Genomic DNA, 576,716 nt, shown 5'->3' on the forward strand with positions numbered 1-576,716 from the left:
TACAAGTGTTTAGGGCATAAACATAAAGCAAAGTCGACACATTCAGGTGTATGAATCACAAAAATTAAAAGTTTCGACAGATGCAGTAAAAGCCACAAGCAATGAAGAATCTTAACAGAATTAACAAAGAAAAGGAATGGAAGCTTACCAGAAAAAGGGAGACCGGAAAGGGATTTGCCAATGTCCTACGACGGTTGCAGGAGCAGAAGACTGGTGGAAATCTCGCCGGAAGGGGTGAACGGAGAAAGTTGCAGAGCTTGGGAAGCTTGAGCGATGGTGGATTTGAAAGAAAGAGTTTTAGAGAGAGAAAAAACAAGAGAACTCAGATGCAAAAGTGAAGAGTCGAAAGAAAGAAAGGGGGAAAGATTTTGTCAAAAAATGAAAACGGCGGCAAAAAAGTAATCAATACGCCTAAAAGAGCGCATATGTCAGACGGCGCATGTGAGAAGGAGATGACTTATGAGCGCGTCACAGACACGAGCCAGTAAGAAAGAAACGCGTGAGTAAAACGGTTGAGTTGAAGTGCATGACAGCTCATGCGCGTGAGAAAATCCTTAAAAATCTTGATTTTTTAGGGAAAGCATGTCGGCCAGAAATGGATAATCTCGGCTATCAAACTTTAAGCCGATTTACTGGAAGAAAATACAGATATAGGTTCTATCACATCAGAATGCCAAGGTAATAGTGTGAGAACCCGAATATAAAAATTAAGTAAATAATTAAATAATAATTTTACAATCTCAAATATTTTATTATGAATCTTTAAGTGCAAATTAAATATTATTGGAGGATCTTTTAATTAATTTTAAACCTAAAATAAATTTATGGTGAAAGTCATTGATTGAGAAGCAAGATTTATTATTAAAAAAAAAAAATAGAGAAGAGGGTGTGACTTGAACTCTAGACCACAAAATTTATAAGTTAGTCTCTTACCATTAGAATTGCATGTAACTTATATATGTATTTTGTATATTTATCTATCTATTTGACCTAAGTGTGCCCACCACTAGTATAAAATAAAATAAACACAAACCCTAACTCTTGTTATAATTGTTTTCCACAACACTAGCAGCCCTAGCAGCCGTGGTTTTATGAAGAAAAGAGAGGGGTTTTTCAATCATCAAGATTATTGTTGTAGCCAAGAAGGAGAGCTTTGGGTATGTTGTGCTGTGTGGCTTCCTAGGTTTTCTTCTCTTCTTTCTTTGTTCTTTATCCTAATAATATTGTTATTTAGATCATTGATGGAGAAGTTGTAGGTTTATGTATTTTGTATATATATATATATGCTGTTAAGAAATTTGAGGAGTTAAATTCATGTATAAAGAATGGTGTAATTCTTAGTCCAAAAATTCTGCACATAATCGCTAACTTTAAAAATTAAGAAACCATATCAAACGGATGAATTTTGAACTGAAATTTTTACAGTAGATCAACTACATATTGAATTGTATATCTGAATTTTTTCATAATTTTTGGGAGTCAAAATCCATATAAATTGAGGTATTCAAATCTGTCCGGGAAACCAGTCCGAAATAGTAAATTCGGGAGTGTTGTTCTCTTTGGGTATAAATCCAAAAATTATCAAATTAGTGTCATTAGAACCGGTTACGAGTCTAGTTTCGTACATTTTTGGCCTTGCATTGATTGCTCGTGTATATTAAGAGAACCGTCAATTTCTTTAAAGTGCTGCAGAAAACAACCTGTTTGGATATAATAAATTGTAGATAATTATTTTGATAAGCAAATCAAGTGAAACCATTTGGGTTTGAAACTTAGGATACATTAGATCATATCTGGAGGTTATTGGAATTTTTTTGAATAGCGTGGAGTGGGTTTTTTGTAATTTTCAAAGTTAGCGAATAGGTTGGGAAGGCTTGTTTGAAATTCTGTTTTATCTTAAAGTCACAATTAATTAAGTTTTGACCGGAACCCATGTCTTGGGTGATTTTAAATGTTGAAGAACATGAACTTAGCTAATATTTAAGAGTAACGGTGAGTTGGGTTGAGCCGTGTTAGTGCGCTTTAGTTGAGGTTACTTAGTTCCTATTTTGTAGTATTTTAAATTAGTTGTGACGTGTAGTTTTTTTTTTTTTTTATATACTTCGTTCAGGGCACTAGTTGGACTTTTACACTCTATTCGATTCAAGGATTATATCATTTCGTTTCAGGTGAGTAGTTTCATGCTACGTATTTTTATAAATGTTCCCCTACCTGAACTGTTGGAAAAATTAAATTGTTGTTTCATGATTAAACTGTTTTGATAAATTATTATATTATCAATTGAATCAAATTATTTCTGAAACACATGTGAACTTGGCATACTGTAAACTATTTGTTTTAGTCTCATGTTTATAATGATGAACCACCATGTTTTGCGAAAACTGATGTGTATTGATTATTGCGACCATGTGTGTATTTAGTCCAGGGAAATTATTCCACTGTGTGTGGTGACTCTGGCCACTAGGGAACAGATCCGGGTTGGGCCGTGATGACTCTAGTGCTCAACGATTGTAAGGAACAGACCTTTAAAAACAACTAGGTGACCTTCAATCGGATCGTCTTTGAGAAAAGGCCCAGGTGCCACCCTGAGGATGACTCTTAGTTCGGTATTGGATCCAACGGGGCTTATAGCCTGAGAAATGTGTGGCAGATTATTTGTTTTTATTGGTACCCAGAAAAGTATTGGTGTTCATGTTATAATCTGTTTTAAGTGAAAAATGTCGTTTATCATGTTCTTGCGAGACATGAGTATTTTAAGTGTTGAACTGTGGAACCTTCTTTTTGAAACATATTGTATTTACCAAACTGTATGCCAATCTAGTTTCTGTGATATATATCTTATTTTGGAATTGAACCCTGTTTTCAAAACTGTATTTACTATCCATGTTGCTACTCACTGAGCTATCAGCTGACTTAGTTGTTTACCATTTCCAGGTGTTAGATGGACTTAGAGTGGACTCATGGCGTAGCGGGGACTCAATTGCATGGACCTCTAGGGCATTTATTTAATTTTCTTTTAGGTTGCTTTGTCGAGTTTTATGCATACTTTGTGATTGGGTTTTATTTAGAATTATTTTATTTTGTGGGTTGTTTATATCCCATAAGTTTGGATGGCTTTTGATTACGGTTGATTTTGCCGTTTATAATTGTGGCATGTCTGGATTGAGTTTTGGTTATTTATTATTGGACTATTGTTCAGTTGTTCAATGTGATTGGATTCGTGTTTAGGCTTACGTGTGTCTTGGGCTAAGTCCCTGTGGGCCACGGCTGGTCATGCCCGGATTTGGGGTGTGACAAATAGAACCTAGGGGGCAATTGTGGGGATGTATTTTCTGAATACCAACACGTGGCAAGGTGACGCCGACGTGTCAGTCGAGGTGCCACGTGTCCAGGTTGTGACGCCGAGGTTATCTCGGCAAGGCCGAGGTTATCTCCGAAGATATCAGAATCCGAGATAAATGGATAAAAGATAAGGGACATGAGTCCTAGAGTAAAGAGGAGACTTAACTAAGATAAGGATAAAGCTCTTAGGGAGTTTATCTTTATCTCTTGAGAAATCCAAAGTAAGCACTGAATGGGAGTCCATAGAAGTCAGGCTTCTAGTGGGATCAGGATTGAGTTGGCTATAAAAGAGAGGCACCCCGTGGGTCTAAGGTACGCAATTTTATGCTTTGAATAGCAAGTTTAGCACTTGATTATCTTTGAGAAATATACTGATTTGATCGTCAGAGTGCCTCCGGATGGAAGAACCACCGCCAGAGCTTTTTCTTTCTATTATAGGTTAGCTGAAGCCATCTATTAAACCTTAGGAAGGGAATTGTAATTTCTAAAATATGAGGAGTGTCAATGTAATTTACCTAATAAGGGTAAAATTAGTATTTAAAAAAAATTAAATTACTGAGAAAGAAATTTATAATAAAACTTTAAATCTCAAAAAGAGATATAGGGCTTATTTGGTTTGTTTTTGGGAGAGTTGTTTTTGAAAAAAATTTTGAGGAGAGAGTTTAAATTTTTTTTTGGTTTGTTTGGTTATATATTTTGGGAGAGTTATTTTTTTGGGAGTTTGGGATGATTTGATATTTTGGGAGAATTTGAGTAGATGTGTGTGAGAGAAAAAGTGATTGAGAAGGAGAGAGGAGAGAGAAAAAGTGATTGATTGATGTGTAAGAGAGAGAGTGATTTTGAAATTTTTTTGAGAAAAACTCAAACCAAACAATTTTTTTAATTCTTTTTTCTAAAACTCATTTCCCAAATACAAACTAAACATACCCATAATTTCTAAAAAATAAGAGAAAAAATTATAATAAAAATAAACCTCAAGGTGTAAGTCTAATTTATCCTTTTATTTTGAAAAATATTTGGTGGCCACAATATTCGTTGCTCAAATGACTCGAATTGACCAAATCAACATCATTTTGTATTATTTTATGTCCAAAACGGTATCATTCTAAAACGACATTGTTTTAATCAATTAGAACCATTCGAACTTGAAAAATTTAAACCCTCTACCAGTGCTGTTTTATTTTATCGCACCAAAAATGCTCGAAGTTGATCGCTTGGTACTTGCGATGAAGTGGGACCACACAAACAAGACAGTGGGCACAATTTTGGGTTTCGAATCTTTGGGTTGCTTTCTAAAAAAAAATCTTTGGATTCTTTTAAGGGTAAAAATGTCATTTCAAATTACTCTCATGCTATTGCCACTTAAGTTTTTATTTAGCTAAAACCAACCAGGCAACTTTTATTAGGGAAATTTACAGTTTAGTGGGTTTTTCACAAAAATATTTGAAAAATTTATTCATAAATTTCATATGAGAAAATATTGTTCTATTTAATTTTAAGAGTTTTCTTATGAATTAATTAATTTTTTTAATTAATTAATTTTTGAAAATTGTATTTATTGATTTGGTGCCATTTAAATTCAAGTGAATGTTTTTTATGATTTATTTTTTTAATTTTTTGATTTATTTTTGAAATAAGAATGGAGGATGAGATGTGAAAGATTCTTTTTGGGAGATTGGTGGTTGAAGTGTTTATTATTCAGCATAAAAAAATATGGTTAATGTTTGATAGAGTTTTCTATATATGATTTGAGAATAGAGTTGTATTTTGAGTTTGTGAGTTTTGGAATTATGATTTGAGTGTAGAAAATTTATTTGGTTATGAGTTTTGAAAAGAATTTTGAGTTAAGTGTTGAATTTAGTTTTTAATATTTGATGTGATATGTGAAATAAGAAAATTTGTTTGATTATGAGTTTTGGAAAGAGTTTTCAAAACTTAATTCAAATTGTTATAAATCATAACAAAAAACACTACTCAAAACTCTATTGAAAACTTTGATCAATAAGCAAACTCTTTTTAAAATTCAATTAAAAAAATTAATTATTAATAGAAAATAACATTAATCAATTTTTTTAATTGAAAATATTATAAAGGCAATAATTTTTTTTTTCAAAATAAATATTCAATTATTGATTTAAAATAACTTTTGATTGTATATTTGGTTCGAATTTTTTTTAAATATTTTTCAGTTAAAATATTTTTATATTTTTAATAACTACTGTCACAAATTATTTGCTATTTATTGTATTGTTAATTTCAAATAAATGGCCAAAAAATTTATCAGGTATTATCCATGTGGGAGTCAAACAAAAATTAGAATCGGTGTGTTTGGTTTGAGTTTTTTGGATTAAGTTTTTTGAAAGTTGAGTTTTTTAGTTTTTGTATTTTTTTATTTTTAGTAAAAATTTTTAAGTTTTTAAACACTTTTTTAATTTTTTAGTTGCACCTTACTTAGATGTATCTAAAAAGTAAAAAAAATTGTGAAAAAATATTTTAAAAAATTAATAAATACATAAAAATATAAAAAAATATACTAAATTTTTGTATTTTTTTTTTGTATTTTTGGTATTTAATGAATTTTTAAAAGATTTTTTTTACAATTTGTTTACTTTTTAGGTGTATTTATGTTAAGTGTGTCTAAAAAGTAAAAAAATTTAGTAAAAATAAAAAATACCGAAAATAAGAAAGTAGAATTTTATGAAAAGTATTTTTAGAAAAATGGAACCAAACAAGTTGTATGAAAGAGTTAGCATTCACACAGTTTACCACACACAATTCAATTTTATTCAAATTTTTTTATTCGCTTTCAACAGAAAATTAGTCTACAATAGCACAAACACATGTATGTATGTATGAAAGAGTTACCCCTCAAAAAATAAAAAATAAAAATAAAAACCCACTGTAGTGCTCAACTGGTTGGACATCCGAGGGATGTCCGGGGGATATCTAGGGGATGTTCCATGGACTCAAAAAATTCAAAAATTGTATGAAAATGTTAGAGTTTTGCATTGGAAGTTTGTTTTGGAATGAGCTCTACCAAACGTGAAACAGAAATGTATTTTGAAACGTGTGGTGGAATTAATTTTTGAAAACCCCATCCAATCACTTTGTTCACCTGAAGAGGTGGAATTGTAATTGGAAAACTGTACCAAACACAGCCAATATTTTTGTTAGTGTAGTTTTATGGTGTTATATTAGAGTGTTACATTATAGTGTTACGTTTGAAAAAAGTATAATAAATTTTTTTTTTATATGTTATGTTGATTAGAGTGTTATATTAAAGAGTTTTTTTTGAATATTATATTGTAATGTTTGAGAAAAACACACTAAGTAATTTTTTAATATATTACATTAGAACATTACGTTTAGAAAAAAATATACTAATGAGATTTTGTATATTATATTAATTGGAGTGTTCCATTAAATTCTTTTTTGAAATGTTACAAGTAAGATAGCAAGCAAAATTTTAAAAGTTGACAAACACTTCCCCGGGTATAAAAGGTGACAAAACATCAAATTCTATACCAATGAGAGTGTGTGTCAAACTTTTAAATTTACTTGCTGCTTTGTGAGAATTGTGAGAAGAGAAATTGTTTGAATAAAATATTTTTCAGCAAAAAAAAAAAAAAAAAATATACATCACTGGCAAGAGTGTCTATTGCTCTGGCAATAGAGTTTTCCCTCTGGAGATACACACAATCGTTTTGGTTGGTTTCAGTTATAAACTGTGTGCGTACGTGTGCGTGCCTTCAGTTTCTCTAGGTTGACCCTCTCTCTCTCTCTCTCTCTCTCTCTAGAACCCTCCTTTCTCTCTCTAGATCCAACTTCCTCCTCGTTTTAGGAGTCCTTATCCTGCTTGTTTTTGTTTACAAAAACAATATATATAAATATATATTTTGTTATATTATTAAAAAAAAAAAAGAGTATTTAAATATAGGAAGAAAAATAAGCAACATTCGCTTCAAACGTGGATTTTTAGGGCCTTTTTGAGGTATATTTCAATTTCAATATATTTATTTGTTTAATCCATGAAAAACATGTATTGGGTTTTCTGTTCTGTTCATGGTTGGTTACTGTCATTCTTCAACAATCATATGTTCTTTTTTTGTCTTTTATGTTCTATTTGGTTTCACTTGGTTGGTCTTAATCTTCTTTGATTTGATTTTTCATTTTTTTTTTTTTTTTGGGTTCTGGTTTAGACATTAATATATCAATCAGATACTGTTGTCTGTACATTTTTTTTTGTGGATTTGTTGAATTGGGTTTAGATTGGTTTGTGCAATTCTCTTTCTGGGTATTTTATTTGTGTTTTGTGGATTGAATTTGTTTGGAATCATTGGATTGGAAAATACATTGAAACTGTTTCTAGGGTTTGGATTGTTCATTGTTAAAAGTTGTATTTTATTGAATTGGGTTAGTAGAATTAGTAGTTTTTTCATATCAAAGAGTTTAGGTTATCATATATGTTTGCTTCTTCTATTCAATTGAACCATCAATCTATATGTATTATGTTTTATGGATCCTTACATGTTTAGGGTATTTTCACTTGCAAGTATTTGCTATTTGATTCTCCGTTTTGATACTGCCTTTAATCTGCAGATCAGATCCTTGTTTCTGTCTATTGTAATAATTGTGTTTATTGTTATGCAATCATGACTCATATCAATAGGTATATCATGTTTCTGAGCTATTGAGATTGTAAACCCTAGCCTATTCAGTGTGATGTGATGACTATGTTGATCTTTGGCTATCCTTTATGAGCTACACAGGTGGTGCCTGTTCTCTTTGTTGAGCATGGTATCAATACCTAGGTTGTGTCTTTGGTTTTGGTTTATCAATGTTAGATGGCTTGAGATTTTTATCAAGATGTTCCTTTGGAATGTTCCTTTGGAACGTTAGCATCCCCAATGTTTGCCCATCAATAAATGGACCATTTGTTACGGAGCATGGAGACACGAGACAGACCTAGAAAATATAATCTCTTCAAGTCGTCTTGAAGCTTTCAACAGCATCCAAGCAATTGGTATCTGATTAAAACATAGAAAGCATAGATTGGTGTCACCTACTTATATGAAGAAAATGGGTCATAAAGCTGGCTGACTAACCCTAGTTTTACATGAAAATGAAAACAATGAGGTTATTAACTAGTTCCAGTGATGCAGTTAGAAGAATTTTTTTATGGTGTTTCAATCAAATGCCCAAACTCTTACTGAGAAGTAAGGACCTTTGTTTCAGGAACTTCAATTAATTTGCTGATCGAAATCATTCTATGGAGGACCAATTATGTTTTATTTATTTATTTATTGTTTATTTACTAAAGTAAATGAATAATACATGTGAATCAATCTAGGGTTTTCTAGGGAATTTTATTGTGTACCTATCCCGACCTTCAAGATCAAAATTTGTAGTTTAAAGCCTGGAGAGTTTAGTCAAAATTTGTGATGTTATTCTCACATAGTAGATACATTCAAAGTGAACTGCCTTATTTGGGTTGTTAATTTTGTGCCAAATAATGGCATCACAAATGAGGAAAGGGAATGGGTGGATTTGGGATGTACTCAGCTCCAGATTCTGCAAATAAGATGCTATCATAACTTTTTTGCTCACATAAATTATGTGGATACCTCGGTTTTCTTCATTGTTATCTGACGTGAAGCCATTTGAATTAAAGGGCTAAATTCGGATTAAAATATACTTGACAAAGAAGCCTGTGTTACCTTTTCTCGATATGATTATCGTTTATTCAGTCGCAGCACTGGGCATTGTGTAGTATCTTCCATGATGTCATGTAGGATATGCAACTTGGAGACAATGTTACTTTATGTTTTGTTTATATATTGCTTCAATTGAAGGGACTATTTTGACTTTGTTCTTGATTTCCTTTTTATATATTTTTTATTTTTAAAACCTTCTTGAAGTTCATCTTCCATTTCTTTAGTTTGTGTGTAAGGGTCTAGCCATCACCTACATCCATTAACGGAGTTGATTCTCTGTTTACATGGGAATAATTTTTAGTTTATTTATGCCTCTATCTCTGTCTTCCTATTATCAGTTCCTTCTTTAAGTTGTTTTTCATTTCTTTTTGTTTGCAGTTGAAAAGCTACGGTATTTGAATGTGTTCAAAATTTCTTCACCTAAAGGGTATCAGTAATCTCAATTTCTTGAAATTATCTCAACCAACACGGTAGCTTCAGGCTGTTATTTCCAGAAAACAACTGCTGATCCCAAATCACTGCAACAACACTGTGAGCAAGTGAAGATTAAACTGTCCTGCAGATATCGAAATTGGATTGATTATCGAGAATTTGATACGAGCTCCGGAGCAAAAATTGATTGTGAAAAAGAGCATGAAGGTTTATATCTACTCGTAGGCTCTGTATATTTTGATGTACTTTATTATAAAGGGTTTCACTTGTTGAACAATATTTTTCCCCCCTGATGCTAACTTAAGGGACATGGTACCTAAGTTTCCTTCCACTTTAAGGTTTAGCTAGTAACTTTTGAAAATATTTAAGCTGTACTATCTCTTTGTTAAGGCTTCATAGGATGCATGAATCTTACCATGTGCTTGGGGAGATTTAGGACATTTTTTAAAAATTAACATGCCAAACAAATCTACCTGCATCTAATATTTATTTTTAATCTTAAAAGTAATTTCTTTTGAAATTTTTTTCATAATATAAATGTAGTAAGCGCCATGATAAAATTGATTAGACAAGCAAGGACCTAATTTATAGTTAAAACAAATTTAGCCTAAACCAGTTGCCCTTTTCACTGATCATTTGCAGTTAATGTATACATATATATGTTTAGGTGACAGGAACTCTTGATGTATGTTCAATGAATTCTTTCAGTTAGCAATTTAGTTTGCATTGCATGGATTACTTATGTTAAATTGCGTATGTGCTCTGTATGTTGGAAGTTCTAGGTAAGCCAAATATTCTAAAATTATACTTTAAAAACTTACAAGACTTACCTGCAGGATCACTCGTCCAAGAACATGCACAAAAATGACAACAGTCTTGGGTCCTCAGCCAGCCCTCGAAGTCGGGAGGTATAAAACTTATTATTGTTCTTGAAATTTGTTCTTAAATTTATGTGCATGTAACAGATGTGATAGCTTTCAATTGAACATTCTTTACCTATTTAATAATTCATTGGATATAAACATAGAAAATACAATGTTGTTACCTCTATACTCTGAAGAGCTCAAATTGTGGCCATAATTCACAGTTTCTTGGATTCGATCCTGTCATTTGCAAGTGACAACAGTATCTTGGATGATATTGCTTTGATGGTTTTTTCACCTTGGACTTTTGTATGTTGCATAGAGAAAGGTTTGTTTAACTGCTTCATCTCATGATAGCCATCTAATTGAGATCTTCTCCATTTGTAAATGCAGATATTGGCTAGATGGAATCCTGTTGGAGCATGCAGGCCTGTCATTGACGAAGCTCCTGTTTTTTACCCGACTATTGAGGTATCTTTTTTTTCTTAATACGATGTGATTTTGTACATTGGTAACTTTATTTGTTAAACAAATAATGTTTTTCTTATGTGATGAATTTGATGGTTAATTCATTAGGAGTTTCAAGATACACTCGGTTACATAGCAAAGATACGCCCCAAAGCAGAAGCATATGGTATATGTAGAATTGTACCTCCTCCTTCCTGGATTCCACCTTGCCCTCTTAAAGACAAGAATATATGGGAAAATGCTAAATTTTCTACACGAGTTCAGCAAGTTGACTTGCTTCAAAATAGAGAGCCCATGAAGAAAAAAAGAGGCCGGAAGAGAAAACGAAGGGGGCATTCAAAGATGGGAACTACTAGGAGTCGTCGTAGTTCTGAAGGATCCGAATTGAACGCCACTTCTGACACTGATGAGAAGTTTGGTTTCCAGTCAGGATCAGACTTTACATTTGAAGAGTTTCAGAAATTTGCCAAAGATTTCAAGGAGTGTTATTTTGGGATGAAGGATGCAATAGAGGGAAGAAGTGCTGATGGGACTGAACAGAATGAGAGCTGGGAACCCTCAGTTGAGGAAATAGAAGGCGAGTACTGGCGGATTGTTGAGCGGCCAACAGATGAGGTTGAGGTATGGAAATATTCTAATAGCTTTTTCTCTCTAATTTATTCATGCATATATTTTTAAATATGCTTGAGGGATGCTATTTTGCAAGATTAAAAGAGAAAACTGATGCTATTTTTTTGGAATGTGGCAGGTATATTATGGAGCTGATCTGGAAACTGGAGCATTTGCTAGTGGGTTCCCCAAGGCATTGTCTTTTCTATCCAAAAATGAATCAAATCAGTATATGGTTTCAGGTTGGAATTTGAATAACTTTCCACGCTTGCCTGGTTCTGTGCTATGTTTTGAAGAATGCGATATCTCGGGAGTTCTTGTGCCATGGCTCTATGTGGGGATGTGCTTTTCATCATTTTGCTGGGTAAGTACTACTATGTATTTTTAAATGAAGCAAAAGAATTTTCAGAAGAAATGACAGAAGTTGGTGTTTATTGTGCTGATGGCATTTTTAATTACTGGTGTATCAGTGCCTTGCTTTACTCTTATTTTCCCTCAACTTTGTCATGAAATTAACCATCATATTTTAAGACGAATAGCTTTTGTAAACTCGTAAAAAGTTGGTACTAGACTAGTAGTATAATGCATATTTGTTTGGGGCATATTTCTACCCCTACATAAAAGTTCAAATGAGAAAATAAAATTAAAATAAATTTGGACATGGAGATGAGAGGAGATACAAAATCGGGATGCTAAGCAAACCAATAGGTGAACACAAGTCAATGAGTTTATGGTTGACTTGTTGAGTTTTACGGAGTAGGCTGAGCTGCTGAGCAAGTGGCAGGAAGGGTTAGTGTTCTGGAAGCAGGTTTATGGTTGAACACAAAAGGCAAATAGGTCAGTTGGGATTAAAACTGAAGCTTGAATTAAAATGAAAAAAGAGAATAAAATAAAAAAAGAGAGTAGAAAGTAGAAAAAAAATATTTTAGAGTCTTTTTTAGAATGATAATGGAATCCCCTGGGGTGAGTCCAATCACATCACATGCTTCAAAATATTTTTTTTTTCCTTGTTCTGTTTTGTTTCTCCCTTGACTGATTGATTGTGTTTGAAGCTGTTGTTTGACTTTTGTTTCTCTTGTTTTGGGAAAGCATGTTGAGGACCACCATCTCTACTCGCTAAACTATCTACACTGGGGTGATCCAAAGATTTGGTATGGAATACCTGGAAGCCGTGCTTCTGAGTTGGAGACTGCCATGAGAAAGCACCTACCGGATTTGTTTAAGGAGCAACCTGATTTACTTCATGAACTAGTAAGAGAACAATAGCTCTAGATTTACTGTGGTTAAGGACCTAAACTTGCATATAATAAGGATAGTCATGTTTTGAGAGTGAAATCTATGGTTGAACTTATGATTGTTTTGTTGTGACAGGTAACTCAGCTGTCTCCTTCGGTTTTGAAGTCTGATGGTGTACCCGTGTATAGAACTGTCCAGCATTCTGGGGAGTTTGTTCTTACCTTTCCAAGGGCATACCATTCTGGATTTAATTGTGGCTTCAATTGTGCGGAGGCCGTGAATGTGGCCCCCGTTGATTGGTTAGAACATGGGCAAAGTGCAGTTGAGCTCTACAGTCAGCAACGGCGCAAGACATCACTGTCTCATGACAAGTTGCTATTAGGGTCAGCGAGGGAAGCTGTCCGAGCCCTTTGGGAGCTTTCAGTTCTCAAAGGCGAGACTCCGAGAAATTTGAGTTGGAAAAGTGTCTGTGGAAAAGATGGGATACTTACCAAGGCAGTTGAGGTAAATCTATGAATGTAATATACAACTATAAAACATGTATGCACATTATTTAGATAAGTACTGATGCAATTGCTTTTGTGTTAGAAAGTTGTTTGTGCACTCATCTAGTTTTCTGTTCAAGTAATTTATTTTATAATTTTTTACTTTTTCAGAAAAGGGTTCTCATAGAAAAGGAGAGAATGCATCAGCTTCCGACCCAGTTTCAGTTTCTAAAGATGGAAATAGATTTTGATGTAAAAAGTGAGCGAGAATGTTTTTCATGTTTTTATGACTTGCACCTTTCTGCTGCCTGCTGCAAGTGCTCCCCAGACAGGTTTGCGTGTCTTAAACATGCAAACTTGTTATGTTCCTGTGAGTTGGACAATAGATTTGTCCTTCTTCGTTACACCATGGATGAATTAAAAACACTGGTTGAAGCGTTGGAGTTGAAATTGGATGCTATAAAAGCATGGGCATCAGAATCAGCTTCTGTAAATGGAAAAGATAGATCTTCTGCCGAGCTTGATGTGGAGAGAAAGACATCTGGAAGTAATGGTCTAAAGAAAAAGGAAGATCCATCTTGTTCCCCGGCAAACAAAGATATTGATATAAACGACCCTTGCAGTTCGTGTTATTTTCATGTTTCTTCTGAAGTAGCTCCTTCGAACACTGAGCAAACAACTTTCAATTTATTTGAATCACAGAGCATGGTAGGTGAGCATAATCGAGAAGCTCCTCTTATAACCGATGAAGATCAGGTAGCACAGGAATGCTGTTTTGATTTGAATGTAGGAGATGTGACTGATGAACAAGCAAGTGGTTTGCAGCAAATATCTGATAGCTGTGATAATTATGGCACAAATCCACAGAAAGGATTAGATACAATGCGACTCGGTAGTGATTCCGATTCCTCCGTTTCACACATTATTTCAAACAAAGATCGTCCTTCATGTTCGGGGAATGCAGGGAATTCATGGGCATCTGATGGTGGTAAGTTGTTTGGGGTTGATCTTTCATTTTCCCATTCACATTCAAATGGTCCGTTGAGCTTCTTGTTAAAATCCGAAACAGTAGATCACTCGGACATGAGCAGAGAAGGTTGTTTGATACAGAAGTTGAGATTTTGTGTTGATCCTATAATTCACGGAACGCTAATGGTTGGAAAGCTGTGGTGCAACAAGCAGGCCATCTTCCCAAAAGGTATGCTTCAGTTTAACTATTTACAAGTGTGGGTATCTATATCGTGCTTGGCAAGTGGCGTTACAAGTGTCATGTCATCACCATCACACATCCACGTGGTAGACCCTTGAGGCACCACAATGAGTTAGGGTTGTATGCCTAGCCTAAGCGGGGGCATGCACACCACCACATATGGAACAGGACCACAACTCACCTTGATAGAGCTGGCTCTCCTAAAGCTCTCTATTGTCCTTCATGACTGATGAGAAATATATTCTCTGCCCACTCACCCTAGCTCCATAGCAACATAATTGGACCCTAGGCCCACCTGTGTTCACTTCAGAGTGAGCCCTTGACTTACCCATGAACTCACCCCCTTGGTTGCCTAGGTTGGGAGTAGGACCTACGCACTCCCGCTTGGGATCATTGGAGGATTGTGGATTGGAGGCTAAGACCTTGGGATTGTCAAGGTCATGTAAAAGTCTCCTTGCAGTGACAGTTCCACCTTGACCTGGCTTAGAGAAAGGGACACTGACCTTACACTTACACTTGTTGCATATATGATATGCCTCTCAAAATATCATACCTACACCGGCAACTCCTATGATGCAGCCTTCCCAAGGACCTGAATCGTAGGACACAATTAGTAGGCTGATATCACCCTCCTGTCGAGTTGAGGAGAACTTGCCACCTGTCTTGAGGTTGCTTAGGCTCCAATACTACTGGAGTCTATATAACGGCATCATAAGCACAACCACAATCATAACAAGAGCAACAAGAATCATAACAACAACATATATAACATGTTCAATGTCTCTCACTACCACTCCTTTCCTCTCTAAGCTTGCCTTAGTCTTCTCCTCTTCCATCTCCAGTTGAAGTGCCCGCCATCTTCCTAGAGGTCAATGACCGATTGCCTCTAACCCCACTTACCCACAACATGGTTTCTAAATCTTTCCTTTTCGGAGACATTTTTTAAATAAAAAAAAAAAAAAATTGGCATCAAAATTTCTAATTATTTGGTCTGCAATCTTTGCTCAACTTTGCAGGATTCAGAAGCCAGGTGAAGTTCTTTGATGTGCTCAATCCAAACAAAATGAGTAGCTATATATCAGAAATACAAGATGGTGGGCTCCTTGGGCCTTTGTTCAAGGTAATTTATTTTGTAATTCTTTTTAAATTTTCGATTTACAGTCAGAAATCTCTGTTTTCAAAAATTATTTTGTTATTTAATGGATTTTATTTTTTATTTTTTATAATGCTTAAAGGGTGGAAAATCTTCATTAACAGAAGACATCAGCTTTCTTTTTTTATAAAAATTTCCTAGACCATGGAGAACATCATTGGTTGGCTCTACATGCTAATAAATTTGGACCTTGAAATAATTAAGTGCCATTCTTTTTACTCATCCAAGCACTCCAAAATATGTGTGAATTTATCATTATATGTATGTATATATTTTTTTCCTCTGATGTTTTGATTTTTCCCTCATTTTGTGATATTACAGGTTACCTTAGAGGAGTGTCCAAGTGAGAGCTTTGTAAATATTTCAGCAGAGAAGTGTTGGGAAATGGTGTTGGAAAGGCTAAATCAAGAAATCGAAAGGCAGAGCAATTTAGGAAAGCAGGGACTGCCACCCGTACAGCCTTCAGAAAGCATTAATGGGCTTGAAATGTTTGGGTTTCTCTCACCACCCATTGTTCAGGTAAACCTAACTTTTCATATGCCTCAACTATGAAAAGACTTGAACTGAACAAACAAAACCTAACTTCTCTCACCTCCCCTTAATCACATTCATTAACTACCTCTTCCATAATAAATAAATAAATATATATATATATATAAGACTTGAACTGAACGAACAAAACCCTGATAATTCTATGCACAATTGATTTTTGTATGGTTCCAACTCATTCATCATGCCTTAACTATTTGAAATTATGATATTAACCATACACCATTTACCTCTCAAAGTAAAAATTAAATGGTATAGTTTTTTCCCACTAATATCTGGGTTTGATTCATATTTGTCTCGAATTAATATCTAACTTAAAATAATTTTCAAGCTGAATGATCTCAAATGACAACTCTCTAATAGTTTCCATTATTCACACATTGAACTTGATCAATCACGCCCTCCCAAAAGAGGAAATTAAGGGAAAAAAGAAGTTGATCAATTAATGATTGGGAGCTGGAATACAAAAAGTCTCTTTTTCTTTTTACTTTTTTCTTTTTAAAGTGAAAACAACTCTATCGGTTGGATTAATACTACCACCAGTCAGCATGAAGATGCTGCAAATTTTTTTTTTGTCTGAATGGAAGTTTCAGCCATAGGAATTTCCACACCAAGCCGAGAGGAGTCCTTTCAGAAGAAATCAATTGGTGTATTTTATGTTACAGTGATGAACAGTCATCCAATGGATTGAGAATCACAACGACCCTCAACTCTTAAACTTATAGGGACTTTGTTTTAAAACTAAAAATAGTTTCTCGTATTAATATTTTCAAACCAATATACTTGAATTCCATATATGCTGATGATAGAAGTGTTTTAACAGGCTATTGAGGCTCTTGATCCGAATCATAAATGCACGGAGTACTGGAACCACCGGCTTTCATTCAAGGAGCCTGAAGTGCCAAAAAGCTCAAGTGAGGAGAATTACACCAATAAGTACCCTTCTGGATCAAGTCAATCTGCAGGGGAAATGGAAACAAAACTTTTTGGTTTCGATTTGACAAAGCAAGAGCAAGATAATTTAGCAGTAGGTAACGGTAATCATTCAGTTCATGATGAGTTGCAATCTGTGCTGCAAAGATTATTGAAGAAAGCAAATCCCGAAGAATTGAAAATGATGCATAGAATATTGTGCAGCGAGTCAAGAAGCCCCGAATGGAGAGTGGCACTCGCAACATTGACTGAGGCGATCCAGAGAACTTGTAAATAACGTCCAACCATTCTTTCACAATTCAGGTAGCCTCTTACATGTAGTCAATTTATTAGTCTCATTCTTTAAAAATTCTGGATAATGGACAGAGATCCTGATTCTGGGTCATGCACAAAATATTTGCGTGCTTGCACATGATGCTGATTTTTGATCTTGATTAATAGATAGTGGTGTTAACTTATTGTAGCAATGACTTTTTGTACATTACAATTTTTTATCGAGACCATTTGAAGTATACATGCCAGTTTTGTTTTGAGTTGCCGGCTTTATTTTGGAATTTGGAAGTGTTTTTAGTTCTTTCATTGTTACATCTATAGGAGATGCTTGCAATAAGAATTGAAAGTGCCTAGTTGTTTATGAATGCAAATGATATGTTTTCTGTGGTTGCCAAAGTGCTAGTTTATATGGTGATATAAACTCCATCCCTTGGCAATTGCTGTAAATTAACCTGGTTGATTCCACAATAGACCCAGTGCAGTTGACCAGATTTCCTTCTTTAATAGCGGTATCACTACCAAAGACAACAATCTCTACATTCTCATTCTCAAGATTCAATGCTATTTCTTTCACACGGCTGGCAAATTCAACCATTGTTTCACCGTGAATCTCGTTCAATCCATAAACATGTGCAGTCCCTGAAAAACCCTCTAATTCACCATGGTATAGTTCTTTTCATAGGCTCTCTTCCAGATCAGGGGTGTGTTGATGGTGGTGGGAGTTTGGTGGCAGAGGTGGTGGTTTGAAGGGATATGGCTTAGGGTTTCAAGGGTGGTAGGGGAGGGAGGAGCGGGGGTTGGGGAGAGAAGGGGTGGGGCGCATTAGGGAGGCGAGGAGCAAACAGAGCAAGGATCCTCGGCTGCCGTTTTCGGCAGCCCCCCAAAACGACGTCGTTTTGGGGGTGTTTTGATTTTTTTTCTTCTTCCTCGTCGAGCTCGACAGAACCAGAGGGGAGGGGAGGGGAGGGGAGGGGAAGGAGAGAGAGGGGGAGGGGAAGAAGAGCCGCCGGTGGGCCGGACTGGAGGGGGCCATAACCAGTGGGGGAGGAGGAGGAGGAGGAGGAGGCGGAGGCGGAGGAGACGGCGGTGCTGCGGTGCTGCGACGGCCGGGGTGAGGCGACGAGCTATGCTGCGACGGCCGGCGTGAGGCGACGAGCTACGACGGCGACGATCGGACCTCCCCCTCCCTCCTCCCTCTTCTCCCCTCCCCTCCCCTCTGGTTTTCCCCTCTGGTTTTGGATCAAGAACGAAGAAGAAAGAAAAAAAAAAAAAAAAAAAAACCCCCAAAACGACGTCGTTTTGGGGGGCTGCCGGGTAGGGCTGCCGGGTAGGGCGGCCGATGATCCAAATTCGGAGCAAACAGGTAGAGAGGCGAGAGGTTTGGCCGGGTGCACCAACTGCCTTGTGAGTGGCGGTGATTTATGCAGTGCTTTATATGGTAGAATAATGCTACGATGATTATCTATTGTTATTAACTTCTTTTATTGCGTATGATGTGTCAATCTAGTTGTCAGCATTTTATTGAAGATATACATTATTGATGACACCTATTACATCAAAATTGTATTGACAAGTATCATGAAAAGTATGATATGGTATGAAAAATTGATGTGTAATATTAGCATATACGGCAGAATATTGTTGATTTATTTTTTATTTCATTCTTTATTTATTTTTTCAAATCTCATAAATCTCACGACAAATTTTAGTATTATTGATTTATTTTTTATTTCATTTTTTATTTTTTCAAATCTCATAAATCTCACGACAAATTTTAGATCTAAACACAGCGAACAAAATAAATAAATAAATGAATAATAATAATAATAAAAGAGGCTCAAGCGAAATCCTTAGCTTTGGCTTCCAAACACATCTTTTGGCAACTTGCATACCACATGATTATAATAACGATTAGGGTAATGTCATATAAATTAATAAATTATATATTTTTTTATTATTTGCATGAGATGTTCCTATCATTTTGAAGTGATTAATGTTATAAATTTTAAAAATCATATCAAATTTGTAAATTAATTTGAGTAATGTCTTGATTAAATTTACTTACCATCAAATGTTCATGCCATCTTCCATGTTCCTCGTTACAAAGTTTTTAATGACATCTTAAAAGAAATAAGCTACACTTTTTTAGCAATTACATAATACAAAGATACAAAACTAGAACACAAATGCATACATAGACACAAGAGATCTGGTTTGACTTTACAATCCCAATATCATAAGCCCTATTTCAAATCCCATGTGTTAAAAAGTACTGAACACATAACAAGCTTGGTTGATTACCTAATCAAAAGGAGAGAGTGACACCATGAGAAAGTTTACAAGTTATTACTAATTAAACAATAAAGCCACAAACTCATAACTCATGTAGTTGAGTTCACACTCAAAAGGAATTTGAACCACGTATTATTTTTTTTTGAGTATTTTTCTTTGTACGGATTCTAAGTCTCTTGTAACTTTTTTTATATAAAAGGCTTAAAAAGGAGATGGTGTAAGGAAATTAAGGAATGTTTGGGAAATGGAAAGGAGGGAGAGGAGGGAACATAAAGCTCGTAGGAAGTGGGGGAATTCCAGGGATTTGTGGAATTTGAGGAATGGGAGGGAATTGTGGGAGTGGAATTTGAGGTGTGGGAGGTGCAAATGGAATGTCAAATGGTAGCAAATTCTTCATCTCATCATCACCCAAATTCAGCCTTGCCTTGATTCTACTGAACTTCACCATCTTTCCTTCTCCCTCATATTCATTGACATTCCTAGGTTTAGGCATATTGCCAAGTTGGCGAGCATCAGCATGAGATACAAGATTGAGAATCATAACCACCAAGCCAAACAAGAAAATGGAATTCAAGACCATTCTTGTTGAATCTTGTGAACCCATAATTGATGTTTTCTAAAGAGAGGACAGCTTTTGTCCTATGGCTCTACTCTACATGGGTTTATATAGAGAAATGTTACATATATTAATAAATTTATTAATGTAACATTTGTCATAACTATCAACATTTTATTAGTAAGTGAGGGTACATGAAATAAACTTTTTAGTTGTGTTTATAATAATTTTACATATATAGAATCAACTATAAGATCAATAAGTGGAGTATGTAACATGAGTAAACCAACATCTTGAGTGATAGATCTTATCATTTAAGGTGTATGACTATCATTATTTTATATAATTAATTTTATAATTTTATTTAAATTTATCACATCATTTAAGGTGTATGACTATCATTATTTTATATAATTAATTTTATAATTTTATTAAAAAATTTAAACCATGACTTTACAGATACAAAATCAATCACATAACTTAGCATATAAAATATAAATAAAGCAATCTCTTAAGTGATGGAGTTCCTTAGTGAAGTATATGTATGACTATCAATATTTATGAAGAATGCTATGCAAAAAAAAAAAAAAAACTTTATTATTATTATTATTTTACAAATTAACATGTTATGCAATAACAAAATACTAATATTTAAAATGAATCTACTAAAATTAAATCTTATTTAGAAACAAGTTAAATTAGTTAAAAAATTAACAAATTAATTGGTATAAAAAGTCAACTTATTCTCTTTATTATATATATATATATATATTGTACAAAATTAAAAAATTATTAAAAAGATTTTGCTAATAAGGATCCCTAAGACATAAGTATAAAAAAAAAAAAAAAAAAAATTGCATAACACAATACTATTTTCACTCAATTTAATACAATTTTTTTTATTGAAATCAATATATATTTTAACATTTTCACATATTTTGATGGCACCTTTTACCCACTTTTTAATATGGTGTTGATTTCTCTCAACTTATGAACATTTGGTTTTGATAGGTTTATTTTTCAACCGATTTTGATAATTTGAACTGTTCACTTTTTAATAATACTCGTTGAGTAGAATATTTATGCAAAATATTAAGATGATTGGATATAAATAACTATATGTTTGAATCATATTTATTTTATAAAAAATGAATAACAAATATAATTTAAGAACAGTCATACATTTTTTATAATAAAAATTTGATCCAAATATATAACTATTAATATTCAATCATCTTAATTTTTTATATAAATATTTTATCCAATAAATTTTATAAAATAAATTATCCAAATTATCGAAATCTATTCTCGAATCAACTTGCAAGATATTTGGGATTCTTAATTTTTGTAGTTGTTTAGAGAGAAAAGGACATCGAGGGTAGTGCCACCGATCGAGTCCAGATCCCTCCTTGAGTCCCTCCTTCATTCCCTTCTTGCATGGGCCTTCGGGTCCACTTTGAGGCCTAGTTTTGATAATCTGAACCGTTCATATTTTTAGATTTATTCAGTATATTATACCTGTAAAAAATCAAGTTGATCGGATATCAGAAAGTATGCGTTCAGAAAATTGGGACTACAAACTATTTTTTAATAAACAGTTTTCCGAACACATACTTTATGATATTCGATCAACTTGATTTTTTACAGGTATGATATACTGAATAAATCTAAAAATATGAACGGTTCGGATTATCAAAACTGGGCCTAAAAGTGGACCCGAAGGCCCCTACAAGGAGGGAATGAAGGAGGGGCCTCAAGGGGAGGATCCCAATTCGCCACCGATCGGGAGAGAGCAAGACAGAATTGAAATGAGTGCCGATAATAAATGTTCAAAGAGATAGTTCTGAGGGGATTTGGTTAATTTTTTTTTCATAATACAACTTTAATACATTAAGCCTAGTTTGGGAAGATTGAAAAAAGATAAAAAGTCAAAAAGTCACTATCCTATTTAAGTCACATCATCTTATTTAAGTCACATCACCTCTCTAATACATCACTTCAAACTCAATCCAAACCCAACCCATATTTCATAAAAAGTCAAAAAATGCACTTATTTAGTCTTCCCAAACTAGGCCTAAGAATCAGAATATATATTTTTTTAAAAAAATTTAACACATATTATTATTATTATTAAAATACTAAATTTTAAAATAATATAACTTTTAATTTAGATGTCAATTTTTAATAAAATTAATATTTTTAAAATTCTCTTATAAAAATCTATCAAATAAGATTTATGCTGACTATGAAATTCTTAATTTTTTTTATTACCATCGAAATTGATATAAATAATAACATATTATTCTATTTGAAAGAATTATGTTATTTTATTTGACAGTAACATGTTATTCTAATAATATTGTCTACCAAAAAAACTATTTTATTTTACCCTTACTCAATTATGTGTCTCTTCCTTAGGGAGTTTATGAAACAAAATAAATTGAACTGTTATTTTCACTAAATAAAGGTCTAATAAAAAAGAGTAATGCTAGAGACTTTAAAAATTTTATCAAAAATTATACCAAATGTCTCGCATGTGTAGGGATGGCAATGGATAACCTACCTTGTGGGTATCTATAGAGACCCAACCCAAATACATTGGTTTTTTTCTTTTTTTCTTATCCATTGAGTAGGGTAAGTGATATTCTTTAAATATCCATAGGGGATGGGTCGGGGATGGGTACCCACTAATTTCCCCATATGTTTGTTTGTTTGTTTTTTTAATAATTCACAACTAACGCTAAATATACATTCAATTTTTATTTATTTATTTATTTATTTAGGTTCATAACCAATTTTATTTATTTATTTATTTATTTTTAAGATTCACAACCAAAACTAAATATACATTCAATCTTTTTTCTTTTATTTATTTATTTATTTATTTCAGGTTCACAACCATTTTTATTTTTTAAAAAATTCACAACCAAAGCTAAATATGCATTCAATTTTTTTTTCTTTTATTTATTTATTTATTCAGGTTCACAACCAATTATTTTTTTTTTAACCAAAACTAAATATACATTCAATCTTTTTTATTTTATTTATTTATTTATTTCAGGTTCACAACCAATTTATTTATTTATTTATTATTATTATTTTTTAAGGATTCACAACCAAATCTAAATATACATTCAATATTTTTTTTTTTTTTTAATTTTTAAGATTCACAACCAAAACTAAATATACCTTCAATCTTATTTTATTTTATTTGGCTCAACAATAAAATCAAATACACATTAATTAACATTGTTACATTATATTTGTCAAATTTTATGCATATCTAGAATTTTTTAAATTTATTTAGAAAAATTCTATTCTTACAAAAAAATTCCATCTTCTTTTTTATTTTATTTTTAATTTTATGTATCTCCTTCTCCTTTCTATTAATTGATCTTCGATAAACTGAAGGTGAGTTATTGCTCTCGTTTCCATCTTCTTCTTCTTCTTCTTTTAAAATTTTTTATTTGCATTTATAGAGTTATTGCTCTCTATTAATGGTAGGTTATCCATTGAAGATCAATTATTAGAGAGGAGAAGGAGATACATAAAATTAAAAAAAAAAAATTAAAAAAGAAGATGTAATTTTTTTTGTAGGAATCAAATTTTTCTAAATAAATTTAAAAAATTCTAGATATACATAAAATTTGACAATAATAATGTAACAATGTTAATTAATGTGTATTTGATTTTGTTGTTGAGTCAAATAAAATAAAATAACATTGAATGTATATTTAGCTTTGGTTGTGAATCTTAAAAAAAATAAAAATAAATAAATAATTGAATGTAATTTAGCATTGGTTAAGATTGAATTTTTCGAAATAAATTTTAAAAATCCTAGATATACATAAAATTTGACAAGAATAATGTGATATTATTAATTAATGTGTATTTGATTTTGTTGTTAAGCCAAATAAAATAAAATAAGATTAAATGTATATTTAGTTTTGGTTGTGAATCTTTAAAAAAAAAAAAATGGTTGTGAACCTTAAAAAAAAAAGAAAAAAAATATTGAATGTATATTTAGTTTTGGTTGTGAATCTTATAAAAAAAAAAAAAATTTGAATGTATATTTAGCTTTGGTTGTGAATCTTACTAAAAAAAAAAAGTTGTGAACCTTAAAAAAAATAAAAAATAAAAAAATAAAAATTGAATGTATATTTAGCTTTGGTTGTGAATCTTATCAAAAAAAAAAAAAAAAAAAAAAGAAAGAAAGAAAGTTGTGAACCTTAAAAAAAAACAAAAAATTTTTAAAAAATTGAATTTATATTTAGCTTTGGTTGTGAATCTTAAAAAAAAAAAAAAAAAAACAAAACGGGGGGTCAAGTTGGGTTGGAGAATATCCAAACCCATTAGGAGATGGGGAGGGTAGTATCCATGGGGAATGGGGAATGAGAAAAAATAATTATAGGGGAATGGGGATGGAGAATTAATATCCACCCCATTAACCCCGATTGCCATCCCTATGCATGTGTGTGAAAACCAATGATGGATCTAGGGGGGAAGGGGGCGGCTGCACCCCCAAAAATTTAAAAAATATCATATATTATATTAAAAATTTTAAAATAACTTAAAATTATAGGAGTTCGTATCCTCAAATTTTTTGTAGATAATTTTAAAATTATATAGAGTAGCCTCATAATTTTTTAAATTATAGAGCAGTCCTTCAAAAACATAATCCTAGATCCGTCCCTGATAAAAAATCTACACAATGTGAGTTTCACACCCATATAATAGCATCTCCAAGGAGATAGTTAAACAAGGCTTGTTAGGTATTTTAGCTAATGTAAGTCTAATTTTGAGCTCCAATGAGCTAGCTATTGGGCTAGCTTTTACCATTCTATTTTTTTGGTGGCTACAATTGAAGAGCCCCAGAGGCTCTCCAAACAATTATGTATGTATATATTTTAGATTTTTGTATATTTATGTCTTGGATTTGGGATTATATATATTATATATATATATATATATGTATGTGTGTGTATGCAGCAATTTTATATGTTCTTTTAATTTTCTTTGATGAATTATGGAATAACTTATTTTGTATTTTGTATTTTGTATTTTTTTTCTCCTCATTCTACAGGTTTTGTATGTTTGTATAGGCAAATTTATTATTATTGCAAATTTATATTAGTAAAATATTAACAATTAGTATCTTTTTATTTTAAAAATTAATTAAGTTAGTTTAAATGATTAGCTAAAATAAAGAGCGTGGTCGAAGAACACAATAGCTAAAGTAATTAGCTAAAATAAAGAGCGTGGTTGGAGAACACAAAACTAAAATAATTAAGTAAAATAAAGAATGTACTTTTTTGTACTTTAACTAATGAAAAATAAAGAGTGTGGTTGGAATTGCTCTACGACATTTGATAATTTTTTTAAAAATATTTTTAAATAAAAAAATTTTGGCTAAAATTTCCACGCTTTAAATGTTTAATGTGGTTTTTATACCAAATTGACGAAGTTTCAGATTTCCCAAGAGAGGCTTGTTTGCTGTGAAATGTAGAGTCCTAGTAATGAGTGCATACATGCATGCTTGCATGTGTCAACACTTAACACTTGCTTTACTTACAACACAACCGCTATGTTTGGCATAGACCATTTGAGTTAAAATAATTATAAAAAGGTAAAATAAATTAAAAAATTAATAAAATAAAATATCATATTTAAATCATAATCATTTCATTTTTTCTTTCATAAAAGTCAAAAAATTCAAAAATTTATCTCAAATGGGACTTTTTAGTCCCAGACTAAAATAATCAAAAAGTCAAAAAGCCAAAAAATAAACTCACATCCAAAACGGAGGCTACAACCTATTTATTAATAGTTGTTAATAATTAGATTTAATTTTTATTAAATTTTATTAAAAATAAATTTTAATAAAATTATTGTTAAAAATGATTTTTTGTGACAATTTTTTACTTATGTAGCTAAAAATTAGGCAAACTTATTTTTTAGCAACATATGCAGACAATAGATACAAAAAATTATTTTTAATGACGATTTTATTAGAACTTATTTTCAATAAGATTTGATAGAAATTTAATCAAACTATTATGACCTATTGATAATTTATCCATAATAATATTAGTCAGTGACTGTTCAAAATTTTATAAGATTTTAAATTAAATATCAAAATGAAATTTTATTTTATTAGATTTTTGAAAATTTAAAACACTCAACAATAATTTTTTTTTAAAATCTTAAACAATATACCAAGTGACTTAACGATTGAGCTACTCGCATAATTATTACTAGTGAGAGTAACAACCCAATGCATGATTGGAGTAGAACAAAAACAATTAAAAAAAAAAAAAAAACCTTGGGTTAGTGGCAAAGGCATTTGACTTTCTATTGGTGGCACACATCATAGATGTCCTGTGAATTAATACTCGAATTGGAATATTTAAGTGAACGATAAAAAAGGTTATTGACTCCCACTTATGGTTCTAGCAAGCACTACAACTAACCATTAACATCAAACTTTTAATGAAATTTTCTTTTGAAGATTTCGTAATTACCATCCCTTTAAACTGAGGTCAAACCTTATTATCTTAAAATTGTGAGAAGGTATCAGAGAAAATACTAAAAAATAAAGGAGTAATTATTTTTGTACTCAACATTACATGCGACATTGAATAATTTAAGGAAAAAAAAAGTTAGTGAAGGTTAGCTATCTAGGCTAAATTTCTCACCATTTCAAAAAAAATTACCTTATTTTTTTTGTATCTGATTTTACTTGTTTTGAATCTAACCACTCTTTTGTACCATAAAAAAATCTCAAAGTATTTATTCTATTTTGTGAATTACGAAGTCAATTTCTTTATGAAATAAGTATAATTTTCCCCTTTAACCATGTCTGAAAGGCCAAGGTTATTCAGCCAATGTAACATGTATCCCTAAACAACCTAAAAAGCCTAACTTCAGCTTTTTTTTAGCTTCCTCATAATGTCATTGTGCTGTAATATGCATATATACCAATTTTTCTTTCAAACTTTTAAATAGTATTTTTTTTTTTTTTACATAAACATACTATTCTTTCTAATCACTTCTCTAAGTCACCCATGCAAGCTTGGCTCATATAATTTATAGGTCTCTCCACCTAATATCAATTGATTTTAAATTAGACATATTTATAACTCTGACATGATATCACAGTGAGGTCTTTAGTCATTTTTGAGGCCAAAACTTCACATGAGTCTCTTTTCCTTGCCTCTTTTGTCTCTCTATCACCTTTACATATGATGGGCTGTATATGTAAAGGAGTGTTGGAGATTTATTTCACATTGTGTTTTTAAGTCATTCATCCTTAATTCATGTTGTTTGGATGTCTCCCTAACATGAATAAGGACTCAAGATGTGGGAAATGGAGAATCGAAGATCGAGGGTGGTCTTCTCTTCTCCTCAACAGCAAGATTGAAGCAATGGGACCTTAGGTCTTCAATGTTAAATTTTTTGACTCCTTGTGTGAGTTGGGTGGCTTCTCAGATGCAGCAAAGGAGCTTCTTCAACAGAAGGATTACCATGGTTAAAACACATGGACAGAATATAGAAAACAGATTGAGTGCATGATAATGGAGATAATAAAGGAGACAAGATTTGACTCTAGGATTTCGTGGAACTATAATTCTAATACTATCTTGAATAATTATTTTACAAGTTTAAACTATTAACAAATGAGTCCAACAATAAATATCAAACTATAAAAGACACATTATTCATTTGCATTCAAAAACCAAAATTCTAAACTGTTTACCAAATATGATTGGTAAATTTACCAAATTCTTGAGACACTTGGGCTTAGTTGGTTGGCTCTCAATTGGCCATACCCTTGGAAGGAGGTAAAAGGTCAGATGAAGGAATTCAGTCAAGTTGCCTAGCAAATGTGCCAAGTGACCACTCTCACACACCAAAAATCTTACAAGAACATTTTCTCTCCATTGAAATTCTATTTTTCCATTAGATAACTCCATGTTTATGACATGAACTAGATGCATATTGTGTCCCTGCAAATCAATAGAATATATTCCATCATGGGCAGCTAGGTACTGAAGATGAGAGGTGGATGAGATGAGAAAAAAAGTCAAAAACAAAAACGAGAGAGAGAGAGAGAGAGAGAGAGAGAGAGAGGTGAAGCAAGTTGATTGGCTATAAATAGATCATTGAAACCAAGTATTGGCATCCTATTGGAGCTTGAAAATATTAGAGTACTAGAGGAAGAGAGGCCTTACATGAAGATAAGAGTCCTGTTTGGTAGCCAAGGATGACTTGCCTCCTCCATCAAAGGGGTGTTGAAGCACACCATATGTTTATATATTTAGTTCTCTTACCAATAAGGAAATGGATCTCATAACATGAATGGATAAGATTTTATAAGGTTTGTTAATAGGGTCTAGTTTTAGAAAATCTTATTTGTTTATATATATTTTGTATTCAATTCTGTGATGGGCATTTTCCTATACATTGGAACCTCCTTGTTCGGTTTGAGGTAATCTCCTTGGCTAACTGATAGGCACTTGTCTCTCATGCTAGGCCTTCTCTTCTTCCCTGCAAGCACTTCTCTCTCATGCTAGACATTCTCTTCTCTCTTATGCTATGTCGATCAAATTCATTTTGAATGTGACTGTCACCATATCAAATTTAAAGTTACATCATATATTCAAATTTTAGATATTTTTTTGAAATATATATTTTTGAATACATAGTTTTTTTTGAAAACTCTATAATAAGCCCAATTTGAACTCAATAAATTACACTAAGATTAAGTTTGAGTGGGGTTTTTTTTGGAACTGAACCGATCAATCTATTAAAGTTTTACCTTGTTAATTTTTTTTTTTTGAAAAAAAAGAATATCAAAACAAATAACATACAACAATAACCTAACAAATATATATATATATATATATATATTTTACCAAAATAAATTGACATAACAAACAACTTCGTAACAAACTTAAGAGTCGTTTGGCAAGTAATTATTTTAATAAAAAAAGTCAAAAATAATAATTAGAAAGTTAAAATGTCAAAAATTTCAAGAAAGCAGCATCTTTTAAGAAGTGTTGCTTGATTCTTGAGATTACGCTTCTATGATGGGCTAAAAAACAAAGACATAGTTCCTCACTATTAAAAACAAAAATAAATAACTGGTGCGTCTACTTTTATTAGCGTAGATAATAAGTTTACTTTTCACATGTTCTACTCATATTTGACTCTTATCTGTGTTACATCATATAATTAAGGAAGTATCACTTGATCCTCTAATTTATACTCCTAAGATGGGTAAATGATCCAAACACATTTCAATTTTTTAAAAAAATTTTGTGCTTGAACTTTTAAATGGAAGTGACTTTTAAAATAAATAAATAAATAAACCCTTATGTATAAGGGAAAAAATAAAAAAAATGAGAAGTAGAAAAATAATTACAAATTCATAAAAGTATATCACCCATTTGCATAATTTAGTGCTTAAATCATTAATATTTTTATGAGTTTGAAATTAAAATTTTAAATAATTCTTATTATTATTTTTTTGATATTTCCCTATTTATAATAATTTCTGGTCCGATCAGGCATAATTTTCCTTATCCGTTAGGAAGTGGAGTGTGTGTGTGTGCGCGTGTAAGAGAGAGAGAGAGAGAGAGAGAGAGAGGAATGGCAGCAGTGGCAGCAATAATTCCTTCAAGCTCTACCCTGAATCTGCATTTTCAGGCAAATCGGAAGAAGGGTTTGGGATTGGACTCAACAAGACGAGGAAGAAGATTGAATTCTCTTGTTAGCATCACTCGATCTTGCCTCCTTCACCCCAATGCTCCTCTCCTTGAAGCTGCAGCCAAGCACACTGTAACATTCTCACTTTCATTCTCTTTTTTCTCATTTGGATTCTATGATCTATCCTATATTGTGATGTTCTTTAACCCAAACCCCAAATGAAAAAAAGAGAGCAAAAGAAAAGTATGCCCTGTTTCTTGTTCATATTATGGGTTTGTTTCAACTAATATTTAGTTTTATGTGTTTGTTTTATGTTATAATAGAATACAAATTAAGTTAATTTGGTTATAACACCTTTGTAATAAATTATATGTCTTTAATTATCTGTCAAATATTCTCAATGTCAAATTCTTTGAACTGCATTGCCTTCTGAAACTGGTGACCATAGTATGGGGATCATGGACATGTTGCTCAATCAGAAATTATTGGTAAATTAAATCCAATTCTAATGCACCATTTGTTTGGGCGGAAAACATTTTCTACATAAAACTTTTTTCAAAAATGTTTTCTGGAGAAAACATTTTTCTATGTTTGGTGGTGGTGGTGGTGGTGGGATGAAGGTGGTGGTGTGGTAATGGGGTGACAGTGACGGTGATGGTAGTGGTGGCCATGGTGATGGTTATGTGGTGGTGGTGGATGTGAGAGTGGTGGTAATAGTGTGGTGATATTGGTAAGAGTTTAGTCCGGAAAATGTTTCCCTCCTTTTAAAGCAAAAAACATTTTCTACACAAAAAGACTTATTTTCCGTTAAGACTTATATTTTCTATTATACCAAATTCCAAACACTAGAAAAATACAGAAAGCCCAAACAAACGGAGCGTTGTCGATCCCTTTTCACTCTTCTCTTGATTATCTGCAATTATGTGGGGAGCAGGTAAAGGGCAACTAATCTGTATCTTCGCCTCTTCGGTGTTCTTTTGTAGGTGGATACATTCATTAAAAGTGGCATGGTGGTTGGATTAGGATCTGGCCTTGCTTCATGCATGGCTATACAATATTTGGGTCGGCAACTTCGTGTGGGTGCTATAAAAGATATAGTAGGAATATCCACGTGAGTTCATCCTTTTTATCCCCTATCAAATATGTTGCCTACTATCTTGACCAATTGAATTGAATAATAAGATAATTCCTAATAATGAAAGAAACTTAATTAGCTGAGCATATCTTAGCAGTTGATGCAATTGCATCTGGTTATATTCTTTTTTTTTTTGATCGGCTACAAAAGAGTTATTATAAAAGAAGAAAAGTACCAGAGAGAACGGGAGAACAAGGAGTCCTCCAAGAAAAGAAAAGAAAAAAATAAAGACGAACTAAAATCTCGCACTACATATCACACACTGCCTCAAATCTCTAGAAACAAAAAAAGAGTGGAATTCTTTAGTATAATCTTTTCTTTTTTCTGGTCTCTAGAGGTTCAAGGCAACATGCAATTCTTGTGTAGTTCTACGCCTTTGTTTTTTTGCTCATTCTAGATAGAACATGTCAATGATTATCAGTCATTCTCTTGACTTGGTGCAAGTTAAAAGCCTGTTTATTAGACTTGTTTATTTTCAATCACAAAGTAAGTTTAATTGTCATTGGTGTGATGCAGATCTGTTGGTAGTGCCAGTGAAGCAGCGAAGGCAGGAATTCCATTGGATCACTACCAAGATACTTCTCAAGTGTGCACGATTTCTAAGTATCCAATAACTAGGTTGCATTTTAACTAGTGTTTGTGAGTATTTACATGCTTTAGACAGCTCTCTTTGTATCCTAATTTGAAAGCAGACAAAAAAAAAAATGTGAATCTGTGTGCTACTTTATTTAAAAAGTAACATATATAAAGATCAATTTAGACAAAATCTCAGGGGAAATGAAAAGGGTGTGCAAATTCCCACTGGAATTTGATAAATGTCTTTTTAGAAGGTTTTCTAGATTGGTCCTATTAAATGACGCCATGAATTCATTGATCACTTGTATGCTTTTTCGTAAACTTTATACTGTTGCACTTGTCGTTTAACTCGTTATTTTGTAGATTGATTTTGCATTCAACGATGCTGATATTATTGAAGAAAGAACACTTATTTCTGTAATTGGGCGTCAGAGATTGCAAGGGGAGGAATCTATTATTCAAGAGAAGGTGAGTCAAAATATTGTTATTTGTTGAACTCAAGTTATGTTATTTCGATTTCATTTTTGATTTCTTGATCAAAACTTTTTGTCTTTCTTTTCCTTCACAGAATATACTCAATGCTGCTGAGAAACTCGTATTCATAGTCACAGAGAAACAATACAAAAGTGGTCTAGAAGGTTCAATTCCAGTTTTAATTAAATCTGTAAGCTGTCATATGCATTATTGGCATAAATTGCTGGAAATAATTTACCAAAATAAGGGTTAATTGACTTAATTGACATTTTAAAAGTCTTGTGTCAGTTCAACTGGATGGAAACTGCAGAAGAGATTGAAGACCTATTTTTAGGTGATGTGGAGGTATTCTCATTATGATAGTATGGCATAATGTCATCACAATGACAATTCCTTTTCTCATATGTAGAATAATAAGAGCCTATTTGGTGCAACTTCTTAAAGCTTAAGGCTGATAATTTGAAAGCAGAAGCTAAACCCCTTCCTAAGCTTCTTAATAGTCAGTTTTTCTTAGCTCAATTTAGCTATTTTTGTCTCATAAGGTGTAAGCAGAGGTTAGTAACACTCTGGCACATAAAGCAGCCCCTATAAGCTGCACCAAACAATGCTTAAATAACTTCCATAATTATGACTGCAATCGCATAATTACAGGTATGGAGGAGACCATCTATAGGCCATGCAGGTCCAACGGGAGGCGACTTCCCACTAATCACTAGAGAAGGGCATAATGTTCTTGATGTTATATTTACGTCGCCAATACTAAACCTTGGTATGATATGACTATCATGGTAATCGCCTTAATTTCCTATGTTTTTGTCCATGTTGTATGATATTTCTTAGAGGACCATTGCTTTTACCCGCAGTTGAAGTAGCCAACACTCTTGACAATATTGATGGGGTTGTAGACCATGGAGTCATTTCTAAGATCCCGTAAGTTCCAAGTTGCCTTGTAACCTTCTTCTGTTTTTGCATGGATGACATTTGTTTATGCTTGATGGATAGATAAGAATTTGCAGAAAAATTAACTAAATGAATAAAATTGTGATACTATCCTCAATGGCATGCAGAGGTCACGACTTGGAGTGATGGCAAGTGCTATCCACTCCCAGCGCTATGATGCAAGCCTGAGTCACGAAAATCAGCTTGTCCTAAAAAATGGTGGGAATGTCGCCTACCTACTACGTCTCCTAGACCCTATTGTAAGTGGAGCCTTGTACACTGACGTTTACTATCCTCGGTGACATGTTTTGGGACATTGCCCCACCTTATCATATGTCATTGCCATATCATTAGGAGCCTCCATGTGCCTACCATCGTTTGAAAGACGTAGACCTACAATATGAGGACATGTGTGCCTCCATTATCACTCCCTCTATTTGTTGAGCTATGTTATTCCCCAAGTGAAGATTAAAGCAAAGATACCTATGGCCTAAAAGCTCCACTCTACGTACTTGAAGCTCATAACGTTATGCCCTTAGGGCATTGATGCCTGCCTAGATCAGGAGCAAGGCCTACAAATTTGAGCTGAGTATGGAATCATTGTGCAGTAGCCTCCATGCTACTTCCATGACACACTCTTGTAAGATATTGCCCATTGATTAGATCCTTCGGATCATATGGCTCAGTGTTCTAAACCGAGGGTTCGCTTGGGCTTCTGATGGTCCTACTCATCTAAGTATAACTTAATTTTGTGTTTCTTGTCAGTTCTATTCGATAATTTTCTCCTCCATAGATAGTCAAGTGAATCATCACGATAGCTAAAGGTAGCTGCTTCAGAATGGTAAACCATTTTCACATTGTCTACTTCTGATAGTGGTTTTAAACACCATTCTTTCTGGGTTATTCTTATTTTATTTCTAAAGGAAACTGATACATGGACAATGTTTTGCTTTTTTCTCTCTCTCTCACACACAAACATTGAGTAAAATGCAGGTGCACTGCAGTGATTGCTTCTGAAGATGGGCTGAGCATTGTAGAGAATCCGCCAAAGAATGCAGAGAGCGGAATTTAATAGAAGCAGTCGGTAATAGAGATTAATTATTATATATGCCTTTAGCTTCATTACTACAAGTAACTTTTCTGGTGTGACTGGAAAACATGATTATGGAAAGCAAAAGGATGGTGATTAATTTTAGATTCATGCTTCTGACTAATCCAATAATTACCTATAAACTAAACGGATAGTTCAGAAAATCCTTTTTGTCATATGTTTCACTTGCCTCATTTTACAATGTGCCTCTCATATTGTTAATTGGACTTGATAGATTTTAATTCTTAGTAATACTTTCGTTTTTGGTTTTCTTCTTAATGCTTTCGTTTCTTGTTTTCTGTTTACATTACATTTTTTTTTTCTTCTGAAAATTAGATGTGAATTCACTTCATGTAGTAAATACATATAACTCTCATAATGATGGATATATAAACTATCACAAAAGGTATCAAACTCCTCTCTATAGGAGTTGAATCTACAACCTCGCACTACAAATGGTGTTGCACAACCACTAGGCAAAATGTCTTAGTTTATAAATTTTAGGGTAAATTACAGTTACCTCCTGTGAGGTTTTTGACAATTATAAGGATTTCCCTTATGATTTTTGAAATTACATTAACCCCTCTTATTTTTTCTGACATTGTCAAGATTCTTCTCTCCTATTAATTTAGCCCAAACGCTGTTAACTTAGTTGTGCAAATGACCATAATACCCTTTAAATGCTATTCATAACCTCAAGGGAAGTGTAATTTACTTATATATTAAACTATCATTTTATTTTTCACAGTTTTTTTGGTAATTCTTGGACTTAGTATTTTTTTCCTGCTATAAGTTTTTGAACTTTTTTAAGTTAAAAAAAAAAAAAACCATTAATAAAAGTAAGAAAGAATATGCATGTTTCTTGTTTGAATTAATTTTAATATTTAATTTAATAAAAACAAAGATGGAGATATAGATTTTGGATGTAACAAATAACAAAGTATTTGAGTATTTTATTATTTTCGAATAATTTCTTTCTTCAAGTAAAATTTCATTCTAATTCGATGTAAGAAATGACAAATTATTTAAATTGTTTATTATTCTTAAATAATTTTTTTTATCTTTCATTTCTTATTAATTATTTTTAATTTATTTTTATTGTAACGTGATTAGTTTTTTTTTATTAATTATTTTTAATTTATTTTTATTGTAACGTGATTAGTTTTTTTTTTACTTTTATATTTATTTTTAAAATTTTTGTTAATAAGGTGAGAAGTATTGACCCCTTTTCAAAAAAATCCATGGACTGAAAATTGAAAGATTTAAAGATAAAAATTAAATTTAAAAATAATATAAGATTGTGAAAAGATAAAAATGAAATTTTTTAAAATATATTTATGAGGTAGCATTTGGTAATTTTTATAAGTTATTTTTTTTTAATTATAAATATAAAATGTTATTATGTTTATTTTTCTTTAAAAAAATATAATACAAAATATGTTTACAAAAAAAAAAAAAAATCAATGTTTCGTAAGTTGTGGTATTGGATCATGCTAGGTAGCACTGATGAAAGGGAAAAGATGCTGAAAAAATGGACGAAAAAGCAATGATTTCTTTTTTACAATAGATTAAATTTTCATTTATTATTTAAACACGTTTATTGATCTAAGTTAGGGTTTAGTAACATATATAGATATAATACTTTAATTTTTAATTTTTTTTATAATTATTATAGATTTATATATATTGATGAACCGAATATGAAAGGCTTAAGATTTTCGCACATTATAGAGCAAAACATAGAGCATTGAAAACATATTCAAATTATAGAGTAAAACATGATTCAGTTACAAATTTATGTAATATTCAAGGATTGTTTTATGGATCCAAAGAGTTCATTTTGTTTAAAAAATAAAGAAGTTAATTTATTTTAACTTTCTTTATAAATTAAAAAAAAAGATTCAAACAATAAATACGTTAGTTCAAATGATAAACTTTACATTAGTTATGTAGTGTGAAATAAATCTTACGTAAAATTATTAAGGTATTATCTATAATAACATTAATTTTAGAGATATGATTTCTTTTTAAATATTTTATCAATGTTTAAATATTTTTATAATATCTTAGAATTTTTTTTTAATATTGTATAGAATTTAATAATTTTGTTCAACATTACTAAAATAATATATGGGGTCATCATTAATTTTTTTGTAACATTAATTTTTTTGTAAAACCTCAAGGGAAGTGAGTGAAATATACAATTTGAATATATAAGGGCAATCTTGGTGTTTTTGACTCATAATACATGACATCAACACGATATTAACATATTTTGCTAAATAAACTAACAGAAGATTAACGATAGGGGAATTTTAATAGGGTCAATTGTTGAAAAGTCAAAATTAAAGAAGGTATAAGGCATTAGATTAAGTGGATATTTTTTATTGATAAGAAGTCTACTCTTTGTGAAATAATTTGGTGAAAAGCCCTTTTGTTTGTTTTGAAGAACATTTTGTTTTCAATTTTATTCTTTAATTTATCTATTAACTTTTTATAGCAATTCTGGTTTTGACCCGACCTTTATTGTATTCCAGACTCGGATTTCGTGGCTTAATATTGTTATTCATGTCTATTTCCCTCTTTTTCCTTTCCTATTTTGAGTATTGGAATGTCTTGGATATGTTTGGGACATGTTGGTTGCTAATTGGTCTAGAATGCTGTTGCCCAGATTTTGGTTTCTTCGCTCGAGCGAGGCTTCTTGTGCTCGAGTGACGGTGTGCGTTTGTAAAACTTCTGAAGGTGTGTATTCTGCGCTCGAGCTATGCTTCTTGCGCTCGAGCGAGGTCACTTATTGTGTTTGGTCGCTTGAGCGACAACTCCTTTGCTCGGGCGAGCCTTGCGTATATCAAATTGCAGTAACTCATTTTTACACAAAAATTTTGTATATTTTCACTCAAAAATCCTAGATTGGCTCTTTCTCTCTCTAAAAACCGACTTCTCTCTACAAATCTCCTCGGACTAAGGGTCTCTCTACCCTACTCTCTTTGATAAAGAGTTAGAGTATCTCAAGAGCTACCATTTCATCCGAATAGAGTTTGGTTTCGTCACTTTTGAAGTTCCACCATTTCTCCTTTAGACTTCTACACTTGAGGTAGAGATATTCTACACTTTGTTATGAGCTTTAACCTAGTTATTTGTTGTTATGTATATCTGGTGAGATTTGGGTTGTTTGGAGAAAACTTAGGATTTGGGCTCATGATTTAGAAAGTGGGGTTTCTATGTGGTGTTATATAATTGATCATGGGATTTGGATGTAAGGTTGTTTTGTGTTAAAATAGATGATTTTGACTTTTGGGTCAATATTTGGAAAATGGGGAGTTTTTCCCTAAAATGTTTGGAATAATTTATTTTGTATAAATAATGGAATTGATATGAGAAATGTGAAATTGGAAGGATGTATGAAAGAATGGTGTAGTTAGATTTGTTTAAATCACCCACCTATGAAAATTTGATAGATTATCTGTTATAAGAATTGTATATCTGTTTAGAAATAACTATATTGGGCTATCAGTGGAGGATATCTATGATTGTTGTAGAAATTGCATGAGGATTAGGTGAATTGAAACTAATCACTTAATTATGTCATTGAATATGACGGTATGTTAAGACATTGAATATGTATAATTGAATGTCATTGAATATGATGATACTTGTAAGTACATTGTATATGTATAACGTTTTGGAAAGAGAAAGATGATGTACTTCATATTTTGGGAGGAGATAGGAGATAGACTCGATTGAAAATTAAGTTGGCTGGAGTGTACAAGGTGAAAGTCCTGAAATCTTATGTATATATGGGTGCCAATCCCGAGGACAAAATTTTCGTAAAATGACAAGATTGAAGTGTTTATGTGATAGTTATGTTGATTGAAAACTACTGGGTTATAGTCTCAGTTGGGTTATTCGGAAAAGTATAAATGTGGTTTATAAGTTAAAATGAAATGAACTAATCTGAAATGAATAGATAGGAATGGATCTAGATGTGAATGTCGGTATCGTGTGATCATGTGAAGAATGTGCATCTGTAATAAATATGGAATATATCTGATACTTATATCTTAGTTAAATCTCATATATTGTGTTAGACTGTTTCTACTAGGCTTTGGCTTACCCTATTTGGAAAATCATTTTCAGGTATCAGTGATATGCTTCCTCCAAGGACGTAGCTTGGGAGGACTTAGGAGCTGGAGGCTCTATTTGTTATTTTATGTTTAAATGTTTATTCAAGCCTAGGGCTTTATATGTACAGAGCTTATGACTCTCTTTTGTTGTAACCAAGTAATGTCTTGGAAAGATGTAAGCTTGTAGGACATTATTTTGTTGTTATTAACTAGTATTACATGTTATAGATTCAGGATAAACATTTATGAATGTATGATGCATGTAATATCTTTTGTAATACAAACTTTGATAAATGGAAATACCTTAACTTTATGATATTCATTTCTCTTATGAGTTGGATTATTTGTCCTTTTTTTTGGGGCGTTGCAACTTGGTATCAGAGCGTACCGAATTTGAATACTTTGGGTACGTAGGAAGTGGTTATTATCACAATGGGTTTGTCTCGCTTGGTTGAGACGTCAGTATGTATTGTATGCTTATGTGATTATATGGGTATGAAATTTGATTTCTAGGATGTTGATCGAATCCATGGGTTTCTGGGAGTCCTATTGGAAAGGCACTTGATCACTGCCATTTCTAACCGGAACTCTAGCAACGCCGCAGGACGGTCATTATCTGGAAATGAAATTTGTATGTGTTTCCGTGACTACGTGCTTATGTGGAGTGGATTGGTGTTGTCCATTGCATTAGGACACGAGTGAGTTAGCTTTGGTACATTTATGAATGTGCTAATTTCTTTTGTTACCTTAATTAGGATGTCAGAACGTGGACGTGGTGGTGGTAAGCGTGGTAGGCCTAGGCGGCAGGAGATGCCTATACAGGATGATATTCCGGCATAGGAGGAAGGAGTTGGTTAGGCTAATGTGGCCGAACCAGTTGGTCAACAGGCCATGTGCACCTTAGCTCGCAAAATAGCCAGAGCATTAAGGGAATCCATGGACATTCTCAGGGCTGAGAATCAAGTCCAAGCCTAAATAGCTGAGGCAGGACCGTTTTTTCTGAAGAAAGAGTTCTTCCGGTCGAATCCGGACGAGTTTTTGGATGATCCCAAGGAGCCACTGAAGGCTGATGAGTGGCTGGAACAGATGGTGAAGACGTTTGAGATGCTCGGCATCGAAGACGGGGGTTTGAGAGTGACCTTGGCGTCCTTCCAGTTGAAGGGAGACGCGGGTCAATGGTGGAAGTATGCGTGGGGACGCATTGGAGGGACTTGGGAGGCCTTGATTGACCCCTTTCAGGACAAGCATTTACTTGCTACAGTAAGAAAGAAGTTGAGGGATCAATTCTCCAAGTTGGTGCAACTGAATACACCAGTGGCTGAGTTTAAGGCTACTTTCACTAGTTTGTCAAAGTTTGTACCGGAGTTAGTGGCGACAGAGGAGCGCCGGTGTTTGGAATTTGAGAAAAGGTTGAGGACCGAGCTCATGTTCAGAGTGGCCGAATCCATGATTAGGGACTATGGGTGCCTTGTGGAGGCTGCAGCCCATCTTGAGACTATCATGCATGCAGAGGAGGAGAGAATGAGGGGCTCTAGGAGGAGTCAGGATAACTAGAGGGACAACAAGAGGCAAATAGGTTCTAACCCCCAGTTGTCCCAAGGAGCTCAGTCAAGGTCCACTTTTCTAGTACCGAGTTCGGGTTCTGCGAGGGGTGGATAGGGAGATGCTACTTGTTTCAAATGTGGTCAGTTGGGCCACAAGTCTTTAGATTGCCCGCAGAGAGGATGAGGGCAGCGAGTGACAACGTCTTCGGTTCATTCTCAGGACCAAGGCCAAGGGAGAGGCCAGCCACTCACTTGTTATCAATGTAGACAGACGAGGCACTTGAAGAGGTTTTGCCCACAGTTGGGTGGCACATCTAGTGCTTCTGGTTCAAGGCAGACACAGAGTCACCAGCCAGCACAGTCAGCACAGGCCTTGAGGGCCAATCAGGGAGCCTCTTCGGCTCAGTCAGTACAGTAGTCTTATGCTCCGAGAGGTGAGCAGGTTGAGCAGAGACCTACAGGACGCGTGTATGCTGTTACAGCAGCGGATTTAGTACCTACTCCTTCTGTTTTAAGAGGTATCTTCTTGTTTTGCAATTCAGTTGCTAATGTGTTGATTGATACGGGTGCATCCCATTCTTTTATTTCGTCTGCATTTGCATTAGTTTCCGGGTTGGAGTTGGTACAGTTAGCATCTCCTATTTGTGTAGAGTCACCTATTGGTGGTGAGATTATTTTGAAACATGGATGTTGGGATTGTGACATAGAGGTCGCTGGTCGTCGACTTCTATTTGTGTTTATATTGATTGACATGTCTAGCTTTGATGTTATTTTCGGTATGGACTGGTTATTGTTATACCAGGCTGTCATAGATTGCTACCGTCAGAGGGTTACTATATGTACCTTGAGCGGTGATTGCTTTTATTTCTTGGGGGACCGGGTGGATAGAGTCTTGTCACCGATATATGATCCGCGTGGGTGAAGTGAACTTAGTTGTTTTCTTGCTAGCTTTTTGAGTAGGGAGTGTGATGAAGTTCGGGTTGAGTTGCCGTGGGTGGTTTGTGAATACCCCGATGTTTTTCTCGAGGACCTTACTAGTTTACCACTTTATCGAGAGATCGAGTTCTCTATTGATTTAGTGCCTGGTACGGCACCGTATCAGTTTGCACTTGCTGAACTGAGTGAGTTGAAGATTCAATTCCAGGAATTATTAGATAAGGGTTTTATTCGCCCTAGTACTTCACATTAGGGTGCACCAGCTCTCTTTGCTAAAAAGAAAGATGGAGCGTTGCGACTTTGTATTGATTATCGGAAGTTGAACCGGGTAACTGCTAAGAATAAGTACCTAATGCCTCGTATAGATGATATGTTTGATCAGTTGAAAGGGTTTTGTTGCTTCTCTAAGATAAACCTGAGGTCGAGTTATCACCAGTTGAGAGTGAGGGATGAAGATATCCCAAAGACGACATTCCATAAACGGTATGGCCATTACGAATTTCTAGTGATGCCTTGTGGGCTAACCAATGCCCCGGTTGTGTTTATGGATTTGATGAACTGAATCTTCCGAGAGTTCTTAGACCGTTTTGTGGTCGTCTTCGTGGACAATATCTTGATTTACTCACCTTCTGAGGAAGAGCACGAGTAACACTTACGAGTGGTGCTTGAGTTACTTAGAGCCCATAAGCTGTATGCTAAGTTTGGGAAGCGTGAATTCTGGCTGAAAGAGGTTAAGTTTTTAGGCTATATGGTATCAGGGGAAGGGGTGATTGTAGATTCATCCAAGATAGAGGCAGTGCAAGATTGGGCACAGTCTAAGAATGCTTTCGAGATCCGTAGTTTCTTGGGGTTGTCCGGGTATTACCGTCGGTTTGTGAAGGACTTCTCGAGATTAGCCTCACCTTTGACTAGGCTGACGAGGAAATGAATCAAATTTGTGTGGAGTAAGACTTGTGAAAAGTCGTTCCAAGAGTTTAAGGTTAGACTTACCACTGCTCCAGTCTTGATTATTTCGGAGAGGGGTTTGGGCTATTTAGTGTATTGCGATGCTTCACAAGAAGGCTTGTGCTGGGTTTTGATTTAAGAGAGGAAGGTAGTGAGTGGCCTATGGCTCGCGGCAGTTGAAAACCCATGGGAGGAATTACCCTACTCATGACTTAGAGTTAGTAGCAGTGATTTTTGCCTTGAAGATTTGGAGGCATTATCTGTATAGAGAGAGATTTGAGATGTTTTCTGATCACAGGAGTCTAAAATATCTGTTTACACAGAAGGACTTGAACTTGAGACAGAGAAGATGGATGGAGTTCATAGAGGATTATGATTTTGAGTTACATTATCATCCCGGGAAGGCCAATGTTGTGGCCGATGCCTTGAATAGAAAGTCAATTAGCAGCGTAGCTTGTGTCGCAATCTGGGAATGGGAAATGTTGGGTGCTCTTGGTGAGTTTGACTTGCGTTTGGACGAGTCTGTTGAGTCTGCAGCCTTTTTTTCACTAGTTGCACAACCTACACTTGTGAACCGAGTGTTAGAAGCATAGAAAGGTGACCTTGAGGTAGAATCCCTCCGGGAGAAGATTTCCAGTGGGAAGGTAGAGAAGGGCTTGACCGTCTATCCCGACCAGAGTGTGAGATACCGTGATCATTTGTTCGTGCTTGAGTCTTGCCGAGAGGAAGTATTCCGAGAGTTTCACTATTCACGCCTTGTGGTCTATCCGGGAGGCACAAAGATGTACCATGATCTTAGTCACCAGTTTTGATGGAGGGATATGAAGAAGGATGTAGCCGTGTTCATATCGAAGTGCCTTACTTGTCTGCAAGTGAAGGCCGGACATCAGAGGCCAGCGAGTTTGTTGCAGCCTTTGCCTATAGCCGAGTGAAAATGAGAGCATGTTACGATGGATTTTGTTGTGGGTCTTTCGAGGACTCAACGGGATAGTGATGCCATTTGGGTGGTAGTTGACCAATTGACCAAGTCGGCGCATTTTATTCCTATGCACGTAAGTTATTCGGTAGATTATCTTGTCGGCCTATACATTAGGGACATAGTGAGATTGCCGGGGTCCCTATGACTATCATTTCGGATAGAGATCCACGTTTTACAGCTCGGCTGTGACAGAGCTTGTAAAGTGCCTTGGGCACTAGACTGACTTTAGCACGGCTTACTAGCCTCAGACTGACGGGCAGTTTGAGCGTACTATTCAAATCCTTGAGGATATGTTTCGAGGCTATGTCCTTAACTTTAAGGGGTCGTGGGAGAGACACTTACCCTTAGTGGAATTTGCCTACAATAACAACTTCCAATCGCGTATTGGCAGGACACCGTTTGAGGCCTTGTATGGCCAACGGTGTAGATCTCCAGTGTGTTGGGCCGAGGTGGGTGATGCACCTTTGTTAGGTCCAGAGTTGGTTCGGGAAATGACGGAGAAAGTTGCACTTATCCGTAAGAGATTGGTTATGGCCCAAAGTTGCTAAAAGAGTTATGCCGACCGTAGGAGGAGACCTTTGTCTTTTAAGGTGAGAGACCATGTCTTTTTGAAGATATCAGCTAGGCGGGGTCTTATGAGATTTGGGAAGAGTGAGAAGCTGTCCCCTCGGTTTATTGGACCTTTTGAGATCCTTGAGCGGATTGGAGAGGTTGCTTATTGTTTGGCGTTGCCACCACAACTTTTCGGAGTGCATGACGTATTTCATAGTAGTATGCTTTGGAAGTATGAGCCGGATCCATTACATGTGCTGAATTGGATTTACTTAAAGGTAGATGAGGATACCTTGTATGAGGAGAGACCGGTGAGAGTCTTGGATAGACGGGACCAAGTCTTGCGAGGCAAGACAATTCCCTTGGTCAAAGTATTGTAAAAACATCGCAGGGTTGAGGAAGCAACTTGGGAGAGTGAATTGGAAGTCCGAGAGAAATATCTGGACTTATTTGTTGATGTTTGAGCATATGCTGAGATTTTAATCTTGTTCATGAACTGTAAAGACATTGTATATGTTTTGAATTATGAGAACGTTGTATATGTTAACTATGTTTCGAAAATGCAAGCTTAATATGAACATTGTATATGTTGTTTAAGTTTTGGAAATGCGAATTTATCATAAACATTGAATATGCTTTGGAAATATTAGATGTACGTAGTGAAGTTGTTTCAAACTATGAGAGATGCATATTGGTAATATATGTTAAGATCTATATTGTAAATTTGCTCATCTTGTGAAAGGATCGAATAACCGGTAGGTGGGTCAGGGGATTGAGAATTGATTTGTAATAATTTTGGAAATTGGCTAAAACATGGTTTTGAAATATGATTTGAAATTTCGGGGACGGAATTCCTTAAGGGGGGAGATTATAGCGATTCTGGTTTTGACCCGACCTTTATTGTATTTCGGTCTCGGATTTCGTGGTTTAATATTGTTATTCATGTCTCTTTCTCTTTATTTCCTTTCCTATTTTGAGTATTGGAATGTCTTAGGCATGTTTGGGACAGGTTGGTTGCTAGTTGGTCTAGAATGTTGTTGCCCAGATTTTGGCTTCTTGGCTCGAGCGAGGCTTCTTGCATTTGAACGAGCTTTGTAAACTCCCAGTATTTTTGTAGAGCTGCAGAGATTTTGGGAGGGTAGTGTTCTTCGCTGGAGCGACGGTGTGCGTCTGTAAAACTTCTAAAGGTGTGTATTCTGTGCTTGAGTGACGCTTTTTGCGCTCAAGCGAGGTCACTTATTGTGTCTGGTCGCTTGAGCGACAACTCTTTCGCTCGAGCGAGTCTCACGTATATTAGATCGCAGTAGCTCATTTTTACACAGAATTTTTGTATCTTTTTCACTCAAAAACCCTAGATTGAATCTTTCTCTCTAAAAACCGACTTTTCTCTACAAATCTCCTAGGATCTAAGGGTCTCTCTACCCTACTCCCTTTGATAAAGAGTTGGAGCATCTCAAGAGCTACCATTTCATCCGAATAGAGTTTGATTTCGTCACTTTTGAAGTTCCACCATTTCTCCTTTGGACTTTTACACTTGAGGTAGGGATATTTTACATTTTGTTATGAGCTTTAACCTAGTTATTTGTTGTTATGTATATCTGGTGAGATTTGGGGTGTTTGGAGAAAACCTAGGTTTTGGGTTCATGATTTAGAAAGAGCGTTTCTATGTGGTGTTATATAATTGATCATGGGGTTTGGATGTGAGGTTGTTTTGTGTTATTTGGGTCAATATTTGGAAAATAGGGAGTTTTTTCCTAAAATGTTTGGAATAATTTATTTTGTATAAATAATGGAATTGATATGAGGAATGTGAAATTGGGAGGATGTATGAAAGAATGGTGTAGTTGGATTTGTTTAAATCATTTACCTATGAAAATTTGATAGATTATTTGTTATAAGGAATGTATATCTGTTTAGAAATAACTATATTGGGATATCGGTACAGGATAACTATGATTGTTGTAGAAATTGCATGAGGATTAGTTGAATTGAAACTAATAACTTAATTATGTCATCGAATATGATGGTATGTTAAGGCATTGAATATGTATAATTGAATGTTATTAAATATGACGATACTTGTAAATACATTGTATATGTATAACGTTTTGGGAGGAGAAAAAGGATGTACTCCATATTTTGGGAGGAGATAAGGGATGGACTCGATTGAAAATTAAGTTGGTCGGAGTGTCCAGGGTGAAAGTCCCGAAATCTTATGTATACATGGGTGCCGATCTCGCGGACGAAATTTTCGTAAAATGGCAAGATTGAAGTATTTATGTGATAGTTATGTTGATTGAAAACCATTGGGTTGCAGTCTCAGTTAGGTTATTCGAAAAAGTATAAATGTGGTTTATGAGTTGAAATGAAATGAACTAATCTGAAATGAATAAATGAGAATGGATCTAGATGTGAATGTCGGTATTGTGTGATCATGTGAAGAATGTTCATTTGTAATAAACATGGAATATATTTGGCACTTATATCTTAGTTAAATCTCATATATTGTGTTAGATTGTTTTCTACTGGGCTTTGGCTCACCCTATTTGGGAAACCATTTTCAGGTATTGGTGATATGCTTTATCCAAGGATGTAGCTTGGAAGGACTTAGGAGCTGGAGGCTCTATTTTGTTATTTTGTATTTAAATGTTTATTCAATCCTAGGGTTTTATATGTACAGAGCTTATGATTTTCTTTTGTAGTAACTAAGTAATGTCTTGAAAAGAAGTAATCCCGTAGGGCATTATTTTGTTGTTATTAACTAGTATTACATGCTATAGATTCATGATGAACATTTATAAATGTATGATGCATGTAATATCTTTTGTAATACGAACTCTAATGAATGGAAATACCTCAACTTTATTATATTCATTTCTCTTATGAGTTGGATTATTTGTACTTTTTTGAGGGGGCATTGCACTTTTTGTTGACTACCGTTCAAATTTATATTTATTTGTTGAAATTTTTTGTCTACTTGTTCAAATTTTTTTTTTCTATCTGTTTAAAATTTGTGAGTTTAAAATTTCACATACTTGTTTTCTATCTGTTGGAATTATTCACTGCAACAACAACACTAATCTCTCTCTTACCATATTTTATTAGTTGTCCAAATTTTGAACAGATCTATCCTGTTATCTATTGAAATCCTATTATCTGATCAATTTGCAATCTGTTTCTTCTTCATCAACATCTACATCCATAACAACAACAAAAATAAAAATAGATCTAAGTCAAGAAAAAAAAGAAAAGAAATCTAAACAATAACAGCAGCTTGAGTTTTGCTTCATCTCTAATCTCTTCTCCCTTACATAGACAATTATTTTCTCTCTTTACACAGCACAATCAGAGAGAGAGAGAGAGAGAGAGAGAGAGAGAGAGACCTATGAATCTGCGGAGCAGATATTGGGATATGAGATAAGATTGAAAGATGGATATGAGAGATTTGCGAAGAACCGATGGATTTGAACAAAAGACGCAGTGAATTATCTATTTAGGGGATTGAATCGAGAGAGACTTGTTGTGAAACCAAACAGATTTATCGGTATTTCTCCTTATACTCTCTCTATATCTATAACTCGCAACAATACATACTGACATACAGACAAATAATACATACATACTTAAGCAATTGAGAGTTTTCACATTCTGTCTCTCTCAAAAAATTCGTATACAACACCAAGGCGACGCGAGCTCAGAACTGTTTGGGTTTTGGGGGCAAAGGTCACAAATCTAGCTATTAGAAGTTGTAGATTTGGCTTCTCCTTATTCACAATGGTCATCACCATCGATCTGCTAAATTGATTTGGACTTCTTCGACGATATTCACCCAATGAGCGTGATTGGTACGTAGTGGTGATGATAGAGTTCTACGCAGTGGAGTTCTATGTGACACAAGAGTGAGTAGTGGATATACCGATCCACCTAAACTGATCAAACCGAACCGATTTGTCGCATTTTGGACGGATGCGTGATGAAGAGCGGATGGTTGCGGATTGATTTTTTTCAATCCGCCTAGTTTTAGACGGATAGCGAATTTGAGGTTTCTTTGGTTGCAACTGAACCGCTAAACTACGAGTACCCTTAGTAATTTGTAAGATTTTGTATTTTCAATTTGTTTAGATATTCTGTTTGTGTTTTCAATTGAAAAATATTCTGAAAAAAAGAGTTTTCAACTTGAATATATTTTTTGAATTGAAAAAAATAAATGTATTATTTATCTATATTTTTTTGATTTTTAAACCTAACTCTAAAAATAATAAATAAAAAAGATGATATATGCTTGTTGGTTTTTGTTTTCAAAAATATATATAGATGTAACAATACGGAGGCATACAATCTCTATTACTGCTCTGTTTATGGTTTTGGTGGTTTGAATTATTTTTATATTTTAAGAACCACAGATTGTAATACTTTATGTGGATGAGGCATATTGTGACTGTAATATGTGGATGAGGCATGCAGTGATTGTAATACTTTTTTAAGTTATTGACTCTAATATTTTTTTTTTTGTTGAGGAAGTGCACAAATTGAATTATGTTGAAAATTTATAAGATTTTAAACCGCCAAACCAATTCGTATCCATCTGCCAATCCGCCAATTCGCTCAGTTCACATCTGCTGGATTGGCAGACGGATGTGGATTGATGTTCTCCAATATGCCAATCTGGCGGACGGATGGCGGATTGGAGGTTTAGTGGCCGCAATCGACCCACGTCCACCCCTAATGTGACGTGGTGTAGACACTGTCAGGCTCTAGCAACGAACAAGTGGCTACGGTGGCGGTGGCAGTGGCAGTGGCAGTGGCGATGGCGACGTAGAGGTGGCGGTAGCTAGGGTTTTGATTAGGGAAAGAGAAGATGGAGAGAAAATGGTGAGGGTTTGGAAATAAACGGATGAGGGAGAGCGGTGATATAATAGCCCTGTTTGGTAGAGCTGTGGGAAAGTGCTTATAACTTATACCTTAACAGCTTATACCTTATAACTATGAACATAAGTTGATTTCTGACTTATAAATTAAGCTTCTCCTGGCCCACTCAAAGAATAAGTTGATTTCTGACTTACAAAAAGCTATAAACTGTATTGTTAAGCTAAACCAAACACATCAAAATAGCTTAAATTAAGCTGAAAGCTGAAATAAGCTGAAATTAAACTGTACCAAACAGGGCCAATATATCGTGGGGTATTTTTGTCATTTCTTCTAAACTTGTCCTTATGGACAACCTATTTTAACTTGTGGACTTTTGGCCAAACAAAATACAAATTTGGACTTTTGGCCCGAGCGCTTATCTTAATAATAGTTAAAAAAATAAGTGAAATTCTTATAGTTACTGAAATCACATAGGAAGTTTATGTAATTGTCAAAAACTTGAGAGAAGGTAAGTGTAATTTATCCTAAATTTTACTATCTTGTAAAGAACATAAGGTAGACGAGGAGGCGGAGAACTTGAAAACATTCATTTAAAAAGATGTTATTCAGAATTTTAATGTCGAATTTAGTATATTTAACTATATGAAAATATAAAATATACTTAAATGGCCTTATTTGGAAAGTTGACTATTTTAATTGGATATTTTGACTTGGCTAAAATAGTTGTGTTTGGGAAGTTAGTTGGTTTTTATTTTTATTTATGTAATTGATTGGATGGTTATGAGAGAAAAATGAAATAATTATAAATTAGATGTGATATTTTATCTTTTATTAATTATTTTATTCTATTTTGTCTTTTAGTGGACTATTTTAGACCAACCCTCTTGTCAAACAAGGCCAACATAATTACTTCAATACAGGGCCAACCTTGAGTTCTTGAGGGCTGAAGATGAAATAATTTTTTGGAAGTCATTTAGATATTCATAAAAAAAAATCACCCTATTTGGTTTAGAGTTTTGAAAGAATTTTTGGAGTTTGCAATTCGTTTTTTATATATATATATATTTTGTATTTGATATTTTTTTTTTAAAAAAATATACATATTATAGTTTTTAAGTGTATCTAGATTAGGTATATCTACAAAATAAATAAAAAAAAGTGCGTAAAATATTAAAAAAATCACTAAAAAACACATAATTGAACTATAAAGAGAGTTAAAAAAAAAATAGGACAAATAGAATTCAGCTAACGACTAATATATATAAATATACATATTTTTTATTTTTTTATTTTTCAATTAGACTAACAACTAACATTTAAAAAAATATTTTTTGATTGAATTTTTTATCAAGTGGGCCAAATGGAATTTTTGGAACCCTTTAAACTGGCATAAATTAATAAAATAGAATTGGACCATTTAAAAATTTTAATATATTACAAAATTAATGAATTTAAAAAAAAAAATGAGCCAAATTTTTGATACCCTAGACATAAGCTTGCTCGCCTTTAACCCAGGGTCGGCCGGGTCGGCCAATAGTTAGATTGGGTTACAATTGTTATGTCTTGTAAATTTTATATCATACTTTTACTTTTCATATATAAAAATTGTTTTTTGAATTCTAGATCAAAAACTCTCATCAAATGCATTAATGGCTCAATTCTATTAGAATGTTATGTGAAAGAATAATTCTATATATACTAATTAGTATACTAATTAATATATTAATGGATAATATAACATAATTTAAGAAATTTTTAATATTTGTAATTTGTATAATGAGTGAGATAAATAATAATGTCATAACAAGTGTTGGTACTCTAATTAGTGTATGTAGTATCACCGTATGTAAAAATAACTAGTCGAATAACTTTTATAATATTTCATATATTTGGATCATGAATTTAAGTATAGATTTGATTTTTTTTATTTTTTTTTAATTTCTACCTAAATTCATGACCTAGCATAATCCTTATTTAAGCATGTGTAGTGTAGTCGAAATAAAAAGTCAGATCAATACTAGAGGTACAAATAAAGCCAGGCCAATTATTTTTAGGCCTCGAGAAATACAAAACAGAAGCCTTTGTATGTTAAATATTAATTAAAATAACTACGTTTTTATTTTAAAATAATTATTAATTAGAAATTTTCAAAGTTGATAATATTTTTAGCCCACTTATTTTTTTATAATTAATTTTAAAGAGATGAAATGTTATAATGTTGAAAGATATTAAATATATAGCACACTTGTGTCAAATAAATAAAAAAAGAAGCCATTTTATCTAGAACATTCTAATACATGTGTTATTTATTTATTTGATTCAGTAAAAATATTTAAAAAATTCTAACATATGTGCTTTTTATTTATTCGATCCAATATAAATATGAAAGAAAAAAAAATTATTTTTCTTCTTTTTTTAAAAAATAAATTAATGTTGTGAGCATGTGAGGCTTTTTTAACTTCAATTTAGGTAGGGTTGGCAATGGCCTGCCCAACCCAGCCCAGCTCAATCCAATATTTTTAGGGCTTGGAAAAAGATCCAAGGGTCGGTTGGGATGAGATTTTGAATCTATTTAATTTTTGGGTTAGGCTTGAGATAAAGCGTATTAGCCCAGCTCATCCAAGCATTCCCATTTATTAAATATTAATTTTAATTTTAATTTTATATTGTTTAGTTACAAAATAAACTAGAAAAATAATAAAAGTTGAGAAAAGTATATATATACTTTTTAGGATTTAAATTAAAACATTTTTTAAATGATCATATTTATTTGACAATTGAAATTTTTTTAATATTTCAAATTAAAATATTTATTAAAAGAGTATAAATAACTTAATTGCTCTTCAAGAAAGAAAAACAATAATAGTCCAACTCTATTGGGTTAAGTGTGCAGATTTAGAATTTAAAAGTCATTTTAATGCCTATTTTGAGATAGCTAGATTAGACATGATATCAGATTTGATTGGCTTGAAATAACAAATATATTCTTACTAAATAATGCAAGCCTGGCCCAACCCGACCTACATATACCCAGTTGACATTGCTTTTTTTATCGAGGGAAAACCGCTTTTGCCATTTGATGAGCCCTTGAAGGGTGATAATGCCAAAAAAAAAGAAAAAAACTTGGTTTTTAGTATTTTGATTTGTACGAGTTTCAAATTTGAGTAGAACTAGTTTTTGAACTTTCTAAGACTTGATTTTTCATCTTGAAAATAAAGACATCAAGCCTAAAATATGAATAAAAAAGAATTATTTTATTTTTTTAACTCAATCATATATTAAAATAGAACTCGATGCTATTTGAAATTTCAAAAATCATATCTACGATTGATTTAGAGTTAAATTTTATCGTAATTTCTTTTTCCAATGTACAAAATTGATTGAGTTTGAGACAAATAATTTCAATGACAAGTAAGTTTCTTTTGCATGACTGTGTGTCAAACAATTATCACATAAGATAATGTTAGGGATATTAAATTTTCTACCAAATGAATGATCAAATGTCTCACATGGGTGTGAGGTTTATAATTTCGTGGACTCCACATCTATGTGAGACATTTAATCATTCATTTGGTAAAAAATTTGAACATATAACATTTTCCTATCATATATAGATGTATATTGATAATTAATATGAGTGGTAGTATCCATTAAATCAATAAAATCATGACATATTACGTGGTATACAAAATGTAATAATATGACATGATTATCATAGTACTATCGGTCCACGAAAATAAGATGAAAAGATGTTAGAATAAATTACAGTTTTCATCTCTATATCTTGATTTAAATTTTACTTTGGCTCCGATGATTACAATTTGAACAATTTAGTCCATATATTATAAGTCCAGTTTTTATTGGCTCATTTCGTTCAAATGTTCTTTAAGTATGCTTGTTTATCTTAAGAGACTAACAAATATCTCAAAAACATTAAATTTGACCTCTAACTTGAGCAGAATAATTAAATTGAAATTAGAATTAAAGTATTTAATTTCAAATAATAGCGATTAAAATGAATTTGAGTCAAACAACACCGATTAAAAATGTAATTTAACCTCTACTTTATTTAAAAATGAGGGGCATGGCACCCTATTAGTACCGTCACTGTTAATGAAGAGATGGCTAATGGGTGGTGACATACGCACACAACTAAAAACTTGTTTATCAATGAATTGTCTCTACATCATTCATATATCTTGGTCACATCATTCATGTATCTTAGTGTTTTTTATTTGATCGGCGAACTAAAATTTGTCTTGGTAAATAAATAACTTAAATATTAGAAATATTTAGACATGGTTGGTTTGATTTTCATAAACTTGTTTTAATTTTTTTTAATAAAAAAAATAAAAATTAGATTCTTGAAAAAAATAAAATAAAATCGAAAGCACTTATCATTTTTATATAGTTTTATCTTTGTGGAGGGAAAAAATAAGTTTTAAAAATATATTTTTGATATTTATTTTTGTCAAATTAATTTTTATTTAAAAAAAAAAAATCATAAAAAAATTTCAGAGAATGAAACCAAACATGGCCTCGAAGATTTTCAAAAAAAATTGAGCATTGAAGGGCAGATCAACTCACAAAATCCCAACTATATTGGCACATATCTAAAACCAGTCATGATCCAAAAGCTACCAAAAATAAAAACACAATGGAGAACTCTTTGAAAATATTAGCTTGCTTGAACAAGAAAGATAACCTGAAGTTTTAATAGTTTTAAGTTTTTACATTTTTTATTTTACATTGAAATGATCAAATTGAAAGTCAAGGTTGAATTCCTCTTTATTATTTATATATTTTCTATTATCTTCAGACTTTTGCCTACATCATTTTACATTATTTTACCTTATTTTACATTGTCTTGAGACTTTGACCCTCCACTCCAGGGGGCATAATGACATGGTCAAAATGGGAATGAATAATTTGATTTTGTTATTATTTATTTATTTATTTGTTAGCTTAGTCCCTTTCCTAAATTTTAAATTATGGGTTCATTGAAGTCACCTTTCTTTTTTTTTTTTTTGGTAAGCAAGCATACTTATAGGTTATAATAACCTTCATGAAGAGTTTCACCAACTTTTATGAATTTCTAATAATGAATTGGGCTTCTTCTACTGATTTTTATTTTATTGTAAACATTGCCTGCCAAATTTCAAATTTGCAAGCAGGCAAGCACTAATTTATAATTACAGATGCTACACTTTTCTTATTCTTATATAAATTGGGTTATATAAATCCATATAACAACACACATAATTAAGATCTCGTTTGCTAGTGTTTTTGTTTTTTTGTAAAACAGAAAACAATGGACATAAATTGACTCCATATTTGCTTAACAAGTAAATTTAACAAAGTGTTTCCTTTTATTATGTGTATTTTATTGGCTCTTTTTATTATTATTATTTTTTTAATTCTCACTACTTGATAATTTTACAGATTTAAATGATAGATGGTTCTTATTGTAGAATTTAATAAAATTTAGTAATTAATTTTTTTACCAAATGAAATTAAACATAGTCTTGTGTCTCAAATAGACACGACTCAATAATTTATCTTAATATTTTTCTTTCAGTTAAAATTCTCACTTTTCAATAGTATATTGACAATATTAGGTTTAATTTATCTTAATAATTTCCTTTCAATCAAAATTCTCACTTTTCAACAGCATATTGATAATATAAAGCTTAGAGATATATTTAGCAAGTACACATGTGCTAGCCTAATTGAGATATGTTTTTTCTAGCCATAATACACTTTGCATCTCAACCCTTTTATTTCGATGATGTCAATCTTGTACATCAGTTGTTCTTGTTTGATTATATCAACAAACCCCTCATTTTTATCCAAGAAAAAATGAAGTGTAGGAGGGTTCTAGATGACCTTATACTATTAACTCTTGCAGCTCATACTCGGGAAGGTATCATAGAGGATTTGAATATGGCTTGCACGTAATTGCCTGCAAGTTAAAAAATTTCAAATAGAAATTAGTGTGTTTGATTTCAATTTTTTAAATTCAGTTTTTTGAAAACTAAATTTTTATTTACTTTTATTTTTTTCATGTTTTTTTTTGTTTTTTGTGAATATTTTTAAAATTTTAAGCATTTTTAAATTTTTTTTTAGATATACCTTACTTAAATGTATCTAAAAAATAAAATATTTGTCAAAAAATCTTTAAAAAATTCATTAAATATCAAAAATACAAAAAATAAATATTCAGTGAATTTTTTAAAGATTTTTTTCACTAAAATTATTTTTTTAAAAGTATGTATGTTAGGTGTGTTTAAAAATTAAAAAAATGCTTAAACTATTAAAAAAAATTCAGTAAAAATAAAAAAATACAAAAAATAAGAAAGTAAAATTTTCTGAAAAGTCTTTTCAAAAAACTGGAAACAAACATAGTGAATGGTTTGTGAACCTTATTTTTACAAGGGGGAAGGCTATTTTATTGTACAATTAATTACATGAACTTTTTTTTTGAGATTTTTAGTAAATATAGAAAATTTTGAAATCATATTGATCTACTTTATTTTACTATACAATATACAATTCTCTCATCTCGTTAAAAAATTAGCTTGGGTTTAATTACTAGCATAATAAGTATTATATTAAACAGATTACTAGCCTAACAATAACTAGAAAGTCAATATTACCAAGCCCAACAATCACCACAGGCCCAAACTTGGAATGAAGTAAACAACTATTACATACAACCCATATTATGCAAGAGAAATAAACACCATAATTATCAAACTCATTTCTATAATAATTGATCTACAATCTCACATCACAAAGTGGTGCTACATAATCACTTTGTATATTTGCGAGTAGCAGTAATAAGAGTATTCTGTATTGTCCAAATATCTTTTGATGTGTTGCATCTTCATATACCTTTAATTTTATATTTTTAATGAAAAATTTATTTTGTTGATAAAAAAATAAAATAGTGCTAAACAATCACTAGATTAAAGGCCTGACATGACTTGATTGCTTTCTCGGTGAGTTGAGCACTCTCTTGACTTGAATTTTTCCATATCTAGTGATTAATAGTTGCTTGTATGCCACTCTTTCCTTGTGGAATGTTGTAGGTAGAGAGATGCTAAAATCTAACTTGAGAGGATTAGCCTATATGCAACTAGAAATTTCTATTTACACTCGAAAATGTTCATTTTCTTGTAATCATAGAAATAAGTGAAGTTAAAACAAGACCAATTTATCAATCAATAAGAAGACAAATTATCAATTTTCTTATTTTCACAAAACATTTGGCACAACACAACTAAAAAATTGTTAACAAATTTTTAAACTCAAGATGTGTAAGGATATCGATCTCATAGTTGGTGTTTGGGAAGTTTGGGACTTGGGTTTTTTTGATATTTTGTATAAAAAGACAAATTTTTTGTAAAAAAAAAAAAAAAAAACACATCCAAACAAAATATCACATCCAACTCCATAATCATTTTACTTTTTCTCTCACAAACATCACATCCAATCACAAAAAAACTCAACTATCTTCCCAAAACACCAAAAATTTTTTCTCTAATAAAATCCTACAACTAAAAAAACCTACATAAAATTCCACTTCCCAAACACCCACTTTGTAACTTAAATTTCAAATGTAAATTTTCTTACTTTATGAAGTCATTTGGATAAAATTTATTTGCAAGCTTACAAATATTTTTAATTTTGAAAGACCTAGAACAATTTATATATGCCCATTCTTAGAAATCTAAAACAAATCTAGGAACATACAACTCCATCAAATTCTTCTTAAATCAGTTATGTAATTCTTGTAACTAAGTATTACATGTAAAATAAAAATGATGGTCAATGATAATATGATCTCTTTGATGATGAGTGCGACTCCTATTGACTGTAAGTACCAAAAAAAAAAAAAAAAAAATTGAAAAAGAGAAATAAGAAGGAAAAAATTGGAAGTAGAAAAAGGTTTTGAAATAAAAATGGAGAAGAGAAAGAAGAAATTGAATATGGAGATTGAGTTGAAAAGAGAACTGAAACAACAAAAAAAAATAAGAAAAAAAAAATCGAGAAATAATAAGAAGAAGAAGAATGGAAGAGGGACCAAAATAAATGACATAGGCGGGCCCATAGGAGCTTTTGGCCCACCACTTAGAGCCTAATACACAATTTAAACACTAAAGCCTAACGTTGCTGAAGCCCAACGTTGCATCAAGGACCAACGACACCTAAACACGTGTCAGGAGAAAAACCATCCACATCAGCAGGCAAAGATCCTGCAGAGTTATTGCACCACACAACAGCCATTAATGAGTCCTGCAACATTTATTACGATAAGCCCTTCATGTCGGAACAGGACAGCCACACCACGAACAACGCAAGCTAGAACATAAACTTTCAACCAAAATGACAGCTTGGAGTGGATAAGGAAATGATGAACAAAGGATATAAGCAAGCTTCGACGACAAGGAGAAGGTTAATTTCTCAATCACCATTCTATCTCTACATTTCATCATCCTCTCCCTTCTCTAACTTGATCATGGGAGGGTTCGCTAGGGGACTCCACATTCCCCGTTGAACTCTTGTGCAGGTCTCTCTGCGAGCTCGACGCTCAGGTAACGGTTTGAGAAGCGTGGATCAATCCGACTCGTTCCATCTGGAGCACAGAGTATCATCAGTTAGCGCTGTCTGTGGGAACCTTTTTGCTCCCAGTGGCAACTGTGCTTATTGTCGCCGGAGATCCATTCTAGATAATCCCTACCTACCACCCACCCGGGTGGATGGTCACAACTAGATTCACGGCTTCTCAACACAACGTTGCCGACCCTCATAACCCAAACAACCCACCGTCGTATTTCATAGAACTCACCAACAGCATTAACCGCTTAGTCGAGCAAAACCAAGCCCTGATCAATGTTTTGCTTCAAAGAGACCTCCCCATACCTCCACTACCATCTCAAGATATACCACCCAACCGAGAACGAGCCCCGAGCCACCCCATCCAACAATCTCAACCATCCAACTTGGAGGGCTTGTGTGACAACCCTCACTACTGTTTACTGATAACACCACTGATTACTGCTAAACTGAGACTGATCATGATAAGTAATTGAATCGATTGAAATTCTGAGTTAATTGATTGAGTGTGATAGTTTAAGTGCATGTCTATCTGTTTAATTGTTAAATTATCTGTTCATATATTATGTTTAAATTGCAAATTGAAGGCCTTATCGGCGGCCGAATCTGAAATTGATTAATGTTTTATGCTAATTGGAATTTATGTGATTTTATGGTGTATTTAATTGAAAATTGATTTGGTATGATTAATTTCGATTAAATAAGCTAATTATCAAAGTTGGACTTATTTACAAGAATGCCACTTAGTGGACTATTCCATGAGCCATTTGTTTGATTTCCTTATGTTAGCTTTATCACATTTCCTTAGCCATTTCCTTATACACAACTGACTAGAGAGAGAGGGACTTCGGAGAGAATTGTTTTCATCTTGTTTTTGCTTGGAGTCTTGAAGAATTGAAGAAAGAATTGGCAAATTGAACTTCTAGACTTGAAATTGGAGACCTAAGGTAGGACATTTACCTTCTTGTTTGTGAATTCAAGTTAGTTCTTACATGATTCATGGTAGATAGGAGCCTAAGGTCATAAATTGGTTGAAGATTGTTGAATTGAAGCTTATATCATGCATGCATGTGCATATCTTGAAGTTTAGAGTTGTTTTCACGGAAATTATTGCATGCATGTCCATATTTAGGTTATAGTCCATGAATTCATCATGTTTGGGAGTGAATTAACTCATTTGATCATGCATTGGGAGCTTTGAAGTTGATTAAATTCATGCATATCGCATGTTCATCATGTTCTTGAAGTTTTGATGAAATTGTGTTTTAATTGACTCACCCTTGGGCTTTGATTTTACAAATTGATCTTCAAAACATGTTATATTATGGGTTTAAAGTGTTTTTCCAGAAAATGGGCCCAAGAGGTTGAGTTTTGATGCGTTAAAGTTGAGTTTTGAGCTTGAGGTTCGAGTCTGGAAATACCAGATTTTGGACTCACGCTCGAGCGAGCGCTCGAGCGTACGCCTTGTGTTCATGCAGTCCGCTCGAGCGAAGAAAGTGGTGTTCGAGCGTGAAATGCGTGTGCCTAATACTTTGCATGTGTTTACAGTCTGCTCGAGCGAGAGAGTTCACGCTCGAGCGAGGACTTGTGTCTCACGCTCGAGCGTGGATCGAGCGCCTGTTGAGCGTGATTTTTGTGCATCCAGTACTTTTACTGTAGCTTACAGTTCGCTCGAGCGACGGAAGTCACGCTCGAGCGGAGATCCTTTGTCTGCATGTCCGTTCGAGCGTAGAAAGCCACGTTCGAGCGAGACCCCTGTTTTCTAAAAAATTCTAAAAAGTGTTTTAAAGTGCATCTTTGCATCCTCATTTCATCCTAGGCACTCCTAGGCCTAGTTTAAGGCATCTTAATGAGGATATTGATGTAGAAACACACCAAGGCAATTTAAGGATTAAGTTATTATTTTTCAATTGTGTAGCTTAGTGTGTGTTCATTCTGTAACTATGTAGGGTTGGCATCCGAGGATGCTCTAGCTGCTTATAGCCCAGTGCTCTGTGAGTAACAATGTTGTAATGATATGTTCAATTGAGAATATTTTCTGAACAAATGACTGTACTGCTTTATGAAATGACACTGTTTACTGAATGAATGTTTGTTCTATTTGTGAACTATATTCGTGGCATCCATAACAATTTACTGTTACTGAACTGTTACTGCTACTGTTACAGAGATCTCTGTCGGTTTCCATGTTTAGAACCACTACTGTTTACTGATATGATGGCCATCATTGACTGCTCAGTCTGTTAAGACCTACTGTACTATTTTGCTATTGGATGTACCACATATGACTATTATAGTTTTTGAATGACTGTTATGGCATGAATTATGAGCCACAAACTGAATGATTGATATACTAATAAATGACTGTTTTCAATACTAAAAGGACATTCATTCTTAACCTCTTTACACATATGTTATTCACTGGGCTTTAGCTTACTGTTTATATATATATATATATATGTAGGTGTTCAGGCACCGGACCGGAGTTAGGAGCGTCGGATTAGCTCTTGTTTTGTCAAGCCAACCATCGTGCCTCACCTTGAGGTTCCAAGTGCTGCCAAGCTAAGGCGGCTTCGGTGTGTTTTAGATTCCCCATTTTCTGTCTCTGTTTTGTATCGACTGTATAGACTGAATGATATTCATACTATACTGTTATGGTAGGGACTTGGTCCCTAACCCGAATGCTTGTATATGTATGTATAGTACTGTTTTGTTCCGAATGTGAATATGTTTAAAAAAAAAAGTCTTTTTGCATATAGACTGTCACAGCTCATTGGACATCTTTTAATTACTGTTCTGGCTTCCGCCAGCTCCTGTACTCTGTATTACTATTTTACTGTTAAGCAGGCCTTCGGTAATCTCAGATTACTGGCCGGTTACGGTGCTAAACTCATAGGGACAGGTTTGGGTCGTGACAGCTTGCGACCCCCTTCTCTAGAAATGAACTCGCCACCTCGGGCCCCATACCCATCGTTCCAAGTGCCTGCCCCCGAGGGAGAGGCTAGTAGTGTCCAGCCTCCATTGCATTCCGGCGGTGACAACGTTCCCCTTTGGGATGTCAAACTTTGAGCCATGAAACTCCAGCTTCAAGGAGTCATGCAGAACATACAGAATAAACCCTCCGCCACATCCAACTCACCATTTGTTGCCTCCATTAGGGACAAACCCTTACCTTCTAAGTTCAAAATGCCCTCGATCGACTCTTTCAACGGTACAATGGACCCAGTCGATCACTTGGAGACTTACAGGACCCTCATGGTCCTCCATGCATTCCCTGATGAGATCATGTGTCGGGCTTTCCCCGTAACACTTAAGGGGTCGGCTCGACTCTGGTTTAGTCAACTGCCGACAGACTCTGTCTCTATTTTTCAGCACCTAAGTGACTCCTTTCTCAGCCACTTCATTAGTGCCCAACGCCAGCGGTGTCCGTCAACCCAACTCCTCAACATCCGTGAGACAGAGGGGGAGTCCCTGCGCAGCTTTGTTACCCGCTTCAACACCGAAGCCTTGCAGGTGGCGGAAAACAATGATAAGGTCATTCTTACGGCTTTCATGGCCGGTCTACGATCATCCGATTTCTTTTTCTCCCTCTCCAAAAACCCTCCAACCTCCATGGCAACTCTTATCTCCAAAGCTCAAAAATACATGAACGCCGAAGATTCCCTAGCCGCTCGGCAAGACTCCACGACCAAAAACCCTTCCCCTAGAGAGAAGAGAAAGGACCCTGAAACCAGAAGCACCTAGTACACACAACAAACACCTCAGTATACCAATCGACCTGCTCGAGCCGATCGGTCGGCCCCTATCCGACCGCCCGGCCGGTTCGAGCGGTACACACCCCTTAATTCCCCCATGGAACAAGTCTTGAACCAGATCCAATGAGATTATCCCTTAAAATGGCCCCAACTGTCGCGGTCTCTTTCCAACCGTCGAGACCAGTCCAAATACTGCCATTTCCATCAGGACTACAATTACAATACCGAGGAGTGTGTTAACCTTAAAGACCAGGTTAAGGACTTGATATGCCAGGGGCGTCTCAGTTGGTTCACGGCAATCCGCCTTCAGCAACGGCCAAGGACCGAACCTACCAGAAATAATCACCGGCGCACCCCTCCTCGATAACCCGCACAACCTCACCAAGGCCATGATCGGCCCCCACAGCAACCTCGGGTGCAAGGCAACCCTGCCCTCCCGGTTAGAGAGATCAGAGTTATTACTGGCATAATGACTTGTTAACCATCTCAAAAGATAAAAAGACAGGAGAATTGTTAGACTGGAATGACATGTCGAAAATGAAGTACTCATGGAATGTAATGTGTGAAGTGATGAGACTTGTTCCTTCTCAACAAGGAACCTTCAGAGAAGTCTTAACTGACTTCACATATGCTAGTTACACAATTCCAAAGGGCTGGAAGGTGTGTAAACATCTATCAAATGAATCTTGTGTATTTCTTTTCAGACTAGCTCATTATTCAATGATTTGGAACTGTCACAACATCTTTTGCTCTAACTACTTATAAAATAAAATGACATTTGAAATCCTATCTTTCAATCTTGTTGAGAAGATAGGTTTCGAATGAGTGGAATCTTAGGTCTCATTTTTTTCTTGTTGGTTGTTGGGCAGGTGTATTGGCCTAGGATGGCCAAGTGTCCCCAACTTTTCAACCGTTACTCTTTAGCCTATGGTTTTTAATTAACTTTCTCTAAAATTATATATTTATATATATGCGAAGGATAACTATTTTTGTAGTCTGTCTTTTTGTTTTTTTTTTTTCATTTGCCTTTTCCATTTTAAGAAAACTCCTAACAACTTTGTTACCATGATCGATTGATCATAAGTGGTTAGAACAAAAGATAATATATAATTTTGAACTGGTAAATAATTTTCCTTTAGTTATCACAACTAATTTGCGAGTGTTGTTTGTAGGTATATTGGACAGTTAACACAACAAACAAGAACTCTAAGTACTTTCGAGATCCAAAAAAATTTGATTTGTCAAGGTACGAAGGCGGAGAAGCACCGGCTCCATACACGTACGTGCCGTTTGGAGGTGGGCCTAGACTTTGCCCTGGAAAAGAGTATGCTCGTTTAGTAATGCTAACTTTCATCCACAATGTGGTGAAGAAGTATAAATGGAAGGTACTTTTTCCAAAGGAGAAGGTTTTAGGTGATATGGTGCCAATGCCAGAAAAAGGAGTTCCAATTCGCCTCCACCCCCATTAGTTGTTTTGAATAATGCTTAACAAATAAAATTTTCACAAAAAATAATTGTGATCTTTTGTAATTTTTTTGTTTGGAGTCCAAACATACATTATTGTGACTCAAAATTTCAAAAATGTTCCTATTATTTCATTTTGTATAAATTTTACGCATAGACTATGTGTAAAAACCTTTTCTAGTATTTATTCATGTATGTCATAAACTTTCTATGCCATTCAATTTGGACTTCATTGATCCACCTGATACTATAGGATTTAATTTCTTTTAAATTTTTAAAAGTGAAAATTTTATTATAAAAGTTTTGTTGCGATAATTCAAAAAGCACCTCTACTAGTCGTTTTGCGTCAACAATACTTTCCACAAGAAGCCAAATGTGTGTGTTTGAGACAAAGCTCACAAATAACATTTTCCTTTAAATTTGTTAGAATTTTAAATTAAATCACAAACTTTTTTGCTAAAGCCTTTAAATACATTAATTATTATTTTTTCTTTACACCCACTATATACATATTGGATGTTGAACCTTATGAAAGAACACACTTGTATATTATAGAAGGTGAGTGTGAAGAAATTAGAGGTGTATTTAAAAGTCACTACAAAAAAATACACTTTTGGCGACTAATGTTTTAGTCGCCAAAAGCCCAGATTTTAGTCGCCGAAAATATTTGCCGACCAAAAACTTTGGTCGCTGGATTTGTCGCAGATGCATTGTCGGCGAACGTATTGGCGACTAAAACAAATTTTAGTCGCTAAAAATCCACCAGAATTGGTGACTAATCTGTTAGTAGCCAAAACGGGCAGTAATTAGCGACAAACAAGGATTTAGTCGCTAAAAATCCAACATAAATGCCGACTAATTTTTAGTAGGCAAAAGAAGAAGCTATTACCAACTAACGCTGCTTTAGTCGCTGATGAGTCCTATTAGCGACTAAGATATTAGTCGCCGAAAGGGTCATTTTTAGCTACTAAAGATTTTGTCGGGGAAAGCTTCTTCTAGTTTAGCTACTACAGGCTTTAGTAGCCAAAACTGTTTTCAGTTTTTAGCTACAAAACAATTAGTCACCAAAACTATTTTCTATTCATTTTAGCTACTAAATATTTAGTCGGCAAAAGATATATTTATTTTTTTGGGCTACCAATTTTTTTGTCACCAAAAATGTCATTTTTATTTTTTTTCATTTTAATAATTTTTTTTCAAAACCTGTATATATTCACCACAACCTATAATACAAACATATCCACCACAACCTATAATACAAACATATCCACCACAACCTATAATACAAACAAATCAATATATATATATTATCACCTATTCCGTAATGCATGTTTCACTTACAACCATCAAACCAAAAATAATACCTTACAATGTTAACTTATATATACAAACCAACTAACATATTCCAATTACAAATAATAACGTCATAATGTCCTCTATACACAAAACATTGTTACTATACTATGCATTGTAATGACCATTTGACATGGTACAAATTACCATGGTAATATGTACCACGACAAAAGGTAATCTATACATACCACCAGAGCAATTAACACAAGTTCCAAAAATACTATGTACCCCGCCAAAAAATATATGTATGATTCATCTAATTTCCACACAAAAAGCCAGGGACGACAAAAAACTTTCCAACTTTGCAAAAATGTGAATTATCTTCCGGACAAAAAAAATAGAAGATCCACATGTCAATGCCAAAAGCCATCTACACAACAAAAATGGGAAGATAAATCTCGTACTAGCACCGCTTGGATGACCGCATCTTTGGTACTTTCATTGATTTTCGTCCATGACTTCACGCTCTGAAGAGGGCACAACCGTCTAATTTGCAATCCCAACTCATTCGTCGCTGGGGTTGCATTCCCTCCTGTGATTGCGTTCAACACCCGATTGACATACACATGTAATTTCTCTCCTTTTTTCCTGGCTATTCTTTTTTGCACTCCTTTGCCCAATGTACGTCCTCGTACACGAGTTGATCTTTTTCGCCCTGCTACAAAAGGGGAAGCACGCCACAAATTACAAACAGATTTAAGGAAAGATGTTCGAGTATTTCTTGTTGCTTCAATTTAAAAAAAAAAAAAATACATAAACACATATAAGCATCTTAATTACAGCGAAGACAATAACTGACTATGAAACTAATATCGTTAATTACAAGTGTACAACCCTTGGTTTCTTTTAAGTTTAGAACTCAACTAAATCAATGAACTTTATGTTTAAAAACATATGTTTAAACAGTGTGCCTTAATACTGTTCGCGTTATTTTTGTATTTTTCTCATCAGCTGAGTCAACAAGAATAGGTTTCTCTAAAGCAAGGGCTGCGTACTTCTCTGACAGCTTCTTCAGTAGTTGTTCCAAACACTCGGTACTACTGCCAGCAGAAACCACGTCCTCTGTAACAGAATCCTTGAGCAAATCATGCACCAAATCCTCCAATCTTCTTATCTCACCTTCAATATGCTCCTGATTTCTGACTTTCTCAACCAATTTCTCTTGCAAAGCAGATACCTCCTCCTGCAGTTTATCATTCTCAAGTTCAAATTGGACTACCTTCTCTGAGACCTTATCAAAATCACGAGTTAGAATCTCCAAACTATCAGAGGGATGCTCTTTTTCAACCAATTTCTCTTGCAAAGCAGATACCTCCTTCTGCAACTTATCATTCTGAAGTTCAAATTGGACTGCCTTCTCCGACACCTCATCATAATCACGAGTTAGAATCTCCAAACTATCAGAGAGAAAAGATATAAGACGCTGCAAGCGTGATTCAAGATTATCTGAGTCAATGCCAGTTCCATTCAGCTTAACGGCACCTTCAACATCTTCAACCAGCTTTAGAATGGTATCTGAATCAAGGCCTGTTTTCTTCAGTTTCTCCATTTCTTTTGCCATATCAATCAACTCCAAGTTCAGTTTATCGTTCATAGATTTGAATTGCAGCCTCTCACCCAGAAGCACTGCCAGTTGCTCCATGAGGGTATCATAGTTATCAAGATGTAGAGGATCTATAAGGTTCTCATTTTGGTTAATGATCTGGCTTTGTTCTACATGCTCACATGAATCATTTACAAGCCTCTCAAGGTTACCATGGACCCCATGTAATACACCAATATCCAATTCATTCTTTCTATGCAAACCATTGAACTTTTCAATCATGTCCTTGTATGAACTGCACATTGCTGTGTGATCTTTGCCAGAAGCTTCTAATTTTTCCTGCAGATTGTCAATCACTTTGGTTGCAGCATCAACAGAAGTAGCCACACGGCTACCTATATCTAGGCAATCATGATTGCCAATTGAGGGTGTGGAGGAAAACAAGCTCCTGATCAATGCATCAAGCTTCTCGACTGTCTGAACAACCTGAGCAACAGTAGAATTCCATTCTTGCTCAAGTATTGATGCCCTCTCAGCTACTTCTTTATGCAGAACTTCCACTTGATTAGAGATAGAGGAAGCCATCTCATTTGAACTTGAGTGCATTTCATCCAACTGTCTCTCCAATACACTAATACGTGGCTGATAGTCACCAAGCTTTTTAACAAGCTCACTGTTCTCTGCTCCAAGAATAGTACTGTGTTGCCTTACTGCTTCATACAGACCTAGAAGCTCACCCTTCTTTGCTTCAATATCACACACATGTTGCTTTATAAACTCATATAAAATAATGACTTCGATATTTGCTGCTTCAGAACTGATATTGTGTTCCTTCAGAGCTTCATAAGCAACCTTGAGCTCCCCAAGTGCATCATCAGCAAGATATGGATATGGCTGCTGCTGCCGCTCTAAGGATTGCCCTATTTTTTAGACAATTATTAAATAACAGCCCATTCTGGTTTGAATGTGCACCCTTCCTCCTTCTTCCTTTCCTCTGTTCAGTGCCTTTCATCTTTAGATCGTCCTTTCTCATTGTTCTAGCAGTAGCACTCTGCAATGGGCCATCCCTCTGTTGTTTATCCTTGAAGGCTGAGTTCTCCACTGTAGACAAAGCCTTGGACTGGGCTATACAGTCACTCAAATTTGAATTAACCACCCTCCTTGGCCTATTAGTCATAGGCTCAAATTGGGCTCCATTTAACACAACTTGTAAATTGATGTTGGGCCTGCCACACTCTAATCCATTCGAACTATTCATATAGCCAATAGTGCAAATCTGATCATCGACCTCTTGAGCCCCCCATTCTCTACTATTCTTGAACAGACCACATGCACCACCCCTATTTCATTAGTGCAGCCCCCAACGTTTGGTTTCCCTAGAGCACACTCAGTTTCTTTAACCACTGAACCAGGCATACAATCATTACCTCCATCTACATCATCTGACAACCCTTCCACTGTGTGATTTCCATTGATTGACCCTTCAACACTTTTTGCCACATCATCCTCGTCATCCTCCTCTGCAAATTTACCACATTCCACTACCTTCATCTGCATTTTCATCTGTCTCCGTATGTGTAGCATCATCCTGACCCCTGTTTTTGGAAAAGTGATCAACCTCATGTGGCAAATTAGATTCCATGACTTCATTTTTCTGGTAGCTATAATTGCGATTACACTAACAGTTATTGACTACTAGGTCTTCATACACTCGCACTTATTATTCTGTTAACATCCTACTTGGCAGCGAAAAAACAAAAAATACAAATTATATTGAACCAACTAAGGCATTCACATTGACTAACAAGATTAACAGATAGATTAACCTACAAATTAACAAAGGCATTCCTTACCAATCAGGTTAACAAGGCATTCACATTTTCTTTGTTTTTCTTCCTGTTTATGGGGTTCTCATTGCCTTAAAGACCTGACTTATGCAGCCCAGGAAAAAGGAAAAAAGAATTTGTAACGAAGTAAGTGAAATGCTCTTACCCACGCCACCTGGCTGCGTCTCCTCCACCACTGTTTGTGTATCATCTGGTGGCTGTGTCTCATCAGATAACGTCAACGGGGTGCCAATAACTGCTGGACATGCTTCAGAGCCTGATAATACGTTGCCACTTGTTTTCCGCCTCACTTTGAACTTTATGTCTAAATTGTCTACTTCATCATCTTCCTTTACTTTAAATAGAGAACTGAAAAAGTATACACATATAAATGAGCTTTAAATAGACAGACATTAAAAGTAGATACATTTCAAAAACACTATACAATTCAAAGAACAACTTGTTTCTTAACCTAAATACATTTTTTTTTTAAAAAAAAAAGTTTATATCATTGTAACTTGAAATGTCAATGTTTTGGCATCGAAATGACAATTGGTGTTTTGAAATTTATGCTTATCCGTCAGCATAATTAACTATAGAAAAATCAAACATAAAATAAATATAGATAAATTTAAAACTGCAACTTTTCTTTAATTTATTGTTTTTATTTTTTATCACATGACATTGCAAATCAACACTATAAATCCAAGCAGGCACATTTATCAATTGGAAGGTATTATTGAGTCAGTCTAGTAACATCAATTGTTCTAGCACTGTTTTCAATAGTTAAGAAATAAATGATCTAATTTTTAACTAGTGTCATGGACCCAGTGATAATATTTTCAGAATTACCAGAAGGTAGATAGACTTACTAGTCTTTTTGGAGTGTCTGGTGAGTTTGACTCTTAGGAAACTTGAATATAAAAATGCTTTCTTTTTGTTGAAAGAAGAATTAGGGGTGTGTAATAATAAATAGAGAGAGAACAAAAAAGAAAACATAACTCAAAATTTGGACCACTAGTTTCTGTTAAAAGTAGAGCAGAAACAACTCTTCATGGTGACAAGGTATTGGATTGTGGATTGCACTTTTGAATCTTTGATTATGTACCAACAACCAAAAGGTTAGGATGCAAATTTGGTGAGCTAGAATCTCATACAAAGTATACACAACTCAAAATCAAATTATACACAACAAATTTGTGTTTTTTGAAATTCATGTAAATAGTGAGAATACAGATAATTAAGTGATTCAAACAAATGAAAATTGAAAATTTACTCAAAAAAAGCGGCAGATGAAACATTGGATTTAACTACAGAAATTACATGTAACAGAGAGTACGTATTTGTAGCATTGGAAATCAAACAGATAAGTTACTCCAAGTCTACAATCCCGAAAATGGAGAGAAGAATGTTTACTTGATCAACGAAGTCTGAGCCTGTTGCATACTCTGTTAGCATCCCAACAGCAAAACCAAACATTGCCCATCTGCTCAAAAAATAAATGAATAAATAAAAATACAGAAAGATGAAAAATCCCAGGTTAAGAAATTGACTTGCCTCGCAGAATATTGAATTGATTTGTGTATGGAAGCAAAAATTATATTTATAAACAATTTGAGCGACTAATCTATACTCCAAATTAGATGAGTTTGTTCAAACCAATGTAGGACAAGAAAATCAGCAATAAAACTTCAATAGTTGTCAAATTATAGAAACGCCATACATGCTCTGTGTATAGCCATCCACAAGTAGCATTGGAATTCAAGAGTGATGGATTGTAATCAGTGTATACCCATACCGAAAAAACCTAATAAAGAGGATTGAAAATAGATAAGCCTCTTTAGTCCAAGATGTAAAAGAACCAACCTGGAGGGGGATACAAAAAAGCTACCCTCGCAGGTGATTTGATGAAACAAAGAAAACAAAAACAAAAAAAAAAAACAAAAAAATAAAAATAAAATTGATGTCTAGTGTGAAAACACCTGGCTTTCGAGAAATACCACTGAAGTTTGTTTTTTTTATTTTCTGAAACACAAAAACAAACCCAAAAACTAGAATACTTTGAGAAACAGATGATTTGCAGAAAGGGATACAGAGAAGCGGGGATGATACAGAAGGGGGGGAGAAAAGAAGTAGAAAACTTAATCAGAAAGCAAATTGTTTTACAAAAACACTTTCACTGATTTGGTTTACTATGAATTGTATAGTGTTTTTCCTCACAACCTCTTTCTCCAACCTCACGAAATCAGAAAAAGCCCTAAATACCTGTAATCAGAAAAAGCCCTAACTTAATCAGAGCTTTGATTACGAAATCGATAGAGAGGGAGAGAGAACATTTCAAAAACATTTCGATAGAGAGGGAGAGAGAAATACCACGTGAGCCACGGGGATGGAGAGGGAGAGAGATACAAACAGACAGACACAGATCGATAGAGAGGGAGAGACAAATACCTGTAATTAGTGGTGGGCCGGACTGCAATGTTCGTGGTCGCGAGCGCCGGTGATGAACGACGGTGGCCAGCGGCGCAGAGCTTTGGTATCGACTGCTCTGTGGTGTGTGTTAAACAGAAGAGAAATAATCCTTTGTTAAATGTAGGTGCCAATATTAATGAGTTTCCCTCTAAAAAAACATTTGGAAACTTCAGCGACTAAATATTTGTTTTGGTCGCCAAAAAGCATAAAAATTTCTCCCATTTTTTTGACGACAAAAAGTTTTGTCACGAAATGTTATCATACGGCGACGAAATTGAACTTTGGTAGCGTAAAGTGGTTCAAAACAGCGACTAAAAACAAATTAGTCGCCAATAACACTATATGGCGACTAAAAACTTTGGTAGCTAAAAATACTAAATGAATGCCGACTAAAAATGGAATTTTGGTCGCCGAACACCCTGTTTTTGGCGACTAAAATTGGTTTGGTCGCCAATTTTAGTCGCCAAATGTACGATTTGTTGTAGTGAGTAACCCCTGTTTTACTTCTATTTGTGATGGGTTAAAATGAACAAGTTAAAATATACAAAGGAAAATTTAAAGTATACAAAAGAAGAAAAAATAAAATATAGTAGTGTTTTTGTATATTTTTAGAAATTATTATACCAGACATATGTATGTAATTGTGTTAATAAATGTCGTCCTATATATGTGACGTTTTGCAAATGTCTGCAAACACTTATACTAGGCTTTTTTATAAATATTTTTAAATTGAAACAGTTAACTTCACTCCATTATTATTATCAACATAAAAAATGTAAAGCAAACAAAGAAATAATCTAAGCTAAGTTTAAGAAAAAAATCACATTTTTTGCCAAGTGACCAAATCTCATCATCCAAAACATCATACATATTGAGGTTGCCTATTCCGTCCTTGCCTCAACTTGGCTTCAGACATACTAGCTCTACACTAATTAGACAATAGAAATCCACTTTGTAAATTTAAAACCATTTTTTAAATGAGTTAGACTTCTCTCTGGCTTAAATATAAACTTGAGTATTATATTTGGCCTCATAGGACCCACCACATATTCTTTTTGATAATCTGAACCATTCATTTTATAGGGTCCTCTTTGTATATTATTCATAAAAAAATTAAATAAATTCAATAATCTTAATATTTTTATTTAATTGGATTTGTCTTAAAAAAAAAAAAAATGGACCATAGTAATATTTTAAAAAATAGCTCATCTATTTTTTTTTTTTTAGAGAAAAACACTATAAAATAAAAATATTATGAACATAAATGTCAAATTTAGATTTCAACTTGAAAAAAATGTAAGCATTTAAAAAAAAATTATTATCACTATCTTAATATTTATGAGTCTGTATGACTAGTTGCCAAAAACTTAAATTGGCTGGGTGAACGTGACGTGTTTATACAAATGTATAGTTGTGATTTTGTACCTCAAAATTTAAAAATCATTATATTGAACACCTATATATGTTTCCATGTTAATAAATGTCATATTATTTTTATAACGTTTAACAAACAACTGTTGTCACTTATAATTGATATTTTTATAAATGTTGTTAAATTGTACAGCTAACTTCGATCCATTATCATTACCGGCATAAAAAATGTAAAAGTAAATAATTTAAATTGAATTTTTTTAAAAATCATTATTGTTTGCTCGATGACCAAATCTCACTACAACAAATAAGAGTTTTAGAGACAAAATATTTTGATCTGTAAAAGTGAAAATTTTGTTATAAAAGACATTAGGGATCAATTTCTATCATTATGAGGATAATCGCTAAAAGGTCGTCTCGAAAAATCGAAAACAAGGCTTTTAGAGACAAAATTTTGAAAATGTCACTAATAAATATATTTTTAGGGACAAAATAATTTGGTCTCAAAATAGTTTATTTTTTGAGACAAAAAATTTAGTCCCAAAAGGATAATAATTCATTACCAATGTCTAATTTTTGTTGCTAAAAATATAATAACAGCACTTTTCCCAACAAAAATATTTGGTCCCTAAAAAATAATTTTGTTCCTAAATTTTAGTCTCTAAAACCTTAATTTTTTGTAGTGTCTTGTCGTCATCACAAACTTGATGCATGTTAAGCATGCATATTACGTCCTCTTTCTAACATGATTTAAAACATACTATCTCTATCCCAATTAGACAATAAAAACTGATTTCGTAAATAACTTAACAAAAAAGAAAAATCCATGAGGCACTTTTCAAAACATTTTTCCAAGGAATTTTACTAAGTTTCAGATCATTTTATTTAAATATATATATTTTTATTATGATAATCTCATAATATTAATGAGTCTTTACTGACATTTATGAGTATTTATCAAATCTTAAATGGGATACCTTTTCTGTGAAAAAAGCAAGGCAGAGAAACACCGACGAATGTGTATATATATATACAATGCAAGAATACCCAACCCAACCCAACCCAACCCAACGCAACCGAGGGTGCTAAGAAGATGAGCAACAGCATCAACAGAGGAGAATATGAAGATGAAGATGAAGATGAAGATGAAGATAGAGTCTCGAAAATTCCATTGATGAAATCAATGAATAAGCGATTTTACCATAATATTGGTATGGATCTCTACATATATGTACTTGATTTCTTTGATTGTGATTGATTTTTGATACTTTATTTTTGTTGCTGAAATTGAACTAGATCATTCCAAGGGTCGATCACTTAAAGATGATCGAGATCGATGGTCTTGCTTGTGATTTGTTTCATAAGCCCATCGATGGAGCTGCACATCCAATTGTTCTACTAGGCTGGTAATTCCATCTGCCTCTCCATTTTGATTTAACAGTGTTTTTTCTCAAATATTTTCTTTTTCATTTTTATGTAACATAACAATTTCGGGTTGACTAGCAGGACTCCAATTTGAAAAGAGGCAAATGGAAGAAGAATTTGGATGGCTATGAATTCAAGCTAAGCATCCAAGTAAAAGCAACAAAGCAAACCACTCTTTTGGACTTGAAGCATATTGGATGTGTTAAAAATATTTGTTAAAGTGTTATATGACAAAAAGTCATAAAATTCAGAATTTCTCTTAGACCGTTCACATTGTATGTGTTAAAAAATTACTTGTTGAAGTATATTATATGACAAAAAGCTATAAAAGTGAGATATGAATTAAAATTTTTAGTATATGAGTGCTCCAATAGAGTCGTATTCTCTGATTTATATATTCAAAGTTTGTGTTCTCTTGTAATCTAAGCCACTATCTTGAGCATCACAATACTTGATGTGTTACAAGTGTCTGTTACCCAAAAAAAAAAAAAAAAAAAAAAAAAAAAAAAAAAAAAAAAAAAAAAAAAAGTTAGATTCAATTTGGGAGTTAAGTGTTTGTTAAATTATTGGCTGTATGGGTGTTCCAATGTTGATGTTAAACTGTGATTAATTAGTGGGTGTACGTAATTGTGCTGATGCTTGGCAATCATAATTTGGTTGTTATGGTTGGTTTATTTATTTATTTATTTATTGCTTTTGTTGGTTTCTCGTTAATGGTTGGGTGTTTTCCTAGGTGTTTGCATGTGATTTTGCTTTGAGTTAATGCAACAATTTAGTCGAGATATGTTCCTTAAGTTTTTTTTTTTTTTTTTGGGGGGGGGGGGGTGGGGGGGAGCAAAAGAATTTACTGATGAAAATTTAATATACATAGAAAAACTCTGAAAACCAACATCAATCAAAACAGAGATAAGTGCATCCAGTATCAAAGCCAAATTTTACAAGACAAACAAAACCAAAGAGAAAATCATAGAACAACACAAAAAGGGGCCACCACCTCTGTTATGAACCATGAAGACCATTTAAGAAAACTCCAACAGCATCCACATCTTGAAACAAACATTGGTGGATGCAAAGCTATCCCAGCAACAGCAACAAAAAATCCCAAGATCTAGTCCAGGACACAAACTTACCTAAACCATTTGAACACACCGATGAAGTTGTAGAAATCAAATCCCCCACCAAAAGCCCCTGTTAAGCACAAGCTGCAAGCGAAAAAAAGAAGTCATTGATGCCGAATTCTTAGAAATTATTCTTGAACTTGACCCACAAAGCGACTCGAACCTTGATTAAATCCAATGTAGCTTCCCAATCATGTTGTGCACCATTGAATAGGCATTCATTTCTCGGATTCCATACAGTCTACATTATCGCAAAAGGAATAACCTCCCCAATCACCATTTCTTTCTTGAGCAACCTTGACCCTTGCCACCAACCTAAAAGCACTCGTATCGACCCTTTCTTAAGCTATGATGCAGCTTTAACACCTTGGCTTTGTCTATTGATGTAATTCTCTTTGTACATTTTCGCTTTCATTAATATACTCCATTTTTTTTACTGATAAAAAAAATAAAATACTCCGGCATTTATGTTGGTATCCGCCAATCATAACAAAATAATCTACCTTTAACATTAAGATAGACTTCAAACTGGCCGTTGTAATTTAATGTCTTTAGCAATAAAGTTATTGTAAATCTTAATTTGTTCAATATTTCTTGGGGCCATATGAAATCTTATTTTTCTCATATTTTGACACTTTGCATTTAGAAAATGACGCTATAAGCTTTAGAAATGCCACAATTAGATTAGACAACGTTTATTGATAAAATGTCCACTGTCTTACCTTTCCAGCCATTTATAATTGACATTTTCATAAATGTTGTCGAATATTTGTCAGCAGGAGGATTTAGTAAACTTCAATTTGTCAGCGTTAACGGTGACATGATGTCACATGCCATTTATTTGTACACTATCAAAGTTTACTTGTAGTTGTGTTTCTAGGAACGCCATCTTTTCTTCTCTTTTCTTTTTAATTTTTAATTGAATGGCATTATAAAAAAATAAAAATAAATAAAAAAACTCATACTGGCATTTCTGTATTTGAGTTGTTCAATTTGAAACTGAAATCAAAATTTGACACATTATTTTGTATTATTATTATTATTATTATTATTTTTTTTTACTTTTTATGTTTCTATTATACTACTCTTTATATCATATAAATATTGTTCCTCTATTTTAAAATAATTGTTTCATTTCTTCTTTCTTTTAATTTAATTATTGAGATAATAAACCAATATAATGAGTTAGTGGGCAGTTCGAAAATCATGTTTAGTTGGAAAAAAATAGGTGAGTCTAGCATTTTTTATGACGATTTAGGCCTTGTTTGGAAACAGGCTGTTTTAATAATTTTTTCACTTTTTGGCTAAAATATGAGATAAAAAAATTAGTATATTTGGAATGACTTTTTGATTTTTTTATGAAAAGATGTGCAAAAAATGAAGAAAAAATGGAATCTTTGACTTTTTGGTATAAGTTATAGGCTTTTTGATTTTTTTTAATAACTTTTTAAATTTTAGGCTCAAACACTCACATGCCAAACGAGACCTTAGATCACTAGTCCTATCCTGTGAGAGTTTGCTTCCTACTAAACAAAAATAAAAAAGTTACTTGTGTCTTACATCTTGAGTCTAATACCTCTACATTGGTAATTTCATCACTCACAATATTACTATAATCTTAATCCCAATTTGCATAATCCAGCAATAAGCATGGCTTCCTATCCTTTTGTTGGATCTGTACAATACCAAAAAAGACTTGGAGTAAATATTTACAAAAAAAGTGGGAATGTTTTTGTTACTTACACTAAGCGTGAGACTTGATAAACAAAACTACAAAATAATGAAATTTTACATTTCATTTGCTTTTGTCTTCTCTTCTTCCTCCTTTTTCTTCTACATCCTCTCCCTTCCCTCCATTTGCAACTTGTCAACTATCATCACCACCACCCCTCCGCAATCACACCATACCTTTCTCACTTGCCTCCATCCACAACCACCAAATTGTGATTCTCAAGTATGAACACAACCACCATGTATTAATTGTTCATCGTACAGTTGGTGGCTTAAAAGAGTTTTTAATAGATGTGAGACAATTGTGGATGCTTTTATTCCTTTCAAGAGACGCAGATTTAGTAATAGTAAGTTTGGGTTTGTAAGATACCTTAAGGAAAAGGAGGCCGACGAAGCCGTTCGTTCATTCAACGGGGTTTGGTAGCGGGTTCATATACTAGTGGCGAAAATAGCAACCATTCTCTTTGAGAAAAGAATGATTTGGAGAAAGAAGAAGACTTTTTTGCCTGATTCTCTCTCCCCAAAAGGCGACCAGATTTGGAGGCATAAACAAGACCCTGAAGACCAGTCACTATGTTCTGTGGAAGGAGTCAAAGTTAACCCAGATAGTTCTTCTTTCACTGTTGAAGCGGAAGAGATTGATGACTCTTGGGTAAAGACGTGTGCGATTGGTATATCGAGGAGGCAATGAGAACTGAAGGGGTCAATTACATAATAATCAAAGCACTAGGTGGTGTTAAGGTTCTGTTGCAATTTAATAATGTGGAAGATATGAAAGAGATGCTTCAAAGGAGTAGATGGTGGCTAGAAACTTGGTTTGATGAAGTGTATGAGTGGCATTGTAGAGAGTTTATGTTGTCAAGGAGAGTTTGGCTGGCCATTGAAGGGGTTTCTCGGAATGCTTGGAATTCCACAACTTTCACCAAAATTGCCAGCAATTGGGGCCGAGTTTTTTTTGTTTTCTGTTGATGGAAAACTACTTCACGCATGGAACTGGAAAGAGGGAAAGCTCTCATGGAAACAAATTTTAAAAATTCAATAAATGGATTTTGCAAATTGAAAGTCGGTTAATTTATTTTCGACATTAGAGTTCAAGAGTTGGAATTTTAGAAGATCTACATGTTAGGCTCGTCTCATTACCCCAAAGCGGCAGTTAAGGTGGATGAAGGAATCGATGAATCTAATTCTGCTGAAGGTTTCCTTAGTGAAGAGACCAATGTTGTATAAAGTGCAAAAGATGATGGTGATCATATCAACATTGGTGAAGATGTCTCAGTCCACTTTGGAAATGTCTTACAGGGTCCATTTTTTTGCCAATGATCTCGAAGGCTTAGCTCCGGTAGAGAATTACGGTGATAATGATGTAGCTCTTCTCAGCCAAGTTGAGGATTCTTGTAATGTCACATGTAGTATGAACGGCGCCGAGCTTTGCACGCTTGAAGCAGAGCTTCTAGACGTACAACAACACATAGATTCCAATGCTGTGTGCTTTTCTTCTAGCCAACCTATTTTGTCTCAAAACCAAGTTCGAAAATCTCTTAGCCCTAATCATGCCTCATCCCCAAACCACCTCAATCCAACTCAAGCCCTTATTTTTCTGCACAAAAATAGTCCTATTAGGATACCCAAATCCACCAATAGAAGAAAGAAAACTCTCACATCTTGAGTTGGGGCTTCCCCACAAATTCTTGAATAAAGGGAGATACGCCAAAGGTTCCAACAAAAAATCAAAGGATGCCAAACTTGCTCGATTTTTGTAGCCTTTGCAATCATCAATGTCTTCTAGTTCAATTCAGGTATGCAACAAGCGCTTCTTGAACAAGTTAGTGGAATCTAATAAGGAGATGGAACAACCAAATGAAGATGAGAAAGAGGAGTGTAGACTCTTTTTGGCTGAAGCAACAAAAACCTTGCAAATAAGCCAAAATTAAAGAATTTTGAAAAAAATAAAATTTAATCTTATTATTATATTTTTAAGACAAAACTATTTGGTTGCAAAAGGTTATTGACTTTTTGCCAACAATTTTGATTCGTCCCCAATAAACACAACTCATACATTATTTTATTTTATTTTCATTCTTTCAACTTCAATAGTCGGGATTTCATTTCCTTCTCCACACCACTGTCTTTCTCTCTCTCTGTCTGTCTGTCTGTCTCTCTCTCTCTCTCTCTCTCTCTCTCTCCATCGAAGCCCTAATTTCATTGTTCTTGGTGGTTTGTTGATTTCAATCCCCCTCTCTCGCAATCGAATCCCTAATTTCGTTGTTCTCCGTGGTTTGTTGATTTCAATCCCTGATCTTAGAGACTTATCGACAGCGATTTCAGTATCCAGGTTTGATCGATTAATAGATTATTCATTTGGGCTAAAATGTGTACGATATAGCGATCCCAGTTTAGACCCGACACTTGTGGTAGTTCAGACTTTGGGTTTATGATTTCTGAATGTCGTTCATTGTCCTTTTCCTTTTATTCCTCCTTAAATTTGGTTATTTGGACTTGTTGAACGTGTTCGGAACAAGTTGGTTGCTTGGTTTTCAAACTTCTTGCGCTCGAGCGGGATTTGCGGACTCTCAGTACTTTGCATGTCTGCAAAAGTATTGGAAGAGTGTTTTCTACGCTCGAGCGGCGTTTCCTATGCTTGAACGGGTGGGTGCTCGAGCGACCTTTCTTACGCTCGAGCGGTTTACCTATTGCCTGCAAAAGTACTGGATGTCTGTATTCTACGCTCGAGCGGGTAACTTCTTGCGCTCGAGCGGAACAATTTATTGTGTCTGACGCTCGAGCGTCAACTCTTGCGCTCGAGCGGACTATGCGTATATCAGATTGCGAAAATGACTTTTACATCACTTTTTCAGATTTTTTCTCCCTAAAACCTAAAGTTGAGACTCTTTCTCTCTCTACATTTTTACATAGTTTTAGTGATTTCTTCACCCCAATCCCTTTGATAAAAAGGTAGATCATCTCAAGATCTTCATTTTGATCCGAACAGAGTTGGATTTGGACATCTTTGAAGTTTCACCCTTGCTTGGCTCGTCTTCTCTCCTTGAGGTAGGGATTTTCTACACCTCCATATGACTTTTAGCTTAGTTATTTGTCGTTGTGTAACAATGGTGGGACTTGGGAGTAGTTTTGAGCAAACCTAGGGTTTGGGTTCAAGTTTGAAAAGAGGGGTTTCTATGTGGGTGTTATATAAATGATTATGGGGTTTGGATATGAGGTCATCTTGTGTTAAAATTGTTGATTTTGGTACTTGGGTTGATATTTGGAAAGGGGGAGTTTTTCCCTAAGTGGATTAAATTGTTATTTGTATGAATAACTGAAACTGACATTGGTAATATGCAATTGGATGACTTTTGATGTAAATGGCGGAGTTGGACACGTGTTGTCTCTCACCTATGGAAAATTTGAATAACTTATCTATTGCGAAGATTGCTTATCTGTTTAGAAATATCTATATTGGGCTATCGGGGATAGCTATGATTGTTGTAGAAATTGCATGAAGATTAGATAATTTGAAACTAATCTAATGTTGTTTGTCATTGAATATGACTATATTTTCAATATATTGTATATGTACGATGCTTGAGAGGAGAAATGGGATGTTCTATTGTTTGAGAGGAGATAGGGGATGGACTCTATTGAAATTAAGTTGGCCGTAGTGTCCGGGGTGAAAGTCCCGAAATCTCATATATACATGGGTGCCGATCCCATGGACGAAATTTTCGTAAAATGGCAAATTGAAGTGTTTGTGCGGTAATTGTGTTGATTAGATAATCACTGAGTTGTAGTCTCAGTTAGGTTGTTGAAAGATAATGAAATTGGTCCATGAATTGAAGGAAACTGGAATAAGATATGAACTTGGTACTTCATAATGATATAAAAATGTGAATGTTTTGTTATAGGCATTGTATATGCACATTGTACTTATATCTTTGTTAAACCTCATATATCGTGTTAGATTATTCCTGTTGGGCTTTGGCTCACCCTATTTGGGGAAAACCATTTTCAGGTGTTGGTGATATGCCTCCGCCAAGGCATTAGCTTGGAGGGACTATTGGGGAGCAAAAAGCTCTTTATATTGTTGTATTCCTTTTGCATAGCCAATGGCTTTAATTGTATTGAGGTAGGCTCATTTTGTTGTAACCAAGCAACGACTTGGAAAGATGTAAGCCTATAGGGCATATTATTATCTGTTTAGTTTTCAATTCTCCTATCATTGTAACACATGCTGTTGTAGACGTCCCCCGAACGCCCCGGGAGAGGAACGAGCTCCCCCGTGTTCCGTTCGATATTGGGCTCACTACAGCTCAAGACTCTCAAATTGTCACGGTTCTAAATCTGAACCAAAGAGTCCAAATCCGGCAAATCGTTTTTGAGAAAACAGATTTTTTTTGAAAGAAGTGCCAAACATGGACTGCTTTGCCAGATATAGAGTCGCCACCTAAATGTTTTATTTTGGGGAAATTTAGGAAACCCTGACTCGTTTGCCTAAGGCCACGTGTCCGTCATCACCAAAGTTGCCTCGCCTCGGGAACTTGGGTACGATTGGGGAAGGTCACTTCGTGAGCACCCCCGCTCGCCCGATCAAAGATCGGCCTCTACTAACCATGATATCTAGTTTTGAAAACATTGTGCGTTCTTATTCCGGTTATTAGCCTAGATTTACTATGTGATACGCACAGCATACAAGTATAGACTGGGTCGCCTGAATTGGAACAAAACATTTCATGTTTGTTTATTTGAAAATGATTTGATGGTGCTACCCGCAAGTAGGCTAAGACGTGGATTTGCCACCCTCGGGTGGGCTTAGAAAACGTGATTTTGCCACTATCTAGTGGGCTTAAAACACACATTTGATGAATTGTTCCAATCCAAATAACCCAACCTTCACCCACAGGCATTCAGGCAGTTATATCACATAAGCAAATAGCCTCATGGTAAGCATGCTATCATGGCAGTCACTCACACGCATGCAAGGATGCTAAAGCATAAAAACTCACCGAGTACTCCAAGCCAAAACAGAAACTGATTAGAAATCCATGCATGATCCTAATTATACAGAAATGCCTAATGCAACACATGCAAAAATGCAACTATAGCAGGCTCGGCTATTCTAAACATGGCATATGAGATGCAACAGCTAACAAGTACTCAACTTGGAATTGAAATACGAATGCAGTTAGTATGATGCGCCGAGCCCGGTGCGTGCAAGACAGATGAATGAATGCAAACATGCTATCATACTGTATGCTAATTGAAACATGCCCTAATCTAACCATCATAAGCAGGTAAATAAAAGGGAAGAAAGACGTGGGGTTGGAAGACATACATCACACTCACCCACACTTATTACAATTATACCCTCGCACAGAGGGTCCGAATAAATAATATACAGTCCCGAATAATTACAGTCCAAATAAATAATACAGTCCGAATATGTACAAAGATCCTAATTAATTACCAAATTAACTAAGAAAGCTTATAAACTGGCATGCAAGCCAGGAACTGCCTTGACTCCGCTCCGGATGATGAATGATGCATGCTCGGGTTGCCTTGCGCGAAAATCCACTGGGATGCCCCAATTAGCCTCTGTTTGTGATGGTTCTTGGAAAGCGCGCCAAACTCCGGAAGGCTGCTGATTCTTAATTTGCTGCAACAGAGAGCAGGAAAGGGGCATGGCAATGTATTTTCACATATGTATGCATGTCTCGATCCTCGTGCCACTAATCACGCATCTCGATGCATGATGGCCGAGGAGTCGAATTGCACAACTCAATATGGAATGAATGCACATGAAAACTCAACTAAAACCTAACTCCATCATGGATAATCCGGAGTGTTGGTGACTGGGAATTGAGATACGTTCCGTCACTCGGAGTACGAAACGCCCCTCGTTTCCCGTGCTCGGGCTAACTCTATCCCAAGCACAGTGCAATATGCATGATATGCATGAATGCAACTAAGATACAACCTAACATGCACAATGCTACGGAATGGCATACACGATGCACGAGGTAACATGGCATACACAATGCGCTAACATACAACCTAGTATACACAATGCTGTGAATCGAAATGGCATACACAATGCATAATGGAGTTACACCAACACAAGTGGACCTCAGCTACACTCACATAAGAGGCCATTAGATGAAAATGAGACAACTCGAGATGCGTGCACGCGTGCACGTAAACCGAGGATCGACCCTAAGGCACAAAATGCCACTCTAACAAGACATGGCAAGGCATGGAATATGGCATACAAGCATGCAAATTTCAGTACCGAAATATGATGCAAAACAGCCCCGAAACATGACAATATGGTACCCGATGCACGGAATGAACCCGAAACACGAAACTAGGCATATGCATTGGCCTATAGCTATACAAAACATGCATTATTTGAACATGAAATGTGAAGACAGATTCAAGGCAGCCCCAAAACAAGCATGTTTACAGTTTTAAGCAAAGCCAAACAATGAACACAAATGGGGCTAAGCTAGCATGCGAAAATGGCCCCAAATGTGAGATAAAAAAGCAAGTCACAGCTTCTGACCTCAAACAAGAGAGGGCCCTTCAACAATATTGAAGAGGGAAATAAAAAATGGCATTTTACAGTTTATGATCAAACCCAAAACAGTGCATAAGCATGCTCAAAATACTATGCAAAACAAGGCCAAAAAGAGAGCTATAACACAAAGTATAAAAAGGATGCCTCAAATAGTAAAAGACCCTTAATGAAACATGAAGACGGGGTCAAAATAAGGTCATTTATAGTTCGGACCAAAGCCCAAAAACAGAAGCACAAGAGGCTAACAAATCATGCAAAAACGGAGCCAAAAGAGAGATATAAAAGCAAGTGGCAGATGGAAACCTCAAACAGTGATGATACCTTCAACAATGTTGAATAAGGGTTCAAAATAAGCTTCTTTACAGTTTAGCTCGGAGCCCAGAAATGCTTAAAAATAGGGCTAACATATCATGCAAGAATAGGCCCTAAAAGAGAGGTAAAGAACAAAGGGGGAGAAGAAGACTTCAAATAGCAAAAAGTTCTTAATCAAAAATGAATATGACCTCAAAATATGATCTTTTTCAGTTTGGATCGAAGTCCAAAAATACTTGCAAGTAAAGCTAAACAATCATGCAAAAAAGTACAAGTTTAAGGGAAATAGGGACTCACCCTTGAAGAACAACTTTCCAGCAGCTTTTAGTCCACAAATCTGAGCTTTCAACCTCTTCAAATATCCTCCAAGGTACTGAAATGAGTAATGGAGGGGATAGGCTAGGGGTTGTAGTGTAAAAATGGTCCAAGAACAAAGGGTTTTGGAGCTTGGAAGAGAGGAAGAGGGAGGTTATGTGTATAATGCTTCAAATAATTTTTTGTAACCCTCAAACATAGCTGGGAGCTGCTGGTTTTATAAGAAAAAGAGGTGGAAAAGAGGGGGGAAAAATGGTGGGGAAATTGAAATTGAAATTTCCCCCCAAAAAGGCCAAAAAGTGGGATACAAAGGCAAGTGAGAGCTTCTGGACCCAAATGGCCGAGAGTCCTTCAAAAAAGTTGAAGAGGGGCTCAAAAAAAGAGACTTTGTAGTTTATGACCAAGTCTGAAACAGCTCACAAGTAAGCCTAAAATACCGTGCAAAAAAAAGGCCTAAAAGAGGGGTAAAGAAGCAAGTGGCAGTAGGAGATCTCAAATAGCAAAAGGTCCTTAATCAAACATGAAAAGGACCTCAAAATATAACTAACTCAAGTTCGGGTCGGAGCCCAAAAATGCAGAATGAAGGTTCGGGAGCCAAAACACGCAGTTTGGGGCCCCGAAAGTGGGCTGTTAGGCACCGGAAGTTGTGTCCGACCACGAAGTTGGTCTCTCGGACTGCAGTGTCCCTCAAAAGGGAGTAAATAAGATGCATGCCAAAAACTGGAGCAAACGGAGGTGGTTAAGCGGTCCCGAACTGAGGCATACGGCCAACGGCTCCGAAAAACCAGAAACCGGACTCCAAACGGGCAAAACGGCCTACGACCACGAAACGTAGCCTATGGCCACTGAGAGATGATCTACGAGACCTCTCTCTCCCTTCGGAAAGAGAAAATAGAGAAAATGGAGCCTGGTTCGTAAACCGAGGCGAAGCACAAAAGAGTTCGGAAGTCCGGAGGCAAGGCTCGCAGCTGAGACTCTGAAACTTCTGAACGAGCACAATATGCAATATCACCGAACGCTCAACTGGTGACGTCTGAGTCTCAAGGTCGGTCAAAAATGGGGTGTCTACAATTGCCCCTCTTTGACAGAACTCGAAAGTCATAAGTGACGGGAGTGAATGTCAAAGCCCAGAGACGTCCTATTTTTGACAAGGCCGAAGACTTAGACAAACATACCAAATAACACAGATGTGCCCGCAGGCGTGCCCGCAGGCAGGGGCAAAATGCAACTGCGAATGCAAGAAGCTGAACATAACTTATGATCATGCAAAGAAAACTGTAATGAAGCATACCATGCAACAGTTTTAAGCAAGTGAATACAAATCTAACTACATTTCATGCAGAAAGGATGTAAGAAAATTATGCAATTCTCACTGCGTCTCACGCGGAGAAGGCTAAAAGTGACTACTGAGAATACCCGGAGTCTTACACACAACATCTCTCTGCGTATCACACATAGGAGAGGAAGAAGGTAAATCTCTCAGCGTATCATACGCAAAAGAGGAAAGGTAAACTTCTCAGCGTATCACACGCAAGAGAAGAAAGGCAAATTCCTCAGCGTATCACACGCAAGAGAAAACCTCTCAGCATATCACATGCAAGAGAGGAAAGGCAAATTTCTCAGCGTATCACACGCAAGAGAAAACCTCTCAGCATATCACATGCAAGAGAGAAAAGGGAAATTTCTCAGCGTATCACACGCAAGAGAAAACCTCTCAGCATATCACATGCAAGGGAGGAAAGATAAATTTCTCAACGTATCACACACAAGAGAAAACCTCTCAGCATATCACATGCAAGAGAGAAAAGGGAAATTTCTCAGCGTATCACACGCAAGAGAAAACCTCTCAGCATATCACATGCGAGGAAGGAAAGATAAATTTCTCAGCGTATCACACGCAAGAGAAAACCTCTCAGCATATCACATGCAAGAGAGAAAAGGTAAATTTCTCAGCGTATCACACGCAAGAGAAAACCTCTCAGCATATCACATGCAAGAGAGAAAAGGTAAATTTCTCAGCGTATCACACGCAAGAGAAAACCTCTCAGCATATCACATGCAAGGGAGGAAAGATAAATTTCTCAACGTATCACACGCAAGAGAAAACCTCTCAGCATATCACATGCAAGAGAGAAAAAGAAAATTTCTCAGCGTATCACACGCAAGAGAAAACCTCTCAGCATATCACATGCAAGAGAGAAAAGGTAAATTTCTCAGTGTATCACACGCAAGAGAAAACCTCTCAGCATATCACATGCGAGGGAGGAAAGATAAATTTCTCAACGTATCACACGCAAGAGAAAACCTCTCAGCATATCACATGCAAGAGAGAAAAGGTAAATTTCTCAGCGTATCACACGCAAGAGAAAACCACTCAGCATATCACATGCAAGGGAGGAAAGATAAATTTCTCAACGTATCACACGCAAGAGAAAACCTCTCAGCATATCACATGCAAGAGAGAAAAGGGAAATTTCTCAGCGTATCACACGCAAGAGAAAACCTCTCAGCATATCACATGCAAGAGAGAAAAGGTAAATTTCTCAGTGTATCATACGCAAGAGAAAACCTCTCAGCATATCACATGTGAGGGAGGAAAGATAAATTTCTCAACGTATCACACGCAAGAGAAAACCTCTTAGCATATCACATGCAAGAGAGAAAAGGGAAATTTCTCAACGTATCACACGCAAGAGAAAACCTCTCAGCATATCACATGCAAGAGAGAAAAGGTAAATTTCTCAGCGTATCACACGCAAGAGAAAACCTCTCAGCATATCACATGCGAGGGAGGAAAGATAAATTTCTCAGCGTATCACACGCAAGAGAAAACCTCTCAGCATATCACATGCAAGAGAGAAAAGGGAAATTTCTCAGCGTATCACACGCAAGAGAAAACCTCTCAGCATATCACATGCAAGAGAAAACCTCTCAGCATATCACATGTGAGGGAGGAAAGATAAATTTCTCAGCGTATCACACGCAAGAGAAAACCTCTCAGCATATCGCATGCAAGAGAGAAAATAGAAATTTCTCAGCGTATCACACGCAAGAGAAAACCTTTCAGCATATCACACGCAAGAGAGGGAAGGTATGAATGAACATCGGAACTCGTCCGAATGTTCGAAACCGAAGATGTCCTAACGCACCGCATGCGAGAGGAGAAAAGATGACAATTGCAAGTGAAAAGGTGCATAACGATGCAGGTGAAGTGTACATAACAATGCAAGTAATGGGCATAACAATGCTAGATAGATGTGTATAACAATGCAACGAATGAGCATAACAATGCCAGTGGAACGCGCGTGACAACACCCGTTTGAAACAAAAATACCGAATAAGGGAATATAAGCCTTAAGTAGACCAAATTCCAAACGCAACCTCCGATTTACCTCTCGGAGAGGTCACGATACATTCCAAAAAGGATACACCTCGTGCATGCCGACTGACGATGAGCTACACATCGAAGACGTGAGTTGAAAATTCCGCAGAAATATTTTGAGCTGAAAAGAGTGGGTTCTTCTTGCACTTTCTTGATTGTACTTCCAAACCGCAGTTACTACCTTTCCTTCCTGGCCATGTTCACAACTTTCCCTATTCTCCAACGGGGTGACAGACTAGGTTGATTCAGTATCCAGAATCGAGGCGCATTCACATGCTATCTCAATCTATGGGGCTGCCATACAGATTTCAAGCCGAGGATAGACCCTTGGGTATTTAAACCAGACTTTAGTCTCGGAAATTCCGAACCTTTGTGTTCTAGGCAATAGCCGTCCGAACTCTAGTTTCCACCGTCGCAGTTGGTCTCCTAGGAACTCATTGCAAACACAGCCAAGATGCATCTGGCAGGGGCTGGTTTTCTGAGGGAGCACTTCGATTGCAATTCTGGTATTGAAGTAGGCTTGAGTTTGGGAGTAGAGGCACACTCATACTTCGGAGCATTGACAAGGCCTGAAGAGGTACATCTGGAGTATAATAACGGAGAGTATAATCACAGAAACTGAAACAAACTCAAATGCTCCAATTTTCCCTCTTTTCTTTTGCTTCGCAGCCTGGAACCTATATAGCTTCAGATAGATCCTGATTTTACTGTTCTCATATGACTTGGGTTGAACCGTGCGGTTTTACGAAAGAACGAATCTTGTTTTGCACAAATGTGGAGAATGACACGGCACTCTGAGCACAAAACGATTTTATTTTTTGAAATTAAGAAATGAGTTCTTAACCGGGTATTGAGCCTACGACTGAACACAGCGAAAAAAACTCAACAACGAAAGACAAAAAGGTAAACAACCTAAACACAACGAGACACGCTCGGGACTACTCAAAGCAGGAATCGAGATAAACAAAACAAAAGACACGACATACAGACGTACACAGGGAGCCTGTTTCACCGGGTAGTGTTTCCCACCCTTTCTCATTTGTGTCTCTCACATCACTCGGCCCTCAGGCTCTGTTTTTTTGAAAAAGCCCTTTCCTCACTTTTTCTCTCAGCGCACATCTCTCTATTCTTCAATCTCTCATTTTTTATCCCTCCCCTGGGTGGTTGATGGACAAATAGAAAGTTGCGGGCTCTTGCCCCTAGCATTCCGATAGATTCTTCTTCTTGTTCACAACAGTGAGTTTCTCCCACAGAGGGGTTGTGATGCGGCTGGATGTGCAGCAGATCTGTAATTGACATTGGTTGATGATGCTCCACCGGGGAGTTTGGACGTGATCAGATCATTCCAGTTTGTGCTTTGCACTTGGCTTGATACTTCGCTGCTTGGAGGATGTTGAGAGCTTTCAGCCCTTTTCTCCTAACTTCAGTTGTGCCCTCTTCTGGCGAATACGATGTCCTTTCTGGCAAGTAGAGTGCCCTTTCTGGCAAATGCATTGACAACGAGAAAAAGACAGGAAGCCTGACTCAACTGTGCCCCTAGTTCATCAATTTGACCATTTTTTGTTTTGGCTTTCTAAAACAATTTTGATCAAAATGATAGTTAGATTAACGCGCTTGTTCAATTTTCTGATTTGAAATCATGCAAGTTAGGCTGTGAGCACTGAAAATTTTCCCTTTTTGCGGTCCAAGAAATGGTCCAGTTTTGGAAAAATAGAATAATTTTTGAGAGAAAATTAGTCAACTTCATTAAAAATTCTCAAAAACTATTTTTGCAAACGGCCACTGCTCAACGAGCACGGAACCCGCTCTTGAGATGCACAACTTCAGATTCGAAGAAAAATTGCCCCTTGCTTGAGGAGAACTGCATGGCAACGGAAAGTTGCCCCTTGTTTGAACGGCACCGCGGCGCATTGAATGGCAACGGAAAGTTGCCCCTTGTTTGGATGGCACCGCAGCACATTGTAGGCAGTCCTCAGAGTGACGAACACAACCAAATCCTCAGATACAGAGAAGACAAAGATGACCAGAACCATGGCATGGACACAATCGAATTGTTTTACGGCTGGACTTCAGAATGAAGTTGCCTACGTATCCCAAAGATGGGAATCAAGCCTTACGTAGTTCGGGGTTAAGGTACACTCGGGTATTTAACCTCTCATTTTTATGCTCTAACTTTTGCCAAGGCGCTTGTTGCGGGTTTTCGACCCTGCGAGTTTTGTTTTTCTTTTCTTTTCAATTCTTTTCATTTCTTTTCTTTTTTGATTTTCTTTTTTTTTGTTCTTTTCTTTGCATTTTTCTTCATTTTTCTTCTTTTTTTTTTCTTGCTCTAACTTTTGCTTGGGCCGCCCTTCCGGGTTTTCGGCCCAGCGAGCCTCTCAAAGGGTAAAAGTGTAGCTTTGTCCATGTTAAATGGTTTTGAGATCCCGAAGTCGTCTGAATCCAAGAGAATGGCTGTTATATCGATTTGCAGAAGGATCCATCTTCGGCTCTTCGAGCACATCGGACGTTTTCGCCCCTAGTTCGAGGGGTGTTTTTGTTCTAGCTTCGCAAGCTTCTTCTGATGAGGTCTGATCTTCTTGATTTGACTTTGGTGCCTCTTGTTCGAGGGCTGTTTCAAATCTGGCCACACAGGCCTCATAGCGCGGTTGACCGTTGAACACTCTGAATCCAAGGTCAACGTTTGAAAGCAAGGGCTCAAGTCTCGAGGCTGAGAGCGATCCTAAGCTGCACAATCTCAAGAGCGATTCCACACAAGTCTTCGTAGGACCGCGCAAAACATTTTGTTTTTGAAATTTTTTAAGAAAACGACAAATCGCTCGCGCTGAAGATAGTGTGAAACCAGTCTGGATCAAGCCAGGGTCCTTCTCAGTACTCACGCTAACAAGCATGATTTCATTCATTAAGGGGCTTAGCACGCCTCTCTTTCTCTCAATTGATCAAAATTTTACAAAACCCGAGGAATTCTTTCCCCTTCGTTTTCACCGCAGTGTTCAAAAAGTTTTGGAAAACTTAGGTCGATGCAATGAATTCAAGGCACAGAAAAGACACAGCTTCTAGTCAGATACTGCCATCTCATTTGGAATTTCTGGTACAACTGGCACACGGCAGAAGCAAGCACCAAAGCATGAAAAACCACTGCTGTTTCATTCAAATCTTCTGGTGTTACTGGCTCCCCGGTAGAAACAGACTCAAAAGGAAGCGAAAAGACAGACACAAAACAAAATAGTGATATCCGAGGTAACGCCCCCGGGATCACCCGACTCCTATACAACAAGACTGATTCGATACAACAAGACAAACCCAAAACAAAAGAGACTGACTCAAAACAAAAGACAGAGTCAAAAACAAAACAACAAGACTGACCCAATACCTAAGTCAGAATGTACAAAAACCAGCATTCACAAATGCTCAAAACAGTGCGTGCCATACATCATATCTGAAATAAACTGAACGCCGCCCGCAGGTGGTTCATCCCTCGATCACATCACATTATCCCCTACACGTTCACTGATCCAGTGCCGATAGACTTTGCAGGACCTGGTGCGGGGATGACCCCGTTGTCAAACAGATCTTGTACATCATGGCGCAGACGAAAGCAGTCGTCGGTAGTATGGCCGATTTGCTGATGATGTGACTGGTGACTGTCGGATCAGATGAACAAAATGAACCCTATCTGGCCCTCCTTTGCCTTACCTCAGTGAAGGAACACTGATTTGCCCTTGAACTGAATTTCCGACCTGACAAAGTCTATCAACACGGATCCAATGTACCCGGAGGATATCGGAGCCTTCTGAAGTTATGGTTCCAAGACTACCTAGCAAAAGGGAAAACATGTAGCATCTCAGCCTGATTTCACCTGAACAGATATGAGCCTAGTTGAATGAGTGTGCTCTCTACTGAATTCTGCCCCCAAAATTCTGCCTCAAATCTGATACCCTCGGGTAAAACTGATTCCCAGATACTGATGCCCGCAGGCCTGATGCCCAAACTTGTAGACTGATTCATGCATTCCTATAGAGACGCACTCTAAAAGCACATAACAAGCAAGTGAGAGCCAAAACACCCCTATGTTGGGGTAGGGTTTCCCTATCCTATTTTGTCAGGAGCTAGGGTTTCACTACGCACGTAGCGGTTTCAAACAACCTACAATCAGGTAAGCAACCAGTCCTAGTTTGGAATGGTCACTACGGATTCCGAATATGCACTAGGTCGAATGGTCAAAAGGGTGCCCCGGTAAAACCGGGGTTTGTGTTCCCATACTGGCAGAGCCCACAACCGGTCAGCCTTATGGTCATGTCTTGACAAGACATGCCTCCGGCAAACCGTTCAGGAATAGCAGATGGCAAACACGGTGTCCTAGGCGCACCAATGCAAATGCAATGCAAAGAAACACATAAGTGTAGTCAAAACAAGATATCATGAGTTCGAGTCAAGTTCTCTAAATCCCCAGCAGAGTCGCCAGAAACTGTAGACGTCCCCCGAACGCCCCGGGAGAGGAACGAGCTCCCCCGTGTTCCGTTCGATATTGGGCTCACTACAGCTCAGGACTCTCAAATTGTCACGGTTCTAAATCTGAACCAAAGAGTCCAAATCTGGCAAATCGTTTTTGAGAAAACAGATTTTTTTTTAAAGAAGTGCCAAACATGGACTGCTTTGCCAGATACAGAGTCGCCACCTAAATGTTTTATTTTGGGGAAATTTAAGAAACCCTGACTCGTTTGCCTAAGGCCACGTGTCCGTCATCACCAAAGTTGCCTCGGCTCGGGAACTTGGGTACGATTGGGGAAGGTCACTTCGTGAGCACCCCCGCTTGCCCGATCAAAGATCGGCCTCTACTAACCATGATATCTAGTTTTAAAAACATTGTGCGTTCTTATTCCGATTATTAGACTAGATTTACTATGTGATGCGCACAGCATACAAGTATAGACTGGGTCGCCTGAATTGGAACAAAACATTTCATGTTTGTTTATTTGAAAATGATTTGATGGTGCTACCCGCAAGTAGGCTAAGACGTGGATTTGCCACCCTCGGGTGGGCTTAGAAAACATGATTTTGCCACTATCTAGTGGGCTTAAAACACACATTTGATGAATTGTTCCAATCCAAATAACCCAACCTTCACCCACAGGCATTCAGGCAGTTATATCACATAAGCAAATAGCCTCATGGTAAGCATGCTATCATGGCAGTCACTCACACGCATGCAAGGATGCTAAAGCATAAAAACTCACCGAGTACTCCAAGTCAAAACCGAAACCGATTAGAAATCCATGCATGATCCTAATTATACAGAAATGCCTAATGCAACACATGCAAAAATGCAACTATAGCAGGCTCGGCTATTCTAAACATGGCATATGAGATGCAACAGCTAACAAGTACTCAACTTGGAATTGAAATACGAATGCAGTTAGTATGATGCGCCGAGCCCGGTGCGTGCAAGACAGATGAATGAATGCAAACATGCTATCATACTGTATGCTAATTGAAACATGCCCTAATCTAACCATCATAAGCAGGTAAATAAAAGGAAAGAAAGACGTGGGGTTGGAAGACATACATCGCACTCACCCACACTTATTACAATTATGCCCTCGCACAGAGGGTCCGAATAAATAATATACAGTCCCGAATAATTACAGTCCAAATAAATAATACAGTCCGAATATGTACAAAGATCCTAATTAATTACCAAATTAACTAAGAAAGCTTATAAATTGGCATGCAAGTCAGGGACTGCCTTGACTCCGCTTCGGATGATGAATGATGCATGCTCGGGTTGCCTTGCGCGGAAATCCACTGGGATGCCCCAATTAGCCTCTGTTTGCGATGGTTCTTGGAAAGTGTGCCAAACTCCGGAAGGCTGCTGATTCTTGATTTCCTGCAACAGAGAGCAGGAAAGGGGCATGGCAATGTATTTTCACATATGTATACATGTCTCGATCCTCGTGCCACCAATCATGCATCTCGATGCATGATGGTCGAGGAGTCGAATTGCACAACTCAATATGGAATGAATGCACATGAAAACTCAACTAAAACCTAACTCCATCATGGATAATCCGGAGTGTTGGTGATTGGGAATTGAGACACGTTCCGTCACTCGGAGTACGAAACGCCCCTCGTTTCCCGTGCTCGGGCTAACTCCTATCCCAAGCACAATGCAATATGCATGATATGCATGAATGCAACTAAGATACAACCTAACATGCACAAAGCTACGGAATGCATACACGATGCACGAGGTAACATGGTATACACAATGCGCTAATATACAACCTAGCATACACAATGCTGTGAATCGAAATGGCATAAACAATGCATAATGGAGTTACACCAACACAAGTGGACCTCAGCCACGCTCACATAAGAGGCCATTAGATGAAAAAGAGACAACTCGAGATGCGTGCACGCGTGCACGCAAACCGAGGATCGACCCTAAGGCACAAAATGCCACTCTAACAAGGCATGGCAAGGCATGAATATGGCATACAAGCATGAAAATTTCAGTACCGAAATACGATGCAAAACAGCCCCGAAACATGACAATATGGTACCCGATGCACGGAATGAACCCGAAACACGAAACTAGGCATATGCATTGGCCTATAGCTATACAAAACATGCATTATTTGAATATGAAATGTGAAGAAAAATTCAAGGAAGCCCCAAAAAAAGCATGTTTACAGTTTTAAGCAAAGCCAAACAATGAACAAAAATGGGGCTAAGCTAGCATGTGAAAATGGCCCTAAATGTGAGATAAAGAAGCAAGTCACAGCTGCTGACCCCAAACAAAAGAGGGCCCTTCAACAATGTTGAAGAGGGACCTAAAACATGGCATTTTACAGTTTATGATCAAACCCAAAACAGTGCACAAGCATGCTCGAAATACTATGCAAAACAAGGCCAAAAAGAGAGCTATAACACAAAGTACAAAAAGGATGCCTCAAATAGTAAAATACCCTTAATGAAACATGAAGAGGGGGTCAAAATAAGATCATTTATAGTTCGGACCAAAGCCCAAAAACAGAAGCACAAGAGGCTAACAAATCATGCAAAAACGGAGCCAAAAGAGAGATATAAAAGCAAGTGGCAGATGGAAGCCTCAAACCGTGATGATCCCTTCAACAATGTTGAAGAAGGGCTCAAAATAAGCTTCTTTACAGTTTAGCTCGGAGCCCAGAAATGCTTAAAAAAAGGGCTAACATATCATGCAAGAATAGGCCCTAAAAGAGAGGTAAAGAACAAAGGGGGAGAAGAAGACTTAAAATAGTAAAAAGTTCTGAATCAAACATGAAGATGATCTCAAAATATGATCTTTTTCAGTTTGGATCGAAGTCCAAAAATACTTGCAAGTAAAGCTAAACAATCATGCAAAAAGTGCAAGTTTAAGGAAAATAAGGACTCATCCTTGAAGAACAACTTTCCAGCAGCTTTTAGTCCGAAAATCTGAGCTTTCAACCTCTTCAAATGTCCTCCAAGGTACTGAAAAGAGTAATGGAGGGGATAGGCTAGGGGTTGTAGTGTAAAAATGGTCCAAGAACAAAGGGTTTTGGAGCTTAGAAGAGAGGGAGAGGGAGGTTGTGTGTATAATGCTTCAAACAATTTTTTGTAACCCTCAAACACAGCTGGGAGCTGCTGGTTTTATAAGCAAAAGAGGTGGAAAAGAGGGGGGAAAAATGGGGGGGAAATTGAAATTCAAATTTCCCCCCAAAAAGGCCAAAAAGTGGGATATAAAGGCAAGTGGTAGCTGCTGGACCCAAATGGCCGAGAGCCCTTCAACAAAGTTGAAGAGGGGCTCAAAAAAAGACACTTTATAGTTTATGACCAAGTCTGAAACAACTCACAAGTAAGCCTAAAATACCGTGCAAAAAAAAGGCCTAAAAGAGGGGTAAAGAAGCAAGTGGCAGTAGGAGATCTCAAATAGCAAAAGGTCCTTAATAAAACATGAAAAGGACCTCAAAATATAACTAACTCAAGTTCGGGTCGGAGCCCAAATATTCAGAATGAAGGTTCGGGAGCCAAAACACGCAGTTTGGGGCCCCGAAAGTGGGCTGTTAGGCACCGGAAGTTGTGTCCGACCACGAAGTTGGTCTCTCGGACCGCAGTGTCCCTCAAAAGGGAGTAAATAAGATGCATGCCAAAAACTGGAGCAAACGGAGGTGGTTAAGTGGTCCCGAACCGAGGCACACGGCCAACGGCTCCGAAAAACCGGAAACCGGACTCCAAACGGGCAAAACGGCCTACGACCACGAAACGTAGCCTACGGCCACTGAGAGATGATCTACGAGACCTCTCTCTCCCTTTGGAAAGAGAAAACAGAGAAAACGGAGCCTGGTTCGCAAACTGAGGCAAAGCACAAAAGAGTTCGGAAGTTCGGAAGCAAGGCTCGCAGCCGAGACTCTGAAACTTCTGAACGAGCACAATATGCAATATCACCGAGCGCTCAACTGGTGACGTCTGAGTCTCAAGGTCGGTCAAAAATGGGGTGTCTACAGCTGTAGATTTAGGATCAACCTTTGTGAATGTATATCGCATGTACTATCTTTTGTATACGAACTTTGATGATTGAAAGCACGTTATTTCTATTATCTTTCCGCTTATGGGTTATATTTATTTTGTTATTATTTTGGAGGCGTGACATATGAAATCGATGATGTTTTTATCTCTTCGATTCATTCGTTTTTGGTTTATTTCTTGTAAATTTATAGTTGTGAAGATTTGTTATTTGTTGTGATTCACATAGATCTATTGTAAATTTCAAATTCCTTTTTGTTTTCATTTTGATATACAAATCTTTGAACTTGATGTTTTTTTATTATTTTTTGTTTGTTTCGGCATGACATTGATTCGAGAGATTTTGTTTCTTTAATTTGTTTGCTTGAAACTTGTATTGTTTGGTTTCAATTTATACTTGAATTTTGTTTTCCGAACATTAGGATCTATTAAATGAAGGCAAATTTGACATGGTTCTGTCGACAATTTTTTTCTAATTATTTTAGAGAACAAATTATTTTAGTTCTACGTGACATGGTTATGTTTTTAGATCAACTTTTACTCAAATTTATTCGGCAATCAACTTTGACATGGTTTTGTTTTTAGATCAACTTTTACTCAAATTTAGGGGAAAAAAAAATCCTAGTGAAATAAAATGAAGGCGAATTTGACATGGTTCTGTTATTTGATCTGAGTAAAAGATGTTTTTGATATGAAACACTCCAATGCACAAAACAGATTTAAGCATAAATTTGAGTAAAAGCTCCAGTAATGAAAAAGTTGTAAATTTTCAAAATTTGAGTAAACATTTGAACCTCTCTTGCTTTGGGTTTTTTTTTTTTTTTTTAGAAAAAGGTAGGCCAATAGGATCTATTGATTATATGATCTGTTTACCTGCTCATGGAGCTGTTTTCAATATTAGGCACTGAGAACTGACCTTGATGTTGGAAAACACCTTGGAATGCCAGACGGAGTTCTCATTAATGGGAAGGGACCTTATAGATATAATACAACGTTGGTCCCAGATGGCATTGATTTTGAAACCATCAATGTTGACCCAGGTGAGTGATTATTACTTTCTTGTAGTAGTTGTATCTATAAATTAAGGTCATTTGAAAACTTCAAATGGTGACTTTATTGTCATATTTTTTTTGATTTGTTGGTTATTCATTTTTTTTGTCGAAAAAAAAACCTTCAATGTTCAGCTGCTATGCAATTCAGAATTAATTCCATTTCATTTCTGGTTGTTTTAAAATACCCTTTGGGGTTCCCTCTACCATTATACCACCTTACAGTTGCTAAAATTTAGAAATCGAAAGTAATAAGTACCCATTTTGTTTGGTCATAATTGTCTGTGGAACCAATTTCTAATTGTGACTGCATTATTGTAATTACTGTTATACATTTCTGAACAGGAAGCTTTTTATGTCTAGTTTATTAGGAATGAGCTCTTGTTTTGATGGCTAGGGTCATTGGAGTATTTACAACATGCATGGGCATGGTCATACCTCAATGTAGATGAGTTATAGTGAAACAACTGTGGATTATTTTAATGTCATAAATTAAAATTGACTTGGTTCGTGTTCAGTTATTTTGTATTTTCAACTTCTCTGCTGTACTCCTTTATTCTAAACCTGCTATACTGTGATTTACTGCAGGAAATACTTATCGAATTTGTGTGCACAATGTTGGGGTCTCAACTTGTTTGAACTTTCCAATCTAGAACCATAATTTGCTCGTAGCAAAAACAGAGGGTTATTACACATCGTAACAAAATTACACTAGTTGAGATATTCGTGTTGAGCAGTCCTACTCTTTTTTGGTTACCATGGATCAGAATGCAAGTAGTGATTACTAGATTTGTGAATCAGTCTCTTTGGCAAAGTTTTACTGGTGTGGCTGTCTTGCACTATTCAAATTCAAAAGGAAAGGCAGCTGGTTCCCTCCCTGATCCACCGTGTAAGATAAATTGATAGAGAGAGATACAGAGAGAATGAATTATGTATATTGATTTATGTATTGAATGTTGTTGATGGATATTACAAAGGTTCAGTTGAACTCCTCTATATAGGAGAGGAGCCGAAAGTTGCACTAATAAAATAAAGTAAAAGGAAAAGAAATATATCCTACTAACAGCTGATATACACTAACATAGAATAATATACTAACAGCCCCCCTCAAACTCAAGGAGGATAGTTACTAGCCAACTTGAGTTTGGAGAGAGTAACAAAACAGAAAAATAAGCTGACAAATAAAATTAAAAAAATGGGATAGGAGACACTGTATGGTTGTGTCAGACCGTTGTAGAAGACACGGTATGGTCGTGTCGGACCGTTGTAGCAGACAGTTTACGGGGTCATGTCGGACCGTTGTAGCAGACACTGTGTGGTCGTGTCAGACCGTTGTAGAAGACAGTTTATGGGGTCATGTCGGACCGATGTGGCAGGACAGTTTACGGGGTCATGTCGGACCGTTGTAGCAGGACAGTTTACGGGGTCATGTCGGACCGTTGTAGAAGACAGTTTACGGGGTCATGTCGGACCGATGTAGAAGAACAGTTTACGGGGTCATGTCGGACCGATGTAGCAACTGACCGGAATCAATGTCGGGACAGTTTATGGGGTCATGTCGGACCGTTGTAGCAGACACTGTGTGGTCGTGTCAGACCGATGTAGAAGACAGTTTATGGGGTCATGCCGGACCGGTGTAGAAGACAGTTTATGGGGTCATGTCGGACCGTTGTAGCAGCTTGTGGTGGTGCACCAAGGAGGCGACTTAGGGAGTGCGCCATGGGGTGGCTTGAGTGGTTCCCATGGTGTGTAACCATGCTCACCATGATACATGTATAACCCCCCCTCAAACTCAAATAGGTGTGAAGATAGAAACCTATTTGAGGTTGAAACAAAGGGATTGATAAAGCTGGCCGGTGTAGAAGACACTGCATGAGTGTGTATATAGGCTGTCCAAAAGATATACATGGATGTAGATATCGAGCCCTCAAAAGTCGTGCCCTCAAAAGGCGTGCCCACTTTATCAAAAGATGTGTCATGAAAAGGCGTGCCAGATATGATGGCGAGGCACGTGAGTGCCTTGGCTGGCGTGCCCGTTTGTCTGGCATCAAGAGGCGTGCGATGCGCGTGGCTGCCTCGGCTATTTAACCAAGACAGAGCCTGAGGCCGAGGCAGAAGCAAGAAACCTGCGAAATCCTCTGTAAAACTCTTCGTTGTGCTGAGAGAGAGAGGTTGTAACACTGTTGTGCTGAGAGAGAGAGTCTGTAACACTCTGTTGCGAGAGAAAATGGCTTCGTCGTCCCGTGGTCTGCTGACTCTCTTTCTAGACCTCAATGAGTCAACAAGAGAGAGAACTGGTGTGGTGGCCAGTGAACCTCAACCAAACACCACTGGATTTGCTCCGTTGAACTTTCCGATGCAGTCGGTGGAGCAAAAAATGGCAGTGCAAACGGATGTGGAGGCTAATCAGTATACTTTGAAGGCATGTGTGGAGTCTATGACGGCGGTCACAAACTTGTCGCACCGGCTGCAGAGTAGGACAAATGAGGTGCAGCAATTAAACTCCCAGCTGGCTCTGCTCCAACGCATGTATAAGGATGCGCGAGCAGAGATAAGCGTGCTAAGGGCAGAAAACAAGGAGCTGAAGCGGAAGGCCACCGTGATGTTCCGATTTGGAGGGCCGCCATATGCTGCAGTGGAGGAGCAGGGAGTAGTGATCGTGCCCAGTGGAGTGGGAAACACGGAGGCAACACCGGCAAGGACCGCCCAGGACGGAGGCAAGAAGAAAAGGCCGGCGGCAGAGTAGAGAAAAAATCCCACCTGTGAATGTGGTGGTTTGTTTGTATTTTATTTTATTTTATTTTATTTTATTGTATTTTTTTTTTTTTGGTTATTATTATTATTTTTTTTTTTATGTGGAAACATGGGTGATCGGGGTGAGCCCGACATGAATAAAATGAGTGAGTTTGGTGTGCAGATCTTCCTCTGCGTCGTGTTTTTTTGTTTTTTGTTTTGTTTTTTTTTTTTGTTGTTGTTTTTGTGTGTTTGTTTGTTTGTTTTTTTTTTTGTTTTTAATAATAATAAAAAAAAAATGTAATGAAAAATGAATTGAAAAGGGCGGGCTCACTGTCCGTGGAAAAGGGTTTGAAATAAAGAAATAAAAGAGGGAAGGGAGTGCTGGGGTGGGTGGGTGGGAAAGTATGGAAAAGTGGTTTAAATAAAGAAATAAAAGAGGGAAGGGAGTGCTGGTGTGGGGTGTTGGGAAAGTATGGAAAAGTGGTTTAAATAAAGAAATAAAAGAGGGAAGTGAGTGCTAGTGTAGGGTGGTGGGAAAGTATTTGAGTGCAGAGTGGAAAATTCATAACAAAATTAAAGAAATGTAATATGCTTGTAGGCTGCGTTCTGCTCTTTTCTTTTTTTTTTTTTTAAGAAAAAGTGTTGTTCTCTCTCTCTCAGCACCGAGAGAGATGAAATCACGTGGGTAGCGTTTCTTTTCTGGAATTCAATAACACACACACACACAGGTTGGAGAGTGGACATGAGTTCTGTCAATCGTGCTTGGTTGAACAACTAGAATCTGCAATTAAAAGCCGTGATGGGTTCCCCCTTGGTTGTGCCCGTGAGATGTGTGGTGAGCACATCTTGCTCATGGATTTGAGGTTTCTGTTATCTTGTGAAAAGTTGGAAGAACTCTGCAGGGCTTCTCTGGGGGCATTTGTGGCATCTAGTGGTGGTAAATACAAGTTGGGCCCATCTCCCGACTGCCCTTCAGTTTACAGGGTAGCGGAACCGGGGGCGACTTGTTGGCCGTTTGCATGTGAGGCGTGCTAGGCGGAAACATGTACTGGTTGTCACTTGGAGTATCACCCGTTCATTTGAAGTGCAAGCAAGCCCACCACCTGTGCTCCATGGACAGAAGATGTGGGCAAAGGGCGTATTGTAGCAGAGTCTACTTCACCGGTTGGCAATGGCACCGCCGGGTTACTGTTTATAAATGGTATGCCATCTCCTTTGTCTGGGCTCGCTGCCGGGAGTATTGCGGTCGGAGCCGGGCTTGGCGACATCGATTCCCGAGGCTGGAATGGCCATGGGTATGCTGGAGATGATGATACGATGCCGACTGAACTCGGTGATGGGTTGACTGGGTGAGTCAAGGACAGCGACTCGAAGGAGTTGGGCGTGAAGATGGTGGATTCGAAGAAACTTCAAGGTATGTGTAGAAAATTCTAGCGGATTAGATTGAGGTCCGGCGGGCGGCCAAGGCGAGGTTGCCGCCCGCCGGGGAAGCGAAAAATACTAAGTTCTTAACCTTGCTCTGATACCATGTAAGATAAATTGATAGAGAGAGATACAGAGAGAATGAATTATGTATATTGATTTATGTATTGAATGTTGTTGATGGATATTACAAAGGTTCAGTTGAACTCCTCTATATAGGAGAGGAGCCGAAAGTTGCACTAATAAAATAAAGTAAAAGGAAAAGAAATATATCCTACTAACAGCTGATATACACTAACATAGAATAATATACTAACACACCGAATGATGTATATGACACATCATTTTTGCTGAACCAGGCAATGTCCATCAGGTTTGTTCCCGTTCCCTTGTTTCTTTTGATATTTATTAACTTCTATGTCTTTTTAAATTGGGAACTTGTAATTGTCTTATTGAGTTATTTTGTTTGTGTTCCCTGTTTTTTTATTAAAGAACATTTAGGATATATATTGCAAATTTTATTCATATGTGCACACAATCCAGAGCTTTGACCTATCTCATATAAACTCAAGCACAATTTTGCAGTTAGTCGGCAGTTTCTTATATTTATTTGCCACAAGCACCATGCTAGGAGTCGTAGTGAGTACCTGCCCCTCTCTCTCTCTCTCTCTCTCTCTCTCGTGTGTGTATGTATGCATGTGTTTACTTCTGTTCTTATGTCTCTGACATTTTTGTTTATACTTGTGCATGCTGGATTTGCTTAGTCCGTTCATCATCAAAAAGCTTTATTCTGGGAGGTTTGTAAATAGTTTTCATACTGCTAAATTTGTTTTATGTTATCATCACTTAATCTACCACAAAATGCAGTGCTTGATATTTGTTTTGGGAGTTTGAAGTTTAAAATAGATAGAGTCTGTCAATGGGGGCCATAGGAATGGTGCAGTTGCAGGTGATTAAAAGCTCCCTTTGTCTCTGCTTCTGCACCTGATTTGTTGTTACGCCTTTAGTAGCATATGATTGTGGTCCTGATGGATACTACATTTGTAGGTGTACGGAGAGAGAGAGAGAGAGAGAGAGAGAGAGAGAGAGAGAGAGATTCTTATTTATCCATAAGTAGCTTATGGCAAGAGAATCTATTTGATTCTTTTTTTTTATTATTTATTTATTCGTAAGTAGCTTATGGAAAGAGAAGTGGTATGAGAGGATCAAGTACAAGAATTTTCAACTATTCATTGAGGAAAACTATTTATACTTTTTATTGCAAACTGTAGGCAGTCTACTGATCGTGAGGCTGCTCTTATGATGCTCATGGCTTACCTTTTATATATGCTGGCTGAAGTATGATTTCTCACAACTTATAGGCACCTCATTTGCTATTTCTTTCTTCTTTTGTGACTTTGTCTTATCCTGAACACTCATACAACTTTTGGAGTCATGTAATTTCAGCATCTTAGCCCTGGAATTTTAAAAGCCTCTTTTGTTTTGCAGTTATTCTATTTAAGTGCCATTCTCAAAGTTTCTTTTGCAGGATTGTGATGTCCCATTACACCTGGCATAATGTCACTGAGGCCTCGTTTGTTTTCAGAGGTAGAACGAGGAGATTGTTAGTGAGTGGATTATTAGTGAGGGGACTATTAGTGAGGGGATTGTTAGTGAGGGAACTAATAGTGAGAGGATTAAGAAAATTATATTTGTTTGATAACCACTGGACTAGTAATAATTCATGTTTGTTTTGAGAGATAGGGGTATGATTAACCATGTGAAATTCCATAAATACCCTTTTTGCATTATTATCAAATTTAGACTTATACCAACTAAAGAATAAATAAATTTTTACTCAATGTTATTCTTCTTCTTTTTATTTTTATTTTTTAAATTATTAAAGAATCTAATTATCAAAAAAAAAAAAAAATAGTCAATGTTATTTATTTATTTATTAATATTAATGAATCCAACTATCAATAAATTTGTAGTCAATGTTATTCTCTCTTTTATTTTTTATTTTTTTATTCTTTTTTGTAAATATTAAATAATCCAACTATCAATGTTATTCTCTCTTCTTTTTTATTTTTTTTATTTTTTTATTCTTTTTTGTAATTGTGTATGATGACAAGTTTGAAAGAGTGTCACCACCAGCAATCACATGAGATATATCAACATGAAGTGTAATATTCCCATACATAAAATGACAGGTAAATGACAATACAGTTAAATTTCTTTGATAACACCAAAAGTGAACAGAGCATACATTGAACGACATCAATCTAAACCCGTCTAGCACGCCTAGTTTTGTTAATAGTATCCATTGCAAGTGTGGACGCATACAAAATGCATATAACTACAACATACAAAAAAAAAAAAAAAACAAAAAACAAAAAAATCATGACAACTCATCTATAACGGTAGATAAAAAGAATAAAAAAGCCACATAGCCAAGCACATCATGATTCTGGCACACATTTCTTTGTCAAAGTCTGGCTTGACGAGCAACCCATAACCCTCTAAGGCCGCGTTTCATTAGAAGTATACTTTGGGAGTCCAAAGAATGGTGCCTCATGGAATACTTGGCATAGTGCAGATACCTAAGCATCCAAAAACCCATCTACATTGCCTACAGATACCACTGCTACTTGGCACAAATTCATTTCCTCACATGCTCGGGAATAAGACGTTGACGCAATTCAGGGGATGCCCCAACCAGCTCTGTAAGAAATTTCGGCACGATCAACAAGAAAACCATCAAACCCCCCCTTTCCCTCCCAAAAAAAAAGAAGGAAAATTTAAGTTGACTCACCTTGATGCGTGAAATTGAAGAGAGGAGGGAGCGGTCTACCATTTGGCAAGCTTGTGGTTGGTTCCCTCAAATCATCAAAGAAAGGATGTGCACATGCCTCCAATTGAAAAGGTCATAGATTTTGATTAAAATACAACTTTCAAAACAACATTTTGCAATTTCTTTGACAAGGTCAGAAAATTCTATATGATTCAAAACAAAATAACAATATAATCTATTGATTACAAAGACAAATCATAAGACAATATTAACTTATCAATTTGGCTAATGTCTTATTAAAAATATAATATAATAATGCTATATTAGGATATCAGAGAATGACATTACTTGTACATTTCATTTTTCTATGAAAAACATTCGGTGCAACGTAGATTGACAATGAGCTTTTTAATAAATTGAAACAGAAATTGACAATGAGCTTTTTAATAAATGTCCACATATAATGATTTTTCTGTTTCATATATAATAAGCAAAGATCAAATTTCTTACAGCAGTGCAACATAGATTTGGTGAATATTGGAGCAGCCTCGACACAAGATCCACAACTTCGACTGGCATTCGCTTGTTAAAAACCTAGAAAACGTAAGTTCATTAGGTTTGGTTGTCATGAAAGTAATGCACTTATTATCAATGAAGATGAGTCAAAGATGCATCCTCCATGTGGAATTTCTAGCAAACCTTGTGCCATGGGTGTGCTTTGATCTGAGGAAATTTGAACTCCGTGTAATTTAGATTCATGCATCTAATTTCCTCTCTGGTTGGTGTCCCCAATATCTATAACAGAACCACCCAAGAAAATAATAATAATAATAATAATAATAATAATAATAAGAGAATGCACCAAACAAATATTAGAATATAAAAGTTTATAAAAATAAATTACTTAGAACCTTAATTATTTCCACCAGCTGATCAACCCCACTTTCTCCAGGAAACAGAGGCTGCACATCAAACCACATTCAATATGCATCAGGACCAAGCCCATAACATGTTCCGAAATAAATGAAGTTTAGCAACAACAATCTTATGGTTATACGTGGGTTTTATATAAGATATATATATATATATATATATATATATATATATATATATGTATATATTACTTAGTCCCAAACCCTATAAGTTAATCAGAAAATTTCAAAATTTCAAAAAAGCACAGTAAAACAAAAATTGTTATAAAGCTACAGAAAGAGATGCAAGGCCAGTGCAGAAGAAAAATATCTTAAAGAATGATATGCAAATGGGTATAATTGAAGAAGCATGGTAGGCATTCATCTAAATGCATATACCACATTCAAAAAGTGTGAGAATAAATAATCAACAAATAGTAATCAAAACCAATTATTACTAAGCAAATATTTCATTAACGGGTGCCATAGTATACTGCATACAAGTCCTTATCTTGATTTCTTGCGGGGTAAAGTGGCATATTTCACATCAAATTTAAAGCTTAAAAAAAGTGCTCACTGTCAATGTTCTAGAAAACAAACTCAAATATACACTCACCTGGCCTAGAAGTAGCTTGGCCAAAACACAACCAGCAGACCACATATCAATTGCAGTTGTGTACTCTGTAGCCCCAAATATCAATTCTGGAGCCTATAACACCGTGAGCAAATATATGATATGTTGGGTTCACCAGGCACCTACAACGGGAAAATAAGTTTCAAACATTGCCACACATTAAAAAACATGAAATTCCATGAATAGAGACCTACCAACATCTTTGCACTCCCAAAATCGCACAACTTTAGCTGATGATTGTGGGGATTAATCTGTAACAAGCATCAAAACCTAAATAAGTTATAGTATCTAACACACATGAGTTCTAAACCTTTTCCTGATGGAAAAGAAGTTCCAACAACCTAGCACCAACAACATAGCCTGCATCCTCCAACCAGCCCTAATCCAACAACTTTAGAGAACATCCACACTGGAATGTATGATCCAATACAAATCAATGACGTAGTAACTTAATTAAAATATAATCATCAGCTACTAAACAAGTTTTTTCTAGAATAAACCAATGTATGGAACTACTTCAAATTATTAACATTAAACAGACGCAAGTGGTCTCTACAATTCAACTAAATTATATAAAAACATGGGACACCCACAGTGGTCAGAATCACAAGAAGCAAAAGTAGCATATTATGGCTCTTTCAAAAGTAGCAGAGAGTAGCATACAATACAATATAGTGCAGCCCAACACAGGAGCAACATGTAAACAGATTGCAAGCTACAAGAACCAGTCTTAGCCAGTCTTAACTAGTCCAACATAGAAGCAACATATAAACAGATTGCAAGCTACAAAAACCGGTCTTAAACAGCCTAACACATGAGCAAACAAAAAGAAATCCATCATACAAAAAGACCATCATACAGTAGATGCCACATTCAAATATGACCTTTCAATAGGAAAGAAACCCACTCCATCTTCTCATTCTCATCTAAACTGAAGAACAAGTCAACTTTGTCATCATCTTTCACTATCATAGATGTTGCCATCAATCTTTGGGTATTACTCATTGGCAACTTCAGAAGTTCTGCATTAACTAGCCTCCTTTGTTGGGATAGGTCATGTGAATATCCTATCCTATGAGCAATCTCCACCATTGTAGTATTAGTATTCTCAATGAATGATCCAAGATTTTTTGTCATCTGTGATAGTTCACTAGGAATCCCCTCAGCAGGCCAAGCCCTTTTTTTCCCAGTTTTAGTAGACACAGCACGGTTGGGAACATTACCTGCAGTAGACATTGAGTAGTCTGTATCACCTATGTTTATACTAAACTGTTCAACAGGAGACTGTTCTCCTTTTTCTATAGTTGCATTTGCATCCTCCTTTTCCATGGCTGCAACTGCATCAGCAGGATCCTTAGCCAGTTCACTAGTCGCCCTATCCTTTCCAAATAGAATAAGCCAATCTTCATAGAACGAGAATGGCCTGTTTCGCATCCCTTTTGCATCCGATACCCTCTACACAAGTGATTATCCAATTATTAAAAAGAATAGATTGATTTATAAGTAAAGAGTCATGCAAATAACAACATAAAAATGAGATTTACCCTGACATAGAGGGTGTTTGGTGGGGCTTTTTTGAGCCAACTTATGGCTTCTGGCTTTTAAAAAGTTATTTTGAACTGTTTGGTTAAACTTATTTCAAACAGCTTCTGATTCTAACAACTTATTTTAAGTAAAAAAAGCTGATTCTGAGAAGCTGTTCGTCTCTTGCTTCTGATTATTAGCTTCTGCTGTGGACATATTAAATCACGGTTATACTCTTAGATTTTTTTATTTTTTATTTTTTTAAAAATATAAAAAGATCCAAATGAACTATAAAATATTATTATTATTTTTTTATGAGAAATGTAGACAAATAGTGAATAATACAAAATTGAGTCTTGATTGGAAAGTAAGTATAAGTCCTCAATATTGCCCACCTCATTTTAAGTAGCCTAAAACACCTCTTAATGACGTTACGAGCAGAAGAGTGCCTCATGTTAAAAAACTCTTGTGGAGTTGTTGGGTCACCCCCTTCTCTCCATGTGAAAAGATGGTAACGTTGTCCTCTATATGGTGCAAGAAAACCCTCCCCATTTGTGTAACTCGCATCTACGAGATAGTAGTGGCCTGTAATTATGTAACATGGTTTCACTATGTATATAACAAAATAATTATTTAATATAGATATAGTGTACTTATATATATATAACAATATATAATTTTCATACCAGTGGGGACTTTTAACCCATTGGGTCTACTGACAGCATCTCCAAGTACCCTAGAGTCAGAAGTAGATCCTTCCCATCCAAGCAAGACATATATGAATTGCATGTCTTGGGAGCACACACCCAATACATTTGTGGCAATTTCTTCCTTTCTTGTTCTATACCTTGGTTTGTCTATTGCAGGGGCAAGAACCTTAACATAGGTTCCATCTAAAGCACCAAGACAATTCTAAAAATAAAATAGTATTATAAAATTAATATAGGCAATACAAAAATATAATATGTTAATTAAGCAAAGTTATAAATATATTGTACCTAAAAACAACTCCACATATCATCTGTACAATTAGCAGTTATTGGTTCAGGCTTCTTAAAGAGGAGACCATGGAGGCGCAACACGGCTTTGAAAACATTATTGAAGTGCTTACTAATTGTTTGACCACTCCGCATGAAATTAAATTTAATTTTGCGGTTCTTAGTATGATGTGCAAGCACATTCAAAAATATTGCCACTTGCTCCTCTAAGATGACATACTTTGAATCAGACAATACAACACTTCGCATCAACCAACATAAAAGCATAAAAGTACGCCTATTTATCCGAAGTTGGTCATGACAATTTATGTCACTATCGTTGACCAATCTATTCAAATGGTCAATTTGTTTTCCATAGGGGCGAGGTGATCTAGGTAGTTGCAACCTAATTTCTTTCTTTTTGAATGCAGCATATAAAATCACTATATACATAGCACATGCATAATTAATGGATGAAACAACATGTTGCAGGGCTACAAATTCCTCTATCAGGTCCTTTCTCCATTTCTTAGTGGCATAATTATCTATCTACAAGAAATGAATAAACAATAAGCGGCTAAAATCAGCACAAAAAGTAAAACAAATAATAGAAACTGTTGACTGCCATAAAACAAAGTGCAAAGGCCAAAAAGTCACATAGAGAAAAAGATTCAATGAAAAACAAAGGAAAGAACTGCGGAAAAAATTACCAAGTGGAGGATTGTTCAAATTTTTTCATCCCACATGTTAACAATGTGAAAGTAGTATTAATTTCCTATAGAAAAAAAATAGAAAAGACATCAAAGAAAATGAAAGATATTTATTTTCAATGGAAATCCAACTTAAACATTTAGTTATAGTACACAATGTTTGACTACAACAGATGCCATTAAAACACTAGTGCAGAAATATATGAAAAAGCACTTGTATAGGTAAATATGTTCCTTGCTTTTACTCAAGAAAAAAAAGGGGCAATTTCTTACAAGAATGGTCCTTTTTCTTACAAGAATGATACAAACCCATTATTTGAATATTCCATTCTCATACTCTTTTATTAGTTGTATTAGAATGAGGAAAACATGGTATGTATGTAGTTCATTTCATGAGAAACACATTCCATAATGTTAAAGTTTGAAATTATGTAATTAAATTTGAAACTTTCAATGACTATTAATTTAATCATTAGTCACTGACCTCTTCCCTTGAGAAGGCAATAACCTAATTGTGCTCTTGTCAATTCAGGATTTCAGGGTGTTGGTAGGGCAATAACCTAATTGTGAGTACATTGACATTTACCATACTTGATACATATTCATATCCATACTCATTGGCAGACTTGGATATGTTATATGGCACTAAGATGACAAAATGCAACTTCCTTTTCCTAACATATTTTGTTAATTAGAGCAACTTTCTCATTAGGACCCCACTGGCCAGACGTGAAACATATAAGACTTTGACTTAACCAACATTCTTTATTTGCTATACAACTTTCTATTTTTTCCATTTTTTGAAAAAATGGTGTACACTTGGTAAGAGCTTCTTTATGTTCCCTAGAAACAATGGGAACACAGTTTCTTTATTGGTTGCTATTAGTGATTGTGATGCATATGGAGTTGCTAGGAGAACCAGGAGTTAGAGGATCATCCACAGTATCAATGGTGGGTGCTGTCAAGAAGTGGCAAAATTTGAGCCTCAAAAAGCCCTGGAAACTTGGAGAAAGTTATCCGAGGCAAATTCAGCACTTGAAATCCAACTTAATATGTTAAGCACAATGGCAAAAGAACATTGGGATTTATATTAATCCACTATCGACAACTGCAGCATGCATAGGTCAGAAAAGGTAATTTCGAAACTTTTTATACAAGTACCCACTAAAGAGGTGGAGGTATATGAATTTTTGCTATGTTGTCATAGGTTAAATTTTTTTAAGACAAGAATATTAATAGAAAAGGATCTAGACAGCTTTTTTTCTTCTCTTTTTTGATAAGTCATCTAGACAACCAGTTAATTAAAGAGGATTTCCATATTTTCATTGTCAAAAATTTGGCCAGTTGGATGTCTGAACTAATCTTTTGATGGGTTGGATTATTATTGTGCAGATAAGAAAATCTATTGCAATTAACAATTGAGTATTTGCTCATTATTTGGTTGATGTACTTTTTCCATTAAAATAAAATTGCACATTGCCAACAATTACCAATCAAAACCCCAAATGTGTAAAAAATATATCATTCAAACCCCCCCCAAAAAAACCAATTTGAAGCAGATGTAGCAGAATCCAATTTGAAACAAAACCCAATTCCAACCACCAAGTTAATAATAACTTGCTTAACAAAAAAAAAAAAAAATTACCGATACAGCAGATGCTTCACTGAATCTGAAGATTGAAAATCTGAAGATGAGGGAGAGCTAGGGCACATTGTGAAGAAGAGAAGGGAGCTTCTTTTTGCCTCTCTTTCTTGCTGTTGTTGCTTCCAAGGATGAGTAGGGCAGACTGAATCTTTCAGATCGAAAATCTGATGAAGAAGATGAGAGCTTCTCTTTGCCTCTCCTTCCTCCTCCTGTTGTTTCTTCCAAGGATGAGCTAGGGCAACGATGGATAAATAAGTAATCACTCCCCTAATAGCAACGGACTAAATTTTCAATACCATGTGTTGGGGCAAACTATGAAACTTGTATGCAATGCCCGTCTTCAAGCCTCTAGTTTATTAATCCGTTGTTGAACTCTACAAACAAATAGAATATTAAGTGGACCCCACCACTATTCTAATCCCATTCTATTTCCAACACCCAAAACAAACGGGGCCTGAGAGTTCAAGAATCACTACCAAGTATGTTTCATGTCCAAATAAGTTATTGTTAGCCATTGAAACAAATTATTTTTTCCTTTTCTGTATTGGCAGAATGCTCTAATTTTTAATGGTACTAATACTGTAGTTGCCTTTAAACATGTTTTCAGGCATGCTTTTGCGACATTATCATTTGTTTGTGAGATATTTATCTTTCTTTATGTTGGCATGGATGCCTTGGACATGGAAAAGAGAAGATTTGTAAACGGAAGGTATGGTTCATATGTCAAGGCTCTCAGTTCTATGCAGATCCTACAAGCTTGTGTCGATTTGAAGGGTTGGGAGCTCTCTGCGAGATTTTGAATGCCATTTCAATGAATTCTGTTCTGTAGGTAGATACAACGGCAATTTACAATCGTTTATTGAATAGTTGAATGCTACAAACAATGCTTATAGCACTAGCCTTACAAATTGGAAATGATACTTTTGAAATCGATCAGTTTATGATATACAATCCGTATATTACGTACTAATGAATTAGAGCATGGATTAGGATTTACCTTATTTTGTTTGTGAAAATGCATTAGGAATTCCATATTAATTAAACAAGTTACGGGCAAACTCTCATATAAGCTATTAGGCCCTAAAGTGAACTCTTTAAATATGCTCAAACTCTCATATAAGCTATTAGCCACGTTTCTGACCTGTTATGGAGGAATGTGGCCCCTAAAAAGGTGCAACTTTTGTGCAAGGGTTTGCAGGGTACTTGGTGTTGCTCCAACCCCCATACACGCATGTAGAAGATGGCGTAGGAAGACCTCCACTGGAAGTGAAAGTCTATGCTGGGCATATCTGCAAGCTTCTCCCTTTCCTTCACATTGTTGGCATTGTTGATACTCACCCTCACCATTAAAGAACGTAGAAAATTGTGTGGGTTTGTCTCCTCTCTCTCTCTATTTCTCTCTATTTGTGTATAAATAGAGACGAGAGGGAGAGGATGAATGGCATCAGAAATTTGAGAGAGAGAGTTGTGAGTTGAGTGAGAGTTTTATCTCCTTCCTTGTTTTGTATTTTGCTTCATTTTAGTGAAAAATTCTCATTTCTATCCGTGGATGTAGGCATTGGGCTGAACCACGTAAATATTGTGTTCTTTGTGCATGTGAGATTATTTTCTGGGTGTGTTTGATCCTAACAAAGTGGTATAAGAGCCGGTTTTGTGCGTTCTCAGAAAAACAGGGTATGTTTTTCAAAAGTTGCCCAAAAATCAAAATGGTCGAAATCCACTTTTGATCATATCAGCTAGAAGCACTTGACGAGACGAGCATAACCATGAAAACCGCGTCGAAAACGGAGCTCGGACGACTCCACACATACCACACATGCCATTGACGCCGTTCTCACGCGCTCTCACGCGTGTACGTGCTTCCAAAGGAAGAAGACGCATCATTTCATGCTCAAACACGCGCTAGACGATCTGACGTCATCCGCTGACGTCATCCAAGGTGAGCACCCAACCGACGCCGAACCGCTAAGTCGAGTCGGAGCCGTTGACCAGCCGTGCTGCTGACCAAGCCGTTGACTGAGCCGCTGACATTAGCTTGACGTCAACCTGACGCCAGCCAAATTGGAGAAATAATTTGGTGCTTCTTAGGCGCTCCAGAAGTTACTGATCAGAACCGTTCAACTTGTTTTGGCTTGATCTAAGCCATTTGAGGTCCCATTTGGGTGATCCAATAGTGTTTGCCAACTATTTGAAATATTCCAGACACATCCGTACGATCAGATTTTTCAAATCAACTTTTAAAAATTTTCAGTTTTTATTTTGGCAATCTAAAGTGCTTTTTTGGCTAATTTGATCAGTCCGAACTCAACGGAGAAGTCTAATGGAGGAATCAACATCGACTTCGGGATCCATGATAAAGCTGAATGCTTCTAACTATACAATTTGGCAGCCAAGAATGGAGGATGTCTTGTATTATCGAGATTTGTTTGACCCCATTGAGCTTCATGAAGTTAAACTAGCATCGGAAAGCGACGAAGACTGGGAGTGGAAGAATCGAAAGACCATTGGCCAGATCAGACAATGGATCGATCATAGTGTCTTCCACCATGTCACGCAAGAGACTGATGCCTATGCTCTCTGGATGAAGTTAGAAGGCATGTACCAGTCAAAGACTGCCCGGAACAAAGCCCTCCTGATGAGAAGACTTCTGAATTTGAAGTTGAAAGGCGGTATCTCTATTACTAAACACACCAGTGAGTTTCAAAATCTGGTAAACCAACTGGCAGCTGTCAAAATGGAGTTAGATGACGAGATGTAAGCCCTACTGCTGCTCAGTTCTTTGCCAGACAGTTGGGAGACGTTGGTGGTGTCCCTTAGCAACTCTGCTCCAGAAAGGAAACTGACCATGAGCATGGTTACAGATGCTTTATTTAGTGAAGAGGCAAGAAAGAAAAACATGGGTGGAAATTAATCCCATGCCCTCGTCACAGAAAATAAAGGCAGAGGCAGAGGTAGGGGAAGAAGCAAAAGTAAAAGAAGCAGCAGAGGAAGATCTCAAGACAGAGGGAAATCTAGAGAAGGTACGAGCCGGCCAAGGTTCAAGTGTTACGATTGTGGCCAGGAGGGTTACATAAAGAAATATTGCTATGCCTTGAAAGGAGTACAAAAACAAGGCAATAGACAGCCAAAGACCGAAGATGGGAACACTGCAGTTACTGTCTCAGAGGATATTGCATTATTCTCTGTTGAAGAAGAAGAATGCCTCTACATATCAGACAACGACACTGAGTGGGTGGTAGATACAACAGCTTCCTACCACGCTACATCCCGGAAGAAGTTTTCCAGTACGTACCAAGCTGGAGATTTTGGTACAGTGAAGATGGGTAACTCCAGTTTTTCAAAGATTGTAGGAATTAGTGATGTTCGCATTCAAACCAAAGTTGGGTGCACGATGGTGTTGAAAGATGTCAGACATGTTCCCGATTTACGCCTGAATCTTATCTCAGGGATAGCCTTAGATCGACAAGGCTATGAGAACTACTTTGGCAAAGGCATATGGAAGTTGAAAAAAGGATCTCTGTTGGTAGCTAGAGGATAGGCAATTGGCACACTGTACAAGACTCATGTGGAGGTGAATACAGATAGCCTCAACGCAGCATAAGATGAGGCGTCACCAAATTTGTGGCACAAAAGGCTGGGTCTCATGAGTGAGAAAGGGTTGCAGATTTTGGCAAAGAAGTCATTATTCCCTTTACCAAAGATGCGAAATTGAATCATTGTGACAACTGCTTATTTGGGAAGTATCATAGAGTCACTTTCCATTCATCATCCAGAAAACAATCAGAGTTGTTAAGCAGAGTATACTTTGATGTTTGCGGTCCCATAGAAGTGGAATCTTTGGGTGGCAGAAAATACTTCCTGACATTTATTGATGATGCATCACGAAAAGTATGGGTTTATGTCCTAAAGACCAAAGCTAAGGTGTTCTAGCATTTTCATACATTCTATTCTATAGTGGAAAGGGAGACGGGAAAAAAGTTGAAGTGTCTTCGAACAGACAATGGAGGTGAGTACACGTCAAAGGAGTTTGAAGCCTACTGTGCTACTCGCGGTATTCGGCATGAGAAGACTGTTCCTAGAACCCCACAACACAATGGTGTAGCCGAGAGAATGAACCGGACCATTGTGGAGAAGGTCAGATGTATGCTCAAAATGGAAAAGCTGCCAAAGCCATTTTGGGGAGAAGCTGTTCATGTTGCTTGCTATTTGATCAATAGATCGCCATCAGTTCCACTGAATTTTCAGATTCCAGAAAAAGTATGGTCTGGAAGGGAGATCTCTTACTTTCACTTGAGAGTGTTTGGGTGCAAAGCATTTGCACATGTATCCAAGGAGCATAGACAGAAGCTGGATGACAAAGCCATTCCATGCATCTTTATTGGCTATGGAGATGAAGAATTTGGATACAAATTGTGGGATCCGAAAAACAAGAAGGTCATTCGAAGCCGAGATGCGGTGTTTCAAGAAGGCCAGACCTTAGAAGACTTTGGGCAACCAGCCAAACCCAAAGTTGATGATGTTTCAGAAATTATTCCCAATCCTGCACCATCACAGCATGCCACTGATGAAGAAGAGCTACCGCAGCATGCATCTAATGATGTAGAGTTGCAGGATGGATTTGCAGAAGAAGAAGATCTAGAAGTAGAGGGTGTTGAGCAGGGGAAGCCACAACTCCCTACACCAGAGACTGTTGGTCCACAGTTACAAAGATTAACAAGAGAGTCTAAGCCGTCGTCAAAATACCCTACTTCTGAGTATATTTTGCTTACTGATGAGGGGGAGGCAGAAAGTTTTCAAGAAGCTCAGAATCATAAGGAGAAGAGTAACTGGCAGCAAGATATGCAAGAAGAGATGCAATCCTTGCAGAAGAATCAGACTTATGATTTGGTGAAACTTCCCCAGGGTCGAAAAGCACTGAAGAACAAATGGGTGTTCAAGTTGAAGAAAGATGGCAGCAGGAAGCTAGTCAAGTATTAGGCTCGATTGGTTGTCAAAGGTTTTGGGCAGAAGAAAGATATTGATTTTGATGAATCTTCTTGCCAGTTATGAAAATGACATCCATTCGAGTAGTTTTGGGACTAGCGGCCAATTTGAATTTGGAACTTGAACAGATGGATGTGAAGCCGACATTTCTCCATGGTGATCTGAAGGAAGAAATTTACCCGGAGCAGCCAGAAGGTTTTGAAGTCAAAGGGAAATAAAACTTAGTCTGCAGATTGAAGAAGAGTCTCTACGACCTCAAATAAGCGCCGAGACAGTGGTACAAGAAGTTTGACTCGTTCATGGTGGGTCATGAGTATAAGAGAACTGTTACAGAGCAGTGTGCTTATGTAAGGAAATTTCCTAGTGGAAACTTCATCATACTCCTGCTCTATGTTGATGACATGCTGATCGTTGGACATGATGCCACAGCAATCAAATCACTGGAGAAAGAGTTATCACAGTCCTTTGACATGAAGGATCTAGGCACTGCACAGTAAATTTTGGGCATGAAAATTACGTTTGACAAGAAAGCCAAGAAGTTATGGTTGTCACAGGAGAAGTACGTTGAACGAGTGATTGAAAAGTTCAACATGAAAGATGCCAAGCCAGTCAGTACTCCGCTGGCTAATCATTTCAAGCTGAGCAAGAGTTCTTGTCCCTCCTCTACAAAAGAAAGAGAAGAGATGGAGGCTATTCCTTACTCATCCGCTGTAGGGAGTTTAATGTATGCAATGGTGTCCAATTGACCAGATATTGCTCATGCTGTTGGTGTAGTAAGTAGATTTCTTTCCAATCCAGGGAAAGAGCATTGGGAAGCAGTTAAGTGGATTCTAAGGTACCTCAAGGGTATGACAGAAATGTGTTTGTGCTTTAGAGATGCTAAACCAGTCTTAGAAGGCTATACTGATTCAGATATGGTAGATGATCTTGATGGTAGGAAATCTACATAAGGATTTATGTTCACTTTCGCTGGGGGAGCTGTGTCTTGGCAGTCCAAGCTACAGAAGTGTGTTGCTTTATCCATAACCGAGGCAGAGTATATTGCCACAACAGAAGCTGAGAAAGAGATGTTGTGGTTGAAGCGGTTTCTCCAAGAGCTGGGATTAAAGCAAGAAAAGTTCACGGTACATTGTGATAGCCAGAGTGCCATAGACCTGAGCAAGATTTCGATGTACTATTCTCGCACAAAGCACATTGATGTTCGGTATCATTGGATACACAAAGTGATGGAAAAACAGTTATTGGAACTGATTAAGATCCACACATATAAGAATCCAGCCGACATGCTTACAAATGTGGTCTCGAGAGACAAACTCGAAATTTGCAGAGACATTGCCGAGATGGACTTCAAGTGAGAAGTCATTCATGCATATGGGTATGGAGGGAGAGAATTGTTGCTCTAATCCCCCATGGATGCATGTAGAAGATGGCGAAAGAAGATCTCCACTAGAAGTAAAAGTCTATGCTGGGCATATTTGCAAGCTTCTCCCTTTCCTTTACGTTGTTGGCATTGTTGACACTCACCCTCACCATTAAAGAATGTAGAAAATTGTGTGGGTTCGTCTCCCCTCTCTCTCTCTCTCTCTCTCTCTCTCTCTCTCTTTATGTATAAATAGAGACGGAAGGAAGAGGATGAATGGCATCAGAAATTTGAGAGAGAGAGCTATGAGTTGAGTGAGAGTTTTATTTCCTCCTCTGTTTTGTATTTTGCTCCATTTTAGTGAAAAATTCTCATTTCTGTCCGTGGATATAGGCATTGGGCCGAACCATGTAAATATTGTATTCTGTGTGTGTGAGATTATTTTCTGGGTGTGTTTGATCCTAACACCTGGGTTGCAGCTGGTGTTTTTGTTATTTTGGCTGCTGTATTATTGTTATGCTTTTGATTATTTGATTTTTTGTTGGAAATGTCAAAGTCAAATTGCTTTCTTTTGGATGTTTGTGATGATATAATAGGAGGAAAATTATAAAAAATATCAGTTGAATCTTATGTTGTAGGTTGTTGCAATAAATATTGCTTTTTATTTTGCTGATAATTTTTTTTTCCAGAGAATTTTTTTTTATTATTGATGCAAAAGTTAAATATGAGTAATGTTACAAAATCAAAAAGCAAAAAAAAAAAAAAAAACTATATATATATAAAATAAAATTTTTAGAGACCAATTTTAGTTGTTAAAAAAAAAAAATTATAACTTTTAGAGATCTTTATTAGCTGTCTCGAAAACTAAAACTTTTACAGACCACTTCTAATTGTCTCAAAACTAAAACTTTAGAGACCAATTTTTGTTGTCTTAAAAACTATTTTTTTGCCGTAGTTTGTAATAGACATTTAAAGACAAATTTTGGTTGTTTCAAAATTAAAACTTTTTACAACCACATATTTTTGTCTCTAAAAGTTTATTTATAGTGACAAATGCCAAATTTTGTCTCTAAAAGTCAATGTTTGATTTTTTTGAACGGACCATTGGGGGACAAACCTTGCGACGAACAAAATTAGTTGACTAAAGTTTTTTTAAAAAAATATTACACTTTTAGGGGGGAATAAATTTGCCCCTAATCTTGTGGTGATGTCTAGGAATGTTAAAATTGTTTTGTAACGGTCTTCATTTGCAAGCTGTAAGAATTGTCTCTTTCAAGCTCAACATTTTCTATTACAAACAATGCAACACAAAACCAAGAAAAATAAATTGATTGTATTACAATTTATTTATTTATTTTTATATCTAATTAGCACTTGGATTTCTTTTTTGCAATATTCTAAGGTTGCCTTATCCATTTGATCAGTACGAGCTTTTTCATTGAAATATTTTTTTAAATTTTTTGGAATTACTTATTTGCATTTGGATAAAATGAATTTGTAATTACTATTTGTTTTAAAGTATTCTTTTTATATAATAATACAAGTCGGTATATTTATTTTTTTATTTTATCGGCACACGAATTGCACAAGTGTACTGCAGATTTGGTAAGAGTCTATTTTATAATATTTTTTCCATTTTATCTTTTTGTATTTTTTGTTGAAATTTTAAAATAGCATTGCTTTCATTTCAGTTATTATATTTAATAATTTTTAAATTTTTTTTTTGGATTTCACTTTTCAAGATAATTCAAACAACACTTTTGGTGTGGGAATATAAATGTTCATAAAAAAAAAATGATATTTCAAAAAAATTTCTCTCTTTTTCCGATCCATTACTCTCTGTGCCTTAAATTATTTGTCTATTTTCAATATTTCATATATTCTAAAAAATCATCTATATTTTTAGTTTATTATTTTTCTCTTATTCTTCTTCTTACTCCCACGCTTACAACCATTGGCAGAGCCAAGAAATTAAATCAAAGGGGGACACTTATTAATTATAACATTGAAAATTTTTATAAAATTTTTTTACATAAATTTTACGATTGACTTCAAGAAAGATATATATATATATATATATTATTTGTAACTAGTATATCATGGACAATATAAAAAAAAAATTCATGGATATAAGTTTTATAATAAATTATATAATGATAAAGTAATTTTTTATACAAAATTTCAGTAAAAATTTAATATAATAGTAATACCACGTCATCATTGACATATGATATCACCAACCAATAGTAAAGAAACACATAGAGGATGAATCGGAATTGGGGATGCTGCAAAACAAAATGGGCCCATTTAGGTAATCAAAATCGTTCACATTTTAGAATATATTAAGTAGAACATGCTTGCAAAAAATTAAGTTAATCGAATATTGTTTGCCCGGTCATCTACTCACATTTGTATTTACAAAAATAAATAATAATTGTGATTTAAAGTATTAAAATAAATACAAATGTGAGTGGATGAATGGGCAAATGATATCCGATTAACTTTATTTTTTGCAGGCATGTTCAACTTGATGTATTCTAAATTGTGAACAGTTTGGATTATCAAAATGGACCCCAAAATAGGCCCATTTTGTCGCACAACAGACGCTGCTGCGCGGGTTGCGCAGCAGCATCCCCAAATCCGGATGAATCTCACATGTCAAATGTATCTAAAATTCAATAAATTCATATCTTCATTGAGATTAATTATAATCATATGTCAATAATGATAGATATCACCATTGTATTTAAATTTTCATAGATAACAATATGACTTATCGTAATATCTTTATTTTCAATAAAAAAACAACCATTATTATTCTCATAATTTTAAAAATATCATTGATATTTCACTCTAAATAATATTTTATAATTTTTTAATTAAAATATTTTTTTATGTTTGTAAAAAAAAAAAAATTTATTCTAAAACCCAAGAGCACGTGACTTCCATAGACCTTCTGTAGCTTCGCCATTGCTTACAACTTACAAATATATTAGCCATATATTTATCCGAAAATTTACAATATGAAATATAAAAAAATGAGTTACGACAATATAATACAATACAATTCAAACTTAAATTATAATCCTTCTAACACAATAAATTGCAGCCATTCTTTTTTTTGAACAAATCGCAGCCATTTTTGAGTTGCATTTTTACAACACCTAGTCCTAGCTTCTAGCTAGGATGGTGGAAGAGACATAAGCCTACTGTTTTTTTCAAAAAAAAAAAAAAAAAAATGCAATAAACATATGGGACCAAAATCGGCACCCAAATCAGCACCAACAATTACTCTGGCACACAAACAAAAGCTTAGTTTACGACAACAATTTTACTCTGGCACACAATAGTGAAAAGGTAGAAGGACATGATTTTCCTTTGTGTTCAATTATCAGAAGGAAATTATGGTGAAGAATTGAGTTCCTAAAATGACTAATTGGTTCAGATATCGTAACAAGTTAAAAAATAGTATTGAGACATATACCCTTATTAAAATTTGCGTATGAGGTGATTTATATTGTACTTGCACCTTTTGAAACATTTTTTGGGTGAATAAACCTTTTGAAACGTATTTGGTCCTCCATTGGAAATCTATTTCAGTATGAGTATTGTTATACAAACAAGATATTCATAGATAATGACGTGACTCTTTATGAACATTTCATTTTAAAACAAAATGCCATGAGTAATGCTAGCGGGTGGCACCTGCGATGCGTGTGTAATTCAGATAACTAATAATAAAAAATTTAATATCATAATTGTTGGACAATCTTCACTGTATTTAAAAAGATTAAATTCTGTTGTGTACAAAACAACAACAAGAATAAAAGAAATAGAGAAAATGAGAGAATATGTTTGATTACAAAAATCAAACTCGAAATAAAAAAAATAAATAAAACCACAGATTTTATTTTGTTACAAAAACAAAATTAAAATCTGATTAAATAAACAAATAAAAACATAATAAAATTAAACAACTTACTTGGCTAATTTATGTGAATAACTTTTCTGATCAAGTCCAGTGTTTAACACTGTGTCCTTAAGACAGATTCGTCCTCTCCATGGTGCTTTCAGAATTTGGACGTCTATCTCCCAGGATGAAATGATCTTACCACAAACAATAGCAGCACTACAAATTGTTTGCCTTACGAACACACTAAGTGTTTACACTCTTTTTTTCGGAAGTAAAATGCAGCAAGATGAAGAATATAATTTGCAGAGGATGGAGTACGAAAAATTTGAGTTAAAATCCAAATGGGAGGCTAGTCTATTTATAGATGTAAAGGTGGCTTTTGGTTTTGAATTGAATAGGTATGAAACCTGTTAGATTCAAATTTAAACAGATTTGAATCTGTTTATTCAAACAGATAGAAACGGGAAGGGTTCTGTTTGGATGAGCAATAAATCCAAAACAGTTTAATTCTGTTTGAAAACGGGAAGGGCCATGTTTGGATGAACAATAAATCCAAACCAGTTTAATTTGAATTCTGGATTTTATTTTAATAAAAAATAAAATTAAATTCAAATGTTTTTGGCCCAAAAAGATTAGAAGCCCAACCCAACCACACACCCGCCCGACCGGACGGACGGCGGCACGCGTGTGTGGTGATTTTTGGGTCCAATGGGTCTAGCCCATTTTGCCCATAACCTCTGCCTCTAAAACACTTGGGTACCCCTTGGGGCATACCCCAAGTATCTCACCCTAAGCCTTATAAACCCTTTCAAAACTTCCCACCAAATCAATGTGGGACAAGCCGATTTACAACTTTAAGGAATTTCCACCATAACTCCATTTCCATGGAGCACACTTTGGCTTCAATTTCCCATTCACTCGGTAATGGTTTTGAGCAACCAAATATACCACGTGAATCACAACGCGGCATAGAACGCGTTACCACTTTGACCCGAGTAAATCGATACTCGGGGCCCACCTAAAAAATAGACCAAACTTGAGAAAAAATTCTGGTTTTACCCAGAATTTTTCCACCATTTCCAACAATCCCCCACATGAATGGAATTTGATGACAACGGAAATGCAACAATATGCAGACTTTAACGAAAGAGTATAAGTCGAAAATATCTTGCATCAGGATAGGTAGTTTTCTGCCTTGAACCTTCCCTAGTGATAACCTATCGGACTTACTGGCTAACCAATGGACGCGATGCCTTGAATTGTTCAGCCGTTTGTGTAAGCCAAGACAATAGATTTCACACAAAATATCTTCTAACACATCGTGGTTCTCACTGTTGTGTTCATTTTGGCCTTGAACGCGCCTGGTTTTCATAAGTTTGTTTAGAAAATTTAGCCTCTTCATTCTCATAGAACCGGCCCCAGTTCGACACTCATATAGGTGATTCTTATTGTGAGTATCTCCTTATACTCGTCTTGATTTTATACCTTAATCAAGATATAAGTAATCATTAAAAGCAAAGCTTATCCTTATACCCCTACATACAACATATGCTGCAGATATCACTCTCACCATAGGAATGGGTAGGGAATTTTTAATCCCTTGGTGATTTCTGGTGAGCCATACATAACTTAGTTGTCCCTTTGAACTTAGTTCTTGGGATCTCCAGTCATATAAGTAGGGTTACCATTATGACGACTCTTATGTAATAGGCTTTAATCCCATCCCCTTCGATGAACTATACACTAGATCTTTTGTCAAACCTTTTGTTAACGGATCCGTAATATTCTCTTTAGATTTTATATAATCTATTGAGATTATTCCGTTTGACAACAATTGCCTTACGGTATTATGTCGACGACGAATATGTCGTGACTTACCATTATACATATGATTCTGTTCCCTGCCTATTGCAGATTGACTATCACAATGAATGCAAATAGCTGGCACAGGTTTTGGCCACATTAGAATGTCTTCTAAGAAGTGACGAAGCCATTCTGCTTCTTCACCTGCTTTGTCTAAAGCAATGAACTCAGATTCCATTGTGGATCGTGCGATGCAAGTTTGTTTCGTGGACTTCCAAGAAACAGCAGCGCCTCCTAGAGTAAAGACATATCCACTAGTGGATTTTGAATCTTTAGTATCCGATATCCAATTGGCATCACAATAACCTTCGAGTACTGCTGGATATCGAGTAAAGTTCAAACCATGATCACGAGTAAATCTTAGATATCTAAGAACCCGAATGATCGCTTTCCAATGGTCTTCTCCAGGGTTACTAGTGTACCTACTCAATTTACTGATAGCATAAGCTATATCAGGACGAGTACAATTCATTAGGTACATTAGGCTTCCAATGATTTGGGAGTATTTTAACTGAGACACTGCATCACCTTTATTTTTCTATAAATAAAGACTGATGTCTACAGGTGTTCTAGCTAAATTCAAATCATCCTTGATAAATTTATCAAGAATTTTCTCAATATAATGAGATTGAGATAATGCATATCCGTCAGATGTTTTAGTAATTTTCATTTCTAATATAACATCTGCGACCCCCATATCTTTCATATCAAATCTTTTGTTAAGCATTTGCTTAGTTGATTTGATCATGTTTTGACTGCTTCCAATGATAAGCATGTCATCCACATAAAGACAAACTATGACATATCCTTGGTCAGTGTTTTTAACATAGACGCATTTGTCACATTCGTTTATCTTAAACCCATTAGTAAGCATTGCATGATCAAATTTTTCACGCCATTGCTTAGGTGCTTGTTTTAATCCATAAAGGGATTTTACAAGTCGACAAACTTTCTTTTCTTGCCCTGATACTACAAACCCTTTGGGTTGTTCCATATAGATCTCTTCATTTAGATCACCGTTTAAGAAAGCTGTCTTAACATCCATTTGATGTATTTCTAAATTAAACAACGCTGCTATAGAAATAAGCATGCGAATGGATGTTATTCTTGTCACAGGGGAATATGTGTCAAAATAGTCCAGACCTTCCTTTTGTCTGTAACCTTTAACAACAAGTCTTGCTTTATACTTGTCAATTGAACCATCTGCTTTCATTTTTCTCTTGAATATCCATTTATATCCAAGAGGTTTAGAACCTGGTGGAAGATCCACCAATTCCCAAGTATGATTCTGCATAATGGATTCAATTTCATTATTAACAGCCTCTTTCCACAAAGGTGCTTCAGGACCTGTCATTGCTGCCTTAAAGCTTTGAGGTTCATTTTCTAACAAGTATGTCAGAAAATCTGGACCAAAGGATTTTGATGTTCTTGCTCTCTTACTTCGCCTAGGTTCATCATTAGTTAAATCCTGTTGGTCGAGACTATTACTAGTCTCTTGTGTTTGATTGTCATTAGTCTCTTGACTTTGTGTACAATCATAAGTTATTTTCTGTGAACTTAATTCCTGTCCTTTCTTGTAAGGAAAGACATGTTCAAAAACCACAGCATTCCTTGACTCTATAATAGTGTTCACATTTATATCAGGTATTTATGATTTATAAGTCAGAAACCGATATGCACTACTATTCTGAGCATAACCAATAAACACACAGTCTATTGTTTTTGGTCCAATCTTAGTCTTTTTAGGAACAGGAAAAACACCCCCACACTTTTAAGTATTTGTAGGAAGGCGATCGACCTTTCCACAATTCATAAGGAGTGCTGTTGGTTTTCTTGTGGGGTATTCTATTAAGAACAAAATTAGCAGACAATATTGCTTCCCCCCACAAGTTCTGTGGTAAACCTGAACTTAGTAACATGGCATTCAACATTTCTTTTAGGGTTCTATTCTTCCTTTTAGCAATTCCATTTTGCTGTGGAGAATAAGGGGCTGTAGTTTGGTGAATAATACCATGTTGTGCACAAAATTCATCTAATGGTGCATCATATTCACCACCCCTATCACTTCTAATATAAATCAATGAATTTTAAAACAAATTCAAGAAAAAACCAAAATAATTATGACTACTCAAGTCAGAATTAATGTTTTGACAAAATCATATCCTATAAAAAATTTTGCCTAAGAATCAAACAATTTAAAAACTCATTTGATTGTATACATTCTTGCAACTCAATAACAAATAAATGTCACTGTCATAAAAATATTTGTGATAGAAGAAAATTAAATTATCTCAAACAATGCAAGAGATACACCCCCATATTAATAAAATGGTTCATGGTTTAACAAATTCTACTACGTATGTAAAATAATTATTAATGACATCTCATGTCACATAATTCAATAATCAACATAAAAGATTTCTTAAATTACCTTCCAATTAAACGGACCGACATAATTGCATACATCTTTATGTTTATATTTCTCTGGTGTTTAAACACCCATTCAAAATTGATTAGAAATATTCAAATTAACATGCTTATGTCCAAAGTCGACATAATAATTTATCATTCCAAATCACTTGAAATTATTGTTAAGAAATAACTTAAGTTGATATCATACATGCATATCAAACGCATCAACTAAAAATAATGAATTAACAAAATAAATTAATCATGCACAATCCCATCACTTGCATCATGAAATAAAAGGATTCTCAACTCATAAATAAAATCCAACACATTTAAACTTTAAACTTCAAAATGACAAAACATACCTTCATTTAATAAGTTTGATTTGTACATAAATAAACAAATTAAATATGCATTAAAATGTTCTTGTGAATATATATATATATATATATTTTCTGACTCATGTGTAGAAACAATTCAAGACTATGAATCAACATTGTAATAAAAATAAAATTAGTTTGTAAAACTAATATTTTACTCTAGAAACAAATTCTTCCATGTATACTCATGATGAACTATGATAAAGTCAAAATAATAAACACCTTTTTACAAAGAGTTCAAAAATAAGTGGTCTACCAAACGAAACCATAAGTTACTTACAAAATTAACAGATTGTGACCGAGTCACAAAGTTACATGATTGATTAGCAAAATTAATTTTCTAGTTACTAAAACCAGAAAATAAATTACAATACAAAATAATTTTATTTTCCTTGTTACTAAAACTAGTAAAATAAAATACCGAAATAATATCTGATTACAAAAATCAGAAAACCAAACCACAAATTAATTTTCTAGTTACTTAAACCAGAAAATAAATTATAACACAAAATCATTTTATTTTTCTTGTTACTAAAACTAGAAAATACTGTAATTTTATTTTCCTTGTTACTGAAACTAGAAAATAAAATATCACAAAACTATCTGATTACAAAAATCAGAACAAACACAAAATAATTTTCTAATTACCAAAATCAGAAAATAAATTAAAACACAAAATAATTTTATTTTCTTTATTACTAAAACTAGAAAATAATATAATTTTATTTTCCTTGTTACTAATACTAGAAAAATAAAATACCAAAATAATTTTCTGTAACACCAAATAATATTCTGCAATTGTTAATGACACCAGTATATTACTACTAGTTGTCAAAGAAAAGAGACAGTATATTACTACTATCTGTCAAATAGCATAAATCACTATTTGTTTTTCCAACCAGAATATTAGTTTGAAAACACAGAAAATTAAATACAATGAAGATACCAAAAACGAGTCTGTCTTAAGATTGTTGGACAATCTTCACTGTATTTAAAAAGATTAAATTCTGTTGTGTACAAAACAACAACAAGAATAAAAGAAATAGAGAAAAGGAGAGAATATGTTTGATTACAAAAATCAAACTCGAAATAAAAAAAATAAATAAAACCACAGATTTTATTTTGTTACAAAAACAAAATTAAAATCTGATTAAATAAACAAATAAAAACAGAATAAAATTAAACAACTTACTTGGTTAATTTATTTGAATAACTTTTTTGATCAAGTCCAGTGTTTAACACTGTGTCCTTAAGACAGATTCGTCCTCTCCACGGTGCTTTCAGAATTTGGACGTCTATCTCCCAGGATGAAATGATCTTACCACAAACAATAGTAGCACTACAAATTGTTTACCTTACGAACACACTAAGTGTTTACACTCTTTCTTTCGGAAATAAAATGCAGCAAGACGAAGAATATAATTTGCAGAGGATGGAGTACGAAAAATTTGAGTTAAAATCCAAATGGGAGGCTAGTCTATTTATAGATGTAAACGTGGCTTTTGGTTTTGAATTGAGCAGGTATGAAACCAAAACAGATAGAAACGGGAAGGGCTCTGTTTAGATGAGCAATAAATCGAAAACAGTTTAATTTGAATTTTGGACCCAACCACACACGGCGCGCGCGTGTGTGGTGATTTTTGGGTCCAATGGGTCTAGCCCATTTTGCCCATAACCTCTCCCTCTAAAACACTTGGGTACCCCTTGGGGCACACCCCAAGTATCTCACCCTAAGCCTTATAAACCCTTTCAAAACTTCCCACCAAATCAATGTAGGACAAGCCAATTTACAACTTTAAGGAATTTCCACCATAACTCCATTTCCATGGAGCACACTTTGGCTTCAATTTCCCATTCACTCGGTAATGGTTTTGAGCAACCAAATATACCACGTGAATCACAACGCGGCATAGAACGCGTTACCACTTTGACCCGAGTAAATCGATACTCGGGGCCCACCTAAAAAATAGACCAAACTTGAGAAAAAATTCTGGTTTTACCCAGAATTTTTCCACCATTTCCAACAATAATATGTATGTTGCTTAAATGATAAGTATGTTCTTAATAAAACCCAAATCTTGGGTTCAAAACTTACTTACGCTATGTATAATAATTTTTATTTATTTATTTTAACATATATAAAGTTACCACGTTGCATAGGAGAAAAATGTTTTACTAAACCAATTTAAGTCTTCACTTAATAATAGTATAATATAATACGTATATTGCTTAACTGATAAGTATGTTTTTAATGAATATAAAGTTTTCACGTGGCATTAAGAGAAGAATGCTTCACTAAACCAATTTAGGCTTTCACTTAATAATAGTATAATATAATATGTATGTTGATAAAGTGGCAAGCATGTTTTTAATGAAACCCAAAGTCTTGGGTTCAAAATTTGCTTACGTTGTGTTTAATAATTTTTTTTATTTTTTATGTTAGCATATATAAAGTTGTTACGTGACATGAGGAGAAGAATGCTTCATTAAACCAATTTAGGCCTTCACTTAATAATAGTATATAGATATAGATAGATAATGGCAATTCACATCATTCGTGTCAAGTTTTTTTGTATGAATTATATATGTGTTTAGAATTTTCTTTTACAAAAAAAATATACAAAAATAGAGAGAAAATAAAATTTTTAATTTTTTTTACGTATAATTTATTAACTTTTTGACCTTTTTAATAATATTTTTATTTTTAAGCTATTTTGTGAACTTCCCCAACAAGCCCTTAGTAGGGACGCTTGGTCAGGGAACCCCAAAATGAATGAGTTATTAATAATTCAGTCTCTCATTCATATACCATTTTCATATAAGCTATAGTCTATTAAATAATTAATTCCTTCACTTTTTCTGTTTCTAACAGTCTATACATAGATGTGTGTCTGTGTGTGAGAGAGAGATAAAATTTCCTCTACATTATACATTTTCATCAATTTATGTGTTATGGTGAGTTTATTATTTTTAATATAAAATAATTTTTTATTCATACACATATAATTTGTTGTATGAATACACATATGAAGTGAAAGAGAAAGGGACAATACTGAATAGTTAAGTCAGGAAACAAAAATTATAAATTAATAAAAAAAATTTAAAATATTGATAATTAATTTTTATAATATTTTTCATTTGTTGGTAAATAATTTTCACTTAACATGTCAGATAAAAAAATTTAAAATATTGATATTTTTCTATAGATTTCATAATTTTTTCTTGAATAATATTGTAATTAAATAAGAACATTGGGTATTGCCTAGTTTGGATTACTCAGTCAAAAAAATTCAACAGAGATGGAATATTTTCCCTTGGGTCCAAAGTGGAAGAACAAAATATTTTCAAAGACCCAAAATGAAAAATTTTAATTAAAAAAAACAAAAAACCAAAGTTGAAAGTTTAATTTTTTTAAAATTCCAAATCTACCCTTTGAATTGGACAGCCTTAGGCTTTCCATATGCCTATATAAACCACACTTCCAAGCCCTACTCAAACACACCACCTTTGCTTCCTAGTTCATTTTTTCATCAAAACACTTATCATATCTCTACATCCATGGAGTTCCTATATCTCTCTGTCATTCTTGCTTTCCTCTTTATTCTCATCACCATTTTTTCTCTACGACATCGCTCCAATGATGGTGTCAAACTGCCTCCAGGCAGCTTCAGATGGCCTATTATCGGCGAAAGCATTGAATTTCTATTTGGCAAGCCAGAAAATTTCGTGAACTATGGGATGAAAAAGTACTCTCGAGAGATCTTCAAGACGAAGACTTTCGGAGAGAAAACAGCAGTCATATGTGGCCCAAATGGAAACAAGTTTCTCTCCTCCAATGAGAGAAAAATCTTCACTGGTTTCTTGCCTCATTCAAAGTAGAAGCTTTTCCTCTCATCAAAACTCGAACTAGCGGTGGCTCCATCGATTCCACCACCGTAAGTGGTGGCAGCAGTGGCGGCGGATGATGTAAAAGAAGTGATAAGGATACCTGGGTTTTTCAAGCCTGAGGCATTGCCGAGTTACTTGGGTATAATTGACTCAATTTCACAGCAACACTTGAAGACTCGTTGGAAGGCAAAGATGAATTGAAGGTCTTGTTAGAGATTTTAATAAAAAAAATAAAATTTTCCATATTTAATCATTTCATTATGGGGGCTAAATTTATTAGTTTTTTTTTTTTTTTAGATTGTACAAATTTAATAGTTTTTAAGACCTTCTTAAGTTACAAAATTAAATTTTACTATTATATTTATATTACAATATTTATTAGATTTAATTCGTTACAACTATATAGTTTGGTTTGATTATTCACAAACTATTTTTAGACATGTTTTTATTTTCCTTTTATTTTATATTTTAATCATCTATTTTTTGTTTTTTTTTCTATTTAGATACATCAAAATTAGATTCATCTAAAAAACTGAAAAAAAAATGATTAAAAATATGAAAAGGTTCATTAGAAACAAATAAAAATCTAAATAAAAATGTAACAATTTTTTGTTTGGATTTTTAGTAAATTTTTTATTTTATTTTTATATTCTAGTAAATTTATTTTATTTTTAGATACATTTAGATTAGGTGCTGTAGACACCCCATTTTTGACCGACCTTAAGACTCAGACGTCACCGATTGAGCGCTTGGTGATGTTGCATAATGTGCTCGTTCAGAAGTTTCAGAGTCGCGGCCGTAAGCCCTGCCTCCGGACTTCCGAACCCTTTTCTGTGCCTTGTCTCGGTTTGCGAACCAGACTCGGTTTTCTCTGTTTCTTTTCTTGAGGGGAGGGAGAGGTCCTGTAGACCATCTCTCAATGTCCGTAGGCTATATTTGGTGGCCGTAGGCCATTTTTCCCATTTCGGAGTCCGGTTCCCGGTTTTCGGAGCCGTCAGGCCGTGTGCCTCGGTTCGGGACCGCTTAACCATCTCCTATTGCTCTGATTTTTGGCATACATCTTATTTTCTCCCTTTTGAGGGACACTGGGGGCTGAGAAACCCACTTCGAGGTCAAATACAATTTTCGGTGCTTAACAGCCCATTTCCGGGACCCCGAACTGCGTGTTTTGGCTCCGGAACATTCATTTTGCAACGGTTTTCGCTCATTTTTGGCAGGTACCTCTGTTTTATCACAGGGAAGGTCACTGAAGGGTGGGAGGCCAGCAATTGTTGCAGCAGCCAGTTATCTCTCCTCCCGAGCCTCCCGGCGCCCGTTTTTCGCACTTCCGGGCTAATGTTGAATACCTTAGAGCTAGCGTTGCCAACTTTCGATCACATATCTGTGATCTACACATCTGAGAGGCCCCTAAAAGTTCATGGCCGGCCATTAAGGTCACCTGACCCTTTTGACCCCTTTCTTCCGGGCTAATGTTGAACCCCTTGGACCTTTTTTTCTTGAACTTTGAACCACATATCTGTGATGTACACACCTGAGAGGCCCCTAAAAGTTCATGGCCGGCCAGTAAGTCAACTTGACCCTTTTGAACCCCTCTTTCCGAGCCACTGTTGAACCCCTTGGGCCCACTTTCTTGGAATTTCAATTACATGGTTGTGTTGTACACACAAAGGCCTACCTCCCCAATACCTGGCCGGCCAGAAAATCTGGTTGACCCTTTTGACCCCTAGCCGGCCGGCTAGGGGGTGTGGCCGGCCGGCCACCTTCAGAAAAAGTGAGCGGCCGGCCGTGCTCTCCTCACTGTGCCCCTTCCAGCTGTGAGGCAATATCCCCCAGATATTTTCTGTATCCGGGGGATATTTTGGGAGAGAGTTTTGCTCTCCTTTGCACCCCCTTTTACACCCCCTTTCTTGACCTTATAACCAGCTGAGGGCCTTCTTCTTGGGGGTTAGAAAATTTGATCTTAAGAACTCCATAGCCAACTCCATCTTCATCTTCTTCAATTCTTCAAAAACCCTAAGTCCATTAGCCTCCATTCCTTCTATACCACCAAACTCTACCACCACTATCTCATTTCCAGCAGCTAGGAAGGGTTCTTGAAGGCCAAAGGAGCAGCAAATCCATCCAAGAAGCAACCAAAGTCTAGATCTTCAAGGGTAAGTTCCACTTTGATCCTTTTGACCCTTTCCTTTGATCTATTTCTAAGCCTCATTTCTTTTTGGTTTCAAGCTTCGGTCCTAACTGAAAAGGACCATATTTTGAGCTCATCATCACTTCTCATTAAAGGCTCAACCTTGTTTGAGCTCTCCATAATATACTTGCTTCATTGACCATGTTGTATGTCATGATTTTGTATGCCTTTTTTGACCTATGAGCAATTTATTTTCGAGCATGTTGTAAACTGATATGAGGCATATTTTGAGCCCCTCTTCAACATTGGAGAAGGGCTCAACATTGTTTGGTGTTTCCATATGTCACTTGTAGTTATATCCCCTATTTAGCCCCATTTTTGCATAAATTAATAGCTCTCTTTGCTTCTGTTTTTGGACCTTGGTCCGAACTGAAAGAGGTCTTATTTTGGCCTATACTTCATGTTTCATTCACACTTTTTTTCTGTTTGGTGATTATTTTATACACTTCATGTTTTAGCACCTTTTGAGCCTTATTTTGCATCATATTTTTAGCATGTTTGTATACTGATTTTGAGGCTGCCATATACTGTAAATGTTCATATTTTTGGTCCATCTTCAGTGTTGTAGGAGGAAATTTTTCAGTTTGAGTTTTGCTTATACCACTTGCTTCTTTACCCCTCTTTTGGCCCCCATTCTTGCATGCTATGCTTCCCTTACCTATGCTTGCTGTTTGGCCATGTTCATAACTGCGAAAGTGCATCTTTTGGGACTGTCTAGCTTCTGTCTTTGCATTGCATGTCCATGTTGTGCATATTTAGTATGGCTATAGGCCATTTCGGATGCCTAATGTTGCATTTCGGGTCATTTCCTTACATTTCATGTCATTTCACTTCATTTCGGGACTGTTTTCCCCCATATTTTGTTGCTGAAATTCCATTAGCATGCTTACATATCATTTTCCATGTCATTCGCATCATTTTATCATTGCCTCGGTTTGCGCGCCCGTGTGCACGCATTTCGAGGCACTTCATTTTCTGCCATCGGCATCCGATGTGAGTGTGGCTGAGGCTCACTCATGTTGGTGTAAGCCCATTTGTCATTTCCATGTCATTTTATCACTGTCTCGGTTTGCGCGCCCGTGTGCACGCATTTCGAGGCACTTCATTTTCTGCCATCAACCGGCATCCTATGTGAGTGTGGCTGAGGCTCACTCATGTTGGTATAAGCCCATATCATGTTTCCATGTCATTTGCATTGCGTATGCCATTGCCTCGGTTTGCGTGCCCGTGTGCACGCATTTCGAGGCACTTCATTTTCATCAACCGGCATCCTATGTGAGTGTGGCTGAGGCTCACTCATGTTGGTATAAGCCCATATCATGTTTCCATGTCATTTGCATTGAGTATGCCATTGCCTCGGTTTGCGTGCCCGTGTGCACGCATTTCGAGGCACTTCATTTTCATCAACCGGCATCCTATGTGAGTGTGGCTGAGGCTCACTCATGTTGGTATAAGCCCATATCATGTTTCCATGTCATTTGCATTGCGTATGCCATTGCCTCGGTTTGCGTGCCCGTGTGCACGCATTTCGAGGCACTTCATTTTCATCAACCGGCATCCTATGTGAGTGTGGCTAAGGCTCACTCATGTTGGTATAAGCCCATTTGTCATTTCCATGTCATTTGCATTGCGTATGCCATTGCCTCGGTTTGCGTGCCCGTGTGCACGCATTTCGAGGCACTTCATTTTCATCAACCGGCATCCTATGTGAGTGTGGCTGAGGCTCACTCATGTTGGTATAAGCCCATATTATGTTTTCATGTCATTCGCATCGCTTTCGCATCGCCTCGGTTTGCGTGCCAGTGTGCACGCATTTCGAGGCACTTCATTTTTATCCAACGGCATCCCATGTGAGTGTGGCTGAGGCTCACTCATGTTGGTATAAGCCCATTTGTCATTCCCATATCATTTCATCATATCATATCATTGCCTCGGTTTGCGTGCCCGCGTGCACGTACTTCGAGACACATATCATTGCCTCGATTTGCGTGCCCGCGTGCACGTACTTCGAGAAACATATCATTGCCTCGGTTTGCGTGCCCGCGTGCACGTACTTCGAGACACATATCATTGCCTCGGTTTGCGTGCCCGCGTGCACGTACTTCGAAACACATTTCATTTCATTTTCACAGCATTCTGCATTTTCTCGGTTTGCGTGCCTGCGTGCACGCATTTCGAGGCATCTCATTTCATAGCATTGTGAATGTTAGGATTGTATCTTAGTTGTCTTTCAATGCATATCATGCATATTGCATCATGTCCGGAATAGGAGTTAGCCCGGGCACGGGAAACGAGGTACATTTCGTACTCCGAGTGACGGAATGTGTCTCAATTCCCCAGTCACCGACACTCCGGATTATCCATGATGGAGTTAGGTTTTAGCTGTAGTTTCATGTGCATTCATCCTATATTGAGTTGTGCATTTCGACTCCTCGGCCATCATGCCTCGGTATGCGTGATTGGTGGCACGAGGATCGAGACATGCATATATTTGTGCAAATACATTGCTATGCCCCTTTCCTGCTCTCTGTTGCAGCAAAACGAGGAATCAGCAACTTTTTGGAACTTGGCACGCATTTCAAGAACAGGTGTAAACAGAGGCTAATCGGGGCATTCCGGTGGATTTCCACGCAAGACAGTCCGGACATGCATCATCCACCAGAAGCAAGGCAGTCCCTGGCTTGCACGCCAGTTTATTTGCTTTCTAGTTAATTCATTAATTAATTAGAATTCTGTAATATTTTGGACTGTAATATTCTTTTATTTTGGGGACTGTAATATTTGGACTATATTATTTATTCGGACCCTCCGAGTGAGGGCACAACTGTAATAAGTGTGCGTGAGTGTGATGTATGTCTTCCAACCCCACGTCTTTCTCCCTTTTATTTATCTGCTTATGATGGTTAGATTAGGGCATGTTTAAATTAGCATACAGTATGACAGCATGTTTGCATCATTCATCTGTTTTGCATGCACCGGGCTCGGCGCATCATACTAACTGCATTGTATTTTCAATTCCAAGTTGAATACATGTTAGTTGTAGCATTTCATATGCCATCTTAGAATAGCCGAGCCTACTATAGTTGCATTTTGCATGTGTTGCATTAAGCATTTTTGTATACTTAGGATCATGCATGATTTCTAATGTAGTTCCTATTTTGGCTTGGAGTACTCGGTAAGTTCTATGCTTTAGCATCCTCGCATGCGTGTGAGTGACTGCCATAAATAGCATGCTTACCATGAGGCTATGTGCTTATGTGATATATCTGCCTGAATGTCTGTGGGTGAAGGTTGAGTTGTTTAGATTGGAATAAATCATCGACTGTTTGTTTTAAGCCCACTAGATAGTGGCAAAACCATCTTTTCTAAACCCACCTGCGGGTGGTAAAATCTGCATTTTAAGCCTACTTGCGAGTAGCAAATCATCTTTCAAATAAACAAGCATGAAATGTTTTGTTCCAATTCGGGCGATCCAGTCTATACTTATATGCTGTGTGCATCACATAGTAACCTAGGCTAATAACCGGAATAAGAACACACAAAGTTTTCAAAAATAGATATCACGGTTAGTAGAGGCCGATCTTTGATCGGGCGAGCGGGGGTGCTCACGAAGTGACCTTCCCCAATCGTACCCAAGTTCCCGAGCCGAGGCAACTTTGGTGATGACGGACACGTGGCCTTTTGGCACCGAGTCAGGGTTTCCTAAATTTCCCAAAATAAAATATTTAGGTGGCGACTCTGTATCTGGCAAAGCAGTCCATGTTTGGCACTTCTTTCAAAAATCTGTTTTCTCAAAACGATTTGCCGGATTTGGACTCTTTGGTTCAGATTTAGAACCGTGACTAACACAAAGTCGAGTCCGAGCTGTAGCGAGGTCCCCCGCGGGCTTGTTACAGGTGCATACAAAAAAAAAAGTTGACTAAAATAAGAAAACAAAATTCACACAAACATAAATTAGTCAAAAAATAAATTTTTAAAAATCAAACCAAGCAGAAAATATTTTTCTAAGAGTGTGAGACTCACAAGCAAGGTTCTAAATCGTGGTATCGGGTAATGTAACGGTATCAATCGTGGAGTATCAGTATCGGTAGTATCGATCGGTACGTATCGGGAATTGGGTGTCGCGGCGGTGAAATTTTAAAAATCATTTTACAGGTTTTTCAGCTTTTTCTTTCCCGTATCAGTCCGAACCGGTGAGTATCGGCCCGTCCCGGCTTGTGTAACGGTTACAGGCCGATACGTACTGGGACTCGGCTGATACTCCTACGATTTTCAATCTCAGCGGTATACCGGTATGTATCCGTCGTGGTACCCCATTTTTCCGATATGTATCGGCCGATACGTAGCGTATCGGCCGATATTTAGAACCATGCTCACAAGACACACAAGAAAATCATGTACATGAGATATATATTGAGTTTTTACAAATATTTTTACAGACGACTTTCTATGTTATTTTACATGCATTCTTATTTCATAGGTTATGTATATCTTAATAATTTTGTTGAATAATATTGAATTGTTCCATAATATTTTTGTAACAGGTCTACCCTCTGGCCAAGACTCTAACCTTGTCGATCGCTTGCCGAATCTTTCTAGGGATGGAAAATCCAAATTGTATCGTGAGGCTGGTTCGCTATTTTGATGATGTCACCTTAGGACTGCATTCGATCATGGTGAATTTTCCTAGCACTAACTTTTATCGCGCTGGCAAAGCTGCCGATGCTATTCGGAGGGAGCTAATGGCGATGGTGAGGGAGAGGAGAGCAACCATGGTAGGCGGTAGAGGAGCTATGAAGCAAGATATACTGTATAGCGATCCCGGGTTTACCCTTGTTGTACAGTGATCCGGACATGTGTCCGTGGATGTTGGTAGTTGGTTATTATCGTGTTTACATTCATTTTTCTTCGTATTTGAGTTATAGGATGTGTTGGGCGGATTTGTTTCAGGTTGGTTGAGTTTAGAAAACCAAAACTAGTTGCCCAGATTTTTGGCCTGTACGCTCGAGCGGAGGTGTTGGCGCTCGAGCGGGGAATACATCCATCCAGTATCTTGTTGTGCAGCGTTGTACGCTCGAGCGTGGTATTGGCCGCTCGAGCGGGGTTGTCTGAGTGCCGCTCGAGCGTAGGGATTGGGAGCTCGAGCGGAGGCCTGGTTCTGCAAAAGTGCTGGGCGAGTGCATTCTGCGCTCGAGCGGGAGGTTGGCCGCTCGAGCGGAAGTCTGTGAGTGGCCGCTCGAGCGGGGTGTTTTACGCTCGAGCGGAGACCTGGGTTAAAGTCCCGAAATTGTGACTTTTCAAATCACTTTTTCACTTTCTCTTCTCTCTCTTACTTTTCCAAAATCACCATTGTTGAGCCTCTCACTCTAGACTCTACCTTCTCTCTAGGTTTTGATCTAGTAGGAGTGACTTACTCACCTTTGGCCTTTACAAAAAAGTTGTTGATCGTCGAGGGCTTCATTTTAATCTGAAAATCTCGGGTTTTGGAGCACGTTGGGTTTTGTCGTCTTCTCCTTTGGAACTCCAAATTTGAGGTAGGGATAACCTACTCCTCTCTATGGGTTTTGTCTTTAAATTTTGGTATTTTGAGATGTTGGGCTTGGTTTGGTAATTTGGTGAAAGTTTGGAGCTTTTGTGTAATTTTACAAAAGTTGGGGTTTTATTCATAATAAACCTAGATGCATGTTTGGCATAGAAAAATGGAATGATTGTTGAATCATTGATGAAAATGGGACCTAAGGGTTGAAATGGTAATTATGGAAAATGGCCTAATTACATTGTTTAATTAAGTGGGATAATTAATTGGTGAGAAATGAGGAAATGAAATGTTGATTGAATATCCATTTGTGCATTTATTTTCTGTTTTAGAAATAACTGCTTTGGGCTATTGGTGGAGGATAGTCGAGATTGTTGTAGACAATGCATGATGATTAGGTAAACGGAAACTAATCAATGGAATGTGTCATGGAACTTGACGGTTGATAGAATACATTAATTGTGTGTATTGTGTGATTGTATATAGAACCAATGTGTTTATATAGGTTATGTGTAGAGGAGGAGATAGGGGATGTACTCCGCGGTTTAGGGGAAGATAGGGGATGTACCTCTAAACCGGATAGGTATTGGGAGGAGATAGGGGATGAACTCCGTAGACAGAGCTCATATGCTTGTCTAGAGAAGTGAAGATAGAGCTCATATGCTTATCTTTGTGAAGTGTGGATACAGCTTGTATGCTTATCTGTGGGTATTGTTGATATACATATCTGTTGTAGAGTGTGGATACAGCTTGTATGCTTATCTGTGGATATTGTTGATATACATATCTGTTGAGAATGTGGATATAGCTTTTATGCTTACCTGAATGTGAGATATAGTTTTTATACATATCTGTGGAAATGATGATAGAGCTAGCATGCTTATCTGTTGAAAAAGGGAAAATGAAAAGTAATTGGGACTTGTAAGTCGTTGACATAAATATGTAATTTATGTGATTGTATCAGTGTTGACCAACTATCAATTGCTAATGTTTTAGTCATTGTCCATGGTTGGTTTAGTGTATTTCTACTGGGCTGTGGCTCACCCTATATGGGAATATCATTTTCAGGTGCAGGAAGCATGCCACCTCCAAGGACATAGCTTGGGAGGCTAGAGGCGGACATAGTGTAGTTGTTTTACTTTTGATGTATTACATGTAACTTCAAGCCAAGGGCTTAATGTGTAAACGAGTAGTACTCTTTTGTTGAAACCAAGTGTTAACTTGGAAAGCTGTAAGCCCGTAGGGCATTTTGTTTTGATGTTAACATGTAATACTTATGTAATGAAACTCAATGAAATAAAGGAATGTGGTTAGTTTAATGTTATTATTTTGAGGGCGTTACATACTGTCTCATATGATCGTTGTGAGTGATCCAACTGGGAAGGGTATGGGTGAGGCTGAGATTGCTGATAAAATGATGGGTTTGTTGGTGGCTGGTTATGCCAATGTGGCTGTCACCATTTCTTTCTTCATGAAGTTTGTGGGAGAAAGTCCAGACATCTACAATAAGGTCCTATTAGGTAATGACTTTGTTACATAGTTTTCTATGAAAGAATTATGTGATTGTGGCATTTTTAAAATTATAAGTTACTATTATTATTATTATTATTATTATTATTATTATTATTATTATTATTATTATTATTATTATTATTATTATTATTATTATTATTTTGTGTAAATTTTTTTGTTTGTATAATAAAATTCTTTTGGATTGTAATTAAGGTAGTTAGCAGTTGACATGTGCGATACATAGGATAGAAGAATTTTTTTTTTCTAATCATAAATATTTCCTAAATTTTAGTTAAATTATTTATGTGTATACACACATATAAAATTATTTAAAAAATATATTTATTTTGTGATGTGAAAGAATAATCTTATTTATGTGTATACATACATATAAAATTAATTTTTTAATAATAAATTTGTGAATAGAGTGAACCAACTATATTATATATATATATATATATATATATATATCATATTTATTATAAATAATGGAATTTGTGTTGACAAATTTAAAACCAAACATTGATCAAATTTAAAATAATATTGTTCATTCTCCTAAAATTTTGCGGACTATACTGATGCTGTTCGAGTTTCATGTTGCAATTAATTTGTGTTTTTACATATTTGAAATGCAGAGCAATTGGAGATCTCAAAAGATAAAAAGACAGGAGAACTGTTAGACTGGAATGACATGTCGAAAATGAAATACTCATGGAATGTAATGTGTGAAGTGATGAGAGTTGTTCCACCTCGACAAGGAACCTTCAAAGAAATCTTAACTGACTTCACATATGCTGGTTACACAATTCCAAAGGGCTGGAAGGTGTGTAAACATATATCAAATGAAGCTTGTGTATATCTTTTCAGGCTAGCTCATTATTCAATGATATAGAACTGTCACATCATCTTTTGTTCTAACTACTTGTAAAAATAAAATGAGATTTGACATCCTATCTTTTAATCTCGTTGAGAAGATAGGTTTCGCATGAATGGAATCTTGGGTCTCGTTTTTTTCTTGTTGGTTGTTAGGTAGGTGTATAGGCTTAGGATGGCCAAGTGTTCCCAACTTTTCAACCGTTACTCTTTAGCCTATGGTTTTTAATTTTCTTTCTCTAAAATTATATATATATATATATATATATATGTGAGACATAACTATTTTTGTAGTCACCTTTTTTTTTTCTTTTGCTTTTTCTATTTTAAGAAAACTCCTAACAACTTTGTTACCATGGTAGATTGATCATAAGTGGTTAGAACAAAAGATAATATATAATTTTAAAATGCTAAATAATTTTCTCTTAGTTATCATCACAACTAATTTGTGAGTGTTGTTTGTAGGTATATTGGACAGTTAACACAACAAACAAGAACTCTAAGTACTTTCGGGATCTAGAAAAATTTGATCCGTCAAGGTACAAAGGCAGAGAAGCACCGGCTCCATACACAAATGTGCCATTTGGAGGTGGGCCTGGACTTTGCCCTAGAAAAGAGTATGCTTGGTTAGTGGTGCTAACCTTCATCCACAATAATGGGAGGTACTTTCTCCAAAGGAGAATGTTTTAGGTGACATGGTGCCAATGCCAGAAAAAGGAGTTCCAATTCACCTCCACCCCTATTAGTTTTTTTGAATAATGCTAAACAAATAAATTTTTCACAAAAAATAATTGTGATCTTTTGTAATTTTTTTTGTTTGGAGTCAAAACATACATTATTGTGACTCAAAATTTCAAAAATGTTTCTATTATTTCATTTTGTATGAATTTTACGCATAAAAATTCTATACTTAAAAAACTTTTCTAGTATTTATTCATATATGTGATAAACTTTTTATGCCATTCAATTTGGACTTCATTGATCCACCTGATACTATGAGCAATGCCATAACATTTGTGCAGTCTTAATTCACACAAACACTACGACAGATAAGGTTTTTAGGATTTAATTTTTAAAAACTTTTAAAAGTGAAAATTTTATTATAAAATTTTTGTTGTGATAATTCAAAAAGGCACCTCTATAGTCATTTTGTTTCAACAATACCTTCCACAAGAAGCCAAATGTGTGTGTTTGAGACAAAGCTCACAAATAACATTTTTCCTTAAATTTGTTAGAATTTTAAATTAAATCACAAACTTTTTTGCTAAAGTTGTTAAGCCACAGCTCAAGATAAAGTCATAAGCCAAGTCTCAACCTATAGAGCTACAGTAGTTACAGACCAAGCAGCTCCAGCTCAAGCAGCTCAATAAGTTGGTCAAGCCATCTGCAGCAAATGCTCAAGGGATGAGCACGTTTATGAAGTTGAGGAGGTTACAATCCACTTGTGGTGGTTAGACAAATCTGTTAGGAAGTTATATAAATGTAACCATGGTTAGTTATAGCGACTCCGATTTTGACCTGGCATTTTATTATGTTCCGGACTCTGGTTTCATGATTCAACGTTGTTGTTTATTTCTTTTTTCCCTTGTTGTTCTTTGGATTGGTCATTTGGATTGTAGTTGTGTGTTTGGAACATGTTATTTGCTTGCTTTTCCAAACCTTTGTTGCTCAGATTTTTGCTCCTCCGCTTGAGCGGCCATTCTAGCGCTCGAACGGGCTCTGCAAATTTTGGTCCTCCGCTCTAGCGGCACTTCTTGCGCTCGAGCGAGCTTTGCTAACTTTCAGTACTTTGTAGGTTTGCAAAACTACTGGAAAAGTGTTTTCTATGCTCGAGCGGCATGGGTGGGCGCTCAAGCTGCTTTCCTTGCGCTCGAGCATTGGTCTGTTGTCTGCAAAACTTATAGATGTGTGTTTTCTATGCTTGAGCGCCACTTCTTGCGCTCGAGTAGCGAGCGTCTTATTTAGTATGTCTTGGCGCTCGAGCGGTCTTTCTTGCTCAAGCGGAATTACTTTGTGTCTGACGCTTGAGCGTCAACTCTTCTGCTTGAGCGGACTGTGCGTATATCTGATCGCAAAAATGACTTTTTACATCACTTTTTCAGATATTTTCTTCCAAAAACCTAAAGTTGAGACCCTCTCTCTCTAAAACACACACACACACTCTCTCTCTCTCTCTCTCTCTCTCTACATTTTCACCTACTTCTAGTGATTTCCTCACCCTAATCTATTTGAGAAAAAGGTAGAGCGTCTCTAGATCTTCGTTTTGATTCGAACAAAGTTGGGTTTGTGCATCTTTGGAGTTTCACCCTTGCTTTGCTCGTCTTCTTTTCTTGAGGTAGGGATTTTCTACACTTTCATATGGTTTTGAGCTTAGCTATTTGTCGTTGTGTAACAATGATAGGATTTGGGAGTAGTTTGAACAAACCTAGGGTTTGGGTGTGAAATAAAAAGAGGGGTTTTTTGGTGAATGTGAAATAAATGAGTATGGAGTTTGAATATGAGGTTATATTGTGTAAAATTGTTGATTTTGGTACTTGGGTCGATATTTGGAAAAAGGAGAGTTTTGCTCTAATTGGATTAAATTGTTATTTTGTACAAATAACTAAAATTGACATTGGTAATGTGAAATTGGATGATTATTGATATATGTGGTAGAGTCGGACACGTGTTGTCTCTTACCTATGGAAGTTTGAATAATTTATCTGTTGAGAAGATTGTATATTTGCCTAGAAATATTTGTATTGGGCTATCGGTGGAGAATAGCTATGATTGTTATAGAAATTGCATGAGGATTAGGTGAATTGGAACTAATCTAATGTTGGTTGTCATTGAATGTGACTATGCTTTAAATACATTGTATATGTATGATTTTTGGGAGAAGAAAGAGGATATACTCCACTGTTTGAGAGGAGATAGGGGATGGACTCCATTGAAATTAAGTTGGCCGGAGTGTCCAAGGTGAAAGTCCCGAAATCTTGTATATACATGGGTGCCGATCCCGCGGACGAAATTTCTGTAAAATGGCAGATTGAAGTGTTTGTGTGGTAATTACGTTGATTTGATAACCATTGAGTTATAGTCTTAGTTGAGTTGTTTAAAGATAATGAAATTGGCTCATGAATTGAGAAGAATAGATTAACTTGAAATAAATTGAAGGAAAGTGGAATAAGATACGAACTTGGTATTTCTTGATAATAAAACAAAATGAAAATGTTTTGTTACATACATTGTATACGCACATTATACTTATATCTTTATTAAATCTCATATATTGTGTTAGATTATTCCTGCTGGGCTTTGGCTCAGCCAATTTGGAAAAAACTATTTTCAAGTGCTGGTGACATGCCTCCGCCAAGGCAATAGGTCGGAGTGACTTTTGGGGAGCAAAAGCTCTTTATTTTGTTGTATTCTTTTTGTATAGCCAAGGGCTTTAACTGTATTAGGCTCATTTTGTTATAACCAAGCAATGTCTTGGAAATATGTAAGCCTATAGGGCATATTATTACCTGTTTAATTTTCAATTCTCCTATCATTGTAATACATGTTGTAGATTCAGGATGAACATTTGTGAATGTATGTTGCATGTGTTATTTGTTGTATATGAACTTTGAGAATGAAAACAAATTATTCCTATTATCATTCTGCTTATGGGTTGTATTTATTGTATAAGTTTTGGGGGCGTCACAAGTTAGTTGATGTATTAAGTTAGGCAGTTACAGTAATTGTATAAAGAGGCATAGTTGTATTGATTGAAAAAATATGGGAATAAAAGATGATCTTCTTCAAACTCTTTTATGGTGTTAGAGCCTAAAAAGCTCCTAAGAGCATTGTATCTTTAACAAGATACAATAATGGCTGTAAACCTGCAAGAAGTTGCTGTAACAATAGCAGCTATATCATCTTCTACAATTCCTTCAAACATTTCTGTGTTGCCTTCCAATCTCACTCTTCTTATTTCAAATCTAAACTCATTTGTTCTAACCAAGCTTGATTCAACAAATTATATCATTTGGAAGAGTTAATTTCAGAATTATTAAGAGCTACAAAGCTTGTAGGCTATGTTGATGGTTCAGAAATCTATCCTCCTTTCACAATCAGTGATGTAAATGGTAATCCTATTCCAAATCCTGTATAGACTCATTGGATCACCATTGATGCACATTTGTTGAGTTGTATTACTACTGTATTGTTATCATCTATCTTCACTTATGTTTTGCACTGTGGTACAAGTTCAAAGGTATGGACTACACTAGCCACTCAATTTACATATCTTTCTCGATCTCATATACATCAGCTAAAGAACAAACTCAATCATATTACAAAGAAGAATCTTATTATGGAAGACTATTTGAATCAAATCAAGACTATTTCTGATCAGTTGAGTTTGGCTAGTTCACCAATTGAAGATAAGGATTTAGTTTTTCTCACCTTAAATGGTTTACCTGATAAATATAATGCTTTCAAAACCACTATTCGAGCCAGATCTAATCCTATCTCTATTGTTGCCGTATCTGCTTTACAATGCTCAGAATCTATTCATATTGAAACCTCTTTTAAGCAAACACAGGCCTTTGACCTTCCTTTTGCTTATGCTGCTATACGAGGGAGTTATAAAGGTGGCTTCAAAGGATCTCAGAGAGGTGGATATCGAGGCCATGGCTCATTTAGATCGAAACGATGGCAACGATAGCAGATTTTCTCAGAACAGAGGTCGAGGAGGTGGAGGCAGAACATCTTCTCCAAATCAATCCTCTACTATTGGACCTTTGTTCTGTCAAATCTATGGAAAGCCTAATCATTCAGCTTTGGAATGTTGGCATAGATTGGGCTCAACTTTTCAAGCACCTTCACCTTCTTCTTTTTCTGTGTCTAGATCTCATCCCAGGGCTTATGTTGCATCATCACCCACAAAATTTTGTTTATCATTCTCCTACTACTTCTCAAGATAGTTCTGCTTGGTTTTTAGATTCTGTTGCTACAAATCACTTTACTAATGATCTCAACAAGTTGAGTACCTACCAACCATGTCATGGTCCTGATCAAGTCACTGTGGGAGGTGGTTCTACATTGCCTATTCATCATACTGGTAATGGCATACTTTCTATCCCAACTATGCCTTTCACACTTAGCAATTTGTTACATGTTCCATCTATTTCTTCAAATCTTTTTTCTGTTCATCAATTGATTGCTGACAACAGGTGGACAATTACTTTTGATGTTGATTCCTTTGTTATATAAGACAAGGTTATCAAAAAGGTTCTTTATAAAGGATGCCATTCTAATGGTCTTTATCATCTACCGGCTTCAGCTACTTCTTCATTTGCTTATAGACCTGCGATCTGTCTTCATTGTTCCACTACTGCTACTGCTCATCTTGATTCTCTTTGGCATTTTAGATTAGGATATCCTTCATCCAAGAAGTTGCACTTTCTTGTTTCTCAGCATCATTTACCTACTATTGCTCCTACTGTTGATACAAATAAATTGTGCCCACATTGTTGCGTGTCTAAGAGTCATAGGTTGCCATTTAGTCTTTCTAATTCCTCTGTTAATCAACCTTTAGCTCTAATCCATTCTGATGTATGGGGACCATTTACTCCTTCTCTTTCTAATTATAAATACTATGTTCTTTTCATTGATGCCTTTAGCAAATTCACATGGTTATTTCCTCTGTCTTACAAGAGTGAAGTTTTCTCCAAGTTTATTGAATTTAAGGCTTTTGTGGAACCACAGTTTAACACCAAACTTAAAATTCTAAAAAAGTGATAATGGGGGAGAATATTTGCCTACTAAATTTCAGAATTTTCTTAAAACTAACGGTATTGAACATTAGCTCACTTGTCCTCATACTCTTGCTCAAAATGGGGTAACTGAGAGGAAGCACCGACATTTGATTGAAACCACTATCACTTTCATGCATCGGTCTTCTCTTCCCATAAAATTTTGGTTTGATGCTTTTCCTACTTCTGTTTTTCTCATTAACGGACATCCTACTTATAACCTTGACAATCTCGCTCCTTTTGAAGTATTGTTTAAACATTCTCCTGATTATAATTTTTTGAAGGTTTTTGGATGTAGGTGTTATCATTGGCTTCGACCTTATACCACACACAAACTTCAACAAAGATCAATTCCTTAAGTTTTTCTTGGCTATCGGCCTTCTACAAAGGGCTATAGATGTCTTGATGTGTCCAGTGGCCACCTTTATGTTTCTAGGCATGTTCTCTTTGATGAAATCACTTTCCTTTTTCAGAACTCATTTCTCTATGCTATTATTCCAGCTCCTACTTTACTTCAACTTCACACTTTCTTTTGGCCTCCAACCAGTCCTGTCTTACACTCTCTGTTAGCTACTTCTGGTTTGTCTAGAGTCCCTACAATTCCTCCATCTGCAGTACCTACAGCTGCAGGTTTTTTTGCAGACCCTATAGTGCCTACATCTGCAGTACCTACATCTACCGCTTCTACGGTCCCTATTTCTGCTTCTGTTGCAGCACCTGTCCATCCTATTTCTGCAGTACCTGTCTCTTATTACCTAGCTTCTTTCCCTGTGTCTCCTTCTCCTATCCCTCTTTCCTCTATTTCTATAGATTTGCCTCTCAACATGCCTTCCCAAAGTAACCATCTTATGCTTACCAGGTCTAAGACCAAGCCTGTCTCAATGGTAAACTGCAATGCTGGATGAGTTTCAAGCATCACAAAAACAAGCCACATGGTCTCTTATGCGATTACCTCATGGTAAATCTACTATTGGTTCTAAATAGGGGTACAAAATCAAGAAAAATTCAAATGGCACTATTGCAAGATATAAGGCCCGTTTGGTTGCTAAGGGTTTCTTCCAAACAGAGGGCATTGATTTTCATGAGACATTTAGTCCTGTGGCCAAACAGCAAACTATCAGAGTTCTTTTAACCTTGGCTCTCCATTTCCAATGCCCCATCAAGCAATTTGATATCTCCAATGCTTTTCTTCATAGAGTCCTTGAGGCGGAAGTCTATATGCATCAACCTCAAGGCTTCATTGATGCCTCTTCTCCTTATCTTGTTTGTAAGCTTCACAAGTCTCTTTATAGGCTTAAACAAGCCCTAAGGGCTTGGTATTCCACATTCTCCACATTTCTTCAGTCTCATGGCTTTTTTTCCAGTCACTGTGTTTTCTCTCTATTTGTTAAGAAAACTGCATCTTCTATTCTTATTTTACTCATCTATATGGATGATATACTTTTAACTAGCAGTGATTCTTCTTCTATTGCTCTGCTTGTTGAGCAAATGCACTCCACTTTTGCCGTAAAAGAGCTTGGGTTTATCAACTACTTTCTTGGCATTTCAGTCGCTTCTTCCTCTCTCAGCACAAATATGCTACTGAGATCCTTGCCAAAGCTGGCATGTCTGCCTGTAAATCCTATTCCTCATGGCTTTTAAACATATTGATACCTCTATTGATATCCCATTTTCTAATCATTCTCTTTACTGAAGCATTGTTGGTGCTCTTCAATACTTAACTATAACTCATCCTGATCTTTCCTTTGCTGTGTGAACTATGCTTTCTAGTTTAAAAATCTCCCTCTTGTTAGTCATTTTGCTCATGTTATACGCCTTCTGAGATATCTTAAAGGTACTCTCAATCTTGGGCTTCACTTTAGTCCTGGTACTCTCATTCTTCAAGTTTACTTTGACTCTCAATCTACTACCGACTATTATGTTTTCCTTGGTCCCAATTTGATCCCTTGGTTTGCTAAACAGTAGCCCACTATGGCTCACTCTTCTACTGAGGCCGAATATCGAGCCTTAGCTCAAATAGCAGTAGAGCTCAGTTAGCTTACCATGCTCTTATCCGATCTTCACATTGTAGTTCCTTCACCTACTTTGTGGTGTGATAATCTATCTGCTATCTCTCTTTCCTCTAATCCTGTCTTCCATGCTCGAACCAAACACATAGAAGTTTATTACCATTATATTTGAGCGCGATTCGTAGCTAAACAGCTCAACATTTGTCACATTTCAACTTCTGATCAATTAACCGATATTTTCACAAAACCCCTTTTCACTCAGCGTTTTAATACTTATAATCCAAGCTTATGATCCTGCAGGCTCCCTAGGAGTGTAAAATGACCCGTGGCTCGGGGTGGACTGGACCCGTTTGGGCCCGGCCTTGAGCCCAGCCCAAGCCCCTAGGCCTGGGCCATCATTTTGAAGCCCGACCTGGCTTATGGGCCTGATCCATCAACCCGTTTAAGGCCCACTCACAGCCTGGCCTGCCAAGGCCCAGTGTATTTTTTAGTGGAAAATGATAAAATTTTGGTAGAAAAAGTTAAAAAAAAAAAAATGATCAGGCCCTCCCAAGCCCTGGGCCAGGCCCTCCCAAGCCCTGGGCCAGGCCCTGAGGCCAAGACTAGACCAAGGCTCGAATACCCCTTGGGCATGGGCCTAATTTTTTGACCTGTGAGCTAGCCTGGACCGTGGCCTGACTCTAATTTTGATAGGAGCCTGTGAGGCCTGACATAGGTCGGGCGGGGCCAGATTTACACCCCTAAGGCTCCCCTACGCTTGAGGGGGCATGTTAAGCCACAGCTCAAGACAGAGTCACAAGCCAAGTCTCAGCCTACAAAGCTACAACAGTTACAGCTCAAGTAGCTCAAGGAGTTGGTCAAGCCATCTGCAGCTAATGCTCAAGGGATGAGCACGTGTATGAAGTTAAGGAGGTTACAATCCATTTGTGGTGGTTAGACAAATCTGTTAGGAAGTTATATAAACATAACCAGGGTTAGTTAGTTGATATATTGAGTTAAGCAGTTACAATAATTATATAAAGAGGCACAGTTGTATTGATTGAAAATATATGGAAATAAAAGATGGTCTTCTTCAAACTCTTTTAACTTTAAATATATTAATTATTATTTTTTCTTTACACCCACTATAGACATATTGGATCTTGAACCTTATGAAGGAACACACTTGTATATTATAGAAGGTGAGTATAAAGAAATTAGAGTTGTATTTAAAACTAACCCCTATTTTGTTTCTATTTGTGCTGGGTTTAAAATGAACAAGTTAAAATATGCAAATGAAAATTTAAAGTATAGAAAAGAAAAAAAAAAACATATAGTTGTGTTTTTGAATATTTTTAAAAATTATTATATCAGACATGTACAATTGTGTTAATAAATGTCGTCCCATCTGTGCCACCAATCTAAAAGCACTCGTATCGACTCTTTCTTAAGCTATGATGCAGCTTTAACACCTAGGCTTTGTCTATTGATGTAATTCTCTTTGTATGTTTTTGCTTTCATTAATATACTCTATTTTTTGTACCAATAAAAAAAAAATACTCCGGCATTTATGTTGGTATCCACCAATCATAACAAAATAATCTACCTTTGACAATAAGATAGACTTCAAACTAGACCTTTGTAATTTAATATCTTCGGCAATAAAGTTATTGTAAATCTTAATTTATTCAATATTTCTTGGGATCATATGAAATCTTATTTTTCTCATAATATTGTTAGGTATTTTTCATTTTAACTTCTTCCAGTTGAATAACATATTATCAAATCACTAGTTTTGACACTTTGCATTTAGAAAATGACACTATAAGCTTTAGAAAAGCCGCAATTAGATTAGACAACATTTATTGTTAAAATGTCCACTATCTTATCTTTCCAACCATTTATAATAGCATTTTCATAAATGTTGTCGAATATTTGTCAGCAAGACTTAGTAAACTTCAATTCGTCAGCGTTAACAGCGACATGACGTCACATGCCATTTATTTGTATGCTATCAAAAATACTTTTGTTACAAAAAGTGCCTTTATTATATTTTTAGTAACGAAAATTTGACATTAGTGATGAATTATTATACTTTTGGGGCTAACTTTTTTGTCTCAAAAAATAAAGCATTTTGAGACCAAATTATTGTGTCTCTAAAAGTTTATTTATTAGTGACATTTTCAAAATTTTGTCGCTAAAAATCTTATTTTTGACTTTTCGGCATGACCTTTTAGCAACTATCCTCACGATGATAGAAATTGATCCCTAAATGTGTTTTGCAACGAAATTTTTACCCACAAATTTGGTCTCTAAGACTTATATATTGTGGTGCTAGAAACACCATCTTCTCTTTTGTTTTCTTTTTTATTTTTAATTGAATGGCATTATAAAAAGTAAATCAAAAAAAAAAAGAAAAGAAAAGAAAAGAAAAGAAAAGAAAAAAACTCACAGTGGCATTTTTGTATTTGAGTTATTAACATTTTTAGAAGCTTGCAGCAAGCCAAACTGCAAACTAAAATGCTAAAATCAAATTTCGACACATTATTTTTTATTATTTTTATTTTTCTTACATTTTATGTTTCTATTTTACCACTCTTTATATCATATAAATATTGTTCCTCTATTTTATAATAATTGTTTATTTCTCCTCTCTTTTAATTTAATTATTGAGACAATAAACCAATATAAGTGAGTTAGTGGGCTCCACGAAAATCATGTTTAGTTGGACAAAAAAATGAGGTGAGACTATCATTTTTTTATGATGGTTTATATCACTAATCCAATTCCATGAGAGTGGTGGTTAAAGTAAAAGACTATTTATTTATTTATTTATTTTTTTGATCAGCGAAGAAAAGAGCTTTATTGATGAAACAAAAGAATTACATCAATAAAGAAGGGGAAAGGGGAGCCAGAAGTTACAAGACAAAAATAACAAAGTTATCTTGTATCTTACATCCTGAGTCTAATATCTCCACACTAGCAATTTCATCACTCACAATATTACTATAGTCTTAATCCCAATTTGCATAATCCAGCGATAAGCATGGCTTTAGGTCCTTTTGTTGGATTTGTACAATACAAAAAAAGATTTGGAGCAAAAAAAAAAAAAAAAAACAGTGGGAATGTTTTGTTACTTACACTAAGCGTGAGAATTGGATAAACAAAATTACAAAATAATGAAAAATTTACATTTCATTTTCTCTTCTCTTCTTCCTCCTTTCTTCTACATCCTCTCCCTTCCTTACCTCTGCAACTTGCTGACCGTCATCACCACCACCCCTCCGCAATCACACCATCCCCTTCTCACTGCCCCTATCCACAACCACCAAATTATGATTCTCGAGTATTAACACAATTACATACACTCATTAATTAATCACAGTTTAACATTGAACATTGAAACCCCATACATCCACTAATGTAACAAACACTTGAAACCAATTTTATTTTTTATTTTTTTAACATACTTCAATAAACATTTTTAAAACATCCACAATGATGCTACAAAGAGTGAATTACATACAAGAAGATACCACAAATTTTGAATACAAAAAATCCCAGACTTCACTTAGTTTTCATCATATAAAATACACTATGATTCAATATTTTTAACACAATGAATTTAATACAAGAGAACACAAAGGCTTCGTTTAGGAAGTTGCTATTTTAGTAGGCTATTATAGTAGGCTAAAATTTTTGTGTTTGGGAAGATGATTGAATTTTTTTGTGATTGGATGTGATGTTTGTGAGAGAAAAAGTGAAATGATTATGGGTTTGATGTGATATTTTGTCTTATTAGCTATTTTAGCCTATTTTGTCATTTTGTGAATTTTAGCCTAAACTAGGCTATTTTTTTTTCTTGCCAAACACCCCCAAATTTTCAATATAGGAACTGAAGAATACAACTCTATTGGAGCACCCATAGACTAATTTTGATACAAATCTCACTTTTATAACTTTTTGTCGTATAACACACTTTAACACATATTTTTTAACACATACAATGTGCATGGTCTAAGAATGAATTAGATACAAAACACAGCACAAATTTTGAATATTATCACTTTTTGTCGTTTAATGCACTTTAACAAATATTTTTAATACACAACCAATGAGAATGCTTCAAAAGTGCCAAAATTGAGAGAACAAGACCAATGACACATATATTTTGCATGATCACACTACTAAAAATCAAAACTTTTGTGATGGTCTTAAACGTCGCAAAAGATTCGCATATCGTTGCAAAAGACTTTTTGCGACGGAGTAGCGACGGGAAATGTAGGGTGATGAAAGGGGGCGTGACAAAAAGTATTTGCGACATTTACAAACCGTCTCTTTCTTGTGGTGACGGCTAATCAATGGTTTTTACAATGGTTTAACCTGACAAAAAAAAAAGGAAAAAAAACTTCACTTTTAGTGAGGATGTTGGTTGTCGTTGCAAAAACCTTTTCTAGTGACGGTATTTGACGTTGTGAAAAGTATTATTAGCGACAGTTTAAAATGTTGCAAAAAAAAGTAGAATTAAATTAATACTATATTTGCGACAGTTTAAACCATCGCTAAAGATTTGAGCTAATATGTATATGCAAAAGTTTAACCCGTTACTAATAAAATATAAGGAAATGGTGATTACATTAGCGACGGTTTATTATTTTCGCAATAAAATTATTTTCATAAAATCAATATATATTTTATTAATTAATTCCACGTACAAATTATTAATATTTTTTAAAATAAGATACACCCACTTCCACACACATCTACATCTACATTCACATTCACATTCACAAAATCATAAGAAGAATAATATATATGTATCCTGTAACAATTGTCAACCAAATATTCTTTACAAAAATATGTAAAATATCCTCCAACAATACTAATAATTTTTGATATTCAAGAACTCAAATTTTTGTATCTAAAACAAAACAAAAGTATCGACAATACAAATAAAAAAACATATATGTATACATTATTGGTGAGACGTATTACATCAAAATTGTATTGACAAGTATGATGAAAAGTATGATATGGTATAAAAAATTGATGAGTGTAATATTAGCATATACGACATAGTATTGTTGATTTATTTTTTATTTCATTCTTTTTTTTCTTTTTTCTTTTTTTCTTTTTTCAAATCTCATAATTCTCTTGACAAGTTTTAGGTCTAAACACAGCCAACAAAATAAAAAAAAATAATAATAATAATAAATGAGGTTCAAGTGAAATCCTTAGCTTTGGCTTCCTAACGCATCTTTTGGCGACATGCATATATACCACACGATTATAATAACGATTAGGGTAATGCCATATAAATTGATAAATTATATATTTTTTTATTATTTGCATGAGATGTTCCTATCATTTTGAAGTGATTAATGTTATAAATTCTAAAATCATATCAAATTTGTAAATTAATTTGAGTAATGTCATGATGATTAAATTTACTTAAATAAAATATTCATGCCATCTTCTGTAACGCCCTCAAAATAATAACATTAAACCCATCAGATAAGACATGCATTTTCATTTAAACTAACCGCATTCCTTTCATTCATTAGAATTCCAAGACATAAGTATTACATGTTAACCTCATAACAAAATGCCCTACGGGCTTACAGCTTTCCAAGTTAACACTTGGTTACAACAAAGAGTTCTAACTCGTTTACACATTAAGCCCTTGGCTTGAAATTACATGTAATACATCAAAAGTAAAACGACGAAACTATGCCCGCCACTAGCCTCCCAGCTATGTCCTTGGAGGTGGCATGCTTCCTGCACCTGAAAATGATATTCCCATATAGGGTGAGCCACAGCCCAGTAGAAATACACTAAACCAACCATGGACAATGACTAAAACATTAGCAATTGATAGTTGGTCAACACTGATACAATCACATAAATTACATATTTATGTCAACGACTTACAAGTCCCAATTACTTTTCATTTTCCCTTTTTCAACAGATAAGCATGCTAGCTCTATCATCATTTCCACAGATATGTATAAAAACTATATCTCACATTCAGATAAGCATAAAAGCTATATCCACATTCTCAACAGATATGTATATCAACAATACCCACAGATAAGCATACAAACTGTATCCACACTCTACAACAGATATGTATATCAACAATATCCACAGATAAGCATATAAGCTGTATCCACACTCTACAACAGATATGTATATCAACAATATCCACAGATAAGCATATAAGCTGTATCCACACTTCACAAAGATAAGCATATGAGCTCTATCTTCACTTCTCTAGACAAGCATATGAGCTCTGTCTACGGAGTTCATCCCCTATCTCCTCCCAATACCTATCCGGTTTAGAGGTACATCCCCTATCTTCCCCTAAACCGCGGAGTACATCCCCTATCTCCTCCTCTACACATAACGTATATAAACACATTGGTTCTATATACAATCACACAATACACACAATTAATGTATTCTATCAACCGTCAAGTTCCATGACACATTCCATTGATTAGTTTCCGTTTACCTAATCATCATGCATTGTCTACAACAATCTCGACTATCCTCCACCGATAGCCCAAAGCAGTTATTTCTAAAACAGAGAATAAATGCACAAATGGATATTCAATCAACATTTCATTTCCTCATTTCTCACCAATTAATTATCCCAATTAATTAAACAATGTAATTAGGCCATTTTCCATAATTACCATTTCAACCCTTAGGTCCCATTTTCATCAATGATTCAACAATCATTCCATTTTTCTATGCTAAACATGCATCTAGGTTTATTATGAATAAAACCCCAACTTTTGTAAAATTACACAAAAGCCCCAAACTTTCACAAAATTACCAACCCAAGCCCAACATCTCAAAATACCAAAATTTAAAGACAAAACCCATAGAGAGGAGTAGGTTATCCCTACCTCAAATTCGGAGTCCCAAAGGAGAAGACGACAAAACCCAACGTGCTCCAAAACCCGAGATTTTCAGATTAAAATGAAGCCCTCGACGATCAACAACTTTTTTGTAAAGGCCAAAGGTGAGTAAATCACTCCTACTAGATCAAAACCTAGAGAGAAGGTAGAGTCTAGAGTGAGAGGCTCAACAATGGTGATTTTGGAAAAGTAAGAGAGAGAAGAGAAAGTGAAAAAGTGATTTGAAAAGTCACAATTTCGGGATTTAAACCCAGTCTTACGCTCGAGCGTAAAACACCCCGCTCGAGCGGCCACTCACAGACTTCCGCTCGAGCGGCCAACCTCCCGCTCGAGCGCAGAATGCACTCGCCCAGCACTTTTGCAGAACCAGGCCTCCGCTCGAGCTCACAACACTGCACAACAAGATACTGGATGGATGTAATCTACGCTCGAGCGCCAACACCTCCGCTCGAGCGTACAGGCCAAAAATCTGGACAACTAGTTTTGGTTTCTAAACTCAACCAACCTGTAACAAACCCGCTCAACACATCCTATAACTCAAATACAAAGTAAGAAAGGATGTAAACAAGATAATAAACAACTACCAACATCCACGGACACATGTCCGGATCACTATACAACAAGGGTAAACCCGGGATCGCTATAACCTCCCCCCCTTAAAGAATTTCGTCCCCGAAATTAAACACAAGTTTTCAAAAACAAGTTTTCCTCCATTTTAAACAATGTTACATTTTAACATTCAACAATTCGACCCATTACCGGTCATCCCATCCCTTTAACAAGAGACATATCACAATATGTAAACAACATATGTATTTTCAACATGCATCAACATTATGCACTATCCTTCCAATTTCAACAATATATTTAACACATATAATGTCACTTTCAACTTCCATATGAGGCAAGTTCCAAAACATACTTCCAATAACCAAAACATTTTCAATGTTTCACAACTTAAGACATATATCCAAGCTCTTAAGTTCAACAAAATGTAAAATTTAAATATAAGATTACACATCAACAAACAAGTCCGGATATTTCTCTCGGACTTCTAACTCACGTTCCCAAGTGGCTTCCTCCACTCCGTGATGTTTCCACAAGACTTTCACCAAAGGAATGGTCTTGCCACGCAGGACCTGATCCCGCCTATCCAAGACCCGAACCGGTCTCTCCTCATACGAGGCATCCTCATCTACCTCTAAATCAGTCCAATCCAACACATGTGATGGATCTGGCTCATACTTCCGAAGCATACTCACATGAAACACGTCATGCACTCCGGATAACTGCGGCGGTAAGGCTAACCGATAAGCAACCTCGCCTATTTTCTCAAGGATCTCAAAAGGACCAATAAACCGAGGGGATAACTTCCCACCCTTCCCAAACCTCATCAGGCCTCGCCTAGGTGATATTTTCAGAAAGACATGATCACCTACCTCAAACGCCAAAGGCCTCCTCCTACGGTCGGCATAACTCTTTTGTCGACTCTGGGCTGTAACAAGCCTCCTACGGATAAGCTCAACTTTCTCCGTCGTCTCCCTAACCAACTCCGGACCCAACAAAGGTGCATCACCCACCTCGGCCCAACACACTGGAGACCTACACGGTCGGCCATACAAGGCCTCAAACGGTGCCATACCGATGCTAGACTGAAAACTGTTGTTGTAGGCAAACTCTACCAATGGCAAGTGCCTCTCCCACGTCCCACTGAAATCCAGGACACAACCCCGAAGCATATCCTCGAGGATCTGAATAGTACGCTCGGACTGCCCGTCAGTCTGAGGATGATAAGCCGTACTAAAGGTCAACTTAGTGCCCAGTGCACTCTGCAAACTCTGCCACAACCTAGCAGTAAAACGAGGATCTCTATCTGAGACGATCGTCACTGGGACCCCGTGTAATCTCACTACGTCCCGAATATACAAATCGGCAAGATGATCTACCGAATCTCTCACGCGCATAGGAATAAAGTGCGCCGACTTAGTCAACCGGTCTACAACCACCCAAATAGCATCACTACCCCGCTGAGTCTTCGGAAGACCTACAACGAAGTCCATAGTGACATGCTCCCACTTCCACTCGGCAATAGGCAAGGGTTGCAACAAACCCGCTGGCCTCTGATGCTCAGCCTTCACTTGCTGGCAAGTAAGGCACTTCGATACGAAAACAGCCACATCTCTTTTCATACCCCGCCACCAAAACTGGCGACCCAAATCCTGATACATCTTAGTACCTCCCGGATGCACCGCAAGGCGCGAATGGTGAAACTCTCGGAGTACTTCCTCTCGGCAAGACTCCGGTACAAACACACGGTCTCGGTATCTCACACTCAGGTCGGGATACATCGTCAAACCCTTCTCAACTTTCCCACTGGAGATCTTTTCTCGGAGGGATTCTACCTCAAGGTCACCTCTCTGTGCCTCTAACACTCTAGTCACCAGTGTAGGCTGCGCAACAACAGAAAACAAGGCCGCAGCCTCAACAGATTCGCCTAGTAGCAAATCAAACTCGCCAAGTGCTCCCAACATTACCCATTCCCGGATGGCTATACAAGCTACATCACTAATGGTTTTCCTACTAAGGGCATCGGCCACAACATTGGCCTTTCCCGGATGATAATGCAACTCAAAATCATAATCCTCGATGAACTCCATCCATCTCCTCTGCCTCAGATTCAAGTCTCTCTGTGTAAACAGATACTTCAAACTCTTGTGATCCGAGAATACCTCGAACCTCTCACCATAAAGGTAGTGCCTCCAGATTTTCAAGGCAAAGATCACAGCTGCTAACTCTAGGTCGTGTGTGGGGTAATTCTTCTCGTGTATTTTCAACTGACGTGAGCCATAAGCTATCACTTTCCCCTCTTGCATCAACACACAACCCAAACCCTCTCGTGAGGCATCACAATAAACCGCATAACCCAACCCTCTCTCCGGAATAATCAACACCGGAGCGGTGGTCAATCTAATTTTCAACTCTTGGAACGACTTTTCACAAGTCTCACTCCACACAAACTTGACTCCCTTCCGAGTCAGTCTAGTCAACGGTGACGCTAACCTGGAGAAATCTTTCACAAACCGACGGTAATGCCCAGCTAATCCCAGAAAACTGCGGATCTCAAACACACTCTTAGGCTGTGCCCAATCTTGCACTGCCTCAACCTTGGATGTATCAACAGACACCCCTTCCCCGGATACCACGTGGCCTAAGAATTTGACTTCCCCCAGCCAGAACTCACACTTCCCAAACTTGGCATACAGCCTATGGGCTCTAAGTAACTCAAGCACCACTCTCAAGTGTGCCTCGTGCTCCTCCTCAGAAGACGAATAGATAAGGATATCGTCCACGAAAACAACCACAAATCGGTCTAAGAACTCCCGGAAAATCCGGTTCATCAAGTCCATAAAGACTGCCGGTGCATTGGTAAGTCCGAATGGCATCACCAAAAACTCGTAATGGCCATACCGCGTACGGAATGCCGTCTTAGGAATATCTTCCTCCCTGACCCTCAACTGATGGTAACCCGATCTCAAGTCTATCTTAGAGAAACAACGGGAACCCTTCAACTGGTCAAACAAATCATCTATACGGGGCATAGGGTACTTATTTTTAACCGTAGCCCGATTCAACTTCCGGTAGTCTATACACAATCTCAAGGCACCATCTTTCTTTTTAACAAAGAGTGCCGGTGCTCCCCACGGTGAAACACTAGGGCGAACAAAGCCCTTATCGAGCAATTCCTGGAGCTGAACTTTCAACTCAACCAACTCTGCTGGAGCAAAACGGTAAGGTGCCATAGAAATTGGCGCCGTACCAGGCACTAAATCAATAGAGAACTCTATCTCTCGGTGAGGTGGCAAACTAACAAGATCTTCGGGAAAGACATCCGAATACTCACGAACCACCCTCGGTAATACATGCTGGGTTTCACCACTCTCACCACTCTCAAAGCTAGCAAGTAGACTACTAAGCTCACTTCGCCCTCGTGAATCATACCCCGGTGGCAAAATACTACCAACCCGGTCTCCCAAGAAATGAAACCACTCCCCGCTCAAGGTACACAATGTAACCCTCTGGCGGTAGCAATCAATAACAGCCCGGTATGACGATAGCCAGTCCATACCCAAAATAACATCAAAACCCTTCATGGGCATGACAACAAACGGAAAAGGAAGCCTATAGTCGGCGACCTCTATATCACATCCTCTAACACCTTGTTTCAGAATCAACTCACCACCCAAAGGCGATACCACACAAATAGGAGATGCTAATTGTGCTAACTCCAATTCCAAAACAGATGCAAATGCAGCAGATACAAAAGAATGAGATGCACCCGTGTCTATCAACACATTAGCAACTGAGTTGCAAAACAGAAAAGTACCTCTCACCACTGATGGAGCCGGTACTAAGTCCTGGGCGGTAACAGCATACACGCGCCCCGTAGGCCCCTGGTCTACCTGCTCACCTCTCGGAGCAAAAGACTGCTGCACAGACTGGGATGACGAAGCTCCCGGATTGGCCCTCGAGGCCTGCACAGACTGAGCTGGCTGAAAACCCTGCGTCTGCCTAGAACCAGACGCTCCCGAAGTGGCACTCAACTGTGGGCAAAACCTCTTCATGTGCCCAGGTTGTCCACACTGATAACAAGTCAAGAGCTGCCCCCTGCCCAAACTCTGACTCTGCGGTCTAGCTGAAGAAGAAGCAGCTTTCTGACCCCCACCCTTCTGCGGGCACACAGATACCTTGTGACCCAGCTGGCCACACTTGTAACAGGTGAAATCCCCCTGACCACCTCTCCCGGAGCCTGCACTCGGCACTGGAAAGGTCGATCTAGCAACACCACCCTGCGACTGCTGAGGGTTAGAACCCCTCTGCCTCCTGCCATCACCCTGACTATCTTGGCTCCTCTTGGAGCCTCTCTGGCCCTCATCCTCCTCCTGCATCATAAGCTCCATATGAGCTGCAGCGTCCACTAGGTGTCTATACTCTCGAATATAAGACCCACCAATTCTCAACTTGAGGCCCCGCCTCAACTTCCGTTCAAACTCATAGCAACGGCGTTCCTCAGACGCCACCAGTTCAGGTGCAAACCTAGACAGACTGGTAAAAGTAGCCTCAAACTCGGCCACTGACAAGCCCTGCTGATTAAGCCGGCTAAACTGATCCCTCAGCTTCTCCCTAGCTGCTGCTGATAAAAACCTCTCCTGAAAAGCATTCACAAACGCCTCCCAAGTACCACCAACACGAGCTTTCTCGTACTTCCACCATTGACCCGCATCTCCCTTTAGTTGGAAGGATGCCAAGGTCACTTTCAGTGCTCCGTCCTCGATGCCAAGCATCTCAAACGTCTTCGTTGTCTGTTCGAGCCATTCATCTGCCTTAAGCGGCTCTTTAGGATCCCCGATAAACTCGTCCGGATTACACCGGAAGAACTCCCTCTTCAAGAAGGAAGGTCCTGTCTCAGCTGCCTGATTCCCAGCTCTAAGAATACCCAAAGCTCCTGCTATCTCTCTGGCCAAGGCACCCATAGCCTGCTGACCTACTGGCTCGGCCACATTGGCCTGCCCAACTCCCTCCTGCACTGCCGGAATCTCACCCTGTAACGGTACTTCCTGCCTCGCAGGTCTACCACGCCTAGCACCTCTTCCTCGTCCTGACATCCTAATAAAGGCAACACAGAACGTTAGCACATTCATAAATGTGCCGAAACTAAACACTCACGTCCTAATGCATAGACAACTGTAATTCACTCCACATAAGCACATAAACACATAAGCACTTACGAATTTCATTTTCGGATAATAATAGTCCCGAGGCGTTACTAGAGTTCCGGTTAGAAACAGCATTGATCAAGTGCCTTTCCAACAAGACTCCCAGAAACTCAAGGATCCAATCAATATCCCAGAAATTAAATCCCATACACACATAGTCACATAAACATGTTATCACTTAAGCACATAACATATGATACCACATTTAAGTCTCTATCAAGCGAGACAAACCCATTGTGATACTAATCACTTCCCACGTACCCAAAGTATTCGAACCCGGTACGCTCTGATACCAAGTTGTAACGCCCTCAAAATAATAACATTAAACCCATCAGATAAGACATGCATTTTCATTTAAACTAACCGCATTCCTTTCATTCATTAGAATTCCAAGACATAAGTATTACATGTTAACCTCATAACAAAATGCCCTACGGGCTTACAGCTTTCCAAGTTAACACTTGGTTACAACAAAGAGTTCTAACTCGTTTACACATTAAGCCCTTGGCTTGAAATTACATGTAATACATCAAAAGTAAAACGACGAAACTATGCCCGCCACTAGCCTCCCAGCTATGTCCTTGGAGGTGGCATGCTTCCTGCACCTGAAAATGATATTCCCATATAGGGTGAGCCACAGCCCAGTAGAAATACACTAAACCAACCATGGACAATGACTAAAACATTAGCAATTGATAGTTGGTCAACACTGATACAATCACATAAATTACATATTTATGTCAACGACTTACAAGTCCCAATTACTTTTCATTTTCCCTTTTTCAACAGATAAGCATGCTAGCTCTATCATCATTTCCACAGATATGTATAAAAACTATATCTCACATTCAGATAAGCATAAAAGCTATATCCACATTCTCAACAGATATGTATATCAACAATACCCACAGATAAGCATACAAACTGTATCCACACTCTACAACAGATATGTATATCAACAATATCCACAGATAAGCATATAAGCTGTATCCACACTCTACAACAGATATGTATATCAACAATATCCACAGATAAGCATATAAGCTGTATCCACACTTCACAAAGATAAGCATATGAGCTCTATCTTCACTTCTCTAGACAAGCATATGAGCTCTGTCTACGGAGTTCATCCCCTATCTCCTCCCAATACCTATCCGGTTTAGAGGTACATCCCCTATCTTCCCCTAAACCGCGGAGTACATCCCCTATCTCCTCCTCTACACATAACGTATATAAACACATTGGTTCTATATACAATCACACAATACACACAATTAATGTATTCTATCAACCGTCAAGTTCCATGACACATTCCATTGATTAGTTTCCGTTTACCTAATCATCATGCATTGTCTACAACAATCTCGACTATCCTCCACCGATAGCCCAAAGCAGTTATTTCTAAAACAGAGAATAAATGCACAAATGGATATTCAATCAACATTTCATTTCCTCATTTCTCACCAATTAATTATCCCAATTAATTAAACAATGTAATTAGGCCATTTTCCATAATTACCATTTCAACCCTTAGGTCCCATTTTCATCAATGATTCAACAATCATTCCATTTTTCTATGCTAAACATGCATCTAGGTTTATTATGAATAAAACCCCAACTTTTGTAAAATTACACAAAAGCCCCAAACTTTCACAAAATTACCAACCCAAGCCCAACATCTCAAAATACCAAAATTTAAAGACAAAACCCATAGAGAGGAGTAGGTTATCCCTACCTCAAATTCGGAGTCCCAAAGGAGAAGACGACAAAACCCAACGTGCTCCAAAACCCGAGATTTTCAGATTAAAATGAAGCCCTCGACGATCAACAACTTTTTTGTAAAGGCCAAAGGTGAGTAAATCACTCCTACTAGATCAAAACCTAGAGAGAAGGTAGAGTCTAGAGTGAGAGGCTCAACAATGGTGATTTTGGAAAAGTAAGAGAGAGAAGAGAAAATGAAAAAGTGATTTGAAAAGTCACAATTTCGGGATTTAAACCCAGTCTTACGCTCGAGCGTAAAACACCCCGCTCGAGCGGCCACTCACAGACTTCCGCTCGAGCGGCCAACCTCCCGCTCGAGCGCAGAATGCACTCGCCCAGCACTTTTGCAGAACCAGGCCTCCGCTCGAGCTCCCAACCCTACGCTCGAGCTCACAACACTGCACAACAAGATACTGGATGGATGTAATCTACGCTCGAGCGCCAACACCTCCGCTCGAGCGTACAGGCCAAAAATCTGGGCAACTAGTTTTGGTTTCTAAACTCAACCAACCTGTAACAAACCCGCTCAACACATCCTATAACTCAAATACAAAGTAAGAAAGGATGTAAACAAGATAATAAACAACTACCAACATCCACGGACACATGTCCGGATCACTATACAACAAGGGTAAACCCGGGATCGCTATATCTTCCATGTTCCTCGGTACAAAGCTTTTAATGGTAACTTAAAAGAAATAAGCCACACATTTTTAGCAGTTACATAATACAAAGATACAAAACTAGAACACAAATACATACATAGACACAAGAGATCTAATTTGACCTTACAATCCCAATATCGTAAGCCTCACACTACAACATATAAGACTTTTGGCGACCAATTATTTTGGTCCCTAAAACTATTGTTTTAGTCTCTAAATGGTTTTTGTGACAAAATTAATTTCGTCACTAAAAAAGTCACTAAAAGTACGTCTAGAAAAGTCTTTAGCGACCAATTTTTGAAAATATCCCCAAAAATGACAATTAGCGACCAATTTTATATTGTCACAAAATGTTTAATTTTACAAGACTAAACATTTGGTCGCTAATACTTCGTCATAAAATGTCCCAATTTGGTCGCAAAAAACAAAATAATGACACTTTTAACGACTATGATATTTGGTTGCTAAAAGACATAACTTTCTCTACAACACATTTTCGTTGCTAAAAATCAAAGTTAAATTTTGTAATCATTTAATCTGATAGCTAAAATGCACAAAATTAAATGTCATCCAATCATATGTAAAAAAAAAATGACATCCGCATATCAAACCCACTCTATTCCCAAACCTTAATGAGTATATAGAAAGTAAATTTGACAAAAATTAAAACTGAAAGTTTCCAAATTCAAATCAAAGTAGTAACAGTTCAAATGAAGAATAGCAACAATAGTTTCTTCAAAGAAAATATCTAGAAAAACATTTTCTCAACATCAATATCAGGCTTTATATTAGACAGGCTTGACACAAGAGGCTTCAAGCTGTACTTAGGTGTGGCACCCTTTGGACATCCCTGCAACATAAAATTCAAAAAGAAGAATCAACACAACATAACCTCATTAAATAATCAATAGTCATTCATAATCAAATAAGTTACAAATAATGAAAAAACACGTTATCTCAGTGTACTTGGAGTATTAGTGAGCTATAATAAGAATCAACACAACAAGAAAGTGAGTCACCTAGAATCAACACAATAAGGTTATCATAATCCAAGCATGTTATCATAATCAAATGTTCTAAATAACAAACACACTAAATTTATAACTATGATAGATCTATCTAGAGCAAAAGGTACTTACTATGATGGTAAATCAGAAGTAAAACCTTCCCGACTAATCAGTTGCAGCACCAAATCAATCTTGGCATTGACCTCCACGCTATTAGACTCCAAATTGTGCACTCTTGCATTCAGTTCCTCATTGATTCTCCATTGCTCTTCATGCTCCCTTCTAATTTCCTCATTTTCTATCTCAAGAGCAGCACGAGTACGTCGACCAGATGCTGTTGTACTAGGTTTAGGACCACGTCCTAAACCACTTATGTAGCCAGACTTACGCCCAAACACCTCAATGGAAAGCTGCTCATCAGATAGTGGGCCAGATCCATCTTCTATAGCTTCATTCTCCCGCTCTTTAAGTTTTTTCTACAATTGCTTATGAAATTAAATATAGTCATTTCATATATACATTGTAATAGAGCAACTGAAGACATTGACTTTCCTATTTACTTATCCTAGAGAGAACATAATAACTGGTAGAGAAAGCACCATAATCTAGTAGCAGGTCTAATATTCTAACTGAATTTTCTAACTTTAAAGTAGCAATTCCCAAAAGCTGCTTTTTCTAACTTTAAAGTATTAATAGGTCTAATATTCTCTTCAAACATGCGTTTTTAGATGCCATGCCATCCTTGTTTCTAGGTCCCTGACAACCTACAGAAGCATATCAATCACAAGTTTCATTATTCATGCTTAGCAAACATTAATTAACAATACCCAGTTTATTTGAGTTAGTACGAATTGCATTTCTAGTTGGAGGGGAGGGGAAGATTATTGGGAAGTAGGGGAAGAGATTTTAACAGACCCATCATGTTAACACATAATGTGCACTCAAATTAAAATGGACAGCCCCCAGTATTAATTCAATTCAACCTCCAAATCTTAGTATGAGAATAAACAGTTTGTTATACCAAAGTCCTACTCTTCTGGACAACATGCATGTATTTACATAGCCATAAATGATACAGGTTAATGTAACCAAAATATAGAAGTCACATTACCCTCAAACCAAATGCTATGTAACTTAGAAAAGATTGATTCAGAAATACATTCATAGCTTTTACTCCCCAACTTTTAAAAAGAAAATAGGGTTTGGCACAATCTAAGTGAGTTTGGATTATGTTTTATAATCTAAGTGAGCTCACACTTGTACAGATCAAAATAGTAAGACCCGTTCATAATTATGTAGGAAATCGATAGTCCACAATCTGTCTTTTTATCATAGTTAGAACAAATATTATGAAGGTGTATGTCTGTGTAGTAAATTATTTCTTACAATAATTAATAAAACACACGAATCTGCTAAACTGCACAAATTGTGTATTGACTTCAAGACTTTGTTAAATTGGAACTAAACATGTAAATCATAGATAAGATAAGCCATTGGGGTTGCTGGCTATTTTATTAATTCTTCCACCAAAACATACAACTCTGATCCATATATTGTCCAAATCATAATCTTAAAAATTTTCTTTCCAAGGAGAACAATGGGGAGAAAGAAGCCGCAAAAGGAACACATATCTATTGGTTAATAAAGCACAGACCTCCACCCTAGTGGTGGTGACAACTTGTTACTGCTAGGCCTATAACATGATTAAAACATGCAATCAAAAAAACAAATCGCTAGGCTTTCAGCATCTTTTGGTTACTCTGATTCAAATATAGAAGTGAACATATCAATATAAAATAATAACAAGCACATCTCTTCTTCAATCATCAAACATCTCCTTTAGGTAAATTATTCTTCCAGCAACTTCCATGCTAATTCAGGATGAATTATCAAGTGTAAATATGACAAATAAATGTTGGTCTTTCCAAAGATGTAGCTGCTACTTTTTTGGGATGGCAATGCTTGTCAAATAAATTAGCAGAAGTAATATACTTACTATAAAAAGCATTTTATAAGAAACTGAGTGTCCTAAGTTTTTAAACACTTAAACAATCGAGATAATGAAACATGGCATACCACAACAAAATACTATTATACAATTGATTCAGACAATGCACCGCTAGTCTCAAGGACGATAGAATCAATCATCAATTTCATCTTCCGGATCACTATCATCATCAATCATATCATCATCAACTTGATCATCCATGTCTTTGATGATAACTCCTTAAAGAACAAGCTAAACTCAATTAATGCATTGCTCACATCCTTTTTCAAACATCCACGTAGAGCAATAGGAAGCAATCTTTGCAAGATAACATGGCAATCATGGCTTTTCAACCCCGTAATTCGACAGTCAATTTAAACTTTTATTTCCTAATTATATTATTAAACATTTTTCAATTCAAGAAATTTTTGCCAAATCCTATAAACTGCATAAAAATAAGAAGGGCGTGCTGGAATGGGTCAATTGCATAACTTTCGGCATAATATGAACTAAGTGGCTGCTTTCAAACTCGATGTCACATCCTAAAGCTCGGTAGGCAGAGCATTTTACCATAACACCAAGCAATGGCCCCTGACTAGTAGAATGTATAATTACGAATATATTAACAATACCGATTTTAATAAGAAATAATATACTAAAGAGCACCAAAGAGGAGGCAAATAAAATCATCAAAAAACAACAGGTGTGTTATTCCTGATCATTGAGTAATTGTTAATGTAGTTTCATCAAAAAACAACAATCTGTTGATCCTTTTATTTATTTATTTATTTTGATAGATCTTAGCCTTAATTTCTTAATTGGTTGTAGAATTAGAAAGCGAAAATTTAAAAAAATGGCAAGAAATCAAGCACAATTTACCTTCAACCTTGCTAACCGCAGCTTTAATACTGCCAAATCCACCTATCATACCCAAAAATTTTTTTTTGGTCAGTCCATGGACAAGTATCAAGTCTATCGAGAAGAACAAACACCTAACAATAACTGATATCATGCATCAACATGTATGACATAAAATAGCCTGTGTAAGATTTGCTTCTATGTGTGTTGTGGCATAATGACAGAGCTGTAGGAAACCAGCGAGTATCAAAAGAAAATGTTGGTTATTAACTATTATATAAAATATAGATAAAAATCCAAAAATACGAACATAGAATATAGGATTATCCCTTTGAGTTCTATTCATATTCTGACCTTGTTTGCGTTCTTTCCATATCAAGATTTAGAAATTTGAACAAAGCTATTACAACTCATGCTATCTTTTATGATTTTCTTGTTTTTGTTCACATAATGATGCACCTACACAATGCCATCTATGTAGAAAATTAAGATTTATTGCCAAGGAACTCCAAGATCAAGATTCTCATCAACCATAAGGAAAATAAAAAAGAAAAAAAAAATCAGAACAATAATCTATTATAATGCAATTCTGTTTGAGGCGTAGATTTCATTATTGATTTATAACAAAAATGGCAAAAATAATCAAAGAATAGATGATATTCTTGTGTCCTTTTTCTCTTACGCATCCCCAATTCTTCATCTCCAACACTCATTAGATTAGACATACATATATACACATACACAAGTTCAATCTATGTAAACAATTGTTCAATTCCAACAAGCATTAAGATAAGAAACAAGTTTAGTCTCTGTAAAACACAGATTCAAACACAATAAGAAATTGAAAATACAATAAACAGGTCGATTACGGAGATCGAAGATCGATTATGATAAACAGAGATTGAAACACAATAAGAAATAAAGTAAGACACAGATTGAAACACGATAAGAAATTGAAAATACAATAAACAGTTCTGTAACGCCCTCAAAATTATCCCATTATATATATAGTTGACATGCATTATTTACAGAAGACAATTTATTAATTCATTCATCAGAGTATTACTAAATAAAGCATTACATGTAACATCGAATAAAATGCCCTACAGGCTTACATCTTTCCAAGCCAACACTTGGATTCAAAAATATGAGTTCTAATCTCAATACAGGAAAAGCCCTAGGCTTGAATGTTTACATGTACCAATAAATAAAAAAAACTATTAACTAAAGGTAGTCTTCTTCAATCCAGAAGCCAAACCCTCCCAAGCTAAGTCCTTGGAGGTAGTTTATCACCTGAACCTGAAAATGATGTTCCCATAAAGGGTGAGCCACAGCCCAGTAGAAATATACTAAACCACATATAAGCAATGAATAAAGCAATAGCATTCAACAGATGGTTAACCAAAATAATCAATTACTTCATTTTACAGTCTCAAGACACTATTGCCAAAGATATGTTTTACTTTCCAATTTTATCAACATGGCTCAGAACCTGGCCAAACTTATAACAGTGAATCACAAATATCATATTCACATCCTTCCAATATCAACAAACAAATGAGACTCAAGCTCAAATCAAACACTTCATACTTCCAGATTGATACACATTTTAGTGCTGTATCAATAAAACACTTCTATATAAATAAGCACACATAAAAGTGATGCTAATGGAGTCCATCCCCTATCTCCTCCCAAACAAAATCCGGTTTAGAGGTCCATCCCCTATCTTCCCCTAAACCGTGGAGTACATCCCCTATCTCCTCCCACACACAAAACAATGTATGCAAATGCAATGCTCAATCAATACACATATTTTCTGTATCAATGCCATAGTCAAAATTAATGACTTAACCAATGTGATTAGTTTCAGTTATTCCTAATCCACATGCAATGTCTACAACAATCACGACTATCCTCCACCGATAGCCCAAAACAGTTATTTCTAAACTGAAAATAACTATGTCAACAATTCAATAGACAAATGATTCCAATTACCCAATTACGCTATTTAACCAATGAATTCCCCAATTCCATGAATTACTTATACAAATTAATTCAATAATACAACTAGGGTTGTTCCCAACATTTACCAAAGTACCCCCAACATATCAAATTACCAAAGCTTAGAACAAAACCTATAAAATGGAGTAGGAAATCCCTACCTTGAAGAAAATAACCCGAATGGAGAAGATAGAGATGAATGCCCAAATTCCAATGTGCTCCAAATCACCAAATGTTCAGATTAGAATGAAGCCCAAGCCGCCCTCTATCTTTCTTACAAAGAACTTAAGATGGATTCACACTAGAAGTAGATGAACACCTAAAGAGAAGATGAGTTTTGAGGGAGAGAAGTCGGACCTAGGGTTTAGAACCAAAAAGAATAAGAAAAGACTGATTAAAACCCGCTGCTGCGTATATAAACTGGACAGGCTCGCTCGAGCGAAGACTTGGTCGCTCGAGCGACCAGACACAGAGAAACTACGCTCGAGCCAAGGAAGCCTTGCTCGAGCCAACAAATCAAAAGCTCGCTCGAGCGAAAGAAAGCTCGATCGAGCGAAGAACTCAAACCCTCAGGTCTGCAACAAGACACACGCTCGAGCGAAGGAACTATTGCTCGAGCGAAGGACGAACTAACTCGCTCGAGCGAAGAAAATCTCGCTCGAGCCAAGAATGCACAGCTACAGGTCCAAATCAAACGCAACCACTCGCTCGAGCGAACAACTCCTCGCTCGAGCGAAGAACCAAAAACCTGGACAGCAACACTTGGTTTCTAAACCCAACCAACCTGAAACAAACCTGCCCCACACATCCTATAATTCCAAATGAGAACATAAGGGACAACAACAACAATTATACAATGACAGAATCTACGGAACCTAAGTCCGGATACAATAATCAAGTGGGAAAAGACCGGGGTCGCTATAGTTCAATCTATGTAAAACACAGATCGATTACGATAAGAAATTGAAAGTTCGAATTGGAGCTCTTACAGGTCGATTACAGAGATCGATTACGGAGAGAGAGAGAGAGAGAGAGAGAGAGAGAGAGAGAGAGAGAGAGAGAGAGATGCACCAAAATTTGAAGAAGATTGAGCTCTCAATTTGCCTTGGAGCTCCCGACTTTAGGGCTGAAGATTGACAAACTGAGGGCAGAGATTGGAGATTGACAATTGAAGATTGAGCTCAATCTTCAATTGTTAATTGAAAAACAACTATTAATCTTCAAATGTGGAGCTCAATCTGCCTTGGAGCTCTTACAGGTATGAAGATCGATTACGGAGGGAGAGAGAGAGAGAGAGAGAGAGAGAGAGAGAGAGAGAGAGAGAATGAGCAAGTTAGGGCTGAATCCCGACTTTTCAATTGTTAAAATAATGAAAATAATTGGTCTCAAATTGTTTTTAATTGATAATGGCGAAAATATTTGGTCCCTAAATGTTAATAATATATTAGCAACTAAATTTATTAGTCTAAAAAAATTATGTAAATATATTAGCAACCAAATTTATTAGTCTAAAAAAATTATGTAAATATTAAGTGAGAATATTAATAATTATTTTTACAATCTTGTAAGTAAATTATCATATGTTTAAATTTGTCCCTAAAGATTATTTTTTGTGACCAAATTTAATTATTCCTTAAATATTAGTCTCTAAAGGACTAATTTCTTGTAGTGTCATTTCAAATCCCATGTGTTAAAGAAGCACATAACACAACACATAACAAGCTTGGTTGATTACCTAATCAAAAGGAGAGAGAGCGACATGATAAGAAAGTTTACAAGTTATTACTAATTAAACAATAAAGCCACAAACTCATAACTCATGTAGTTGAGTTCACACTTAAAAAGAATCTGAACTACGTGTTATTTTTTTTGAGTATTTTTCTTTGCACGAATTCTAAGTCTCTAGTACCTTTTATATATAAAAGGCTTAAAAAGGAGGTGGTGTAAGGAAATTAAAGAATGTTTGGGAAATGGAAAGGAGGGAGAGGAGGGAACAGAGAGCTTGTAGGAAGTGGGGGGAATGAATGGGAGGGAATTGTGGCAGTGGAATTTGAGGAATGGGAGGGGCAAATGGAATTTGAGGAATGGGAGGTGCTAATGGAATGTCAAATGGCAGCAAATTCTTCATCTCATCATAATTTTATAATTTTATTAAAAAGTTTAAGTCATAATTTTACAGATACAAAAAAATCAATCATATAACTTAGCATATAAAATATAAATAAAGCAGTCTCTTTTAAGTGATGGAGCTCCTTAGTGAAGTATATGTATGACTATCAATATTTATGAAGAATGCCATGCAAAAAAAAAAAAAAAAAACTTTATTATTATTATTTTGCAAATTCTTCATCTCATCGTAATTTTATAATTTTATTAAAAAGTTTAAGTCATAATTTTACAGATACAAAAAATCAATCATATAACTTAGCATATAACATATGAATAAAGCAGTCTCTTTTAAGTGATGGAGCTCCTTAGTGAAGTGTATGTATGACTATCAATATTCATGAAGAATGCCATGCAAAAAAAAAAACTTTATTATTATTATTTTACGAATTAACATGTTATGCAATAACAAAATATTAATATTTAAAATGAATCTACTAAAATTAAATCTTATTTAGAAACAGGTTAAATTAATTAAAAAGTTAACAAATTAATTATTATAAAAAGTCAACTTATTCTCTTTATATTTTATATATTTTTTAATAAAAAAATTAAAAAATTAATAAAAGAATTTTGCTAATAAGGGCCCCTAAGGCATAAGTATAAAAAATAATAATAATAATTAAATAACATAATACAATTTTTATTAAATTTAATATACTTTTATTGAAATTAATATATATTTTAACATTTTCACATATTTTGAAGGCATGTTTTTCCTAATTTTTAATATGGTTTTGGCTTCTTTCAAGTTGTGAGTATCTGATTTTGGTAGGTTTTTTTTAGACCAATTTCGATGATTCGAATTATAGCCCAGTCTTTCCCTATTTGGTTGTTGTATCTGGACTTAAGTTCCGTGGAGCTTGTTGTTGTATATGTCTTGATATCATCCTTTAATTCCTTATTTTTGAGTTATAGGATGTGTTGGGCAGGTTTGTTACATGTTGGGTGTGATTGGGAGCAAATGGTTGCTGCCCAGAATTTTGGTCCTTCGCTCGAGCGAGCCTTTTGTCGTTCGAGCGAGCTCTGTGTTTTAGATCCTTTGCTCGAGCTAGGGTTCCTTCGCTCGAGCGAGAGTTGAGTTTTGTGTCTGGTGGCTCGAGCGAGAAGTCCTTCGCTCGAGCTTGCGTCTGCGTCTAGTTTTGGACCTGAAGGTTGCAATTCTTCGCTCGAGAGAGCGAGGTCTATGTTTTGGGTTTCTTCGCTCGAGAGAGCATTCTGTCGCTCGAGCGTGCTTCTGGGTTGCAGACCTGAAGCTTCGCATTGTTGGCTCGAGCGAGGCTTTCTACGCTCGAGTGAGAGTTCTTTGTGTCTGGTTGCTCGAGCGACCAATTCTTCGCTCGAGCGAGCCTGTGTTATATCAGTAGACAGCAGCGGGTAAAAACTTCACTTTTTCATCTCTTTTGGTTTCAAAACCCTAGATCTGAGCTCTCTCTTTCTCTCTACACACCTTCTCTCTAGGGTTTCATCTTTTTTTTAGTGTGTTTCTATCCTAAGTTCTTTGTAAGAAAGATAGAGGGTTGTTTGGGCTACGTTTTAATATGAAAATTTATGGATTTGGAGCACTTTGGATTTTCACCATCTTCTCCTTTGGTCTCTTCATTTCGAGGTAAGGATACCCTACTCCATCTTATGAGTTTTGTCTTTAATTTTGGTCATTTTGAATAGTTGGTGATGTTGGGTAATATTGAGAAAGTTAGGGTTTGTTATGTAATTTATGAAAGAGGGGTTTTCAAATATTAAAACCTAGGTGTTTGTGAGTTGTTGAAAAATGGAATTATTGTTGTTAGATTGGTGAAATCAAACCTTAGGGTTGATATGTGAAATATGGGAAAATGCCTTAGTTATTATGACAAATAAATTTGTATAACAAATTTTGGAGAAATGAGAAATTGAGTTGAGAATCATGAGATTGGAAAATTATGGGGTTATATGGTGTAATTGGATTAATTTATCACTCACCTATGGAAAATGTTGATATTATATCTGTTGATGCATTTATGTTTTGTTCAGAAATATCTACTTTGGGCTATCGGTGGAGGATAGTCTTGATTATTGTAGACATTGCATGTTGATTAGGAAAAACTGAAACTAATCACATTGAACTTGTCAATGAATATGACAGTTGGAATAATACATCAAATATGTGTATTGATTGATCCCTGTATATGATAATTGTTTATATACTTGGAATACGTGCATTATGTGGGAGGAGATAGGGGATGTACTCCATGGTTTGAGGGAAGATAGGGGATGGACTCTCAAACCAGTTTGGGAGGAGATAGGGGATGAACTCCATTGATACAACAAATATGTGTATCAGATTGAAGTGTTAATACAGCAAATATGTGTATTAAATGGAAGTGTTAATACAGTGAATATGTGTATTATTTGGAGTATGGAAATGTTTGAATATGAGATGAAATCTCATTTATGAATTGTGAAAATATGGAATTGTTTTAGTATGAATCTTAGTCTCATTGAATTGTTTGGCCAGGTTCTGAGCCATATAATATGAAATGATTTTGATAAATAACGGAGAAATGAAATGTAACATGGACTTGTTTGTCATGGAACTGTATTGTGAGATAAATTGGTTTATAAGTGTTAACCTCCTGTCAAATACTATTGTTTTAGTCATTGCTAATATTTGGTTTAGTATATCTCTGCTGGGCTATGGCTCATCCTTTATGGGACATCATTTTCAGGTCCAAGTGATATGCCACTTCCAAGGATATAGCTTGGGAGGTTCTAGGAGTTGAAGACTCTTTATTATTTTGTTACCTTTTGTTGTATTACATGTATATTCAAGCCAAGGGCTTTTTATGATATGAGTTAGTACTCTCTTTTGTGTAACCAAGTGTTGGCTTGAAAAGTTGTAAGCCGTTGGACATTTACTTTTGTTGTCAACATGTAATACGTTTGTAAGGAATACTCTGATAAATGAAATTAAGTTCTATTTACTTATATCTATGCATGTCTATAATGTGGGTTTCTAAGTATTATTTTGAGGGCGTTACACGAATCGTTCACTTTTTAAGACTCGTTAAGTAGAATATTCATGTAAAATATCAAGATGATTTGATATCGATAGTTATATGTTTAAATTATATTTGTTTTACAAAATGGACGATGAATATAATTTCAAGAACAACTATACATTTTTGGTGGTGCTACATGGACCAATTAATATACATACTAGTGTACTAACTAGTGTTATGTCATTATTACTAACCCTACATGGTATACATGTTAGGTTTTATTTCTTTGCAATCTCGTTTGACAAAACTCCTTTGAGTTGTAATTTTATTCGTATTTTTATTTCAGTGAGGCTATGAGTTGTTATATGCGAATCTAACCCGAATCGAGCCTTGCAGAGAAGTTTGTGATGTTAATGCTTTCAAGATTGCCACTTCACTGATTATGACGGGGATCCAGGGGGTCCAGGGGGCAGCGCCCCTTGGCGGGTCCGGGGCAGCGCCATGGCGGGGTCGAGGGGCAGCGCCCCCGAAGCAAAATGCAAAAATGCATTCCAAGTTGCCTGTTCCGGTAGTTTTGGTCGCCTGTAAAAGTACTGAGATGTGTGATTTCGCGCTTGAGTGGGTTCTCTAGCGCTCGAGCGGACCTCTGTTATATCACACACATATTTTGCTGAAGCCGCTCGAGCGGGCTGTTGGGCGCTCGAGCGGACCGTGCGAACACAGTTTTCCGGATTTCAATAAGGATTGGGTTTTCTTCCAAATCTAGGATTATTTTTGGTTTTCTATAAGTAGTTGGTTTTCTCCCAAAACTAAAAAACTCCTGAATTCCTCCAGATCTTCTATTTGGTTTTTAAGGTTTATATCTGAGGATATTTTGTTAGTTTTCTTTGATGTTTTATTGAGTATTCAACTCATGGTTTAAAGAGAGTACATCAAAGGTTTTATTTGTTATACACAAGAGAGAGAGAGAGTTGTTCTTCGGTGGATTCTGAAGAATTCGAGCCTGAAGTTTCGGTGGATTCTGGAGTGGCTCATCGTAAAGACAATTCCGAGGTGAAGACGGGGTTGGAAGAGACACATAGAGGTTGGTTCAATTAGGCGTGGATTCGCTAGGTAATTGAGAGTATACCTGTGCAATTCCTTTAAATCTTCTTAGTGGATTGTTTTGTGGCTGTTACCCGTGGTTTTTTAAAATCGTTGTGTTGATTTGTCTTGATTGTTTGATTGAGATTGTTATATACTGCTTAAAATTGTTACATAATCACAAATCAATATCTAGGAAATTTCTAGATTTTTCAATACAAATCACAAGTACCTAAAATCTCTAAAATTATGCCACATCATCTGTTAGTATACTAGTTAATACATTAATTGATACATATAGCATTATTCATACATTTTTTGTAATACAAATTTAATCTAAACATATAGATATTAATGTTTAAACATCTTGATTTTTTTTATAAAATGAACAATTCAAATTATGAAAATCTATTTTAATATAAACTTATCAAATTCAATTACTTCCTTAAATTGAGATGATTTTATGTAATTGCTTAGAGAAAAAACGACATTGAGGGTAGTGCCACCGATTGGGAGAGAACAAGACAAAGAATTGAAATGAGTGCTGATAATAAATGTTCAAAGAGACAAGCTTTAAAGTTGATATGTTTAAGAATAATACTATACCTATTAATTAAAGTATTAATTAATAATATGTCATAATTTAAGAAGTTTTTAATATTTATAATTTATATAATAAATAGATTAATAATAATATTAAAACTAATATTAATATATTAATTAATATATGCAGCAGACCATCGTATGTTTAAACACCACAACCTACTTGCTGTGAAATGTCTGAGAGTGTCCTAGTAAAGAGTGCATAAATGCATGCTTGCATGTGTCAACGCATAACACTTGAAACACCACAACCTATTTGCAACCATTTGAGAAACAACGTAAACAACGTAAGGGGAAATTATTAATAAATCTTAATAGTTTGATTTAATTTTTATTAAGACTTATTAAAAGAAATTTTTAATAAAATTATTGTTGAAAATAACTTTTTGTAATATTTTTTTTATATGTGTCGCTAAAAATTAAAAATTAGTGATTTTTTTATTATTTTTTTTATAAATTGTTGTTAAAACTTATAATTAGATACGTTTTTTTGTAACGAGTTTTTCAAACGGTTGCTAAAACTTATAATTTGTGGCATATTTTGTAGCAATTTTCAAATTGTCGTTGAAAATTAACAATTAGTGACATTTTTTAATAGTGTTCGATAAAAAATACCATTAATTCTCACAAGACCTATTAATGATAAGTCCACCTATTAGGACTTACACGTAAATACTCCAAACAATAATTGTTACATCTATTTTATTTTTAAAGTTTTTATTAAAATTTACTTAATAAATTTTAACAAATAAACAATTTGAATAATTGAAATAAAATTTAAAACAAATCTCATTGAAGGAACAATCGCGATTGCTGTGCAAAGGGTGCAACAATCACTCCATCTCTCTAACAAGGCTAGTACATGTTATAATTGAAAAAAGTAATTAATTTTAAATCACTAATAAAATTCGAAAGAGACTAAGACCAACATATGAATACTTGTTGAAAGCACATTTATTGGACATGATCACTATTTATATTTTTTTCTTACTTTTGAAGTGTATTTTAATCCTCATGCCATTAAATTCTTCATTTTCTTTGTTCTCCTCATATGTGAGCATGTATGTGCACATACACACGCTCATAATAATAATAATACTAACAAATAATAATAATATTAATAAACTAAAGTTTAAAATTTTAGATTGAATATCAAAATGAAACCTTATTTTATTAGATTTTTGAAAAATTAAAACATTCAACAATAATTTTTTTAAAAAAATCTTAAACAATATATTAAGTGATTTAACAATTGAGCTACCTCTGATAATTATTATTATTTCAGATAGGACCTTTGATAATTATTATTAGCGAGAATAACAACCCAATGCATGATTGGAGTAGAACAAAACCAAAAAAAAAACTTGGTTTCGTGGCAAAGGCGTTTGACTTTTTTGTTGTTGTTTGGTGGGACACATCATAGATGTCCTGTGAATTAATACTCGAATTGGAATAATAAGTCAATAAAGTTAAGGATAAGAAAGGTTGAGAGATTGATTCCCACTTGTGGTTCTAGCAAGCACTACAACTAACCATAACATCAAACTTTCAATGAGATTTTCTTTTGAAGATTTTGTAATTACCATCCCTTTAAAGTGAGGTCAAACCTTACTATCTTAAAATTATGAGAAGGTGTCAGAGAAAATACTAGAACGCAAAAGGGGTAATTATTTTCTGCTCAATCTTACATGCCACATTGAATAATTTTTTTTTTATAAAAAAAGAAGTTTGTGAAGGCTAGCTACCCAAGCTAACTTTCTCACCATTTCAAGAAAATTACCTGTGAGGGGAGTTTGCACCGAACAGGCGGGCCGAGCTAGTCGTGACTCGACACATCTTTGGGTCATGCGACCGGGCTGTCTCAGTTGAGTGTGAATTGGGCCGAAGTTCCGAATTAGTTCAATTGGGTTGGCCCAAGGTCTGGAGCTTGGACTGAGCTAGTTGTTGAGCCTAGATATTGAACCAAGGTATCTTCGATGATACCTTAAATCGGGCTAGGCCATTCTGCTATACACCGAGATCAAACGGCGAGCACCTCGACAGATGAAGATGGAATTAATGCGTAAGACCGAACTAGTTGATTATCTCGGCCATTGAAGATAATCCAGATTGAGGCCCTAATTCGGTCGACTCAGAGTGTTATTTGATCAAGTATTGGGCGGAAGTTGTCCTTGATAGACCAGGTTTGATTGAGCATGAGCTCACTGTGAATTGGTGAGCTCGGTAGAGCCGATATTCAAAGTTCTGTCAGGACCGGATAGATAGCACAATCTTAAGGGCAGATTGCAGCGTTGTGCTAAATATAGTACGGTATGAATTGCTACGTGGCATGATTGGATTGTAGAAAGGAGATTCCGCCATCCATAGGCACCAATACCTATAGGCAGTTTCAGCATTCAGTGTTTGGCAGTATTTATACTTACAAGTGGAAGAAGACAAGAAGGGAGCATATCCACACGCCCAAGGAAGGACGGACAGACAAAGAGGTGCGCTCAAAAACTATATAAATGGCGTAGCGCCTCCATGCACAGGTCTGGCATTCTTGTTATCAGAGCTACCTACCTCTCTGTCTCTTCTCTCTTTTTCTTTTCTCTAAGTGTGCTAACTTGATCGTCGGAGAGGTTTTCTAGCTGCACACCCGTCGGATAGCTCACCGTCTTTCTGTTCCCAATTTGAGCGACGTTACTCAGAACTTAGACACGAGGAGTATGGAGAGCGACGAATATTTCCTTCTTGTACATTACTTAATTTTTTGTATCTCATTTTACTTATTATGAATCTAACTACTCTTTTGTACCATAGAAAAATCTCAAAATATTTATTTTGTTTTGTGAATTTAGTTTCTTTATGAATTAAGTGTAATTTTCCTCTTTAACTATGGCTCAAAGGCCAAGCTTATTTATTTAGCCAATGTGTTTTGGCTGTCACCTTACCCTAAACAAGCTAAAAAGCCTTACTTTAGCTTTTTTTAACTTCTACATAATATATCATTGTGCTGCAATAGATACACCAAATTTTCTTCCAAACTTTTAAATAGCATTTTTTTTTTATTACATAAACATACTATTCTTTCAAATCCCTTCTCTAATATCACTTGTTTATATAAATAAGTGTTCGAGATTTGTTTCACATTGTGTTTTTTAAGCCATTCAAACTTAATTCATGTTGTTTGGAGGTCTCTCTACCTAATGAGAATTAGTTTTGAGTATGATGTCTCAAACTCTAACATGAACAAGGACTCTAGATGTGGGGAAATGAAGGATGGACGATCGATGGTGACTTCTCTTTTCCTCAACAGCAAGATTGAAACCATTAACGGGACATTAGGTATTCAATGTTGAATTTGACTTCTTGTGTCAGTTGGGTGACTTTCCAGAAGGCGAGAGCTCCAACATAGAGTTAAAGGGTTTCTATAGTTAAAACACATGAAGAGAATATAGAAAATAGATTGAGTGCATGATAATGGAGATAATGAAGCAAACAAGATTTGACTCTAAGATCTTCTGGAACTATAACTCAAACACTATCTTAAATAATTATTTTACAAGTTTAAACTATTAACAAATGAGTTCAACAATAAATATCAAACTATAAAAGACACATTACTCATTTTGGATTTAAAAATCAAAATTCTAAAAAATTTACCAAAAATGATTCAAACATATCTAGTAAATTTACCATATTCTTGAGACACTTGGGCTTAGTTGGTTGGCTCTCAATTGGCCATACCCTTGGAAGGAGGTAAAAGGTTAGATGAAGGAATTCAGTCAAGTTGCCTAGCAAATGCGCCAAGTGACCACTCTTACACACCAAAAATCAGTCAAGAACATTTTCTCTCCATTGAAATTCTATTTTTCCATTAGATAACTTAATGTTTATGATATGAACTAGATGCATATTGTGTCCCTACAAATCAACAGAATATATTCCATCATGGACATCTAGATAATGAAGATGACAGGTGGATGAGATTAGAAAAAAAAGTCAAAAACAAGAGAGAGAGAGAGAGAGAGAGAGAGAGAGAGAGAGAGAGAGAGAGGTGAAGCAAGTTGATTGGCTATAAATAGATCTTTGAAACTAGGTATTGGCATCCAATTTGAGCATGAAAATATGAGAGTATTAGAGGAAGAGAGGCCTTACATGAAGATAAGAGTCTTGTTTGGTAGCCAAGGACGACTTGCCTCGTCCATCAAAGGGGGTGTTCAAGCACATCATATGTTTATATATTTAGTTCTCTTATCAATACAGAAATATCTCAGAATATGAATGGATAAGATTTTACAATATTTGTTAATAAGATCTAGTTTTAGAAAATCTTATTTGTTTATATATATTTTGTGTTTGATTCTGTAATGGGTTTATTTCTATACATTGGAACCTCCTTGTTTGGTTTGAGGCAATCTCCTTGGCTAACTGACAGGCACTTCTCTCTCATGCTAGGCCTTCTCTTCTTCTCTACAAGCACTTCTCTCTCATGCTAGGCCTTCTCTTCTCTTTCATGCTATGTCAAACAAATTCTTTTTGAATGTGACTTTCACCATATCTAATTTAAAATTAAATTTTAGATATTTTTATGAATATATATTTTTGAATACATAGTTTTTTTTTTTGAAAATTCTCGAATAAGCCCAATTTGAACTCAATAAATTAAACTAAAGTTTGAGTGGAGTTTTTTTTTTTGGAACTGAACTGACTAATTTATTAAAGTTTTACTTTGTTAATTTTTTTTTTGTTGAAAAAAACAGAGTATCAAAACAAATAACAACAATAACCTAACAAATATAAATATTTTTACCAAAATAACTTAACATAACAAACAACTTCGTAACAAACTTAGGAGTCATTTGGCAAGTAATTATTTTAATAAAAAGGTCAAAAATAATAATTAAAAAGTTAAAATGTCAAAAATTTGGCATTTTTTAAGAAGTGTTGCTTGATTCTTGAGATTACGCTTTTGTGATGGGCCAAAAAACAAAGACATAGTTCCTCGTTATCAAAAAAAATAAATAAATAACTTGTGCTTCTAAGTTTGCTTTTCACATACTCTACTCATATTTGACTCCTATTAGTGTTACATTATGTAATTAAGAAAGTATCGTTTGATCCTCTGATTTATACTCCTGAGATGGGTAAATGATCCAAACACATTTCAGTTTTTTAAAAAAAAATTGTGCTTCAACTTTTAAATGGAAGTGACTTTTAAAATAAATAAATTAATTAACCCTTATGTATAAGGGGAAAAACAAAAATGAGAAGTAGAAAAAATAATTATAAATTCATAAAGTATATTAATGCAAAAATCATTAATATTTTTATGAGTTTGTAATTAATTTTTTAAAAATAATTCTTATTATTATTTTTTTGATATTCCCCTATTTATAATAATTTCTGGTTCGACCAGGCATAATATTCCTTATCCGAAGTGGAGTGAGCGTGTGTGTGTGTGTGTGTGTGTGTGAGAGAGAGAGAGAGAGAGAGAGAGAGAGAGAAGAGAGAGAGTGAGAGAGAAGATAGAGAGAGAGGGAGGAATGGCAGCAGTGGCAGCAATAATTCCTTCAATCTCTACGGTGAATCTGCATTTTCAGGCAAGTCTGAAGAAGGGTTTGGGATTAGACTCAACAAGAAGAAGAAGAAGATTGAATTCTCTTGTTAGCATCACTCGAGCCTGCCTCCTTCACCGCAGTGCTTCTCTCCTTGAATCTGCAACCAAGCACACTGTAACATTCCTACTTTCATTCTCTTTTTCCTCATCTGGATTCTATGATCTATCATATATTGTGATGTTCTTTAACCCAAACCCCAAATGAAAAAAAGAGAGAAAAAGAAAAGTATGCCCTGTTTCTTGTTCATATTATGGGTTTTGTCACAACTAATATTTAGTTTTGTGTGTTTGGTTTAATGTTATAATATAATGCAAATTAAGTTAATATGGTTATAACATCTTTGTAATAAATTATTTTCCTCTTTAACTATGGCTCAAAGGCCAAGCTTATTTAGCCAATGTGTTTTGGCTGTCACCTTACCCTAAACAAGCTAAAAAGCCTTACTTTAGCTTTTACATAATATATCATTGTGCTGCAATAGATACACCAAATTTTCTTCCAAACTTTTAAATAGCATTTTTTTTATTACATAAACATACTATTCTTTCAAATCACTTCTCTAATATCACTTATTTATATAAATAAGTGTTCGAGATTTGTTTCACATTGTGTTTTTTAAGCCATTCAAACTTAATTCATGTTGTTTGGAGGTCTCTCTACCTAATGACAATTAGTTTTGAGTATGACGTCTCAAACTCTAACATGAACAAGGACTCTAGATGTGGGGAAATGAAGGATGGACGATCGACGGTGGTCTTCTCTTTTCCTCAACAGCAAGATTGAAACAATTAATGGGACATTAGGTTTTCAATGTTGAATATTGAGAATATTCTCAATGTCAAATTATTTGAACTGCATTGCCTTCTGAAACTGGTGACCATAGCATGGGAATCATGGACATGTTGCTCAATCAGAAATTATTGGTAAATTAAATCCAATTCTAATGCACCATTTGTTTGGGCAGAAAACATTTTCTATATAAAACTTTTTTCAAAAATGTTTTTTGGAGAAAACATTTTTTTATATTTGGTGGTGGTGGGATGAAAGTGGTGGTGGTGGTACGATGAAGGTGGTGGTGTGGTGATGGGGTGGCAGTGACGGTGATGGTAGCGGTGGCCATGGTGATGGTTATGTGGTGGTGGTGGATGTGAGAGTGGTGGTAGTAGTGTGGTGATATTGGTAAGAGTTTAGTTCCGAAAATGTTTTCCTCCTTTTAAAGCAAAAAACATTTTCTAGCCAAAAAGACTTATTTCCCGTTAAGACTTTTATTTTCTATTATACCAAATTCCAAACACTAGAAAAATACAGAAAGCCCAAACAAACGGAGCGTTGTGGATCCCTTTTCACTCTTCTCTTGATTATCTGCAATTATGTAGGGAGTAGGTAAAGGGCAACTAGTCTATATCTTCGCCTCTTCCGTGTTCTTTTGTAGGTGGATACATTCATTAAAAGTGGCATGGTGGTTGGATTAGGATCTGGCCTTGCTTCATGCATAGCTATACAATATTTGGGTCGGCAACTTCGTGTGGGTGCTATAAAAGATATAGTAGGAATATCCACGTGAGTTCATCCTTTTTATCCGCTATCAAATAAGTTGCCTACTATCTTGACCAATTGAATTGAATAATAAGATAATTCCTAATAATGTAAGAAACTTAATTAGCTGAGCATATCAGAGCAGTTGATGCTATTGCATCTAGTTATATTCTTTTTTTTTTTTTTGATCGGCAACAAAAGAGTTATTAGAAAAGAAGAAAAGTACCAGAGAGAACGAGAGAACAAGAAGTCCTCCATGAAAAGAAAAGAAAAAAAAAAGACGAACTAAAATCTCGCACTACATATCACACATTGCCTCAAATCTCTAGAAATAAAAAAAGAGTGGAATTCTTTAGTATAATCTCTTCTTTTTTCTGGTCCCTAGAGGTTCAAGGCAACATGCAATTCTTGTGTAATTCTACGCCTTTGTTTTTTTCACTCATTCTAGATAGAACATGTCAATGAGTATCAGTCACTCTCTTGACTTGGTGCAAGTTAAAAGCCTGTTTATTAGACTTGTTTATTTTCAATCACAAAGTAAGTTTAATTGTCATTGGTGTGATGTAGATATGTTGGTAGTGCTAGTGAAGCAGCGAAGGTAGGAATTCCATTGGATCACTACCAAGATACTTCTCAAGTGTGCACGATTTCTAAGTATCCAATGACTAGGTTGCATTTTAACTAGTGTTTGTGAGTATTTACATGCTTTAGATAGCTCTATTTGTATCCTAATTTGAAAGCAGACAAAAAAAAAAAATGTGAATCTGTGTGCTACTTTATTTAAAAAGTAACATATGTAAAGATCAATTTAGACAAAATCTCAGGGGAAATGAAAAGGGTGTGCAAATTCCCACTTGAATTTGATAAATTTCTTTTCAGAAGGTTTTCTAGACTGGTCCTATTAAATGACGCTATGAATTCATTGATCACTTGTATGCTTTTTCGTAAACTTTATACTGTTGCACTTGTCCTTTAACTTGTTATTTTGTAGATTGATTTTGCATTCAACGATGCTGATATTATTGAAGAAAGAACACTTATTTCATTAATTGGGCATCAGAGATTGCAAGGCGAGGAATCTATAATTCAAGAGAAGGTGAGTCGAAATATTGTTATTTGTTGGACTCAAGTTATGTTATTTCCATTTTATTTTTGATTTCTTGATCAAAACTTTTTGTCTTTCTTTTCCCTCACAGAATATACTCAATGCTGCTGAGAAACTTGTATTCATAGTCATAGAGAAATAATAAAAAAGTGGTCTAGAAGGTTCAATTCTAGTTTTAATTAAATCTGTAAGCTGTCATATGCATTATTGGCATAAATTGCTGGAAATAATTTACCAAAATAAGGGTTAGTTGACTTAATTGACATTTTAAAAGTCTTGTGTTAGTTCAACTGGATGGAAATTGCAGAAGAGATTGAAGACCTATTTTTAGGTGATGCGGAGGTATTCTCATGATGATAGTATGGCATAATGTCATCACAATGACAATTCCTTTTCTCATATGTAGAATAATAAGAGCCTATTTGGTGCAACTTCTTACAAGCTTAAGGCTGATGATTTGAAAGCAGAAGCTAAACCCCTTCCTAAGCTTCTCAATAGTCAGTTTTTCTTAGCTTAATTTAGCTATTTTTGTCTCATAAGGTGTAAGCAGAAGTTAGTAACACTCTGGCACATAAAGCAGCCCCTATAAGCTGCACCAAACAATGCTTAAATAAATTTCATAATTATGACTGCAATCACATAATTACAGGTACGGAGGAGACCATCTATAGGCCATGCAGGTCCAACGGGAGGCGACTTCCCACTAATCACTAGAGAAGGGCATAATGTTCTTGATGTTATATATACGTCGCCAATACTAAACCTTGGTATGATATGACTATCGTGGTGATCGCCTTAATTTCCTATGTTTTTGTCCATGTTGTATGATATTTTCTTAGAGGACCATTGCTTTAACCCGAAGTTGAAGTAGCCAACACTCTTGACAATATTGATGGGGTTGTAGACCATGGAGTCATTTCTAAGATCCCGTAAGTTCCAAGTTGCCTTGTAACCTTCTTCTGTTTTTGCATGGATGACATTTGTTTATGCTTGATGGATAGATAAGAATTTGTAGAAAAATTAACTAAATGAATAAAATTGTGATACTATCCTCAATGGCATGTAGAGGTCACAACTTGGAGTGATGGCAAGTGGTATCCACTCCTAGCGCTATGATGTAAGCTTGAGTAACGAAAATCAGCTTGTCCTAAAACATGATGGGAATGTCGCCTACCTACTACGTCCCCTAGACCCTATTGTAAGTGGAGCCTTGTACACTGACGTTTACTATCCTCGGTGACATGTTTTGGGACATTGCCCCACCTTATCATATGTTATTGCCATATCATTAGGAGCCTCCATGTGCCTACCATCATTTGAAAGACATAGACCTACAATATGAGGATATGTGTGCCTCCATTATCACTCCCTCTATTTGTTGAGCCATGTTATTCCTCGAGTGGGGATTAAAGCAAATGATGCCTATGGCCTACAAGCTCCCCTCTACGTACTTTAAGCCCATAACGTTATGCCCTTAGGGCATTGATGCCTGCCTAGATTAGGAGCAAGGCCTACAAATTTGAGCTGACTATGGAGTCATTGTGTAGTAGCCTGCATGCTACTTCCATGACACACTCTTATAAGATATTACCCATTGATTAGATACTTCGGACCATATGGCTCAGTGTTCTAAACCGATGGTTCGCTTGGGCTTCTGATGGTCCTACTCATCTAAGTATAACTTAATTTTGTGTTTCTTGTCAGTTTTTTTTGATAATTTTCTCTTCCATAGATAGTCAAGTGAATCATCACGATAGCTAAAGGTAGCTGCTTTGGAATGATAAACCATTTTCACATTGTCTACTTCTGACAGTGGTTTTAAACACCATTCTTTCTGGGTTATTCTTATTTTATTTCTAAAGGAAACTGATACATGGACAATGTTTTGGTTTTTTTCTCTCTCTCACACGCAAACATTGAGTAAAATGCAGATGCACTACAGTGATTGCTTCTGAATATGGGCTGAGCATTGTAGAGAATCCACCAAAGAATGCAGAGAGCGGAATTTAATCGAAACAGTCAGTAATAGAGATTAATTATTATATATGCCTTTAGTTTAATTACTACAAGTAACTTTTCTGGTATGACTGGAAAACGTGATTATGGAAAGCAAAAGGATGGTGATTAATTATAGATTCATGCTTCTGACTAATCCGATAATTACCTATAAACTAAAAGGATAGTTCAGAAAATCCTTTTTGTCATATGTTCACTACAAGAAAAAGCAGTTTTAGCGACTAAAAATATAAATTTCGTTGCTGAAAGGAGGACAATTGGCGACTAAAATTGAATTAGTAGCCAAAAGTGAAGACTTTTGGCGACTAAAACAGTTTAGTAGCCAAATGTGTAGTTATTGGCGACTAAAAATCAGTTTAGTCGCCGATTATATGGGTTTTAGCGACTAAAACAATTTTAGTAGCCAAAAGTGAAAGTTTTTGGCGACTAAAAAAATTTAGTAGCCAAAAGTATAGGTTTTGGCGACTAAAAAATAGTTTGGTCGCCGATTATAGGTGTTTTACTGACAAAAAAAAATTTGGTAGCCAAAAGTAAAGGTTTTTGGCTACTAAAAAAAATTTAGTAGCTAAAAGTGGACAATTGGCGACTAAAATTCAATTTAGTCGGCAAAAGTGGAGGTTTTGGCGACTAAAAATAAGTTTAGTCGCCGAAAGTGGTTATTTTTAGGCGAAAATTAATTTTTTTAGTGACTAAATTATTGGTAGTAGCCAAAACAAAGGTTTTTGGCGACTAAAAAAACATTTAGTCGCCAAAAGTGGCTTCCTTTTTTTTTTAATAAATAATTTATTTTTTACATAAATTATATTGAATAAAAATAATTATGTTTATATATATAGTTTTATATTAATACGGGTCAATATACTATATAAATAATATATTTTGCATATATATTCATGTGGTATTATTGTGGCATAGTGGAGAGAGTGTTTTGGTAAAGGTTTAGAATGTGGGAGGTTGATGGTTCAAAACTTGGGAAGAGCAGCGGGTAATTTTTATTTATTTATTTATTTATTTTTTTCTTAAATAAACTTTTGGCGACTAAAATGGGTGGTCGCCAAAAACTTCAGTATTGGCGACGAAAAAATAGTCGGCAAATGTATAAATTAAAAAAAAATAATTCACTATTGGCGACTAAAAATTTAGTCGCCAAATGTATAATTAAAAAAATATAAATGAGCTTTGGCGACAAAAATTTTAGTCGCTACATACTTGGTTTTTGGTGACTAAAAGTTTTTTAGTCGCCAATACCTTCGGCGACCATGTATTCGCGACAAAATCGGCGACTAAAATATTTAGTCGGGAAAAGTGAAAAGTCGACTTTTGGCGACTATAAAAGGACTTTTGGCGACTAAAAATTTAGTCACCAAAGGTGCTTTTTCTTGTAGTGGTTTCACTTGCCTCATTTTACAATGTGCCTCTCATATTTTCAATTGGACTTGATAGATTTTAAATCTTAGTAATAATTTTTGGTTTTCTTCTTAATGCTTTCGTTTCTTGTTTTCTGTTTACATTACATTTTTTTTTTGGTTTTGAAAATTGGATGTGAATTCACTTCATGTAGTAAATACATATAACTCTCATAATGACAGATATATAAACTATCACAAAAGGTATCAAACTCCTCTCTATAGGAGTTGAATCTACAACCTTGCACTACAAATGGTGTTGCACAACCACTAGGCAAAATGTCTTAGTTTATAAATTTTAGGGTAAATTACAGTTATCTCCTATGAGATTTTTGACAATTACTGGGATCTCACTTATGATTTTTGAAATTACATTAACCTCTCTTATTTTTTCTGATATTTGTCAAGATTCTTCTCTCCTATTAATTAAGCCCAAATGTTGTTAACTTAGTTGGGTAAATGACCATAATACCCTTTAAATACTATTCATAACCTCAAGGGAAGCGTAATTTATTTATATATTAAACTATCATTTTTATTTTTCACACTACAACAAATTTGGGATTTAAAGACGAAACAAATTTGTCCCAAAATGTATATGTTTCGTCACCCAAACTAATTACGACGAACATTTTTCGTCACTCGTTTTGTCTCTAAAGGGTCGTCACTAAAGGGTCCTAGAGACGAAAAAAAAAATCATCATTGAAAATGATAAATTTGTGATAATTTTTTTTTGTCTCCAATATACTTTGTTGGGAACATACTTGTAAGTAATTAGCGACAAAATATTTTGTCATTAAAGAAGAAATTAGAGACAAAAGTATTTCGTCATAAATATAAGAAATAGAGACGAAATAATTTTGTCACGTTTAATATAAACGAAGATGAAATTTTTTTGTCAAAGAAGCTACCAATAGAGACAAAAACAAATTCATCATTAAAAATGATAAATTTGTGGCGAATTTTTTTGTCTCCAATACACTTTGTTGGGAACATACTTGCAAGTAATTAGCGACAAAATATTTTGTCATTAAAGAAGAAATTAGAGACAAAAGTATTTTGTCATAAATATAAGAAATAGAGACGAAATAATTTTGTCACGTTTAATATAAATGAAGGCAAAAAAAATTTGTCAAAGAAGCTACCAATAGAGACAAAAACAAATTCATCATTAAAAATGATAAATTTGTGACGTATTTTTTTTTTGTCTCCAATACACTCTGTTGGGAACATACTTATAAGTAATTAGTGACAAAATATTTTGTCATTAAAGGAGAAATTAGAGACAAAAGTATTTTGTCATAAATATAAGAAATGGAAACAATAATTTTGTCATGTTTAATATAAACGAAGACGAAAATTTTTTGTCAAAGAAGCTACCAGTAGAGATAAAAACAAATTCATCATTAAAAATGATGAAATAATGCCAAAAAAAATTCGTCACACATTGAGGGTAATAGTGACAAAATGTGACAATATTTTTTGTCATGACAAATTCATTTAGCGACGAAATAAAGAATTTATGACAAAATTAATCATCCACCTAAGCCAAATAAGAGACAAAAAAACCTTCTTTAGGGATGGAAAATTTTGTCAATAATTTCATAATATTTTTTTCCACATTATATACCTATTTTATCAAAATCTAAATTTTAGTTCAACAAATATGACCCTGTTCATGTTGAAACCTGTTGAATATAACAATTCCATCATAATTTAACCAAACCTGTTATCAACACATTTACGAATTAACAAAATGAAAATATCCATTCATCATTACAAATAATTCCATCCTGATATAATAAAATAGTGAAATATCCACAAAATATCCAAAAGTTATAACTTGTTCAATTCCACCAAAAATCCAACAATAACTAGTGTAACTCCAAAAAGTATGTGTATCCTTATCAAACAAAAATGAACATTCAAACAAATTACATCATTGTTGCACATCAAAAATGCCACCCCTATCCAATCTGCAAAAAAATAAATTAAAAGTTTTAGTAATTAATCAATTATACAAAAGATTAAAAACATTAGTAACTCATCAATTTACAATTAAATCAATTATACAATTTATCCCTGTAACAGACTTTTTTTTAGATTATGAGAACAAAAAATTAATTTTAAGGCTAATTCACAAATGGTGCATCCCATTAATATGCCGTAAGTTCATACAACTTATATTGGTCCCTCCTAAGGTGTTTCTATTGGTTCTTGTACAAATCTGTAATTGTGTGATAATTTAGCATTTCGACTGCCTTTTTTCAAGCTTTAAGTATAGAGAAAAAAATATATATTTTAGACTAATTCACAATTTATACATCATGTGCACCTATACAAATTGGATGTCATATGCATGTTTCCATTACTTCCTAATTCTTCAAACATGTATTCTTTTATAAAATTTGTTATATTAAAGTTAATATACTTTACCAAGAAGTATGTTCACTTGTGGATGAGTCCCCTCCACTTCCAAAGTGTCCAGTGAATTCTTTGGTCCTCAAAAAGTTGACAACATCAGCCATTATCTCCCCTTGCTTCTTCTTACCCTCTTCAAGATCTTCTATTTTATTGTTTTGCATTTGTATTTGTTCCTTTTGTGTCTCTATTTGCATCTCAAGGCGCTTCACATAATCATTTGTTTTAGCATATATGGCAGTGGCTCTCCTAATAGAGGATGAAGGTCTCATGCCAAGTCCCTTCACATAGCCAGACCTTGGCTTTTGGACTTTGATTGATAGCTCTTCTGCAGTCAAAGGGGTTGATCCCGGTTGTGAGAGGTGATCAGCCTGTGTCTGTATCATATTTTCCTATCAAATATAAAAAAAATTAAATAATTATTAGAAAATTAAATAAGATTATAACAAATAGTATTCTAAAATTTTGTTAATAAAAATTGCAATATATACTCACATAATTACATTGAGCTTGAGATGAGATCCACTCATGTGTTTTCTCATTATAGTGAGTTTCCTTGTACAACTCTGCTAGATCAGGTAGCATCTTCTTTTCTCGTGCCTAATTCGATAGACCAAATATTCAATAAATAAAGCTAAGAATCTAATATAATTCTAAAAGTGCAAGGATACGTACCAGTTTTTCTACTCTAACAGGGATTGACCTAGAACCACACCTATGTTTTGTATACATCCTTTCTCTGTTCGCGATGTTGGCCTTTGATTGTTCCTATAAGGAAGAATGACCAATATAACAATGAAATGTATCATTAGTAAGACAAATATGTTGGCTTTTGATTTGTAACGCCCTCAAAATAACAACAATAAACCCATCAGATAAGACATGCATTTACATATAAACTAACCACATTCTTTTATTCATTAGAGTTCCATTACACAGGTATTACATGTTAACATCATAACAAAATGCCCTACGGGCTTACAGCTTTCCAAGTTAACACTTGGTTACAACAAAAGAGTACTAACTCGTTTACACATTAAGCCCTAGGCTTGAAGTTACATGTAATACATCAAAAGTTAAGCGACAAAAGTATGTCCGCCACTAGCCTCCCAGCTATGTCCTTGGAGGTGGCATGCTTCCTGCACCTGAAAATGATATTCTCATATAGGGTGAGCCACAGCCCAGTAGAAATACACTAAACCAACCATGGACAATGACTAAAATATTAGCAATTGATAGATGGTCAACACTGATACATCCACATAAATCACATATTTATGTCATACAACTTATGAGTCTAAGTTACCTTTCATTTTCCCTTTTTCAACAGATAAGCATGCTAGCTCTATCATCATTTCCACAGATATGTATAAAAACTATATCTCACATTCAGATAAGCATAAAAGCTATATCCACATTCTCAACAGATATGTATAACAACAATATCCCACATTCACAGATAAGCATATAAGCTGTATCCACACTTCACAAAGATAAGCATATGAGCTGTATCTACGGAGTTCATCCCCTATCTTCTCCCAACACTATCCGGTTTAGAGGTACATCCCCTATCTTCCCCTAAACCGCGGAGTACATCCCCTATCTCCTCCTCTACACATAACGTATATAAACACATTGGTTCTATATACAATCACCCAATACATACAATTAATGTATTCTATCAACCGTCAAGTTCCATGACACATTTCATTGATTAGTTTCAGTTTACCTAATCATCATGCATTGTCTACAACAATCACGACTATCCTCCACCGATAGCCCAAAGCAGTTATTTCTAAACAGAAAATAAATGCACAATGGATATTCAATCGACATTTCATTTCTTCATTCTTCTCAATTAATTATCCCAATTAATTAAACAATGTAATTAGGTCAATTCCCATAATTAACATTTCAACCCTTAGGTCCCATTTTCATCAATGATTCAACAATCATTTCCATTTTTCCATGCCAAACATGCATCTAGGTTTATTATGAATAAAACCCCAACTTTTGTAAAATTACACAAAAGCCCCAAACTTTCACAAAATTACCAAACCAAGCCCAACATCTCAAAATACCAAAATTTAAAGACAAAATCCATAGAGAGGAGTAGGATATCCCTACCTCGAAGTTTTAGCCCAAAAGGAGATGAAGACTCCAAGATCAACTTGCTCCAAATCCAAACTTTTTCAGATTAAATCGAAGCCCTCAACGCCCTCTATCTTTTTAACAAAGGCCCTAGGCTAGATTCACACCCTAGGGAGATCAAATCTTAGAGAGAGTGCAAGTTTAGAGAGAGAGGGTGTCGGATTTAGGTTTTGCTCAAAGAAAGGGACTGAAAAAGTGATGTTTAAGACGCTGCTGTCCGCTGATATAAAACACGCTCGCTCGAGCGAAGACTTGGTCGCTCGAGCGACCAGACACAGAAAACTCTCGCTCGAGCCAAGAAGTTCTCGATCGAGCGAAGAAAAATCCAGACCGCTCGAGCGAAGGAGGCTCGCTCGAGCCAAGAAATGGAACTCTCAGGTCCAGAACTAGACGCAACACAACTCTCGCTCGAGCGACAAACTCCTCGCTCGAGCGAAGGACTAAAAATCTGGGCAGCAACACTAGGTTCCCAAACACAACCAACCTGTAACAAACCTGCCCAACACATCCCATAACTCAATATACAAAGTACAAAGGATGCAAACACGATAATAAACAACAACCAACATCCACGGACACATGTCCGGATCACCGTACAACAAGGGTAAACCCGGGATCGCTATAACCTCCCCCCCTTAAAGAATTTCGCCCCCGAAATTAAGCATAAGTTTTCAAAACAAGTTTTCCTCCATTTTAGACATTGTTACAATTTAACATTCAACAATTCGACCTATTACCGGTCATCCCATCCCTTTAACAAGAGACATATCACAATATGTAAACAACATATGTATTTTCAACATGCATCAACATTATGCATTATTTTTCCAATTTCAACAATATATTCAACACATATAGTGTCACATTTAACTTCCATATGAGGCAAGTTCCCAACATACTTCCAATAATCAAAACATTTTCAATGTTTCACAACTTAAGACATATATAAAAGCTCTTAAGTTCAACAAAATGTAAAATTTAAATACAAGATTACATATCAACAAACAAGTCCGGATATTTCTCTCGGACTTCCAACTCACGTTCTCAAGTGGCTTCCTCCACTCCGTGATGTTTCCACAAGACTTTTACCAAAGGAATGGTCTTGCCACGCAGGACCTGGTCCCGCCTATCCAAGACCCGAACCGGTCTCTCCTCATACGAGGCATCCTCATCTACCTCTAAATCTGTCCAATCCAACACATGTGATGGATCTGGCTCATACTTCCGAAGCATACTCACATGAAACACGTCATGCACTCCGGACAACTGCGGCGGTAAGGCTAACCGATAAGCAACCTCACCAATCCTCTCAAGGATCTCAAAAGGACCAATAAACCGAGGGGATAACTTCCCACTCTTCCCAAACCTCATCAGACCTCGCCTAGGTGATATCTTCAGAAAGACATAGTCACCTACCTCAAACGCCAAAGGCCTCCTCCTACGGTCGGCATAACTCTTTTGTCGACTCTGGGCTGTAACAAGCCTCCTACGGATAAGCTCAACTTTCTCCGTCGTCTCCCTAACCAACTCCGGACCCAACAAAGGTGCATCACCCACCTCGGCCCAACACACTGGGGACCTACACGGTCGGCCATACAAGGCCTCAAACGGTGCCATACCGATGCTAGACTGAAAACTGTTGTTGTAGGCAAACTCTACCAAGGGCAAGTGCCTCTCCCACGTCCCGCTAAAGTCCAGGACACAACCCTGAAGCATATCCTCGAGGATCTGAATAGTACGCTCGGACTGCCCGTCAGTCTGAGGATGATAAGCCGTACTAAAGGTCAACTTAGTGCCCAAGGCACTCTGCAAACTCTGCCACAACCTAGCAGTAAAACGAGGATCTCTATCTGAGACGATCGTCACTGGGACCCCGTGCAATCTCACTATGTCCCGAATGTACAAGTCGGCAAGATGATCTACTGAATCTCTCACGCGCATAGGAATAAAGTGCGCCGACTTAGTCAACCGGTCTACAACCACCCAAATAGCATCACTACCCCGTTGAGTCCTCGGAAGACCTACAACGAAGTCCATAGTGACATGCTCCCACTTCCACTCGGCAATAGGCAAGGGTTGCAACAAACCCGCTGGCCTTTGATGCTCGGCCTTCACTTGCTGGCAAGTAAGGCACTTCGATACGAAAACAGCCACATCTCTCTTCATACCCCGCCACCAAAACTGGCGACCCAAATCCTGATACATCTTAGTACCTCCCGGATGCATCGCAAGGCGCGAATGATGAAACTCTCGGAGTACTTCCTCACGGCAAGACTCCGGTACAAACAAACGGTCTCGGTATCTCACACTCAGGTCGGGATACACCGTCAAGCCCTTCTCAACGTTCCCACTGGAGATCTTCTCTCGGAAGGATTCTACCTCAAGGTCACCTCTCTGTGCCTCTAACACTCTAATCGCAAGTGTAGGCTGCGCAACAACAGAAAACAAGGTCGCAGCCTCAACAGATTCGCCCAGTAGCAAATCAAACCCGCCAAGTGCTCCCAACATCTCCCATTCCCGGATGGCTATACTAGCAACATCACTAATGGATTTCCTACTAAGGGCATCGGCCACAACATTGGCCTTTCCCGGATGATAGTGCAACTCAAAATCATAATCCTCGATGAACTCCATCCACCTCCTTTGCCTCAAATTCAAGTCTCTCTGTGTAAACAGGTACTTCAAACTCTTATGATCCGAGAATACCTCGAACCTCTCACCATAAAGGTAGTGCCTCCAGATTTGCAAGGCAAAAATCACTGCTGCTAACTCTAGGTCGTGTGTGGGGTAATTCTTCTCGTGTATTTTCAACTGACGTGAGCCATAAGCTACCACTTTCCCCTCTTGCATCAATACACAACCCAAACCCTCTCGTGAGGCATCACAATAAACCGCATAACCCAACCCTCTCTCCGGAATAATCAACACCGGAGCGGTGATCAATCTAACTTTCAATTCTTGGAACGACTTTTCACAAGTCTCACTCCACACAAACTTGACTCCCTTCCGAGTCAGTTTAGTCAACGGTGACGCTAACCTGGAGAAATCTTTCACAAACCGACGGTAATACCCAGCTAATCCCAGAAAACTGCGGATCTCAAACACACTCTTAGGCTGTGCCCAATCTTGCACTGCCTCAACCTTGTATGTATCAACAGACACCCCTTCCCCGGATACCACGTGGCCTAAGAATTTGACTTCCCTCAGCCAGAACTCACACTTCCCAAACTTGGCATACAGCCTATGGGCTCTAAGCAACTCAAGCACCACTCCCAAGTGTTCCTCGTGCTCCTCCTCAGAAGGTGAATAGATAAGGATGTCGTCCACAAAGACGACCACAATTCTTGGTAGAGTTCTCCCGGAAAATCCGGTTCATCAAGTCCATAAAGACTGCCGGTGCATTGGTAAGCCCAAATGGCATCACCAGAAACTCATAATGGCCATACCGCGTACGGAATGCCGTTTTCGGAATATCCTCATCCCTGACCCTCAACTGGTGGTAACCCGATCTCAAGTCTATCTTAGAGAAACAACGGGAACCCTTCAACTGGTCAAACAAATCATCTATATGGGGCATAGGATACTTATTCTTAACCGTAGCCCGATTCAACTTCCGATAGTCAATACACAATCTCAAGGCACCATCTTTCTTTTTAACAAAGAGTGCCGGTGCTCCCCACGGTGAAACACTAGGGCGTACAAAGCCCTTATCTAGCAATTCCTGGAGCTGAACTTTCAACTCAACCAACTCTGCTGGAGCAAAACGGTAAGGTGCCATAGAAATCGGCGCCGTGCCGGGCACTAAATCAATAGAGAACTCTATCTCTCGGTGAGGTGGCAAACTAACAAGATCTTCGGGAAAAACATCCGAATACTCACAAACCACCCTCGGCAATACATGCTGGGTCTCACCACTCTCAAAGCTGGCAAGTAGACTACTAAGCTCACTTCGCCCTCGCGAATCATACCCCGGTGGCAAAACACTACCAACCCGGTCTCCCAAGAAATGGAACCACTCCCCGCTCAAGGTACATAACGTGACCCTCTGGCGGTAGCAATCGATAACAGACCGGTATGACGATAGCCAGTCCATACCCAAAATAACATCAAAACCCTTCATGGGCATGACAACAAACGGAAAAGGAAGCCTATAGTCGGCGACCTCTATATCACATCCTCTAACACCCTGTTTCAGGATCATCTCACCACCCAAAGGCGATACCACACAAATAGGAGATGCTAACTGAGCTAACTCCAATTCCAAAACCGATGCAAATGCAGCAGATACAAAAGAATGAGATGCACCCGTGTCTATCAACACACTAGCAACCGAGTTGCAAAACAGAAAAGTACCTCTCACTACTGATGGAGCCGGTACTAAATCCTGCGCGGTAACAGCATACACGGGCCCCGTAGGCCCCTAGTCTACCTGCTCACCTCTCGGAGCAAAAGACTGCTGCACAGACTGGGATGACGAAACTCCTAGATTGGCCCTCGAGGCCTGCACAGACTGAGCTGGCTGAAAACCCTGCGTCTGCCTAGAACCAGACGCTCCCGAAGTGGCACTCAACTGTGGGCAAAACCTCTTCATGTGCCCAGGTTGTCCACACTGATAACAAGTCAAGGGCTGTCCCCTGCCCAAACTCTGACTCTGCGGTCTAGCTGAAGAAGAAGCAGCTTTCTGACCCCCACCCTTCTGCGGGCAAACCGAAACCTTGTGACCCAGCTGGCCACACTTGTAACAAGTGAATTCCCCCTGACTGCCTCTCCCCGAGCCTACACTCAGCACTGGAAAGGTCGATCTAGAGACTGCACCCTGAGACTGCTGTGGGTGATGACCCTTCTGTCTCCTGCCATCACTTTGACTATCCTGGCTCCTCTTGGAGCCCCTCTGTTCTTCCTCCTCCTCCTGCATCATAATCTCCATATGAGCAGCAGCATCAACTAGGTGTCTATACTCTCGAATGTAAGACCCACCAACTCTCAACTTGAGGCCCCGCCTCAACTTCCGCTCAAACTCATTACAACGGCGTTCCTCAGACGCCACCAGTTCCGGTGCAAACCTGGACAGACTGGTAAAAGTAGCCTCAAACTCGGCCACTGACAAGCCCTGCTGTTTAAGCCGGCTAAACTGATCCCTCAGCTTCTCCCTAGCTGCTGCAGACAAAAACCTCTCCTGAAAAGCATTTATAAACGCCTCCCAAGTACTGCCCACACGAGCCTTCTCGTACTTCCACCATTGACCCGCATCTCCCTTCAGCTGGAAGGATGCCAAGGTCACTTTCAGTGCTCCGTCCTCAATGCCAAGCATCTCGAACGTCTTACTCATCTGTTCTAACCACTCATCAGCCTTCAGTGGCTCCTTCGGATCCCCGACAAACTCATCCGGATTAGACCGGAAGAACTCCCTCTTCAAGAAAGAAGGCCCGGTCTCAGTTGCCTGATTCCCAGCTCTAAGAATACCCAAAGCTCCTGCTATCTCTCTGGCCAAGGCACCCATAGCCTGCTGATCTACTGACTCGGCCACAGTGGCCTGCCCAACTCCCTCTTGCACTGCCGGAATCTCACCCGGTAACGGTACTTCCTGCCTCGCAGGTCTACCATGCCTAGCACCTCTTCCTCGTCCTAACATCCTAATAAAGGCAACACAGAACGTTAGCACATTCATAAATGTGCCGAAACCAAACACTCACGTCCTAATGCATGGACAACTGTAATTCACTCCACATAAGCACATAAACACATAAGCACTTACGAATTTCATTTCCGGATAATGATAGTCCCGAGACGTTACTAGAGTTCCGGTTAGAAACAGCATTGATCAAGTGCTTTTCCAACAAGACTCCCAGAAACTCAAGGATCCAATCAACATCCCAGAAATTAAATCCCATACCCACATAATCACATAAGCATGTTATCAATTAAGCACATAACATATGATACTACATCTAAGTCTCTATCAAGCGAGACAAACCCATTGTGATCCTAATCACTTCCCACGTACCCAAAGTATTCGAACCCGGTACGCTCTGATACCAAGTTGTAACGCCCTCAAAATAACAACAATAAACCCATCAGATAAGACATGCATTTACATATAAACTAACCACATTCTTTTATTCATTAGAGTTCCATTACACAGGTATTACATGTTAACATCATAACAAAATGCCCTACGGGCTTACAGCTTTCCAAGTTAACACTTGGTTACAACAAAAGAGTATTAACTCGTTTACACATTAAGCCCTAGGCTTGAAGTTACATGTAATACATCAAAAGTTAAGCGACAAAAGTATGTCCGCCACTAGCCTCCCAGCTATGTCCTTGGAGGTGGCATGCTTCCTGCACCTGAAAATGATATTCCCATATAGGGTGAGCCACAGCCCAGTAGAAATACACTAAACCAACCATGGACAATGACTAAAATATTAGCAATTGATAGATGGTCAACACTGATACATCCACATAAATCACATATTTATGTCATACAACTTATGAGTCTAAGTTACCTTTCATTTTCCCTTTTTCAACAGATAAGCATGCTAGCTCTATCATCATTTCCACAGATATGTATAAAAACTATATCTCACATTCAGATAAGCATAAAAGCTATATCCACATTCTCAACAGATATGTATAACAACAATATCCCACATTCACAGATAAGCATATAAGCTGTATCCACACTTCACAAAGATAAGCATATGAGCTGTATCTACGGAGTTCATCCCCTATCTTCTCCCAACACTATCCGGTTTAGAGGTACATCCCCTATCTTCCCCTAAACCGCGGAGTACATCCCCTATCTCCTCCTCTACACATAACGTATATAAACACATTGGTTCTATATACAATCACCCAATACATACAATTAATGTATTCTATCAACCGTCAAGTTCCATGACACATTTCATTGATTAGTTTCAGTTTACCTAATCATCATGCATTGTCTACAACAATCACGACTATCCTCCACCGATAGCCCAAAGCAGTTATTTCTAAACAGAAAATAAATGCACAATGGATATTCAATCGACATTTCATTTCTTCATTCTTCTCAATTAATTATCCCAATTAATTAAACAATGTAATTAGGTCAATTCCCATAATTAACATTTCAACCCTTAGGTCCCATTTTCATCAATGATTCAACAATCATTTCCATTTTTCCATGCCAAACATGCATCTAGGTTTATTATGAATAAAACCCCAACTTTTGTAAAATTACACAAAAGCCCCAAACTTTCACAAAATTACCAAACCAAGCCCAACATCTCAAAATACCAAAATTTAAAGACAAAATCCATAGAGAGGAGTAGGATATCCCTACCTCGAAGTTTTAGCCCAAAAGGAGATGAAGACTCCAAGATCAACTTGCTCCAAATCCAAACTTTTTCAGATTAAATCGAAGCCCTCAACGCCCTCTATCTTTTTAACAAAGGCCCTAGGCTAGATTCACACCCTAGGGAGATCAAATCTTAGAGAGAGTGCAAGTTTAGAGAGAGAGGGTGTCGGATTTAGGTTTTGCTCAAAGAAAGGGACTGAAAAAGTGATGTTTAAGACGCTGCTGTCCACTGATATAAAACACGCTCGCTCGAGCGAAGACTTGGTCGCTCGAGCGACCAGACACAGAAAACTCTCGCTCGAGCCAAGAAGTTCTCGATCGAGCGAAGAAAAAAATCCAGACCGCTCGAGCGAAGGAGGCTCGCTCGAGCCAAGAAATGGAACTCTCAGGTCCAGAACCAGACGCAACACAACTCTCGCTCGAGCGACAAACTCCTCGCTCGAGCGAAGGACTAAAAATCTGGGCAGCAACACTAGGTTCCCAAACACAACCAACCTGTAACAAACCTGCCCAACACATCCCATAACTCAATATACAAAGTACAAAGGATGCAAACACGATAATAAACAACAACCAACATCCACGGACACATGTCCGGATCACCGTACAACAAGGGTAAACCCGGGATCGCTATATGATTGTTCCTGTAAGGAATAATGAACCAATATAACAATGAAATGTATCACTAGTAAAACAAATTTAATGGTTGATAATAAAGAAATTGCATTGTTCCTCTCTATCATTTTCCAATATATCATTTCAACTTAAAAGATATTTCAAATTATTCACTAGTTTCATTCAATTCTGTGAAAAATAGATTAGAGGACTTGTAGAGATTTCATCATAAGATGGTTTTTCTGGGTGAAAAAAGAAAAACGAGTAATTTACACCGTTCACAAATAGGGGGCATATAAGCATGGGCAAGATAGATTGTGAAAAAATCCATTTACATTTCACAAGATATGGAACAATTACTGATACTAAACTCATAACCCTTTCTTTCTTCCACAACTCTATCAAATCTAAAGTTCTGTCTCAATACCCTATATTAGTTACTTAGCTAGTTGCTTACCATTATCTTGAAACTTCAGACCAAACCCAAGAACAAACAGAAAATTAATACAATCATAGAAACTGAAATCTTAGTTCTTTATTCTATGATGTGAAAGATGCACTTTAAGGAACCATAAATTAATCTCCTATTATGCGAGCCTTCCAATCCATGTTTAATAGTTTCCCTTTCTCATTTTTCCACTTATTTGGTTTTTATTATGTTCCACTTGCATGCCTAGAAGGTAAAGGGAAAAGAATACATATGGAATTTCATAGCAAATTGTTTGTGTTCTTTCTAGTTGTTTTAGAATCTCTCCCTATTCTAATCAAATTCTTTTTTCGCTAATATAATAAAAAAGATGAAAATGTTACCAGAAATTCTTTAGTGTTCCACTTTTTATCAATAAGATCTATCCACTTGGTAGGATCAACATTCTTCGGTGGGTGGTTTCTTGCATACTCCTCCCCTTTAGCCTTCTTCAGCTCCATGAATTGTTTGTGCAGCCTATAGGTATGGTTACTCAATCTCCGACCAAATTTTGTGTTCATTGCCTTCTCTATATCAACAGGGTCTCCTTGTAAATCAAATTGATCCTGAAAAAAATAGATAAGTCATAGATAATTCTTATAAAAAATAAAATAATTACAATAAATAATTAAGATTTCTAACCTATTATAAAAATGAGTAAAATCTCCTATAAGTAGACAACGAACTTACATTCAAGCGTTGAAACATCGCCTCCTTAAAGGAGGCATCAACATACTTCCACCTACGAACACTTGGATCTGGTAAACGAGTTCGCACTTCTACACCAATCTTTGAGGCTAGTTTTGAGGCATAGTCCCCTACCGGTGCACGAAATTCTGGAGGGATAGGCACGCTAAGCTTTCCATCTCTATCAACAAGGCCTTGAGCCTCTTTGCCTCGAGTCAGGCCACGAGCACGCTTAGCAGCTGATATTGTGAAGCCATAATATTGAAATAGTATGTGAACAAATTTAATTAAGATCTCAAATCAATGTAAATAAAGAGTGTGTCTTACCAATAGTCACCTCAAGTTGAGGCTCCACATTGAGAGGTGGTGGCGGATTGCTAGTCACCTCAGGATGTGAAGAGGTATCCCCCTCTTCTAATGCGTGGGTCTGTAACGCCCTCAAAATAATAACATTAAACCCATCAAATAAGACATGCATTTACATATAAACTAACCACATTCTATTATTCTTTAGAGTTCCATTACATAGGTATAACATGTTAACATCAAACAAAATGCCCTACGGGCTTACAGCTTTCCAAGTTAAAACTTGGTTACAACAAAGAGTACTAACTCGTTTACACATTAAGCCCTTGGCTTGAAGTTACATGTAATACATCAAAAGTTAAGCGACAAAAGTATGTCCGCTTCTAGCCTCCCAGCTATGTCCTTGGAGGTGGCATGTTTCCTGCACCTGAAAATGATATTCCCATATAGGGTGAGCCACAGCCCAGTAGAAATATACTAAACCAACCATGAACAATGACTAAAAGATTAGCAATTGATAGATGGCCAACACTGATACAATCACATAAATCATATATTTATGTCAAACGACTTACAAGTCCCAATTACTTTTCATTTCCCCTTTTTCAACAGATAGGCATATAAGCACTACCCACATGTTCAACAGATATGTATAACAGCAATATCCACATTCTCAGATAAGCAAATAAGCTATATCCACATTCTACAACAGATATGTATAACCACAATATCCACAGATAAGCATATGAGCTATATCCACACATCACAAAGATAAGAATATAAGCTCTATCTTCACTTCTTTAGACAAGCATATGAGCTGTATCTACGGAGTTCATCCCCTATCTTCTCCCAACACTATCCGGTTTAGAGGTACATCCCCTAAACCGCGGAGTACATCCCCTATCTCCTCCTCTACACATAACGTATATAACCACATTGGTTCTATATACAATCACCCAATACATACAGTTGATGTATTCTATCAATCGTCAAGTTCCATGACACATTTCATTGATTAGTTTCAGTTTGCCTAATCATCATGCATTGTCTACAACAATCACGACTATCCTCCACCGATAGCCCAAAGCAGTTATTTCTAAACAGAAAATAAATGCACAATGGATATTCAATCAACATTTCATTTCCTCATTTCTCACAATTAATTATCCCAATTAATTAAACAATGTAATTAGGTCGTTATCCATAATTACCATTTCAACCCTTAGGTCCCATTTTCATCAATGATTTAACATTCATTCAATTTCTCTATGCCAAACATGCATCCAGGTTTATTATGAATAAAACCCCAACTTTTGTAAAATTACACAAAAGCCCCAAACTTTCACAAAATTACCAAACCAAGCCCAACATCTCAAAATACCAAAATTTAAAGACAAAATCCATAGAGAGGAGTAGGGTATCCCTACCTTGAAGTTTAAGCCAAAAAGGAGATGAAGACTCGAAGATCAACTTGCTCCAAATCCAATTTTTTTCAGATTAAATCGAAGCTCTCAACGCCCTCTATCTTTTTAACAAAGGCCCTAGGTTAGATTCACACTCTAGGGAGATCAAATCTTAGAGAGAGAGTAAGTTTAGAGAGAGAGAGTGTCGGATTTAGGTTTTGCTCAAAGAAAGGAAGTGAAAAAGTGATGTTTAAAACGCTACTGTCCGCTGATATAAAACACGCTCGCTCGAGCGAAGGATTGGTCGCTCGAGCCACCAGACACAGAAAACTCTCGCTCGAGCCAAGAAGTTCTCGATCGAGCGAAGAAAAACCCAGACCGCTCGAGCGAAGGAAGCTCGCTCGAGCCAAGAAAGACAACTCTCAGGTCCAGAACCAGGTGCAACCGCTCGCTCGAGCGAGCCACTCTGGCTCGACCCACCAAACACGAACCCCAATCTCGCTCGAGCGACCAACTCCTCGCTCGAGCGAAGGTCCAAAATTCTGGGCAGCAACACTAGGCTCCCGAACACAACCAACCTGTAACAAACCTGCCTAACACATCCTATAACTCAAATATGAAGAAAAAGGAATGTAAACACGATAATAACCAACTACCAACATCCGCGGACACATGTCCGGATCACTGTACAACAAGGGTAAACCCGGGATCGCTATAGGTCAATGCCCCATGATGAGATTGTGAACGGGCACTCGATGGTATCTCTAACAGTTGAATAACATAATAAAATATGAATATATGTACAAAGATATACATGTGTATGTGTGTATGAATTGAAAGTAACAAGAAAGAATATATTTCACAATGCATAAATGTATAGTACCTCATGCTCAAACGAATCGTAGGATTCAGTGTCACTGCCATCTTCAGCCTCTGACGGTCGATAATCATCGTCATTTTCCTCAATTGGTATTTGTTTTTCCTTCCTCAATTTCTTATGTTGAACCGTAGCCTTCAAACAAGTTGTTATATTCTTCACTCCTAGAGCATTCATTCTCTCACGGTTTTTATTAATATTCTTCATTCTTTGTTTCTCATAGTTCGTTACCTTCTTAGTTGCGGTACTTGGTTTGGTCAATTGCTTTTTTGTAGCGTCCATTTTGCCCAACTATAAAGCACAATTGAACATTTTTTGGTGGATACGCATAATTGAACATTAGATGTAAAGAAAAGATAATTATATATTTCAATACATAAAACATAAAGCAACAACAATCTCAACAAGTGGATATGTCATATAGGCTCTAAATCATTAAAATATGGCTAGAGTGATATAGATGATTTTTGTTTTTACCATTTACTTATCATAGAAAAAATTAATTACAAAGCCATCAGACACCACAATATGACCAATCCCTGATAAACCTACATAATAGTGGATGAACCCCACAACTGAAATTCAACTACATTAATTAAGAACAATGTTCATATAGAAAGTGCAAAATAACTACAAATCCTAGTCTACATCAAGATCCATATCGTAATCCACATCAGGTTCGTCACACTCTTCATTTTATTTGTCAGCTCTATTCTCTATCATTGTTCAATCAGATGACCTAACCATTGTAACAACTTCTGCTTCAACACCATCTCTATAACATTGAACATTAGGGCCGATGTCAATTGGAACAACATCGGTAATATTTTCTTGTTGGAACACATCGTTTTCTTCTGGTTCATGTAATGATTCTCCATCACCTACCTCTGGTACATCAAAGACACCCCTATGTTGCACTCGTTGAATGACTTGCAAAGGTTGTCCCCATTTGGTATCATTTAGGTAAAAGACTTGCTTAGCCTGGCTAGGCAAGATGAAAGGGTCGTGTTGATACCACTGACTTGTGACATCAATACTTGTGCAATAATCATCGGTTCGCAATGTTCTACTTCGACCTGTGTTTCCTATGTTGTACCATTCACACTGGAACAATACAACTTTGTTATGACACATGTACTCCAATTCCCAAACATTGCACAAGTGACCATAAAATTCATGCGTCACTCCCTCATGATCCCCTTCCGTAAGCACACCACTATTCTGACTCTTACGGTGATTCTCTACTTCTCTTGTACGAAACCGTATGCCATTGATTAAGCAACCAGAGTACTCTTTTACTAGCAAATTTGGGCCATTTGCTAATGACCATAAATCATTGGTTGCTTCTGGTGACTTTTCTTCTCTCAATATATATATCTACATTCACATATAACGTACATTAAGATAGTAAAAATAAATTAATAAATGATCAAATCTTATACAATTTTTTAATCATGTCTTAAAATTGAAAATGCCTTACCCGCTCTTTGAACCACTTGGGAAACTCTTGTTGTTGTATACGGGTTATGCCTTGGTCAGATGGAGTCCGTAATAGATTTTTGTGTATCCTACACAAAAGAATGTGATTATTATGCACTGCTAACTACATTAACAAAGCTAAGAATACACATATTTAAATGAAAAACATACTCTAGATACTTCTCTATCTCGGGGCTATTGTTCAACAAGAACCAATGAGCCATATCACGATATTCTTGTGACATATCAGCATCCCTTGTGATTAGGCCAATAGGCCGGGCAGTTTCTGTGAATACAGTTAACCCTTTGCGAAGTTCGCCACGATCTTGATTTCGTTCGGGTCGATTATGCACTGTTTCAATCCCATCAACATACATTGAACAAAAAGTAATGCACTCTTTGACAATGTAAGCCTCTGTGATTGAACCTTCTGGTCGAGCTTGGTTTGTAACAAACTTTTTTAAAGCTCCGAGAAACCTTGAAAAGAGAATTAGTTAAGAGCAAGGTTACACATGCAACATATAATTACGAACCTTTCAATTTAACAATTACCTTTCAATCCGGTACATCCATCGATATTGCACCGGTCCTCCAAGAATAGCCTCACACGGCAAGTGAACGCCCAAGTGAACCATCACATCAAAGAAGGCTGGAGGAAAGATTTTTTCAAGCTTGCATAATATGTGTACTATACGTTCCTCTAATTTCTCAAGTTCATTACGGCGCAGTGTCCTTGAGCACAAATCCTGGAAAAAGCTACCTAACTCAAATAGTGTTTTACTAATCTCTTTGTCTACGTAACCACGCATCCCAATTGGAAGAATCCGTTGTATGAGTACATGGCAGTCATGACTTTTCAAGCCTGTTAATTTACCATTTCTCGCATTCACTGATCTTGATATGTTTGCAGCATAGCCATCTGGATACTTCACTGATTTCAAGAATTCAAAGAAACCCTCCCTCTCTTCAGGGGTCAATGACAAGATTGCCCTAGGTTTGACATAAGTTCCATCAGGACGACGTGTTAACCACAACTCTTTCCTTATACCCATATCTTCCAAGTCCATCCGTGCTTTGTCGGTGTCTTTGTTCTTTCCATCAATGCCTAACATAGTTCCAAAGGTATTTTCACTAAAATTCTTCTCGACGTGCATAACATCAATGTTGTGTCGAAGCTTCCGTTTCTTCCAGTATGGTAACTCATACAAGATGCTTACCTTTGTCCAATTTGGTGCCTGACAGAGTCTTTTCTTATTTCTTGGATGCTTCCCATATGTGACACCTGCCACTCTGTCCAATTGCTCTAATATCTTTTCCACTGGTAACTTTAAAGATCTCTTTCGCTTCTCATGCTTACCATTGTAAGCCTTACTCTTTCGCCTTTCGGGGTGGTTTTAAGGCAAGTAGCATCGATGGTTAGTGTATGTGTAGACACCCCATTTTTGACCGTCCTCAAGACTTGGACGTCACCGTTTGAACACTCGGTGATTATCCATGTTTGTGTTCGTTTGGAGTTCCCGGAGGTCTCGGCTACGCGTGCCTTGCCTCAGGATCTCCGAACTCGACCGTTTAGTGTCTGGTTTTGCACCAAACACTTGTGTTTTGCCTTGGAAGGGCAGGGTAGGGCTTGTGGACCATCCCCACCCATCACCAGCAGTGGCTAGAGGCCACCGGCAATGTATATTGCCGGCCGGCACTATTTGTTGTCGGTCAGCACTTTTTAGTGCCGGCCGGCACTCTCTTTGGCCAAGATGACATTTTTGGCCGGCCGATTACTGTGCATCTGCTTTAGCAGATATTTTAAGACAGCTGTCTTACTTTTGCTCCCCTCCATACACGTGTATGGAGGGATCTCCCTCTTATGAAGCTTGTCTTGTAAGCTTTACAAGACAAGAAGTGCCATATAGAGAGAAGAGAGCTCTTGGCTTGGGAGAGACATTTTTTTTGAGATATTTTGAGAGCTTAGACATCCATTGTTAGGGTTTGAGATCTAGGGTTAGGGTTTGTTACACCTTATCTCTCTCTTTTTCCCTCTTGTGTGTGTTTTAGTGTGTTTAGTCCATACTATTGCACACAAACACATAGTGTTTCACCTTCCTTTGGCTCTTGAGGTTCTAAGGGACTGGTTTTGAAGTTTTGGTGTTGGATTCAAGCTAAGGAAGGCCATTGGAGCACCATTGTTGAAGAGGACTACAAGGGTAAGAAACTTACACCTTTATTCCCCATTTTTGCATTGATTTTCCACCTGTCTTAGAGCTGTTTTTGTGCTTATTGTATAACATAAAAAGTTCTGTTTTTAGGCCCTCTTTATTGTTTATTAAGAGTGTTTTGTTGTTTGAGGGTGGTTGACCCCCCTTAGGCCTTGAAAGGCCTCATTTTGAGCCATTTTGTGCTAGCTCCGGGATTTTGGTGTTGGGGTCTCTTCACCACTGAAATCTTGAGGGATTTCAGTGGTGAAGGTGATGCCTTGAAGTCCCAAGAAGGAGAGGGCCACCCCCTCTCCTTGTTGTCCTTGAAAAGGGCATGTTTTGGCCTCTTGAGAGAGCCTATGCTTGAGTGTGTGTTGAGCATGTTTAGGCTGTTTTTCATGCTTATATATCCATAATATAACATGATTTTAAGTTGGTTTTGGTACTCCATGCATGCTTAGCATAGTTGCCTTGTAATGCCTTGTTTATGCCTTAACATGTCTTAGGTTGTTAGCCTTTGTTGGAGCATGTTTTAGGCTTGGTCTTGTGAAGATTTTGTGCATGTTTTGCCATGTTCTAGGTCTGTCCTAGGTTGTTTGGGTCGAACTTTGTATGCATCATATAGCCCCTTTGCATTCGGGCTTGTTGGCCTCAAGTATGTGGATGTGTAGCATGCGTTGCTTGTATTGTTTTGGTGATTTGGGGCCACCCTATAAGCTATTTCAGTCCCATTTTCATGCTTGCTTGATTGCCTTGCATGCCCCTTTGATGCTTTGGAAGCATGTGTTGCATGCTCATTGTTTTGACCATTTGTGCATGCCTTTGTTTTTTGAGCCATTTAGATGCCATCTAAGTGGTCTTTTGGGCCTTATGTTATGTGCTAAAACTCTGTTTTTAGTCATTTAGTCCATGCCATGTTTGCTCTTACTAAGTGTAGTTCAATGCCCCATTGGTTTGCTTTGAACACTTGGACTATTTGTTGCATGTTTGGCTTGATTTATTGCTTGGTTTGGCACCATGTTTTAGCATGATTTCAATGCTTATGTCGCATGCTAATTAGTCCATGATTCCCCCTTTCAAATGTGTTTGAGGGTTGTTCAATTTGTGCCTAAGGTTTGGACCATAACATGTGTATGTGTGCATGTGTGTTTAGCCTCATTTTTGGGCATTATGGCTACTGTTTTAGGCCTATTTAGAGTTGCCTAATTCATGCATAAGTCCATCTTTGCATCCATTTGCATGCCCCTATGTTTGCTTGTATGCTTGCATAAGTTAGTTGCCATGTCATGTTGCATCCTTAGCTTGTATGCTTAGGTTGCATTGCATTTTGCATGCATGCCTTGTTCCTTGACTTGATGATAGGAATTGGGCCTTGTTTGGTTTGATTGGTTTGCATTGCATTTGAAATCAAAGTTGTATACTCGGTTCTTTGGGCCATCATGCATGGAAATGCGTGATTGGTGGTCCGAGAATCGAGGCACATGCCCCTTTGAGTCATTATCATGATAAGGGACATGAGTGGTGCATACATGCCTTGAATTGTGCTGCCATGCTTTGCCTTGCCCTCTGTTGCTGTCATTTGCAGATTCTGCAGGAACACTCTGCCGACCGGCAGTGTATAGTGTCGACCGGCAATAATTTCTCTGCCGACAGCTTCATTTTGTGCCGATGGCCACACACCAGTGCCGGTGGTAATTCCACTCAGCCGGTGGCACTCCCCAGTGTCCAGGGATGCAGTCCTGAGGTTTTGACAGCCTCCAGAGGAGTGAAGGAAGGAAAACAAAGGCAGCCTATGCATGGCGGCGCGTTTCCCGAGGCGGTTTACCTGTTTTCTTAGCTTAATTTAATTTGTTAATTAAATTAATTAATTTGTAATCATTAATTAGCTTGCGTAGTTAATTAATTTGTAATATTTATTTGGTCCCTCCGAGTGAGGGCAAATCTGTAATAAGTGTGCGTGGGTGGTGTGTATGTCTTCCAATCCCCATTTCTTTCTTCCCTTTTATTTACCTGCTTATGATGGTAGATTAGGGCATCTTTAAAATTAGCATACCTTATGCTATGCATGTGTGCATTCATGTATTTGTATTGCATGCATTAGGCTCGGTACATCACGCTAACTGCATCTGTACTTCAATTCACAAATTGAATATGTGGTAGTTGACCGCATTTCACATGCCATGTTTAGGGTTAGCCGAGCCTGCCTAGATTGCATTTTTGCATGTGATGCATTAGCCATTTTTAACATGAACTAGGACATGCATGTTTTCTAACTAGTTTATTGTTTTGGCACGGAGTACAATGTAAGTATTTATGCTTTAGCATCTCGTATGTGTGTGAATGTTAACATGACAGTATGCTTGCCATGCGGCTAAATGCTTATATGATAAACTGTTTAAAATGCCTGTGGGTGAAGGTTGGATTGTTTGAGTTGGAAAAACTCATTGAAATCCGTGTTTTAGCCTACTTGCGAGTAGCAAATTCCAAAGCATTTTCAAAACAAACGGATATGCAATGTTTCTTTCCAAATTAGGCAATCTAGTCTATACTTGTTTGCTGCGCGCATAACATAGTAATTCTAGGCTAATAAATGGAATAAGAACACATAACGTTTTCAAAATCGGATATCATGGTTAGTAGAGGCCGGTCCTCGGACCGGGCGAAAGGGGGTGCTCATAGCTGACCTTCCCCGATCGTACCCAAGCTCCCGAGCCGAGACAACTCCGGTGATGACGGACATGTGGCCTTCGGCACCGAGTCAGGGTTTCCTAAATTTCCCCATTTTAAAAATATTTAGGTGGCGACTCTGTATCTGGCAAAGCAGTCCATGTTTGGCACTACTTTTTCAAAAATCTGTTTCTCAAAACGATTTGCCAGATTTGGACTCTTTGGTTCAGATTAAGAACCGTGACAACAAAAATCGCGAGTCCGAACTGTAGCAGCGAGGTCCCTCCCCCGCGGGCTTGTTACAGTTTCTGGCGACTCTGCTGGGGAATTTAGAGAGCTTGACTCGAACTCGTGATATCCTGTTTTGATTTCACTTATGTGTTTCTTTGCATTGCATGTGCATTGGTGCGCCTAGGAACACAGTGTTTGCCATCTGCCATTCCTGAACGGTTTGCCGGAGGCTTGTCTTGTCAAGGCATGACCATAAGGCTGACCGGCTATAGGCTCTGACAGTATGGGAACACAACCCCCGGTTTTACCGGGGCACCCCTTTTGACCATTCGACCTAGTACATGTTCGGATCCATAGTGACCATTCCAAGTTAGGACAGGTTGCTTACCCGATGTTAGGTTGTTTGAGAACCGCTGCGTGCGTAGTAAAACCCTAGTTCCTGACAAAATAGGACAGGGAAACCCTACCCCAACATAGGGGCGATTGAGCTATGTGCTTTTAGAGTGTATCTCTACAGGAACACATATGCCAGTTTGCGAGTTTGAGTATCGGGCCCGAGGGCACCAGAATCAGTATTGTTGAGAATCAGTTATCAAGAATCAGTTATCCGCGGGTATCAGATTCAGTATTTTGGGAATAGAAATCTGGGAACAGTGATCAGCAGTATGGTACAGTTGTTTGGCTACGCCCGTGTTTGATCAGTTTGGACTGAAATGCTGCCTGTTTTTCCTTTCAGTTCAGAGAGTGGCAGAGTTGATACAGAATAGCCAGTGTCTCCCCTTGCTGAGGCAGGATTTATGGCGGCACAAAGTTCAGAAGAAATTGTGGTTATGACGGCTGCATTGGAGCAGGGGACCGCTCCGCAGAGTGAGGCCAGCATCAGTATGTCACACCCACCCAGGTCGCCCGTTGTGCACCCGGTTTGGGCTCCCCAGTTATATCAGGCTCGTGAGCCCACCACCTTTGAATTGATGGGAATGATAGGAGACCTCCAGAGGTCCGTGGCCGATCTGGCCTATGGAATGTCGGCTTCACCGCCAGCGGCGCCGTATGCCGGAAGTTTCGTACCACAGGAGCCCCCGCTACTGGGGCGGATTGTGATTGAGCTCAGCCAGCCAGAGGTGGCTTCCAGCTACAGCCGCGACATACCAGCACCGACCCAGACCCTTGATCAGGCTGAGGCCAGAGGAAAAGACAAGGCAAAGGTAGACGCCGATCCTATTGAACAACTGCTGTGGGCAGTCGAGGCTCTGAAAGTCAGAGGGATGAATAAGCAACAAACATCCGCGATCGTGATCAAAGCTGTGGATGATGCTTTCCCCGCTCCGATCAAAGGCAGTTCAAGCCAGGCAGAAAATCGGGATGGGCCCCGTCATGCCCAGACAATTCCTGTAGTTCCCAACCCTGCACCGGGAAAGGTTCAAAAAGCCAAGGCAGTGCCAGCCGACCCTTTCGCTAGCGTATCTGGCAAGAACCCTCAAACTTCAAAGTACCTGCCCCGAGGGCGTAGGGTCTTTCACGACCTCCACATGCCTTTGTCTAGGGCATTGCTAATATTGGCGAAGAATGGGCATCTTAAGCCTTTGGAGCCTCGGCCTTGCCGAAGAATCTCCCTCCCACGCATGATGCTACCTTGTACTGCGCGTACCACCAACAGCCCGGTCACAGTACCGATGGATGTTCCCGCCTTCGTCATGAAGTGCAGGATTTGATCGACAATAAGGTTATCCTTCCACCCACCCCGGCCAAGTCCGTCACCACCCAATTGTTGGATTTCGAGGGCTCAGATACTGCGAGTATGTGAAGTGGACCGCCTGCGGGCGACATTTGGTGTGTTTTGGATGTAGCGTCTGGCACGCATTTTTGAGCATCGGTGAAACCGAGTTTTGTAAATCCTGGCTTGGATATCGAGTCAGTCTTTTATTTGAGTCTGTCTCTTTGTCTTGAGTCAGTATTTTTTGCTTAAGGGTCTGTCTTGTTGTATCGAGTCAATCCCCTTTGTATATAATACTAGGTGATTCTGGGGTTGTTGTCCCGAACGCCGTTTTGTCATTATCTGTTTTTGTTTTGAGTCTGTTTCTGCCAAGGAGCCAGTTACGCCAATCAAAGCCGAATGAAACAACTGTTGCTATCTCAACTTCATGCTTGCTTTCAGCATAAGTGCTAGAGAATTTGATTGGGTCGACAGTACATCTCACCGACTCTCCTGCGCGCCAAACTCATTGCATTAACCTAAGTTTTCCAACAAAAAAACCTTTTGAACACTGCGGTGATGAAAAACGAAGAGGAAGGAATTCCTCGGGTTTTGCAAAATTTTGATCATTTTGAGAGGAAGAGAGGCGTATTAAGCTTTTTTTTTTTTTAATGAATGAAACCATGCTTATCGGCATGAGTACTGAGAAGGATCCTGGCTTGATCTAGATTGGTTCCACACTATCTTCGGCGCGAGCGATTTGTCGCTTTCTTAAAAACTTTCAAAAGCAAATGTTTTGCGCGGCCCTGTGAAGACTTGTGTGGAATCCCTCTTGAGGTCGCACAGCCTAGGATCGTTCTCAGCCTCAAGATTCAACCCATTGGTTTTCCGACTTTGAACCCGTTCAGAACGTTCAGAAAGTTCAACGGACAAACGCCATGAAAGGCCCGTGTGGCCAGTTTTGAAGTAGCCTTCGATCAAGAAGCATCAAAGTCGAATCAGAAGGAGTAGATCTCGCCGGAAGAAGCTCATGGAGTAACCGGGATGGATTCTCCTATAAATCATTGCAACAGCCGTTCTCCTAGACACGGAGGGGCTTCCAGTTCAGGAACCATTTGGCATGGACTTGCTACACTTTCACCCTTTGAGAGGCTCGCTGGGCCGAAAACCCGGAAGGGCGACCCAGGCAAAAGTTAGAGCAAGAGAAAAATACAAAAAAGACAAAAAAGAAGAAAAGAAAAAAAATGAAAAGAAAAAAGAGAAAAATACAAAAAAGACAAAAAAGAAGAGTAAAAAAAAAAGAAGAAAGAAAAAAGAAATAGAAAATGAAAAGAAGCTCGCAAGGTCGAAAACCCGCATTGGGCGCCTTGGCAAAAGTGAGAGCCAAACAAAGTGAAGGTTAAAATACCCGAGAGTACCTTAACCGGAACTACGTAAGGCTTGATTCCCATGTTTGGGATACGTAGGCAACTTCATCATGAAGTCCAGCCCCCAACGCTTTCATAGCGTCTCAGTCCATGCAATGGTTTCGATTTCATCCCCAAAGTCCAGTGGCCAACACCCTTCAAGGTGATTGTGTCCATATATGTGTTGTGACCATCTTCGTCATCGCTGTGTCCAAGAGCTCAATCACCGCCAATGAAGACTGTCTGCAGATTGCCGCGGCACCATCCCAAACAAGGGGCAACTTTCCGTTGCCACGAGCCGCCGTGAGCCGCCATTCAAACCAGGGGCAACTTTCCGTTGCCTCCCCCCCTTCAAACCAGGGGCAATTTTCCATTGCCTCCGATCCGAGGTTGCGCTTCTCGAAGAGTAAGTTCTATGCTTGTTGAGCATCAAATGTTCGAAAAATAGTTTTTGAAAATTTTTACTGAGGTTGACTATTTTCTCGAAAACTATTTCATTTTCCAAAACTGGACCATTGTCTTGGACCCAAAAAGGAAAATTTTTAGTGCTTGCTGCCTAACTTGCATGCTTTTCAAATCAAGAAAATCGAACAAGTACGTTAATCCGACTCTCATTTTGATCAAAATTGTTTTAGTAGAAAGCAAAAATAAAGAATGGTTAAAATGATGAACTAGGGGCACAGTTGAGCCAGGCGTTCTGTCTTTCCCCCGTCATCGACGTACTTTCCAGAAGAGCGCTCTACCCATCAGAAGAAATGGCCGTGAGCTAACGGTATTGAGCATGAACCCACACCGTTCTATTTATCCATCAATCACCCCGGGGAGGGATGAAAAATGAGAGAATGAAGAATAGAGAGGTGTAAGTTGAGAGAAAAGTGAGGAAAAGGGTTTTTGAGAAAAAATTCGAGCTCGAGAGCTGAGTGATGTGAGAATCACAAATTAGAAAGGATGGGAAACAATGCCTAGAGAAACTGGCTCCTCGTGATCCGAGGTCTCCCGTCTTCGTCAGTGCGTCTGTATGTCGTGTCTTTGGTTTTGTTTATCTCAACCTTTGTTTTAGGTCTTTTCCGAGCGTGTCTCGTTGTGTTTAGGTCGTGTACCTTCATATTTGAGTCCTCCCCGCTGTGTTCAGTTGTAGGCTCGATACCCCGGTTTGAAAAACCCTCATTCGATTTCAAAAATCATTTACGCTCAGAATGCTGTGTCATTCTCTACATTTGAACGTGTTCCGACTCCAACCGGTTCCACCTTTGAGGTCCGTCCTGTTAGATTGGGCCGTTTGTTCAGAATTTGCTGTGTGCAGGATGAACCGAATGCTGTGTTATGGGCTGTATGCAGATTAATCCCCAACAGAGTAAGGGCTGTGTGTCTAAGAATCAGGCAGTGGATTACTTGGGTTATTTTGCTGTTGGCTATTTAAGTTATCTGATTATTACAGTGCGAGTGTTCAATTTTCAGATAACCAATCAATTTCATTTACATTGAGGTGTAACATGATGAGATGCGATGCAATGCATGAGATGTGTAAATGTAAACACTTTTTCAGATAAAAAGTCAGTTTCATTTCATTATCTTTTCAAATGTACAAGTTTTGGAAACAAAATCTGCCTGCGGCAATACAAGGTAATCTAACTACCAACAAAAGAAAAAGTACAAAGAAGAAAAGATGGCAAAAATCCGCATCTGTGTCAAGCAACTCTGAAGGGCCGTCAGTCTGTCCTGGTCCTCTTCCTGGACGAGGGTCCAGGAGCATCATCAGCATCGTTGTCAGAGCCCGAGCTAGTGCCTCCTCCGGTCTCCTCCTTCGATGACTCTGACTCCGCCTCTGCCTCTGCCTCTGACTCCTCGTCATCATCATCATCGTCCGGGACTGGAGCTCGCGAGCTGCTCCCGACATGAGTACGCCGCCCTCCCCTGGTACGGGGAAATATCCGGCCCTCCTCATCTCTCCCCCGGGTAGGGACAGAAGGCCCAGTTGGAGCACCTCCTGCCATGGGAATCTGGAAAGGAGGCTGAAAAAATACACAAAAGGGAAATGCATCAGTATACTGTAGACAGTTTATCAGTGCAGAATGCAGTGTGTGAGTACAGTGTATGAATGCCGTGGGCAGTTTAAACAGTGCAGAATGCAGTGTATGCAGTGTGTCAGATACTGTGACATCAGTGTATCAGGTGTTGTGCCGTGCATCAGATTATGTAAAGCAGTGTATGAATGGTTTGAGGCCAGTGTTAGAAGGACATACCGGTATGCTGTAGAGGGCTAGGAGATCAAAAGTCCGCTGAAGCATCCCCATCATCGAGGCATTCATCGCCAACGACTGACGGGTGTACCCAGGAGAAGCCTGCAAAAGTATCAGATGCATCAATATTCTGTGGAATATCAAATAAACTGAAATGAATGGCTGTACAAAAAGGCAGTAGTACATACCGGTGGTAAGTCAGGGACATCGATGAACTCGTGACCAGCCGGTGGAGGGGCGAAGGGGATCTGATAGGTCGACCCACCCTGCCCCTGGAAAGTCAGTACAGTGGGCAGGGCGGGCCAGCCAGTCCCCCGTCCTCCCTGAGCTCCGCCCCTGCCACGGACTCGGGCCCTCCTCGCAGCCCCTACTCCAACTCCCGCTCCGGCCCCAGCTGCCGATGCCACAGGCCAAGCCCCCTCTGCTCGACGGCCGCTCAGAGGTCTCATCAGGTACGTCCGCACGTACTCCTGATAGTCGCCAGTACCTCTGAAGCCGGCCTCCTCCCAGCCGATGGTGTAGTCGTCCATCTGCTCAGTCGTGAGCCCCTCAGTCTCCCTCATATCCGCAGGAGGGTGAACCGGGACTATCTGCTCAGGTAACCCCAGGGTCTAGCGTAGGAAACGCTCCCCCAGGTACCAAGCCCGACAGACCGGGCCCTCTAGCAAGATCCGGAAACGTGAGGTCTCCTCCGCACCAGTGAACCGATCCCGCATCGCCGTCGGCAAGGGAGCCCACGGCCGCCAAGTGATCTGAAAGTGACAGACAGTTTGTTATCTACTGTTTTGAAAATATACAGTGAAAAAGTGAAGCTTAAATGAACTGTAAGTAAAACATACCTCGGTCGGGGTAATGGTGTCGAAGTATCGGCGGAAGAAGCCGAATGTCTCCCGTGGTTGCCGGGTGCATCTCCCGTCGAAGCGACTCGAAAAGGGGACGGCCAGAGGAGTCTCCGCAACTGGCACAGGAGCGAGCCTAGGGAAGTAGGCGTAAACCCACAGCTGCAAAGTAAATACCAGTGCATTTATCAGAAGAAGCAGAATGCAGAATAAAGCAGAAATGGCAAAGCCGTGTGTTGTGCAGTGTATTGTGTGCAGTGTACAGTCAGTGTAAAGCAGAATGTATGTGTGTGCCGGGTGTACAGTATACAGCAATTGTAAAGCAGACTACTGTGTGTGCAGTGTACAGAATACAGAAAGTATAGGGCGGAAATGAAAAGCGGAGAAGAAGTGTACCTCCCAAGCCCGCCAGTAGCCTCCGAGTAGCTGGCCGCTGCCGCGAGAAGCCGAGCTCATGTACCCGTAGAGGGTGGACAGAGCGGCGCCGCCCCAATCATAGTGCAGAATGTCCCGGACGTCCACTAGTGCGCTGAGAAGACAAAGAGGCACGGTGTTCGCCCGATCGGCGAAGATGGTAGTCCCAAACAAGAACATGAGGAAGCCGCGAGCATACCTCTCCACGTCCTCTGGGGTCATCTCCGCCTCCTCCTCCAACACGGGCTGGACTCGAAACTGGACCTCAAACCAGGAGTATCGAACGAAACCTGGGCGAGCTAGGGGTGGCGCCTCCCCCAGTAGATGGACCTGAGTGGTGGTCCACTCATCCATGTCGATGTCAAATGGGATCGGATCCCCCCCTACCCCGATGCCAGTGAGTATCGAGAAATCATAAGGGGTCATCGTCATGTTCCCTGCAGCAGAAAAATGAAAAGAATCGGTGGTGTCCCACCACCTCTCCGCCAGAGCGGCAAGGAGAAGCCTACAAGTGGAGAGCCTAGAGAGTCCTCGGCAGAAGACGCCGAAACCCGCTCGATCCACGATGCGTCGGACTGCATCAGGGAGCTCACCGTACCACTCCTGAGCACCAGTATTCCCATACCCACGAATGGTATGGGAACCCTCCTGCAAACAGAAAATAACAATTGCAAGACAACATTCAAAATGCAGTTTTGAAAAAAGCAGGTAAAGCATGTGTGCAAGTTTGACAGATTCAGGCAAATACCGGGTGCCGGTGTGCTTGCAGTGAAATACGTGCGATGTGTCAGCGTGTTTGGATGTTTCAGAATAGATATAGCATGTGTGCAAATCTAACAGATTCAGACGAATACTGGGTGCCAGTGTGTATGCAGTAGAATACAGTAAATACAGTGTGTTTGAGTAATTCAGGGCTAGTGCAGTGTGTGTGCATGTGTCAGTCTCGAGCAGATGTCAGTTGTATGTATGTTTACAGTCAACTACAGTCTACAGCATATCAGTTTTCAGCAGTTAAAGAATACAACTAGCTATGACAGTTTTTTGTATCCTGCATTGCGAAAAGTAAAGTAGAAGACAAAGAATTACCTCGGAAGTACCGAATGAAAGGTGGGAGGTAGGCTCACGCAGTAGTAGCTCAGGCGTCACGTGCCTCTCGAAGCTCCGGAACTGACGCAGGCCGTCGGGGGGCAGAACATGGATCGCCGGTCGGTAGGTCGCCGGGTCGAACGGGCGCTCGCTCAGTGGTAGGAGCTCGACCTTGGGATCCATCTCGTGGTCCGGGGGAGTCCCGCCACGTGGAATATCATCTGCCATATCAGAAATGATGAGAAAATGGCCGGAGGAAGGAAAACCGGGCCGGAATACGAAGAGTCAACCGAAAAGTCGACTCCCGAGAGGGTCGGGAATGGCCGGAAAGGCCGGAATGTGAAAAGGCACGGAAATGAAGAGGAAAACAAGGGGAACAAACCCCGAAAAGGCGGGAACGCCAAACGAGGCACCGAAACAAAAATGTGATCGGTTGAAAATGTCCGAAACGCGAAGGAAATCGCGAATCCGACGACGGAACGGGTGTAGAACACGAAGAAACGGACGGAAAATGAAAGAAAAACGCTCTAGAGAGAGAGGGCAAGAGTTTTCGGCGGTGGAGAAGTGAGGAATAGGGTTTTGAAACCCTATTTTAAAACACCCGAAGTGAAAAGTCGAAACTGCCCCGATTCAGCAACTGTTTGCCGGTCGGCAATGTTTTGTGCCGGCCGGCACTTTTTCGTGCCGATGGAATTATTTTTCAGCCGGTGGATAGCCGGTGGCCTCCCCTCCCGGCCGGTGATGTTCCCACAGCCTTGTTTATGCCATATGAGGAGTTTTTGGTCTTCATAGCTCAAGAAAGTGCAGGAAAGTGTACCCCCGATGGTCAACCGGCCTCCGTTCTGACTTCGGACTGCATCTGCCGTGCGTAGCACTTCAACCCATGCAAGGTGTATCCTTTTCGTATCCTTTTGACTTTTACAAGGTCCAAAAGTTGCCCCATGTATATCGCATATCAATCGCACTGTTTTGTGCATTTCAAATCATCACACTGTCTTGTGCATTTCAAATCGTCGCACTGTTTTGTGCATTGTATTTCAATCGCGCTGTTTTGCGCATCGCACTGTTTTGTGCACCTCACTTGTATCTTGCATGCATCCTATCGCGCTATCTTGCGCACCTCGCTTGTACTTGTTAGTACATTGCATTGTTTTGAACACAAAACTGGCTTCGCGTAGCGTATAAGTCCAATTGTCGAAATCTTTTTTCGCATCTTATGAGACATACGTGTCTCATTTGTATCATCTTACATTCCGTATGGCACGCGTGCCGCACTTGCATCATGTGCATCTCAAAAACAAAAAACAAAAAATCATAGTGCATTGTCATGCATTTCCATTGTAGCTTGCATGCATCCATTGCATTTTTCCCAGTAGGTCGCATCACATTGCATTGTCATGCATTTTTGTATCCATATCCATTTCATTGCATATTTGTAGATATTGCATTGTAGTTTGCATGCATTCATTGCATCGCCTTCCGCCTATGGCTTGCGCCTTTCCAGGTTGAGCTTGGTTCGGTATGTGCCCTTACTGGTCATGTTAAAACACAGTTCTGCATGTGTATCGCGCCGATTCCACGCTGATATGTTGGTTGAGGGTTGCGGCACCTTTTCTGTGTTACACATGGCTCGTACGTGTACATGCCTTTCCTAGGCAAAATTTGGTTTGGCTTGCGTGCCATATCCGTTGTATCAATATCCGTTCCATTGCATATTTGTACATATTGCATTGTAGTTTGCATGCATTCATTGCATCGCCTTCCCCCTATGGCTTGCGCCTTTCCAGGTTGAGCTTGGTCCGGTATGTGCCCTTACTTTTCATGTTAAAACACAGTTCTGCATGTGTATCGCGCCGATTCCACGCTGATATGTTGGTTGAGGGTTGCGGCACCTTTTCTGTGTTACACATGACCTGTATGCGTACATACCTTTCCTAGGCAAGATTTGGTTTGGCCTGCGTGCCATATCCATTGCCATCTTCCTAGCATATCCATATATATTACATTGTAGTGTAATTTTTGCATCCGGCATTAGGATCGTAGTCCTTTCTCCAGCGGGTCGTTTCCCCACTTATGTCAATTCCACCCAATACTTGTTCTTGCGTCTGTCTACAATGCTCACAGTTCAGTTGACCATTCTGTGGTAGACAGACTTGTTATCTCCATCAATCTATTTGACATAGGTGTGGTTTCAAACCGCTCATGATTGGATCATGATTCAAATGCTTTGCATGTAGCTTGCATTGTTTCAATTGCATTGCATCTTCATTTGCATTGTTTATACATTGTTTTGTATATATTGCATATCGTTTTGCATCCACATTTGCATTGTCATGCATGTTGCTAACAATATTGTACCTGTTAAGTTTGTTTTCTTTTCAGGCACGATATTGTATGTACGGTTCATTTGAAGCTGGTGCAACCAGACGAGCCGCACAGGTATTGTATCTCCCGAGTGAGACGTATTGAGAATTGCATAATTCTCTTACATCCTTTCTGCATTGTAGTATAGTTTGGTGTATGCTAGCTTAAAACTGTCGCATGTATGCTTCGTTACAGCTTTCTTTGCATGATCATAAGTTATGTCCGGCTCTCTGCATTGTCTTGCATTTTGCCCCTGCCTTCGGGCGCATATCTTGTTTGTCTTGCATGTTTGTCTAAGTCTTCGGCCTTGTCAAAAATGGGTCGTCTCTGGGCTTTGACATTCACTCCCGTCATTGTTATGACTTTCGAGTTCTGTCAAAGAGGGGCAACTGTAGACACCCCATTTTTGACCGTCCTCAAGACTTGGACGTCACCGTTTGAACACTCGGTGATTATCCATGTTTGTGTTCGTTTGGAGTTCCCGGAGGTCTCGGCTACGCGTGCCTTGCCTCAGGATCTCCGAACTCGACCGTTTAGTGTCTGGTTTTGCACCAAACACTTGTGTTTTGCCTTGGAAGGGTAGGGTAGGGCTTGTGGACCATCCCCACCCATCACCGGCAGTGGCTAGAGGCCACCGGCTGGTTTTTGCTGCCACCAGCAATGTATATTGCCGGCCGGCACTATTTGTTGCCGGTCAGCACTTTTTAGTGCCGGCCGGCACTCTCTTTGGCCAAGATGGCATTTTTGGCCGGCCGATTACTGTGCATTTGCTTTAGCAGATATTTTAAGACAGCTGTCTTACTTTTGCTCCCCTCCATACACGTGTATGGAGGGATCTCCCTCTTATGAAGCTTGTCTTGTAAGCTTTACAAGACAAGAAGTGCCATATAGAGAGAAGAGAGCTCTTGGCTTGGGAGAGACATTTTTTTTGAGATATTTTGAGAGCTTAGACAGCCATTGTTAGGGTTTGAGATCTAGGGTTAGGGTTTGTTACACCTTATCTCTCTCTTTTTCCCTCTTGTGTGTGTTTTAGTGTGTTTAGTCCATACTATTGCACACAAACACATAATGTTTCACCTTCCTTTGGCTCTTGAGGTTCTAAGGGACTGGTTTTGAAGTTTTGGTGTTGGATTCAAGCTAAGGAAGGCCATTGGAGCACCATTGTTGAAGAGGACTACAAGGGTAAGAAACTTACACCTTTATTCCCCATTTTTGCATTGATTTTCCACCTGTCTTAGAGCTGTTTTTGTGCTTATTGTATAACATAAAAAAGTTCTGTTTTTAGGCCCTCTTTATTGTTTATTAAGAGTATTTTGTTGTTTGAGGGTGGTTGACCCCCCTTAGGCCTTGAAAGGCCTCATTTTGAGCCATTTTGTGCTAGCTCCGGGATTTTGGTGTTGGGGTCTCTTCACCACTGAAATCTTGAGGGATTTCAGTGGTGAAGGTGATGCCTTGAAGTCCCAAGAAGGAGAGGGCCACCCCCTCTCCTTGTTGTCCTTGAAAAGGGCATGTTTTGGCCTCTTGAGAGAGCCTATGCTTGAGTGTGTGTTGAGCATGTTTAGGCTGTTTTTCATGCTTATATATCCATAATATAACATGATTTTAAGTTGGTTTTGGTACTCCATGCATGCTTAGCATAGTTGCCTTGTAATGCCTTGTTTATGCCTTAACATGTCTTAGGTTGTTAGCCTTTGTTGGAGCATGTTTTAGGCTTGGTCTTGTGAAGATTTTGTGCATGTTTTGCCATGTTCTAGGTCTGTCCTAGGTTGTTTGGGTCGAACTTTGCATGCATCATGTAGCCCCTTTGCATTCGGGCTTGTTGGCCTCAAGTATGTGGATGTGTAGCATGCGTTGCTTGTATTGTTTTGGTGGTTTGGGGCCACCCTATAAGCTATTTCAGTCCCATTTTCATGCTTGCTTGATTGCCTTGCATGCCCCTTTGATGCTTTGGAAGCATGTGTTGCATGCTCATTGTTTTGACCATTTGTGCATGCCTTTGTTTTTTGAGCCATTTAGATGCCATCTAAGTGGTCTTTTGGGCCTTATGTTATGTGCTAAAACTCTGTTTTTAGTCATTTAGTCCATGCCATGTTTGCTCTTACTAAGTGTAGTTCAATGCCCCATTGGTTTGCTTTGAACACTTGGACTATTTGTTGCATGTTTGGCTTGATTTATTGCTTGGTTTGGCACCATGTTTTAGCATGATTTCAATGCTTATGTCGCATGCTAATTAGTCCATGATTCCCCCTTTCAAATGTGTTTGAGGGTTGTTCAATTTGTGCCTAAGGTTTGGACCATAACATGTGTATGTGTGCATGTGTGTTTAGCCTCATTTTTGGGCATTATGGCTACTGTTTTAGGCCTATTTAGAGTTGCCTAATTCATGCATAAGTCCATCTTTGCATCCATTTGCATGCCCCTATGTTTGCTTGTATGCTTGCATAAGTTAGTTGCCATGTCATGTTGCATCCTTAGCTTGTATGCTTAGGTTGCATTGCATTTTGCATGCATGCCTTGTTCCTTGACTTGATGATAGGAATTGGGCCTTGTTTGGTTTGATTGGTTTGCATTGCATTTGAAATCAAAGTTGTATACTCGGTTCTTTGGGCCATCATGCATGGAAATGCGTGATTGGTGGTCCGAGAATCGAGGCACATGCCCCTTTGAGTCATTATCATGATAAGGGACATGAGTGGTGCATACATGCCTTGAATTGTGCTGCCATGCTTTGCCTTGCCCTCTGTTGCTGTCATTTGCAGATTCTGCAGGAACACTCTGCCGACCGGCAGTGTATAGTGTCGACCGGCAATAATTTCTCTGCCGACAGCTTCATTTTGTGCCGATGGCCACACACCAGTGCCGGTGGTAATTCCACTCAGCCGGTGGCACTCCCCAGTGTCCAGGGATGCAGTCCTGAGGTTTTGACAGCCTCCAGAGGAGTGAAGGAAGGAAAACAAAGGCAGCCTATGCATGGCGGCGCGTTTCCCGAGGCGGTTTACCTGTTTTCTTAGCTTAATTTAATTTGTTAATTAAATTAATTAATTTGTAATCATTAATTAGCTTGCGTAGTTAATTAATTTGTAATATTTATTTGGTCCCTCCGAGTGAGGGCAAATCTGTAATAAGTGTGCGTGGGTGGTGTGTATGTCTTCCAATCCCTATTTCTTTCTTCCCTTTTATTTACCTGCTTATGATGGTAGATTAGGGCATCTTTAAAATTAGCATACCTTATGCTATGCATGTGTGCATTCATGTATTTGTATTGCATGCATTAGGCTCAGTACATCACGCTAACTGCATCTGTACTTCAATTCACAAATTGAATATGTGGTAGTTGACCGCATTTCACATGCCATGTTTAGGGTTAGCCGAGCCTGCCTAGATTGCATTTTTGCATGTGATGCATTAGCCATTTTTAACATGAACTAGGACATGCATGTTTTCTAACTAGTTTATTGTTTTGGCACGGAGTACAATGTAAGTATTTATGCTTTAGCATCTCGCATGTGTGTGAATGTTAACATGACAGTATGCTTGCCATGCGGCTAAATGCTTATATGATAAACTGTTTAAAATGCCTGTGGGTGAAGGTTGGATTGTTTGAGTTGAAAAAACTCATTGAAATCCGTGTTTTAGCCTACTTGCGAGTAGCAAATTCCAAAGTATTTTCAAAACAAACGGATATGCAATGTTTCTTTCCAAATTAGGCAATCTAGTCTATACTTGTTTGCTGCGCGCATAACATAGTAATTCTAGGCTAATAAATGGAATAAGAACACAAAACGTTTTCAAAATCGGATATCATGGTTAGTAGAGGCCGGTCCTCGGACCGGACGAAAGGGGGTGCTCATAGCTGACCTTCCCCGATCGTACCCAAGCTCCCGAGCCGAGACAACTCCGGTGATGACGGACATGTGGCCTTCGGCACCGAGTCAGGGTTTCCTAAATTTCCCCATTTTAAAAATATTTAGGTGGCGACTCTGTATCTGGCAAAGCAGTCCATGTTTGGCACTACTTTTTCAAAAATCTATTTCTCAAAACGATTTGCCAGATTTGGACTCTTTGGTTCAGATTAAGAACCGCGACAACAAAAATCGCGAGTCCGAACTGTAGCAGCGAGGTCCCTCCCCCGCGGGCTTGTTACAGTATGCAGTCTTACCTTTCAAGGATTGAAAATATGGTTCATCATTGCAAGTGTAGCAAGAATAATGACCATTTGTTCTCCACCCAGATATGTCACCAAATGTGGGCCAATCGTGTATAGTCCACATCAAAGCTGCACGCATCTGGAAAGACTCACCAGTTACGGCATCATAAGATAATGCACCATTTTCCCACAACTCATTCAACTCATCCACCAGAGGTCTTATGTAGACATCAATATCGATCCCTGGTTGTGATTCTCCAGGAATAAGTAGTGACATCATAAGAAAGGGATCTTTCATAACCAACCAAGGTGGCAAGTTATAAGGAATGAGTACTACAGGCCATAAACTATACGAGTTGCTCATGTTCCCGAAAGGATTGAACCCATCAACAGCCAACCCTAGCCTCACATTTCGAGGCTCCAGGGCAAACTGAGGATGTTGCACATCAAATTCCTTCCATTCATCACTATCGGCGGCATGTCTCAATACTCCGTCATTTATACATTTCTCCTTGTGCCATCTCATGTCCTCAGCAGTCTTTCTTGACATGTACAATCTTTTTAACCTTGGTGTTAATGGGAAGTACCGCAACACCTTATGGGGAATCTTCTTACCCCTGCCACGATTGATCTTGTATCTGGATGCCTTACATTTTGGACATTTATCTAACCTTGAATTTTCCTTCCAAAAGAGTACACAATCATTTATACAAGCATCAATTAACTCATATGACAAGCCCAAATCACGAAGTATTTTCTTAGCTTCATAAAATGACTTTGGAACCAAATTATCTTTTGGTAAAAGTTTTGTTAAAAACTCCAATAGTGTGTTAACCAACTTATTGCTCCAGTGGTTTGTTACCTTCATATTAAGCAGCTCGATGACAAACTTTAACAGAGTGTAGTTTGTGTAACCTAAGTACACCTCATGTTTGGCATCATTCAATAGTTTATCAAACGTTTGTACTTCCTCATTCTGGGGTGCATCGTTGGGTTCTCCTCTTATTCGATCTTCCACTAAGGCATCAATACCACCTAAAACCTCATCTTCATCAATTGCCATTTCATGATGAGCCTCATTTGATACACGTGGTTCCCCATGCTCATGCCAAATAGTGTACGTTTGCATAATTCCATATTAAAGTAAATGAATTTGCACATTTCGAAGATTTTGGGAATAATAGTTCACACAGTTCAAACATGGGCACAGAATTTTACCTTCCTGGTCAACAACTGCCATTGCAAATTTGATAAATGATGTCACCCCATCAATAAATGGCTGACTCATCCTTCCATCAGGTGTCTTACCCAATGCAATCTAACTCTTGTCCATGTCTGATCACAAATGAAAGATCATGTTTTTTTTAATTTGTTTATGTCATAAAATGCATCATGTGTACTATTAACCTATTCCATTTAGGAATGCACAATGTGTATCTGTAGACACCCCATTTTTGACCGTCCTCAAAACTTGGACGTCACCGCTTGAACACTCGGTGATCATCCATGTTTGTGTTCGTCTTAAGTTCCCGGAAGCCTCGGCTACACGCCTTGCCTCAGAATCTCTCGACTCTACCGTTTTGTGTCTGGTTTTACACCAAACACTTGTGTTTTTTGCTTTGGAGGGCAGGGAATGGCTTTTGGGACATCCTTACACTCCACCGGCCGTGGCTTGAGGCCACTGGCTGTGTCTTGTTGCCATTGGCCAAATGTGATGGCCGGCCGGTCAATCTGACTACCGGTCGACCACTTTGATGGCCGGCAGGCCAATTGTGGTTTTCAACAGATATTTCTGCAGACAGCTGGCAGCTGTCATTCCAGGCCATACCCCAGCCCATACCTGGACGTGGCTATTCTGAGGAGCTGTAGATTGATACATATCTATATCAATCAAGCTCTCTCACAAGAAAAAAAGCAAGAGAAACAAGAGGAAGAGAAAAGAGATATACAACTTGGAGCAAAAAATCTCTCTCTCTCTCTCTACATTTTCTGCCTCTCTCTCTAAGGTTTAGGGCTTGTTTGTGCTCAAAAGTGCATTTTCTTTGCACTTTTGCATACAAACACCTAGTTCTCTACTCCCTTTATTGAGCTAAGGTCTTTGGAGGTGATTTTTGGGGTGATTTGAAGCCCTTTTTTGGTCCAAAAGTTGCTGATTTGCTGTTGTACTTCAAGGGTGAGCTTTTACCTCTTTTAAGCCTTGTTTTCATAGCTTGTTTTTCCATATTTGCAACTGTTTTTGAGCTTAACATATAACATAGAAAAGTCTTTTTTTTGAGTGCTCTAAATAGTTTGTTAAGGGTGTTTTAAGCTTTGGGGTTGTTTGACCCCTCTTAAGGCTTGTTTGGCCCTTGTTTTGTGCCATTTCGGTTGAGCTCCGGGACCATGGTGTTTGGGCCTCCTCACCACTGAAATCTTGAGGGATTTCAGTGATGAGGATGGTGCCTTGAGGTCCTAGGAAGGAGAGGGCCACCCCCTCTCCTTGTTGTCCTTGAAAAGGGCCATTTTTAGCCTCTTGAGGGAGCATATAGTTTGAGTGTGTATTGACCATGCCTTGACTGATTTTCATGCTTATTATGTCATAATATAGCATTGTTGTATGTTGGTTTTGGTACACCATGCTTGCTTAGCATACATGCCTTGTTTTAGCCTTAACATGTCCTATGCTTTGAGCCCTTATTCAAGCATGTTTAGGCCTAGCTTTATGAAGCTTTTATGTTTGTCTTGCCATGCTTAAGGTCTGTCCTTGGCTGTTTTGATCGACCAAGACATGCATTGCATAGTCCCTTTGCATCTTGGATTGTTAGCCCCAAGTGTGTGAGTGTGTAGTGTGCGTTACTTGCATCATTTTCAGTGGTTTGGAACCACTTACCATGCTATTTCAGTTTTCATAACATGCTTGCATGCATGCCTTTGATGCCTTAAAAGCTTGTGTTGTATGCTCCATGTTTAGCCTCTTTTGCATGCTTCCATGTTTAAGCCACTTAGATGCCATCTAGGTGTTCCCTTTGCATGGTCTAGGCCTACCTTGAACCTGTTTTAAGCCCTCTTGGCCTTGTGAGGCTTGGTTGGCTTAGCCATGGTTTAAGTCTCCTTGACTAGCCTCAAGTACTTGGACCAATTGTACGCTATGTTTGTCTTGGTTAAGTTGGTTTGGCACCATCATTAGCATGGTTTTCGGAGCTTACATTGCATGCCCTTAGTCCATGTTTAGTCTCTTCCAAGCATGCTTGAGAGTTGCCTTTTGATGTTTAAATGTTGGCCCATTAACATGTGCATGTGTGTGTGTGTGTTGGTCCTCATGTTTGAGCACTTCGGCCACTGATTTTGGCATGCTTGCGAGCCATCCTAAATTAGTTTAAGTCCATCCCCTTTGCTTGATTGTGTGCTCACCCTGTATGTTTGCTTGCATACTTGCATATTCGCATTGCATTGCCATGTTGTATGCTAGTTCACATGCTTAGGATTGCATTGCATGAGTATGCATGCTTGACCTCTTGAAGTGAGTATGATAGAGGTTGAGTTCAATTTTGTTTGTTTATGTGCATTACATTTCATTTGAAATTAAAATGCACACTTGTTGCTTTGGGCCATCATGCATGGAAATGCGCGATTGGTGGTCCGAGAATCTAGAATCATATCCCTTTGAGTCATGAATATGATAAAGGGTGTGATTGGTGTATATATTGCTTGAAATACATTTCCATGCCAAGTTCTATCCTCTGTTGCTGTCAAAACAGATTCAGCAGGAATATTTGGCCGGCCGGCAGTGTTTGGTGCCGACCGGCAAAACAGGTTTGGCCGAGAGCATAATTTTGTGGCCGGTGACCATTCTCCATGGCCGGTGATGATCTCACTCAGCCAGTAGTGTCCCACAATACTCAGAGAAGCAACCTTGGGAGTTGTGCAATTTTCAGAGAAGCAAAATAGTCAAAGTAGAGGCAAACTTGTGCATGGCATTGGATTTCCGAGCAAACCCGAGCACGCGCGCATTGGATCCTCTTCCCGAGGCCTTTACTGCTTTCTTAGCTTAGTTATTTATTTGCTTAATTAATTAGGTGGTCTGTAATAATTAATTAGCTTGTAGGTTAATTAATTTGTATTATTCTTTTGGTCCCTCCGAGCGAGGGCGAATCTGTAATAAGTGTGGGTGCGTGTGTGCATGTCTTCCAACCCCCACTTCTTCCTCCCTTTTACTTACCTGCTTTTGATGGTTAGTATTAGGACATGTTTACTTTAGCATACCTTATGCTATGCATGTGTGCATTCATTCATCAGTATTGCATGCACCAGGCTCGGCGCATCATACTAACTGCATAAGTATTTCAAATCTAACTTGAATACATGCTACTTGTGCATTTTCACATGTCATTTATAGACTAGCCGAGCCTACTCTAGTGACATTCCGTATGCGTTGCATTAGGCATTTAAACATGGACTTGGATCATGCATGATTGCTAACATGTTCTTGTTTTGGCACGGAGTATTAGGTAAGCATTTGTGCTTTAGCATACCACATGTGTGTGAGTGTTTCCATAACAGCATGATTACCATGAGGCTAGCTGCTTATGTGATATAACTGCTTGAATGCCTGTGGATGGAGGTTGAATTACCTAAATTAGAATAATGCATTAAAACTGTGAGTTTTAAGCCCACTAGATAGTGGCAAAACCATCTTTTCCAAAAGCCCACTCGAGGGTGGCAAAACCTGCATTTTAGCTTACCTGTGAGTAACAAACCATCTTCAAAACGAACATGCAATGTTTTGTTCCAATTTAGGCGATTTGGTCTATACTTGTTTGCTGTGCGCATAACATAGTAATTCTAGGCCAATAAATGGAATAAGAACGCATAATGTTTTCAAAAATAGATATCATGGTTAGTAGAGGCCGATCTTTGATCGGGCGAGCGGGGGTGCTCATGAAGTGACCTTCCCCAATCGTACCCAAGTTCCCGAGCCGAGGCAACTTTGGTGATGACGGACACGTGGCCTTAGGCAAACGAGTCAGGGTTTCCTAAATTTCACCAAAATAAAACATTTAGGTGGCGACTCTGTATCTGGCAAAGTAGTCCATGTTTGGCACTTCTTTCAAAATCTGTTTTCTCAAAACAATTTGCCGGATTTGGACTCTTTGGTTCAGATTTAGAATCGTGACACAAATTGAGTCCGAACTGTAGTGAGGCCCACGGGCGCGTCTACAGTATCATACAAAGAAAATCATATGACGTTGTCTATCTCTAATCTTTCCTTAGTTCTCCAAGTATATAACATAGATTGAGATGGAACATATTTAAGTAGTAAAGGTGCAAAGTACAATGTAGACTAATGTATTTGCAAATTGTTTGAATTTGGCCAAAATAGAACTGATTATGAATGTAACAACCCTCACCTTACTCTTGCCATATTTGCGTACATTCTTGCATGGTCTAGCTTGTTATGTTAATTTAAAGGTTTTATCTTGCCTTGATTTGCTCAAGTTGCTTGCATGATTTTGTTCCTTGCTTAGTGTATGTGTGTGCGTAGCCGAGGTCATCTTGAGCTTAGTCCGTCTTTGACCCTTTGTACTTAGAACTATCTTGAGATCTTGTTCAACCCCATCTTCACCTCGGGCATTCTTTGCCGAGATGTTTTGCACTTGAACCTTGTCCGCAGGCAGGTATGGCCTAGGCCGAGATGTGGCACACCCCGGCCAAGGTGTGGCACAGCTTAGTCAAGTGTCGTCCTCCCTAGCCGATGTTTTTCTATCCTGTTGCTGGATCCTTGTTTTGAGCCGATGTCATCTCTTTGCCGATGTGTCTTACCCGAGCTTGCTGCATACGATTTGTCAGAGGCTGTCTTGTCTATCAATCACCTTTTTGGAGCTGAACCAACCCAATAATGCCACGTGTCCGAGCTGGTTGTTAAGGCAGCCGACAGACCTTGAAACAAATCATTTCTTGTCTCAAATCTTTGTTTTAGAGAGAGAAGCTTTAGAGAGGAGGAAGAAGAGTTCTTGAGTGAGAGTAGTCTTCCAAGCTTGATCTTTGTGGTTTGAACCGTTGGATCCGAGTTTTGAGGTTAGAATCTTGATCTCCTTTGGTTGTTCTTGCTGAATATCTAGCTGCATTGCATGATCGGATTTGTTTTGCATGTCATGCATCGTTTTGAAGTTGGTTTGGAAAGAGAAAATGGTTTTTCATGTGTTCTTGAACAAAGTCTCATTTTGATCGAAGAGTTTGGAACGAAAACCATGTTTTTGTGTTTGTTCTTGCATGACTTTCTTGAATGGGTACTCAGGTCCATATTTTGAACTCTTGGCATGAAAACTCAGATTTTGTAACAAGTTGTGAACTTGCATCCATCTTTCAAATGATCATGTTCTTCATATTCTCCAAAGGAAAACCCAGGTTTTTTCCTGACTTTGTATAACGGGACCTCGGCCTAGCCCTGGACAGTACCCGGTGTGTTTTTATGAAACGGGAGCAGTGATTAAGCTCCCAGCTTGTTTTGCTTTGTCTTTGACTTGGATCTGGCAAGAATGCCGAGATCATTTGCATGTATATATAGAGCTTGCTTTGAGAATGTGACTTGCCATGTGATTGTAGGTCCTTGATATTGCTTTGAGTCTGCACCTGAAGAACTAGGTGAGTGGTATTATTGATAAAGCTATGTTAAACTTGTTTTGATAAATCTTGTTTGCCTTGTTTGACAAAAGTATTTTGTTAGCATGAATAAATAGCTCTTGTTTGATGTGCCAAGTATACTCCTTGTTTTGATGCCATCTTTGGAAAGGATACGGTCCTTGTTAAATCGGGCTACGGGCCTAAGTAACACAAGTCCCTTGTGCTGGAGGACTCTAAACTTTCGCAACACTAAGTATAAAAGGATACGGTCCTTGTTAAATCGGGCTACGGGCCTAAGTAGCACAAGTCCCTTGTACTGGAGGACTCTAAACTTTCGCGGTACCAAGTGCACAAGTCCCTTGTATTGGAGGACTCTAAACTTTCGCAATACTTTTGACCAAACGATTACGGATCGTACAGCCTTATGATACTTGAATGATGAATACGGTTCATCCCTTGTCTCGCCGATGTCATGATACTTGAATGATGAATACGGTTCATCCCTTGCTTTGCCGATGTTACGATACTTGAATGATGAATACGGTTCATCCCTTGCTTTGCCGATGTTACGATACTTGAATGATGAATACGGTTCATCCCTTGCTTTGCCGATGTTACGATACTTGATTGATGAATACGGTTCATCCCTTGCCTTGCTAAGTTTGATGTGTTTCGTTTTGAAGGACTCCGGTCTTATTCATGCAAACCTTTATTTTTAGTACCATTCACTGAGTTTTGTACTCACCCCTCTATATATATGTAGGTGATGAGCAGGACGGCGGCGACGCCTAGATCGTTTTGGATGCTTGTTTGGGATTCATGCTTATGTCGGCTTCACTTTGTATTTACGTCGGCAATGCCTGCTTTGCATGTCGGCAAATCTTGAAAATCATGCTTCTTGACTTGTATTAGCTGTATTTTGTATATGTCGGCTCGAGAAGCCTTTTGATCAAGATGTAACATGTATTTTTACCTTGTTGTATTTAAGTTGTGAAGTTAATTGGAATGTTTGGCATTGCTTTGATCTATGCACAGCTCTCATGGACCACTTGTAATTGATTTATTGCTTCCGCATTTGTGAGCCCCCTATATTCATACTCTGATTGTGTTAAGTTTTGAAAAGTTGGCCTTCGGTAATTACGGATTACTGGCCATCATGGCACCAAACTACTAGGGGCGGTTTGGGGTCGTGACAATGAACCAGACATCCTAACAGATTATGTACCAGACCACTGAGAGTAGCTACTGCTGTCCAAATACCTTGATCAAAGTATATCAAATTAGCTTTCACTTGACTCATGACTAGTTCTCTCCAAATCTACAAAATACCTTGATAAAAATTTGCCACAAATTCAGAGAGTTTCATTTCCCATTACTGATCAACTAGCATATCACCCGTGCTATGCACAGATTATTTTTACAATTATCTATATATGTGAACTAGTAGTAACCAGTGCTATGCACGGATTATGTTGACAAGATCAATGTCTTATCTTGAATATTTTTGGAAATATGTTTCTATTATTATTTATTTATTTAATTTTTTTGGGTGGTGAAATACCTATCATAAATTTTGGATTTGTTTTCATTTTTTATTTGAAATGATAAGTGGGTGAAGTTTAGGATATTTATGTTAGGCTTTTTCTACTATCTATGCATAGGGTTCGTTGCTGTAAATTGATGATGGATTTCAATGAATAATTTTTCTTGGGTTTAGCAATGATGGAATTCTTCTGTTGGTTTGAACTTGGATTTGTTCTATTTATTTGTTTAATTGGATTTGTGCTATAAAATTATTTTTAGCTTTCTGCTTTGGCAATATATATATAGGTACCAAATGTTTGAAAAAATTCCTGAACCAGTATGACATCATGTTCTTATAAGATCAATCTAGGTTGTATGATTTATGTGCTAAATATTTGTCCTATGTGTACTAATAAAAGGGGCACATGTATCTTCTCATTTTATACCATAAACAGATGTAACGCCCTCAAAATAATAACATTAATCCCTTCAATTTAGACATGCATTGATATAAGAGATAAACATCATTCTATTCATCAGAGTAATTCTTTACAAAAGCATTACATGTTAACAACAAAAGCAAATGCCCTACGGGCTTACAGTTTTCCAAGTTAACACTTGCTTACAAAGAGGAGAGTACTAACTCAAATACACATTAAGCCCTTGCCTTGAAATTACATGTAATACAACAAAAGATAACACAACCACAAACGTTTGCCTGCTTCTAGCCTCTCAAGCTATGTCCTTGGAGGTGGCATGCTTCCTGTACCTGAAAATGGTGTCCCATATAGGGTGAGCCATAGCCCAGTAGAAATACACTAAACCAACTATAAACAATGACTAAAAGATTATCAGTTGATAGATAGGCAACACTTGCACACTCGTTAACCTCACATTACTATTCCATGACATTCGTGTCCGTGTTACAATTCACTTTCCATTTCTTATTCAACCTAGAGTTTAAAAACAAAGCTCAGTGCCCTGGCCAAATCATTTGATGAGATCATAATTCCCCACTAGAACACTTTAAAAATTCATGATGGATATACATGTTGGTGTCATATCTAAGTCAAACAAAACATTTCCATATTTCTCAACGATATACATTTTAGTGCTATATCAAATCAAACAAACAATTCCATATTTCACGAATGATAATGATATACATTTTAGTGCTATATCAAATCAAAACAAATACTTCCATAAGTCTCAAATAATACACATTGTAGTGCTGTATCACTGTCACACAAAATTCGGTTTAGAGGTCCAGCCCCGTTCTTCCAATAAACCGTGGAGTACAGCCCCGTTCTCCTCCCACACAATACAATGCATATAAACAATTATCATATACAAATTCAATCTATCAATGCAGATTTTGATGTATTAAGCCAATCGCCATGTTCAGTAGCATACTCAATAGATTAGTTTTAGTTTGTCTAATCTTCATGCATTGTCTACAAGAATCAAGACTATCCTCCACCGATAGCCCCAAGCAGTTATTTCTAAACAGGAAATAAATGCATTAAATGGAAATAACATCAACATTTTACATACGTGAGCGGTAAACGAATCCAACTACACCCTTAAATCCCGTACATTTCCAATTTCAACATTCTCAATCAAAACTTCTTTTCTCTAAATTAATTATACAAATTAATTCATCTATGTAATTAAGGCTTTGCCCATAATCTGCATAACAACTCTAAGGTTCCACTTTTCCTCAATAGATCAACACTAATCTCATTTCTTTATGCCAAACATACATCTAGGTTCATATATATGTAAAACCCCATCTTTTGTAAAATTGCACAAAAACCCAAAATTTCTCAAAATTACCCAACAACCCCCAATATATCAAAATGCTAAGATTCAAAGACAAAACTCATAAGGAGGAGTAGGATATCCCTACCTCAAATTCAGAGCTCAAAGGGAGAAGATGACGAAACTCAAAGTGCTCCAAAACTCAATATGCTCGGATCAAAATGTAGACCTCGACGATCAACACAACTTTTATAAAGGCCAAAGGTGAGGAAATCACTCCTTGTAGACACCCCATTTTTGACCGTCCTCAAGACTTGGACGTCACCATTGGAACACTTGGTGATTACCCTTGTTTGTGTTCGTTTGGAGTTCCCGGAGGTCTCGGCTACGCGCCCTGCCTCAAGATCTCCAAACTTGACCGTTTTGTGTCTGGTTTTGCACCAAACACTTGTGTTTTGCCTTGGAGGGGCAGGGAATGCCTTGTGAGGCATCCACACACACCACCGGCAGTGGCTAGAGGTCACCGGCTGGTTTTTGCTGCCATCTGCACTTTTTGTTGCCGGTCGGCACTATTTGTTGCCGGTCGGCACTCACTTTTGACAAAATGGCATCTTTGGCCGGCCGACTACTGTGCATCTGCTTTTGCAGATATTTTATCACAGCTGTCTTGCTTTTGGCTCCCCTCCATACACGTGTATGAAGGGATCTCTCTCTTTAGAAGCTTGTCTTGTAAGCTTTACAAGACAAAAGGCTCTATAAGAGAGAGCCTTCTCTCTTGGCCTTAGGGTTAGACACTTGAGACACCTTAGATATTTTTAGACAGCCATTTTTAGGGTTTTGAGTTCTAGGGTTAGAAACCATACACTTTCTATCTCTATATCTCCCTCTTGTGTGTGTTAAATTGTGTTTGTGTCTTACTACTGCACACAAACACATAGTGTTTCACCTTCACTTAGCTACTGAGGTTCTAAGAGGTTGGTTTTGAAGTTTTGGAGCTGTTTTCAAGCCAAGGAGGGCTGTTGGAGCATCATTTGTGAAGGTGGTCTACAAGGGTGAGAAACTTCCCTTTTATTTCCCATTTTTGCATTGCTTTTCTACCTGTCTTAAAATCGTTTTTGAGCCTAGTGTATAATACAGAAAAGTTCTGTTTTTTATCCCTCTTGATTTTTTATTAAGAGTGTTTTGTGGTTTGGAGGTGTTTGACCCCTCTTAGGCCTTGAAAGGCCCCATTTTGTGCTATTTTGAGCAAGTTTCGAGACTTTGGTGTTTGGGCCTCTTCACCACTGAAATCTTGAGGGATTTCAGTGGCGGAGATGGTGCCTTGAAGTCTCCAAAAGGGGAGGGCCACCCCCTCTCCTTGTTGTCCTTGAACGGGACCCTTTTTGGCCTCTTGAGAGAGCATCATGTTAGAGTGTGTATTGATCATGTCTTGGTTGTTTTCCATGCTTATTATGCCATGATATAACCTTGTTGTGTGTTGGTTTTGGTACACCATGCATGCTTAGCATACTTACCATGTAATGCCTTGTTGTTGCCTTAATATGCCTTAGGTTGTTAGCCTTTGCTCGAGCATGTTTTAGGTCTAGTTTTGTAAAGCTTGTGTGCTTATTTTGCCATGCTTAAGGTCTGTCCTAGGTTGTTTGGGTAGGATTTGGCATGCTTAGTATAGCTCCTTTGCATTCCGGCTTGTTGGCCTTAAGTGTATGAATGTATAGCATGACATTCTCGCATTGATTTAGTGGTTTGAAATTATCCACCATGTCATTTCAGTCCCCTTTGCATGCCTATATGTTTGCCTTGGATGTCTCGTTGATGCCTTATGAGCTTGTGTAGCATGTTCCATGTTTTGGCCATTGTATATGCTTTTGAATTTGAGTCACTTAGATGCCATCTAAGAGGCCCCTTTGCATGGTCTAGGTCTGTCTTGAACCTATTTTAAGTCCTCTTAGCCTTGTGAGGCTTGGTTGACTTGGTCATGGTTCAAGCCCCTTTGACTTGTTTCAAGCACTTGGGCCATTTGTTGCATGTTTAGCTTGACTTGTTACTTGGTTTGGCACCATGTTTTAACATGATTTTCAATGCTTACCTTGCATGCCATATGTCCATGATTACCTTCTTTCAAATGTGCTTGAGAGCTGTCCTATTTGTGCCTAAGTGTTGGCTCCTTTAACATGTGCATGTGTGTATGTGTCTAGTCCTTTATTTTGGTCACTTTGGCCACTGTTTTAGGCCTATTTAGAGTTGCCTAAATCATGTATAAGTCCACCTTTCCATCAATTTGCATTGCCTCATGTTTGCTTGTATGCTTGCATAAGTGTCTTGCCATGCCATGTTGCATCCTTAGCATGTATGCCTAGGTTACATTGCATATTGCATGCATGCCTTGTTCCTTGACTTGGTGATAGGAATTGGGCCTTGGTTTGTTTGTTTGGTTTGCATTTCATGTGACATGAAAGTTGCACACTTGATCCTTTGGGCCGTCATGCATGGAAATGCGTGATTGGCGGTTCGAGAATCGAGACACGTGCCCTTTTGAGTCACAAACATGATAGGGGACATGATTGGTGCATACATTGCTTGAATTGTATTGCCATGCAAGTTCTGTCCTCTACTGCTGTGAGTTGCAGGTTCTGCAGGCACTCTTTGCCGACCGGCAGTGTACATTGCCGACCGGCAGTAATTCACCAGCCGATGGATTAATTTTGTCCGGTGACCACCATTCACTGCCGGTGATAATTCTACTCAGCCGGTGGTGATTCCCAGTATCCAGAGAAACATCCCTGAGGTTTTGGTAGCCTCCAGAGGAGTAGGGCAGGGAAAACAGAGGCAGACTATGCATGGCCGTGCACTTCCGAGCGGGACCCGAGCATGAGCTGCATTTGGCTCTCCTCCCGAGGCGGTTTACTGTTTTTCCTAGCTTAGTTAATTTGTTAATTAATTAGGCAATTTGTAATATTTAATTAGCTTGCGTAGTTAATTAATTTGTATTATTTATTTGGTCCCTCCGGCCGAGGGCAAATCTGTAATAAGTGTGTGTGAGTGGTGTGCATGTCTTCCAATCCCCACTTCTTTCTTCCCTTTTATTTACCTGCTTTGATGGTTAGTATTAGGGAATGTTTAAATTAGCATACCTTATGCTATGCATGCGTGCATTCATCCATTTGTTTTACATGCACCGGGCTCGGTACATCACGCTAACTGCATTTGTACTTCAATTCCAAATTGAATACGTGCATCAATTGACTGCATTTCACATGCCATGCTTAGGTTAGCCGAGCCTACTCTAATTGCATTTTGCATGCGTTGCATTAGCCACTCTAACATGAACTAGGATCATGCATGTTTGCTAACTAGTTTATTGTTTTGGCACGGAGTACTATGTAAGTATTTTCCTGCTTTAGCATACTGCATGCGTGCGAGTGTTGCCATGACAGTATGCCTGCCATGCGGCTAAATGCTTACGTGATATAATTGTTTGGATGCTTGTGGGTGAAGGTTGGATGGCCTGAGTTGGAAAAACTCGTTGAAATCCGTATTTTAGCCTACTTGCGAGTAGCAAATTCCAAAATGTTTTTCAAGATAAACGGATATGCAATGCTTGTTTCCAAATTAGGCAATCTAGTCTATACTTGTTTGCTGTGCGCATAACATAGTAATTCTAGGCTAACAAATGGAATAAGAACACATAACGTTTTCAAAATCGGATATCATGGTTAGTAGAGGCCGGTCTTCGGACCGGGTGAAAGGGGGTGCTCATAGCTGACCTTCCCCGATCGTACCCTAGCTCCCGAGCCGAGACAACTCCGGTGATGACACACACGTGGCCTTTGGCACCGAGTCAGGGTTTCCTAAATTCCCCCATTTTAAAATATTTAAGTGGCGACTCTGTATCTGGCAAAGCAGTCCATGTTTGGCACTTCTTTTCAAAAATCTGTTTCTCAAAACGATTTGCCAGATTTGGACTCTTTGGTTCAGACTTAGAACCGTGACACAAATCGAGTCCGAACTGTAGTAGCGGGGTCCCTCGCGGGCGCGTCTATAGTTTCTGGCGACTCTGCTGGGGATTTAGAGAGCTTGACTCGAACTCGTGATATCCTGCTTTGATTTCGTTTATGTGTCTCTTTGCATTGTATGTGCATTGGTGCGCTTAGGAACACAGTGTTTGCCATCTTCCATTCCTGAACGGTTTGCCGGAGGCTTGTCTTGTCAAGGCATGACCATAAGGCTGACCGGTTATGGGCTCTGACAGTATGGGAACACAAACCCCGGTTTTACCGGGGCACCGTTTTCGACCATTCGACCTAGTTCATATTCGGAATCTTTAGTGACCATTCCAAGCTAGGACAGGTTGCTTACCCGATTATAGGTTGTTTGAAACTGCTGCGTGCATAGTGAAACCCTAGCTCCTGACAAAATAGGACATGGAAACCCTACCCCAACATAGGGGTGTTTTGGCTCTCTTTACTTGCTATGTGCTTTTAGAGTGTTGCTCTACAGGAAAGTACATATCAGTTTGCAAGTTTGAGTATCAGACCTGAGGACACCAGTATCAGTGCCAGTTATGAGAATCAGTTATCTGCGGGTATCAGGTTCAGTTTTGGGACAGTGATTTCTGGGAACAGTGATCAGCAGTAGAGTACAGTTGTTCAGCTACACCCGTGTTTGATCTGTTTGGGCTGAAATGCTGTTTGTTTCTCCTTTCAGTTCAAGAGTGTCCAGAGAATTGGTACAGAATAGCCAGTGCTCCCCCTCGCTGAGGTAGGACTTTTGATGACACAGAATTCGGAAGAGATCGTGATTATGACGGCTGCATTGGAGCAGGGGATCACTCTGCAAGGTGAGACCAATATTGATATGCCACATCCACCCAGGTCGCCTGTTGCGCACCCGGTTTGGGCCCCCCAACTATACCAGGCTTGCGAGCCTACTACATTTGAACTAATGGGGATGATAGGTGATCTCCAGAGGTCTGTGGCGGATCTCGCCTACGGAATGTCAGCTTCACCTCCAGCCGCACCATATGCCGGGAGTTTTGTACCCCAGGAGCCCCCGCTGTTGGGGCGAATTGTGATCGAACTTAGCCAACCGGAGATGGCCTCCAGCTATGGCAATGACATATCAACATCAACCCAAACCCTCGATCAGGCTGAGGCCAGAGGAAAAGACAAAATGAAGGCAGATGCCGATCCTATTGAACAACTGCTGTGGCCAGTTGAGGCTTTGAAAACCAGGGGCATGAACAAGCAACAGATATTCGCAGTTGTGGCAAAAACTGTGGAGGATGCTTTCCCCACTCCACCTGAGGGTAGTTCAAGCCAGTCAGAAAATCGGGATAGGCCCCGTCATGCCAGAACAGTTCCTCCTGTTCCCGCTCCTGCACCCGGGAAAGATCAGAAAGCTAAGGTGACGCCTGCCGACCCTTTTGCTTGTGCGGCTAGTAAGAGCGCTCAGACTCCAAAGTACTTGCCTCGGGGGCGCAGGACCTTTCATGCTCTCTACATGCCTCTGTCCAAGGCACTTCAGATCCTTACCGAGAGGGGGCACCTTAAACCCTTGGAGCCTCGGCCTCTCCCGAAGAATCTCCCTGCTACGCATGATGCTACTCAGTACTGCGCGTACCACCAGCAGACCGGCCATGCAACCGACAATTGTTTCCGCCTCCGTCATGAGGTGCAAGATTTGGTTGACAACGAGGTTATCCTCCCGCCCACCTCAGCCAAGTCCGTTACCACCCAGCTATTGGATTTTGAGGACACAGATACTGCAAGTATGTAATCAGAAGGTGTACCACCTGCGGGCGACATCTGGATGTATTTTGAATGTGGCGTTTGGCACGCATTTTTGAGCATCTGTGAATGCTAACTTTGCAAATCCTGGCTTGGGTATCGAATCAGTCTTTTGTTTTGAGTCTGTCTCTTTGTCTTGAGTCAGTCTTTTTTAAGGGTCTGTCTTGTTGTAGCGAGTCAGTCCCCTTGTATAGAATACCAGGTGATTCTGGGGTTGTTGTCCCGAACACCGTTTTGTCTTGTAATTACCCGTTTTTGTTTTTGAGTCTGTTTCTGCTGAGGGGCCAGTTACACCAGCAGATTTGAATGAAACAACCGTGGTTATCTCACTTTCATGCTTGCTTTCAGTTTAAGTGCCAGAGAATTTGATTGGGCTGACGGTACATCTCGCCTGCTCTCCTGTGCGCTAAGTTCATTGCACTAACCTAAGTCTTTCAAAAACCTCTTTCGAGCACTGTGGTGATAAAAACGATGAGGAAGGAATTCCTCGGGTTTTGCAAAATTTTAATCATTTTGAGAAAAAGAGAGGCATGCTAAGCCCTTAATGAACGAAATCATGCTTGTCGGCGTGAGTACTGAGAAGGATCCTGGCTTAATCCAGATTGGTTCCACACTATCTTCGGCACGAGCGATTTCTCGCTTTCTTAAAAACCTTCAAAAACAAATGTTTTACACGACCAGTGTGGAACCACTCTTGAGATTGTGCAGCCTAGGATCGCTCTCAGCCTCAAGATTCAACCCGTCTGTTTCGAACCTTGAACCCGTTCAGCAAGTTCAAACAGTCAAACGTCATGCAAGGTCTGTATGGCCAGATCAGAAGCAGCCCTCGGACAAGAGGCACCAAGGCCGAATTCAAAGAGTAGATCTCACCAGAAGAAGCTCGTGGAACAACCATCATGGGTTCTTCCGCAAATCAGTGCAACAGCCGTTCTCCTAGACACAGAGAGGCTTCAACTAAAAAAAAAACCATTTGGCATGGACTTGTTACACTTTTACCCTTTGAGAGGCTCGCTGGGTCGAAAACCCGGAAGGGCGACCCAGGCAAAAGTTAAAGTAAGAGAAAAATACAAAAAGAAGCAAAAAAGAAAAGAAGCAAAAGAAAAAGAAAAGAAGCAAAAAAGAAAAGAAAAATGCGGAAAAGAAAAGAAAGAGAAATGAAAAAAAGAAAATAAACGAAAAGAAGCTCGCAAGGTCGAAAACCCGCATCGGGCGCCTTGGCAAAAGTTAGAGCCTGAAAAAGTGAAGGTTAAAATACCCGAGTGTACCTTAACCGGAACTACGTAAGGCTTGATTCCCATGTTTGGGATACGTAGGCAACTTCATCATGAAGTCCAGCCCCCAACGCTTTCATAGCGTCTCTATCCATGCAATGGTTTCGATTTCATCCCAAAGTCCAGTCGCCAACACCTTCCAAGGTGACTGTGTCCATATATTTTTTGTAACTGTCTTCGTCATCTCTGTGTCCAAGAGTTCGACCACCACCAATGAAGACTGTTTACGGACTGCTGCGGCACCGTCCAAACAAGGGGCAACTTTCCGTTGCCACGAGTCGTCGTGAGCCGCCATTCAAACCAGGGGCAACTTTCCGTTGCCATCCGCCCACTCTAAACCAGGGGCAATTTTCCATTGCCTCCGATCCGAGGTTGCACATCTCAAAGAGTAAGTTCCATGCTCGTTGAGCATTGACTGTTTGCAAAATAGTTTTTGAAAATTTTTACTGAGGTTGACTATTTTCTCGAAAACTGTTCCATTTTCCAAAACTGGACCATTGTCTTGGACCTAAAAGGGAAAGTTTTCAGTGCTTACAGCCTGACTTGCATGGCTTTCAAATCAAAAGTCGAACAAGTACGTTAATCCGACTCTCATTTTGATCAAAATTGTTTTTAGTAGAAAGCAAAAACAAAAATGGTCAAAGTAATGAACTAAGGGCGCAGTTGAGCCAGGCGCTCTGTCTCCCCCCCCCCATCGTCAACATACTTGCCAGAAGGGCATTCTACCCACCAGAAGAAATAGCCGTGAGCTAACGGCATTGGGCATGAACCCGCAACTTCCTATTCATTCATTGATCACCTTGGGGAGGCACGAAAAATGAGAGAATGAAGAATAGAGAGGTGTGAGTTGAGAGAAAAGTGAGAAAAAAGGGTTTTGAGAGAAAAACCGAGCTCGAGGGTTGAGTGACGTGAGAATCACAAATGAGAAAAGGGTGGGAAACGATACCTAGAGAAACTGGCTCCTCGTGATCAGAGGTCCTCCGTCTTCGTTAACGCGTCTGTATGTCGTGTCTTTTGTTTTGTTTACCTCAACCTGTGTTTTAGGTCTTTTTCCGAGCGTGTCTCGTTATGATTAGGTCGTGTACCTTTTTGTCTTTCCCCGCTGTGTTCAGTTGTAGGCTCGATACCCTGGTTTGAAAAACCCTTACTCAATTTCAAAAATCATTTATGCTCAGAATGCTGTGCCATTCTCTATATTTGAGCGTGCTTCAACTCCAACTGGTTTCATCCCCGTAGGCCGTCTTGTCAGATTGGGCTGTTTCGTTTAAAGTTTGCTGAGTGCAGAATAAACCGAATGCTATGTTATGGGTTGTATGCAGATTAATCCCCAGTAGAGTAAGGGCTGTGTGTGTCCAGAATCAGGCAGTGGGCTGCTTGGGCTATTTTGCTGTTAGCTGTTTAATTATCTGATTATTACCACAGTGCAAGTGTTCAACATTCAGACCACAGATCAATTCCATTTACATTGAAGTGTAACATGATGGGATGCGATGCAATACATGAGATATGTAAATGTAACACTTTTTAAGCAAAAAAGTTTGTTCATTTCATAATCTTTTTTTTAAGTACAAAATTTTGAGGAAAACAAAAATCTGCCTGCGGCAGTACAAGGTAATCTAACCACCAACAAAAAGGAAAAGTACAAGAAAGAAGAAAATCGACAAAAATCTATATCTGTGTCCAGCGACTCCGAGGGCTATCGATCTGTCCTAGTCCTCTTCCTGGACGAAGGTCCAGGAGCATCATCAGCATCGTCGTCAGAGCCCAAGCTAGTGCCGCCTCCGGTCTCCTCCTCCGATGACTCCGACTCTGCCTCTGCCTCCACCTCCGACTCGTCATCATCATCATCGTCATCATCAGGGACGGGAGCCCGCGAACTGCTCCCGGCATGAGTGTGCCCCACTTTGGTGCGGGGGAATACTCTACCCTCCTCATCTCTCCCTCGGGCGGGGACGGAAGGTCCAGCCGGAGCACCTCCTACCCCGGGAATCTGGAAGGGAGGCTGAAAAAGTACACAAAAGACAAATGCATCAGTATACTGTGGACAGTTTATCAGTGCAGGATGCAGTGTATGAGTACAGTGTGTGAATGCCGTGAGCAGTTTATCAGTGCAGAGTACAGTACAGAATGCAGTGTATGAGTACAATGTGTGAATGCCGTGAGCAGTTTATCAGTGCAGAGTACAGTGCAGAATACAGTGTATGAGTACAATGTGTGAATGCCATGAGCAGTTTATCAGTGCAGAGTACAATGCAGAATGCAGTGTATGCAGTGTATCAGATGCTGTGAGATCAGTGTATCAGGTGTTGTGCCGTGCATCAGATTACGTGAATCAGCTTGTGAGTGATTTAAGGCCGTGATCAGAAGAACATACCGGAATGCTGTAGAGGGCCAGGAGATCAAAGGTCCGCTGTAGCATCCCCATCATGGAGGCATTCATCTCCAATGACTGCCAGGTGTACTCAGAAGAAGCCTGCAAAAGTATCAGATGCATCAATATCCCGCGGAATATCAAATAAACTGAAATGAAATGACCGTACAAAAATGCAGTAATGCATACCGGAGGCAAGTCGGGGACACCGACAAACTCGTGATCAGTCAGCGGAGGGGCGAAGGGGATCTGATAGGTCGCCCTGCCCTGCCCTCGGAAAGTCAATGAAGTGGGCAGAACAGGCCAACCGGTCCCCCGTCCTCCCTGAACTCCGCCCCTGCCACGGACTCAGGCCCTCCTCGAAGCTCCAGCTCCAGCTCCAGCTCCCGCTCATGTCCTCGTTGCTGGCGCCACGGGTCTAACTTCCTCAGCTCGACGGCCGCCGCTCAAAGGCCGCATAAGATACGTCTGTACGTACTCTCGGTAGTCCCCGATGCCTCTGAAGCAGGTCGCCTCCCAACCGATGGTATAATCGGCCATCTGCTCCGTAGTGAGCCTCTCGGTCTCCCTCATATCCTCGGGAGGGTGAACCGGGACTATCTGCTCCGGTAACCCTAGGGTCTGGCGTAGGAAACGCTCACCCAGGTACCAAGCCCGACAGACTGGGCCCTCCAGCAAGATCCGAAAACGCGAGGTCTCATCGGCGCCGGCAAACCGATCCCGCGTCACGGCTGGCAAAGGAGCCCAAGGCTGCCAGGTGATCTGAAAATGCAATACAGTTTGTTATCTACTGTTATTGAAATATGCAGTGGAAAGGCGAAGCTTAAATGAACTGCAAGTAAAACATACCTCTGCGGGGGTAATGGTGTCGAAGAAGCGGCGGAAGAAGCTGAAAGTCTCTCGCGGCCTCCGGGTGCATCTCCCGTCAAAGCGACGCGAAAAGGGGACGACCAGAGGAGTCTCCGTGACTGGCACGGGTGCAAGCCTGGGAAGGTAGGCATAAACCCACAGCTGCAAGGTAAATACCAGTGCATTTATCAGATAAAGCAGAATATAGAGTAAAAGCAGAAATAGTAGAGCCACGTGTTGTGCAGTGTATTGTGTAGAGTGTGCAGTGTGAGCAGTGTACAGTCAGTGTAAAGCAGAGTGTATGTGTGTGCTGTGTGTGCAGTATACAACAAGTATAAAGCAGACTACAGTGTGTGCAGTGTACAGAGTACAGAAAATATAGAACAGAAATGAAAAGCGGAGAAGAAACGTACCTCCCAAACACGCCAATAGCCCCCGAGCAACTGTCCGCTGCCGCGGGAAGCTGAGCTCATATACCCATAGAGAGTGGCCAGAGCGGCGCCACCCCAGTCGTAATGCAAGATCTGCCTGACGTCCACCAGTGCGCTGAGCAGGCAGAGAGGCACGGTGTTCGCCCGGTCGGCGAAAATGGTCGTCCCAAACAAGAACATCAGGAAGCCGTGCGCGTATCTCTCCACGGCCTCCGGAGTAATCGGGGCTACATCAACAAGGGTGGGTTGGACCCGGAACTGCACCTCGAACCAGGAGTATCGGACGTAGCCAGGACGCGCCAGAGGTGGCACCTCACCAAGTAGATGGATCTGAGCGGCAGTCCACTCGTCCATGTCAGTATCAAAGGGGATTGGATCACCCCCTACCCCGATGCCTGTGAGCATCGAGAAATCGTAAGGGGTCATCGTCATGTCCCCTGCCGCGGAGAAATGGAATGAATCGGTGGTGTCCCACCACCTCTCCACCAGAGCGGCGAGGAGAGGTCTGCATGTAGTGAGCCCGGAGAGTCCTCTGCAGAATGCGCCGAAGCCCACCTGGTCCACTATGCGACGGACCGCGTCGGGAAGCTCAGCATACCAGTCCCGGGCGCCGGTGTTCCCATACCCGCGGATGGTATGGGAATCCCCCTGTAAACAGAAAACAACAATTGTAAGGCAATATTCAAAATACAGTTTTAAGAAGCTTACAGTGAACTACAACGTGTGATGCGTCAGCGTGTTTGGGTGGTTCAGTACAGTATAGCATGTGTGCATGTTTCCAGACTCAAGCAAATACGGGGTACCAGTGTGTGTGCAGTGAAATACAGTGTGCGCCGTATGTTTGAGTGATTCAGGGCTAGTGAAGTGTGTGTGTATGTGTCAGTCTCAAGCAAATATCAGTTGTACGTATGTTTACAATCGGCTACAGTATACAGGGTATCTGAGCTAAAGCAATTAAAGAGCACAACTAGCTACGACAGTCTTGTATCCTACATTGCAGAAAGTAAAGCAGAGAAAAGAGAGTTACCTCGGAAGCGTCGAAGGACAGGTGGGAGGTAGGCTCACGCAGTAATAGCTCAGGTGGCACGTGCCTCTCGAAGCTCCGAAACTGGCGCAGTCCGTCAGGGGGCAAAACATGAATCGCCGGCCGGTAGGTCGCTGGGTCGAACGGGCGCTCGCTCAAGGGTAGGAGCTCGACCCCGGGATCCTTCTCGTGATCCGAGGGAGTCCCACCGCGTGGAATGTCATCCGCCATATCAAGAATGATGAGAAAATAGCCGGAGGGAGGAAAACCGGGCTAGAATATGGAAAGTCAACCGAAAAGTCAACTCCCGTGAAGGTCGAAAATGGCCGAAAAGGCCGGGATGTGAAAAGGGTACGGAAATCAAGAGGAAAGCAAGGGGAACAAACCCCAAAAAGGTGGGAACGGCAAAAGAGGCATCGAAACAAAGATTTGCTCGGTTGAAAATGTCCAAAATGTCCGAAACGCGAAGAAAATCGCGAATCCGACGACGAAACGGGCGTAGAACGCGAAGAAACGGAGAAAAGAGGAGAGGAAAACACTCTAGAGAGAGAGGGTGTGGATTTTCGGCGAAGGAGGAAGTGAGAAATAGGGTTTAGAAACCCTATTTTAAAACACCCATGGTGAAATGTCGAATCTGCCCCGACTCAGGAACTTTTTGCCGGTCGGCAACATTTTGTGCCAGCCGGCAGAATATTGTGCCGATGAGATTATTTTACAGCCGGTGGACAGCCGGTGGCTTCCCCTCCCGGCCGGTGGTGTTCCCACAACCTTGTTTAGGCCATATGAGTAGTTTTTGGTCTTCATAGCTCAAGAAAGTGCAAGAAAGTGTATCTCTGATGCTCAACCGGCCTCCGTTTGGACCTCGGACCGCGTCTTCTGTGCGTAGCACTCCAACTCATACAATGCTGTATCCTTTGGTATCCTTTTTGCCTTTTACAAGATCCAAAAGTTACCCCGTGTGCGTTACAAGCATTTATCGCACTGTCTTGTGCATTTCAAAATCACTCGCGCTGTTTAGCGCATCGCACTGTTTTGTGCATTGCATTTCAGTCGCGCTGTTTAGCGTATCGCACTGTCTTGTGCATTTCAAAACCAAACGCGCTGTTTAGCATTTGTCGCACTGTCTTGTGCATTTCAAATCACTCGCGCTTTCTTGCGCATCGCACTGTTTTGTGCACCTTACTTGCATTTTGCATGCATCCTATCGCGCTATTTTGCGCACCTCACTTGTACTTGTTAGTACATTGCATTGTTTTGAATACGAACCGGCTTCGCGTAGCGTATAAGTCCAATTGCCAAAGTCTTCTTTCATATTATTTTGCATCTTATGAGGCATGCGTGTCTCATTTGTTTCATTTTACATCTTATGAGGCACGCGTGTCTCATTTGTTTCATTTTGCATCTTATGAGGCATGCGTGTCTCATTCGTTTCATTTTGCATCTTATGAGGCATGCGTGTCTCATTTGTTTCATTTTACATTCCGTGTGGCATGCGTGTCAGACTTGCATCATCCTGCATCTTATGAGGCATGCGTGTCTCATTTGTTTCATTTTACATTCCGTGTGGCATGCGTGTCACACTTGCATCATCCTGCATCTTATGAGGCATGCGTGTCTCATTTGTATCATTTTGCATCTTATGAGGCATGCGTGTCTCATTTGTATCATTTTGCAACTTATGAGGCATGCGTGTCTCATTTGTTTCATTTTGCATCTTATGAGGCATGGGTGTCTCATTTGTTTCATTTTGCATCTTATGAGGCATGCGTGTCTCATTTGTTTCATTTTGCATCTTATGAGGCATGCGTGTCTCATTTGTTTCATTTTGCATCTTATGAGGCATGCGTGTCTCATTTGTATCATTTTGCATCTCATGAGGCATGCGTGTCTCATTTGTATCATCTTGCATCATGCCTCATTTTGCATCGGCGCGTGTGCCTCATTTTTATCGGCATGTGTGCCCCATCCTCATCGGCATGTGTGCCTCATTTCCATTGGCATGCGTGTCACATTTTCATTGGCATGTGTGTCGTCATTTGCATTAGCATGCGTGCCTCATTTGCATTGGCTTACATTCCTTGCGACCTGCATTGCCTCGCTTTCATTTGCATTGGCATGCATGTTGCTAACGACATTGTACCTGTTAAGTTTGTTTTCTTTTCAGGCACGATATTGTATATACCGTTCATTTGAGGCTGGAGCGACCAGACGAACTGCACAGGTATTCCTACGGTCTAGGAGACCTTAAATCCTTGGAAGGTGCGAAACCTTCGGCACATTGATGCGTGTAGTTCACTTGCATTGTTATGCATTTCTTGTGCAATCTCCATGGTCTAGGAGACCCTAAATCCTCGGAAGGTGCAAGTCCTTCAGTGTTTGTCGTGCCCGAACGACTTTCGATAAGTTGCATTATACATGTATTTTAAAGCCGCGTGTTGTCGCACATTCCATGCAACATGCATTTTATACATCATTTGCATTTCAAAAACAAAAAACACATGCATTGTCGTGCATATATTTTGCATCCCGGTCCAGGAGACCCTAAATCCTCTGAAGGTGCAATTCCTTTGGTGTTTGTAGTGCCCGAACGACTTTCGGTGGTCTGGTAAAGCCACCTGCCTATGTTCGCGGTGAGTTCCTATAAGACCAACTGGGACGGTGGAAACTAGAGTTCGAACGGCTAATGCCTAGAACGCAAAGGTTCGGGAGTTCCGAGACTAAAGTCTGGTTTAAATACCCAGGGGTGTATCCTCGGCTTGAAATCTGTATGGAAGCCCCATAGATTGAGGCAGCATGTCGGCGACTCAGTTCTGGATACTGAACCAACCTAGTATACCGCCCTGTTGGTAAGTGTAGACGCGCCCGCGGAGGGGGGCCTTATGCTACTACAGTTCGGACTCGCGATTTTGTTGTCGCGGTTCTTAATTTGAACCAAAGAGTCCAAATCTGGCAAATCGTTTTGAGAAATAGATTTTTTTTGAAAAAGTAGTGCCAAACATGGACTGCTTTGCCAGATACAGAGTCGCCACCTAAATATTTTTTAAAATGGGAAAATTTAAGAAACCCTGACTCGGTGCCGAAGGCCACATGTCCGTCATCACCGGAGTTGTCTCGGCTCGGGAGCTTGGGTACGATCGGGGAAGGTCAGCTATGAGCACCCCCTTTCGCCCGGTCCGAAGACCGGCCTCTACTAACCATGATATCCGATTTTGAAAACATTACGTGTTCTTATTCCATTTATTAGCCTAGAATTACTATGTTATGCGCGCAGCAAACAAGTATAGACTAGATTGCCTAATTTGGAAATAAGCATTGCATATCCGTTTGTTTTGAAAAACGCTTTGGAATTTGCTACTCGCAAGTAGGCTTAAAACACGGATTTCAACGAGTTTTCCCAACTTAAACAACCTAACCTTCACCCACAGGCATCAAAACAGTTTATCACATAAGCATCTAGCCACATGGTAAACATGCTGTCATGGCAACACTCACACACATGCGGGATGCTAAAGCATAAATACTTACATCGTACTTCGTGCCAAAACAGTAAACTAGTCAGCAAACATGCATGTCCTAGTTCATGTTAAAAAATGGCTAATGCATCACATGCAAAAAAATGCAATCTAGGCAGGCTCGGCTAACCCTAAACATGGCATGTGAAATGCGATCAACTACCACATATTCAATTTTTGAATTGAAGTATAGATGCAGTTAGCGTGATGTACCGAGCCTAATGTATGTAATACAAATGTATGGATGCACGCATGCATAGCATAAGGTATGCTAAAAGATGCCCTAATCTACCATCATAAGCAGGTAAATAAAAGGGAAGAAAGAAGTGGGGATTGGAAGACATACACACCACCCACACACACTTATTACAGATTTTCCCTCACTCGGAGGGACCAAATAAATATTACAAATTAATTAACTACGCAAGCTAATTAAATATTACAAATTGCCTAATCAACTAAGCAAATTTAATTAAACTAAGAAAACAGTAAATCGCCTCGAGAAATGCGCCGCCATGCGTGAGCTGCCTCTGTTTTCCTTCCTTCACTCCTCTGGAGGTTGCCAAAACCTCAGGACTGCTTCCTTGGATGCTGGGAGACATCACCGGCTGCATGGAATTGCCACCGGCAGTGGGATGTGGCCACCGGCACAAAGTGAAGCTGTCGGCAGAGATATGATTGCCAGTCGGCACTTTACACTGCCGGTCGGCAGAGTGTTCCTGCAGAATCTGCAAATGACAGCAACAGAGGGCAAGGCAAAGCATGGCAGCACAATTCAAGGCATATATGCACCAACCATGTCCCTTATCATGGTAGTGACTCAAAGGGGCCTGTGCCTCGATTCTCGGACCACCAATCACGCATTTCCATGCATGATGGCCTAAGGAATCAAGTATGCAACTTTCATGTCAAATGAAATGCAAACCAATCAAACAAACTAAGGCCCAATTCATATCATCAAGTCAAGGAACAAGGCATGCATGCAAGATGCAATGCAACCTAAGCATGCAAGCTAAGGATGCAACATGACATGGCAACAAGCTTATGCAAGCATACAAGCAAACATAGGACCATGCAAATGGATGTAAAGATGGACTTATACAAGACTTGGGCAGCTCTAATAAGGCCCAAAACAGTAGCCAAAATGCCCAAAAATGGAGGCTAAACACACATGCACACATACACATGTTATGGTCCAAACCTCAAGCATTAAGCAAGCAACATTCATGCACACTTGACAAGAGATTTCATGGACGATTAGCATGCAACATGAGCTCTAAAATCATGCTATAAAATGATGCCCAATCACGTTAAACAAGACAAGCAAATGCATGCAAGCATGGTCCAAATACTTGAGGCAAGTCATGAAGCTTTGAAGCACATTTATCACAACAATCATGGCATGCATTAAACAACTAAAAACAGGTTTTTAGCATGTTAAAACAAGGCTAAAGGACTACTTAGATGGCATCTAAGTGGCTCAAATTTAGAGGCATGCACGATGGTCAAAACATGGAGCATGCAACACATGCTTCCAAAGCATTAAAGAGGCATGCAAGGTAGTCATGCAAGCATGAAATTGGGACTGAAATAACATGTAGGGTGGCCCCAAATCACCAAATCAATGCAAAGATGTCATGCTATACATGCACATACTTAAGGCCAACAAGCCAAAATGCAAAGAGGCTATATGATGCATGCCAAAATCAACCCAAACACTTATGGACAGACCTAAAACATGTCAAGATAAGCACAAAATCTTCACAAATGTAAGCCTAAAACATGCTAGAAACAAAGGCACACGACCTAAGACATGTTAAGGAATCACAAGGCATTACATGGCAACTATGCTAAGCATGCATGGAGTACCAAAACCAATTTAAAATCATGTTATATTATGGAAAAATAAGCATGAAAAAATAGTCTATACATGCTCAATACACACTCAAACATAGGCTCCTTTTAGAGGCCAAAACATGCCCTTTTCAAGGACAACAAGGAGAGGGGGTGGCCCTCTCCTTTTAGAGACTTCAAGGCACCATCTCCACCACTGAAATCCCTTAAGATTTCAGTGGTGAAGAGGCCCAAACACCAAAGTCCCGAAACTAGCACAAAATAGCACAAAATGAGGCCTTTCAAGGCCTAAGAGGGGTCAAACACCCTCAAACCACAAAACACTCTTAATAAACAATCAAGAGGGCCTAAAAAAATAACTTTTTTGTGTTATACAATAAGCATGAAAACAACTCTAAGATAGGTAGAAAATCAATGCAAAAATGGGGAATAAAGGTGTTAGTTTCTTACCCTTGATGACCCCTTCAACAATGGTGCTCCAATGGCCTCCCTTGGCTTGAATTCAACACCAAAAATTCAAAATCAGTCCCTTAGAACCTCAGTAGCTAAGTGAAGGTGAAACACTAGGTGTTTGTGTGCAATAGTATGGACTAAACACACTAAAACACACACAAGAGGGAAAAAGAGAGAGATAAGGTGTATCAAACCCTAACCCTAGAACTCAAACCCTAACAATGGCTGTCTAAGCTCTCTCAAGTGTCTCAAGTGTCTAACCTCTTGCAACAAGAGAGAGCCCCTCTCTATATAGAAGCTTTTGTCTTGTAAAGCTTACAAGACAAGCTTCATAAGAAGGAGATCCCTCCATACACGTGTACGGAGGGGAGCAAAAGCAAGACAACTGTCTTAAAATATCTGCAAAAGTAGATGCATAGTAGTCGGCCGGCCAAAAATGCCATCTTGGCCAAAAGGAGTGCCGACCGGCACTAAATAGTGCTGACCGGCAACAAAAAGTGCCGGCGGAAGCAAAAACCAGCCGGTGGCCTCTAGCCACTGCCGGTGGTGGGTGGGGATGGTCTACAAGCCCACCCTGCCTCTCCAAGGCAAAACACAAGTGTTTGGTGTAAAATCAGACACTAAACAGTCAAGTTCGGAGATCCTGAGGCAAGGTGCGCGAGCCGAGACCTCCGGGAACTCCAAACGAACACAAACATGGATAATCACCGAGTGTTCAAACGGTGACGTCCAAGTCTTGAGGACGGTCAAAAATGGGGTGTCTACAGTAAGATATGGAAAGCTGCAATCATAGCCGTTGCATCACAGTGCATTGTCATGCATTTCCATTGTAGCTTGCATGCATTCATTGCATTTTCCCCAGTAGGTCGCATCATACTGCATTGTCATGCATTTTGTAAATATCCATTCCATTGCATATTTGTAGATATTGCATTGTAGATTGCATGCATTCATTGCATCACCTTCCATCTATGGCTTGCGCCTTTCCAGGTTGAGCTTGGTCTGGTATGTGCCCTTACTTTTCACGTTAAAGCACAGTTCTGCATGTGTACGCGCCTATTCCACGTTGGTATGTTGGTTTGAGGGTTGCGGCACCTTTTCTGTGTTAGACATGGCTTGTATGCGTACATGCCTTTCCTAGGCAAGATTTGGTTTGGCCTGCAGGCCATATCCATTGTAAATATCCACCCCATTGCATATTTGTAAATATTGCATTGTAGATTGCATGCATTCATTGCATCACTTCCATCTATGGCTTGTGCCTTTCCATGTTGAGCCTGGTCTGGTATGTGCCCATACTTCTTGTGTCGAAGCATAGTTCAGTGGACCATTCTATGCTAGACGTGGCTTGTATGTGTACATGCCTTACCTAGGCAAGATTTGGTTTGGCCCGCGTGCCATATCCATTGCCACCTCCTCAGCATATTCATATATATATATTGCATTGTAGTGTAATTTTTGCATCCAGCATTAGGATCATTGTCCTTTCTCCAGCGGGTCGTTTCCCCACTTATGTCAATTCCCCCCAATACTTGTTCCTTGTGTCTGTCTACGTTGCTCATAGTTCAGTAGACCGTTCTATGGTAGACAGACTTGTTACCTCCATCAATCTATTTGACATAGGTGTGGTTTCGAACCACTCGTGATTGGATCGTAATTCAATTACTTTGCATATAGTTTGCATTGTTTCAATTGCATTTGCATCTCCATTTGCATTATTTATACATTGTTTTGTATATATTGCATGTCACCCTACATCCATTTTTGCATTGTCATACTTGTTGCTAACAATATCGTACCTGTTAAGTTGTTTTCTTTGTAGGCACGATATTGTATGTACGGTTCGTTCGAGGCTGGTACAATCAGACGAGCCGCACAGGTATTGTATCCTCCGAGTGAGAAGTATCGAGAATCGCATAATTCTCTTACATCCTTTCTGCATTTTAGTATAGTTTGGTGTATGCCAGCTTAAAACTGTCGCATGTTATGCTTCGTTACAGCTTTCTTTGCATGATCATAAGTTATGCTCGGCTCTGTGCATTGTCTTGCATTTTGCCCCCTGCCTTCGGGCGCATATCTTGTTTTGTCTTGCATGTTTGTCTGAGTCTTCGGCCTTGTCAAAAATGGGTCGTCTCCGGGCTTTGACATTCACTCCCGTCATTGTTATGACTTTCGAGTTCTGTCAAAGAGGGGCAACTGTAGACACCCCATTTTTGACTGTCTTCAAGACTTGGACGTCACCATTGGAACACTTGGTGATTACCCTTGTTTGTGTTCGTTTGGAGTTCCCAGAGGTCTCGGCTACGCGCCCTGCCTCAGGATCTCCGAACTTGACCGTTTTGTGTCTGGTTTTGCACCAAACACTTGTGTTTTGCCTTGGAGGGGCAGGGAATGCCTTGTGAGGCATCCCCACACACCACCGGTAGTGGCTAGAGGTCACCGGCTGGTTTTTGCTGCCATCGGCACTTTTTGTTGCCGGTCGGCACTATTTGTTGCCGGTCGGCACTCACTTTTGCCAAAATGGCATCTTTGGCCGGCCGACTACTGTGCATATGCTTTTGCAGATATTTTATCACAGCTGTCTTGCTTTTGGCTCCCCTCCATACACGTGTATGGAGGGATCTCTCTCTTTAGAAGCTTGTCTTGTAAGCTTTACAAGACAAAAGGCTCTATAAGAGAGAGCCTTCTCTCTGGGCCTTAGGGTTAGACACTTGAGACACCTTAGATATTTTTAGACAGCCATTTTTAGGGTTGTGAGTTCTAGGGTTAGAAACCATACACTTTCTATCTCTATATCTCGCTCTTGTGTGTGTTAAATTGTGTTTGTGTCTTACTATTGCACACAAACACATAGTGTTTCACCTTCACTTAGCTACTGAGGTTCTAAGAGGTTGGTTTTGAAGTTTTGGAGCTGTTTTCAAGCCAAGGAGGGCTGTTGGAGCATCATTTGTGAAGGTGGTCTACAAGGGTGAGAAACTTCCCTTTTATTCTCCATTTTTGCATTGCTTTTCTACCTATCTTCAAATCGTTTTTGAGCCTAGTGTATAATACAAAAAAGTTCTGTTTTTTAGCCCTATTGATTGTTTATTAAGAGTGTTTTGTGGTTTGGAGGTGTTTCACCCCTCTTAGGCCTTGAAAGGCCCCATTTTGTGCTATTTTGAGCAAGTTTCGAGACTTTGGTGTTTGGGCCTCTTCACCACTGAAATCTTGAGGGATTTCAGTGGCGGAGATGGTGCCTTGAAGTCTCCAAAAGGGGAGGGCCACCCCCTCTCCTTGTTGTCCTTGAAAGGGACCCTTTTTGGCCTCTTGAGAGAGCATCATGTTAGAGTGTGTATTGATCATGTCTTGGTTGTTTTCCATGCTTATTATGCTATGATATAACCTTGTTGTGTGTTGGTTTTGGTACACCATGCATGCTTAGCATACTTACCATGTAATGCCTTGTTATTGCCTTAATATGCCTTAGGTTGTTAGCCTTTGCTCGAGCATGTTTTAGGTCTAGTTTTGTAAAGCTTGTGTGCTTATTTTGCCATGCTTAAGGTCTGTCCTAGGTTGTTTGGGTAGGATTTGGCATGCTTAGTATAGCTCCTTTGCATTCCGGCTTGTTGGCCTTAAGTGTATGAATGTATAGCATGACATTCTCGCATTGATTTAGTGGTTTGAAATTATCCACCATGTCATTTCAGTCCCCTTTCCATGCCTATATGTTTGCCTTGGATGTCTCCTTGATGCCTTATGAGCTTGTGTAGCATGTTCCATGTTTTGGCCATTGTATATGCTTTTGAATTTGAGTCACTTAGATGCCATCTAAGAGGCCCCTTTGCATGGTCTAGGTCTGTCTTGAACCTATTTTGAGTCCTCTTAGCCTTGTGAGGCTTGGTTGACTTGGTCATGGTTCAAGCCCCTTTGACTTGCTTCAAGCACTTGGGCCATTTGTTGCATGTTTAGCTTGACTTGTTGCTTGGTTTGGCACCATGTTTTAACATGATTTTCAATGCTTACCTTGCATGCCATATGTCCATGATTACCTTCTTTCAAATGTGCTTGAGAGCTGTCCTATTTGTGCCTAAGTGTTGGCTCCTTTAACATGTGCATGTGTGTATGTGTCTAGTCCTTTATTTTGGTCACTTTGGCCACTGTTTTAGGCCTATTTAGAGTTGCCTAAATCATGTATAAGTCCACCTTTCCATCAATTTGCATTGCCTCATGTTTGCTTGTATGCTTGCATAAGTGTCTTGCCATGCCATGTTGCATCCTTAGCATGTATGCCTAGGTTACATTGCATCTTGCATGCATGCCTTGTTCCTTGACTTGGTGATAGGAATTGGGCCTTGGTTTGTTTGTTTGGTTTGCATTTCATTTGACATGAAAGTTGCACACTTGATCCTTTGGGCCGTCATGCATGGAAATGCGTGATTGGCGGTCCGAGAATCGAGACACGTGCCCTTTTGAGTCACAAACATGATAGGGGACATGATTGGTGCATACATTGCTTGAATTGTATTGCCATGCAAGTTCTGTCCTCTGCTGCTGTGAGTTGCAGGTTCTACAGGCACTCTTTGCCGACCGGCAGTGTACATTGCCGACCGGCAATAATTCACCAGCCGATGGATTAATTTTGTGCCGGTGACCACCATTCACTGCCGGTGATAATTCTACTCAGCCGGTGGTGATTCCCAGTATCCAGAGAAACATCCCTGAGGTTTTGGTAGCCTCCAGAGGAGCAGGGCAGGGAAAACAGAGGCAGACTATGCATGGACGTGCACTTCCGAGCGGGACCCGAGCGTGCGCTGCATCTGGCTCTCCTCCCGAGGCGGTTTACTGTTTTTCCTAGCTTAGTTAATTTGTTAATTAATTAGGCAATTTGTAATATTTAATTAGCTTGCGTAGTTAATTAATTTGTATTATTTATTTGGTCCCTCCGGGCGAGGGCAAATCTGTAATAAGTGTGTGTGAGTGGTGTGCATGTCTTCCAATCCCCACTTCTTTCTTCCCTTTTATTTACTTGCTTTGATGGTTAGTATTAGGGCATGTCTAAATTAGCATACCTTATGCTATGCATGCGTGCATTCATCCATTTGTTTTACATGCACCGGGCTCGGTACATCACGCTAACTGCATTTGTACTTCAATTCCAAATTGAATACGTGCATCAATTGACTGCATTTCACATGCCATGCTTAGGTTAGCTGAGCCTACTCTAATTGCATTCTGCATGCGTTGCATTAGCCACTCTAACATGAACTAGGATCATGCATGTTTGCTAACTAGTTTATTGTTTTGGCACGGAGTACTATGTAAGTATTTTCCTGCTTTAGCATACTGCATGCGTGCGAGTGTTGCCATGACAGTATGCCTGCCATGCGGCTAAATGCTTACGTGATATAATTGTTTGGATGCCTGTGGGTGAAGGTTGGATGGCCTGAGTTGGAAAAACTCGTTGAAATCTGTATTTTAGCCTACTTGCGAGTAGCAAATTCCAAAATGTTTTTCAAGATAAACGGATATGCAATGCTTGTTTCCAAATTAGGCAATCTAGTCTATACTTGTTTGTTGTGCGCATAACATAGTAATTCTAGGCTAACAAATGGAATAAGAACACATAACGTTTTCAAAATCAGATATCATAGTTAGTAGAGGCCGGTCTTCAGACCGGGCGAAAGGGGGTGCTCATAGCTGACCTTCCCCGATCGTACCCTAGCTCCCGAGCCGAGACAACTCCGATGATGACGGACACGTGGCCTTTGGCATCGAGTCAGGGTTTTCTAAATTCCCCCATTTTAAAATATTTAGGTGGCGACTCTGTATCTGGCAAAGCAGTCCATGTTTGGCACTTCTTTTCAAAAATCTGTTTCTCAAAACGATTTGCCAGATTTGGACTCTTTGGTTCAGACTTAGAACCGTGACACAAATCGAGTCCGAACTGTAGTAGCGGGGTCCCTCGCGGGTGCGTCTATACTCCTACTAGATCAATACTTAGAGAGAAGTTGAGTTTTAGTGAGAGAAGCTCTCAAATGGCTTTTTCGGAAAAGTAAGAGAAAAAAAGGATGTTGAAATGTGATTCAAAAATGGAATCCCGAAGTTGATATAAAAATATCCCCGCTCGAGTGTGGAAAACCCCGCTCGAGCGTCACTCACAGACTCCCGCTCGAGCGTCAAAACTCTCGCTCGAGCGGCGGATACACACTCCCAGAACTTTTGCTGAACCAGGTCCCCGCTCGAGCGTAAAACTTCCCGCTCGAGCGTCACACACAAACTCACGCTCGAGCGTCAGAACTCCCGCTCGAGCTTCCAACACTGCAGAGGAAAAAATACTGGGGGATGGAAAATCACGCTCGAGCGTCAAAACACCCGCTCGAGCGGAGAAGCAACAACGAAGGGCCCGCTTGAGCGTCAAAAGCTCCGCTCGAGCGTGAAGGCAAAAATCTGGGCAACTACTTTTGGTTTCTAAGTTCAACCAACCTGTAACACCCTGCCCAACACATCCTATAACTCAAATACAAAGTGTTGAAGGATGGAAATGAGATAATACAACAGCCAATACTACGGGACCTAAAACCGGAACACTGTACATAAATGGGGTAAAACCCGAGATCGCTATAACATATACAGCACTGAAATGTGTATCAAGTTGCGAATTAGAAGTGTTTTTGTTTCATTAATACATCACTACAATGTGTATTATTTGAGACTTATGGAAGTGTTTGTTTTGATTTGATATAGCACTAAAATATATATCATTATCATTCGTAAAATATGGAATTGTTTGTTTGATTTGATATAGCACTAAAATGTATATCGTTGAGAAATATGGAAATGTTTTGTTTGACTTAGATATGACACCAACATGTATATCCATCATGAATTTTGAAAGTGTTCTAGTGGGGAATTATGATCTCATCAAATGATTTGGCCAGGGCACTGAGCCTTGTTTTTAAACTCTAGGTTGAATAAGAAATGGAAAGTGAATTGTAACACGGACACGAATGTCATGGAATAGTAATGTGAGGTTAACGAGTGTGCAAGTGTTGCCTATCTATCAACTGCTAATCTTTTAGTCATTGTTTATAGTTGGTTTAGTGTATTTCTACTGGGCTATGGCTCACCCTATATGGGACACCATTTTCAGGTACAGGAAGCATGCCACCTCCAAGGACATAGCTTGAGAGGCTAGAAGCAGGCAGACGTTTGTGGTTGTGTTATCTTTTGTTGTATTACATGTAATTTCAAGCCGAGGGCTTAATGTGTATTTGAGTTAGTACTCTCCTCTTTGTAACCAAGTGTTAACTTGGAAAACTGTAAGCCCGTAGGGCATTTGCTTTTGTTGTTAACATGTAATGCTTTTGTAAAGAATTACTCTGATGAATAAAATGATGTTTATCTCTTCTATCAATGCATGTCTAAATTGATGGGATTAATGTTATTATTTTGAGGGCGTTACAACAGAGGACTTCGAAATTTACATTAGATGTCTGCTTGTTTCCTGTGAAAATCTTTCAAAACAATCCCAACCCAGAATTCCTGCACCTCTCAAACTTCCACGAATCAAACCCCTACATTTTTCCAATGCTTTAATGCTAAATTTTGGGTTTTTCTTTGGTTTTGTTGTTATTTTTTACCAAAATCAATGGCTTCTTTTAAGTAAGTACCCAAATTATTTTTCTTCTTTATCAAACCGAGCCATGGAAACTCTAATTTCTACAGGCTTCTAAACTACAATAACCTTCACATAATTGCATGGTTAGTCAAGAATGAAACAACCTTCAAATTTGGAGTAGATACAGGGATTCTTGAGCAGCATGTGATTTTAATCAGTATGAGTAGATGGGAGTATTATGGGAAAGGATAGAGTAGAAAAAAAAAATGGTTCCTGACAAGTTTACAACATTAGTACATTAAAAGGAATAAAAGAAAATTTGCTCATTTAGGAAACCAGTTATTTTTTAAGAAATAAAAAGAATCTTAGTTGATTGGACTGTTTATAGAGGCAATATTGATTATGGTGTGTAATTGTGGCTTCAGATTTCTCTAATAACGATATAATTGGAAAAGAAGATAATCAGGCACAATATTATTTGTTCTTCCTTTCATTACTTCTATTTTCTTATTTTTATTGCCTCCGTTTTAAAGAGAAGGTGAACTTAGAGTTACTAATTCTTTCCTCTATCCATCCATTAAGTTTTTAGGAGAGATCTTTGTACACACTACTTAACTTATCATGTAACAGCATCACACTTGATATGTTCTTTAGTAACTCTAAGTTCAAACCAAGCCGTGGAATTATTTATCTTCACTTTGACTTGTACACTAACAACCACATGTTCTCTGCCTTTTGTCGTCTTCCATGGTAATTTTCTAATTTTTCTCTATATTTTTTCATCATTTTTTATTATGTAGTCATTAGCTAGCTACTTTGTCCTTTGTTAGTACTCTGCTCTCACTATGCTCAATTTGGTTCAATTAATTTACTGTTTGATGTTTAAGTGCTTTTACCAAGTTGGTTTGTGGAATGTAACAGTTTGGTTGTTTTGGATTGTGGCTTTATGAAATTTTCTATACCCTTATTTGCTGTGCTAAAAGCTTAAATTTTTAGGACTATTAGCATTAATACGAACACGAAAATTGCTTTCAAGTCACTACTTAATTCATGACCTGTTTGGTAATGTTGTGTGTTTAAGGTTGGTTGGTTGTTCTCAAATTTTGTCTTCCTTAAGTTAGTGATTTTTGTTATTTTTGTCATTCTTTAAAGAAAAAAAGTCACACCCATAATGTGCTTTCTATGAATTTCCTCTATTAAACTTTAAATAAATAACACCTGTTTCTTTTTTCAAGAAGTGTGTATATACAGGCCATTGAATTATGTAGTCTTTTTCTTTTTCAGGTCAGTTTGAATTATGCAGTCTAAATTGTTCTTGATTATGATAGTGGGTGATCTCATCATGGAACAGACTTATATTAATATCTTGAAATTTTCATTAAACATCTTCAATGTGTTTCTATAAATATATAAATTATCATTTCCATTCTTCTTACATTGATAACATTTCTCCAATATGTCTGTAATGCTTTGATAACATTTCATTAAAACTCATTATTTATACATATATACATATATATATATATATATATATTTGGGGATCAAAATAATTTTATAAAATTCACAAATATATATATTTTTTGGTGTTTATTCATGGTTTAGCTATATGTTGATGACAGAGACAAATCCTATATGTTGATGACAAAGACAAATTGTGAAGTTTATTTATTTATTTATTTATTTTGATTCAAAGGAAAGTAATAAACAGGAGTTCACAAAAGCAAAACAACAAGCAGAGGATTCATCCCTCACTACACTAACACCACACATATCATCAATGATCAAAGGTGTGACTTCAGGTGGTGAACAAGCAGAATGGTGAACAATGAATATACAAACTCTACAAGCAGAATGAAATAGATATCAAGCAGAATGAAAAAACAAAATTGCAGATTCATTGTACATGTTGATAAACCAAAAAACTCTACAATGAACAATGAACAAGCAGAGTGAAAGGGTACCATGAGAGCCTCTTCCAGTCAGATTGTGGAAGAATGCTTCAGCAAAGAGCCGATCCCTCAGCCGTGGGTTGCAACAGTGAGCACACCAGAGGAAGAGCAGAGGAAGTTTGATGGTCTTGAAGATCACAGCCTTTCAACTTCTCAGCCGATCCCTCACAATCGTTTTTTGAGGAAGTTTTTTTTGGTCTACAATGGGCCCAACTTCTCAGCCTTTCAACTTCTCAGCTTTCAATTTTATTTGGTTTCATTTTTTGAAAATGATTTAGAGTTATTTGTTTTTTTTAGATACACTTAATTTAAATATACTTAATTATCTTTTTTTGAGTCACATCAGATATCTATTTTTCTATACATATTTTTGTAAAAAGTAAAAAAGTATAGTTATTTAGCACTTCTGAAACTACCAGTAAGTTGATATTAAAACAATTTACTTTTTATAATGGCATAAATAATTTATATATGATTTTTTTGAAATTATTTTTAATCTAATAAAATATTAAATAGAATAAAAACAAATTTCTTACAAAATAAAAGTATTTGAATAAAAAAAAAAGGTAAGAAATTTAAAATTTAAATATGGTATTTTCATTTAATCTGAAAATAATTGTAGATGAACATTAAATTATCACCTATAACCCTTTTTTTTTTTAAATAAAAAAGTTTAAGAAACGAAAAAAATCAACGTTTCTTTCTAATTTATTTTAGCAAAACTAACTTTTTAACAATTTGAGCCAAAGATATTCTTATTCTTTATTTTAATTTCTTTAATTGACAATTGCAATTAAAAACAAAAAACAAAATCCACCATGTTTGGTAAGTACTAAAAAAGTTATGTTTTGTTCTTTTGTGAAAAAAAAAATTATATTAAAAAATATTATTGTTCAAGTCCTTATAGTTTAGAAGGACATAATTTTTTTTATAAAATTTAAAACCAAAAAAAAGAAAAAAATTTAATAGTGATTAATAATTTGAACACGTGTATTTAAAACAACTTATATTTAGACCAATAATATTATGATACATTATTATGACACATGTGAATATTGATCTCATTCTAATTGTAGTAATATATTTTGAAGAAGAGTGTAAATTTAAAATTTTATTTTATAATTTAATAAAGGATGCAAAATTTTATCACAGTTAAATTTTTTATGCAAATTATGAAAACAAAAAAGATTGAAATTTAAAATTTAAGTCTCACAATTTTATCACAATTTATTTATTATTTTTTAATTTATCACAAATTTATTCATTTAACTTTAAACCCCCCTTGCTAGAATTGCAAACTTAGGTGAGCTCAACCCAAGCAACTTGAGTCGAGCTTAAAATTTTTTAAAGATTGAATAACATAGTTTTTAATTAAGTGAGAACCTATGCAGAAATTCAAAAATTCAAATTAAATTTGAGTGGATTTGGGCAAAACCACCAAATAACTTGAGCAACCAAAACGAAATTATATATATAAATAAATGAATTATTTGCTAATTTATTTTTTAAAATAATAAATTAGATTAATTAAAAATTTAATATTAACGAATAAAAGAAAAAGCAATATACTTAAGATTTCCAATAGAATTTTTACTGAAAATATACCTTTTAGAAAGGGATCATCAAATAAAAGGTTGTTTGGGAAGTGTCATATTAGCTCACTTTTTTTTTATAATCTTTTTATCTTTTTTTGGTCACATCACATCTCTACTTTTCTACACAGCATTTCGTAAAAAGTAAAAAAAAATATACTTAATTATCTTTTTGGGTCACATTATATCTCTACTTTTCTATACATATTTTCATAAAAAGTAAAAAAGTATGCTTATTTGACACTTCCCAAACTACCACTAAGTTGATGTTAAAAAAATTTACTTTTTATAATGGCATACATAATTTAAATATGATTTTTTAGAAATTCTTTTTAATTTAAAATTACAACAAAATATTAAATAGAATAAAAACAAATTTCTTACAAAATAAAAGTATTTGAATAAAAAAAATGTAACGAGGAAATTTAATATGGTATTTTTATTTAATTTGAAAATAATTTTAGATGAATAATAAATTATCACGTATAACCCTCTTCTTCTTTTAAAAAATAAAAAAGTTTAACGAACTATCGCTTTTAATAAAAAAGAAAAATTAAGGTTTCCTTCTAATTTATTTTAACAAAAGTAACTTTTTAACAATTTGAGCCAAATATATCTTTATTCTTTATTTTAATTTCTTTAATTGGCAATTGAGATAAATAAAAAAAATTAATAAAATCCACCATGTTTGGTAAATACTAAAAAATGTATGTTTTGTTCTTTTTTTTTTAAAAAAAAATTATATTAAAAAATAATATTGTTCAAGTCCTTATGGTTTAGAAGGATATAATTTTTTTTTATAAATTTAAAAAAAATTAATAGCGATTAATAATTTGAACACATGTATTTAACACAAATTATATTTAGACCAATAATATTATGACTCATGTAAATATTGAACTCATTCTAATCGTAGTAATATAATTTGAAGAAGAATTCACATTTGAAATTTTATTTTATAATTTAATAAAGGATTCAAAATTTAAGGAATGAATATTGATCTCATTCCAATTATAGGAACATAATTTAAGTAAAAATCCAAATTTGAAATTTTATTTTCAGAATATAAAATTAATTTATAAACCAATCATATTGTAACACGTATTAACAAAAAATTAAACAAAATGAAAAAAAATGAAAAAAAAGATTTACAACTTTCAACCTTAATGAAATGACAATATTTTGAAATTATAATAGTATATAGATAAATCATGGAATATATCATTATTTAAAACTTATGTATTGCGGGATAAATGATTATAATTTTAAATTTAAATTAATAAAATACTTTCCATATTTAGTGCCGCTCAAATTTGAATTTTGAAATGGATTGGTGTACTTTCTATATTTTTTTTTTATATATTTGATATACTTTCCATTTGAAAGTCATAAATTAAGAGATATTAATTAATTAATATTATTATTTATTTATTTTGCTTGAATGAAAGCTATAGAGCATTTAAAATCCCCTCATACAAATAATTATAGATACAATCCGTGTATAGTTACTGCAGTACCCTTTTCAACTTCTCCCATACACTATGGTTAGTGATAAGATTGTTAAATTATTTTTATAAAAAATCTTAAAAAACATAATTTATATATTAAAAAATTTAAAATAAATATAAATATCTATAATTATCCCGTGCATAGCACGGGTGATAGGCTAGTGCAATATATATAGATAGATAGATTTAATAAGAATTTATATTTGTTTTAGATATTTTTTTAATATACAAATTATTTTTAAATTTTTTTTATAAAAATAATTTAACAATCCCATCAATAACCATAGCGTATGGGAGAAATTGAAAAGGGTGTAGGCGTAGGTATGAGAGAAGTCAAACAGGCTTGTGAGTTGGGAGAAGTCAACAAATGCTTAGTTTTTTTTTTTTTTTTAAATCAAAAATTTTTTAAATTAAGATTGGTTTATAAAAATAATTTAACAATCCCATTAATAATCATAGTGTATAGGAGAAGTTGAAAAGGGTGTAATTTTGATTGAATGAAAGCTATAGAGGATTTTTTTAATTATTTAAAATCAAAAAATTAGAATTTTAGTTTGAGATATTGAAGCTACCACAAGACTTGTGGTTATAAACCCCATTTTACTTATATATGTACTGGCATATCACCCGTGCTATGCACGGATTGTGTTTACAATTATCTATATATGTGAATTGCGATTTTTAAATATCTTCTTTTTTTTTTTGTTTTTTTCCTTTTTTATATTATATTAAAGTCTAATATTTTGATAATAATCATATGTGTTAGACTTTTCAAGGAATTAAATGTCTTTTTTTTATTATTATATTATATTAAAGTTTAATATTTTGATAATAATCATACTAGCATATCACCTGTGCTATGCACGAATTGAATTTACAATCATCTATATATGTGAATTGTGATTTTTAAATATATATATATACATATATATTTCAGAGGTCTTCTTTTTTTCTTTTTTTATATTATATTAAAGTTTAATATTTTGATAATAATCATATGTGTTGGACTTTTCAAGGAATTAAATGTCTTTTTTTTATTATATTATATTAAAGCTTAATATTTTGATAATAATTATATGTGTTGGACTTTTCAAGAAAATTTTTTTATGCTTTTTCTTAATGCATTAAAGTGCTATTATGAGGGATAATAATCATATGTGGTAGGACTTTTCAAGGAATTCATATGTGTTGGATTTCAAAGAATTTTTTTTTTATCCTGTTTTTAATGCATTAAAGTGTTATTATGAGGGTAAGACTTGGGAGTTGGGAGAAGTTAATAATTGTTAAGATTTTTTTTTTTAAATCAAAAAATCAAGAAATTTAGATTGGGAGATTGAAACTCCCACAAGGCTTGGGGTTAAAAGCCCCCTTTTGCTTAATATATAGTATAGATGTGTTGGACTTTTCAAGAAATTTTTTTTATGCTTGTTCTTAATGCATTAAAGTGCTATTATGAGGGATAATAATCATATGTGTTGAGACTTTTCAAGGAATTCATGTGTTGGATTTGAAAGAATTTTTTATGTTTGTTCTTAATGCATTAAAGAGTTATTATGAGGGTAAGACTTGGGGGTTGAGAGAAGTTAATAAATGCTAAGGTCTTTTTTTTTTAAATAAAAAAAAATCAAGAAATTTAGATTGAGAGATTGGAGCTCCCACATGGCTTGGGGTTAAAAACCTCCTTTTGCTTAATATATAGGATAGATAGATAGATAGATATATCTTTTTATTCTTATTTTTATTTTTGTGTGGTTTCTATTCGGGTATTTTTTTTTCAATTTATTTAAGATGGAGTTGTGGGTATCTTTTTTTTTTTAAATTTAATTTATCTGTGGTTTCCATTTGTTTTTAATTATTTTTATTTAGGTAAGTTTTGATGTGAGTTAGATATGTGATAGACATGTGAGTTTTATTGATTTAAAGTTTATTTAGATAAACTTTAAAAAAAAAATTTAGTTTTTTTTTGTTATGTTATAATATAATATATAAAATATAGGTAGATATCTACAATTTTAATAAAAATTATTATATGATTTTTTGGGGAAGAGAAAAAGAATTCAAGTTTTAATATTTTTTTTTTTTTGAAAATTTGTGAGAGAGATTAGGAGGGAGAGATTATGAAATATTTTTGTTATTAAATAAATAAATCAGTCAATAGTTTTTTAATCTATTTTGTAAATTAAAAATCAATAATTTTGGAAATTTGATTAATTTTTCCCATTAAGTGATTTAAAATTTTGATAGACATACATAAAAAAAATACATAATTATTCGGGTAATTTTTTTTTTCAATTTATTTAAGATGGAGTTGTGGGTATCTTTTTTTTAAAAAATTTAATTTATCTGTGGTTTTCATTTGTTTTTAATTGTTATTATTTAGGTAAGTTATGATGTGAGTTAGATATGTGATAGACATGTGAGTTTTATTGATTTAAAGTTTATTTAGATAAACTTTAAAAAAAAAATTAGTTTTTTAGTTTTTTTTGTTATGTTATAATATAATATATAAAATATAGGCAGATATCTACAACTTTAATAAAAATTATTATCTGATTTTTTGGGGAAGAGAAAAAGAATGCAAGTTTTAATATTTTTTTTTTGAAAATTTGTGAGAGAGATTAGGAGGGAGAGATTATGAAATATTTTTGTTATTAAATAAATAAATTAGTCAATAGTTTTTTTTAATCTATTTTGTAAATTAAAAATCAATAATTTTGGAAAATTGATTAATTTTTCCCATTAAATGATTTAAAATTTTGATAGATATACATAAAAAAAAATGCATAATTATATTATTAAATCATAATTCAAATTTAGATGTTATATCTTTTTGAGATTTATAACTAAATTCTTATCTTTTTTATTTTTTATTTTTGTGTGTAATCATAGTGTATGGGAGAAATTGAAAAGGGTGTTGCGATAATTATGAGAGAAGTCAAAAGGGATTGTGGGTTGGGAGATGTCAATAAATGCTGAGGTTGGGTTGGGAGAAGTCAATAAATGCTGAGGTTTTTTTTTTTAAATCAAAAAATTAGAAAATTAGGATTAGGAGATTGGAGCTCCCACAGGCCTTGGGGTTAAAAACCCCCTTTTGCTTAATATATAGTATAGATAGATTCCTTAAAAAGTCCCAACACATATGATTATTATCCTTCATAATAACACTTTAATTCATTAAGAAAAAGCATAAAACAAATTCTTGAAAAGTCCAACACATATGATTATTATCAAAATATTAAACTTTAATATAATATAATATAAAAAAAGACATTTAATTCCTTGAAAAATCCAATACATATGATTATTATCAAAATATTAAACTTTAATATAATATAAAAAAGGAAAAAAAGAAGACATTAAAAAAAAAATTTAAAAATCACAATTCACATATATAGATAACTAGCCTATCACCCATGCTATGCACGGGATAATTATAAATATTTATATTTGTTTTAGATTTTTTTAATATATAAATTATGTTTTTTTAAGATTTTTTATAAAAATAATTTAACAATCTTATCACTAATCATAGTGTATGAGAGAAGTTGAAAAGGGTGCTGTAGTAACTATACACAGATTGTATCTATAATTATTTGTATGGGGGGATTTTAAATGCTGATCAAGGGATTTTGACCAAATCAATAAATACAGGCATGTGGAAAGACACGTGGATTGAAAAAAGTTAATAAATGTTGATCAGGGGATTTTGACCAAATCAATAAATGTTGAGTTTTTTTTTTAATAAAAAATTTAGCAATTCAAATTGAGATTATTTAGAGCCATTGAACAAACTACAATCACTTACAATTTTTTTTTTCAAAAAACACAGTGAGTTAAAAAAATCAATTGCAATTTTTTTTTCAAAATACAATCTAATCATTATCAATAATTGGTACTTTAAAAACCAAATCAAAAAAAAATCAAATCAAATCAAATCACAAATATTTTTATGCTATCTAACTACAATCATATTTTTTTCATAAATAATTGTACAGAAAAACCATTAAAATAGCAAATAAAAGATTAAATCACATTAAAAAAAAAACCATTGAACAAACTACATTCGCATCACATTTTTCTCATAATAAAATAAATAAATAAATAAATAAAAGAACCATTGACTAACTGCAATCACATTAAAAAAAAAAAAAAACCATTGAATTAACTACAATCACATATTTTTCTTTGTGAGTATTTATGTTTATCTAACTTCAATCATATTAAAAATAAAATTAAAATAGTAAATAAAAAGATTAAATAACATAAAAAAAACCCCATTGAGCTAACTACAACAATCATATTAAAAAAAAGAGCCATTGAAACAAACTACAATCACATCACATTACAATCACATTTTTTTTCTTTGTGAGTTTATGTTTATTTAACTTCAATCATATTAAAAATAAAATTAAAATAGTAAATAAAAAGATTAAATAACATTAAAAAAACCATTGAACTAACTACAACAATTATATTAAAAAAAAGAGCCATTGAACAAACTACAATTACATCACATTTTTCCCATAATAAAATAAATAAATGAAAAAAAAAAGAACTATTAAACTAACTACAATCACATTAAAAAAAAAAGAATCATTCAACTAAGTATAATCACATTTTTCTCTTTGTGAAAATTTATATTTATCTAACTTCAATCATATTAAAAAATCAAATTATAATTTTTTATTCGCTAGACAAATCACAAATATTTTTATGCGCTATCTAACTACAATATTAAAACAGTAAACAAAAGGAAAAGTGAAGAAAGAAAAAACAAAAGAAGACTTACTGTTTGCATACGTAGTTACTGAAGTTGAAAGTGTAGAAGTGAGAAGTCAAGAAGGAGAAAACAAAAAGGACCCTCACTATTTGCAATAGATATGTGAAAAGTTAAAAAGAGTGTGTGTATTGAAAAAATTAAAAAGACTTGGAAGAATTTAATAAATGCTAAGGTTTTTTTTTTTCAAAAAAAATCAAAAAAATTAAGAAATTAAGGTTTAGATATTGAAACTCCCACAAAACTTGTGGGTTAGAGATAGATATAAATAAATAGATAGATATAGATTGAGATATTTATATTTGTTTTAAATTTTTTTTAATATACAAATTATTTGTTTTGAAAAAGGTACTACAATAATTATAAGAGAAGTAAAAAAATCTTATGGGTTGAGAGAAATTAATAAATACTGAGGTTATTTTTTTTAAAAAAAAACAAAAAATTAGAAAATTAGGATTGGCATATTGGAGCTCCCACAAGCTTTGGGGGTTAAAAACTCCATTTTACATAATATATAGTATATATAGATATAGATAGATAGATAAATGTTAGCATTTGTGCCTTCAAAAACCAATTTATTGACTTTATTAATTGATTATATAAATTGCTTGGCATTTTATATTTTGCATTTTGTATGTTATTATGGGCAATGTTATATTTAATGTTACATATGATGTGAACATAAGGTCCCTTGGGTAACATTGTAGAAAAACATTGTAGCAACCCTCACCTTACTCTTGTCATACTTGCATACATTCATGCATGATCTTGCCTTGTTATGTTGTTTTGAAAGTCTTGCCTTGCCTTGTTTTGTTTAAGTGTTACTTGAATGATTTTGTTCTTTGCTCGGTGTGTAGCCGAGGTCATCTTGAGCTTAGTCCACCTTTGAACCTTTGTACTTAGAGCTGTTTTGGAACCATTTGGTTGATCCTAGCTTCACCTCGGGCTTGTTGCCGAGATGTTTAGCACTTAGTGATCCTTGTCCTTGGGCAGGTATGGCCTAGACCGAGGTGTGGCACACCCCGGCCAAGGTGTGGCACAGCTTAGTCAAGTGTCGTCCTCCCTAGCCGATGTCTTTGTTACCCTGTTGCCGAAGCTTTGACTTGAGCCGATGTCATTACTTGCCGATGTGCCTTACCCCAGCTTGCTGCGTACGCTTTGTCATAGACTTGTCTTATCAATCAATCACCTTTTGAGTTGAACCAACCCGATAGCGCCACGTGTCCGAGCTGATTGTTAAGACATCCGGCAGACCTAGAAACAAATCATTTTGTCTCAAATCTTTGCCTTTAGAGAGAGAAGCTCTAGAGAGAAGGAGGAGGAGTTCTTGAGCGAGAATAGATCTTCCAAGCTTGATCTTCGAGGTTTGAACCGTTAGATTCGAGTTTTGAGGTTAGAATCTTGATCTACTTTGGTTGTTGTTATTGATCATTTAGCTGCATTGCATGATCGAATCTGTTTTGCATGTCATGCATCGATTTGAAGTTGGTTTTGGAAGAGAAAAATGGTATTCATGTGTTCTTGAAGAAAAGTCTCGTTTTGATCCGAAAGTTTTGAAACCAAAACCATGTTTTTGTGTTTGTTCTTGCATGACCTTCTTGTATGGGTACCCAGGTCCCTGTTTTGAACTCTTGGCATGAAATCTCTGATTTTGTAACAAGTTATGATCTTGCATTCATCTTCTTCATGATCATGTTCATCATGTCCTTCATGTTCTTCAAAGGGAAACCCAGGCTTTCCCGACTTTGCTTTTGATAAGGCCATCGGGACCACACCTCGGCAAGGAGGTGTAGGACCTCGGCAAGGACCTGGTTGGTACCCAGTGTGTTTCCATGAGATAGGAGCAGTGTTTAAACTCCCAGCATGTTTTGCTTTGTTACTGACTTGGATCTGTCGGGAATGCCGAGATCATTCGCATGCATGAAAAGCTTGTTTTGAGAATGTGATTGCCGTGTGATTGTAGGACCTTGATCTTTGCTTTGAGCCTGCACCTGAAGAACTAGGTGAGTGGTATTTCTAATAAAGCTATGTTATACTGTTTTGAGAAATCTTGCTTTGCTTTGTTTTGACGAAAGTATTTGTTAAGCATGAATGAATAGCCCTGTTTTGATGTATCAAGTATAAGATTTGTTTTGATGTCATTCTTGAAAAGTCCCTTGTACAGGAGGACTCTAAACTTTCGCAGTACCAAGTGTAAAGTCCCTTGTACTGGAGGACTCTAAACTTTCGCAGTACCAAGTGTAAAAGTCCATTGTGCTGGAGGACTCTAAACTTTCACAGCACTAAGTATAAAAGGATACGGTCCTTTCTTGGAAAGATTTCGCAGTACCAAGTGTAAAAGTCCCTTGTGCTGGAGGACTCTAAACTTTCGCAGCACTAAGTATAAAAGGATACGGTCCTTTCTTGGAAAGATTTCGCAGTACTAAGTATAAGAGGATACGGTCCTCTCTTGGAAAGACTATCGTGTTAAAACGGGTTACGGGCCTAAGTAACACAAGACCATCGTGTTGAAATGAGCTACGGGCTTAAGTAACACAAGTCCCTTGTGCTGGAGGACTATAAACTTTCGCAGTACCTTGACTAATCGATTACGGATCGTACAGTCCTTGTTTTGCCACTGACGGTTTACCGCGTGGACTTCTTTGCTCGGAAAGCTTGATTTGTGTTTTGCCGATGTCAGTAAGCATCCCTTGAGACTTGTAAGACTTGATAGATGAATACGGTTCATCCCTTATTTTGTTAAAGTTTTGATGTGTTTTGCCGATGTCAGTAAGCATCCCTTGAGACTTGTAAGACTTGATAGATGAATACGGTTCATCCCTTGTTTTGATAAAGCTTTGATGTGTTTTGCTCTGGAAGAATCTCGGCTAATATTCGTATGGTTTTAGCATGTTTTGTTTTGAAAGACTTCGGCTATATTCATGCAAAACCTTTATTATTTGTACCATTCACTGAGTATCCAAGCTCACCCTCTCTATATATATGTAGGTGATGAGCAGGACGTCGGCGACGCCTAGAATGTGTTTTTGAAAGCTTGTTTTGGACCCATGATTATGTCGGCTTTGTTTTATATTCACGTCGGCAATGTTATTTCTTTTACGTCGGCGAATCTTGAAAATCATGCTTCTTGGCTTGTATTCACTGTATTTTGTATATGACGACTCGAGAAGCCTTTTGATCAAGATGTAATACGTATTTTACTTTATTGTATTCAAGTTGTAAAGATATATGCCATATCATTGGACTTATGCACAGCTCTTATGGACTACTTGTATTTTGATTTATTGCTTCCGCATTTGTGAGCCCCTATATCCATACTCTGATTGTGTTAAACTTTTGAAAGTTGGCCTTTGGTAATTACGGATTACTGGCCATCACGGCACCAAACTACTAGGGGCGGTTTGGGGTCGTGACAAACATGCTAATGGTTAATGAACCAAAAGCCGAGAGTTATGATTTTTCGGTGCCTTGTAGACCCAATTAAATGTTCTAGGCTATGGGTGTTGATTGGGCGTCGCACTACTATGGCCTACACATGTTTTGCTACTATATGATAGAATGATTAACTCCATCATTGAGGTAGTGACCTTAAGCAAATAGGTGGGTGTTATGCAATAAGTAAATGCACTGAACAGGATCGGTTTTAAGAACACCTATGGAATGATCACTATCAGTTTAAAAGGTAGTTCTATTACAATACACTTATTTTCCTTTGACCTGAGAGGCTTGTATAAATTAATTATCTATTCATTTAACTTTGACATTGTCAATCGGTGACGCCGAATTAAAGGCTATACACGGACATGTTGGGTTATGTGAGTGGTAATTAATTTATATAGGTGCTTAACATGGAATCCACCATTCTCAAGTGAGAAAGTATATTCAAGCAATTTTTCCTATTAACATTGGATCAAAAGAAAACCAGCCGGTTACTGTTTCGTAAAAATATTTTATACATATATAATTGTAAAAATACTATTTTTGAAAAATGCTTTTAGGGTCCAATTAGAAGAAGGAAAAATTTAGAATTCGGTTACATGAGTTAGGGCTTTTGATAGTGATAAATTTGTCCATAGCTAATAGCTCATGTGGAATATAGTTTGGTGGAAGGAAATTTGTGATTAATTGTAAGAAAGGGCCTCACTTGTAATTCTCTACTTTTAGGGGTTTAATTGTAATGTGTTGATGGACATTATTGCAATTAGTAGAAGTTCTATATTATCTGTTTAAAAGATAATTAATGAAAAATTGGATAAGTTGTATCTTGTATATTTAAAATAAAAGATACATCTTTTATTTTATCCCCACAACTAAAAGATAGAGATCCCTAAGGGTCCCACCTACATGCAAACTCTATCATGTGTTGTGTATATATATCAGATGTATTTGATACAAAAATTGGCCATCAGAATTTTTAAGGTCTGTAGAAAATATATACACAAAAATAAATCAAAGAGGATGCAAGGTGAATCACTTTGGAGGCGAGACACTTGGATCGCTTGGTGAGGTATTATCAACAACTCACTTGGAGAAGGTATTTTGGATCGTGTAATCAGGTGGTGTTTCTTTGAAAAAGTGTTTTTAAAATAAATTATTTTTCCGCAAACTTTCAAAATATATATTTTTATTTTTATTTTTATTTTTGTGTGGTTTCTATTCGGGTATTTTTTTTTCAATTTATTTAAGATGAAGTTGTGGGTATCTTTTTTTTTTTAATTTAATTTATTTGTAGTTTCCATTTGTTTTTAATTATTATTATTTAGTTTTATTGATTTAAAGTTTATTCAGATAAGATTTAAAGTTTATTTAGATAAACTTTAAAGATTTTTTTTTTTTAGTTTTTTTTGTTATGTTATAATATAATATATAAAATATAGGTAGATATCTACAACTTTAATAAAAAACATTATTTGATTTTTTGGAGAAGAGAAAAGGAATGCAAGTTTTAATTTTTTTTTTTGAAAATTTGTGAGAGAGATTAGGAGGGAGAGATTATGAAATATTTTGGTTATTAAATAAATAAATCAGTTAATAGTTTTTTTAATTTATTTTGTAAATTAAAAATAAATAAATCAGTCAATAGTTTTTTTTAATCTATTTTGTAAATTAAAAATCAATAATTTTGGAAAATTGATTAATTTGTCCCATTAAGTGATTTAAAATTTTGATAGATATACATAAAAAAAATACATAATTATATTATTAAATCATAATTTAAATTTAGATGTTATATCTTTTTGAGATCTATAGCTAAATTCTTATTTTTTAAAATTTTTTTTGTGTGTAACTATAGTGTATGAGAGAAATTGAAAAGGGTGTTGCAATAATTATGAGAGAAGTCAAAAGGGATTGTGGGTTGGGAGAAGTCAATAAATGCTGAGTTTTTTTTTTGAATAAAAAAATTAGAAAATTAAGATTAGGAGATTGGAGCTCCCACAGGCCTTGGGATTAAAAACCCCTTTTTGCTTAATATATAGTATAGACAAGAAAATCACCCGTGCTATGCACGGGATAATTATAGATATTTATATTTGTTTTAGATTTTTTTTAATATATAAATTATGTTTTTTTTAATATTTTTTTATAAAAATAATTTAACAATTTGATCACTAACCATAATATACGTGAGAAGTTGAAAAGGGTACGGCAGTAACTATACACGAATTGTATCTATAATTATTTGTATGAGGGGATTTTAAATACTGATCAGGAGATTTTGACCAAATCAATAAATGCATGCATGTGGAAAGACATGTGGATTGAAAAAAGTTAATAAATGCTGATCAGGGGATTTTAACCAAATCAATAAATGCTGAGTTTTTTTTTTAAATAAAAAATAAAAAATTTAGAAAATTTAGATTGGAATATTGAAGCTCCCACAGGCCTTGGGGGTTAAAAACTCCCTTTTGCTTAAGACGGAACTAGCCTATCATCCGTGCTATGCACGGAATAATTATAGATGTTTATATTTGTTTTAATTTTTTTTTAATATATAAATTATGTTTTTAAAGATTTTTTATAAAAATAATTTAACAATCTTATCACTAACCATAGTGTACAGGAGAAATTAAAAAGGATACTGCAGTAACTATGCACATGCTGTATCTATAATTATTTGTATTAGGGGATTTTAAATGTTAATCAGGGATTTTGATCAAATCAATAAATGCAGACATGTAGATTGGAAAAAGTTAATAAATGCTGATCAGTGGATTTTGACTAAATCACTAAATGCTGAGTTTTTTTTTTATTTTTTAAAATCAAAAATTTAGAAAATTAAGATTGAGAGATTGGAGCTCCCACAATGCTTGGGGTTTAGAAACCCCATTTTTCTTAATATATTTACAATTATCTATATATGTGAATTGCGATTTTTAAATATCTTTTTTTTTAAATGTCTTTTTTTTTTCCTTTTTTATATTATATTAAAGTTTAATATTTTGATAATAATCATATGTGTTGGACTTTTCAAGGAATTGAATGTCTTTTTTTATTATTATATTATATTAAAATTTAATATTTTGATAATAACCATATGTGTTGGACTTTTTTAAAAAAAAATTTATGCTTGTTCTTAATACATTAAAGTATTATTATGAGGGACAATAATCATATGTGTTGGGACTTTTCAAGGAATTCATATGTGTTGGATTTCAAAGAATTTTTTTTATGCTTGTTCTTAATGTATTAAAGTGTTATTATGAGGGTAAGACTTGGAAGTTTGGAGAAGTTAATAAATGCTAATATTTTTTTTTAAATCAAAAAATCAAGAAATTTAGATTGGAATATTGGAGCTCCCACAAGGCTTGGGGTTAAAAATCTCCTTTTACTTAATATATAGTATAGATAATTATAGATATTTATATTTGTTTTAGATTTTTTTTTAATATATAAATTATGTTTTTAAAGATTTTTTATAAAAATAATTTAACAATCTTATCACTAAGCATAGTGTATGAGAGAAGTTAAAAAGGGTACTGCAGTAACTATACACGGATTGTATCTATAATTATTTGTATGAGGGGATTTCAAATGCTGATCAGGGGATTGTATCAATAAATGCAGACATGTGGAAAAACATGTGGATTGAAAAAAGTTAATAAATGTTGATCAGGGGATTTTGACCAAGTCAATAAATGTTGAGTTTTTCTTTTTTTAATAAAAATATAAAAAATTCAGATTCGGATATTGAAACTCCCACGGACCTTGGGGTTAAAAACCCCTTTTTGCTTAATATATAGTATAGATATAGATAGATAGATATATATAGATATAGATATAGATAATATAATATAGATAGATAGATGTGTTGAAATTTTCAAGGAATTTTGTTTATGCTAGTTTTTAATGCATTAAAGTTTAATTATGAGGGGATTTTGACCAAATCTCCTAAAAGACATGGGGATTGGGAGAAATTAATAATTGCTGAGGTTTTTTTTTTTTTTAAAATCAAAAAATTAGGATTGGGATATTGGAGCTCCCACAAGCCTTGGGGTTAAAACCCCCTTTTGCTTAATATATAGTATAGACTAGCATATCACCCGTGCTATGCACGGATTGTGTTTACAATTATATATATATGTGAATTGCGATTTTTAAATGTCTTCTTTTTTTTTCTTTTTTTTAAATGTCTTCTTTTTTTCCTTTTTTATATTATATTAAAGTTCAATATTTTGATAATAATCATATGTGTTAGACTTTTCAAGGAATTAAATGTCTTTTTTTATTATTATATTATATTAAAGTTTAATATTTTGATAATAATCATATGTGTTGGACTTTTCAAGAAATTTTTTTTTTATGCTTGTTCTTAATGCATTAAAGTGCTATTATGAGGGATAATAATAATATGTGTTGAGACTTTTCAAAGAATTCATGTGTTGAATTTCAAAGAATTTTTTATGTTTGTTCTTAATGCATTAAGGAGTTGTTATGAGGGTAAGACTTGGGGGTTGAGAGAAGTTAATAAATGCTAAGGTTTTTTTTTAAATAAAAAAAATCAGAAAATTTAGATTGGGAGATTGGAGCTCCCACGTGGCTTGGGGTTAAAAACCTCCTTTTGCTTAATATATAGGATAGATAGATAGATAGATATAGACATATAGATAGATAGATATAGATATGGCACATACCATTTATATGACACAAGGACCAAAGTACCGGGACAATTGCTGCAATCTGCTCTCATCTAAATTAAAGGGATTTAAAAAGTAAAAAAAAATAAATTATAATATTAAAAAATGTTCACTAAAAAAATATAGATTAAAAATTAAAAACTAATTATTGAAAACTCCATACTAAACAAGGTAATGTTTTCTATTAATTTTGAAAATTAAAAAATTATTATTAATTTTTCCTCTGTTTTTTTTTTTCTCACAAAAAAAAAAGCTTTTTTTTTTTTTTTTTTTTTGTGGAGAGGGGTTTTGACCTGTGATTTTTCTAAAATGAGTGTTCTAGACGGAAAGGGTAGAATTGGTTCAGACAATGAGAAAAAGTGCTTATGCAAGGGGCGCCTTCACTATGAGAAAGAATAGTCGGTTTTGCATAGGGTGCCTTCTTGGATAATAGCTTCAATACTGGCATGCATGAAGGGCTTAAGTGTGAGACATATGAGAGGGGCTTTAGTGCGAAAATAAAAAAAATGGTTTACAGAGTGTCTTCTTGCTTCACGACTTCAATACTTATGAGAGAGGAGTAGGCTTAAGTGTGAGAGAGAAATGAGGGTTTCTAGGAAGTGTCTTCTTGGGTCACGACTTGAGTGGCCGTGCACATGAAAATGAGTGATAAGGGTCAGAGTGTGTCTCTTGGGGTGACGGTTTCAGTGCTCTGAAACACAAAACCATAGCATTTCAATAAAGAGAAATAATTAGTGATAAAATATTTTTGTCTCCTTAAATACAAGAACAGTTTATTATTGGTGACGAAATATTTTTGTCTTCCACAACATAACCTTATGAGAGGAAAAATATATTCATCGCGCAATCAATCAGAATTTATTAGTGACAAAATATTTTCATCTCCCACAACTTATTCTTCCAAGACAAAAATATATTTGTCGCCCATTTAATAGAAAGATGAAACGGCATCATTTGCATGATGGAGTGTTTATTGATGATGAAATATTTCCGTCTTCCATAACTTATCATTCCTAGACAAAAATATATTTGTCGCCTAATAAATGGAAATATGCAACAACATTGTTTAATAGGTAGGGAATTTATTGGTGACGAATTACGTTCGTCGCAAAAAATATATATTTTTTTGTGACAAAAATGTTCGTCTCCAATGAGCTAAAATAATTCGCGCCAATGCAAATGAAATTGGCGCCTGAATTTTGCAGACGAAATTTTTTTTCGTCTCCTATACGTTTGAGAAAAATTAAAACAAACGACAGAATTAATATTTTGTCATCTTTGGATTAAATTTTAAGTCACCAAATTTTGTCACAGTAGCCTAGATTTCTTGTATTTTGTTTTCTTGTTTAATTATTAATATTATTATTTTCTTTTTGTGGAGAGGGATTTACTGTGAGAAAGAATAGTAGCTTTGCACAAAATGTCTTCTTCGATAACAATGTTTGCATGCACAAATGGCTTAAATGTGAGAGAGAATAGAGAAACTTCAGTGCGAAATAGAAGAGATGGTTTATAGAGATTGTTTTCTCGAGTCACAGCTTCAATACTTTTGAGAGAGGAGACTCAAGTGCGAGAGAGAAATGAGGATTTGTAGAGGGTGTCTTTTCGGGTCACGACTTTAGTATTTGTGTCTGTGTGAAAGTAAATGATTAAGGTAAGAGCGTCTCTTAGTTTCTGACGACATTTTAATAAAGAGAAATAATTAGTGAGAAAATATTTTCGTCTTAAACTCATATGTTCGTTGCCTAATCAACAAAAATACAAAAACAATGTTGTGTGGGGATGGAGAATTTATTGGTGATGACATATTTTCGTCTCCTTCAACTTAACCTTATGAGACGAAAATATATTCGTCGCACAATCAATCAAAATGCAACACGACACATGGAGAATTTATTAGTAACAAAATATTTTCGTCTCCCAAAACATATCGTTCTGAGACAAAAATATATTTGTCGCCTAATTAACAGAAAGATAAAACGAGCATCAAGGGTTTATTGGTGATGAAATATTTTCGTCTTCCATAACTTATCCTTCCCAGACAAAAAATATATTTGTCACCAAATAAATAAAAAAATGAAACGACATCGTCTAATAAGTTTGGAATTTATTGGTGACGAATTCCCTTTGTCACAAAATTTCGCAAAAAACTTTAAATTTTGTGACAAAAATGTTCGTCTCCAATGAGCTAAAATAATTGGCGCCAACAAGAAAAAAAATTGGTGCCTCTTTTTTTTTCTGAAAAATTTATTTTTTCGTCTCCTATAGTTTTGAAAACAATTAAAAGAAACAACAAAAGTAATATTTGGTCATGTTTGGGTTACATTCTAAAACGAAAATAAATTTTATCACCAAATTTTAAAAATTAATTATTGAAAACTCCATACTAAACAAGGTAATGTTTTCTATTAATTTTGAAAATTACAAATTTTTTATTATTTGTTTCTTTGTATTTTTTCTCACAAAAAAAATAGCTACATTAATTATCTTCTTTTTTTTTTTTTTTTTTGAGAGAGGTTTTGACCTTCGATTTTTCTGAAATGGGTGTTCTAGACGGAAAGGATAGAGTTGGTTCAGACAATGAGAAAAAGTGCTTGTGTGCAAGAGGGGCCTTCACTGTGAGAAAGAATAGTGGGTTTACATAGGGTGCCTTCTTGGATAATAGCTTCAATGTTGGCATGCACGAAGGGCTTAAGTGTGAGACAGAAGAGATAGGCTTTAGCGCGAAATAGAAGAAATGGTTTACAGTGTCTTCTTGAGTCACGACTTCAATACTTGTGAGAGAGGAGTAGACTCAAGTGCGAGAGAGAAATGAGGGTTTGTAGAAAGTGTTTTCTTGGGTCATGACTTCAAGGTCCGTGTACATGAAAATGAGTGATAAGCATCAGAGTGTATCTCTTGGGGTCACAGTTCCAATGCTTTGAAACACAAAACCACGACATTTTAATAAAGAGAAATGATTAGTGATAAAATATTTTTGTATCCTTCAATGCCGGAACAAAGAATTTATTATTGGTGATGAAATAATTTTGTCTTCCACAACTTAACCTTATGAGACGAAAAATATATTCGTCACGCAATCAATTAGAATTTATTAGTGACAAAATATTTTCGTCTCCCACAACTTATTCTTCTAAAACAAAAATATATTTGTCGCCTATTTAATAGAAAGATGAAATGACATTGTCTGCATGATGGAGTGTTTATTGGTGACGAAATATTTTCGTCTTCCATAACTTATCCTTCGCAGACAAAAATATATTTGTTGCCTAATAAATGGAAATATGCAACGACATCGTTTAATAGGCATGGAATTTATTGGTGACGAATTACGTTCGTCACAAAAAAAAAAATTATATTTTGTGACAAAAAATGTTTGTCTCCAATGAGCTAAAATAATTCGCGCCAATGCAAATGAAATTGGTGCCTCATTTTTGCACACAAAATTTTGTTTTCGTCTCCTATACTTTTGAAAAAAATTAAAACAAACAACAAAATTAATATTTCGTCATCTTTGGGTTAAATTTTAAGACAAAAAAAATTTCGTTACCAAATTTTGTCACGATAGCCCAGATTTCTTGTATTTTTTATTGATTTTAAGCATTTGGTAACGAAATTTGGTTTTCCTCTCTAAAAATAATACATTTGGAGACGAAATTATTTCCTCTCTAAATTTTTTTACAATGGTGATGACAAATTTCGTTTCCAAAATGGCGCCAAATCTTCCACCAAATTTTCCAAGGGCGGGAAATTGTTTTGTGACAAAAAATAAAATTTAGAGACGAATAAAATTTTCGTCACCTATTGTTCTATTTGATTTTAAGCATTTGGTGACGAAATTTGGTTTTCGTCTTTGAAAATAATATAACTGGAGGCGAAATCTTATTTTCATCACTAAAACGTGCATATTTGGAGACTAAATATTTTTTCGTCATGCGTTTTCGTCACCATAGACCGTTTTTGTTGTAGTGACAATTTTTTTTTTTTGTAATTCTTGGACTTAGTATTTTTTTTCCTGCTCTAAGTTTTTGAACTTTTTAAAGTTAAAAAAAAAACCATTAATGAAAGTAAGAAAGAATATGCATGTTTCTTATTTGAATTAATTTTAATATTTAATTTAATAAAAATAATTTAAATGAGAGAAACAACGATGGAGATATAGATTTTAGATGTAATAAATAACAAATTATTTGAGTGTTTTATTATTTTCGAATAATTTCTTTCTTCAAGTAAAATTTCATTCTAATTAGATGTAAGAAATGACAAATTATTTAAATTGCTTATTATTCTTAAATATTTTTTTTTATCTTTCATTTCTTATTAATTAATTTTAATTTATTTTTATTGTAACATGATTAGATTTTTTGTACTTTTATATTTATTTTAAAAATTTTTGTTAATAAGGTGAGAAATATTGACCCCTTTTCTAAAAAATCCATGGACTGAAAATTGAAAGATTTAAAGACAAAAATTAAAATTTAAGAATAATATAAGATTGTGAAAAGATAAAAATGAAATTTTTTTTAATATATTTATGAGGTAGCGTTTGGTAATTTTTATAAGTTTTTTTTTTTAAATTATAAATATGAAATGATATTATGTTTATTTTTCTTTAAAAAAATTTAATACACAAATATGTTTACAAAAAATAAAAAATAAAAAAATCATGTTTCATAAGTTGTTGTGGTATTGGATGATGCTAGGTAGCACTGATGAAAGGGAAAAGATGCTGAAAAAATGGACAAAAAAGCAATGATTCCTTTTTTACTAGGGGTGAGCTTGGTCCAGATTGGGGTAAAACCAGAACCAATCCGTTATCTACGGTTCTTGAAAAATTAGAACCAATCCAATCCGTTTAATTCGTGGAACCAATCCGAACCAATCCATTTAAACATGGATTGGATCGGTTTAGGACCACGGATTCACATAATTAAATAACAAATATATATATATATAACACTTTAATTTCATAAAAATATAAACATAGTGCTATATTCGTTCCATAATAACAACATGTTTTTCTATAATAGTGACATAATGTTCTAGAATTTAAACAATCATTAGAAAACTGATTTCACCATAAGTATTTAAACCATTACAAATTAAAACTAAAAACTAACAAACAAAAGTAATAAAAAAAGATATTATACGGGGTTTAAGTTTGAGTTTAGGTTTTATATAGAATAAGAGAAGATACTATGGGGGAGGATGTATAATAAAAATATAGATTATTTGTATACGGTCCGAATCGGTTCCAATCCGGAACCATGGGGTTCAATTCGGAACCAATCCGTGGACTACGGATTTTTAATTCTTCAATCCGGAACCGAACCATGGATTCAAAAAATCAATCCAAACTAATCGGATTGGACTGGACTGCATCAGATTACGGATTTTACAGATTCCTTACTCAGCCCTATTTTTTACAATAGATTAAATTTTCATTTATTATTTAAACACGTTTATTGATCTAACTTAGGGTTTAGTTACACATATAGATATAATACTTTAATTTTTAATTTTTTTTATAATTATTATAGATTTATATATATTGATGAACCGAATATGAAAGGCTTAAGTTCTCTCACATTATAGAGAAAAACATAGAGCATTGAAAACATATTCAAATTATAGAGTAAAACATGATTCAATTACAAATTTATGTAATATTCAAGGATTGTTTCATGGATCCAAAGAGTTCATTTTGTTTAAAAAATAAAGAAGTTAATTTATTTTAACTTTCTTTATAAATAAATAAAAAAAGGTTCAAACAATAAATACGTTAGTTCAAATGATAAATTTTACATTAGTTATGTAGTGTGAAATAAATCTTATGTAAAATTATTAAGGTATTATCTATAATAACATTAATTTTAGAGATATGACTTCTTTTTAAGTATTTTATCAATGTTTAAATATTTTTATAATGTCTTAGAATTTTTTTTTTAATATTGCATAGAATTTAATAATTTTGTTCAACATTACTAAAATAATATATGGGTCTTCATTAATTTTTTTGTAACATTAATTTTTTTGTAAAACCTCAAGGGAAGTGAGTGAAATATACTATTTGAATATTTAAGGACAATCTTGGGATTTTTGACTCATAATACATGACATCAGCATGATATGGACATATTTTGTTAAATAAACTAACACAAGATTAACGATAGGGGAATTTTAAAAGCGTCAATTGTTGAAAAGTCAAAAGTAAAGAAGGTATAAGGCATTAGATTCAATAGATATTTTTTTATTGATAAGAAGTGTTAGGTTTTATTTCTTGGCAAACCCGTTTGACAAAACTCCTTTCAGTTGTATTTATTTTCGCACTTTTATTTTAGTGAGGCTATGAGTGTTTAGATGCGAATCCAACCCGAATTGTGCTTTTCAGAGAAGGTTCTACCTATGTTGTCAAATCCGGAGACAAAACATTATGTTGATTCAATTGTAATTTTTTGTGTTTTTGTTCTGTCCGCTCGAGCGGAGCCTTGTGAGCTCGAGCGTAGATTAGCAGGTCTCAGTATTTTGTCAGGGCAAGCAAAAAATACTGGTGGGTGTGATTTTACGCTCGAGCGGATTCTCCTACGCTCGAGCGCATCTCAGTTTGTTCGCACGCAGCTTTTGGTCAGTCCGCTCGAGCGGGCTGTGTTAAGCTCGAGCGGACCGCGCGATCCCAGATTTCCAGATTTGATTAAAGAGTTGGTTTTCTTCTGAAATTAGGATTGCTTTGGTTCTCTATAAATACTTGGTTTTCTCCCAAAACTAAGTGATTGATGGGACTTCTCCAGATCTTATTTTTGGATCTTAAGGTTTATATCTGGAGAGATTTTGCTAGTTTTCTTTGATGTTTTGATTGAGTCTTCAACTCATGTTCTAAAGAGAGTACATCAAAGGTTGTGTTTTGTTCTACAAAAGAGAGTGTTGTTCTTCAGTTGTGTATTCTGAAGAGTTCGAGCCTGAAGCTTTGGTGGAATCCGGAGTAGCTCATCAGAAAGACAATTCCGTGGTGAAGATGGGGTTGGAAGAGGCACATAGAGGTTGGTTCAATTAGGCGTTGTGGATTCGTTTTTTTTAGGTAATTGAGAGTATACCTGTGTAATTCCTTTAAATCTTCTTAGTGGATTGTTCTTGTGGCTGTTGCCCGTGGTTTTTTGATCACAGTTGGAGGTGTCCAATTGTGGTTTTTCCACGTTAAAATCGTTGTGTCTCTTTGTCTTGATTGTTTGATTGGGATTGTTTTATTCTACTTAAATTTGATACATAATCACAAATCAACATCTAGGGGATTTCTAGATTTTTCAATTGGTATCAGAGCAGGTCGTTCTATTTTTTTTTTTTTTAAAAAAAAAATTCTTTTAGAACGAGATCTTGTTTGATTTGTGATAATGGATACAATTCGTGAAGGAAATTCTATGGTTCGACCACCCCTACTTGACGGATCCAATTATTCTTTTTGGAAAGCTCGGATGAGATCGTTTTTAAAATCTATTGATGAAAAAGTTTGGCAATCCGTCATGAATGGGTGGACTGAACCAACAATTACCGTTGATGGAGTTACAATCCCCAAACCAATTGATAAGTGGGACACAACTGATTACCAAAATAGTAGCTGGAATAGTAAAGCTATCAATTCTCTCTTTTGCGATGTCACACCTGAAGAATTTAGTCGTATTTGCAATTGTGAAGTCGCAAAAGAGGCTTGGGATATCTTACAAACTATTCATGAGGGCACTCCTTCTGTGAAACGTTCAAAACTTCAAAGGCTCACATCTAGTTTCGAAAACCTTTCAATGAAAGATAGTGAGACCTTTGATGAATTTTATGCGAAGTTGAGTGACATTGTTAATTCCAGCTTCAATTTAGGTGAAAAAATTCTAGAATCCAAAGTTGTGGGAAAAATTTTGAGATCCTTGCCCGATCGGTTCCAACCAAAAGTTACGGCTATTGAGGAGGCTCAAGATGTTGACAACCTCAAGCTGGATCAGTTGGTTGGAAATCTCCAAACTTATGAGGCACACAGGAATTTCAAAACGAAACAAAAAGATATTGCTTTTAGTAGTACTCATAAAGTTAGAGAGGATTCTGATGAGGATTATGAGATAGATTCCAAGATTACGGCTGCTTTTGTTAAACAATTTAAAAAATCTTTTTTGAAAAAGAATCCTAATCTTTTGGAATCTACTCATTCTCATAAATCTAAAGGCAAAGATAAACTCAAAATTAATCCTATAGCCAAGAAGGAGAAAGGAAAGATACAAGGGAACTCTGAAAGACTCCAATGCTATGAATGCCAAGGATTTGGCCACTTTGCTTCAGAATGCCCTACTCGTTTGAGGAAGAAGAAAGCCCTCGCTATCACTTGGGATGATGAATCAGAATCTGATAAAGATGAAAGTGACAATGAAGATCACGGTGAAGAGGGTCATAAACAATTTCTGGCTTTCATGGCGGCTTCCGAAGCTGAAGGACAAACAGATTCTCCGAAGATGTCAGTTGAGAATATCACTGATGATGAATCCTCAGAGAGTGATCATGAAGAGCATGAGCAAGCTTATGAAAAGTTATATCAGGAGTCTCTTAACTTATTCAAATTGAATGACAAACTCACAAAGAAACTCAAAGCATGTGAAAGTGAGAATGTCAAACTTAAGGAGGAGATTTTCGAGGCTAGGATCAATGCCATCAAGATAGTTGATGATCAACAAGTTCTTTGTGCAAAACTGTTAACTTGTGAGACAGAGAGGAATGAGCTACTGCAAACCCATGCCATGTATGAAGAAAAGATTGAATCTCTCGAGATGTCACAAGTTGCTTTGGAAGAACTAATGATCCAGAAAGAGGAAGAGCTCAAGTGTGCTATGGCTACCATTGGTCTTTGGAACAAAGGATCAAAGACTTTGGATGATATCATTGGGTCTCAACAAATGATTTGTGACAAGAGTGGCATTGGCTTTGGTGGTAAGAGAAAGCAAAAGCAGAGTGCTTCAACATCTCATGATACAAGAACTCAAGGAAAGGGAGAACAAAAATTTCAACATAAGGATGGACTTCTCAAACTCCCTAGAGTTGGTAAGGTAAAAGAAAAGAAGGTACACCTTGTTTTTATTTGTCATCATTGTGGTATGCATGGTCATATTCGCCCTTATTGTTATAAGTTGCATGGGAAAGGGTCTCAAAAGGGTAGAAATTCGAATACTTTTTGGGTTAGGAGACAGCCTTACATATCTAAGCGGAATACCAAGATTCATGAGGGTGTTCACAACACCGCGACATTTACCAAGACCGCTAGACCTAATTTTGTTAAGATCAAAAATATTTGGGTGGGAAAACTTGACTTGTGTTAATTTGTTTATTTGTTTTAGCTTTTGGATTTTTGTGTGTTAAACATGTGTGCTTGTTCATTTTTTTTTGTCTTGCTTTATTCTTGAAAAAAAAAAAATCCCAAAAAGATTTTCTTAGTATGGTTTTGCAAGCTTGAAATTTTTGAGTGGTCCTTGGTGCATATTGGATTTGATGAGAATATCCATTACATGTTAATATATGTGTGCTTTCTGTGGTCATTACTCATTTTGGAGTGTGTGTTTTTTGATTAGTATGTCTCATTCTGTACACACTCTTGGATTAGCAAATTTTGGAGTCTTCCGCCTTAGTGATTATTTTTTTATGGACTTCTATCATTGATCTTTTGCGTTTCTAGAGGAATTGACCTATACTAGCATATCATGGGTGATGTTGAGTCTCTTGACCACCTACCATCCTTTTGCATCTCCATGGCTTTCCCGTTAATTCTTTGCAGTCTAGCCATGAGGAAAAGGCTACCTCAGAGTCACCAACCAGGCCATCCTTATTATATCCATGCTTCTCTGGTTCGGTTTCCATACTCTTGAGCGTGTCAGCCACCAATGATTGTGCAAAAGATAAAGAAAAAGAAAAAGGAAAAGAAAGAGAAAGAGAAGAAGACAAAATATGCAAAAGAAAAAAAAAATGTGCAAAAGAAAGAAAAAAAAAAGATTCATTGATTGAGGGGGAGCCTCCGCCTTTACTCACCAAATACCCCTTGATTCCTAGTGGTTTGACTTTCCTTTGTCGTGCTTAAGATTCTCTTGTCGGAGGTCCAGCTTTCATATCACTACTAGGATTGAATCTAGTGTTTGTCGAACTCCAAGAGTCACACACACACTTTTATCATGGGATCTATGCTTTTCACATAATGCATCACTTTCTTGCATGAGGAATATTCTACAGACTGTGCACATTGTATTTTCTTGTAATGGTGCTTCTTGGATAATCTTATGTGTTTTAAGGTACTAATCTGAAATTCCTTGCTTGCTCCACCATATTGTTTTTATCGTTTTCTTTTTGTTCACTGTTTTTAGTGTTTGTGGTTGCTTTTAGTGAGGGGGAGTTTGGTTTCTCATTGCAAGAGTTGTTTAGCATGAACACTTTGTTATGTTTGGTAAGGGAGATTGGCTTGCATGTTACTATGCACTATTTGCCCTTCTTTTATGTTTCTGATATTTACATCGTCATATCATTGTTTGTGTGGTTTATGATCTTGTTTTGGTTGTTTGAGAGTTGTTGTTCATGAGTCTTAGTTTTCATCTATTCATGTTTTCCATCTCATGTTTCAAGATAATCGTGTCATATGTCTATTGCTTTTTCATATACTATTGTGGGACTAATAGTTGTTTTGGAGATTGTGGCACTAATAACTATTTTGCAGATCAAGACCTTGAAAAAGAAGTTGGCTTTTGTTGGCTGTAATGGGTTGGGGTGTTTAGGATTTTATTTGTTAGGTGTGTTTTGTCACGGCATTGCCAAAGGGGGAGATTGTTAGGTTTTATTTCTTGGCAAACCCGTTTGACAAAACTCCTTTCAGTTGTATTTATTTTCTCACTTTTATTTCAGTGAGGCTATGAGTGTTTAGATGCGAATCCAACCCGAATTGTGCTTTTCAGAGAAGGTTCTACCTATGTTGTCAAATCCGGAGACAAAACATTATGTTGATTCAATTGTAATTTTTTGTGTTTTTGTTCTGTCCGCTCGAGCGGAGCCTTGTGAGCTCGAGCGTAGATTAGCAGGTCTCAGTATTTTGTCAGGGCAAGCAAAAAATACTGGTGGGTGTGATTTTACGCTCGAGCGGATTCTCCTACGCTCGAGCGCATCTCAGTTTGTTCGCACGCAGCTTTTGGTCAGTCCGCTCGAGCGGGCTGTGTTAAGCTCGAGCGGACCGCGCGATCCCAGATTTCCAGATTTGATTAAAGAGTTGGTTTTCTTCTGAAATTAGGATTGCTTTGGTTCTCTATAAATACTTGGTTTTCTCCCAAAACTAAGTGATTGATGGGACTTCTCCAGATCTTATTTTTGGATCTTAAGGTTTATATCTGGAGAGATTTTGCTAGTTTTCTTTGATGTTTTGATTGAGTCTTCAACTCATGTTCTAAAGAGAGTACATCAAAGGTTGTGTTTTGTTCTACAAAAGAGAGTGTTGTTCTTCAGTTGTGTATTCTGAAGAGTTCGAGCCTGAAGCTTTGGTGAAATCCGGAGTGGCTCATCAGAAAGACAATTCCGTGGTGAAGATGGGGTTGGAAGAGGCACATAGAGGTTGGTTCAATTAGGCGTTGTGGATTCGTTTTTTTTAGGTAATTGAGAGTATACCTGTGTAATTCCTTTAAATCTTCTTAGTGGATTGTTCTTGTGGCTGTTGCCCGTGGTTTTTTGATCACAGTTGGAGGTGTCCAATTGTGGTTTTTTCCACGTTAAAATCGTTGTGTCTCTTTGTCTTGATTGTTTGATTGGGATTGTTTTATTCTGCTTAAATTTGATACATAATCACAAATCAACATCTAGGGGATTTCTAGATTTTTCAAGAAGTCTACTCTTTGTGAAATAATTTGGTAAAAAGCCCTTTTGTTTGTTCCGAAGAACATTTTGTTTTCAATTTTATCCCTTAATTTATCTATTGACTTTTTATAGCGATTTCGGTTTTGGTCCGACCTTTATTGTATTCCAAACTCGCATTTCATGGCTTAATATTGTTATTCATGTGTCTTTCCCTCTTTTTCCTTTCCTATTTTGAGTATTGGAATGTCTTGGGCATGTTTGGGACAGGTTGGTTGTTAGTTGGTCTAGAATGCTGTTATCCAGATTTTGGCTTCTTTGAGCGATGGTGTGCGTCTATAAAAATTCTGAAGGTGTGTATTCTGCGCTCGAGCGAGGTCACTTATTATGTTTGGTTGCTTGAGCGACAACTCCTTCGCTTGAGTGAGCCTCGCGTATATCAGATTGCAATAGCTCATTTTTACACAAAATTTTTGTATCTTTTCACTCAAAAACCCTAGATCGGCTCTTTCTCTCTCTAAAAACCGACTTCTCTCTACAAATCTCCTAGGATCTAAGGGTCTCTCTACCCTACTCCCTTTGATAAAGAGTTGGAGCATATCAAGAGCTATCATTTCATCCGAATAGAGTTTGATTTCGTCACTTTTGAAGTTCCACCATTTCTCCTTTGGACTTAAACACTTGAGATAGAGATATTCTACACTTTGTTATAAGCTTTAACCTAGTTATTTGTTGTTATGTATATATGGTCAGATTTGGGGTGTTTAGAGAAAACCTAGGGTTTGGGTTCATGATTTAGAAAGTGGGTTTCTATGTGGTCTTATATAATTGATCATGGGGTTTGGATGTGAGGTTGTTTTGTGTTAAAATAGATGATTTTGACCTTTGGGTCAATAATTGGAAAATGGGGAGTTTTTCCCTAAAATGTTTGGAATAATTTATTTTGTATAAATAATGGAATTTATATAAGAAATGTGAAATTGGGAGGATGTATGAAAGAATGGTGTAGTTAGATTTGTTTAAATCACTCACCTATGAAAATTTGATAGATTATTTGTTATAAGAATTGTATATCTGTTTAGAAACAACTATATTGGGCTATCGGTGGAGAATAGCTATGATTGTTGTAGAAATTCCATGAGGATTAAGTGAATTGAAACTAATCACTTAGGTGCCATTTGGTAACACTTACGTTTTTAGTTTTCTGTTTATATTTACAAAAATTTAAAAAACTCAAATAAAAACTTGTTTGGTAAAATTTTTGATTTATAAATCAATGGTCTCAGTTTATAAATTTGGCCAAAAAATGAAAACACAAAAAATGTGTTTCCATTTTGAGTTTTCAGTTTTTTTTTTTACCACCCAACACTAGCCACCACCTGCCACCATTTTCCACCATTGTCTTCCGCCACCACCAGCCACCAGCCACCACCAGCTACCACCCACCTGCCACCCACTCGCCACCACCACCCACCATCGTCACCACCACCACCACCCACCACCCACCTGCCATCCACCCGCCACCACCCGCTACTACCATCCACCGCCCACCACTACCACCCGCCACCTACTTGCCACCACCACTTACCACCCACCTGCCACCAGTCACCCATCCACCACCCACCACCACCATTACCTACCACCCACCCGCCACCCACCTGCCACCACCACCCACCGCTACCACTACCACCACCCACTCGCTACCACCGACCACCCGCCACTGTCACCCACCCACCCAGCACCATCACCACCCGCCACCCACCTGCCGCCACCACCACCACCCACCATCACCCACTCGCTACCACCCACCACCCGCCACCGTCACCCACCTACCCATCACCACCACCCACCACCACCCGCCATTCGCCATCCACCTGCCACTACCACCCACCAACTGCCACCACCACCCACTCGCTACCAACCTACCACCCGCTATCGTCACCCACCCACCCATCACTACTACCCGCCACCTACTCGCCACCACCACCCACCCACCACCACCACTCGCCATCCGCCACCCACCTGTCACCACCACCCGCCACCACCACCACCACCACCCACTCGTTACCACCCGCCACCGTCACCCACCCATCCACCCACCACCACCACCCACCCGCCACCAGTTATCCACCATCCACCGTCACCACTTTCCACCACCGTCTTCCGCCGCCACTTGCCACCACTTGCCATTTCTTACTCTTTTTCATATTTTTAAATTTTTTTAAACATTTTGTCAATTACCAAACACGTTTGTAGTTTATGTTTTTCTAAAAATAAACAAAAAATAAACAAAAACCAGTTTATAAAATTTTTGTAAATATAAATTGAAAATGTAAACGTTACCAAACTGACCCTTAATATGATGGTATGTTAAGGCATTGAATATGTATAATTGAATGTCATTGAATATGACGATACTTGTAAATACATTGTATATGTATAACATTTTGGGAGGAGAAAGATGATGTACTCTATGTTTTGGGAGGAGATAGGGGATAGACTCCATTGAAAATTAAGTTGGCCGGAGTGTCCAGGGTGAAAGTCCCAAAATCTTATGTATACATGGGTGTCGATCCCGCTGACAAAATTTTCTTAAAATGACAAGATTGAAATGTTTATGTGATAGTTATGTTGATTGAAAACCACTGGGTTGTAATCTCAGTTGGGTTATTTGGAAAAGTATAAAAGTGGTTTATGAGTTGAAATGAAATGAACTAATCTGAAATGAATAAATGGAAATGGATCTAGATGTGAATGTCAGTATCGTGTGATCATGTGAAGAATGTGCATCTGTAATAAACATGGAATATATCTGACACTTATATCTTAGTTAAATCTCATATATTGTGTTACACTGCTTCTACTAGGCTTTGGCTCACCCTATTTGGGAAATCATTTTCAGGTATCGGTGATATGCTTCCTCCAAGGATGTAGCTTAGGAGGACTTAGGAGCTGGAGGCTTTATTTGTTATTTTATGTTTAAATGTTTATTCAAGCCTAGGGTTTTATATGTACAGAGCTTATGACTCTCTTTTGTTGGAACCAACTAACGTCTTGAAAAGATGTAAGCTCGTAGGGCATTATTTTGTTATTATTAACCACTATTACATGCTATAGATTTAGGATGAACATTTATGAATGTATGATACATGTAATATCTTTTGTAATACAAACTCTGATAATTGAAAATACCTTAACTTTATTATATCCATTTCTCTTATGAGTTGGTTTATTTGTACTTTTTTTTGGGGCGTTGCAACTTGGTATCAGAGCGTATCGGGTTTGAATGCTTTGGGTACGTAGGAAGTGGTTATTACCACAATGGGTTTGTCTCGCTTGGTTAAGACGGCAGTATATATTGTATGCTTATGTGATAACATGCTTATGTGATTATATGGGTATGGAATTTGATTTCTAGGATGTTGATCGAATCCACGAGTTTCTGGGAGTCCTATTGGAAAGGCACTTGATCACTACCATTTCTAACCAGAACTCTAGCAATGCCGTATGACGGTCATTGTCTGGAAATGAAATTCGTATGTGTTTCTGTGACTACGTGCTTATGTGGAGTGGATTAGTATTGTCCATTGCATTAGGACACGAGTGAGTTAGCTTCAGCACATTTATGAATGTGCTAATTTCTTTTGTTACCTTAATTACGATGTCAGAATGTGGACGTGGTGGTGGTAGGCGTGGTAGGCCTAGGCGGCAGGAGATGCCAATGCATGATGATATTTCGGCATAGGAGGAAGGAGTTGGTTAGGCCAATGTGGCCGAACCAGTTGGTTAACAGGCCATGGGCGCTTTAGCCCACGAAATAGTCGGAGCATTGAGGGAATCCATGGACATTCTCAGGTTTGATAATCAAGTCCAGGCCCAAGTAGCTCAGGCAGGGCTGTCTTTTCTGAAGAGAGAATTCTTCCGATCAAATCCGGACGAGTTTTTGGGTGATCCCAAGGAGCCACTGAAGGCTAATGAGTGGCTGGAACAGATGGTGAAGACGTTTGAGATGCTCGGCATCGAAGACGGGGGTTTTAGAGTGACCTTGGCATCCTTCTAGCTGAAAGGAGACACAGGTCAATGGTGGAAGTATGTGCGGGGACGCATTGAAGGGACTTGGGAGGCCTTCGTTGATGCTTTTCAGGACAAGGATTTACCTGCTACAGTAAGAGAGAAGTTGAGGGATCAATTCTCCAAGTTTGTGCAACTAAATACACCAGTGGCTGAGTTTGAGGCCACTTTCACTAGTTTGTCGAGGTTTGCACCGGAGTTAGTGGCGACAGAGAAGCGCGGAATTTGAGAAGAGGCTGAGGACCGAGCTCATGTTCAGAGTGGTCAGATCCATGATTAGGGACTATGGGCGCCTTGTGGAGGCTATAGCCCATCTTGAGACTATCATGCATACAGAGGAAAAGAGAATAAGGGGCTCCAAGAGGAGTCAGGATAACCAAGAGGACAACAAGTGGCAAAGAGGTTCTAACCCCAGTTGTCCCAGGGAGCTCAGTCGAGGTCCACTTTTCTAGTACCGAGTTCGGGTTCTGGGAGGGGTGGATAGGGAGATGTTACTTGTTTTAAATGTGGTCAGTTGGGCCACAAGTCTTTAGTTTGCCCGTAGAGTAGAGGAGGGCAGCGAGCGACAACGTCTTTGGTTCATTCTCAGGGCCAAGGCCAAGGGAGAGACCAGCCACTCACTTGTTATCAGTGTAGACAGATGGGGCACTTGAAGAGGTTTTGCCCACAGTTGGGTGGCATATCTAGTGCATCTAGTTCAAGACAGACATAGAGTCACTAGCCAGCACAGTCAGCATAGGCCTCGAGGGCCAATCAAGGAGCCTCTTTGGCTCAGTCAGTACAGCAGTCTTATGCTCTGAGAGGTGAGCAAGTTGAGCAAAGACCTACGGGACGCGTGTATGTTGTTACAGCGACAGATCTAGTACCTGCTCCTTCTATTGTGAGAGGTACCTTCTTGTTTTGTAATTCAGTTGCTAATGTGTTGATTGATACGGGTGCATCCCATTCTTTTATTTCGTTTGCATTTGCATCCGTTTTAGGGTTGGAGTTGGTACAGTTAGCATCTCCTATTTGTATAGAGTCACCTATTGGTGGTGAGATTATTTTGAAACACGGATGTCGGGGTTGTGACATAGAGGTCGTCGGTCGTCAACTTCCATTTGTGTTTATATTGATTGACATGTCTAGCTTTGATGCTATTTTGGATATGGACTGGTTATTGTCATACCCGGCTGTTATATATTGTTACTGTCAGAGGGTTACTGTATGTACCTTGATCGGTGATTGCTTTTATTTCTTGGAGGACTGGGTGGATGGAGTCTTATCACCGATATATGATCCGCGTGAGCGAAATGAACTTAGTTGTTTTCTTGCTAGCTTTTCGAATAGTGAGTGTGATGAAGTTCGGGTTGAGTTACCACGGTGTAGACACCCCATTTTTGACCGTCCTCAAGACTTGGACGTCATCATTTGAACACTCGATGATTACCCATGCTTGTGTTCATCTTGAGTTCTCGGAGGTTTCGGCCACGCACCTTTCCTCGAGACCTCTTGACTTGTTTATTTTGTGCTTGGTTGTAGACCAAACACTTATGTGATTGCTTCTAAGGGCAGGGAATGGCTTGTTGGCCATCCCCACACCTCACCGGCCATGGCCTGAGGCCACCGGCCCTGTTTTCTTGCTACTGGCCAAAGGTGTTGGCCGGTTGGCATTGTTTTTGGTTGGTCAGCCGGCCATTGTTTTGATCAATCAGCCACTTTTTCTGGTCGAGACCTTTTCTTGGAGAGGCTTGACCCTTCTGAACCTTTGGTTTAGCTTCTTGTGGGAGGCTTGACCCTTTTGAACCTTTGGTTTAGCTTCTTGGGAAAAGCTTGACCCTTTTTAGCTTCTCCAAGAAGCTTGACCCCTTTTTTTGACTTCTTAAAGAAGCTTGACCCTTTGTTCCAAGCTTCTAAGAGAAGCTTAAACCTTTCTTAGCTTCTTGAAGAAGCTTGACCCCTTTGCTCTAGCTTCCTCAAGAAGCTTTACCCTTTTTGCTTTAGCTTCTAAGAGAAGCTTAGCCCTTTTGCTCAAGCTTCTGAGAGAAGCTTGGACCTTTGTTCTTCTATAAAAGAAACCCTCTCCCTCATTAGCAAAGGTTCAGATTTTTGGCCAAGGCTCCATACACATATATCTCTCTCTATATCTCCTCTATTTTAGCTCAAAAGTGTAAGATTCTTGGCCCCATTGCACTACAACTCTTAGCCTAACCCTTCCACCCTCGGTCTAAGCATCTTGGAGGCCATTTTCAGAGGCCAAGGGACTGGTTTTTGGGTCTAGAGCTGCTGGAGTTCTTGGCTACAAGGGTAACACTCATTTTCCCTCTTTCATTCCTCATTTTTGCACAAGCTTTTAGCCTATCTTGCATTCTGTTTTGAGCTTAGTGTATAACTGATAAAAGTTATGATTTTGCATGCTTTTGATCTTTGTTTAAGGTCACTTTTGTGTTTGGGATTGTTTACCCCCCTCTTAGGCCTTGTTTGGCCTCTTTTTTGTGCCTTTTTTGTGAGCTTCGGGACCACCTTGTATTGGCCTTCTCACCACTGAAATCTCGGGATGGTGTTTTGAGATCCTAAGAAGGAGAGGGCCATCCCCTCTCCTTGTTGTCTTGTTTGTTGGCATTTTTGGGCTTACAAAGGCGCCCCTATTTGCACACTTCTTAAGCATATTCAGGTTGTTTTTAGTGAGTTTCAAGACCTGCATAGGCTCTGTCCAGAGCCCTTTTTGCCATTTTAAGTGTCCATCTTGCATGTGTAGAACAACCTTCTTTATAGCCTATCAAAGGACCCTATCATTCTTGCATGCATGGACCATGTTTCAGTGGGTTTTTAGGCTTTATTTGACATGTCATACCTTTGAATTTTGTTGGTTTGGTGGCCTCTTGATTGCCTCATATACTTGTAATGTAAACCCCCTTCACTAGCTTGTAATGCATGCCATTTTAGCCTATGATTCTAGCACTTTTTGGCCATGCCTTAAACTGATTTTGTTCATAATTTAGGCTGCCTAAGCTCTGTTTTATGGCCTCATGGTCAAAAAATGCTTGCCATGCATACTTGTTGTGTAATAGCCTTGCATAGCTTTAAGTTTCGGGGTCCCTTGCATGCTTGACTTGAGCTATTTATATGTTTTGGCATCATTGGGTATGATATTTCAGAGCTTATACTTGTGTCATACTCCCATGTTTTCCTTGCTTTAAGTGCTATTGAGATTTGTGCTTGTATGCCTCATTTACTGACCATTGCATGAGCATCATTTGAATGTATTCCGAGCCACCATCCCAACACATTTGGCCATTGATTTTGGCATGCTTGAGAGCTACCCATGTTAGTGTAAGTTCATCTTACCATGTTGTTGCATGCTTGTTTCATTTTGCATGTTGTTGCATGCTATACATGTCCACATGTTTAGGTTGTATGCCTATTGCATATTGCATGTTAACATGCTCATGTTGCATTAGATTTGTTGCACACTTGAATTATTTGCATGATTGCTTGCTTGCCTAGGTTGCATTGCATTGTGTGTGCATCTCTTGCCTCTTGATCAATCATGATAGAGGTTGGGGCCCTTTATGTGTTTTGTGCATTTCATTCCATATTGAGTTGCACACATGACTCTTTGGCCATCATGCATGGAAATGCGTGATTGGTGGCCCGAGGGTCAAGGACCATCCTCTCTTGAGTTCATAACATGATAAGGAGGGTGGTCATGCACACATTTCTTTGAAAATGCATTTCCATGCTCTGTTTTCCCTCTACTGTTGCAAAATAGGATTCTGCAGGAATAATTGGCCGACCGACCACATTCAGTGCCGGCCGGCTATTCATTTCTGGCCAAGAGCTATACAACTAGTCGATGACCACTTTTCCATGGCCGGTGACCTTCCACAGTGCTCAGAAGGTGGTCCAGAAGCAGCCTTAGGACTTGTGCAGTCTTCAGAGGTGCAGAGCAGTGTAAACAGAGGCCACATGTGGCATGGCGATGGATTTCTGAGCGAGGCAAATCGAGCATGCAAGCATTTGACCCTCTTCCCGAGGCAGCTTTACTGCTTTAGTAGTTTAATTAATTTGTTCAATTAATTAAGGGTCTGTAATATTTAATTAGCTTGTTAGTTAATTAATTTGTATTATTCATTCGGACCCTCCGAGAGAGGGCAATGTTGTAATAAGTGTGCGTGAGTGTGTGCATGTCTTCTAACCCCCACCTCTTTCTCCCTTTTACTTACCTGCTTTCAATGGTCAGTTTTAGGGCACGTTTCAATTAGCATACTTATGATAGCATGTTTGCATCATTCATTTGTATTGCATGCATCGTGCTCGGCGCATCATGCTAACTGCATTGTATTTCAATTCCAAGTTGAATACATGTACTGGATTGTCGCACCTCATATGCCATTCTTAGGATAGCCGAGCCTATCTTAGTTGCATTTTACATGCGTTGCATTAGCCATCTTAACATGAACTAGGATCATGCATGATTACTAACTAGTTTCTTGTTTTGGCTCAGAGTACACTGTAAGTGTTTATGCTTTAGCATCTCGCATGAGTGTGAATGTTAACATGACAGCATGCTTTCCATGAGGCTAATTGCTTAGGTGATATAACTACCTGAATACCTGTGGGTGAAGGTTGGATTGCTTGAATTGGGATAATTCATTGAAATCCGTATTTTAGCCTACTTACGAGTAGCAAACTTCAAATCATTTCCCAAACAAACGGATATGCAATGCTTTGTTCCAAATTAGGCGATCTAGTCTATACTTGTTTTACCACGCGCATCACATAGTAACTCTAGCTAATTAATCGGAATAAGAACGCATGTGTTTTCAAAAACGAGATATCATGTTTAGTAGTGGTCGATCTTTGATCGGGCGAGCAGGGGTGCTCATAGCTAACCTTTCCCAATCGTACCCAAGTTCCCGAGCCGAGGCAACTTTGGTGATGACAGACATGTGGCCTTAGGCAACGAGTCAGGGTTTCCTAAATTTCCCAAAAATAAAACATTTAGGTGGCGATTTTGTATCTGGCAAAGCAGTCCATGTTTGGCACTTCTTTCTAAAAATCTGTTTTTCAAAACGATTTTCCAGATTTGGACTCTTTGGTGATTTATCAATCTCACATTACACATTGTGAGATCAGATTAAGAACCATGACAATTTGAGTCCGAACTGTAGTAAGCCCAATGAACAAAATCGGGGGGGGGGGGGAGGGGTTTCCCTCCTAGGACGTTCGGGGATGTCTACACACGGGTGGTTTGTAAATACCCCGATGTTTTTCTCGAGGACCTTACTAGTTTACCACCTCATCGATAGATTGAGTTCTCTATTGATTTAGTGCCTGGTATGGCACTGATTTCTATGGCATCGTATCGATTTTCACCTACTAAACTGAGTGAGTTGAAGATTCAACTCCAGGAATTATTAGATAAGAGTTTTATTCGCACTAGTACTTCACCTTAGGGTGCACCAGCTCTCTTTTCCAAAAAGAAAGATGGAGCGTTGCAACTTTGTATTGATTACAGGAAGTTGAACCAGGTAACTATTAAGAATAAGTACCCAATGCCTCGTACAGATGATCTGTTTGATCAATTGAAGGGTTTTGTTGCTTCTCTAAGGTAGACCTGAAGTCGGGTTATCACCAGTTGAGAGTGGGGGATGAGGATATCCCAAAGATGGCATTCTATGCGCGGTATGGCCATTACGAATTTCTAGTGATGCCTTTTGGGCTAACCAATGCCCCAGCTGTGTTTATGGATTTGATGAACTGAATCTTCCGAGAGTTCTTAGACCGTTTTGTGGTCGTCTTCGTGGACAATATCTTGACTTACTCACCCTCTGAGGAGGAGCACGACGAACACTTGCGAGTGGTGCTTGAGTTGCTTAGAGCCCATAAGCTATATGCTAAGTTTGAGAAGTGTGAATTCTAGCTGAAAGAGGTTAAGTTTTTAGGCCATGTGGTATCCGGGGAAGGGGTACCTGTAGATTCATCCAAGATAGAGGCAGTGCAAGATTGGGCACAACCTAAGAATGCTTTCAAGATCCGTAGTTTCTTAGGGTTGACTGGGTATTACCGTCGGTTTGTGAAGGACTTCTCGAGATTAGCCTTACCTTTGATTAGGCTGACGAGGAAAGGAATCAAATTTGTGTGGAGTAAGGCTTGTGAAAAGTCGTTCCAAGAGCTTAAGGTTAGACTTACCACTACTCTAGTCTTGATTATTTTGGAGAGGGGTTTGGGCTATTCAGTGTATTGCGATGCTTCACAGGAAGGTTTGGGTTGTGTTTTGATTTAAGAAGTGAAGGTAGTGAGTGGCCTATGGCTCGCGGCAGTTGAAAACCCATGAGAGGAATTACCCTACTTATGACTTAGAGTTAGCAGCAGTGATTTTTGCCTTGAAGATTTGGAGGCATTATCTGTATGTAGAGAGATTTGTGATGTTTTCTGATCACAAGAGTCTGAAATATCTGCTTACATAGAATGACTTGAACTTGAGGCAGAGAAGATGGATGAAGTTCATAGAGGATTATGATTTTGAGTTACATTATCATCCCGAGAAGGCCAATGTTGTGGCTGATGCCTTGAATAGGAAGTCAATTAGCAGCGTAGCTTGTATCGCCATCCGGGAATGGGAAATGTTAGGTGCTCTTGGTGAGTTTGACTTGCATTTGGACGAGTCTGTTAAGTCTGCAGCCTTATTGTTAATAGTTACACAACCTACACTTGTGAACCAAGTGTTAGAAGCATAGAAAGGTGACCTTGAGGTAGAATCCCTCCGGGAGAATATCTCCAGTGGGAAGGTAGAGAAGGGCTTGACCATGTATCCCGACCAGAGTGTGAGATACCGTGATCATTTGTTCGTGGTGGAGTCTTGCCGAGAGGAAGTACTCTGAGAGTTTCACTATTCACACCTTACGGTGCATCCGGGAAGCACAAAGATGTGCCATGATCTTAATCGCTAGTTTTGGTGGAGGGGTATGAAGAAGGATGTAGCCGTGTTCATATTGAAGTGCCTTACTTGTTAGCAAGTGAAGGTCAGGCATCAGAGGCCAGTGGGTTTGTTGCAACCTTTGCCTATAGCCGAGTGGAAATGGGAGCGTGTTACGATGGATTTTGTTGTGGGTCTTTTGAGGACTCAACGGGGTAGTGATGCCATTTGGGTGGTAGTTGACCGATTGACCAAGTCGGCGTATTTTATTCCTATGCGCGTAAGTGATTTGGTAGATTCTCTTGTCGACCTGTACATTAGGGACATAGTGAGTGTGGTATCCCTATTCCGTAATATGTTAATTGGTCCTTAATATGAGTATGATTATGTGTTTAATATGATTTTGTGTGTCATTATGTGAAAATATGTGGTTTTGAATTTGTATCTGTTCACCGTAGGAATATCTGTTTGATTATCTGCTTTGGAAATTTAATCGAAGGCCCTATCGGCCATAGGAACCGAAATTGATTGCGCCATTGTGATTAGCATAATTTTCAGAGCCCACGGTGAAATTTAATTGAAAATTGATTCGGATCAGATTAAATTGATGAATTAGTGCCCAAATATTTTATATGGAAATAATTGTGACTAGTGGGACTTAAAGAGGGGCACTACACACACTCAATTCCTCTTTCTCGTTTATTTGAGCCGAATTGCTCTAAGGAAGGAGAGTGAGGGTCGGCTAGAGAGAGAGAGAGAGAGAGAGAGAGAGTGTGTGTGTTAAAGTTTGATCTCAAAGCTTGGAAACCTTGAAGATTACTCAAGAATTTGCTATAGATTGTGGGAATTAAAGCTCCTAGGTGAGTATTTCATGGATTCTAGTTTGTAATTTTGTATATACAAGCTAGTTGGGTAATCAAGAGTAAGAATTGAAATGAAATTGAGTTATTATGTTGAATTGAAGATCAATGTATGCATGCATGTGTGTAATTGCTTTGAATATTGCATGTTTGAGCACAAAGGGTATGATCCATGTAAGTTTGTAGTTGAAGCTCATGTTTTGATCACCTCTTCATCATCTAAGTTGAGAGTAAGGGTTATATAGCACATGCATGTACAATTCATGAGAATATGAGCTTGAATGCATGAATTTGTTATGTTAGAAGGAGTCTGATGAAAGATTGGGACATGCATGTGATTTATTTGTGAAATTGAGCTTCATTGGATTGTAATTTGGGGTTTATAACATGTTAGTACAAATGTATTTGAAGTTTGAGCTATTGTATGCAAGAAATGTTGGTTGAATGTCGAATTGGAGCTCAAGAACATGTTCTGGAAAACCCAGAAAATTTGATGTCCGCTCGAGCGGGGAAACCGCCGCTCGAGCGTGAATTTCGTGCTCCCAGTATTTTTGCAGACTTGGATGTCCGCTCGAGCGGGGAACTATTTAGACAGACCTTCAGCTCGAGCGCCAGACCTCACGCTCGAGCGTAATTTCGATGCATCCAGCACTTTTGCAGACATGGTGTCCACTCGAGCGGGGAGCCATGTAGTGAGGCCTTCCGCTCGAGCGCTAGACTTCAAGCTCGAGCGTAATTTTGATGCATCCAGTACTTTTGCAGGCCTCAAGGGTCCGCTCGACCGGGGACCCTGTTTTCTGAAATTTTGAAAAGACATTCTGTGTTTCATTTTCTATTCTCTTTCACTTCCAAGTACTCTTAGGCATGCATTGAGCATTGTAATTGAGTTAAAGAGATAAAAATGAAGCCTAAAGAGGAAAATGTGAATTTGGAACGGATTGAATTGTTTGTGACCCTTTTGTGTTCATGGAATGTGTAGGGTCGAGCTCCAGAGCAAACCAACCAACCGATCACTGTGAGTAATATCTTAACAGAGATATCTGAAATATGTTGTTGTCCAATTACTTACTTCTATGTAAGTTTTATAAGTTCATTGATTCGATTAGTGGACAATGTTTGCTATACCAAATGAGTGGGCCAGAGACCAGTTTGATCTGAATAATAGAATGAATGGGCCAAAGGCCATTTTGACAAGAATGAATGGGCCGGGGGCCGTTTTGATATGAATGAATGGGTCGGAGACCGTTTTGACATGAATGGATGGGCCGAAGGCCGTTTTGACATGAATGAATGGGTCGGAGGCCGTTTTGACATGAATGAATGGGCTAGAGGCCGTGTCGACATGAACGAGTGAATGGGCCAAAGGCCATTTTGTCATCTGAATGGGCCAAAGGCTGTTTTGACACAAATGAAAGTTTGAATGGGCCAAAGGCCAGTTTGTTTGGAGCTGTAGTCACTTGACCTAAGTTGTGTATAAATACAAATATGAATTGGGCCTAAGGCTGTTTGAAGCATGTTGTTCTACATATCGTTTGTATAACTTCTGCATTTGATGTTATTCACTGGGCTATCGCTCACGCTCATTCATGTGCTTGTAGGTGAGCCAAGAGAAGTCTAGACCCAGCCCCAGTGATGTCTTTGTGGAACAACAAAGGTTTTGGGAGAGTCAGCCTTGTGTCTCACGCACGAGACCCGTCTTCGTCTTTTGTTATGTATTTATATTTTTTCATGTTGGCGAAGACTTTGCATGTGTTGTATATAGCCATGATGGGTTGACTTAGACTTATATGATCCTGTATGTACAGAACCTTATGTAGTACATATTTCGCTGTGAGTTATTAATATGCATATGTATGGTTTGATATGATGTGCCATGTAAGCAACAGCTCTATGGACAAAGTTTAAATTGCTTTCGTTTGGCCCCGTTTAACTCTATTAAAATACTTTTGGTTTGGTTTGAGGCCGTGGGTAATCTCATGATTACTGGCCGGTCATGTCCTTAACCCACGAGGGTGGGTTCGGATCTTGACAGTGAGATTGCACGGGGTCCCTATGACTATCGTTTCGGATAGAGATCCATGTTTTACAGCTCGGCTGTGACAGAGCTTGTAGAGTGCCTTGGGCACTAGACTGACTTTTAGCACGGCTTACCAGCTTCAAACTGACGGGCAGTCTGAGTGTACTATTCAAATCCTTGAGAATATGCTTCGAGGCTGTGTCCTTAACTTTAAGGGGTCATGGGAGAGACACTTACCCTTAGTGGAGTTTGCCTACAATAACAGCTTCCAATTGAGTATTGGCATGGCACCGTTTGAGGCCTTGTATGGCCGACTGTGTAGATCTCTAGTGTGTTGGGCCGAGGTGGGTGATGCACCTTTGTTGGGTCCAAAGTTGGTTCGGGAAACGACGGAGAAAGTTGCACTTATCCGTAAGAGATTGGTTACGGCCCAGAGTCGCCCAAAGAGTTATGCCGACCATAGGAGGAGACCTTTGTCTTTTGAGGTGGGAGACCATGTCTTTTTGAAGATATCACCTAGGCGGGGTGTTATGAGATTTGGGAAGAGTGGGAAGTTGTCCCTTCGGTTTATTGGACCTTTTGAGATCCTTGAGTGGATTAGAGAGGTTGCTTATCGTTTGGCGTTGCCAGCATAACTTTTCGGAGTGCATGATGTATTTTATATTAGTATGCTTCAGAAGTATGTGCCGGATCCATCGCACGTGTTGGATTGGACCGACTTAAAGGTAGATGAGGATGCCTCGTATGAGGAGAGACCGGTGAGAGTCTTGGATAGACAGGACCATGTCTTGCGAGGCAAGACAATTCCCTTGGTTAAAGTATTGTGAAAACATCGCGGGGTTAAGGAAGCAACTTGGGAGCATGAATTGGATGTCCGAGAGAAATATCCAGACTTATTTGTTGATGTTTGAGCATATGTTGATATTTTAATCTTGTTCATGAACTGTAAAGACATTGTATATGTTTTGAATTATTGGAACATTGTATATGTTAACTATGTTTCGAAGATGCAAGCTTAATATGAACATTGTATTTGTTGTTTAAGTTTTGGAAATGCGAGTTTATTATAAATATTGAATATGCTTTGGAAATATGAGATGTACGTAGTGAAGTTGTTTAAAACTATGACAGATGCATATTGGTAATATATGTTAAGATCCATATTTTGAATTTGCTCATCTTGTGAAAGGATCGAATAACCGGTAAGTGGGTCAAGGGATTGAGAATTGATTTGTAATCATTTTGGAAATTGGCTAAAACATGGTTTTGAAATATGAATTGAAATTTTGGGGACAAAATTCCTTAAGGGGGAGAGATTATAGCGATTCCGGTTTTGCCCGACCTTTATTGTATTCCGGACTCGGATTTCGTTGCTTAATATTGTTATTCATGTCTCTTTCTCTCTTTTTCGTTTCCTATTTTGAGTATTAGAATGTCTTGGGCATGTTTGGGACAGGTTGGTTGCTAGTTGGTCTAGAATGTTGTTGTCCAGATTTTGGCTTCTTCGCTTGAGCGAGGCTTCTTGCGCTTGAGTGAGCTTTGTGAACTCCTATCATTTTTGTAGAGCTGCAGAGATTCTGGGAGGGTAGTGTTCTTCGCTTAAGCGAGGCTTCTTGCGCTCGAGCGACGGTGTGCATCTGTAAAACTTCTGAAGGTGTATATTTTGTGCTCGAGCGACGCTTCTTGCGCTCGAGCGAGGTCACTTATTGTGTCTGGTCGCTCGAGCGAGCCTCGCATCTATCAGATCGCAGCAGCTCATTTTTACACAGAATTTTTGTATATTTTCACTCAAAAATCCTAGATCGGCTCTTTCTCTCTCTAAAAACCGACTTTTCTCTACAAATCTCCTAGGATCTAAGGGTCTCTCTACCCTACTCCCGTTGATAAAGAGTTGGAGCATCTCAAGAGCTACCATTTCATCCGAATAGAGTTTGATTTTGTCACTTTTGAAGTTCCACCATTTCTCCTTTGGACTTCTACACTTGAGGTAGGGATATTCTACACTTTGTTATGAGCTTTAATCTAGTTGTTTGTTGTTATGTATACATGGTGAGATTTAGGGTGTTTGGAGAAAACCTAGGGTTTGGGTTCATGATTTAGAAATTGGGGTTTCTATGTGATGTTATATAATTGATCATGGGGTTGGGATGTGAGTTGTTTTGTGTTAAAATAGATGATTTTGACCTTTGGGTCAATATTTGGAAAAATGAGGAGTTTTTCCCTAAAATGTTTGGAATAATTTATTTTGTATAAATAATGGAATTGATATGAGAAATGTGAAATTAAAAGAATGGTGCAGTTAGATTTATTTAAATCACTCACCTATGGAAATTTGATAGATTATCTGTTATAAAGATTGAATATCTGTTTAGAAATAACTATATTGGGATATCAGTACAGGATAGCTATGATTGTTGTAGAAATTGTATGAAGATTAGTTGAATTGAAACTAATCACTTAATTATGTCATTGAATATGACGGTATGTTAAGGCATTGAATATGTATAATTGAATGTCATTAATAAATATGACGATACTTGCAAATACATTGTATATGTATAATGTTTTGGGAGGAGAAAAGAGATGTACTCCATGTTTTAGGAGGAGATAGAGGATAGACTCGATTGAAAATTAAGTTAGCCAGAGTGTCCAGGGTGAAAGTCCCGAAATCTTATGTATACATGGGTGCCGATCCCACGTACGAAATTTCCGTAAAATGGCAAGATTGAAGTGTTTATGTGATAGTTATGTTGATTGAAAACCACTGGGTTGTAGTCTCAGTTGGGTTATTCGGGAAAGTATAAATATGGTTTATCAATTGAAATGAAATGAACTAATCTAAAATGAATAAATGAGAATGGATCTAGATGTGAATGTCGGTATTGTGTAATCATGTGAAGAATGTGCATCTGTAATAAACATGGAATATATCTGACACTTATAACTTAGTTAAATCTCATATATTGTGTTAGACTGTTTCTACCGGGCTTTGGCTCACCCTATTTGGGAAACCATTTTCAAGTATTGGTGATATGCTTCCTTCAAGGACGTAGCTTGGGAGGACTTAAGAGCTGGAGGCTCTGTTTTTTTATTTTGTGTTTAAATGTTTATTCAAGGCTGGGCTTTATATGTACAGAACTTATGACTCTCTTTTGTAGTAACCAAGTAATGTCTTGAAAAGATGTAAGCCCGTAGGGCATTATTTTGTTGTTATTAACTTGTATTACATGTTATAAATTCAGGATGAACATTTATGAATGTATGATGCATGTAATATCTTTTGTAATACGAACTCTGATAAATAGAAATACCTCAACTTTATTATATTCATTTCTTTTATGAGTTGGATTATTTGTACTTTTTTTGGAGGCATTGCACTTTTGTTGACTATCTGTTCAAATTTATATTTATCTGTTGAAATTTTTTGTCTATCTGTTGGAATTTTTTTTTTCTATTTGTTTAAAATTTGTGAGTTTAAAATTTCACATACTTGTTTTCTATCTGTTGGAATTATTCATTGCAACAACAACACAACAACAGATCTCTCTCTTACCATATTTTATTATTTGTCCAAATTTTGAACAAATCTATCCTATTATCTATTGAAATCCTATTACTTGATCAATTTGTAATTTGTTTCTTCTTCATCAACATTCACATCCACCACAACAACAAAAAGAAAAACAAAAATAAAAATAGATCTATCTCCAAAAAAAAAAAAAAAGAGAAGAGAAGAAAAGAAGAAAAAAAAAAGAGAAGAAATCTAAACAATAACAACAGCTTGACTTTTGTTTCATCTCTAATCTCTTCTCCCTTACATAGACAATTATTTTCTCTCTTTACACAGCACAATCAGATAGAGAGAGAGAGAGAGAGAGAGAGAGAGAGACCTATGAATCTACAAAGCAGATATTGGGATATGAGATGAGATTGAAAGATGGATATGGGAGATTTGTGAAGAACTGATGGATTTGAACAAAAAACGTAGTGGGTTATCTGTTTAGGAGATTGAATCGAGAGAGACTTATTGTGAAACCAAACAGATTTATCGGTATTTCTCCCTATAGTCTCTCCATATCGATAACTTGCAACAATGCATAGTGACATACACACAAATAATACATATATACTTAAGTAATTAAGAGTCTTCACATTCTGTCTCTCTCAAAAAATTCGTACACAACACCAAGGCGACGTGAGCTCGGAACTATTTGGGTTTTGGGGGCAAAGGTCACAAATCTGACTATTAGAAGTTACAAATTTGGCTTTTCCTTATTCACGGTGGCCATCACCGTCGATCTGCTAAATTGATTTGGACTTCTTCGACAATATTGACCCAATGAGCGTGATTGGTACGTGATGGTGATGGTAGAGTTCTACGCAGTGGAGTTCAATGTGACACAAGGGTGAGTAGTGGATATACCGATCCCCCTAAACCGATCAAACCGAACCGATCCGCCGCATTTTGGACGGATGCGTGATGAAGAGCAGATGGTTACGGATTGATTTTTTTCAAGCCGCCTAGTTTTGGACGTATGACGAATTGGTGGTTTCTTTGGTTGCAACCGAACCGCTAAACTGTGAGTACCCGTAGTAATTTGTAAGACTTTGTATTTTCAATTTGTTTATATATTCTGTTTGTGTTTTCAATTGAAAAATAGTTTAAATATTCTGTTGAAAAAGAGTTTTCAACTTGAATATATTTTTTGAATTGAAAAAAATAAATGTATTATTTATCTATATTTTTTAGTTTTTAAATTTAACTGTAAAAATAATAAATAAAAAAGATGATATATGCTGGTTGGTTTTTGTTTTCAAAAATATATATAGATGTAACAATACAGAGGCATACAATCTTTATTACTGCTTTGTTCATGGTTTTGGTGGTTTGAATTGTTTTTATATTTTAAGAACCACATATTGTAATACTTTATGTGGATGAGGCATGTTGTGACTGTAATATGTGGATGAGGCATGCAGTGATTGTAATATTCTAAAATTTCAAACTTTCTTTCTTTGGATGAGGCATGCAGTGATTATAATACTTTTTTAAGTCATTAACTGCCATACTTTTTTTTTTGGAGAAAGTGCACAAGTTGAATTATGTTGAAAATTTATAAGATTTTAAACCGCCAAACTGATTTGTATCCATCCGCCAATTCGCTCAGTCCACATCCGCTGGATTGGTGGATGGATGTGGATCGATTTTCTCCAATATACCAATCTGGAGAACGGATGGCGGATTGGAGGTTTAGTGGCTGCTACGACCCACGTCCACTCCTAATGTGATGTGGTGTAGACACTGTCAGGCTCTAGCAACGGACAAGTGGCTACGGTGGCGATGGCGACGTAGAGGTGGCGGTAGCTAGGGTTTTGATCAGGGAAAGAGAAGATGAAGAGAGATAGAAGATGGAGAGAGAGTGGTGATGGTTTGGAAATAAATGGATGAGGGAGAGCATAGCGATCCTGGTTTTTCCTTTTTTGATTGTTGCATCTGGACTTAGGTTCCGTGGAGTTGGTCGTTGTATATGTCTTGTTATCATCCTTTAATTCCTTATATTTGAGTTTTAGGATGTATTGGGCGTGTTTCAAGCAGGTTGGTTGAGCTTTAGTCCCATTTCTTGTTGCCCAGATTTTTGGTGGTCCGCTCGAGCGGGTCCCTTTGCACTCGAGCGGAGTTTACACACTTTCAGCATTTTGTGCCTCTGCAAAACTACTGCAGGTGCGTTTTTCACGCTCGAGCAGATTTCCTTACGCTCGAGCGGGCCTCTTGGCGCTCGAGCGGGTGTTCAATGTCTGTAAAAGTACTGGAAGATGGTCATCTACGCTCGAGCGGGCTTTCCTTTGCGCTCGAGCGGGTGTATTTTGTTTTTGTGTCTTGGCACTCGAGCGGGTCTTTTTTGCGCTCGAGCGGGTACAGTTTTTGTGTTTGATGCTCGAGCGTCCTATTCTCTGCTCAAGCGGGATAGTCGTATATCAGATGGCAGCTGGGTGATTTTGAATCACTTTTCACATTTCCTTTCTCTCTCTTACTTTTCTAAACCCTCTTTTGAGAGCTCCTCTCTCTAGAATATACCTTCTCTCTAGGGATTGATCTAGCTTGAGTGATCTACTCCCTTAGTGTCTTTGCAAAGAGTGTAGAGCTCGGCTTGGGCTTCCTATTGTAGACGCGCCCGCGTGAGGCCCTCGTGCTGCAGTTCGGACTCAATTTGTGTCACGGTTCTTAATCTGAACCAAAGAGTCCAAATCCGGCAAATTGTTTTGAGAAAACAGATTTTTGAAAGAAGTGCCAAACATGGACTGCTTTGCCAGATACAGAGTCGCCACCTAAATATTTTATTTTGGGGGAATTTAGGAAACCCTGACTCGGTGCCAAAGGCCACGTGTCCGTCATCACCAAAGTTGCCTCGGCTCGGGAACTTAGGTACGATTGGGGAAGGTCAGCTATGAGCACCCCCTCTCGCCCGATCCGAAGATCGGCCTCTACTAACCATGATATCCAATTTTGAAAATGTTATGTGTTCTTATCCCGATTATTAGCCTAGAATTACTATGTTATGCGCACAGCACAAAAGTATAGACTAGATTGCCTAATTTGGGAATAAGCATTGCATATCCGTTTGTTTTGGAAAAATGTTTTGGAATTTGCTACTCGCAAGTAGGCTAAAGCACGGATTTCAATGAGCTATTCCAACTCAGACAATCCAACCTTCACCCACAGGCATTCAAGCAGTTATATCACATAAGCAGCTAGCCTCATGGTAATCATGCTATCATGGCAACACTCACACGCGTGCAAGGATGCTAAAGCATAAATACTTACATCGTACTCCGTGCCAGAACAAAGAACTCGTTAGCAATCAATGCATGATCCAAGTCCATGTTTAAATGTCTAATGCAATGCATACGGAATGTCACTAGAGTAGGCTCGGCTAGTCTATGAATGACATGTGAAAATGCACAAGTAGCATGTATTCAAGTTAGATTTGAAATATTAATGCAGTTAGCATGATGCGCCGAGCCCGGTGCATGCAAGACAAATGTGTGGATGCACGTATGCATAGCATAAGGTATGCTAAATTAAACATGTCCTAATACTAACCATCAAAAGCAGGTAAGTAAAAGGGATAAAGAAGTGGGGATTGGAAAACATGCACACACTCACCCACACTTATTATAGATTCGCCCTCGCTCGGAGGGACCAAAAGAATAATACAATTCGAATAATGAATTAACTATCCTAGCTAATTAATTATTACAGACCAACTAAATTAATTAAACAAATTAATTAATTTAAGAAAGCAAGAAAAAGGGGCTCGGGAAGAGAGCCCAATGCACGCGTGCTCAGGTCTTGCTCGGAAGTCCACTGCCATGCGTAGGCTGCCTCTGTTTTCCCTGCTCTGTCCCCCTAAAAACTGACAAAGTCTCAGAATTGCTTCCCTGGACATTGGGAGACACCACCAGCTGAGGAGAATGGCCACCAGCAGTAAGATGTGATCATCGGCTGTTGATGAAGCTATCGGCCACGGATTTATGGTCGGTCGGCACTGAACACTGCCGGTCGGCCAAGAATGTCTGCAAAACCTGCAATTGACAGTAGCAGAGGGCAAGGCACAGCATGGCAATGCATTTCAAGCAATGTATGCACCGACCATATCCCTTATCATATTTATGACTCAAAGGGACATGGTCCTTGGTTCTCGGACCATCAAGTGCGCATTTCAATGCGTGATAGCCCAAGAGACCAAGTTGTGCATTTTTCATTTCAAATGTAATGCAATGCACATAGTCAAACCAAGGGGCTTCTACCTCTATCATGACTCACTTCAAGAGGTGAGGCAATGCATGCACAATGCAATGCAACCTAGGCACGCAAGCTAAGGATGCAACATGGCAATGCAATGTGTACATGCAAGTATGCAAGCAACCATGCGAGGTGAGCATGCAAACAAGCAAAGAGATGGACTTAAACATGATTAGGCAATTCTCAAAAAAGCCTATATCAGTGGCCAAAGTGCTCAAACATGGAGGCCAACACACGCACACACATGCACATGTTAAAGGGCTAATACTTAAGCACAAAAGGGCAACTCTCAAGCACACTTGAAAGAGGCATAACATGGACAATTAGCATGTAAATTAAGCTTTGAAAATCATGCAAGAACATGGTGCCAAACCAACCCAAACAATGCAATCAAGGTATGCAAGCAAAGTCCAAGATTCAAAGCAAGCTAAAGGGGTATTGAACCACACTTAACAAGACCAAACATGGCATGAATGCAATGACCCAAAACAGAGTTTTAGCACATAAAACAAAGCCCAAAAGATTACTTAGATGGCATCTAAATGACTTGAATTCAAAAGCATGCATAATGACCAAAACATGGAGCATGCAACACAAGCCTTTGACACATCAAAAGGACCATGAAATGCAAGCATACAAGCATACTAAGTGGACTGAAATGACATGGAAAATGGTCCCAACCCACTAAATCAAAGCAAGTAATGCATGCTATACACTCAGTTGTAGCACAACCTCTCTGTGGGAGAAACTCACTGTTGTGAACAAGAATGAGAGTATGGTAAAATACCAGGGGTACGAACCCGCGACTTCTTGTTTATCCATCAACCACCCAGGGGAGGGATTGAAAATGAGAGATTGAAGATTAGAGAGATGTGCAATGAGAGGAAAAGTGAGAAAAAGGTTTTTTCAGAAAACAGAGCTTGAGGGCCGAGTGATGTAAGAATCACAAATGAGAAAGGGTGGGAAACAATACCCGAAGAAACAGGCTCCCTGTGCACGTCTGTATGTCGTGTCTTTTGTTTTGTTTGTCTCAAATCTTGTTTTGAGTCGTTCCGGACGTGTCTCGTTGTGTTTAGGTTATTTTACCTTTGTTTTCCATTTTTGAGTCGTTTTGGCTGTGGTCAGTTGTAGGCTCAATACTCAGTCGAGAACTCATTCTCAATTTCAAAAATGAATCGTTTTGTGCTCATAGTGCTGTGCCATTCTCCACTTTTGTGCAAAACAAGATTTGTTTTTTCATAAAAACCGCAGGGTTCAACCCAGGTCATGTGAGAACAGTAAAACCAGGACCTATCTGAAGCTGTATAGGTTCCAGGCTGCAAAGCAAAAGAAAAGAGAGAAAATTTGAAGCATCTGAGTTTGTTTCAACTTCAGAAAATTTTGAAATTACATTCCGTGTGTACCTCTTCAAGTCTTGTTAATGCTACCGAAGTATGAGTGCGCCTCTACCTCAAGTATAAGCCTACTTCAAGTCAGAATGGCAGCCCAAGCAGTACCCGGGGGTTTCATATGCAGATGTTACCTCTCGCCGATACGAACAGGATGTACCCTTTTCGAGCTGAGTGTGTTGCAAAGCCCTCCGAAAGGTAAATCAGAGGCACCAGAGTACATATTTGATGCTTATCTATTGCATAGAATGTGAACTTTCATATACACTTCTGTTGCATGCGTGCCGCGCATCATTATGATTCATGCATAGAATATGCTTGCTTTCGATTCTGCATAGAATATGCTTTGCTTTCAATGTTGCATAGAATATGCCTGTCTTATGCACGGAATATGTCTTCAATATTGCATCGAATATGCTTTCCATGATTGCATAGAAAATGCCCCCATACTTGCATTGAAAATGCATCTTATCGCACTTCTTTTGTGCACCTCACTCGCACTGTCTTGTGTACCTGTATTGCATTGTTTTGCATATCTCTAACATGCGCTGTCACGCACGTTCTACTTGCATTGTTATGCATGTTTCAATCGCATTGTTATGTACGCTCTTTAGTTACGTTGTCACGCACACTCTAGTTGCATTGTTATACACACTTCACTTGCATTGTTATGCATGGTTCTAGTTGCATTGTTATGCGCACTTCACTTGCGTTGTTACGCGCATTCCACTCGCATTGTTATGCACCCTTTCAATTGCATTGTTTTTCACTCTCCTTTGTTTCGAAACACCGGGATATGTCCCTATGTTTCTTCTCCTTTGTTCGGAAACACCAGGATATGTCCCTATGTTTTTTCTCCTTTTCTGAAACACCAGGATATGTCCCTATGTTTCTCTCCTTTTTCGAAACACCGGGATACGTCCCTACGTTTCTCTCTTTAGTTATAAAACACCGGGATACGTCCCTATGTTTCTCCTTCATCCCTAAACACTTTGGATACGTCCCTATGTTTCTCCCTCTCCCTCTTTGGTTAAGAGCATTCGGAATATGTTCCAATGCTTGAACTATTCTGAAACAGTGGGATACGTCCCTATGTTTCTCTTCCTTTGGTTAAGAGCATTTGGAATACGTTCCAATGCTTATATCTTTCTGAAACACCGGGATACGTTCATATGTTTCTCTCTCTTTCCGAAACACCGGGATACGTCCCTAAACACTGGGATGCATCCCTATGTTTCTCCCTCTTTGGCTAAGAGCATTCGGAATACGTTCCAATGCTTGAACCATTCTGAAACATTGGGATACGTCTCTATGTTTCTCCCTCTTTGGTTAAGAGCATTCGAAATACGTTCCAATGCTTGAACCATTCTGAAACACTGGGATACGTCCCTATGTTTCTCCCTCTTTGGTTAAGAGCATTTGGAATATGTTCCAATGCTTATACCTTTCCTAAACACTGAGATATGTCTTTATGTTTCTCCCTCTTTGGTTAAGAGCATTTGGAATACGTTCCAATGCTTATACCTTTCCGAAACACTGGGATATGTCCCTATGTTTCTCCCTCTTTGGTTAAGAGCATTCAGAATACGTTCCAATGCTTGAACCATTCTGAAACACTGGGATACGTCCCTATGTTTCTCCTCCTTTGGTTAAGAGCATTTGGAATACGTTCCAATGCTCATACCTTTCCGAAACACCGGGATACGTCCCTATGTTTCTCCCTCTTTGGTTAAGAGCATTTGGAATACGTTCCAATGCTTATACCTTTCCGAAACACCGGGATATGTCCCTATATTTCTCCCTCCTTGGTTAAGGGCATTTGGAATACGTTCCAATGCTTATACCTTTCCGAAACACCGGGATATGTCCCTATGTTTCTCCCTCTTTGGCTAAGAGGATTTGGAATACGTTCCTATGTTTGAACCATTTAGAAACACTGGGATATGTCCCTATGTTTCTCCCTGTCCCCTTTTCTCACACGATTTCAGCATGTTTAGAATTCATCTAGGGTTGCATTGTCATGCACACCTCTTCACTTGCATTGTTGCGCGCATTCCGCTTGCATTGTTATGCACGCTACTTTTCAAAACACCGGGATATGTCCCTATGTTTCCCCCCTTTTTTTTAGAGCATTTGGAACATGTATCAATGCTTGTGCCACTCTTTTTCCTTTCGTGTGCAACGCGACAGAATCTTGTTTGAGACCACGGATGTCCCCAATGGTCGCTCTTAGTCTTTCCTGCATGGCCCATGGTTGAGATTGTATGACTCTCTTACATCCTTTCTGCATTGTAATGTAGTTTGGTTTTTGCTTGCTTAAAACTGTTGCATGATGTGCTTCGTTACAGCTTTCTTTGCATGATCATAAGTTATGCTCGGCCTTGTGCATTGTCTTGCGTTTTGCCCCTGCCCTCGGGCGCATATCTTTGTTTGTAGCTTGTATGCTTTGTCTAAGTCTTCGGCCTTGTCAAAAATGGGTCATCTCTGGGCTTTGACATTCACTCTCGTCATTGTTATGACTCTTGAGTTCTGTCAAAGAGGGGCAACTGTAGACACCCCATTTTTGACCGTCCTCAAGACTTGGACGTCATCGTTTGAACACTCGATGATCATCCATGCTTGTGTTCATTTTGAGTTCTCGGGTGTCTCGGCTACGCGCCTTGCCTCAAGATCTCTTAACTTATCTGTTTTGTGCTTGGTTGTGGACCAAGCACTTGGGTTTTTGCCTCTGAGGGCAGGGAATGGCTTGTTGGCCATCCCCACACCTCATCGGCCATGGCTTGAGGCCACCGGCCTTGTTTTCTTGCTACTGGCCAAAGGTGTTGGCCGGTTGGCAATGTTTTTGGTCGGCCGGCCATTGTTTTGATCAATCGGCCACTTTTTCTGGCCGAGACCTTTTGTTGAGGAGGTTTGAACCTTTTGAACCCTTGGTTTTAGCTTCTTGTGGAAGCTTGAACCTTTATTTTAGCTTCTCCAAGAAGCTTGAACCTTTTTAGCTTCTCCAAGAAGCATTGACCCTTTTGCTCTAGCTTCTCCAAGAAGCTTGACCCTTTTGTTTTGGCTTCTTAGAGAAGCTTGAACCCTTTGCTTAGCTTCTTGAGGAAGCTTGACCCCTTTGCCCTAGCTTCCTCAAGAAGCTTGGCCCTTTTGCTTCAAGCTTCTAAGAGAAGCTTGGCCCCTTTGCTCCAAGCTTCTCCAAGAAGCTTGGACCTCTGTTCCTCTATAAAAGAAGAGCTCTTTTTCCATTGTAAGGGTTCCAAGAAATTTTGCTAAGGCATACACATATATCTCTCTTTGTCTCTACACTTAGGCTTAGAAAGAGTGAAGCTCTTGGCCCCTTTGCACACCAACTCTTAGCCTAACACCTCCATCATCAACCTGAGGATCTTGGAGGCCATTTTTAGAGGTTAAAAGTCTGGTTTTTTGGTCTCAAAGCTACTGGTTTTGCTGAAGCTACAAGTGTAACACACTTTACCCTCTTTTGGTCTTTATTTTGCTTCATCTTTTAGCCATACTTGAAAGCATTTTCGAGCTTTGTCATAAACTAAAAAAAGTCTTATTTTGAGCTCCTTTGAAGTTTTTTTAAGACCACTTTTGTGTTTGGGGTTGTCTACCCCCTCTTAGGCCTTGTTTGGCCTTATTTTTGTGCCTTTTTTGTGAGCTTCGGGACCACATTGTATTGGCCTTCTCACCACTGAAATCTAGAGAGATTTTAGTGGTGGGGATGTTGCTTTGAGGTCCTAAGAAAGAGAGGGACATCCTCTCTCCTTATTGTGTTGTTTACTTGCATTTTTGGCCTTAGAAAGGAGCCCATATTTGCATGCATCCCAAGCTTGGTTCAGGCCCTTTTTGGTGAGTTTTAGGACCTGCATAAGCTCTGTCCAGAGCTGGTTTTGCCATATTAGATGTCCTTCTTGCATGTGTAGAACAACTCCTTTCATGGCCTTTCAAAGGAGCACCTCATTCTTGCATGTATTAGACACATTTCAGTGGGTATTTGGTCATATTTTGGAATGCCATGAATCTATTTTTGGCTGGTTTGGTGGTCCCTCATATGCTCCATATGCTTATAGTGTAAACCATGCTTACTAGCTTACATTGCATGTTATTTTGGCCCTCCATTCTAGCATATTTTGGTCATGCCTTAAACTGATTTTGTACATGTTTTGGACTGCCTTAGCTCTGTTTTTATGTCCCATGGTCAAATGGTACTTGCCATGTATGCTTGTAGTGTAATAGCCATGCCTAGTCTTGAGTTTTGAAGCCTATTGCATGCTTATATTGAGGTATTTGCATGTTTTGGCATCATTGGGTATGATATTTCAGAGCTTATACTTGTGCCATACTCCCATGTTTTCCATGCTTTAAGTGCTATTGAGAGTTGTGCTTGTATGCCATGTTACAATGTGTTATGCATGTTATGTTGTTAGCATTGTGTATGCCATGCCACTCCTTGCATTGTGTATGCTAGGTGGTTAGTTGCATTGAGCATGCCATAGTTCATATAGCATTGTGTGTGCCATATAGTCCATAGCATTGTGTATGCTAGGTTGCATGTTTGCATATTTAGGTTGTATGCTTATTGCATATTGCTTGCTAGCATACTCATTTTGCATTAGTTTGTTTGCATGCTTAGGTTGCATAGCATTGAGCATGCATCTCTTGCCTCATGATCAATCATGATAGAGGTTAGGGGCCCCTTTATGTGTTTGTTTGCATTTTATTTGATATTAAATGCACACTTGACTTCTTGGGCCATTATGCATGGAAATGCGTGATTGATGGTCCGAGGGTCGAGAACCATACTCCCTTGAGTTCATAACATGATAGGGAGGGTAGTGGTGCAAACATTGTCTTGTAAATGTATTACCATGCTCTATTTGCCCTCTGCTGCAACACCGAAGCTTTCTGCAGGAAAAAATGGCCGGTCGGCTACTTTTAGTGCCAGTCGGCTAACAACATCTGGCTGAGAGCCTCATTTATGGTCGATGACCAGTTTCCAGTGGCTGGTGGCATTACCTCTTGGCCGGTGACCTCCCACAATATCCAAGGAGTGGTACAAAAGTGTTCCGGAGATTTGTGAAGTCTTCAGAGGTGCAAAAGCAGTGTAAACAGAGGCAGCATGAGCATGGCGATAGATTTTCGAGCGGAACCGAACATGCATGCGTTTGACCCTCTTCCTGAGGCCTCTTTACTACATTAGTAGCTTAGTTGATTCATTTAATTAGTTAAGTGGTTTTGTATTTAATTAGCTTGTGAGTTAGTTAATTAGGTGATTTGTATTATTCTTTCAGACCTTCCGCGAGAGGGCAATGTTGTAATAAGTGTGCGTGTGTGTGATGCATGTATTCCAACCCCACGTCTTTCTCCCTTTTATTTACCAGCTTATGATGGTTAGTTTTAGGGCACGTTTCAATTAGCATACTTATGATAGCATGTTTGCATACATTCATTCGTATTACACACACCGGGCTCGGCGCATCATACTAACTGCATCGTATTTTAATTCCAATTTGAATACATGTATCGAATTGTCGCATCTCACATGCCATTTTAGGTTAGCCGAGCCTATTCTAAATTGAATCTTGCCTGTGTTGCATTAGCCATTGCTAACATGAACTAGGATCATGCATGATTACTAACTAGTTTCTTGTTTTGGCTCGGAGTACACTGTGAGTGTTTGTGCTTTAGCATCTTGCATGCGTGTAAATGTTGCCATGACAGCATGCTTGTCATGAGGCTAACTGCTTATGTGATATAACTGCCTGAATGCCTGTCGGTGAAGGTTGGGTTGCTTGAGTTGGAATAATTCGTCGAAACCCGTGTTTTAGCCTACTTGCGAGTAGCAAAATTCAATCCATTTTCAAAACAAACGGATATGCGATGCTTTGTTCCAACTTAGGCAATCCAGTCTATACTTGTATGCTGTGTGCATCACATAGTAATTCTAGGCTAATAGCCGGGATAAGAGCACACAATATTTTCAAAACTCGATATCATGGTTAGTATAGGCCGATCTTTGATCGGGTGAGCGGGGGTGCTCATAACTGACCTTCCCCAATCGTACCCAAGTTCCCGAGCCAAGACAACTTTGGTGATGACGGACACGTGGCCTTAGGCAATGAGTCAGGGTTTCCTAAATTCTCCCAAAATAAATATTTAGGTGGCGACTCTGTATCTGGCAAAGCAGTCCATGTTTGGCATTTCTTTCTAAAAAAATCTGTTTTCCAAAAGACGATTTTCCAGATTTGGACTTTTTGGTGATTTATCAGTCTTGCACTGCACTTTGCAAGATCAGATTAAGAACCGTGACAATTTGAGTTCGAACTGTAGTGAGCCCTAATGAACAAAACGGGAGATTTCCTCCTGGAACGTTCGGGGACATCTACAGAAGGATGTGATAGTCTTCGTATCGAAGTGTCTTACTTGTCAGCAAGTGAAGGCCGAGCATTAGAGGCCAGCGGGTTTGTTACAACCCTTGCCTATTGCCGAGTAGAAGTGGAAGCACGTCACTATGGACTTCGTTGTAAGTCTTCCGAGGACTCAGCGGGGTAGTGATGCTATTTGGGTGGTTGTAGACCGGTTGACTAAGTCGGCGCACTTTATCCCTATGTGCGTGAGAGATTCGGTAGATCATCTTGCCGACTTGTATATTCGGGACATAGTGAGGTTGCACGGGGTCCCAGTGTCAATCGTCTCAGATAGAGATCCACGTTTTACTGCAAGGTTGTGGCAGAGTTTACAGAATGCCTTAGGCACTAGATTGACCTTTAGCACGGCTTATCATCCTCAAACTGATGGGCAGTCTGAGCGTACTATTCAGATCCTTGAGGATATGCTTCGAGGTTGTGTCCTTGACTTTAGTGGGTCGTGGGAGAGGCACTTGCCCTTGGTGGAGTTTGCCTACAACAACAGTTTTCAATCGAGTATCGGTATGACACAATTTGAGGCCTTGTATGGCCGACCGTGTAGGTCTCCAGTTTGTTGGGCCGAGGTAGGTGATGCACCTTTGTAGGGCTCGGAGTTGGTGAGGGAAACGACGGATTGAGCTTATCCGTAGGAGGCTTGTTACAGCCTAGAGTCGCCAAAAGGGTTATGCCGACCGTAGGAGGAGGCCTCTAGCATTTGAGGCGGGTGATCATGTGTCTTCTGAAAATATCACCTAGGCGGGGTTTGATGAGGTTTCGTAAGAGTGGGAAGTTGTCCCCTCGGTTTATTGGCCCTTTTGAGATCCTTGAGAGTATTGGCGAGGTTGCCTATCGCTTGGCTTTGCTGCCGCAGTTGTCCGGAGTGCATGACGTGTTTCATGTTAGTATGCTTCGGAAGTATGTGCCGGATCCGTCCCATGTGTTGGATTGGACCGACTTGGAGGTTGGCGAGGATATCTCGTATGAGGAGAGACCGGTTCGGGTCTTGGATAGGCGGGAGCAAGTCTTGCGAGGCAAGACCATTCCCTTGGTTAAGGTTTTGTGGAAACATCACGGAGTGGAAGAAGCCACTTGGGAACGTGAGTTGGAAGTCCGTGAAAAATATCCGGATATGTTTGTTGATGTGTAATTTTGTATTGGAAATTTTGTAATATTGATGAACCTTAAGAGCATAGGATATGTCTTAAGTTGTAAAACATTGTATATGTTTTGATTTATGGAAGTATTTTGGAACTTGCCTTGAAATGGAAGTTAAATTTTAACATTGTATATGTTAATGATGTTTTAGAAATGCAAATGTACCGTTGGCATTGAATATGTTTTGAGATACATGTTAATAATGCATGTTGGAGACTATATGGAAGTTTGCTTCTTGAATAGAGATGGAATGACTGGTAATGGGTCAAGTTGTCGAATTTTGCATTGTAATAATGTTGGTAATTGAGAAATCATGTTTTTAAAAAACTTGTACTTAATTTCGGGGACGAAATTCCTTAAGGGGGGGAGGTCATAGCGATCCTGGTTCTTCCTTCTTTGATTGTTGCATCCGGACTTAGGTTTCGTGGAGTTGGTCGTTGTATATGTCTTGTTGTCATCCTTTAATTCCTTATATTTGAGTTTTAGGATGTATTGGGTGTGTTTCGAACAGGTTGGTTCAGCTTTAGTCACATTCCTTGTTGCCCATATTTTTGGTGGTCTGCTCGAGCGGGTCCCTTTGCGTTCGAGCGGAGTTTACACACTTTCAATATTTTGTGTCTCTGCAAAACTACTGCAGGTGCGTTTTTCACGCTCGAGCGGATTTCCTTACGCTCGAGCGGGCCTCTTGGTGCTCGAGTGGGTGTTCAATGTTTGTAAAAGTACTAGAAGATGGTAATCTACGCTCGAGCGGGCTTTCCTTTGCGCTCGAGCGGGTGTATTTTATTTTTGTGTCTTGGCGCTCGAGCAGGTCTTTTTTGCACTTGAGCGGGTACAGTTTTTGTGTTTGACGCTCGAGCGTCCTATTCTCCGTTCGAGCGGGATAGTCGTATATCAGATGGCAGCTGGGTCATTTTGAATCACTTTTCACATTTCCTTTCTTTCTCTTACTTTTCTAAACCCTCTTTTGAGAGCTCGTCTCTCTAGAATATACCTTCTCTCTAGGGATTGATCTAGCTTGAGTGATCTACTCCCTTAGTGTCTTTGCAAAGAGTGTAGAGCTTGGCTTGGGCTTCCTATCAATCCGAAAATCTTGGGTTTTGGAGCATTTTGAGATTTCTTCATCATCTCCTTTGAGTTTTATCTCTTGAGGTAGGGATTCCTACTCATCTTTATGAGCTTTAACCTAAATGTTGAGTTTTTTGTATAAATGGTTTGATTTGGGAAGTTAGGGTTTGAGATGTATAATGTTGAAAAGAGGGGTTTTGTTTATTTGACTCATACATATGTGTTTTGGGTCTGAAATAGAAATTATTGATGTAGTTGATAATATTTGGACCTTTGGGTCAATATTGAGAAAAATTAGAAAAATGCCATGTTTGGGTATATTTGGGTCATTAGTGTAATTAATGACATTTATTATGGAAATATGAAATTGGGTTGGAAATAATGTGATTGGCTCATTATGAGATAGAATGGTGGAGTAGGAATTATTAATCACTCACCTTGGAAATTGTTGACAAATGATCTGTTGATATAATTATTATCTGTTTAGAAATAATTGATTTGGGCTATCTGTGGAGGATAGTCTTGATTGTTGTAGACATTGCATGATGATTAGGTGAATTAAAACTAATCAATTGAATATGTCATTGAATATGACGGTTGGAATAATACATCAAATTTATGTATTGATTGGTTATATATATGATTTATGCTTATATACATTGTGTTGTATGTGAGGAGATAGGGGATGTACTCCACGGTTTAGGGGAAGATAGGGGATGAACTCCTAAACCGGATACTCTTTGGGAGGAGATAGGGGATGAACTCCATTGATACAGCAAATCTGTGTATCTATTGAAGTGTTGATACAGCAAATATGTGTATCTATTATGAAGTATGGAAGTGTTTTATGTGATATTGATACATCAAATATGTGTATCTATTGAAGTGTTGATACAACAAATATGTGTATCTATTGTGAAGTATGGAAGTATTGTTGATATGAGCTATAGTCTCATCAAATTATTGGCCAGGTTCTGAGCCTTATTCATAAATTGAGAACTGGATAAGTAATGGAAAATGGAATGAAACATGGACATATTTGTCATGTAATTGAAATGAATTATGAATTGATTTATGTGAATTAAACATTTATCAAATGCTCATGTTTTAGTTATTGCTCATATTATGTTTAGCATATCTCTACTGAGCGTTGGCTCATCCTATATGGGACATCATTTTCAGGTGCAGGTGTTATGCCACCTCCAAAGACGTAGCTTGGGAGGCTCAAGGCTGTTGGACTCTTTTGTTGTTTTTGGTTGTATTACATGTATATCAAGCCAATGGCTTATTTTGTGTAAAGTTAGTACTCTCCTTCTTGTAACCAAGTGTTGACTTGGAAAGTTGTAAGCCTATAGGGCATTTACTTTTGTTGTCAATATGTAATACCTTTTGTAAAAATACTCTGATGATTGTAATATGAAATCTCTTCTCTTTATCGTAAATGTATGTTATGATGGGTTTATTTTTGAGAGCGTTACAGAGAGTGGTGATATAATATATTGTGAGGTATTTTTGTCATTTCGTTTAAGCTTGTCCTAATGGGCTACATATTTTAACTTGTGGACTTTTGGCTAAACAAAATACAAATTTGGACTTTTGGCCCGAGCACTCATCTTAATAATAGTTTAAAAAATAAGTGAAATTCTTATAATTATTGAAATCACATAGGGAGTCTATGTAATTGTCAAAAACTTGAGAGAAGGTAAGTGTAATTTATCCTAAATTTTACTATCTTGTAAAGAACATAAGGTAGACAAGGAGGCTAAGAACTTGAAGACATTCATTTAAAAAGATATTAGTCAGAATTTTAATGTCGAATTTAGTATATTTAACTATATGAAAGTATAAAATATACTTAAATGGCCTTATTTGGAAAGTTGACTATTTTAATTGGATATTTTGACTTTGTTAAAATAGTTGTGTTTGGAAAGTTAGTTGGTTTTTATTTATTTATTTATTTATGTAATTGATTGGATGGTTATGAGAGAAAAAATGAAATAATTATAAATTGGATGTGACATTTTATCTTTTATTAATTATTTTATTCTATTTTGTCTTTTAATAGGCTATTTTAGCCCAACCCTCTTGTCAAACAAGGTCAACATAATTACTTCAATACAGGGCCAACCTTGAGTTCTCGGGGGCTGAAGGTGAAATAATTTTTTGGAAGTCATTTAGATATTCATAAAAAAAATCACCTTATTTGGTTTAGAGTTTTGAAAGAATTTTTGGTATTTGCAATTCGTATTTATATATATATATATATATATATTTTTTGTATTTGATATTTTTTTTTTTAAATATACATATTATAGTTTTTAAGTGTATCTAGATTAGGTGTATCTACAAAATAAATAAATAAAAAATGAGTAAAATATTAAAAAAATCACTAAAAAACACATAATTGGACTATAAAGAGAGTTAAAAAAAAATAGGACAAATAGAATTCGGCTAACGACTTATATATATACATATTTTTTATTTTTTAATTGGACTAACAACTAACACTTAAAAAAATATTTTTTAATTAAATCTTTTATCAAGTGGGCCAAATAGAATTTTTGAAAACCTTTGAACTGGCATAAATTAATAAAATAGAATTGGATCATTTAAAAATTTTAATATAGTACAAAATTAATGAATTTAAAAAAAAAAAATGAGCTAAATTTTTGAGACCCTAAACATAAGCCTTACTCGCCTTTGACCCAGGGTCGGCCGGGTCGGCCAATAGTTAGATTGGGTTATGATGGTTAAGTCTTGTAAATTTTATATCATACTTTTACTTTTCATATATAAAAATTGTTTTTTGCATTCTAGATCAAAAACTTCCATCAAATGCATTAATGGCTCAATTCTATTAGAATGTTATGTAAAAGAATAATTCTATATATATTAATTAGTGTACTAATTAATATACCAATTGATGATATAATATAATTTAAGAAATTTTTAATATTTGTAATTTATATAATGAGTGAGATCAATAATAATGTCATAATAAGTGTTGGTACACTAATTAGTATATGTAGCATCACCGTATGTAAAAATAACTAGTCGAATAACTTTTATAATATTTCATATGTTTGGATCATGAATTTAAGTATAGATTTGGTTTTTTTTAATATTATTTTTATTATTATTTTTTTAATTTCTACCTAAATTCATGACCTAGCATAATCCTTTTTTAAGCATGTGCAAGGGTTGCAAACGAACCGAGCCGAGCTGAGCTTTGCTGAGCTCGAGCTCGACTTGTTTACTTATCGAGCTCGTTTATTGAGCTCGAGCTCGACTCGATAAGGAACTAGGCTCGAGCTCGAGCTCGGCTTGGCTCGGTTCGTTAATTTTAATGAAACCCGAGCTCGGCTCGGTTCGGCTAGGCTCGATAATTTTTTTAAATATTATTTAAATATAAATATTTAAATAAAAAATATTATTTATATTATTTAATATATAAAAAATGTATTTATATTATTATTTATATATATATTTATATATTTTTAATATATGAATAATATATTTATTATATAATTTAAATAAAGATAAACAAGCCGAGCTTATGCGAGCTCGAGTTCAGCTCGTTTACTAAACGAGCCTAATATTCGAACTTGAGCTCGGCTCGTTTACTAAACGAGCTGAGCCGAGCCAAACCCTTAATGAGCCGAGTCGAGCTTGTCCATGAACAATTCAGTTCATTTACAGTCCTATGTGTAGTGTAGTCGAAATAAAAAGTCAGATCAAGACTAGAGGTACAAATAAAGCCATGCCAATTATTTTTAGGTCTCAAGATAAGTACAAAACAGTAGCCTTTGTATGTTAACTATTAATTAAAATAGTTTATCTGTTCGCTTTGGTATGTTTCGGATTTCGGTTGTATTGTGGTTTGGGTTTGTTGATTGTGGTTGGTTACTCACCAACTCACCATCTTTCCCCTACCCCTACCCCCTCCCCTTCTCCCTTTTTCCCTTACTCGTTTTTCATCAATAAAGTTTCCTTTCTTCGCTGATCAAAAAAAAAAAACTATTAATTAAAATAACTATGTTTTTATTTTTAAAATAATTATTAATTAGAATTTTACAAAGTTGATAATATTTTTAACCCACTTATTTTTTATAATTAATTTTAAAGAGAAGAAATGTTATAATGTTGAAAGATATTAAATTTATAGCACACTTGTGTCAAATAAATAAAAAAAAGAAGCCATTTTATCTAGAACATTCTAATACACGTGTTATTTATTTATTTGATACAGTAAAAATATTAAAAAATTCTAACATATGTGCTTTTTATTTATTCGATCCATATAGATATGAAAGAAAATAAATTTATTTTTCTTCTCTTTTAAAAAAATAAATTAATGTTGTGAGCATCTGAGGCTTTTTTAACTTCACTTTAGGTAGGGGTGGCAATGGCCTGCCCAACCCAGCCCAGCTCAATCCAATATTTTTAGGGCTCGAAAAAAGATCCAAGGGTCGGTTCGGAGGAAATTTTGAATCTATTTAATTTTTGGGTTAGGCTTGAGATAAAGGGTATTAGCCCAGCTCATCCAAGCATTCCCATTTATTAAATATTAATATTAATTTTAATTTTATATTGTTTAGTTACAAAATAAACTAGAAAAATAATAAAAGTTGAGAAAATTATATATATACTTTTTAGGATTTAAATTAAAACATTTTTTAAATGATCATATTTATTTGACAATTGAAATTTTTTTAATATTTCAAATTAAAATATTTATTAAAAAAGTATAAATAACTTAATTGCTCTTCAAGAAAGAAAAAAAATAATAGTCCAACTCTATTGGGTTAAGTGTGCAGATTTAGAATTTAAAAGTAATTTTAATGCCTATTTTGAGATAGCTAGATTAGATATGATATCAGATTTGATTGGCTTGAAATAACAAATATATCCTTACTAAATAATGAAAGCCTGGCCCAACCCAACCTACATATACCCGGTTGACATTGTTTTTTTTATCGAGGGCAAACCGCTTACGCCACTTGATGAGCCCTTGAAGGGTGATCATGCCAAAAAAAAAAAAAAAACCCTTGGTTTTTAGTATTTTGATTTGTACGAGTTTCAAATTTGAGTTGAACTAGTTTTTGATCTTTCTAAGACTTCATTTTTCATCTTGAAAATAAAGACATCAAGCCTTAAATATGAATAAAAAAAAATTATTTTATTTTTTTAACTCAATCATATATTAAAATAGAACTTGATGCTATTTGAAATTTCAAAAATCATAACTACGATTGATTTTTATTGTAAGGTTAGAGTTAAATTTTATTGTAATTTCTTTTTCCAATGTACAAAATTGATTAAGAGTTTGAGACAAATAATTTCAATGACAAGTTTCTTTTGCATGACTGTGTGTCAAACAATTATCATATAAGGTAATGTTAGGGATATTAAATTTTCTACCAAATTAATGACCAAATGTTTCACATGGATGTGAGGTCTATAATTTCGTGGACGTCACACCTATGTGAGACATTTAATCATTCATTTGGTAGAAAATTTGGAGCCTATAACATTTTTCTATCATATATAGATGAGTATTGATAATTAATATGAGTGGTAGTATCCATTAAATCAATAAAATAATGACATATTAGGTGGTATACAAAATGTAATAATATGACATGATTATCATAGTACTATCGGTCCACGAAAATGAGATGAAAAGATACAAGAGTGTAATTTTGCCCGGCCCGGCCCATTCGGGCTCGGGCCGAGACGAGCCTATATCAGGCCTTGTGGGCTCTCGCCAAAAAATCAGGCCGGGCTGGGCTAGGCCGGCCCACGGGACAGAAAACTAGGCCCAGACCCAAACCCAGGGGTATTCGGGCTTTTGGGCGGGCCAGTGGGCCGGGCCCATGGGCTTGGGCTTGGGCTCGGGCTTTGGGCAGGCCTAAACAATTTTTTTAAATTTTTTTCACCAAAATTTTATTATTTTCCATTAAAAAAAAAGGGCATCGAGTGGGCTGGGCTTTTTGGGCGGGCCTTGAGCGGGCCAATGGGTTGGGCCATGGGCTGGGCCCATGAGCCGGGTCGGGCTTCAAAATGATGGCACAGGCCCAGCCCAAGGTATCGGGCTGGGCTTGGGCTCGGGTCGCCCGCGGGCCACGGGCCAAAATTACAACCCTTAAAAGATGCTAGAATAAATTACAGTTTTCATCTCTATAGTTTGATTTAAATTTTACTTTGACTTCGATGATTACAATTTGAACAATTTAGTCCATACATTTTAAGTCCAGTTTTTATTGGGTCATTTCGTTCAAATGTTCTTTAAGTATGCTTGTTTATCTTAAGAGACTAACAAATATCTCAAAAACAGTAAATTTGACCTCTAACTTGAGCAAAATGATCAAATTAAAATTAGAATTAAAGTGTAATTATTTAATTTCAAATAATAGAGACTAAAATGAATTTGAGTCAAACAACAAGGATTAAAAGTGTTATTTCACCTCTATTTTATTTAAAAATGAGGGGCATGGCACCCTATTAGTACCGTCACTATTAATAAAGAGATGGCTAATAGGTGGTGACATACGCACGCAACTAAAAACTTATTTATCAATGAATTGTCTCTACATCATTCATATATTTTGGTTACATCATTCATGAATCTTAGTGTTTTTTATTTGATCGGCAAAGTAAAATTTATGTCTTGGTAAAAAAATAACTTAAATATTAGAAATATTTAGACATGGTTGGTTTGATTTTCATAAACTTGTTTTAATTTTTTTTAATAAAAAAAACTAAAAATTAGATTCTTGAAAAAAAAAAATTGAAAGCACTTATCATTTTTATATAATTTTATCTTTGTGGAGGGAAAAAATAAGTTTTAAAAATATATTTTTGATATTTATTTTTGTCAAATTAATTTTTATTTTTAAAAAAATCATTAAAAAATTTCAGAGAATGAAACCAAACATGGCCTCAAAGATTTTCAAAAAACATTGAGCATTGAAGGGCAGGCCAACTCACAAAATCCCAACTATATTGGCACATATCAAAACCAGTCATGATCCAAAAGCTACCAAAAATAAAAACACAATGGAGTACTCTTTGAAAATATTAGCTTGCTTGAACAAGAAAGATAACCTGAAGTTTTAATAGTTTTAAGTTTTTTCATTTTTTTATTTTACATTGAAATGATCAAATTTGTTAGGTTTTTATTCTTGGCACTTTGGTTTGACAAAAACTCTTTTCAGTTGTAATTTTATTCGCTCTTGTATTTCAGTGAGGATATAAGTTTTAGATGCGAATCCAACTCGAATCGTGCTTTGCAGAGAAGTTTGTGATGTTAATGCTTTCAAGATTGTCACTTCGCTAATTATGACGGGGATCGAGCTGCCCGGTCAGCTCGCGGGGGTCCAGGGGACAGCATCCCTTGGCGGGTCCGGGGCAGCACCACGGCGGGGTCGAGGAGCAGCGCCCCTGAAGCAAAACGTAAAAATGCATTCGAAGTTGCTGTCTGCCATTGCTCGCCCGAGCGAAGGCTGCGTCTGTATAAAAACCTAAAACAGTTGAATGTACGCTCGAGCGAAGGGTGCGTGGCTCGAGCGACGGGTGCCTTGCTCGAGCGAAGCCACTTATGGAAAACACACGTTTTTGATTCCTCGCTCAAGCGAAAAAGTCTTCGCTCAGGCGAGCTACGCAGTCTCAGATTTCTATAAGTACAGGTTTCTGTCAGATTTTAGGATTATTCCTCCAGATCTTCTTCTTGGATATTAAGGTTTATATCTGGGGATATTTTGCTAGTTTTCTTTGATGTTTAATTGAGTATTCAACTCATGGGTTAAGAAGAATATACATCAAAGGATTATTTGTTTGTTCTACATAAAAGAGAGAGTTGTTCTTCGGTGGATTCTGAAGAATTTGAGCCTGAAGCTTTGGTGGATTCCGGAGTGGCTCATCGTCAAGACAATTCTGAGGTGAAGACGGGGTTGGAAGAGGCACATAGAGGTTGATTTAATTCGGGCGTGGATTTGCTAGGTAATTGAGAGTATACCTGTGTAATTCCTTTATATCTTCTTAGTGGATTGTTTTGTAGCTGTTACCCGTGATTTTTTTTATCACAATTGGAGGTGTCCAATTGTGATTTTTTCATGTAAAATCGTTGTGTCGATTTGTCTTGATTGTTTGATTGAGATTGTTATATACTGCTTAAAATTGATACATAATCACAAATCAACATCTAGGGGATTTTTAGATTTTTCAAAATTGAAGGTCAAGGTTGAATTCCACTTTATTATCTATATATTTTCTATTATCTTGAGACTTTTGCCTACATCATTTTACATTATTTTACCTTATTTTACATTGTCTTGAGGCTTTGACCCTCCACTCCAGGGGGCATAAGGACATATGGTCAAAATGGGAATGAATAATTTGATTTTGTTATTGTTTATTTATTTTTTTGTTAGCTTAGTCCCTTTCCTAAATTTTAAATTATGGGTTCATTGAAGTCACCCTTTCTTTTTTTTTTTTTGGTAAGCAAGCATGCTCATAGGTTATAATAACCTTCATGAAGAGTTTCACCAACTTTTATGAATTTCTAATAATGAATTGGGCTTCTTCTACTGATTTTTATTTTATTGTAAACATTGCCTGCCAAATTTCAAATATGCAAGCAAGCAAGCACTAATTTATAATTACAGATGTCACACTTTTCTTATTCTTATATAAATTGGGTTATATAAATCCATATAATAACACACATTATTATTAAGATCTCGTTTGCTAGTGTTTTTGTTTTTTGTTTTCAATTATTTTTATTTTCATTTGTAAAACAGAAAACAATGGACATAAATTGACTCCATACTTGCTTAACAAGTAAATTTAACAAAATGTTTCCTTTTATTATGTGTATTTTATTGGCTCTTTTTATTATTATTATTTTTTTAATTCTCACTACTTGAGAATTTTTATAGATTTAAATGATAGATGGTTCTTATTGTAGAATTTAATAAAATTTAGTAATTAATTTTTTTACCAAATCAAATTAAACATAGTCTTGTGTCTCAAATAGACATGACTCAAATCTTAATATTTTTCTTTCAGTTAAAATTCTCACTTTTCAATAATATATTGACAATATTAGGTTTAATTTATCTTAATAATTTTGCTTTCAAACAAAATTCTCTCTTTTCAACAGCATATTGATAATATAAAGCTTAGAGATATACTTGGCAAGTTCACATTTGCTAACCTAATTGAGATATGTTTTTTCTAGCCATAATACACTTTGCATCTCAACCCTTTTATTTCGATGTTGTCAATCTTGTACATCGGTTGTTCTTGTTTGATTATATCAACAAACCCCTCATTTTTAACCCAAAAAAAAAAATGAAGTGTAGGAGGGTTCTAGATGACCCCATACTGTTAATTCTTGCAGCTCATACCTGGGAAGGTATCATAGAGGATTTGAATATGACTTGCACGTAATTGCCTGCAAGTTAAAAAATTTCAAATAAAAATCAGTGTGTTTGGTTTCAGTTTTTTAAATTTAGTTTTTTGAAAACTGAGTTTTTTTTTTCATGTTTTTTTGATTTTAGTGAATATTTTTAAAATTTTAAGCACTTTTTAAAACTTTTTTAGATACACCTTACTTAGATATATCTAAAAAGTAAAATATTTGTCAAAAAATCTTTAAAAAATTCACTAAATATCAAAAATACAAAAAAAATATTTAGTAAATTTTTTAAGGATTTTTTTCACTAAAATTATATTTTTTAGGTGTATTTATGTTAGGTGTGTTTAAAAATTAAAAAAAATGCTTAAACTATTAAAAAAAATTTAGTAAAAACAAAAAAGTACGAAAAACAAGAAAATAAAATTTTCTGAAAAGTTTTTTCAAAAAACTGGAAACAAACATAGTTGAATGGTTTGTGAAACTTATTTTTACAAGGGGGAAGGCTATTTTATTGTACAATTAACTACACGAACTTTTTGTTTTTTGTTGAGATTTTTAGTAATTATAGAAAATTTTGAAATCATATTGATCTACTTTATTTTGCTAAACAATATACAATTCTCTCATCTCGTTAAAAAATTAACTTGGGTTTAATTACTAACATAATAAATATTATATTAAATTGATTACTAGCCTACCAATAACTGGAAAGTCAATATTACCAAGCCCAAACTTGAAACGAAGTAAACAACTATTACATACAACCCGTATTATGCAAGAGAAATAAACACCGTAATTATCAAACTCATTTCTATAATAATTGATCTACAATCTCACATCACAAAGTGGTGCTACACAACTACTTTGTATATTTGCGAGTAGCAGTAATAAGAATATTCTGTATTGTCCAAATATCTCTCGATGTGTTGCATCTTCATGTACCTTTAATTTCATGTTTTTAATGAAAATTTCATTTTGCTAATAAAAAAATAAAATAGTGCTAAACAATCACTAGATTAAAGACCTGATAAGACTTGATTGCTTCCTTGGTGAGTAGTACTCTCTTGACTTGAATTTTTCCAAATCTAGTGATTAATAGTTGCTTGTATGCCTCTGTTTCCCTGTGGAATGTTGTAGGTAGAGAGATGCTAAAATCTAACTTAAGAGGATTAGCCTATATGTAACTAGAAATTTCTGTTTGCACTCGAAAATGCTCATTTTCTTGTAATCATAGAAATAAGTGAAGTTAAAACAGGACAAATTTATCAATCAATAAGAAGACAAATCATCGATTTTCTTATTTTCACAAAACATTTGGCACAACACAACTAAAAAACTGTTAACAGATTTTTAAACTCAAGATGTTTAAGGATATCGATCCCATAGTTTTGTAACTAAAATTTCAAATGTAAATTTTCTTACTTTATGAAGTCATTTAGATAAAATTTATTTGCAAGCTTACAAATATTTTTAATTTTGAAAGACCTAGAACAATTTATATATACCCATTCTTAGAATCTAAAACAAAACTAGGAACATACAACTCCATCAAAAATCTTCTTAAATCGGTTATTTTATTCTTGTAAGGCCTCGTTTGGAAACATACTATTTTAATAATTTTTTGACTTTTTGGCTAAAATATGAGGTAAAAAAAATTAGTATGTTTGTGGTGACTTTTTGACTTTTTACGAAAAGATGTGCAAAAAGTAGAAAGAAAAAGGGAATCTTTGACTTTTTAGTTTAGGTTATAAGCTTTTTGATTTTTTAGTAATTTTTTTACTTTTTAGCTAAAATGTTAACTTGTCAAACGAGACCTAAGTATTACATGTAAAATAAAAATGATGGTCAATGATAATATGATCTCTTTGATGACGGGTGCAACTTCTATTGATTGTATGTACCAAAAAAAAAAAAAATGAAAAAATGAAAAAGAGAAATAAGAAGGGAAAAATTGGAAGTAGAAAAAGGTTTTGAAATAAAAATGGAGAAGAGAAAGAAGAAATTGAAGAGTTGAAAAGAGAATTGAAACAACAAAAAAAAAAAAAAAGAAAAAAAAAAATCGAGAAATAATAATAAGAAGAAGAATAGAAGAGGCACCAAAATAAAAAAAGAAAAAACAAGAGGTAGAGTGGGAAATATATATTGAGTTGAAAAGTGAAAATTGAATCTTGAAAATGCAGTCTAAGTTAAATAAATATTAGGAGACACTTATATTAAATTACTGAAAAAAAAAACACCTCTTGAAAAGAAGAGTCTATATAATTTATAAATATTCATAACTAATAAAGCACATTACCCTACCTTAAATTTTAGGAGAGAAAAGCATTTTGTTAGATTAGGAAAATGAAAAGAAAATAAATAAGAATAAAGTACATTACCCTACCTTAAATTTTGGAGGAAATAGTATCAGTAATTGATTTGGAATGATAACACAAATAAATAATACTAGACTTATGAAATTTGTCTCACAGATTTGAATATTTTTTGTTTAATATAAGGAAGAAAACAAAACATGACGGAGAAACTCTGATGCTTCTCTCACTCTGAAAGTGATAGAGAGGGAGGAGAATAAAAATAAATAATTAATAGGTCAACTATAAGATAAAAAACTATAAAATCAAAGAATAAAAAACTAAAAATAAAACCTATACTCAAAATAAACGGTCCAGTCAAGCCACCTGTATAAAGTGAAAATAACACTCAAATTAGTTTCTTAATTTTTGGACTTATCACGTTCATGTTTTTTGTTATTTTAAACAATAAAACAAGTATCTAAAAGTTTGAAATTTTATAATACATAGTCTATTTTAAAATATCTTTCATATGTTTTAGTTATGACTGTATTAGTTATAATTTGATTATGATTTATTTTGATATTAGTTATAATTCTAGTTATGATCTATTGTGATTATGATTTTGGTTATGGTCCAAAAAATCTTCACTATAAATTGTGTGGTTTTTGGTTATGACTCATTATTATTTCTTTTAGTTATGATTGAAAAAAGATTTAATTATGACATTTGTGGTAATCAACCCGGCAAATGTCATAGTTATCACAAATGTCATAATAATTTACATATGAATAAGATTAAATGATGTGATATCGTTTGAGAATTGACTATTTTAGTTGATTTTTTGACTTTGGCAAATGCTAACAAGTACTCCCATGACACTTGTTAATATTGAAAAAGTAAGAAAAAATGTATTGAAAAAGTGTAAAAGCATTATAAAGTATTTTAAAATTTATAAAAGGTGTATGGAATTTAATAATAAATGTCTCGAGAGTGATATATCTTTTGTCTTTTTCTCGTACCCTAGGAGCATTTGTTAGTAAGGCCGTTGGATTTTTATGGAAAAAATGTGTAAAAAAGTAAATAAAGTGATGTGAAAATTTATAGTAATTTTTTAGGCTCTGTTTGTTTGTATTCTCAAATCAATTTTCTACGTGTGTTTTGGAGCATGATGTTTGGTTACGTTTTCAAATCAATTTTCTACACTCTCTGCAGAGAACTCTGTGCACACAGGCGTGTTTTCTGTCCAAAGGAAGACCACCCGGTAGACCACCCGGATGTCCACCCGGATGTCCGACTGATTTCCAGATTTTTTTTTTTTTTTTGCAATTGATTTACATAATCGGGACAAATATTTTCTGAAAATTTTTAAATTTTTTATGTGCTTTAAAATAATTTTGAATTGTATATTTAGTTATGAGTTGTAAATTTTTGTATCACATATCAAATGTTACATCAATAATTCCCCACTCAAATCAAACCTCTTTTCCAATACTATTTTCAAAACTCTTTACCAAACAAATTTTCTACACTCAAATCATAATTCCACAACACACAAACTCAAAATACAACTCATACTCTCAAATCACATTTACAAAACTCTACCAAATGCTACCTTAATTTTTTAGCTAAAAACTCTACTCCCCAAACGGGTTAAAATAGGGGTGTGGGGTAACTAAGCTCCTAGTTTCATGCAAAAAACATAGAAAAATATAATTACAAAAGCAGTTACTTATAATTAAAATTCTTATTTTCTTACAAAATTTTCATCATAATCAAATTTATACGAGAAAATATACTTTCTTTCTTTTTCTTTTCTTTCACTTTACTTTCTACCATTTTCACTTCCATAATTTATTTCTTTCCAATCAAATAGAGCATATAAGTCTGATTTTAAGGGTGAGTTTTCTTCTAAAGCTGTGGCTAACTCTGCTGTCTCTGGTTTTGTGCTGCTACCTCTGTTGTAGTGTTTTGTGTATCTATTGGTCTCTCACTAACAATTACTTGGTTTGATGGCCTCTGCATCAATCCCATATCGGTTAAACATAGTCCAACCGATATTTCGAACAAAATCTTTTTATGTATTAAAATTATATTTAGTTAATGGGATTTTTTTTTTTTTTTTTGATTTCTTGATTCCATAAACAAAAATAATAATATGATTATATTTTTTTATAATAATTTATTTATCACTTTATGTGTTAAAATTATATTTGTTTAATATGTCTTACAACTAATGTTTGTTATCAAAGAGTAATAATATGAAAATAGCGTCATGTTACAAGAACACTTTTTTACAACATTTTTTATCGCCTACTCATATTGGGAGTGAACCCCACAACCATGGATGTAATGTGACTCATAAAAATGTGATGATCATAAATATTGTTGTTCTATTTTCACCATTTCATATATTCTAAAAAATCATCTATATTTTTAGTTTATTAATTTCTTTTATTCTTCTTCTTGCTCCCATGCTTACAACTTACAAATATATTAGCCATATATTTACCTGAAAATTAACAATATAGAATATAAAAAAATGAGTTACGACAATACAATACAATTCAAACTTAAATTCTAATCCTTCAAACACACAATAAATTGCAGTCATTTTTGAATTCCATTTTTATAACACCTAGTCCTAGCTTCTAGCTAGGATGGTGTAAGAAACATAAGCTTAGTTTTTTTTTTTTTTGATGGCAAAAAAAAAAAAAAAAAAACAGCAATAAACTTATGGGACCAAAATCAGCACCAAAAACACCAACAATTACTCTGGCACACAAACACAAGCTTAGGCTTCGTTTGACAATATCACTTTTTAGTCTAAAGGTAAAAAATTACTAAAAAAATAAAAAAACCAACAAGTTATACAAAAAAGTTAAAGATTCCATTTTTTTCTCCACTTTTTGCACATCTTTTCATAAAAAATCAAAAAATTATCTCAAACTTATTAGTTTTTTGGGTAAATTACAAATACATCCCCTGAGATTTTCTTAAAATACAGATTGCTCCCTGTGGTTTGAAAAATTATAAATATCCCCTTATTAGAATTTTTTATTTAATAGAATTAACTAAAAAAATGAAATTCATAATTGTTTTCCTATATAATAATAAAATTACCTAAATTATTAATTGAAACATATTTTTAATATTATTAAAAATTGTTAATTGACTTAATGATTTATTAATAAAATGAGCGATTTGTTATGAAATTAGAAACCTCAGGGGGTGGAATGTAATTTTCAAAATCACAGGAGACGATTCGTATTTTAATCAAATTTCAGGGAGTGTATTTATAATTTATCCTAATTTTTTTACATCTTTTTTTTTTTTTGGATGAATAATTTTTTTACATCTTATTCTAACTAAAAAATCAAAAAATTATTAAAAAAATCTATTTTCAAACGAGACCTTGGTTCACAACAACAATTACTCTGCCACACATAGTGAAAAGGTAGGACATGATTTTCCTTTGTGTTCAATTATTAGAAGGAAATTATGTTGAAGAATTGAGTTCCTAAAATGACTAATTGGTTCAGATATCTTAACAAGTTAAAAAACTGTATTGAGACATATACCTTTATTAAAATGGGATATTTTTTCATAAATTCTTTTTTACCTACTTATATTCCATTTAGTCTATATTATTTGCTTATATTCCAATAAGTCCAATGAGTAACATAGTTATCAAAATATCCCTAATAATGTTCACATTTACAATGTGAATGTTCCATGGTATGAATGTTCACATCGTCAATGTGAATATTCACACGTCAATGTAAATATTTACATTGTAAAATATAAATGTTCACATCACCAAATTGTTAACCGTTCAAAAAATATTTGTAACGGTAAAAATGTCCATAAAATATTTTAAATATGAGAATTAGGATTTGATAGGTTAAATGTTCAAATAATAAGACTTATTGAAAAACAAGAATATCTTATGGGTTAATTAAGTTACAAATATTTGAAAAAGAATTTTCTAATAAATCTCCCTATTAAAATTTGAGTATGAGGTGATTTATATTGTATTTGCACCTTTTGAAACATTTTTTTGGGTGAATAAACCTTTCGAAACATATTTAGTCCTCAATTGGAAATCTATTTCTGTATGAGTAATGTCATACAAATAAAAAATTCATACATAACGATGTGGCTTTTTATGAACATTTCACTTCAGAGCAAAATGCCATGACTAATGCTAGCGGGTGGCACACGCGATGCGTGTGCAATTCAAATAACTAATAATAAAAATAAATAATAAAGAGTTTAATATCATAATATGTATGTTGCTTAAGTGATAAGTAACCCAAAATATTAATATGTATGACTTAATGATTTATTAATATGTATGTTCTTAAAGAAACCCAAAGTCTCGGGTACAAAACTTGCTTACGTTGTGTATAATTTTTTTATTTTTATTTTAGCATATATAAATTTGTCACGTAGCATGAGGAGAAGAATGTTCTTAATGAAACCCAAGGTATTGGGTTTAAAACTTGCTTACGTTGTGTATAATAATTTTTTTATTTTTTTATTTTAACATATATAAAGTAGCCACGTGACATGAGAAAAATGTTTCATTAAACCAATGTAGGCTTTCACTGAATAATAGTATATAGATATAGATAGATAATGGCAATTCACATCATTCTTGTCAAGTTTTTTTTTGTATGAATTATATATATTTGTTTAGAATTTTCCTTATGAAAAAATATACAAAAATAGAGAGAAAATAAAATTTTTAATTTTTTTGGGTATAATTTATTGAATTTTTAGCCTTTTTAATAATATTTTTATTTTAAAGCTATTTTGTTAACTTTCCAAACAAGCCCTTAGTAGGGATGCTTGGTCAAGGAACTCCAAAATGAACGAGTTATTAATAATTCAGCTTCTCATTCATATATCATTTTCATATAAGCTATAGTCTATTAATAAATTAATTCCTTCACTTTTACTGTTTCTAACAGTGTATACATATATATGTGTGTGTGAGAGAGATAAAATTTCCTCTACATTATACAATTTCATCAATTTATGTGTTATGGTGGGTTTATTATTTTTAATATAAAATAATTTTTTATTCATACACATAATTTGTTGTATGGATACACATATGAAGTGGAAGAGAAAGGGATAATACTCGATGGTTAAATCAGGAAATAAAAATTATAAATTAATAAAAAAATTTATAATATTGATAATTAATTTTTATAATATTTTTCACTTGTTGGTAAATAAGTTTCACTTAACATGTCAAATAATTGTAAATCAAATTATACATATATATTTTTTTCTACAGATTTCATACAATTTTCTTGAATAATATTGTAATTAAATGAGATAACATTGGGTATTGCCTAGTTTAGATTACTCAGTCAAAAAATTCAACAGAGATGGAATATTTTCCCTTGGGTCCAAAGTGGAAAAACAAAATATTTTCAAAGACCCCAAATGAAAAATTTTAATTAAAAAAAACAAAAACCAAAGTTGAAAAGTTTAATTTTTTTTTTAATTTCCAAATCTACCTTTGAATTGGACAACCCTAGGCTTACCATATGTCTATATAAACCACACTTCCAAGCCTACTCAAACACACCACCTTTGCTTCCCAGTTCATTTTTTCACCAAAACACTATCGTATCTCTACATCCATGGAGTTCCTATATCTCTCTGTCATTCTTGCTTTCCTTTCTATCCTCATCACCATTTTTTCTCTCCGACACCGCTCCAATCATGGTGTCAAACTGCCTCCGGGCAGCTTCGGATGGCCTATAATCGGCGAAAGCTTCGAATTCCTGTTTGGCAAGCCAGAAAATTTTGTGAACTATAGGATGAAAAAGTACTCTCAAGAGATCTTCAAGACGAAGATTTTCGGAGAGAAAACAGCAGTCATATGTGGCCCAAATGGAAACAAGTTTCTCTTCTCCAATGAGAGAAAGATCTTCACTGGTTTCTTGCCTCACTCAAAGCAGAAGCTTTTCCTCTCATCGAAACTCGAACCAGCGGCGGCTTCACCGGTTTCACCACTGCAAGTGGTGGCAGCGGTGGCGGCGGATGATGTAAAAGAAGTGATAAGGACACCTGGGTTTTTCAAGCCTGAGGCATTGTCGAGTTACTTGGGGATGATTGACTCAATTTCACAGCAACACTTGAAGACTCATTGGGAAGGCAAAGATGAATTGAAGGTCTTGATGGAGATTTTAATAAAAAAAATAAAATTTTCCATATTTAATCATTTCATTATTGGGGCTAAATTTATTAGTTTAGTTTAGTTTAGTTTTTTTTTTTTTTTTTTTTTTTTTTTTTTTTTTTTTTTTTTTTTTAGTGGTTCAAATTTATTAGTTTTTTTAAAACCTTCTTAAGCTACAAAATTAAAATTTACTATTATATTTATATTACAACATTTATTAGATTTAATTCGTTACAATTATATAGTCTGGTTTGATATTTCACAAACTATTTTTAGACATGTTTTTATTTGCCTTTTATTTGATATTTTAATCAACTTTTTTTTTCCCCCTCTCTATTTGGATACATCAAAATTAGATTCATCTAAAAAAATGAAGGAAAAAAAAAAAGACTAAAAATATGAAAAGGTTCATTAGAAACAAATAAATATCTGAATAAAAATGTAACAATTTTTTGTTTGGATTTTCGTTTGTTTTTAATGAACTTTTTTATTTTATTTTTATATTCTAGTAAATATATTTTATTTTTAGATATATTTAGATTATGTGCATATAAAAAAAATTTGACTAAAATAAGAAAACAAAATTCACACAAACATAAATTGGTCAAAAAGTAATTTTTTAAAACTCAAATCAAGCAGAAAATATTTTTCTAAGAGTGTGAGACTCACAAGACACACGAGAAAATCATGTACATGAGATATATATTGAGTTTTTACAAATATTTTTACAAACGACTTTCTATGTTATTTTACATGCATTCTTATTTCATAGGTTATGTATATCTTAATAATTTTGTTGAATAATATTGAATTGTTCCATAATATTTTTTGTGACAGGTCTACCCTCTAGCCAAGACTCTAACCTTGTTGATCGCTTGCCGGATCTTTCTAGGGATGGAAAATCCAGATCGTATCGCGAGGCTAGTTCGCTATTTCGATGATGTCACCTTAGGGTTGCATTCGATCATGGTGAATTTTCCGGGCACTAACTTTTATCGAGCTAGCAAAGCTGCCGATGCTATTCGGAGGGAGCTAATGGCGGTGGTGAGGGAAAGGAGAGCCGCCATGGTAGGCGGTGGAAGAGCAATGAAGCAAGATATACTGTCTCACATGATCGTTGTGAGTGATCCAATTGGGAAGGGTATGGGTGAGGCTGAGATTGCTGATAAAATGATGGGTTTGTTGGTGGCTGGTTATGCCAATGTGGCTGTCACCATTTCTTTCTTCATGAAGTTTGTGGGAGAAAGTCCAGACATCTACAATAAGATCCTTTCAGGTAATGACTTTGTTACATAATTTTCTATGAAGAATTATGTGATTGGATTGTAATTAAGGTAGTTAGCAGTTGACATGTGCGATATGCGGGATAAAAGAATTTTTTTTCTTTCTAGCCATAATATTCCCTAAATTTTAGTTAAATTATTTGTGTATACATACATATAAAATTATTTAAAAAATAAATTTTGTGATGTGAAAGAATAATCTTAGTTGATCGTGAAAGAATAATCTTATTTATGTGTATACATACATATAAAATTAATTTTTTAATAATAAATTTGTGAATAGAGTGAACCAACTATATATATATATATATATCATATTTATCATAAATAATGGAATTTTGGTTGATAAATTTAAAACCAAACATTGATCAAATTTAAAATATTATCGTTAAATTTCCTAAAATTTTGCAGACTATACTCGTGTTGTTTGAGTTTCATGTTACAACTAATTTATGTGATTTTACATATTTGAAATACAGAGCAATTGGAGATCTCAAAAGATAAAAAGATAGGAGAATTGTTAGACTGGAATGACATGTCGACAATGAAGTACTCATGGAATGTAATGTGTGAAGTGATGAGACTTGTTCCTCCTCAACAAGGAACCTTCAGAGAAGTCTTAACAGACTTCACATATGCTGGTTACACAATCCCAAAGGGCTGGAAGGTGTGTAAACATCTATCAAATGAATCTTGTGTATTTCTTTTTAGACTAGCTCATTATTCAATGATCTGGAACTGTCACAACATCTTCTGTTCTAACTACTTATAAAAATAAAATGACATTTGAAATCCTATCTTTCAATCTTGTTGAGAAGATAGGTTTCGAATGAGTGGAATGGTGGGTCTCATTTTTTTCTTGTTGGTTATTGGGTAGGTGTGTTGGTTTAGGATGGCCAAGTGTCCCCAACTTTTCAACCGTTACTCTTTAGCCTATGGTTTTTAATTAACTTTCTCTAAATATATATATATATATATATATATATATGCGAAGCATAATTATTTTGGTAGTCTGTCTTTTTTTTTTTTTTTTTTCTTTTGCTTTTTCCATTTTAAGAAAACTCCTAACAACTTTGTTACCATGATCGATTGATCATAAGTGGTTAGAATAAAAGATAATATATAATTTTGAACTGCTAAATAATTTTCCTTTAGCTATCACAACTAATTTGTGAGTGTTGTTTGCAGGTATATTGGACAGTTAACACAACAAACAAGAACTCTAAGTACTTTCGGGATCCAGAAAAATTTGATCCGTCAAGGTACGAAGGCGAAGAAGCACCGGCTCCATACACGTACGTGCCGTTTGGAGGTGGGCCTAGACTTTGCCCTGGAAAAGAGTATGCTCGTTTAGTAGTGCTAACTTTCGTCCACAATGTGGTGAAGAAGTATAAATGGGAGGTACTTTTTCCAAAGGAGAAGGTTTTAGGTGATATGGTGCCAATGCCAGAAAAAGGAGTTCCAATTCGCCTCTACCCCCATTAGTTTTTTTTGAATAATGCTAAACAAATAAAATTTTCACAAAAAATAATTGTGATCGTTTGTAATTTTTTTGTTTGGAGTCCAAACATACATTATTGTGACTCAAAATTTCAAAAATGTTCCTATTATTTCATTTTGTATAAATTTTACGCATAGACTATGCGTAAAAAACTTTTCTAGTATTTATTCATGTGTGTGATAAAATTTCTATGCCATTCAATTTGGACTTCATCGATCCACTTGATACTATAGGATTTAATTTCTTTTAAATTTTTAAAAGTGAAAATTTTATTACAAAAGTTTTGTTGTGATAATTCAAAAAGCACCTCTATTAGTCGTTTTGTTTCAACAATACCTTCTACAAGAAGCCAAATGTGTGTGTTTGAGACAAAGCTCACAAATAACATTTTCCTTTAAATTTGTTAGAATTTTAAATTAAATCACAAACTTTTTTGCTAAAGCCTTTAAATACATTAATTATTATTTTTTCTTTACACCCACTCTATACATATTGGATCTTGAACCTTATGAAGGAACACACTTGCATATTATAGAAGGTGAGTGTAAAGAAATTAGAGGTGTATTTAAAAGTAACCCCTGTTTTACTTCTATTTGTGATGGGTTAAAATGAACAAGTTAAAATATACAAAGGAAAATTTAAAGTATACAAAAGAAAAAAAAAATATAGTAGTGTTTTTGTATATTTTTAAAAATTATTATACCAGACATATGTATGTAATTGTGTTAATAAATGTCGTCCTATATATGTGACGTTTTGCAAATGTCTGCAACCACTTATACTTGGCTTTTTTATAAATATTTTTAAATTGAAATAGTTAACTTCACTCCATTATTATTACCGACATAAAAAATGTAGAGCAAACAAAGAAATAATCTAAGCTGAATTCAAAAAAAAAAAAAAACATTTTTTGCCAAGTGACCAAATCTCATCATCCAAAACATCATACATATTGAGGTTGCCTATTCCGTTCTTGCCTTGGTTTCAGACATACTAGCTCTACACTAATTAGACAATTGAAATCCACTTTGTAAATTTAAAACCATTTTTTGAATGAGTTGGACTTCTCTCAGGCTTAAATATAAACTTGAGTATTATATTTGGCCTCATGGGACCCACCACATATTCTTTTCGATAATCTGAACCATTCATTTTGTGACGCCCCGATTCTACACTATAGGTGGTAGTCAAGGGAAGTCACTAGTGAGTCCTATGGTCAATAACCAAGTAAGATCCCAGATCGCTGGAGGAGTCAAAATAGTATTCTAAGTCCAGCTTTCTTAGGTAGCGCACTACCTTTTTGACAGATCTTACAAGGCATTGGCACAAGGTCTCATAAGGAACAATAAGGTACATACATAGGATATAAATACATACCAGCCACAATTATACTTGCTTCAAAAGATGGTTCCATTACATTACATCCCAAAAAGAAAGTTTTAAACTTCATATGAGTCTTACAAAATAACAAAAAGGAAATTTCTAGTATTCCTAAGATAGCCAAAAGTCTTCAAAGGTTTCCGGCTCGTCGTCTTCCGCTATGAGTTTCGCTTTGTCACCTGGCATGATACGCCGTGAGCTTTGAATGCCCAGTAAACACACACACAGCCCACCCCTTTTTCCCAGTCCAATACACAATCACATTTATAGCACCAAGTAGTAAAGCATGATACTCCAATAAACAAATAAATACATTAAGAGTTGAGTCAGATATTAGTAACTAGAAATCCCCCAAAGAGATTCCGTCCTCCCGACCACAAGAATCGGACGCGGATTATTTGGTATGCCCCCTCTTTTGCTGCTTTGTTGCAGAACTAACCTCGGATGCCTACCAATGGTTATATACCGCGTAGCGCCAACCGCAGGGCCTCAAAAGAGATGGTAAAAATAGGGCCTTGCTCGAATCCCTTCTTACACCAAACCACCTAGGGTCCGAATACAACCGCTCCGTTCAAGGGTCCCGAAAACTACTTGCGCAAGTTTTAACCTCGAATAGGGAACGCATCCCAACAAACCATATATCACATTTTCTCATCTTTTCATTACTCAAGTGTTCGAAAACCCAATACCTACCCAATTAGGTTTCCCGTTGAATTAAGTGTTTTAAGTCAAGGTTAGTCCAACTAAACAATAAAATAAAATTCACATAAGCATGCCTCCTCAAGAAGATAAATAACGTAACATACCCATACAACATTATGCCAAGATATGATAATAGGCCATTAAACATTTTCATGAATACAAGGGTATAAAACATCCAAACATAACAAATTTCCTGATTTAACATCACATGAAGGTTAATATGGAAGAACTACTTAGGTTCATCCACCAGACTCGATTTTCCTATGGTTCGTAGAGAATTTGATCTAGTTCCTAGAACATTTTTCGGAAATGGGATTGCTTTCCCGATTTTAAGTTATTTAGAAAATAGTCCAGCACTGTTCCAGAATCTGTCCAGAATCTGCCCAGATCTGTCAACTGTTACGAAAACTTGATTTTCTTGCAAACCACTCAATGTTTTTCGATGAAACCAATTTTAGTTGAACGATAACTCCTTAAGGAAGGTTTTGACATAAAATAGAGGTTCAGAATATTTTTGTACATGTTTCTGGAATTTTTGAAAGTTGACTGCAAAAACAGGTTTTAAAGAAAATTTATAAAAAGGGGGTTCCACCATGGGAAAGTTTCATTTCTTTTGTGAGGAAAATATGCTAACTATCACATGTTTAACTCAGAAAATTTGTTTGAAAGAGTGCCCTTGAAAAGTTGAGAGATTCGTACAAAAAGAAGATGGTTTGTGCCAAAATGGGGAAAATACAAGAGAAATGGACTCCATACTCAAATCTTAGTATTTTTCACATAAAAACTTGATAATAACAGATCTGGAAAACATTATTTAGGATCTTCAAAAACATGCATTAGAAAAGGAAATGAAGAGAAGGTTGTGTTTGTGGCTTACCTTCCAACTTTGCACAAGAAACTCTTTTCTTCCTCCCTCTTCTTCTCTAGACTTCTCTTCCTTGCTCACCCCCCTCTTTCTAACCAAAATGTGTGTGTGAGTGAGTGTGTTGTGTGTATGTTTGCAAGCTAGGGAGGGTGTGGTATATATAGGCAATTTTTGATGTAAAATGTCCTAAAAGCCCATTAGTTGGAAATGGATGGAAAGGTTAGGATTTGTTTGGATTCTAAGAAAATGGAAGGGATTTGGGAGGCTTGGTCAATGATTTAGGCAACACTAGTTAGAAAGGAACTAGTTTTGGAATTAACAACCTAGGTCTAGGGTACTAGGTTTGGGTTTCCTAGAATATCATGATGATATATATTGAAAATTGGCTCCTCTCTTCTCCCTAGGATGATGGGGTTATTTTTTTTTATTAATTTTAGGTACAAGGGCACATCCCTCAAGGTGTGTACATATATATATATATATATATATATATTTTGCAAGATTGATGGTATACCAAGGTACAAGGTACAAGTACTAGTTTGGGGTAAATTTAGAATTTAAATAAAGAAGTGAGGGCTTGGAATTAAACTCATGTATTAGAACCTTACTTATGTAGAATTAAATTACATTAGGTTAGGGAACCTAATCCGGCTAGTGTAATTCCTGTTCCGATAAAAATTAAAAATGCTATCTGGCAAGATTCGAAATAGTTTAAGAACTGACGGGCTTTAAGGAAATAATGCAAATGTAAGGGTTTTTTTTTATTTATTATTATTATTATTATTATTTTTTAAAGAAAATACATTTTTCCGGGGCTTCACATTAAATGTAATGAAATGAGGAGGATTAGAACCTTAATGATGTATTTAATTATGATCTAGTTAGGTCTAGGACTAATGTAAATATCTTCTAGTTAGAAGTACACACATATATATAGCAAATCTTTATAGGTACCAAAGTCATTATTGCTCCAAGATTTCAAGAGATTTTAAAGTACAATGATTATAATCTAGGGGGGTATGATGGCTAGCCATGTGATGGTGAATTGATGGACATGTTATATATATATATATATATATTTTGTACAAATCTTGGAAATTGTAAAATATATTATTAAAAAAGATTTTTGGGTAAAAGTGTATATATATATAAATATATAATAGTACTTGTTTGGGGCCAATTTGTGATTTAATAAAAATGTGCGGGCTTGGGTTCAATTAAAGTATCTATTTCAAGTGTAAAATAATTCAGTTTGTATTATCTTGCTTTGAATTTAAAGGTAAATAACCGAACGATGACTGTAAAAATTGAAAGTTTAGGTTTAGAGTGATTAATCTAAAATTTGAGAGTTAAGTAATTAATATTAGAGTGTTAGAAGTGATTTCTAAGCTTCCAGGATCGATTAGGGTTTGTATGGATTCGCCCGTGATGCGTTTTCAGTCCTAGGGCTTAATTTGCGATTAATCGACGAACTAAGGGCTTTATTATAATAATTCAAAATTTAGGAACCTAATAAGGTTTACAAAAAAAGTCAGGGGCCTCACAACCTATCCCCCTTAAATAAATTTCGTCCTCGAAATTGTTGTGGGAAATTACGTCCTACTGCTGGCAACGTGTTTTTAAATCATTCTGATCATCTTCTCTTTTTATGTTATTCTTCGTTCTGTCTAGAGTCGCCATTGGTCTTTCTAATAATAGCGTCTTGAATCGAATTCCTCCCTGATTAATGACTAAGGAGATAAGCTAATCTCCGAGCTTCTTGAATTGTTGACTACAAGGGTAATGACGTTGCTGCTTCCGCGTGAGGGCTTGTTTTGCCAATTTCCTGATGTGGCGATCTACACTTCCCATTGTGTTGGTTGATTTGTTGCATCATTAGTCTATCCGCCTTAAATAATAAAAGCATTCCGTTGGATGGGTAAGAAATGTGCTGACTTGGTGAGGCGGTCCACTATTACCCATATAGCATCGCGCCCTCTAGGTGACTTAGGCAATCCTGTCACAAAATCCATCATCATGTATTCCCACTTCCATTCGGCTATTGGTAGAGGTTGCAACATTCCTCCTGGTTTCTGATGTTCCGCCTTTATTTGTTGGCATGTCAGACATCATGCTACAAATTTAGCCACTTCCATCTTCATCCATTCCACCAATATTGCCTCTTCAAAGCTTGGTGCATTTTAGTCCCTCCTGGATGTACCGCAAATGCAGAATGATGGCATTCCTCCAGTACCTTTTCTCTAAGTAACTCGTCATTTGGTACAAACAATCTACCTTGGTATCTTAAACTCCCATCGGGGTGAATTATCCAACCGGGCATGGGTTCTCCTGATTCCAGACGTCCCTTGATGTAGGCTACCTCTTGATCATGCTTCTGGGCCTCCACGACCTCATTCATCAACTTAGGCATCACCTTCTTCGTATCGAGACATGCTTCTATAATTTGGGATTCCACTTGGATCATAAACTCATTGAGTGTCTTAACCATATCCCATTCCTTGACGGAGATCTTAGCCAACATCCCTCTGCTCTTACGACTTAGAGCATCTGCTACTACATTGGCCTTACCGGGGTGATATGAGAGAGTGAACTGGAAATCCTCAAGATACTCCATTCATCGTCTCTGTCTCAAGTTAAGGTCCTTCTGTGTGAATAGATACTTCAGACTCTTGTGATCGGTGAAAATCTCAAATTGTTCCCCATACGGGTAATGTCGCCATTGCTTTAGGGCAAAAACTACGGCTGCTAGCTCCAAGTTGTGTATGGGGTAGTTGCACTCGTGAGGTTTTTAACTGCCTGGATCCATACGCGACCACCTTTCCATTTTGCATGAGCACGCAACCTAATCCTTCTTTAGACGCATCGCAATACACAGTGTACCCCTCTTCTCGTTCTGGGATGGTCAAAATTGGTGCACTAGTTAACCTCTTCTTTAGTTCTTGGAATGATTTTTCATCCCACTCATACTTTACTCCTTTTTACGTCAAACGAGTCATTGGTTTAGCTGGTTTGGAGAAATCTTGGATGGACCTCCGGTAATAACCGACCAATCCTAAGAAGCTGCGGATTTCTGACATGGTTTTTAGTTGTCTCCAATCTAATACTGCCTCTACCTTGGTTGGATCTACCGCAATCCCATTCCTTAATACCACGTGTCCTAAGAATTTTACTTCATTTAGCCAGGATTCACATTTACTTGCCTTGGCATATAGTCGATTATCCCTAAGAACTTGGAGGATAGTCCTTAAATGTTGCTCATGCTCTTCTTCAGACCTTGAATATACCAAGATGTCATCAATGAACACTACTACAAACTGGTCAAGGTATGGTCTAAAAATCTTATTCATTAGGCTCATGAATACTGCCGGTGCATTGGTTAGTCCGAAGGGCATTACTACAAATTCATAGTGGCCATATCTAGTACGAAAGGCAGTCTTCGGTATATCCTCCTCCTTGACTCGTAGTTGTTGGTAACCTGACCCGAGATCGATCTTTGAATAGCACATTGAGCCTCTAAGTTGGTCAAAAGATCATCAATCCTCGGGAATGGGTATCGGTTTTTAATTGTGACTCGATTGAGTTGACGATAATCGATGCATAGCCTCAACAACCCATCTTTCTTCTTAGCAAACAACACAAGTGCTCCTCATGGAAAAGTACTTGGCCTAACGAATCCTTTCTTGAGCAATTCCTATAGTTGTGTCTTCAATTCTCCTAGTTCTGCTGGTGCCATGCGATACAGAGCCATGGATATTGGGGTAGTTCCAGGTTGTAGCTCGATGCCAAAGTCTACTTCCCGAGTTGGTGGCAATCCAGGTAACTCCATGGGAAATACATCTGCATAATCACATACTATGCGCGGGAGTTCTATTTCCCCTTGGCCTTCCTCATTTAGAATCAGACTTGCTATTCTACCTACAAGTTGATCGCGCCACTGCGTCCGATGTTTTGTTGAAACCATGGGGTCTTGTCTATCCCCCTTAAACTGGAAACGTGTTCCATCTTGCGTGTGAGCTACCACTTTCTTCTGGCGACAGTCGATCACCGCTTGATGGGCGGACATCCAGTCCATGCCCAAGATGATATCGAAGTCCGACATTTCCATGACACGAAGGTCGCAAGTTAAGCGTAGGTTCAACATTCCTATTTTACAATCTTTACAGATCAATCCTACCAGAGTGCATCCTCCCATAGGTGACATTACACTTAAGGCAATTTCTAAAGGTTCACATTCAAGTTCTAATGACTTAGCACAAGCAGAGGATATGAAAGAATGTGATGCACCAGTATCAAATAAAACATGCACCCAAGAATTGTGTAGTACTAAATTACAGACGGGTCCGTTTCTTCCTCTTGCAAGGCGAAGATTCTGCCGGTTGCTCCTTTCTAGTCCCTTATGAAGTTGGGTCTCCTTTCCACAAGCTCCAAGTCCTCTTGGATTCTACCTCCCCTCATTCTGAGGTCAATGTTGTGCCGATTATTTCCACAAAGATGGTAAGGCTCTTCCAAAATTTGATTCTTGATAGGGTTCGGGGTTTTAGCCACGCTTGCTAGTCCATTCTTAAGATTTCAATTTCCTGGTACCACATTTCTATTGTTGCTTGCAAGCTTATGCTATTACTTGTCTCGAAGTATGGTCCACCATTTGTTTTTCTATGAATAGGGTGAGGTGTAAGTCAAATTATAACTATAGAGGCAATTCCTTATAGGTAAGCAACTAATCTTAAGTTAGAGTTTGATTATCCTAGGGTGTTCACACAGCACAACTTCATGTACGTAATATGATCTTTTAAATTGGATTGACGTGGAGATGAAGAATACAAAGCAGTTATGGTGATAACATCAGGATTGTCTGAAATATGGATGAATGGTATGATGTTATGGTTTCAAACTTCAATGTGATCAAGGTTATAGATGTAGTGACTAAACTAGATATTTAACTTGAAACTGTGTTGGTCATCCGTGTTTCAAACTGAATATCCAAGATTCATCACTAAGCAAAGAAAATGAAATTATTTACAAGAAGCCTTGAGCTAAACAAAATATTCAAGGGTCAAGGAGGTCAAATTTACAAATAGTGGTATATAAAACAAGACTAGATGGACAAGACTAAGTTTTGGGAAAGGGTGACATTGAATAAAGGCTACGAATACAAGATGAGGGTACGACAATCGATAGAAGACGCGTAGAACTAATAGTACCCCCCCTACTGTGCGATGAGGCCGCACTCAAAGTTAAAACCATTTCACGATCCTGAAGTAGGTCCTCATGAGTTGATGTTGGCGTGCCAGAAATTCGAAGAAATTCCCTAAGATAGGTTAAGAAAGATTCTAACATAGTCAGGGAAAGGTAGTCTCTAACCGCAGGTCGAAACACGTGGGTAAGGGTTGAACCTAGGCTCTGATACCAAATTGTGACGCCCCGATTCTACACTATAGGTGGTAGTCAAGGGAAGTCACTAGTGAGTCCTATGGTCAATAACCAAGTAAGATCCCAGATCACTGGAGGAGTCAAAATAGCCTCCCTTCTAAGTCCAGCTTTCTTAGACAGCGCACTACCTTTTTGACAGATCTTACAAGGCATTGGCACAAGGTCTCATAAGCAACGATAAGGTACATACATAGGATATAAATACATACCAGCCACAATTATACTTGCTTCAAAAGATGGTTCCATTACATTACATCCCAAAAAGAAAGTTTTAAACTTCATATGAGTCTTACAAAATAACAAAAAGGAAATTTCTAGTATTCCTAAGATAGCCAAAAGTCTTCAAAGGTTTCCGGCTCGTCGTCTTCCGCTATGAGTTCCGCTTCGTCACCTGGCATGATACGCCGTGAGCTTTGAATGCCCAGTAAACACACACACAGCCCACCCCTTTTTCCCAGTCCAATACACAATCACATTTATAGCACCAAGTAGTAAAGCATGATACTCCAATAAACAAATAAATACATTAAGAGTTGAGTCAGATATTAGTAACTAGAAATCCCCCAAAGAGATTCCGTCCTCCCGACCACAAGAATGGGACGCGGATTATTCGGTATGCCCCCTCTTTTGCTGCTTTGTTGCAGAACTAACCTCGGATGCCTACCAACGGTTATATACCGCGTAGTGCCAACCGCAGGGCCTCAAAAGAGATGGTAAAAATAGGGCCTTGCCTGAATCCCTCCTTACACCAAACCACCTAGAGTCCGAATACAACCGCTCCGTTCAAGGGTCCCGAAAACCACTTGCGCAAGTTTTAACCTCGAATAGGGAACGCATCCCAACAAACCATATATCACATTTTCTGATCTTTTCATTACTCAAGTGTTCGAAAACCCAATACCCACCCAATTAGGTTTCCCGTTGAATTAAATGTTTTAAGTCAAGGTTAGTCCAACTAAACAATAAAATAAAATTCACATAAGCATGCCTCCTCAAGAAGATAAATAACATAGCATACCCATACAACATTATGCCAAGATATGATAATAGGCCATTAAACATTTTCATGAATACAAGGGTATAAAACATCCAAACATAACAAATTTCCTGATTTAACATCACATGAAGGTTAATATGGAAGAACTACTTAGGTTCATCCACCAGACTCGGTTTTCCTATGGTTCGTAGAGAATTTGATCTAGTTCCTAGAACATTTTTCGGAGATGGGATTGATTTCCCGATTTTAAGTTATTTAGAAAATAGTCCAGCACTGTTCCAGAATCTGTCCAGAATCTGCCCAGATCTGTTGATTGTTACGAAAACTTGATTTTCTTGCAAACCACTCAATGTTTTTCGATGAAACCAATTTTAGTTGAACGATAACTCCTTAAGGAAGGTTTTGACATAAAATAGAGGTTCAGAATATTTTTGTACATTTTTCTGGAATTTTTGAAAGTTGACTGCAAAAACAGGTTTTAAGGTAGAATGCCCGAAACAAGAAAATTTATAAAAAGGGGGTTCCACCATGGGAAAGTTTCATTTCTTTTGTGAGGAAAATATGCTAACTATCACATGTTTAACTCAGAAATTTTTTTTGAAAGAGTGCCCTTGAAAAGTTGAGAGATTCGTACAAAAAGAAGATGGTTTGTGCCAAAATGGCGAAAATACAAGAGAGATGGACTCCATACTCAAATCTTAGTATTTTTCACATAAAAAATTGATAATAACAGATCTGGAAAACATTATTTAGGATCTTCAAAAACATGCATTACAAAAGGAAATAAAGAGAAGGTTGTGTTTGTGGCTTACCTTCCAACTTTGCACAAGAAACTCTTTTCTTCCTCCCTCTTCTTCTCTAGACTTCTCTTCCTTGCTCTCCCCCCTCTTTCTAACCAAAATGTGTGTGTGAGTGAGTGTGTTGTGTGTATGTTTGCAAGCTAGGGAGGGTGTGGTATATATAGGCAATTTTTGATGTAAAATCTCCTAAAAGCCCATTAGTTGGAAATGGATGGAAAGGTTAGGATTTGTTTGGATTCTAAGGAAATGGAAGGGATTTGGGAGGCTTGGTCAATGATTTAGGCAACACTAGTTAGAAAGGAACTAGTTTTGGAATTAACAACCTAGGTCTAGGGTACTAGGTTTGGGTTTCCTAGAATATCATGATGATATATATTGAAAATTGGCTCCTCTCTTCTCCCTAGGATGATGGGGTTATTTTTTTTTATTAATTTTAGATACAAGGGCACATCCCTCAAGGTGTGTACATATATATATATATATATATATTTTGCAAGATTGATGGTATACCAAGGTACAAGGTACAAGTACTAGTTTGGGGTAAATTTAGAATTTAAATAAAGAAGTGAGGGCTTGGAATTAAACTCATGTATTGGAACCTTACTTATGTAGAATTAAATTACATTAGGTTAGGGAACCTAATCCGGCTAGTGTAATTCCTGTTCCGATAAAAATTAAAAATGCTATCTGGCAAGATTCGAAATAGTTTAAGAGCTGACGGGCTTTAAGGAAATAATGCAAATGTAAGGGTTTTTTTTTTTTTTATTATTATTTTTTTGAAGAAAATATATTTTTCCGGGGCTTCACATTAAATGTAATGAAATGAGGAGGATTAGAACTTTAAAGATGTATTTAATTATGATCTAGTTAGGTCTAGGACTAATGTAAATATCTTCTAGTTAGAAGTACACACATATATATAGCAAATCTTTATAGGTACCAAAGTCATTATTGCTCCAAGATTTCAAGAGATTTTAAAGTACAATGATTATAATCTAGGGGGGGTTTGATGGCTAGCCATGTGATGGTGAATTGATGGACATGTTATATATATATATATATTTTGTACAAATCTTGGAAATTGTAAATTATATTATTAAAAAAGATTTTTGGGTAAAAGTGTATATATATATAAATATATAATAGTACTTGTTTGGGGCCAATTTGCAATTTAATAAAAATGTGCGGGCTTGGGTTCAATTAAAGTATCTATTTCAAGTGTCAAATAATTCAGTTTGTATTATCTTGCTTTGAATTTAAAGGTAAATAACCGAACGATGATTGTAAAAATTGAAAGTTAAGGTTTAGAGCGATTAATCTAAAATTTGAGAGTTAAGTAATTAATATTAGAGTGTTAGAAGTGATTTCTAAGCTTCCAGGATCGATTAGGGTTTGTATGGATTCGCCCGTGATGCGTTTTCAGTCCTAGGGCTTAATTTGCGATTAATCGACGAACTAAGGGCTTTATTATAATAATTCAAAATTTAGGAACCTAATAAGGTTTACAAAAAAAGTCAGGGGCCTCACACATTTTGTAAGGTGCTCTTTGTATATTATTCATAAAAAAATTAAATTAATTCAATAATCTTAATATTTTTATTTAATTGGATTTGTCTAAAAAAAAAAAAATGGACGATAGTAATATTTTAAAAAATAGCTCATCTATTTTTTTTAGAGAGAAACACAATAAAATAAAAATATTATGAACATAAATGTCAAATTTAAATTTCAACTTGAAAAAAATGTAATCATTTAAAAAAAAATTATTATCACTATCTTAATATTTATGAGTCTGTATGACTAGTTGCCAAAAACTTAAATTGGCTGGGTGAACGTGACGTGTCTATACAAATGTATAGTTGTGATTTTGTACCTCAAAATTTTAAAATCATTATATTAAACACCCATATATGTTTCCATGTTAATAAATGTCATATTATTTTTATAACGTTTAACAAACAACTGTTGTCACTTATAATTGACGTTTTTATAAATGTTGTCAAATTGTACAGCTAACTTCGATCCATTATCATTATCGGCATAAAAAATGTAAAAGTAAATAATTTAAATTGATTTTTTTTTAAAATCATTATTGTTTGCTCGATGACGAAATCTCACTACAACAAATAAGAGTTTTAGAGACTAAATGTTTTGATTTGTAAAAGTGAAAATTTTGTTACAAAAAATATTTAAGGATCAATTTCTATCGTCATGAGGATAATCGCTAAAAGGTCGTCCCTAAAAATCTAAAACAAGGCTTTTAGAGACAAAATTTTGAAAATGTCACTAATAAATAGATTTTTAGGGACAAAATAATTTGGTCTCAAAATAGTTTATTTTTTGAGAAACTTGATTTTAAATGTTTTAAGACCATTTGGTGAGAAATATATTTTTATCACTAATAATTTTTAATATTTTGAGACATTTTAGTGAGGAAATTATATTGTCACCAATTTTAGAGGAAAAATTTTAACATATTGGGCGGTAATGGAAAAAATAGACTACTAACTTTTTTCCCCTTTATTTTTGTTTATCAATTTTTCTCTCCCCCCTCTCTCTCTCTCTCTCAAAACGAAAACACAAGTTAATTAACTCTCTAAACCTATGGTGACGAAAAGTAGTGAAAAAAATATTTCGTCAGTAAATAAGAATAATCCGTGACGAATTATAAATTTTGTCACATATAATAAAAAGTAAAAATAATAGGTGACGAAATTTATTTTCGTTAATAAAAAGTGAGGAATATATTTTCGTCACCAATAATTTTACATTTTTTTTTAAAAACTCAATTTTATAAATTTTAAGATTATATGGTGAGAAATATATTTTCGGCACTAATAAACTTGTTCGGTTTTGGTTTTCAAAAAATTTGCTTTTTTATTTTCCAAATTATATTTTCAATGAATTTTTTTAATATTCTAGGTTTTTTTTTAGACACGCATAACATAAATATACTTAAAAAGTATAATATTTATGAATTTTTTTCAAAAAATAAAAATTCCCGCCCCCCCTCCTCTTTTTACACTTGAAAATATGAATTTTTACACTAAATAGGAACTCACTAATTTTGAAGGGAAAAGTTTGACAAATTGGGCAGAAAAAAAAAATAGACTGCTAATTTTTTCCTTTTTTTTTGTTTTTTGGTTTTGTTTTGTTAATTAGTTTTCCTCTCATATCTCTCTCTCAAAACAAAACACAAGTTAGTCCTCATTCAGAGTGTTCTCCTCTAGCGCTACCACTGATGTTGCCTGTTCTCCTTCTTCACTGCCGTCGTCGACGTCGCATCTCCGAGCCTCTCCACCCGTCTCCTTCGATGCCTCATGTTCTCTTCGATCAGCGCCTCCTGATGACGAAAACTAGTGAAGAAAATAAATTTCGCCACTAAATAAAAATTTATAAATTTTGTCACATATAATAAAAAAATAAAAATGATAGGTGACGAAATTTATTTTCGTTAATAAATACTTTTTTTAGGTGAGGAAAAATTAAGTTTCGTCACCAAAAATATTCTCACTAATTTTTTTGGGTGGCGCCAAAATTTTGGGACTTTTGGTGAGAAACAAATTGATCACTAATTATAAAATTATTTATGAGGAATATGCTTTCGTTACCAAAATTTTTTAATATTTTTGAGATCGTCTGGTGAGGAAAAAATGTTGGTGGGAAAATTTTGATGTATTAAGCGACAATGAAAAAAATGAGTAGGGTTTTAATTTTTTTACCCCTTTTATGTTTATCCACTACAACAAAACTGGGTTTTCACAGCTTCTATCGTCATGAGGATAATCGCTAAAAGGTCGTCCCTAAAAATCTAAAACAAGGCTTTTAGAGACAAAATTTTGAAAATGTCACTAATAAATAGATTTTTAGGGACAAAATAATTTGGTCTCAAAATAGTTTATTTTTTGAGACAAAAAATTTGGTCCCAAAAGGATAATAATTCATCATTAATATCTAATTTTTGTTGCTACAAATATAATAACAACACTTTTCCCAACAAAAATATTTGGTCCCTAAAAAATAATTTTGTCCTTAAATTTTGGTCTCTAAAATCTTAATTTTTTGTAGTGTCTTGTCATAATCACAAACTTGATGCATGTTAAGCATGCATATTACATCCTCATTCTTACGTGATTTAAAACATACTATCTCTATCCCAATTAGACAATAAAAACCGATTTCGTAAATGTAACGCCCTCAAAATAACAACAATAAACCCACCAGATAAGACATGCATTTACATACAAACTAACCGTACTCTTTTATTCATTAGAGTTTCATTACATAAGTATTACATGTTAATATCAAAAACAAAATGCCCTACGGGCTTACAGCTTTCCAAGTTAACACTTGGTTACACAAAAGAGTACTAACTCGTTTACACATTAAGCCCTAGGCTTGAAGTTACATGTAATACATCAAAAGTAAAGCGACAAAAGTATGTCCGCCACTAGTCTCCCAGCTATGTCCTTGGAGGTGGCATGCTTCCTGCACCTGAAAATGATATTCCCAGTAGAAATACACTAAACCAACCATGGACAATGACTAAAATATTAGCAATTGATAGATGGTCAACACTGATACAATCACATAAATCACATATTTATGTCTTACAACTTACGAGTCTAAGTTACCTTTCAATTTCTCTTTTTCAACAGATAAGCATGCTAGCTCTATCAACATTTCCACAGATATGTATAAAAACTATATCTCACATTCAGATAAGCATAAAAGCTATATCCACATTCTCAACAGATATGTATAACAACAATATCCCACATTCACAGATAAGCATATAAGCTGTATCCACACTTCACAAAGATAAGCATATGAGCTCTATCTTCACTTCTCTAGACAAGCATATGAGCTGTGTCTACGGAGTTCATCCCCTATCTCCTCCCAATACCTATCCGGTTTAGAGGTACATCCCCTATCTTCCCCTAAACCGCGGAGTACATCCCCTATCTCCTCCTCTACACATAACGTATATAAACACATTAGTTCTATATACAATCACCCAATACATACAATTAATGTATTCTATCAACCGTCAAGTTCCATGACACATTTCATTGATTAGTTTCAGTTTACCTAATCAACATGCATTGTCTACAACAATCACGACTATCCTCCACCGATAGCCCAAAGCAGTTATTTCTAAACAGAAAATAAATGCACAATGGATATTCAATCAACATTTCATTTCTTCATTCTTCTCAATTAATTATCCCAATTAATTAAACAATGTAATTAGGTCAATTCCCATAATTAACATTTCAACCCTTAGGTCCCATTTTCATCAATGATTCAACAATCATTCCATTTTTTTTTATGCCAAACTTGCATCTAGGTTTATTATGAATAAAACCCCAACTTTTGTAAAATTACACAAAAGCCCCAAACTTCCACAAAATTACCAAACCAAGCCCAACATCTCAAAATACCAATATTTAAAGACAAAACCCATAGAGAGGAGTAGGATATCCCTACCTCAAATTCGGAGTCCCAAAGGAGAAGACGACAAAACCCAACGTGCTCCAAAACCCGAGATTTTCAGATTAAAATGAAGCCCTCGACGATCAACAACTTTTTTGTAAAGGCCAAAGGTGAGTAAATCACTCCTACTAGATCAAAACCTAGAGAGAAGGTAGAGTCTAGAGTGAGAGGCTCAACAATGGTGATTTTGGAAAAATAAGAGAGAGAAGAGAAAGTGAAAAAGTGATTTGAAGAGTCACAAATTCGGGACTTTAACCCAGGTCTCCGCTCGAGCGTAAAACACCCCGCTCGAGCGGCCACTCACAGACTTCCGCTCGAGCGGCCAACCGCCCGCTCGAGCGCAGAATGCACTCGCCCAGCACTTTTGCAGAACCAGGCCTCCGCTCGAGCTCCCAACCCTACGCTCGAGCGGCACTCACTCAACTCCGCTCGAGCGGACAATTCCACGCTCGAGCGTACAACACTGCACAAGAATTACTGGATAGGTGTATTCCCCGCTCGAGCGCCAACACCTCCGCTCGAGCGTACATGCCAAAAATCTGGGCAACTAGTTTTGGTTTCTAAACTCAACCAACCTGCAACAAACCTGCCCAACACATCCTATATCTCAAATACAAAGTAAGAAAGGATGTAAACAAGATAATAAACAACTACCAACATCCACGGACACATGTCCGGATCACGGTATAACAAGGGTAAACCCGGGATCGCTATAACCTCCCCCCCTTAAAGAATTTCGCCCCCGAAATTAAGCACAAGTTTTCAAAACAAGTTTTCCTTGATTTTAGACAATGTTACAATTTAACATTCAACAATTCGACCCATTACCGGTCATCCCATCCCTTTAACAAGAGACATATCACAATATGTAAACAACATATGTATTTTCAACATGCATCAACATTATGCACTATCTTTCCAATTTCAACAATATATTCAACACATATAGTGTCACATTCAGCTTCCATATGAGGCAAGTTCCAAACATACTTCCAATAATCAAAACACTTTCAATGTTTCACAACTTAAGACATATATAAATGCTCTTAAGTTCAACAAAATGTAAAATTTAAATACAAGATTACATATCAACAAACAAGTCCGGGTATTTCTCACGGACTCCCAACTCACGTTCCCAAGTGGCTTCCTCCACTCCGTGATGTTTCCACAAGACTTTTACCAAAGGAATGGTCTTGCCACGCAGGATCTGATCCCGCCTATCCAAGACCCGTACCGGTCTCTCCTCATACAAGGCATCCTCATCTACCTCTAAATCAGTCCAATCCAACACATGTGATGGATCTGGCTCATACTTCCAAAGCATACTCACATGAAACACGTCATGCACTCCGGACAACTGCGGTGGTAAGGCTAATCGATAAGCAACCTCACCAATCCTCTCAAGGATCTCAAAAGGACCAATAAACCGAGGGGATAACTTCCCACTCTTCCCAAACCTCATCAGGCCTCGTCTAGGTGATATCTTCAGAAATACATGATCACCTACCTCAAACGCCAAAGGCCTCCTCCTACGGTCGGCATAACTCTTTTGTCGACTCTGGGCTGTAACAAGCCTCCTACGGATAAGCTCAACTTTCTCCGTCGTCTCCCTAACTAACTCTGGACCCAACAAAGGTGCATCACCCACCTCGGCCCAACACACTGGAGACCTACACGGTCGGCCATACAAGGCCTCAAACGGTGCCATACCGATGCTAGACTGAAAACTGTTGTTGTAGGCAAACTCTACCAATGGCAAGTGCCTCTTCCACGTCCTACTGAAGTCCAGGACACAACCCGGAAGCATATCCTCGAGGATCTGAATAGTACGCTCGGACTGCCCGTCAGTCTGAGGATGATAAGCCGTACTAAAGGTCAACTTAGTGCCCAAGGCACTCTGCAAACTCTGCCACAACCTAGCAGTAAAACGAGGATCTCTATCTGAGACGATCGTTACTGGGACCCCGTGCAATCTCACTACGTCCCGAATATACAGGTCGGCAAGATGATCTACCGAATCTCTCACGCGCATAGGAATAAAGTGCGCCGATTTAGTCAACCGGTCTACAACCACCCAAATAGCATCACTACCCCGCTGAGTCGTCGGAAGACCTACAACGAAGTCCATAGTGACATGCTCCCACTTCCACTCGGCAATAGGCAAGGGTTACAACAAACCCGCTGGCCTCTGATGCTCGGCCTTCACTTGCTGGCAAGTAAGGCACTTCAATACGAAAACAACCACATCTCTCTTCATACCCCGCCACCAAAACTGGCGACCCAAATCCTGATACATCTTAGTACCTCCCGGATGCACCGCAAGGCGCGAATGGTGAAACTCTCGGAGTACTTCCTCTCGGCAAGACTCCGGTACAAACAAACGGTCTCGGTATCTCACACTCAGGTCGGGATACATCGTCAAACCCTTCTCAACTGTCCCACTAGAGATCTTCTCTCGGAGGGATTCTACCTCAAGGTCACCTCTCTGTGCCTCTAACACTCTAATCACAAGTGTAGGTTGCGCAACAACAGAAAACAAGGCCGCAGCTTCAACAGATTCGCCCAATAGCAAATCAAACTCACCAAGTGCTCCCAACATCTCCCATTCCCGGATGGCTATACTAGCTACATCACTAATGGATTTCCTACTAAGGGCATCGGCCACAACATTGGCCTTTCCCGGATGATAGTGCAACTCAAAATCATAATCCTCGATGAACTCCATCCACCTCCTCTATCTCAAATTCAAGTCTCTCTGTGTAAACAGATACTTCAAACTCTTATGATCCGAGAATACCTCGAACTTCTCACCATAAAGGTAGTGCCTCCAGATTTTCAAGGCAAAAATCACTGCTGCTAACTCTAGGTCGTGTGTGGGGTAATTCTTCTCGTGTATTTTCAACTGACGTGAGGCATAAGCTACCACTTTCTCCTCTTGCATCAACACACAACCCAAACCCTCTCGTGAGGCATCACAATAAACCGCATAACCCAACCCTCTCTCCGGAATAATCAACACCGGAGCGGTGGTCAATCTAACTTTCAACTCTTGGAACGACTTTTCACAAGTCTCACTCCACACAAACTTGACTCCCTTCCGAGTCAGTCTAGTCAACGGTGACGCTAACCTGGAGAAATCTTTCACAAACCGACGGTAATACCCAGCCAACCCCAGAAAACTGCGGATCTCAAACATACTCTTAGGCTGTGCCCAATCTTGCACTGCCTCAATCTTGGATGTATCAACAAACACCCCTTCCCCGGATACCACGTGGCCTAAGAATTTGACTTCCCTCAGCCAGAACTCACACTTCCCAAACTTGGCATACAGCCTATGGGCTCTAAGTAACTCAAGCACCACTCTCAAGTGTGCCTCGTGCTCCTCCTCTGAAGGTGAATAGATAAGGATGTCGTCCACAAAGATGACCACAAATCGGTCTAAGAACTCCCGGAAAATCCGGTTCATCAAGTCCATAAAGACCGCCGGTGCATTGGTAAGCCCAAATGGCATCACCAGAAACTCATAATGGCCATACCGCGTACGGAATGCCGTTTTCGGAATATCCTCTTCCCTGACCCTCAACTGGTGGTAACCCGATCTCAAGTCTATCTTAGAGAAACAACGGGAACTCTTCAACTGGTCAAACAAATCATCTATACGGGGCATAGGATACTTATTCTTAACCGTAGCCCGATTCAACTTCCGATAGTCAATACACAATCTCAAGGCACCATCTTTCTTTTTAACAAAGAGGGCCGGTGCTCCCCACGGCGAAACACTAGGGCGTACAAAGCCCTTATCTAGCAATTCCTGGAGCTGAACTTTCAACTCAACCAACTCTGCTGGAGCAAAACGGTAAGGTGCCATAGAAATCGGCGCCGTGCCGGGCACTAAATCAATAGAGAACTCTATCTCTCGGTGAGGTGGCAAACTAACAAGGTCTTCGGGAAAAACATCCGAATACTCACAAACCACCCTCGGCAATACATGCTGGGTCTCACCACTCTCACCACTCCCAAAGCTAGCAAGTAGACTACTAAGTTCACTTCGCCCTCGCGAATCATACCCCGGTGGCAAAACACTACCAACCCGGTCTCCCAAGAAATGGAACCACTCCCCGCTCAAGGTACATAACGTGACCCTCTGGCGGTAGTAATCAATAACAACCCGGTATGACGATAGCCAGTCCATACCCAAAATAACATCAAAACCCTTCATGGGCATGACAACAAACGGAAAAGGAAGCCTATAATCGGCGACCTCTATATCACATCCTCTAACACCCTGTTTCAGGATCAACTCACCACCCAAAGGCGATACCACACAAATAGGAGATGCTAACTGTGCTAACTCCAATTCCAAAACCGATGCAAATGCAGCAGATACAAAAGAATGAGATGCACCCGTGTCTATCAACACACTAGCAACTGAGTTACAAAACAGAAAAGTACCTCTCACTACTGATGGAGCCGGTACTAAATCCTGCGCGGTAACAGCATACACGCGCCCCGTAGGCCCCTGGTCTACCTGCTCACCTCTCGGAGCAAAAGACTGCTGCACAGACTGGGATGACGAAACTCCTGGATTGGCCCTCGAGGCCTGCACAGACTGAGCTGGCTGAAAACCCTGCGTCTGCCTAGAACCAGACGCTCCCGAAGTGGCACTCAACTGTGGGCAGAACCTCTTCATGTGCCCAGGTTGTCCACACTGATAACAAGTCAAGAGCTGCCCCCTACCCAAACTCTGACTCTACGGTCTAGCTGAAGAAGAAGCAGCTTTCTGACCCCCACCCTTCTGCGGGCAAACCGAAACCTTGTGACCCAGCTGGCCACACTTGTAACAAGTGAATTCCCCCTGACTGCCTCTCCCCGAGCCTACACTCGGCACTAGAAAGGTCGATCTAGAAACTGCACCCTGAGACTGCTGAGGGTTATAACCCTTCTGTCTCCTGCCATCACTCTGACTATCCTGGCTCCTCTTGGAGCCCCTCTGTTCTTCCTCCTCCTCCTGCATCATAATCTCCATATGAGCAGCAGCATCAACCAGGTGTCTATACTCTCGAATGTAAGACCCACCAACTCTCAACTTGAGGCCCCGCCTCAACTTCCGCTCAAACTCATAGCAACGACGTTCCTCAGACGCCACCAGTTCCGGTGCAAACCCGGACAGACTGGTAAAAGTAGCCTCAAACTCGGCCACTGACAAGCCCTGCTGTTTAAGCCGGCTAAACTGATCCCTCAGCTTCTCCCTAGCTGCTGCAGACAAAAACCTCTCCTGGAAAGCATTTATAAACGCCTCCCAAGTACTGCCCACACGAGCCTTCTCGTACTTCCACCATTGACCCGCATCTCTCTTCAGCTGGAGGATGCCAAGGTCACTTTCAGTGCTCCGTCCTCAATGCCAAGCATCTCGAACGTCTTACTCATCTGTTCTAACCACTCATCAGCCTTCAGTGGCTCCTTCGGATCCCCGATAAACTCATCCGGATTAGACCGGAAGAACTCCCTCTTCAAGAAAGAAGGTCCTGTCTCAGCTGCCTGATTCCCAGCTCTAAGAATACCCAAAGCTCCTGCTATCTCTCTGGCCAAGGCACCCATAGCCTGCTGACCTACTGGCTCGGCCACATTGGCCTGCCCAACTCCCTCCTGCACTGCCGGAATCTCACCAGGTAACGGTACGTCCTGCCTCACAGGTCTACCACGCCTAGCACCTCTTCCTCGTCCTGACATCCTAATAAAGGCAACAGAGAACATTAGCACATTCATAAATGTGCCGAAACTAAACACTCACGTCTTAATACATGGACAACTGTAATTCACTCCACATAAGCACATAAACACATAAGCACTTACGAATTTCATTTCCCGGATAATGATAGTCCCGAGGCGTTACTAGAGTTCCGGTTAGAAACAGCATTGATCAAGTGCTTTTCCAACAAGACTCCCAGAAACTCAAGGATCCAATCAATATCCCAGAAATTAAATCCCATACCCACATAGTCACATAAGCATGTTATCACTTAAGCACATAGCATATGATACTACATCTAAGTCTCTATCAAGCGAGACAAACCCATTGTGATACTAATCACTTCCCACGTACCCAAAGTATTCGAACCCGGTACGCTCTGATACCAAGTTGTAACGCCCTCAAAATAACAACAATAAACCCACCAGATAAGACATGCATTTACATACAAACTAACCGTACTCTTTTATTCATTAGAGTTTCATTACATAAGTATTACATGTTAATATCAAAAACAAAATGCCCTACGGGCTTACAGCTTTCCAAGTTAACACTTGGTTACACAAAAGAGTACTAACTCGTTTACACATTAAGCCCTAGGCTTGAAGTTACATGTAATACATCAAAAGTAAAGCGACAAAAGTATGTCCGCCACTAGTCTCCTAGCTATGTCCTTGGAGGTGGCATGCTTCCTGCACCTGAAAATGATATTCCCAGTAGAAATACACTAAACCAACCATGGACAATGACTAAAATATTAGCAATTGATAGATGGTCAACACTGATACAATCACATAAATCACATATTTATGTCTTACAACTTACGAGTCTAAGTTACCTTTCAATTTCTCTTTTTCAACAGATAAGCATGCTAGCTCTATCAACATTTCCACAGATATGTATAAAAACTATATCTCACATTCAGATAAGCATAAAAGCTATATCCACATTCTCAACAGATATGTATAACAACAATATCCCACATTCACAGATAAGCATATAAGCTGTATCCACACTTCACAAAGATAAGCATATGAGCTCTATCTTCACTTCTCTAGACAAGCATATGAGCTGTGTCTACGGAGTTCATCCCCTATCTCCTCCCAATACCTATCCGGTTTAGAGGTACATCCCCTATCTTCCCCTAAACCGCGGAGTACATCCCCTATCTCCTCCTCTACACATAACGTATATAAACACATTAGTTCTATATACAATCACCCAATACATACAATTAATGTATTCTATCAACCGTCAAGTTCCATGACACATTTCATTGATTAGTTTCAGTTTACCTAATCAACATGCATTGTCTACAACAATCACGACTATCCTCCACCGATAGCCCAAAGCAGTTATTTCTAAACAGAAAATAAATGCACAATGGATATTCAATCAACATTTCATTTCTTCATTCTTCTCAATTAATTATCCCAATTAATTAAACAATGTAATTAGGTCAATTCCCATAATTAACATTTCAACCCTTAGGTCCCATTTTCATCAATGATTCAACAATCATTCCATTTTTTTTTATGCCAAACTTGCATCTAGGTTTATTATGAATAAAACCCCAACTTTTGTAAAATTACACAAAAGCCCCAAACTTCCACAAAATTACCAAACCAAGCCCAACATCTCAAAATACCAATATTTAAAGACAAAACCCATAGAGAGGAGTAGGATATCCCTACCTCAAATTCGGAGTCCCAAAGGAGAAGACGACAAAACCCAACGTGCTCCAAAACCCGAGATTTTCAGATTAAAATGAAGCCCTCGACGATCAACAACTTTTTTGTAAAGGCCAAAGGTGAGTAAATCACTCCTACTAGATCAAAACCTAGAGAGAAGGTAGAGTCTAGAGTGAGAGGCTCAACAATGGTGATTTTGGAAAAATAAGAGAGAGAAGAGAAAGTGAAAAAGTGATTTGAAGAGTCACAAATTCGGGACTTTAACCCAGGTCTCCGCTCGAGCGTAAAACACCCCGCTCGAGCGGCCACTCACAGACTTCCGCTCGAGCGGCCAACCGCCCGCTCGAGCGCAGAATGCACTCGCCCAGCACTTTTGCAGAACCAGGCCTCCGCTCGAGCTCCCAACCCTATGCTCGAGCGGCACTCACTCAACTCCGCTCGAGCGGACAATTCCACGCTCGAGCGTACAACACTGCACAAGAATTACTGGATAGGTGTATTCCCCGCTCGAGCGCCAACACCTCCGCTCGAGCGTACATGCCAAAAATCTGGGCAACTAGTTTTGGTTTCTAAACTCAACCAACCTGCAACAAACCTGCCCAACACATCCTATATCTCAAATACAAAGTAAGAAAGGATGTAAACAAGATAATAAACAACTACCAACATCCACGGACACATGTCCGGATCACGGTATAACAAGGGTAAACCCGGGATCGCTATAACCTCCCCCCCTTAAAGAATTTCGCCCCCGAAATTAAGCACAAGTTTTCAAAACAAGTTTTCCTTGATTTTAGACAATGTTACAATTTAACATTCAACAATTCGACCCATTACCGGTCATCCCATCCCTTTAACAAGAGACATATCACAATATGTAAACAACATATGTATTTTCAACATGCATCAACATTATGCACTATCTTTCCAATTTCAACAATATATTCAACACATATAGTGTCACATTCAACTTCCATATGAGGCAAGTTCCAAACATACTTCCAATAATCAAAACACTTTCAATGTTTCACAACTTAAGACATATATAAATGCTCTTAAGTTCAACAAAATGTAAAATTTAAATACAAGATTACTTATCAACAAACAAGTCCGGGTATTTCTCACGGACTCCCAACTCACGTTCCCAAGTGGCTTCCTCCACTCCGTGATGTTTCCACAAGACTTTTACCAAAGGAATGGTCTTGCCACGCAGGATCTGATCCCGCCTATCCAAGACCCGTACCGGTCTCTCCTCATACAAGGCATCCTCATCTACCTCTAAATCAGTCCAATCCAACACATGTGATGGATCTGGCTCATACTTCCAAAGCATACTCACATGAAACACGTCATGCACTCCGGACAACTGCGGTGGTAAGGCTAATCGATAAGCAACCTCACCAATCCTCTCAAGGATCTCAAAAGGACCAATAAACCGAGGGGATAACTTCCCACTCTTCCCAAACCTCATCAGGCCTCGTCTAGGTGATATCTTCAGAAATACATGATCACCTACCTCAAACGCCAAAGGCCTCCTCCTACGGTCGGCATAACTCTTTTGTCGACTCTGGGCTGTAACAAGCCTCCTACGGATAAGCTCAACTTTCTCCGTCGTCTCCCTAACTAACTCTGGACCCAACAAAGGTGCATCACCCACCTCGGCCCAACACACTGGAGACCTACACGGTCGGCCATACAAGGCCTCAAACGGTGCCATACCGATGCTAGACTGAAAACTGTTGTTGTAGGCAAACTCTACCAATGGCAAGTGCCTCTTCCACGTCCTACTGAAGTCCAGGACACAACCCGGAAGCATATCCTCGAGGATCTGAATAGTACGCTCGGACTGCCCGTCAGTCTGAGGATGATAAGCCGTACTAAAGGTCAACTTAGTGCCCAAGGCACTCTGCAAACTCTGCCACAACCTAGCAGTAAAACGAGGATCTCTATCTGAGACGATCGTTACTGGGACCCCGTGCAATCTCACTACGTCCCGAATATACAGGTCGGCAAGATGATCTACCGAATCTCTCACGCGCATAGGAATAAAGTGCGCCGATTTAGTCAACCGGTCTACAACCACCCAAATAGCATCACTACCCCGCTGAGTCGTCGGAAGACCTACAACGAAGTCCATAGTGACATGCTCCCACTTCCACTCGGCAATAGGCAAGGGTTGCAACAAACCCGCTGGCCTCTGATGCTCGGCCTTCACTTGCTGGCAAGTAAGGCACTTCAATACGAAAACAACCACATCTCTCTTCATACCCCGCCACCAAAACTGGCGACCCAAATCCTGATACATCTTAGTACCTCCCGGATGCACCGCAAGGCGCGAATGGTGAAACTCTCGGAGTACTTCCTCTCGGCAAGACTCCGGTACAAACAAACGGTCTCGGTATCTCACACTCAGGTCGGGATACATCGTCAAACCCTTCTCAACTGTCCCACTAGAGATCTTCTCTTGGAGGGATTCTACCTCAAGGTCACCTCTCTGTGCCTCTAACACTCTAATCACAAGTGTAGGTTGCGCAACAACAGAAAACAAGGCCGCAGCTTCAACAGATTCGCCCAATAGCAAATCAAACTCACCAAGTGCTCCCAACATCTCCCATTCCCGGATGGCTATACTAGCTACATCACTAATGGATTTCCTACTAAGGGCATCGGCCACAACATTGGCCTTTCCCGGATGATAGTGCAACTCAAAATCATAATCCTCGATGAACTCCATCCACCTCCTCTGTCTCAAATTCAAGTCTCTCTGTGTAAACAGATACTTCAAACTCTTATGATCCGAGAATACCTCGAACTTCTCACCATAAAGGTAGTGCCTCCAGATTTTCAAGGCAAAAATCACTGCTGCTAACTCTAGGTCGTGTGTGGGGTAATTCTTCTCGTGTATTTTCAACTGACGTGAGGCATAAGCTACCACTTTCTCCTCTTGCATCAACACACAACCCAAACCATCTCGTGAGGCATCACAATAAACCGCATAACCCAACCCTCTCTCCGGAATAATCAACACCGGAGCGGTGGTCAATCTAACTTTCAACTCTTGGAACGACTTTTCACAAGTCTCACTCCACACAAACTTGACTCCCTTCCGAGTCAGTCTAGTCAACGGTGACGCTAACCTGGAGAAATCTTTCACAAACCGACGGTAATACCCAGCCAACCCCAGAAAACTGCGGATCTCAAACATACTCTTAGGCTGTGCCCAATCTTGCACTGCCTCAATCTTGGATGTATCAACAAACACCCCTTCCCCGGATACCACGTGGCCTAAGAATTTGACTTCCCTCAGCCAGAACTCACACTTCCCAAACTTGGCATACAGCCTATGGGCTCTAAGTAACTCAAGCACCACTCTCAAGTGTGCCTCGTGCTCCTCCTCTGAAGGTGAATAGATAAGGATGTCGTCCACAAAGACGACCACAAATCGGTCTAAGAACTCCCGGAAAATCCGGTTCATCAAGTCCATAAAGACCGCCGGTGCATTGGTAAGCCCAAATGGCATCACCAGAAACTCATAATGGCCATACCGCGTACGGAATGCCGTTTTCGGAATATCCTCTTCCCTGACCCTCAACTGGTGGTAACCCGATCTCAAGTCTATCTTAGAGAAACAACGGGAACTCTTCAACTGGTCAAACAAATCATCTATACGGGGCATAGGATACTTATTCTTAACCGTAGCCCGATTCAACTTCCGATAGTCAATACACAATCTCAAGGCACCATCTTTCTTTTTAACAAAGAGGGCCGGTGCTCCCCACGGCGAAACACTAGGGCGTACAAAGCCCTTATCTAGCAATTCCTGGAGCTGAACTTTCAACTCAACCAACTCTGCTGGAGCAAAACGGTAAGGTGCCATAGAAATCGGCGCCGTGCCGGGCACTAAATCAATAGAGAACTCTATCTCTCGGTGAGGTGGCAAACTAACAAGGTCTTCGGGAAAAACATCCGAATACTCACAAACCACCCTCGGCAATACATGTTGGGTCTCACCACTCTCACCACTCCCAAAGCTAGCAAGTAGACTACTAAGTTCACTTCGCCCTCGCGAATCATACCCCGGTGGCAAAACACTACCAACCCGGTCTCCCAAGAAATGGAACCACTCCCCGCTCAAGGTACATAACGTGACCCTCTGGCGGTAGCAATCAATAACAACCCGGTATGACGATAGCCAGTCCATACCCAAAATAACATCAAAACCCTTCATGGGCATGACAACAAACGGAAAAGGAAGCCTATAATCGGCGACCTCTATATCACATCCTCTAACACCCTGTTTCAGGATCAACTCACCACCCAAAGGCGATACCACACAAATAGGAGATGCTAACTGTGCTAACTCCAATTCCAAAACCGATGCAAATGCAGCAGATACAAAAGAATGAGATGCACCCGTGTCTATCAACACACTAGCAACTGAGTTACAAAACAGAAAAGTACCTCTCACTACTGATGGAGCCGGTACTAAATCCTGCGCGGTAACAGCATACACGCGCCCCGTAGGCCCCTGGTCTACCTGCTCACCTCTCGGAGCAAAAGACTGCTGCACAGACTGGGATGACGAAACTCCTGGATTGGCCCTCGAGGCCTGCACAGACTGAGCTGGCTGAAAACCCTGCGTCTGCCTAGAACCAGACGCTCCCGAAGTGGCACTCAACTGTGGGCAGAACCTCTTCATGTGCCCAGGTTGTCCACACTGATAACAAGTCAAGAGCTGCCCCCTACCCAAACTCTGACTCTACGGTCTAGCTGAAGAAGAAGCAGCTTTATGACCCCCACCCTTCTGCGGGCAAACCGAAACCTTGTGACCCAGCTGGCCACACTTGTAACAAGTGAATTCCCCCTGACTGCCTCTCCCCGAGCCTACACTCGGCACTAGAAAGGTCGATCTAGAAACTGCACCCTGAGACTGCTGAGGGTTATAACCCTTCTGTCTCCTGCCATCACTCTGACTATCCTGGCTCCTCTTGGAGCCCCTCTGTTCTTCCTCCTCCTCCTGCATCATAATCTCCATATGAGCAGCAGCATCAACCAGGTGTCTATACTCTCGAATGTAAGACCCACCAACTCTCAACTTGAGGCCCCGCCTCAACTTCCGCTCAAACTCATAGCAACGGCGTTCCTCAGACGCCACCAGTTCCGGTGCAAACCCGGACAGACTGGTAAAAGTAGCCTCAAACTCGGCCACTGACAAGCCCTGCTGTTTAAGCCGGCTAAACTGATCCCTCAGCTTCTCCCTAGCTGCTGCAGACAAAAACCTCTCCTGGAAAGCATTTATAAACGCCTCCCAAGTACTGCCCACACGAGCCTTCTCGTACTTCCACCATTGACCCGCATCTCTCTTCAGCTGGAGGATGCCAAGGTCACTTTCAGTGCTCCGTCCTCAATGCCAAGCATCTCGAACGTCTTACTCATCTGTTCTAACCACTCATCAGCCTTCAGTGGCTCCTTCGGATCCCCGATAAACTCATCCGGATTAGACCGGAAGAACTCCCTCTTCAAGAAAGAAGGTCCTGTCTCAGCTGCCTGATTCCCAGCTCTAAGAATACCCAAAGCTCCTGCTATCTCTCTGGCCAAGGCACCCATAGCCTGCTGACCTACTGGCTCGGCCACATTGGCCTGCCCAACTCCCTCCTGCACTGTCGGAATCTCACCAGGTAACGGTACGTCCTGCCTCGCAGGTCTACCACGCCTAGCACCTCTTCCTCGTCCTGACATCCTAATAAAGGCAACACAGAACATTAGCACATTCATAAATGTGCCGAAACTAAACACTCACGTCCTAATACATGGACAACTGTAATTCACTCCACATAAGCACATAAACACATAAGCACTTACGAATTTCATTTCCCGGATAATGATAGTCCCGAGGCGTTACTAGAGTTCCGGTTAGAAACAGCATTGATCAAGTGCTTTTCCAACAAGACTCCCAGAAACTCAAGGATCCAATCAATATCCCAGAAATTAAATCCCATACCCACATAGTCACATAAGCATGTTATCACTTAAGCACATAGCATATGATACTACATCTAAGTCTCTATCAAGCGAGACAAACCCATTGTGATACTAATCACTTCCCACGTACCCAAAGTATTCGAACCCGGTACGCTCTGATACCAAGTTGTAACGCCCTCAAAATAACAACAATAAACCCACCAGATAAGACATGCATTTACATACAAACTAACCGTACTCTTTTATTCATTAGAGTTTCATTACATAAGTATTACATGTTAATATCAAAAACAAAATGCCCTACGGGCTTACAGCTTTCCAAGTTAACACTTGGTTACACAAAAGAGTACTAACTCGTTTACACATTAAGCCCTAGGCTTGAAGTTACATGTAATACATCAAAAGTAAAGCGACAAAAGTATGTCCGCCACTAGTCTCCCAGCTATGTCCTTGGAGGTGGCATGCTTCCTGCACCTGAAAATGATATTCCCAGTAGAAATACACTAAACCAACCATGGACAATGACTAAAATATTAGCAATTGATAGATGGTCAACACTGATACAATCACATAAATCACATATTTATGTCTTACAACTTACGAGTCTAAGTTACCTTTCAATTTCTCTTTTTCAACAGATAAGCATGCTAGCTCTATCAACATTTCCACAGATATGTATAAAAACTATATCTCACATTCAGATAAGCATAAAAGCTATATCCACATTCTCAACAGATATGTATAACAACAATATCCCACATTCACAGATAAGCATATAAGCTGTATCCACACTTCACAAAGATAAGCATATGAGCTCTATCTTCACTTCTCTAGACAAGCATATGAGCTGTGTCTACGGAGTTCATCCCCTATCTCCTCCCAATACCTATCCGGTTTAGAGGTACATCCCCTATCTTCCCCTAAACCGCGGAGTACATCCCCTATCTCCTCCTCTACACATAACGTATATAAACACATTAGTTCTATATACAATCACCCAATACATACAATTAATGTATTCTATCAACCGTCAAGTTCCATGACACATTTCATTGATTAGTTTCAGTTTACCTAATCAACATGCATTGTCTACAACAATCACGACTATCCTCCACCGATAGCCCAAAGCAGTTATTTCTAAACAGAAAATAAATGCACAATGGATATTCAATCAACATTTCATTTCTTCATTCTTCTCAATTAATTATCCCAATTAATTAAACAATGTAATTAGGTCAATTCCCATAATTAACATTTCAACCCTTAGGTCCCATTTTCATCAATGATTCAACAATCATTCCATTTTTTTTTATGCCAAACTTGCATCTAGGTTTATTATGAATAAAACCCCAACTTTTGTAAAATTACACAAAAGCCCCAAACTTCCACAAAATTACCAAACCAAGCCCAACATCTCAAAATACCAATATTTAAAGACAAAACCCATAGAGAGGAGTAGGATATCCCTACCTCAAATTCGGAGTCCCAAAGGAGAAGACGACAAAACCCAACGTGCTCCAAAACCCGAGATTTTCAGATTAAAATGAAGCCCTCGACGATCAACAACTTTTTTGTAAAGGCCAAAGGTGAGTAAATCACTCCTACTAGATCAAAACCTAGAGAGAAGGTAGAGTCTAGAGTGAGAGGCTCAACAATGGTGATTTTGGAAAAATAAGAGAGAGAAGAGAAAGTGAAAAAGTGATTTGAAGAGTCACAAATTCGGGACTTTAGCCCAGGTCTCCGCTCGAGCGTAAAACACCCCGCTCGAGCGGCCACTCACAGACTTCCGCTCGAGCGGCCAACCGCCCGCTCGAGCGCAGAATGCACTCGCCCAGCACTTTTGCAGAACCAGGCCTCCGCTCAAGCTCCCAACCCTACGCTCGAGCGGCACTCACTCAACTCCGCTCGAGCGGATAATTCCACGCTCGAGCGTACAACACTGCACAAGAATTACTGGATAGGTGTATTCCCCGCTCGAGCGCCAACACCTCCGCTCGAGCGTACAGGCCAAAAATCTGGGCAACTAGTTTTGGTTTCTAAACTCAACCAACCTGCAACAAACCTGCCCAACACATCCTATATCTCAAATACAAAGTAAGAAAGGATGTAAACAAGATAATAAACAACTACCAACATCCACGGACACATGTCCGGATCACGGTATAACAAGGGTAAACCCGGGATCGCTATAGTAAATAACTAAACAAAAAGAAAAATCCATGAGGCACTTTTCAAAACATTTTTCCAAGGAATTTTACTAAGTTTCAAATCATTTCATTTAAATATATATATATATATATTTATTATGATAATCTCACAATATTAATGAGTCTTTACTGACATGTATGAGTATTTATCAAATCTTAAATGGGATACCTTTTCTATGAAAAAAGCAAGGCAGAGGAACACCAACGAATGTGTATATATATACAATGTAAGAATAGTCAACCCAACCCAGCCCAGCCGAGGCTGCTAAGAAGATGAGCAACAGCATCAACAGAGGAGAAGATGAAGATGAAGATGAAGATGATGATGAAGATGAAGATACAGTCTCGAAAATTCCATTGATGAAATCAATGAATAAGCGATTTTACCAGAATATTGGTATGGATCTCTACATATATGTACTTGATTTCTTTGATTGTGATTGATTTTTGATACTTTTTTTTGTTGCTGAAATTGAACTAGATCATTCCAAGGGTCGATCACTTAAAGATGATCGAGATCGATGGTCTTGCTTGTGATTTGTTTCATAAGCCCATCGATGGAGCTACACTTCCAATTGTTCTACTAGGCTGGTAATTCCATCTGCCTCTCCATTTTGATTTAACAGTGTTTTTTCTCAAATATTTTCATTTTCATTTTTATGTAACATAACAATTTCGGGTTGACTAGCAGGACTCCAATCTGAAAAGAGGCAAATGGACGAAGAATTTGGATGGCTATGAATTCAAGCTAAGTATCCAAGTAAAAGCAACAAAGCAAACCACTCTTTTGGACTTGAAGCATATTGGATGTGCTAAAAATATTTGTTAAAGTGTTATATGACAAAAATGTATAAAAGTGAGATATGAATTAAAATTTTAAGTATATGAGTGCCTCCAATAGAGTCGTATTCTCTGATTAGTATATGAGTGCTCCAATAGAGTCGTAATCTAAGCCATTATCTTGAGCATCATAGTAGTGGATGTGTAAAAAATGTCTATTACAAAAAAAAGAAAAAAAAAGAAAAAAAAAAGGATAAAAGCTAGATTCAATTTGGGAGTTAAGTGTTTGTTAAATTATTGGCTGTATGGGTGTTCCAATGTTGATGTTAAACTGTGATTAATTAGTGGGTGTACGTAATTATGCTGATGCTTGGCAATCATAATTTGGTTGTTATGGTCGGTTTATTTATTTATTTATTGCTTTTGTTGGTTTCTCGTCAATGGTTGGGTGTTTTCCTAGATGTTTGCAAGTGATATTGCTTTGAGTTAATGTAACAATCTAGTTGAGATATGTTCCTTATGTATTTTATTTATTTATTTATTTTTTTTTTTTTTTGGGGGGGGGGAGAGCAAAAGAATTTACTGATGAAAATTTAATATACATAGAAAAACCCTGAAAACCAACATCAATAAAAAGAGAGGTAAGTGCATCCAGCATTAAAGCCAAATTTTACAAGACAAAAAAAACCAAAGAGAATCACAGAACAACACAAAAAAGGGCCACCACCTCTGTTATGAACCATGAAGACCATTTAAGAAAACTCCAACAGCATCCACATCTTGAAACAAATATTGGTGGATGCAAAGCTATTCCAGCAACAGCAGCAAAAAATCCCAAAATCTAGTCCAGGACCACTACAACAAAAGTAACCTATGGTGACGAAAAGTAGTGAAGAAAATAAATTTTGTCACTGAATAAGAATAATCCGTGACGAATTATAAATTTTTGTCACGTATAATAAAAATATAAAACTAATAGGTGACGAAATTTATTTTTGGCAACAAATACTTCTTTTTAGGTGAGGAAAAATTAAGTTTCGTCACTGAAGGTTTTCCCGCTAATATTTTTTGAGTGGCGCCAAAAATTTAGACTTTTGGTGAGAAAAAAATTTGTCACCAATTATAAAATTATTAGCGAGGAATACATTTTCGTCACCAATAATTTTGTATATATTTTTTTTGAGAAACTTGATTTTAAATGTTTTAAGACCATTTGGTGAGAAATATATTTTTATCACTAATAATTTTTAATATTTTGAGACATTTTAGTGAGGAAATTATATTGTCACCAATTTTAGAGGAAAAATTTTAACATATTGGGCGGTAATGGAAAAAATAGACTACTAACTTTTTTCCCCCTTTATTTTTGTTTATCAATTTTTCTCTCCCCCCTCTCTCTCAAAACGAAAACACAAGTTAATTAACTCTCTAAACCTATGGTGACGAAAAGTAGTGAAAAAAATATTTCGTCAGTAAATAAGAATAATCCGTGACGAATTATAAATTTTGTCACATATAATAAAAAGTAAAAATAATAGGTGACGAAATTTATTTTCGTTAATAAATACTTATTTTTAGGTGAAGAAAAATTAAATTTCGTCACCAAAGATTTTTCCTATAATTTTTTTTGGGTGACGCCAAAATTTTGAGATTTTTAATAAAAAAAAAATTTGTCACCAATTATAAAATTATCAGTGAGAAATATATTTTCGTTACAAATAATTTTAAATATTTTTAAAAGAAATTAATTTTAAATATTTTAAAATTATTTAATGAGAAATATATTTTTATCGTCAATAATTTTACACAACAAAAGTAACTTATGGTGACGAAAAGTAATGAAAAAAATAAATTTCGTCACTAAATAAGAGTAATTTATGACGAATTATAAATTTTTGTCACATATAATAAAAAATAAAAGTAATTAGTGACGAAATTTATTTTCGTCAATAAATATTTCTTTTTAGGTGAGGAAAAATTAAATTTCGTCATCGAAGGTTTTCCCGCTAAATTTTTTTGGTGGCGCTAAAATTTTGAGACTTTTGATGAGAAATTTTTTTGTCACCAATTATAAAATTTTTAGTGAGGAATATATTTTCGTCACCAATAATTTTACATTTTTTTTTTTAAAAAACTCAATTTTATAAATTTTAAGATTATATGGTGAGAAATATATTTTCGTCACTAATAAACTTGTTCGGTTTTGGTTTTCAAAAAATTTACTTTTTTATTTTCCAAATTATATTTTCAATGAATTTTTTTAATATTGTAGTTTTTTTTAGACACGCATAACATAAATATACTTAAAAAGTATAATATTTATGATATTTTTTTAAAAAATAAAAATTCCCCCCCCCCCTCCTCTTTTTACACTTGAAAATATGAATTTTTACATTAAATAGGAACTCACTAATTTTGAAGGGAAAATTTTGACAGATTGGGCAGAAAAAAAAAAAAATAGACTACTAATTTTTTCCTTTTTTTTTTTGTTTTTTGGTTTGGTTTTGTTAATTAGTTTTCCTCTCATATCTCTCTCTCAAAACAAAACACAAGTTAGTCCTCATTCAGAGTGTTCTCCTCTAGCGCTACCACTGATGTTGCCTGTTCTCCTTCTTCAGTGCCGTTGTCGACGTCGCATCTCCGAGCCTCTCCACCCGTCTCCTTCGATGCCTCATGTTCTCTTCGATCAGTGCCTCCTGATGACGAAAACTACTGAAGAAAATAAATTTCACCACTAAATAAAAATTTATAAATTTTGTCACATATAATAAAAAAATAAAAATGATAGGTGACGAAATTTATTTTCGTCAATAAATACTTTCTTTTAGGTGAGGAAAAATTAAGTTTCGTCACCAAAAATTTTCTCACTAATTTTTTTGGGTGGCGCCAAAATTTTGGGACTTTTGGTGAGAAAAAAATTGATCACTAATTATAAAATTATTTATGAGGAATATGCTTTCGTTACCAAAATTTTTTAATATTTTTGAGATCTTCTGGTGAGGAAAAAATGTTGGTGGGAAAATTTTGATGTATTAAGCGACAATGAAAAAAATGAGTAGGGTTTTAATTTTTTTACCCCTTTTATGTTTATCCACTACAACAAAACTGGGTTTTTACAGCTTCATATCAACGACATACAGTAAATGCAAGCTGTGGTTTCTTATTTTTATGACTTGCTTTTTTTGCATATCGTAAATAATTTCTCAACTATGATGTGTGTATTGCGTAGGTCGTAAATGTTAATAATGATGATTTTTTTACGACTTGCAATGTTAACTGTAAATAATAAAAAAATTTATGACGTGCATATGACATGCCGTTAATACATCAACTATACACAACATGCGTCTATAAATTGATAAAAATATTAAATATTTCACGACACAAAAAATTAATCATTAAAAACTATACTTTTCACGACCCACAAAAAAATTAACCATTTAAAATATTACACTTTCCATAATACACAATGCTATCCTAAAAGATGTGACTTAAAAAAATAGCACCAAAATAAAATTTCAGAGTGTCAAACACTACCTAGCATTAGCACTCTCTGTGTCTTTCTGTCTGTTTGTTTCTCTCCATAGCTTTCGTCTCTCTCTCTCTCCATCATTTTTTTCTTTGTTTCTTCTCCAGAACGACTAGCACTACAACCACAAACCCTAGATTCTCCACCGCCCGCTTCTCTAACCCCAACCCCCTTTCTAGCCAAACCCTTACCTCCGACATCTGGCAAAGATCAGTCCCAGTTGGAGTGCTCCATCTCTATCTCACCATCTCTCTATCTCTATCTCTATCTCTATCTCTGCCTCACCTTCGCTCTCAATCTCTGCCTCACTATCTCTCTCCATCTCGATCTACCCTTTGAAACCCTCCCAAACCGAAACCCCAATTCAAACCCTCGATGAGTTCTACATAAGGCGATTAGATGATGAGTTATATATATGACAATCCACTCTCACAACCGATGATGAGTTCTCTGCTTTATCAGCTAAAATTTTAAAACCAAAAAATGATTGATCAAGGGTTTAAATAGTCATCTAGAAGGCCCTAATTTGTTGGGGTTCAAGATCAATTCCTAGGGCTGGTTGATTTTTGATGGTCACGACAGTAATATGGCATCATTTGTTTCTTGATCAGCTGAGGTTAGTTTAGTTGGTCTACATTTTTTGCATCTCATTGGAATTAGATTTCAGATTGTATAAAAAATAAAGCTTTTATTGCTTCCTCTAGATATCTATCTTCCTTTTAGTCATGCGCGTACATAATTATGAATAAATCTGCAACACAGATATCAATTTTGTACAATTTGACACAAAATGTATATGAATGAATAAGATTTTTCATAAATAGAGTCCCATAAGATCTTTCATCCTAAGATTCGTATGTTCTTTGCTGGAATATGGACTGTCACTTGAGAGGTGAGTTGCTTTCTATTATGGATTTTAAAGATGGGAAGCTTCCTATGAGGTATTTGGGGGTTCGTCTTGTCTCTACTAAGTTGTGTAAAATAGATTCTGATCAATTGGTTGCTAGGATTACTAAGAGGATTCAATCGTGAGCTAATAAAGTGTTGTCGTATGCTGGTAGAGCCCAATTGATTAAAAGAATTTGTATTAATAGAATTCTTAATTTTAATATATAATAGAATTTGTATTTGTTCAATTCCACTCTCTTAATAGAATTTGTATTTGTTCAATTCATTTCTTAATGGGTTTGAATTTTGTTTTTTTGCAATTATAAATAAATCTTTGGGTTTAGTGTTATTATTGGATTAAAAAAACGGTCAAATGATGGTGTTTGACTACAATTCTAGATTCTAGATTATTTGATTTTTTTAAGCTTATTTAACTCAGAAAAAGTGAGATTACTTGTAATTGTTTTCAACTTAAAAATGTGCCTGAATTCATTAGAAGCTAAATAGTATAATGCTAGTAGAAAGAAATGAGATAAAGAGAGATTATTTTTAATTAAATTCCATGTATATATAATAATTTAGTTGCCATTTTTTTTTTAACTATTAGCAAAGATATGTATCAATACTAACATTGAGAACACCAAGAAAATGAAATCTTAGAATACCACCATAGTGTATTTGCTAATCATTTTTCACATTGGTGGAGGTTGTGCCTCTTTGGGTTGGTTCAGACCATGGTTGTTTTGTTGTGGTTATGCCTCTAATTTGGTTGCTTCAAGCCATTATTGTTTAGTTTGGTTGTCAGGTGGCATGAGAGGTGTCACACTCTTCATGGGTTTCATGAAAATGTTGTTGGCTTTAGAATTTCATTCTTAAATTTTTTTTTTAAATACAATTCCAAAAGGATGTAGCCATGGCTAGAACTCTGTTTTGGTGTATATAACCAACTCTACTATACAACTATATCAATATGATATGGAATAAATGATGGGCATGACAACCCAATACTACACGCACATAAGGCAAAGAAGATTTCATTCCTATGAGGTATTAGTAAGTTTGTTGTCCCCTAGTACATGGGACTAACTAAGGATGTCATTTACATACTTTTCTAAACACAGACAACATAGGATATCCATATTTATAAAACATTTCAATAGAGTCACTACTACAATAATGGTTAAAAGTCATACTTTTCAGATTGAATTTAGATAAGAATAATGCTTAAAAGTAGCAAATTATGAGTACAAAACTCTAAAATTTTGCTCAAAGCATGCTTTAGTCTGAATTTGTGTTCAATGTTAAAGAAGTATAGATGAGGAACATGAGGTTGCTCCTTCCATGCTCCATTCTACAGACTTGATGCATAGATTTTATAGCTTTCTTTTGTTTTATTTTAAAGCTATTAAATATATTTTATAGTTTTTTTTTTTAAATTAAATTTTTTTTTTTTTAAATTTGACAATTCTAGTGTCTTCTCTGAGCTGTGTTTGCATTGCTGAATATATCTATTGAATTGTGGTTTTAACTTTGCATATCTAAACATCATTTATAATTTTTAGATTAGATATCACTCTCTTGAAGAAGAAATAGCCTTTGGACCTGGTTGTTGGTTGTGGGATTATTTAAGAAGTGGGGCTTCTAGTTTTCTGCATCCACTTTCTAGTGGTGCTGGGTTCTAAGGCACATAAGGGTTATGTTTACAAAATTGGAATTGTACGTGGTGTTTTTATATTATTTTTGTTACTCTATCAATGACATTTTATTTTGCATGTTGGCCAGCTCTTTGGTTTGGTGAACACACTTTTGGAAAATTCCAAAAACATTGCAGAGAAGGATCTTTCTATTCAAAGATATGCTGTCATTCACATTGTCTCCAAACAGTGGATTAATAGGATGGGTACCAAATTGTGACACCCTGCACCATCTCATTCGGAGTAAAGAGATGCTAGAAAGGTCCTCTAAGGTTCATTTGATGCTCTATGTGTGTGTGTGTGTGTGTGCGCGCGCACGCGCATTTCGTCTAATTTTTTGTGCATGTTTCTGGTATATAGATCACCTTAAATCTAGAGCACAAACATATGCTTAATTTTGCTAAAGATTATGACCATTTGCCACTTATAGCTAAAGTGGAGGTGTTTGAGTATGCTCTGCAAAATAGTGAAGGAAATGACCTGGCAAGGGTATGTTTTCTTCAAGAAATATGCTGCATCTTTGGCTCTCTCCTGGGAATTCTTTTCTCAAGTTAGTTACATTGCCTCTTGATAGGTGTTTTAGTTAAAAAGTTGCACTTTTGAGAATTGGCTGGATAGGAGGACAAATTATACTAGAAGCTTGGTTGTCATGAGCATGGTATCATTTTTCTTCTCGTATTATTTAGATCTTTTTCTTAAGACCAGCAAGATCCGGCTATATATGTTTCCACAAAATCAACACAATATGGCTCCCATGTATGATCTTATTTGTCAACCTTTTATGCTTTAGAAATGTTTAGATAAGAGAATGTTTCGAAGTAAATGTATGTTATTTGATTATACTTTTCTTTCTTTGGTTAGAATGATATACTAAGAAGGAACCCTGCAAATCACTAACTTAATTTGTGAATATATACCCAATACAATTGTGTGATTAGGTGTATAAAGTATTTGAATGCTTGTGTACATATCTTTCATTGTGTAGATATATGATTTTTTGGGTACTGATATTGTTTCCGTTGTATACAGGGATTCTTTGTTATTCTTTCATGGATGCCTATATATTTTAAAACAGCAAGGCCATAGCTAGCCTAAAAGTTGTAGTTTATCAGCAATTTATCACATACTCAATAAGTGTACTGATTTTATGAGAAAGATGAAATACATGTCTCTTTGTTATAGATATATCATGTCCACCTCAGACAAGCAGCTTGGTCTTTCAAAAAAGTAAAAACATAACCAAAGACAACTTCTATTAATTTTGTTTCCAAAATGTATTTACTAGTAGTCATGGTCCACGCAATGGACTCATGAACATCATGTATGGTTGTCCAATTTTTTATTTTTTAAAATTTCTTTCTAATTTTGATTCAAACAGGCAATAAACAATCATTGATGCTGGTTTCACAAAATTGCGTGTAACCTGGAAAACTAGAAGTTTGAATTGAAATATTTCTGGCTACATTTGTTTCTCTTGTTTTACTTTTGGATTTTCCTACTAATCATGTGATACAGTAAGCATCAGGTATATCCTTACTTGCAGTCAATTGGTTTTGTTGGTCCTGGGATTGCGCTCAATGGTCTAACCATGGCAAAGCACACATCAATAGCATCTGCTTGGCTTACTTTAGCTGTTGGGCTAAAATCATTTAGTCATTGTGGGTTCCTTGTGAATCTTCAGGTTAGTGCACTCAGAAAAAAATCACTTGAAATTAAGAACCGCATAAATTCTGTTTTCACCCACGTCTGACCTTATTTTCATTCTTTTCTACGAAGCAAGGTTTCTTAAGAAGCAAGGTTTCAAAGGACAATTTAAAGGAGGAGGTATCCCATGAACTCGTAGATCGCCGTTTTGGTAAGTCCCGCTTGTTTTATGTTTTTATTTTTCTAATGTTGGTTAGTATATACTAGTTAAAGCACAACAATTTCACTAATTATTAACTAAGATTTAACAAGTTTGAAGATGTATTTAATGAAAATAGATTCATTAGTTACTTCTTACTTAGCATGACCCTTATTAAAATACACATTAACCAAAATAGAGACAAAACTACGTGTATATTTTTTTGAGTATTTTTGCTAGGTAGTGTTGAAGTTGCTCTAATTTAGTGATGTGATTAATAGGAGCTTGTCATGTATAAAGGAATTTTTGGTTGTTAAGCTAGACTCATTGTGTACACAATTTGTATTGACATGGATAAAGAGGTCTATACAATGTAATTGATAATATTTTAATTTTTTTTTTTTATTTTCTTTGTAGATTGGTTTTTGATGACGTTTGGAAGCATACTTGCAAATCAAGATCAAGTGTTAAATTTTTTTTTCCTGAACTGATACTTGGTTCTAGTTGCAAATCAAGATTGAATGTTGATTTTTTTTGTGAACTCCATGTTAGTTCATTTTTGGAATTGCTTTGATGGTTTTTTGTTATACTTAATGGATTATTATTAAATTTGTTTGATGGATATATTTTGATTTATAATATAAATTTTTTGGTGAATTTTTTTATGGAGTGGTATATAATAGCTAGTGGATTTCTTAATACATTTAAAAGGTTATTGGGATATGAATAGAGATATTTGTAAAATAATAATTTAAATTGAAATACAAAATATGGGACAAGTTTAGTGACGAATTGTTTTCGTCATTTGTATTTGTTATTATGACAAAGTGACTATTTGTCGGTAATAAATATTTTTGTGACAATTTACTATAGTTTATATATGAAGGTTTTCATTAATTTTGTTGTTTAGTGATTAAAAATTTCGTCATGTATATATATTTTTGTTACAAAATATATTTCGTCACCCATGCATGATATTTGGAGACGAAAAATTTTGTCAACTTTACATCTTACTGTGACGAAATTATTTCCTCATCAATGATCAACATGCGTGACAAATTTATTCGTCAACTAAAGTTATAAATGTGGTACTGAAAAACTATTTGGTGACGAAAATGAGGATTTTTGGTGACAAAATGTTGTTTTATTGGTGACAAAAAGTTTCGTCACTAAAGTAATTTCATTGGTGACGAAATTATTTTTTATCACGATGCTTTTTAGTGACAAACATTCAATGACGAACCCGGTGACGAAAATATTTCCACACAAATATCTATAGTGACGAAATTAGCTCTTTGGAGACGAAAAAAATTCGTCATCCAAGACCCAACTTGTTGTAGTGACACAAACTTACCTAAACCATTTGAACACACTGATGAAGTTACAGAAATCAAATCCCCCACCAAAAGCCCCTGTTAAGCACAAGCTACAAGCGAAAAAAAGAAGAAGTCATTGATGCTGAATTCTTAGAAATTGTTCTTGAACTTGACCCACAAAGCGACTTGAATCTTGATTAAATCCAATGTAGCTTCCCAATCATGTTGTGCACCATTGAATAGGCATTCATTTCTCGGATTCCATACAGTCCACATTATCGCAAAAAGAATAACCTCCCCAATCACTATTTCTTTCTTGAGCAACCTTGACCCTTGCCACCAACCTAAAAGCACTCGTATCGACCCTTTCTTAAGCTATGATGCAGCTTTAACACCTTGGCTTTGTCTATTGATGTAATTCTCTTTGTATGTTTTCGCTTTCATTAATATACTCTATTTTTTTTACTGATAAAAAAAAAATACTCCGACATTTATGTTGGTATCCGCCCATCATAACAAAATAATCTACCTTTAACATTAAGATAGACTTCAAACTGGACCGTTGTAATTTAATGTCTTCAGCAATAAAGTTATTGTAAATCTTAATTTGTTCAATATTTCTTGGGATCATATGAAATCTTATTTTTCTCATAATTTTGACACTTTGCATTTAGAAAATGATGCTATAAGCTTTAGAAATGCCACAATTAGATTAGACAACGTTTATTGTTAAAATGTCCACCGTCTTATCTTTCCAGCCATTTATAATTGACATTTTCATAAATGTTGTCTAATATTTGTCAGCAAGAGGATTTAGTAAACAGTGATCAACCTCTCTCTCTCTCTCTAAAAACCTCTCTTTTCTTTTCCTGAAAACCTCTATCTCCGGCCTCTTTTTGGGCCAGCTGGCTGCCGCCTTTGGCGATGGCGGTCGGCTGGCCTAGCTTGTTCTTTTCCTTTGCCTTGTCAGTTTTTTCATTTCAATAAACTTGAGTCCCCCGTTTTCATCCTTCCTTGGTGTGCTTCGTTGCTGCGGGTTAGTGGTTGGTGTGTCCAGGCTTTGTCTTCAGTTTGTCCTCGTCTGCTTCAACCTTGCTGCAGTAGCTGTTTCAGCAGGGGCTTCCAGGTATTTCACTCGAGCGCTTTTGGCGAGTTGGAGCTTGAGGGGTGCGATCCAGTTCTGTCCGGTTGTCACTCGAGCGCTCCTCCTCGAGTAAGAGTTTGAGGGGTGAGTTTCTACCTATGTTTGGAGGTGTCCTAGCAGGTGGTCGGTGCTCGGTGGGTGTGCGGATCCGCGGCGTGTGATTGAAGACCTGTTGGTTTTGGTGATTGGCAGTGGGTGTTGGGTGCGAGAAAGAAGAGGACCTGATGTAGCAGAGGAGGTGTAGTTATTTTTATGTGGGCTGCAGCACAGGTTAAGGCGTGGGGATTGGGTGTGAGCAAGAAGAAGATCTGGTGGGAGATGCTATGTGGGTGTCTTCGGCAGTGGGTGTTGTTGTGTAGGCAGTGGGTGTTGCAGCCGGGGTGTAGTTCTGTCGGCAGTGGGTGTTGTTCTCGGCGGTGGTTTTTGGAGTCTTCTAGGCAGAGGCGTGGCTTGTTGGTGGAGTGGGTAGTAGCTATGGAGTTACAGCAGCTTAGAGGAGGCGTGGGCAGCAGCTAGGAGAGGGTGGTTGAAGCTGCAGAGGCGTGTCTTGTTCTTGCAGCAGCGTCAGAGGAGTGGACTTGGCAGAGGCGTTGGTGTTGTTCCCGGGGTTGGTTTAGTTAATTTAGTTTAGTTTGGGTGCAGGGTAGTTCATTTAGTTTGTATTGGGTGTTTTGGTGGGTTGAATATGTGGGGATTCATGTATTTTAATTCTCTAGTTAAGTTCTTCTTAACTTTTTTGTTTAAAAAATAGAGGCTTAGGGGTTGGTTGTATGGATGCGAGTAGCAGTAGTAGGGGTATTTTTATACTTCTGAATCTCTCTCGATGCATGTCATCTTTCTGTACCTTTAATTTAATGCTATTAAATGAAATTTCTCTTTGCTGATAAAAAAAAAAAAAAGAAAAAAAAAGAGGATTTAGTAAACTTCAATTCATCAGCGTTAACGATGACATGATGTCACATGCCATTTATTTGTACACATCATAGTTTACTTGTAGTTGTGTTTCCAGAACACCATCTTTTCTTCTCTTTTCTTTTTAATTTTTAATTGAATGGCATTATAAAAAATAAAAATAAAATAAAAAAAACTAATACTGGCATTTATGTATTTGAGTTATTCAATTTGAAACTGAAATCAAAATTTGACACATTATTTTGTATTATTATTATTATTATTTTTACTTTTTATGTTTCTATTATACACCTCTTTATATCATATAAATACTGTTCCTATATTTTAAAATAATTGTTTCATTTCTCCTTTCTTTTAATTTAATTATTGAGATAATAAACCAATATAATGAGTTAGTGGGCCGTTCGAAAATCATGTTTAGTTGGAAAGAAATAGGTGAGTCTAGCATTTTTTATGACGGTTTAGGCCTTGTTTGGAAACAGACTATTTTAATAATTTTTTGACTTTTTGACTAAAATATGAGATAAAAAAATTAGTATGTTTGGAATGACTTTTTGATTTTTTACGAAAAGATGTGCAAAAAATGAAGAAAAAAGAGAATCTTTGACTTTTTGGTATAGGTTATAGGCTTTTTGATTTTTTTTAATAACTTTTTAACTTTTAGGCTACAACACTCACATGCCAAACGAGACCTTAGATCACTAGTCCTATCCCGTGAGAGTTCGCTTCCTACTAGACAAAAATAACAAAGTTATCTTGTATCTTACATCTTGAGTCTAATACCTCCACATTGGTAATTTCATCACTCACAATATTACTATAATCTTAATCCCAATTTGCATAATCTAGCAATAAGCATGGCTTCCTGTCCTTTTGTTGAATCTGTACAATACCAAAAAAGACTTGGAGTAAATATTTACAAAACAAGTGGGAATGTTTTTGTTACTTACACTAAGCGTGAGAATTGGATAAACAAAATTACAAAATAATGAAATTTGACATTGCATTTGCTTTTGTCTTCTCTTCTTCCTCATTTCTTCTACATCCTCTCCTTTCCATTCATTTGCAACTTGTTGACTGTCATCACCACCACCCCTCCGCAATCACACCATACCCTTCTCACTTGCCTCCATCCACAACCACCAAATTATGATTCTCAAGTATGAACACAACCACCAAGTATTAATCGTTCATAGTACAGTTGGTGGCTGTAGACACCCCATTTTTGACCGTCCTCAAGACTTGGACGTCACTGTTTGAACACTCGGTGATCATCCATGATTGTGTTTGTTTGGAGTTCCCGGAGGTCTCGGCTCGCGCGCCTTGCCTCAGGATCCCCGAACTCGACTGTTTAGTGTCTGGTTTTGCACCAAACACTTTTGTTTTGCCTTAGAGGGGCAGGGAATGCCTTGTGAGATATCCCCATGCACCACCAGCAGTGGCTGGAGGCCACCGGCTGGTCTTTTTCTTCCATCGGCAATTTTGTTTGCCGGTCGGCACACTTTATTGCCGGTCGGCATAATATGTTGCCGGTCGGCACTGTTTTTTGCCGGAATAGCCTTTTTGGGCAGCCGACCACTGTTCCTCCACTTTATGGAGATATTTTGTGCCAGCTGTGATAGCTGGCACCAACTCCTTTCCCCTCCATACACGTGTATGGAGGGATTTCCCTCTAGCCAAGCTTGTTGAAGAAGCTTTACAAGAGGGATCCTTATAAGAGGGAGGCTTTCCTCTTGGTTCTAGGTTAGAAAAACAGAAGCAAAATCAGCCTTTAGAGATATAGATACATATTATCTCTATACCTCTCTCCCTCTCCCTTCTTGTGTGTGTTTCTTGGCCCAAAAGGTGTGTTTTACCTTACTTTTGCACCATTACACACACCATTACACCTTAGTCCAAGATTGAGGGGCTTGGTGGAGTTGTTTCTTGAGTTTTGGACTGGTTTTGATCCAAAGAAGGAGGTTAGGCCATTTGTTCTTCAAGGGTTCTTCAAGGGTGAGCATCTTCCCTTTTATTCCCCAAACTTGCATTGATTTTCTACCTATTTTGTTTATTGTTTTGGCTCTTGTGTATAACATAAAAAAGGCTCATATTTTCCTGCTCTAACACTTTCATTAAGGTCACTTTGTGGTTAGATTGCAAACTCACCCTCATAGGCCTTGTTTGGCCTATTTTGGTGCCTTTTTGATAAGGTTTCGTTCACTTCAGCATTTTGATCTTTTGATCACCAAAAATCAGTGTATTTTGGTGTCAAAAAAGTTGGTTTGAAGTCTTGCATAGGGGAGGGACACCCCTCTCCCTTTATGGTTTTGTTTCCTTGCTTTTTGGGCTCAAAAGGATAGCATGTGTGCTTGTTGTTTCTTGGCTTCATTTCAGCACTTTTTTAGGCATCTTAGGTCTTACATAACCTCTGTTTTTGGCCGGATTTGGCCCTCTTGTATGCTTGTGATATTTGCTTTGTATTGCTCCATCTTGCTTAAAAATACATCCCATGATTAGGCCATGATTTTTGTGTGTGTTGGCTTGGTTCTATGGAGCATTTAGCATTGTTTTTCCATGCTTAACATCTGTTGGTTATCAACTTGGTCATGTTTAGCATGTTTGTTAGAGTTGCTTTGTATTTTGGCTTGGAAGCTTTGAGCATTTTGACCTCTAGCATGCATGGTTGTGTTTACCCTCTTAATTTGGCATCATCTAGGGTCATATTTTAGTCCAAGAATCATGCTTACATGTGTGCATGCATGGTCTTTTTCATGTCTTGAGGGTGTGTCCTCTTATGCCTAAGAATGAGCCTTAGTGTATTTGCATCATGGGGGATATCTTAGTTGCCATATTAGGAGCTTTTGGGGTCCTATTTTGCATGCATAGATTCTGTTTTTACTTGTCTTGATCATGCCATGAGTGGTCATGTCATTGAAGGTAAGTTGTCTCCTTGTGTGCCTTAGCTTTGGGACCATGAATTTGCTTGTTAACATGAGTTGATTGTCTATCATTTTGAGCACTCTTGGCCACCGTTTTGAGGAGGGTAAGGGTCTGCCCTTTTGCCATTTTTAAGCCCTCTTGCATGCTTACTCCATGTTTGTTGCATAGTTGTTCCATTAAGCTTTGTAGCACATCAATCCCATAGTCAATTTGGTCCATGTTTGCACCATTTTTGTACCTTGTATGCTTAGCATTGTACATTTGTCATGTTGGTTGCATAATGTTTGTTGTGCTTTATATCTTGGTGGCATGATGTATTTGAGCCTTGTTGAGCATTACATGCATTGCATTTACTTGGTTTGGGGTGTCAAACTAAGTTCGGGAATCAAGGACCATTCATACTTCAAGTGATGCAACGCGCCTTGATTCCCGGTCATCGGGACCTTTGACTCTAACTTGATAAGGCCTCAGTTTTTCATGTTGTTTGTTGCATGCATTTTCATATCAAATGGCAAATTCGATCCTTTGACTCATCATGTACCATTGATGATTCAAGGATCGAAAGTCATGCTTCTTTGAGTCTAAAATATGATAAGAAGTAGGACCATGCTTACATGTGTCCAAAAACTCCATACTATGCACTGCCTGTCCTCTGTTTGCTGTCAAACTGTCTATTGCAGGAAGTTTCTGCCGACCGGCAGAATTTAGTGCCGACCGGCACTATCTGGAGTGCCGATGAATCTGATAAAGTGCCGACGGGAATTTCGGAGTGCCGGTGGCAATTCTGTCTGGCCGGTGGTGCTCTGCAGGATGCAGAGAGCTTGTTCCAGCACTTTGGAAATTTTCAGAAAGACAAGGCAGTACAAACAGAGGCGACAAGAGCATAGTACGGGTTTTCCGGGCAGGACGGATTCGAGCATGCATCATCTGTGCGCCCCGAGGCAGAGGCTGTGGCCACCCTCTTCATTCTTTTGCTTCCTCTTTCTTTTTAATTAATTAGGAAATTTTGTAATAATTTTATTTGTTCATTATTTTGGGACTGTAATATTAATTCGAACCCTCTGAGTGAGGGTAAACATGTAATAAGTGTGGGTGAGTGTGTGTATGTCTTCCAATCCCCGTTTCTTTCTTCCCTTTTATTTACCAGCTTATGATGGTAGATTAGGGCATTTTTGAAATTAGCATACCTTATGATATGCATGCGTGCATTCATGCATCTGTTAACATGCACCGGGCTCGGTACATCATGCTAACCGCATTCGTATTTTCAAATTCCAAAATTGAATACATGAATTAGTTGGTTGCATATCGTATGCCATATTTAGGTTAACCGAGCCTAACTAGAATTGCACCTTGTATGTGTTGCATTAGGCAAAATAACATGAACTAGGACACGCACATTTGCTAACTAGTTTATTGTTTTGGCACGGAGTACAATGTAAGTGGTTATGCTTTAGCATCCAACATGCGTGTGAATGTTGCCATAACAGTATACTTACCATGCGGCTAAGTGCTTATATGAGATAAACTGTTTGAATGCCTGTGGGTGGAGGTCGAATTGTTTAAATTGGAATAACACATTAAAACTGTGAATTTTAAAGCCCACTAGATAGTGGCAAAATCATCTTTTCTAAAAGCCCACTTGAGGGTGGCAAAATCTGCATTTTGGCCTACTTTGCGAGTAGCAAACCATTTTCAAAACAAACATGAAATGTTTTGTTCCAATTTGGGCGATTTGGTCTATACTTGTTTGCCGCGCGCATAACATAGTAATTCTAGGCTAACAATTGGTTTAAGAACACATAAAGTTTTCAAAAACGGATATCACGGTTAGTAGAGGCCGGTCTTCGGACCGGGCGAAAGGGGGTGCTCATAGCTGACCTTCCCCGATCGTACCCAAGCTCCCGAGCCGAGACAACTCCGGTGATGACGGACACGTGGCCTTCGGCACCGAGTCAGGGTTTCCTAAATTCTCCCATAAAAAAAAATATTTAGGTGGCGACTCTGTATCTGGCAAAGCAGTCCATGTTTGGCACTACTTTTTCAAAAATCTGTTTCTCAAAACGATTTGCCAGATTTGGACTCTTTGGTTCAGATTAAGAACCGTGACACAAATCGAGTCCGAACTGTAGCATTGAGGCCCCCTACGCGGGCGCTGTTACAGTGGCTTAGAAGAGTTTTTAATAAATGTGAGATGATTGTGGATGCTTTTATTCCTTTCAAGTGACGCAGATTTAGTAATAGTAAGTTTGGGTTTGTAAGATACCTTAAGGAAGATGAGGCCGATGAAGCCGTTCATTCATTCAATGGGGTCTAGTAGCGGGTTCATATACTAGTAGTGAAAATAGCAACCATTCTCTTTGGGAAAAGAATGATTTGGAGAAAGAAGAAAACTTTTTTGCCTTATTCTCTCTTCCCAAAAGGAGACCAGATTTGGGGGCATAAATAAGACCCTGAAGACCAGTCACCGTATTCTGTGGAAGGAGTCGAAGTTAACCCAGATGGTTCTCTTTTCACTGTTGAAGTGGAAGAGATTGATGACTCTTGGGTAAAGACTTGTGCGATTGGTATATCGATGAGGCAATGAGAACTGAAGGGGTCAATTACATAATAATCAAAACACTAGGTGGTGTTAAGGTTCTGTTGCAATTTAATAATGCGGAAGATATGAAAGAGATGCTTCAAAGGAGTAGGTGGTGGCTAGAAACTTGGTTTGATGAAGTGTATGAGTGGCATTATAGAGAGTTTATGTCGTCAAGGAGAGTTTGGCTGGCCATTGAAGGGGTTCCTCTGAATGCTTGGAACTCCACAACTTTCACCAAAATTGCCAACAATTGGGGCCTGTAGACACCCCATTTTTGACCGTCCTTAAGACTTGGACGTCATCGTTTGAACACTCGATGATTACCCTTGTTCGTGTTCGTCTTGAGTTCCCGGAGGCCTCGGCTACGCGCCCTGCCTCAGGATCTCTCGACTCGACTGTTTTGTGTCTGGTTTTGCACCAAACACTTGTTGTTTTGCTTCTGAGGGTGGGAAGTAGCTTGTAGGCCATCCCCACACCTCACCGGCCATGGCTTGAGGCCACCGGCCTTGTTTCCTTGCCACCGGCCATTGGTGATGGTCGGTCGGCACTATTGATGGTCGGTCGGCATTGTGTTTGGTCGGCCGGCCACTATTTCTGATCAATCGGCCACTTTTCCTGGCCGAGACCTTTTCCTGAGGGAGCTTGACCCTTTTGAACCCTTCTTGAGGAAGCTTGAACCTTTTTAGCTTCTCCAAGAAGCTTGACCCTTTTTTTAGCTTCTCCAAGAAGCTTGACCCTTTTGAACCTTTTTTTAGCTTCTTGAGGAAGCTTGAACCTTTTTAGCTTCTCCAAGAAGCTTGACCCTTTTGAACCTTTTTTTAGCTTCTTGAGGAAGCTTGAACCTTTTTTTAGCTTCTCCAAGAAGCTTGAACCTTTTGACCCTTTTTAGCTTATCCAAGAAGCTTGACCCTTTTTTAGCTTCTCTAAGAAGCTTGACCCTTTTTTTTTAGCTTCTCCAAGAAGCTTGAACCTCTTGACCCCTTTGCCTAGCTTCTCCAAGAAGCTTGGCCCTTTTGCTCCAAGCTTCTAAGAGAAGCTTGGCCTTTTTGGTCAAAGCTTCTAAGAGAAGCTTTGCCCCATTGGTTTCTCTATATAAAGAGAGCCTCTCCTCCCTTTTAGGGGGTTAGAAAAATATGATATATATCACATATATATCACTCCCTCTCTATATCTCCCTCTCTCTGTACATTTGTGTGGATTAGAGGGTCCAAAAGGGTCTAGTTTTCGGCCATTTGAACTACAACTCTTGGCCTAACACCTCCATCATCAACCTAAGGAGCTTGGAGGCCATTTTTAGAGGCTAAGGGACTATATTTTGGGACCAAGGGGCTGCTGTCCCCTTTTGGCTACAAAGGTAACCCCTTTTCCCTCTTTATTCCCCGTTTTTGCACACTTTTAGCCTATCTTGCTTGCTGTTTTGAGCTTCGTGTATAACATAAAAAAGTTCTGTTTTTTTTTTGTGTGTTTAAGATACTTCATTAAGGTCACTTTTGTGTTTGGGGTCGTTTACCCCCTCTTAGGCCTTGTTTGGCCCCATTTTGTGCTATTTTTGATGAGTTTCGGGACCACCTTGTTTGGGCCTCCTCACCACTGAAATCCCTGGATTTCAGTGGTGAGGATGGTGGTTTAAGGTCCTAAGAAGGAGAGGGCCATCCCATCTCCTTGTTGTCTTCAAAAAATGCCATTTTAGCCTCATGTGTGAGCACCATTTTTAAGTTCATGTTGGCCATGTCTTAAGTGTTATTTGTGCTTATTTTGCCATGATATAGCACTGTTTTTAATTGGTTTAGACACACCATGCTTGCTTTGCATACTTGTCTTGTAATGCCATGAAATTGCCTTAACATGTATCTAGCATTTAGACCACTATGCTTACTTGTTTTGGCTTAGCTTTGTGAAGCTTTTATGCATGTTTTAGTGTGCTTGAGATCTGTTTTGGGTCATTCGGGTCATCCATGCTTTGCTTTGTATAGCTACCATGTAATCCCCCTTGGCTTGCCTTGAGTTTTAGACCATTGTTGCATGCTTGGCTTGTCTTGTTTACTTGGTTTTGCACCTTCTATAACATGATTTCAGAGCTTTCTATGCATGCCATGTATCCATGTTTATTCTCTTTTAAGTGTGCTTAAAAGTTGCTCTTTGGTGCCTAAGTGTTGAACCATGTGTGCATGCATGCTTGTATGTGTTTTGGCCCTCATTTCCATGGCATTTGGCCACTGATTTGGGCCTATTTGAGAGCTGCCCATTTTGGTTTAAGACCATTCCCACATGTCGTTGCCTGCTCATCCATCTTGCATGCTTGTTAGTTTGCATAACTTGCATACTTACATGTTTACATTGTTTGTTCACATGCTCATGTTGCACACTTAGCTCACATGCCTAGGTTGCATTACATTAGCATGCATCTCTTGCCTCTTGAATTGATTATGATGGAGGTTGGGGCCCATTGTTTGTTTTGTGCATTTCATTCCATATTGAAGTTGCACACTTGGCTTTTGGGCCATCACGCATTGAAATGCGCGATTGGTGGTCCGAGAGTCGAGGGCCATGCTCCCTTGAGTCCCTTGCATGATAGGGAGTGTGGTTGGTGCATACATTTGATTGAAATACATTGCCATGCCTTGTCTGCCCTCTGCTACTGTCAAACAGGTTTCAGCAGGAAGAATTGGCCGGCCGGCAGTGTTGGGTGCCGACCGGCAAAACAGGTTTGGCCGAGAGCATAATGTTTAGCCGATGAACATTCTAAATGGCCGGTGATGATCTCACTCAGCCGGTAGTGTCCCACAACACTCAGAGAAGCAACCTTGGAAGTTGTGCAATTTTCAGAGAAGCAGAACAGTCAAAGCAGAGGCAAACTTGTGCATGGCAGTGACTTTCCGAGCGAAGTCGAGCGCGCTTTGCATTGGGCCCTCTTCCCGTGGCTGTTTACTGCTTTCATTAGATTGGTTAATTTGTTAATTAATTAATTGGTCTGTAATAATTAATTAGCTTGTAGGTTAATTAATTTGTATTATTCTTTTGGTCCCTCCGAGCGAGGGTGAATTTGTAATAAGTGTGGGTGCGTGTGTGCATGTCTTCCAACCCCCACTTCTTTCTCCCTTTTATTTACCTGCTTTTGATGGTTAGTATTAGGACATGTTTACTTTAGCATACCTTATGCTATGCATGCGTGCATCATTCATCAGTATTGCATGCACCAGGCTCGGCGCATCATACTAACTGCATAAGCATTTCAAATCTAACTTGAATACATGCTACTTGTGCATTTTCACATGTCATTATAGATTAACCGAGCCTATCTTAGTTGCATCTTGCATGTGTTGCATTAGCCATCTTAACATGAACTAGGATCATGCATATGATTACTAACTAGTTTTTGTTTTGGCTCGGAGTACTCGGTAAGCATTTATGCTTTAGCATACCGCATGCGTGTGAGTGTTGCCATAACAGCATGATTACCATGAGGCTAGCTGCTTATGTGATATAATTGCTTGAATGCCTGTGGATGGAGGTTGAATTGCCTAAATTGGAAAAATGCATTAAAACTGTGAGTTTTAAGCCCACTAGATAGTGGCAAAATCATCTTTTCTAAAAGCCCACTCGAAGGTGGCAAAACCTGCATTTTACCCTACTTGCGAGTAGCAAACCATCTTCAAAACAAGCATGAAATGTTTTGCTCCAATTTAGGCGATTTGGTCTCTACTATGTGTGCACAACATAGTAATTCTAGGCTAATAACCGGAATAAGAGCACATAACGTTTTCAAAAACGGATATCATGGTTAGTAGAGGCCGATCTTCAGATCGGGCGAGAGGGGGTGCTCATAGCTGACCTTCCCCAATCGTACCCAACCTCCCGAGCCGAGGCAACTTTGGCGATGACGGACACGTGGCCTTTGGCACCGAGTCAGGGTTTCCTAAATTCCCCCATAAAAAATATTTAGGTGGCGACTCTGTATCTTGCAAAGCAGTCCATGTTTGGCACTTCTTTTCAAAAATCTGTTTCTCAAAACGATTTGCCGGATTTGGACTCTTTGGTTCAGATTAAGAACCGTGACACAAATTGAGTCCGAACTGTAGTGAGGCCTACGCAGGTGCGTCTACAGGGCCAAGCTTTTTTTTTTTTTTTTTGATGGAAAAACTACTTCACGCATGGAGCTGGAAAGAGGGAAAGTTCTCATGGAAACAAATTTTAAAAATTCAATAAATGGATTTTGCAAATTGAAAGTCGGTCAATTTATTTTCGACATCAAAGTTTCAGAGTTGGAATTTTAGAAGATCTACATGTTAGGCTCGTCTCATTACCCCAAAGCGGCAGTTAAGGTGGACGAAGGTATCGATGAATCTAATTCTACTGAAGGTTTCCTTAGTGAAGAGACCGGTGTTATATAGAGTGCAAAAGATGATGGTGATCATATCAACATTGGTGAAGATGTCTCAGTCCACTCTGTAAATGTCTTATAGGGTGCATTTTTGGCCGGTGATCTCGAAGGCTTAGCTCCGGTAGAGAATTACAGTGATGATGATGTAGCTCTTCTCAGCCAAGTTGAGGATTCTTGTAATGTCACATGTAGTATGAACGGTGCCAAGCTTCGCACACTTGAAGCAGAACTTCCATACGTACAACAACGCACAGATTCCAATGCTCTTTTTCTTCCAGCCACCCTATTTTGTCTCAAAACCATGTTCGAAAATCTCTTAGCCCTAATCATGCCTCATTCCCAAACCACCTCAATCCAACTCAAGCGCTTATTTTTTTGCACAAAAACAGTCCTATTAGGATACACAAATCCACCAATAGAAGAAAGAAACTCTCACCTCTTGAGTTGGGGCTTCCACACAAATTCTTGAATAAAGGGAGATACGCCAAAGGTTCCAACAAAAAATCAAAGGATGCCAAACTTGCTCGATTTTTGCAACCTCTGCAATCATCAATATCTTCTAGTTCAATTCAGGTATGCAACAAGCACTTCTTGAACATGTTTGTGGAATTTGATGAGGAGATGGAACAGCCAAATGAAGATGAGAAAGAAGAGTATAGACTCCTTTTGGCTGAAGCAACAAAAACCTTGCAAATAAGCCAAAATGAAACAATTTTGAAAAAAATAAAATTTAATCTTGTTATTTTATTTTTAAGACAAAACTATTTGGTTGCAAAAGGTTAATGACTTTTTGCCAACAATTTTGATTCGTCCCCAATAAACACAACTCATACATTCTTTTATTTTATTTTCATTCTTTCAACTTCAATAGTCGGGATTTCATTTCCTTCTCCACACCATTGTCTCTCTCTCTCGCTCTCTCTCTTTCTCTCTCTCTCTCTCTCTCTCTCTCTCTCTCTCTCTCTCCATTGAAGCCCTAATTTCATTGTTCTCGGTGGTTTGTTGATTTCAATCCCTCTCTCTCGCGATCGAATCCCTAATTTCATTGTTCTCAGTGGTTTGTTGATTTCAATCCCTGATCTTAGAGACTCCTCAACAGCAATTTCAATATCCATGTTTGATCGATTAATAGATTATTCATTTGAGCTAAAATGTGTACGATATAGCGATCCCGGTTTTGACCCGACACTTGTAATAGTTCAGACTTGGGTTTATGGTTTTTGAATGTCGTTCATTGTTCTTTTCCCTTTATTCCTCTTTAAATTTGGTTATTTGGACGTGTTGAGCGTGTTCGAAACAAGTTGGTTGCTTGGTTTTCAAACTTCTTGCGCTGAAGCGGGATTTGCAGACTCTCAGTAGTTTGCACGTCTGCAAAAGTACTGGAATAGTGTTTTCTATGCTCGAGCGGGTGGGCAATGAGCGACCTTTCTTATGCTCGAGCGGTTTGTTTATTGCCTGCAAAAGTATTGGATGTGTGTATTCTACGCTCGAGCGGGTCACTTCTTGCGCTCGAGCGGAACAATTTATTGTGTCTGACGCGCGAGCGTCAACTCTTGCACTCGAGCAGACTGTGCGAATATTAGATCGCGAAAATTTACATCACTTTTTTTAGATTTTTTCTCCCTAAAACCTAAAGTTGAGACTCTTTCTCTCTCTACATTTTCACATAGTTTTAGTGATTTCTTCACCCTAATCCCTTTGATAAAAAGGTAGACCATCTCAAGATCTCCATTTTGATTCGAATACAGTTGGATTTGGACATCTTTGAAGTTTCACCCCTGTTTGGCTCGTCTTCTCTCCTTGAGGTAGGGATTTTCTACACCTTCATATGACTTTTAGCTTAGTTATTTGTCGTTGTGTAACAATGGTGGGATTTGTAAGTAGTTTTGAGCAAACCTAGGGTTTGGGTTCAAGTTTGAAAAGAGGGGTTTCTATGTGGGTGTTATATAAATGATTATGCGGTTTGGATATGAGGTCATCTTATGCTAAAATTGTTGATTTTGGTATGTGGGTTGATATTTGGAAAAAGGGGGAGTTTTGCCCTAAGTGGATTAAATTGTTATTTGTATGAATAACTGAAATTGACATTGGTAATGTGCAATTGGATGACTTTTGATGTAAATGGCGGAGTTGGACACGTGTTGTCTCTCACTTATGGAAAATTTGAATAACTTATCTATTAAGAAGATTGCATATCTGTTTAGAAATATCTGTATTGGACTATCGGTGGAGGATAACTATAATTGTTGTAGAAATTACATGAAGATTAGGTAAATTGAAACTAATCTAATTTTGTTTGTCAATGAATATGACTATGTTTTCAATACATTGTATACGTATGATGCTTGGGAGGAGAAATGAGATGTTCCATTGTTTGGAAGGAGATAGGGGATCGACTCTATTGAAATTAAGTTGGCCAGAGTGTTCGGGGTGAAAGTCCCGAAATCTCGTATATACATGGGTGCTGATCCCGTGGATGAAATTTTCGTAAAATGGCAGATTGAAGTGTTTGTGTGGTAATTGTGTTGATTAGATAACCACTGAGTTGTAGTCTCAGTTGGATTGTTGAAAGATAATGAAATTGGTCCATGAATTGAAGGAAACTAGAATAAAATATGCACTTGGTACTTCATGGTGATATAAAAATGTGAATGTTTTGTCATAGGTTGTATATGCACATTGTACTTGTATCTTTGTTAAATCTCATATATCGTGTTAGATTATTCCTGTTGGGATTTGGCTCACCCTATTTGGGGAAAACCATTTTTAGGTGTTGGTGATATGCTTCCGCCAAGGTATTAGCTTGGAGGGACTGTTGGGGAGCAAGAGCTCTTTATTTTGTTGTATTCCTTTTGCATAGCCAAGGGCTTTAATAATATTGAGCTAGGCTCATTTTGTTGTAACCAAGCAGCGACTTGGAAAGATGTAAGCCTATAGGGCATATTACTACTTGTTTAGCTTCAATTCTCCTATCATTGTAACACATGCTGCAGATTTAGGATGAACCTTTGTGAATGTATATCGCATGTGTTATCTTTTGTATACGAACTTTGATGATTGAAATCACGTTATTTTTATTATCTTTCCGCTTATGGGTTGTATTTATTGTGTTATTATTTTGGGGGTGTGACATATGAAATCGATGATGTTTTTATCTCTTTGATTCATTCGTTTTTAGTTTATTTCTTGTAAATTTATAGTTGTGAAGATTTGTTGTTTGTTGTGATTCACATAGATCTATTGTAAATTTCAAATTCCTTTTTGTTTTCATTTTGATATACAAATCTTTGAACTTGATGTTTTTTTTATTATTTTTTGTTTGTTTCGGCATGACATTGATTCGAGAGATTTTGTTTCTTCAATTTGTTTGCTCGAAACTTGTATTGTTTGGTTTCAATTTATACTTGAATTTTGTTTTCTGGACATTAGGATCTATTATTGTAGTATTGAAAGAAAATGAAGGCAAATTTGACATGGTTCTGTCGATTATTTTTTTCTAAATTATTGTAGAGAACAAATTATTTTAGTTCTAAGTGACATGGTTATGTTTTTAGATCAACTTTTACTCAAATTTATTCGGCAATCAACTTTGACATGGTTCTGTTTTTAGATCAACTTTTACTTAAATTTAGGGGAAAAAAATCCTAATGAAATAAAATGAAGGCAAATTTGACATGGTTCTGCTATTTGATCTTTGAGTAAAAGATGTTTTTGATATGAAACACTCCAATGCACAAAACAGATTTAAGCATAAATTTGAGTAAAAGCTCCAGTAATGAAAAAGTTGTAAATTTTGAAAATTTGAGTAAACATTTGAGTCTCCCTTGATTTGGGTTTTAAAAAAAAAACTTGCTCATGGAGCTGTTTTCAATATTAGGCACTGAGAACTAACCTTGATGTTGGAAAACACATTGGAATGCCAGATGGAGTTCTCATTAATGGAAAGGGACCTTATAGATATAATAGAACGCTGGTCCCAGATGGCATTGATTTTGAAACCATCAATGTTGACCCAGGTGAATGATTATTACTTTCTTGTAGCAGTTGCATCTATAAATTAAGGTCATTTGAAAACCTCAAATGGTGACTTTATCGTCATATTTTTTTTGATTTGTTGGTTATTCATTTTTTTTTTCGAAAAAAAAACCTAAAATGTTCAGCTGCTATGCAATTCAAAATTAATTCCATTTCATTTCTGGTTGTTTTAAAACACCCTTTGGGGTTCCCTCTGCCATTATACCACCTTACAGTTGCTAAAAATTTAGAAATCGAAAGTAATCAGTACCCATTTTGGTTGGTCATAATTGTCTGTGGAACCAATTTCTGATTGTGACTGTATTATTGTAATTACTATTATACATTTCTGAACAGGAAGCTTTTTATGTCTAGTTTATTAGGAATGAGCTCTTGTTTTGATGACTAGGGTCATTGGAGTATTTATAACATGCATGGGCATGGTCATACCTCAATGTAGATAAGTTATAGTGAAACAACTGTGGATTGTTTTGGTGTCATAAATTAAAATTGACCTGGTTCGTGTTCAGTCATTTTGTAGTTTCAACTTCTCTGCTATACTCCTTTGTTCTGAACCTGCTACGCTGTGATTTACTGCAGGAAAGACTTATCGAATTTGTGTGCACAACGTTGGGGTCTCTGTTGGGTATACCTCCTTATTGGAGTGTGGGACCCAATTAGTTTGTTAAAGAGTTTTAATTTGACTTGATTTAGGTATAATATATTTTTATATATTATATTTGAGGAAACCCAATCCAATTTAGATACAATTAGGTTTGCTTTTAAAACCCAAGATTCAATATATATATATATATATATATTGTTTATTTTGAAGAGAAGGTGTGGCGGCAGCAAATTCTTCCTTGGTGAGATAGTGTTTATTTTTTCGGTTTGGTAAACAAGCGTCCCACAGAAGTCTAATTGGTGGTTCAATTTGGTGATTAATTATTGCTCTGGTTATTCGGCTGGCTTCTGCTTCGAATTTGCTTTGAAGGTTTGCTGTGGTGATTATTTTGGTTCATCTATTTGGTGAGGTCTTTCCTCTTGTTTATTTGTGATTATTTGGAATTCACCTAAGGGTGGTTTTGTGAGACCATTAGTGTCTCGTTTGTAATCGTTTGGAATTATTTGGTTGATAGTGGAATTGGATTTCGATCCCGTGGACGTACTTCACATTGAGGGAACCACATAAAATTCTTGTGTTGCCTTTGATTTAATTTTTCCGCATTAATTTTTATTCCCATTGATTGATTTACTTGTGGGGAATCACATCGATTTTCCCTAACAACTGGTATCAGAGCTTACGGTCTATTTGGGTTTAATTATTTGTGTAAATCAATGGAGGGGAATGTGGGTCGTATGTCTAGCTTCAATGGAAGCAATTGGGTAACTTGGAAAACTAAAATGGAGGACCTATTGTTTTGTAAAGATTTATATGGACCCATTGAGGGTGATTCTGGCAAACCCGAGGGTATGAAAGATGATGAATGGAATAGGCTTAATCGAAAAGCCATTGGTGTTATCCGTCAATGGATTGATGACAGTGTGTTTCATCATGTCGCTACTGAAACTTCAGCACATGATTTATGGAAAAAATTAGAGGGTCTTTATGATAGGAAATCAGCCACAAATAAAGCTTTTCTGTTTCGTAAGTTGGTTAATTTAAAATATAAAGAAGGCAGCCCTATTCCGGAACATTTGAATGAAATAAAGAGTATTGTTAACCAACTTGCTTCTATGAAAATTGTTTTTGATGATGAGTTGCAGGCTTTGATGCTACTGAGTTCTTTGCCCGAAAGTTGGGAGACTTTGGTTGTGACGGTTAGTAATTCAGCACCTGATGTAGTTGTCACAATGGGCCAAGTTACTAGTAGCCTGTTGAATGAAGAAACTAGAAGAAAATCAGCGGGTTCCTCTCATTCGGAAGCATTCGTTGTGAGAGGCCGAAGCAAAACAAGGGGGAGGAGTAAGACTCCTCATGGTCGTGATCAAAGCCGTGACAAATCAAAAGATGGTTCTTTTTCAAAGAAAGACGTTGAGTGTTATTATTGCCATGAGAAAGGGCACATGAAGCGAGAATGCCGAAAGCTCAAGAATAAGGAGAAAAGGCGTGACAAAAGTGTGGACAAGAAGCAAGAAGACACAACGGCAGTTACTACCAATGCTGATCTCATGGTCGTTTGTGAAGATGATTGTATCAATTTTGTGGGCCAAGAGAGCAATTGGGTGATTGATTCTGGTGCTTCTTTTCATGTGACTTCTCGAGTTGATTTCTTCACTACCTACACTGCAGGAGATTATGGTTCTGTTCGAATGGGTAATGAAGGTTTGTCCAAGATTATCGGCATGGGTGATGTTTGCTTGGAAACAAATTTGGGCTGCAAGTTGTTGCTTAAAGATGTGAGGCATGTTCCCGACATTCGCCTCAATTTGATCTCTACTGGGAAGCTAGATGATGAAGGCTTCAACAACAAATTTGGTGATGGAATATGGAAGCTCACAAAAGGTTCCTTGGTGGTGGCTAAGTGTAAGAAGACTCATACACTTTATTCGATGCAAGGAAAAATTTGTAAAGGTGTTGTCAATGCACTTGAAGAAGATACTTCTACTGAATTATGGCACAAGCGGCTTGGCCATATGAGTGAAAAGGGGCTGCAAGTATTGTTCAAGAAAGAGCTTCTACCCGGTTTGAAAGGTACACATCTTAAAACTTGTGTTCATTGTTTGACGGGTAAACAACATAGAGTTTCTTTTCATAAAAATGTTGCTTCTAGAAAAGAAAATGTTTTGGAGTTGATTCACTCGGATGTTTGTGGTCCTTTAAAAGTTAGAACACATGGTGGTGCACTTTATTTTGTTACTTTCATTGATGATTATTCAAGGAAAGTTTGGGCTTTTTTACTAAAAACTAAAGATCAAGTTCTAGAAGTATTTAAGCATTTTCAGGCTATGGTTGAAAGAGAAACAGGGCAGAAATTGAAGTGCATCCGATCAGACAATGGTGGTGAATACATTGGGCCATTTGATGAGTATTGTCGCAGCCAAGGTATTCGGCACCAAAAGACAGTTAAGAAGACTCCTCAACAAAATGGAGTTGCCGAGAGAATGAACCGCACCATTGTGGAAAGAACAAGGTGTTTGCTTTCACAAGCTAAATTGCCAAGATCCTTTTGGGGTGAGGCATTGAAGACAGCGGTTGACTTGATCAATTTGTCTCCTTCCTATCCATTGAATGGTGATGTTCCAGAAAGAGTTTGGACCGGTAAAGATATATCTTATGAGCACTTGAGAGTGTTTGGTTGCCGAGCTTTTGTTCACATTCCAAAAGATGAGAGGTCCAAGCTTGATAGCAAGTCAAGACAATGTATTTTTCTTGGCTATGGGCGTGATGAATTTGGTTATAGATTGTGGGATCCGGTCGACAAGAAAGTCATTCGAAGCCGTGATGTTGTGTTTCTTGAAGACCAAACAATTGAAGACTTTGGCAAAGGTGATCAACCGGTGCCAAAAACTAGTGATCTCATTGACATGGATTCATCTCCTTCATCTTCAGTTGATGATGAAAACGGGGGAGATGTGCAGCCACCTATTGAAAATGTAGAGGATGATGCTAATTCTAATGAAGTTGAGCCAGAAATTGAGGAAGAGAATCCAACTCAAGAACCGCCACCACAACTTAAGTTAAGAAAATCTACAAGGGACCGACAACCTTCAAGAAAGTATCCTCCTAATGAATTTGTGTTGATTTCTGATCAAGGGGAGCCTGAGAGCTACCAAGAAGCAATTGAGCATGCAAAGAAAGGTGATTGGAAAAAGGCCATGGAAGAGGAGATGAATTCCTTGCTTGAAAATCAGACTTATGATTTAGTGAAGTTGCCTAAGGGGAGGAAAGTTCTGAAAAATAAGTGGGTCTTCAAATTGAAGAATGATGGCAAAAATCTGAGGTACAAAGCACGTCTTGTTGTGAAAGGCTTTGGGCAAAAGAAAGGCATTGACTTTGACGAGATTTTCTCACCTGTTGTAAAGATGTCTTCTATTCGGGTTGTACTTGGCATGGCTGCAAGTATGAACCTTGAAGTTGAGCAACTTGATGTGAAGACCGCATTTCTGCATGGTGATCTTGAAGAAGAAATTTACATGGAGCAACCGGAAGGTTTTGTGCAGAAAGGGAAAGAGAAATTTGTTTGCAAATTGAAGAAAAGTTTGTATGGTCTCAAGCAAGCCCCGCGGCAATGGTACAAAAAATTTGACTCTTTCATGATGAATAATGGTTTTACTAAAACCACTTCGGACCATTGTGTGTTTGTGAAAAATTTTCCAGATGGTAAATTTATTATTCTTTTGCTTTATGTTGATGACATGTTAATTGTGGGTCAAGATTCTACCATGATAAACAGGTTGAAATTGGAGTTGAGCAAGTCTTTTGCTATGAAAGATTTGGGACCGGCAAAGCAAATTCTTGGTATGAAAATTGTTCGTGATCGCAAAGAGGGGCTGATTTGGTTATCTCAAGAAAGCTACATTGAGAAAATTCTTGAGAGGTTCAACATGGATAAAGCAAAGCCGGTTGGTTGTCCACTTGCAGGTCACTTCAAGCTTAGTTCGAATCAATGTCCTATAAGTGAGAAAGACAAAGAAGAGATGTTGAAAGTTCCTTATGCTTCAGCAGTTGGTTCTTTGATGTACGCCATGGTTTGTACAAGGCCGGATATTACTCACGCAGTTGGTGTGGTGAGTCAGTTTCTCTCTAATCCGGGTAAAGAACATTGGGCAGCGGTAAAATGGATTCTAAGGTATCTTCGAGGGACTTCGAAGGTATGTTTATGTTTTGGGGATGGTAAGCCGATGCTTGATGGGTTCACAGATTCTGACATGGCCGGTGATGTTGATTCTAGGAAATCTACTTCGGGGTATTTGATGACTTTTGCAGGGGGAGCTGTGGCATGGCAATCTAAATTACAAAAATGTGTTGCTCTCTCAACTACCGAAGCTGAATTTATTGCCATTACGGAAGCTTGCAAAGAAGAGTTATGGTTGAAGAAATTTTTGCAAGAGTTGGGTTTGAAGCAAGAAAAGTATGTGCTTTATTGTGATAGTCAAAGTGCTATTCACTTGAGTAAAAATTCTACTTTTCATTCGAGATCGAAACACATTGATGTGAGATACCATTGGATTCGTGATGTGTTAGATTCGAAATTGTTACAACTCGAAAAGGTTCACACAGATGATAATATTTCAGATATGCTGACAAAGACTTTGTCGAGGGACAAACATTTAAAGTGTCGAACTTTGGCGGGTATGGTTGATCTCTCCACCTAAGTCGGTAGGGGGAGAATTGTTGGGTATACCTCCTTATTGGAGTGTGGGACCCAATTAGTTTGTTAAAGAGTTTTAATTTGACTTGATTTAGGTATAATATATTTTTATATATTATATTTGAGGAAACCCAATCCAATTTAGATACAATTAGGTTTGCTTTTAAAACCCAAGATTCAATATATATATATATATATATTGTTTATTTTGAAGAGAAGGTGTGGCGGCAGCAAATTCTTCCTTGGTGAGATAGTGTTTATTTTTTCGGTTTGGTAAACAAGCGTCCCACAGAAGTCTAATTGGTGGTTCAATTTGGTGATTAATTATTGCTCTGGTTATTCGGCTGGCTTCTGCTTCGAATTTGCTTTGAAGGTTTGCTGTGGTGATTATTTTGGTTCATCTATTTGGTGAGGTCTTTCCTCTTGTTTATTTGTGATTATTTGGAATTCACCTAAGGGTGGTTTTGTGAGACCATTAGTGTCTCGTTTGTAATCGTTTGGAATTATTTGGTTGATAGTGGAATTGGATTTCGATCCCGTGGACGTACTTCACATTGAGGGAACCACGTAAAATTCTTGTGTTGCCTTTGATTTAATTTTTCCGCATTAATTTTTATTCCCATTGATTGATTTACTTGTGGGGAATCACATCGATTTTCCCTAACAGTCTCAACTTGTTTGAACTTTCCAATCCAGAACCATAATTTGCTCGTAGCAGAAACAGAGGGTTATTACACATCGTAACACGATTACACTAGTTTAGATATCCATGTTGAGTAGTCCTACTCTTTTTTGGTTACCATGGATCAGAATGCAAGTAGTGATTATTATATTGTAACCAGTGCTAGATTTGTGAATCAGTCTCTTTGGCAAAGTGTTACTGGTGTGGCTGTCTTGCACTATTCAAATTCAGAAGGAAAGGCAGCTGGTTCCCTCCCTGATCCACCGAATGATGTATATGACACATCATTTTTGTTGAACCAGGAAATGTCCATCAGGTTTGTTCCCGTTCCCTTGTTTCTTTTGATATTTATTAACTTCTATGTCTTTTTAAATTGGGAACTTGTAATTGTCTTATTGAGTTATTTTGTTTGTGTTCCCTATTTTTTCATTAAAGAACATTTAGGATATATATTGCAAATTTTATTCATATGTGCACAATCCAGAGCTTTGACTTATCTCATATCAACTCAAGCACAATTTTGTAGTTAGTCAGCAGCTTCTTATATTTATTTGCCACGAGCACCATGCTGGGAGTCGTAGTGAGTACCTGCCCCTCTCTCTCTCTCTCTCTCTCTCTCTCTCTCTCTCTCTCTCTCTCGTGTGTGTATGTATGCATGTGTTTACTTCTGGTCTTATGTCTCTGACATTTTTGTTTATACTTGCGCAGGCTGGATTTGCTAGTCTGTTTATCATCAAAAAGCTTTATTTTGGGAGGTTTGTAAATAGTTTTCATACTGCTAAATTTACTTTATGTCATCATCACTTAATCTACCACAAAATGCAGTGCCTGATATTTGTTTTGGGAGTTTGTAGTTTAAAACAGATAGAGTCTGTCAATGAGGGCCATAGGAATGGTGCAGTTGCAGGTGATTAAAAGCTCCCTTTGTCTCTGCTTCTGCACCTGATTTGTTGTAGCATATGATTGTGGTCCTGATGGCTACTACATTTGTGGGTGCGTGGAGAGAGAGAGAGAGAGAGAGAGAGAGAGAGATTCTTATTTATCCATAAGTAGCTTATGGCAAGAGAATCTGTTTGATTCTTTTATTATTATTATTATTTATTTATCTGTAAGTAGCTTATGGAAAGATAAGTGGTATGAGAGGATCAAGTACAAGAATTTTCAATTATTCATTGAGGAAAACTATTTATACTTTTTATTACAAACTGCAGGCACTCTATTGATCGTGAGGCTACTCTTATGATGCTCATGGCTTATCTTTCATATATGCTGGCTGAAGTATGATTTCCCACAACTTATAGGAAAGAGAAGTGGTATGAGAGGATCAAGTACAAGAATTTTCAATTATTCATTGAGGAAAACTATTTATACTTTTTATTACAAACTGCAAGCACTCTATTGATCGTGAGGCTACTCTTATGATGCTCATGGTTTATCTTTCATATATGCTGGCTGAAGTATGATTTCCCACAACTTATAGGCACCTCATTTGCTATTTCTTTCTTCTTTTGTGACTTTGTCTTATCCTGAACACTCATACAAATTTTGGAGTCATGCAATTTTAGCATCTTAGCCTTGGAATTTTAAAAGCCTAATTTGTTTTGCAGTTATTCTATTTAAGTGCCATTCTCACAGTTTCTTTTGCGGGATTGTGATGTCCTATTACATCTGGCATAATGTCACTGAGAGTTCAAGAATCACTACCAAGTATGTTTCATGTCCAAATAAGTTATTGTTAGCCACTGAAACAAATTATTTTTTCCTTTTCTGTATTGGCAGAATACTCCAATATTTAATGGTACTAATACTGTAGTTGCCTTTAAACATGTTTTCAGGCATGCTTTTGCGACATTATCATTTGTTTGTGAGATATTTATCTTTCTTTATGTTGGCATGGATGCCTTGGACATGGAAAAGTGGAGATTTGTAAATGGAAGGTATGGTTCATATGTCAAAGCTCTCAGTTCTATGCAGGTCCTACAAGTTTGCGTCGATTTGAAGGGTTGGAAGCTCTTTACGAGATTTTGAATGCCATTTCAATGAATTCTGTTCTGTAGGTAGATACAACGACAATTTACAATCGTTTATTGAATAGTTGAATGCTACAAACAATGCTTATAGCACTAGCCTTATAAATTGGAAATGATACTTTTGAAATCGACCAGTTTATGATATACAATCCATATATTATGTACAAATGAATTAGAGCATGGATTAGGATTTACCTTATTTTGTTTGTGAAAATGCATTAGGAATTCCATATTAATCAAACAAGTTATGGGCAAACTCTCATATAAGCTGTTAGGCCTTGAAGTGAACTCTTTAAATATGCTCAAACTCTCATATGAGTTATTAGCCACGTTTCTGACCTGTTATGGAGGAATATGGCCCCTACAAATGTGCAACTTCTGTGTAAGGGTTTGCAGGGTACCTGGTGTTGCTCCAACCTCCACGCACGCATGTAGAAGATGGTGTAAGAAGACCTCCACTGGAAGTGAAAGCCTATGCTGGGCATATCTGCAAGCTTCTCCCTTCCCTTCACATTGTTGGCATTGTTAATACTCACCCTCACCATTAAAGAATGTAGAAAATTGTGTGGGTTTGTCTCCTCTCTCTCTCTTTCTTTTTATGTATAAATAGAGACGGGAGGGAGAGGATGAATGGCATTAGAAATTTGAGAGAGAGAGCTGTGAGTTGAGTGGGAGTTTTATCTCCTCCTCTGTTTTGTATTTTGCTCCATTTTAGTGAAAAATTCTCATTTCTGTCCGTGGATGTAGGCATTGGGCCGAACCACGTAAATATTGTGTTCTCTGTGTGTGTGAGATTATTTTTTGGGTGTGTTTGATCCTAACAAAGTGGTATCAGAGCCGGTTTTGTGTGTTTTCAGAAAAACAGGGTGTGTTTTTCAAAAATTTCCCAGAAATCAAAATAATCGAAATCCACTTTTGATCACATTAGTTAAAAGCACTCGACGAGACGAGCACAGCCATGAAAATCGCATCGAAAACGAAGCTCAGACAATGCCGCACGCGCCATACGCGCCACTGACACCGTTCTCACATGCTTTCCAGAGGAAGAAGACGCATCATTTCATGCATAGTTACGCGCCAGACGATCTGACGTCATCCGTTGACGTTATCCAAGTTAAGTGCCGAGCCGCCAAGCCGAGCCGAAGCCGTTGACGAGCCGAAGCCGCTGACCAAGCCGTTGACTGGCCGCTAACGTCAGCCCGACGCCCGCCGAACAGGAGAAATAATCTGGTGCTTCTCAGGCGCTCCAGAAGTCACCGATCTGAACCGTTCAACTTGTTTTGGCTTGATCTAAGCCATTTGAGGTGCGATTTGGGTGATCCAATAGTGCTTTCCAAATATTTGAAATATTCTAGACGCATCCGTATGGTCAGATTTTTCAAATCAGCTTTCAAAAAATTTCAATTTTTATTTTGGCAATCCAAAGTGCTTTTCCAGCTAATTTGATCAGTCTGGACTCAACGAAGAAGTCTGATGGAGGAATCAACATCGAATTCAGGATCCATGATAAAGCTCAATGATTCCAACTATGCAATTTGGAAGCCAAGAATGGAGGATGTCCTGTATTGTCGAGATTTGTTTGACCCATTGAGCTTCACGAAGTTAAACTAGCAACGGAAAGTGACGAAGACTGGAAGCGGAAGAATCGAAAGACCATTGGCCAGATCAGACAATGGATCGATCATAGTGTCTTCCACCATGTCGCCCAAGAGATTGATGCCTATGCTCTCTGGACGAAGTTAGAAGGCATGTACCAGTCAAAGACTGCTCAGAACAAAGCCCTCATGATGAGAAGACTTATGAATTTGAAGTTGAAAGGCGGTATCTCTATTGCTAAACACACCAATGAGTTTCAAAATTTGGTGAACCAACTGGTAACTATCAAAATGGAGTTAGATGACGAAATGCAGGCCCTATTGCTGCTCAGTTCTTTAACAGACAATTGGGAGACATGGGTGGTGTCTGTCAGCAACTCTGCCCCAGAAAGGAAACTAACCATGAGCATGGTTATACATGCTTTATTTAGTGAAGAGGCAAGAAAGAAAGACATGGGTGGAGATCAATCTCATTTCCTCATCATAAAAAATGAAGACAGAGGCAAAGGCAGGGGAAGACGCAAAAGTAGAGGACGCAGCAGAGGAAGATCTCAAGACAAAGGGAAATCCAGAGAAGGTACGAGTTGGCCAAGGTTCAAGTGTTACCATTGTGGCCAAAAGGGTCACATAAAGAAATATTGCTATGCCTTGAAAGGAGAACAAAAACATGGCAATGGACAGCCAAAGATCGAAGATGGGAACACTGCAGTTACTATCTCAGAGGATGTTGCATTATTCTCTATTGAATAAGAAGAATCCCTCCATATGTCAGACAACGACACCGAGTGGGTGGTAGATACAACAGCTTTCTACCACGCTACATCCTAGAAGGAGTTTTTTAGTACGTACCAAGCTGGAGATTTTGGTACAGTGAAGATGGGTAACTCCAGTTTTTCAAAGACTGTAGAAATCGGCGATGTTCGCATCCAACCAAAGTTAGGTGCACGATGGTGTTAAAAGATGTCAGGCATGTTCCCGATTTATGCCTGAATCTTATCTCAGGGATAGCCTTAGATAAAAAAGGCTATGAGAACTACTTTGGCAAAGGCATATGGAAGTTCAAAAAGGGATCTCTGGTGGTAGCCAAAGGACAGGCAATTGGCACACTGTATAAGACTCATGTGGAGGTAAATACAGATAGCCTCAACGCAGTAGAAGATGAGGCGTCACCAAATTTGTGGCACAAAAGGCTAGGTTACGTGAGTGAGAAAGGGTTGCAGATTTTGGCAAAGAAGTCACTTATTCCCTTTACCAAAGATGCGGAATTGAATCCTTGTGAAAACTGTTTATTTGGGAAGTATCATAGAGTCACTTTCCATTCATCATCCAGAAAACAATCAGAGTTGTTGAACAGAGTATACTCTAATGTTTGCGGTCCCATAGAAGTGGAATCTTTGGGTGGCAAAAAATACTTCCTGACGTTTATTGATGATGCATCATGGAAGGTACGAGTTTATGTCCTAAAGACCAAAGCTAAGGTGCTCCATCATTTTCAGACATTTTGTGCTATGGTGGAAAGGGAGACCGGAAAGAAGCTGAAGTGTCTTCGAACAGACAATGAAGGCGAGTACACGTTAAAGGAGTTTGGAGCCTACTATTCTACTTGCGGTATTCGGCATGAGAAGACTGTTCCTGGAACCTCACAACACAATGGTGTAGCTGTGAGAATGAACCAGACCATTGTGGAAAAGGTCAGATGTATGCTTAAAATAGCAAAGCTGCCTAAGCCATTTTGAGGAGAATCTGTTCGTGTTGCTTGCTATTTAATCAACAGATCGCCATCAGTTCCACTGAATTTTCAGATTCCAAAAAAAGTATGGTTTGGAAGGGAGGTCTCTTACTCTCACTTGAGAGTGTTTGGGTGCACAACATTTGCACACGTATCCAAGGAGCACAAACAGAAGCTGGATCACAAAACCACTCCATGCATCTTTATTGGCTATGAAGATGAAGAATTTGGATATAGATTATGGAATCTGAAAAACAAGAAGGTCATTCAAAGCCGAGATGTGGTGTTTCAAGAAGGCCAGACCTTAGAAGACTTTGGGCAACCAGCCAAACCCAAAGTTGATGATGTTTCAGAAATTATTCCCAATCTTGCACCATCACAGCATGCCACTAATAAAGAAGAGCTACCGCAGCATGCAGCTAATGATGTAGAGTTGTAGGATGGATTTACAAAAGAAGAAGATCCAGAAGCAGAGGGTGTTGAGTAGGGGGAGCCGCAACTCCCTCCACCAGAGACTGTTGGTCCACAGTTACAAAGATCAACAAGAGAGTCTAAGTCATCGTCAAAATACCCTACTTCTGAGTATATTTTGCTTACTGATAAGAGGAAGCCAAAAAGTTTTCAAGAAGCTCAGAATCATAAGGAGAAGAGTAGCTGGCAGCAAGCTATGCAAGAAGAGATGCAATCCTTGTAAAAGAATTAGACTTATGATTTGGTGAAACTTTCCTAGGGTCGAAAAACACTGAAGAACAAATGGGTGTTCAAGTTAAAGAAAGATGGCAGTGGGAAGCTAGTCAAGTATAAGGCCCGATTGGTTATCAAATGTTTTGCGCAGAAGAAAGGTATTGATTTTGATGAATCTTCTTGCTAGTTGTGAAAATGACATCCATTTGAGTAGTTTTGGGACTAGCGGCCAATTTGAATTTGGAACTTGAACAGATGGATGTGAAGATGGCATTTCTCCATGGTGATCTGAAGGAAGAAATTTACATGGAGTGGCCAGAAGGTTTTGAAGTCAAAGGGAAAGAAAACTTAGTCTGCAGATTGAAGAAGAGTCTCTACGGCCTCAAACAAGCGCCGAGATAGTGGTACAAGAAGTTTGACTCATTCATGGTGGGTCATGAGTATAAGAGAACTGCTCCAGACCAGTGTTTTTATGTAAGGAAATTTCCTGGTGGAAACCTCATCATACTCCTGCTCTATGTTGATGACATGCTGATCGTTGGACAGGATGCCACAACAATCAGATCATTGAAGAAGGAGTTATCACTTTCCTTTGACATGAAGGATCTAGGCCCTGCATATCAAATTTTGGGCATGAAAATTACATGTGACAAGAAAGCCAAGAAGTTATGGTTGTCACAGGAGAAATATGTTGAACGGGTGATTGAAAAGTTCAACATGAAAGATGCCAAGCCAGTCAGCAAGAGTTCTTGTCTCTCCTCTACAAAAAAAAGAGAAGAGATGGAGGCTATTCCCTACTTATCCACTGTAGGGAGTTTAATGTATGCAATGGTGTCCACCCGACCAGATATTGCTCATGCTATTGGTGTAGTAAGCAGATTTCTTTCCAATCAAGGGAAAGAGCATTGGGAAGCAATCAAGTGGGTTTTGGGGTATCTCAAGGGTATGATAGAAATGTATTTGTGCTTTAGAGATGCTAAACCAGTCTTGGAAGGCTATAATTCAGATATGGTAGGCAATCTTGATGGTAGGAAATATACATCAAGATTTATGTTCACTTTTGCAGGGGGAGTAGTGTCTTGGCAGTCCAAGCTGTAGAAGTGTGTTGCTTTATCCACAACCGAGGTAGAGTATATTGCCGCAGCGAAAGCTGGGAAAGAGATGTTATGGTTGAAGTGGTTTCTCCAAGAGCTGGGATTAAAGCAAAAAAAGTTCACGGTACATTGTGATAGCTAGAGTGCCATAGACCTGAGCAAGAATTCGATGTACCATTCTCGCACAAAGCACATTGACGTTCGGTATCATTGGATACACAAGGTGATGGAAAAGCAGTTATTGGAACCGATCAAGATCCACACATATAAGAATCCAGCCGACATGCTTACAAAGGTGGTCTCCAGAGACAAACTCGAAATTTGCAGAGACATTGCCGGGATGGACTTCAAGTGAGAAGTCAGTCATGCGTGTGGGCATGGAGGGGGAGAATTGTTGCTCCAACCCCCATGCATGCATGTAGAAGATGGCGTAGGAAGACCTCCACTGGAAGTGAATGTCTATGCTGGGCATATCTGCAAGCTTCTCCCTTCCCTTTACGTTGTTGGCATTATTGACACTCACCCTCACCATTAAAGAATATAGAAAATTGTGTGGGTTTGTCTCCTCTCTCTCTCTCTCTCTTTGTGTATAAATAGAGATGGGAGGGAGAGGATGAATGGCATCAGAAATTTGAGAGAGAGAGCTATGAGTTGAGTGAGAGTTTTATCTCCTCTGTTTTGTATTTTGCTCCATTTTAGTGAAAAATTCTCATTTCTGTCCATGGATGTAGGCATTGGGCCGAACCATGTAAATATTGTGTTATCTGTGTGTGTGAGATTATTTTCTGAGTGTGTTTGATCCTAACATCTGGGTTGCAGCTGGTGTTTTTTGTTATTTTGGTTGTTGTATTATTGTTATGCTTTTGATTATTTGATTTTTTGTTGGAAATGTCAAAGTCAAATTGCTTTCTTTTGGATGTTTGTGATAATATAATAGGAGGAAAATTATAGAAAATATCATTTGAATCTTATGTTGTAGGTTGTTGCAAGTAATATTGCTTTTTGTTTTGCTGATAATTTTTTTTTTTAGAGAAATTTTTTTATTATTGATGTAAAAGTTATATATGAGTAATGTTACAAAATCAGAAAGAAAATATATATATATATATATATATAATCAAATTTTTAGAGACCAATTTTAGTTGTTTAAAAAAAAAAATTATAACTTTTAGAGATCTTTATTAGCCGTCTCAAAAACTAAAACTTTTACAGACCACTTCTAATTGTCTCAAATACTAAAACTTTAGAGACCAATTTTTGTTGTCTCAAAAACTATTTTTTTGCCGTAGTTTGTAATAGACATTTAAAGACAAATTTTGGTTGTTTCAAAATTAAAACTTTTTGCAACCACATATTTTTGTCTTTAAAAGTTTATTTATAGTGACAAATGTATAATTTTGTCTCTAAAAGTAAATTTTTGACTTTTCCGAACGGACCATTGCGGACAAATCTTGCGACGAACAAAATTAGTTGACTAAAGTTTTTTTTAACAAATGTTACACTTTTAGGGGCGGAATAAATTTGCCCCTAATCTTGTACTGATGTCTAGGAATGTAAAAATTGTTTTGTAACGGTCTTCATTTGTAAGCTGTAAAAATTGTCTCTTTCAAGCTCAACATTTTCTATTACAAACAATGCAACACAAAACCAAGAAAAATAAATTGATTGTATTAAAATTTTATTTATTTATTTTTATATCTAATTAGCACTTGGATTTCTTTTTTGCAATATTCTAAGGTTGCCTTATCCATTTCATCAATACAAGCATTTTCATTGAAATATTTATTTTAAATAATTTTTGAAATTACTTATTTGCATTTGGATAAAATGAATTTGTAATTACTATTTGTTTTAAAGTATTCTTTTTATATAATAATACAAGTTGGTATTTTTTTTTATTTTATCATCACACGAATTGCACAAGTGTACTGCAGATTTGGTAAAAGTCTATTTTATAATATTTTTTCCATTTTATCTTTTTGTATTTTTTGTTGAAATTTTAAAATAGCATTGCTTTCATTTCCGTTTTTATATTTAATAATTTTTTTTGATTTTTTTTTTTGGATTTCATTTTTCAAGATATTTCAAACAACACTTTCACTGTGGGAATATAAATGTTGATAAAAAAAGATAATATTTCAAACAAATTTCTCTCATTTTCCGATCCATTACTCTCTGTGCCTTTAATTATTTGTCTATTTTCAATATTTCATATATTCTAAAAAATCATCTATATTTTTAGTTTATTATTTTTCTCTTATTTCTCTTCTTACTCCCACACTTACAACAGTGGCAGAGCTAAGAAATTAAATCAGAGGGGGACACTTAGTAATTATAACATTGAAAATTTTTACAAAAATATTTTACATAAATTTTACGATTGACTTCAAGAAAGATAAATATATATTGTACGGGGAGCAATTATTCCGCGGAGCCCGTACTCCTTTCGTCCAAGCTCCTTGTCTATCCGATCGACCTGCGAGCACAACGGCGGTGAGCTACCCGGCGGTGTGTGGCTGAAAAACCCCTCGAACGGTCAAGTTAGCACATACACTCAGGGAGAGAGAGAGGAAGAGAGAGATAAATCACAATGAGTGTTTCTTACCAAATGATGTTTCATACCTCCCATGGGAGGCGCAGTCATGCTTATATACTTTCTGCGCTCAAATCTGCTCCCATTAGTCTCTTGACACGTGGAGTTGTTTTCCCATCTGACACCACCTAACCAAACTGCCAGACTACATTAGCGGGAGCTCAGCAGCCCGGTGGCATAACCTCGGCTTCTCACGACCGTGCTGCATAACGAGCCCGAGTGCTTCACTTGCCGAGCCCCACAGCAACTGGGTTTAGTAACATTCCTGCAGAGCCAAGTTCAAGACAGGCCGAGCCGGGATTCAGAAGACTCTTCACAACGAGCTAAACGTTCTCCCCTAAAGCCTAGGCTAGCAGATAATCATCTCGGCCAAATTAGCTCGGTCCAAACACGAGACTTGGACCTCGGATCTGGGCCTCGACCGAGCAAGACCAACTCTGGGGAAGCCCAAGTCAGCTCAGCCTAAACAAGGGCCCGAGCCTCAACCGGGCAAAACCCACTCTGGATAGGCCCAAATTAGCTCGGCCCAACATGCTCCGTCCCAATCTATCCAGCTTCTACCACGGCTCAAAGCCAGATTATAAATCTTCATCTCAATTGCCCCTTAATTTGGTCCGCGCAAGCGTGACCGGGATTACATGACCCGACCAGGGTAGATCCTGCCTCAATTCTTAGTCCGCAAGACGTAAACCGCGCTAATCCCCACACTCGGTTTCTAAGGTTGCTCGGTTGACGCCTCAACTCGCCACCTTGTCTCTTCAGTACTGACGCCATCGCCATTATGAACACGCGTCGACCATTTATTGGCCTCGAGCAGCCAACCTAGACGTCCCTTCACATTTGAAATTTTGGCTGTTCTTTTTGCCTATAAACACGCCACTTCCCTTTCATATTTTGTTCTTACTGCCTCTCTTTTGTTCCAGACGATCAAGCACCATTGTTGCCCTCTACTACCAAGCACCATTCTTGCTCTCGAAGATTCGACTATTGCCTCATTCTGGTAAGTTCTACGAGTCTTTTTACTGCTTTTTGATTTCGTATTTCACATTCTAGGGCACAAAAATCATTGGTTTTAGGATATAACCCCCCAAAAACCTCTTTTGCCCCTGCTCTCTCTACTGTTCTTCAACTCCAGTGATGAACACACGAAGATCTGGAGTGGACCGGGCTCCAGGTCTACTTTTGATCCCAAAAAACACCTAAAACGAGCAAATTGCGAGTTTGCAAAAACTCCTGTAAGAACCGAGGTAGGCAGAGGACTCGACCGCTTGACCGAGCTAACATCTGGTCCACTTGAGCAGCCGAGCTTCTGGATTTACCTTCGTGACCGAGGTGGTCTGGCACTCCATCTAATCGAGCTAAAGTCAAGCTCGTTTTGCGCGACCGCGCTCCCGCTTACACTTGCCCTCCTTTTCCTATAGAGTCCAAGGGGACCACGCACCAACACTGAGGCTCTCAAAGACCGAGCAGCCATCAAACGAGAGTTTTTGACAAACCAACACAGCCGTGCTAAAAACAGCCGGCTACACATGGGGCGCTACCACTTCCTAGTTGATACGCCGGTCGCATAGCTGCATTCCGGGAAGAATATGGCGTCCCTGCTAACGTACACCTCGAGCTCGGTGAGGAGGACACAGCCCCTTAGGGCAGACTTGACCAGTGCCCTTTCACCGTTCTTTTCATTATCGAAGGCGACCTTCACTTCCCGATCAATCCCCTCATGTGCGAGTTCTTGAGGCGCACTGGGCTAGCACCGACGCAAGTCCCTACCAACACCTATAGGATAATTAACGGGATAGCCGAGCTGAACAACCAGTTAGGGACCAACCTATGATTAGCCGAGATACTTCGCCAATATACCCTCGGGCATACAGGCGATGGCCTTGCCTATTATTTAAAGATCAAACCGGGCAAAGAGAAGATAGTGACTGGCACCCTAGATAAAGACATGCACGACGATGACTTTTTTGGGTGTCCGATAATTATGAAACAGCCGACGTGCCGGGCTGGTATATCAGCAAGAACTTCAGTTCAACATGTAAACCATGCTAATTGCTCGGTCAAATTACTTTCCTTCATTATTCTGTACTTAATATCTTTTCTTCTCTTTACAGCCATTGATGCTTCGCAAGACAACTACTACAACCCCAACGAATCAGCCATCAGAACCATGCTTCGATATAGTAACCGGGATTGCCACGAACTTCTCGATTATGTACCGACCTACAGATACTCTGCTCCCCGCCGGAGTAGAGTGATAGACTTCCTCCGAGCGCCATCTCCGCCCCCCGATCCAACTCTACCGGACGTGCCCCTAATCCGGTTGACAGAAGCAGAGGAGATGGCTAAACGAAGCTGCATCAAAAATCTCATCACCGCCATATCCACCGAGCTGCCGAGCATCCCTTCCCGTGCAGCTACTGCCTATCAAACAAGCAGGATCGTGGTTGCATTGGCGTCACCTGCAGCTGTGCAGAGAAGCAAGGAAAGCCGTCGAGCTGGGAAAAGGCCTCGCACCGCCGATCTTTCAGCCGAGCTCGTTGCGGAGCTGAACACCGAGCAACCAGCGGTCACAACCGAGCCAACACCCCCTAGAAGCCTCAACTGAAGCACTGGGGAAAAGAGATCCCGGCCAGTGCTTTGGTCAAAGGGGATAAAGAGCACCTCCTCACCTTTGACCTAACCAAAGCCCTCCTTGTGCTGAGTGACGTGACCGGCAGTGACCACGTGCCCGACACCCGACTCGTGAAGTCCTCGGTCAAGTCTATGACCTGGGTAAGAATTTTGCATGCTTTATCCAAATATTTCCAAGTGGTTGCTCGGTTTCCTTTTTCTAATCAAACTCTCTTCTTGCAGGCCATCCAGAAACAACATCTGGTGATGGAGCGGATTCATAGACCCCGACAGAAGGCGACCGACGCTGCCAGTCAGGTTGAGTATCTTCAAACCGAGTTGGGGCAGTCGAAGGCTTCCTTAGAAATTGCCAATTTCGATAACTCAAAATTGCTCGACCAACTTGGAGTCGCCGAGCAAGAAAGGGACGTTCTCTGGGCCGAGCAGGAAGCATTGAAACAATCGAGAAAGGATGAGGTGGACAAGGCCAACAACGTCGGTTTCAAGGAGGCCGAGAAAAACTACACCAAGCAAGTTCATGCCACCCAGGACATTTTCTTCAAGTCCGGCTGGAAGGCTGCTTGCGAACAGCTAGGCTAAGGATTTGGAACTGACATGTTTGCCTCCCCTCCAGTTGCCTTTCTGTCGACGTACATGGTGCCTTACGCCAATGATGTTTTCAGTGCGTTGCAGGCTCAGGCCGAGGAAGAAGGCGAGGACGAAGCCAAGGAAGATGCTGAGGGAGAAAACCACCCAAAGCAGCCCCGGTCAGGTGGAGACCGTCGTCCAAGAAAAAACAACCACGGTCGACCTGGAAGCAACTACAACCGGGGATGACTTCGCTGACCAGTCCCCCTTAGTTTAGTTTTCTTTTCTTTTTTCAAGAATGTAACCGGGCTGCCTGCCCCACCATATGTAATTTGGTTTTACATCAATGAAAAGTTTTGATTTCTTTAACTGTTGCATTTCTTGTTGGACTGTGGGCATGCCAACTTCCAATGGGATGACCGCCTCCATGCCATATGCCAAGGCAAAAGGAGTTTCCCCGGTAGATCGCCTCGGGGTCGTCCGGTATGCCCAAAGGACACTTGGGAGTCCCTCGGCCCATTTTCCTTTGGCTCTCTCAAGTCTTTTCTTCAACCCATCAAGAATAGTCTTGTTTGATGCTTCGGATTAGCCGTTGGATTGCGGGTAAGCCGGGGTGGAGTTGTAGAATTCGATCTTCAATTCTTCACAAAATCCTCTGAATGGGCGCCCGTCAAATTGGGTGCCATTGTTAGAAATCAGAATCTTGGGGACGCCAAACCACGTTACCACATTCTGCCAGACAAACCGTTTGATGTCTTTCTCCTTGATAGTTGCTAAGGGCTCAGCTTGAACCCATTTGGTGAAGTAGTCCATAGTCGCAATGAAGAACTTCTGGTTGCCTGGTGTTGTTGGGAGTGGTCCCATTATGTCCAGCCCCCACATTGCAAAAGGCCAAGGGCTTGTGAGGGGAAGAAGTTCTCTGGCTGGTTGGTGAATTTGGTGGGCGAACTTCTGGCACTTCTCACATTTGCGAACATATTTCTGAGCGTCCGCTTGCATGCACGGCCACCAATACCCTTGCAAGATAGCTCGGTAGGCCAAAGATCTGCCCCCGATGTGACTGTCGCATATGCCTTCATGAATTTTGTATAGGAAAGCTTCCACGCTGTTTGGGTGTACACACTTGAGATAAAGGCCGGTAAAAAGACTTTTTGTATAAAGCGCCAGATGGAGAGAGCCAAAACCACTCTGACTTCACCCGGACTTTTTGCGCTTCCTTTTTATTAGTCGAAAAGGTTCGCTCTTTTAGAAAGAGGATAATAAGGTCCATCCAAGAAGGGCCAAGCTCAGTGTAGAGTACTTCTGTCTGCTCGAGTTCCTCTATACTAGGCCTTGGAAGAAACTCAATTAGGAGAGGACTGGGAGATGTTTTGTCGACCATGGAAGCCTGACCGGCTAACTCATCCGTGCGGCCGTTTTCTTCCGGTCCAATTTGTTGGACACTTATCGCCTGGAATCGCTTGATGTGGTCTCTTACCAGAGCTTGGTACTTTGCCATTCTGTCATCTTTAGCTTCGTAAATCCCAGACACTTGGTTGACAATAAGTTGGGAATCGCTGTAAACCATTAGCTCGGATGCGCGTACCTGGAGCGCGCTCTTAAGACCGGCTAGCAGCGCCTCGTACTCAGCCTCATTGTTTGATGCAGGTAATCCGAGTGTGATAGAGTGTTCGATGGTCAGACCATCTGGGGAGATCAAAACTATGCCCAGCCCGGCACCGTGATGATTTGAGGCTCCATTTACAAAAAGTTTCCATATTTCACCGATAAAGAGCTTCCAACACTCTAAGGGGTCCTGGGAGGCTCGAAGGTCGATGGCATCACGGTCGCTCGACTGTTTGATTTCTGGTTTGCTGCTGTTCGGTTCCATTTCATCCCCCCTCGGCGATGCAGCACTGGACCCAACAGGTTGATCTGCCATGCCCAAGTCCGGAGTCACATCGCCAGGCTGCAGTACTATGCCGACTAGAGGTTCTATGGCGGGGCGCGCAAGTTCCGCGTCGCCAACATCGCCCTACTGTGCAATTTCTGGCGAGCCTGCATTCACCTCCTCGGCTGCCGTGGCAAGATCCACCGGGCATACTGGATGAATTCCAGGTGAGAATTCAGTAACGAAGTCAGCCAATGTCTGTGCTTTTATGGTAATTCGGGGTTGGAACTTGACGTCGAATTGTCCCAATTCGACCACCCACTTAAGGATTCGACTGGAGAAATCCGCCTGCTCGAACAAGGCTTTGAGTGGGAACTCAGTCAAAACGATGATTGTGCGAGCGTGAAAATAGTGCGCCAATTTCCTGGAGGCCATCATCAACGCCAAGGCGAGTTTTTCCAGCAGCAAGTATCTCGACTCTGCCGGTAGCAAGGTTTTGCTCACGTAGAAGATGGGGAAATGCTGGATTCCTTCTGACCGGACAAGCACTACGCTAACTGCATGTTGAGAAACGGCTAGATAAAGGTAGAGTTCTTCGCCGGGCTTTGGTGTCACCAATAATGGAGCAGAAGACAGATACGCCTTTAGCTCGGCCAAAGCCCTGTCACATTCCTCGTCCCACGAAAACTTGGATTTCAAGGCTCGAAAGAAAGGGCGGCAGTGATTTGATGACCGGCTTATGAATTGATTAAGCGCGGCGGCCATTCCGGCCAGATGTTGCACGTCTTTCGCCGAGTTGGGCTGCTTTAATTCTTGTATGGCTTTGATTTGAGTGGGGTCTGTGTAGACGCGCCAGAACATCTCGAGAAAATCTCGTTCTGTTCATTTTGGCTTACTACTACAGTTCGGACTCAAATGTCACAGTTCTGAATCTGATCTCGCAAAGTGCAATGCAAGACCGATAAATTACCAAAGAGTCCAAATCCATCAAATCGTTTTGGAAAACTGATTTTTATAAAGAAGTGCCAAACATGGACTGCTTTTCCAGATATAGAGTCGCCAACTAAATATTTTATTTGTTTGGGGAAATTTAGGAAACCCTGACTCGTTGCCTAAGGCCACGTGTCCGTCATCACCAAAGTTGCCTCAGCTCGGGAACTTGGGTACGATTGGAGAAGGTCAGCTATGAGAACCCCACCTCGCCCGATCAAAGATCGGCCACTACTAAACATGATATCTCGTTTTTGAAAACACATGTGTTCTTATTCCGGTTAATTAGAGAGAATTACTATGTGATGCGCACAACACACAAGTATAGACTAGATCGCCTATAAGTATGCTAATTGAAACGTGACCTAAAACTAACCAACAAAAGCAGGTAAGTAAAAGGGAGAAAGAAATGGAGGTTGGAAGACATGCACACACGCATGCACACTTATTACAAAATTGGCCCTTTCGACAGAGGGTCCGAATAAATAATACATGCCGGCTAATTAACTAACTAACAAGCTAATTAATTATTACATAACCAAATTGAATAACTAGCTACAACTAATTATTACAAAACTTAATTAATTAACAAATTAATTAACTAACAAATGAAAAACAACAAATCAAGCTGCTCCAGCTCTGTTCACAGAAGCAGAAGGGTATGCATGCTCCCATTCGGTTTCTCGCCTCGAAACGCTCTCCAGTTGCTCTTTAGAGGCTCTGTCTGCAGGGTGTCCTCAAGGAACTCCTGCTGAACCTTACCAAAAACATGCTGGGGAGTGCATCAGTGGCCTGGCAGCCATGGAGAGCCACTGTTGACCAAAAATGAAGGGGTGCCGGCCAACAACAAGGCACTGCCGGCCATTTGCAAGGCACTGCCAGCCACTGATGTGCTGGGACACCAAGCTGCAGTAGAGCACAAAATAGAGAAAATGGAGGGTCTCCCAAGGATATGTACGCACTATGCCACCCCATATCATCTCAAAACATCAAGGAAGAGGCATAGTCAGATCCACGACCATCAATCACGCATCCTGATGCATGATGGCCAAAGATCCAACTTGTGCAAATCAATATGAAATGAATGCACAAATAAACACATAAGTGCCTAGAACTCTATCATGGATAATCAAGAGTGTCGGCGACTGAGAATTGAGACACGTTTCATCACTTAAAGTATGAAACGTCCCTAGTTTCTCGTGCGTGGATTAACATTTTAATCCAAACAACAATGCAGAACAAGCATGGCAAACATGCAATGCAACTTAAGCATGCAAACATGCAATGCAATAACTCAAGCATGCAACAAGTATATGAGCATGATGCAATGCAACCGACATGCAACAGGCATATAATCCTAAACATGCCAACATGCATAGCATGCAACAACATGCAAAATGAAGCCAACATGTAACAACATGCAAGACAAGCATGCAACAACATGCAAAGATGGACTTAAACCAAAATGTACAGCTCTTGAATAGGCCCAAATCAGTGGCCAAAAGTGATGAATTGATAGTATGAAAAGCATGAAAAGGCAAGGCAAACATGCATGTCAATTGGCTCAAAGATTAAGGCACAAAGATGCAACTCTTAAGCACACTTAAAGAGTGACAAGCATGGATATGTGACAACAAGGTAAGCTCTGAAATCTCATGTAAATTGATGCCAAATCAACTAAAGAATGCAAGCATACCATGTTAGAAAGCTGAAAGCTCGAAACTAACAAAGGGACTTAAGCCATGGCCATACAAGGCATGCCCCAAAGGGCTAAGGGAATGTAAAACAATCCCAAGGCAGGTCCAAATAAGCCCAAAAAAAGCTCGAAGCTAGCCAACATAGGCTAGAACACAAGGCCAAAAACAAGGAGCATGCAAGGCTACAAAAGAGGCAATGAACTACACCTATTGAAACCAAACATGGCATGACTTGGACAACACAAAATAGAGTTACATCATCGTATAACAAGACCAAAAATGCACTGATATGATGAGCCAAAGACTTAGGCTTAATGGCATGCACAATGATCCATTCATGAGGCATAAAAAGTCAAGCCTCCAAGGCATTAAAAGCATGTCAAATGCAAGTGTATAGCCACATTTCATGGACTGAAATAACATTTAGAATGATGGCAAAGCATGCAAACATCACATGTATGGCATGGTAGGGGCCTCAAAACCCAAGAGTAATCTAAGCATTTACACTATAGCTATACAAAGCATGAGTGATATGGCCATGGCAGCCTAAAATAGTCCAAGAACACCTCAAAATAAGAACAAAATTATGCTGGAGTAAAGCCAAAATATGCTAGGATGATGAGTCAAAGCATCATGCACATAAAGCTAATAAGCAAGATTTGTTCTACAAGTATATGGAGCATGAAAAATACGACAAAACCAGCAAAAGATAGAGTCATGACATGCCAAATGATGACCAAATATATGTTGAAATGGACTGAACATAAGCTAGGATGACATGCTAAAGCAAGAAGCATATAAAGCTAGTTTATGAGATTTACACTACAAGTGTATGGCACATGCATGGAGTGACAAAACCAACCTAAAACAGATCTAAGGCATGGTAAAACATCACCAAAAACCAACTGAAGTGGACTCAACACAAGCTAAGCAAACATGCTACTTTGATGAGCTACAAATGGGATTACACACATACAAGATGCATGCAAAAGGTGACCAAACCAGCCATGGACAGAGCCAAGGCAGGTCCTAAAAATCAAAGAAAAGGGCCTGAACCAAGCCTCAAAAATACATAGAGGCATGCTCCTTTGGAAGGCCAAAAATGCAAGCAAACAAAAACCAAAAGAGAGGGGGGCACCCCCTCTAATTCGAGGCCTCAAAACCACATGCCTACCACTGAAAATCCACTGGATTTCAGTGGTTAGGAGGCCAAACCAAGGCTAGCTCAGAGGCCTTAAGGAATGGCTTCAAACAAGGCCAAACAAGGCCAACAAGAGGGTTGAAGACCCTGAACAACCAAGAGACCTTAAACAAACTTCAAAAGCACTCAAATACAAGACTTTTTTCAGTTAAAAGCAAGGCCTAAAACAATATGCAAGGATGGCCAAAATGAGGTACAAAAAAGTGCTAAAAATGGGAAGAAACTCACCCTTGAAGATCAATTTCGAAACTAGCAATTTCAGGGGGTAAAACCTCACTTTCAGAGCTTAAGAAGTCCTTCCAAGAACTTCAACCCAAAGATGGTGGTGTATCTCTATGTGTTGTAGTGTAAAAGTGCAAGAAAAATGGACTTCAAGACACAAATGAACAACAATATGGAGAGAGAGAGGGAGAGAGAGAGAGATATTTCTTCTCAAAAAAGCTGAACCCCTGGTAAGGAGAGAGGCTCTCTCCTTATATAGGAGAAAAGCAATGCAAAGCTTCTTCAAGAAGCTTGGCAAGAGCTTTATCCCTCCATACACGTGTATGAAGGGCAGACAAAAGGATTCCAACTAGCTCAAAAGATCTGGAGTGAAACCTGCTGAGACAGGGGTGTTGTCGGCCATCAGGGATGGTCAACAGTGGCTCATTGATGGCCGATAGGCCCAATCAATGGCCAGCAGTAACAAAGCGGGGGCCGACATGCCCAAAAAGGGGGCCGACAGTGCACCAAGAAGCACATTCTGAAAAGGACCAAGTCATGGTCCAAGAATGGGGTAGAAAGGATACAGGGTTTGGAAAGCTCAAACCTGTGACGTTCCGCCGCGATAGTCGAATACCCGACGAGCAATCGAACTTGTGTCCGGATGTACCTGCAAGCACAACCGAGTCTTGAGGACGGTCAAAAATGGGGTGTCTACAGTTGCCCCTCTTTGACAGAACTCGAAAGTCATAAAGTGACGGGAGTGAGTGTCAAAGCCCAGAGACGACCCATTTTTAACAAGGCCGAAGACTCCGGTAGACAATCAATATAAGCATGTAGAGATGCGCCTGTAGGCTGGGGCATAATGCAAATGATATGCAAGATGCAATAGCATAACTTATGATTATGCAAAGGAAAACTGTAATGAAGCAGTTATGCAAAATAAATGAAACATTTTAAGCGAATGAATAACAGTCCTACATATTTCATCAGAAAGAATGTAAGAAAATTATGCAATTCTTACCACGTCTATCGTGGAGTGCATACAATACCGTCCGGTTCGTCTGGTCTTGCTGACTCCAAATGAACCGTACATACAATATCATGCCTGTAAAAGAAAAAAAGTCAACAGGTACGATATTGTTAGAAACATGCATAGCAATGCAAGTGAAAAGTGCGTGACAACGCAAGTGAAGGGGTGCAAAACAATGCACTCTTGAGGGTGCGAGACAACGCGGGTGGAAGGGTGCAAGACAATGCAGCCTAATGGTGCGAAACAACGCGAGTGGGATGCATGACAATGCAACCTAAGTGTGACGCATAACAATGCAGAAGGGATGCAAGACAATGCAACCTAAGTGTAACGCATAACAATGCGGAAGGGATGCAAGACAATGCAACCTAAGTGTGACGCATAACAATGCGGAAGGGATGCAAAACAATGTAACCTAAGTGTCACACATAACAATGTCGAAGGGATGCAAGACAATGCAAGCTAAGTGTGACGCATAACAATGCAGATAAAACGAGGAAAACGATGCAAGTAACATGCGTGACAGCGCAAGTTATAGGGAAGCGCGTGACAGCGCAGGATAGAGGTGTGTGCGCGACAGCGCAAGTAAAGATAGTAAAACATGCATAACAGAGCAAGTAAAGAAGATAGAGCATGCGTGACAGTGCAGGTTAAAGAGATAAACATGCATAACAGCGCAAGTTAAAACAAGTAAACATGCGTAACAGTGCAAGTTAAAACATGGGGTTACATAGCAATGCAATGCACTAACAAGTGCAGATAAGGTGCATAAAATAGCGCGAGCAATGCACTAACAGGTGCAGGTAAAGTGCGCAAAATAGCGCGAATGATGCAATGCACAAAACAGTGCGATGAGGTATGCAAGATAGCGCGATGCGTAAAATAACGTGAATGAAATGCAACGCATAAAAATGTGTGATGAGGTGCGCAAGATAGCGCGATGCACAAAATAGCGCGAATGAAATGCAATGCACAAAAAAGTGCGAATGAAATGCAATACACAAAACAGTGCGATGAGGTGCGCAAGATAGCTCGATGCGCAAAATAGCGCGAATGATGCAATGCACAAAACAATGCGATGAGGTGTGCAAGATAGCGTGATGCTCAAAATAGCGCGAATAATGCACTAATAGGTGCAGGTAAGGTGCGCAAGATAGCGTGATGCGCAAAAAAATGTGAATGATGCAATGCACAAAACAGTGCGATGAGGTGCACAAGATAGCGTGATGCGCAAAATAGCGCGAATAATGCACTAATAGGTGCAGGTAAGGTGCGCAAGATAGCGCGATGCGCAAAAAAGCGCGAATGATGCAATGCACAAAACAGCGCGATGAGGTGCGCAAGATAGCGCGATGTGCAAAATAGCGCGAATAACGCACTAATAAGTGCAGGTAAGGTGTGCAAGGTAGCGCGATGCGCAAAATAGCGCGACTGAAATGCAATGCACTAACAAGTGCAGATGATAGTAAAGTAAATACAAAAAGGGCGACATACTCAAACCATGCTGGAACCATGAGAGGAGGTCTAAAAACAAACAATCAGGAGTGTATACAGTGCAACCTGAGATAAATTCCAAACACGCTGAAATCGTGTGAGGAAGAAACGAAACCCTAACCACGCTGAAATCGTGAGAAGAGGTAAACAAGTCCAAACACGCTGCAATCGTGTGAGGAATGGGACAGGGAGAGAAACATAGGGACGTATCTCAGCTTTTTCGAAATGGTACAAGCATTGAAACGTATTCCAAATGCTCTAAACCAGAGAATGAGAAATAGAGGGAGACAACCCCGTGTTTAAAAAAGAAGAAGAGACATAGGGACGTATCCCCGTGCCTCAAAAAAAGAAGGAAACATAGGGACGTATCCCCGTGTTTAGGAAATGGCGCGAGCAATTGAACGTATTCCAAATGCTTGTAACCAGAGAAGGAGAAACAAAGGGAGACAACCCCGCATTTCAAAAAGAAGAAGAGACATAGGGACGTATCCCCATATCTTAGAAAAAGAAGAACCTCTCAGCGTAGCACACGTGAGAGAGGAAAGGGAAAACCTCTCAGCGTATCACACGCAAGAGAGGAAAAGGAAAACCTCTCAGCGTATCACATGCAAGAGAGGAAAGAGAAAACCTCTCAGTGTATCACACGCAAGAGAAGAAAGAAAGCATCTCTCAGCGTATCACACTCGAGAGAGGAAATGTAAACTTTTCAGCGTATCACACGCGAGAGAGGAAAGAAAGCATCTCTCAGCGTATCACACGCAAGAGAGGAAAGGTAAACCTCTCGGCGTATCACACATGAGAGAGGAAAGAAAGTATCTCTCAGCGTATCACACGCAAGAGAAGAAAGGTAAACCTCTCAGCGTATCACACGCGAGAGAGGAAAAGGAAAACCTCTCAGCGTATCACACGCAAGAGAGGAAAGGGAAAACCTCTCAGCGTATCACACGCAAGAGAGGAAAAAAAGCATCTCTCAGCATATCACATGTAAGAGAGGAAAGGGAAAACCTCTCAGCGTATCACACGCAAGAGAGGAAAAGGAAAACCTCTCAGCGTATCACACGCAAGAGAGGAAAGAGAAAACCTCTCAGCATATCACACGCAAGAGAAGAAAGAAAGTATCTCTTAGCGTATCACACGTGAGAGAGGAAAGGTAAACTTCTCAGCGTATCACACGCGAGAGAGGAAAGGTAAGTATCTCTCAGCGTATCACACGCAAGAGAGAAAAGGTAAACCTTTCGGCGAATCACACGCGAGAGAGGAAAGAAAGCATCTCTCAGCGTATCACACGCAAGAGAAGAAAGGTAAACCTCTCAGCGTATCACACGTGAGAGAGGAAAAGAAAAACCTCTCAGCGTATCACACGCAAGAGAGGAAAGGGAAAACCTCTCAGCGTATCACACGCAAGAAAGGGAAAAAAGCATCTCTCAGCTTATCAGACGCAAGAGAGGAAAGGACTGTACAGGAAAGCGTAGTCATCCAAACACGTATCAAACGCGAGAGGAGAAAGATAGGTCCAAACGCATGCCGAATACGAGAGGAGAAAGGTATTAGTCAAACTGAACCGGAACTTGCTTGAATGAACGGAACACACAATACTGTGCGTGATCGAGAAAGGATCTTGACAGGTAGAATGCAACACAATGCATGCTGTTTAAGGAATGCAATTAAATAAAGCGGTGCTTTAGAAAGCAACTCACGAGGTGAGTAGCGGTGAACTGCTCTACTCTGACGGGGATCCCCCCTGTGTTCTTCAAACACTAACCTTCAACTCACAGTACAAAAAGGTTCTGAAATACTGACAAGGAGCGACATCTGCTGGGAAAACCATGGATGTCGCTTTTTTTCCTGATCATACTCACAAATTTCCCTATTCTTCAACGGGGTGACAGATTAGGTTGGATTAGTATCCAGAATCGAGGCACATACCCGCTACCTCAACCTATGGGGCTTCCATATAGATTTCAAGCTGGGGATACACCCCTGGGTATTCAAACCAGACTTTAGTCTCGGACATTTCAAACCTTTGTGTTCTAGGCAACAACTATTCGAACTCTAGTTTTCGTCATCGCAGTTGATCTCCTAGGAACTCATTGCAAACACAGCCAAAGTGCCTCTGGTGGGGAACAGTACTCCAGGAGAGCACTTCTAATTTCCATTCTGGCTTTCAAGCAGACTTGATCTTGAGCTTGAAGTAGAGGCACACTCATACTTTAGAGTATTAGCAAGGCCTGAAGAGGTACACAAGGAATGCAATCTCGGAACTTACTAAAGTCAAAACAAACTCAGATGCCCGACATTTTCCCTCTTTTCTTTTGCTTTGCAGTCTGGAACCCATGTAGCTTCAAATAGGTCCTGGTTTTACTGTTCTCACATGACCTGGGTTGAACCTTGCAGTTTTACGAAAGAACAAAACCTGTTTTGCACAAATGTGGAGAATGGCACAACACTCTGAGCACAAAACGATTTATTTTTGAAATTGAGAGAGGAGTTCTTGACCAGGGTATTGAGCCTACGACTGAACACAGCACACCACGACTCAATCAAGACAAACAAAAGGTAAACAACCTAAACACATCTATTGACACTCGAAACGACTCAAAAGAAGAATCGAGACAAACAACAAAACAAACATGACACTCAAACGTATTACAAAGGCGAGAGACCTCTTAGTTCGCGAGGACCAGTTTCTCCGGGTATGGTTTCCCATCCTTTCTCATTTGTGAGTCTCACATCACTCGACCCTCAGGCTCTGCTTTTTCTGAAAAAGCCCTTTTCTCACTTTTTCTCTCAACGCACATCTCTCTATTCTTCAATCTCTCATTTTTTTATCCCTCCCCTGGGTGGTTGATGGATAAACAGGAGGTTGTGGGCTCGAGCCCCTAGCATTCTACTAGATTCTTTTTCTTCTGCGCACAGCTAGTGAGTTCCTTCTACAGAGGAGTTGCGCTACAACCGGGTGTGTAGCAAATCTGCAGCTGACATTGGTTGACGATGTTCTGCTGGGGAGTTTGGACGTGATCAGATGTGTCCAGATGAGGGAGTGGAATATCTAGATTCATTCCAGTTCGTGTTTCGCACTTGGCTTGATACCTCGTTGCTTGGAGGATAAGAGAGCTTTCAGCCCTTCTATTGTTAGCTCCGGTTGTGCCCTTTTCTGGCAGGTAGAGTGCCCTTTCTGGCAATTATGTTGACGATGGGGAAAAGACAGAACACCTGACTTAACTGCGCCCCTAGTTCATCATTTTGACCATTTTTTGTTTTGGTTTCCTACTAAAACAATTTTGACCAAAATGAGAGTTAAATTAACATGCTTGTTCAACTTTTCTGATTCAAAATCATGCAAGTTAGATTGTGAGCACTGAAAATTTTCCTTTTTGGGTCCAAGATATGGTCCAGTTTTGGAAAAAAAGAGCAAATTTTTGAGAAAATTAGTCAACCTCAGTAAAAATTCTCAAAAACTATTTTTGCAAAAGACCACTGCTCAACGAGCACGGAACCTACTCTCGAGATGCACAACCTCAGATCCAAAAACAATGGAAAATTGCCCCTTGTATGAACGGCGTTGTATGGCAATGGAAAATTGCCTCTTTGTTTGAATGGCGACTCATGGCAACGGAAAGTTGCCCCTTGTCTGAATAGCGCCGCAACATATTGTAAACAGTTCTCATAGTGATGATCACAACCGAACTCTCGAATACAGAGAAGACAAAGATGATCGAAACCATTGCATGGACACAGTCGATTTGGAAGTGTTTATGGCTGGACTTCGGGATGAAGTTGCCTACGTATCCCAAACATGGGAATCAAGCCTTACGTAGTTCCGGTTAAGGTACACTCGGGTATTAACCTCTCCTTTTGTGCTCTAACTTTTGTCAAGGCTGCCTTTCCGAGTTTTCAACCTTGCGAGCTATGTTCTTCTTTTCTTTTCAATTCTTTTTTTTTCATCTTTTCATTTCTTTTGTTTTTTTTCTTCATTCTTTTTCTTGCTCTTTTTTTCCTTTTTTTTTCATTTTTGTTCTTTGCTCTAACTTTTGCCAGGGTCGCCTTTTCGGGTTTTCGGCCTAGCGAGCCTCTCAAGGGTAAAAGTGTAGCTTTGTCCATGTCAAACGGTTTTGAGATCCTGAAGTCATCTGAATCCAGGAGAATGGCTGCCATTTGTTGACGATGTATAAGTCCATCAATGAGGGGCTGAATTTACCCCTAGTGTTGTGGATAGGAGCTCGGTTGTCCTTCAACAAAACTTTATTCTTTCCTCCTTTCTGGGATTTGGCATTCTTGCCGATCTTCATTGGTTTACGGAATGATCCATCTTTGGCTCTTCGAGCACATCTGACATTTTTGCCCCTGGTTTGAGCGGGGGCTTCGGATCTAGCTTCAAAAGCTTCCTTTTGACGATGTCTGACCTTCTTGATTTGACTTTTCTTGCCCCTAGTTCATGGGTTGCTTCTGATCTGGTCACACAGGCCTCACATTGTGGTTGACCGTTGAACATTCTGAATCCAAGTTCAAGGTTTGAAAGTGAGGGGTCGAGTCTCGAGGCTAAGAGCGACCCTAGGCTGCACAATCTCAAGAGCGATTCCACACAGGTCTTCGCAGGACCGCACAAAATATTTTTTTGAAATCTTTTAAGCAAGCGACAAATCGCTCGAGCTAAAGACAATGCGAAAACAATCTGGATCAAGCCAGGATCCTTCTCAAAACTCACACTAACAAGCACGGTTTCATTCATTAAGGGCTTAGCATGCCTCTCTTTCTCTCAATTGATCAAATTTTGCAAACCCCGAGGAATTCCTTCCTCTTCGTTTTCAACACATTGTTTCAAAAAGTTTAGGTCAGTGCAATAATTTAAAGGCACATGAAAGCAGGTGAAAAGCACTGTCGTCTCATTCAAAACTTCTGGCACAACTGGCGCAAGGCAGAAGTAAACACAAGAGTGTGAAAATTACTGCTGTTCCATTCAACATCTGTTGGCACAACTGGCTCCGATGCAGAAACATACTCAAAAGAAAGTGAAAAGACAAAAACAAAACAAGCAAGTGATGTCCGAGGTAACACCCCCGAAATCACCTGACTCTAACCAAACAGGACTGACTCAATACAACAAGACAGACCCAACTGACTCAGTATGAAAAGACTAACTCTATACAATGAGACAGACTCTAAACAACATAACAAAACTGACTTAATACCCGTGTCAGAAAGTACAAAAACCAGCATTCACAAATGCTCAAAACATTGCGTGCCATACGCCACATCTGAAATAAACCAAGCGCCACCCGCAGGTGGGCCAACCCCTGATCACATACTTGTATTATCCTCGGAGTCTAGCAACTCAGTGATAACAGATTTTGCTGAGTTTGGTGGGAGGATGACCTCATTGTCAAACAGATCCTGCACTTAATAGTGAAGAAGGAAGCAGTTGTCGGTGGTGTGACCGGTCTGTTAATGGTACGCACAGTACTGGGTAACGTCATGACTAGCTGGAAGACGACTAGGGAGAGGCCGAGGCTCGAGGGGTTTGAGATGTCCCTTTTTAGGAAGGATCTGAAGTGCCTTGGACAAAGGCATATAGAGGGCATGGAATACCCTGCGACCTCGGGGTAGATACTTCGAGGCCTGCGGACTTTTGCTGGACGCGCCAGCAAAGGGATCAGCAGGTGCTGCCTTGGCTTCTGATCTTTTCCAGGTGCAAGGTTAGGATTGGCAGGAACGGTTCTGGTACGACTGTTCCTATCTCCATTTTCCCCCTGACTTGAACTGCCCTCGGTCCGAGTAGGGAAAGTGTCATCCACAGTCTTAGCCACAACTGCGAGTACTTGCTGCTTATTCAACCATCCAGTTTTCAGAGCCTTAACAGCCTGTTGGAGTTGTTCATAGGGACCAGTGTCCACCTTGTTCTTTCTACTAGCCTCAGCTTGGTGGATGGTTTGGGTTGTTACTTCAGTGTGAAGCGCCGTTGTCGCCAACATGTCATTGCCGGAGCTTGAGATAGCTTCAGGTTGGCTGAGCTCAATTACAATTCGCCCCAGTAGCGGGGGCTCCTGCGATATGAAGTTCCCAACATATGATGCAGATGGTGGTGGGGCCAACATTCCATAGGCTAGATCAGCCACAGATCTCTGAAGGTCGCCAATCATTCCCATCAGCTCAAAAGTGGTGGGCTCACGGGTTTGAAATAACTGCGGTTCCCAGATCGGATGTGCGGCAGGCGACCTGGGCAGGTGTGGTACATCAACGTCGGTCTCACCCTGCAAGATGATTCCTTGGTTTAGTGCGGCTGCCATAACCATAATTTCCTCTGAATTTTGGGTCGTCATAAGTCTACTGAACTGGACAGAGGTGGTGTAACTGGTGATTGACGAATCTGATGAATCGGTGAGTCTTTTCCTGCTTTACCTCAGCAGATAAGAACACTAGCTGCTCTGAACCGAGTCTCTGAACTAAAAGAGAAAACAGGTAGCATCTCAGCCCAATCAATACAGACATGGACATAGCTGAATAACTGTATTTGACCACTGATCACTGCTCCCCAAATTACTGCTCCAAAACTGAATCTGATACCCGCGGATATAACTGATTCTCAAAATACTGATACTGATGCCCGCAGGCATGATACCCAGACTTGCAAACTAATACGTGCATTTCTGTAGAGGTACACTCTAAAAGCACATAGCAAGCAAATGAGAGCCAAAACACCCCTATGTTGGGGTAGGGTTTCCCTGTCCTATTTTGTCAGGAGCTAGGATTTCACTACGCATACAGCGGTTTCAAACAACCTACAATCGTGTAAGCAACCTGTCCTAGTTTGGAATAGTCACTATGGATTCTGAATATGCACTAGGTCGAATGGTCAAAAAGGGTGCCCCGGTAAAACTGGGGTTTGTGTTCCCGTCGTGGCAGAGCCTGCAACCGGTCAGCCTTATGGCACGCTTCTCAAAGCAAGCCTCTAGCAAACCGTTCAGGAATAGCATACGGCAAACACGGTGTCCTAGGCGCACCAATGCAAATGCAATGCAAAGAAACACATAAGTGTATACAAAACAAGATATCATGAGTTCGAGTCAAGTTCTCTAATCTCCCCAGCGGAGTCGCCAGAAATTGTAGACGCGCTCGAACGTCTCGCGAAAATCCTGTTCTGTTCATTTGGGCTTACTACTACAGTTTGGACTCAAATGTCACGGTTCTGAATCTGATCTCGCAAAGTGCAATGCAAGACTGATAAATCACCAAAGAGTCCAAATCCGGCAAATCGTTTTGGAAAACTGATTTTTATAAAGAAGTGCCAAACATGGACTGCTTTGCCAGATACAGAGTCGCCACTTAAATATTTTATTTGTTTGGGAAAATTTAGGAAACCCTGACTCGTTGCCTAAGGCCACGTGTCCGTTATCACCAAAGTTTCCTCAGCTCGGGAACTTGGGTACAATTGGGGAAGGTCAGCTATGAGCACCCCCGCTCGCCCGATCAAAGATCGGCCACTACTAAACATGATATCTCGTTTTTGAAAACACATGTGTTCTTATTCCAGTTAATTAGCTAGAATTACTATGTGATGCGCACAACACACAAGTATAGACTAGATCGCCTAATTTGGAACAAAGCATCGCATATCCGTTTGTTTGGAAAATGGTTTGAAGTTTGCTACTCGTAAGTAGGCTAAAATGCGGATTTCAATGAATTGTTCTAATTCAAGCAATCCAACCTTCACCCACAGGCATTCAGGCAGTTATATCAACTAAGCAAATAGCCTCATGGCAAGCATGCTTTCATGGCAGCAATGGCACACATGTAGTATGCTAAAGCATAAAAAGCTTACCTAGTACTCCGAGCCAAAACAGAAGCTAGTTAGTAATCAAATGCATGATCCTAGCTATGTTGAGATGGCTAATGCAACACATATAAGATGCAATCAGAAATAGGCTCGGCTTATTCTAAAATGGTACATGAGGTACAACAATTGATACATGTATTCAAATTGGAATTGAAATACAATGCAGTTAGTATGATGCACCGAGCCCGGTGCATGCAAGATAGATGAATGTATGCAAACATGCAACGCATAAGGATGCTAGACAGATGAATGGATGCAAACATGTAAAGCATAAGTAATGTGACCTAAAACTAACCAACAAAAGCAGGTAAGTAAAAAGGAGAAAGAAATGGAGGTTGGAAGACATGCACACACGCACGCACACTTATTACAAAATTGGCCCTCTTGACGGAGGGTCCGAATAAATAATACATGCCGGCTAATTACCTAACTAACAAGCTAATTAATTATTACATAACCGAATTGAACAACTAGCTACAACTAATTATTACAAAACTTAATTAATTAACAAATTAATTAACTAACAAATGAAAAACAACAAATAAAGCTGCTCCAGCTCTGTTCACAGAAACAGAAGGGTATGCATGCTCGCATTCGGTTCCTCGCCTCGAAACGCTCTCTGATTGCTCTTTAGAGGCTCTGTTTGAAGGGTGTCCTCAAGGAATTCCTGCTGAACCTTACCAAAAACATGCTAGGCAGTGCATCAGTGGCCTGCCGGCCATGGGGAGCCACTGCCGACTAAAAATGAAGGGGTGCCGGCCAACAACAAGGCACTGCCGGCCATCTGCAATACACTGCGGCCACTGATGTGATGGGACACCAAGCTACAGTAGAGCACAAAACAGAGAAAATGGAGGGTCTCCCAAGGATATGTACGCACTATGCCACCCCATATCATCTCAAAACATCAAGGGAGAGGCATAGTCGGATCCACGACCATCAATCACGCATCTCGATGCATGATGGCCAAAGATCCAACTTGTGCAAATCAATATGAAATGAATGCACAAGTAAACACATAAGTGCCTAGAACTCTATCATGGATAATCAAGAGCGTCAGCGACCGAGAATTGAGATACGTTTCATCACTTGAAGTATGAAACGCCCCTCGTTTCTCGTGCTCAGATTAACAGTTTAATCCAAACGACAATGCAGAACAAGCATGGCAAACATGCAATGCAACTTAAGCATGCAAACATGTAATGCAATAACTCAAGCATGCAACAAGTATATGAGCATGATGCAATGCAATCAACATGCAATAGGCATATAATCCTAAACGTGCAAACATGCATAGCATGTAACAACATGCAAAATGAAGCCAATATGTAACAACATGCAAGGCAAGCATGCAACAACATGCAAAGATGGACTTAAACCAAAATGGACAGCTCTTGAATAGGCCCAAATCAGTGGCCAAAAGTGATGAATTGATAGTATGAAAAGCATGAAAAGGCAAGGCAAACATGCATGCCAATTGGCTCAAGTATTAAGGCACAAAGTTGCAACTCTTAAGCACACTTAAAGAGTGACAAGCATGGATATGTGACAACAAGGTAAGCTCTGAAATCTCATGTAAATTGATGCCAAATCAACTAAACAATGCAAGCATAGCATGTTAGAAAGCTCAAAGCTCGAAACTAACAAAGGGACTTAAGCCATGGCCATACAAGGCAAGCCCCAAAGGGCTAACGGAACGTAAAACAGTCCCAAGGTAGGTCCAAACAAGACCAAAAACAAGCTTAAAGCTAGCCAACATAGGCTAGAACACAAGGCCAAAAACAAGGAGCATGCAAGGCTACAAAAGAGGCAATGCACTACACCTATTGAAACCAAACATGGCATGGCTTGGACAACACAAAATAGAGTTACATCATCGTATAACAAGACCAAAAATGCACTGATATGATGAGCCAAAGACTTAGGCTTAATGGCATGCACAATAATCCATTCATGAGGCATAAAGAGCCAAGCCTCCAAGGCATTAAAAGCATGTCAAATGCAAGTGTATAGCCACATTTCATGGACTGAAATAATATTTAGAATGATGGAAAAGCATGCAAACACCACATGTATGGCATGGTAGGGGCCTCAAAACCCAAGAGTAATCTAAGCATTTACACTATAGCTATACAAAGCATGAGTGATATGGCCATGGCAGCCTAAAATAGTCCAAGAACACCTCAAAATAAGAACAAAATCATGCTGGAGCAAAGCCAAAATATGCTAGGATGATGAGTCAAAGCATCATGCACATAAAGCTAGTAAGCAAGATTTGTTCTACAAGTATATGGAGCATGCAAAATACGACCAAACCAACAAAAGATAAAGTCATGACATGCCAAATGATGACCAAATATATGCTGAAATGGACTAAACATAAGCTGGGATGACATGCCAAAGCAAGAAGCATATAAAGCTTTTATGAGATTTACACTTCAAGTGTATTGCACATGCATGGAGTAACAAAACCAACCCAAAATAGATCTAAGACATGGTAAAACATCACCAAAAACCTACTGAAATGGACTCAACACAAGCTAAGCAAACATGCTACTTTGATGAGCAACAAATGGGATTACACTACACATACAAGATGCATGCAAAAGGTGACCAAACCAGCCATGGACAGAGCCAAGGTAGGTCCTAAAAGTCACAGAAACGGCCTAAACCAAGCCTCAAAAATACATAGAGGCATGCTCCTTTGGAGGGCCAAAAATGCAAGCAAACAAAAACCAAAAGAGAAGGGGGCACCCCCTCTACTTCGAGGCCTCAAAACCACATGCCTACCATTGAAAATCCACTAGATTTTAGTGGTTAAGAGGCCAAACGAAGGCTAGCTCAGAGGCCTTAAGGCATGGCTTAAAACAATGCCAAACAAGGCCAACAAATGGGTTGAAGACCCTGAACAACCAAGAGACCTTAAACAAACTTCAAAAGCACTCAAATACAAGACTTTTTTCAGTTGAAAGCAAGGCCTAAAACAATATGCAAGGATGGCCAAAATGAGGTACAAAAAAGTGCTAAATGGGGAAAGAAACTCACCCTTGAAGATCAACTTTGAAACCAGCAACTTCAGGGGGTAAAACCTCACTTTCAAAGCTCAAGAAGTCCTCCCAAGAACCTCAACCCAAATATGGTGTTGTATCTCTATGTGCTGTAGTGTAAAAGTGCAAGGAAAATGGACTTCAAGACACAAATGAATAACAATATGGAGGGAGAGAGAGAGAGAGAGAGAGATATTTCTTCTCAAAAAGTTGAACCCCTGGTAAGGAGAGAGGCTCTCTCCTTATATAGGAGAAAAGCAATGCAAAGCTTCTTCATGAAGCTTGGCAAGCGCTTCATCCCTCCATACACGTGTGTGGAGGGCAGATAAAAGGATTCCAGCTGGCTCAAAAGATCTGGAGTGAAACCTGCTGAGACAGGGGTGCTGTCGGCCATCAGGGATGGTCGGCAGTGGCTCATTGATGGCCGGCAGCGACAAAGCGGGGGCCGGCATGCCCAAAAGGGGGGCCGGCAGTGCACCAAGAAGCACATTCTAAAAGGACCAAGTCATGGTCCAAGAATGGGGCAGAAAGGATATAGGGTTTGGAAAGCTCAAACCTGTGACGTTCCGCCGCGAAATTCGAATACCCGACGAACAATCGAACTTGTGTCCGGATGTACCTGCAAGTACAACCGAGTCTTGAGGACGGTCAAAAATGGGGTGTCTACAGTCTGCCTCGATGCCTCGGTTTGTGACAAGGAAGCCTAAGAATTTCCCAGATCCCATGCCGAAGGCACACTTGGACGTATTCAGGCGTGGCTTGTGTTGTTTGAGAATGGCGAACATCTTGGCTAGGTCGGACAAGTGGTCTGCCTGATGCCTGCTTTTGACCACCATGTCATTGATGTAAGCCTCCATCGTCCGGCCTAGCAGAGGGGCGAACATTTTTGTCGCCATCCTTTGGAAAGTTGCCTCGGCCTTCTTCAAACCAAAAGGCATGACTCGATAGCAGAAGAGTCGCCTTGGAGTGGGAAAGAGGTTATCTCACGGTCGGGGCCATGCATGGCAATCTGATGATAACCGCGGTAGGCATCCAAGAAACTGAGCCTTTCATGTCCGGCCGTTAAATCCACTAGCTGGTCTATTCTGGGCAGAGAAAAGCTGCCTTTAGGGCAAGCTCAGTTGACGGTCTTGTAGTCGACGCAAACTCGCCACTTTCCATTCTTCTTGGGTACTACGACCGTGTTTGAAATCCACCGAGGGTAGTGCACGTCCTGAATAGCCCGTGCTTCAAGCAAGTTCCTTACCTCCTCCGCGACTACCTCGGCGTGATGTAGAGCCGATCTCCTTGTTCTCTAAATGACTGGACGTGCATCAGGGAAAACATTGAGTTGGTGGCAAATAAAACTTTTCTCGATGCCAGGCATGTTGTAGGGTGACCATGCGAAGACTTCGATATTTTCCATCAAGAACTCTACCATCTCGGTCCTTTCTTGAGCAGTCAGGCTTGATCCGAGCAAAAAGAACTTGTTTGGACTTTCCGTGTCGATACGTACTTCTACCAATTCTTCAACAACTTTGTCCTTGGCCCTAGTGCCCATGTCATCAAGGACACTTTGGTCTTCTAGGCCTTCAATCATTTGCACGAAGCCTTTGGTAGCTCGGCTCCCGTTCACTGCCACGAAGCATTGCTTTGACATGACTTGATCACCCCAAATTTCATAATTTCCTCCATAGCCGAGGGGAATCTCATAACCTGGTGGTAGGTCGACAATACAGCCTGGATAGCGTGAAGCCAGCCCCTACCGAGGATCAGATTGTATGTAGACGACACTTGCAATACCCAAAACTCCACCTGCTTGACCACGGATCTGGCTTTGACCGGTAAAATTATTTTTCCCAAAGGCCACTCCGGTTGCGAGTTAAAACCTACTAGTGGTGAAGTTGCCGGAGCCAAGTCTGTATCTCGAAGTTGGAGTTGTTTGAACGCGTCGTAGTACATAATTTCAACCGAGCTTCCCTGGTCAATCAAGATGCGCTTGATATCGAACCCTTTGATGCGGAGGGTGACCACTAGGGCATCGTTGTGTGGCATTTGAATGCGCTCTAGGTCCCTTGTGGAGAAACTAATCACGTCTTTTTCCTCGATCTTCCCCCTTTTGATCGCGGGCTGGACTGACAAAACTTCCCTCATGTGTTCCGCCTTTTTGATCATTCCTCAAAGCCCGCATACACGCGCCGGCTCCACTATGCCATGGATCACATTAACCACTCCTTGAGGGGGCACCTCCAAGTCATCCAGTCCATGCGAATCAGCCGGGGCAAGATGTGCGGCCTTAACACCCCCATCAATGTAAAGATCTAAGTGTCCGGCTGCGACTAACTCCTCCAAGTGTTGCTTCAGAGGCAAACAGTCCTCTGTCCGATGTCCTCGCTCCCGGTGATATGTGCAGCGGTACCGCAGATTAAAGCCCTTTTGCGCGTCGCCTAACTTAGCAGGAAACCGGACGTAATCCTTGTCACGGATTTCACTAAGTATGCAATAGATTGGAATCTTAAAAACCATGGTGATGCCTGTCCGAGCTTTCAACCTTCTGTCAGCATCAGCTACGTCATCGCGGGGGTATTCAACTCGGTCATTTCGATGACCTCTTTCCCGATTTCGTTGATTTGACCCACGATCAGATTCCTCGGTGCTATAATTTGGACGGTTGGTCTCCTGTCCGACCGCGTGTACCTTGCTAGCCGACCTCTTGTCTGTTATCACCGGAGTTGTCTGCGCGGTGGACGCCGCCGCATCATCCTCTACTCGGATGTGCTCATTGATGCGCTGCATTAGTTGGCCCATGGATGTCGGCCGGTTCATGGTAAGCGAGTCTCGCAGCCTATGTCCGACCGGGAGACCGCGCTTATATTAGGTGATTGCTAGGTTGATCGGGTAATCTAAAATCTCATTTAAGGTTTTCCAGTATCTGGAGTTGTATGCCTTGAGTGTGTCGCTCGACCCCATTTTGACACTGAGAATGTGGTCCACCTCCTTTGGCGTTTTAGTGTTGGTCTTGAAACGAGTCACAAAGGCTTCCGCCAACTGCTGCCACCTTTTGATGCTTCCCTCCGGCAGCCTCTCAAACCATTTCAAGCCCAGCTCGCCTAAACTCAATGGGAAGATAAGGCACATAAGAGCGTCATTGCGCCTATGTCCGGCCATGACCTGCCGGAAGTGGCTTACATGCATGTATAGATCGGTTTTTCCGTCGTAGAGCGTAAACTTGGGTTGGTGAAAGCCCGCGGGGAGCGGTGTGGTTTCTATCTCAAGGGAGAAGGGGTGGCGTTCAGCCTCGCCAAATCTGTGTCTAGAAGGAGAGGCATGGCTGGGCGGGGATATGAGTTTGTAACTAATATATTATTTGTAACTAGTATATCATGGACAATATAAAAAAAATCATGGATATGAGTTTTAAAATAATTTATATAATGATAAAGTAATTTTTTATACAAAATTTCAACAAAAATTTAATATAATAGTAATACTACGTCATCATTGACATATGATATCACCAACCAACAGTAAAGAAACACATAGAGGATGAATCGGAATTAGGGATGCTGCCGCGCAGCCCACGTAACAACATCTGTTGTGCGGCAAAATGGGCCCATTTTGGGGACCATTTTGGTAATCAAATATCGTTTGCCCATTCATCTACTCATATTTGTATCTACAAAAATAAATAATAACTGTGATTTAAAGTATTAAAATGAATACAAATGTGAGTGGATGAATGGACAAACGATATCCGATTAACTTGATTTTTTGCAAGCATGTTTTACTTGATGCATTCTAAAGTGTGAACGGTTTGGATTATCAAAATGGACCCCAAAATGGGCCCATTTTGCCGCACAACAAACGTTGCTGCGTGGGTTGCACAACAGCATCCCCAAATCCGGATGAATCCCACATGTCAAATGTAACTAAAATTCAATAAATTCATATCTTCATTGAGATTAATTATAATTATATGTCAATAATTTTCATAGATAACAATATGACTTATCATAATATCTTTATTTTCAATAAAAAAAAAAACAATTATTATTCTCATAATTTTAAAAATATCATTGATATTTCACTGTAAATAATATTTTATAATTTTTTTAATTAAAATATTTTTTTTATGTTTGCAAAAAAAAAAATTATTCTAAAACCCAGGAGCACGTGACCCCCATAGACCTTTTGTGGCTTCGCCATTGCTTACAACTTACAAATATATTAGCCATATATTTATTCAAAAATTTAAAATATGAAATGTAAAAAAATGAGTTACGACAATACAATAAAATACAATACAATACAATACAATTCAAACTTAAATTCTAATCTTTCAAACACACAACAAATTGCAGCCATTCTTTTTTTTTTTTTGAACAATTTGTAGCCATTTTTAAATTGCATTTTTACAACACCTAGTCCTAGCTTCTAGCTAGGATTGTAAAAAAGAATAGAATGTTTTTCTTCTGAATTAATTTTCATTGAATTAGAAGGTATACTTTTATACAAGAAAATCCTTCCAATCATGCTAATCTATTCTAGGTAATCTAAATGTAATAGGAATCTGAATACTACAGCTAACTACAACAATATATTGTAGCAATCACAATACATACTTATCGCATAAATGTTGGGATATCTTTGACCATCTTAACACTCCCCCTCAAGTTGGAGAGTGAATGTCTAGAACTCCCAACTTGCGTATCATAGTTGAGAAAGCTTCCTTTCCTAATGGCTTAGTGAACACATTCGCAAGCTGATTTGCCGAAGCAACATATTTGGTCTCAACTGAACCATCTTGTATTTTATTGCGAATAAAGTGGCAATCCATCTCTATATGTCTAGTTCTTTCATGAAAAAAGGATTGGCTGCTATGTGTAAAGCTGCTTTGTTGTCGCAATATAACAATGCTGGTTTCGGATGTAATATTTTCAAATCTTTCAATAATGATCGCAGCCACGATAATTCACAGCAGGTACCCATCATGGCTCTATATTCAGCTTCTGCTGAGGAGAGAGACACAGTTTTCTGCCTTTTTGTCCGCCATGAAATAAGAGAAGATCCCAAGAAAACGCAATAACCTGTGGTGGATCTACGAGAAGTTGGAAAACCAGCCCAATCTAAGTCAGAAAAGGTTCGCAAAGATAAATTGCTCTGAGAAGGAAAAAACAAACCCTGTCCTGGATTACTTTTCAAATAACGCAAAACGCGCAAGGCAACTTACATATGTGGCTTGCGTGGTGCATGCATGAATCTACTTAAGACATGTACTGAATAGCTGATATTCGGCCGGGTAATGGTCAAATAAATTAGGCATCCAACAAGTCGCCTATATAGCGATGGATCTCAAAGTAATTCACCTTCATCCGAGAGCTTAATGTTTTGCTCCATGGGAAAGTTCACAGGTTTAGCGCCCAAAAAACCACCATCCTTTAGAATTTCCAAAGTGTATTTTCGTTGTGAGATGGAAATACCTTTCTTTGGCCGAGAGACTTCAATGCCCAGAAAATACTTTAATTCACCCAAATCTTTAATTCAGAAACGTCTATGCAAAAATTGTTTAAGAGCAGAAATGGCAGTGAGATCATTACTCGTAATAAGAATGTCATCAACAGATATCAACAAAGTTGTAAAAGATGTGCCTTTCCGACACGTGAACAATGAGTAATCTGCTTTAGATTGAACAAAACTGGCAGCCTGGATAGCTTTAGAGAACTTGGCAAACCATTGACGGGAAGCTTGCTTTAAGCCATATAACGACTTGTTGAGGCGACACACTAAGTTCTCCCCCTGTCGCGGAAGACCAAGAGGCAAAGACATATAAATTTATTCATGGAGATCACCATGAAGAAATGCATTTTGGACATTAAGTTGGTAAAGAGACCAATTTTGGGCAGCGGCCAAAGCTAATAAACAATGAGCAATAATCATTTTGGCAGTGGGAGAAAAAGTGTCATGGTAATCGATACTTTCCATCTGGGTGTAGCCTTTCGCAATCAAATGAGCTTTGTAACGCTCGATAGTACCATCCGAGTGACGTTTGATTTTATAAACCCAACGACAACCAATGGGTTGCTTGCCAAGAGGGAGAGAAGTGAGAGACCAAGTGTGATTGGCCTCTAAAGCAGCCAATTCAGATTGCATGGAAGCTTGCCAATGGGAATGAGGAGCGGCTTCCGCATAGGATGTAGGCTCAATATCTTGACTGATAGTAGCAAGAAAGGAGCGATGGGGTGGTGAATAACGATGATAAGAAATATAATTGCAAAGAGGATAGCGTGTACCTTGTGGGGAACGAGATGACGAAGGCGACAATTGGTTGGGAGACGTCACTTGGTTGCAAACATAATCGCATAAAGCTGTGGAAGGAACATGATGTCGTTGAGAACGACGTACAGCTGGTGTGGGAGGAGGACTGGTGGAAGGTGGTGGAACAGGGCTAGTAGGGGAAATGAGAGAGACTGGGTCGAGGACTGGGTTGTGTGGGACAGGGGTAGGAATGGGGTCCAGTGGGGAAAGAGTAGCACCAAGCACCGAGAGAGGAAGGACATGGGCAGAATTTGGGGAAGAGGATGGAGGTGACTCATAGGGAAATATGGTTTCATGAAAAACAACATCGCGACTAGTGAACACCTGATGAATGGCAAGGTCATAGAGTTTGTAAGCTTTTTGGCCAACCGGATAACCAAGAAAAATACAACGTTTGGCACGGGTAGCAAATTTATGAGAAACATGCACTTCAGTAGCATATGCAAGACACACAAAAACCCGAATATGAGAATAAGAAGGAATCTTGCCATAAAGTCGTTCAAAAGGAGTTTGGCGAGAAAGGAGTGGTGTGGGCAAATGATTAATTATATGGACAGCAGTGGAAACACAGTTGGCCCAAAAAGGTAAAGGGAGATGGGCTTGAAAACGAAGGGCACGGATGGACGCAAGGATATGGCGATGTTTGCGCTCAACCACCCCATTTTGTTGAGGTGTAGATGTACAAGAAGTTTGATAAATGGTGCCTTGTTGTTTATAAAATTTGCACATAGAAAAGAATTCCCCACCATTATCAACCTGAATGGTAGCAATAGAGGCATTGAATTGGGTGTGGACCCAGGTAAAAAAATTGGTAAGTAAAGGTTGGGTTTCATTTTTGTGCTACATAAAAAAAAAAAAAAAAAACTCATGTGAATCTAGAATAGTCATCCACAATAGTTAAAAAATATTTAGCACTAGAAAGAGAAGCTATTCTGTAAGGGCCCCAAATGTCACAATGAATTAATTCAAAAGGTCTCACAGAGGAAATTGAACTAGGAAAAAAAAGAAGCTGACTCTGTTTGGCAAGTGCATAAATATCACAAGCATTATTAGACTTGAAAGGAAAATGTAACAATTTTGGTGCCATAAAATCTTATCTAGAGGAAGATAAATGCCCTAATCGACGATGCCACAAATCAGTAGAGGCGTTGCCTTGAGAGCAGGATGAACAGCTAGTAATGGTGGCTGTGGATTGATTGTTATGGTGTGGCTGCTCCGATGCTAACGCAACCGAGTAATAAAGTCCGTCTCGTTGTTCACCCAAACCAATCGTCTTCCTCGTCATCAAGTCTTGCAAAACACACCAATGAGGGAAAAACGTTACGGAACAATTGAGGTCTCTTGCAATTTTACTCGCAGACATTAAATCCACCTTAAAAGATGGAACACCAAGCACATTTTTTGAAGAAATAAATGAATTCAAGGGTAAAGTTCCAATAGATGCGATTGGAGCATGTTCTCCGCTTGGCATAACAATGGGTGGCAAAAGAGTGTTCTCTTTACTGTTAACAAGTAGAGCAGGAGTAGAAGTAATATGGTCTGTAGCACCACTATCGATAATTAATCGTTTGAGGTGCAACAACACCCGTGACAAACCTGAAGAAGCACTGGCAACATTAGCCTTAGGAGTGGTGGATTGAGATGTGTTTTGATGGTGCACAATAGATAATATTTGCTGGATTTGCAAATCAGATAAGCCATTGGTCACCGATTGTATTTTCGGTATCTTGTGACCCTCCTTGACATTGTTGATCGAAGATTGATGATTGTTATTGTGTTTAGAATGAGTGCCTCCTTGATTGGACCTGTTTGATGCATGTTTTGGGTGTCCTGGGGGATACCTATTCAATTTCCAACATGTGTCTCGCACATGATGGTCTCGATCATAGTAAGAGCAATGCAAAGGTTTTCGATTAGATGAGTTGGAGCGAGAGGAAAAACTTTGGCCATGTCGAAGAGCCAAAGCTACCAGTTCATCCCTTCGAACAACCATGGCTGAGGTCTCCGTGATTTCATGTGCAGCGCCTAGGTTTCGTTGTTTCTCTTCTTGGACAATACAAGAGAAAGCCTTGGCAACATCAGGAAGCAGATTCATCAAGAGGATCTACCCTCGTATTGCACTATAAGACTCATTGAGTCCCATTAGAAATTACATCAATCGGCGTCGCTTATGGTCTGCCCCACAAGAGCAAATAGTATCATTATAGGATCCTAGTTCATCCCACAATTTTTTAAGCCTGGTGTAGTAAGCTGCAACAGTCATTTGATCTTGAGTGAGACAAGCGATGTCCTTCTCAATCTGAAAAATACGTGGGGCATTGCTTTACGACAAGCAATCCTGAAGGTCTTCCCATACCTCCTGGGCAGTGTTTGAAAAAATAACGCTATCGGCAAGATCTGGTGTGAGTGAATCAAGAATCCAAGATAGGATCATATCGTTGCATTTTTTCCATGATGCATAGTCATTTGGTTCGGTCTTGGCATCTGGCGCTATGATAGTTCCATCTATGAAACCCAATTTGGATTTGGCATTCAAAGAGATGGTCATGGCTCTACACCATGTTGAATAATTATCCCCATTGAGAGGCTTGGAAACAAGCACCATGCCGGGATGATCAGAATGGTGAAGGAAATATGGATTGGCGGCATCAGGCTTGCCTCCATTCGAAGATTGCTCGTTTGCCATGATGATGGGAAATAGTGAAAGAGAGCAAAGAATAGAATGCTAGGGTATCGTTCCCTGCTCTGATACCATGTAAAAAAGAATAGAATGTTTTTCTTCTGAATTAATTTTCATTGAATTAGAAGGTATACTTTTATACGAGAAAATTCCTCTAATCATGCTAATCTATTCTAGGTAATCTAAATGTAATAGGAATCTGAATACTACAGCTAACTACAACAATATATTATAGCAATCACAATACATACTTATCCCATAAATGTTGGGATATCTTTGACCATCTTAACGGATGGTGGAAGAAACATAAGCTTAGTGTTTTTTTCAGGAAAAAAAAAAAAAAAAAAAAAAACATATGGGACCAAAATCAGCACCCAAATCAGTACCAACAATTACTCTGACACACAAACATAAGCTTAGTTTACGACAACAATTACTCTGGCACACAATAGTGAAAAGGTGGAAGGACAAGATTCCCTTGTGTTCAATTATTAGAAGGAAATTACGGTGAAGAATTGAGTTCCTAAAATGACTAATTGGTTCAGATATCTTAACAACTTAAAAAACAGTATTGAGACATATACCCTTATTAAAATTTGCGTATGAGGTGATTTATATTGTACTTGCACCTTTTGAAACATTTTTTGGGTGAATAAACCTTTCGAAACATATTTGGTCCTCAATTGGAAATCTATTTCAGTATGAGTACTGTTATACAAACAAAATATTCATACATAATGATGTGACTCTTTATGAACATTTCATTTTAAAACAAAATGCCATGAGTAATTTTAGCGGGTGGCACACGCGATGCGTGTGCAATTCAAATAACTAATAATAAAAATAAATAATAAAAAATTTAATATCATAATATGTATGTTGCTTAAGTGATAAGTATGTTTTTAATGAAACCCAAATCTTGGGTTCAAAACTTACTTATGTTGTGTATAATAATTTTTATTTATTTATTTTAGCATATATAAAGTTGCCACGTGGCATAGGAGAAGAATGTTTCACTAAACCAATTTAGGTCTTCACTTAATAATAGTATAATATAATACGTATGTTGCTTAATTGATAAGTAAATTCTTTATGAATATAAAGTTGCAACGTGGCATTAGGAGAAGAATGCTTCACTAAACCAATTTAGGCCTTCACTTAATAATAGTATAATATAATATGTATGTTGATAAAGTGATAAACATGTTTTTTAATGATACCCAAAGTCTTGGGTTCAAAATTTGCTTACGCTGTATATAATAATTTTTTTATATTTTTTTATGTTAGCATACATAAAGTTGTTACGTGACATGAGGAGAAGAATGTTTCATTAAACCAATTTAGGCCTTCACTTAATAATAGTATATAGATATAGATAGATAATGGCAATTCACATCATTCTTGTCAAGTTTTTTGTATGAATTATATATATGTTTAGAATTTTCTTTTACGAAAAAATATACAAAAATAGAGAGAAAATAAAATCTTTAATTTTTTTGGGTATAATTTATTGACTTTTTGGCCTTTTTAATAATATTTTTATTTTTAAGCTATTTTGTTAACTTCCCCAACAAGCCCTTAGTAGGGACGCTTGGTCAGGGAACTCCAAAATGAATGAGTTGTTAATAATTCAGTCTCTCATTCATATATCATTTTCATATAAGCTATAGTCTATTAATTAATTAATTCCTTCACTTTTACTGTTTCTAACAGTCTATACATATGTGTGTGTGAGAGAGAGATAAAATATCCTCTACATTATACATTTTCATCAATTTATGTGTCATGGTGGGTTGATTATTTTTAATATAAAATAAATTTTTATTCATACACATATAATTTGTTGTATGAATACACATAGAAAGTGAAAGAGAAAGGGACAATACTCAATAGTTAAGTTAGGAAACAAAAATTATAAATTAATAAAAAAATTTAAAATATTGATAATTAATTTTTATAATATTTTTCATTTGTTGGTAAATAAGTTTCACTTAACATGTCAGATAATTGTAAATCAAATTATATATATATATATATATATATATATATTTCTATAGATTTCATAAATTTTTCTTGAATAATATTTGTAATTAAATGAGAACATTGGGTATTGCCTAGTTTGGATTAGTTAGTCAAAAAAATTCAACAGAGATTGAATATTTTCCCTTGGGTCCAAAGTGGAAGAACAAAATATTGGAAAATTCTATTTCCACACACCAAATCATCTTTGTGTACATATTTTCTTAATCCACACATTTAATAATTTGATTTTTACTTCTTTATCTCAGTCCATACACTTTACATTCCAAATATACCCTCACTTTCTCTGTGCACATCCTCTCCTTCTATCCTTTTGCACTTCAAAAACCTTAACCCTAGCTACACCAGCGGTGAAGTAGCTGGTGAGATGGTGGTGGATGAGATATCTTTGCCTTCTGAGGATGGGAATATATCTTTGCCTCCTGGATCTTTGATTGTGCTTGCTCATAAAGAAAAAGAAATCACAAATGCATTGGAGGGAGAAGGTGCTCAACTGAAAAAAGCTGAAGTTGCCTATGAAGTGGCCTTGATGTCTCAAACAAATATGTATAGGCTAGGTATTGATGTTACTCAGGCTGAGCTGGTTCCCCATCTAAATTGGAGGCAATAAGAGAGAACTGAGGTGGTTGGAAATTGGAAGGCAAAGATCTATGATATGCTTCATGTGATGGTGAGTGTAAAATCAAGGCGGGTCCCTGGTGCTATGACTGATGAGGAGCTTTTTTCTGTGGATGATGATGAAAGGACATGAAATGGAGGTGAGTATGATGATGATGTATTGACAACTGAAGAAAGGATGCAGTTAGAATCTGCACTTCGCATGGGAAACTCAGATGTTCTTTGTGAGGATGAGGACCGTGGGGTTCAGGATTGCCATGAAAATGGTGATAGTGGTTCCTATGAAAGTGTTGAATTAAAAGAGAAGAAGAGTTGGTTTGGTTGGAATAAGAAAGGTTCGAATGGGGTGGTGATGACTGGCGGTGAAGTGGTTGGTGAGATGGGGATGGAGAAATTATGAGATGTGTGGGAGAGACGGTGGTGGGTGAGATGGTAATTTTGTTAAAGGATAAAATTATAATTCTGAAAAAATTCATTAAGTGTGTGGAGTAAGGAAACTTGATGTGTAGAAATAGAATTTCCCCAAAATATTTTCAAAGACCCAAAATGAAAAATTTTAATTAACAAAAAACAAAAACCAAAGTTGAAAGTTTAATTTTTGTAAAATTCCAAATCTACCCTTTGAATTGGACAGCCCTAGGCTTTCCATATGCCTATATAAACCACACTTCCAAGCCCTACTCAAACAAACCACCTTTGCTTCATAGTTCATTTTTTCACCAAAACACTTATCATATCTTTACATCCATGGAGTTCCTATATCTCTCTGTCATTCTCGCTTTCCTCTTTATTCTCATCACCATTTTTTCTCTCCGACATCGCTCCAATGACGGTGTCAAACTGCCTCCGGGCAGCTTTGGATGGCCTATTATCGGCGAAAGCATCGAATTTCTGTTTGGCAAGCCAGAAAATTTTGTGAACTATAGGATGAAAAAGGACTCTCGAGAGATCTTTAAGACGAAGATTTTCAAAGAGAAAACAACAGTCATATGTGGCCCAAATGGAAACAAGTTTCTCTTCTCTAATGAGAGAAAAATCTTCACTGGTTTCTTGCCTCACTCAATGTAGAAGCTTTTCCTCTCATCAAAACCCAAACCAGCGACGGCTCCATCGTTTCCACCACCGCAAGTGGTGGGAGCGGTGGCGGCGGATGGTGTAAAAGAAGTGATAAGGACACCTGGGTTTTTCAAGCTTGAGGCATTATCGAGTTACTTGGGGTAATTGACGCAATTTCATAGCAACACTTGACGACTCATTGGGAAGGCAAAGATGAATTGAAGGTCTTGTTAGAGATTTTAATAAAAAAATAAAATTTTCCATTTTTAATCATTTCATTATTGGGGCTAAATTTATTAGTTTTTAAAACCTTCTTAAGTTACAAAATTAAATTTTACTATTATATTTATATTACAATATTTATTAGATTTAATTCGTTACAACTATATAGTTTGGTTTGATTTTTTTACAAACTATTTGTAGACGTGTTTTTATTTTCCTTTTATTTTATATTTTAATCATCTATTTTTTGTTTTTTGTTTTTTTCTATTTAGATACATCAAAATTAGATTCATCTAAAAAAATGAAAAAAAAAGACTGAAAATATGAAAAGGTTCATTGGAAACAAATAAATATCTAAATAAAAATGTAACAATTTTTTGTTTGGATTTTCGTTTGTTTTTAATGAACTTTTTTATTTTATTTTTATATTCTAGTAAATATATTTTATTTTTAGATTAGGTGCATATAAAAAAAAAGGTGACTAAAATAAGAAAACAAAATTCACACAAACATAAATTGGTCAAAAAATAATTTTTTAAAAATCAAACCAAGCAGAAAATATTTTTCTAAGAGTGTGAGACTCGCAAGACACGCAAGAGAATCATGTACATGAGATATATATTGAGTTTTTACAAATATTTTTACAGACGACTTTCTATGTTATTTTACATGCATTCTTATTTCATAGGTTATGTATATCTTAATAATTTTGTTGAATAATACTGAATTGTTCCATAATATTTTTGTGACAGGTCTACCCTCTAGCCAAGACTCTAACCTTGTTGATCGCTTGCCGGATCTTTCTAGGGATGGAAAATCCAAATCGTATCGCGAGGCTAGTTCGCTATTTCGATGATTTCACCTTAGGGTTGCATTCGATCATGGTGAATTTTCCTAGCACTAACTTTTATCGCGCTGGCAAAGCTACCGATGCTATTCGGAGGGAGCAAATGGCGATGGTGAGGGAGAGGAGAGACGCCATGGTAGGCGGTGGAGGAGCTATGAAGCAAGATATACTATCTCATATGATCGTTGTGAGTGATCCAACTGGGAAGGGTATGGGTGAGGCTGAGATTGCTGATAAAATGATGGGTTTATTGGTGGCTGGTTATGCCAATGTGGCTGTCACCATTTCTTTCTTCATGAAGTTTGTAGGAGAAAGTACAGACATCTATAATAAGGTCCTATCAGGTAATGACTTTGTTACATAATTTTCTATGAAAGAATTATGTGATTGTGCCATTTTTAAAATTATAAGTTACTACTACTACTATTATTATTATTATTATTATTATTATTATTATTATTATTATTATTATTATTATTATTATTATTATTATTATATTTTTTTATTTTTTATTTATTTATATTTTTTTTTTGGTGTAAATTTTTTTGTTTGTATAATAAAATTCTTTTGGATTGTAATTAAGGTAGTTAGCAGTTGACATGCACAATACATAGGATAAAAGAATTTTTTTTGCTAATCATAAATATTTCCTAAATTTTAGTTAAATTATTTATGTGTATACATACATATAAAATTAATTTTTTAATAATAAATTTGTGAATAAAGTGAACCAACTATATATTTTATATATATATATATATATATATATATCATATTTATTATAAATAATGGAATTTGCATTGACAAATTTAAAACCAAACATTGATCAAATTTAAAATAATATTGTTCAATCTCCTAAAATTTTGCGGACTATACTCATGTTGTTCGAGTTTCATGTTGCAATTATTTTATGTGTTTTTACATATTTGAAATGCAGAGCAATTGTAGATCTCAAAAGATAAAAAGACAGAGAACTGTTAGACTGGAATGGCATGTCGAAAATGAAATACTCACAGAATGTAATGTGTGAAGTGATGAGAGTTGTTCCACCTCAACAAGGAACCTTCAAAGAAATCTTAACTGACTTCACATATGCTGGTTACACAATTCCAAAGGGCTGGAAGGTGTGTAAACATATATCAAATGAAGCTTGTGTATATCTTTTCAGGCTAGCTCATTGTTCAATGATGTAGAACTGTCACATCATCTTTTGTTCTAACTAGTTATAAAAATAAAATGAGATTTGACATCCTATCTTTTAATCTCCTTGAGAAGATAGGTTTCGAATGAAAGGAATCTTGGGTCTTGTTTTTTTCTTGTTGGTTGTTAGGTAGGTGTATCAGCTTAGGATGGCCAAGTGTTCCCAACATGTCAACCATTACTCTTTAGCCTATGGTTTTTTATTTTCTTTCTCTAAAATGATATATATATATATATATATATATATGTGAGACATAACTATTTTTGTAGTCACGTTTTTTTTTTCTTTTTCTATTTTAAGAAAACTCCTAACAACTTTGTTACCATGGTCGATTGATCATAAGTGGTTAGAACAAAAGATAATATATAATTTTAAAATGCTACATAATTTTCCCTTAGTTATCATCGCAACTAATTTGTGAGTGTTGTTTGTAGGTATATTGGACAGTTAACACAACAAACAAGAACTCTAAGTACTTTCGGGATCCAGAAAAATTTGATCCGTCAAGGTACAAAGACGGAGAAGCACCGGCTCCATACACGTATGTGCCATTTGGAGGTGGGCGTAGATTTTGCCCTAGAAAAGAGTATGCTTGGTTAGTGGTGCTAACTTTCATCCACAATGTGGTGAAGAAGTATAAATGGGAGGTACTTTGTTTTAGGTGATATGGTGCCAATGCCAGAAAAAGGAGTTCCAATTCACCTCCACCCCTATTAATTTTTTTGAATAATGCTAAACAAATAAATTTTTCACAAAAAATAATTGTGATCTTTTGTAATTTTTTTGTTTGGAGTCAAAACATACATTATTGTGACTCAAAATTTCAAAAATGTTTCTATTATTTCATTTTGTATGAATTTTACGTATAAAAATTCTATGCTTAAAAACTTTTCTAGTATTTATTCATATATGTGATAAACTTTCTATGCCATTCAATTTGGACTTCATTGATCCACCTGATACTTTGAGCAACGCCATAACATTTGTGTAGTCTTAATTCACACAAACACTACGATAGATAAGGTTTTTAGGATTTAATTTTTAAAAACTTTTAAAAGAGAAAATTTTATTATAAAATTTTTGTTGCGATAATTCAAAAAAGCACCTCTATAGTCATTTTGTTTCAACAATACTTTCCACAAGAAGCCAAATGTCTGTGTTTGAGACAAAGCTCACAAATAACATTTTCCGTTAAATTTGTTAGAATTTTAAATTAAATCACAATCTTTTTTGCTAAAGCTGTTAAGCCACAGCTCAAGATAGAACCATAAGCCAAGTCTCAACCTACAGAGCTACAGCAGTTACAGACCAAGCAGCTCCAGCTCAAGCAGCTCAAGAAGTTGGTCAAGTAATCTGCCGCTAATGCTCAAGGGATGAACACGTGTATGAAGTTGAGGAGGTTACAATCCACTTGTGGTGGTTAGACAAATCTGTTAGGAAGTTATATAAATATAACCATGGTTAGTTATAGAGACTCCAATTTTGATCCGGTATTTTATTATGTTCTGGACTCAGGTTTCATGCTTCAATGTTGTTGTTTATTTCTTTTTCCCCTTGTTGTTCCTTGGATTGGTCATTTGGATTGTAGTTGTGTGTTTGGAACAGGTTATTTGCTTGCTTTTCCAAACCTTTGTTGCCCAGATTTTTGCTCCTCCGCTTGAGCGGCCATTCTAGCGCTCGAACGAGCTCTGTAAATTTTGGTGCTCCGCTCAAGCGGCACTTCTTGTGCTCGAGCAGGTTTTACTAACTTTTAGTACTTTGCAGGTCTGCAAAACTACTAGGAGAGTGTTTTCTACACTCGAGCGGCACTGGTGGGCGCTCGAGCATTGTAAAACTTCTAGATGTGTGTTCTCTATGCTCGAGCACCACTTTTTGCGTTCGAGCGGTGAGCGTCTTGTTCATTATGTCTTGGCACTCAAGCGGTTTTTCTTGCTTGAGCGGAACAACTTTTTGTGTCTGACGCTCGAGTGTCAGCTCTTCCGCTCGAGCGGACTGTGCATATATCAGATTGCAAAAATGACTTTTTACATCATTTTTTCAGATCTTTTCTCCCAAAAACCTAAAGTTGAAACCCTCTCTATCTAAAATACACACACTCTCTCTCTCTCTCTCTACATTTTCACCTACTTCTAGTGATTTCTTTACCCTAATCCATTTGAGAAAAGGTAGAGCGTCTCTAGATCTTCATTTTAATTCAAACAAAGTTGGGTTTGAGCATCTTTGGAGTTTCACCCTTGCTTTGCTCGTCTTCTCTTCTTGAGGTAGGGATTTTCTACACTTTCATATGGTTTTTAGCTTAGCTATTTGTCGTTGTGTAACAATGATAGGATTTGAGAGTAGTTTGAACAAACCTAGGGTTTGAGTGTGAAATAAAAATAGGGATTTTTTAGTGAATGTGAAATAAATGAGTATGGAGTTTGAATATGAGGTTATATTGTGTCAAAATTGTTGATTTTGGTACTTGGGTCGATATTTGGAAAAATGGGAGTTTTGCTCTAATTGGATTAAATTGTTATTTTGTATAAATAACTAAAATTGACATTGGTAATGTGAAATTGGATGATTATTGATATATGTGGTAGAGTCAGACACATGTTGTCTCTTACCTATGGAAATTTGAATAATTTATCTGTTGAGAAGATTGTATATTTGTTTGGAAATATTTGTATTGGGCTATCGGTGGAGGATAACTATGATTGTTGTAGAAATTGCATGATGATTAGGTAAATTGAAACTAATCTAATGTTGGTTGTCATTCAATGTGACTATGCTTTAAATACATTGTATATGTATGATGTTTAGGAGGAGAAAGAGGATATACTCCATTGTTTGAGAGGAGATAGGGGATGGACTCCATTAAAATTAAGTTGGCTGGAGTGCCCAGGGTGAAAGTCCCAAAATCTTGTATACACATTGGTGCCGATCCCACAGACGAAATTTCTGTAAAATGGCAGATTGAAGTGTTTGTGTGGTAATTGCGTTAATTTGATAACCATTGAGTTGTAGTCTCAATTGAGTTGTTTAAAGATAATGAAATTGGCTCATGAATTGAGAAGAATAGATTAACTTGAAATAAATTGAAGGAAAGTGGAATAAGATATGAACTTGGTATTTCTTGATAATAAAACAAAATGAAAACGTTTTGTTGCATACATTGTATATGCACATTGTACTTATGTTTTTATTAAATCTCATATATTGTGTTAGATTATTCTTGCTAGGTTTTGGCTCACCTTATTTGGGAAAAACCATTTTTAGGTGCTGGTGCTATGCCTCCGCCAAGGCACTAGCTCGGAGTGACTTTTGGGGAGGAAGAGCTCTTTATTTTGTTGTATTGTTTTTGTATAGCCAAGGGCTTTAACTGTATTGGGCTTGTAACGCCCTCAAAATCAACCCATTATATATATATATATATATATCATTGACATGCATTATTTAAAGAAAACAATTTATTAATTCATTCATCAGAGTATTACTAAATAAAAGCTTTACATGTAACATCGAATAAAATGCCCTACAGGCTTACATCTTTCCAAGCCAACACTTGGATACAAAAAGATGAGTTCTAACTTAATACAAGAAAAGCCCTAGGTTTGGATGTTTACATGTACTAATAAATAAAGACAATTAACTAAAGATAGTCTTCAAAATCCAAGTCCCTTCCAAGCTAAGTCCTTGGAGGTAGCTTATCACCTGAACCTGAAAATGATGTTCCCATCTAGGGTGAGCCACAGCCCAGTAGAAATATACTAAACCACATATAAGCAATGAATAAAGCAATAGCATTCAACAGATGGTTAACCAAGATAATCAATTACTCCGTTTTACAGTCTCATGACACTATTGTCTAAGACACGTTTTACTTTCCAACTTTATCAACATGGCTCAGAACCTGGCCAAACTTACCACAATGAATTATGTATATCAGATTCACATTCCTCAACATGGCTCAGAACCTGGCCAAACTTACCACAATGAATTATGTATATCAGATTCACATTCCTCCAATATCAACAAACAAATGAGACTCAAGCTCAAATCAAAACACTTCATACTTCCAGTTTGATACACATTTTAGTGTTGTATCAACAAAAACACTTCTATATAAATAAGCACACTTAAAAGTGATGCTAATGGAGTCCATCCCCTATCTCCTCCCAAACAAAATTCGGTTTAGAGGTCCATCCCCTATCTTCCCCTAAACCGTGGAGTACATCCCCTATCTCCTCCCACACAAAACAATATATGCAAATGCAATGCTCAATCAATACACGTATTTTCTGTATCAATGCAATAATCAAAATTTATGACTTAACCAATGTGATTAGTTTCAGTTATTCCTAATCCACATGCAATGTCTACAACAATCACGACTATCCTCCACCGATAGCCCAAAACAGTTATTTCTAAACTGAAAATAACTATGTCAACAATTCAATAGACAAATGATTCAAATTAACCAATTACACTATTTAATCAATGAATTCCCCAATTCCATGAATTTAACCTTCTTTTCCCAATTCCATGAATTAATTATACAAATTAATTTAATATTACAACTAGGGTTTTTCCCAAAATTACCAAAGTATCCCCAACATATCAAAATACCAAAACTTAGATCAAAACTTATAAAATGGAGTAGGAAATCCCTACCTCGAAGAGAACAACCCAAATGGAGAAGACAGAGATGAATACCCAAAAACCAAAGTGCTCCAAATCGCCAAATGTTCAGATTAAATGGAAGCCCTCGACTCACTCTATCTTTTTAATGATGGATCTATGGTAGAAACACACCCTAAGTGGATCAAATCTAAGAGAGAAGGTGAGTATGGAGAGAGAGAAGTCGGACCTAGGGTTTGGGATCAAAAAGAAAATGAAAAAGACTGATCAAAACCCGCTGCTGCGTATATAAGCTGGACAGGCTCGCTCGAGCGAAGACTTGGTCGCTCGAGCAACCAGACACAGAAAAACTACGCTCGAGCCAAGGGAGCCTTGCTCGAGCCAACAACACAAAAGCTCGCTCGAGCGAAAGAAAACTCGATCGAGCGAAGAACTCAAACCCTCAGGTCTGCAATAGAGCTCATATGCTTATCTTTGTGAAGTGTGGATACAGCTTGTATGCTTATCTGTGGATATTGTTGATATACATATCTGTTGTGAAGTGTGGATACAGCTTGTATGCTTATCTGTGGATATTGTTGATATACATATCTGTTGTAGAGTGTGGATACAGCTTGTATGCTTATCTGTGGATATTGTTGATATACATATCTGTTGTAGAGTGTGGATACAGCTTGTATGCTTATCTGTGGATATTGTTGATATACATATCTGTTGAGAATGTGGATATAGTTTTTATACATATCTGTGGAAATGATGATAGAGCTAGCATGCTTATCTGTTGAAAAAGGGAAAATGAAAAGTAATTGGGACTTGTAAGTCGTTGACATAAATATGTAATTTATGTGATTGTATCAGTGTTGACCAACTATCAATTGCTAATGTTTTAGTCATTGTCCATGGTTGGTTTAGTGTATTTCTACTGGGCTGTGGCTCACCCTATATGGGAATATCATTTTCAGGTACAGGAAGCATGCCACCTCCAAGGACATAGCTAGGGAGGCTAGAGGCGGACACACTGGTGTCGATTTTACTTTTTGATGTATTACATGTAAATACAAGCCAAGGGCTTAATGTGTACGAGTTAGTACTCTTTTGGTGTAACCAAGTGTTAACTTGGAAAGCTGTAAGCCTGTAAGGCATTTGCTTTTGTTGTTAACATGTAATACCTTTTGTAATGAAACTCTGATATATGAAAGAATATGGAACATTTGAGTGTCAATGCATGTCTTATTTAATGAGTTTAATGCTATTAATTTGAGGGCGTTACAACTTGGTATCAGAGCTTACCGGGTTCGAATACTTTGGGTACGTGGGAAGTGATTAGGATCACAATGGGTTTGTCTCGCTTGATAGAGACGTAGATGTAGTACCATATGCTATGTGTTTATTTGATAACATGCTTGTGTGACTATGTGGGTATGGGATTTAATTTCTGGGATGTTGATTGGATCCTTGAGTTTCTGGGAGTCTTGTTGGAAAGGCACTTGATCAATGCTATTTCTAACCGGAACTCTAGTAACGTCTTGGGACTATCATTATCCGGAAATGAAATTCGTAAGTGCTTATGTGTTTATGTGCTTATGTGGAGTGAATTACAGTTGTCCATGCATTAGGACGTGAGTGTTTAGTTTCGGCACATTTATGAATGTGCTAACGTTCTGTGTTGCCTCTATTAGGATGTCAGGACGAGGAAGAGGTGCTAGGCGTGGTAGACCTGCGAGGCAGGAAGTACCGTTACAGGGTGAGATTCCAGCAGTGCAGGAGGGAGTTGGGCAGGCCAATGTGGCCGAGCCAGTAGGTCAGCAGGCTATGGGTGCCTTGGCCAGAGAGATAGCAGGAGCTTTGGGTATTCTAAGAGCTGGGAATCAGGCAGCTGAGGCAGGGCCTTCCTTCTTGAAGAGGGAGTTCTTCCGGTGTAATCCGGACGAGTTTATCGGGGATCCTAAAGAGCCGCTTAAGGCAGATGAATGGCTCGAACAGACAACGAAGACGTTTGAGATGCTTGGCATCGAGGACGGAGCACTGAAAGTGACCTTGGCATCCTTCCAACTGAAGGGAGATGCGGGTCAATGGTGGAAGTACGAGAAAGCTCGTGTTGGTGGTACTTGGGAGGCGTTTGTGAATGCTTTTCAGGAGAGGTTTTTATCAGCAGCAGCTAGGGAGAAGCTGAGGGATCAGTTTAGCCGGCTTAATCAGCAGGGCTTGTCAGTGGCCGAGTTTGAGGCTACTTTTACCAGTCTGTCTAGGTTTGCACCTGAACTGGTGGCGTCTGAGGAACGCCGTTGCTATGAGTTTGAGCGGAAGTTGAGGCGGGGCCTCAAGTTGAGAATTGGTGGGTCTTATATTCGAGAGTATAGACACCTAGTGGACGCTGCAGCTCATATGGAGCTTATGATGCAGGAGGAGGATGAGGGGCAGAGAGGCTCCAAGAGGAGCCAGGATAGTCAGGGTGATGGCAGGAGGCAGAGGGGTTCTAACCCTCAGCAGTCGCAGGGTGGTGTTGCTAGATCGACCTTTCCAGTGCCGAGTGTAGGCTCCGGGAGAGGTGGTCAGGGGGATTTCACCTGTTACAAGTGTGGCCAGCTGGGTCACAAGGTATCTGTTTGCCCGCAGAAGGGTGGGGGTCAGAAAGCTGCTTCATCTTCAGCTAGACCGCAGAGTCAGAGTTTGGGCAGGGGGCAGCTCTTGACTTGTTATCAGTGTGGACAACCTGGGCACATGAAGAGGTTTTGCCCACAGTTGAGTGCCACTTCGGGAGCGTCTGGTTCTAGGCAGACGCAGGGTTTTCAGCCAGCTCAGTCTGTGCAGGCCTCGAGGGCCAATCCGGGAGCTTCGTCATCCCAGTCTGTGCAGCAGTCTTTTGCTCCGAGAGGTGAGCAGGTAGACCAGGGGCCTACGGGGCGCGTGTATGCTGTTACCGCGCAGGACTTAGTACCGGCTCCATCAGTGGTGAGAGGTACTTTTCTGTTTTGCAACTCGGTTGCTAATGTGTTGATAGACACGGGTGCATCTCATTCTTTTGTATCTGCTGCATTTGCATCTGTTTTGGAATTGGAGTTAGCACAGTTAGCATCTCCTATTTGTGTGGTATCGCCTTTGGGTGGTGAGTTGATTCTGAAACAGGGTGTTAGAGGATGTGATATAGAGGTCGCCGACTATAGGCTTCCTTTTCCGTTTGTTGTCATGCCCATGAGGGGTTTTGATGTCATTTTGGGTATGGACTGGTTATCGTCATACCGGGCTGTTATTGATTGCTACCGCCAGAGGGTTACATTATGTACCTTGAGCGGGGAGTGGTTCCATTTCTTGGGAGACCGGGTTGGTAGTGTTTTGCCACCGGGGTATGATTCGCGAGGGCGAAGTGAGCTTAGTAGTCTACTTGCTAGCTTTAAGAGTGGTGAGAGTGGTGAGACCCAGCATGTATTGCCGAGGGTGGTTTGTGAGTATTCGGATGTTTTTCCCGAAGATCTTGTTAGTTTGCCACCTCACCGAGAGATAGAGTTCTCTATTGATTTAGTGCCTGGTACGGCGCCGATTTCTATGGCACCTTACCGTTTTGCTCCAGCAGAGTTGGTTGAGTTGAAAGTTCAGCTCCAGGAATTGCTAGATAAGGGCTTTGTTCGCCCTAGTGTTTCACCGTGGGGAGCACCGGCCCTCTTTGTTAAAAAGAAAGATGGTGCCTTGAGATTGTGTATAGATTATCGGAAGTTGAATCGGGCTACGGTTAAGAATAAGTACCCTATGCCCCGTATATATGATTTGTTTGACCAGTTGAAGGGTTCCCGTTGTTTCTCTAAGATAGACTTGAGATCGGGTTACCATCAGTTGAGGGTCAGGGAGGAAGATATTCCTAAGACGGCATTCCGTACGCGGTATGGCCATTATGAGTTTTTGGTGATGCCATTCGGACTTACCAATGCACCGGCAGTCTTTATGGACTTGATGAACCGGATTTTCCGGGAGTTCTTAGACCGATTTGTGGTTGTTTTCGTGGACGATATCCTTATCTATTCGTCTTCTGAGGAGGAGCACGAGGCACACTTGAGAGTGGTGCTTGAGTTACTTAGAGCCCATAGGCTGTATGCCAAGTTTGGGAAGTGTGAGTTCTGGCTGGGAGAAGTCAAATTCTTAGGCCACGTGGTATCCGGGGAAGGGGTGTCTGTTGATACATCCAAGGTTGAGGCAGTGCAAGATTGGGCACAGCCTAAGAGTGTGTTTGAGATCCGCAGTTTTCTGGGATTAGCTGGGTATTACCGTCGGTTTGTGAAAGATTTCTCCAGGTTAGCGTCACCGTTGACTAGACTGACTCGGAAGGGAGTCAAGTTTGTGTGGAGTGAGACTTGTGAAAAGTCGTTCCAAGAGCTGAAAGTTAGATTGACCACCGCTCCGGTATTGATTATTCCGGAGAGAGGGTTGGGTTATGCGGTTTATTGTGATGCCTCACGAGAGGGTTTGGGTTGTGTGTTGATGCAAGAGGGGAAAGTGGTAGCTTATGGCTCACGTCAGTTGAAAATACACGAGAAGAATTACCCCACACACGACCTAGAGTTAGCAGCTGTGATCTTTGCCTTGAAAATCTGGAGGCACTACCTTTATGGTGAGAGGTTCGAGGTATTCTCGGATCATAAGAGTTTGAAGTATCTGTTTACACAGAGAGACTTGAATCTGAGGCAGAGGAGATGGATGGAGTTCATCGAAGACTATGATTTTGAGTTACATTATCATCCGGGAAAGGCCAATGTTGTGGCCGATGCCCTTAGTAGGAAAACCATTAGTGATGTAGCTTGTATAGCCATCCGGGAATGGGTGATGTTGGGAGCACTTGGCGAGTTTGATTTGCTACTGGGCGAATCTGTTGAGGCTGCGGCCTTGTTTTCTGTCGTGGTGCAGCCTACACTTGTGACTAGAGTGTTAGAGGCACAGAGAGGTGACCTTGAGGTAGAATCCCTCCGAGAGAAGATCTCCAGTGGGAAAGTTGAGAAGGGTTTGACGGTGTATCCCGACCTGAGTGTGAGATACCGAGACCGTTTGTTTGTACCGGAGTCTTGCCGAGAGGAAGTACTCCGAGAGTTTCATCATTCGCGCCTTGCGGTGCATCCGGGAGGTACTAAGATGTATCAGGATTTGGGTCGCCAATTTTGGTGGCGGGGTATGAAGAGAGATGTGGCTGTTTTCGTATCGAAGTGCCTTACTTGCCAGCAAGTGAAGGCCGAGCATCAGAGGCCAGCGGGTTTGTTGCAACCCTTGCCTATTGCCGAGTGGAAGTGGGAGCATGTCACTATGGACTTCGTTGTAGGTCTTCCGAGGACTCAGCGGGGTAGTGATGCTATTTGGGTGGTTGTAGACCGGTTGACTAAGTCGGCGCACTTTATTCCTATGCGCGTGAGAGATTCGGTAGATCATCTTGCCGATTTGTATATTCGGGACGTAGTGAGATTGCACGGGGTCCCAGTGACGATCGTCTCAGATAGAGATCCTCGTTTTACTGCTAGGTTGTGGCAGAGTTTGCAAAGTGCACTGGGCACTAAGTTGACCTTTAGTACGGCTTATCATCCTCAGACTGACGGGCAGTCCGAGCGTACTATTCAGATCCTCGAGGATATGCTTCGGGGTTGTGTCCTGGATTTCAGTGGGACGTGGGAGAGGCACTTGCCATTGGTAGAGTTTGCCTACAACAACAGTTTTCAGTCTAGCATCGGTATGGCACCGTTTGAGGCCTTGTATGGCCGACCGTGTAGGTCTCCAGTGTGTTGGGCCGAGGTGGGTGATGCACCTTTGTTGGGTCCGGAGTTGGTTAGGGAGACGACGGAGAAAGTTGAACTTATCCGTAGGAGGCTTGTTACAGCCCAGAGTCGACAAAAGAGTTATGCCGACCGTAGGAGGAGGCCTTTGGCGTTTGAGGTAGGTGATCATGTCTTTCTGAAGATATCACCTAGGCGAGGCCTGATGAGGTTTGGGAAGAGTGGGAAGTTATCCCCTCGGTTTATTGGTCCTTTTGAGATCCTTGAGAGGATTGGTGAGGTTGCTTATCGATTGGCCTTACCACCGCAGTTGTCCGGAGTGCATGACGTGTTTCATGTGAGTATGCTTCGGAAGTATGAGCCAGATCCATCACATGTGCTGGATTGGAGCGATTTAGAGGTAGATGAGGATGCCTCGTATGAGGAGAGACCGGTTCGGGTCTTGGATAGGCGGGATCAGGTCCTACGTGGTAAGACCATTCCTTTGGTGAAAGTCTTGTGGAAACATCACGGAGTGGAGGAAGCCACTTGGGAACGTGAGTTGGAAGTCCGTGAGAAATATCCGGACTTGTTTGTTGATGTGTGATCTTGTATTTAAATTTTACATTATGTTGAACTTAAGAGCTTTTATATATGTCTTAAGTTGTAAAACATTGAGAATGTTTTGATTATTGGAAGTATGTTTGGAACTTGCCTCATATGGAAGTTGAATGTGACACTATATGTGTTGAATATATTGTTGAAATTGGAAAGATAGTGCATAATGTTAATGCATGTTGAAAATACATATGTTGTTTACATATTGTGATATGTCTCTTGTTAAAGGGATGGGATGACCGGTAATGGGTCGAATTGTTGAATGTTAAATTGTAACATTGTCTAAAATGAAGGAAAACTTGTTTTGAAAACTTGTGCTTAATTTCGGGGACGAAATTCTTTAAGGGGGGGAGGTTATAGCGATCCCGGATTTACCCTTGTTGTATAGTGATCCGGACATGTGTCCGTGGATGTTGGTAGTTGTTTATTATCTTGTTTACATCCTTTCTTACTTTGTATTTGAGTTATAGGATGTGTTGGGCGGGTTGGTTACAGGTTGGTTGAGTTTAGAAACCAAAACTAGTTGCCCAGATTTTTGGCCTGTACGCTCGAGCGGTGGTGTTGGCGCTCGAGCGTAGATTACGTCCATCCAGTATCTTGTTGTGCAGTGTTGTGAGCTCGAGCGTAGGGTTGGGAGCTCGAGCGGAGTCCTGGTTCTGCAAAAGTGCTGGGCGAGTGCATTCTGCGCTCGAGCGGGAGGTTGGCCGCTCGAGCGGAAGTCTATGAGTGGCCGCTCGAGCGGGGTGTTTTACGCTCGAGCGGAGACCTGGGTTAAAGACCCGAAATTGTGACTTTCCAAATCACTTTTTGCTTTCTCTTCTCTCTCTTACTTTTCCAAAAAGCCATTTTCAGAGCTTCTCACTCTAAACCGGCCCTTCTCTCTTAGATTTGATCTAGTAAGGATCGTTTACTCACCTTTTGTCTTCACAAAAGTTGTGTTGATCGTCGAGAGCTTCCTTTTGATCTGAAAATTTCGAGATTTGGAGCATTTTGGTTTTGGTCTTCATCTCTTTTGAGGCTCCGGATTTGAGGTAGGGATAACCTACTCCTCTCTATGGGTTTTGTCTTTAAATTTTGGTATTTTGAGATGTTGGGCTTGGTTTGGTAATCTTGTAAAGGTTTGGGGCTTTTGTGTAATTTTACAAAGGTTGGGGTTTTATTCATAATAAACCTAGTTGCATGTTTGGCATAGAAAAATGGAATGATTGTTGAATCATTGATGAAAATGGGACCTAAGGGTTGAAATGGTAATTATGGAAAATGGTCTAATTACATTGGTTAATTAATTGGGATAATTAATTGGTGAGAAATGAGGAAATGAAATGTTGATTGAATATCCATTTGTGCATTTATTTTCTGTTTTAGAAATAACTGCTTTGGGCTATCGGTGGAGGATAGTCGAGATTGTTGTAGACAATGCATGATGATTAGGTAAACGGAAACTAATCAATGGAATGTGTCATGGAACTTGACGGTTGATAGAATACATTAAATGTGTGTATTGTGTGATTGTATATAGAACCAATGTGTTTATATACGTTATGTGTAGAGGAGGAGATAGGGGATGTACTCCGCGGTTTAGGGGAAGATAGGGGATGTACCTCTAAACCGGATAGGTATTGGGAGGAGATAGGGGATGAACTCCGTAGACAGAGCTCATATGCTTGTCTAGAGAAGTGAAGATAGAGCTCATATGCTTATCTTTGTGAAGTGTGGATACAGCTTGTATGCTTATCTGTGGATATTGTTGATATACATATCTGTTGTGAAGTGTGGATACAGCTTGTATGCTTATCTGTGGATATTGTTGATATACATATCTGTTGTAGAGTGTGGATACAGCTTGTATGCTTATCTGTGGATATTGTTGATATACATATCTGTTGTAGAGTGTGGATACAGCTTGTATGCTTATCTGTGGATATTGTTGATATACATATCTGTTGAGAATGTGGATATAGTTTTTATACATATCTGTGGAAATGATGATAGAGCTAGCATGCTTATCTGTTGAAAAAGGGAAAATGAAAAGTAATTGGGACTTGTAAGTCGTTGACATAAATATGTAATTTATGTGATTGTATCAGTGTTGACCAACTATCAATTGCTAATGTTTTAGTCATTGTCCATGGTTGGTTTAGTGTATTTCTACTGGGCTGTGGCTCACCCTATATGGGAATATCATTTTCAGGTACAGGAAGCATGCCACCTCCAAGGACATAGCTAGGGAGGCTAGAGGCGGACACACTGGTGTCGATTTTACTTTTTGATGTATTACATGTAAATACAAGCCAAGGGCTTAATGTGTACGAGTTAGTACTCTTTTGGTGTAACCAAGTGTTAACTTGGAAAGCTGTAAGCCTGTAAGGCATTTGCTTTTGTTGTTAACATGTAATACCTTTTGTAATGAAACTCTGATATATGAAAGAATATGGAACATTTGAGTGTCAATGCATGTCTTATTTAATGAGTTTAATGCTATTAATTTGAGGGCGTTACACACCCTAAGTGGATCAAATCTAAGAGAGAAGGTGAGTATGGAGAGAGAGAAGTCGGACCTAGGGTTTGGGATCAAAAAGAAAATGAAAAAGACTGATCAAAACCCGCTGCTGCGTATATAAGCTGGACAGGCTCGCTCGAGCGAAGACTTGGTCGCTCGAGCAACCAGACACAGAAAAACTACGCTCGAGCCAAGGGAGCCTTGCTCGAGCCAACAACACAAAAGCTCGCTCGAGCGAAAGAAAACTCGATCGAGCGAAGAACTCAAACCCTCAGGTCTGCAATCAGACACACGCTCGAGCTAAGGAACTATCGCTCGAGCGAAGAACGAACTAACTCGCTCGAGCAAAGAAAAGCTTGCTCGAGCCAAAAACCTCAGCTCTCAGGTCTAACTCAAAACGCAACCCTCGCTCGATCGAAGCTACCCTGGCTCGAGCGAAGGACCAAAACAAAGAGATCGCTCGAGCGAAGAACTTCTCGCTCGAGCGAAGAGTCAAAATTCTGGGCAGCAACACTGGATTTCTAAACCCAACCAACCTGAAACAAACCTGCCCAACATATCCTATAACTCCAAATGAGAAAAATAAAGGACAACAACAACAATTATACAATGACAGAGTCTACGGAACCTAAGTCCGGATACAATAATCAAATGGGAAAAGACCGGGGTCGCTATAACCTCCCCCCCTTAAAAGAATTCCGTCCCCGAAATTAAGCATAAGTTTATAAAAAACAAGTTTTTCTCAATTCCCAAAGATATTATATAACAATAATAAACAGCTTGACCCAATACTGGTCACTTCATCTCTTTATCAAGAGGCATTTCACAACATATATATAAAACAACATAAATTTCAACCTGTATCAATATTATGCATTATTCCTTCCAATGTTAGCAATCCCCATATCATATTCAATTGCATGATATATATAACACACTCAGCAATGTAATCAGTATATGCAATGCTATACTAAACTTCTAGAATGAAGCAAGTTTCAAGATACACCCATTTACCAAAACATACTCAACGTTTTACAACTTAAGACATATGTAAAGCTCTTAAGTTCAACAATATTACAAAATCTAAATACAAGATTACAAATTAATAAACATGTCCGGGTATTTTTCGCGGACTTCCAATTCACGCTCCCAAGTGGCTTCCTCCACTCCATGATGTTTCCACAAAACTTTTACCAAAGGGATGGTCTTGCCTCGCAAAACTTGATCCCGCCTATCCAATACCCGAACCGGTCTCTCCTCATACGAGACATCCTCATCAACCACTAAATCGGTCCAATCCAACACATGTGATGGATCCGGCTCATACTTCCGAAGCATACTCACATGAAACACGTCATGTACTCCGGACAACTGCGGCGGCAAAGCTAAACGATAAGCAGCCTCGCCAATCCTCTCAAGGATCTCAAACGGACCAATGAACTGAGGGGACAACTTCCCACTCTTCCCAAACCTCATGAAACCCCGTCTAGGTGATATCTTCAGAAAGACATGATCACCCACCTCAAACACCAAAGGTCTCCTCCTACGGTCGACATACGATTTCTGACGACTCTGTGCTGTAACAAGCCTCTTACGGATAAGCTCAACTTTCTCCGTCGTTTCCCTCACCAACTCTGGACCCAACAGAGGTGCATCACCCACCTCGGCCCAACACACAGGAGATCTACACGGTCGGCCATACAAGGCCTCAAATGGTGCCATACCGATACTAGACTGGAAACTGTTGTTGTAGGCAAACTCCACCAACGACAAGTGCCTCTCCCACGACCCACTAAAGTCTAGAACACAACCCCGAAGCATATCCTCAAGTATCTGAATAGTACGCTCGGACTGTCCGTCAGTCTGAGTATGATAAGCCGTGCTAAAGGTCAACTTAGTGCCTAAGGCACTCTGCAAACTCTGCCACAACCTGGCAGTAAAACGAGGATCTCTATCTGAGACGATCGTCACTGGGACCCCGTGCAATCTCACTATGTCCCGAATATACAAGTCGGCAAGATGATCTACCGAATCTCTCACGTGCAAAGGAATAAAGTGCGCCGACTTAGTCAACCGGTCTACAACCACCCAAATAGCATCACTACCCCGCTGAGTCCTCGGAAGACCTACAACGAAGTCCATAGTGACATGCTCCCACTTCCACTTGGCAATAGGCAAGGGTTGCAACAAACCCGCTGGCCTCTGATGCTCGGCCTTCACTTGCTGGCAAGTAAGGCACTTAGATACGAAAGCTGCCACATCTCTCTTCATACCCCGCCACCAAAACTGGCGACCCAAATCCCGATACATCTTAGTGCCTCCCGGATGCACTGCAAGGCGTGAATGATGAAACTCTCGGAGTACCTCCTCTCGGCAATACTCCGGCACAAACAGACGGTCTCAGTATCTCACACTCAGGTCGGAATACACCGTCAAACCCTTCTCAACCTTCCCACCGGAAATCTTCTCACGGAGAGATTCTACCTCAAAGTCACCTCTCTGAGCCTCTAACACTCGAGTCACAAGTGAAGGCTGTGCAATAACAGAAAACAAGGCCGCAGCCTCAACGGATTCGCCCAGAAGTAAATCAAACTCCCCAAGTGCACCCAACATCTCCCATTCTCGGATGGCTATACTAGCTATGTCACCAACAGGTTTCCTGCTAAGGGCATCGGCCACCACATTGGCCTTTCCCGAATGATAATGCAACTCAAAGTCATAATCCTCTATAAATTCCATCCACCTCCTCTGCCTCAAGTTCAAGTCTTTCTGTGTAAACAAATACTTCAGACTCTTATGATCCGAGAACACCTCGAACCTCTCACCATAAAGATAATGCCTCCAAATCTTCAAGGCAAATATCACAGCTGCTAACTCTAGATCATGTGTAGGGTAATTCTGCTCGTGAATTTTCAACTGACGTGAGCCATAGGCAACTACTTTCCTCTCTTGCATTAACACACAACCCAGACCCTCTCGTGAGGCGTCACAATAGACTGTATAACCCAACCCTCTCTCTGGAATAATTAATACTGGAGCAGCAGTCAGTCTAACTTTCAACTCCTGAAACGACTTTTCACAAGTCTCACTCCATACAAATTTGACTCCCTTCCGAGTCAGTCTAGTCAATGGTGATGCTAACCTAGAGAAATCTTTCACAAACCGACGGTAATACCCAGCTAATCCCAGAAAACTGCAGATCTCAAATACACTCTTAGGCTGTGCCCAATCCTGCACTGCCTCTACCTTGGATGTATCAACAGACACTCCTTCACCGGATACCACATGGCCTAAGAATTTGACTTCTCTCAGCCAGAACTCACACTTCCCAAACTTGGCATACAGCCTATGGGCTCTAAGTAACTCAAGCACCACCCTCAAGTGTGCCTCGTGCTCCTCCTCAAAAGGCGAATAGATAAGGATGTCGTCCACAAAAACGACTACAAACCGATCCAAGAATTCCCGGAAGATTCGGTTCATCAAGTCCATAAAGACTGCCGGTGCATTGGTGAGTCCGAATGGCATCACCAGAAACTCATAATGGCCATACCGCGTACGGAATGCTGTCTTCGAAATATCCTCTTCCCTGACCCTCAACTGGTGGTAACCCGATCTCAAGTCTATCTTAGAGAAACAACGGGAACCCTTCAACTGGTCAAACAGGTCATCTATATGGGGCATAGGGTACTTATTCTTGACCGTAGCCCGATTCAACTTCCGGTAATCTATACAAAGTCTCAAAGCACCACCTTTCTTTTTAACAAAGAGGGCCGGTGCTCCCCACGGCGAAACACTAGGACGAATAAAGCCCTTATCTAGCAACTCCTGGAGTTGGATCTTCAACTCAACTAACTCGGCTGGGGCAAAACGATAAGGTGCCATGGAAATCGGCGCCGTGCCGGGCACTAGGTCAATAGAGAACTCAATCTCCCGATGCGGTGGCAAACCAACAAGATCCTCGGGAAAGACATCCGAGTACTCACAAACCACCCTTGGCAACACAATCTGAGTCTCATTATCCTCACTAATCGAAAGGTTAGCAAGTAACCCACTAAGCTCACTCCGTCCTCGCGGAACATACCCCGGTGGCAACACATCACCAACCCGGTCCCCCAGAAAATGAAAATACTCTCCGCTCACGGTACAACAAGTGACCCTCTGGCGGTAGCAATCAATAACTGCCCGGTATGACGATAACCAGTCCATACCCAAAATAACATCAAAACCCCTCATAGGCATAACTACAAAGGAAAATGGGATTCTATGATAATCAACCTCTATATCACAACCCCTAACGCCTTGTTTGAAAATCAATTCACCCCCAAGAGGTGACACTACACAAATAGGAGATGCTAGCTGTGCTAACTCCAACTCCAAAACAGATGCAAATGCAGCAGACACAAAGGAATGAGATGCACCCGTATCAATCAAAACATTAGCAACCGAGTTGCAAAACAAGAAGGTACCTCTCACAACTGATGGTGCTGGCACAAGATCCTGTGCGGTAACAGCATACACGCGCCCAGACGACCTCTAATCAACTTGCTCAACCCTAGGAGCATAATATTGCTGCACCGACTGAGACGATGAAGCCCCCTGATTGGCCCTCGAGGCCTGACCCGACTGAGCTGGCTGCTGACCCTGAATCGGCCTCAAACCAGATGCACCAGATGTGCCACCCAACTGCGGGCAATACCTCTTCATATGCCCTGGCTGACCACACTGATAACACGAGAGTGGCTGACCTCTATCCTGACTCTGGCTCTGAGATCGAGCCGAAGAAGATGCTGCTCTCTAAACTCCTCCCCTCTGAGGACAAACTGGAGACTTGTGACCCAGCTGGCCACACTTGAAGCAAGTAATGTCTCCCTGACTGCCTTTCCCCGAACTAGCACTCGGCACAGGAAAAGTCGATCTAGAAAAGCTACCCTGAGACTGCTGAGGATTAAAACCCTTCTGTCTCCTACCATCACTCTGACTATCCTGACTCCTCTTGGAGCCCTTCTGTCCTTCCTCCTCCTCCTGCATCATGATCTCCATATGGGCTGCAGCATCAACCATACGCCCATAATCCCGAATCATAGTTCCCCCAACTCTCAGCTTGAGGCCACGCCTCAACTTCTTCTCAAACTCGATACAACGGCGTTCCTTAGACGCCACCAACTCAGGTGCAAACCTGGACAAGCTAGTAAATGCAGCCTCAAACTCGGCCACTGAAGAACTCGACTGTTTAAGCTGGCAGAACTGGTCTCTCAGCTTCTCCCTAACTGCTGGAGATAAAAACTTCTCCTGGAAAGCATTCACAAAAGCCTCCCATGTACCTCCTATACGACCCTTAGTAAACTTCCACCACTGACCTGCATCCCCCTTCAACTGGAAAGATGCCAAAGTCACTTTCAACCCCTCGTCTTCGATGCCAAGCATCTCAAACGTCTCCGTTGTCTGTTCGAGCCATTCATCTGCCTTAAGCGGCTCTTTAGGATCACCCACAAATTCATCCGGATTAGACCGGAAGAACTCCCTCTTCAGAAAGGAAGGTCCTGCATCAGCAGCAACATCCCGAGCTTGATTCTCAGCTCTGAGGATGCCTACTGACTCCCTGAATGCCCCTGCTATCTCTCGAGCTAAAGCGCCCATAGCATGCTGGCCTACTGGCTCGGCCACATTAGCCTGGCCAATTCCCTCCTGAACTGCCGGAATCTCCTCTGGCACAGGCACCTCCTGCCTACCCGGCCTACCACGCCTACCGCGTCCTCGTCCTCGTCCTGACATCCTAATAAAGGAAACAAAGACATTAGCACATTAATAAATGTGCCGAAGCTAAACACTCGCGTCCTAATGCAATGGACAACAATAATACATTCCACGTAAGCACATAATCACATAAGCACCTATGAATTTCATTCCCGGATAATGATAGTCCCAATGCGTTACTATAGTTCCAGTTGGAAGCAGCAGTGATCAAGTGCCTTTCCAACAAGACTACTAGAAACTCAAGGGTCCAATCAACATCCTAGAAACTACATTCCATACCCACATAATCACATAAACATGTTATCACATAAGCATATAATATTACACTAAGTCTCTATCAAACGAGACGAACCCAATGTGAAACTAATCACTTCCCACGTACCCAAAGTATTCAAACCCGGTACGCTCTGATACCAAATTGTAACGCCCTCAAAATCAACCCATTATATATATATATATATATATATATATCATTGACATGCATTATTTAAAGAAAACAATTTATTAATTCATTCATCAGAGTATTACTAAATAAAAGCTTTACATGTAACATCGAATAAAATGCCCTACAGGCTTACATCTTTCCAAGCCAACACTTGGATACAAAAAGATGAGTTCTAACTCAATACAAGAAAAGCCCTAGGTTTGGATGTTTACATGTACTAATAAATAAAGACAATTAACTAAAGATAGTCTTCAAAATCCAAGTCCCTTCCAAGCTAAGTCCTTGGAGGTAGCTTATCACCTGAACCTGAAAATGATGTTCCCATCTAGGGTGAGCCACAGCCCAGTAGAAATATACTAAACCACATATAAGCAATGAATAAAGCAATAGCATTCAACAGATGGTTAACCAAGATAATCAATTACTCCGTTTTACAGTCTCATGACACTATTGTCTAAGACACGTTTTACTTTCCAACTTTATCAACATGGCTCAGAACCTGGCCAAACTTACCACAATGAATTATGTATATCAGATTCACATTCCTCAACATGGCTCAGAACCTGGCCAAACTTACCACAATGAATTATGTATATCAGATTCACATTCCTCCAATATCAACAAACAAATGAGACTCAAGCTCAAATCAAAACACTTCATACTTCCAGTTTGATACACATTTTAGTGCTGTATCAATAAAAACACTTCTATATAAATAACCACACTTAAAAGTGATGCTAATGGAGTCCATCCCCTATCTCCTCCCAAACAAAATCCGGTTTAGAGGTCCATCCCCTATCTTCCCCTAAACCGTGGAGTACATCCCCTATCTCCTCCCACACAAAACAATATATGCAAATGCAATGCTCAATCAATACACGTATTTTTTGTATCAATGCAATAATCAAAATTTATGACTTAACCAATGTGATTAGTTTCAGTTATTCCTAATCCACATGCAATGTCTACAACAATCACGACTATCCTCCACCGATAGCCCAAAACAGTTATTTCTAAACTGAAAATAACTATGTCAACAATTCAATAGACAAATGATTCAAATTAACCAATTACACTATTTAATCAATGAATTCCCCAATTCCATGAATTTAACCTTCTTTTCCCAATTCCATGAATTAATTATACAAATTAATTTAATATTACAACTAGGGTTTTTCCCAAAATTACCAAAGTATCCCCAACATATCAAAATACCAAAACTTAGATCAAAACTTATAAAATGGAGTAGGAAATCCCTACCTCGAAGAGAACAACCCAAATGGAGAAGACAGAGATGAATACCCAAAAACCAAAGTGCTCCAAATCGCCAAATGTTCAGATTAAATGGAAGCCCTCGACTCACTCTATCTTTTTAATGAAGGATCTATGGTAGAAACACACCCTAAGTGGATCAAATCTAAGAGAGAAGGTGAGTATGGAGAGAGAGAAGTCGGACCTAGGGTTTGGGATCAAAAAGAAAATGAAAAAGACTGATCAAAACCCGCTGCTGCGTATATAAGCTGGACAGGCTCGCTCGAGCGAAGACTTGGTCGCTCGAGCGACCAGACACAGAAAAACTACGCTCGAGCCAAGGGAGCCTTGCTCGAGCCAACAACACAAAAGCTCGCTCGAGCGAAAGAAAACTCGATCGAGCGAAGAACTCAAACCCTCAGGTCTGCAATCAAACACACGCTCGAGCTAAGGAACTATCGCTCGAGCGAAGAACGAACTAACTCGCTCGAGCGAAGAAAAGCTCGCTCGAGCCAAAAACCTCAGCTCTCAGGTCTAACTCAAAACGCAACCCTCGCTCGATCGAAGCTACCCTGGCTCGAGCGAAGGACCAAAACAAAGAGATCGCTCGAGCGAAGAACTTCTCGCTCGAGCGAAGAGTCAAAATTCTGGGCAGCAACACTGGATTTCTAAACCCAACCAACCTGAAACAAACCTGCCCAACACATCCTATAACTCCAAATGAGAAAAATAAAGGACAACAACAATAATTATACAATGACAGAGTCTACGGAACCTAAGTCCGGATACAATAATCAAATGGGAAAAGACCGGGGTCGCTATAGGGCTAGGCTCATTTTGTTGTAACCAAGCAATGGCTTGGAAAGATGTAAGCCTATAGGGCATATTATTACCTGTTTAATTTTCAATTCTCCTATCATTGTAACACATATTGTAGATTTAGGATGAACATTTGTGAATGTATATCGCTTGTGTTATCTTTTGTATATGAACTTTGATGAATGAAAACACATTATTCCTATTATCATTCCGCTTATGGGTTGTATGTATTGTATAAGTTTTGGGGGCGTCACAAGTTAGTTGATGTATTAAGTTAGGCAGTTACAGTAATTGTATAAAGAGGCATAGTTGTATTGATTGAAAAAATATCGGAATAAAAGATGATCTTCTTCAAACTCTTTTATGGTATTGGAGCCTAAAAAGCTCCTCCGAGCATTGTATCTTCAATAAGATACAATAATGGCTGTAAACCTGCAAGAATTTGTTGTAACAATGGCAGCTATATCATCTTCTACAATTCCTTCAAACATTTCTGTGTTGCCTTCCAATCTCACTCTTCTTATTTCAAATCTAAACTCATTTGTTCCAACCAAGCTTGATTCAACAAATTATATCATTTGGAAGAGTTAATTTCAGAATATATTAAGAGCTACAAAACTTGTAGGCTATGTTAATGGTTCAGAAATCTATCCTCCTTTCACAATCAGTGATGCAAATGGTAATCCTATTCCAAATCCTGTATAGACTCATTGGATCACCATTGATGCACATTTGTTGAGTTATATTACTACTGCATTGTTATCATCTATCTTCACTTATGTTTTGCACTGTGGTACAAGTTCAAAGGCATGGACTACACTAGCCACTCGATTTACATCTCTTTCTCGATCTCATATACATTAGTTAAAGAACAAACTCAATCATATTAGAAAAAAGAATCTTATTATGGAAAACTATTTGAATCAAATCAAGACTGTTTCTGATCAGTTGAGTTTGGCTGGTTCACCAATTGAAGATGAAAATTTAGTTTTGCTCACCTTAAATGGTTTACCTGATGAATATAATGCTTTCAAAACCACTATTTGAGCCAGATCTAATCCTATCTCTATTGTTGCCTTATCTGCTTTACTATGCTCAGAATCAATTCATATTGAAACCTCTTTTAAGAAACACAGGCCTTTGACCTTCCTTTTGCTTGTGCTGCTACACGAGGGAATTATAAAGGTGGCTTCAAAGGATCTCAGAGAGGTGGATATCGAGGCCATGGCTCATTTAGATCGAAACGATGGAAATGACACCAAATTTTCTCAGAACAGAGGTGGAGGAGGTGGAGGCAGAACATCTTCTCCAAATCAATCCTCTACTATTGGACCTTTGCTTTGTCAAATCTGTGGAAAGCCTAATCATTCAGCTTTGGAATGTTGGCATAGATTGGACTCAACTTTTCAAGCACCTTCACCTTCTTCTTTTTCTGTGTCTAGATCTCATCCCAGAGCTTATGTTGCATCATCTTCCACAAAAATTTGTTTATCATTCTTTTACTGCTTCTCAAGATAGTTCTGCTTGGTTCTTAGATTTTGTTGCTACAAATCACTTTACTAATGATCTCAATAATTTGAGTACCTACCAACCTTGTCATGGTCCTGATCAAGTCACTGTGGGAGATGGTTCTGCATAGCCTATTCATCATACTGATAATGGCATACTTCCTATCCCAACTATGCCTTTCACACTTAACAATTTGTTACATGTTCCATCTATTTCTTCAAATCTTCTTTCTGTTCATCAATTGATTGTTGACAACAAGTGCACCATTACTTTTGATGTTGATTCCTTTATTATATAGGACAAGGTTATCAAGAAGGTTCTTTATAAAGGATGCCACTCTAATGGTCTTTATCATCTACCAGCTTCAGCTACTTCTTCATTTGCTTCTAGACCTGTAATATGTCTTCATTGTTCCACTACTGCTACTGCTCATCCTGATTCTCTTTGGCATTTTAGATTAGGATATCCTTCATCCAAGAAGTTGCACTTTCTTGTTTCTTAGCATCATTTACCTACTATTGCTCCTACTGTTGATGCAAATAAATTGTGCACACATTGTTTTTTGTCTAAGAGTCATAGGTTGCCCTTTAGTCTTTCTAATTCCTCTGTAAATCAACCTTTAGCTCTAATCCATTCTGATATATGGGGACCATTTACTCCTTCTCTTTCTAATTATAAATACTATGTTCTTTTCATTGATGACTTTAGCAAATTCACATGGTTATTTCCTCTGTCTTACAAGAGTGAAGTTTTCTCCAAGGTTATTGAATTTAAGGCTTTTGTGGAAACATAGTTTAACACCAAACTTAAAATTTTAAAAAGTGATAATGAGGGAGAATATTTGGCTACTAAATTTCAGAATTTTCTTAAAACTATGGGTATTGAACATTAGCTCACTTGCCCACATACTCCTGCTCAAAATGGGGTAGCTGAGAGGAAGCACCGGCATTTGATTGAAACCACTATCACTTTCATGCATCGGTCTTCTCTTCCCATAAAATTTTGGTTTGATGCCCTTGCTACTTCTGTTTTTCTTATTAACGGACATCCTACTTATAACCTTGACAATCTCGCTCCTTTTGAAGTATTGTTTAAACATTCTCCCGATTATAATTTTTCGAAGGTTTTTGGATGTAGGTGTTATCATTGGCTTCAACCTTATACCACACACAAACTTCAAAAAAGATCAATTCCTTATGTTTTTCTTGGCTATTAGCCTACCACAAAGGGCTATGGATGTCTTGATGTGTCCAGTGGCCACCTTTATATTTCTAGGCATGTTCTCTTTGATGAAATCACTTTTCTTTTTCAAAACTCCTCTCTCTATGCTATTATTCCAGCTCTAACTTTACTTCAACTTCACACTTTCTTTTGGCCTCCAACCAGTCCTGTCTTACACTCTCTGTCAGCTACTTTTGGTTTTTCTGGAGTCCCTACAGTTCCTCCAACTGCAATACCTATAGCTGCAGGTTTTTCTACAAACCCTACAGTGCCTACATCTGTAGTGCCTACATCTACCGCTTCTACGGTCCCTATTTCGGCTTCTGTTGCAGCACCTGTCCATCCTATTTCTGTAGCACCTGTCTCTTATTATTGTAGCGACCCTAATTTTCTTAATTCATTATTTATTATTATTATTATGATTATTATTATTTTATTTTATTTTTGGCTTTATTAATTGTGTGGTTACATGAGAATTTAATGTGTTATTTAGTTAATTTAATGTGTTAGTTAATTATAAATAATTAATTCAAATATTTATATATATATATAATCTTATATTTATATTTATATACATTATAATTATGTTGTATTATATAATATAATATATTATAATAGTTTATTAAGTTAGAATAGGATTAGGAATCTATCAAAAGAAAAGAAAAGAAAGAAAAGTAGTAGTTGTGAGAGAAGGAGAGAGAGAGAGAGAGAGAGAGAGAGAGAGAGAGAGAGAGAGAGAGAGAGAGAGAGAGAGAGAGAGAGAGGGGAGAAAGAAAAAAAAAGAGAGGACAAAAAAGAAAGAAAAAGAGAAAGTAAGAAAAAGATTAGGATTTTGTTTTGGTGGCTCCATTAGTTCTTCAAATAATTCTTTGATCTTCAAAAAAATATTGTGAGTACAAAACCTACTTCCCTTGATTTATATTTTATTCATAGTTTTTATTTATTTATTTTTATTTATTTGATGTTGAATTAATTTCATATTTACATGTAGATGATTGATTGATTTTAATTATTTTCATTAGTTGTGTATGTAAGGTTTAGGATTTTTAGATGATTGATTGATTTTAATTATTTTGATTAGTTGTGTATGTAAAGTTTAGGATTTTTGGATGATTGATTGATTTTAATTATTTTGATTAGTTGTGTATCCAAGGCTTAGGGTTTTTATATCGATTTATTTTATGGTTGTAATCATATTCATGGATTTATGAAATTAAAATAAATTAGGAACCCATAGATAAATTCCTTGCACTCCACCATGACTCCATGGATTGTTGTTTTATTTGAATGTTGGTGAAAAAGAGTGTATGAAAAAAAAAAAGTGAGGATTATGATAATTATTTGAATGCCTTAAGTTTGGCATTGTTATGTTTATTCTCATGAGTAAGATGTTGTGTATATATATTGTTGCCTCGTTCTCATGAGTACACGAGTGCTTTGATTTATGCGTGTACGTATATGCTAACCATCCGGGGAGTGTGGGTCAAACTCGGGACGATATCACCGTGCAAGTTTGACTTCGGAGCGGTGTTAGGTATACGGGAGGCACATGGGATATATGTGTAGGCCGGAAGTGGAGGGCCGAAGTGGTGGAGTTAAGGTTCAAAGAATTTAATTATGAGTTTATTAGTATAGTGTGAATTGTATTGATTTGTACATGTTGAAAAATAGTAAACGATCTTGATAAATTATGAAATTTGAGCAGAGGCATGTATACATGATTCTAGATAACTTTTGTGTTTTAACTTTTTATTAAAAAGATCGATTAGAACTTATAATCAGATAATCTTGGTTATTGTAGTTTTGATTTATTTTAGCAATGCAGATTTTAAAGGCTGTTTTAACTCACGAAACGAGCTGATTTTTATTGGTTTCTTATGAACTAAAGTAAAACATTATTCTGCACACTTTTAATGTTTTGAATTTTTTCGAAAAAAATCATCTTGGGGCAGTTTTTGTTCGTTTTCAGCTTCAGATTTTTCCATTGAATTCTGTCTAGGTTTTTCTATCAGGTTTTTCTCTCAACCTGTTCAGTTTCAGTTAAATTCGTTTGCGCTGTCTTTTAGGAAATTTGATTATGTACAACTTTTGTTCTTTGAGTTTTGGTCAATTCGAATTATTTAAGTATGAAACAGTGCATTTTTATACTTCTTTAGTAAGTTGCTTATGATTAAATTATACTAATTTTATTTTTTCGCAGGATGGTGGGTCTTACTAATTTTTTTTGTAGGGCTGACTCACCATATTTTTATTTCTACTTTATTTATTTCATACTCAATTTATATTTCGTTGTGTACAAGCAAGAAACTAAATGCCACCGTATCTCGAGAAACTACTCAATCGTTTAGGTGCGGATGGAAATACTTGTCTTGTCCCATAACAAGAATTAAATGTATTTTTGTTTGTGTCTAGTGGACACGTGGGTGTTAAATTTTGTACTCATACCAGTATACCTGTATACTGACTCGTTTTGTCTCTTGGCAACTCGGGTGTATTCTGTTTGAGCATAGTCGAGCTTTCTTTGCAGGATTAATTGGGGCTACGGTGGTGACGTGGAATTACTATAGTTGTTGGACTTGTCGTTTGGACTTCTTTTGTTTTCTTGAGCTTAGAGTTGATATTAGTTTATGTATTTATTATTTTTTTTACGACTTTAGTATTGGGATAATTTGGCATGGTTTGTAATCGTACATTATTTAAGTTGTTTTGACTAGTTGTTGTTACCTTAATGTTGAGGTATTGGTTAGTTATGAAATTATGGTGGATGGTTTGGTTGGCGTTTAGTTTTTTTTTTTGTTTCACCCCTAGGATTTGGATGATGGAATATTGATTGTGGTTTAGTTCTAATTTAATATTTAATTGTCCAAAATTTTTGGGCGTGACAGTTCCTGAGAAAGTTGTTGCGGTGAAAGAATGGAAGCAGCCTACGAACCCTACAGAGGTGAGAAGTTTTTTAGGACTAGCCGGTTATTACAGGAGATTTATAGAGAAGTTTTCCACTATTGCAGCACCCATGACCAAGTTGACCCGCAAGAATGTGAAGTTCTTATGGACAAATGATTCTGAAAAAGCTTTCCAGGAGTTAAAGCAGCGGTTAACTGCAGCTCCGGTGTTAACTATACCTGTATAAGGGAAAAGTTTGAAGTGTTTACTGATGCGAGTGGAACTGGGTTGGGATGTGTGTTGATGCAGCATCAGAAGGTTGTATCTTATGCTTCTCGACAATTAAAACCTCATGAGAGACGATACCCTACTCATGACTTAGAGTTGGCAGCATTTGTTTTTGCATTGAAAGTGTGGCGACACTACTTGTTTGGAGAGCACTTTGAGTTGTACACAGATCACAAGAGCCTTAAATATCTCTTTTCTCAAAAAAAGTTGAACATGAGGCAACAGAGGTGGGTTGTGTGACACCCCCAAAATAATACAATAAAGATAACTCATATGCGGAATAAATATGAGAAACAACATACTTTCATACATCAGAGTTCACCGTTTAACAACCAGTTAATTGCCATGTAGGCGTACATCATTCCAAGACATTGCTTGGTTACACAAATTGAGTCTCGCTCATTACATCTTAAGCCCTTGGCTTTATAAATAGCAAACATACACACATAATGCATAAATAAGAAGTTGTTGCTTCCTGAAAGCCCATCCATGCTATTGCCTTGGAGGAAACATCTCACCTGCACCTGAAAATGATATTCCGTATAGGGTGAGTCAACAACCCAGTAAAGATAATCTAACACAATATATGAGGTTTAGCAAATGTATAAATACCACGTGCATAAACAATACCAATACTAAAACATTCACAAGGCCTGCATATTCATATGCCACTAAGACCAAACCTCACTTCCATTTTCCTTCAATTCATTTCAAGTTCATATATGCTACTCAATTCATGAGTTAAATTCATTATCTTTCAACAACCAAAATGAGACTACAACTCAATGGTTTCCAATTATGCAAAACATACATAAACACTTCAAATCTGTCATTTTATGGATATTTCGTCCGAAGGAATCGGCACCCATGTATATTTTCTCAAATATGCCATTTTACGGATATTTCGTTCGCGGGAATCAGCACCCATATATGTATATGATTTCAGGTCTTTCACCCAAGACACTCCGGCCAGCTTGCTTTCAGCAGAGTCCATCCTATTTCTCCTCCCAAATAAACATTGTGTGGGTAATTTTCTGACCACACTGCCCGCCTAGTAATCAGCTGGAGAACACCGGCAGAATAGATGGCTTCAACAGACCTGTAACAAAAAGAAAAGGCTCCGGTGGTGGCTCTTCCACCCGGGGGCACTCCGACGATCAAGTCAGTATATCTCTCAAAGATAAATCAAGTGCTAAACTCACAAGCTTGAGTATAAAACTACGTACCTTAAACCCACGGGAGTGCCTCTCTTTTATAGTTTACTCAATCCAAGTCCCACTAGAAGCTTGACTTCTATGGACTCCAATTCAATACTTACTTTGGATTCTTCAAGAGATAAAGATAAACCCTCTAAGAGCTTTATCCTTATCTTAGCAAAGTCATCTCTTTTATCTAGGACTCTTGCCCCTTATCCATTTATCCGCTTATACAATGTATTTATAAACATAGTCATATGCAATGACAACCAACATTTGATTAGCATTAAATCGCCTAATTCTCATGTAATTTCTACAACAATCATAGCTATCCTCCACCTATAGCCCAATACAATTATCTCTAAACATATATTCAATCTCAAGATAAATAGTTCATTCAAAACTTCCAAAAGTGTAAGATAATACATATCTAATTTCACCATCTATACCTATAACCTTCCAATTTCACATTTTCAATGCTAATCCCAATTATTTATACAAAATAATAATTTAATCAAAATTAGGGAAAAATCTTCGTCTTCAAAATATCAACCCAAACACCAAAATCAACTGTGTTGGCACAACATGATCTTATATTCAAGCCTCATACTCATTTACCTCATATTCATCAAATACCCTTCTTTTCATTTCACACCCAAATCCTAAATTTGTCCAAACCATAACCAAATCTCATCATCTATACACAATAGCAAATAACTAAGCTAAAAATCATATTAGAGTGTAGAAAATTCCTACTTCAAGTTTGACGAGGAAACACGCAAAAACCCAAATTTTCGATTTGTCAGATTTTAATCTCCACCGATCAAAATATTGTTCTCACCAAACTCTTCACAATGATAACTGATAACCACCATAAAAATTGGTTTAAAACTCACTATCCACAACTCACAAGCCTAATATACACACTGCCCAACTAACGCTGGCTATTTAAAAAAAAAATAACCACGATTTGAATATAAGCCGGGCCCAAAATACATACCACCAGACGTGACATACATCAGCACATACAGTATACGTTCCCCCTTTTCATACTTTACAGCTGCCCAGACAACTCTCACATTACACGAAACACACACAGCAGCCATGGCCAAAGCTGAAACTCATCACAAATTCATGAAATAAACACTAGAATCTAACCATCTAACCAACACCAGCGGAGCGAACATCATCAGCAAGCAATACACCCTGTGGCCATAAAACTACCTCCGGTGAGGCATTCCACAGTGAAGCGCCACAGCCATAACAACTTGGAAATGGTATCACCCGAGTTCTCATTCTTCATCCAGACATTCTTGAGTGGTTACACAATCCAAATGGGTTCCATAATTGTAGACCTTACAATAATAGGTCCAACAGTTCTTGGCAACAGGACAGTGACAAACATCACAGATGAGGATCGATTCTTGCTCTTCCTTTTGGGAAAGAAAAAAAAAGGGTAAGCAACTATTCATGATCATCACAATCTTCACTCTCAGGCAATGAAGCACAACCAACATGAAGATCAAAACTACATGTACAGCAATGGTATGTAAAAGCAACACCAGATTCACCACAGGCATCACAGGTGAACTCATCGTCACTGTACGGTGGGGGTGATAGAAGAATGAGAGGGTGTTTGGGGTGAGACCGATGTCGAATTCGGTGTGGGAGTTCGAAACATGAGGCGTGGATGGTGAAGCTGCAATTGGACTTGGTGCAACTGTATGCTGCCAAGCCAGGAAGATTTAGCTCACAACCTGAGCATATGATCTCATCTTCCTCTCCCACTTCTGCGAAATTTAGAAGGTGGCGGTGGCTAAAATGGTTGAATTGCTTCATCTCTCACTCACTCACTCTCTCTCTCTCTCTATATATATATATATATGTTATCTCTAAATAAAATAAACCTTCTCTCCCCATGTTGTCTCTCTCCCTCTTTCTAACCCTTTTTATTATTATTATTATTATCTCTATCTCTTTTCCTTTTAGAGATGCCTTCTGTCAACCACTCAATTTCCCTCAATTTCCCTTTAATCAATGCCCATCTGTGAGCTCTTCCAAATCATCATTCTCCACCGCCTTTTTTTTTTATTCCATACTCATCATTTAAATTCTGAAATTTTTATCCAACGTGCTAGACTCACATGGGAACAACAATAAAAAATTCATAATTTTCTGAGATCAAGAACTATTTAAAAAAAAATACAAAACGAACTGTTTTCGCACAGAATTTACACAGTAATAAAATTCAAAAAATATCCCAATTAAATTATGTGCTGACTATTAAAAAACATTTGGGTCATTACAGGTTGAATTCGTCAGTAGTTATGATTTCGAGATCCTTTACCACCCGAGAAAAAGAAATGTGGTCGCAGATGCACTTAGTCGACAACATTGGATTATAGTTTCTTTGATGATTCAGGAATGGAAGTCCTTGGAGTTAATTTCGATGCATGATGTTCAACCAATAGAGAGTGCTGAGAGGGCATACATTGGTAGTTTGTCCATACAGCCAACGTTAGTAGGTAAAGTTCGTCAGATGCAGAATTTAGATGGGTTTCTCGTCAGCAAGCTCAGTGACCTTGTAGTGGATTTGATCAATGATTGTCCTACTGATTGGTCAGTGGACTTAGATGGGGGATTGCGGTTCAAGGGCAGGTTGGGTGTACCTAACATTGTTGAATTGAGGAAAAAGATTATGGATGATACCCATAGGTCCTGATATACCATTCACCTTGGTGGGACTAAGATGCATCATGACCTGAAGAGGACGTTTTGGTAGGAAGGTATGAAGAAAGACATAGGAGAGTATGTTTCTCGATGTTATGTGTGCCAACAGGTTAAAGCAGAACACCAATGACCGTTTGGACTTTTGCAGCCTCTTGAGATTCGTACTTGGAAATGGAAATACATCTCTATGGACTTTGTGGATGGACTGCCACGATCTAAGCGAGGTAATGAATCTATTTGGGTGATAGTGGATTGACTCACCAAGTCTGCTCATTTTATTCTTATCAGTGTTCACTGAACTGTAGATAAACTAGCTAGGCTATATATTCGGGAGGTTGTGCGACTTCATGGCGTACCAATTTCTATAGTTTCGGATTGTGATCCGTTGTTTGTGGCAGAGTTTTGGGAGAGTTTTCAGCATGCTTTGGGTGTTGGGTTAGACTTGAGTACGGCTTGTCTTCCTTAGACGGATGGGCAAACTGAATAGATAAATCAGATCTTAGAGGATATGTTGAGAGCTTATGTCCTTGATCTTGGTGGTAGTTGGGAAGAACACTTGCCATTGGTGGAGTTTGCTTATAATAATAACTATCACTCCAGTATCAGGATGGCACCTTTTGAGGCTTTGTATGAGAGGCCATGTCGATCACCTACTTGTTGGATGGAGATAAGAGATGCACCATTGTTAGGGCCAGAGTTGGTGAGAGAGACCATGGAGAAGGTAAACATTATTCGAGAACGTATTAAGACTATACAGAGTCATCAAAAGAGTTACGCTGAAAGAAAACGTAAGGGGGTTGAGTTGAATGTTAAAGATTTTGTGTTTTTGAAGGTCTCGTCGATGAAGGGTATCATGCGGTTCGGAAAGAAGGGAAAGTTGGCACCTAGATTTGTGGGACCATATGAGATCACTGAGTGGATTGGTAATGTGGCTTACAAATTAGCTCTACCACCTGCTTTAGCTATGATTCACAATGTCTTCCATGTATCTTTATTGTAGCTTTAGCTATGATTCACAATATGATTCACAAGACCCTTCCCAGGTAGTATCACCAGAAGTGTTGGAGATTAGTGATGATCTAACGTAAGTGGTGCGGCCGGTTACTATTCTAGACCGGAATGTAAAGCAGTTGCAGCACAAGAAAGTGAACTTGGTGAAAGTGCAATGGAGCGAAGATGAGAACGATATTACTTGGGAGTTAGAAGAGAAAGTTCGGCATATGCACCCAGAACCATTTTCTTAGTACTCTCTCCTATCGAATCTCAGGACAAGATTCTTTTGAGGTGTGTATGTTTTAGCGCCCCTAATTTTCTTAAGTCATTATTTTATTATTATTATGATTATTATTATTTTATTTTATTTTTCGCTTTATTAATTGTGTGGTTACATGAGAATTTAATGTATTTTTTAGTTAATTTAATGTGTTAATTAATTAAAAATAATGAATTCAAATATTTATATATAAAAATAGCTGCCGTGAGAAAAGGAGAAGAAGAGAGAGAGAGAGAGAGAGAGTAATCAAGAAATAGAGCCAAGAAAGAGAGAAACAGTGGGGATAAAAAGAGAAAAAAAGAGAGGAGAAAAAAGAAAGAAAAAGAGAAAGGAAAAAAAAGATTAGGGTTTTGTTTTGGTGGCTCCATTAGTTCTTCAAATAATTCTTTGATTTTCAAAAAAATATTGTGAGTACAAAACTCACTTCCCTTGATTTATATTTAATTCGTTGTTTTTATTTATTTATTTTTATTTATTTGATGTTGAATTAATTTCATATTTACATGTAGATGATTGATTGATTTTAATTATTTTGATTAGTTGTGTATGTAAGGTTTAGGATTTTTAGATGATTGATTGATTTTAATTATTTTGATTAGTTGTGTATGTAAGGTTTAGAGCTTTTAGATGATTGATTGATTTTAATTATTTTAATTAGTTGTGTATGCAATGCTTAGGGTTTTTATATGGATTTATTTTATGGTTGTAATCACATTCATGGATTTATGAAATTACAATAAATTAGGAACCCATAGATAAATTCCTTATACTCCACCATAATTCCATGGATTGTTGTTTTATTTGAATGTTGGTGAGAAAGAGTGTATGAAAAAAAAAAGTGAGGATTATGAGATTTATTTGAATGCCTTAAGCTTGGAATTATTATGTTTATTGTCATGAGTGAGATGTTGTGTGTATATATATTGTTGCCTCATTCTCATGAGTAGACGAGTGCTTTGATTTACACGCGTACGTATATGCTAACCATCCAGGGAGGGTGGGTCAAACTCGGGACGATATCCCCGTGCAAGTTTGGCTTCGGAGCAGTGTTAGGTATATAGGAGGCACATGGGATATATGTGTAGGCCGGAAGTGGAGGGCCGAAGTGGTGGAGCTAAGGTTCAAAGAATTTAATTATGAATTTATTAGTATAGTGTGAATTGTATTGATTTGTACATGTTGAAAAATAGTAAACGATCTCGATAAATTATGAAATTTGAGCAGATACATGTATATGTGATTCTAGACAACTTTTTTGGTTTAACTTTTTATTAAAAAGATCGATTATAACTTATAATCGGATAATCTTGGTTATTGTAGTTTTGATTTATTTTAGCAATGTAGATTTTAGAGGCTGTTTTAACTCACGAAATGAGCTCATTTTTATTGGTTTCACGAAAATTAGAGTAAAACATTATTCTGTACACTTTTCATATTTTGAATTTTTCCGAAAAAAATCATCTTAGGGCAGTTTTTGTTCGTTTTCAGCTTCAGATTTTTCGATTGAATTCCGTCTAGGCTTTTCTATTCTATCAAATTTTTCTCTCAACCTATTCAGTTTCAGTTAAATTTGTTTGCAATGTCTTTTAGGAAATTTGATTATGTACAACTTTTGTTCTTTGAGTTTTGGTCAATTCTAATTATTTAAGTATGAAACGGTGCATTTTTATACTTCTTTAGCAAGTTGCTTATGATTAAATTATACAAACTTTATTTTTTTGTAAGATGGTGGGTCTTACTAATTTTTTTTGCAGGGCTGACTCACCATTTTTTTATTTCTATTTTATTTATTTCATACTCAATTTATATTTCGTTGTGTACGAGCAAGAAACTAAATGCCACCGTATCTCGAGAAACTACCAATTCGTCTCGGTGCAGATGGAACTACTTGTCTTGTCCCATAACAAGAATTAAATGTATTTTTGTTTGTGTCTAGTGGACACGTGGGTGTTAAATCTTGTACTCATGCCAGTATACCTGTATACTGACCCGTTTTGTCTCTTGACAATTCGGGTGCGTTCTATTTGAGCGCAGTCGAGCTTCCTTTGCAGGATTAGTTGGGGCTACGGTGGTGATGTGGAATTACTGTAGTTGTTGGACTTGTCGTTTTGGACTTCTTTTGTTTTCTTGAGCTTAGAGTTGATATTAGTTTATGTATTTATTATTTTTTTTTATGACTTTAGTATTGGGATAATTTGGCATGGCTTGTAACCGTATATTATTTAAGTTGTTTTGACTAGTTGTTGCTACCTTAATGTTGAGATATTGGTTAGTTATGAAATTATAGTGGATGGTTTGGTTGGCGTTTAGTTTTTTTTGTTTCACACCTAGGATTTGGATGATGGAATATTGATTGGGGTTTAGTTCTAATTTAATATTTAATTGTCTAAATTTTGGGGTGTGACAATTACATTGCTTCTTTCCCTGTGTCTCCTTCTCCTATCCCTAGTTCCTCTATTTCTATAGATTTGCCTCTCAACATGCCTTCCCAAAATAACCATCATATGCTTACCAGGTCTAAGATCAAGTCTGTGTCCATTTATTTCTTAGTATCCACTGATTCCATTAAACCATCTTCTTACACAGAAGTAGCTCACTCTTCTCAATGGTAAGCTGCAATACTGGATGAGTTTCAAGCATCACAAAAACAAGCCACATGGTCTCTTATGCCATTACCTCCTGGTAAATTTGCTATTGGTTCTAAATAGGTGTGCAAAATCAAGAAAAATTCAAATGGCTATAGCGATCCCGGGTTTACCCTTGTTGTATAGTGATCCGGACATGTGTCCGTGGATGTTGGTAGTTGTTTATTATCTTGTTTACATCCTTTCTTACTTTGTATTTGAGTTATAGGATGTGTTGAGCGGGTTTGTTACAGGTTGGTTGAGTTTAGAAACCAAAACTAGTTGCCCAGATTTTTGGCCTGTACGCTCGAGCGGAGGTGTTGGCGCTCGAGCGTAGATTACATCCATCCAGTATCTTGTTGTGCAGTGTTGTGAGCTCGAGCGTAGGGTTGGGAGCTCGAGCGGAGGCCTGGTTCTGCAAAAGTGCCGGGCGAGTGCATTCTGCGCTCGAGCGGGAGGTTGGCCGCTCGAGCGGAAGTCTGTGAGTGGCCGCTCGAGCGGGGTGTTTTACGCTCGAGCGTAAGACTGGGTTTAAATCCCGAAATTGTGACTTTTCAAATCACTTTTTCACTTTCTCTTCTCTCTCTTACTTTTCCAAAATCACCATTGTTGAGCCTCTCACTCTAGACTCTACCTTCTCTCTAGGTTTTGATCTAGTAGGAGTGATTTACTCACCTTTGGCCTTTAGAAAAAAGTTGTTGATCGTCGAGGGCTTCATTTTAATCTGAAAATCTCGGGTTTTGGAGCACGTTGGGTTTTGTCGTCTTCTCCTTTGGGACTCCGAATTTGAGGTAGGGATAACCTACTCCTCTCTATGGGTTTTGTCTTTAAATTTTGGTATTTTGAGATGTTGGGCTTGGGTTGGTAATTTTGTGAAAGTTTGGGGCTTTTGTGTAATTTTACAAAAGTTGGGGTTTTATTCATAATAAACCTAGATGCATGTTTAGCATAGAAAAATGGAATGATTGTTGAATCATTGATGAAAATGGGACCTAAGGGTTGAAATGGTAATTATGGAAAATGGCCTAATTACATTGTTTAATTAATTGGGATATTTAATTGGTGAGAAATGAGGAAATGAAATGTTGATTGAATATCCATTTGTGCATTTATTCTCTGTTTTAGAAATAACTGCTTTGGGCTATCGGTGGAGGATAGTCGAGATTGTTGTAGACAATGCATGATGATTAGGTAAACGGAAACTAATCAATGGAATGTGTCATGGAACTTGACGGTTGATAGAATACATTAATTGTGTGTATTGTGTGATTGTATATAGAACCAATGTGTTTATATACGTTATGTGTAGAGGAGGAGATAGGGGATGTACTCCGCGGTTTAGGGGAAGATAGGGGATGTACCTCTAAACCGGATAGGTATTGGGAGGAGATAGGGGATGAACTCCGTAGACAGAGCTCATATGCTTGTCTAGAGAAGTGAAGATAGAGCTCATATGCTTATCTTTGTGAAGTGTGGATACAGCTTATATGCTTATCTGTGGATATTGTTGATATACATATCTGTTGTAGAGTGTGGATACAGCTTATATGCTTATCTGTGGATATTGTTGATATACATATCTGTTGTAGAGTGTGGATACAGTTTGTATGCTTATCTGTGGGTATTGTTGATATACATATCTGTTGAGAATGTGGATATAGCTTTTATGCTTATCTGAATGTGAGATATAGTTTTTATACATATCTGTGGAAATGATGATAGAGCTAGCATGCTTATCTGTTGAAAAAGGGAAAATGAAAAGTAATTGGGACTTGTAAGTCGTTGACATAAATATGTAATTTATGTGATTGTATCAGTGTTGACCAACTATCAATTGCTAATGTTTTAGTCATTGTCCATGGTTGGTTTAGTGTATTTCTACTGGGCTGTGGCTCACCCTATATGGGAATATCATTTTCAGGTGCAGGAAGCATGCCACCTCCAAGGACATAGCTGGGAGGCTAGTGGCGGGCATAGTTTCGTCGTTTTACTTTTGATGTATTACATGTAATTTCAAGCCAAGGGCTTAATGTGTAAACGAGTTAGAACTCTTTGTTGTAACCAAGTGTTAACTTGGAAAGCTGTAAACCCGTAGGGCATTTTGTTATGAGGTTAACATGTAATACTTATGTCTTGGAATTCTAATGAATGAAAGGAATGCGGTTAGTTTAAATGAAAATGCATGTCTTATCTGATGGGTTTAATGTTATTATTTTGAGGGCGTTACAACTTGGTATCAGAGCGTACCGGGTTCGAATACTTTGGGTACGTGGGAAGTGATTAGTATCACAATGGGTTTGTCTCGCTTGATAGAGACTTAAATGTGGTATCATATGTTATGTGCTTAAGTGATAACATGTTTATGTGACTATGTGTGTATGGGATTTAATTTCTGGGATATTGATTGGATCCTTGAGTTTCTGGGAGTCTTGTTGGAAAGGCACTTGATCAATGCTGTTTCTAACCGGAACTCTAGTAACGCCTCGGGACTATTATTATCCGGAAATGAAATTCGTAAGTGCTTATGTGTTTATGTGCTTATGTGGAGTGAATTACAGTTGTCTATGCATTAGGACGTGAGTGTTTAGTTTCGGCACATTTATGAATGTGCTAACGTTCTGTGTTGCCTTTATTAGGATGTCAGGACGAGGAAGATGTGCTAGGCGTGGTAGACCTGCGAGGCAGGAAGTACCGTTACAGGGTGAGATTCCGGCAGTGCAGGAGGGAGTTGGGCAGGCCAATGTGGCCGAGCCAGTAGGTCAGCAGGCTATGGGTGCCTTGGCCAGAGAGATAGCAGGAGCTTTGGGTATTCTTAGAGCTGGGAATCAGGCAGCTGAGACAGGACCTTCCTTCTTGAAGAGGGAGTTCTTCCGGTGTAATCCGGACGAGTTTATCGGGGATCCTAAAGAGCCGCTTAAGGCAGATGAATGGCTCGAACAGACAACGAACACGTTTGAGATGCTTGGCATCGAGGACGGAGCACTGAAAGTGACCTTGGCATCCTTCCAACTAAAGGGAGATGCGGGTCAATGGTGGAAGTACGAGAAAGCTCGTGTTGGTGGTACTTGGGAGGCGTTTGTGAATGCTTTTCAGGAGAGGTTTTTATCAGCAGCAGCTAGGGAGAAGCTGAGGGATCAGTTTAGCCGGCTTAATCAGCAGGGCTTGTCAGTGGCCGAGTTTGAGGCTACTTTTACCAGTCTGTCTAGGTTTGCACCTGAACTGGTGGCGTCTGAGGAACGCCGTTGCTATGAGTTTGAACGGAAGTTGAGGCGGGGCCTCAAGTTGAGAATTGGTGGGTCTTATATTCGAGAGTATAGACACCTAGTGGACGCTGCAGCTCATATGGAGCTTATGATGCAGGAGGAGGATGAGGGCCAGAGAGGCTCCAAGAGGAGCCAAGATAGTCAGGGTGATGGCAGGAGGCAGAGGGGTTCTAACCCTCAGCAGTCGCAGGGTGGTGTTGCTAGATCGACCTTTCCAGTGCCGAGTGCAGGCTCCGGGAGAGGTGGTCAGGGGGATTTCACCTGTTACAAGTGTGGCCAGCTGGGTCACAAGGTATCTGTGTGCCCGCAGAAGGGTGGGGGTCAGAAAGCTGCTTCTTCTTCAGCTAGACCGCAGAGTCAGAGTTTGGGCAGGGGGCAGCTCTTGACTTGTTATCAGTGTGGACAACCTGGGCACATGAAGAGGTTTTGCCCACAGTTGAGTGCCACTTCGGGAGCGTCTGGTTCTAGGCAGACGCAGGGTTTTCAGCCAGCTCAGTCTGTGCAGGCCTCGAGGGCCAATCCGGGAGCTTCGTCATCCCAGTCTGTGCAGCAGTCTTTTGCTCCGAGAGGTGAGCAGGTAGACCAGGGGCCTACGGGGCGCGTGTATGCTGTTACCGCCCAGGACTTAGTACCGGCTCCATCAGTGGTGAGAGGTACTTTTCTGTTTTGCAACTCAGTTGCTAATGTGTTGATAGACACGGGTGCATCTCATTCTTTTGTATCTGCTGCATTTGCATCTGTTTTGGAATTGGAGTTAGCACAATTAGCATCTCCTATTTGTGTGGTATCGCCTTTGGGTGGTGAGTTGATTTTGAAACAAGGTGTTAGAGGATGTGATATAGAGGTCGCCGACTATAGGCTTCCTTTTCCGTTTGTTGTCATGCCCATGAAGGGTTTTGATGTTATTTTGGGTATGGACTGGCTATCGTCATACCGGGCTGTTATTGATTGCTACCGCCAGAGGGTTACATTGTGTACCTTGAGCGGGGAGTGGTTTCATTTCTTGGGAGACCGGGTTGGTAGTATTTTGCCACCGGGGTATGATTCACGAGGGCGAAGTGAGCTTAGTAGTCTACTTGCTAGCTTTGAGAGTGGTGAGAGTAGTGAAACCCAGCATGTATTACCGAGGGTGGTTCGTGAGTATTCGGATGTCTTTCCCGAAGATCTTGTTAGTTTGCCACCTCACCGAGAGATAGAGTTCTCTATTGATTTAGTGCCTGGTACGGCGCCAATTTCTATGGCACCTTACCGTTTTGCTCCAGCAGAGTTGGTTGAGTTGAAAGTTCAGCTCCAGGAATTGCTCGATAAGGGCTTTGTTCGCCCTAGTGTTTCACCGTGGGGAGCACCGGCACTCTTTGTTAAAAAGAAAGATGGTGCCTTGAGATTGTGTATAGACTACCGGAAGTTGAATCGGGCTACGGTTAAAAATAAGTACCCTATGCCCCGTATAGATGATTTGTTTGACCAGTTGAAGGGTTCCCGTTGTTTCTCTAAGATAGACTTGAGATCGGGTTACCATCAGTTGAGGGTCAGGGAGGAAGATATTCCTAAGACGGCATTCCGTATGCGGTATGGCCATTACGAGTTTTTGGTGATGCCATTCGGACTTACCAATGCACCGGCAGTCTTTATGGACTTGATGAACCGGATTTTCCGGGAGTTCTTAGACCGATTTGTGGTTGTTTTCGTGGACGATATCCTTATCTATTCGTCTTCTGAGGAGGAGCACGAGGCACACTTGAGAGTGGTGCTTGAGTTACTTAGAGCCCATAGGCTGTATGCCAAGTTTGGGAAGTGTGAGTTCTGGCTGGGGGAAGTCAAATTCTTAGGCCACGTGGTATCCGGGGAAGGGGTGTCTGTTGATACATCCAAGGTTGAGGCAGTGCAAGATTGGGCACAGCCTAAGAGTGTGTTTGAGATCCGCAGTTTTCTGGGATTAGCTGGGTATTACCGTCGGTTTGTGAAAGATTTCTCCAGGTTAGCGTCACCGTTGACTAGACTGACTCGGAAGGGAGTCAAGTTTGTGTGGAGTGAGACTTGTGAAAAGTCGTTCCAAGAGTTGAAAATTAGATTGACCACCGCTCCGGTGTTGATTATTCCGGAGAGAGGGTTGGGTTATGCGGTTTATTGTGATGCCTCACGAGAGGGTTTGGGTTGTGTGTTGATGCAAGAGGGGAAAGTGATAGCTTATGGCTCACGTCAGTTGAAAATACACGAGAAGAATTACCCCACACACGACCTAGAGTTAGCAGCTGTGATCTTTGCCTTGAAAATCTGGAGGCACTACCTTTATGGTGAGAGGTTCGAGGTATTCTCGGATCACAAGAGTTTGAAGTATCTGTTTACACAGAGAGACTTGAATCTGAGGCAGAGGAGATGGATGGAGTTCATCGAGGATTATGATTTTGAGTTGCATTATCATCCGGGAAAGGCCAATGTTGTGGCCGATGCCCTTAGTAGGAAAACCATTAGTGATGTAGCTTGTATAGCCATCCGGGAATGGGTAATGTTGGGAGCACTTGGCGAGTTTGATTTGCTACTAGGCGAATCTGTTGAGGCTGCGGCCTTGTTTTCTGTTGTTGCGCAGCCTACACTGGTGACTAGAGTGTTAGAGGCACAGAGAGGTGACCTTGAGGTAGAATCCCTCCGAGAAAAGATCTCCAGTGGGAAAGTTGAGAAGGTTTTGACGATGTATCCCGACCTGAGTGTGAGATACCGAGACCGTGTGTTTGTACCGGAGTCTTGCCGAGAGGAAGTACTCCGAGAGTTTCACCATTCGCGCCTTGCGGTGCATCCGGGAGGTACTAAGATGTATCAGGATTTGGGTCGCCAGTTTTGGTGGCGGGGTATGAAAAGAGATGTGGCTGTTTTCGTATCGAAGTGCCTTACTTGCCAGCAAGTGAAGGCTGAGCATCAGAGGCCAGCGGGTTTGTTGCAACCCTTGCCTATTGTCGAGTGGAAGTGGGAGCATGTCACTATGGACTTCGTTGTAGGTCTTCCGAAGACTCAGCGGGGTAGTGATGCTATTTGGGTGGTTGTAGACCGGTTGACTAAGTCGGCGCACTTTATTCCTATGCGCGTGAGAGATTCGGTAGATCATCTTGCCGATTTGTATATTCGGGACGTAGTGAGATTACACGGGGTCCCAGTGACGATCGTCTCAGATAGAGATCCTCGTTTTACTGCTAGGTTGTGGCAGAGTTTGCAGAGTGCACTGGGCACTAAGTTGACCTTTAGTACGGCTTATCATCCTCAGACTGACGGGCAGTCCGAGCGTACTATTCAGATCCTCGAGGATATGCTTCGGGGTTGTGTCCTGGATTTCAGTGGGACGTGGGAGAGGCACTTGCCATTGGTAGAGTTTGCCTACAACAACAGTTTTCAGTCTAGCATCGGTATGGCACCGTTTGAGGCCTTGTATGGCCGACCGTGTAGGTCTCCAGTGTGTTGGGCCGAGGTGGGTGATGCACCTTTGTTGGGTCCGGAGTTGGTTAGGGAGACGACGGAGAAAGTTGAGCTTATCCGTAGGAGGCTTGTTACAGCCCAGAGTCGACAAAAGAGTTATGCCGACCGTAGGAGGAGGCCTTTGGCGTTTGAGGTAGGTGATCATGTCTTTCTGAAAATATCACCTAGGCGAGGCCTGATGAGGTTTGGGAAGGGTGGGAAGTTATCCCCTCGGTTTATTGGTCCTTTTGAGATCCTTGAGAAAATAGGCGAGGTTGCTTATCGGTTAGCCTTACCGCCGCAGTTATCCGGAGTGCATGACGTGTTTCATGTGAGTATGCTTCGGAAGTATGAGCCAGACCCATCACATGTGTTGGATTGGACTGATTTAGAGGTAGATGAGGATGCCTCGTATGAGGAGAGACCGGTTCGGGTCTTGGATAGGCGGGATCAGGTCCTGCGTGGCAAGACCATTCCTTTGGTGAAAGTCTTGTGGAAACATCACGGAGTGGAGGAAGCCACTTGGGAACGTGAGTTAGAAGTCCGAGAGAAATATCCGGACTTGTTTGTTGATGTGTAATCTTATATTTAAATTTTACATTTTGTTGAACTTAAGAGCTTGGATATATGTCTTAAGTTGTGAAACATTGAAAATGTTTTGGTTATTGGAAGTATGTTTTGGAACTTGCCTCATATGGAAGTTGAAAGTGACATTATATGTGTTAAATATATTGTTGAAATTGGAAGGATAGTGCATAATGTTGATGCATGTTGAAAATACATATGTTGTTTACATATTGTGATATGTCTCTTGTTAAAGGGATGGGATGACCGGTAATGGGTCGAATTGTTGAATGTTAAAATGTAACATTGTTTAAAATGGAGGAAAACTTGTTTTTGAAAACTTGTGTTTAATTTCGGGGACGAAATTCTTTAAGGGGGGGAGGTTATAGCGATCCCGGGTTTACCCTTGTTGTATAGTGATCCGGACATGTGTCCGTGGATGTTGGTAGTTGTTTATTATCTTGTTTACATCCTTTCTTACTTTGTATTTGAGTTATAGGATGTGTTGAGCGGGTTTGTTACAGGTTGGTTGAGTTTAGAAACCAAAACTAGTTGCCCAGATTTTTGGCCTGTACGCTCGAGCGGAGGTGTTGGCGCTCGAGCGTAGATTACATCCATCCAGTATCTTGTTGTGCAGTGTTGTGAGCTCGAGCGTAGGGTTGGGAGCTCGAGCGGAGGCCTGGTTCTGCAAAAGTGTTGGGCGAGTGCATTCTGCGCTCGAGCGGGAGGTTGGCCGCTCGAGCGGAAGTCTGTGAGTGGCCGCTCGAGCGGGGTGTTTTACGCTCGAGCGTAAGACTGGGTTTAAATCCCGAAATTGTGACTTTTCAAATCACTTTTTCACTTTCTCTTCTCTCTCTTACTTTTCCAAAATCACCATTGTTGAGCCTCTCACTCTAGACTCTACCTTCTCTCTAGGTTTTGATCTAGTAGGAGTGATTTACTCACCTTTGGCCTTTAGAAAAAAGTTGTTGATCGTCGAGGGCTTCATTTTAATCTGAAAATCTCGGGTTTTGGAGCACGTTGGGTTTTGTCGTCTTCTCCTTTGGGACTCCGAATTTGAGGTAGGGATAACCTACTCCTCTCTATGGGTTTTGTCTTTAAATTTTGGTATTTTGAGATGTTGGGCTTGGGTTGGTAATTTTGTGAAAGTTTGGGGCTTTTGTGTAATTTTACAAAAGTTGGGGTTTTATTCATAATAAACCTAGATGCATGTTTAGCATAGAAAAATGGAATGATTGTTGAATCATTGATGAAAATGGGACCTAAGGGTTGAAATGGTAATTATGGAAAATGGCCTAATTACATTGTTTAATTAATTGGGATAATTAATTGGTGAGAAATGAGGAAATGAAATGTTGATTGAATATCCATTTGTGCATTTATTCTCTGTTTTAGAAATAACTGCTTTGGGCTATCGGTGGAGGATAGTCGAGATTGTTGTAGACAATGCATGATGATTAGGTAAACGGAAACTAATCAATGGAATGTGTCATGGAACTTGACGGTTGATAGAATACATTAATTGTGTGTATTGTGTGATTGTATATAGAACCAATGTGTTTATATACGTTATGTGTAGAGGAGGAGATAGGGGATGTACTCCGCGGTTTAGGGGAAGATAGGGGATGTACCTCTAAACCGGATAGGTATTGGGAGGAGATAGGGGATGAACTCCGTAGACAGAGCTCATATGCTTGTCTAGAGAAGTGAAGATAGAGCTCATATGCTTATCTTTGTGAAGTGTGGATACAGCTTATATGCTTATCTGTGGATATTGTTGATATACATATCTGTTGTAGAGTGTGGATACAGCTTATATGCTTATCTGTGGATATTGTTGATATACATATCTGTTGTAGAGTGTGGATACAGTTTGTATGCTTATCTGTGGGTATTGTTGATATACATATCTGTTGAGAATGTGGATATAGCTTTTATGCTTATCTGAATGTGAGATATAGTTTTTATACATATCTGTGGAAATGATGATAGAGCTAGCATGCTTATCTGTTGAAAAAGGGAAAATGAAAAGTAATTGGGACTTGTAAGTCGTTGACATAAATATGTAATTTATGTGATTGTATCAGTGTTGACCAACTATCAATTGCTAATGTTTTAGTCATTGTCCATGGTTGGTTTAGTGTATTTCTACTGGGCTGTGGCTCACCCTATATGGGAATATCATTTTCAGGTGCAGGAAGCATGCCACCTCCAAGGACATAGCTGGGAGGCTAGTGGCGGGCATAGTTTCGTCGTTTTACTTTTGATGTATTACATGTAATTTCAAGCCAAGGGCTTAATGTGTAAACGAGTTAGAACTCTTTGTTGTAACCAAGTGTTAACTTGGAAAGCTGTAAGCCCGTAGGGCATTTTGTTATGAGGTTAACATGTAATACTTATGTCTTGGAATTCTAATGAATGAAAGGAATGCGGTTAGTTTAAATGAAAATGCATGTCTTATCTGATGGGTTTAATGTTATTATTTTGAGGGCGTTACAACGGCACTATTGCAAGATATAAGGCCCGTTTGGTTGCTAAACGTTTCCTTCAAAAAGCGGGCATTGATTTTCATGAGACATTTAGTCCTGTGGCTAAACAGCCAACTATCAGAGTTCTTTTAACCTTGGCGCTCCTTTTCCAATGGCCCATCAAGCAATTTGATATCTCCAATGCTTTTCTTCATGGTGTCCTTGAGGAGGAAGTCTATATGAATCAACCTCAAGGCTTCATTGATGCCTCTTCTCCTCATCTTGTTTGTAAGCTTCACAAGTCTCTTTATGGGCTTAAACAAGCCCTAAGGGCATGGTATTCCACCTTCTCCACATTTCTTCAGTCTCAAGGCTTTCTTTCCAGTCACTGTGATTCCTCTCTATTTGTTAAGAAAACTGCCTCTTCTATTCTTATTTTACTCATCTATGTGGATGATATAATTTTAACTGGCAATGACTCTTCTTCTACTGCTCAGCTTGTTGAGCAAATGCACTCCACTTTTACTGTAAAAGAGCTTGGATTTATTAACTACTTTCTTGGCATTTCAGTCACTTCTTTCTCTCTCGGTTATTTCCTTTCTCAGCACAAATATGCTACTGAGATCTTTGCCAAAGCTGACAAGTCTGACTATAAATCCTATTCCTCCCTTATGGCTTTTAAACATATTGATTCCTCTACTGATATCCCATTTTCTAATCCTTCTCTTTACCGAAGCATTGTTAGTGCTCTTCAATACTTAACTATAACTCATCTTGATCTTTCCTTTGTTGTGTGAACTATGCTTGTCAATTTATGCATCTCCCTCTTGTTAGTCATTTTGCTCATGTTATATGCCTTCTGAGATATCTTAAAGGTACTTTCAATCTTGGGCTTCACTTTTGTCCTGGTCCTCTCATTCTTTAAGTTTACTTTGACTCTGATTGGGCTGGCACCTCTTATGACAGAAAATCTACTACCAGCTATTGTGTTTTCCTTGGCCCCAATTGATCTCTTGGTCTGCTAAAAAGCAGCCCACTATGGCTCGCTCTTCTACTAAGGCCGAATATCGAGCCTTAGCTCAAATAGCAATAGAGCTCAGTTAGCTTACCATGCTCTTATCTGATCTTCACATTGCAGTTCCTTCACCTACTTCATGGTGTGACAATCTATCTGCTATCTCTCTTTTCTCTAATCCTGTCTTCCATGCTCGAACCAAACACATAGAAGTTTATTACCATTATGTTGGAGAGCGAGTCGTAGCTAAACAGCTCAACATTTGTCACATTTCAACTTCTGATCAATTGACCGATATTTTCACAAAACCCCTTTCCACTCAGCATTTTAATACTTATAATCCAAGCTTATGGTCCTGCAAGCTCCCTAGGAGTGTCAAATGACCCGTGACTCAGGGTGGGTCGGACCCATTTAGGCCCGTTTGGGCCCGGGCCTGAGTCTAGCCCAAGCCCTTAGGCCTAGGCCATCATTTTGAAGCCCGACTTGGCCTATGGGCCAGTTCCATCGACCCACTTAAGGCCCACTCACGGCCCGGCCTGCCGAGGCCGAGTGTATTTTTTAGTGAAAAATGATAAAATTTTGGTAGAAAAAGTTAAAAAAAAAAAAGAATGATCACGGTCCTCCCAAGCCCGAGGCCAGGCCCTGAGGCCAGGACCAGCACATCGGGCTAGCCCAAGGCCCAAATACCCCTTGGGCCTGGGCCTAATTTTTTGGCCTGTGAGCCAGCCTGGCCCGTGGCCCGGCTCTAATTTTGGCCGGAGCCCGCGAGGCCCGACATAGGCCGGGCGGGACCAGATTTACACCCCTAAGGCTCCCCTACGCTTGAGGGGGCATGTTAAGCCACAACTCAAGACAGAGTCACAAGCCAAGTCTCAGCCTACAGAGCTACAGTAGTTACAGCTCAAGCAGCTCCAGCTCAAGTAGCTCAAGGAGTTGGTCAAGCCATCTGTAGCTAATGCTCAAGGGATGAGCACGTGTATGAAGTTAAGGAGGTTACAATCCACTTGTGGTGGTTAGACAAATCTGTTAGGAAGTTATATGAACATAACCAGGGTTAGTTAGTTGATATATTGAATTAGGCAGTTACAGTAATTATATAAAGAGGCACAATTGTATTGATTGAAAATATATGGAAACAAAAGATGGTCTTCTTCAAACTCTTTTAACTTTAAATATATTAATTATTTTTTTTCTTTACACCCACTATATACATATTGGATCTTGAACCTTATGAAGGAACACAATTGTATATTATAGAAGGTGAGTGTAAAGAAATTAGAGGTGTATTTAAAAGTAACCCCTATTTTGCTTCTATTTGTGCTGGGTTTAAAATGAACAAGTTAAAATATGCAAATGAAAATTTAAAGTATACCAAAAGAAAAAAAAATAAAAACAATAATTGTGTTTTTGAATATTTTTAAAAAATATTATATCAGACATGTACAATTGTGTTGATAAATGCTGTCCTATCTATGCCACGAACCTAAAAGCACTCGTCACTACGCCAAAATTGGGCTTTAGAGGCGGTTTTTTACCGTCGTTAAAGGATGTAAAACCACTGTTAAAGCCTTTAACGGCGGTAATTTAGGACCGCCATTTATACTAGTGTCGGAAAAGGTACAACCGTCGTAAAAGGGTAAATTACCGTTGTTAAAAGTTGACCAAAAATGACAATAATATAGGACAAAAAACGGCGGTTCTTTACCGCCGTAAATAGGTTCAAATTTTAAAAAAAGTAATTCTCTCTTCTTGCACCCCCCAAGTCTCGAACCCTTGACCACTAATCCACGCACGCCAACCACTCCACCACAGCCACTCTATATGAAATATATTCCCTAAATAAATATTTAAACATTACTTTTGCTTTATTATAGATGGTCATGTTCAACCTTTGGCCGCGCGTGGTCACCACTCGCCGAAGTTCTGTCGGAGCTCTACCAGCAAAGACCGCCGTCATTAAAGGCGGCAATGAGAGGGCTTTAGCGGCAGTTTTGTTACCGCCGTTAAAATAGAGCTTTAATGGCAATTTTTTTAACGGCGGTTTCATTACCACTGTTAAAGATACTTTAGCGGCATTTTTTTAACGGCGGTAACGAAACCGCCATTAAATACACATTAACGGCAGTATTAACGGCGGTTTCGTTACCGCCATTAAAAAAACCTTTAACGGCGGTAACGAAAACCGCCGTTTAAAAAAGCGCCGTTAATGCCCTGTTTTGGCATAGTGCGTATCGACCCTTTCTTAATCTATGATGCAGCTTTAACACCTTGGCTTTGTCTATTGATGTAATTCTCTTTGTACGTTTTCGCTTTCATTAATATACTCTGTTTTTTTTTACTGATAAAAAAATACTCCGACATTTATGTTGGTATCCACCAATCATAACAAAATAATCTACCTTTGACAATAAGATAGACTTCAAACTAGACCTTTGTAATTTAATATCTTCGGCAATAAAGTTATTGTAAATCTTAATTTATTCAATATTTCTTGGGATCATATGAAATCTTATTTTTCTCATAATATTGTTAGGTATTTTTCATTTTAACTTCTTCTAGTTGAATAACATATTATCAAATGACTAGTTTTGACACTTCGCATTTAGAAAATGAAGTTATAAGCTTTAGAAATGCCGCAATTAGATTAGACAACATTTATTGTTAAAATGTCCACTGTCTTATCTTTCCAACCATTTATAATAGCATTTTCATAAATGTTGTCGAAAATCTGTCATCAAGACTTAGTAAACTTCAATTCATCAGCATTAACAGTGACATGACGTCACATGCCATTTATTTGTATGCTATTAAAAATATTTTTGTTACAAAAAGTGTCTTTATTATATTTTTAGTAACGAAAATTAGACATTCGTGATTAATTATTATCCTTTTGGGGTTAACTCTTTTGTCTAAAAAAATAAAGCACTTTGAGACCAAATTATTTTGTCCCTAAAAGTTTATTTATTAGTGACATTTTCAAAATTTTGTCGCTAAAAACCTTATTTTTGACTTTTCGGCATGACCTTTTAGCAACTATCCTCACGATGATAGAAATTAATCCGTAAATGTCTTTTGCAACAAAATTTTTATCAACAAATTTGGTCTATAAGACTCTTATATATTGTAGTGCTAGGAACACCATCTTCTCTTTTCTTTTCTTTTTTTATTTTTAGTTGAATGGCATTATAAAAAGTAAATAAAAAAAAAAGAAATGGAAAAAACTCACAGTGGCATTTTTGTATTTGAGTTATTAACATTTTTAAAAGCTTGCACCAAGCCAAACTATAAACTAAAATGCTAAAATCAAATTTCGACACATTATTTTGTATTATTTTTATTTTTCTTACATTTTATGTTTCTATTTTACTACTCTTTATATCATATAATTATTGTTCCTCTATTTTATAATAATTGTTTATTTCTCCTTTCTTTTAATTTAATTATTGAGACAATAAACCAATATAATTTCGTTAGTGGGCTCCATGAAAATCATGTTTAGTTGACAAAAAAATGAGGGGAGACTATCATTTTTTTATGATGGTTTATATCACTAATCCAATCCTGTGAGAGTGGTGGTTAAATTAAAAGACTATTTTGCTTCTTACCATACAAAAAAAACAAAGTTATCTTACATCTTACATCTTAAGTCTAATACCTCCACACTAGCAATTTTATCACTCAAAATATTACTATAATCTTAATCCCAATTTGCATAATCCAGCAATAAGCATGGCTTCAGGTCCTTTTGTTGGATTTGCACAATACCAAAAAAGATTTGGAGTAATTATTTACATAAAAAAAGAGAAGAAAACAGTGGGAATGTTTTGTTACTTACACTAACAGTGGGATAAACAAAATTACAAAATAATGAAAAATTTACATTTCATTTGCTTTTCTCTTCTCTTCTTCCTCCTTTCTTCTACATCCTCTCCCTTCCTTACCTCTGCAACTTCCTGACCATCATCACCACCACCCCCTCAGCAATCATACCATCCCCTTCTCACTGCCCCCATCCACAACCACCAAATTATGATTCTCGAGTATTAACACAATTACATACATTCATTAATTAATCACAATTTAACATTGAACATTGAAACTCCCATACATCCACTAATGTAACAAACACTTGAAACCAATTTCATTTTTTATTTTTTTAACAGACTTCAATAAACATTTTTAAAACATCCACAATGATGCTACAAAGAGTGAATTACATACAAGAAGATACCACAAATTTTGAATACAAAAAATCCCAGGCTTCACTCATTTTTCACCATATAAAATACACTATGATTCAATATTTTTAACACAATGAATTTAATACAAGAGAACACAAATTTTGAATATAGGAACTATAGAATGCAACTCTATTGGAGCACCCATAGACTAATTTTGATACAAATCTCACTTTTATAACTTTTTGTCGTATAACACACTTTAACACATATTTTTCAACAAATACAATGTGAATGGTCTAAGAATGAATTAAATAGAAAACACAGCACAAATTTTGAATATTATCACTTTTTGTCGTATAATGCACTTTAACAAATATTTTTAATACACATCCAATGAGAATGCTTCAAAAGTGCCAAAATTGAGAGAACAAGACCAATGACACATATATTTTGCCTGATCACACTACTAAAAACCGGAACTTTTGTGATAGTCTTAAATGTCGCAAAAGATTCTCATATCGTTGCAAAAGACTTTTTGCAACGGAGTGGCGACAGGAAATGGGAGGTGATGAAAGGGGGCGTGACAAAAAGTATTTGCGACATTTACAAACCGTCTCTTTCTTGTGGTGACGGCTAATCAATTGTTTTTACGACGATTTAACCTGACAAAAAAAGAAAGGAAAGAAAATTTTCACTTTTAGTGACGATGTTGGTTGCCGTAGCAAAAACCTTTTCTAGCAACGTTATTTGATGTCACGAAAAGTATTATTAGCGACGGTCTAAAACATCGCAAAAAAAAGTAGAATTAAATTAATATTGTATTTGCGACAGTTTAAACCATCGCTAGAGATTTGAACTAATATGTATATGCAAAAGGTTAACCCGTCGCTAATAAAATGTAAGGAAATGGTGATTACATTAGCGACGGTTTATTATTGTCGCAATAAAATTATTTTCATAAAATCAATATATATTTTATTAATTAATTCCATGTACAAATTATTAATATTTTCTAAAATAAGATACATCCACTTCCACACACATTTACATCGACATTCACATTCACAAAATCATAAGAAGAATAATATATATGTATCTTGTAACAATTGTCAACCAAATATTCTTTACAAAAATATATAAAATATCCTTCAACAATACTAATAATTTTTTATATTCAAGAACTCAAATTTTTGTATCTAAAACAAAACAAAAGCATCGACAACACAAATTAAAAAACATATATATTATAGCTTGTTTTAATTTCAATAGCAAGCTCCAATATTGATATGTGAAGATATCATCATGTACTCAAAAGAGGGTTGCATCTGCACACAAAAAAAAATTATCATTTACAATATAATAATTTTAAACTTACAGAAAATATAAAATATTTGATATTTATTTCAATAAATAAATAAGATTGTAAGCTACAATATTGATATGCGAAGATATCATCACGTATTCAAAAAAGTTGCATCTACAAAAAGAAACCAAAAAATTTAAAATAAAAAAAAAAAATATTAAGAAAAATTCATTAAAAATTGAACACCTATGATGAGATAGAATACTCACAATTATTAAATTATATTTCAAAACACCCAAAAAATACAATGGAGGAGTTGCACTTCAAAGAACATTGTAGTAGCAAAGGGGTGCGATGAAACCACAAGTCAAATTTTTGATAAATGCAAATGGATCATCAAAAGTAAAAATGGCAATCTCTTCTCGTGCTGTTCACATAATGGATTCAAAGCATTGACTAAAGGATTAGATGACTGATTAACCCACATCCACATGTTTATCATAACATTTTCATAAAATGAAACGAAGCTAGAAGTTCGGTTTGTACAGCAAAATTGGATATTGGTAAACCTTTCAAAATATATAAGTCTTCACACCAAACAAAGTAATGCCGGGAAACCAATCAAAACAGATCCTAAACACTAGTACAAAAAGAAAACTAGAAAAAGAGAGACAAAAGCCTTGTTTTCACCTCAGTATTGACTTAAGGGCATAGACATCATGGTTATCAAATTTTCAGAGATGGGAGAAATTTGCATTTCCAAAATATGGACTTCATGGAATCTTTCAGTATGAAAAGATTCAATCTTATTAGCAGGATTGTTCCCAAGTCAATGCAAATAACGTTAAAAAGTCTCTTTCGAGACCTTACTGCGAAATATAATTTTGAATTCATGCTATTCTGGTGTCCATTGAGCGCTTATCTATGTACACGAGTCCATTGCATGTCATAAGGACCTTGACGTGCCATTGCAGAACTGTACTGGGAACCAGCTTTAGAACTGCTCCGAACCTGTAATAAAGAAAACACAATAATAAGAGATATTTAAGCTAGTCCAACATTAGTGCTCCATCAACTTCTGGTATTTGTTGTATGGAAGTTTAATTGATATACTACTGCAGTCGTCGCAGCAATGAGAAAAGGAACATTACACGACACTAGCTTTAATTCCTGGTTTTAGTTGCAAATACGATGCTATAAGAATTCAGTCCAATGGGCTGGATACCGAGTTATCCAAAAAAAAAATTCAGAATATTATTGTCAAGGAAGGAGAACAAGAAGTGTAGAAACGTCATTCAAGTTGGGAATGCTAAAAGGAAACCATGACAAGAGGAACACATTAAAAATATGGGCCAGGGCAAAGAGAAAAGCTATGAACACCTATGATGAGACAGATCTATGATATTGACAGAGTTGTCTAGTGAGGGGAAAAACATCAACCTATTAACAAACACCGTATATGTTCCCAATGTTGTATAGAAGTGCAACAAACACTTGATAGCAAAGCAAGGCTTGAATAGCAGACCCTGCATTATGGTCGTTTTTGCTGTGGATATTGGTCTCTCAAAATTTGAAGCATCAGTGTGGTATTGGGAGAATGTTCCGAGTCTGAAATACTTGCAAATGTACGTTAAAACAAGAGTGAAAAGCATAACAACCAAATCTAATATCCTAGATTTCGTAATGACAGATAAAAGATTTTGAAAGTTGAAAAATGCAATTTGGCTGTGGGTCCAGCTAAAAAGAAGGGGAGTAAAAATGCAGTTCTCCACTTCAAACTTGATTTGTAAGAAATCTAACTTTGGATCTGCTGTCTGTCTCTCACAAGCAAGTAAAAATCAGGCAATATAACATAATATACAGCCATTTCCATCAGGAAACTGGCACCCCCTACGGTGGGGTCCTATCATTCACATATTTGGTATAATGATGCATGCAAATTAAAAGAGTTATGATTTAAAGAACATATGCTTAATCAATATTCCTATAATCATCAAATTATAGAGAGCATTTATGTTTACGCCATCAGAAAAACCTCTGATCTTTTTTCACCATTTGATATTTTCATTGCAACCACAGACATATCCTTTGCATGTTTTCACTACTACCAGTGGTTACTAAAATGAGTCAAATTATTTGTTAATTGTCAAACTCATGACCAAAAAAACAAAAAGAATTTACAAACTAAGGAAAACAAAACAAAAAAAAAAAAACTCAGAAAGCAAAGAAAATTTTAAAAAAAAATCCTGACATTAATTGACATTGATAACAGAAAGGCCTCATATAGAGTTCCCCAACAAACCCTAGTAGGAAAACAAGTGCGTACAACGAAACTCCAAATAACATTTTTGGGTATAGGTATGGGGACACATCTGTGATTTCCTTATGTTAAGAAATATCAATTATTAAGAAAAACTGACAGTTGCAAAATCAATTTTAATACTTGTGTTACCACTTTTTTTGAAGGGAGTGTGATTTCCTTTTTGAACACTGACAAGATTTGTTCATGCAAATTACATTGGTAATGGCTCAACTACTGATAGAAACATTGATGTTGGTAGCCATGACTTGGTTGAATAAGACATCAACTGTAGAAGACCAAACAAAACCTATGCATCGCATAACACTCAAGAAGGCCTTACTAGCCAAAAGGGATATCCATGACAGTGAATTCAGTTCTAATTTATATTTATATCAGGTCTATATGTTGCTTGAACAATTTTATTATGTTTCTCAAGGTTTCATGAGTTAGACGTATTTTCAGAGACTTTCAAAAAAAAAAAAAAATTGGCATCAAAATTTCTAATTATTTGGTCTGCAATCTTTGCTCAACTTTGCAGGATTCAGAAGCCTGGTTAAGTTCTTTGATGTGCTCAATCCAAACAAAATGAGTAGCTATATATCAGAAATACAAGATGGTGGGCTCCTTGGGCCTTTGTTCAAGGTAATTTATTTTGTATTTCTTTTTAAATTTCCGATTTACAGTCAGAAATCTCTGTTTTCAAAAATTATTTTGTTATTTAATGGATTTTATATTTTATTTTGTATAATGCTTAATGCGTGGAAAAGCTTCATTAACAGAAGACATCAGCTTTCTTTTTTATAAAAATTTCCTAGACAATGGAGAACATCATTGGTTGGCTCTACATGCTAATAAATTTGGACCTTGAAATAAAAATTTCCTAGACAATGGAGAACATCATTGGTTGGCTCTACATGCTAATAAATTTGGACCTTGAAATAATTAAGCGCCATTCATTTTACTCATCCAAGCACTCCAAAATATGTGTGAATTTATCATTATATATATGTATATATTTTTTTCCTATATGAGGTTTTGATTTTTCCCTTATTTTATGATATTACAAGTTACCTTAGAGGAGTGTCCAAGTGAGAGCTTTGTAAATGTTTCAGCAGAGAAGTGATGGGAAATGGTGTTGGAAAGGCTAAATCAAGAAATCGAAAGGCAGAGCAATATAGGAAAGCAGGGACTGCCACCCGTACAGCCTTCAGAAAGCATTAATGGGCTTGAAATGTTTGGGTTTCTCTCACCACCCATTGTTCAGGTAAACCTAACTTTTCATATGCCTAAACTACGAAAAGACTTGAACTGAACAAACAAAACCGAACTTCTCTCACCTCCCCCTAATCACATTCATTAACTACCTCTTCCATAATAAATATATATATTATATATAAGACTTGAACTGAACAAACAAAACCCTGATAATTCTATGAACAACTGATTCTTGTATGGTTCCAACTCATTCATCATGCCTTAACTATTTGAAATTATGATATTAACGTTACACCATTTACCTCTCAAAGTAAAAATGAAATGGCATAGTTTTTCCCCACTAATATGTGGGTTTGATTCATATATATATATATTTTTTTTGATCAACAAAAGAAAACTTTATTGATGAACTGCATATAAATTACATATGATAGGCAAACATCAATAAAGAGGAGTTTGGAGCTAGAAAAAGCAGCAACCTCCTAGTTGGTGAGAAACTAACAGCACAAAAAAACACCTAATTGACAGCAGCAGCAGCAGAAAGACATGCAACAGCAGAACAATTTCCTCTCTACATAATTAAATTCCAAAAACAGCAGCAGATAGACATGCTCCAACCTCCAAGTTTCTACAATAGACATGCAGGAGCAGATCAAATCACACCCTTCCATCACAAAGCCTCATGAGGTATTGAAAATAGCATCACAACTGAAAAATCTAGAAATCCCCTAGATGTTGATTTGTGATTATGTATCAATTTTAAGCAGAATATAACAATCCCAATCAAACAATCAAGACAAAGAGACACAGCGATTTAACGTGGAAAAAACCACAATTGGACACCTCCAACTGTGATAAAAAAACCACGGGCAACAGCCACAAGAACAATCCACTAAGAAGAATTAAAGGAATTACACAGGTATACTCTCAATTACCTAGCGAATCCACAACGCCTAATTGAACCAACCTTTATGTGCCTCTTCCAACCCCATCTTCACCACGGAATTGTCTTTCTGATGAGCCACTCTGGATTCCACCAGAGCTTCAGGCTCGAATTCTTCAGAATCCACAACTGAAGAATAACTCTCTCTTTTGTGTATAGCAAACAAACCTTTGATGTACTCTCTTTAGATCATGAGTTGAAAACTCAATAAAAACGTCAAAGAAAAACTCCCAAAGTATCCCCAGATATAAACCCTAGAAACCAAAAAGAAGATCTGGAGAAGTTATCCTTAAAATCTGACCCAACACGCGAATTTATAGAATCTGTCCCGCGATCTCCGCTCGAGCTCAACACAGCCCGCTCGAGCGGACTGACCAAAAACTGCGTGCGAACAAACTGAGATGCGCTCGAGCGTAGGAGAATCCGCTCGAGCGTACAATCACACCTTCCAGTATTTTTACAGGCGACTGCAGAGATGCTGAGAACTTCCAATTCACGCTCGAGCGTCCGTTTCCCCGCTCGAGCGGACAGGCCAAAATTGGAAAACTGGAAAAAAATAACATGCTCGGACAGGCAACTTTGAATGCATTTTTGCATTTTGCTTCGGGGGCGCTGCCCCTCAACCCCGCCGTGGCGCTGCCCCGGACCCGCCAAGGGGCGCTGCCCCCTGGACCCCCGCGAGCTGACCGGGCAGCTCGATCCCCGTCATAATCAGCGAAGCGGCAATCTTGAAAGCTTTATCATCACAAACTTCTCCTCTGAAATGCTTGATTCGGGTTGGATTCGCATCTAACAACTCATAGCCTCACTGAAATAAAAATGCGAATAAAAATACAACTCAAAGGAGTTTTGTCAAACGGGATTGCCAAAAAATAAAACCTAACAATCTCCCCCTTTGGCAATGCCGTGACAAAACACACCTAACAAAGAAAATCCTAAACACCCCAACCCATTACAGCCAACAAAAGCCAACTTCTTTTTCAAGATTAAAATCTGCAAAACAGTTATTAGTGCCACAATCTTCAAAACAACTATTAGTCCCACAAGAATATATGAAAAAACAATAAACATATGACACGATTATCTTGAAACATGAGATGGAAAACATGAATAGATGAAAACTAAGACTCATGAACAACAACTCTCAAACAGCAAAAGCAAGATCATAAACCCCACAAGCAATGATATGACGATGTAAAAACCATGAACATACAAGAAGGGCAAATAGTGTATAGCAACATGCAAAACATATAGCCAATCTCCCTTATCAGACATAACAAAGTGTTCATGCTAAACAACTCTTGTAATGAAAAACCAAACTCTTGTAACAACAACAACACTGCAAACCTACAAACGGTGCCTCCATCACTACTGCAAAAACAGAGATGCTCTGTCTGAAGAACATCACAAACTAGAAGAAAAAAAAAAAAACATGCAGCAGCAGCTGACAAAAAGCTCCAAACCAATTCCCACCCATCCATCACAAAGCATCCATTTAACAGCAGCACCCAAGTATCATAGCATCCATTCAACACATTACATGTAGCTAAATTGCAGCAGCAGTTTATTTGAGGCCTTCACAACACTAGGCTCCAACCACCTCCTACACAAAGCAGCCCATCTTCCAGCCCTCTTGAAATCAGCAGTCAAGCATTAGCAGGCCACACCACCAGGCCTAACAACATCAGCCCGAACCAGACAAACAGGAGGCCAAAACCAGACCAACTTGGCTCTGCCACACACCAGATATAAAACCAGCAGCACACAACACTCAATTCAGCAGCAAACAACAAAATACAGAGGGCCAAAACCAGACCAACTTATCTCTGCCACACACCAGATATAAAACCAGCAGCACACAACACTTACTTAAGAGACAGCAAAAACTGAGCAGAACAAGACTTACCAGATGAACTACCAACAACTCTAGACCATCCATCCAAACCCAATCAAACCTGGTCTGATTTAAATTAGACAAAAGACCTTCACCCCACCTGAATCTAGAGCACATGCCCACTGCATTTTGAATAACAAACCTCTGAAGTACTGTACCTTACTACAATTTGATCTGGTAGAGATTGGACACTAAATCATGGACTGAATAATCCACCTTCAAATGCCATTTGGACCACAAAGCTACCTGCAACTTAACTTGTTCACAGAGTTCTTGGAGATCAGGAATAGCATCCTTTAATAAGCATTGGTTTCTCAACTTTCAAACTGACCATAAGACTACAGAGGGAATAATCTGCCAAACTTTGAGTACACAAGACTTGAATTTGGACCTGCCACCATACCACCACTGCAGCAGGCCTTCTACAGAACCTGGAATAGCCCAAACCTGGTCCCACCACTCTACCATGTGAGACCAGCACTTCCATACCAGAGGACACAGCAGTAGCACATGTTCAACAGGTTCCAGCTCAGCTTGGCAAAAAACACACAGATTACTAGCACTCAAATGAAGAGCCCCGATTCTTTGAAGGTAGGATGAGGTTTTAACTCTACCACGTCAAGCCAACCAACAGAAAAACTGCATCTTTGGAGGGGCCAATCTCACCCAGACCCCTGCTGGGACTACCAGGCCATTCCCACCAGCTGCAGCCCTCCACCTTCACGCAGAGGCAACTGAAAACTGCCCTCCTGGGTTTGATTCATATTTGTCTCGAATTAATATCTAACTGAAAAATCTAGAAATTCCCTAGATGTTGATTTGTGATTATGTATCAATTTTAAGCAGTGTATAACAATCCCAATCAAACAATCAAAACAAATCCACACAACGATTTTACGTGGAAAAACCACAATTGGACACCTCCAATTGTGATAAAAAAACTACGGGCAACAGTCACAAAACAATCCACTAAGAAGATATAAAGGAATTACACAGTTATACTCTCAATTACCTAGCTGTAGACATCCCCGAACGTCCCGGGAGGGAATTCCCCGTTTTGTTCATTTGGGCTCATTTGGGCTCACTACGGTTCTTAAACTGATCTCACAATATGCGATGTGAGATTGATAAATCACCAAAGAATCTAGATCCGACAAATCGTTTTGAAAACAGATTTTTAGAAAGAAGTGCCAAACATGGACTGCTTTGCCAGATACAGAGTCGCCACCTAAATATTTATTTTGGGAGATTTAGGAAACCCTGACTCGTGCCTAAGGCCACGTGTCCGTCATCACCAAAGTTGCCTCGGCTCGGGAACTTGGGTACGAATGAGGAAGGTCAGTTACATTGAATGAATAAAATAAAATAATAAAATAATTGCATATCTGAATTTTGGGTACGAATGGTTTAGCTCCTCAGATTTTAGTTACATAATAAAATAATATTGAATGAATAAAATAAAATAATAAAATAAAATATTCATCCAAAATTCATCCGTTTGTAGGTTTAGCTCCTCAGATTTCTTAACAGTGTATACATATATATACAAAATACATAAACCTACAACCTCTCCATGAATGAATAAAATAATTATAGAATAAGGATGAAGAACAAAGAAAGAAGAGAATAAAACCTAGGAGGGCTAACCTTTGATGATCACACACAACACAACACACCCAAAAGTTCTTTGATTGCAACATCTACTTCTTTTTTTCCTTCTCTCAAACCCTCTCCCGTGGCTGCTGTGTTGTTGCCCTATGTGGTGAACAAATAATAGAGTAGGGTTTGTGTTTATTTTATTTTATACTAGTGGTGGGCACACATAGGTCAAATAAATAGATAAATATACAAAACATATATATAAGTTATATGCAACTCAAATGGTAAGAGTCTTATATATTAACCTTGTGGTCTAGAGTTCAAGTCACACCCTCCTCTCTCTTTATTTATTTATTTTTTTTTATAATAAACCTTGCCTCTAAATTAAAGACTTTCACCATAAATTTATTTTAAGTTTAAAATTAATTAAAAGATCCTCCAATAATATTTAATTTGCACCTTAGAATTCACCACCAAAATATTTGAGATTGTAATATTATTTAATTATTTACTTAATTTTTATATTCGGGTTCTCACAGGAAGCAAATGGTTGCTGCTCAGAATTTTGGTCCTTTGCTCAAGCGAGCTTTGTGTTTTAGATCCTTCACTCGAGCCAGGGTTCCTTCACTCGAGCGAGAGTTGAGTTTTGTGTCTGGTGGCTCGAGCGAGAAGTCCTTCGCTCGAGCAGCTCGAGCGAGCGAGGTCTATGTTTTGGATTTCTTCGCTCGAGCGAGCATTCTGTCACTCGAGCGTGCTTCTGGGTTGCAGACCTGAAACTTCGCATTGTTGACTCGAGCGAGACTTTTTATGCTCGAGTGAGAGTTTTTTGTGTCTGGTCGCTCGAGCGAGCCTGTGTTATATCAGTAGACATCAGCGGGTAAAAACTTCACTTTTTCATCTCTTTTGGTTTCAAAACCCTAGATCCGAGCTCTCTCTCTCTTTACACACCTTCTCTCTAGGGTTTCATCTTTTTTTAGTGTGTTTCTATCCTAAGTTCTTTGTAAGAAAGATAGAGGGTTGTTAGGGCTAAGTTTTACTCTGAAAATTTGTGGATTTGGAGCACTTTGGATTTTCACCATCTTCTCCTTTGGTCTCTTTATTTCGAGGTAGGGATACCCTACTCCATCTTATAAGTTTTGTCTTTAATTTTGGTTATTTTGAATAGTTGGTGATGTTGTGTAATATTGAGAAAGTTAGGGTTTGTTATGTAATTTATGAAAGAGGGGTTTTCAAATATTAAGACCTAGGTGTTTGTGAGTTGTTGAAAAATGGAATTATTGTTGTTAGATTGGTGAAATCAAACCTTAGGGTTGATATGTGAAATATGGGAAAATGCCCTAGTTATTATGACAAATAAATTTGTATAATAAATTTTGGAGAAATGAGAAATTGAGTTCAGAATCATGAGATTGGGAAATTATGGGGTCATATGGTGTAATTGGATTAATTTATCACTCACCTATAGAAAATGTTGATATTATATCTGTTGATGCATTTATGTTCTGTTTAGAAATATCTGCTTTAGGCTATCGGTGGAGAATAGTCTTGATTGTTGTAGACACTTCATGTTGATTAGGGAAAACCGAAACTAATCACATTGAACTTGTCAATGAATATGACAGTTGAAATAATACATCAAATATGTGTATTGATTGATCCCTGTATATGATAATTGTTTATATACTTGGAATACGTGTATTGTGTGGGAGGAGATAGGGGATGTACTCCATGGTTTGAGGGAAGATAGGGGATGGACTCTCAAACCGGTTTGGGAGGAGATAGGGGATGAACTCCATTGACACAGTAAATATGTGTATCAGATTGAAGTGTTAATACAGCAAATATGTGTATTAAATGGAAGTGTTAATACAACAAATATGTGTATTATTTGGAGTATTGAAATGTTTGAATATGAGATGAAATCTCATTTATGAATTGTGAAAATATGGAATTGTTTTAGTATGAATCTTAGTCTCATTGAATTGTTTGGCTAGATTCTGAGCCATGTAATATGAAATGATTTTGATAAGTAACGGAGAAATGAAATGTAACATGGACTTGTTTGTCATGGAACTGTATTGTGAGATAAATTGGTTTATAAGTGTTAACCTCCTATCAAATACTATTGTTTTAGTCATTGCTTATATTTGGTTTAGTATATCTCTGCTGGACTGTGGTTCACCCTTTATGGGACATCATTTTCAGGTCCAGGTGATATGCCACCTCCAAGGATATAGCTTGGGAGGTTCTAAGAGTTGAAGACTCTTTATTATTTTGTTATCTTTTGTTGTATTACATGTACATTCATGCCAAGGGCTTTTTATGATATGAGCTAGTACTCTCTTTTGTGTAACCAAGTGTTGGCTTGGAAAGTTGTAAGCCGTTGGGCATTTATTTTTGTTGACAACATGTAATACGTTTGTAAGGAATACTCTGATGAATGGAATTAAGTTCTATTTACTTATTTCTATGCATGTCTATAACGTGGGTTTCTAAGTATTATTTTGAGAGCGTTACATGAATCGTTCACTTTTTAAGACTCGTTAAGTAGAATATTCATGTAAAATATCAAGATGATTTGATATCGATAGTTATATATTTAAATTATATTTGTTTTACAAAATGGACGATGAATATAATTTCAAGAACAACTATACATTTTTGGTGGTGCTACATGGACCAATTAATATACATACTAGTGTACTAACTAGTGTTATGTCATTATTACTAACCCTACATGTTATACAAATCACAAGTACCTAAAATCTCTAAAATTATGTCATATCATCTGTTAGTATACTAGTTAATACATTAATTGGTACATATAGCATTATTGATACATTTTTTGTAATACAAATTTAATCTAAACATATAGATATCAATATTTAAACATCTTGATTTTTTTATAAAATAAACAATTCAAATTATCAAAATCTATTTTAATATAAACTTATCAAATTCAAATACTTCCTTAAATTGGTATGATTTTATGTAATTGCTTAGAGAAAAAACGACATTGAGGGTAGTGCCACCGATTGGGAGAGAACAAGACAAAGAATTGAAATGAGTGCTGATAATAAATGTTCGAAGAGACAAGCTTTAAAGTTGATATGTTTAAGAATAATACTATACCTATTAATTAACGTATTAATTAATAATATATCATAATTTAAGAAGTTTTTAATATTTATAATTTATATAATAAATAAATTAATAATAATATTAAAATTAATATTAATATATTAATTAATATATGCAGCACACCATCGTATGTTTAAACACCACAACCTATTTGCTGTGAAATGTCTGGGAGTGTCCTAGTAAAGAGTGCATAAATGCATGCTTGCATGTGTCAACGCATAACACTTGAAACACCACAACCTATTTGCAACCATTTGAGAAACAACGTAAACAACGTTAGGGGAAATTATTAATAAATCTTAATAGTTAGCTTTAATTTTTATTAAGTTTTATTAAAAATAATTTTTAATAAAATTATTGTTGAAAATAACTTTTTGTAATATTTTTTTTTTACATATGTCGTTAAAAATTAAAAATTAGTGATTTTTTTATTATTGTTTTTATAAATTGTTATTAAAACTTATAATTAGATACGTTTTTCTGTAACAAGTTTTTCAAACGGTTGCTAAAACTTATAATTTGTGGCATATTTTGTAGCAATTTTCAAACTGTCGTTGAAAATTAACAATTAGTGATATTTTTTAATAGTGTTCGATAAAAAATACCATTAATTCTCACAAGACCTATTGAATGATAAGTCCAACTATTAAAACTTACACGTAAATACTCCAAACAATAATTGTTACATCTATTTTATTTTTAAAGTTTTTATTAAAATTTGCTTAATAAATTTTAACAAATAAACAATTTGAATAATGGAAATAAAATTTAAAACAAATCTCATTGAAGGAACAATCGCGCTTGCTGTGCAAAGGGTGCAACAATCACTCCATCTCTCTAACAAGACTAGTACATGCTACAATTGAAAAAAGTAATTAATTTTAGATCACTAATAAAATTCAAAAAGAGACTAAGACCAACATATGAATACTTGTTGAAAGCACATTTATTGGACATGATCACTATTTATATTTTTTTCTTACTTTGAAGTGTATTTTAATCCTCATGCCATTAAATTCTTCTTTTTCTTTATTCTCCTCATATGTGAGCATGTATGTGCACATACACACGCTCATAATAATAATACTAACAAATAATAATAATATTAATAAACTAAAGCTTAAAATTTTATAAAATTTTAGATTGAATATCAAAATGAAACCTTATTTTATTAGATTTTTGAAAAATTAAAACATTCAACAATAATTTTTTTTAAAAAATCTTAAACAATGTATTAAGTGATTTAACAATTGAGCTACCTCCGATAATTATTATTATTTCAGGTAGGACCTTTGATAATTATTATTAGCGAGAATAACAACCCAATGCATGATTGGAGTAGAACAAAACCAAAAAAAAACTTGGTTTAGTGGCAAAGGCGTTTGACTTTTTTGTTGTTGTTTGGTGGTACACAGCATAGATGTCCTGTGAATTAATACTCGAATTGGAATAATAAGTCAATAAAGTTAAGGATAAGAAAGGTTGAGAGATTGATTCCCACTTGTGGTTCTAGCAAGCACTACAACTAACCATAACATCAAACTTTCAATGAGATTTTCTTTTGAAGATTTTGTAATTACCATCCCTTTAAAGTGAGGTCAAACCTTACTATCTTAAAATTATGAGAAGGTGTCAAAGAAAATACTAGAACGCAAAAGGGGTAATTATTTTCTGCTCAATCTTACATGCCACATTGAATAATTTTTTTTATAAAAAAAGAAGAAGTTTGTGAAGGCTAGCTACCTAAGCTAACTTTCTCACCATTTCAAGAAAACTACCTGTGAGGGGAGTTTGCACCGAATAGGCGTGCCGAGCTAGTCGTGACTCGACACATCTTTGGGTCATGCGACCGAGCTGTCTCAGTTGAGTGTGGATTGGGCCGAAGTTCCGAATTAGTGAGCTCGGTTGAGCTGATATTCAAAGTTCTATCAGGATCGGATAGGTAACACGATCTTAAGGGCAGCTTGTAGCGCCGTGCTAAATATAGTACGGTATGAATTGCTACGTGGCATGATTGGATTGCAGAAAGGAGATTCCGCCATCCATAGGCGTCAATACCTTTAGGCAGTTTCACCATTCAGTGTTTGGCAGTATTTATACTTACACGTGGAAGAAGACAAGAAGGGAGCATATCCACGCGTCCAAGGAAGGATGGACAGAGAGGTGCGCTCAGAAACTATATAAACGGCGTAGCGCCTCCATGCACAAGTCTGGCATTCTTGTTATCAGAGCTACCTACCTCTTTGTCTCTTCTCTCTTTTTCTTTTCTCTAAGTGTGCAAACTTGATCGTCAGAGGGGTTTTCTAGCTGTACACCCATCGGATAGCTCACCGTCTTTCTGTTCTCAAGTTGAGTGGCGTTACTCAGAACTTAGACACGAGGAGTATGGAGAGCGACGAATATTTCCTTCTTGTACATTACTTAATTTTTTGTATCTCATTATACTTATTATGAATCTAACTACTCTTTTGTACCATAGAAAAATCTCAAAATATTTATTTTGTTTTTCGAATTTAGTTTCTTTATGAATTAAGTGTAATTTTCCTCTTTAACTATGGCTCAAAGGCCAAGCTTATTTAGCCAATGTGTTTTGGCTGTCACCTTACCCTAAACAAGCTAAAAAGCCTTACTTTAGCTTTTTTTAGCTTCTACATAATATATCATTGTGCTACAATAGATACACCAAATTTTCTTCCAAACTTTTAAATAGCATTTTTTTTATTACATAAACATACTATTCTTTCAAATCACTTCTCTAATATCACTTATTTATATAAATAAGTGTTCGAGATATGTTTCACATTGTGTTTTTTAAGCCATTCAAACTTAATTCATGTTGTTTGGAGGTCTCTCTACCTAATGACAATTAGTTTTGAGTATGATGTCTCAAACTCTAACATGAAAAAGGACTCTAGATGTGGGGAAATGACGAATGGACGATCGACGGTGGTCTTCTCTTTTCCTCAACAGCAAGATTGAAACAATTAATGGGACATTAGGTTTTCAATGTTGAATTTGACTTCTTGTGTCAGTTGGGTGACTTTCCAGAAGGCGAGAGCTCCAACATAGAGTTAAAGGGTTTGTATGGTTAAAACACATGAAGAGAATATAGAAAATAGATTGAGTGCATGATAATGGAGATAATGAAGCAAACAAGATTTGACTCTAAGATCTTCTGGAACTATAACTCTATCTTAAATAATTATTTTACAAGTTTAAACTATTAACAAATGAGTTCAACAATAAATATCAAACTATAAAAGACACATTACTCATTTTGGATTCAAAAATCAAAATTCTAAAAAAATTACCAAAAATGATTCAAACATATCTAGTAAATTTACCATATTCTTGAGACACTTGGGCTTAGTTGGTTGGCTCTCAACTGGCCATACCCTTGGAAGGAGGTAAAAGGTTAGATGAAGGAATTCAATCAAGTTGCCTAGCAAATGCACCAAGTGACCACTCTTACACACCAAAAATCAGTCAAGAACATTTTCTCTCCATTGAAATTCTATTTTTCCATTAGATAACTTAATGTTTATGACATGAACTAGATGCATATTGTGTCCCTACAAATCAATAGAATATATTCCATCATGGACATCTAGATAATGAAGATGACAGGTGGATGAGATAAGAAAAAAAAAGTCAAAAACAAGAGAGAGAGAGAGAGAGAGAGAGAGAGAGAGAGAGAGAGAGAGAGAGAGAGGTGAAGCAAGTTGATTGGCTATAAATAGATCTTTGAAACTAGGTATTGGCATCCAATTTGAGCATGAAAATATGAGAGTATTAGAGGAAGAGAGGCCTTACATGAAGGTAAGAGTCTTGTTTGGTAGCCAAGGACGACTTGCCTCGTCCATCAAAGGGGGTGTTCAAGCACACCATATGTTTATATATTTAGTTCTCTTATCAATACAGAAATATCTCAAAATATGAATGGATACGATTTTACGAAATTTGTTAATAAGATCTAGTTTTAGAAAATCTTATTTGTTTATATATATTTTGTGTTCGATTCTTTAATGGGTTTATTTCTATACATTGGAACCTCCTTGTTTGGTTTGAGGCAATCTCCTTGGCTAACTGACAGTCACTTCTCTCTCATGCTAGGCCTTCTCTTCTTCCCTACAAGCACTTCTCTCTCATGCTAGGCCTTCTCTTCTCTTTCATGCTATGTCAAACAAATTCTTTTTGAATGTGACTTTCACCATATCTAATTTAAAATTAAATTTTAGATATTTTTATGAATATATATTTTTGAATACATAGTTTGTTTTTTTTGAAAATTCTCAAATAAGCCCAATTTGAACTCAATAAATTAAACTAAAGTTTGAGTGGAGTTTTTTTTTTGGAACTGAACTGACTAATTTATTAAAGTTTTACTTTGTTAATTTTTTATTTTTTATTTTTTTGAAAAAAAAAGAGTATCAAAACAAATAACAAGAATAACCTAACAAATATAAATATTTTTACCAAAATAACTTAACATAACAAACAACTTCGTAACAAACTTAGAAGTCATTTGGCAAGTAATTATTTTAATAAAAAGGTCAAAACTAATAATTAAAAAGTTAAAATGTCAAAAATTTGGCATTTTTTAAGAAATGTTGCTTGATTCTTGAGATTACGCTTTTGTGATGGGCCAAAAAACAAAGACATAGTTCCTCGTTATCAAAAACAAAAAATAAATAACTTGTGCTTCTATGTTTGCTTTTCACATACTCTACTCATATTTGACTCCTATTAGTGTTACATTATGTAATTAAGAAAGTATCGTTTGATCCTCTGATTTATACTCTTGAGATGGGTAAATGATCCAAACACATTTCAGTTTTTTTAAAAAAAATTGTGCTTCAACTTTTAAATGGAAGTGACTTTTAAAATAAATAAATTAATTAACCCTTATGTATAAGGGGAAAAAAAATGAGAAGTAGAAAAAATAATTATAAATTCATAAAGTAAATTAATGCTTAAATCATTAATATTTTTATGAGTTTGTAATTAATTTTTTAAAAATAATTCTTGTTATTATTTTTTTGATATTCCCCTATTTATAATAATTTCTGGTCCGACCAGGCATAATATTCCTTATCCGAAGTGGAGTGAGCGTGTGTGTGTGTGTGTGAGAGAGAGAGAGAGAGAAGAGAGAGAGAGAGAGAGAGAGAGAGAGAGAGGAATTGCAGCAGTGGCAGTAATAATTCCTTCAATCTCTACCGTGAATCTGCATTTTCAGGCAAGTCTAAGGAAGGGTTTGGGATTAGACTCAACAAGAAGAAGAAGAAGATTGAATTCTCTTGTTAGCATCACTCGAGCCTGCCTCCTTCACCGCAATGCTCCTCTCCTTGAATCTGCAGCCAAGCACATTGTAACATTCTCACTTCATTCTCTTTTTCCTTATCTGGATTCTATGATCTATCCTATATTGTGATGTTCTTTAACCCAAACCCCAAATGAAAAAAAGAGAGAAAAAGAAAAGTATGCCCTGTTTCTTGTTCATATTATGGGTTTTGTTACAACTAATATTTAGTTTTGTGTGTTTGGTTTAATGTTATAATATAATGCAAATTAAGTTAATATGGTTATAACATCTTTGTAATAAATTATTTTCCTCTTTAACTATGGCTCAAAGGCCAAGCTTATTTAGCCAATGTGTTTTGGCTGTCACCTTACCCTAAACAAGCTAAAAAGCCTTACTTTAGCTTTTTTTAGCTTTTACATAATATATCATTGTGCTGCAATAGATACACCAAATTTTCTTCCAAACTTTTAAATAGCATTTTTTTTTATTACATAAACATACTATTCTTTCAAATCACTTCTCTAATATCACTTATTTATATAAATAAGTGTTCGAGATATGTTTCACATTGTGTTTTTTAAGCCATTCAAACTTAATTCATGTTGTTTGGAGGTCTCTCTACCTAATGACAATTAGTTTTGAGTATGATGTCTCAAACTCTAACATGAAAAAGGACTCTAGATGTGGGGAAATGAAGGATGGACGATTGTAGACGTCCCCCGAACGCCCCGGGGGGATGAACCCCCGTTCTGTTCATTTGGGCTCACTACAGTTCGGACTCTCAATTTGTCGCGGTTCTAAATCTGAACCAAAGAGTCCAAATCCGGCAAATCGTTTTGAGAAAACAGATTTTGAAAGAAGTGCCAAACATGGACTACTTTGCCAGATACAGAGTCGCCACCTAAATATTTTATTTTGGGGAAATTTAGGAAACCCTGACTCGTTTGCCTAAGGCCACGTGTCCGTCATCACCAAAGTTGCCTCGGCTCGGGAACTTGGGTACGATTGGGGAAGGTCACTTCGTGAGCACCCCCGCTCGCCCGATCAAAGATCGGCCTCTACTAACCATGATATCTATTTTTGAAAACATTATGCGTTCTTATTCCAGTTATTAGCCTAGATTTACTATGTGATGCGCACAACATACAAGTATAGACTGGGTCTCCTGAATTGGAACAAAACATTTCATGTTTGTTTGTTTGAAAATGCTTTGATGGTGCTACTCGCAAGTAGGCTAAGACGTGGATTTGCCACCCTCAGGTGGGCTTAGAAAACATGATTTTGCCACTATCTAGTGGGCTTAAAACATACAGTAAATGAATTGTTCCAAACCAAATAACCCAACATTCACCCATAGGCATTCAGGCAGTTATATCACATAAGCAATTAGCCTCATGGTAAGCATGCTATCATGGTAGTCACTCACACGCATGCAAGGATGCTAAAGCATAAAACTTACCGAGTACTCCAAGCCAAAACAGAAACTAATTAGAAATCCATGCATGATCCTAATTATACAGAAATGCCTAATGCAACACATGCAAAAGTGCAACTATAGTAGGCTCGGCTATTCTAGACATGGCATATGAAATGCTACAGCTAATACGTATTCAACTTGGAATTGAAAATACGATGCAGTTAGTATGATGCGTCGAGCCCGGTGCATGCAAGACAGATGAATGAATGCAAACATGCTATCATACTGTATGCTAATTAAAACATGCCCTAATCTAACCATCATAAGCGGGTAAATAAAAGGGAGAAAGACGTGGGGTTGGAAGACATACATCACACACACGCACACTTATTACAATATTGCCCTCGCGTAGAGGGTCCGAAAGAATAATACAGTCCCAAATGGATAAATAATACAGTCCCGAATAAATACTTAAATATTACAAAACCCTAATTAATTAACAAATTAACTAGGAAAGCAGTAAACTAGCATGCAAGCTAGGGACTGCCTCGACTCTGTTCCGAATGATGGATGATGCATGCTTGAGTTGCCTTGCGCGAAAATCCACTGCGATGCCCCAGTTTGCCTCTGTTTGCAATTGTTCTCGGGATGCGCGCTAAGCTCTGGAAGGCTGTTAACTCTTGATTTGCTGTAACAGAGAGCAAGAAAGGGGCATGGCAAAGTATTTTCACATATGTGTGCTTGACTACTCTTCAGGGAGTGTAGTCATCGATCCTCGTGCCACCAATCACGCATCTCAATGCATGATGGCCGAGGAGTCGAATTGCACGACTTAATATGAAATGAGTGCACACATAAACACAACAAAACCGAGACTCCATCATGGATAATCCGGAGTGTCGGTGACTGGGAATTGAGACACGTTCCGTCACTCGGAGTACGAAACGTCCCTCGTTTCCCGTGCTCGGGCTAACGCCTATCCCAAACACAATGCAATATGCATGACATGCATGAATGCAATTCTAACATGCAACCTAGCATACGCAATACTATGAAATGGCATACACAATGCGGGATGTAACATGGCATACACGATGCTCTAACATACAACCTAGCATATGTAATGCTATGAATTGAAATGGCATACACAATGCACGATGGACTTACACCAACATGAGTGGACCTCAGCTGCACTCACATCAATGGCCATTAGATGAAAATGAGGCACTCGAGATGCGTGCACACGTGCACGCAAACCGAGGACCGAACCTAAGGCACAAATGCCACTCTAACAAAGCATGGCAAGGTATGAAACATGATATGCAAACATGCAAATTTCAGTACCAAAATATGATGCAAAACATTCCCGAAACATGGAAACATGGCACCCGATGCATGAAATGAGACCCGAAACTCGAAACTAGGCGCATGGAATGACTTATAGCTATACAAAGCATGCATTATTTGAATATGAAGCATAAATACAGAATCAAGGTAGTCCCAAAAAATTCATATTTCCAGTTTTAAGAAAGGCCAAAAAGTGAACACAAATAGGGCTAAGTTAACATGCAAAAATGGCCCCAAAAGAGAGATAAAGAAGCAAGTAGCAGCTGCTGGCCCCAAACAATGAAGAGCACTTCAACAAAGTTGAAGAGCGGCTCAAAACAAGGTATTTTACAGTTTATGGCCGAGCCCAAAACAGTGCACAAGTAAGCTTAAAATACTATGCAAGAAATAGGCCTAAAAGAAGGTTTAAACACAAAGTGTAAAAAGGGAGCCTCAAACAGCAAAATACCCTTGATAAAACATGAAGAGGGGGTCAAAATATGACTATTTTCAGTTCGGGTCAGAGCCCAAAAATACAAGCACAAGGGGCTAACAAAACATGCAAAAATAAGCCCAAGAGAGGGATAAAGAGGCAAGTGACAAAAGGAAGCCTCAAACAGTGAAGAGCCCTTCAATAATGTTGAATAAGGGATCAAAATAAGCTACTTTTCAGTTTATAACCAAGCTCGAAACAATTTACAAATGAGCCTAAAATACTATGCAAGAAAGAGGCATACAAGAGAGGTAAAGAAGCAAGTGTAAAAAGGAAGCCTCAAAAAGGGAGAGGCCCTTAAACAAACATGAAAAGGAGCTCAAAATAATGCTATTTTCAGTTAGGGTCGGAGCCCAAATATACAAGCAAGAGGAGCTAATATATTGAGCAAAAATAGGGCCAAAGAGAAGGATAGAAGACTTACCCTTGAAGACCAATACTTCAACAACTCTTGGCTTGAGAAAAGGTGCTCCTTGCCTCTAGAAAACCAGCTCCAAGTGTTGGAAAGGATGGTGGGGAGGTGATGCTATGTGGTGGTGTAGAAAGGGGCCAAAAAAAACAAAAGGGTTTTGATGCTTGGAATATAGAGAGAGAGAGAAATTAAATGTAGGAGGCTTAAACAAAATTTTTTTCTCACCCAAAATGCAGCTAGAGCTACTGGTTTTATAGAGGGAGGAATGGAGGAAAAGGGGGGAAAAATGGGGGAGGGGGAAATTAATTCAAATTTCCCCCAAAAAATAGGCCTAAAAGAGAGATAAAGAGGCAAGTGGTAGCTTCTGGCCTCAAAACGAAGAGAGCCCTTCAACAAAGTTGAAGAGGGGCTCAAAACAAGACACTTTACAATTTACATCAAGCCACGAAACAGCTCACAAATAATCCTAAAATACCATGCAAAAATAGGCCTAAAAGAGAGTTAAAGAGGCAAGTGATAGCAGCAGACCTCAAACAGCAAAAGGTCCTTAATCAAACATGAAAAGGAGCTCAAAATATGACTATTTATAGTTTGGGTTGGAGCCCAAAAATGCTTGAAAGGAGGGCTTAGATATAGAGCAAGATAGGAACAAAAAAGAGGAAAAGAAGCTTACCCTTAAAGACCAATGGACCAGCAGCTCTTGGTCTGAGAAATGGTGCTCCTAAGCTCTGAAAAACAGCTCCAACTCGTTGGAATGGATGGTGGTGGGGTGTATACCAAAAACCGGAGCAAACAGAGGTGGTTAAGCGGTCCCGAACCGAGGCACACGGCGGACGGTTCCGAAAACCGGGAACCGGGCTCCGAAACGGGAAAAACGGCCTACGACCACGAAACGTAGCCTACGGCCACTGAGAGATGATCTACGAGACCTCTCCCTCCCTTCGGGAAGAGAAGACGGAGAAAACGGGACCTGGTTCGCAAACTAAGGCAAAGCACAAAAGAGTCCGGAAGTCTGGAGGCAAGGCTCACGGCCGAGACTCCGCGACCTCTGAACGAGCACAATATGCAACATCACCGAGCTCTCAATCGGTAACGTCTGAGTCTTAAGGTCGGTCAAAAATGGGGTGTCTACAATTGCCCCTCTTTGACAGAACTCGAAAGTCGTAAGTGACGGGAGTGAATGTCAAAGCCCAGAGACGACCCATTTTTGACAAGGCCGAAGACTTAGACAAACATACTAGATAACAAAGAAATGTGCCCGCAGGCGGGGGGCAAGATGCAAAATGATAGGTAAGAAGATTTTAATAATTGGACTTATACGCTACGCGAAGCCGGTTTGAAAATTGAGGACTCATGCAATGCACTGTAATGTAGTGGCTAAGATGCAATGTAATAGCTAAGAGGTAAAGGTATCTTACAGGGGCAATTGGTAATGACTTACCTCGGCAATGTCCTACCTCATGCTGATGTGGAAATCTTCTTCTTCTTCTCAGTTGAACCACAGGTACTACTTTTCTCTCTGACTATGGTTGTAGCTTTCACTATTCTCCAATAGGGTGACAGACTAGGTTGGATCAGTATCCAGAATTGAGGTGCATACAGATGCTATCTCAATCTATGGGGCTGCCATACAGATTTCAAGCCGAGGATATACCTCTGGGTATTTAAACCAGACTTTAGTCTCGGAAAATCCCGAACCTTTGCGTTTTAGGCAAGAGCCATTCGAACTCTAGTTTCCACCGTCTCAGTTGATCTCCTAGGAACTCATTGCTAACATAGGTAGGTGGCTATACCAAACCACTGGGAGTCATTCGAGCACGACAAACACCAAAGGAATTGCACCTTTAGAGGATTTAAGGTCTCCTGGACCAGGTGAGTGTACAAGACAGTGCAAATAAATGCAAGTGCGATGCGCAAAACAATGCGAGTGATGATGCAGGATTTAAGGTCTCCTTAGACCGAAGAGTGCATAAGACAGTGCAAATGATGCAAAAATACAATGTGCACAAGACAGTGCGATGCAGAGTGAATGTACAAAATAGTGCTAAACAGATGCACAAAATAGTGCGATGCTAAAGGTGTACAAAACAGTACAAGCAGGGTGAATGCACAAAACAGTACGATACAGATAAGGTGCGCAAGATAGCGCGATGTAATGCATGCACAATGCAAGTAATGGTCACGGCGCAAGATAGCACGATGCAATACACTAACAAGTACAGGTGAAATGCGTAAGATAGCGCGATGTAATGCATGCACAATGCAAGTAATGGTCACGGTGCAAGATAGCGCGATGCAATACGCTAACAAGTACAGGTGAAATGTGCAAGATAGCGTGATAAAATGCATGCACAATGCAAGTAATGGGCACAAAATAGCGCGAGTGAAATGTAATGCACTAACAAATGCAGGTAGGACGCGCAAGATAGCGCGAATGATACAATGCACAAAACAGTGCGATACGCTAAACAACGCGATTGATTTGAAATGCACAAGATAGTGCGAATGATAAACTGCACAAAACAGTGCGATTGAGGTGCGCAAAATAGCGCGAATGTAAACTGCACAAAACAGTGCGATTGAGGTGCACAAAATAGCGCGAATGATAAACTGTACAGAACAGTGCGATTGTGGTGCACAAAATAGCGCGAGTGATAAACTGCACAAAACAGTGCGATGGCGGTGCGCAAAATAGCGCGAATGATAAACTGCACAAAACAGTGCGATTGCAGTGCGCAAAATAGCGCGAATGATAAACTGCACAAAACAGTGCGATACGCTAAACAGCGCGAGTGATTAGAAATGCATAAAACAGTGCGATACGCTAAACAGCGCGAGTGATTTGAAATGCACAAGACAGTGCGATTGAGATACAACCACAAGATGCACAAGACAGTGCAAGTGAGATACAAAGTGTAAGTGCACAAGACAGTGCGAGTGAGATAAAATGCACATGAAAGTGCGATACGCTAAACAGCGCGAGTGATTTGAAATGCACAAGACAGTGTGATAAAATACATCTTCTATGCAAGTATGGGGGTATTTTCCATGCAGAAGATACAGGCATTTCTATGCAAGTATGGAAGCACATTCTATGCAATATTGAAAGCAAGCATATTCTATGCATGAAACAAGCAAAGCAAATTCTATGCAGAATCGAAAGCAAGCATATTCTATGCATGAATCATAACGATGCGCGGCACACGCATGCAACAACAGTGTATATGAAAGTTCACATTCTATGCAGTAGAGGAGCATCAAATATGTACTCTGGTGCCTCTGATTTACCTCTTAGAGGACTTTGCAACACACTCAGCTCAAAAAGGGCACACCCTGTTCATATTGGCGAGAGATAACATCTGCTGCTACTTTAATTGCCATTCTGACTTGAAGCATGCTTAAGCTTAGAGTAGAGGCACACTCATTCTTCGGAGCACTGACAAGGCCTGAAGAGGTACATATGGAATGCAATCTCAGAATTTTCTGAAGGTGAAACACACTCAGATGCTCAAAATTTTCCCTCTTTTCTTTTGCTTTGCAGTTCAGAACTTATATAGCTTCAGATAGGTCCTTGTTTTACTGTTCACACTTATCGGGGTTGGACCCTGCAGTTTTATGAAAAAACAAATCTTGTTTTGCACAAATGTGGAGAATGGCACAACACTCTGAGCACAAGATGATTTTTTGAAATTGAGAAATGAGTTCTCGACCGAGTATTGAGCCTACAACTGAACACAGCGAAAAAGACTCAATAATGGAAAACAAAAGGTAAACAACCTAAACACATCGAGACACACTCGGACTGACTCAAAGCAAGAATCGAGACAAAACAAAAGACACAACACTCAAACGTGTTACAAAGACGAGAGACCTCTCAGTACGCGAGGAGCTAGTTTCTCCGGGTATTATTTCCCACCCTTTTCTTATTTGTGATTCTCACATCACTCGACCCTCAGGCTCTGTTTTTCTAAAAAAGCCCTTTCCTCACTTTTTCTCTCAGCGCACACCTCTCTATTCTTCAATCTCTCATTTTAAATCCCTCCCCTGGGCAGTTGATGGATAAACAGAAAGTTGTGGGCTCTTGCCCCTAGCATTCCGCTAGATTCTTCTTCTTCTGCACGCGGCTAATGAGTTTCTCCCACAGAGGGGCTGTGCTACAACTGGGTGTGTAGCAATTCTGCAACTGACATCGGTTGACGATGCTCTGCTGGGGAGTTTGGACATGATCTGATCTGTCCAGATGAGGGAGTGGAATATCTTGATCCATTCCAGTTCGTGCTTCGCACTTGGCTTGATACCTCATTGCTCGGAGGGTGAGAGAGCTTTCAGCCCTTTTGCTGTTAACTTCAGTTGTGCCCTTTTCTGGCAGGTAGAGTGCCCTTCTTGGCAAGTATTGTGGCAATGGGGAAAAGACAGAACACATGACTCAACTGTGCCCCTAGTTCATCATTTCGACCATTTTTTGTTTTTGGCTTTCTACTAAGACAATTTTGACCAAAATGAGAGTTCGATTAACATGCTTGTTCAATTTTCTGATTTAAAATCATGCAAGTCAAGTTATGAGCACTGAAAATTTTCCTTTTTTGGGTTCAAGAAATGGTCCAGTTTTGGAAAAATAGAATAATTTTTGAGAAAAAATTAGTCAACCTCATTAAAAATTCTCAAAAACTATTTTTGCAAATGGCCACTGCTTAACGAGCACGGAACCCGCTCTTGAGATGCACAACTTCAGATCCGAAGGAAAATTGCCCCGTGCTTGAAGAGAGCTTCCTGGCAACGGAAAGTTACCCCTTGTTTGAACGGCACCGCAGCGTATTGAATGGCAATGGAAAGTTGCCCCTTGTTTGGACAGCACCGCAGCACATTGTAGTCAGTCCTTAGAGTGACGAACACAACCAAATTTTTGGATTCAGAGAAAGCAAAGATGATCAAAACCATTACATGGACACAGTGTTTTACGGCTGGACTTCAGAATGAAGTTGCCTACGTATCCCAAAGATGGGAATCAAGCCTCACGTAGTTCCGGGTTAAGGTACACTCGGGTATTTAACCTCTCCTTTTGCGCTCTAAACTTTGCCAGGGCCGCCCTTTGCGGGTTTTTAACCTTGCGAGCTATGTTTTTCTTCTTTTCAATTTTTGTGTTCTTTTCTTTTCTTTTTATTTCTTTTTTGATTTTCTTTTTTTGTTCTTTTCTTTGCATCTTTCTTTTTTGTTCTTTTGTTCTTTTCTCTTTTTTGTTCTTTTTCTTCTTTTCTTGCTCTAACTTTTGCCTGGGCCGCCCTTCCGGGTTTTCGGCCCAGCGAGCCTCTCAAGGGTAAAAGTATAGCTTTGTCCATGTCAAATGGTTTTGAGATCCCGAAGTGATCTGAATCCAGGAGAATGGCAGTTGTTCGCTGACGATGCAAGAGTCCATCCAATGGACGGTGAATTTGCCCCTAGTGTTTGTGGATAGGAACTCGGTTGTCCTTCAACAATGTCTTCTTCTTTCCTCCCTTCTAGGGTTTGGCATTCTTGCCAATCTTCATCTTGGACTCTTTGAGCACATTTGAAATTCTTGCCCCTAGTTCGAGGGGTGTTCCTGATCTAGCTTCGCAAGCTTCTTAATCTGACTTTGTTGCCGCTAATTCACGGGCTGCTCTGGATCTGGCCACACAGGCCTTACATTGTAGTTGACCTTTGAACTTTCTGAGTTCTAGTCCAAGGTTTGAAAATGAGGAGTCGAGTCTCGAGACTGAGAGCGATCCTAAGCTGCATAATCTCAAGAGCGATTCCACACAAGTCTTCGCAGGACCGCGTAGAACATTTTTTTGAAATCTTTTAAGAAAGCGACTAATCGCTCGCGCTGAAGACGGTGTGGGACCAATCTAGATCAAGCCAGGATCCTTCTCAGTACTCACGTTAACAAACATGATTTCATTCATTAAGGGCTTAGCACGCCTCTCTTTCTTTCAATTTGATCAAAGTTTTGCAAATCCCGAGGAATTCCTTCCCCTTTGTTTTCATCACAATGTTTAAAAGTTTTTGAAAAACTTAGGTCAATGCAATGATTTTCAAAGCACAGAAAAGTAGGTGAAAAGCACTGTCGTTTCATTCAGAACTTTTGGCACAACTGGCACAAGGCAAAAACGAACACAAGAATGTGAAAATCTCTACTGTTCATTCAAATCTATTGGCATTACTGGCTCCAAGACAGAAACAGACTCAAAAGAAATCAAAAAGACAAACACAAAACAAAACAGTGATGCCCGAGGTAACACCCCCGGAATCACCTGACTCTAACAAAACAGGACTGACTCGGTACAACAAGACAGACCCAACTGACTCAGTAAGGAAAGACTGACTCTATACAAAACAACAAGATTGACTCAATGCCCAAGTTAGAAAGCACAAAAACTGATGTTTGCGTATTGCTCATAATAGTGCGTGCCATTCTCACGTCTGGAGTTTAATCGAGTGCCACCCGCAGCTGGTTCATCCCCCGATCATATGGTCACATTATCCCCCAAGTTCACCGATCCAGTGCCGATAGACTTTGCTGAGCTCGGCGGGAGGATGACCACGTTGTCAATCAGATCTTGCACTTCGTGGTGAAGACGAGAGCAATTGTCGGTAGCATGGCCAGTTTGTTGATGGTACGCGCAGTACTGGGTAGCATCATGTGTAGCCGGAAGAGGGCTCGGGAGAGGCCGAGGCTCAAGGGGTTTGAGATGGCCTTGTCTAACAAGGATTTGGAGAGCTTTGGACAAAGGCATATAGAGGGCATGGAAGACCCTCCGACCTCGGGGTTGGTACTTCAAGGCTTGTGGATTTTTACTAGGCGTACCAGCAAAGGGATTGGCAGGTGCTGGCCTGGTTTTCCGATCTCTTCCGAGTGGAGGATTAGAGATAACAGGATCGTCTCTGGTATGACAGCCCTTCTCCCAATGTTCCCTTTGATTCAGACCGCCCCCAACTTGAGTAGCGAAAGTGTCATCCACAGCTTTTGTAACAACTGCGAGGACTTGCTCTTTGTTCAGTCCCTCGGCTTTCAAAGCCTTAATAGTGAACAGCAGATGTTCATGGGGATCCATGCCCGCCCCTGCCTTGTTCTTTCCACTCGCCTCCACTTTGCCAAGGGATTGGCCTTCCTCAAATGCAGCCCGTCCCAAGATCGGGGAGCCTTTTGACATGAAGTTCCCGGTATGTAGTGTGGTCGATGATGGACCCAATGTCCCGGAGGCCAGATCTATCACGGTTCTTTGAAGATCTTTAATCATTCCCATCAACTCAGAAGTAGTGGGTTCACAGGTTTGAGATGGTTGAGGTTCAGGTGCACCCATCATGCATAAGTTCATGCTTTCTGGGATAAACACCTCAGGCTTGGGTAGATGGGCCGGGGTGATGTATATGCTGGGGTCATAGGTGGATGGCAGTATATGGATGAGATTGAGGTAGGCAGGAGATGTTTGGTCATTGGGGTCTGAAGGTGGAGCTATCGTCTGATTGTCGATGAGATTTTGGATCTCATGACGAAGGCGGTAGCAACGGTCGGTGCCATGACCGTGCTGCTGATGGTACGTACAGGACTTGGGGGGGTTATGTCTGGCTGGGAGTGGGTCGGGAAGAGGTTGAGGATCGAGGGGTTTGAGATGCCCTTTTTTCATCAGGAGTTTTAGTGCGCTAGTCAGGCTCATATAGAGAGGGGTGAAAGTTCTGCCCTGAGCTCGGGCTGGGCCGACGGTTTGTAGGCTTGGTTTGGCAAAAGGGTTGGTTGTGGTGACTGTATTGATTTCAGTGGGTTCGTGAATAGTGCTACTTCCAGCATTGGTACTCCTTGAAATCATCCTCCTTGTCGGTTCCCTTGTTCTGGGAATGATCCCACTGTTAAACGCATTCTTGACCTGAACCCCCAGTTTATGCAAACTTTTGAAAGTGAATAGCGGAGCGACTATCAACTTTTGCAACATATCATGCTCGAGGTTTTGCACCATCATCTGCACTTGATCTCTCTCAGAAGGGCGACGATCTGTCATCTGTGCTGCCTTTGCTCTCCACCTTGTAACAAATTCCACAAAAGGCTCTGTTGGGTTCTGGTGGGTTGCTTCAAGTTCTTGGATGGTCATTTCAACTTGGGTATTGTAGGAATACTGATCGACAAAGGCCTCAGCCAATTCTTCCCAATTTTGCTTCACCTTGTCCTCCAACTTAGCGTACCAAGTGGCTGCTACACCCGACAGGGTTCTTCCATACAGAGAGAGTTTCTGTGGCTTAGTCAGACCCATCGGCTTCAGGACATCCAAGAAAAGTCGGATATGTACCATTGGATCTCCAGACCCGTCGAAACGGTCGATATATGGCGTTTTGAATCTGTTTGGGAGCCTGATGGCAGCCTCGGTGTGCCTATCCTCAATGTCGGGAATGGAGTTAAGGCCCTGTGCCTTTTTGAATTACTTCTCAAGGTTTGCAATTTTCATTGCAGTTGGATTGAACTCATCAACATGAAAGGATTGAGTTCTCTCATTAGGCTGCACCAGGGGTCTGAGCACCTGAGCTTGAGTCAACCTTTCTCGAGGATTCGGACACTGCAAATCTTCAACTGGCAGAAGTGGGTCAAAGTTCGGCTGGGGTCCCAAAGCTGGATGTGAAGCAGATGCCCCAGATGGGCACTGCGTTTCAATACTGGTTTCAGCCTGCATGGCAGTTCTCTGATTTAACGCTGCTATCACGGCCACAAATTCTTCCGAACCCTGTGCCATCACGGGTCTGCTGATGATGTGACTGGTGACTGTCAGATCAGATGAACCAATGAGCCCTGTCTGGCCCTTGTTTGCCTTGCCTCAGCGAAAGAACACTGGTTGCCCTTGAATTGAATTTCTGACCTAACAAAGTCTATCAGCACTAGTCCAATGTACCCGGGGGATATCGAAGCCTTCTGAAGCTATAGTTCCCAGACTACCCCTAGCAAAAGAGAAAACATGCAGCATCTCAGCCTAACTTCACCAAAACAGATACGAGCATAGTAGGATGACTGTGCCCTCTACTGAATTCTGCCCCAAAATTCTGCCTCAAATCTGATACCCTTGGGTAAAACTGATTCTTCACATTCTGATGCCCGCAGGCCTGATACCCAGACTTGCAAACTAATACATGCATTCCTGTAGAGACGCACTCTAAAAGCACATAGCTTGGAAGTGAGAGCCAAAACAACCCTATGTTGGGGTAGGGTTTCCCTGTCCTATTTTTTCAGGAGCTAGGGTTTCACTACGCACACAGCGGTTTCAAACAACCTATATCGGGTAAGCAACCTATCCTAGTTTGGAATGGTCACTATGGATTCCGAATATGCACTAGGTCGAATAGTCAAAAAGGGTGCCCCGGTAAAACCGAGGTTTGTGTTCCCATACTGGCAGAGCCCATAACCGGTCAGCCTTATGGTCATGCCTTGACAAGACAAGCCTCTGGCAAACCGTTCAGGAATAGCAGATGGCAAACACGGTATCCTAGGCGTACCAATGTAAATGCAATGCAAAGAAACACACAAGTGTAGTCAAAACAAGATATCATGAGTTCGAGTCAAGTTCTCTAAATCCCCAGCGGAGTCGCCAGAAACTGTAGACATCCCCCGAACGCCCCGGGGGGATGAACCCCCGTTCTGTTCATTTGGGCTCACTACAGTTCGGACTCTCAATTTGTCACGGTTTTAAATCTGAACCAAAGAGTCCAAATCCGGCAAATCGTTTTGAGAAAACAGATTTTGAAAGAAGTGCCAACCATGGACTGCTTTGCCAGATACAGAGTCGCCACCTAAATATTTTATTTTTGGGAAATTTAGGAAACCCTAACTCGTTTGCCTAAGGCCACGTGTCCGTCATCACCAAAGTTGCCTCGGCTCGGGAACTTGGGTACGATTGGGGAAGGTCACTTCGTGAGCACCCCCGCTCGCCCGATCAAAGATCGGCCTCTACTAACCATGATATCTATTTTTGAAAACATTATGCGTTCTTATTCCGGTTATTAGCCTAGATTTACTATGTGATGCGCACAGCATACAAGTATAGACTGGGTCGCCTGAATTGGAACAAAACATTTCATATTTGTTTGTTTGAAAATGGTTTGATGGTGCTACTCGCAAGTAGGCTAAGACGTGGATTTGCCACCCTCAGGTGGGCTTAGAAAACATGATTTTGCCACTATCTAGTGGGCTTAAAACACACAGTGAATGAATTATTCCAATCCAAATAACCCAACCTTCACCCACAGGCATTCAGGCAGTTATATCACATAAGCAATTAGCCTCATGGTAAGCATGCTATCATGGTAGTCACTCACACGCATGCAAGGATGCTAAAGCATAAAACTTACCGAGTACTCCAAGCCAAAACAGAAACTAATTAGAAATCCATGCATGATCCTAATTATACAGAAATGCCTAATGCAACGCATGCAAAAGTGCAACTATAGTAGGCTCGGCTATTCTAGACATGGCATATGAAATGCTACAGCTAACACGTATTCAACTTGGAATTGAAAATACGATGCAGTTAGTATGATGCGCCGAGCTCGGTGCATGCAAGACAGATGAATGAATGCAAACATGCTATCATACTGTATGCTAATTGAAACATGCCCTAATCTGACCATCATAAGCGGGTAAATAAAAGGGAGAAAGACGTGGGGTTGAAAGACATACATCACACACAAGCACACTTATTACAATATTGCCCTCACGCAGAGGGTCCGAAGGAATAATACAGTCCCAAATGGATAAATAATACAGTCCCGAATAAATACTTAAATATTACAAAACCCTAATTAATTAACAAATTAAGCTCCGGAAGGCTGCTGACTCTTGATTTGCTGTAACAGAGAGCAAGAAAGGGGCATGGCAAAGTATTTTCACATATGTGTGCTTGACTACTCTTCAGGGAGTGTAGTCCTCGATCCTCGTGCCACCAATCACGTATCTCGATGCATGATGGCCGAGGAGTCGAATTGCACGACTTAATATGAAATGAATGCACACATAAACACAACAAGACCGAGACTCCATCATGGATAATCCGGAGTGTCGATGACTGGGAATTGAGACACATTCCGTCACTCGGAGTACGAAACGTCCCTCGTTTCCCGTGCTCGGGCTAACGCCTATCCCAAACACAATGCAATATGCGTGACATGCATGAATGCAATTCTAACATGCAACCTAGCATACGCAATGCTATGAAATGGCATACACAATGCGCGATGTAACATAGCATACACGATACTCTAACATAAAACCTAGCATACGCAATGCTATGAATTGAAATGGCATACACAATGCACGATGGACTTACACCAACATGAGTAGACCTCATCCGCACTCACATCAATGGCCATTAGATGAAAATGAGACACTCGAGATGCGTGCACACGTGCACGCAAACCGAAGACCGAACCTAAGGCACAAATGCCACTCTAACAAAGCATGGCAAGGTATGAAACATGATATGCAAACATGAAAATTTCAGTACCAAAATATGATGCAAAACAGCCCCGAAACATGGAAACATGGCACCTGATGCATGAAATGAGACCCGAAACTCGAAACTAGGCGCATGGAATGACTTATAGCTATACAAAGCATGCATTATTTGAATATGAAGCATAAATACAGAATCAAGGCAGTCCCAAAACATGCATATTTCCAGTTTTAAGCAAGGCCAAAAAGTGAACACAAATAGGCTAAGTTAACATGCAAAAATGGCCCCAAAAGAGAGATAAAGAAGCAAGTAGCAGTTGATGGCCCCAAAAAATGAAGAGCCCTTCAAAAAAGTTTAATAGGGGCTCAAAAAAAGGTATTTTACAGTTTATGGCCGAGCCCAAAACAATGCACAAGTAAGCTTAAAATACTATGCAAGAAATAGGCCTAAAAGAAGGTTTAAACACAAAGTGTAAAAAGGGAGCCTCAAACAGCAAAATACCCTTGATCAAACATGAAGATGGGGTCAAAATATGACTATTTGAAGTTCAGTTCGGAGCCCAAAAATTCAAGAACAAGGGGCTAACAAAACATGCAAAAATAAGGCCAAAAGAGGGATAAAGAGGCAAGTGACAAAAGGAAGCCTCAAACAGTGAAGAGCCCTTCAACAATGTTGAATAAGGGCTCAAAATAAGCCACTTTTCAGTTTATAACCAAGCTCCAAAAAATTTACAAATGAGCCTAAAATACTATGCAAGAAAGAGGCATACAAGAGAGGTAAAGAAGCAAGTGTAAAAAGAAAGCCTCAAACAGGGAGAGGCCCTTAAACAAACATAAAAAGGAGCTCAAAATAATGCTATTTTCAGTTAGGGTCGGAGCATAAATATGCAAGCAAGAGGAGCTAATATATTGAGCAAAAATAGGGCCAAAGAGAGGGATAGAAGACTTACCCTTGAAGACCAATGCTTCAACAACTCTTAGCTTGAGAAAAGGTACTCCTTGCCTATGGAAAACTAGCTCCAAGTGTTGGAAAGGATAGTGGGGAGGTGGTGCTATGTGGTGGTGTAGAAAGGGGCCAAAAAAAACAAAAGGGTTTTGATGCTTGGAATATAGAGAGAGAGAAATTAAATGTAGGAGGCTTAAAAAAAAAATTTCTCACCCAAAATGCAGCTGGAGCTGCTGGTTTTATAGAGGGAGGAATGGAGGAAAAGGGGGGGAAAATGGGGGGGGGGGGAAATCAATTCAAATTTCCCTCAAAAAATAGGCCTAAAAGAGAGATAAAGAGGCAAATGGTAGCTTTTGGCCTCAAACCAAAGAGAGCCCTTCAACAAAGTTGAAGAAGGGCTCAAAACAAGACACTTTATAGTTTACATCAAGCCACGAAACAGCTCACAAATAAGCCTAAAATACCATGCAAAAATAGGCCTAAAAGAGAGTTAAAGAGGCAAGTGATAGTAGGAGACCTCAAACAGCAAAAGGTCCTTAATCAAACCTGAAAAGGAGGTCAAAATATGACTATTTACAGTTTGGGTCGGAGCCCAAAAATGCTTGAAAGCAAGGCTTAGTTATAGAGCAAGATAGGAACAAAAAAGAGGAAAAGAAGCTTACCCTTGAAGACCAATGGACCAGCAGGTCTTGGTCTGAGAAATGGTGCTCCTAAGCTCTGAAAAATAGCTCCAACTCGTTGGACTGGATGGCGGTGGGGTGTATACCAAAAACCGGAGTAAACGGAGGTGGTTAAGCGGTCCCAAACCGAGGCACACGGCGGACGGTTCCGAAAACCGGGAACCGGGCTCCGAAACGGGAAAAACGGCCTACGACCACGAAACGTAGCCTACGGCCATTGAGAGATGATCTACGAGACCTCTCCCTCCCTTCGGGAAGAGAAGACGGAGAAAACGGGACCTGGTTCGCAAACCGAGGCAAAGCACAAAAGAGTCCGGAAGTCCGGAGGCAAGGCTCACGGCCGAGACTCCGCGACCTCTGAACGAGCACAATATGCAACATCACCGAGCGCTCAATCGGTGACGTCTGAGTCTTAAGGTCGGTCAAAAATGGGGTGTCTACAACGATCGACGGTGGTCTTCTCTTTTCCTCAACAGCAAGATTGAAACAATTAATGGGACATTAGGTTTTCAATGTTGAATATTAAGAATATTCTCAATGTCAAATTATTTGAACTGCATTGCCATCTGAAACTGGTGACCATAGTATGGGAATCATGGACATGTTGCTCAATCAGAAATTATTGGTAAATTAAATCCAATTCTAATGCACCATTTGTTTGGGCAGAAAACATTTTCTATATAAAACTTTTTTCAAAAATGTTTTTTGGAGAAAACATTTTTCTATGTTTGGTGGTGGTGATGGGATGAAGGTGGTGGTGGTGGTAGGATGAAGGTGGTGGTGTGGTGATGGGGTGGCAGTGACGGTGATGGTAGTGGTGGCCATGGTGATGGTTATGTGGTGGTGGTGGATGTGAGAGTGGTGGTAGTAGTGTGGTGATATTGGTAAGAGTTTAGTTCGGAAAATGTTTTCCTCCTTTTAAAGCAAAAAACATTTTCTACCCAAAAAGACTTATTTTCCGTTAAGACTTTTATTTTCTATTATACCAAATTCCAAACACTAGAAAAATACAGAAAGTCCAAACAAACGGAGCGTTGTGGATCCCTTTTCAATCTTCTCTTGTTTATCTGCAATTATGTAGGGAGCAGGTAAAGGGCAACTAGTCTATATCTTCGCCTCTTCGATGTTCTTTTGTAGGTGGATACATTCATTAAAAGTGGCATGGTGGTTGGATTAGGATCTGGCCTTGCTTCATGCATAGCTATACAATATTTGGGTTGGCAACTTCGTGTGGGTGCAATAAAAGATATAGTAGGAATATCCACGTGAGTTCATCCTTTTTATCCATTATCAAATAAGTTGCCTACTATCTTGACCAATTGAATTGAATAATAAGATAATTCCTAATAATGTAAGAAACTTAATTAGCTGAGCATATCTTAGCAGTTGATGCTATTGCATCTAGTTATATTCTTTTTTTTTTTTTTTGATCGGCAACAAAAGAGTTATTAGAAAAGAAGAAAAGTACCAGAGAGAACGGGAGAACAAGGAGTCCTCCAAGAAAAGAAAAGAAAAAAATAAAGACGAACTAAAATCTCGCACTACATATCACACACTGCCTCAAATCTCTAGAAATAAAAAAAGAGTGGAATTCTTTAGTATAATCTCTTCTTTTTTCTGGTCTCTAGAGGTTCAAGGCAACATGCAATTCTTGTGTAATTCTACGCCTTTGTGTTTTTACTCATTCTAGATAGAACATGTCAATGATTATCTGTCATTCTCTTGACTTGGTGCAAGTTAAAAGCCTGTTTATTAGACTTGTTTATTTTCAATCACAAAGTAAGTTTAATTGTCATTGGTGTGATGCAGATCTGTTGGTAGTGCCAGTGAAGCAGCGAAGGCAGGAATTCCATTGGATCACTACCAAGATACTTCTCAAGTGTGCACGATTTCTAAGTATCCAATGACTAGGTTGCATTTTAACTAGTGATTGTGAGTATTTACATGCTTTAGACAGCTCTATTTGTATCCTAATTTGAAAGCAGACAAAAAAAAAATGTGAATCTGTGTGCTACTTTATTTAAAAAGTAACATATGTAAAGATCAATTTAGACAAAATCTCAGTGGAAATGAAAAGGGTGTGCAAATTCCCACTTGAATTTGATAAATTTCTTTTCAGAAGGTTTTCTAGACTGGTCCTATTAAATGACGCCATGAATTCATTGATCACTTGTATGCTTTTTCATAAACTTTATACTGTTGCACTTGTCCTTTAACTTGTTATTTTGTAGATTGATTTTGCATTCAACGATGCTGATATTATTGAAGAAATAACACTTATTTCATTAATTGGGCATCAGAGATTGCAAGGGGAGGAATCTATAATTCAAGAGGAGGTGAGTCAAAATATTGTTATTTGTTGGACTCAAGTTATGTTATTTCCATTTTATTTTTGATTTCTTGATCAAAACTTTTTGTCTTTCTTTTCCCTCACAGAATATACTCAATGCTGCTGAGAAACTTGTATTCATAGTCACAGAGAAACAATAAAAAAGTGGTTTAGAAGGTTCAATTCCAGTTTTAATTAAATCTGTAAGCTATCATATGCATTATTGGCATAAATTGCTGGAAATAATTTACCAAAATAAGGGTTAATTGACTTAATTGACATTTTAAAAGTCTTGTGTCAGTTCAACTGGATGGAAACTGCAGAAGAGATTGAAGACCTATTTTTAGGTGATGCGGAGGTATTCTCATTATGATAATATGGCATAATGTCATCACAATGACAATTCCTTTTCTCATATGTAGAATAATAAGAGCTTATTTGGTGCAACTTCTTACAAGTTTAAGGCTGATGATTTGAAAGAAGAAGCTAAACCCCTTCCTAAGCTTCTCAATAGTCTGTTTTTCTTAGCTTAATTTAGTTATTTTTGTCTCATAAGGTGTAAGCAGAAGTTAGTAACACTCTGGCACATAAAGCAGCCCCTATAAGCTGCACCAAACAATGCTTAAATAAATTTCATAATTATGACGGCAATCGCATAATTAAAGGTATGGAGGAGACCATCTATAGGCCATGCAGGTCCAACGGGAGGCGACTTCCCACTAATCACTAGAGAAGGGCATAATGTTCTTGATGTTATATTTACGTCGCCAATACTAAACCTTGGTATGATATGACTATCATGGTGATCGCCTTAATTTCCTATGTTTTTGTCCATGTTGTATGATATTTTCTTAGAGGACCATTGCTTTTACCCGAAGTTGAAGTTGCCAACACTCTTGACAATATTGATGGGGTTGTAGACCATGGAGTCATTTCTAAGATCCCGTAAGTTCCCAGTTGCCTTGTAACCTTCTTCTGTTTTTGCATGGATGACATTTGTTTATGCTTGATGGATAGATAAGAATTTGCAGAAAAATTAACTAAATGAATAAAATTGTGATACTATCCTCAATGGCATGCAGAGGTCACGACTTGGAGTGATGGCAAGTGCTATCCACTCCTAGCGCTATGATGCAAGCCTGAGTCACGAAAATCAGCTTGTCCTAAAAAATGATGGGGAATGTCGCCTACCTACTACGTCCCCTAGACCCTATTGTAAGTGGAGCCTGGTACACTGACGTTTACTATCCTCGGTGACATGTTTTGGGACATTGCCCCACCTTATCATATGTCATTGCCACATCATTAGGAGCCTTCATGTGCCTACCATCATTTGAAAGACATAGACCTACAATATGAGGATATGTGTACCTCCATTACCACTCCCTCTATTTGTTGAGCTATGTTATTCCCCAAGTGGAGATTAAAGCAAATGATGCCTATGGCCTACAAGCTCCACTCTACGTACTTTAAGCCCATAACGTTATGCCCTTAGGGCATTGATGCCTGCCTAGATTAGGAGCAAGGCCTACAAATTTGAGCAGAGTATGGAGTCATTGTGTAGTAGCCTCCATGCTACTTTCATGACACACTCTTATAAGATATTACAATATGGCTCAGTGTTCTAAACCGATGGTTCGCTTGGGCTTCTGATGGTCCTATTCATCTAAGTATAACTTAATTTTGTGTTTCTTGTCAATTTTATTCGATAATTTTCTCCTCCATAGATAGTCAAGTGAATCATCACGATAGCTAAAGGTAGCTGCTTCGGAATGATAAACCATTTTCACATTATCTACTTCTGATAGTGGTTTTAAACACCATTATTTTATTTCTAAAGGAAACTGATACATGGACAATGTTTTGGTTTTTTTCTCTCTCTCACACACAAACATTTAGTAAAATGCAGATGCACTGCAGTGATTGCTTTTGAATATGGGCTGAGCATTGTAGAGAATCCACCAAAGAATGCAGAGAGCGGAATTTAATCGAAGCAATCAGTAATAGAGATTAATTATTATATATGCCTTTAGCTTCATTACTACAAGTAACTTTTCTGGTATGACTGGAAAACATGATTATGGAAAGCAAAAGGATGGCGATTAATTACAGATTCATGCTTCTGACTAATCCGATAATTACCTATAAACTAAAAGGATAGTTTAGAAAATCCTTTTTGTCATATGTTTCACTTGCCTCATTTTACAATGTGCCTCTCATATTTTTAATTGGACTTGATAGATTTTAAATCTTAGTAATACTTTTTGGTTTTCTTCTTAATGCTTTCGTTTCCTGTTTTCTGTTTACATTACAATTTTTTTTTTTTTTTTGAAAATTGGATGTGAATTCACTTCATGTAGTAAATACATATAACTCTCATAATGACGGATATATAAACTATCACAAAAGGTATCAAACTCCTCTCTAGAGGAGTTGAATCTACAACCTTGCACTACAAATGGTGTTGCACAACCACTAGGCAAAATGTCTTAGTTTATAAATTTTAGGGTAAATTACAGTTATCTCCTGTGAGATTTTTGACAATTACAGGGATCCCACTTATGATTTTTGAAATTGCATTAACCTCTCTTATTTTTTCTGATATTGCCAAGATTCTTCTCTCCTATTAATTTAGCCCAAACGTTGTTAACTTAGTTGGATAAATGACCATAATACCCTTTAAATACTATTCAAAACCTCAAGGGAAGTGTAATTTACTTATATATTAAACTATCATTTTATTTTTCACAATTTTTTTTGTAATTCTTGGACTTAGTATTTTTTTTCCTGCTCTAAGTTTTTGAACTTTTTTAAGTTAAAAAAAAAAAAACCATTAACGAAAGTAAGAAAGAATATGCATGTTTCTTGTTTGAATTAATTTTAATATTTAATTTAATAAAAATAATTTAAATGAGAGAAACAAAGATGGAGATATAGATTTTAGATGTAATAAATAACAAATTATTTGAGTGTTTTATTATTTTCGAATAATTTCTTTTTTCAAGTAAAATTTCATTCTAATTAGATGTAAGAAGTGACAAATTATTTAAATTGCTTATTATTCTTAAATATTTTTTTTTTTTATCTTTCATTTCTTATTAATTAATTTTAATTTATTTTTATTGTAACATGATTAGATTTTTTGTACTTTTATATTTATTTTTTAAATTTTTGTTAATAAGGTGAGAAATATTGACCCCTTTTCTAAAAAATCCATGGACTGAAAATTGAAAGATTTAAAGATAAAAATTAAAATTAAAATTTAAGAATAATATAAGATTGTGAAAAAAAATGAAATTTTTTTTAATATATTTATGAGGTAGCATTTGGTAATTTTTATAAGTTATTTTTTTTAATTATAAATATGAAATGTTATTATGTTTATTTTTCTTTAAAAAAATTTAATACACAAATATGTTTAGAGAAAAAAAAAATCATGTTTCGTAAGTTGTTGTGGTATAGGATGATGCTAGGTAGCACTGATGAAAGGGAAAAGATGCTGAAAAAATGGACAAAAAAGCAATGATTCCTTTTTTATTACAATAGATTAAATTTTCATTTATTATTTAAACACGTTTATTGATCTAACTTAGGGTTTAGTTACACATATAGATATAATACTTTAATTTTTAATTTTTTTTATAATTATTATTGATTTATATATATTGATGAATCGAATATGAAAAGCTTAAGATTCTCTCACATTATAGAGAAAAACATAGAGCATTGAAAACATATTCAAATTATAAAGTAAAACATGATTCAATTACAAATTTATGTAATATTCAAGGATTGTTTCATGGATCCAAAGAGTTCATTTTGTTTAAAAAATAAAGAAGTTAATTTATTTTAACTTTCTTTATAAATAAATAAAAAAGGTTCAAATAATAAATACGTAAGTTCAAATGATAAATTTTACATTAGTTATGTAGTGTGAAATAAATCTTATGTAAAATTATTAAGGTATTATCTATAATAACATTAATTTTAGAGATATGATTTCTTTTTAAGTATTTTATCAATGTTTAAATATTTCTATAATATCTTAGAATTTTTTTTTTTAATATTGCATAGAATTTAATAATTTTGTTCAACATTACTAAAATAATATATGGGTCTTCATTAATTTTTTTGTAACATTAATTTTTTTGTAAAACCTCAAGGGAAGTGAGTGAAATATACTATTTGAATATATAAGGACAATCTTGGGATTTTTGACTCATAATACATGACTTCAGCATGACATTGACATATTTTGTTAAATAAACTAACAAAAGATTAACGATAGGGGAATTTTAATAGGGTCAATTGTTGAAAAGTCAAAAGTAAAGAAAGTATAAGGCATTAGATTCAGTGGATATTTTTTTATTGATAAGAAGTCTACTCTTTGTGAAATAATTTGGTAAAAAGCCCTTTTGTTTGTTCCAAAGGACATTTTGGTTTTAATTTTATCCCTTAATTTATCTATTGACTTTTTATAGCGATTTCGGTTTTGATCCGACCTTTATTGTATTCCAAACTCGAATTTCGTGGCTTAATATTGTTATTCATGTCTCTTTTCCTCTTTTTCCTTTCCTATTTTGAGTATTTGGGACAGGTTGGTTGCTAGTTGGTCTTATAGCGACCCCGGTCTTTTCCCATTTGATTATTGTATCCGGACTTAGGTTCCGTAGATTCTGTCATTGTATAATTGTTGTTGTCGTTCTTTATTTTCTCATTTGGAGTTATAGGATGTGTTGGGCAGGTTTGTTTCAGGTTGGTTGGGTTCGGAAACCAAGTGTTGCTGTCCAGTTTTTGGGTTGGTCGCTCGAGCGAGTACTTGGTCGCTCGAGCGAGGGTTGTATTTTGTGTTTGGTGGCTCGAGCCAGATTTTCTTAGCTCGAGCGAGCGATTGCGTCTAGTATAGACCTGTAGCTTTGCATTCTTGGCTCGAGCGAGCTTTTCTTCGCTTGAGCGAGGATTTCTTGTGTCTGGTCGCTCGAGCGACCAAGTCTTCGCTCGAGCGAGCCTGACCAGTTTATTTAGACAGCAGCGGGTTTTTAATCAGTTTTTCATCCTCTTTTAGATTCCAAACCCTAAGGTCCGACTTCTCTCTCACCCTGCTCACCTTCTCTCTTAGATTTGATCCACTTAGGGTGTGTTTCTACCCTAGATCCTTCATTAAAAAGAGTGTGTGAGTCGAGGGCTTCGTTTTAATCTGAATTGTTGGTGGTTTGGAGCACTTTGGAGTTTGGGTCTTCATCTCCATCTTCTTTTTTGGGGCTATTTCTTCGAGGTAGGGATTTCCTACTCCATTTTATAAGTTTTGTTCTAAGTTTTGGTATATTGATATGTTGGGGTTACTTTGATAATTTTGGGAAAAACCCTAGTTGTATTAATTAATTAATTTGTATAATTAATTTAAGGGAATTGGGGAATTTGGTTAAATTCATGAAATTGGGGAATTTATTGATTAAATGGTGTAGTTGGATAATTTAAATCATTCGCCTATTGAATTGTTGATATATTTATTTCCAAGTCTAGAAATAACTGTTTTGGGCTATCGGTGGAGGATAGTCGTGATTGTTGTAGACACTGCATGTGGATTAGGGATAACTGAAACTAATCATTGATTAAATCATCAATTTTGACTGTTGAATTAATACAGACATTATGTGTATTGATTGTATGTTGTATATGTTATGTGTTTACATACATTGTTTTGTGTGGAAGGAGATAGGGGATGTACTCCACGGTTTAGGGGAAGATAGGGGATGGACCTCTAAACCGGATTTTGTTTGGGAGGAGATAGGGGATGGACTCCATTAGCATCACTTTTATGTGTGCTTATTTATATTGAAGTGTTTTTATTGATACAACACTAAAATGTGTATCAAACTAGAAGTATGAAGTGTTTTGATTTGAGCCTGAGTCTCATTTGTTTGTTGACATTGGAAGAATGTGAATATGATATATATATAGTTCACTGTTGTAAGTTTGGCCAGGTTCTGAGCCATATTGATAATGTCGGAAAGTAAAACGTGTCTTAGACATTAGTGTCATGAGACTGTATAATGATGTAATTGATTATCTTGGTTAACCATCTATTGAATGCTATAGCTTTATTCAATGCTTATGTTTGGTTTAGTATTTTTCTACTGGGCTGTGGCTCACCCTTTATGGGAACATCATTTTCAGGTTCAGGTGATAAGCTACCTCCAGGTTCAGGTGATAACCATCTATTGATAATGTCGGAATGATGTATTCTGCACTCGAGCAAGGTCACTTATTATGTTTGGTCGCTTGAGCGACAACTCCTTCGCTCGAGTGAGCCTCGCGTATATTAGATTGCAATAGCTCATTTTTACACAAAATTTTTGTATCTTTTCACTCAAAAACCCTAGATCGGCTCTTTCTCTCTCTAAAAACCGACTTCTCTTTACAAATCTCCTAGGATCTAAGGGTCTCTCTACCCTACTCCCTTTGATAAAGAGTTGGAGCATCTCAAGAGCTACCATTTCATCCGAATAGAGTTTGATTTTGTCACTTTTGAAGTTCCACCATTTCTCCTTTGGACTTCTACACTTGAGATAGAGATATTCTACACTTTGTTATAAGGTTTAACCTAGTTATTTGTTATTATGTATATATGGTGAGATTTGGTGTGTTTAGAGAAAACCTAGGGTTTGGGTTCATGATTTAGAAAGTGGGTTTCTATGTGGTGTTATATAATTGATCATGGGGTTTGGATGTGAGGTTGTTTTCTGTTAAAATAGATGATTTTGACCTTTGGGTCAATATTTGGAAAATGGGAAGTTTTTCCCTAAAATGTTTGGAATAATTTATTTTGTATAAATAATGGAATTGATATAAGAAATGTGAAATTGGGAGGATGTATGAAAGAATGGTGTAGTTAGATTTGTTTAAATCACTCACTTATGAAAATTTGATAGATTATCTGTTATAAGGATTGTATATCTGTTTAGAAACAACTATATTGGGCTATCGGTGGAGAATAGCTATGATTGTTGTAGAAATTACATGAAGATTAGGTGAATTGAAACTAATCACTTATTATGTCATTGAATATGACGGTATGTTAAGGCATTGAATATGTATAATTGAATGTCATTGAATATGATGATACTTGTAAATACATTGTATATGTATAACATTTTGGAAGGAGAAAGAGGATGTACTCCATGTTTTGGGAGGAGATAGGGGATAGACTCCATTGAAAATTAAGTTGGCCGGAGTGTTCAGGGTGAAAGTCCCAAAATCTTATGTATACATGGGTGTCGATCCCGCTGACGAAAAATTCTTAAAATGGCAAGATTGAAATGTTTATGTGATAGTTATGTTGATTGAAAACCACTGGGTTGTAATCTCAGTTGGGTTATTTGGAAAAGTATAAATGTGGTTTATGAGTTGAAATGAAATGAACTAATCTGAAATGAATAAATGGAAATGGATCTAGATGTGAATGTCGGTATCGTGTGATAATGTGAAGAATGTGCATATGTAATAAACATGGAATATATCTGACACTTATATCTTAGTTAAATCTCATATATTGTGTTAGACTATTTCTACTGGGTTTTGGCTCACCCTATTTGGGAAATCATTTTCAGGTATCGGTGATATGCTTCCTCCAAGGACGTAACTTAGGAAGACTTAGGAGCTGGACGCTCTATTTTGTTACTTTATGTTTAAATGTTTATTCGAGCCTAGGGTTTTATATGTACAGAGCTTATGACTCTCTTTTGTTGTAACCAAGTAACGTCTTGGAAAGATGTAAACTCGTAGGGCATTATTTTGTTATTATTAACTAGTATTACATGCTATAGATTCAGGATGAACATTTATGAATGTATGATACATGTAATACCTTTTGTAATACAAACTCTGATAAATGAAAATACCTTAACTTCATTATATTCATTTCTCTTATGAGTTGGATTATTTGTACTTTTTTTTGGGGCGTTGCAACTTGGTATCAGAGCGTATCGGATTTGAATACTTTGGGTACGTACGAAGTGGTTATTACCACAATGGGTTTGTCTCGCTTGGTTGAGACGACAGTATGTATTGTATGCTTATGTGATAACATGCTTATGTGATTATATGGGTATGGAATTTGATTTCTAGGATGTTGATCGAATCCACGGGTTTCTGGGAGTCCTATTGGAAAGGCACTTGATCACTGCCATTTCTAACCGGAACTCTAATAACGCCGTATGACAGTCATTATTCGGAAATGAAATTTGTATGTGTTTCCGTGACTACGTGCTTATGTGGAGTGGATTAGTATTGTCCATTACAATAGGACACGAGTGCGTTAGCTTCGGCACATTTATGAATGTGCTAAATGTGATTGGCTCATTATGAGATAGAATGGTGGAGTTGGAATTATTAATCACTCACCTTGGAAATTGTTCACAAATGATCTGTTTAGAAATAATTGCTTTGGGCTATCGGTGGAGGATAGTCTTGATTGTTGTAGACATTGCATGATGATTAGGTGAATTAAAAATACATAATTGAATATGTCATTGAATATGACGGTTGGAATAATATATCAAATTTATGTATTAATTGGTTATGTATATGATTTATGCTTATATACATTGTGTTGTATGGGAGGAGATAGATGATGTACTCCACGGTTTAGGGAAAGATAGGGGATGGACTCGTAAACCGGATACTCTTTTGGAGGAGATAGGGAATGAACTCCATTGATACAGCAAATCTGTGTATCTATTGAAGTGTTGATACAACAAATATGTGTATCTATTGTGAAGTATGGAAGTGTTTTATGTGATATTGATACAGCAAATATGTGTATCTATTGAAGTGTTGATACAGCAAATATGTGTATCTATTGTGAAGTATGGAAGTATTGTTGATATGAGCTATAGTCTCATCAAATTATTGGCCAGGTTCTGAGCCTTATTCATAAATTGAGAACTGGATAAGTAATGGAAAATGGAATGAAACATGGACATATTTGTCATGTAATTGAAATGAATTATGAAATGATTTATGTGAATTAAACATTTATCAAATGCTCATGTTTTAGTCATTGCTCATATTATGTTTAGCATATCTCTACTGGGCGTTGGCTCACCCTATATGGGACATCATTTTCAGGTGCATGTGTTATGCCACCTCCAAGGACGTAGCTTGGGAGGCTCGAGGCTGTTGGACTCTTTTGTTGTTTTTGGTTGTATTACATGTATATCAAACTAAGAGCTTATTTTGTGTAGAGTTAGTACTCTCTTTCTTGTAATCAAGTGTTGACTTGGAAAGTTGTAAGCCTATAGGGCATTTACTTTTGTTGTCAACATATAATACCTTTTGTAAGAATACTCTGATGATTGTAATATGAAATCTCTTATCTTTATCGTGAATGTATGTGTAGACACCCCATTTTTGACAGCCCATAAGACTTGGGCGTTACTGATGGTTTACTTGGTGATAAAAGGTGTGCAGGGCAAAGATCCAGTTTCTTCGGCAAGGAGAGAAACAAGTCTCAAATTCACACCCCATTTTGGACCAAAGCTATTTTGGATGGTTTTTAGACCTTAAAACCCTCTCTTTCAAAACTTTTTTTTGAAATAAAGTTTCTGCGTTGTTCCGAGGCTCGCATTTTGTCAAATGTTGCGCTTTTCGGTAAACTGAGCAGGGACGAAGTGGAATGAATGAAAGAGAGATGAAATCTTTGAAAAATCTTTCAAAACACCTTGCTTAGGGGTTTGAAGTTGAAGAAAGGAGGGGAAGAGAGAAGGAACCAAGTTGGAGAAGAAGACAGGCATGAATCTGGGTAGAAGGGAGTCGAGCAATCCTCGTTGAATCGGTCTTATTAATCTGCATACTTGGATTTTAGCTATGGGGCCACCACCGTCGGAAAGCTCACTTCTGGGGCTTCATTTTTCACTCAAGAATCTCTTAAAGCTAAGTCCGGGTGGGGGAGATATGATCAGTTGAAGTTGGGCATCATCCCGGTTGGATCGAATCTGCGCGGCTTCACCAAAAAGGGCATAACTTTTTGCACAGAAGGAATTTTAATGCAAGGTTTGCGCCATTGGAAAGCTAACTTCCGGGGCTTCAATCTAGACACCCACTGGATACTTTTTGACCTTGGAAGCATCTGTCGGCAATCTATTTATCCGACCGGAAATTTATTGTGCCGACCGGCCATTTATTTTAGCCGACCGACCATTTTTGCTGGCCGACGACCTTCCGGAGTATTCTACAGATTGAGTGGATGCCAGCTGTGTCAGCTGGAGGGCACAGACTGGATCCTCCATACACGTGTATGGAGGATCTTTGCTCTTGGTTTGAAGCTTCTAAGAGAAGCTTTAGTCTCTTGGCTCTTTAAAGGAAGCTCTCCACTTCTTTAGACCAGGTTAGAAAACCAGCTGGAGCATTACATACAATCCTCCATATATCTATCTCATCCAAGCCTCTAAACCCTAAAATCCTTGCTCCATTTGCACTACACCCTATAGCACCACACCACCACTCCATTCCAGCAGCTTGGAGGGCCTTCTCAGAGCTTTGGAGGCACCTTTTCTCAAGCCAAAAGGCTGCTAAAGTTTGGTCTTCAAGGGTGAGCAACATTTCCTCTCTTTTAAGCTTATTTTTGTATCCTTTCTGAGCCATACATGCTTGCATATTTGGGCTCCGACCCTAACTGGAACTAGGCTTATTTTGAGCTATTTTTCATGTTTGTTTAAGGGCCTCTCACTGTTTGAGGCTTCCTTATTGCACTTGCTTCATTGCCTCTCTTGTATGCCATTTTCTTGTGTAGTATTTTTGGCCTATGTATAAATTTTTTTGAGGCATGTCATAAACTGGAAAGTTGCTCATTTTGAGCTCTTCTTCAACATTGTTGAAGGGATCATCACTGTTTGAGGCTTCCATTTGCCACTTTCCTTTATATCTCCCTTTTGGCTCCATTTTTGCATGATTTGTTAGCCTCTTATGCTTCTGTTTTTGAGCTTTGGTCCAAACTATAAACGGCCTTATTTTGACCCCCTCTTCATGTTTTATTAAGTGTCGTTTACTCTTTGAGGCATCCTTTTTGTACTTTGTGTTATAGCTCTCTTTTTGGCCTTGTTTTGCATAGTATTTTGAGCATACTTGTGCACTGTTTTGGGTTTGATAATAAACTGAAAAATGCCATGTTTTGGGTCCCTCTTCAACATTGTTGAAGGTCCCTCTCTTGTTTGGGGCCAGCAGCTGTGGCTTGCTTCTTTATCTCACATTTAGGGCCATTTTTGCATATTGGTTTAGCCCTATTTGTGTTCATTGTTTGGTCTTGCTTAAGACTGCAAACATGCTTGTTTTGGGGCTGCCTTGAATCTGTCTTCATACTTCATGTTCAAATAATGCATGCTTTGTATAGCTGTAGGCCATTGCATGTGCCTAGTTTTGCATTTCGGGTCTCATTCCATGCATCGGGTGCCATGTTTCCGTGATTCAGCGCTGTTTTATATCACATTTCAGTGCTGAAATTACATGCTTGTATGCCATATTTCATGCCTCGCCATGCCTTGTTAGAGTTGCATACTATGCCTTAGGTTTGGTCTTCGGTTTGCGTGCATGCGTGCACGCGTTTCGAGAGTCTCATTTTCATCTAATGGCCACTGATTTTGGCATGCTTGCGAGCTATCCATGTTAGTTTAAGTCCATCATCGCATGTTGTTGCATGCCATGTTTGTTTACATGTTTAGGTTGCGCGCCTAGTATACTTTGCTCATTTGCATGTTCATGTTGCATACTTAACCTCCATGCCTAGGTTGCATTTCATTGAGCATGCATCCCTTGCCTCTTGATCAATCATGATAGGGGTTGGGGCCCTTTGATGTGTTTTGTGCTTGCATTTCATTTGATATCGAAGTTGCAGAACTTGGCCTCTTAGGCCATCATGCATAATTGATGGCCCGAGGGTCGAGGGGCATACTCCCTTGAGTCCATTACATGATTGGGAGTGTGGCCATGCATACACTTGCTTGAAATTCCATGCCATACACTGTCCGTTCTTGTTGCTGTCAAAAACCAGATTCTACAGGAACTTTCTGCCGACCAGCAGTATTCAGTGCCGACCGGCAATCCTTCCTGGGCCGGTAGCTTCATCAGCAGCCGACGGATATTTTCAATGGCCGGTGGACATTTTCTTCAGCCGATGGTGTTCCACAGTGTTCAAGGGACCTATCCCAGAACTTTGGCAATTTTCAGAGAAGCAGGGCAGTGTAAACCAAGGCGGCAGTGGTATGGTACGGACTTTCCGGGCGAGACGGGTTCGAGCATGCATCATTCGCGCATCCTGAGGCAGAGGCTGTGGCCACCTTTCCTTTTGCATTCATTCTGTTAATTAATTAGAAATTCTGTAATAATTAATGTGTTTATTATTCGGACTGTAATATTTATTTGGACCCTCCGAGTGAGGGCAATTATGTAATAAGTGTGGGTGAGTGTGTGTATGTCTTCCAACCCCACGTCTTTCTTCCCTTTTATTTACCTGCTTATGATGGTAGACTAGGGCATATTTAAAATCAGCATATCTTATGCAATGCATGCGTGCATTCATACATTTGTCTTGCATGCACCGGGCTCGGCGCATCATTCTAACTGCATTTGTATTTCAGTTCCAAATTGAATACGTGATTAGTTGTAGCATTTCACATGGCATTATAGATTAGTCGAGCCTATCTTAATCGCATTCTGTGTGCGTTGCATTAGTCACTTTAACATGAACTAGGATCACGCATGCTTGCTAACTAGTTTATTGTTTTGGCATGAAGTACATTGTAAGTATTTATGCTTTAGCATACCGCATGCGTGTGAATGTTGCCATAACAGCATGATTACCATGAGGCTAGCTGCTTATGTGATAAAATTACTTGGATGCCTGTGGATGGAGGTTGAATTACCTAAATTGGAATAATGCATTAAAACTGTGAGTTTTAAGCCCATTAGATAGTGGCAAAACCATCTTTTCTAAAGCCTACTTGAGGGTGGCAAAACTTGCATTTTAGCCTACTTGCGAGTAGCAAACCATTTTCAAAACAAACATGTAATGTTTTGTTCCAATTTAGGCAATTTGGTCTATACTTGTTTGCTGCGCGCATAACATAGTAATTCTAGGCTAATAACTGGAATAAGAACACATAATGCTTTCAAAACAAGATATCACGGTTAGTAGAGGCCGATCTTTGATCGGGCGAGAGGGGGTGCTCATAGCTGACCTTCCCCAATCGTACCCAAGTTCCCGAGCCGAGGCAACTTTGGTGATGACGGACACGTGGCCTTTGGCACCGAGTCAGGGTTTCCTAAATTCCCCAAAATAAAATATTTAGGTGGCGACTCTGTATCTGGCAAAGCAGTCCATGTTTGGCACTTCTTTTTCTAAAAATCTGTTTTCTCAAAACGATTTGCCAAATTTGAACTCTTTGGTTCAGATTAAGAACCGTGATACATATCGAGTCCGAACTGTAGCGAGGCCCACGCGGGCGCGTCTACAGTTTCTGGTGACTCTGCTGGAGATTTTAGAGAGCTTGACTCGAACTCATGATATCCTGTTTTGATTTCATTTATGTGTTTCTTTGCATTGCATGTGCATTGGTGCGCCTAGGACACCGTGTTTGCCATCTGCCATTCCTGAACGGTTTGCCGGAGGCTTGTCTTGTCAAGGCATGACCATAAGGCTGACCGGTTATGGGCTCTGACAGTATGGGAACACAAACCCCGGTTTTACCGGGGCACCCTTTTTGACCATTCGACCTAGTGCATATTCGGAATCCATAGTGACCATCCCAAACTAGGACAGGTTGCTTACCCGATGCTAAGTTGTTTGAAACCGCTGCGTGCGTAGTGAAACCATAGCTCCTGACAAAATAGAACAGGGAAACCCTACCCCAACATAGGGGTGTTTTGGCTCTTTCTTACTTGCTATGTGCTTTTAGAGTGTATCTCTACAGGGACGCATATACCAGTTTGCAAGTCTGGGTATCAGGCCTGTGGGCATCAGCATCAATATTTGGGGAATCAGTTTTACCCGAGGGTATCAGTTTACAGGCAGATATTTGGGAAACAGTGATCAGTATTGAGTACATTCATCCTAGTATGCTCAAATCCGTTCCAGTGAAATTGTGCTGAGATGCTGTCTGTTTTCTCTTTTGCTAGGTAGTCCTGGAACTATAGCTTCAGAAGGCTTCGATATCCTCGGGGTACATTGGACTAGTGTTGATAGACTTTGTTAGGTCAGAAATTCAATTCAAGGGCAACCAGTGTTCTTTTGCTGAGGCAAGGCAAAGAAAGGCCAGTCAGGGCTCACCAGTTCATCTGATCTGTCAGTCGCCAGTCACGTCACCTTTGTTCAGACTCAGCAGACCATGATGGCCTAGGGTTCGGAAGAATTTGTGGCCATGATAGCAGCGTTAAATTAGGGAACTGCCATGCAGGCTGAGACCAGTATTGAAATGCAGCATCCATCTGGGGCATCTGCCTCACATCCAGCTTTGGGACCCTAGCCAAACTTTGACCCACTTCCGCCAGTTGAAGATTTGCAGTGTCTGAATCCTCGAGAAAGGTTGACTCAAGCTCAGGTGCTCAGACCCCTGGTATAGCCTAATGAGAGGCTTCATTCCCTTGATGTTAATGAGCTCAATCCGACTGCAGTGAAAATTGCGAACCTTGAGAAGCAATTCAGAAAGGCACAAGGCCTCAACTCCATTCCCGACATTGAGGATGGGCACACCGAGGATGCCGTACGGCTCCCAGACAGATTCAAAATGCCATATATTGACCGTTTCGACGGGTCTGGAGATCCAATGGTACATATCCGACTTTTTTTGGATGTCTTAAAGCCAATGGGACTGACTAAGCCACAGAAACTCTCTCTATATGGAAGAACCCTGTCGGGTGTAGCAGCCACTTGGTATGCTAAGTTGGAAGATAAAGTGAAGCAAGACTGGGAAGAATTGGCTGAGGCCTTTGTTGATCAGTATTCCTACAATACCCAAGTTAAAATGACCATGCAAGAGCTTGAAACAACCCGCCAGAACCCAACAGAGCCTTTTGTGGAATTTGTTGCAAGGTGGAGGGCAAAGGCAGCACAGATAACAGATCTCCCTTCTGAGAGGGATCAAGTGCAAATGATGGTGCGAAACCTCGAGCATGATATGTTGCAAAAGTTAATAGTCGCTCCACTATTCACTTTCAAAAGTTTGCATGAACTGGGGGTTCAGGTCGAGAATGCGTTCAACAGCGGGATCATTCCCAGAACAAGTGAACCGACAAGGAGGGCGATTGTAGGGAGTACCAATGCTGGTAGTAGCGTCATTCCCAAATCCACCGAGATCAATGCAGTCGCCACAGCCAACCCTTTTGCCAAACCAAGCCTACAAACAGCCGGCCCAGCCCGAGCTCAGGGCAGAACTTTCACTCCCCTCTATATGAGCCTGACTAGCGCACTAAAAGCCTTGATGGAAAGAGGGCATCTCAAACCCCTCGATCCTCAACCTCTGCCTGACCCACTTCCAGCCAGACATAATCCCTCAAAGTACTGTATGTACCATCAGCAGTGCGGTCATGGCACCGACCGTTGCTACCGCCTTCGTCATGAGGTCCAAAATCTCATCGACAACCGGACGATAGCTCCACCTTCAGCCCCCGATGACCAAGTACCTCATCCACATCTCAATCTGATCCACACACTGGCCGTCCCTTACGACCCCAGCATATACATCACCCCGGCCCATCTACCCAAGCCTGAGGTGTTTATCCCGGAAAGCATAGACTTATGCATGATGGGTGCATCTGAACCCCAATTATCTCAAACCCATGAACCCACTACTTCTGAGCTGATGAAGATGATCGAAGATCTTCAGAGAACTGTGGCAGATCTGGTCTTTGGGGTTTTGGCCCCGTCACCAACCGCATCACATACCAGGGAGTTCATGTCAAAAGGCTCCTCAGGACGAGCTGCATTGGAAGAAGGCCAATCCCTTGGCAAAGTAGAGACAAGTGGTAAGAACAAGGTAGGGGCAGGCATTGGTCCCCATGAGCACCTTCAGTGGGATATTGAGGCTTCGAAAGCCGAAGGCTGAACAAACAGCAAGTACTCGTAGTTGTTACAAAAATTGTAGATGACACTTTTGCCACTCAGAATAAGGGCAGTCTGAATCAAGAGGCAAGCCGGGAGAAGGGCCACTGTACCAGGAATGTTCCTTTCAGCTCTAAACCCTTGCTCGGAAAAGATCAGCAAACCCAGGTAGCGCCTACCAATCCCTTTGCTGGTGCATCCAGCAAAACTCCACAAACCTCAAAACACCCACCTCGAGGCCAGAGGGTGTTCGCACCATTGTACATATCTCTATCGGCGGCCTTGAAAGTTCTAATTAAAGAGGGGGATCTGAAACCCCTGGAACCACGACCACTGCCAGATAGACTTCCTTCCTCCCATGATCCGGCCAAGTACTGTGCCTTTCATCAGCAAGTTGGCCATGTCACTGATAGTTGTTTCCGTCTTCGCCACGAAATACAAGATCTGATTGACAATAAGGTCATCGTCACACCAACTCAGCAAAGTCTATCGTCATTGGATCAGTGAACTTGGGGGATAATGTGATGTGATCGGGGGATGAACCACCTGCGGGCGGCGCTCAGTTTACTTCAGATGTGGTGTATGGCACGCACAATTTTGAGCAATGTGCGAACACTAGTTTTTGTACTTTCTGACTTGGGTATTTGGTCAGTTTTGTTGTTTTGTATATGGTCAATCTTTTGTACTGAGTCGGTCAGGTCTATCTTGTTGTATCGAGTCAGTCCTGTTTTGTTAGAGTCAGGTGACCCCGAGGGTGTTACCTCGGGCATCACTATTTTGTTTTGTGTCTGTCTTTTCGCTTTCTTTTGAGTCTGTTTCTGCCATGGAGCCAGTTACACCAACAGTTATGAATGAAACAGCAGTGGTTTTTCATGCTTTTGTGCTTACTTCTGCCTTGTGTCAGTTGTACCAGAAAGTCGAATGGAACGACAGTGCATTTCACTTGCTTCTCTGTGCTTTTAAGTCATTGCGTTGACCTAAGTTTTTCAAAGATGTTTTTGAACATTGTGATGAAAACGAAGAGGGAGGAATTCCTCGGGTTTTTGCAAAAATTTGATCATTTGAGAGAAAGAGAGGCATGCTAAGCCTTTAATGATCGAGATCATGCTTGTTAATGTGAGTATTGAGAAGGATCCTGGTTTGATCCAGATTGGTCCCACACTGTCTTCAGCGCGAGCGGCTAGTCGCTTTCTTAAAAGATTTCAAAAAATGTTTTGTGCGATCCTGCGAAGACCTGTGTGGAATCGCTCTTGAGATTGTGCAACCTAGGATCGCTCTCAGCCTTGAGACTTGACCCCTCATTTTCAAACCTTGGACTTAAATTCAGAATGGTCAATGGTCAACCATCAAAGGAGGCCTGTGTGGCCATATTTAAGGCAGCCCTCAAACTAGGGGCAAGAAAAGTCAGATTAAGGAGATCAGATGTCACCAAAAGAAGCTTGCAAAGCTAGATCAGAAGTATCCCTGGAACTAGGGGCAAAAATGCCAGATGTGCTCGAAGAGCCGAAGATGGATCGTCCTGCAAATCAATGAAGATCGCCAAGAATGCCAAACCCCAGAAGAGATGAAAGAAGAAAGTATTGCTGAAGAACTACTGAGTTCCTATCCACAACACTAGGGGCAAATCCAGCCCCCATGGGATGGACTCCTGCATTGTCAGCGAACAACAGTCACTCTCCTGGATTTAGACGGATTTGAGATCTCAGAACCATTTAACATGGACAAAGCTACACTTTTACCCTTGAGAGGTTCGCTGGGTCGAAAACCCGGAAGGGCGACCCAGGCAAAAGTTAGAGCAAGGAAAAAAGGAAAAGAACAAAAAAGAAAAAGAAGAAAAATGCAAAGAACGAAAAAGAAGAAGAAGAAAAATGCAAAGAACAAAAAAGAAATAAAGAAAAGATGAAAAAAAAAGAAAGAAAAGAAAAGATGAAAAAAAAATGAAAAGAATTGAAAAGAAAAGAAAAACAAAGCTCGCAAGGTTGAAAACCCGGAAGGGCGGCCTTGGCAAAAGTTAGAGCGCAAAAGGAGAGGTTAAATACCCGAGTGTACCTTAATCCCGAACTACGTAAGGCTTGATTCTCATCTTTGGGATACGTAGGCAACTTCATTCCAAAGTCCAGCCGTAAAACACTTCAAAATCAACTGTGTCCATGTAATGGTTTTGATCATCTTTGCCTTCTCTGTATCCGAGAGTTCGGTTGTCATCGTCACTCTGAGGACTGATTGCAATGCGCTGGAATGCTATCCAAACAAGGGGCAACTTTCCGTTGCCATACAGTGTGCCGCGGTGCCATTCAAACAAGGGGCAACTTTCCGTTGCCGTGCAGCTCTTTTCAAGCAAGGGGCAATTTTCCTTCGGATCTGAAGTTGCGCATCTCAAGAGTAGGTTCCGTGCTTGTTGAGCATTGGCCGTTTGCAAAAATAATTTTTGAGAATTTTTATTGAGGTTGACTGATCTCTCGAAAATTATTCCACATTTTCCAAAACTGGACCATTTCTTGGACCCAAAAAGGGAAAATTTTCAGTGCTCATAACCTAACTTGCATGATTTTCAAATCAAAAATTAAACAAGTATGTTAATCTGACTCTCATATTAGTCAAAATTGTTTCAGTAGAAAGCAAAAACAAAAAATGGTCAAAATAATGAACTAGGGGCACAGTTGAGTCAGGCTTCCTGTCTTTCTCCCGTTGTCAATGCATCTGCCAGAAAGGGCACTCTACCTGCCAGAAAAGGGCACCACTGAAGCTGACCGCAAAAGGGCAGAAGGCTCTCACATCCTCCACGCAACGAGGTATCAAGCCAAGTGTGAAGCACGAACGGGAACGGATCAAGATATTCCACTCCTTTGTTTGGACAGATCTAATCACGTCCAAACTCCCCAGTAAGAGCATCGTCAACCAATGTCGATTGCAGATCTGCTGCACATCCAGCCGCATCGCAACCCCTCTGTGGGAGAAAGTTCACTGTTGTGAGCAGAAGAAGAGAGTCTAGCAGAATGCTTGGGGCAAGAACCCCCAACTTCCTGTTTATTCATCAACCACCATGGGGAGGGATGAAAAATGAGAGATTAAAGAATAGAGAGATGTGCGTTGAGAGAAAAGTGAGGAAAAGGGCTTTTTCAGAAAAGCAGAGCTTGAGGGCCGAGCGATGTGAGAATCACAAATGAGAAAGGGTGGGAAACAATACCCGGGGAAACAGGCTCCATGTGCACATTTGAGTCTTGTATTTTATTTTGTCTGTCTCGATTCTTGTTTTGAGTCGCTTCGAGTGTTACTCGATGTGTTTAGGTTGTTTACCTTTGTTTTTCCCTTATTGAGTCGTTTTGGCTGTGGCCAGTCGTCGGCTCAATACCCGGTTAAGAACTCATTTCTCAATTTCCAAAAAATCATCTTGTGCTCAGAGTGCGGTGTCATTCTCCACATTTGTGCAAAATAGTATTTGTTCTTTCATAAAACTGCAGGGTCCACCCCTGATAAGTGTGAACAGTAGAACAAGGACCTATCTGAAGCTATGTAGGTTCCAAACTGCAAAGCAAAAGAAAAAAGGAAAATTTGGAGCATCTTAGGGTGTTCCAGCTTTGGCAAGATCCGAGACTGCATTTCAAGTGCACCTTCCCAGGCCTCGCCATTTCTCTGGAGTATGAGTGTATCTCGACCCCAAGTGTAAGCCTGCTTCAAGTCAGAATGGCAATTCAAGCAGCAGCAGATGTTATCTCTTGCCAACATAAACTCCGAAAGGTAAATCGGAGGCACCAGAGTACATGTTTGATGCCCTTCCATTGCATAGAATATGCACTTTCATATACACTTCTGTTACATGTGTGCCGCGCATCGTTATGATTTATGCATAGAATATGCTTGCTTTCGATTCTGCATAGAATATGCTTTCAATATTGCATAGAATATGCTCCTGTTTCTTGCATAGAAAATGCTCGTATCTTTTGCATAGAAAGTGCACTCTTCCATACTTGCATAGAAAATGCACCTCATTTGCATAGAACATGCATTCACTCACACTGTCTTGTGCACTTACACTTTGTATCTCACTAGCACTGTCTTGTGCATCTTGTGGTTGTATCTCACTCGCACTATTTTGTGCATTGCATATCACTCGCGCTGTTTAGCGTATCGCACTGTCTTGTGCATTTCAAAATCAATCGCGCTGTTTAGCGTATCGCACTATTTTGTGCATTGCATATCAATCGCGCTGTTTAGCGTATCGCACTGTCTTGTGCATTTCAAATCACTCGCGCTTTCTTGCGCATAGCACTATTTTGTGCATTTTAATCAATCGCGTTGTTTAGCGTATCGCACTGTTTAGTGCATTTCAAATCAATCGCACTGTTTAGCGTATCACACTGTCTTGTGCATTTCAAAATCACTCGCGCTGTTTAGCGTATCGCACTGTTTAGTGCATTTCAAATCAATCGCGCTGTTTAGCATATCGCACTGTTTAGTGCATTTCAAATCAATCGCGCTGTTTAGCGTATCGCACTGTCTTGTGCATTTCAAAATCACTCGCGCTGTTTAGCGTATCGCACTGTTTAGTGCATTTCAAATCAATCGCGCTATTTAGCGTATCGCACTGTTTAGTGCATTTCAAATCAATCGCGCTGTTTAGCGTATCGCACTGTCTTGTGCATCTCAAAATCAATCGCGCTGTTTAGCGTATCGCACTTTCTTGTGCATTTTAAAATCAATCGCGCTGTTTAGCGTATCGCACTGTCTTGTGCATTTCAAAATCACTCGCGCTGTTTAGCGTATCGCACTGTTTAGTGCACTTCAAATCACCCACACTATTTTGCGTATCGCACTGTTTTGTGCAGCTACATTCGCGCTATTTTGTGCACCTCAATCGCACTGTTTTGTGCAGTTTATCATTCGCGCTATTTTGCGCATTGCACTGTTTTGTGCAGTTTACATTCGTGCTATTTTGCGCATCACACTGTTTTGTGCAGTTTACATTTCGCGCTATTTTACGCACCTCAATCGCACTTTCTTGTGCATTTCAAATCACTCGCACTGTCTTGTGCATTTCAAATCACTCGCGCTTTCTTGCGCATCGCACTGTTTTGTGCACCTTACTTGCATTTTGCAGGCATCCTATCGCGCTATCTTGCGCACCTCACCTGTACTTGTTAGTACATTGCATTGTTTTGAATACAAACCAGCTTCGCATAACGTATAAATCCAATTATCAAAGTCTTCTTTCATATCATTTGCATCCTGCCCCTGAACTGTGCTGGTTTGATTCCTTGCAAAGGGATACGTAGGCAGCCTGTGGGCACAACCATTTATTTATCGGTATTTTGTTTGTTTGTCCAAGTCTTCGGCCTTGTCAAAAATGCGTCGTCTCTGGGCTTTGACATTCACTCCCATCATTGTTATGACTTTCGAGTTCTGTCAAAGAGGGGCAACTGTAGACACCCCATTTTTGACAGCCCATAAGACTTGGGCGTTACTGATGGTTTACTTGGTGATAAAAGGTGTGCAGGGCAAAGATCCAGTTTCTTCGGCAAGGAGAGAGACAAGTCTCAAATTCACACCCCGTTTTGGACCAAAGCTATTTTGGATGGTTTTTAGACCTTAAAACCCTCTCTTTCAAAACGTTTTTTTGAAATAAAGTTTCTGCGTTGTTCCGAGGCTCGCATTTTGTCAAACGTTGCGCTTTTCGGTAAACCGAGCAGGGACAAAGTGGAAATGAATGAAAGAGAGATGAAATCTTTAAAAAATCTTTCAAAATACCTTGCTTAGGGGTTTGAAGTTGAAGAAAGGAGGGGAAAAGAGAAGGAACCAAGTTGGAGGAGAAGACAGGCATGAATCTAGGTAGAAGGGAGTCGAGCAGTCCTCGCTGAATCGGGCTTATTAATCTGCATACTTGGATTTTAGCTATGGGGCCACCACCGTCGGAAAGCTCACTTCCGGGGCTTCATTTTTCACTCAAGAATCTCTTAAAGCCAAGTCCGGGTGGGGGAGATATGATCAGTTGAAGTTGGGCATCATCCCGGTTGGATCGAATCTGCGCGGCTTCACCAAAAAGGGCATAACTTTTTGCACAGGAGGAATTTTAATGCAAGGTTCGCGCCATTGGAAAGATAATTTCCGGGGCTTCAATCTAAACACCCACCGGCCACTTTTTGACCTTGGAAGCATCTGTCAGCAATCTATTTATCCAACCAGCAATTTATTGTGCCGACCGGCCATTTATTTTAGCCGACCGACCATTTTTGCTGGCTGACGACCTTCCGGAGCATTCTACAGATTGAGTGGATGCCAGCTGTGCCAGCTGGAGGGCACAGACTGGATCCTCCATACACGTGTATGGCGGATCTTTGCTCTTGGTTTGAAGCTTCTAAGAGAAGCTTTTGTCACGCCCCCAAACCGCCCCTAGTAGTTTGGTGCCATGATGGCCAGTAATCCGAGATTACCGAAGGCCGTCTTACGAGAATCACACACAATCAGAGTATGAATTATGGGGCTTACAAGTGCGGAAGCAATATATATATACAGAGTCTAAATAGTCCATGAGAGCCGTGCTTAAGTCCAATGAAATGACATACATTTTTACAAAGTCTTACAACTTAGATACGATAAGGAAATGAGATACAAAATACATCTTGACCAAAAGGCTTCTCAAGCCGACATATACAAGTACACATGAAACATAAGCTAAGAAGCATAATCTTCAAGATGGTACAAAATGCTAATCCAAAACATGTCGGCTATGCGCCCAAAAACACATCGGCTACACGTCTAGGCCTCATTGCCTTCTTGCTCATCACCTACATATATATAGAGAGGGTGAGCTTGGATACTCAGTGAATGATATTAGAAATAAAGGTTTTGCATGATTGATATCCAAGATTCTTTCAAAACAATACGTAGCATACTTTACAATCAAGGGGGAAATCAAGTTCATTGCCGGCCTTTCAAGTTCCTTGGATGTTATTACATCTACATATTACAAGTGCGATGACATATCAAGACAAGAGTGTAGTTGCATTATAGTCCCCTGCAACTAAGGACTTTCAAGACAAGAGTGCAGTTGCATTATAGTCCCCTGCAACTAAGGACTTTCAAGACAAGAGTGCAGTTGCATTATAGTCCCCTGCAACTAAGGACTTTCAAGACAAGAGTGCAGTTGCATTATAGTCCCCTGCAACTAAGGACTTTCAAGACATGTCATCAAAACAAGATAGTGTTTAATACACAAGTAGGGATAGTCATTCATGCTAGATCAAGTACTTTTCAAAACAAGGCAAGACGAGATTTATGAAAGCAAGTGTAACATAGCTTTATTAAAAATACCACTCACATAGTTTCTTCAAACGTCGGAGTCGAGACAAGCCCAAGTCCTACAAACACATGGCAAAGCCTATTGAATGCACCTTCAAACAAGTCTCTTATGTATGCAAATGATTTCGGAAAACATGCTGGGTACCAACCAGGTCTAGGCCGAGGTTCCACACCTCCTCGCCGAGGTGTGTTCCCGAGGGCCACATGCAAGGGAAAGAGGTCGGAAAACTCTGGGTTTCCCTCTGCTGATGAACATGAAAAACATGAGTGTGAAAACATGAAAAATATGAATGCTCAATCATAATCTGTCATCACAAATCTGGGATTTTCGTGCTATGAGTTTGAAAACATGGACCTGGGTACCCGTACTTGGAATTCTTGCGGAAATAAACACAAAAACATGATTCTTTATGCAAGCTTTCGGATCAAAACAAGACTTTCTTGAAGAACGCATGAATGTCATTTTCTCTTTCTAAAACCGAATTTCAAGACGATGCATGGCTTACAAATCATATCCGATCATGCAATGCAATAACATGAACATAAAGAACATCATGAGCAGATCAAGAATCTAACCTTAGAACACGAATCTAACGGTTTGATCTCAAGGAATCAAGCTTGAAGACTTACTTTCTCACTCTAAAACTCCTTCTTCCTCCTAGAGCTTCTCTCTCTACGAGGCAAGTTTATGATACCAAATGATAGTTTTCTTTACCCGGTTCTGGGGTTAACCTTCTACTGAGACACGTGGCGGTGACTGGTTGGGTTTTTCCTGAAGAGGTGGCTGACAGGCCAGACAAAGCATGGTGGAAGGGTGTTCAACAAGTAAAGCGGTATGGGCTCTCTGACGAGGCAATGACATCGGCAAATAACAACGCGTATTCGACAAGCTACACGGAATGGCACTCCGGCAATGGGTGACATCGGCTAACAAAAGGACTTCGGCAACTAAGGTGACAATGACCCCGGCTAGGAAGGACGACACTTGACTAAGCTGTGCCACATCTTGGCCTAGATGCGCCACACCTCGGCCTAGGTCATACCACTCCAGGACGAGATCACTGGGGTGCAAGGTAACATCTCGGCTAATGTGTCAAGGCAAGGACGGAGGTCTACAAGGGGTTCCAAGATACTTCTAGACTGAGGATGACCTCGGCTTGGAATGATCTAGGCGTAACGTAACCTAGGCTTGGAATAACATCGGCTAGTACAACTCAGGCAAGGCGTGACCTAAGTTTCACATCAAGGAAGGAACAAGACAAGCATACTACACTTAGACAAATTACAAGGCTTCAAAACAAGACATGGATCACATCCGCTCAAGCGGAACAAGTCACAAACATACACATGCAAGCTTAACAAGTCAAAATCATACCGATGCTCATGAACATGGTGAGGACACAGAATGTGGGTTCCTACAGCTTTAGTCTCTTGGCTCTTTAAAGGAAGCTCTCCTCTTCCTTAGACCAGGTTAGAAAACCAGCTGGAGCATTACATACAATCCTCCATATATCTATCTCATCCAAGCCCTCAAACCCTAAAATCCTTGCTCCATTTGCACTACACCCTATAGCATCACACTACCACTCCATTCCAGCAGCTTGGAGGGCCTTCTCAGAGCTTTAGAGGCACCTTTTCTCAAGCCAAAAGGCTGCTAAAGTTTGGTCTTCAAGGGTGAGCAACATTTCCTCTCTTTTAAGCTTATTTTTGTATCCTTTCTGAGCCATACATGCTTGCATATTTGGGCTCCGACCCTAACTGGAACTAGGATTATTTTGAGCTACTTTTTATGTTTGTTTAAGGGTCTCTCACTGTTTGGGGCCTCCTTGTTGCACTTGCTTCATTGCCTCTCTTGTATGCCATTTTCTTGTGTAGTATTTTTGGCCTATGTATAAATTTTTTTGAGGCATGTCATAAACTGTAAAGTTTCTCATTTTGAGCCCTTCTTCAACATTGTTGAAGGGCTCATCACTGTTTGAGGCTTCCATTTGCCACTTGCCTTTATATCTCTCTTTTGGCTCCATTTTTGCATGATTTGTTAGCCTCTTATGCTTCTATTTTTGAGCTTTGGTCAGAACTATAAAGGGCATTAGTTTGACCCCCTCTTCATGTTTCATTAAGGGTCTTTTACTGTTTGAGGCATCCTTTTGTACTTTGTGTTATAGCTCTCTTTTTGGCCTTGTTTTGCATAGTATTTTGAGCATACTTGTGCACTATTTTGGGTTTGATAATAAACTGAAAAATGCCATGTTTTGGGTCTCTCTTGAACATTGTTGAAGGTCCCTCTCTTTTTTGGGGCCAGAAGCTGTGACTTGCTTCTTTATCTCACATTTAGGGCCATTTTTGCATATTGGTTTAGCCCTATTTGTGTTCATTGTTTGGTCTTGCTTAAAATGGAAAACATGCTTTTTTTGGGGCTGCCTTGAATCTTTCTTCATACTTCATGTTCAAATAATGCATGCTTTGTATAGCTGTAGGCCATTGCGTGTGCCTAGTTTTGCATTTCGGGTCTCATTCCATGCATCGGGTGCCATGTTTCCGTGATTCGGGGCTGTTTTATATCACATTTTAGTGCTGAAATTACATGCTTGTATGCCATATTTCATGCCTCGCCATGCCTTGTTAGAGTTGCATACTATGCCTTAGGTTTGGTCTTCGGTTTGCGTGCATGCGTGCACGCATTTCAAGAGTCTCATTTTTATCTAAGGGCCACTGATTTTGGCATGCTTGCGAGCTATCCATGTTAGTTTAAGTCCATCATCGCATGTTGTTGCGTGCCATGTTTGCTTACATGTTTAGGTTGCGCGCCTAGTATACCTTGCTCATTTCCATGTTCATGTTGCATACTTAGCCTCCATGCCTAGGTTGCATTTCATTGAGCATGCATCCCTTGCCTCTTGATCAATCATGATAGGTGTTGGGGCCCTTTGATGTGTTTTGTGCTTGCATTTCATTTGATATCGAAGTTGCAAAACTTGGCCTCTTAGGCCATCATGCATAATTGATGGCCTGAGGGTCGAGGGGCATACTCCTTTGAGTCCATTACATGATTGGGAGAGTGGCCATGCATACACTTGCTTGAAATTTCATGCCATACACTGTCCGTTCTTGCTGCTGTCAAAAACCAGATTCTATAGGAACTTTCTGCCGACCGGCAGTATTCAGTGCCAACCGGCAATCCTTCCTGGGCCGGTAGCTTCATCAGCAGCCGACGGATATTTTCAATGGCCAGTGGACATTTCCTTCAGCCGATGGTGTTCCACAGTGTTCAGGGGACCTATCCCAGAACTTTGGCAATTTCAGAGAAGCAGGGCAGTGTAAACCAAGGCGGCAGTGGTATGGTACGGACTTTCCGGGCGAGACGGGTTCGAGCATGCATCATTCGCACATCCCGAGGCAGAGGCTGTGGCCACCTTTCCTTTTGTATTCATTCTGTTAATTAATTAGAAATTCTGTAATAATTAATGTGTTTATTATTCAGACTGTAATATTTATTTGGACCCTCCGAGTGAGGGTAATTATGTAATAAGTGTAGGTGAGTGTGTGTATGTCTTCCAACCCCACGTCTTTCTTCCCATTTATTTACCTGCTTATGATGGTAGACTAGGGCATATTTAAAATCAGCATATCTTATGCAATGCATGCGTGCATTCATACATTTCTCTTCGATGGATTCCGAAGATTCAAGCGTAGAGTTTCAAAAGGCGTTTAATTCTGTACGTAGTCGTTAATTCGACAAGTGAAGTTGTGGATTCAACTTCAGGATTGATCAGTTCCGAGATGAAGGCGTGGTGAAAGAGTTGCAGAAGATTCGAAGACAAATTGACTGAGTTGGGTAATTTGTGTATTATCTTTGTAATCTTTCTTTCTTCAGTAGTGGATTGATTAGTGGCATTTCGCCCGTGGTGTTTTATTACAATTGAAGGTTCTTCAATTGTGATTTTTTCCACGTAAAAATCGTTTGTGTTGATTTATTGTTTATTCCGAAAAACAAACAATCTAAATCACTTTCGTAAGTGCTAGTTGATTTAGATTGTGTGTTTTGGATAATTGGGATTTGGAATATTATAATCTTGATCTAATCACGAATCACTTAGGATTTTCATATTGGAATTTCTTTTCCATTGTACAAAATTGATTAAGAGTTTGAGACAAATAATTTCAATGACAAGTAAGTTTCTTTTGCATGATTGTGTGTCAAACAATTATCATATAAGATAATGTTAGGGATATTAAATCTTCTACCAAATGAATGACCAAATGTCTCACATGGATGAGAGGTCTATAATTTCGTGGACTCCACACCTATGTGAGACATTTAATCATTCATTTGGTAGAAAATTTGGAGCCTATAATATTTTTCTATCATATATAGATGAGTATTGATAATTAATATGAGTGGTAGTATCCATTAAATCAATAAAATAATGACATATTAGGTGGTATACAAAATGTAATAATATGACATGATTATCATAGTACTATCGGTCCACGAAAATAAGATGAAAAGATGTAAGGGTGTAATTTTGCCCGGCTCGGCCCATTCGGGCTCGGGCCGGGACGGGCTTGTGTCGGGCCTTGTGGGCTCCTGCCAAAAAATCGAGCTTGGCCGGACCACGGGCCAAAAAACTAGGCCCAGACCTAGGAGTATTCGGGCTTTTGGGGGGGCAAGTGGATCGAGCCTCGGGCGGGGCCCATGGGCTTGGGCCTGGGCTCGGGCTTTGGGCAGGCCTAAACAATTTTTTTTAATTTTTCTCACCAAAATTTTATTATTTTCTATTAAAAAAAAATGGGCATCGGGTAGGCCGGGCTTTTTGGGCTGGCCTTGAGCGGGCCAATGGGTCGGGCCACGGGCGGGGCCCATGGGCTGAGTCGGGTTTCAAAATGATGGCACAGGCCCTAGCCCAAGGTATTGGGCTAGGCTTGGGCTCAGGCCGCCCGCGGGCCACGGGCCAAAATTACACCCCTAAAAAGATGTTAGAATAAATTACAGTTTTCATCTCTATAGTTTGATTTAAATTTTACTTTGACTTCAATGATTACAATTTGAACATTTTAGTCCATACATTTTAAATCCAGTTTTTATTGGGTCATTTCGTTCAAATGTTGTTTAAGTATGCTTGTTTATCTTAAGAGACTAACAAATATCTCAAAAACATTAAATTTGACCTCTAACTTGAGCAAAATGATCAAATTGAAATTAGAATTAAAGTGTAATTATTTAATTTCAAATAATAGAGACTAAAATGAATTTGAGTCAAACAACAAGGATTAAAAGTGTAATTTCACCTCTATTTAAAAATGAGGGCCATGGCACCCTATTAGTACCGTCACTGTTAATAAAGAGATGGCTAATAGGTGGTGACATACGCACGCAACTAAAAACTTATTTATCAATGAATTGTCTCACATCAATCATATATCTTGGTTACATCATTCATTTATCTTAGTGTTTTTTATTTGATCGGCAAAGTAAAATTTATGTCTTGGTAAATAAATAACTTAAATATTAGAAATATTTAGACATGGTTGGTTTGATTTTTATAAACTTGTTTTATTTTTTTTTTAATAAAAAAAACTAAAAATTAGATTCCTGAAAAAAAAAATAAATAAATAAAAGTACTTATCATTTTTATATAGTTTTATCTTTGTGGAGGGAAAAAATAAGTTTTAAAAATATATTTTTGATATTTCTTTTTGTCAAATTAATTTTTATTTCAAAAAAAAATCATAAAAAAATTTCAGAGAATGAAACCAAACGTGGCCTCAAAGATTTTCAAAAAAAAATGAGCATTGAAGGGCAGGTCAACTCACAAAATCCCAACTATATTGGCACATATCAAAACCAGTCATGATCCAAAAGCTACCAAAAATAAAAACACAATGGAGTACTCTTTGAAAATATTAGCTTGCTTGAACAAGAAAGATAACCTGAAGTTTTAATAGTTTTAAGTTTTTACATTTTTTATTTTACATTGAAATGATCAAATTTGTTAGGTTTTTATTCTTGGCAATCCCGTTTGACAAAAACTCCTTTCAGTTGTAATTTTATTCGCTCTTGTATTTCAATGAGGATATGAGCTTTAGATGCGAATCCAACCCGAATTGAGCATTGCAGAGAAATTTGTGATGTTAATGCTTTCAAGATTGTCACTTCGCTGATTATGACGGGGATCGAGCTGCCCGGTCAGCTCGCGGGGGTCCAGGGGGCAGCGCCCCTTGGCGGGTCTGGGGTAGCGCCACAGCGGGGTCGAGGAGCAGGGCCCTCGAAGCAAAACGCAAAAATGCATTCGAAGTTGCTGTCTGCCCTTGCTCGCTCGAGCGAAGGCTGAAGGCTGCGTCTGCATAAAAACCTGAAAGAGTTGAATGTACGCTTGAACGAAGGGTGCGTGGCTCGAGCGAAGCCACTTATGGAAAACACGCGTTTTTGATTCCTCGCTCGAGCGAGAAAGTCTTCGCTCGAGGGAGCTTCGCAGTCCCAGTTTTCTATAAGTACGGGTTTCTGTCAGATTTTAGGATTACTCCTCCAGATCTTCTTCTTGGATATTAAGGTTTATATCTGGAGATATTTTGCTAGTTTTCTTTGATGTTTAATTGAGGATTCAACTCATGGGTTAAGAAGAATATACATCAAAGGATTATTTGTTTGTTCTACACAAAAGAGAGAGTTGTTCTTCGGTGAATTCTGAAGAATTTAAGCCTGAAGCTTTGGTGGATTCCGGACTGGCTCATCATCAAGACAATTCCGAGGTGAAGATGGGGTTGGAAGAGGCACATAGAGGTTGGTTCAATTCGGGCGTGGATTCGCTAGGTAATTGAGAGTATACCTGCGTAATTCTTTTATATCTTCTTAGTGGATTGTTTTGTGGCTGTTGCCCGTGATTTTTTTTTATCACAATTGGAGGTGTCCAATTGTGGTTTTTTTATGTAAAATCGTTGTGTCGATTTGTCTTGATTGTTTGATTGGGATTGTTATATACTGCTTAAAATTGATACATAATCACAAATCAACATCTAGAGAATTTCTAGATTTTTCAAAATTGAAGGTCAAGGTTGAATTCCACTTTATTATTTATATATTTTCTATTATCTTGAGACTTTTGCCTACATCATTTTACATTATTTTACCTTATTTTACATTGTCATGAGGCTTTGACCCTCTGCTCCAGGGGGCATAATGACATATGGTCAAAATGGGAATGAATAATTTGATTTTGTTATTATTTATTTATTTATTTTGTTAGCTTAGTCCCTTTCCTAAATTTTAAATTATGGGTTCATTGAAGTCACCCTTTCTTTTTTTTTTTTTTTTGGTAAGCAAGCATGCTTATAGGTTATAATAACCTTCATGAAGAGTTTCACCAACTTTTATGAATTTCTAATAATGAATTGGGCTTCTTCTACTGATTTTTATTTTATTGTAAACATTGCCTGCCAAATTTCAAATTTGCAAGCAAGAAAGCACTAATTTATAATTACAGATGTCACACTTTTCTTATTCTTATATAAATTGGGTTATATAAATCCATATAATAACACACATTATTAAGATCTCGTTTGCTAGTGTTTTTGTTTTTTGTTTTCAATTATTTTTATTTTCATTTGTAAAACAGAAAACAATGGACATAAATTGACTCCATATTTGCTGAACAAGTAAATTTAACAAAGTGTTTCCTTTTATTATGTGCATTTTATTGGCTCTTTTTATTATTATTTTTTTAATTCTCACTACTTGAGAAATTTATAGATTTAAATGATAGATGGTTCTTATTGTAGAATTTAATAAAATTTAGTAATTAATTTTTTTACCAAATCAAATTAAACATAGTCTTGTGTCTCAAATAGACACGACTCAATAATTTATCTTAATATTTTTCTTTCAGTTAAAACTCTCACTTTTCAGTAATATATTGACAATATTAGGTTTAATTTATCTTAATAATTTTCTTTCAATCAAAATTCTCTCTTTTCAACAGCATATTGATAATATAAAGCTTAGAGATATACTTAGCAAGTTCACATGTGCTAACCTAATTGAGATATGTTTTTTCTAGCCATAATACACTTTGCATCTCAACCCTTTTATTTCGATGTTGTCAATCTTGTACACCAGTTGTTCTTGTTTGATTATATCAACAAACCCCGCATTTTTAACCAAAAAAAAAAAAAAAATGAAGTGTAGGAGGGTTCTAGATGACCCCATACTATTAATTCTTGCAGCTCATACCTGGGAAGGTATCATAGAGGATTTGAATATGACTTGCACGTAATTGCTTGCAAGTTAAAAAATTTCAAATAAAAATCAGTGTGTTTGGTTTCAGTTTTTTAAATTCAGTTTTTTGAAAATTGAGTTTTTTTTTTTTATGTTTTTTTATTTTTAGTGAATATTTTTAAAATTTTAAGCACTTTTTAAAATTTTTTTAGATACACCTTACTTGGATGTATCTAAAAAGTAAAATATTTATCAAAAAATCTTTAAAAAATTCACTAAATATCAAAAATACAAAAAAAATATTTAGTGAATTTTTTAAAGATCTTTTTCACTAAAATTATATTTTTTAGGTGTATTTATGTTAGGTGTGTTTAAAAATTAAAAAAAAATGCTTAAACTATTAAAAACAATTTAGTAAAAACAAAAAAATACGAAAAACAAGAAAATAAAATTTTCTGAAAAGTCTTTTCAAAAAACTGAAAACAAACATAGTGAATGGTTTGTGAAACTTATTTTTACAAGGGGGAAGGCTATTTTATTGTACAATTAACTACACGAACTTTTTTTTTTGAAATTTTTAGTAATTATAGAAAATTTTGAAATCATATTGATCTACTTTATTTTACTATGCAATATACAATTCTCTCATCTCGTTAAAAAATTAACTTGGGTTTAATTACTAACATAATAAGTATTATATTAAACTGATTACTAGCCTAACAATAACTGAAAAGTCAATATTACCAAGCCCAACAATCACCACAGGCCCAAACTTGGAACGAAGTAAACAACTATTACATACAACCCGTATTATGCAAGAGAAATAAACACCATAATTATCAAACTCATTTCTATAATAATTGATCTACAATCTCACATCACAAAGTGGTGCTACACAACCACTTTGTATATTTGCGAGTAGCAGTAATAAGAATATTCTGTATTGTCCAAATATCTCTCGATATGTTGCATGTTCATGTACCTTTAACTTCATGTTTTTAATGAAAATTTCATTTTGCTAATAAAAAAATAAAATAGTGCTAAACAATCACTAGATTAAAGACCTGATAAGACTTGATTGCTTCCTTGGTGAGTTGAGTACTCTCTTGACTTGAATTTTTCCACCTCTAGTGATTAATAGTTGCTTGTATGCCTCTCTTTCGTTGTGGAATGTTGTAGGTAGAGAGATGCTAAAATCTAACTTGAGAGGATTAGCCTATATGTAACTAGAAATTTCTGTTTGCACTCGAATATGTTCATTTTCTTGTAATCATAGAAATAAGTGAAGTTAAAACAAGACAAATTTATCAATCAATAAGAAGACAAATCATCGATTTTCTTATTTTCACAAAACATTTGGCACAACACAACTAAAAAACTGTTAACAAATTTTTAAACTCAAGATGTTTAAGGATATCGATCCCATAGTTTTGTAACTAAAATTTCAAATGTAAATTCTCTTACTTTATGAAGTCATTTGGATAAAATTTATTTGCAAGCTTACAAATATTTTTAATTTTGAAAGACCTAGAACAATTTATATATACCCATTCTTAGAATCTAAAACAAAACTAGGAACATACACTTCCATCAAAATCTTCTTAAATCGGTTATTTAATTCTTGTAAGGCCTCGTTTGGGAACATGCTATTTTAGTAACTTTTTGACTTTTTAGCTAAAAAAAAAAACTAGTATGTTTGTGGTGACTTTTTGACTTTTCACGAAAAGATGTGCAAAAAGTAGAAAGAAAAGAGAATCTTGGATTTTTTGGTGTAGGTGATAGGCTTTTTAATTTTTTTAGTAATTTTTTTGTTTTTTAGCTAAAATGTTAACTTGTCAAACGAGACCAAATTATTACATGTAAAATAAAAATGATGGTCAATGATAATATGATCTCTTTGATGACGAGTGCGACTTCTATTGATTGTAAGTACCCAAAAAAAAATGAAAAAGAGAAATAAGAAGGGAAAAATTGGAAGTAGAAAAAGGTTTTGAAATAAAAATGGAGAAGAGAAAGAAGAAATTGAAGAGTTGAAAAGAGAATTGAAACAACAAAAAAAAAAAAGAAAAAAGAAAAAAAAATCGAGAAATAATAAGAAGAAGAAGAATAGAAGAGGGACCAAAATAAATAAGAAAAAACAAGACGTAGAGTGGGAAATATATATTGAGGCCTCGTTTGGGAACCCTCATTTTTAGCTAAAAAACCAAAAAGTTACTAAATTAGCCAAAAAGCCAACAACCCATACCAAAAAGTCAAAGATTCTCTTTTCTCTCTACTTTTTGCACATCTTTTCGTAAAAATTCGAAGAGTCATCCCAAACATACTAGTTTTTTTTAGCTCATATTTTAGCCAAATAACCAAAAAGTTACTAAATTAGCCTGTTCCCAAACGAAGCCTGAGTTGAAAAGTAAAAACTGAATCTTGAAAATGCAGTCTAAGTCACATAAATATCAAGAGACACTTATATTAAATCACTAAAAAAAAAAACACCTCTTGAAAAGAAGAGTCTATATAATTTATAAATATTCATAACTAATAAAGCACATTACCCTACCTTAAATTTTAGGACAGAAAAGCATTTTGTTAGATTAGGAAAATGAAAAGAAAATAAATAAGAATAAAGTACATTACCCTACCTTAAATTTTGGAGGAAATAGTATCAGTAATTGATTTGGAATGATAACACAATTAAATAATACTAGACTTATGAAATTTGTCTCACAGATTTGAATATTTTTCGTTTAATATAAAGAAGAAAACAAAACATGACGGAGAAACTCTGATGCTTCTCTCACTCTGAAAGTGATAGAGAGAGAGGAGAATAAAAATAAATAATTAATAGGTCAACTATAAGATAAAAAACTATAAAATCGAAGAATAAAAAACTAAAAATAAAACCTATACTCAAAATAAACGGTCCAGTCAAGTCACCTGTATAAAGTGAAAATAACACACAAATTAGTATCTTAATTTTTGGACTTATCACGTTCATGTTTTTTGTTATTTTAAACAATAAAACAAGTATCTAAAAGTTTGAAATTTTATAATACATAGTCCATTTTAAAATATCTTTCATATGTTTTAGTTATGACTGTATTAGTTATAATTTGATTATGATTTATTTTGATATTAGTTATAATTCTGGTTATGATCTATTGTGATTATGATTTTGGTTATGGTCCAAAAAGTCTTCACTATAAATTGTGTGGTGTTTGGTTATGACTCATTATTATTTCTTTTAGTTATGATTGAAAAAAGATTTAATTATGACATTTGTGGTAATCAACCCGGCAAATGTCATAGTTACCACAAATGTCATAATAATTTACATATGAATAAAGTTAAATGATGTGATATCGTTTGAGAATTGAGTATTTTAGTTGATTTTTTGACTTTGGCAAATGCTAACAAGTACTCCCATGACACTTGTTAATATTGGAAAAGTAAGTAAAAGTGTATTGAAAAAGTGTAAAAGCATTATAAAGTATTTTAAAATTTATAAAAAAGTGTATGGAATTTAATAATAAATGTCTCGAGAGTGATGTATCTTTTGTCTTTTTCTCGTACCCTAGGAGCATTTGTTAGTAAGGCCGTTGGACTTTTATGAAAAAATGTGTAAAAAAAGTAAATAAAGTGATGTGAAAATTTATAGTAATTTTTTAATTTTTTAGCTAAAAACTCTACTCCCCAAACAGGTTAAAATAGGGGTGTGGGGTAACTAAGCTTCTAGTTTCATGCAAAAAACATAGAAAAATATAATTACAAAAGCAGTTACCTATAATTAAAATTCTTATTTTCTTACAAAATTTTCATCATAATCAAATTTATACGAGAAAATATACTTTCTTTCTTTTTCTTTTCTTTTACTTTACTTTCTACCATTTTCACTTCCATAATTTATTTCTTTCCAATCAAACAGAGCATATAAGTCTGATTTTAAGGGTGAGTTTTACTTAGACTATGTTTGGTTGGGAGATTTAGGAAGGGATTTGGAAAGAAAAAGAGAAAAAATGTGTGAAATTAAGTAAAATATATATATATATATATATATATTTTGGATCAACAACAAAGGAAAACTTTATTGATGAAATGAAACCTTACAAGGAAGGAAAAAGACATCAACAAAGAGGGGGAAGGAGGGGATGATGCAGAGGCCATCAAACCAAGTAATTGTTAGTGAGAGACCAACAGATACACAAAACACTACAACAGAGGTAGCAGCACAAAACCAGAGACAGCAGAGTTGGCAACACAGCTTTAGAAGAAACCAGAGACAGCAGAGTTGTAACTAAAATGTAAGTATATTTTATTCATATTTCATCTACGTTTTCTTTTTTCTTTCTAAATTTCTTCTCAAATTTTTCAACCAAACACAGCCTTAGGAATTTGTATCATTTGGCAAAGCTAGCCACCACTGCTGAGATATTGAATATTGATAGCAGAGCTTGACATCAATCCCATATCGGTTAAACATAGTCCAACTGATATTTCGAACAAAATCTTTTTATGTATTAAAATTATATTTAGTTAATGGGATTTTTTTTGATTTCTTGATTCCATAAACAAAAATAATAATATGATTATATTTTTTTATAATAATTTATTTATCACTTTATGTGTTAAAATTATATTTTTTTAATATGTCTTACAACTAATGTTTGTTATCAAAGAGTAATAATATGAAAATAGCGTCATGTTACAAGAACACTTTTTTACAACATTTTTTTATCACCTACTCATATTGGGAGTGAACCCCACAACCATGGATGTAATATGACTCATAAAAATATGATGATCATAAATATTGTTGTTCTATAAAACTTGGAGGTAGTATAAAATCATCCATTTCCAATAATGTAAAGAAAAATAATTTTGTCTACGCCATGTTGGACTAAATCAATGAATTAACTTGTAATTGCCATACTAACAATAAAATTTTGATAATGAGATTTTTTTTTTCTTTGCTTATTACCACCCAAACAAAATCTTCTATGAAAGAGATTGTCCATTTAACATTTGTTTTTAGTTGCCAAATTATACATCTCCGATATAAAAAAATTGTGAATCCAATACAAGGTGTAAAAATATCATTTATAATATTGTACGGGGAGGAAATAATTCTCCTCGTATAATCCTGTTGACCAAGTCCACGCTCCTCCGTACGACGTCGCTTTGTTACCTGAAAACACAAATGTGAGCTAGCCGGCGGGTGTGTGCCGGAAACCTCTCCGATGCCTAAGTCAGAAAACTTGACAAATAGACAAAGCTCTAAGTTCTCAGAAAGATTGTGTTCAATTACCTCCTCCAAGGTGATGCTTGTGAGCTTTTATAAGTTTCATATGGCACAATCCTAGTAGGACTTGTATTTCTCCATGTAGAGTCCTCCTAGGATTCATACTCTTAAGGATAATGCTTATCCTTTCACACCCTCCCCCACTGCTTAAACCAAGTGGGATGGTTTTCTCCATAGCCGAACTACCACGCGGCCGAAATAACACTGGCTATGCTGAGCCACAGAGAAGGCCGAACTATCCTTAGCTCGGTCTTCTCCTTTAACTAATTACTTCGGCTGCCCCTGTTCAACCTTGGTGTGCTTAGATCAAACTTCCAAGTAACAAGTTTTGACCGACCTAACCAGATTGTGTCACGACCGGACTAACTCTAAGACCGGCCCTACTCCGAGTTGTCTCTGGACCGGAGTAGCCTTACTCTTCCTTGGGCCGAAACAACTATCTCTTCTTGAGCCGGAATAAACTCACCTCCTTGGGCCGAAGTAACTTTGTCTCCCCAAGGCCGGAGTAACCTTGCCCTCTAGGCCGGAGTATTCAGTACGGCCTTTTTACCTAGTCCTCTGCGTTTTGGGCCTCAAAACCCAACTCGAAGCTCGGCCCAATTTTCCCAAAAATTACCCTCTCAATTGCCCCTTAATTCCATCTGTGCAACATGATTGGGATTACCAGCCTTCTGGCCGAGCTAGAGTTTGTTACGCTTTTTCAGCCGAGCTAAAAAACCCTTTTAGCCTTTCCAGCCGAACTAAGTTTACCTCGGGTATCACTATGTCCGGTCAAAACGTCTCTTCAATCACAGCGACTGTAACGCTTCCCATTCTAGTGACACGTGGCAAACTCTGATAAGCTGTGACCAACTGTCACGCCGCCCTTCAGAATTTTTGTACTGTTCCCGCTTCTTTTTGCCGCCTTTTTCTCTCCCTTCTTTCACAAAACAACCTTTTTACTCTTCTAAATCATTTACCTGCATCTACCTTCTCTCTCTGTCTTCATCTCCTTTCTGTGCCTCTACTTCCATACTCAAGCTTGTGTTTTTGCTGCCACCGTTTCCGACTCCAGTCTCCTTTCTCTCTTTTCTGGTAAGAAAATCTAATCATCTTGCTCTCTATGTTTTCGTATTTTACTTTCCATGCCTTGTATGTTTTTTGCAAACATCTTTCTCCATTTATCTGCTTTGCTTTTGTACTTTTTATGAAGAAACCAGTAGAACTCCATGCATGTATGAACTATTTTGTAGGAAAATAGTCTTAGATCCAAAATCACCTAGCAACCGGACTAGGATACTGTTTGTGTTATGTATGTAGATAGATTCAGAGAATGACCGAACTAGAACTTGTAGGAATGTCAGTAGTTTCTTTTGACCCACTCGAGCCAAGATAAGTTCACCGAACAAGCTTGCACTTACCGAACTAGGTACTTCGGTCTCCAACCGAGCTAAGACCTTGGGGCCAAGCCGGCTTTCTTAGTTCTGAAACCGAACTCGGAAAGCCGCCCCTAGGGGCTCAGCCGGAGTAACTTTCCTCACACTGCAACCGATTTAGGCCTTGGGACTAAACCAGCTTTCTTAGTTTTTTAGACCGAACTCAGAAAGCTGCCCCTAGACGTTAAACCGGTCTAAACTGCTCAAAACCGAGCTAAGAAACCTTCTGATGAGCCAAGGTAGAACCAGCCCACTAAGCCGAAGTAGGATTTGTATATCTTGCTTATAATTTGTAGCGCGGTCCAACGATCTGTGCTTAACCCCTTTGTTTTCTACTTTGCAGACTTAGGTTGCCCAGGCACTCCTGCGTGTGCTCAACCGAGCTACTGAGCCTAGTTTTTGCACCGAAATAATTCATTCATAAATTATACAACAAATGGGTAAGTATAGATATTTAGTCGAAACCCCTGGTGGCATGGCCGAATTTAGGCAAGATTACCAGATTCCTGATGATGTCCATCTGATGTTGGCCGAAAAAGATGCTACCCCCTGGAACAATGAAGGCTTCGTGCCCTTTACCCTTCAATCCATAATAGAAACCGGACTACGGTTTCCTGTCCAACCGCTAATCTGCGAATTTCTTAGACAGACTAGGTTATGTCCCACCCAACTATCCACCAACACATATCGTATTATAATGGGGATAGCCGTATTAAACCACCAAACCGGACTGAATCTTGGTCTGGCCGAGATCTTTCATCAATACTCTATTGGCTCAAAGAATGCTGGGTGGGTCTACTACCTTAGAATTCGTCGCCGTCGAGAGAAGATAATTAAACATACTCCGGATAAAGATCTAAATGATGATGATTTCTTTTGGGTCTCTGGGAACTTTGAGGATTTTCAAGCTCAAATTCCTGGCCGACCTATAAATTGGAAAATGGGAGAGCCTGGTAATTTTACTTCGGTCTTCTGCTTTGTAAGTTATCTCGGTTGTTTAGTCTATTAGTCGAACTAACACTTCTCTTTTTTGCAGATTTCGCCCATCTCCATTCCTTGTATAGCTATCCCAACCTCGGAGTTTTACGAGCCGCATTTCGGGTTAAAGAAAGAGATTGGGCCAAGCTTCTAAATTTCGAACCGACCTACCGTTACAGCGGTCGACGGAAAGCAAAGGTAACCGATTTTCTTCTCGAGGAAGACCCAGAACCGGACCCAACTTTGCCCGAGATAAGACTTGTCCCACTAACAGCTGAAGAAGAAATGGCAAAGAAAAGCAGAGTTAGGGCCCTCCTGACCGCAACAACCAGGGCCGAAGTAACACCAACTACTGAGGTTCAGCCCGCCGTCGTAGCCCTTCCTTCACAATGGCCTTCTTCATCTCGCCCTTCAAAACGCGCCCGATCTACGTCAGCCGAACAGCAACTTGTTGATGAAGTCGAATCCGTCCCCCAAAGTCCTCATCCTGCCTCCCAACCAGAGCAAACTGATCGAGCTCGATCTCCGAAGTGGGCTCCGCCTTTGATCTTCAATGACCGAAACATCAAAGCCACTGATTCGGTCGTGGCTGAAAAAGACCACCAACTGGCCTTTAACCTGGCCAAAAGTGTGTGCCTCCCCAAGGACATGGAGCACCACTTGAAGCAACTGAACACCGAAATGAAATCAATTCGGTCTGCTTCCAAGTCCATGATCTTGGTAAGTAGCTCTGTCTGCTTTTTCCTGTCTAAATTTTTCTAACTTTTACTTCGGCTGAGATGAGATTTTTGTTTTGCCAGGCCTTGGAAAAGAACAATGTCACTTATAGGAAAGTCCAAGAGCTCCGCAAAACCACAAGGCAGGCAATGGCGGAAGCCGAAGCAAAGTCGGCCGAACTACTACAAGTCGAAAAGAGAATGGCCGAGCTAGAAGCGGAAAACGGCCGCCTTGCCGATCTAGTTAATTCGGCGGAAGCGGAGAAGCAGAAAGCTGCCATCGTTATGAAGGACAAGTATTTGCGGGAGTTGTTGAAGCTTGAGAGGAGAAAGGACGCCGAAATAAGCGAACTGAAAAAGAACATGGAGGCGGTCGACAAGGGGGGGTACAAGCGAGGTTTCAAGGAGGCAGAGGAGGCCTACGTCAAGCAATGTGATGCCGCCAAGGAGCTTTTCTTCAAGTGCGGCTGGAGGGCGGCTGTGGAGAAGCTCGGTCATGATCAACAGACCGA

At 38.0% G+C, this 576,716-nt stretch overlaps 7 protein-coding genes, 6 long non-coding RNA genes and 5 pseudogenes across 31 annotated transcripts; 13 read left to right on the forward strand and 5 right to left on the reverse strand.

Moving 5' to 3' along the window:
* Window positions 1–1,395: 1,395 nt before the first annotated feature.
* On the forward strand, window positions 1,396–3,207 carry LOC145799032 (uncharacterized). The gene is made up of 2 exons (XR_014341021.1): window positions 1,396–2,168; window positions 2,935–3,207. It is a non-coding gene; the product is annotated as an uncharacterized LOC145799032 (long non-coding RNA).
* A 3,825-nt stretch (window positions 3,208–7,032) lies between these two features.
* Window positions 7,033–17,527, forward strand: LOC114265853 (lysine-specific demethylase JMJ18). 11 transcript variants are annotated; one of them, XM_082886181.1, is made up of 14 exons: window positions 7,063–7,333; window positions 9,435–9,695; window positions 10,325–10,396; window positions 10,745–10,822; window positions 10,928–11,440; window positions 11,568–11,792; window positions 12,518–12,679; window positions 12,800–13,168; window positions 13,321–14,137; window positions 14,219–14,347; window positions 15,376–15,479; window positions 15,834–16,031; window positions 16,885–17,092; window positions 17,199–17,527. In XM_082886181.1, exons 2-14 carry the CDS (start codon window positions 9,690–9,692, stop codon window positions 17,240–17,242), a joined length of 2,925 nt encoding a protein of 974 aa, XP_082742307.1. In that variant the 5' UTR covers window positions 7,063–7,333; window positions 9,435–9,689; the 3' UTR covers window positions 17,243–17,527. The 11 variants fall into 11 exon arrangements, with proteins under 11 accessions (XP_082742305.1, XP_082742303.1, XP_082742307.1 ...); XM_082886182.1 differs by having other exon boundaries at window positions 14,222–14,347; XM_082886179.1 differs by having other exon boundaries at window positions 7,033–7,104; window positions 16,885–17,527.
* An 11,524-nt stretch (window positions 17,528–29,051) lies between these two features.
* On the forward strand, window positions 29,052–289,185 carry LOC114265851 (putative ribose-5-phosphate isomerase 4, chloroplastic). Of its 8 annotated transcripts, none has more exons than XR_014339386.1 (11): window positions 29,685–29,955; window positions 30,807–30,934; window positions 31,475–31,544; window positions 31,898–32,002; window positions 32,103–32,198; window positions 32,297–32,353; window positions 32,660–32,777; window positions 32,872–32,938; window positions 33,076–33,207; window positions 33,941–34,031; window positions 38,175–38,479. XR_014339386.1 is itself a non-coding variant. In XM_082886186.1 (10 exons), exons 1-9 carry the CDS (start codon window positions 29,767–29,769, stop codon window positions 34,017–34,019), a joined length of 909 nt encoding a protein of 302 aa, XP_082742312.1. In that variant the 5' UTR covers window positions 29,052–29,766; the 3' UTR covers window positions 34,020–34,031; window positions 38,175–38,479. The 8 variants fall into 8 exon arrangements, 4 of the variants coding, with proteins under 4 accessions (XP_082742312.1, XP_082742309.1, XP_082742310.1 ...); XR_014339387.1 differs by having other exon boundaries at window positions 32,103–32,172; window positions 32,286–32,353; XM_082886186.1 differs by lacking the exon at window positions 33,076–33,207 and having other exon boundaries at window positions 29,052–29,955.
* Window positions 60,889–61,829, forward strand: LOC114265947 (beta-amyrin 28-monooxygenase pseudogene; annotated as a pseudogene).
* On the forward strand, window positions 71,448–72,173 carry LOC114265927 (uncharacterized). The gene is made up of 3 exons (XR_003630509.2): window positions 71,448–71,600; window positions 71,686–71,795; window positions 71,896–72,173. It is a non-coding gene; the product is annotated as an uncharacterized LOC114265927 (long non-coding RNA).
* Window positions 126,611–137,795, forward strand: LOC114265926 (beta-amyrin 28-monooxygenase-like; annotated as a pseudogene).
* Window positions 160,527–166,933, reverse strand: LOC114301757 (uncharacterized). The gene is made up of 4 exons (XR_014341022.1): window positions 166,868–166,933; window positions 163,817–163,858; window positions 161,083–161,426; window positions 160,527–160,793 (listed from the first exon to the last, which is right to left on the reverse strand). It is a non-coding gene; the product is annotated as an uncharacterized LOC114301757 (long non-coding RNA).
* LOC114265944 (uncharacterized) lies at window positions 186,728–198,302 on the reverse strand. The gene is made up of 5 exons (XM_082888785.1): window positions 197,984–198,302; window positions 197,638–197,859; window positions 187,392–187,484; window positions 187,212–187,316; window positions 186,728–187,108 (listed from the first exon to the last, which is right to left on the reverse strand). The coding sequence occupies exons 1-5, from the start codon at window positions 197,999–198,001 to the stop codon at window positions 186,728–186,730; spliced, it is 819 nt and encodes a 272-aa protein (XP_082744911.1). The 5' UTR covers window positions 198,002–198,302.
* A 45,901-nt stretch (window positions 289,186–335,086) lies between the features above and the next one.
* Window positions 335,087–338,718, forward strand: LOC114304324 (beta-amyrin 28-monooxygenase-like). The gene is made up of 4 exons (XM_082888606.1): window positions 335,087–335,733; window positions 336,576–337,014; window positions 337,501–337,688; window positions 338,210–338,718. Exons 1-4 carry the CDS (start codon window positions 335,200–335,202, stop codon window positions 338,504–338,506), a joined length of 1,458 nt encoding a protein of 485 aa, XP_082744732.1. The 5' UTR covers window positions 335,087–335,199; the 3' UTR covers window positions 338,507–338,718.
* A 6,442-nt stretch (window positions 338,719–345,160) lies between these two features.
* On the reverse strand, window positions 345,161–345,568 carry LOC145799245 (uncharacterized). The gene has a single exon (XM_082888786.1). It carries the CDS (start codon window positions 345,566–345,568, stop codon window positions 345,161–345,163), a length of 408 nt encoding a protein of 135 aa, XP_082744912.1.
* Window positions 345,569–370,065: 24,497 nt separating this feature from the next.
* LOC114269126 (uncharacterized) lies at window positions 370,066–370,883 on the forward strand. The gene is made up of 3 exons (XR_003631513.2): window positions 370,066–370,218; window positions 370,303–370,412; window positions 370,513–370,883. It is a non-coding gene; the product is annotated as an uncharacterized LOC114269126 (long non-coding RNA).
* A 6,838-nt stretch (window positions 370,884–377,721) lies between these two features.
* LOC145799033 (uncharacterized) lies at window positions 377,722–379,119 on the forward strand. Its single transcript, XR_014341023.1, has 3 exons — window positions 377,722–378,393; window positions 378,493–378,567; window positions 378,973–379,119. It is a non-coding gene; the product is annotated as an uncharacterized LOC145799033 (long non-coding RNA).
* A 24,131-nt stretch (window positions 379,120–403,250) lies between these two features.
* LOC145799034 (uncharacterized) lies at window positions 403,251–403,803 on the forward strand. The gene is made up of 3 exons (XR_014341024.1): window positions 403,251–403,282; window positions 403,433–403,532; window positions 403,661–403,803. It is a non-coding gene; the product is annotated as an uncharacterized LOC145799034 (long non-coding RNA).
* A 34,960-nt stretch (window positions 403,804–438,763) lies between these two features.
* LOC114286387 (uncharacterized) lies at window positions 438,764–443,095 on the reverse strand (annotated as a pseudogene).
* Window positions 443,096–445,496: 2,401 nt separating this feature from the next.
* LOC145799246 (uncharacterized) lies at window positions 445,497–446,147 on the forward strand (annotated as a pseudogene).
* A 347-nt stretch (window positions 446,148–446,494) lies between these two features.
* On the forward strand, window positions 446,495–449,790 carry LOC114269119 (beta-amyrin 28-monooxygenase-like; annotated as a pseudogene).
* A 29,574-nt stretch (window positions 449,791–479,364) lies between these two features.
* On the reverse strand, window positions 479,365–479,739 carry LOC145799247 (protein VACUOLELESS GAMETOPHYTES-like). The gene has a single exon (XM_082888788.1). The coding sequence runs from the start codon at window positions 479,737–479,739 to the stop codon at window positions 479,365–479,367; it is 375 nt and encodes a 124-aa protein (XP_082744914.1).
* Window positions 479,740–536,097: 56,358 nt separating this feature from the next.
* On the forward strand, window positions 536,098–544,113 carry LOC114269127 (putative ribose-5-phosphate isomerase 4, chloroplastic). Of its 2 annotated transcripts, none has more exons than XR_014341025.1 (6): window positions 536,098–536,211; window positions 536,312–536,407; window positions 536,506–536,562; window positions 536,870–536,987; window positions 537,083–537,149; window positions 543,815–544,113. XR_014341025.1 is itself a non-coding variant. In XM_082888607.1 (6 exons), exons 3-6 carry the CDS (start codon window positions 536,515–536,517, stop codon window positions 538,190–538,192), a joined length of 312 nt encoding a protein of 103 aa, XP_082744733.1. In that variant the 5' UTR covers window positions 536,098–536,211; window positions 536,312–536,407; window positions 536,506–536,514; the 3' UTR covers window positions 538,193–538,207. The 2 variants fall into 2 exon arrangements, 1 of the variants encoding a protein (XP_082744733.1); XM_082888607.1 differs by lacking the exon at window positions 543,815–544,113 and adding an exon at window positions 538,114–538,207.
* The last annotated feature ends 32,603 nt before the right edge of the window (window positions 544,114–576,716 follow it).

Source organism: Camellia sinensis, chromosome 9 (genome assembly GCF_055761805.1).
Source record: "Camellia sinensis isolate YWXY chromosome 9, ASM5576180v1, whole genome shotgun sequence".
Classification (NCBI taxonomy): Eukaryota; Viridiplantae; Streptophyta; class Magnoliopsida; order Ericales; family Theaceae; genus Camellia; species Camellia sinensis.

Bases quoted from the DNA above. Each gene is read 5' to 3' on its own strand.
- LOC114265853 (XM_082886177.1), top strand. The intron at 10,823-10,927 runs GTATCTTTTTTT...TTAATTCATTAG, and splicing joins TTTTTTACCCGACTATTGAG to GAGTTTCAAGATACACTCGG. The intron at 15,480-15,833 runs GTAATTTATTTT...GTGATATTACAG, and splicing joins TCCTTGGGCCTTTGTTCAAG to GTTACCTTAGAGGAGTGTCC.
- LOC114265851 (XM_082886186.1), top strand. From the start codon at position 29,767: ATGGCAGCAGTGGCAGCAATAATTCCTTCAAGCTCTACCCTGAATCTG. The intron at 30,935-31,474 runs GTGAGTTCATCC...GGTGTGATGCAG, and splicing joins GATATAGTAGGAATATCCAC to ATCTGTTGGTAGTGCCAGTG. The intron at 32,939-33,940 runs GTAAGTTCCAAG...AGTAAAATGCAG, and splicing joins GGAGTCATTTCTAAGATCCC to GTGCACTGCAGTGATTGCTT.
- LOC114265944 (XM_082888785.1), bottom strand. The intron at 187,317-187,391 runs GTACGTATCCTT...CTATCGAATTAG, and splicing joins CTGTTAGAGTAGAAAAACTG to GCACGAGAAAAGAAGATGCT. The intron at 187,109-187,211 runs GTGAGTATATAT...TATATTTGATAG, and splicing joins CTCAAGCTCAATGTAATTAT to GAAAATATGATACAGACACA.
- LOC114304324 (XM_082888606.1), top strand. From the start codon at position 335,200: ATGGAGTTCCTATATCTCTCTGTCATTCTTGCTTTCCTTTCTATCCTC. The intron at 335,734-336,575 runs GTCTTGATGGAG...TTTTTGTGACAG, and splicing joins AAGGCAAAGATGAATTGAAG to GTCTACCCTCTAGCCAAGAC. The intron at 337,015-337,500 runs GTAATGACTTTG...TTTGAAATACAG, and splicing joins CTACAATAAGATCCTTTCAG to AGCAATTGGAGATCTCAAAA.
- LOC145799245 (XM_082888786.1), bottom strand. From the start codon at position 345,568: ATGTCGGACTTCGATATCATCTTGGGCATGGACTGGATGTCCGCCCAT.
- LOC145799247 (XM_082888788.1), bottom strand. From the start codon at position 479,739: ATGAAGCAATTCAACCATTTTAGCCACCGCCACCTTCTAAATTTCGCA.
- LOC114269127 (XM_082888607.1), top strand. From the start codon at position 536,515: ATGGAAACTGCAGAAGAGATTGAAGACCTATTTTTAGGTGATGCGGAG. The intron at 536,563-536,869 runs GTATTCTCATTA...GCATAATTAAAG, and splicing joins TATTTTTAGGTGATGCGGAG to GTATGGAGGAGACCATCTAT. The intron at 536,988-537,082 runs GTATGATATGAC...TTTTACCCGAAG, and splicing joins GTCGCCAATACTAAACCTTG to TTGAAGTTGCCAACACTCTT.